This window comes from Sarcophilus harrisii, chromosome 3 (genome assembly GCF_902635505.1).
Source record: "Sarcophilus harrisii chromosome 3, mSarHar1.11, whole genome shotgun sequence".
Taxonomy (NCBI): Eukaryota; Metazoa; Chordata; class Mammalia; order Dasyuromorphia; family Dasyuridae; genus Sarcophilus; species Sarcophilus harrisii.
In genome coordinates, this window is record NC_045428.1 from 240,515,978 (window position 1) to 241,092,693 (window position 576,716).

Below are 576,716 nucleotides of genomic sequence, written 5' to 3' on the forward strand. Positions count from 1 at the left end.
ATTGCTTGATGTTCTCATCAGCTTCCATGAATTTAATTATCATCTCTATTTGACGACTTTCTAATTTACCTAACTTGTCTGAAAACCTCTGCTGACCTCCAAACTCAAATCTCCCACTAACTTTCAGACATCTCAAACTGGATATCCAACAGAAATCTTAAATTCACCATGTCCAAAATCGAATAGGAGTTCGATTTTCCTATCTTTCCCTACCTTTCCTATTTCTGTAGAGGGCGATATCAACTGCCCAGTCCCTTAGGCTTGCAACCTGGGAGTGATTTTGGATTTCTATCTTTCACCTCCCATATCCAAAGTTTTGCCAAGGCTTGTCAATGTCACAAACTTTGATTTCATCATATTACATCAAAGATCTACTGAACCTTTAACTCAATGCAATGGGTTCAACTTCAAGGACTTTGTTCTAATATTCTCAATGACTCATGCTCTCATTCTGAGAATCTATTGGTAAAAATACCAATCTCAAGGGCCCTCAGCTCCGATGTAAATTCTTAGTTAACTAAGGTACCCAACAGAAAAGAGATTTAGAACCATAAGGGGACCAACTAGATGGTAAGGTAGGCTTGAAATTTGTAAGATTCCAAAAAGACTCATTTCCTGAGTTCAAGTCTGGCTTCAGACAGTTACTAACTGGTGACTTTGGACAAATCACTTAACCCTATTTGCCTCATCATGCTGCTCTGTAAAATAAACTGAAAAAGGAAATGGCAAACCACTCCAGTATCTTTGCCAAGAAACATCACAAAATGGGGTCACTGGGAGTCAGACACAACTGAAATGACTGAACAACAATAATCATAAATCACTATATGTAACAAAAAAGTATTTTTATCTGAGTTCTTAGCAATGAAATTTGAGAAAGCTCTCCATGGTAAGTTTCATTTCCCTCTGCACAGGTCTGGCGAACAATAGTCAGAACTAGAAGCTAGGTTTTCTGTTTTCAGTCCTGTTCTCTTTTCCTTACACTACAATGATAAAAATGTGACAGTAAAAATGGGTACATGGACAGAAAGTGGTATCACAGGAGAGTAATAGGGAGCAGGAAGAGGAGAATCCCTCTAGAGCAGGAAAAGTTTGGAATACAACTTGAAGATGTATGGAATGGACTCCTTCCCAGATGAGTTTTTATTTTTAAGCCTTTTATTTTCAAAACATATGCACAGATAATTTTTCAACATTGTCCCTTCCATAGCCTTGTGTTTCAGATTTTCTCCTTCTTCTTCCTACCCCTTCCCCTAGATGGCAATCTGTTATACATGTTAAAATAGTTGTTAAATCCAATCTGTGTGAATATATTTAGACAAATTGCTTTTTCTTGCTGCACAAGAAAAATCAGATCAAAAAGGAAAGAAAATGAGTAAGAAAACAAAATGCAAGCAAATAGCAACAAAATGAGTGAGAATGTTATGTTGTGATCCATACTCAGTTCCCACAATCCTCTCTCTGATTGTAGATGGCTCTCTTCATCACAAGATCATTGGAACTGGCCTTAATCATCTCATTGTTGGAAAGAGCCAAGTCCATCAGAATTGATCATCGCATAATCTTGTATATAATCTGTACATATAAACTATGTACAATGATCTCCTGGTTCTGCTCACTTCACTCAACATCAGGAAGTTAAGTCTCTCCAGGCCTCTCTGAAATCATCCTGCTGATCATTTCTTATAGAACAATAATATTCACATACCATAATTTATTCAGCCATTCTCCAACTGATGGGCATATCCACTCAGGGGAAACTATTGAAAGTTATTAAAATATTTTAAAGACAAGTTAACAGATCCTAGTTTATAAACCCCTAGTATAGAATATGGATGAAGGGAAAGAATAATACTTTAGAAAGGGAGAATGGCATGATTAAAGACTAGTAAGATATGAGAAAAATAATAGTTACCATAAAGGCTTGCAAAACACTTTATACATTTTCTCCTCTGATCCTCACAATAACCCTTAAGTTAGATGTCTTGTATTTCAAATAGGGAACTTGAAGGTGAGAGGTTAAGTGACTTGACACCTTGATTGCAAATCTAGCACCCTACTCATTAGTTTATCTTACTGCTTGGAACTATCATGATTTATTGGAAGACAAAAGAATATGGCAAGGACAGGTTAAATTAAGATAGAATGGGAATGGGGGCAGTTAGGTGGCTCTCTAGATAGAGCATTGGTTCCTGAAATCAGGGGGATCTGGGTTCAAATCTACCCTGAGATACCCAGTTGACTCTGGCCAAGTCACTTAACCCCAATTGCCTCCTTAAAAAATGTATAAATATCATTAATAAATTTGGATTGTTAGAAGTCAGATTATATATTAAGGTAAGGCTATTTTTGTTTTAACCACTTAGGAGTCACCAGAGGTTTTTAAACCTCTAATGACACAGAGGGAGTTGGAAACATGCCATTAAAATCTTAATGCAAATTGTTTATGACTAGGTATTATAAAAGATCACCTTTAGGCTTTGGTAGAGAACAACAATTAGGATTGGGCTAATTATAATAAAAAAAACTTACATAATTTCCCAAGATTTCCAACAATAAATCTGGGTCTTAAAACCCCCCACAAATTAAGTAAAATTAAGAACTCATTCAACCTAATTTAAAAATAAGGAAACCTCTCTAATGCTTAGAAGGACTTATCTGTGCTATATGAAACTTTTTTCTTTTGCATTAATACATATTTTTTTTTCCTGTTTAGCTTAGGTTGTATGCAATATTGTACCTGAATTGTTCAGTTGTGTCAGACTCTTTGTGACCCCATTTTGGGTTTTCTTGGGAAAGATACTGTAGGGATTCGCCACTTCCTTGTCCTTGTCATTTTACAGATGAGGACACTAAGGCACAGATTTAAGTGACTTGCCCAGGATCTTATAGCTTGTAAGTGTCTTGAGGCTAGATCTGAACTCAGGAAGATGGCTCTTCCGGACTGCAGGTTCAATACTACTCACTGTATCAACTCACTGCCCACAGGAACAACTTAGCTTTATCAATGCTCTTTGACAGAATGAAAATTGTACATATACACAAGTACATTCATTTACTTAAGCAGTTTGTATGGATATCTTTCTAGTAGTTGGTTTTCTTTTTCCTCCAAGCATAGTATGCAATTTCCTTCTTGCCCAGGCTGTCTTTTAGATTCAGAATTTTGAGACTGGAAAGGACTTTCTCAATGATCTTAAGTATACATTATAGATCTGGAAAATGAAACCCAAAACTATTAAACAATTTACCCAAGATCACACAGTAATTTACTGGTAGTTTTGAAATCTAAGTTTCCAATTCCTGTGTTAAAAAAAATGAAAAAAGTTATATTAAACTTTCTGAATCTTCTGCCCAGAAATATTTGATAGGAGCACATAAAGAGCTAGTAGATTGTGATATCCTCTCTAAGCGGAAATTATGCTGGGAAATGATGCCAAGTCCAAAGTATTGCTATTAACTAAAAAGTACTAAATACTGTCTAAACCACTTGCCAATTCCCTAAAGAAACAAAACTTTACTAAAAAATCACCCCACAAATGGAATTTTTGCACATGAGATTCCTTTAAAGTGTGTTTGAGTCTCTAGAACAATAATACCCCGTTGTGTTTTATACACAATTAGATTACATAAAGAATACGGAAGAATAAGCTCCAAAAGAATTTTTTAACATTTCTATTGGTAATTGCTAAATTTCCTTTGCTATATCATATGAAAAGATGGGTTGTACAATATTATAAGAAGTACAAATATTAGTTGAGTATGGCTGAATTAGGGCAACTTTGTAAAGGCAGAAAGTTAATTACCCTATAAAAGTAGTACACAATTGAATTCAATTTAACATTTATTAAGGGCTTAGTATAATCGAGACACAAGATACAAAGCCAAAAGTGTAACAATTCTTTCCTTCAAGAAGCTTACAAGGAGAGGAACAAAGACGTTCATAAGACCATAGGTATAAAGCTGCAGGGGAACTCAATCGCCATCTAATGATTAAAAAAAAATAATTTGTAGCTAGCATTTATATAACACTTGAGACAAACTTAGGATGTAGGTGATATTATTATCCCCATTTTACAAATGATAAAACTGAGGCAAACTTACCTAGAGGCACACAAGTAAACTAAGTTAAGTGTCTGAGGCAGAATTTGAACTCTAGGCTTCTCAGAACCAGGCCTAGTGGCAAGGGTTAGCAGCCCTCAATAAAAGCCATCTTAGAAAAACTCCAATCATGTTGTAAGTGAGGAAATTAAGGCTCTAGAGAGTTGAATCATGTAATGTAAAGCATTTTGCTATAGATATAAGAGCTCACTCACTTTTCAGAGTACTAATTTTGTTGTTCTGGAAAAACATTTCATTTCACTGAAGCAAACATTTTATATCTGGAAGTTGGAGGATGCAGGCTGCAACTCAATTCTACTTGCCTTCAGGTGCCAGAGCATCAACTGTCTCCTGAGAGCATGCAAAAATATTTGTTTGCATGGTCTCTTCTTCCATTTGTGGCATATGGTCACTGCTCTAGAAACAGAGAACGGTGGCCCATTTAAACTCTAGGACCCCAAACTAGAACGTCCTAAAAGGGCCCGATGCCTTGAGTTAAATGCAATGTAACCAAGCTTCCAAGAGAGACCTTTTTGCCTAGAGCAGCAGATCCTTCCAGGGCCGAGCCTGCCCAGGCCAGAAAGACAAGCCTAGCACCCTCCCATCTCTCCTCCCTGCCCTGCCCCCCCAACCCCCAACCAAGAGAACAGGCTTTTGTGCCATGATGGAGGGGGGAGTGCCCACCTCCGCCCCCACCCCCTCCCTTCGGCTCTCCTCCTCGCCTCCCCTCCCGCCATTCCCCCTCCCGCGAGTGCAGCACACTGAGGGCTCCACCGTGCACCCCGAGGCCGGCGGGAAGCAGCAGCTATCGGCCATCACGTGCTGCTCCTGCCGCTCCCGCCGCTCCCGCCGCCGCCGCCGCCGCCGCTGCCTCCAGCCGAGCTCCGTTCTCCAGCTCGAGCGGAAGTGGGCGGGGAAAAGTATCTTGGAAGGGAACTGGGAGGGGGAGGGGAAGAGTGGCGGGAGGAGAGGTACACGCCGCCGAGAAACAGGAAGCGGCTGGGAGGTCTGAGCCATCCCAGGGTGCCCCGCGCGGCGTGGACTCGGCCGCTGCCGCCATCCCGCTGGCTAAGAGAGTGATAGAGAGCAGAGAAGGAGGAGAAGGCCCGTGCCTTAGGTGGCCTATCTGCCCGCCCGCCTGCCGACTTCCTGACCCCGAGTGTAGGTGTATGTGCGTGCGTGTGAGTGAATGAGTGAGTGATTGTATGTATGTGTGCGCGGGGGGCCGTGTCAACGAGACGCCGAGCGCAGCCGCCACCGCCGCCGCCACCAAACGGACATGTTGGAGCCCAGCGCCGCCACCGCCTCCTCCTTTTTTCCTTCCTCTGAACGGGACTGAACTGTGGACCTGGCCGTCACCGCCTCCGCCTCCTCGAGCCCCGAGTCTCCCGCCTCCTCCGCCCGGATCTTCGCGTCTTCGCTAGTCTCCTCTCTCTCCCGACCCGGCTCGACCTCTCCGCCCCGCTCCCCGCCGGCTCCCCCTGCAACGCGAGGTCTATGAAACCGGCAGGGCCCGGAGCAGCCGCCGCAGCGCGAACATGGACGCCGTCAACGCCTTCAACCAGGAGGTGAGCGGGGCCCAGGGGCCCTGGGGCCGGGGGGAGGAGGCAGCTTCGACTGCTGGGATCTTCCCCTCCGGCTTGCCCTGAAGGGGAGGGGAAGGAGGACAGGGGAGGAGGTGCCTAGCTGCCATTCAGCGCACTAAAAAGGGCCGCCCCCAGCACCTTTCCTTTCCCGCTCCTCCCGACTTAGACGCTTCGGCGCTGCTGGGGGCTCGCTTCGTACCAGTTTCGCGGAGGGAGAGTGGCGGGGTCGGCAGCCGAGCGAGGTCACTGCTCTTCTCCTTTCTTTCCCCCAGCTTAACCCCCTCGTCCCCTCCCCCACCGCGCCTCCCGGGGCGTCGACCTCTCTTCGCGGAGACTTGGCCCCTTCCCCTCCCCCCCCCCCTCTGTTCCTGTTAACTTCTCTCCCTGCTACCCAAGTGTGGCAGAGTTCTCTCTGCTCTCGCTGAGCGACCAGCTTCGCTGTGCCCCGGGCGGGGAGGGGAACGGACAAGAGGGGGCTACACACGTGTGTGTATGTGTGTGTGTGCGTGCCTGCGCGAGAGAGTGGCGGGTCGGTGGGCCTGTCTGCAGTGGGGACCCTGGCCCTAGGGAGCCGTCGAGGGCAGCTCTTCGGGGACGGCCCTTCGTCCCGGGGATTCAGACTCTTGCGCTAGGCGGAGCATAAAATAAGTGGAAAGTGTTCTTGAAGCACTGACTGCGAATCTCATCCATTTCCTCCTGGGTCTTAAGACCTGAGGTTACGATGAGAAACTGAAGAGTGACCGCGGAGGGAAGGCAGGCCGGCCGGCCGCCTTGTCCCTCTATGCTTTAGTTAGACTTCGGGTTCTTCTGACTGGGCACTTTTACTGGTGGGAAAGCCTCTTTAAAAAAAAAAAAAATCCTCCCTAGTTCACTAACTCATCACGAATTACTTTAGTTGGGAGGATAATTTAAAATTCTAGCTCTGCCAAATGCAAGTTACAATTTAAGACCTTTGTGATGGTGAAAGTTGAACTCCCTTCTTCTCCCAAACTTTCCTCAATGGGTTAATTATCTTATATAAAAAAATCATGTATTCAGCCTCCCCCTATTCGTTAAATGGACAAAATGGAAATTTTATATTCATACAAAAAATTGCACAAGCGTTGCTGTTCTGAGTTTTACTGCCTGCATGGTGTAGTCAGTTACACTTTAATAAGATTATGGGGCAGCAAATAATGTCTTAAGAGTGACTTTGGCCCAGTTAAGCAATGACTTAAGAATGACAAAGTAGGAAAAGAAACTTTTGGAAGTGTTCAGCAAAACCTCTCCGTGATTGTTTCTAGTAAGATAGGTTTCAAAGCAACAAGGCACCAAGATTGATGCTCATTATTTCTGAATTGAAGAGTGAAGTGTGTATCAAATGCTTTGCAAACTTTAAATCCCCGTATAAAAGGTCAGTTATAATTCCTTACTAGATTACATGTTATTTTTTGTTGTTGTTGTTGTTGCCAAACTTTCCCCCCATTCATAGAAGTTAAAAGGAATTAATTTTTTAATTTAACTAATTTAGACTAAGAACTGAACTCCTGATAAAGGTACTCAGTACTGTGTGAATTTCGTTTGTAACTTTCCTTTATAATAATTTTTTTTTTCATCGTGGCCTCTGGCAATCTGGTAAAAAGTTTATGGTTTTTTCAAAAGGTTTTTAAATATACCAAAGAAATACATAACGATTACAAAAGAAAGTAGTTACATTGAAATTTAGTTATCAAAATACTTAAAAAAAAAATTGGTTCATGGACTACCCTTAAGTTAAGATTTATAACTTTGATCTTCAAGCTTTTTTTTTTTTCATTCAATAATTATTTATTGTCTTCTGTGTGCAAGGCAATGTGCTGGGGGTGGGAGTATTGTATACAAAAGTAAATAAATAAATACCTCTAGTTTATAAGAAGTTTTTAATTTATGATTGTGTGGTAAATTATATAATAACTTTTATTTGGATAAATTACTTGTTATGAACTTGTCCATTTCACCACTCTTATAAATTCATCTCCATTGACAAAAAGATTACTGGTCATCAAAATGGTTAAAGATATCATTGTAGAATGTACATTTTGACTAATTTTCGCTATAAAGGTTCTTTTTTCCTAGATGTTTGTTAATAATATGTTCTGAATTTTCCCCAGGAACAGAAGTCAAAACTTATTTTTTGAAAATCGGAACATTTACCTGTCTCCAATCTTGGGCTACCACTCCTGTTTTTCAGTGTCTTTTAAGTTCTAACAGTGACTTAATATGTATCTGACTAAAGTGGAATGTAGTTCTTTTGGACCTGGTGATTTGAAACTCTTCCAGAGTAGTTTGCTGTCTACTTACTTTGGGTTTTTCCCCTAGTAACTGTTTTGTTCTGTCTTTTTCATTTCAAGGTTCATTCTCTTTTGACAGAGAAAAGAGAAACCGACTGTGAGTTGAGTAGCTTTGTCTTTCTCCATCATCCACTTTAAGCCCCAAACACAAACACTTCTACTGTGTTTTATCACTTCTTTGATCTTCTTTTCCCCAAAAGGTCTTTTTAAAAAAACATTTCCATTCAGTTCATTCTAAGTGTTAGGCCTCTAATTTTCTTATTACATTGAATTTTCCTGTATTCTTTACAAAACTATTCAAATCGCTGGCATCCTTTAAAAAAGACAAACAAACAACAACTCCATCACTTGATTTTACTATCCTTAAGCCATCCCTTTCAAGACAAACTGCCATCTATACAAATTGTCCTCATGTTCTAACTTAATTCTTCTCAACCCCTTGCAGTCTGCCTTCTAACCTCCTCATTCATTTGAACCTGTTTCTTTAAAGTTGCTAGTGATTTCTAATTGCCACATCTGATTTTTTTTCCTCTTAACTTTCCTTCTTGATCTGTCTGCAACTTTTGACACTATTAACCATTTTTCTTCCTTTTGTATTTCCTCTACTTGAGTTTTCAGGACATTTGGCTGTTCATTTCTTCTCTCTTTTCTTTGCCAAGATTATCATTCTTGTCCCAAGGTTCTGTCCTGGCTTCTTTTCTCTCTACATTTTGATCACTTGATTATCTCTCTGATTACTCCAAATATAGATACATGATAATGCCATATATGCCCCTAATGTTGTCATGTGATTAAACTCAAAGTATATAATAGTGACATGATTTGACAAATCTTGAGAAAATTTCTGTCAAATCTGGGATTTGTGTCTTAGAGAAACAGCAGGTACCTCTCCACCTGCCCCCGCGCCTCCTCCCATCCCTCCAGCCCCCCACCCCACCCCCACCCCAATACCCTTTTTTTATAAACTTCAAAGTTTGTCTGATAGCTGCCTCATTTACTACTTTTCTTATTCAAACATTAGATAATTTCTGACAGCACTTAGGGATTTACATCATGATCTCTTACTGGACAAGTAGCTGCTTCCTCAGAAAATCTACCTTTTCTCTTTTGAAGGATTTCATGTCTATAATTTAGTTCTAAGTTTCAATTTGGGATCCTTTTTCTTTCTCAAAGAATCATAGATCTAGAGTTATAAAACTAGGTCAAGAGAGATAACTAGAGCTGTCTAGAGCTAAAAGAGGCTTCAGAGGCCACCTAGCCCAATGGCCCAGGGCAGTTAAATGTCTTTCTCAAGATCACAGAGGTATTAAGAGTTAGACATAGAATTTGAGTCCAAATTCTCTTGACTCCAGAATTGTGGCTTATATACAGTCATGCTTTTAAAGGTCAGAATTCTCATTTGTCTTTTTTTTCTTTTCTTTTCTTAAATGTTTCCTGATAACCTGGAAGTGGTGAGGCATTTTTTAGAATCCCTTTAACTTTCCGAGACTAATACTGGAAAGTTAACAACTGCTTGGCTGTGGTAGAAAAACAATCACATTGATCAGGTTGGATTATATCAGTCACTGTCAGAGGACATATGTAAAAGCATATGCATGAGGTATTATAAAGGTAGAATCAATAGCATTTGGCTGTTTGGATATTGGGTATGGGAGAGTATTCGAATATGACACCTTGGCTGGTAGCTGGATGATATCGTTGGCTTTAATAAGGAAATTAGAAAGAGGGGAGAGTTTGAGAGGAGAGATGGATTCAGTTTGGGCATTTTGAGGTTTAGATGCCTATCAGACATGGAGTTTGAAATTTCCAGTAGGGAATAAGAGATTGGGAGGCAGGAGAGAAAGGGTAGGACTAAACAAATAAATTTGATAATAATCTGGATAAAGATGATAGCTGAATTCATGCAAAGTGATGTGATCATCAAATGATATAGTATAGGAGAAGAAAAGGCTAAGGACAGGATCTTGGGACTGAGTCTGACCTGTCTACTGCTGATCCACTGAATTTCTTGTTTGATTTTCCCCAGCACATTAAGTCTGGCATTCTTAGATCATTGTTGGAAATAGTAAAGGGAGCTTAAATGCTTTTTTCTGTTCTCTCACTTTAGTCTGTTATTAACTGTATATTAAAAGGAAATTCAATAGGATTTTTTTTTGTTTTTTAAATAAACAGTAGCCTTTAAAAGGGTGATAAAATTCCAAACAGTACAGATACAGAATCAATTGAGAGCCTATAAAATAAATCCCTGTGGGAAATGACCAGATTAGAATTGAATTATAAATGGGAATTTCATGTTTTACAATAAAACATGGTATTTGCATATGCATCTGTTTTGTATCTTATTTTATGATAAATTTAACTTTTGATTATGTCTTGGAGGGGTCAAGACTTTTTTAATGTGGGACTAGGTTTCCAGTTTTATGTTAGTGGGGGAAAAGAATTTTTCAAAAACCTGCTTCACCCAAAACTTTTGTTATAAACTTTATCATAAACTCAGCTTTTCTGTAAAGTGAAGCACATTGGTACAATTAAAACGATTCCAAAATCTTTCTGCGCTAGTAAAGAAGATGGAGAAGGAGGGAATAAGCATTTAAGTGCCTACCATATATTGTACTAAGTGCTTTACAAATATCTCATTTGATCTTCACATCTACTCTAGGTGGTAGGTGCTATTATTTTTCCCATTTTATAGAAAGCTGAGGCAGATAGATTAAGGGATTTAGCCAGGGTCATGTGGCCACTAAGTTTCTGAGGTAGAATTTGAACTGAGGTCTTAAAAGACTTCCATACCAGCTCTCTAAACATCATGCCATCCAGCTGACTCCAGTAAAGTACTGTTGTTTAAGCTTTGTACAAATAGTTAGTAGGGAATTGTATAATCCCAATGTCCACTAAATTTGACTTTAAAGTATATTTTCTATATACTAATTTGATTATAATTACCTTAACATGGAGAGTTAGTCCGGGCCAACTATAGTGGATAGGGTGCCGATTAGAGTCATATAAACAGTTTTCCTTTTTTAATTACTAAAAGTATACTTTCCTTCTTATCTCCTCAGTTCCCTATTAAAAAAAGGAAAAAAGAAAAACCTTTGTAATAAAAATGCTTTTTTTAACAAAAGAAATTTCTACATCAGCCATATCCAAAAAATTTTCTTAAACTGTACCCCAAGTCCATCATTCTATGTCAGGAGGTGTAGGTTATACTTCATTATGATTAGTGATTGTGTTGATTAAAGTTCTTCTGTATTTAAAGTTTTCTGTATTTACAGTGTTATCATTGTTTAAAGTGTTCTGTTTCTACTCACTTGGCTCAGTACCATTTCATAAAAGTGTATGATTGTGATATAGTGTAGGGGTTTCTCTAAACCACCCCCTTTCTCACTTCTTTATAAGCACAATAGTATTCCATCACATTCATATACTAGAACTTGTTCAGGTATTCCCCAATTGATAATCTTTTTGTTTGTGATTCTGTCACCATAAAAGATCTCTTATAAATATTTTTATATGTATTTGTCCTTTTTTTTCCCTTTGATATCTTTAGAGTATAGATATGGTTATAGTATCACTGAGTTAAAAAGATTAATAGCTTTTTGTGCATAGTTTCAGATTGCTTTATAGAATGGATGGACCAGTAGTTCACAGATCCAACAGTGCTTTAAATGTTCCCACCCCTCATCCAGAATTTGTCATTTTTCTTTCTTTGGTAAGCTGATGTTTGTGAGGTAGAACCTGAGAAAGTTAACTTGAATTTTCATTTTTCTAATTATTGGGGATTTAGAACATTTTTTCAGTGAAGTCCTTCCAACTTGATAGAACCTGTCAGATGAAGGTATTAGTTCAGTGGAAGATATCTTTACTATTTCACAATTAAAAGAAGTAGAAACAGTGAGATTCCATTGTACTTAAAAAAAAAAAAACTGATTATAAACAAAAAAAATAATCAGAACACAATCCTTCATTGCTTTAATGTCAGGGGAGTTATAGGAACAACAGCCTTTCTGAATAGCCTTTGTGAAGTCTGACTTAAGTGGTTTAGTAATTACCCTAGGTAACAAGTGCATCAATTCTTTTCACTCTGCTTATTTGATTAATCTTAAAATGTTCAGTTGTTTTCAGTCATGTCTGACACCTTGTGATCCCACTTAGGGGTTTTTTTTTTAAATAGTATTTTTCCCCAATTATATGTGAAGACAAATTTTAGCATTCATTTTAAAAATTAATTGGTTTTTTTAGATTATACATATACATTATTTTTTTATGTATTTCTGTATGAGTCATATTGGAATGGTGATCAGAATGTAAAGGAAAACCACAAGAGAGAAAAAATAGAAGGGGAGAAAAAGCTGAAAATAGTATATATGGATCCACATTCAGTCTCCTTAGTTCTTTCTCTTGATTGTTATGGCATTTTCCATCTAAAGTTTATTGGAATTGCTTTGGATCACTGAATTGTTAAGAAAAAAGCTAAGTCTATCATAGTTGTTAGATTTTTGTGGGGGTTTTTTTGCAAAGGAAATTGGGGTTAAGTGATTTGCCCAGGGTCACACAGCCAGAAGGTATTAAATGCTATGGGCAGATTTGAATTTGTGTCTTCCTGACTTTAGGGCTGGTGCTCTATCCACTGCACCACCTAGCTTCTCTGTTAGTATTCATTTTTACAAAATTTTGAATTTGAAGTTTTTCTCCCTTCTTGTATATGTGTCGCTTGTAAAACATTATTTCATATTAGTCACAGTTGTGAAAGAAGAAATTGACCAAAAGGGGAAAAAAATAGAGGGGGAAAGTGATACGTTTTGATATGCATTTGGGGTTTTCTTGACCAAGATACTGGAGTGTTTTGCCATTTCCTTCCCCAGCTCATTTTTATAGATGAGGAAATTGAGGCAAACAGAATTAAATGACTTGCCCAAGATCACACAACTATTAAGTACTTGAGGTCATATTTGAACTCGAGTCTCTCTGTCTCTAGCCTGAGCACTCCTATCTACCACACAACCTAGCTGCCCCTATTTCAAAATAGTTGTACTAAATTCTAAGTCTTGTAAAGTTTGCATTCGCTGTATTATCACATAAATTGGTTTCCTGGTTCTGCTCAATTCATTCTTCATCAGTTACAAGTCTTGAATTCTCTGAAACTGTCCCCTTTATTCCTTATAGCACAATTGTATTCTGTTATATTCATTCATTTGCCATAATTTGTTATCATTCCCCAGTTGAAGAGCACCCTACTTATGTCCAGTACTTTGCTGCTACAAGAAAAACTTATAAATATTTTTTGTAGACAAGGATTTTTTTCTTAAAAAATTTTTTTCCTACCTCAGTGCATTGATGTGCCTACTTTCCCATCTCTTTTTGTTTTCTTTTCTTCAGTCAACTTGACAATGTCATGGTTATGAGAATATTAATGAGTTGGATTTTTTTTAATGGTTTATATTTCTTTCCTTGAAAAGTCTGTTCATAAGCTTTGGCCTGATATATAGTTCTTATTCTTTTACATTTGAATTAGTTCCTTATATATCTTAGACATGAAACTACTAATTAGAGAAATTTGTTGAAAATATTTTCCCCTCAGTTATTTGTTTCCCTTCTAATTTTGTCTGTATTGATTTGGTTTGGTTTATGTAAAAACTTTATTTTTTATGTAATCAGAATTTTCTATTTTATTTAATGTCATTCTCTTGCTTGGTCATGAACTCTTAACACATCTATAGTTCTGAAAGATAATTTCTCCTTGGCCTTTGTTTAATTTACGCATCCATTTGAACTTATCTTGGTTTATATATAATGTGAGATGTTGTTCTATATCTAGTTTTTTTCAGACTGCTTTCCACTTTTCATCTTTTTCACAATTGTGAAATTGTGAGTTTTATCTGCAATCTTTGAGTTAATCAAACATGGCTACTGTGTTTGTTTGCTTCTGTTGTGTGTCTGTTTCACTGATCAAACTTCATTTCATAACAATGCCATTTTTTTCTTTTTTCTTTTTCTTTTTTTTTTTTTAGATTATATATGTACATTCATTTTTTACATATTTCCATATGAGTCATGTTGGGAGAGAATAAGAACAAAAGGGAAAAGCCATGAAAAACAAAATAGAAAGGAAAAAAAAGGTGAAATAGTATGTATACTTCAATCTGCATTCAGTCTCCATAGTTCTCTTGGTGGATGGCATTTTCTTTTTTATTATAGCTTTTTATTGACAAAACATATGCATGGGTAATTTTTCAACATTGACCCTTGGAAAAATTTCTGTTCCAGCTTTTCCCCTTTCCCTCCATTCCCTCCCCTAGATGGCAGGTAGTCCCATACATGTTAAATATGTTAAAGTATATGTTAAGTACAGTATATGTGTATATATTTATACAGTTGTCTTGCTACACAAGAAAAATAGGATTTAGAAAGAAGGTAAAAATAACTTGGGAAGAAAAACAAAAATACAAGTAAAACAATAACAAAAGAGTGTAAATGTTATATTGTGGTCCACACTCATTTCCCAGTGTTCTTTCGCTGGGTGTAGATGGTTCTGTTCATTACTGAACAATTGGCACTGATTTGGATCCTCTCATTGTTGAAGATAGCTACTTTCATCAGAATTGATCCTCATAATAGTATTGTTGTTGAAGTGTATAATGATCTCCTGGTTCTGCTCATTTCATTCAGCATCAGTTCATATAAGTCTCTCCAAGCCTCTCTGTATTCATCCGGCTGGTCATTTCTTACAGAACAATAATATTCCATAACATTCATACAACACAATTTACTCAGCCATTCTCCAACTGATGGACATCCACTCGGTTTCCAGTTTCTAGCCACTACAAAGAGGGCTGCCACAAACATTTTTGCATATACAGGCCCCTTTCTCTTCTTTATAATCTCTTTGGGATATAAGCCTAGTAGTAACACTACTGGATCAAAGGGTATGCAGTTTGACAACTTTCTGAGTATAGTTCCAACTTGGTGGATAGCATTTTCTATCCAAAATTTATTGAAATTGCCTTGGATCACTGTTGCTGAGACAAGCCAAGTCTGTCGTAGTTGATCACCTCACAATTTTGCTGTTGCTATTTTTTCCTGGTTCTGCTTCACTCGGCATCATTATGTAGAAATCTTTCCAAGCTTTTCTAAAATCACCGTGTTCATCATTTCTTATAGTAGAATAATATTCCATTACATTCATGTTAACATAACAATCCAGCCATTCCTAAAATGATGAGCATCTACTCATTTTCCAATTTTCCACCACAAAAAGAGCTATTTACAAACATTTTTGCACAGGAGCTGTTTTCCCTCTATTATTTCTTTAGGATACAGACTTAGTAATGGCATTGCTGGATCAAAGGGAGAAGTACCATTTTTTTTTTTTAATTGCTTTGTAGTGTAGTTTAAGATAAAGTACTGGAGAAAAGCCCCCTTCCCACCTTTTGTTGCTACAGGTATATTTTGTTATTTTTTTCTAGCTTTATAAATTAATCCTTTAGTAATTTGGTATGGCAGCAAATAAATTAATTTTATCAGCATTGTCATTTTTAATGTAGTGATTTGGCCTATCCAGAGAAAATTAATGTATTTTTAGTATTTAGAGCTGTTTTTTATGCTTGCAAATAATACTTTGTGGATGAATTTCATATAGTTTGTCTGTGTCTTGGCAAGTAGACTGTGGAGAATTTTGAATCTTGTCATTACTTTAAATGAAACTTTTTTGCTGTGTTTCGTTGGTAATAGAAATGCTAGTTTTTTGTGTAAGTTCATTTTTGATGAAGTTATAGTTTCAGCTAAATTTTCAGTTGGCTTTCTAGGGTTCTGTTAAGTAAAGCATGATAACATCTGTAATAAGTGATAATTTGGGGGTTTTTTTGTTCTCATTTTCACAATCTTATTTTTCAGTTTCAAAGACAGCACTACATGTCATTCCATCAGCTGTTATCCCAAGTTGATGTAGAGCCAATTTAATAATATTTAATTATAGTTCAAATAGATGTGAATCCACTTAACTTTATCATAGTTTTGCACCATCTTTCTCTCTTAACCACATAGATATTATGAGATTTGATCAACTTGATGAAGAGATTGTCAAAGCATATAATTATTCTAAATTGTTCAGTTCAAAAGCAATCTTCACCCAAACTGAAAGCAATCTTTGTAGAGTTATTTAATGAATATGGATCCATTTGTATGGACCAGATGGGGAAACTCCTTATGAAAGTTGGAATTATATCTCATACTTCTTCTCTAAGATAAAATAGAATATTTGTGTTAATATTCATTTGACTTTGGCAGGACTATAATTGTTTATTCATAGTTCATGCTTAAAGTAATATTCTTTTCTTAACTGTTTAGAGATCATTATTTCTCATATAGTAAGTAATTTTTAGGTGATCTTTTTATCCCTCTAATGTAGGGATATTCACAAAGTAGGCAATTGCAAAATTTAAAAAATAATTTCATTAATTGAAACAGCTATTAAGCATTAAATTTTACATTCTAAATTGCCTTTCTGAACTTTATTATATTCTAATTATAAGAGATTTTTAAAAATACACAAAATTAATTTTTAATAGGATTCATATATTAGACCCTTATTAAAAAAATAATTGCTGCACACTTTTCCTTGTTAATTATTAAATTTCTGGTTTTACTGACAATCTTTGTTTATGCAAAACCTTAAAATTTTTGTCATCAAAATTGTATCTTCTGTGGTCCTCTCTTATCCATTCCATGATTCTGAAAGACATAATTCTTAACTCTTCTTGTTTATTCATATTTAAATCAAGAATCTATGTACTTTTTTAATCTAAATTTTTCTTTATGAAACACTTTTTTTCCCCTTAGTAGCATTTTATTTTTTTAATTACATGTAAAGATGGCTTTCAGCATTCATTTCTGTAAGAATTTTAAGTTCTAAATTTTTTCTCCCTCTCTGGCTTACCTCCCACCTTCCCAAGACAGCAAGCAATCTATCTGTCTGTATTTTATTGTGGTATATGGGATGGGATAGTGGTTCAAACCTAATATCTGGTAAACCACTTTACAATTTTCTCAACAATTTTTATCAAATAATAATTATTCCTGTAGTTGGAGTTTTTGGATATACTAAACAATGTCTACATGCTTCTGTCTTTTGGTTTCCCAGATCTTCTTAGCACCATGTATTTCCAGTTTGAATTTATGCACCTGATTATTTTTTAAGTTTTTATTTGTAGTGTCTGTTTCTTACATCCCCATAGTTATCTCAAGTATCCTTTATCCTCCTCCCTGAGAACAACCCCTTAAAACAAATAGTAATTTTTAAAGGAAACAAAAGTTAGCACAATTGAGCAATATATTGGAACAATTCTGAAAGTCTGGAAACATGCAACATATTGTGGATTCCCATTTCCACATAGGAGAAATTGGGGGTGTCTTTTTATACTTTTTCATTTAATTTCTATTTGATCATTATGATTTTATTATATATTGTGTGTGTGTGTTTGCTTTTATTTTTAGTTTGGTGGTTTTTTTGTGGGTTGTTTTTGTGTAGTTATCTACATTGTATTTAAGATATTTTTCATTGTACTTCATTCTGCATCAGTTCATAAAGATTTTTCCATAGTTCTCTTTATTCATCACTTATTTATTTTAGCACAGGCATATATTGTTTAGCCATACCCCATTTTCCCCATTTGATGGGCATCTACTTTGTTTCTAATTTTTTAGCTATCACGAAAAGTGCTGCTATAAATATTTTGGGGTATATTGGGAAATTTTCTTCCAATTGATGGCTTCCTGGGGTTATAATCCCAGTAGCAGACGCTCATATTAAAAGGGATGTAGACATTTTAGTCATTTGATGTGCATAAGTCCAAATTGCTTTCCAAAATGGTTGTGCCATTTCACACTTCCAGCAACAAAGTATTATTAGTGTGTTTTTTCATCTGTAACCATTCCAAGATTGACTGTGGTCATTTTTGGTCATTTATACCAATGTAAGGAAAAGAAGTTAAACCTCAGGGTTGTTTTGATTTGTATTTCCTTTATTTACAATTTGGACCAGTTTTTCATTTGGTAGTGAATTGCTTTGCAATTCTTTTGAGAATTCTTTTGTTTATATTCTTTGGCCATTTATGTATTGGGAAATGAAATTCATCGCATCAGTTATTTATATATCTTGATTAGAAAATTTTGATGGCAAAGTTTTCTTTCTTTCAACTTGATCACATCTCTTATTATCCTATATGCATTAATATTTTCTCTGCAGAAACTTTTCATTTGCAGCAGTTGATTAGTTTTTAACACAAATGTAAGTCTTCACATTTACTTTGATGTTAGGAGATTCCTAATGTTATCTCTGGGTGTACTTCTAGTGGTAGAGATCACAACTCTTTTATGTTTTCCCAGTCCTTAGATTCATATCCATGTTTAAGAATGGAAAAAATATTGTTCAAGGAAGGAATAAATACTTCATAGAAGTACTAATGACATTCATTCTGTTGAGGGGTCAGATTTTAGGAGATATTTTTGTTAACATTTTGGGAGCAACATTAAATCATCCAATTTATCCACTATTATCTCACTACATTACCGACTTTTGCCTCCTTTGCCATTCATCATTTCACTGAAAAAAAATAATCTTTTAAATTTTTTATGGAGTTCTGTAGTTTATCTCACAGGCACTTATTTTGTTCTTTCTTCACTTGAGAAATTCTGGTGAGAGATGGGGAAGAAATTTGTTTTTTTGGTTTGGTGGTTTTTTTGTTTGTTTTTGCTTTGCTACTTTCCTATATGGAAAGGGCATTTATAGAGAGTAATGATCTAAACTTCTGCCAGACTTCTAGTACCAAGTGCAATGATTGAATTAAGTTATCGTTGGTAATAAGCTACAGTGTATTTGTACCCATCAGACATTTTTCTTCATTGCCCTTTCAACAATTTTGAGTCTGTTAAGTCCTGCATATTCATTTGCAGGAATTCCTATAAGATATCCCAGAAAATACTAGTGTTGAAAAGGTGGGATATTTTTGTATCTAGGAATAGTTTAGATACATTTAAAGTGCTGTACAACTTACACAAGAATTCTGCCCTATTCTTTCTTTATTTAATTTTGGACCTGGCTCATTGCCTAGGTGAAGAGGAGTGACAGACTTTTATTCTTTCTTGGAGAAAAATTTCCAAAATCATGCTGATTTCTTCAGTGTCTTATGGAAAGGAACAATACTATAAAAATAGCTAGCATTTATGTAATGCTTTGAAGTTTCCATCCCTTATCTCATTTGCTTTTTACAATAACTCTGTGAGATATGGTACTGTTATTTATACTTAAGAAATAAGGAAATCAAAGACCAGAGAAGTTGTGACTTATCCTGGGTCACATTAAGTATGAGAGGCAAAATTCCTTCCAAGTGTTGAAGAAGCAGCAAGAGCCAAGGCTTGGTAATAATATTTGTATGTCTGTCTTTCTTTTTTCCCTGTATCTCTTGAGTTCATGTCATTTGAGTCAATAATGGAAAAACAGGGAACTGTAATTTTTAGAGTTGGGAAGGGACCTTAGGATTAAATTTAGTTCAGTTCTTTTCTTTTAGATGAGAAATTGAACTTTTTAGTCATAATTTATAGAATCTTCACAACTAGGTAGGAACATTCTTTTCTTTTCTTTTTTATATGCATGGGTAATTTTACAGCATTGACAATTGCCAAACCTTTTGTTCCAATTTTTCCCCTCTTTCCCCCCACCCCCTCCCCCAGATGGCAGGTTGACCAATACATGTTAAATATGTTAAAGTATAAATTACATACAATATAAGTATACATGTCCAGTTATTTTGATGTACAAAAAGAATCAAACTTTGAAATAGTGTACAATTAGCCTGTAAAGGAAATCAAAAATTCAGGCAGACAAAAATATAGGAATTGGGAATTTTATGTAGTGGTTCATAGTCGTCTCCCAGAGTTCTTTCCCTGGGTGTAACTGGTTCAATTCATTACCACTAGGAGCATTATTTTCAGAGATAAATAATGCCAGAATGATCACTTGGCACCTTCTGAAGAAAGAAATTTTTCACAAAGAAACTCATCCTTTGAATTTTTACCAAAGGACAAGACCCCATAGTATATAGGAAAAGAGATGTGAATTTTTACTATTTAATTACTTTTCTTTATTAATTTATTTCATAAAATTTATGTTCATAAAATTCTATGACCATTTGACCTTTTTCTATTTTAGTTTAGATTCCTCAAATACTTGTTATATTTTTTATTAACCTATATTTAAACATTAGATTCATTATTGAAATTATCATCCCTTTCAGATTTTGAATAAAACATTCTTTGTTCAAGTTCTGTAATTACAATGTAAAATATTTTAAATACAATGTAGATAATAACTACACAAAAACTGTTTAAAAAAACAACCCCCCAAAAAACACCAAACTAAAAATAAAAGCAAACAAAAACAAACACACACACACACAAAATAGATGTAATAAAATCATAAAGATCAAATAGAAATTAAACGAAATGGTATAAAAAGACACCCCCAATTTCCCCTATGTGGAAATGGGAATCCACAGTATGTTGCATGTTTTCAGACTTTCAGAATTGTTCCAATATATTGCTCAATTGTGCTAACTTTTGTTTCCTTTAAAAATTACTATTTGTTTTAAGGGGTTGTTCTCAGGGAGGAGGATAAAGGATACTTGAGATAACTATGGGGATGTAAGAAATAGACACTACAAATAAAAACTTAAAAAATAATCAGGTGCATAAATTCAAACTGGAAATACATGGTGCTAAGAAGATCTGGGAAACCAAAAGACAGAAGCATGTAGACATTGTTTAGTATATCCAAAAACTCCAACTACAGGAATAATTATTATTTGATAAAAATTGTTGAGAAAATTGGAAAGTGGTTTGCCAGATATTAGGTTTGAACCACTATCCCATCCCATATACCACAATAAAATACAGACAGATAGATTGCTTGCTGTCTTGGGAAGGTGGGAGGTAAGCCAGAGAAGGAGAAAAAAAATTTTACTTTAATGGAAATTTCTTTAATTGAAACCGCTATTAAGCATTACATTTTATATTCTAAATTGCCTTTATGAACTTTATTATATTCTAATTTTAAGAGATTTTTAAAAATAGGCAAAATTTATTTTTAATAAGATTCATATATTAGACCCTTATTTAAAAAAATAATTGCTGCACACTTCTTCCTTGTTAATTATTAAATTTCTGGTTTTACTGATAATTTTTGTTTATGCAAAAACCTTAAAATTTTGTCATCAAAATTGTATCTTCTGTGGTCCTCTTATCCTTTGGATTCCATGATTCTGAAAGATATAATTCTTAACTCTTGTTTATTCATATTTCTTTAAGAAACACTTTTTCCCCCCCTTAGTAGCATTTTATTTTTTTTAATTACATGTAAAGATGGCTTTCACCATTCATTTCTGTAAGAGTTTTGAATTCTTTCTACTTTTTCTTACCTTTAAGCTCCTGACCCTCATTTTTCTTTTCTTGAAAAATATGCCCTTAGTATAAGTAAGGTGCTATTATGGACACTATGTCCAGTAAAAACTTTTTAAAGATGCTATTCAGATTAAAGCAATTACAGAAAATTATAACTGGTACTCCAGTGGTACTTCCAAGCTGAGAGAGACTATATATTTGAGAGGTTCATTAGTAGGTTGGCTGGAGTTTTTCTTGTTATTGTTGGCTTTTTGGTCGTTAACTCTTAAAGATCTTTTTACTGAATCATAGAAGAGTTGTATAATGTGTACTTGCAGAGGGAGTACTATTAAAGAGCTTTGAAATACTCAAATAGGAATGGAACCAGCTTTTGTGGGAACCTAAGAACAATTTATAACATTGTTTCCATTAAGGAAGTGCATTTGGAGTTATCAGCAAATGACTTAAAGACTTTCCAAACAGTTCACTTGAAAGTTGGAAAGACTTGTATGTAAATGTATCAAAACTATGTTATTTAGTTTTCATATTCAAGATTGGAGGTTAAAAATGTAGCATCAAATTACAAATTGAGAATACTCTCAAATAAGAAAGTAAACATTAGATTTAAATGATCTTGTGCTTTTTCACTATTTGTGATTGTCATAAGGAAAACTTTCAGTTTGACTATCACTATGCTGAAATGTGATTGCTTCTATCAGTAACCAGATTTCCTATGACATAACATTAATTTTTTAAAAGAAAATATCTTAGTTAAATTATAGCACCAATAACAATGTTAGGAATTTAAATCCTAATTAAGATCCTTAGAGGTTTTTAGTTGATATTATACATAACAAGAGATTAGCCTATATATATGTTAATGCTTGTTTAATTTATGATATTTAATAAAGAGGTAAAAATTAACTCAGTATGTTTGATCTAGCTCACTCATAAAATCTATTGATTTCTAGATCTCCCCTCCCCTTTGAGTAATAAGACAATTGATTTTCAGACACACAAATTAATGGGGTCTAAAGACTAAAAACTTAGAAAGAATTGACATATGCCCTAGAGGTTATCTAATCTATTGCAGACTAAAAGTTGGGCTTGTCATATAATCTATTCAACTCTGAGCACAGATACCTGAGGTTTTTATTCTTTTGTCTTTTTGTTGTTATATCTCCCTTTTTTAAAAAATTTATTTTATTCAGACAAGGTAGATGTTTTCACCTGCCATTACCTCACTACCACCCCAGTTGAGAATACAAGAAAAACAAAACCCAATTTAAAAAAAAATTGTCCATATCAAGGGGAAAAAAAATTGTTTCTTTCTGATTCCCACCATTTCTTTCTAGAAATTTCTCTGGGTTCCTAGTTTGTCATTATGATAAAAAGTTCAGTGTAATAGTATACCATCACTTTTATGTAATTGTTCATCTATTCTCCAATTTATGGACACTTCAGATTTCTATTCTTTTTCACTTATTTTATAAACATATAAATGCTTTTGTACATCTGTAGAGTTTGTTTTGTTTAGGATTAATCCCTTTATACTACTTAACTTCTAATTTTTTCTTTTTCCCCTTCTGTTTACCTGTTGAGCAAAATATATTTTTGTATCCAACTCTACATGTCAGTCCTCCTTCCTGCTTTTTGTATAGATATTTTTGCACTCTGAATATGAGATAATTTTCTCTAATCTTCCTTTTCCTTCAACTCTCCACCCCTGCCAACTCCAGTGTATTTCTCTTCCCCTGTCTTTGCATTCTTAAGATATCAAAAGACAACAAAAGCCTTCTTAAAAGTTGTCTAATTGGATTCCTGAGGCCCGTGATGATGGAACTCAGAGGAGATACATTTTATCATTTCTCCTTATTTTAATGTAAACAATTTGTTATTAGTATGTACCTTTTCATGTTTCTCTTAATTCCTGTGTTTGAACTTTAAAAGTTTCTCTGCAACTGTAGTCTTTTCAGGAGTAACATTTGGAAGTCTTGTCTTTCATTAAAGGTCCTTCCTCCCCTGTAGCATTATAATATTCAGTTTTGTTCTGTCAGTAATTATTCACTATGACCCTATATATATCCTTTGCCTTTTGGACTATCATATTCCAATGTCACTGTTCCTTTATATTGATAGTTATTAAATTGTGATCCTGATTGTAGCTCTTTGGTACTTGAATTCTTTCGTTCTATTGTATTTACTTGGAAGCTCCAAATTTTAGTTTTGATGTTCTGGAAAGTTTTCAATTTGAAGTTAATTTCAGGAGGTGACTGGATTTTTTTCTGTTTTCCCACATTTTCACATTGCCCTCTTCTTCTGAAAGATTTGAAGAATTTTCTTTTAAGATTTCCAGCATTCGGTCTAGGCTTTTTGGGGGGGAGGGAGGGGAGGTTATGATATTCAGATAGTGATTCTTTAATTTTTTTGTTTGATTTATTTTTTAAGTCTTTTTTTTTTTTTTTTTTGCTTTGAAATATATATATTTTTTTTGTCTTTTGTTTTTAATATTTCTTGTTGCTTCATGAAGTCTTTGATTCCTATTTGATCCATTCTAATTTTCAAGGAGTGTGTTGTTTGGAAAATGTTTTATACCTCTACTGCACAGCTGTTAATTACCTTTGCAATTATTTCTTTCCTAACTTGAACTTTTTTTTTCCTTACCCCCCTCTCAACTTTCTAATCCCATTCATAGAAACAGAAAAAACAAACCTTTATTTCATCTTTTCCAGTTATTCTCGCTAGATTTTTACCCAAGTTGTGTTTTTTCTCTGAGACATTGTTCATAGATATTTTGGACTTAACTCTTTTCTGCATTTATGTCTTGAGCAGTCCTTTTATAATAGGTTATTCTTTTGTGTGTCTGTCCTTCCAGTCTACTTCCTGACTTTAGACTTGTCAGACTAATACAGGGAAGATCTAAGCTAGTCTTGTTGCTGCTTTCTTGTATTTTGAGTGGTTTGTTATTCCATGACTGTAGGTTTTTGGTGTTCCCCAAAATCTGGGAACAAATCTGATTGCTGCTTCTTTGTTTTGAGATTTGAAAATTTGTGGATTTGAGTCTTAGCAAGAATAGACTGCTGCTCAATTCTGTCCCAGCTGGAAAACTATTTGTTCAAAGTGGGATAATTGTGGCTATTATTTGGTCTGGAATTTCTTCCCCTGTTATTCCTCAGCTAGACTAGATTTTGAAAATGAGACTTTGCTGTTTGGGGAGCTAAGATACACTACTTCTGCTGCTGGCTTCTTAACATTCTCCTTTTTTAACTTATAGCCAGAAACTTCCTACTTGGAAACACTATTCTGGAATGAAAAAGGACCTATGCACCAGAATGACCAAGCTGCTAGTTTGTACCTATCCCCATTGCAGTGATCTAGTCAAGACCATGTGAAGCCAGACTCCATTGCCAATGTTCTTGGACTTCCTTGTCTGTCTTCCTGTACTGAATGGGACTAGACAAGTAACTGAATGTGGCTTTTTTCCCTTGATTTTCTTATTAGGATTCAATCCAATGGATTTTCTAAATTTCTTTAAAGTAGTTTGAATAGGAGAGCTCATTACCCTGCTTCCCAATATTCCCTTTTCTTCCCTTGGCTTTTCTTGGGAAATCGGTTAAACTGTAGTAGATATAAAATGATTCAGAAATTAGATTATATACAAATTATATTAATGATTCATGCAGTGTAGTTGTTTCTGTAAAGTTGTATATGATTTTTATGTTTTCATTTGTGATTAAATTCATTTTACTTCTGAATCAACTAAATACTGATTAATAAATACTTAAATATTCTAGGAAAGTTCACTATTGCTTTGGTGAATCTTTTTTTTGCAAGAATTTATTAAGCATATATTATTATGCCTAGTAGTATTTTGTTTAAATGAAGGATCATCTACTTCATCTAAATTGAAAAAACTACAATCTGGTTTTGTTGGCTTTGTTGGAATATCCTTTCTATTCTTGTCTGTGGTAGAATGTTAATCTAAAATTACAGACTCATGGAATCACAGAATTTAAGAGTTTAAGAGACTTTAGTCAATATCCATTGCAATCCATACCTAAAGATGAATCTCCAGTGTAACACATCCAAAAAGTGGTCATCTAGACAAAATGAAGATGATTACCTCATGAGTTAACAATTCAGCTTTGGACACATTGTTAGGATTCTAACCTGTTCCAAAAAAAAAAAAAAAAATTGGATCCTGACTCCGTTATTTTTTGTTGTTGTTGTTATTTACTATCCCTTCCAACTTTGAGTCTTCTCCAAATTTGATGGGCATGATATCTTTGCTTTTATCTGTATGATTGATAAATATAGGTTATTGCACTAAACAAATAGGCATCATACTGATGATCTCCTGCTAAGTGGACATTGAACCATTAATTTCTACTCCATTTATCCATCTCATTTAGCACCACCCCTATTTTACAAATGAGTTGTGAGGATTCAGTATGTGACTTTTTGGGGGGGGGTATTCCTTAACAATTTTTTTTTTTAATGACGCATCTTAGAATTTTCTCAGGTACTGAAATCAAGCTCAATGGTCTGTAGTTTGAAGATTGTCTTTTCCCCCTGAGGCAGTTAGGGTTAAGTGATTTGCCCAGGGTCTTACCACCAGGAAGTGTTAAGTGTCTGAGGCCAGATTTGAATACAGGTCCTCCTGACTTTGGGGCTGATGTTCTATCTACTGCACCACTTAGTTGCCCAATTGTCCTTTTTCTTTAAAAACAAAAACAAAAAACTAGATATTCTTTAGTCAGTCATTTTCAGTTTTTCAGTTATCACTAATATTGATTTGCTGCCAATTCTTCAGTTCCTGACACTTGGCTAATTTGGGCTAGTACCTTAAATTCAACAAGGACAGCTAGATATTCTTTTACAAATTTTAAGGATACGAGTTCTCCTTTAGCCATTTTTGTTGACTATATCCAATGCAGAGATAGTTTTTCCTTAGTAGAAAAAACAGACTAAATAAGAACTAAACTTATGTTATTGTCATTGAAGTCACATTTAGAAATGATCCTTCCCCTTTTATATTAAATCAGAACCCTCCTTTTTGTTGCCCTTTTTCCTCAATAGTTCCAGCTTATCCTCAGCATTAGCACTTTTTTTTAGTACCATATCATGCTCTTTATGTAATCTTTATTGATGACTCTTTTATCTTTAGTTTTTCATTTAAGTTGAATTTGGTTGGCAAGTTCTCTATCAATCGAATATGCCGTGCTAGATTCAGGAGAAAAAAATTCCAGATGTTCAATCCTGTCTGACTCTTTGTGATCCCACATGGGGGTTTTAGGTTTTTTTATTTTGGAGTTTGGGGCTTTTTTGGTTGGGGAAGGGAGAGTACAGAGATACTTGGGTAGTTTTCCTTTTCTTTCTCCAGTTCATTTAACAGATGAAGAATTAACGTAGATAGGGATATGTGACTTGTCCAACGTCACTCAGCGTCTGAAGCTTGATTTGATTTCATCAAGGTAAATCTTCCTGATTCCAAGCCCATTGCTCCATCCATGTGACCTACAGCAGAGTACAAGTTCAAAGAATAAAACAATGCCTACTCATAAGGAACTGGAGTTTTAATGGGAAACACAACACATACATATACAGTTAACAAATACAAATATATACAAAGTTAAAGGTTAGAAAGTGCACTTATAGTTAGTGAAATTAGGAAAGGCATGATTTTCAGGCTTCCAATCTTAATAGGGGAACTCACTGAGCTAGAGGCTAAGAAGAGTGTATATTTTAGGTGTGGGGAATAGTTAGGGAAAAAAAACCAAGGAGATGAGAAATGGAATGTTATGTATAAAGAATAGAGAGGCCATTTGACTGGTTCATAGAGTTCAGGAAGTTAAGTAATATCTAATAAGGTTAGAAAGATACTTTGGGGCTAGGTTGTGTAGAGCTTCATAAGCCAAACAAGAGTTTGTTTTATTTATATTTATTATATTTATTTATTATAGGAAACCATTAGAGTTTAATGAGTAAGGCAGTGATTTGGTTACATTTTCACTTTGACAACATTTTGAAAAATGGATATAAAGTGGTGAGGCAGAGAAAAATTAGGCTTTTGCAATTGCTAAAGAAAAAAAAGCATGGTATTGAGAGGTAGAAGTAGAAAGGGCATGATTTGGCAAGTGATGGGATATGTGGAGTAGGGAGAATAAAGAATGGAAATTAAAATGTTCAAGTTTCAAATGTGGGAAGTTGGAAAAATGGTGATACCATCAATAAAAATAGTAAAGTTTGAGGATGGGCTAGTAGAGCTTTATTGGGAAAGATAATGAGTTTTGTGTGCATTTAGTTTGATGTCTCCAAAATATCTTATGTAAAACAGCCAGTAGGCACTTGGTAACATGGGACTGAAGTTTAGGGGGAAAACTGGGTTTGAGTATATGGATCTTCGGAGTCATCTTCATAGAAGTGATAATTAAGCCCATGGATACTGATGAGTTTACTGAGAGAGATTTGAAGGAGAGAAAATGAGAGCCTATGACAACTCTGAGCCTTTAGGCAACAAGAAAAAAACTGAAAAAAAAAAGTTTAAGTAGGAAGGATGATACTTGAAAAGAAATTGTCACATTTTCAGTTGTGGTGACTTTGTCTATTAGAAGCCATAGGATTGAACAAAGGGCCAAGGAGTGAGAAGAATATAAGTGAAGACAGTAAATAGACTGATTTTTAAAAGAATTTGACTGGAAAATTAGAACAACATGTAGGAAGAGAGCTTAAGGAAATAGTTAAGCATAGTGAAAGTATTTTAAGATGGGGAATCCTTAGGCATGTTTAAAGTGATTAGAAAATGAATCAGTAGATATGTAGAGGTTGAAGAGATTTGAAGTGATTGTGAATATAATTTTTTAGACATCTAGGTGGCATAGTGCATAGAGTGCCGGGCCTAGAAGACTCATCTTCCTGCATTTAAATCTGGTTGGAAACATTTACTAGCTATAATGCCCTGAGCAGGTTCTTCAACCACGTTTGCCTCAATTTCCTCATATGTAAACTGAACTAGAGGAAGAAATGGCAAACTACTGCATTATTTTTGCCAAGAGAACCCTAAATGGGATCATAAAGAGTCAGAGATGACTAACACAACTGAACAACAGGAGAAGAGAGAACTCATGCGATGAATAGTATTTATTTTCTCATTTGGAGAAAGAGACTAGGTCCTTAGCAGAAGAGAAATAGAAGATAACTGAAAAAGGAAAAAGTTTGAGAAAGCGATGGGCAGAGTTGGAATGTCACATGTGATGGGGTAGTGTTGAGATGATAGGACAGGAGATTAGGCTGAGGAGTTTTCTGCTAAGTAGCTAGTGATTAATAAGTACAGGATTGAGGGAGGACAGCAAAAGCTATGGTGAGTAAAGGCAGAGTAGTAAGTAGGTGGCAAATAGTCTCTTTCGATGACTCTTATTTCTTCCTTATTGAAGTTATTTCCTTTGTGTCTTCAGAATTTTATTCTTAGAAATGTATAGATTTATAGCCTGTGAGATATTTCTGAACTTTTAAAAATCTGCTTTCTCAAAATTTAAAGTACATGACAGATTATTCCTAGCTTTCTTCCATATTGCAGATTCTAGGATGGAATGGTATCTCCTCCCCCCACCCCCCACCCCCCACCCCCCACCCCCCTTTCCTCCATCTCCTCTCCTCACAAAGTTCATCTTTTTCATCCCAGCAGCTAGCTCTTGTTAGCAAGAAGGAGATATAGGATTGTATTTTTCTCTTGTATCTTTTTATCTTTTGAACGATGAAAATATTCTCACAGCAACTCAATCTTTAAATATCTATTAACGTACTTATTGTGTAATTGTCACTGTTAGGTGAGGATACAAAGTCAAAAATGAAATATTTCCTGCCTTCAAGGAGTTTATGTTCTTTTGGGAGAGGGGGAAGCAAATATGTCACACACATTGAACATAAATATATGAGACAATTTTTGTTAAGAACAATCTCACATAGAAGGTGATACTTAACAGAAATAAGCTGTCCTAGGAGGCAGAGGTAAAGGAGTTCTACAAGTATGGGAGATAGGTTAGACAAAAACAGAGTTGTAGTGTTTTTTTGTGAGAGAAAGAGCAATGAAAGCTAGTTTGGTTTTACCATAGAGATCCTAAGTGGGCAGAATAAGTAAGGAATATATGCCTACTAAGTGGGCATATAAAAAGGTTAAAAAGATAGGTTGGACTTGGATTGTGTATAATCTTATTAGCTCAACAGATGTTTTTATATTTGACCCTAAAGGTAATAGGGTACATTAAGTGGGGAAATGACTTCTGCTTTGGAAAAATCATTGTGGTAACTGGTTAGAGAGAAGGAGAATTAGAAAGTGAAGAGACTTGAGGTCAACCAGGAAACTATTTAAAAAATCCTGGCCAAAAGTGATCTAGAGTATGTTTGCTTTGTGAATGCTATGTATATGGATGTGAGAGATGTTTGTGGAGTTGGAAATGATCAAACTTAGCTACTAAATGAATGTTTGGGGTTAGGGAAAATGAGGAATGAATGAATAAAGAAAGCATTTGTTAAGCTCTTACTATGTACAAAGTACTTGGAATACAAATAGAAAAGTAAGACTCACTCCTTTCAAGGAGTTCACATTCTACAACAATGTGGATTGTTTCTTCTAGTCAGATGGTATAAGGAGAACTTATGGTTCTTAGGACTCAGCAGCAAAGCAAATATCAATATGTCTTTCTTAATGTCATTTTCACTCGTGAAAATTATTTCAGTTTCTGATGCTGAACTATTTGATAATGACAAGGACTTTTGTGGCAACACTTTTTTTCTCTGCATCTTTTTTTTTTTTTTTTAATTTCATAGCTTTATTCCATATTTATAACAATACAATAAACTGTTTTGGAAGGCAGAAATTTCTCCTACAATCACAAAATATTTACTTAAAAGTTCCTCTTCAGGAAAAAATGATCCTCTACCTCTATATATCATCTTTCAGCTTTATCTTGACCTTAATTTTTTTTTTTTTTAAATACCGAGAGCAATCTGTTGAATTAATCATCTGGATATCCAAGCCATGTCCCTCACCTCTTTATTAAAACACTTTTCTCTGCATCTTTGATAGCTATTGTTGCAGCACTGGCAAAGATCAGCTGCGAAGTTGCACATCCATAGAAATTTCAGGTTAAGGGCACTGGATTGGAAATATTTAGAAACATTTTGATTCCCAAGCCTCTTAATTTAAGGGTCCTAGGAAGAATTAAGTACTTGTAAATTATAAACCTGAGTGATAGTAGAAGTTCAGGGGGGAGGATGAGTTTAGGTGTGAGAGAGCAGGAAAAAATAATGAGTTCTGTCTTGGATACTGTGAGTTTGGGATGGCGTGGCTTTTACAGTGGATGATATTGATAGGAATAATAATAAGCTAGGTATATAGAGTTGAGGGTTATTTGCATAGAAATGATAATATCTCTTCTGAGTGAGAGGATTTAGAGAGAAAAAGAAGAGGGCCCCAAGCAGAGCTTTAGGTAGTAGCCAAAAGTTAAGGGGCATATGTGAATGGTTGTACAGCAAAAAGGATTGTTATTATTCATATATTCCATGTTTCTATGTCAGATTTGTACTTTGTAGTCTTTGAATAGTATTAGATATAAGTAAGCCACTGCTTTATTCCTTTTCATATAGATAACGATTCTAATCAAAAATTCTTAAGTACTTTTCAAAGAAATAGCTCGTTGACTTTCGATTTTGCATAAAATCACTTGAAACAAACTAATTTCAGAGAAGTATGCTTAATGCTTAAGTTTTAGATTTTCACAGAAATTGTTTTGAACATTTTGTTATTTTATATTTAGCTCTTTTCACTCATGGATATGAAGCCTCCCATTTCCCGGGCTAAGATGATTCTCATTACTAAAGCTGCCATTAAAGCTATTAAGGTAAGACAAAAACATTTTATATCATTAACATGATCTTAGATTTTGAAATTTATAAGTAATAGGAATGGAATTTTGCCCTTAGTTTAGGACTGTGTTTGTCTAATATTTCATACTACATATGTAGTTTACTTACTAGTGTTTATAAAGGTTATTGATGATAATTAATATGGCTACATTTAAATTTTGTTATCTAACTTACAAAAGTATAGCAATTTGTTTTAGAAAGTTATTTTCCTTTAATTTTCTTTCAGAGGTTGGTTTTGTCTCAATTTCTTGACTTGTATTTTGAGATAGTTCTAATGATTGTTAATATTATCATTATGGTTTTTAAGGTTATAATTATATTTTCTCTGTAATATTTATCTTATTTGTTTTAAAAAATAGACAATCATATTACAGTTGACCAATGACTGTTTTTTTCCTTCAGCTTTACAAGCATGTAGTCCAGATTGTAGAAAAGTTCATCAAGAAGGTAAGTAATCTTTCTTTTTGGGTTTTTAATTAGTTTTATTTTTGTTTTGTTTTACTTGTTTAAATTATTGTTTCTATAACTTTTTATTATGAAAACTTTATATACTCAGAGAATGTGAGTAATTTTGCTTTCAGAGACTTCAAGAAAAAAGTTAATGAAATCTTAATGTTTCAAAATAACTGTTAAAAGTGTTTTCTGTCTGTGATTAGTATGTTCAGTGAATTTTAACCTATGAATTAAAGGTGTTTTTAAATATCTTCAAAATAATTAATTTTATTTTATAGTCAAGTAGTCATAAAATGTGTGGTGATTATAGAAGTGACTAGAATGCTTACATTGCACATTTAGCTAATACAATTTTACCTTATTTTCAACATAAATAATCTTTTAGGGAAAGTATTTTAATCTTGTTAACATTGATCAAAAAGTGTATCAATAATCTGTTTCATATCTATTACTTTTTTCTTTGTAATAAAATAAAATGAGAAATTTTATAATGATCCCCAACTTTTTATTTCCTGTTTAAAAAGTATTTCTTTGGTTGAATTAATGAATTGTGTGACTATATTTTGTTATCATAAAGGTGCAACTTGTGTTATTTTTATTTTTTAAAAATGTTTTATGAATGATCTTTGTGGACATCATGTCACTTCCCAGTGCCCTTCCTTGCTCCACTAAAGCCCTTCCTTGTAACAATTAAGTACACATTAGCAAAATAAATATTGACCAGATATGAAAAAATATATATCTGAATCATGTAGTTTATTATATTTCAAAGTATGCTTCATTTTTAGTCCTTTGAAATCATTGTGATCAGAAGTCTAAAAACTTTGAATATTGTTTTCCTTTATGTCATTGTAGTCGCATTGTAAATTGTTCTTTGCAGTACATTTTTACCAAAAATTGTTTTTCTTTCAAGTTGTTCTTTTCAGTATTTCTGTAAGATAAAATTATAGCTAAAAGTGGTACACTTCTAGGTGATATTCTGCTTTTCCCTATCACATTTATTTCATTCTCCTCTCTATTTATCTTGTTTTCTCAATACTTTTTCTTCTCTAATTCTGCCTTCTTTCTGATTTCAAATATGAACTCTTTAGAGCAAGGATTCTTTGACTTTGGTGTCTGTATCCTATATCCCTTATTATAGTATCTGACCACAATAACAAAAATACCACAATAACAGGTCCTTAATAAATATTTGTTGGTTTAACATACCATCAGTGCCAAAGGCATTGGATGCTTCCACTTACCATGATAGAAAGGATAGGGACTGGCTCTGTGATTTCACTGGTATAAGTAACAGCTTAGTGAAGAACTTCCTAGCACCAATTAGCACAGTTTCTGTGACTTAAAATCTTTCAGCAGGGATTCTTTTTTTTTTTTTTTTTTTTAATAGCCTTTTATTTACAGGTTATATGCATGGGTAACTTTATAGCATTAACAATTGCCAAACCTCTTGTTCCAATTTTTCACCTCTTACCCCCCACCCCTCCCCCCAGATGGCAGGATGACCAGTAGATGTTAAATATATTAAAATATAAATTAGATACACAATAAGTATGCATGACCAAACCGTTATTTTGCTGTACAAAAAGAATCAGACTCTGAAATATTGTACAATTAGTTTGTGAAGGAAATCGAAAATGCAGGTAGGCATAAATATAGGGATTGGGAGTTGAATGTAATGGTTTTTAGTCACCACCCAGAGTTCTTTCTCTGGGTGTAGCTGGTTCAGTTCATTACTGCTCCATTGGAAATGATTTGGTTGATCTCTTTGCTGAGAATGGCCAGGTCCATCAGAACTGGTCATCATATAGTATTGTTGTTGAAGTATATAATGATCTCCTGGTCCTGCTCATTTCATTCAGCATCAGTTCGTGTAAGTCTCTCCAGCCTTTCTGAAATCATCCTGTTGGTCATTTCTTACAGAACAATAATATTCCATAATATTCATATACCACAATTTATTCAGCCATTCTCCAACTGATGGACATCCATTCAGTTTCCAGTTTCTAGCCACTACAAAGAGGACTGCCACAAACATTCGTGCACATACAGGTCCCTTTTCCTTCTTTATAATCTCTTTGGGATATAAGCCCAGTAGTAACACTGCTGGCTCAAAGGGTATGCACAGTTTGATAACTTTTTGAGCATAGTTCCAAACTACTCTCCAGAATGGTTAGATTCGTTCACAACTCCACCAACAATTCAGCAGGGATTCTTAACTTTTTTGTGTGCTAAGGACTCCTTTGGCAAAGCAAAACCCTACATATTCCTCAGAATAATATTAAATGCATAAAAATTTTAAAATAAGATTACAATGGAAGCTGATTATATTGAAATAGTTATAAAAATATTTAAAAAAAAATTTGTGTCAAGAACCTCTGATTTAGAAGCAGAAGAATGGAAATGAGAAATCAAAAAGCCCAACCTGTCATTTTCCAGATGAGAAAACTGAAGCTCAGAGGGAAAAGACTTGCCAGATATTATATAGGCAAAGTTAGGATTTAATCAGATTCCAAATTCATTGAGAAAATTTGTTAGTTGTTCATTGTTGAAATCTAGACCAAACACATATTATAACATGCAATATACAACAAAGAAATACTATATAGTTTTGAATAAAGTTATAACATTTCAGAAGTATGTTTTTGAAAGTTTATCCTATCAGGGTTGATTTGTGGAACTGAAAGAATAATATGATTGGTATTATACCCAGCACAGTAGTCTACAAATAATAAAAATAACCATGTAATAAATATTTGTCAAATGGGAATATTGAGAAGAGTTCAAAGTTTGGAAAGGTAGGCTTGATGCCTTGGTATTTTGTAAAATAATGTTTGCAGTTATCAAGATACTGATATACATCATTTGTGTCATTACTGCAACCTTAAAGATTAGAATTAGATAGAACATCCTAATTTTAGAGATGAACAAAGGCTCACTGTGTTTATTGCAAAGATTTTTTTCTGAGAGCCTCATATTCTAATTGAAGCTTCATCATTTTTGTTTGCAAAACCTTTCTAAATTTTATGTAATCAAAATTGTTCATTTCCTCTGGTTATTCCTAGTTAGTATTCTTTTCTTTCTACTTGTTAAGGATACCTCCTTCCTTATTCTTCTAATTTGTTAATGTTATGACCTTTTATAACTAGATCATATATCTGTTTCAAGCACAATATGTTGTGAGTTTGGGATCTAAACTTAAATTTCTTCTGGACTGCTTTCTAGTTTTCCTAACATCCAGTTTTTGGACTTCAACCACTGATTTTTTTCCCCCCTGAGGCAATTGGGGTTAAGTGACTTGTCCACGGTCACACAGCTAGAGGGGTTTTAAATACTTAACTGGTTTTGCTGATCAACTTTTTCTATTCTTTAACCAGTACCCAAATCGTTTTGTTGATTACTGCTTTGTAGTGTAATTTTATTTAGTTCATCTCCCTGTCTTCTCCCTCTTTTTTTCATTTCCATTCCTTAGAGATTCTTGCCCTCCAAATGAATTCCATTACTATTTTTTCCTAACTTTGTAATCTTTGGTATTGGATTCATCTGGTATAATTAATAATTTAGACAATATTGTCATTTTATATTAGAATGGCCCAACCATGAACAATTATCATATGTTTTTGATATAATTTAGGTCTTCATTTTTGTAAAAGGTTTTTATAGTTGTATTTATGTTTTTTTGTCTTTGTAAGTGAATTTAGGATATTTTATGCATCGTGTTTTGAAAGAAGGTTTTTCTTCCTGATGGATTTTTTGGGCAATACACAAAAAGGCCAATATTTTTTGTTGGTTTATTTTTAATCTGGTTTCTTTACTAAAGTTTGTATTTGTATTGAAAAATTAAGTGATTTGTCCAAAATCATTCACATGTACAAATTGTTTTTCTTGTAATAATTACTAATTACCTTTTTATGTTTGCAGTGTAAACCAGAATATAAGGTTCCAGGACTATATGTAATTGACTCAATTGTGCGGCAATCTCGTCATCAGTTCGGAACAGACAAGGATGTTTTTGGGCCAAGATTCTCTAAAAATATAACAGCTACATTCCAGTATTTATATCTCTGTCCATCTGAAGATAAGGTATAGTTTAAATATTAAAAATTAGAACTTGAAATCTTGTGTATTCTGAATGTTGTTGAACTAAATTTAATAATCTCAGTTGTCCATTAAAGAAACACAGTGATTTCTTTGTCCTTTAGATAATACATACTCCAGTAGTTCTTCATGAAACATGGATTTTGTTTCCAATTTTTGAGAATGTCCATCTTGTATATGATTTTGTTTTATATAAATATGATAAAAATATTAGCATAAATAACCCTTTTTCCTTTTAAACTCTACTTTTGTTGGGAAAGTCATATGAATTATATCTTAGGATACTAGAAGCAGATATAATTACTGAACCTGTCATTAATCTTTGAAAGATGGTGGAAAAAAAGAGAAGTCACAAGGTTTAGAGAAAAGCAAATGTCCCAAATTTCAAAAAAAGGGGAGGCAATGTAAACTACAAATTATAGGCCAGTGTTTCTTGGCATAAATTTTGGATACTTTAGAACTGATTAGAACAAATTAATTTGTTTGAGATCCATTGGAAATTGAACCAATGATCATCTGGTGATCATTAAAATCCATCATGGATTCATTAGAGAAAGTTTTCTTCGAGTAAATTAATTTCTGTTGCCTCTACTATGAAACATGGATGCCTGTTGGGTTTTTAACATATTCACAATTTGGTTCCAACTTTTTCAGTCTCATTATACTTTTATTACTCTTCTCACATTCTGTTGTAACAGTCAAATTGACTTTTTCCTCACAACAATTGCCCATCCTTTTATCTTCATATCCTCCTACCTCCAAATCCCATGCCTGGACAGCATGCTCTCTTTACCTCCACCTCATAGCAATATTGATTTTTTTTTTTTTTCAAGACATAATTCAGGCACCACCTTCTATAGATATGCAGCTTTTCCTGATTGTCTCAACTTATAATGTCTTCTTTCTCTTATATGTATTTTATACTTATCTGTAAAAAGCACATTTTAATTGCTTAATAAATGTTTTTGATAGGTGCTTTATTTTTTTTCTTACTATTGGTAGATCAAGTGAATGTTATGGATCATTTACTTAAATTTTAGCATATTATTTATCAGCCTTGTGCTACCCTTGTAGACAGTGTAGAGAAATGTGGGCTTAGTGATATATTAGATTCAGAAGTGGTTGAGTGGATTCATTGAGTAATAATTAATGGATTTAAATTTAAATTAATGAACTCATCATGAAAGGAAATCTCTAGTTCAATGTCTCCAGAATATGGTTTGACATTATGCTGATAAATATTTTGATCAGTGACTAGGTATATGTTTATTAAATTTCCATGCAAGACAAAGCTAGGAAGAATAATTGACAAATTGAACGACAGTTCCCAAAGATCTCTCAGAAGTTAAATGTATTAAAGTGAAATTTAGTAAGCATACAGTAGAAAAATATGCTATGAATTGGGGTTGGTTTTGATATTTTTTTCTGACTACTTCATTATTAGACTACATGTGAAAAGCTTACTTGAAAAAGACCAATTACTTGTCTGGGGTGTTGGAAAAGGAAGTCTTCTTCAAAGAGGGCTAAATGATCTGTGAGATTCTTTCAATTTAATCTTCAATTTCAAAGTTATAGTCTAGAATTTGTTGTTGTCTTTAAATCTTCTCTTTTCTCAAATGTGAACTGACAAGAAGTATGGTGATATCTTATACCACTACAGTCACTGTTCTCAAAAATGCCAATTTCTACTTGTATCAGACTTAAACATTTTTATAGCTTCTGTCCTAGGATTGAATCTAAAACATGATTTCACTCTGTCCTATTACTTTGATATCTAATTCTACTTCTCTGTTGAATTTTAAGGACTTCCTCACTTGAGGAATTTATTTTCTAGCACTATCTATTGTCCCTCGGTAGTAAAAATAATGATTGTTGATATAAACTATCAGAAAAGGTCATGAAGCATATGTATCAGAATTTTAATGCCATGTTACAAAAGAACAAGCTTAATTTTTTCAATTTAACTAATTTGTAATTTTTTTATGTCCATATTGAAAATAGTTCAACTAAAAATTTGTATTTTTATGATTTCCAAAGTAAGTCCATATACTTTAAACTTATTCTTGTTTATATTACAGTATCATGCTACCTATATTCTAATTATATAACTCATTATCATAAAACAAAAGATTTTAAAGTAAATGTTACCTTCCCTCTTTTTCCTTCTTGCCTTATTTCTCGGATTTCTTCTACTTCTGAAATTATCTGCAAAATTGATTTTATATAATTAGTATGTAAATTCTTTAAATAATTAGCTAAGTCTTTTCAGACTTATTATTTAACTTGGTAGCTTCATTGCCAAAATAGGCATAGGGTTGGATGAGGGAAAATGATTATTCAGTATGTAAGGATATTCAAAATGAAAGATTTCACATAATTCTTATACCTGTATATCACGAATATTCTCTTAAAGAAGAGAAAAGGAACTAGATATGTAAGCACCAAATGACATCTCAAAAAACTTGTCTATTAATTTTTAGTCAATTTCAAGTTGTCTTAACCATTAACTAGCAAAGAATTAAAATCAGTAAATTAGAAAAGATAAAATTGAGTAGTCCTTACAGTTACAACATTGCCAGCAATCTGTTGATGAAAAACTTGGTAATTAATCAAAGTAAAAGATTGAAATTATCACCATTAACAAAGCATAATGGATGTAAACAATCTCTGGAATTAACTAATCTGATCTCTTTGCCAAAACATAGATGTGACAGCAAAGATCAGTGAATGTTTGGGATACAAGTTCATTTTTATTTTTTAAAAAATAGCTTTTTATTTTCTAAATATATGCAAAGATAGTTTTCAACATTTCATCCTTGCAAAACCTTGTGTTCCAAATTTTTTTCCACCCTTAGGCAGCAAATAGTGCAGTATATATTAAATATGTGCAATTATTCTATACATATTTCCACATTTATCATGCTGCACAAGAAAAATCAATCAAAAGGGGAAAAAATGAGAAAGAAAACAAAAAGCAAGCAAACAACAAAAAAAGGGTGAAAATACTGTGTGGTGCTCTACATTCAATCCTCCAGAGTCCTCTTTCTGTATGCAGATAGCTCTCTCCATCCACATACATTTTTTAAAACATTAAAAGAATAAAATGTGTTCAGCTTCAGTTTCCTTTTTTGTAAAATGCAGGTGATAACACAGAGTTGATTTAAGAACAAAAGGAGACAAAATGAGAAAACATTTAAAGCTCTTTGTAAACCTTAAAGCATTATATAAATATTATTGCTAGTATGATATAAAATAACATCTCACAAAACTGAGAAGTAATGGGAGGGAGGCAAAACAGTGTTGTATAATAGCTTGTTATGAAATTTGGTAATTTCCAGTGCAGTCGTAGATAAAATTGGAAAGATTATCAGTGAAACAGATATGGTGGTGCTTCTGTTTTCATCGGTTGGTAACACTATAATTACTACATTTTAGGTAGTAAAGCTGAGAACAATGGTTAACTTTGACCAAATAAGCATAGAAAATAGAAGTAAGAAGCAATACAGTTTTGGAAGTGTTCAAGGATTGGTTATGCAAATATCAGAAAAAGGGACAGAAAATATTAAGTGGAACTAATTGATAATCCATCAAAAACGAAGAGCCCAAATTTCTACTTTTTTTTGCGCGTAAAATTTCATGATTTTATACATTTGAAAACATCATTAGTAATATAGCAATCAATGTTAGTTCTTTTAAGATTTACAAGACACTTTATTTTCTTTATTGATAAGTATTGTATCTATTATATATGATTTCAATTTATATCTTATAAAAGCTCTTTTTCCAACATTAAAACACTATCTAAATGTCATTTATTTGTAGTAACGCCACTACTTTGGAGATTGATTTACTTGAATGTTATGTAGTTTTATTTTATTCAGAAGTTGGATGTGGTACAGACAAGATAATGGGTTAGAGGCAGCAACCTAGTTGAACTTTCAACATTTCCAGTCTTAACAACATTAAAATAATTCCTCAAATCAAGTTTTGGGGTGACAACAAAAGGCCAGGAGATATTTTGTGGCCTAAAAAAGCTTAAAAGGTCAGTAGGAGAACTCTGTATGTCTGGAGTGTACACATACAGCTACAAAAGCAGCTTCCGGAATTTTGAAACCAGGGACAGTCAGACTTGGACAACTGATCAGAAAATAGATTAGGGGCTCCATTGCTGAGACGAGGTATTGATTGGCAACTTCTTGTTGTGGTCTATCAGAAGGAAAGAGGGAGCCTGGTAACAACAGTTCCAGAGCCAAAAAAACTGCTAATGCTTGTAACAGTTCCAGGGCAGAGAAGAGTGCTAGTGCTTTACAATGTAGAGGAGCTGGGGCCCTATCTGAATACAGATCAGAACTCAGAGCAGGAGAGACATGACCACATCTCTCCCTGGATCACATCTTTTTGAAAACACCAAAAATATGCAAACCACCAGCTCTAGCTCTAAAGACAGTAACATGTAAAATGTCTGATGCTTGAGACATTTCCTCCCCATCCCAAAGTAAATAGAGCCCAACATAAAGTTCAAAGTCAAGAAATGGTTTGGAAATATAAAAAAGAATATGACTATAAAATGATACTCGTGGCAGGGAAGACCAAGACAAACTGAAGAAAAAAAAACCACTAAAATAGTTATAACTAAAGCTTCAAGGAAAATTCCTAATTCAAAACAAGCCCAACAAGAATTCTTGGAAGAGTTAAAGAGATTATAAGTGATAGAGGAAAAATTGGGAAAAGGAAAGAGTAATGCAGTAAAATTAGTAAGAGAGATTTAATTTAATAATGTGGTAAAAGTGGCACAAAAAATAATTGAAGAAAATGTAAGAATGGAAGCTAATGTCTCCATGAGATATCAAAAGTGAAAGTCAAAAGAAAGGAAAAAATAGAAGAAAATGTGAAACCTCTCTGGAAAAACAACTCACTTGGAAAATGGATCCAAGATAACATAAGAATTATTGATTATCAGAAAACCATGATCAAAAAAAAAGAGCCTAGATATACTAGGTTTCAAGAAATTAAAAAAAGAAAATTGCCTTGATATCTTCAATCCAGCGGGCTAAATAGAAGTTAAAACAATCCATTGATTACCAATTGCAAAGTGAAAAACTTAGTGGAATATTATCCCCAAATTCCATAGTTACCAAGTCAAGGAAAATAATAAATAAGCAACCAGAAAGAAGCAATTCAGATCTCATGGAACCAAAATCAGGATCACAGAAAATTTATTGGTTAAATTAAAGTTGCTATAGGCTTTTGATATATGATATTCTGGAAGGTAAAGGAGCTAGGATTACAACCAAGAATAATATACCCAGCAAAATTGAGTATAATCTTTCAGAGGAAAATGGATATTTAATGGAATAAAGAAGTTTCAAGCATTCCTAATAAAAAAGAACAGAATTGATTGGAAAATAGGACATTCAAACACAGCACTTAATAGAAGCATAAAAAGGTAAACATGAATGACACTCAGGGCATGCTTATTAGTAAAATGTAATTTTGCTAATAAACAGAGTCTTCGCCTCCTCAGTTAACTAAGACCTGGAATGAGAGTTGATAATTTTTATGGGAAAAAGGGGATAAACAAGAAGGTAGCATCATAGACATGGGGAACAGTATGATTGGTTTCAAATTTGGATCCCTGCCTTCATATTGTTATTAGGAAAATTCATTGGTGGTATCCACCTACAAGACTAGTTAGTGTCACAGTGATAACAAATCAGACTTTCTTGAAGGATAGTCAGTGTTACAGAAACAGACCAGACTCTCTGTCATTCACCTGCATCTTTCAAGGATAACAGATTTCCTTGATGCAAGAAAAGAGCAATGATTAACTTCTAAAGAAAAACTTGTAAAGTTAATTTAGAGACAATTTAATTTAGAGATTTACAGGAAAGCTGAACCTCTATACTTAACTCAGAGACAAACCAAATATGACTTAGTTACACAAAATGTTGTTATTGTGGTAGATAAAAAAATAAAAAAAAGTTAAAAATCGAGTCAATTTGATTCTCAGTTTCCCGTTTTGATTAGTAGAGTCTTGTTTCCCATAGTTCTCTTATCTATATATTGGTTCTGTAAGATTTTTAAAATATGGTCATTATTAGTACCGTGCATTAACATAAGGTTGTCTGATAAAAATTTAGAACAGGTTTTAACACAGCAGTTAAAGCCAAGTCTGAAGAGATTAATAAGATCCAGGGCAGAAAAGCCTTTTTAGTAAGGGTGGCTAACTGGCTATTTCCCTGTACCCAGCTGAACTAAAAGGAGGATTTCTGTTAGGAGGCAAAGGTGATGGGTAATTGTTTCTCCTATAACTTGGTGAATTTTCTGAAGCTGGTAACAATTTTCCTTCATCAGTTAATGTAAGAACAGCAAGAATGATTAATCCTAGAACAAATCATAGTAAAATATCCAAAACTATAGGTGAACTCTTTTTTTCCCCTCTCAGTAGTATTTTTTTTTCCAAATACACGTAAAGATAGTTTTCAACATTGATTTTTGTAAAACTTTGTTCCAAATTTTTCTCCCTTCTTCCTTACCTCCTTCCAAGACAAGTAAGTCATTTGATATAGGTTAAATATGTTCAGAACTTTTAAATATATTTCCATGTTTGTCAGGTTGTGCAAGAAAAATCAGACCAAAAGGGAAAAAAACATAGGAAAGAAAAAGCAAACAGACAAAAAGGTGAAAATGCGATTCACATTTAGTCTCCATGCATCTCTCTTTGGATGCAGGTGGCATTTTCTTTCCCTAGTTTATTCAAATTCTCTTTGAGTTGCCACATTGTTAAGAATAGCCAAAATTAATTATGGCATACTTTTGCTGTTATTATATACAATGTTTTCAGCATCAGTTCACATAAGTCTTTCCTGGCTTTTCTAAAATCTGCCTACCTGTCACTTTTTATAGGACAATAATATTCCATTACATTCATATACCATAACTATTCAGCCATTCCCCAACTGATGAGCATCCACTCAGTTTCATGGATTAATTTTAGAGAAATATGTACATGTCCTCAAGAAAAAGCAAACATAGATACCATGAAACAAAAAAGCCAAAATAATACCATAGTAATTATCAATATTAACTAGCATCAAATCTCTTTTTATGCTAGTAATCTGTTCCAAGCCCATTTAACCAGCACATGTTATCTTGTATCCCAGATGATAATTTCCTGATCCCTGAAAATAACTTCTCAGACATTCTAGATTAGGTCTCAGTTTTAGGGCAGATCTGTTTCTCTGGTTCCAAGTCGTTTATAGAAAATCTGCTAGTAATTTGATTCAATACAATTTAGTTTTATTTTTGTTTACTCATGTCCAACTCTGATATCTAATTTGGGGATTTTCTTGACAAAATATTGAGTGTTTTGCTATTTTCTTTTTTCAGTTCATTTTACAGATGAGGATACTAAAGTAAACAAGATTAAGTGACTTGCCCATAGTCACAGTTATTAAGTGTCTGAGACTGGATTTGAACTTGGATATTCCTGACCTGAGGCCTGGCATACTCTATCCACCTTGCCATTTGGCCATCCCATACAATTTAGTATACTTTCCTAAATTTGCTTTTCTCATAAGTAGCTCATTGGTAAAAAAGCAATTGAAGTCTTACAGTTCTAATCCTATTAACAGAAATATAAGCATTTGAAATTATAAATCCATGATTTGCCTGAAACTTCAGAGAATTTTGAGGGGAATGGGAGGGTATGCGCATATTACTTTAACATACTATTTCCCATTACTTTCTTCACCCAGACATTATACCTTACATAGACACTGCCAACAACAGACCAAAGGGAGAATCTTTTTAAAAAATCTATGAGGGCCTGAATTGTAAAATAGGTCTTAATGTTAACACACACATGTACACATACATATATATAGATCAAAGAGTGTAAAAGATAATTTTAAATTTCTTTACAATTATCAGTGCAATTTTATGTGTAAAATATTTAATCCAATATTGAAAACTTAATACTAAAACATTTTTGTCTCAGTTTCCTCTTGAAGGATATTTTCCTAAGGACCTAATCTTATATATGAATGTATAATTATTAGCAGGTAGATATAAGCCCAAGAACTCATTCCCTTAGTTGATTAGTATATAGACGAGCACAAATTCAGATCAAAAATAGTAAACTCTTTTACATATGCATTCTATTTAGCAATGCATAAGTGCTAGAGTATTGAAACAAAAAAAAATTCATTATATTGAAAAAAGATGTTAAAAGAAGAAGCAGGGACATAGTTGTAACAGCATCAAGTGGTCTACCAGGCCTAAGCCCAAGGATACAGAATGTTTTAACAAGTACAATGGGATAAAGCATTCTTAATTATGTTCCATTTCATGCAAGAGTCACAATTAACTTTTTCGAACAGTTAGCCATTCAGCAGAGGTCCATATTATTCACAAAGTATCATAGTCAGGCTCAGCATTTATCTAGGAAGAAACAGTCTTGTCCCCCCAAAAATATAGTGAGGGCAAGTGCCACAGTAGTCTCCCCAACTTTTCCCAAATATAGGAATGTAACTATAATACTTCTAAGATAACACTCCCTTTGAACAGCTTGTGGCCTTTTTCTCAAATAGTAGCACAGAATGATTTAATGGTATGTCAGACATTTGTACCTGAATTCATCACTCAGAAGAGAATCAAATTTCAATCTGAAGAAAATATATCTCAAATAGCAAAATTTCACTAATCACAACTTAGGGTTAAGATATATATCATATTCAAGTTGTAGTAATTATAAACAATAAGCATATATTTGACTTTACTTTAAATCCATACTGGAACAGAAATGAAGAATTTAGAAATTAATCACATTCTGTACCTTCACACATATAGCAAATGTTATAGTTAATTCAAGAACCCTAAAAAGAATGCTGGCTGTCATAAGCTTCCAGATGAACAACTATTCATTTTGCTCAATTGCTTGTAAGGCAAAATATAATCTTTGAGTCTCAGAATTCATTGCTACTAAAGATATAACTCCACTACATACTGTTTATTAACATATAGAAATAATTTTCATAAGTGACAGCCAAATAATTTTAAAGGAAACTCAATTTATATTATTAAATTAGCTTTTGTAAATCCTTCTTTTTTCCCCTCTTCACAATAAGTGGAAGAGTGGCTCCTGTAATAAACTAATTCATTATTTTAGAATTTCACAAGATTTAGCAAGTTCTTTTACAGGACTGATAAAATTTTATGACTTTGCTCAAGGAGAAAATTCCAAGGATCATGGCAGATTTTCAAAGGAGATTTTACAAAGTCTTCCCTATACTTTTTTTTTCCCCTACAAAGTAGTTATTCTTCCCTTTTAAAATATATCCCATTAAGTACTTGATAGATTATAATATCATAACACTAGCTTCAAATGAATTAAAATTTCATAGTGTCCAAATTAAAATAATTAAACTTTCCAGTGATACAATTGCCTTTACTTCTCCTCTCCCCACCCCCCCAGGCAATTGGGGTTAAGTGACTTGCCTAGGGTCACACAGTTGGGAAATATTAAGTGTCTGAGACTAGATTTGAATTCGGATCATCCTGTTGCATTTACTTCTTAACAGTATTTCTTAAACAATGTTCTCTCAATATTTAGAATATAAGAAAATTTAGAAATACAAAAATATGTATCCTATCATGAAACAAAACTTGGTACCAATCAGATGATACCAATTCAGAAAAATTATATTATAGAAATTCATTCATTTTTATCCTGTTGGCATTTTATTCTACTCACATTTAAAACCCAATATAGAGTTACCTAGTATGGGGTAATTAAAGTCAACTAAATAATAATAGTAATGTTAATTAACACCTTTTTTTTTTTTTTTTACTCAAATTGCTTAAAGTTTATTTTTTCCTCTCTCTTTGGATATCTCTCCAATGGACTTTGATTTTTAAAACCCTTTAAAACATGGATTCTTCTTGTTCACTTTTCATATTGTAACTTAACTCCACTCTTTGAGATCCCAGAGTATCTATAAAACTATTCATTCCTCTAAAATTCTCCTTTGTAATTTGACACAAAACTTTTTTATAAAACCCATTTAATTGCAAAAAAAAAAAAAATGCTTAGTCTTATCCACGTCTTTTGGTGCCCTTTCTTTTTTTTTTCTGCTGAGGCAATTGGGATTAAGTGACTTTCCCAGGGTCACACATAGCTGGGAATTATTAAGTGTCTGAGACAAGATTTGAGCTCAGGCCCTCTTGAATTCAGGGCTGGTACTCTACACTGCGTCACCTAGCTGCTGCCCTTTCTTCTTAGTTTACCAAAACAATTAGTTCTATTTTTATCACTTACAGAAGAAAATAAAGTAGTGTCACCAAAACATTCTTCCAAATTAAAATTTACTTAGTCTTTAGTTGCTCCTTGATTTAAGCACACTTTTTTCTTTTTTGAGGAGTCAATAGTCACCTTTTCCCCAAAACTAAAACAATAAATTTGTCACTACCTTTGTCTAGTGATAAAGATTTAATTGTTGTTTCCATGTAATTTTCAGAGTTTTATTTGATTTTCCTTAAAACAGTTTGTACAATTACCCCAAAACTCACTTAAACATTTCAGCCTTTATAAAAACGGTCAAATAATTTAGAAATTCAGTCACAAATTTAGTCTCAAATTAAAAACACCATAAATAAGGAAACAACGACTCTCTTCTTATCTGTCTTTATCTCTTACCTGGACAATGTTTAGAAATGTAGAGAGAAAAGATTATCATTTTTTTTCCTGTTTCTATAACCTCTTTATACATACACACACACAATTTTTGCCAGATGTAAAAAATAATTTTGTTGTTTTAAATTTTGAGTTCTAAATTCTCTTTTCCCTCCTCCTTCACTGACAAGACAAATAATTTGATATAGTTTATACACATTCAGTCATATAAAAACATTTCTATATTAGTTGTTTTGTGAAAGAACACATCAAAAACCAAAACAAATAAAGTTTAAAAATGTATACTTTGATCTGTATTCAGACTCGGTGTCAATTCTTTCTTTGGAGGTGGATATAACTTTTCATTAACTCCTTTGAATTAAATCATTAATTTGTGAAGAATAGTGATGATGATTATTAAACAGTATTACTGTTATTGTGTATGAGATTTTCCTGGTTGTGTTCACTTCACTTTGCATCAGTTCATATAAATCAAAAAAAGGCAATCTTTCTGAAGACATGTAATGACTTTAAAAAGTTTATATTCTTTTTCCCAGGAAGAAAGTTTATTTTGCCCAGGTAATGTCACAAGACAGATACAAAACAAACACTTGCCATCAAAGTCTTCCTCTTTATCCTTCACTAGAGATTTATGAGGGTTAGATTCTTGCTAGGTGGGAGAGCTTTTTTTTTTTTTTTTTTTTTAAACCTTTCTTCTAGCTTTTCCACTTAAGCTCATATTTTAAAAGTTCCTAATTCATGTAATAGAAATCAGTGTGCACAATTTCAAAATTATAAGTCATTTTTCAACAGTGTACAACTCTTCATGACCCAGTTTTCTTGGCAAAAAGACTATTTCCTTCTATAGCGCATTCGCAGATGAGAAAACTGAGGCAAACAGGGTTAAGTGATTTGTCTAGTGTCACACAGCTAATAAGTTTCTGAGGCTAAATTTGAACTAAGGTAGACTCCATTTTCCTGAGTCTAGGTCCAGCACTCTGTTGTGCCATCTAATTGCTCTCATATATCTAATTTTGCTCTGGTTTTTAGTTAGCAACTTTCAACTGGGTATGTTTCTATGTTTCCAGGCTTTTCCAACTCCTTGAATGGGAAACATCCACTGGCTCGAAGTATGGGGTCCTCTTTAAAGAAAGAAAAATTCCCCAGGGGCCTTTAATGACTTCTCTGAAGGGACATGAATGGCATAAGAGCATCCTTTGAAGAAAAAAAAATTCTTCAAGGTTCTGATCTCTGAAAAAAATTTCCCAGGTTGTCACTTGCCAGTCAGTCTAAACACAAACGGTACTCCTAGGCAAACAAATTAGCAACTTCCTCAACAGTTTGGGGGCTTTGCCTTGGCTCATAAGAGTTGGGATTCAGGGGAAAGTAGGGTTTCTGCTGCAGTTTTCTGAGAAGAAATTATCTCTTCTTTACCCCTCTCCCCATGCCCTTAAAATACCATCTTAGGACTCAGATTGCTCTGAAGACCAGCCTTCCTTCCTCAATTCCTTCATATTTGTTTATTGAAATTAAGGTAAATTGAGGTAAAACCCCAAGCACAATTACAAAACCTGTCCCAAATTTTACCCTCCTTCCTCCCATCCCCTCCCCTAAATGGCAGGTAGTCTAATACATGTTAAATTATATGTTAAATCCAATATATGTATACATATTTATACAGTTATCTTGCTGGACAAGAAAAAGGGATCAAGAAGGAAAAAAAAAATAACCTGAGAAAGAAAACAAAAATGCAAGCTAACAATAACAGAGCGAAACTGCTATGTTGTGGTCCACACTCAGTTCCCATAGTCATCTCTGGGTGTAGATGGCTCTCTACATTACTAGACAATTAGAAGTGGTTTGAATCAACTCATTGTTTAAAAGAGCCACGTCCATCAGAATTGATCATTGTATAGTCTTGTTGTTGCCATGTATAATGATGATCTGGTTTTGCTTATTTCACTTAGCATCAGTTCATATAAGTCTCTCTAAGCCTCTCTGAAATCATCCTGCTGGTCGTTTCTTAGAGAGCAATAATATTCCATAACATTCATATATCATAATTTATTCAGCCATTCTGCAATTGATGGGCATCCATTCAGTTTCCAGTTTCTAGCCACTATGAAAAGGGCTGCCACAAACATGCAAAATACCTTTTGAAGAAGGAACAAGTTAAAAAAAAACAAAAAATAGAAATCAGATGGCGGATGAGTTTACTCATAAAACAAAATTTAATAAGATGTATTTAAAACCAGAATCCAAGAATATGTTTACATATTTTTTATTTACATTTTCTGTTGTTTACAGCAGAAAAACCTCAGGGTTAAAACAAAATATAATAGACTTCAACTGAATTTAAAAAAAAAGGCAAGGCTAGTAATCACAATTTTAGATAGAGGAAAAACAAAAATAGACTCCATTAAGAAACTAGATTTTGCTAAGGTAGTGAAATAATGTGAACAATTTTGCAGCAAATTTCTCTGATCAAGTTCTCATTTTTCAAATACAGAAAAGTGAATTAATGTTAAAAATAAACCATTCCCCCTGACTGATTGTCAAAGCATTTGAACAAGCAGTTTTTAGAAGTGAACATGATCTGTAGTCATGGGAAAAAATGTCTTGTCTTACAGTTAGTAGAGAAATACAAATTAAAATGACTTTGAGGTATCACTTCATACTTGTACAACCAATTAATGTGACAGAAGAAGAAAATAACACATGCTGTCAGACAATTTGGAAAAACAATACTTGTGAATTATTGGTAGAGTAGTAAACTGGTTCATCCATTCTGTAGAAGAATTTGGAACTATGTGCAAATTGACTATAAAATTGTATACTCCTTGATCCAACAATACTGCTACTACCAGATCTTTATCTAAAAGAGATTAAACATGTATAAAAATATTTTTTGTGGTGAAAAAGGATTGGAATGGTGATGCTTCTTAATTAGGAAATAGATGAACATATTGTGATATATCATTGTGTGTTAGGGAACTACTGTGCTGTAAGAAATGATGATGGGAGTAGTTTAAAGGAAACATGGCAAAACCTATATGAAGTGATGCAAAGTGAAATGAAAAGAACTAGGAGATCATTCCATACAGTAGCTGCAGTGTTGTAATGATGATCATCTATGGAAAAACTTGGCTACTCTGAATACAATACTCCAAGACAATTCCTAAGGACAAATGATGAATACATGGTATTTGCCTCCAGAGAGAAACCTGATGAACTTTGAGTGCAAATTAAAAAATAATTTTCTCATTTTCTTTCCCCCAATATAACCAATAGCAAAATATGTTTTGCATGATTTCACATAGACAAATTGAGATGATGCTTGCCTTTGCTGTAAGCTTGGGAGGGAGGGAGAGAGAGAATTTGGAACTCAATGTAAAAAGAAAATCATGCTAAAAATAAATGATAAAACTGAAGTGGGGGAAGAAAAAGAATAGATTATTCCAATCTTAATGACAGTAGCATGTCGGAGGTGGAATTGGTGGGTGGGTAAAGATTAGGTCTCTAACAAATTGGATATAACATTTTTTATTTCTATTTGAAATGTACCAACCTCATTTACTTTTTTATGGTTCCTTCTATCTTCCCATCTCTCCCATTAATCTGGTTGAGGTTGTATAACATATTTATCAAGTACATACATGTTGGAATGGAGGAGGTAAACAAAACAAAACAAAAATTGTATTAAAAAACTGAATTTTTCTATTTAGTATATTTTTTAAAAATATCAATAAGGTAGTAACTTAATTGTCCTCTTTTTTTTTGTGGGTTTTTTAAATGATTTTTTCTAACATTATCAGCAGTCTTAATTTCTTCTCTGTCCATAGACTTGATTAAGTTTAAGATGTTGTGTCATCAGGGTTTTTGAATTCATGACATGAGATTGCTGCTTTGGCAAGCATTCTGAAATTCTTCAATATTGCTTCCTCTTATGTTTTTGTAAATTATTATGTATCTTTGTTTCCCTAGTTTTGCATATTCTGAACCAATTCATATAATTTCTCCATATTTTTATTTCAAATCTATTATATTCATCATTCCTTATAGCACAATAATATTCCATCATGTTCATTTATTAGAATTTGTTCAGTCATTTCTATTTTCAGGGAAGATATTTTTTATTAGACTGAAAATGGTATAAGCTTATATGCAGAAACTTTGATTTTTTTATTTCATATCATTTGTGCTAGAACTAGCAGAGTACATAAGTGGCTAATAAATACATTTGTTGACTCATTGATTTTGGTGTTTAAAAAAATTCTTAGTTAATATAGTTGGTTTTTTATTTTAATTTTTTCCCCCTGAACTTAAAACATAAAACTAAAGATCATTTAGTCTAATCCAAAGCTAAATAAGAAAAGATTGCTCACAAAACTGAATTTCTACCTTGTACTGCTTGTTTCTTTCAGATTGTCCAGCTTGTCTGTACTTGCCTTTAAATTTTTCTCCGTGTGTATGTGGTTATTTTTTTCCCTTTAGCAGTCTTTTCTTTGCTATCACTGTTGTGCACATGTCCCTGCCAATATCCCTGTAGTTTAAAAAAGAGAGAAAAGGAGGAGGGGGAAGGACTAAATCCTTGCAACAAATATACAGCAGACAAAATGAATCCACTCAACGAGTGGATGTGAGCTTGGGAGGGAGTTTCCCAAAAGTTACATCTCTTTATTCTGCTTGAGTTAATCATCTCTCTTTTATGAGATGAGATATTAACATGCTTTCATCACTAATCCTTGGAAGACATGATTGAAGGATACACCCTCTACTCTTTAGCTTTTAGTTCTTGTTCTTTTAATGTCTCTTTCAGGATCGAGGTGTGATGTATTTTTGACTTAATTTCCTGAGTATCATCCTTCTATATGACCACCCCCATATCCCTAGTTGTTTGCCTGTTAGGTTTAATGTATTTCTAGACTAAATTGGAACTGTTTTCTCCATGGTTATTTTAACTGTCAAATCCAAAGGTGCCTTTTCTCAGCCTTCATCCTTCTTGACCTCTGTAGCTTTTGATTTATCCATCATTCTTTTTTTTCCCTGAGTACTTTTACTTCTCTATATTTTTATTATAGTGTTCTCTGCTGATTTTCTTCCTTTCTTTCTGAATCTTCCTTTATAGTTTCATTACTAGAACTTCCTCTAAGTTGCATCTACGAATTCTAGGTGATGCTTAAAGCTTATTTTTGGACCTTTTTGTCATTTTCCTGTATATTGTTTCATTTTGTGATTTCATCAGCTCCCATGGGTCCAGTTATTTCTATATAGGTAACTCTCATATCTAAATATGGCCCCAATTTCTTCTTGATATCCATTCCTGAAAACATAAGATACCTATTGAATATTTCAAAGTTAATTAACATGTACAAAATGTTTCTTGTTTCTTGAATTTCCCATTTATTATTGAGGGTACCATCAATCCTCCCAATCAGCCAGACTTCCACCCTCAGTGCTATCATTAACCCTCATGTGATTTCACCCCAAATATCCAGTGTCAAGATGTCATTTTTTTCTACCTTTACAATATCTCTCATGTATTTTCTTCTCTCTAGTTGCATAATTAACACCCTGGCACAAGTTCTCCTCATCTCACACCTTGATTATTTCAGTAGCCTTTTCATTGTCTTATTAGCTTCACCTACTACTTCTGTGCATCTTACACTTAGCTGTCAGAGGGATCTTAAATCATATATTTGGTGATGTTATCCGCCATCCTTATTGAGTAATAAATTCTAGTGTCTCCCCATCACCTCCAGAATAAAATGTATAATCTTTCATCATTTAAAGTCCTTCATAACCTGGTCTTTTCCTATCTTGCCAGTGTACTTATACTTGAGTCCTTATTCCCTGTGATCCAGTGATGTTTACCTCTTTGCTGTTTCCTGCAAATGAATACCATATCTCTTCTTGCATCTGTCTTGGCTTCCTTCAAGATTCATGTCAATTCCTACTATTTTCAAACAGTCTTTTCTATTTCCCTCATAGTATCTTTTCTTTCAAGTTTACCTCCCATTTACATTGTATATATCTTGCATGCGTAAAGGTTTTTTTTTTTTTTTTTTTTTTTTTTTTTTTTGCCTTTTATCTCTGTCATTAAAATGTAAGCTCCTTCAAGATGGAACTGTGTTTTTGCTTTTCTTTGTATCTCTAATCCTTAGCTCCGGATCTAGAATGCAAGAAATGCTTATTAATCTACTAGCTTTCCTCTCAGGTTCTAATGGATATAAGAATAAAATATAGTGACTAACCCAATCCCCCTTTTTTTAGACCATGTTTTTTCATTGAGTTCAGTGTTTCTTAAATTATCTCTCATTAAACTATTTTCCATGTCAAATTTTTTATATCAAATTTCTAACAATTCTTCCAATTTTTTGATTTTGTCCTAATATTTCTTGCTGTCTTACAAAGTCTCTTTCCTTTTTTTTTTTTTTTTTTTTTAAATGAAGTTTCTTTTTAATCTTTCTTAATTTTCAGGGATCCCATTACTTGGGTAAATTTTACCATTTTTTCTTCTATGCTGTTTTATTCTCCTTCCAGTTCCTTCCCATGTAGCTTTGATATCATATTTTATCTCTTGCTTCATTTTTTTCTATGTATTAATGTGTCCTTATGGAAAATCCATTTTTTTCCCTTGCAGTTGTTATGGAGTTATTTACTTCTAGGTTGGGTCTTTGGACATCTTTGGATCTACAAAAATTCTCTATAGAGGTCTGTGTCTTTTTGTTTACTCATCTTTCTGATTTTAGTTCCTGAATTGGGGCTTTGTGCCAGAGGTAGGCTCAGCCCTATTTCATCTTGCCAGAAGTTCCTATCCTGACCATCACCTTTTAGGTTTAGATCATATTGTCAGGCATTCAGAAACCTCTATGATATCTCTTTAATAGAGTGCTAGGGACCTTGGGATCTTGGGATCTTGGGATATTCTCATTTGAGTGTTTCCTTGGTGGCAGTGGTTGGTGCCATAGCTGTATTTCTCTAATGTTCTTGATAGTTTTGAAGGTCCCTTGTTTTCAGTTTCCCTAGACTCTGGGACTTTCTGGAAGGGCTTTTTTCTTCCTCTAGAAATAGATTAATCCTTTTCTGATTATACTAGCAGGCTTCCAACGTTTTTGCTTGTGTTGTTGTTATTGGTTTTTCTGGTGCCTCTCTTTTTCTATTATATGTTGGCTTCTGGCTGGATTTTTATGCAGTTTTGAGATAAAAATAAATCACTTTAGTTAATGAATTTCTTTTTTTGTTGTTGTTGAAGCAGTTGGGATTAAGTGACTTGCCCATGGTCACACAGCTAGGAAGTGTTAAGTAAGTGTCTGAAACCAGATTTGAACTCAGGTCTTCCTGACTTAAGGGCTGGTGCTCTATCCACTGTGCCATCTAGTTGTCCCTCTATTGAATTTCTTAATCGTTATTTGAATGTATTGCTAATTTGGGGGTGGGAGGGCTGTTAGACTAGTTGGGGAGCTGATCAGCCTGCTTTTATTTATTTAGCCATATCAGCCAGAAGTAGCGTTAATACACATTAAAATCATAAACAATACAGACTTGAACCTAAAACATAATTTAGTTGATATATTAACATAATTAATTATATGCAAGTAATGTAATTTTCTATCATTTGTTTAAAAGTCAAAGTTAGTTATTTTTAACAAAATAGCAATGAGAATTCTTTGCTCTCATTTCCCTTCTGACTTCTTTTATGTTTCTCTATGGAAGATTTTATTGCTTTTGTGTTTGTGTGTGTATTTATGAATTTGTTCTGTATAGTAATTTTTTGAGGCTTAACTTGCCTTACTTTATATAACTGTTACTGGTATTCATTTTTAGTTTCAATTTTTTTTAACTACACTACAAAGAATAAAATGTATTTTATTCATTTTCATTACATTTTATTCATTAAATGTCTAATCATTGAAAATATTCATCTTTGTATTATAAAGTAACGATGGATATTTGTATATGTACCTCTTTCCCCTGCTGAAACTTTAGGATATAGCCTTAGTATTGTGATTCTTGGGTTGCATGGTATAATCAGTTTTGTAATTCATATAGGCAGATTCCCTTCCAGAAGATTCATACCAGTTTATAGTACTTCAGATTGTGTTCTTGTATATTCTTTTTAATATTGGATCTCATTCTTTTTTCATCTGGTTGTACCGACTTAATGACAATAATAGACTATTATAAAGTCATTTTATGTTTCTTCAGATTATTAAGAAGTTACTTTTGGGGGTGTGTGTTTATTAGTAGTAAGTATTTTCCTCTATGAAAATTGTTAACAAACTTTGATCATTTCTGCTTGAAAATGTATAGTACTTTAGTAGTTTGCATATGATAGATTTTTTTTTTCTCAGATATATTTGCCATTTGGGCTTCATAGTGACCTAATTAACAAACTCGCATTGTAGGGAAAATGTTAAGTTTGATTTCATGTCTGTAACTTCATGACTCTTTGATATTGGACAACATCTCCCTTTATTTTTCTTGGATAACTAAAATTATATCCCTAGGACTTAATTTTATCTCTCTATTGACATAATTGTAGCTCCTTTTCATATTATTGCTACAAAGATTTTTCTTATAAACTTTTATTGAAAATAAAAGTGTGAGTGGTTTTATCCAAAATCCTCTTATTTTTATATAATCAGATCTATTATTCCATTTAATAATAATAATAGCTAGTTTCTTAAAGGTTTGCAAAGTACTTTATAAAAATTATCTCATTTGATACAAGCTCTCTGAAAATTAGGCACTGTTATTATTACCCCCATTTTACAAATGAAGAAACATAGGTAAACAGATTTGCCCAGGGTCACAGAACTATTAAACATTTGAGATCAGATTTGAGCTTAGTTCTTTTTGACTCCAAATGTAACACTTTATCCATGCTGTATACATTTGTTTCCTAGAAAAAGAGGCTTCTCTTTTCATGTTGACGTAAATGTTATTGCTTTTAAAAAAAAATTTAAGAATGTCTTTTGTGACACATTTATTGCATATCTTTTCCCTTCCCTTTCCCCGACACAACAGAGTAAAATAGTTCGTGTTCTGAACCTTTGGCAAAAAAATGGAGTGTTCAAAATTGAAATTATTCAGCCTCTTTTGGACATGGCAGCAGGAGCTACTAGTGCTGCCTCAGTGCCAGAAAATGTTGCTAATAATGAAGGTATGATAATCTGAAATGTTAACCTATGAATTTATTTAATGCAGTGGATTTTTGTGAAGTTTATATCTTTGGGTCATGTTCAAGAATGTGAGATTTTGGCTTTTTGGGTTTTTTTGTAATATAATTTGATAACTATAAATGATTCATATATATTTGGGAAATTCTTTCATACCTCAATTCTTAATACTTATTCAACTGAGTATGCAATAATTAATACTCTTAACAATCTTATTAGAATAAAAACTAGTTATTATTTTTATTTGTTCTTGCACAAATCTAAAATTCCATAATTATATTACATAGCTCTTTCTTTTTAGTAGAGAAAATGAAATGTTTGGGTCAGAGGGAATGCAGTTGTTGAGAACTAATACAGTTCTTAAGTAAAAGTAAAATTTTAAGTACTGTGACTTATGTTATGGTTTTCTATTTCATTACCTTGTAGGTTCACCTCCACCCCCAATAAAAGTTTCTTCTGAACCTCCACAAGTCACTACAAATTCAGTACCAACTATGCCACAGTTGCCAAGCTCTGATGCTTTTGCAGCAGTGGCCCAGTTATTTCAGACAACCCAAGGACAACAGGTAAGATCACTCACATTGAAGCACGTGAAAAAAATACATCAGTGGTAAAGGTCATTGTAATTTAACAAAAATAAACATTTAATAAATACTATGTGCAAGGCACTATGTCAAGTGAAAAATATAAAAAAGCCATCTTACATTGGTGAGGGTTGCTAGTGATGCAGTTTTGATGAGAGAGTCACATTTATAGGAGCACTAGATAATAGAATATGTATGAAAATAAATTAAGGAGTACTAATTGATTTATTACCTTTTTCCCCTTACACTTTGATTTAGGAGAGCACAAAACTTTTGCTATTTGCCTTTCTACCTTTACTGTACACTCTTTCCCCGTGCAAAACTACTATGTAAAAAACCTTATCAAGAAGAAACATAGAATCTTATTTAGTTCCCCTAGATGTATTAATTTGTCTCACTATTCATTGTATTTCTTAATAATGCTTTTTTATACTATGCACCTACCAGAATATAGCTTATTGAATTTCTCATTTGTTAAGCTTCAGCAAATTCTTCAAACTTTCCAACAACCTTCAAAACCCCAGTCTCCAGCCATTGATAATTCTGTGATGGCTCAGGTTCAAGCTATAACAGCTCAGTTGAAGACTACAACGACACAACCACCTGAACAAAAAGCTTCCTTTCCCCAACCTGAGCAAAAAACTACATTTGATAAGGTAGGCCATTTCCCTTAATTTTTCAATCAGCTCTCATTGTTTGAGCTATTGAACCCCACATCATTGCCCACAGAAATTTATTATTATTTTCATAGGCTGATTTCTTTCTACTACTAAGCAGCCTTCTGTATCATCTTCCTCTATTATTCTGTATGCACAAGGATTACAGAATAATTTTAGTAATTGTAAGATCAAAATCTGATTGGAAGGGCAAATCTGCTCCCCCAAAACATCCTATTAGTGCATTGCAAAAGTGCATATAAATAACTTTTATCGCAGATTTAGTTTGCTTGTTTTTATTGTAGCAAATTCTTAATATAGCTATTTTTAGAAATACTGAACTAACAACTTTTGTTTGGAAATATGTGCTCCCTTCTAAGTATATTTAATCTCAATTTCATTTTATTGTTTTAATTTCAGAAGAAAATATTAATTCTATTACACACATTGATATTAGAAGTTATATCACAATGGAAATATGTCTTGCATGATTTTACATATAAAATGGATATTGATTGCTTTCTCAGTGGGTAGAGGAGAGACTAGAGGAAAGGAAAGAATTCTGAACTCAAAATTTAAAAAAAAAAAAAAAAAAAAGGAATGTTAAAAATAAATTATATATTTTTTTAAAAGTTACATAATTTGTTAGCTAAGGACAAAAATTACTCCAAAAGGAAGTTGATTCAGTTAAGTATAGCTGTACATATTTTGTTGGTATTCCCATAATAGGAGTATAGTAAAAAAGATCAAGTGTATAATCTTTGTGAGGATTATCTCTTGTAGAATAGTTTATTTTAATAAATTTTCATTAATTGTATAATGATTCATTTTTAACCAGAATATGTTTGTTACATATTGCCATATTAACTTTACTGAAAGATTTTTATTTGAGAAAGAAGATGAAAGTGATTATCTGGGAAAGAACTAATTTTCAAACTATTTTTCCAGAAAATGTTGATAGTTTGATTGTGTAATGTTAATACATATATGCCATTCTCTAGTGGCCCCAAAAAAACCTCCATGTAATACTAATATCTTGGGATATAATTTTTTTTAATTTCTTGGCCCTTGTGGTGAATAGATTCTATTTTGAAAATAAGAGTTAATTAACTATGTTTTGTTCCTTAAATATTATTTTAATAACATAATATAATTTCTTTATTTAGACATGCAAAGTAAGTACATAAGCTAAATTAATCTTATTTTGTGTTTTAAAAATTCTTTTTTGAATTTCTTATTAATTTTGAAATTAGCTATTTTGTTACCAAAAGATTTGATATTGAAATGTACTTTAAAAATGCATGTGTATAGGTGATATTATATTTTATATTTCTGTGTTCCAAGGTAAGCTTTTATTTTAAAAACATGCAAAATAGTATTGTATTACTCTTAATATGAGACAAATGTTGGATCTTTTTTTTTTTAAAGGAAGCATTGAAAAATAATTATTTTTTTCCAGAAGTTATTAGATAGATTTGATTATGATGATGAGCCAGAAGCTGCCGAAGAATCAAAGAAAGAAGATTCTTCTGTTTCTCCGTCTCTTCCTCAACCTCCATTGTAAGTGATTAAGGCTAAATAAAAAATAGCAAAGTGAAGATTAGTATTATTTAGAAGTCTGAAATAAGGCTAATTTCTCCATATAAGCATATAAAGTCACTCTTTCATTATCTTTTGCTCTTAATTATTAGTTTTATCAGGTAAAATTTAGTGTAGGTTAATGTCAGCAACATATTTTAAATAGTACCTGCTATATAGATGCTGGGCAACATGAATAAATGACATTTACATAGTATGTAAGGATTACAAAGGGCCATAGATAACTATTATTAAATCCTCAACAACTCGTAAGAAGTAGATACTAGAATCAAACTCGAGATGAAGTGACTTAACTTTTGGTTACAGAGGTACTCTGTGAGGGGGAACAGGTCACTTTTAATTCTAGGTTACTCTTGAGTCTCAAGTTTCAGCACCCTTTTCATTATACCATAATGCCTTAATGCAGAAAAATTAAGAAATGTTCATATTGATTACTATTCACAGATAGACAAGATCTTAAGAAACTATTTGTCCAAACCCTACAATTTCCTTGCTATGGTTCTTGGGCTTCTCTAAACAGCTTTCTCTTTTTCTTTTTAGTGGATTTCCAGGAGATGGCATGCAACAATCAGCATATTCACAACTTCCAAATATAGATCCTTATCAGCAGAGAATGTTGGGAGTACAACAGGATCCAATACACCACCAGGTAGAGATGACCCACACATTTTAAATTTAGGTCTATTGAGACATATGGGTATGTCTTACTAACAAAGTATAAATTAGAAATACTAAAAAAAAGGATTCTTTTCTGAGGGTAAATTTTGATAAAGTGAGTGTTGAACATCATTAAGGAAAAATAGATTTAAAAAAAAAAAAGCTTTCTTCCATTAACCTTAAAATTCTTTAAAATTAGGATTCTCAACCTGGAGTCTGAACTGATTTTAAAAATGATTTTAATAAATACTTTTTTTTTTTAGTATAACTGCTTTCCTTTGCAATCTCTGTGTTTTATTTTATACAATTTAAAAACATTCTCACAAGAGGGCCATAATGCAAAAATTGCTTTTAAAAAAAAGTTTTTATGGCGAGCATTACCTCTCCCTCCCATTGAATAATTTTTTGAAAAAGAAAACTTTCATAATAAATTTATATAGTCCAGCAAAGAGATATACATACAACCAAAAAACCTATAAATCTTTAGTTTGGTTATAGTTATATATTTAAAGATCCTGAGTGTGCCTTGGTAGATAACATTCTCAAATATTTCTTTGTAACTCCCCTGGAATGTGTTTTTCTGATATTATTATTTATTCCTGTCCAACTCTTTGTGATTTGATTTGGGATTTTCTTGGCAAAATTTTGGGGTGATATGCCATTTCCTTCTGCAGCTCATTTTACAGATGAGGGAACTGAGGCAAATTAGAATTAAGTAACTTGTTCATACAGCTAGTGTCTGAGAGCAGATTTGAACTCTGCTCTTCCTGATGCCCATGCCCAGCATCCATTGTGCCACCTGGCTGCCTACTGCTGGAATTCTAATTACATCTGTATATTTAATATTCCACTACTTTGCTGAATTTGTTTCCGTTCTTTTGGTTGGCGTTTAAAGTAACTAACTCATTTAATATACAAAAATAATTTTTGTTTCTTCTTTGTCCATGTTTATTTGATTTATTTTATTCTAGCATTTTTAGAAAGTATGTTGGATAGTGGGATGGTGGTTAATAGCTATATTCTTGCTTTATCTTTGATCTAATTTAAAAGGTCTCTTAATGACAAATAGAAAAAGGTAAAAGTAACTCTTGAGAACTGTATTTCTGTTGTGGATATACATAAAAATCACATGTATAATTTGATTTTACTGATATAGCATAAAAAAGGGAAGTAGAAATGGAAAGGGGATAGTGTCAGAAAAAGGGGAAAGGGGAGATAAAAAGAGGGAAACTTCATGCGTCGATGAGGCAAAGGAAACCTATCGTATCTGAGGGAACTTAGAGAGGGGGAGGAACATTGTGCGAATCTTATTCTCATCAGAGTTGGCTCAAAGAGGAAATAATTGACACATTTGTTTTACAGAGAATCTTCTTTCACCTCATTAAAAAGTGGGAGAGCAAAAGGGAAAAGGAAAAAGAGTAAAAGGGGAAGGGTACAAGAAAGAGGAAGGGATTCAAAGGGAGGAGAGAGGGATACTAAAGAGGGAGAGCTAGGTGATGCAAGTGGGACCAATAAGTTTAATAATACTAAGGAAGTGGGGAAGGAGGGCAAGAAAAAGAAAAGCATAATCTGGGGATATTAGGATGGCAGGAAATACAGAATTAGTAATCTTAACCATAAATGTGAATGGGATGAACTCCCCCATAAAGAGGAGGCAGATAGCAGACTCGATCAAAAGTCAGAACCCTACAATATGTTGTTTACAGGAAACACATTTAAAACAGGGAGATACACACAGAGTAAAGGTAAAAGGTCTCTTTAATTTTTCTCCATTACATATAAGGTTTGCTCTTGGTTTTAGATAGTTAACTATATTCGTTATTATACTAAGGAAATATGCAGTTATATCCGTTTTTTAGATTTTAAACGGAAAGGAATTGTTTTATTTTGTCAGAATCCCTTTTAGCATTATTGTTTATAATCATGTGGTTTTTATTATTAGTAATTTTTATTGTATTTATCATTTTTATGCTAAACCAACTCAGTTTTTTTTTATCCAAATTCAATCCACAGTGTATAATATTCTTGCAACCTATTTGTAAATATTCAGTTTAAAAAGTTAAAATTTTGCATCCCTGTTCACTAAGAATGTTTGGTTCATCGTTTTCTTTCTCTTTATTTTTTTCTGGTTTAGGTATCTTGTTCAGGTATCCGTGATATAAAGAGAATAGAAGGGTGCTTTTTTTTCTGTAATTTTAAACAGTTTATATAATACTGAAAGAAATTTTTTTTTTAGCCCTTGAGCTTTTTTCTTGATAAATTGTTCCCAACTTCTACAAGAAGCCTTTTCTAGTCCCCAATCTTATCTTCTCTCTGAGAGAACCTCCTGTATATATCTTGTTTGTACATGGTTGTTTGCTGTGGTCACCTCCATTAGTCTAGTAGATACATAATAAATACTTAGTAACCTAATCCTTGTAGCATATGAAGTGACTTTTGTGATTTCATTGTTGAAAAGTAAAATAAGTTCCTTTAAAGAGACCTTTACTCTAGACTCAGGAATATTTGGTTTTAAAGGAATTGACGTGGATAGTGTATCGCTTTCGTGAATTGTTTTGTGTTTTAATATAATCATTTTGTGGAACCTTAAAAATCTTTTCCTTTATTGAAATAAAAGAAGTTCATGGCTTGAGGGGGTGGGGGCATTTTGTTCTATTGGTTTATCTATTATAAGGCTTAGAATTCTTTAGCTGAAAGCTTTTAGATTTTAATATACAATTGATTGTTAAACTTAAGAGTTGAAGCTTTCCTCTACATAATTGTATGCTAAAAATCAAAAAGTAAGACCATCTAGAAATTATTAGGAACCTGTGTATTTTATTATGCTAATCCCAGGATAAATACAAGAACCTAGTTTGAGAGAGGCTTCAAAAAGTTTATATAACTAAATACATTTTCTTGTCTAGATCATAGCTTATCCTAGTTCATCTAGAGTAGTGGTTCTTGATTTGAGGTCCAAGAACTTAATTTCTTCTTTAATATTTAATTATCATTGGTTTTCTTTGTAGTCCTATATATTTTAAGTATTTAAAAATATTGTTCTGAGGACTCCATAAGCTTCATGAGATTTCCAAAGGAGTCCATGACACCAAAACCTATAAAATGTAGGGCTGAAAATTTGAAAGGAAAATTAATTTCAGTGATTTTCATCGTGCACTAATAAATTTTTCTATTCTTTTCTAACAGTTTCCACTAATAAATATTCAGGAACAATAAAAAATAGTTTTAGGTTCAAGTGATGCTACTATATAGATTATATTAAAAGTTAATTAAAGGTCAAAAACAGATACTTATGTTTTACTTCTATTATACCTGTTTTTTTTTAATTTAATTGCAATTATGTTATTCAAAACACTGAAAGTTATCATCAGTTATTAGCTATTATTATGCACCTATTATTTCCAGGAAGTTTTATAAGCGTAGGGTAAGAATGTTATCAAGAATAAGATGTCTTTTATAAAGTATGTGAAATTCTTTCTGTAATCTAGATTTAATGCTATCTGATTATACAGAGAATAACTTTTGGTTTCTCTAAATTATTTATGGCACAAACATTAAAAAAGGAATTTGATCTCTCTCTCTCTCTTTTTAAGGTCCCACTTCCTCCTAATGGACAAATGCCAGGTTTTGGACTACTTCCTACACCTCCATTTCCTCCTATGGCTCAGCCTGTGATTCCTCCAGCACCACCAGTGCAACAACCTTACCAAACGTCATTCCAGGCACCAAATGAACCACACATGCAGAAAGTTCATCAACAGGTGAAAAATCATTCCAAATAATTAAATAATAGAATTGTAAAATTTCATGTGCAAAATTTGCTTTTTTGGAGATTCTGCCCTTTGAATATGTAACTGTATTTTTACTAATTGCCAAGCATTGTTTAGAGCCATGAATTATTCAATTCAGTTTCAAAAAGCTTTGAAATTTTAATTATTGTGAAAAACAAATTAATGCTGCTGTGAACTAACTAAAATAAGTCCTTCAACTCAGGGTAGAAATGGCTAAAATTCTACTATAAAATATCTTTGAATAGTTTCTCACGTTTGCTTAGGACTTAGATGTCATTCTTGAAATGTTTTATTTTCTAAATTCTACTCATTTACATGTGCTTTAAAAATGAATTAAAAGAATGGTTTCAATATTTTTTGATATTAACAAAATGTGTTGAAATACACTGACAACCCTCTGTTAAATTGTGACTTTAATGATGTGATAGCATACAGAAGAAGAGTTTGTTAAAAATTATTGACCTTAACTGATTCAGTCAAAGAGAAGTGTTTCCAAAAAAAAAAAAAAAAAAGATCTCTGGTCTGATACCTGATATATTGACTCCAACCTTTTACTCATACAATTTTGTTCCCCTCATTTTAAATTTGATCTTATTTATTTTAAAGGAAATGGAAGTGGAGCAGCCTTGTGTTCAAGAAACTAAGCGGCATGTTTCTGAAAACAGAAAGTCAAGATCTAGGTCAGCATCAAGGTGAGGGGAGTATAACATAATTTTCCAGGATGGAATACTTTGAAATGAGAAAATTTTCAATCTGTTGCTTACATTTAGAATCGCATTTTCCAGCACCATCCCTGAAGTCAGGAGAACCTGAGTTCAAATCTGATCTCAGACACTTAACACTTCATAGCTGTGTGATCCTGGGCAAGTCACTGAACCCCAATTGCCTCAGCAAAAAAAAAAAAAAAAAATCACATTTTCCAAACAGATTTCTTTTTCATACATTCTTGGAACCCTGAATGTAAGTTTGCAAGACCATAATTAGGAAATATCTGGGAAGAGACATATGAGTTATTATGAAGCAAGGATAGACACAGCTTTCAAGAGTTATGAGTTGGATTTAGTGCTAGATACATGTCAAAGATTTAGTATGAGGATTTTTTGATGTGTTGGATATGGTGTACCTGATAGGAAAAGTATTTCTGTCAAACACATAATGAAGGAAGTTTATTGTATTCATAAGATGTTAACAAGATGCTACCTCCAGCCTAGTCCCTGAAGGATTTAAAGCATTTGACTCATGTATTCCTGGATTTGTTGGAAGTAAGAAAAGAGGATTGTTAATAATCAAATAGGAAGTCAGGCTTTCTCTCTCACTGGCTCTTTGTTCCAGGGAAATTCCTGAAGTAAATTTCAGGCTTATGTCTTAGATGGCAAAATGTGAGTAATGTCCTTCTAGAAATGACACTTAATTTATAATATTGGTTTCAGGTATAGGATAGCCTATTTCATCTACTGGAAAAAATTCTTAAGTCACAAAAAAGTCATGGGTGCGCTTTAAATACAGGTCTCCTGAAAGATCTCAGATAGTTTCTTTTATGGATTTTAATTCTTGTGGAAGGTAAAAACAACTTTCTGGAACTATTGAACAGAAATAACACATTGACATTTATCTTTAACCTCTACTTTCCAAGAAACTCACAAGGATGTATATCTGACATGATGTAAAATGGATGTCAAGTGAATCCATTTTATGCCTGTAAGAAGTAGTTTGAAGTAGAATGGTAGAAATATGATTGGAAATTCAGATGTACTGGAAGATGACAATGTTGTCATGTGATAAACATTACCTTCAGTTTGAAGTAACCTAGGATTAAACTGCATGTCAAGGGAATAGTATAGGTTTGTAGTGTGTAATGGGAATCCAGGAAAGACTCAAATTGTATGCAGGTTTCTGTAATGGGCTGAAGCTCGAGTTGATGCACTGAGATCCCAAGCACGTAAGGCTAAATAGTAATTGGACCACACTCTATTAATATATATGCTTGGAGAAAGAATGCGCCCCCTCTTCCCTCCCCTCTCCCCTTTCTGCAAGTTCTGATGTGTTGTATAGGAAATGACGATTTTGGTGGGTAGAGGCAGAGGGGCAGGAAAAGAGGCAGGGAGAGACTGTTGGCTGGTTTCCTGTGGCAGTTGCACACATTGTGATTGTGATTCCCCCTTCACCTCCGATCCTTCTTCACCTCTACTGAGAATAAAGATTGAAGATTTTCCCTTAACCTGAATTCCTGACTCCGACTGATTTTAAAATACGCGATCATCACAGGTTTCCTTAGTTCTCTGTCCATTTTCAGTTTTTTGATTGATTTGGTCTTTCCCTGGTTCCCAAATAGCTCTCCCCGAACCCTCCTCCCAAACCCTTTTGAGTAGTGCTAATTTTGTAGGTATTCTATTTTTCCCTTTGAGTTAGTAAAAAGTGGTAACTTTTCCATTGATATATACTTTATTGGGTATATTGTGTGAGGGAGTATCAAGCTTGGAAATGGCAGTTATCACCTTTTATTTATTATTTTGAAATGTATCAGTTTATCTTCAAGAAACATGATAGGACATTGACTTGTAAAAATAGAGGTTGAATTTGAAATGCTTTTAAAAATGTCATGGAATTTTTAACTTATTAATCAAGGTAGTTTGACATGAATGATTCATGTCCCTTATAAGATACAATGTATCACACTAGAAAATCATAGCATTAACTTTTTTTTTAAAAAATTTAATAGCCTTTTATTTACAGGTTATATGCATGGGTAACTTTTACAGCGTTAACAATTGCCAAACCTCTTGTTCCAATTTTTCACCTCTTACCCCTCCCACCCCCTCCCCTAGATGGCAGGATGACCAGTAGATGTTAAATATATTAAAATATAAATTAGATACACAATAAGTATACATGACCAAACAGTTATTTTGCTGTACAAAAAGAATCAGACTCTGAAATATTGTACAATTATCTTGTGAAGGAAATCAAAAATGCAGGTGGGCATAAATATAGGGATTGGGAATTCAATGTAATGGTTTTTAGTCATCTCCCAGAGTTCTTTCTCTGGGTGTAGCTGGTTCAGTTCATTACTGCTCCATTGGAAATGATTTGGTTGATCTCATTGCTGAGGATGGCCAGGTCCATCAGAACTGGTCATCATATAGTATTAGCATTAACTTCTTAAATTATTATACTGGTCAAAAAAATTGAAAAGGAGGAAAAAAACTTTTGGAGTTAAAATAATGGAGCATATTAGTGAAAATAAATAGGTATCAAAAGTATATAGGATGCTTTATATGCTTAACAAAATTGTATTTGGTCTCTGGCTAAAAAAAAGTCAATAATGTATTCAATTTTTGATATATTTATTATATTAATAAACTTTAAAAAACTCATTGCTATCAAATTTTTATTTTTAACCATTCAGTTACATTGCTAAGCTTAAAACTCTTAAGAGAGAGAGAAAGAGAGTTTATATGTGTTTAATCTGTTCTCTAATAAATATTAGGTCACCCAAAAGAAGGAGATCACGGTCTGGTTCTAGATCTCGAAGGTCCCGTCATAGACGTTCTCGTTCACGGTCCAGAGAGAGGCGCCGGCATTCTCCTCGATCCCGTTCCCAAGAAAGAAGAGAACGAGAGAGAGAACGAGAGCGCAGGCAAAAGGGGCTTCCTCAAATTAAGCCAGAAACTGCTAGTGGTAAGTCTTTCCAAACTTTCTGAAATTATTAAACTTTTTTTCTGTAGTGTTTTTTTTTGTTGTTGTTGTTGAATTTGCAGTAAGTAGTTTGGTTTGAAAGTAGAAGCCATAAAAAGCCCAAAATTTGTACTGTGACCTTGCTTTCCATGGAATCTCCTGTATTAACTTCATGCAATACAAAACCTCATAAATCTCAGTATGTCATAATCTCTTATTTAAAGTTCTTTAAGTACTGTGAAACCATTTTTTCTTTCTCAGGAATAATTTTACTATCAGAGAGGTAGAGAGGCTAGGAATCGGGAATTGTTTCATGGAAACGGTGGCACTTTATCTTTGAAGAAACAAAACCTTATCGTGGACCCCTTTGGCAGTCTAAAACTTTTTAAAAATGCCTTTAAAATGCATAAAATAAAATGTATAAGATTGGAAGGGAAATGTGTTGAAATAACAGTTACAAAAAAACAGTGGCAGATTCCACATGAATTATATCACACATTTTTCAGTTTCCACAGTGTACAAATTAGATACTTGTTTTTATGTATTAAAATGAAAGCATGGGGACATTTGAAGAATAATAGGTTTTTACAAAAATTAGATATAGATAAGCTACTTTTTACTGTGATGTAATTCATTTGAAATTTGCCATTGTTTTATGGTTTGGAGTTAAGGCTATAAATTTTGTTAGTTACAAAAGTTGTTTAGTGGCTTCCACCTTAGTTTTTGTACTTCTGGGCTGTTGGGAAACCAGTTGGTTTTATTTTCTTCAAGTGTAGCTAACCAAATCTCAACATTAGTTCATCTTCTAGTAAATCTTGATTATCCTTTTTAAAAAATAAGTTTTCATTAAAGTTGATTATCTTACATTCATAAACTGTATGGAAGAGTGAAATAATAAGCTGCATTGAGGCAAAATGGAAGTCGTAGAGCACGGTTATTTAGACATAAATTAGCTGCTCCCTTCCGTAATTAAAAGTCTTTTTAAGTCTTGTTTTGTCTCACCTTGGATTTATACTTGTGATCTAAGTAAGTTTAATTCCCCACATCCCAAACATTCCAGTAAATTCATTACTTTTTTCTTGAGGGTCACATTAGCCTTTACCTTTTTACTAACCTTTGCCACAAATTTTTTGTAATTACTGTAATTAGTTAGGGTAGAGTCTGTGTTTCACCATTCAATGAGCTAAAAATCTGGCTTCTTACTATTCTACTTCAGTATATTGCCTATGATCAGTTGATAATATGAATAAAACATTGAGTTTTATAAGTGACAGTGATTTCCCCTCCAAAATTGTTAACATTCTAATTAAGTGCACTCTTATTCATTGTGCTCTCTCACTTCTTTTCAACATTTTATGTCCTGTTCTTCAAAGCTACTTGTTTTCGCACATTTTCTCATGCCTGTTATAAAGTTGTTGTTTCAGCTTTGTAATTCTGTAGCATGACTGTATAAATGACTTTGATAGAAATAGCTTCTACTTATTAAATGAACCATATCTTTTTTCTATCCAAAGATTTTGAAATATGCTTTGAACATAGTTGTACAATAATTTATTGGTATCATCTTTTTAAAAAAAAAATAAGAATGTCTGCAGCATTATGATATTAAATTTCTAAATAATGAAAGAATATAATCTTTGATATAAGAATAAAGTAGTATAGTTATTCTGTTAAGTAAATCTATCTTCAAAATATTTAAATATACTTTTATAAAATGAATTATTTGAAACACACAAGGGAACACTGTTACTTAGGAATCTTACTGTGACTTATGTAAGACAAATAATTACTCTCAAATTTCTTTGAGATAAATATAAATATGTATCAGGAATATTTCGAATGAGACACAGGTGTGTTCTTTGCATATGTATTTGCAATCATTTTTTCCTCCAGCTTTTAAAATTATTATTTTCTTTTAAGTTTGTAGTACTACACTGTGGGTGGGACAGCTAGACAAAAGAACTACTCAGCAGGATGTTGCCAGTCTGTTAGAAGAGTTTGGCCCGATTGAATCAATTAATGTAAGTATTTTCCCCACCACTTAATGATTGATTATTTTGACAGATAAGATAGAAGAATTTTGTGATGAACAACAAAGAGATAAAACTGAGGTCTCCTGATTAGATTTTAGCATTTTTCTTATATAGCTATGCTTCTTCTTTTTTTTCTTCTTCTTTTTTTAATAATTATAACTTTTTATTGACAGAACCCATGCCTGGGTAATTTTTTACAACATTATCCCTTGCACTCACTTCTGTTCCGATTTTTCCCCTCCTTCCCTCCACCCCCTCCCCCAGATGGCAAGCAGTCCTATACATGTTTAATATGTCACAGTATATCCTAGGTACAATATATGTGTGAAGAACCGAACAGTATAACTATGCTTCTTGAATGATATTGTATGGTTTGTTTTCATTTAAACCTGAGTTCTAAAAAGGGAACCTTAAAAATAACTGTGCTTTGTATTAGTTTAGGGGAAAAAAATTCATAACAGGGATGAATGTACAAATTTATCAAATACAATTAGAGATTATAGTATTAAAAGGGGGGAGGATTTTATTTTGTTTCATTTTTTTAGTCTAAAATGCCAAGGGAAATTAGCAGGAGTAATGCCCCCAAAGGAGAGCTATTGAAACACAGAACAAAAGGAAATATTGGCAGACATAACAGATTTGAAAAGAAAGAAAGAGTGTGTATGTATGTGTGTGTTTTATACAGCAAGTGATATGGAGTAAAGATTTATTTTCATGGAGAACTTTTTTTTTTTAATAATCTGCAGTATTTTTAGAAATGTCTTTTTAAAAAATGTTTATTAAATTTAATTGAGGGGAAAATGGTTTATAAAAACCAAATTCTTAACAGTAATCCATAGTACATAAAATGCACTACTATTAATACAGCAGTACCGTTCCTCAATACAGTAGGGTTTGCCTGAATCTAAGGCTATATGGACCTGGCATTTTCTAGTAGAAATAGAAAAAAAGCCTGCACCAAAGAGGGAAGAGAAGGGGAGGAGCATAAGAGAGGTAGGCCTAGTCTGTGATCCTCTTGAGTTTAGGGGAATAAGTTTAGAATATAACCCAAGTATCTCTTTCCTTGTGGAAGAGAAAACAGAAAGATAAAAATAGTTTTGAGAAGCTAATCCTCCTACCCTCCAACCAAAAGGGAAAAGCATGAAAACCTTTGTTTATTGACTTAACTCTAGTTAAGAGGTAAATCTCAGCAACTAAAAGATAAAAGAAAGGAAGGAAGAAGTATCAGGTTCATAGATTCATGGAGATATAAATTTGAATTCAACTCCATTTCAACCACCTCCCCCAACTTCAATGTTCCCAGATACTACAGTTCCTCAATTTCTGCAACTTCATCCACAAAAATGAGCTTAATAACACATACCTCTGAAGACTGTTGTGAGATTCAAAGGAGATAACATGAAGTGTTTCGCAAATCTTAAAACTATAAATGTTGCCTAATATAATTCTCAAATTCAGGCTTTTCCAAGGTCATGTAGTTAGCTAGTTGCCAAAAGGAAGATCAGGCATCAAATTCCAGAAGCCTTACACTTAACTAGTTCTGGTTGTGCCAGGATCACATCTTCCAGTCACATATTTTCCTGCTCTTAACACTCCAGATAGTACTCAGCTCCACCCAGAAAGGTTGAAAATTCATTGTTACTTTTGAAAATGAATTAAGAAGGCCTTTGTGCTTCTGAAGGGAGTCTAATTCTATTAGACTTATCACTCAATGTTATCCACATGATTGATTGGGGAAATAGTATTATATCTAGAAGATCCTACTCTTTTTGATCTGCAATTCTGTGTCCCATTTGAGTATCCATTTTCATATATATAGGTGATGGAGGGACAGATTATATCTATCAACTATGGAATTTTACTGAGAGTAATTAAAATGTAACATTCATTGATAAGAATGCATATAACATAAGAAATCAAATTTCAGATTACTGCACCATATTATTTAGTGTCCTGTGGATAAATTTAAGCTCATTGTTATGATACATATCTTTACTATTTGTATTTATGATTGTTTTTGTTGTATATTTTGAAACAGATGATACCTCCTAGGGGGTGTGCCTATATTGTAATGGTCCATAGACAAGATGCTTACCGTGCCCTTCAGAAACTGAGCCGTGGCAACTACAAAGTCAACCAGAAATCTATAAAGGTAAAAGTTTGGTGAAAATGTGTATTGGAGTCAGTTTTTAAGCCTTCACATTAAATTTATTCTTTCATTACTTTTTTTTCAATTGACATTTGAAATGTTTACCCAAGATGTCACAAGAGTCTTGGTCTCAATTTGCCACTTTCTGCTAAGGTGCTTAGTAGCTGTACTTTCTCTCTGGGGGCAGAGAATGTGAAAAATCCCTTGAAATGACTTTTCTACCTGAATAGAATAAAGTATGGAAAAGCATTCTCTCTAGAGAAACGGAGACTCTCTCTCTCAGTCCCTGTGCTAAGAGTAGAAAAGTGGTCTGGAAAACTAATGCTTCTCCTTAGGCTTTCTGGGAGCTGTGGTGTCCTCTTTCTGGGGCTACAGTTACAATATTTATTTATCTCTAGTGCAAATCTGCATGCTACAATTCCTCCCCTTTTCTATTCATACGTGCACATGTGCACATATTATTATTTGTTCTTTTCTAGACCATAGTCTCATCCAATTTTGATTTAAACTTATAAAAATATAGTTTTAAATCTTAACATCAGTTTTAATTTTCTCCCTACCTTTCCCTGTCTTTTTTTTTTTTTTTTTCCCTGATGAAATAGATTGCCTGGGCCTTAAATAAAGGAATAAAAGCAGATTATAAACAATATTGGGATGTGGAACTAGGTGTTACTTATATACCATGGGACAAAGTCAAACCTGAAGACCTTGAAAGTTTTTGTGAAGGTGGAATGTTGGACAATGAAACGCTTAATCCTGGTAAGGCAAAATATAATTTAACTTTGAATTACTCTTATAGGTAATTAATAGGTATGTCAATTAAAATGTACCATCCTTTTTTGTTTAAGTAGGAAATATCCTGTGAGTTATTATTCCATAAATAGAAGTGGAAATACTCACATTATTTCTAGTATCCTTCATGACCAGTAATATGTTATATGACTGGTAGAAGTTAAATAGGCCTTGGCCCCAGGCTTATTTGCATATATTTTAGCACCCTACTTCCTAAGCCTTTTCATTGACTTTGCAATTGTAGATGAGTAAATGTCTGGCAGCTTATTAATATAGAGCAGGGGTTTGCAAACTTCTGCTGTCCTGCAGCTCTCTGTTTTTGTTTGGCCCAAAAGCTAAAATTGGCTTTTACATTTCAAAGTACAACATAATTTTATTTTAAACTAGAAAAGCCATTCTTAGTTAACAGGTGGGGCAGCTAGGTAGCACAGTGGATAGAGTGCTGGGCCTGAAGGAAGGAAAACCTAAGTTCACATATAACAACTGATACTAGCTTTATGACTGGACAAGTAATTTAACTGTATTTGCCTCAATTTCCTTATCTGTAAAGTGAAGTAATGAAAGAAATGGTAAAATAGTGCAGTATCTGCCAAGAAAACCATAAATCTGTTCACAACCACTTGATTACAACTGAACAACAAAAAATAAGAGGAAGTACAAAAACCCCCCCAAAAAACAGGCTGGCCAATCAATCTCCGGCATAGAATGTAAGGGATTTCAGTTGATCACCAAATATTAATTAAGTTCCTACTACTGCCAATCACTATACTAGGTCTCCGCCTATGGGTAACAGTAAATAAACTATTTCTACTGGTAAGACTTGTGTTCAGTGTATGCCCACTGATAAGTAATTGAATTTTATCACTGAAGTCTTTTTTTAAAGGTAAAGTTATCCAACCAAAAATCATCTATACTGAAATATATTTTTCCCACAAAATGTCTACTGAGAATGATCTTGCTTATCTGTACACACTTAATAAGAAGATAGAGTAATTAATATAATTTAAATCCATTAACTATATACACAGTATAATTTTGAGTCTATTCTATTCTGTGGCTTACCCAGCGAATTAAGGTTTCTATTTCCTTGTCTGTTTATAATAATACTTCATGTGTCCTAATAGCATGACGTACTAAAGGAACTTTTTTTTTCATTCTAGCATTCTGATAATTAAAATTAGACCTATTGTATTATTTAAGGTAGCAAAGTATGCTCAAAATATTAGAATGACAATTAGAATTGATATTTTTCAGTTGACTTTGAGTAATGAGCTTTCATCCCTGAACTTCTATTAGTGGCTGTGATTAAAGTACCTAGTTTACCTTTGTCCTTGCTTTTTTTTTTTTTTTTTTTTTAAATAGCCTTTTATTTACAAATTATATGCATGGGTAACTTTACAGCATTAACAATTGCCAAACCTCTTGTTGCAATTTTTCACCTCTTACCTCTCCCCCCCCACCCCCTCCCCTAGATGGCAGGATGACCAGTAGATGTTAAATACATTAAAATATAAATTAGATACACAATAAGTATACATGACCAAAACGTTATTTTGCTGTACAAAAAGAATCAGACTTTGAAATATTGTACAATTAGCTTGTGAAGGAAAACAAAAATGCAGGTGGGCATAGATATAGGGATTGGGAATTCAATGTAACGGTTTTTAGTCATCTCCCAGAGTTCTTTCTCTGGGTGTAGCTGGTTCAGTTCATTACTGCTCCATTGGAAATGATTTGGTTGATCTCATTGCTGAGGATGGCCAGGTCCATCAGAACTGGTCATCATATAATATTGTTGTTGAAGTATATAATGATCTCCTGGTTCTGCTCATTTCATTCAGCATCAGTTCGTGTAAGTCTCTCCAGGCCTTTCTGAAATCATCCTGTTGGTCATTTCTTACAGAACAGTAATATTCCATTCATATACCACAATTTATTCAGCCATTCTCCAACTGATGGACATCCATTCAGTTTCCAGTTTCTAGCCACTACAAAAAGGGCTGCCACAAACATTCGTGCACATACAGGTCCCTTTCCCTTCTTTATAATCTCTTTGGGATATAAGCCCAATAGTAACACTGCTGGATCAAAGGGTATGCACAGTTTGATAACTTTTTGAGCATAGTTCCAAACTACTCACCAAAATGGTTGGATTCGTTCACAACTCCACCAACAATGCATCAATGTCCCAGTTTTCCCACGTCCCCTCCAACAATCATCATTATTTTTTCCTGTCATCTTAGCCAATCTGACAGGTGTGTAGTGGTATCTTAGAGTTGTTTTAATTTGCATTTCTCTGATTAATAATGACTTGGAGCATCTTTTCATATGACTAGAAATATTTTCAATTTCTTCATCTGAGAATTGTCTGTTCATATCCTTTGACCATTTTTCAATTTGTCCTTGCTTTTTAAAAATTTTGTCTATTTACTTTACTTTGAAATGACAGTGATATCAATAGTAAAAATTAATCATTCATTGTAACTTTTATTGTTTGTCATACTTTTAGTAAACATGTATGAAGTATTTGGAATGGCCCAAAGTGCTCTGTAAAGAGATTATGTGGAGGGCTACAAAGGTTAAGATAAATTCTCTGTACTCATGGAGATTAAAATGCTCAAATTAGTAGGAAAATATCACTTGAGCTGTATTAGTATTTTTGCTTATTCTAATGCTACTTTTTTCTTGGTATAATTAGTATGGTGCAAAGTACAATGTTTGTCATAGATCATGATTGGTTGAGAGTATTAAATAGAATGAAAACTAGACTATATGACAAATTAAAGAAGTAACTGTTGAAAGTATTTTCAGGAATTCAGTGTTGTTTCACAATAGACTTAAATTAGCAAAAATTAGTATATAAGGAAAGCTTTAGAATCTTTAAATAAAGCATTATATTCCTTAAGCACAATACAAATTAAATAAAAGTCAAGATCTTCAAAAATATAATAGTCATTTACTTATTCCATAAACTTATGGTTCATAAGTTTATGTTCCATAAACTAATTGCATTTATTTTATAATTTTTTAAAAATTTTATAAACTTTTACAAATGCTAGGCTAGTAAATATTAATAGTAAGCATTTTTGTCATTTGTCATTTATTGTAAGTAATTGTGTATAGTTGAGTTGAACATAGTTTGATATCTGTTTCCCCTTTTATAGATTGGAAAGGAATTCCTAAGAAATCGGACAATGAAGTTGCTCAAAATGGAGGTGCAGAAACTACACATGCTGAACCAGTATCACCAATACCCAAGGCCTTACCTGTTCCTGTTCCTCCCATTCCTGTTCCTGCGCCAATAACAGTACCACCCCCACAGGTGAGATAATTTTTTTTTTCATCATGTTAAAGCATAACTAAATATTCTGTAAGCAAATTTTCTTGGTTTCTCTTTTTTAAATTATAATTCAAAAGTTTGCCCTAGTTTATAGATTGGTGAAAAGGAGAAATATAGAAGAATGATTTTGAGAAACTGCACTGGAATTAGGAAGAAGAAAGTTCAAAATCCTGTCTCAAACTTCTACTCTACAGACACCTGGGCTAATATTTTGACCTCCTTTTGACTCAGTTTTTTCATCTATAAATGGAAATAATAGTACCTACCATTCAGGGTTTTGTGAAACCATAAAAGTCTATGTAAATATTAGTCTATTATTATTTAGTATATTTACAGAATTTTAGTATTTGAAGGAATCTTGAGTCCTTTAATTTAATACATATCTGACATCCAGTTCCTCTGACAACTTTTCCTTGAAGAACACTGGGGATGGGGAAGTCACTACATTGACAATCCATTCCACTTTTAGAAAACTTTAATTGTTAGAAAAGATTCCTTTGCATAAAGATTCAGTCTCCTTTTATGTAATTTACAATTATAGCCCCTATTTCTGTCCTCTGGGACTTCTACTTCCACATTATGGCTCTTAAATAATTAAAGAATTTTTATAATTTATATAATCTTCTCTTCTCCAGTCTAAAGATACTCATTTCCATTAGATGATTCTCATACACTCTGTTCTTCAATCCTCAACCTTTTATGTTTTCTTGAGTATTTATTGCAGTTTCAGCCCATACTTAGCTTTTTTTTGTGATCCTGGTATTAGCCATACAGAGATATGCTACTCTTTGTCTCATCAGAATTTCATTCTTGAGAAGTACCCATTCCTGTTGGGTTGACATCCTTCATAGAATATTAAATCACAACTCTTAACAGACTTAGTACTCAACTATTTTAAATTCCTGCTTCCCAAAATCTGGATTGCATGTCAAGACTCTTGTTTGAGTTTCTGATCTTTTACTATCACAAATTCTGATACAATTATGGTCTCTTGACCTTGATTTCTACTTTAGTGTAGCTAATTTTTCTTTGTTAGTCAAATTTAGGTCCAGAATAACAGTTTTCAGTTCAGTTCAGTATTGTTGTTTCCTTGACCTTTTCAAAGTAGAATTTTTAACCTTCTTTCTTTTTTTCCCCCTTTCCTTTTTTGCGGGGGGATAGGAGGAGATCTATTAGTTTTACTGCTCGCTTTAGCAGGCTGGTATTACTGGTGACCCTTCTTCTAATAATGTTTTTAAATGATTAAGAGAACAAAATTTCGAAGAAAGACAGTTGAAGTAGTTATCAAAATGTTAAAATTATTTCCCCTTCCTCCCCCAGTATGTTTTACCCCTGTTATAAATAATGAATTTGTCATTAAGTTAAGAAATTATTAGGTTGCTTTGCTTTAAGCCTCCAGAAAACCACTATGTAGATGTGGTTTGGGGGTGGTAGTGGTGGTGATATCTATTATCTATAGAACATTTTGACATTGCTTTTGTTTATTTCTCTATTGATTATTACCACATTTTTGCCCACCAAGTTCCTCATTTTCTTCATGCGTATTTTATCTGTTTGTTTTAAGTGAAATATTCCTTTTACAGTCATACTTCTGTCTTGAGTACCTCTGTGTCACAGAGAAATCTATTTGACTGAATTCTTTTCCATGTGTAAAAATCTTGTTTTCTATGTATTATTTTGGACAGTTATATATAAATATTTGAGGAAAAGTTTTTGCCTCCTTGGATATAGTCAATAAATAGTGGTTATAATTACATCAAAAGATCTGATTTTTTTTTTTTTTTTTTGTTAAAATATAAAATGTCCTGAAGGACAATGAAAGTTGAATAAAATTTTTTTTTTTTTTAATGTTTTGGTTGTATGCTCCTAGAATGTAACGAGCTTGTCTCTGGTTTTGTCAGGTTGAGAGATAAACTAAATTGGCATCTTACGTGGTTGTCAGAAGTTGGGGAGGTGATCACTAGCTACCATCGTATTTCTCTTTATTTTCTGTCCATTGCTGACTGAACTCTCAGTTGGTAGCACATTTGAGTCTCCATCCTTGTTCCTTGGTACTCAAGGAACTGCTTCTTTTCAGATATAATAACCAAGAATCTTATACTTGTTATATCGCTGCAGATATTTGAGTGATCCTTTTTTCTTTCTGTTTCTGTGTCACATTCTTCTCTCCTTCAATCTACAAAATTCCTTTTTACCTTTTCACATACTTTTTTGCATTTCCTTTTTAGAGTATTCAAAGTTTTTTAGAGAATGGTTGATTATTCCCTATTAATCTAGATGCTACAGGTACATTCTTCTAGTACTTTTCAGCTCCTTTTGGAGAAACTAGTCTTTAAGAGATGGAGTTGAACTTGATATTCTTTTTATATATATATATATATATATATATGTGGGTCCTCTTAATGCTAGAAAAAAGCAAATACTACGTTTATTCTGCAGACTTTTATGCAGTTTTTCTTGTCCTCTACAATAGTTTGATGCCAAATTATGTATCCTTTACTTTTTCTGTTGACTTTCTGCTTTGATTAACTACTTATTTGCTGCACTTTGTGTGCATAATTTTGGAGTCAGTTGTTAATGGCATTTCAATCTTTTTTCTAGTCAGAGCTTGATTTTTTCAAGTTTTCCTTTTGATAATTAATTCAGTTTGTTAAATTAATCAGTTAACACTTTGCTGCCACAACCCTAACGTGAAAATTTGGACAAAAGCAAAATAACAGTAGCCTAATTAAATTGTAGGATTTACAAGGATTGTAGAATCCTTGTCTTTCCTTGAGACATATATTTCTGTGACCCCTTGACTGTTCATATTTTGACATATTAGACTTACTAATCTATTAGATCCATTAATAGTGCAAACACTCCTTATAGAATTTAAATAAACAGTGCTCTTTTCCTGGTATTTATTTTCAACTTCAACTTTTATAGGATGTATTTATACCAGTCTCCTTTCTTAGATCTAAATGTATAATAAACTTTGTTTCATCTGGTTCTTTCTTATTTGGTCAAGGCATTTTTTACCCTGTTCTTTTCATGTGGAACAGTATCACTATTGATAACAAATTCAAGCACAAAATACTTACTAGCAGTTGGCCACGGCAAACCATGAAATGTAAAAGACTCAAGATATAGAACAAGAAATAAGTTTTTTGGATATGACCAATTTTTTTTTTTTTTACTTGACTATGCATATTTGTTATAAAGGATTATCTTCCTGTGCCTTTGATGGAAAGTTTGGGAGGAAAAGAAAAATATTTTTGCATATTTTTTTAAAGGAAGGTCTTTAGGAAATGGTTTTTCAAGACATTTTAAAAGAATAAAATGGCAACAGATCAGAAAAAAAAATCGACTAGTTGAAAGAATGTTTATCTATTAATCCATATACTTAAAAAAAAACTTTATGAAAGCAATTTAATATGAAAAAAAAAATGAGAACAGAATAGGCAGACTTTTAGAGAACCTTAGATTTTTGAACTAGAAGGAACCTTCACTGTTTTCACTATCTTAGGACAATCCCTCATTTTGCAAATGAGGTGGAAATGGAGGCCAGAAAGAAAGTGACTTCCCCAAGGTCACACAGGTTAAGGGGAAGAGTTAGGACTTGAGCAGAATCTTGCTTTTCTAACTGAATAGCATCATTCACTGACTGGTTTCCTCTAGTCAACCATGACTTTACAGTAATACAGTTGACTGAAAAATAGTTAAAATTCTAGGACTTTTATGTTTGGTTATAAAATTTTCTCATGGAATCAAATGCTAAATGTAGCTTTAAAGGCTCTTTTCATATAAAATTTGTCATGAGCACCAAGAAAAATTTTTCTGAAGAACAAGTAGAATCTAAAAATTCTTAAAACATAATTTATTGTTATCATGGAGGATGTCTTACTAAAAGTTGAAATTTTAATGAGACAATATTAATGATTACCAAGTTTCTCCACATATCATTGAAAGCTCAATAAGATTTTTCTGGTGTGTGTGATCAATTATCTAAAACCATAATCAAGAAGCAAAATTTGCCTAATGGTAAGAAAGAAGGAGATGGTCTACTTGTATATAGTAATGACCCATAAGTAAAAGAAGCCATGCAAAAATAGCATTTAGAATATGTAGGATTAGAAAAGAAGGAAGGTTGTAACAAACACCCTTCTATCATACAAATATGATGTCTCCTAAACTAGGAAGATACCAAGCATACAAAGGCAATTAAAGACCAATATTCCTCTGGAATATCAATTCAAAAATTTTGAATGAAACATTGATGAAAGGATTGACAATTAACAGGATCATATACAGACTAGATTAGCATTATGTAATACAAGTTTGTTTCATTATTAGGGAAACTAATCACAGTAGCCCATATTAATAACAACAAAAACAAATCATATGATTAGATTAATATGTAGAAAAGTTGTTGCTTTTACACAGTAACATCCATTCATTTCTGTTCAAAAGGTATTAAAAAATAATAATAATGAACCATTCTCAAGGTATATATTTAACATTAAGAGTCAACATTTTAAATAGTGGAGAACCACTCAAGGCCTTTAAAATAAAACCAAATATATCAGGAATGTCCATTGTCAACAATATTATTTGATACCATATTAGAAAAGTTTGTTATAGCAATAAGAAGAAAAGGAACTTAGAATAAATATAGATTTAAAAAAACCAAAACATCTTTTTGCAGGCATTAATAGTTTTATACATGTAGAAGTTTATAACTTTAATGAAAGATTAATTGAAGTAATAATTTAAATAAAGTAAAACTATGTAAAATGAGCGCAGACATTTATCACCTTTCTCGTATGTCATCAACAAAACTAGCAGTCATGGGATAGAAAGAGAAATTCCATTTTAAATAACTAGAAAATGTGTAAAACATTTGGTAACTTATGAAGATACCTAGAACACAACTACAAAATGCTTCTAAAGAATTAAAGACCTGGGGCAGCTAGGTGGTGCAGTGGATAGAGCACCAGCCCTGAAGTCAGGAGGATCTGAGTTCAAATCTTGTCTTAGACACTTAACAGTTACTACCTGTGTGATCTTAGGCAAGTTACTTAACTCCAATTGTCTTAGCACCAAAAAAAAAAAAAAAAAAAAAAAAAAGGAATTACAGACCTAAATAATGGGAGAAATGCTAATTACTTATGAGAAGATTGCGCTATTACAATAAAAATGGCAGTATTGCCTAATTTATTTGACTATCAAACTACCAAAAGAGTAAGTTACAAAGCCAGGGGGGAAAATTAAGTACATTTATAGGAATAAAAAGTCAAGATTTCTTAGGGAAATAATGAAAAAAAAAAGTGAAAAGAAAGGGGATCTGACACTGTATTACAAAGATCTGAAATTATTACAAAGTAGTAGTCTTTAACATCCTGAAGAGGTGGGGTAGGTATCAGTGGTACAGTCTACAGTTTATAGAAACAAATAAACATAGTAGCGTAGTATTTGTTATATTCCAGACCCCCAGTTATTGGAGTTAGGACTCCTTTGACAAGAGAAGTCACATCGCAAACAAATTAGGGGATGGAAGAACTTTCAAAACTCTGGATAGAGTAAAACTTGTGAAGAATAGAAATAATAATAGGCAATTAAATGGTCTGTTTTGATTTCATTAAGTGAAAAATCTTTTACAGACAAAATCATTACAATTTAAATAAGAGGAGAAATGGATAACAGTAGGGTCAGGGGAACAGATTTTTCTGATGAAGAACTTTATAACTCCTATTGGACTTAAGAAACAAAATCCATTCCTCAGTGAGTGAATGGTAAAAAGATAAAAACACTTTTTTTTCCCAAGGGAAGAAATGCAAGTTTTCAGTAGCATAAAAATACTCACATTAATGATTAAATTAAGTTAAAGTTAATAATAATAATAATTTTAATTTCATTACTCTGAAGTACCATCTCATACACATGAAATTGGCAAGGTTAGATAAAAAGGAAAATGACAATTTTGAGAGGAGATATATAATGATGAGTACATTGCATCACTGCTGTTGAAGTTGATAACTAGTTCAGACAATTTGGAGCTACACTCTCAAAGATATCTAATTAGTCATACCATTTTTACTCCCTAAGAGAAAAAAAGAAAGAGAATGACTATATGTATAAAAATATTTATAGCAGCACTTTTTATTCAAAAAAACAACTGAATTAAGGGGGATATGCCTATGAATTTCAAAATGATTAATCATATTAATATCTAAATGAAATAAAATGTTGCTACATTTTTACAGATTCAATGAAATCTAAAAAGCTTTCAGTTGATCACATATTGATGTGCTTCATGCCAGACACTTTGCTAATTATTATTAAAATATTATTTTTAGAGATTGAGTGAGCATTAACAATAAGAATAAGAAATGCTGCTTCTTTAGAAAATGGGTTCTTTGAGACAGGGACAAGGAACGAATACATTTCAAGCATGTATAGGAGTAACATCCCACATCCAGTAAGCTTGGAAAGATGGGATTCAGCCTGATAATGCTGTTTAAAAGCTAAATTTGTATAGATTGACGCAGAGTTAAGTAAACAGAACCAGGGATATAATTATAATATCTACAACATTGCAAAACCTAAAGACCTCTGATCAATGCAGTGACAAACCTTAATTCCAAAGGATTTATCTGGTGACTTTATAGATTTGTTTTCTGTATTCATGCTAATTTGTAGCAAGAATGTATTTTGATAGCAATGCAAAAGAAAACAGTAAAGCATTTTTTAAAAAAAATACACACACACACACAGACACACACACACACACAAGGCTTAGAAGAAAACAGGCAAGGTTTTGGGTTACATTGAATTTAGCATATACTCATTTTTTAAAAAATGTGTACATAATGAGATTTGCACTTCTTTCTGTATAGAAATGTTCTGCCAAGGTAAGAATACTAAAAACTTTTTTTTTTTTTTTTTTTTTTTAATGAAAGAAAAAGGAGGAACCAGTTATGTATCAAGAACTAAAAATAAACTTATTCAAGTGTAACACTTTTATCTATTTTAAAGGGAGCAAGAGGTATAGCAGTGAGGAAGCAAGATGACTGAGTGATAAGGGACCATTGGAATAGCTCCTTACCACAGATTGCTGTAATCAGATCTGGAAAGTGCACCAGAGAGTTGTGGGCTGAAATAAAATGACAGAGTAGAGAGAGCCCTCAGTTGAGCTCTCCCACCAGTGTCCTTCAGACAACTTTAAGATAACATATCACATCCAATTCTAGAGTGGCAAAGCCAACTGAAGTCAGATTGAGACATTGTTCCAGCCTAAGGCAACATAACAGATCAGAAAAAGAGATCTGTGACATAGAAGATACTGAACCAGAACTCACTTAAATGAAATACCTCTTACCACTGGTAACAGAAGCAGTAGCAGCTTTAAGGTGTTCTTAGCCAAATATAGTCATATCACCTTGGAAGCACCAAAAACTTCCAAATCCCCAGAATTAGCTTTAAAACTGCAGTGCGGAAAAAGCCTGACACGAGACAGTTTCCCTTTCCCCTCCCCCATCCTAGGAACAGAGCTCAACAAAAACATAAAGTCCAAATCAAGAAATTAGCAAACAAGAAAAAATAATGTAACCATTAAAAGGTGCTTTTGGTGAGAGGGAAGATCAAGACATAAATTCAGAATAAAATGAAGTCAATAAACAGCTTGATAAAAGGAGGCACAAAAAATACTGAAGAAAAGAATTCCTTAAAAACCAGAATTGGCCAAATGAAAAAGGAGGTTACAATATTACTGAAGAATACAATTCCTTAAAAATCAGAATTGGGAAAGTGGAAGCAAATGATTTCATGAGACATCAAGAAACAAAACAGATTTTTTTCCCCATTTTTTTTTTCTTTTTGATCTGATTTTTCTTGTGTAGCATGATAAATGTAGAAATATGTTTAGAAGAATTGCATGTAATTAACCCAGGCTAAAGTTGAAAATTATCTTTGCATGCATTTTGAAAATAAAAAGCTGTTATTTTTTTTTTTTTAAGTTTTAAAATAATTGTCATGAAGGGGAAAAAAAACTTAGATCTCAAAAAAAAAAAAATTGAAAGAAAAAATCCAAAGAATGAAAAAAAAAAAGAATAAAACATGAAATAACTCATTGGAAAAACACGTGACCTGGAAAATCAATGGAGAGATATTTAAAGAATTACTAAATTACCAAAAAGCCATGCTCAGAAAGAGTTTGGACACCTTAATTCAGGAAATTGTCAAGGAAAACTGCCAAGATATCCTTGAACCAGAGGATAAACTAGAAATTGAACGAATTGACTAATTATCACCTGAAAGAGATTCCAAAATGAAACTCCCAAGAATATTATAGCCAAATTCTAAAGATCAGAGATTAAAGGAAAAAATATTGCAAAACAACTTGAAAGAAAACATTCAGAAATTGTGGAGCCATAGTCATTATTACACAAGGCACAATAGCTACTATTTTAAAGGAGAAAAGAGTTTAAAATGGGATGTTCCAGAAGGTAAAAGAATTGGGCTTATTACTAAGAATAATTTTCCCAGCAAAATTTAGAATAATCCATCAGGGAGGAATAGGAGAGAGAGAGAGAGAGAGTGTATGTGTGTGTCTATGTTTGTGTACATACACTCATATGTGTACACATACACATATCATAAGGGTCTCAATAAGGTTAAGAGATTTACCTTTCTATATGGGAAGATGAGACATTTGACTTATAAGACTTATACATTAGGGCAATTAGATTCTATATAGAGGGTACAGAAGTGATTAGATAATGCTGGAATGAAAAAAACAGGTGAGAAAGAGGGCTGCCCTGGGAAAAAGGGGAAGGGAAAGGAAGAATGGGGGAAATTTTCTTACATAAAAGATGTAAGCAAGGAAGAGCTTTTACAGTGGATCAGGAAATAGTGAAGGGAAGGAGGAGCGTGGTGGCGGGGAGCGCTTGAACTTCACTTACATATAAATTGGTTCAAAAAGGAAAAACTAAGTTAAAGAAATGACTGTATAATCATTATTAAAAATGTTTTTAAAAATTTTACATGTAATTGGGAAATATTTAATAAAATAAGTAAATGTATCAAAGTGAATATTGATGGGGAAATCCAGAAATGTCACTGTGAATCTTTTGTCCAAGAATACCATGCATCACCAGGAAAAATTCATGAGCTAAAATTTCATCATATAAAACATTGATTCCACTTTGATAATCAGTACCTCCTCAGCATCTTCAGTGGCCTTTTCTCTCTGATTTCAGGGCTGGCGTAGAGTGGTAAAACCAAGTTCCCAAGGCTTCTCTTTCTAAAGAGGGACTAGATTTTTTCCAACTAACTTCACTTGTCTGATCTGCTTGTTTTAAATGACATGAATATCATTCTCTAGTACTGAGTACCTTCTAGTTGCCCTTCTCTTTTTGTGTATTGTCTTCCTCCAATTAATAGATTGTAAGTTCTTTGAAAACAAGATTGTTCTTTTTCTTTGCATCACAAGTGCTGGCACATGGCAGGCATTTAGTAAGTGTTTACTTATTCACTTTGGCTGGCCCAAATAAATATAGGTAATAGATTGGACTATCTATGGACCCTGTCAAGGAGCATGTAGCTTGTGAACCACTCCAGCACACAGTATAACAAAGCAAGAAGAGGTTCCGAACAGTCATATACCAGGAATTCTATCAGACCCTGTGGAAGGCACAGAGACATTTTGAAAATATAATTGTAAACTAGTAGCTTTTTTGCTCACTACCCAATTCCAGATTACCGCCCTGTGGTGGAATTTGCTAGGGAGTGACCCAGGTAGGGGGAGGCCCAAGGTCAGCAATAAAGAAGAATGTTCACAATCCTGCAGCTGTTTGGCTCAGAACTCAAGCTCAGAGCAGGATCTGATTTCCAGTATTTCTCAGCCTCTAAAGGAATAACCAATGCATCATTTTCCGGATCAACCAAGAGCCTCTTATTCTGCTACTTAGAACCAATAGAGAATCCTGATTAGCTGATAGCTGGAGTCCAGCAACAATCAAGTCTTGATCAGATTCATACCCAGCTTTTGGAATTGCAGAGCTTTGAGCAAGGGTACACCAGTGAGACTTTGTCCTGGATCTTTGGTCACACTGAAAGCTTGCCAAACCCTTAACCTCTGAGATCCTGGAAGAACAGAAATACAACAGAACCATCTCAGACTTAAATCTCCAGAAGTCTGGCAAATCTGAAGTCAGGTAGTAGGCTGAAGGACAGGCAAACCAAAAAGGACCTCAATCATATTATAATGACAGGATTCCTCAAGATACAAGTACAAAAGAGAATGGCTCCAAAAAAACATCTACAAGCCATACCTTATAGAAAAAGTTTGGCAATGCAACTCAGCTAAAATTCCTGGAAGCACTGAAGCTAGTTAAAAATTGGAAAGAAAGTGCTTGAGGAGAAAAAAAAATTGGAAAGGGAATTAACAGCTTGACTCAAGAGGTACAGAATTTTCCCCAAGCAAGAAACTCCACAAAACTTAGAATTTGAGTCAAACAGAAAGCCGTGATTCCATGAGATAATAAAATAAATTTAAAAAGACTGAAAAGATGTAATATATCTCATAGCTGTGGTATTCTTTTTTTTTTCCCTAAAACATGATGGTTCTCTGTGGGAGCAGGTTTCTTGGGGAGGTTTTCTGGAGGCAGCCTTAGTTTCGGTTCAAAGTAATAATCATCTCAAATGCAGCCAGGTGTTAAAAGTTCAAATCTTTTATTGTCTCCTTCAATATAGCCCGGTTAGTTTTCTTAGAGGCCTATCTCACTCCTTGGTTCCAAGAGCTCTTGCACCTTGTCTTTTAACTCTTTCAGCTTCTGCTTCTAGCTCAGCTCCGACTCGTGGATTTTCAATCTCTAACTGCTGCTCCCCTCTCACTCTCCTGACTGAGCTCAGTTGTTTTTATGCTCTTTTAGAGGTGTAAACTCAAAGGTTGACTCCTCCTCTGTGAGTGGGATTATGGGAGGTGTGAATTTGGATATCTCATATTGAACCCTGAAATTTCCCAAACTTGTGAACTAATGTGTGAATTCTCAAAGATGTTAACTTAAGCATTGTTTCTATCAGTACTAGTGACTTAATACCTTGTAAGGATTTGCTGTAATGTGTGAACCAATAAGCATTGTATCAATTCCATTGAGTTAACACTAGGATTCTAACACATAGCAAAAAATAATTGATGAAAAAACAGGTCAAGGAGAACAGATTTTAAGAATGGGTGAAATATCTTAATTCTGTGACCAAAAAGAAGAGCCTAGAAACTGTATTTCAATTAAATGTAACTTCATAGATCTCTTAGAACTATAGGGCAAAATAGAAACAGAAGCCACCAGTTATCTCCTAAAGAAATACTATAGACAGCCAAAAAGAAAGAACTGAAGTATCAAGGAGCAACAGTCAATATGCATAATGGAACAGCCACTAAAATAAAGGAGTGGAGATTTTGGAATATATTGTTCCAGAAATCAAAGGATATAGGCTTTCAGTCAAGAACAACTTCTAGAAAAACTGAATATAATACTAAAGGTGAAGAGTTAATTAATGAACATTAATGAAATAGAAGATTTTTAAGCATTCCTGATAAGATCCAAGCTCTAGCAAAACTTTGAAGTTCAACAAGAATCACAGCATGTAAAAGTAAATGAACAATGATAAAGCACTGAACAGTGTTAAGCTCCTTATATATTCAAATATGGGGAGATAATTAATAACCTTATAGTGATTAGTCCATAGAGGGTTGTTATGGATTAATGATCTTAATAAAAGAATAGAAAGGAGAGGAAGAATACATTGGAGGGAGTAGTAAAAGGAACATTTGGGGAAATTATTTCACATAATCAAAGTATACAAGTAGATAGCTATAGAAAAGAGAAAGGAATAGAGGGGTGGAGTGGGGAACCTACCAATACTTGAACCCCACTCAAATCTGAATAGGACCAATTGGCCGGTTGGTCAAGAATATATACACATACACAGATACATTTCACTCAGTACAGTAATGAGGGGAGAAGAGGAATTAGCAAGAATAAATTAAGGGAATCTTAAGTAAAAATAAACTCAGGATATATAAAAATATGTATAAATTATTTTGAGGTGGCAAAGAAAGAGAATTTGAGGGGATAGAATGGATGAACAAGTTATGGTGCCTAAATGTAATGGCATACCACTGTATTTAATTCTTGTCAGTTTAATGACCAGTCATTATTCCAAAGGACTAATGATAAAATATGCTACTATCTCTTGATAGAAGGGTAAAAAGACTCAAAATGCACAATGAGCCATTTTTTTTAAGGCAGGCCCCCAAAGTTTGACTGACCATACATGTTCATGTGTTTCATTTTTTCTGTGTTCTCAGTTGGAGAAAGATGGATTTAGGGTATAATGTTGAGAAAACATCCTTGTTTAAAACAAATGAAATAATAAATGAATAGGCTTGTTATTTCATTCTATTATGTAGTCTTCTAATGTATTTAAAATATCTTGTCATATCAAATAGGTATATAAATACTTAAAATGTTTTTTTTTTTGTTGAGATTGGAATATTCGTTTTGAAAGTCAGTTCTACCATTTTGTAGACTCAATCATTTCTAATTCCATCCAGTTCAAATTTTGGCATGGAGCTTTATCATATTTTGCTATAAATCAAGACATCATAATAGTTGCACTTTTCCATGCAAAATAGATGAAAATGAGAAGAAATGGACTTATTTTTAAATACCAGCTCTTAGCTTCTATACAAAGTAGGTTGAATCTGATGCTGTAAATTGGAAATGCCAACTCTTTTTAATAGTATGGAATTGTCTTATTTACATTACATTATTACATATTTGTACATACATTTACATGTATTGCATGTGATAGACCTGCTATATGTACAAAATTTTCCTCTTGTCTCCCTTTTAGGTCCCACCACATCAGCCAGGCCCTCCTGTAGTTGGTACACTCCAGCCACCTACTTTCACACCACCTTTAGGAATTCCTCCACCTGGTTTTGGTCATGGAGTTCCTCCCCCTCCTCCTCCACCGTTTTTACGCCCAGGATTCAACCCAATGCATTTACCACCAGGTATTGCTTACTCATTTAAAAATATATATTGTTAACTTAAAACCTAGAACTTAGTGGTACTCGGTTGGGGGTGATAGGCATATTGTTAAGGAGTCAGTAATATCATGGACAAAGCATTAGAATAGGATTCCCAGTCAGCTATATTTCTTTGTACCCCTAAAGATCAACCCAATATAATAAAGAATTACCCAATTCTGGATTATTCAGCATATTGTAGAACTTGGGAGTATCCATTTCTCTACTCTGATTCTTTCTTTTCTTTTTTTTTTTTTTTTTAAGTTATCAATTTTCCTGATATCTCTCACACTATTTCTGGTGGTTTTGGTAATATACTACAGCATAATTGGGCCAGTTGTTATTCATTTCTCCCTCATAATCTACATTACTATTTTGATACTTTTGGAATTGTATTGCATTCATAGTTGTATTGCATTTATAGTTATATTGCTTCCATGGGGTGAAGGATTTTAATTTCCAGTAACAGATTGGGATTGTTGAAATTGTTTTATGATTCCAAAATTCAATGTAGCCCATAACGTTTATTCTTCAATTCTGGGCCTAGTTCATTGTCTATCTGCCATGGCTGGCCAAAATAACTGCTAATAGGCCAACTCAAAGGGCCAGCTGTTCAATTGTGTGGTATAACAATACACCTTTTTCATTGATTTTATTTTACCTATTCAGATTGTTAGGTTAAATCTCCCTTGAATAAATATGTATTTTCCCCCCTTAAAGAGAAAGAAACTATTGCAGTCTAAGATTTTATGCAGTAAGTATAGCGTCATCTACATATAGAAACAGCTTTGATAGATCTCTTTTCTATAGGAATTTAGACTCAATGCAGGATAGTTTCTGTAATTTTACTACAAAGTACAAATTGTGATAATTGTTCTTTTTTCTAGGTTTTCTTCCTCCTGGACCCCCACCTCCCATAACACCACCAGTGTCTATTCCTCCTCCCCACACTCCACCAATAACCATCCCAAATTGTAAGCATTTTTTTCCTTTATTTTGTGTGTGAGTGAATGAGAGAGGGAGAGAGTGAAAGAGACAACAGAGGGCATATAGGAAGTCAAGGTATTTTTTCAAATAAGGAGGGGAATCAGTTATTCAGCTTTACATGTTGATATGATTATATTCCTTAGCTACTATCGCTGGTATAAATGAAGACACTACAAAAGACTTATCTATTGGAAATCCCATTCCAACAGTGGTTTCTGGGGCTAGAGGAAATGCCGAATCTGGTGACAGTGTGAAAATGTATGGGTCTGCTGTTCCACCTGCTGCACCTCCTGTTACTCAGCCTGTTTCACTTCTTGGTGAGTTAATTTTTAAAAATGTTTCTCCATTTGGATTTTTCAAAGAACCTTTATATAGCTATAATTTACTAATGGTTAATACTTCACTGAATACTTTCTCATATATTCGTAATATAGTTAACCTGCCTTAATTTAAAAGGAGAGGAAAAAAAAGTACTGACCTTTTTCAAAAGATCAAAAAAAAATTTTGTCTCAAGTAAATACTATAGATATTTCAAACTAAATCATCTTAGCTCTATTCACAGTGATTCAAATCATACCTGACTCAGTTATCTCTTCTTTCAGATCCATCGTCTGCACTATTTCCAAAGTGATATTTCTAAATGTGGTTCTCCATATACATCTCTATTTGTAATGTCATATAAAACTTTTCTGTTGGACATTTAAAATTCTTTATAATCTAGAGCCAACCTATCTTTTCACATTTGTTGTATATTATTCTACTTTACTCTCAGATCTGGCCAAATTGGCCTTCTTGCATTCCTTACATATGACATTCCATTTCCTGTTTCCATGTCCAGAATGCTCTTTATCTCATTCATCACTTCAGCTCAAATGGAACTATAAAAATTCTTTCCTGTTTCCCTCAGCCGCTTGTGTTTCTCTTCACTCTGCCACTCAAAAATACCTCTCATTTGTTTTGTACATACTTAGAAGTGTTTCTCTAAAATATAAGCCCCTTGATAGCAATTATTTTATCTATCCAATTGTATCTCCAGGGTTGAATGCAGTGCCTTGGAGATAGTACAAATCTAATAATGGTTCACTGATTTATAGTGAAAAATTAATGGTAAATGTTTTTATATTATAATAGCCTGCAAAAATTTTAAAAGAAAGCTCCTAAATTAGACAAATAACTTTTTTTAATGGCAAAGACTGTAAACAATAAAAATATGCAATTGTGTTCTATTTTTGACCCTGTGATTTAGCATCTAAATCTATTGTATGAATCTAAACAGCTTCCTGTGTGTTTTAACAATATTTTTTATTTGATATTTTTAGTTACTAATGGACTCTTGAAATCTCATTGCTTAAGGGAATATAGGTACTTAAGTGGAATACCTACTACTTACCCAAGTCTGAGCCTGATCCTGGCCAGGTAGTTCAGTGGCTCCAGGACTCCTTAAACTATTGTCCCAAATCTCTTCTCCACTTCTTGGTCAAACTCCTTGAAAAAGTTCATACATACTCTACCTGTTTCCTTTCTCTTCTTAATCCTTTGTACTTTCATTTCTGATTTTTTTGTTCAACAGAAACTTTTTTCGAAAGTTGCCATTGAAATCTGTTGCCATATCTGATAATCTTTCTCAGTCATCATCCTTCACAATCTGTATTTAACACTGTTGACAACCCTATCTTGATTTTCATGACACAACTCCCTTCTAAGGAATGTTTCTCCTTAACTAATATTTCCTTTGCAGGCTTCTTACATAAAAAACACCTCAGGTGAGGTATTCCTCAAGTTTTGTGTGGTAGGCCCTTTTTCTTTTTACTCTCTCTTGGTTACCTAATCTTTTCCTTTGGATTTCAACCATATCCAAGCATATAATTCCCAAATCTGTAATTCTAGCTTCAGTGTATTTCTCCCTACATTAGTCTCATATCATCATTTGCCCAACATGCATTTTAAAGTGAATTTTCCAGAGATGTCTTAAAAGACACTTATCATCCTTAAAGCTTCCTATACTTGTAACTTTGGCATTATATGTGACTTCTCCCATCCATTTGTATTTAACCAGTTACCAAAAGTTTTGTTAATCATTAATGTTTTAATCGTTAACCTCTTACCTCATCTCATCTAATAAGCGAATAAGCTTCTGCCAGAGAACTTTTCCTTAAATGCATATCTGACCATGTGATTTCTGTATTCAACAAGGACCTCCAGTGGCTTCCTATGGAAGAAAACTTTAAAAAAAAAAGAAAAGAAAGAAAACTTAGCTTTCTATTGAAAGCTAAAGAATAAAAGAGAAAAAGATGGCATTCAACTTTAAAATAATTCCAACCTAACCTGTTTAAGCAAGTTACTAATTTTTAAAAAGTAAGATGGTCATATGAAAGGTTATCAACTGATTAAAGTAATTTTACATAAAAATGTAGCCAACTTTCATTGATTGTTTGAAATGGGAGAACAAAAGAATTTTTAAAGCTCTTTTCTCAGAAGTCCAAATAAATGCCCCAAAACTTTATACCACCTGGCTCAACTCTTATCTGTCTCATCTCATTGGATGTTACTCCTCTTCTTGCACTTTTGTGATCCAGAGAAATTGATCTTCACATGGGACCTTTCATCTCCTATTTCTTTTGTTCTGCCTTCCATCTTACATTCATGAAATGTGCTCTCTCATTTGTGCCTCAGAATCCCTCTTTTCCTTAAAGATTCAGCTCAGATACCATCATCTTTCCAAAACCTTCCTCATCACCTCAATTGCTATTGTCCCCTCTATGTTTAGTAATAAACTTTGCATGAATATTGTATTGATTTTATATGTATTTGGCTCTCCTGCTAGAATTGTGAGGAAGAATTGTTTTGCTTTATATCATATCCCCAGTGCTTAGTATAGTATCTAATAGTATATTGTAACCACTTAATAAATACTTCTTGATTGATTGATTCTTTTCCCTTACTATTACTTATGATTTCCTCCCTTTTTTTTTTTTGGACTACTAAACTTGAATAGTAAGAGTAATAAGAATAAACCCAGCTTACTATGCTTTTTTTCTGAAATATAAATGAACCTAAACTTCAAATGTTTTTCTATCTCGACTCATTAATATCTACAGTTTGTCCAAATAGGAACTAAGAAAAAAGAAGAGATGAGGCCATATAAAGAAGAATGTATATTTCATTTGCTCTTAGAACTAAAAATTCTTAGGAAATATCAAAAGGATTGCTTCAGAGATAAATAAAAAAGAAACTTTTGCGAGACTAATTTTTACTTTATGGACCAAGGAGGAAAGAAATCATGCTCAAAAGCAGTAGGTAGTAGCATTGAAGTAGGAAACAGCCAGGACTTCTCTTCACATCAGACTGCAGACATCCTCTGGAATCAATCCTTGCCAACTATTCCTTTTCTCCTAACAAACTCATTCTCTTTGCCATCCTGGATGGAGCTTTTGTCTTATCACATGAAGTCACCACCAATGATTTGATATTAGATCAGTCTCTGTTCCTACAACCCAGTGGTGGTAAGGAGAGAAGTGTTCTTGAAATGCTGTGCTGGAACTCAATGTAATGTTTTTAAGTTTACTGCAATAATATGCACCCTGTTAAGCATTGTGACATAAGGAAATAATTTAAACTCTGTGAGCCTCACTTTCTTCAAATCATCCTTTGTATAACTTATGTGGTCTTCAAAAATTGGTATGACTAAAAAGTTCGTCATCTTATACCCAAGTCTATCTGAATTAGGTTAACGGTGCAGATGAGACAGTCCTTACCTATATCCAATTAAGTAGACCCATATATATATATATCTTGGTAATACCGTCCCAAAGCCCACTCTATCCAGACTTAACCTTTGAGAACCTATATCACATGCATGGGACTTGTGCAGATAGTGCTTTGTTTATTTGAATTATTTTTTAAAATTGTAAAAATGTTATATAAATATGAAATTGTAATAGTAATGATTTAATACTATTTTAGGATTTGCTGATAATCCACAATTCATTCCTTAATAGATAGTATTACAGGGGTTTGTAACTTTCTGTTATGACCCCTTTGATAGTCTGATGGAGCTTTATCAATTCCTCCTTAAATTAGTGGTTTTGAATACATAGTATGTGAATACCTATAGGATTATAAAGAAAATCAGTTATTGAAATACAGTGGTTGATTTTTTTTTTTTTTTAAGAGCAAGTTTACAGATTGTTAAGAATCACTGGTCTACAGGATTAAATACAAACAACTTACCTCAACATGTAAGATCCATCCATCTTTATAAGCTTCTTAGCTTTGAATTGCTCTTTGTATTCTCCTGGACCCTCCGTTTTGGGGAGAGGTCCAGAATGTTTAACCTTTCTTCCCTCCTAACTGCTTCTGACTTGATGGACTTATGCATTGATTCTGGCCTCTCTTTCCCCTAAATTCTCCCTGGTCTTTGTTTACTGTCTTATCTTTCCCCATTAGAATAATAGGTTTCTTGAGAGTAGAGACTTTCTTTTTCTTGCTTTGTATCCCTGATGTCTCGCCTAGTTACCTCTTGTAGCGTAATAAATGCTTGTTGATTGCCTGCCATTTAACTTTAAATATATGACCCAAAACTATTATCTTTCATAACCTCCATGGTCCAACAAAAATGAACTTTATATACTGTCCATTGTTATTATTATACTTTTAATTAAGTCCCATCATAAAATCAATAAGTATTTGTTTAAATTGCTACATACTGGATACTGTGAATTTTTTATGTCTCAATATATGCCGACCCTGTATTTCCCTTTTCAGATTCTGTTCTTCCTTTAAGATTAACCACATCATTCATAAAATAATAACTAATCTTCCTAGTTGAAAAGACTCTCCTTTTCTCAATTTTTCTAAGAGTTTTTTGAGTCTTTCTTTATCCCTACCACATGCTGCTTTGTATCATACTTATTTTATATATGTCTAATTCCCCTATTAGGCAACTGGAAGTCTCCTTGAAGAGAGCATTGTTTTTCATATCTGTATCCATAATGCCTGGGCAATTAAATTGAATCAGTATTAGTTACAAGGAACTACTTGTTTTCCAGAAGAGGGATTGATTTGTGCAGACAAGTTTGTTTCACTTAGCCTTGTGTTGTTGCTATGTTCTAGAGATGCTGAATTAACTACTTTATTTCATTTTTGTTTGTTCATTTATTATGAATATTTAGCTAAAGGTGGATTTTGACACTCTTTTGATACCTTCATATTTGGGCTTACAAGTTTTTCTACCCCAGCGCATCTGTGAAGTATTAAAGTATCTACAGTGTTGTTTGACTTGTTTGACAAGTATATATTAATATAATGTAATAATTATATTAATATATTAATAAATTAAATATATTTAATATATTAATAAATGGTAAATATTGAAAAAAACAAATTTTATAATTAATCCCATAACTTAATCTATTTGTATTTCCATTTGTGGCATGAAGTTACATCTAAAGTATGACATGAGTGTGTCATAAATTTTATCCATCTGTATCCATACTTTTAGAACTGGTAGGCATATTCATCTTGCTCTTTTATGTTACAGATGGACTAAATGAGGAGTAGCAAAAAGACAGGCTAGAATAACCAAAGGAAGCAGACTTTGCTGCTTCCTATGTACATAAATTTGGTTTAGTTAGTTTAATTCCCTTAAATCTTTATAGTTGCTGGAGACCTTAGAGTTAATCTAACCCAATTTTTTCATTTTAATGATGGGGAAAATTTGAGGTCCAAAGAGGTTATAAAATGACTTGTTTCATAGGGGGAAAACAAACACTTCAAAGTTGGTAGTAGAGCTGTAAAATCCAGGTCTCCAAAATTGTCGATCTGTATCAGGTTGCCTCTCTTTATATATATTATTTTGATTGCATTTAGTCTAAGTTCAGCTTGATCTGGCTCAAGTGGGTCATAATATTCAAATCAAATTTGCATTTGATTTGGAACAAGCTTTATGTATTTTTTGGAAAGGCTTTTCTTCTTATTACCTATCACAAAAGTATCCCTTTGTATGCACCCCACATTCCAGATATTGTTGGGCAAGTTTCTCATCTTCTTAACTACATTGTAGTTAGTTCTTTAGGTAGTAAAGTAGATAAGGTGCTTGACTTGCAGTCAGGAGGACCTTTTAAATTTAAATTTTGCCTTAGTAGTAGTGTGACTCACTCTGTTTGCTTATTGGTAATATGAGGAGGATAATCATGAAGATCACATGATATACACAAAATTCTTTGCAAACCCCAAAGAAAAGACTAAATAAATGTTAGTGAAATAAGCAGAACCAAGAGAACATTGTACACAGTAACAAGATTATGTGATGATCAACTGTGATGGACTTGGCTCTTCTCAACAGTGTGGTGATTGAAGGCCATTCCATTAAACTGTGATGAAAAATGCCAATTCTATCCAGAGAAAGAACTATGGAGACGGAATGTGGATTTGAAGTATAGAATTTTCACCTTTTTGTTGCCTTCTTTCTTGTGTTGTTCCCCCCCCCCCCTTTTAGTCTAATTTTTCTTGTGCAGCATGATAAATGTGGAAATATATATTTTTTCACCTATTATCCAATTTATTTTTTGACTATTATCAACCATGGGTACTATTCATTTAACATGATAGTAAAACAAAACAAAAAACAACTTGTTCTGTTTGTATCATTTTCTGTTCTCTTCTGTAAGTAAATTCCCATCTCTCTGCGATTTAATCTTTTTTCCTTCTTAGTTCATTGACCTATGTAGCCTGACCTATGTGGTCTCTATCCCTAAGTTTCTATAGCTTATTAGCTACATAGCTTGGGGTGGTCAAAGCTAACCTTATGAGGGCCACAAAACTTTTATCCATTTGAATAACAATTAAAGCAAGTAACTTGGCCTAAAGTTCTTAGCCTTTTTTTAAAGGCTGGGTATATCCATCCTTTTAAGGAGTTAACTTATTTTTCTGACTTAATAAGGTTGCGCATAAGAATTTTTCATTTTGCCTAATTTTGAACCATAGGACATAATTATGTTGGGAGTAGCCAAGAAGATCTTAGGCTAATCCATACCTTATCTTGAGACAAGTAAATGGCTGAATGCCTAAGTATCCAGGATATTCTCCCTTCCTGATTGTGTTACAGAAGGAGATAACATGACTTATTTGACCATCTGTTAAGTGTTTAAATTTTTCATGACAAAAAATCTCACTTCCAATTTAATTTGGAACAGTGGCCCGGGGGGTGGGTGGGGGTGGGGTGGGGGTGGGATTGTGTTGGTATGATTAGAACCATTAAGAAAAAAGTAATAATAGTTTGGAACAGTAGCTTTGGGGTATGATCCAGATAATTAGTAATAGAAAAGATTATTAAGTAGCAGTAAGGACCTGAGATTTGCATTATGAATTTGCAATGGAAGGAGTTTGTTCAGCTTCATGGCTTTCCAGATAACTTGATTTTTGAAGAATAGGTTCATAACCCTCAGAAAGGCATAAGAGACATTGCACATGTTGTTATACATATTGGCTAGTTTTAAGGTGATAAAGAAATAATTTACTCAGAAAAATAATTTTTTACAAACTAGAAAAAAAAAAGATCAGAAACTTTGTTTAATATTTTATAATGAACTTCTGTCATAGTGCTGCTATCTTTCTAAACTCATTTCCATCAAGACTGTACTTATTAGTAACCTTCCATTATACCTGAGCATATTTATTGTAGAAGACACCAATACCTTCTCTTTGCATTTGTCTCATCAACTTTTATATCCATCATATAGTTTTGAGTTAAGGCCTCATCTTCTACTTATTTCTTGTCCGTGAATTTGTGTGTTAATGCCATCGTCCTTAAAATTTCCCAATTTTACTCAGCTTCGGGACTTTTTTTCTTTGAAAGTTATTTACATTAGATTAAAATGATCTGTCCTTGCTCCTGAAGATATCGTTTAGAAGACTAATCACATTTTGGATGATTATTCAACTTTGACTAGAAGTCTAGTAAAAGTTTATTTTCTTAAATTATCCTCTATCTACCTTGCAAACATGGTGGATGTTAATTATGTTCAGGGTAATTGATGCTTTTAATCTAAGCTGGAAACATGACTTGAGAAAAAAAAAAATAGTAAAAGAGGGCAAGGTTCAGGTGGTAGTCTTGTTCACAAAACTTGTCCACAGGCACAATTAATGGCAGTGCAACTTTGGAAGGATATGCATGTTGGAGACGAGAAAATAAGTATTATCGAGCAAGTAAACAACAGCTTGGAAAAAAAAACCTATTCGGAGACCCATGTGAGAAACTTCATTTATCAGAGTCAGTATTGAATTGATACACAAATCTGCTGTGTTTTTATCCAAACCCAAAATACTAAAACATTTGAAGACAGCCTAGTAATAGTGGATAGAGAAGGTTGACTTTAAGTCAGACTCAAGTTCAAGTACTACTTTTGACAGGCATGACCTAGGCATATGCCACTTGACCTTACAATGAGTGTTCCCAAATGTTTTCCAAGTTTCAGAACAATTTTTGATCATTATTAGTAAAGGGGAGTTTAATTACAGGCAGTTCCCTATACCAAAAGATTCATGATTGACCACTCTTCCCAAAATTTGAAAGAACTGTTGATATTGTTTTTTTTTTTCCTTTAATGATTGATTTCATACCACATGATTACAAAGCATATAGTATAATAAGAAATTTTTGACTTGAGTAAGAATTAGAGTCTAGGCTTGAACAGTTAAAAACTAGCTGTGTGGCTATCAACAGAGCATTTCACATTTATAAGCCCGAGTTTGCTTATTTGTAAAATGTAAGAAATCACTTTGTAAAATGTACGTAATCTATTTAAAACCAGTTCTATTATCCATATACGTATTTGTCTCACTTTTTCTCTCTCTGACCATATTGGCAAACAACGATTTTGCCTTTTTTTCCCAACTTGAGTCTGAAATAGGATGATTTTTTAAAATAGCTTTTTATTTATAAGTTATATGCATGGGTAATTTTATAGCATTGACTATTGCTAAACCTTTTGTTCCACTTTTTCCCCTTCTTCCCCTCATTCCCTCCCCCAGGTGGCAGGTTGACCAATACATGTTAAATATGTTAAGGTTTTAATTAAATACAATATAAGTATACATGTCTTAACAATTATTTTGCTGTACAGAAAGAATCAGACTTTGAAATAGTGTACTATTAGCCTGTGAAGGAAATCAAAAATTCAGGTGGACAAAAATAGAGGGATTGGGATTTCTATGTAATGGTTCATGATCATATTCCAGAGTTCTTTCCCTGGATGTAGCTGGTTCAGTTCATTACTGCTCTATTGGAATTGATTTGGTTCATTTCATTGTTGAAGAGGGTCACGTCCATCAGAATTGATCATCATATAGTATTGTTGTTGAAGGTATATAATGATCTCCTTGTCCTCATTTCACTCAGCATCAGTTCATGTAAGTCTCTCCAGGCCTTTCTGAAATCATCCTGCTAGTCATTTCTTACCGAACAATAATATTCCATAATATTCATATACCACAGTTTATTCAGCCATTCTCCAACTGATGGGCATCCACTCAGTTTCCAGTTTCTGGCCACTACAAAGAGACCTGCCACAAACATTCTTGCACATACAGGTCCCTTTCCTTTCTTTAAGATTTCTTTGGGCTATAAGCCCAGTAGTAACACTGCTGGATCAAAGGGTATGCACAGTTTGATAACTTTTTGAGAATAGGACAATTTTTTAAGTGAGTAATAAAACCTTTGTTATAAAAAGGGAATGCTCATTTCTATTATATAGGAAAATGTAATTTGTTATAGTTTTAATTTAAATGACAGACATTTATACATATACTTCTCATAGTTACCTATTCAAAATCAAGATGTGTTTTTGGTATTTCATATGAATACAAATCTTTTCATTAAATACTTAAATGCCAGAGTTATTTATTGTTCTTCTATATTCCATAATGCAATCAGCACAGTGGCAAAAGCATCTGAAGGACTCCTTTTCTCTCCTCCCCATTCTCTCCCTCCCCTCCTTAAAACCTTTGCAGAACATTCATCATCATAACAAATATCTTTTTAAAAGCATCCATTTTCTCATTGAAAAGTAATCTACATCTCATTGAAAGTAATCAGAGAATTCCTGAAAAGAGATCTAGTTGAATTTTTAAGTGATTTTCTCTATATTCATATATGTATATTCACAGATAACGCCTTATTGGAGAACTTCATTTTCTTTTGAGTTTTGTTTTGTAGATTTGTGCAAATAGTTTTATAATAATTTATATTTATATATATGTATGTATAAATATATGCATATATATATATTATATCCAAGTACAACAGCATATTTTCTCTGTACCCCTCAGTTAATTATATATATGAAATCTATAGAAAATAATTGGGAAAAAAATCTGCCAGTCAGGGTACTCTTCATAAATTTAGAGATAATTCTTGCTCAGATTTTATAAAAGAAATTTGGCCTGTGGATCAAAATAGAAGTGAATAAATCATCTCTAGTTCAAACAGGCCTGCTTCTAATTCATAGGGGTCTTTATATTATATAGTCTTAATCACTAATAATTTATTATATCAAAACATTTTCAGAGTTCTGTAAAATGAAACTTCAGCTTTCTCTATTTTGTGTGTTTTTTTAGCACAATTGAAAACAAGGGTCAAAAAGTTGCTCAAAAGATCCCTGGGTGAGCTAATTAATTTTTTCGAAGCCTCCATTTCATTGTCTGCAAAGTGAAGAGAACCTCTGTCCTCTCTGTCTTCTTGGGAGTAGTGATATTGTTGAGTTGGACATATCACATAACATGAAAATAAGCACTGGTAATAGTTAAAAATACATAAAAGAAGACCTCTGGCAGCACGTGGGTAGATTCTCTTATGAGAAAATTATGAAATATTAGAGTTAGATGATGACATTTCATAATCTACACATGAGGTAATAATGCTTGTGATTAATGAGAACAATCAAGCATATATTGTTTATATGTAACACACCTTAAATATGAATACACATGCTAGCTGTATGGCTATCATCAAAGCATTTCAATTTACAAGCCTAAATTTGCTTATTTGTAAAATTTAAGAAATCACTTTGTAAAATGTATGTAATCTTTTTAAAGGGCAATTCTATCCAAGTACCTATTTGTTCCCTTTTCGATCTTTTCTGACCACATTGACAAACAAAATGCATATTGTCTTTTCTCCACCAATTTACCATGAGAATTGAGTATGTAAATTGCCTTAAACATTTTGGTTGAACTGGGTTTGAGTTTATTATTTTCCTTTCGAAATCCACTTTCCCCTCTCCCCTCCATTTTTCAAATATATACTGAATAAATAAGATTGACAGGAAGAACTGGCCTATAGTAAATTACATGTCATGATGCATTTACATTTGATGCTTACAGACTACAGAAAAATCTGTTAAGATAAGCTCTTACAATTTAATATAAAAGATTATATAGCATAAATGCAGAAACAACACTTAAGCCAGTGCCAAAAAATTTCTAATTTCAGTGTTGACAGTTTTAAGTACTTCTGCAAGTTTTAAAATGAAAAGGAAGATTATCCATTGTCTTGATTTTATAGAAAGATGAAATAAACCTCACCATTGTGTTATGAAACTTGGGCTCAAACTTTAAAACTTTTATGTTCCTTGCTAGCATAAAATTATCATAGAGGGAAGAGGAAATAATATATATATGAATTGACTTGGTTAAAATTCATTTGGTGGTGAACTAACTTTTTTTGGGTATTTCATATGAACACAAACCTTTTTATTAAATACTTAAACACCAGTTACTTGTTCTTCTATATACTATGATGCAATCAGCATTTTGGGGTGACTGATGAGCTTTCTAGTGTTGAACCTCTCCATGCTCTCCATGCTATTTGTAATCTTTTATTTTCTGTTTTGAAAGAGGACCAAGTTGAATGAACCTTGATCATTTTTTTAAGCAATTTCAAGAGTACTGTTTCACTTATGGGTCATGAGTTGGGCAATTTACATTAAGGTTACTTGTCTTGAAATGAGTTAGTCTTTGTCATTTGTTTAGTTGCTTGCTTATTAATTTGCTTTGTATTGAATTGGGATAACTGCTAACCAAACAAGAACCTCTTCTCCATAGTGGTGGTTAAGTTAAAAAGTGTTGCTTTGCCAGTTCATAACACTTTTGGAAGAACAGAAGATGAAGAACTGAAATCACTTTGGCTTAGCAACATTTATGACTTTTGACAGTGCACTTTGGGAAAAATAAATCTTAATTTTCACCCTTTTGTGTGCTTTTATTTATTTGAAATGAATGTTTCAGTGACACATGAGATAACAGCCATTAATTGGCATTTTAATTTGGGAAGGGGGGAGAGAATATAGAATTTAACCAAAAACAGTGAATTTTCCAACATCACATGTGCAACATTGAATTTTCTTGGTTTAGGATCACAATTTTCTAACCAGTCAAGCTGAATTGAAATCTATTGATGTGGCAATTGCCACAATGTTAAATTAAAATGCCTCTCAAACTGACTGGGGGAAAAAAGCCACTACCACTCAAGTTCCACCAAGACCTGCCTTATTAAGGGACACATAAGTTGCTATCTCATAAAGTTCCCTTTTTAGTTTGCTGTGTCCATCACTGTTGTATAAAATCTGCATTGTGTACTTAAGATTTTCAAACTTTGACACTTTACAGGGAGAGTGATAATAATGAAATAGTCCTTTCTTTATTATTTTGAAGTGTTTTATTTGTTAAATTGTTTTCTTGTTTCTTTTTAGGCACTCAAGGAGTTGCCCCTGGTCCTGTAATTGGGTTACAAGCGCCATCTACTGGTCTTCTGGGTGCTCGGCCTGGCTTAATACCCCTGCAACGCCCTCCTGGAATGCCTCCACCTCATTTGCAACGATTCCCTTTGATGCCACCTCGCCCTATGCCGCCTCATATGATGCACAGAGGACCACCTCCAGGCCCAGGAGGCTTTGGAATGCCACCACCTCATGGAATGAAAGGCCCCTTTCCACCCCATGGCCCTTTTGTTAGGCCTGGTGGAATGCCAGGACTTGGAGGTCCAGGCCCAGGCCCTGGTGGAGCTGAAGACCGAGATGGAAGGCAACAGCAACCACAGCAGCAACCACAACAGCAGCAACAATTTAGAAATGAAAATAGGCAGCAGTTCAATTCAGGTAGAGACCAAGAAAGATTTGGGAGGAGGTCTTTTGGAAATCGGGTAGAAAATGATCGGGAACGCTATGGTAACCGTATTGATGACAGAGATAATAGTAATCGTGAAAGGAGAGAATGGGGGAGAAGAACCCCTGAACGAGACAGGCACAGAGACTTGGAAGAAAGGAGACGATCCGGTGGACATCGAGACAGGGATTCTAGAGAGAGAGATTCTCGTAGAGATAAGGAAGAAAATCGAGGGAAGGAAAAACCTGAGGTAACAGATAGGTCAGGTGGTGATAAAACCATTGAACCTTCTAGTGGCCAAGTGGGAAATGCAGACACTATTTCAGAACTTGATAAAGGGGAGTCAACAGTTATAAATCCTACTGAAGAGTTACCATCAGAGGCTACTTCATCTGTTGATGAACCTGAAAAGGAATCTGCCTCAGGAGTAGAGGCTTCTCGCTAGAGACTGGAATTTGTCAAAATGTGACAGTGACATTTGAGCATAGAGCTTGAGGTGTACAGACAGATGCTGTATTATATTTGCTTCTGCTATATCACAACCCCTCAGTAGTTGGTGGGGAATTATAAGCAATTTGATTGCTTCCCTTCTATTTAAAATAGCCACAAAATGACAAAAATATGAATAAAATATTACCCTTTTGCTGTAACTTTTTAAAAGTTTTGACTTTAAAAAGTTTACAAATCGTAATTAGAAGTGCTTTCTATTTTTTTTTTTTAATTTAAGAAAAGGTAACAGTGAAAGCTCCTCAAACAATAGGGATGTTTTTAATAAACTCTATTTTCGTAACAAACTTTAATGTGTGCTATTCTTCCTACACTGCACTGAAGCGGAAAAGAAATGTTCAGCATCTTAAAGTTTGAGCTGTTAATGCTGTACTGAAGTCTAAATTAGACAGTTTAAATTGTTTATATTTGTTGGAAAAAATACATCTTTGTGTAGTTGAATTCACAGGAGCAGGTTTTTATTTGTAATAGTTGATTTTTAGATGCATTTTAATCTACTTGACCATATAAGGTAAAAAAAAAGTTAGTGGTTTTAAAATGTTATTTGGAGAGCTAATTGTTAGTGTTTGTGATTCAATCAAGGTTTTATTTTTCTCATTGGTTCTGTGGTATTGCCCTAATTAATTTGTAGAAAGACAAATTTCTTTACTGACACAATTGGACCCTTAGGAAAAAAACAATTTGATATATTCAAATTATTACCGGATAATATGCCCATTTGGGAAATTAGGCTGTTTTTTTCTTTTAACCCACAAATGCATTGTTTTGTTTTGTTTTTTAGGTGGTTGAGAGGGTGGGGTTTGGAAAAGAAATCAAGACTGAAAACTCCAGCCCAAAATATTTTTCTTTAATACTGAGAATTTTAAGATGCTACCTGTTCTGCATAAGTTAAGCTTTTATTTCCTCACTTATTTTGTGCACTTCCTTACTAGACAGAGGTAGTCTTGCTGCATTTCTGTAACAAATTAATGGAGTTTAAATTATCTATACAGGAGATGAAAAAATAGCCGAAGCCAAAAAGCAAATCAAGATTAGGGTACAAGAGCATTCATCCAATACCCTACAGAAAAGGTATTCCGTGTTACACAAAACCAAACACTGTGCTCATAAAAATTGTATTAATCTTGTGCTTTTAAAAAAAGAAACAACCACCTATCTTGGCTTTGATGTAATACCGTTAATTTCTCTTCTCCCCATCTTTCCCCTAAATGAAGAGGCAGCTGCTTTGTTACTTGAGTAATTTTTTTAATGCTGCTTTTTGCAGCAGGGCATTTGAAGGGGCAAGGGTGGGGGGTGGAGGGCATTTTTATGTTCCTGCATTTGCAGAATAAAGGAGAAAATCCTGTTTACATAGCTGTGAATTTAAAATTCCATGTGTTCAAAAATTTGTCTTTACTGTTATTTCATTCATGTTGGAGCCATTGAGTCACCTGAAGGATATTTGTATGAAAGACTGAAATCATAGCTTGAAAAACAGCCATTATTCCAGTTTTTATTATTCAGAATTTACTTAATTTTTTTACAAGGGAAGTTCTACCATATGACACAAAAGAGTCTCTCAAATGGTGCAATGAGTACCCTATCTAGTGTTGGGCTATTATTAGTAGAGATCAGTGAAGAGTTGCAACTTGTACTTTTCTACTCCTTTAAATTGTTAGTATTTTAAAAATAGTATCCAGACATTTTTATGAATTGTCAAGGCTAATGAATTTTTTAGGGAAAGGATCTAGAATGACATTTTACTACTATGTATCTGCTAAGGTATTCACTTTATAATTTGTCAAATCTATGTTTTTCTAAATTTTTTGGTCACCATCATTTGTATTTCATTCAAAATCTTGATTTGAATACATTTCATTTTAAAAGTTGCATAATGTAAACAGGATTAAGAGAGATAAGGGATAAGGACCACTTCTGGGGGTGGAGGGGGGGGAAGAGAAAAAAATACCTAAGCATGCATTAAAGGCTAAGAAACCCAGAAATAACACTCCACTTCAGTGTTCTGAATTTAGTTTAACTACTAACTTGCAGAGGTGGGATTCTGCAGCATTTTACCTTACGAAAAGAGCTTGGAAACAGAATGTGCCAATTTCAGTTATATATCAAATGGTACTGGGCTTACTACTAAGGCATGACTGTGGAAGAAAGGAAAAAAAAATGCTAACTTGGCAGGTAAGTTTCTTACTCTTAGCCAATATGGTTTTAAGACTTAGATTTTGGCTTAAATCAATTGTAAATAAATGGAGATTTTTACATAAAAGTAGAAATTTTGCCACCTGTTATTTAAAAGCTGTTTGTTTCATGCTAGGACACCACATTATCTTGTCTTAAGCCATGGCAGGAGGATATATACTCTATACTCTTTGTCCAAGAAAACTATCCTTTTATTGGACCTAAACATGGTCCATTATGAGCCAGCTGCTAGAAACAGGTTTCTCAGGGTTTTTTTTTTCTTAAAAAGGCAATTAGTTATAAATAATACACATATCCCTGTCTTGCCTCATTAGATTTGCCACACAAATGATACTTGATATCAGCCTTCCCAAGGCCTAAGAGAGAGCTAAATTCTACTCTGAACTGTTCCAACAAAGTTCACTTTAAAGAAACATTTGTATATCTAATGTTTGAGACCAGCCTTAAAGTTTGATAAATTCAAACAAAATTATGCCAGACAACTAAGTTTAATTCCCAGAAACAATATTCCACAGTCAGTGCTGCATTTTAATTATAGGTTGTTCGAAATTTTATACAAATCTGTATGAGACATTTGAACAAAGCAATTAAAAGTTTCACACAAGCTTTGACTTAAGATTAGTGTTTAATGGTCTTGCCAAGTACATTTATACATGTAATCATCCACATCTTTGTATTCCTAGATAAGTTATATCCTAGGAAAATGATTTACTTAGCAATCCCAATTACGCCACAAGCTAGGCGAGGTCCAGCATTTCCAGTTTTTTCACTCTCTTCATTTCCCCCTTTGCCCAAGTCATCAGGTTTCTCATGGACCTAATTTTTAAAAAAAAAATTATTTTTAAGAGGCAGTTTTACGAAAATTAAGCTATATGCTAAGTGGCTACTACACACGTTTTTTTCTCCCTAATCCCTGAGAGGTAAGACCCTCATGTACATAGATCAAGGGGCATGTCAAGTGAACCTTTAGTGATTAATGAACACTTAAATATATACAGTAACTTTTTTTTTTTTTTTTAGAAAAACAAGCCTGTAACATTTAATAGGATTTATGTTATAGGTTGTGTTGTCGTATACCTAAATAAAATTCTGTCTTACGACAGTTTGTTACTATAATAAAGGAAATTAACAAGTTAAAAAATCTAGAGCATATTGATCCTAGACTTCCATAATACCAAAGAAATTATAATGATTTTCTAATACTATTTGCACTATATATCAAATACAAATTGAGGGAACAAGTCAAATTGGGCTCAAAATCTACTGAAATGTTAAGATAGCATAGCAGAACAGAACCCAGAGATACCCCCTAAACTATCTGAAAGAATATTTTCATTGTTATTTCTGATTACTTTTTCCTTTTTACTAAAAGTAAAATGGATTAGCATCTCCCCAATATTTTGAGCAGTGTGGTAACTTTAGTAGTCAAAATACAAATTTAAAAAAAAAAAGGTAGGGGAGGGAAAGAATTGAATACTGGCAGATCAAACAGCAAAATTTGATATTTGAGTTGTTTGGACATTCAACCAACTATGGCATATTAAGATTTAACAAAATCCCAAAAATTTCAAATTAATATTTCAGTTTAGATCCAGTATAGTCAATTCTCTTTTCTACCCTTATTTTCACCCCAAATTTTAAGAATTCCCAAGTGTTTAATTTTCTAAGGCTTTAACAATTTACCTTTAACTGATACTGAATGAGGAATTAGCATTTAACCTCTATAGTACAGTGACCAAGGTCATTGTTTTTGTTCCCTTTCACTGTGAGCATTGATTTTTTTTTAGCATAATTTTAATTGCTGAAGTATGAAAACAAGTTAAAACATGAGTGCTCAGTCTCATTATTAGGAATCTTTTAAGAGATGGGGTGGCTGGACTAATGTATGAAGAAACTCCCTCTAGTAATGCAGGTCAGCATCTTCTAAGTTTAAAGAGCTGCTTAGAGCATTCAAAAGTTAAGTGACATATAATACCCAGGGCCACAAGGTCTGTATGTATTAGGACAGGTACACATGTGCACATACAAACACTTGATATTTCAACACTTACCACCATAGTACGGCCAATGATAGACATTGGTCCTGAAAGCTGAATTAAAGGATCTTTCATAGACACTGTTGCCACACCATCTTTGTCAGCCTTCACGTTGCCAAGGTCTCCAACATGCCTATGGATCACAAAAAAGGATCTTAAGGAAGTTTCCAACCAAGTGTTTCCAAGTTTAAAGTCAGACCCTATCTGCCAGGATGAAATTACCTATTATATTTGGTCAACTAAACACTGATCAAATAAGAATAGTCAGGTAACAAACAATCCAGACACAGGAATTAAAAGCTGAAAAAAGTAATAAAATCCCTCGACTAATCTAGTCAAACTTTAAAGAGACAAAGTAACATTAGGTGGAAAGTTTTTGTTTTTGGGGGGAGGGAAAGGAAGAGGGGAAAAGGGAAAGAATGATTGTAGATTCTTCCTAATAACCAAGAGAAAGGAACTATTGATCAAAGTTTAGTTTATCCTATGAATAAGAAGTAGTGAATTATTAAGATTTTCACCCTGATAGCAAATCAGTCCTTACAGGACTGAATCTTTTAAGTTTTCCTTTTAAACCATCTACTTTTTCTATTTCCAGGAAAAAGTGCAAATTGGAAATTTCATCCAATTCGAATGGTATTAAGTAGTTTCATCAATTATAGGCCTTGATGTTCACAGACTTCCTCCCTCCCCCTGCTTTAAAAATGGTGGTTGGTTTATTCTAATGTCTGACAATACTATATATTCATGTCATTTCCTCTATTTGTTTCATTTGACATTGTGTTCTGTATTAAATAAACATGATAAAAACAAAGCCCTCTTAATTTGTGCTCCCATTTGTGATCATTTTAGTCCCCACAGCACTACACTAAAAATGGGGGAGAAATGATGCATTCTTGTTGCTTTGCTAAGTGGAAAAACGGAAGAAAGAATACTTCTAAAATTCCAATTCTATAGGGTTAAAGAGAAATTCACCATCACATCAGTCCTACAGAAATGAGATTCTAGAGAGAGAGACCTGAATCCAGCTCTCATTTTACAAATTAAAAGACCTCAGTGAAGCTGACAGTTCTTATCACTTACCTTTCATCATCATCTGGTCCACCATGTTTTTTGGAATGAGGATTAAAGTGAGCACCTGCACTGGTACATCCTATTTGCAAAAAGAAAGACCAAAGACTATAAATGAAGACTTCAAAATAAATTATTCTATAAAGATATAATCACACAAAATTGTTAATAAATAAACTGAATTACAGTTATCTAAAACCTATTGTATACTAGTTACTTACCAAAACTTATGTACCAAATGTAGAATTCCTTTTAAAGTTCAATTCTAGTATTAAAGAAGAAAAATCCATATGATTTCTTTCAACTCTATTACCAAGTTCTTCTCAACTACTTTAGTTCAATATTTTGTAAGTTAAATGATCCAAAAAAGGTATATTCACCATTTTAAAGAAGCAAAATTTATTTCTAATTTTGTTATTCATTTAAATGAAAGCAGCATAGCTATAACTCATTAAAAATCATTTGAACATAATACTAATTTTAAAGAAATCATGTTATAAAGACATTCTCTCAAGATCCAACATGTTACAACTCCACTTAGTTTTAATTCTTCTATATTAAACTATACTATGGATTATATATGATTAATCCAAACTTATTATCTTTTCCCCTTAGACTAACATAACTTAAAATGACAAACCACTACAGAATCTTTGCCAGGAAAACCTCAAATGGGTTCACAAAGTTGGATACAACAACAACAACAACAAAAACAAAAACAACTATCTCAGTACATAAAGTAGGATTAAATCCTTTCACATAACTTTTGGCAAGTCCTTTTACAATACTGGGCTTTAAACTTCCTTGTGTAAAATAAGGAAGTTCTGACATAAAATCAAAGTGCTAAGAAAGCAAAAGGTCCTATACTTTAACCAAAGCATGAGCTTTTTTTGGAGGAAAGCTGGTCATCTCTCCAATAAACAGAAATTCTGATAAGCAGAAACAATTGTCTGCCACTGAGATAGGAGGAGAAATACCCTCTTTGGATTCAGAAAGAATGCATTTCCTAGCAGCTGTGATTCCCATTGCTAGACTGAAACAAGTACTCTTAACTTACCTATAACTGCTAGCATTTAAACTATACCTTTTTGATTAAGACATTTCCATAATAGACCACTAGGCAGCATTGTGTAATCAATCTCCTATTGGGAGAGCTAAAACTTCAACCAAAGTAAATGACAAAATAGAATAGGGTGGCTTAAAGAAAGGCAATTTTTCCAATAGAACAAACTAATGTTCCTTTTTTTATTCAAATTGTCAAACATTTTAAAAGTACAATCAATATGAGTTAAGTGAATAGATAAAATATCCATAGGATAATTTAACAGTGATATGTGATTATATTGAGCTAATTTTTTTTATTTTCAAAACATGCATGGATAATTTTTCAACAGTGCAAAACCTTGTTTTCCACATTTCACCCCCCCCCCCCCCCCATGGTCAAGTAATCCAATATATGTTACACATGTGCAATTTTTCTATACATATTTCTACCAATTATCATGCTGTACAAAAAAGGGAAAAAATGAAAAATCCACACTCAGTTCCCACAGTCCTCTCTCTTTGGATTGAGCTAAATTTTCTAATGGTGAAATTCCACAATGAAGTTGAAGAAGATATCTTTTCTTAAATTCACTATATAAGTTTTGCAGATTTAAGTCCCTTAATTATCCTTCACCCAATGCCAAACTAGAAGCCAACACATTCTAAAGTGATAATGGACTAAATTTGTTTTTACTAAGCCTGTTATGAATGGAATAAAAGGCACATGCAAGAAACTGAGCAAAGCAATACCAAAAATGGCTCTGATATCTCTCCCCACTTTCCTTTATTAAATGCTGCTACAAATGAATAGCCAGCCATATGTGGCCACCTAAAAGGCAATAAATGTTTTCAGACAACAGACCACCAGGGCAATTATGCTTTATAAATGTAAGGTTGGCTTTTTTGACCTTCAACTTTCATCTACCAAATAAGACTAATCTTAATATTTATTTAAATTTTACTTTATATAAGCATCCATTGTAAGGCAAAACAATGATGGCACCATTCGAATTAAGTTAACCGTTATCCGTCTACATTATTTTCCTGACAAGCTATAGTGGACCAACAAATTGCACATAAATTAAAAAACCTACCTTGAGTGTTATCACCAAATTCATGGACATGGAATCCATGATATCCTTCAGCTAATCCTTTAATGCTTCCAGACAGTTCCACAGGCTCCCCAACCTTCATTCAAAGAAAGATCTCATTAGTTTTAAATAACTAAATTAACAAGTCTTATAAGATACCTAGAGGAATTATAAGGAACCAATAAATTTAATGTCAGGTATAAAATATGTTAAGTCAATCAGACTGTGATCCCTGGGGAGCCATTTTGTTTTTGTAGAAGAGGGATGTGGATGAACTAGTTTTAGGAAGATTCACACCTCCAAGATTAGAGGAGGGGAAAAAACAAAACATTGCGCTTGATGTCAATAGACCTGAATTCACTTCAGAAGCCAGGACTCAGTTCAATTCTCAATAAAATAAAATAAAAATAAGGTGTTAAAATAAGATGATGTGAAGTTATTTCCAGTTTCACTATTCAATGACCACAGAGGACTTTGTAGAAATTAGCATTAATTTTAAACTAAAATGCTGGTTTTATAAAAAGCCAGGTTTGTTAGGGGAAAGGCACATCATTTTAGCGATCTTTGGTATCCCTTCCTCTACCGTTATTAAAGCCTTCCTAGCTATGAAAGGCCAAAAATCTTTAAATACTCTGTTCATCTTCAACCTCTCACCAAGAGTCTCTTAACTTTGAGATTCATTCGTAATGTTTCTATCTTGTGAAAATCTTTTTTGGAATTTGACTTTGTCATCTAGTGTAGTCCAATGTGGAGACACCTCAAAACACACCTTTCTTTCTGAATTATCCCCATTACTTTTGAAAACTTTATGACCCTTTTAGGGTCATGGAATCCTAGGATTCCAGATTTACAATCTCTGTGTCATCTATCTTTCCTTTACTAGACAGAATCCAGTAAATTGCCAAAACTTTTCATTTCTACCTCTACAGCATCTCAGCTTTCCCTACTTTATGCTCTCTCCTGAACTATGACAATATCTTCTTACCTTCCTATCTCCAGTCTCCACTCCATTCCAATTTATCCTCCAGAGAGTTGCCAAACTGAATTTGCTAAAAAGCACTGATTTGACTGTCAGTTCCCTAATTCGACAAACAATGATGATTGACTATTGACTATCTTCTTTTGGTATTCATACCTAGTAGTGGCATTGTTAGGTCAAATTAGATGCATGAATTTATAGCATTCTGGGTACAAATCATCTTTTGATCATTTATCAATTGGGGTATGACTTTTAAAAAGAATTTTTTTTGACTCATTTCCCTCTATGTTTGAGAAATGGGACCTTATCAGAGGAACTTGCTTCAAAAAAAATTTTTTTTACAATTAGTATTGTTAACTATCACCCCCATTTATTCTCTCCTTTAACCCTACCTGTTCTCAAAAATGTTTTGTTACTGACATTCCCTCCCCTAATATGCCCTTTCTTTTATCGCCCCTCCCAGCTTCCCTTATCTCATCCCCATCCTACTTCCCTACAAAGTAAGATAAACTTCTATACCTATATTAAGTGTGTATGTTATTTCCTCTTTGAGACAACTTTGATGACAGTAAGGTTCACTCACTCATCTTTTCATACTCCTCCTTCCCTCCACTGTAAAAGCTTTTTCTTGCCTCTTTTTATGGCAGATCATATGTACCATTCTAATTCTCCCTTTCCCTTTCTCCCAACTTATCCTCTAGCCCTTTAATTTTATTTTTTAAAGATATTATCCCTTCATATTCAACTCACCTGTGCCTTCTGTCTATATATTCTGCTTCCAATCACTGAGTTACAAGTATCATCCTCTCATGTAGGAATATAAAAAGATAAACCCTATTAAAGTCCCTTGTGATAGCACTTCCCTGATTACCTCCGTATGCTTTTCCTGAGTCCTATATTTGAAAATCAAAATTTCCATTCAGCTCTTGTCTTTTCATCACAAATGCCTATATGTTTCTTAGCATGAGACACTTCCTGTTCACTTTTCTGTAATATTTCTCTACCCTCTAAACTCTTGATATAGGTTCAAATGCTGCAGATTCCTTTTCTGTTTTCACAAGAAAAACCTTTTTTTTTGGGGGGGGGAGTTGTTTGTTTTTAAGTAAGGAAAACTTTATCCCCCTGATAACCCAGAGGAACGTTTTTCAAGCCAAACCATAGATTAATCAAGTTATAATAAGTTTTAATTCATGGATATATATATATATATATATATATATACACCATGCTGAAAAGATACTGTAGCTAATCAATTAGAACAAAGCAAAGTTTAGAAAACGATTTCTCTTTTAACTAAATACAAAACAAAGAGATCCTGCAGTGCTGGAGCTACTTGAACAGAAGATTTATATTAAAGGGGCCATCTACTTTGTCTAGACTCATCAGATGTCAATGTCCCCAGCATTGCCAATCAGTCAATCAATCAACAAGGTTATATTTAGCACTTACCACACACAATGTAAATATTGAGATACAAAGCTTATATTCTAGTAAGGGAAACAAACAAGGTACATACATTGTAAATGGGAGGTAATCTTAAAGGAAGGAAGACACTAACAGTAGTGGAAACCTGAAAAGACCTTTTTGTTTAAAAAAAAATTTTTTTTAAACATTTTAAAAGTTTTTAGTTCTAAATTCTATCCCTTCCTCCTTCCGAGATAGTAAGCAATCAGATATGTTATATATGTGCAATTATGTAAAACATTTCCATATTAGTCATTTTGTATAAGATTTAAATTTTAAAAAGTGAAAATGAAAAAAATTGAAAAATAGCATGCTTCTGTGTTTCAAACAACATTTTTTTTTTCCTTCTGGAGACCATATGTCTCACCATTAGTCCTTTGGGACTGTTTGGGATCATTGTATTGCTGAAAATAGATGTCATTCACAGTCACACAACATAAAAAAATTGCTTTTCTGTATACAGTTTTCCTGGTTGTGTTCACTTCACTTTGTATCAGTTCATATAAGTCAGTTCAGGTTTTCCTGAAATCATCCTGCTTGTCATTTCTTAAAGTACAATAATGTTCCATCCATTACAATCATATCCCACAATTTGTCTAGCCATCCCTTAATCAACAAGCATTCCTTTAATTCTAGAAAGTCCTTTTGAATTGCTGGGAAAATTGCAAACTAATATGGCAGAAACTAGGCATTGATCCACACTTAATGCCGTACACCAAGATAAGGTCAAAATGGGTTCATGACCTAGGCATAAAGAATGAAATTATTAATAAATTAGAGGAACATAGGATAGTTTACCTCCTCAGACTCTGTGGAAGGGAAGGTCTTTATGACCAAAGCAGAACTAGAGATCATTACTGATCACAAAATAGAAAATTTCGATTATACCAAACTGAAAAGTTTCTGTACAAACAAAACTAATGCAGACCAAGATTAGAAGGGAAGCAATAAACTGGGAAAATATTTTTACGGTCAAAGGTTCTGATGAAGGCCTCACTTCCAAAATATATGGAGAATTAACTCTAATTTATAAAAAATCAAGCCATTCTCCAATTGAAAAATGGTCAAAGGATATGAACAGACAATTCTCAGATGAAGAAATTGAAACTATTTCTAGTCATATGAAAAGATGCTCCAAGTCATTATTAATCAGAGAAATGCAAATTAAGACAACTCTAAGATACCACTACACACCTGTCAGATTGGCTAAGATGACTAGGAAAAATAATGATGATTGTTGGAGGGGATGTGGGAAAACTGGGACATTGATTCATTGTTGGTGGAGTTGTGGAACTAATCCAACCATTTTGGAGAGTAGTTTGAACTATGCTCAAAAAGTTATCAAACTGTGCATACCCTTTGATCCAGCAGTGTTACTACTGGGATTATATCCCAAAGAGATTATAAAGAAGGGAAAGGGACCTGTATGTGCACGAATGTTTGTGGCAGCCCTTTTGTAGTGGTTAGAAACTGAAACTGAATGGATGTCCATCAGTTGGAGAATGGCTGAATAAATTGTGGTATATGAAAATTATGGAATATTACTGTTCTGTAAGAAATGACCAACAGGATGATTTCTAGAAAGGCCTGGAGAGACTTATACCTAACTGATGCTAAGTGAAATGAGCAGGACCAGGAGATCATTATATACTTCAACAACAATACTAGATGATGACCAGTCCTGATGGATCAGGCCATCCCTCAGCAACGTAGATCAACCAAATCTATTTCTAATGGAGCAGTAATGAACTGAACTAGCTATACCCTAGAAAAAGAACTCTGGGAGATGACTAAAACCACTACATTGAATTCCCTAGTCCCTATATTTATGCAACACCTGCATCTTTGATTTCCTTCACAAGCTAATTGTACAATAATTCAGAGTCTGATTCTTTTGTACAGCAAAATAATGTTGTGGTCATGTATACTTATTGTGTATCTAAGTTATATTTTAATATATTTAACATCTACTGGTCATCCTGCCATTTAGGGAGGGTGGGGGGTGGGGTAAGAGGTGAAAAATTGAACAAGAGGTTTGGTCAATTGTTAATGCTGTAAAGTTACCCATGTATATATATCCTGTAAATTAAAGCTATTAAATAAAAAAAAAAAAAAAAAAAAAAAAAAAAAAAAGAAAAGATGCTCCAAGTCATTATTAATCAGAGAAATGCAAATTAAGACAACTCTAAGATACCACTACACACCTGTCAGATTGGCTAAGATGACAGGAAAAAATAATGATGACTGTTGGAGGGGATGCAGGAAAACTGGGACATTGATGCATTGTTGGTGGAGTTGTGAACGAAACCAACCATTCTGGAGAGTAGTAGTTTGGAACTATGCTCAAAAAGTTATCAAACTGTGCATACCCTTTGATCCAGCAGTGTTACTACTGGGATTATATCCCAAAGAGATTATAAAGAAGGGAAAGGGACCTGTATATACACGAATGTTTGTGGCAGCCCTCTTTGTAGTGGCTAGAAACTGGAAACTGAATGGATGCCCATCAGTTGGAGAATGGCTGAATAAATTGTGGTATATGAATATTATGGAATATTACTGTTCTGTAAGAAATGACCAACAGGATGATTTCAGAAAGGCCTGGAGAGACTTACATGAACTGATGCTGAGTGAAATGAGCAGGACCAGGAGATCATTATATACTTCAACAACAATACTATATGATGACCAGTTCTGATGGACCTGGCCATCCTCAGCAATGAGATCAACACCAAATCATTTCCAATGGAGCAGTAATGAACTGAACCAGCTACACCCAGACAAAGAACTCTGGGTGATGACTAAAAACCATTACATTGAATTCCCAATCACTGTATTTATGCCCACCTGCATTTTTGATTTCCTTCACAAGCTAATTGTACAATATTTCAGAGTCTGATTCTTTTTGTACAGCAAAATAACGCTTTGGTCAATGATACTTATTGTGTATCTAATTTATATTTTAATGTATTTAACATCTACTGGTCATCCTGCCATCTAGGGAGGGGTGGGGGTAAGAAGTGAAAATTGGAACAAGAGGTTTGGCAATTGTTAATGCTGTAAAGTTACCCATGCATATAACCTGTAAATAAAAGGCTATTAAATAAAAAAAAATTAAAAAAAAAAAAAAAAAAAAGAGCTGCCTGTTCCAGAACTGCCATATCCTTAGATCATTTACGAATTGGGAGATGACTTCTATTTTTGTTCATTTGAATCATTATCAAATTATATATCTTAGAAAATGAAAACTTTATTAGAGAAACTTATAATAAAGACTTTTTCCAAGTTAATTGCTTCTCTTTTAATATTAAATTTCTTGGATTTGTTTATGTAAAAACATTAAAATTTATTTATGGAAAAAAAAAAAAAAGTCCTTTTGAAGAAGGTTGGGATTTGGGACCTGCAGGTGGCAGCCCTTTCTGTAGTGGCTAGAAACTGGAACACGAATGGATGCCCATCAATTGGAGAATGGTTGGTAAATTGTAGTATATGAGTGTTATGAACATTATTGTTCTGCAAGAAATGACCAGCAGGATGAATACAGAGAGGCTTGGAAAGAACTAGGAGATCATCATACACTTCAACAACAATACTGTATGAGGATTTATTCTGATAGAAGTAAATATCTTCGACAAAGAGAAGCTCTAATTCAATTCCAATTGATCAATGATGGACAGAAGCAGCTACACCCAGAGAAGGAACGCTGGGAAAACTAAACTGCTTGCATTTTTGTTTTTCTTCTCAGGTTATTTATACCTTCTGAATCCAATTCTTCCTGTGCAACAAGAGAACTATATGGTTCTGCACACATATATTGTATCTAGGATATACTATAACATATTTAACATGTACAAGACTGCTTGTCATCTAGGGGAGGGGGTAGAGGGAGGGAAAGGAAAAATCAGAACAGAAGTGAGTACAAAGGATAATGTTGTAAAAAAAATTACCCATCATATGTACTGTCAATAAAAAGTTATAATAAAAAAAAAAGGTTGGGATTTAATGAAGTTTTGCAGGAGAGGGTAACAACAAGAGCATTCAATGAGGGAATTCAACACGAAGGGAAAGCAGTCAAAAAACATGAAGATTACATATCAGTTGTATAATCTCAAACTAAATAATCCAACATCTCAAAGTTCATGTCTACACTAGTAAGATTAGCACTTGTGTAAGCCAAGATTTAAGGAAAGATTCATAGCAAAGTCACTAAAACCAATCAACATATCCTCCCCCACACATAACACGCATGCAAACAAAACAATGTATGCAATCTTCCACATCTGTTGAACCTCACCTCTGCAAAATAGTTAAGGAAAGTGTTTTCTCATATCTCTTTATTAATTATTTATATTTTATTATTATTATTATTATATCAACTTTATTATTTCTTATAATTTCCCAACATTAAAGATATTCAACAATCAATAATTATTTTGTCATTGTTTCTTTCCATTTACAGTGCATATAATTTTAATTTATTTTTTTCAATTAAAATACTTTTCTTCCCCTGCTACTGTCTCTCTCCATGCGGAGTTATGAGGAGAGGGGAAAAAATAAGTATACAATTGAGGGAGGGGAAAAAAGAACTAAGTATATGAAATCAAGTAAAGTTTAAATTCTCTGCTGTCTGCCTCAAACAAAAAAATGCCTCAATCTGCACCCCTCATCTATCAGGAAGTGGGTTGCACATTCCATTATGTATCCTCCAGAATTGTGGTCAGTGACCAACTGACCAAAATTAAGTCTTTAAAAATTATTTGTCTTTACATCAGTACTGTATGAACTATTCTCCTGGTTCCAATATTTCACTGTGTCAAATTACATAAACCAGTTCAAATTTGTCTGAAATTAATTCCCTCATTTTTTACATCACAACTGTATTCCATTACAACAACACAACAACAATGATGACTAGCATTTACATAGTATTTTAAGTTTCGGATATATTATTATCCCTATTTTACAGATGAGGAAACTGAGGCAAAGAAAGATTAAGTGAGAATCAGAGAAGATCTGAACTTAAGGGTTGCTAAGTTCAGAGATCTTAACTACTATGCAATCTATATGCCATTCATATATCATAACATATTTTGTCATTCCCCAATTGATGGGCAGCTTCTAAGTTACTAATTCTTTGTGATAACATGTAAACCAAAAAATGGTCTAGGCTAAGTCCTTTCTAGGTCTAAGCCCATATGGGGGACTCTCTCCCTTGTAGTACTTTCCTTTTAATAGTATCTTTCTCCTTACTATAGCTAGTTCTGGTTAGTCTGCTAAACTCCTTTATATATCTAACCTGCCAGTCAATGGCATATTCCCACCTCATGGCATATTCCTTTAATAGATTCTCCCAAATTATTCCTCTCTTTATAACTTTTCTGCTCTCTATTTCATATATAGCTCCCAGTCCCTATTTTACCTTTTATTTTATCTGTAATCTCTTCTCCTAAATAAATCTATATTTTGGCAAAGAGGGGGGAAAAAAAGATGCTCAAACTATTTGTCCTTTTCTTCTTCTTTGATCTCCTAGGGAGAAAGACTTATAGGTGGAACTTCTGGCTCAAAAGGTATGCTATTTAGTAATTTCAGTGGAATAGTTCCAAACTGGTTTAATTTTTTTGGTTCTTACTTCACTTTGCATTAATTCACCAGTCTTTCCAATTGCTGTTCTGTATTAGCAAAGTCTAAAAAATCAATTTATGAAACTAGAAAAGACATTTTAGAATTTAATCCATTTGACAGTCCTGCCAATTATATCTCCAATCTCTTGTCTCAAAAATACATCCCCTTCCTTTCTGTTCATACTGATACAACTGTTAAATCAATTTTTTTTAACTCTTCCCTGAACTTTTCTTACTACCTTACTACTCTGCCCTCATCCTTTATACCAATCTAAACTACTACCAAAATAATCTGTAGCGTTCTGACATTTTCTTTTTAATCTTTTCCAACTGTTAATGGCCTTACTTCATAACAGGAATAAACACAGGAATTTAAATCTCTACAATATATTTCCAATCTATATTTCTAGCCTTATTTCACATTATTCCACTTCACTCTGGCTATGTTTTAAAATTTGTTACTATCTACTCTATGCATTCAATGCAGACTGAACACAATCTTGTTTCTGCCCTCCTCCCTCTTCCCTCAGCTCTCGGCTCTAATATAATCTCCCCTTCATGAAGATTTCTTTGATTTTCTTCTTCAGTTGAAAGGGAGTTCTTCAAAAGAGCTAATCCCAAAATAGACAGTCAAATGATATGAAAAGGCAATTTTCAAGAGTATGAATAAAACTGCTCCAAATAACTAATCATTAAAGAAATATAAATTAAGACAAGTCTGAGGTTACATCTTTTATTCAGGCAAGAAAACACCACCAAAAAAAGTAACAATTTTTGAGGGGTCTGCTGTGAATTGGTCCAGAAATAGGTCCATATCCTTAAGGAAATCAAAGAAAGGAGGAAAGGATCCACATATATAATATATATATATATATAATATAATATATATAATTAGAGCAACTCCTTATGTAATAGCAAAAACTGAAAACTAAGGAGGTGCCCATCAACTAGGGATGGCTAAACAAATTGTGGTATAGGAATATAATGTAATAGTATTGTGCCATAAGTAATGATGTAAGGGGCAGTTTTGGACAAACCTACAATCTACATGAACTGATTCAAGATGAAATGAGCAGAACTCACTTCACATCATTTATATCACAATACTTTACATCATAACAATTTAAGTTTATACAATAATATATAAAGAAAAACAACTTTTAAGGACTTGAGATCTCTGATTAATAACCATGATTCCAGATGAAACATGTTCCATAAAAACTCACTATTTAACAAAAACTGCTGAAAAACTGCAGAATAGTACTGCAGAAACGAGGCACTTAACACCATCTAACATCTTATATCAAGATAACATTGAAATGAGATCATGATTTAGACATGATACTATAAGCAAATTAAGAGAACAAGGGATCGTCTGTCAGATCTGTAGAGAAGAAATTTATGCCCCCCCCCCAAAAAAAACCCTAGAGATTATGAAATGAAAAAAAAAAAGGGATAATTTTGATTACATTAAATTGAAGTTTTTACATAAACAAAACCAATCCAAGATTAGAAGAGAAACATAAGGCTGGGAAAACTTTTACAATCTCATTTCCTATATATGGAATTAACTCAAATTCATAATACAAATCATCCTCCAATTGATAAATGATCAAAGGATATGAACAATTTTCAGATGACCATTAAATCCATTTATAGTCATATAAAAATGCTCTAAATCACTATTAGATAAATGCAAATTAAGACAACTCTGAGATACCACTTCACACCTTCTCAAATCAGCTGAGATGACAAAAAAAGATAATGATAAATGTTGGAGGGGCTGTAGAAAAACTCGCACCAATACATGGTTTGTGAAGGTATGGGGAATGACTACCATTCTGGAGAGCAATTGGCAACTATGCCCAAAGGGCTAGCAAATTGTGCATATTCTTTGAGTCAGCAGCGTCTCTACTAGGCTTATATCCCAAAGACATCTTAAAGGAGGAAATGTATGCAGAAATGTTTGTAACAGCCCTTTTTGTAGTGGCAAGAAACTGCAAACCGAGTGGATGCCTATCAGATGGAGAAAGGCTGAACAAGTTATGATATATGAATGTTACAGAATATTATTGTTCTTTAAGAAACGATCAGCAGGATGATTTCAGAAAGGCCATGAGCTGATGCTAAGTAAAGTGAGCAGAACCAAAGCAACAGCAAGATTATATCCGATGATCAATTCTGATACATGTGGCTCTTTTCAACGATGAGGTGATTCAAGCCAGTTCCAATGATCTTGACACCCAGAAAGAGGACTGTGGGAACTGAGTGTGGACTATAACATGGTATTTTCATTTTTTTTTTGTTGTTGTTGTTTGCTTACATTTTTCTCTCCCTCATTTTTTCCCCTTTTTAATCTGATTTTTCCTGTGCAGTATGATAATTGTGGAAATATGTGCAGAATTACACATGTTCAATATATATTTGATTACTTGCCATCTAACAGAGGGGAAGGGAGGGAAAAAATTTGGAATACAAGGTTTTGCAAGGGTGAATGTTGAAAATTATCTATGCATATGTTTCGAAAATAAAAAGAGCTTTAATAAAAAAAAAAAAAAGGATCAGGGGGAAAAAAGAATGTAAAGTTTAAACTCCCACAGTACTCACTGGTATGGCCCTTCACAAAACTTCTCTCTCCTTCCCAGGCTACCATACTTTCCCCTAAACCAAGCATTTTTTGTTTATTTCCCATATCCCACTGTAAACAGATCAGTGTTGTTAAGTACTGTTATCTTCATTTTGCAAACAAAGACAGTAGTAAGGTAAAATAAAATGAATTGACTTGTCTTTGCCCAGCTGGTGGAAAAGTGGCAAAGTCAAGACTGGGGGAAAAAACAAACTGGGACACTAATACATTGCTGGTGGAGGAGGGTGAATGATCCCACCATTCTAGAAAGCAATTTGGAACTATGCCCAAACAGCTATCAAATTGTGCATACCCTTTGATCCAACAGTCTTTACTGGGTCTGTATCCTAAAAAAAAAAAATCCTAACAGAGAGGAAAGGACCCACAAGTGCAAAAATGTTTGCAGCAGTTCTTTTTGTAGTAGCAAGGAACTGGAAATTAAGTGGATGCCCATGAGTTGGAGAGTGGCTGAATAAGCTATGGTATATGAATATAATGCAATTTTATTGTTTTATAAGAAATAAGCAAAATGATTACAGAAAAGCCTAGAAAAACTTACATGAACTGATACTGAATGAAGTGAGCAGAACCAAGAGAACATTGTACAGAGTAACAAGATAATGTGATGATCAACTGTGATAGAATTGGCTCTTCAACAGTGAAATGATTCAAGGCAATTCCAATGACTTGTAATGAAGTGTCATCTGCATCCAGAGAGAGAACTATGGAGACTGAATTGGATGAAAGCAAAGTATTATCATCTTGTTTTTTATTATTGTTTGCTTGGGGTTTTTTCTCAATTATTTTACCCCTTTGATTAGATTTTTCTTGTGCAGCATGACAAATATGAACATATTTTAGAAGAAATGCACATGTTTAACTCACATCAGATTTCTTGCTCACTTGGAGAGGGCGGAGGGAGGGAGAAAATTTTAGAACACAAGGTTTTGCAAAGGCAAATGTTGAAAACTTACCTTTGTATGTATTTGGAAAATTAAATAGTTTTCAACTTTCATTTTTAATAGTATCTTTACATCTTTTAGAAAAATAAAATACTATTAAAAAAAAAAAAAAGAATTGCACATGTTTAACCTATATCGGATTGCTTGCTGTCTTGGGGAGGGAAGAAGAGGGAAGGGAAAAAAATTTGGAACACAAACTTTTTATAAATTGAAATTGAAGCAAATGCTGAAAATTATCTTTGCATGTATTTGGAAAAATAAAATACTGAATTAATTTAAAAAAAACCATATATTTCACCATCTCCTAACAAAGTGGTGATGGCCTCAAGATGGAGAATGAAACATATATTTTTGGATATGTCCAGTGCAGTAATTTGTTTTGCTTGACTATGTGTATTTGTCCTAAGAGTTTTCTTTTTCTTGTGTTCATTTGGTGAGGGGATATTAGTTGAGAAGGGAAAAAAATGTTAACTGAAAAAAGTTACAATTTTTCCCCCAATAAATTATTAGATTCTTGACAGCATGGCATATATGAATCTTCACCTTTGTACTGCCAGAGACAACATGAGATATGACAAAAATTTAAGTATAAGCAAATACAAATTTTTTTTTTGGCCTTTTGCAATCCTTCAAAACTTACTGCCCCTATTTACCTTCCCAGTCTTCTTAAAACATATATAGCTTCAATACAATGAACTAGAGTTTTTTGTTCATTAGATAATTTAGGCCTTTTCAAGTCTCTATTCAACATACATTATTTTTAAAAATCCATCCATGGCTGTTTACATAATTTAATTTCAACAAGCAGAATGTAAACTTATCCTCATAATCAGAGAGGCAGCACTAATAAATCATAACTAACACTGAATTGAAGATGAGAAGCCCAAAGTTCTAGAGAAATAGTAGTTTGTTATCAAGAACATTGGATTTAGAACCTAAGAATTCTAATAGCTTCAATAGTTTTTTCTGAGCCTCATCTATTGAAATAGAAATTCCATTCCAAAAGAGGGAACCACCTACCACTTTTGGAGGAAGTGGGTTCCTTCATATGGCAATTCTTCAAGACTAAACACTTGTGGGGTGTATTATAATCAAAAATATAATAAAAAAAATAATCTCTTTGGGTATGGATTTGACTAGATGGATACTAAAGTCACCTATCTCACAGGACCATTGTGAGAATTAAATGAAATGGTGACTATTAAAATGATTTGCAAATCTTAAATACTAAATAAATGTCAGCTGCTAATTTTAAAAGACAACTTAAGAATACAGACACATTCTTCATTTCATAGCACTTCAGAAATAGATAGGATCTAGGGCTTCATTTAATGCAAACCTCTCATTTTTTTAAGAAGCCCTACAAAATTTGTGTCTTGTTCAAGTTAGTAACATCACCAAGATTAGAGGCCAATCTTACTTATTCCCAACATATTCCAATATGCCAATGTAAATATTGTATGAATATAAAATATGTATGACAAAAACTTAATTTGTTTGAAATAGTTTTAGCAATTTTAAGTCAGTATATCTATTAAAGCCTGCCTTATATCTACAATTCAAAAACAACCCCAAATTAATGACTTATACCTTATGTTATACTGCCATCGTTTAAATAAACTATTTTGCCTTAATCAAAATGAATTTTTAGTGAGCCAGTTTCCTGACTTTGTAAGTGCTTCTTAAGTGCTATCTAATCCTCATTTGCTAATGCTTTGACTTAAAAGTTTTAGAATTATCATTATAAATGAAAACATACATCCATGCAAATACCAATTTCTCATTTCCTCTGACCACCCTTTATCTGCTTTGGACATAACTATCATGCTTTTTTCTGACACCTATGCCTTTTTCTGTGATAGATAAGATAGACGTCTTATTAAGTACTTCCTATGCTATAGGCACTATGTGTTAGGAATACAAATACAGCAAGCAAGTCTCTGCTCTTAAAGAATTTACTTTTAAATGGGAGAAAGACAGCTAATATAGCAATAGAAAGATACAATCACGTTTGAGAAAAGACAGGCCCCAGGGATTGAGGTTTCCTAGAGAAAAACCAAAAAATGCGAGGAGAAAACACTGTCATCTCCAGAAAGCAAAGAGGCAGAATTATGGCAAAGTATGGCTAAAGATCCTTTGTAAAACAGCAATCCCAGGAAGCATCACCAATGAAGAAAATAGAGGCATGAACAGAGGTAAAATACTCTTTCAGTGGACCAACAAGAGTCAGAACTTTTTAATGGAGAATAATGTTTTCAGTGCTGAATTATGTATGCACCTACATAAAAGATTTAGGGTGTAGGCTAATTCTACAATATTCAAGTGTGGCTATCTTGTACTTTTTACATGTGAAATTGATTATTTGGAAAGAAAAAAAAATTTCCTCCATTATCATGACTACTTCTACCCAAGAAAATGAATTGGATTCACACAGACTAGCCACAGAACTATACCAGCAACATAGGTCATAAAAGCATAATAATTAAAACTGATTTCCTTCTCTGCAAAATGAATAGTTTGGACTAAGGCCCCTTCTAGCTCCACCATCAGTAATCCTAAGAGGGTTTTTTTTTAATTTTCATATTTGTTGTGTATTTTTAAAATTAAGTTATTCTCACTAAAATGAACACCACTTTTCTTTATTGTTTGTTCATTTTATACTATTTATTTTAGATGAACTAAAAAATTCTTTCTCTTACCAATTTTGATGTTGTATGTTTAAATAATCAAAGAAAGGAGGGGCAGCTAGATGGCTTAGTGGATAGAGCACCAGCCCTAAATTCAGGAGGACCTGAGTTCAAATCTGATCTTAGACACTTAACACTTCTTAGCTATGTGACTCTGGACAAGTGTGTGTGTATGTGTGTGTTTTTGATTGGGTAAAAGAGGCTACAGTCAATTACTGAAAGGGTGCAGAGCCTTAGTCAAACTGAGATCTGTTAAAGACCTTGGCTTAAAAAGGACAAAGTCTTCCAATACATCCAGGGCCAATTCCAGATCTACATTCTGATGTAGATCTACGTTTTGCCACCGGATTCAGGTCTGGAAGAGGAATTGAGGCTGATGACTTGGCACAATACTCTCTCACTTAAATTCAAGTCACCTTCATGCCATGGTTTTAACCACCCTACTCCTTACTGAGGGTAAAATGTGTAAATTATAAGTAAACTCTTTGTGTCTCATCTGTAAATAAATAAGTTTTCATCAATAAAATTCCCCTTTAAAACATATGAACTTTGCTGTTTACAATTATATAACTGGACAAGTCAGCTTCTACAACCTCTTAATTTTTTCTTTCATAAGAATCATGTATTTCTTTACAGTTTTCCCAAATTATTTATTACTTTTTACATTTTGAGTTCCAAATTCTCAACAGCCTTCTAATTTCCCTCCCACACATTAAAAAAGCTAGCAATATATCAACTATACATGTAAAGTCATGCAAAAATATTTCCATATTAGTCCAGCTGCAAAAAGGAGAAGAAAAGAAAGTGAAAAGAGAATCTTTAATCTGCATTTTGAGTTTATCAGTTCTCTCTCTGGAGGTGGATTTTTTTTTTTTTTTATCACAGATCCTTTGGAATTGTCTGGATTCACTGAATTGAGCAGAGCACCCAAGCCTTTTGAAGAAGATCAATGTTAAAATATTGTTATTGTGTACAATGTTCTCCTGATTCTGCTCTTTGTATTTTTGTATCAGTTCATCCAAGTCTTTCCAGGTGTTTCTGAATTCAAACTCCCTGATCATTTCTTACAGCACAAAAAAGTATTCCATCACAATCATATACCGTAACTCATCCAGCCATTTTCCAATTGATGGGAATTCCCTCCATTTCCAACTCTTTGCCCCCATAAAACAAACTTCTATAAAAATTTTAAATCCTTTTCCTTTTTTCTTTGCAATACAGACTTCGTAGTGAACAGATTTCTTGTGACGATAAACTAGGCTAGGAAATGTAGAATGACTAAGTGTATAATGACTAAAATGTACAAAAAGTCCAAGTTTAAAAAAAAATCTCCAGAAAGCTCAAACATTGTGAAGATAAAACTGGCTTCTTCATACTTCAATGAGGTTCAAGATGAAAAATGAAGAAGGGCACTGAGAGAAGTAAAATGGAAAGACAGGACAGATAAAAACCAAGGACAATTTAGTCCAACGAAACCTAGTAAGTGTTCTGAAACCTCATCCAATTTTCCCCTAAACTTTCCTATTTGGTTGACAGTACCACCCATTCTTCCAACTGCCCAGTCTTAAACTCGTCATTTTTGACTCTTCTCTTCTCAATCCCTCTAATTAACCAATCTCTGTCACGCCTGTATTCTGCAATAGGTTTTCACTTGATTTGGTGTTTTTCATTCCCATTGCTATGTTCGGGCCCTCATTTCCTATTTTCTGAGTTATTAAAATAACCTTCAGTTTGGTTTCCCTTCACATTGCCTACAAAACAACCTTCCTAGCAGCCAGGGTAACAACCTGGTATTCAAAGTCCTCTACAATCTTCTACCAATCTTTTATTATCATGCACATTCAGCCAAACCCACATTAAACACCCTAGATTTTGACTTACTCTCTCCTCAGCTCAATAATCACCCAGAAACCCTGCCACAAGACCTTTACAATCCGGACTCCACAGTCCCATCCACTTCCCTTCTCCTCTCCCCTCTCCGGACTTTCAAACCACTTCACATGACTTGATAGCTACTATTAGTCTTCTAACTGATACTCGATTTATCCAGGTACATATTTCAAACATAGGTACCATTTCACCCCACTCTAGATGGTTAAGATTAAGAGCAGCACAGTCTCTCTCACAACTGGGCCAAACTCCTCAAGTTCCCTGCCTCCTGTATCTCAGGTCTCCATACATTCTTATCTGCCCTTCTCAGCTCGGCCAGCGCGGGTGCTCTCCGAGCTCCAGCCGGTCCAGAGTCGGCATGGGAGGGGAGTTAGGAGGAGGGTGTGGATGCTCAGCCTTTCTTAATCCTCAAATTGTCTCTCACGGGGATTACGATTTAAACTCGCTTAAAGGAGGAAAAAGGTGAGAACGAGTTTTTCCTCTTCTCAGAGGCGAGACAAAACTGCCTTTTTAGTCACCTCCCCAATCTCCAGAGGCTCCCCGCCGCCTCCAGATAAAAATGCAAAAGAGCGTGATTGGCTTTTGAAGGCAGGTATAACTCGGTGCCTTCCTAAACTGTCCTACTCTTCTCCCCTGGCTTCCCCGTGGCTCCCCATCTCGTCCCCCAACGCCTGGAACTCTGTTCCTTCCTTCCTTCCTTCCAACCACGTTCCCCTTCCTTCTGGGGCCGTCCCCTCACGCTAGGCTCTCCTCAGATCACCCTACGGCTATCTTGTTTGTGCATCTGTTTGCAAGAGCCACGGAAAAGCAGCAAGTTTTATCCGGCTCTCCAAGGCATCTCGGCCCCGTGACTGGCGCGTAGTAGGCGCTTAATAAGCGTTAATTAAGCGACGGGGTGCTCCTCAATCCCCGCGCGCGAGGTCCCCAAGCCGGACTGTGGCCGCCACTTCCCTCCCCCCGGTCCCCCTCCCCCCGCCTCGCTGCCCCGCCCCCCCATGACTCAGCATTTAGACTCAGCAGCAGAAGCAACACCGATAGATAGCTCCCCGGAGGAGCAAAGTCCCCAGGCGCTTCCCGCTCGCCCCACGCCCCGCCCCTGCCCCTGCGGCGTGGGGAGCGCAAAGGAAAGGCCGGTACCCCAAGGCAGCTTAGCACACGGGGAGGGGGCGGAAAGAGCCGACATCCCACCAGGCAGGGGCAATAGGGGTGGGAAGAGGGGGAAGGGAGACGCAGGTGAGGGTAAGGAGGAAGCTCCGCAAGGACCGCAAGGACCCATCCACCCAACCCTAGCTATGCCCTTGCCTGCTTCTGCTCGAAGAAAACAGTGCCCTGCACGGGGCCATCGCCCTTCAAAACGCACACAGCCTTCAGCACCATATCTCAAGAGCAAGCGAGCGCGCGGTCCTTCCACGTCCCAGCTGGATGGCGGAAGAGAAGAAAAAGATGGTCCTGTGAAAGACGACAGACCAAAGAGCAAGGAGGGGTAAAAGAGGCTCACCCGTAAGCTACGCAGTTGCTCTCTTAAGGGCACGCACTGCCGTCACTCCGCCCCTCCCCTGATCCCGTCCGACCAACCAAAATTCTCTCTCCGTCAACACTCTTCCCGCCCTCCCCAAAGGCGGCCACCAATCAGAAAGGTAACTCATACCGCGCCCCCCCCACCCCCATCCCATCCCCGTAATGCCTGGAAATCTAAGCCCTTTGCACACCTTAGGTTGTACTTACGGTAGAAGGAGCTAGAATCCTCGATTCCTTCTCCCGAGACCTTCCTTCCACGTGAGAAGTGTGCACTTCGCTCCCGTCTCGTCTTTATCCGCGGTGGCCGCAACGAACAAAGGCCCCTACATCGCGTGTGACGGACAAAGCCTCCTTTCGCGCTGAGCCTGTATTCTGTGGGGGAGAGCCTAAAGAAATAGAAGGTTTAAGAAAAGAAAAAGAACTCACACCAAGTTTTAACGATCGTTAGGAAGGGAAGGCACTGCCAGCGGGGAGAGGAGGAGAGAAAGGAAAAAAGAAGCTGCCTGACCCCTGCCCTATAAGGAAAAAGGGATTCTGGGAGCTAGAGCTGCCACCCCACCAGGGCAAAAGCCCGCAGAGGGAAACTGGTGTATCCCGTGTGTATACACGTTTCAGCCGGAGCTCACACTGTAGGAAGGGCAGGAGTACGCAGTGAGGATGGAGAAACAGGTGAGAGCCAGGTTTTTTGGAAAGCTACGCGGTGGCGTCTGTATTTATCCTTCAGGCAATAGGAAACCGGAGCAATTGTTTGCCTTGGAGAGTCACGTGACCAGATCCGTAGCCCGAGGAAAATAACCTCGGCAGCTGCGTGTAGAATGGGGACAAAGAAAGGCCAAAAGATAGTTCCTGGTCTTAAGAGAACTAAATAGTCTAATAGAGAAAACGACACATAGACAACGATTTGCCAACAAGCCTTGTACCAGATATAGGAGAAAGAATCAACAAATTAGTAATAAAGCACAAGAATTAAAGGGGGCCAGAAAAGACCTCCTATAAAAGGTGGGATTTTAGCTGGGATTTGAAGGAAATTAGGGAAGTCAGGAGGCAGAAAGGAGGAGGAAAGAGTTCAAGAGGGATGAGGACTGAGAAAAGACCCCGAGTCGGTGATAATTATGGAAAGAGAAATTTCAATTAAGTGATGAAATCCAAAGCCAAATTACAGAGGGTGGGTAGCAAATGAGAAAAGAAGTCATGGAGTGTTGAAGTCCTGTTGAAGTGATAAAGTGTGGGAAAATCAGGGGCCAGGCAAAAGAATTCCTTATGAAATCTTCCAATTTATTGGTCAGAGAGACAAATGTATGTATGATTCCAATACCTAGTACAATCGGATATTCCTGTATCCGCCCAATCCACTGAGATGCAAATAGGCCCAGATTGTATCCGCCCAATCCACTGAGATGCAAATAGGCCCAGATTGTATCCGCCCAATCCACTGAGATGCAAATAGGCCCAGATTGTATCCGCCCAATCCACTGAGATGCAAATAGGCCCAGATTGTATCCGCCCAATCCACTGAGATGCAAATAGGCCCAGGTTGTGGCCGCTTCAACAGAATTGTAAATAGTTGGGATACACATCAGAGCAAAATTATCTTACTAATGTTGTCAAGTACTTTTCTCCCAAATGCCTTTAGTATCCATTGTGGACTGCTCTTTTTGTCCTAAATTCAAAGGTGTGTCTTTGATCTATTATATAGTTTGCATTTTGCTTCAGTTGCAAAGATCTTCATCACTGTATTAAACAGATAAGTCTCTGCTATTGTTTATTGGAAGGGGAACTGTTGAGCTAAATTATTCTAAGTTTCCAAACCTGTAATGGACTCTTACGACTCTCAGGTCTCTACAATGGAGACCTCATGCTTTAAAAAAAAAAATAAATAAATAAATAAATAAATCTGAGGAACAAAGGAGAGATGAAGGCCTGGTAAAGATAGAGGAGTCCTGACTAAGTTTGAAGGCAAAAGGGCCTTCCCTTTTGTAGATAGGGAGAAGCTGAAGATTCAAGAGAGAAGGGAAATGATGGAGGATTCAATCTGCTGAAGAATTGGGGAGAAGATGGAATAAAATATGTGTCTTAGAGGCGTTGGCTTTTCTGAGTAGAAGAGTTCCCTCTTTCTCAGAGACTGAGGAGAAAGGAGGAGAGGCTGGGAAATGATATCAAAGGATTTTGAAATTAAGAGACTAGGAGAAATGACTAATGGATCTGAACTTGAGAAAAATGAACCACAATGGACTTCTGAGTCTAACTGTTGTCCCAATCCTCCCAATGACACTACCATTTTTTAATTGTTCCTATTAAGACTCTGGTAGGTTCTATGTTAGTTTGTTCAGATAATTTTCATTTTATCTCCTGTGTTGAAACTTATTGTTTACTGTTATCTCTATATTCTTTGTTATCTAAATGAAAAGTGATGGCAGCCAGCCCATTTTGCTATGATGAAAAGTAAATTTACTTCATTTGTATTAGTCTTAGAGAAAATTAAAATTGTTATAAACTAAGTTACTCAGTCAAGGTTTGCATGAGTCAGCAGTATATGTATTTTTTTTTTATCATGGTCATTTGGAAGGGATTTATTTTTCCCATGGACTGATTAAGCAATGGAAAAAAAAAAGATTTTTTTAAAATGAAAATTTCACAGGTTTTTTAAAGGATACAGGTTTTGTCTCTACATTCCTAATTCTGTCTAGTTAATGTTTAGAGAAATAAGGAAAAAAAAATTTATTTCCTTCTCCATTTGCAGAAGTTAATGGCATTGGCAACTAAAGAAAAACTAACTTTCAGATTCAGGTATAATCTTTTAATTCAGATTCCCAAATTAAGAAGGAAAGGAGTTTTGAATGTTTTTTTTTTTTTTTTTTTTAATGCCGAAATAGGATTTGGAAGGTATATATCCTTAGGATTTTTAAAAGTAGAAAGTTTATAGATTTTCTATACAAATATATCTTTTAGAAAGACTTTGTATATATCTAATAAAGCACAAAGGATTAATATTTTTCACTTATTGTGAATCTGTTGATAATTTTAGAAACAACTGTGCCCTGCTGTTAAGTTGGATAAGATAGAAACGCTTGCAAATGTAATTTTGATTTAAATCCAGATAAAACTATTTTAAAACAATTAACTCTGTTGTCTCTCATTCAAAAGAAACTGGCTAAAAACAAAAACAAAAACAAAAAACAAAAGAAACTGGCTAGAGCTGCTAATAAGAAGTGAAGCTTTTGCATTTCCTGGTTTCACAGGTAGACATAGATTACTGAGAAGGTAATGGCAAGAGGGTCCTGATTCAATTTCCCCATTGAACAATTTTTCCTCTAAGCAAGAACGTTCTCTACTTTCTTTTTTCCCTCACTTTTAGATCATGTAAATTTTTTTTATTAAAGTTTATTTTTCAAAACATATGTATAGATAATTTTTAATATTCAACCTTGTGTTCCAAATTTTTTCCTTCCTTCCTTCCTCCCACCCCTCCCCGATGGCAAGTAATTCATTATATGTTAAACATGTGCAACTCTTTATACAAATTTCCACAATTATGCTGCACCCAAAAAAAAAAAAATCAGATCAAAAAAGAAAAAAAATGAGAAAGAAAACAAAACACGTGAACAAAAACACAAAGAGTAAGAATGTTATATTGTGGTCCACACTCAGTTCCCACAGTCCTCTCTCTAGGTACAGATGGCTCTCTTCATCACAAGGTTATTGGAACTGGCATCAGTCATCTCATTATTGAAGAGAGTCACATCTATCAGAATTGATCACATTGTATAATCTTCTTGTTGCCATGTGTAATGATCTCCTGATTCTGCTCATTTTACTTACCATCAGTTTATGTAAGTCTCTCCAGATTTCTGAAATCATCCTGCTGATCATTTCTTATAGAACAATAATATTCTATAACATTCATATACCATAACTTATTCAGCCATTCTCCAACTGATGGGGCATCCACTCAGTTTCCAGTTTCTGGCCACTACAAACAGGGCTGCCACAAACATTTTTACACATGCAGGTTCCTTTCCCTTCTTTAAGATTTCTTTGGGATATAAGCCCAATTGTGCCACTGCTGGATCAAAGGGTATGCACAATTTGATAATTCTTTGGGTATAGTTCCAAATTGCTCATTATAACGATTGAATCAGTTCACAATTCCACCAACAATATCCCAGTTTTCCCACATCTCCAACATTCATCATTATCTTTTCCTGTCATTTTAGCCAATCTGAGAGGTATGTACTGGTACCTCAGAGTTGTCTTAATTTGCATTTCTCTGATTAATAGTGATTTAGAGCACCTTTTCTTATGAATAGAATTAATTCCTCTACTTTCTATGTCATAAACTTGAATAGTGTGAAATACTGTAAGTCAACTAGTATTTATTAAAGACTTACTATGTGCTACACACTTTGCTAAAGGCATATAATTTTGTTACATCATGGGGGGGGGGGGCAGAGACATCTTTTGCTAAGGCAAGTGTTTCAAGCAATGATGAGCTAAGAGCTAGGTACAAAATCTCCCAATGCTAGAGTTCTGTAAGTTGATAATTTTGTATAGCCTGAAAATGATATTACAAATATACAATTGGCCATTGGTAGAAAAAAGATTCCTCACCCTTGTGTTACAGGAAGTGACTGGTTCAAAAATACATTTGGGATATATCTCAAATAAATAAGAGATGAGGGAATTTTGACCTGTAATTCCTAAAATAATGGTCTGATTTTGGGGGCTCAGGTATGACAATTTTGAGTAGTCCATATTTCCCTTCCTTTCATGACAAATTCTTCTGATCATGACAGGAGAACCCTAACTGTTTTATAGCAAATCTTGTTATTAACTATTATCTAAAGGAATAAAAAACCCTGCTAGTTTTTTTTTCTGTTACCAGAGAAAAGGATTCCTCATGATTTTTCTGCCCTCCCTGATACAGATTATTTCCAGACCAGAACCGTCTGAAATATCCCTTCCAAATGTGGATCTTCAGTTATTTTTTGATAAGTCTGATAGCAGATCAACAGGGTAATACTGAAAAGGTCATCAGAGCACAATTACTTTTTATACAAATAAAGTCAGATCTAAACAATTTTTAAAATATTAATTGCTCATGGATAGGCTGAACCAAGATAATAAAAATGACAATTGAACCTAAATTAATATACTTATTTAGTGCCATAGCAAACTACCAAAATATTATTTCTTAGAGCTAGAAAAAATAATAGCAAAGTTGATCTAGAAGAACAAAAGGTAAATAATATCAATGTAATTAATTAAAAAATGAGAAGAAAGATAACCTAGAAGTACCAGATTTCAAACTAAAAGCAATAATCATTAAAACAATGTAGTACTAGCTAAAAAATAGAGTGGTGAATCAGTGAAATAGATTAAGTACACAATAAACATTAGGAAATGACCATACTTATTTTGTATCTGAGAAATGCAAATATTTAAACTTTGGGGACATTATTTGACAAAAACTTCTAGGAAAAGCAGAAAGAAGTTTGGCAGAAACTAAGTATAGACCAATACCTCACTCTATATACCATGATAAGGTCAAAATGGATACATTATTTAGACAATAAAGAGTGATACCATTAGCAAATTAAGGGAGCATGGAATAGTTTACCTGTCATATCTATGGATAAAGAAAGAATTTATTACTAAAGACAGAGAGAGACAGCGAGAGAAAGAAAGAGAGAGAGAGACAGAGAGACAGAGATAGAGACAGAGAGAATAACAGGATGTAAAATGGATAATTTTGGTTAAATTAAAAAAAATTTACACAAACAAAACTAACACTAGCAAGATTAGAAGGAAAGCAGAAATTTGGAAAATAATTTTTATAGGAAATGTCTTTGATAAAAATCTAATTTCTCAAAACATAGAGAGAATTAAGTCAAATTTATAGAAATAAGAGCCATTCCTCAATTGATAAATGGACAAAGAATATAAAAAGGCAGTCTTCTTTTTTCTAAAAAAAATAATAATAGCCTTTTATTTTTCAAAATGCAAGCAAAGATTGTGTTCCAATTCACCCTTGAAAAATTGAATGATCTTGACTGTGACTACTGTGATCTTGTGTAGTGGCTGATTTATTGGAACCTGAACATATGGTTTTTCAAATTTCAAGATGAAGTCAAGCAGTTCATGGAGATGAAAGGAAAACCTGTTAGGGAATTCAATGATAGCAAGTGTCTGTGTAAACTGTTGTTCATGGTAGACATTCTCAAGTACCTCTCAGAGCTGACTGTCAAGCTGCAGGGTCCCAACCAGCTTCTCAGCATCCTGCTTTCGAATGTGAAATCATATGAAGCAAAATTAAGGCTGTGGAAAGTGCAACTTGAGAGGATAAACATGATGCATTTCCCTATTCTGGAAGGTCATAAACTTTCTATGATACTTGAATTTGCTAGTGAATGTGTAAAACTAATTGAGTTATTTAATGAAATTTAATGAAAGATTCAAGGACATGAAAAGTAAACAAATGGAACTGAACATCTCTGCTTTACCATTCAATGTGGAATCAGTTGATGTGTCTGATAACCTACAACATGAAATCATTCAGCTGCAAACTGATGAACTGAAAGCTAGGTACAATAACCTCCCACTGCTTGAGTTCTATGAACATTACATAAGCAACGATAAATTTTCTACTTTGAGGAGACATGCTTTGAAATATTTATCTGTATTGGGAACAAGTTACTGATACAAACAGTTCTTTTCAAAACTTACCACCCCAGACTGACCTATGCAAAACTGGAAAAGGAGATATGAGTAAGTAGCAACATCATCAAAACTGGCTAACATCACATGCCTCACCAAAGAGAAATAGTTCCAAGCATCATATTAAGGGTCAGTTAATTAAATGTTTGACCAAATATAGTAGGCTAATTTTTAAGTTGATGAATTTATATGGCCGGAAATGAAGTTATAAATATTCAAATGGCCCTTGGAGAAAAAAGTTCCCCACTCCTGCTCTAAAAACTATTTATAGACCAAAAATATATGGTGCGTTTCATTTACTTGGTGCTGATGGAGCCACTTTGTTTAGTGATAAGGATGAGATCCTGGAGAGATGGAATAAACACTTTCATAATATTCTCAACAAATCATTATCAACCAATGATCATATACTTCAAATTGAAGTTAATCCCTCTCTAGCTGAAATTCCAACTGAAGAAGAGATTTAGAATGCCATTAAGCTTCTCTTGTAGCAAAACATCCAGTTTTGTCAATTCTATTCCAGTTGAGATTTATAAGGCAGAGGGTCCATTGCTCATACAAAAACTGATAGACATAAAAGAGGGAAAAGAACCAACATGTGCAAAAATGTTTGTAGCAGCCATTTTGGTAGTGGCAAGGAACTGGAAACTGCATAGATGCCTATCAGTTGGGGAATGGCTGAATAAGTTATAATATAGGAAGGTAAGAGAATATTATTATTCAATAAGAAATGATGATGAGCAGGCTGATTTCAGAAAAGCCTAGAAAGGCTTACAATGAACTGATGTTGAGTGAAGCAAGCAAAACCAAAAGAGCATTGTACATAGTACAAGATTATATGATGATTAACTGTGATGGACTTGGCTCTTCTCAACAATGTAGTGATTCAAGGCGCTTCCATTAGACTTGGGATGGAAAATGCCATTTGCATCCAGAGAGAGAATTGTGGAGACTGAATATAGATCAAAGCATAGTATTTTCACTTTTATTTATTTATTTATTTATTTTAGTATTTTCACTTTTAAAGAAATTTTTTTCTTTCTTAATAGTTTTTTTTTCACTTTTTGGCCTGACCTTTCTTGCATAACAAATATGAAAATATGTTTCAAAAAATTGCATATGTTTAATCTCTATCAGATTACATGTTGTTTTGGGGAGGAGGGAGGGAGAAAAATTTGGAACACAAAGTCTTCCAAAATTGAATGTTGAAAACTATCTTTACATGTATTTGGAATAATAAAAGGGTACTGAAAAAAATTTTTTTAAATCTTAGATTTCTAAAATGCAAAAAAATAATAACCATACCAAAAAAAAGCTAATTGAAATCTACTGGATTATATGGCAAAACATGGTTATCTTCCCCTCCTCACCCCTCTAAGAGTTCAAGGATACCTCCATTATCCATCTCTATCTAACTAATGATTATCTGTGACAACCATGGGGAAGGAGAGGGATGAGAGTCTTTGTCTTAGTTCTTGCAAGATTCTTGCCAGTCTTCCTTAATAGGCTGACCTTCATTTGGAAGATGGTCATCTAACTGAGATCCAATGTGATTTAAGAAAAGGCAAAAGAATAGTTGATATAGTATTTGCTGCCTGACAACACCAAGAGAAATGCCAGTAGCAGAACTGGTTTGTACACAATGTTTGTTGATCTGAACAAGACCTTTGATACCAACAGTTGTGAAAGATTGTGGAAAATTATGGCAAAATTTGGTTGCCTGGAGAAATTCATTAAGTATCATATATCTATTTCATGATAATATGCTTACACAGATTCTGGTTAATTGTCAGTGCTCTTGTGTTTTCTCAGTCACCAATGGAATGAAGCAATGCAGTGTGCTTGCTTCCATGCTTTTTAGCATGATGTTTTTAGCAATGTCCAACCCACTTCAATGAGAATGAAAATTGCATCAAAGTCAGCAACTGCACTGAGAGTAAAATATGTAACTTTAAAAGTCCTGAAAAGTCCAGACTAAAGTGGAGGAAGAATTGGTGCATGATTTTTGTGCACAGATTATTGTGCATTCAATGCCTTTGAAGCCAAATACAACAAAATATAGACTGATTCTCTGTGGTTTATGCTAATTTTGACTTAACACCCAGAAAACACAGGTATTTTACCAGCTAGCACCACACCATCCATACATGGTCATAGCAAATGGAGAAATTTTGAATGCTGTGGATAAGTCCATTTACCTTAGCAGTATACTTTACAGAGATGAGCTCATAGATGGTGAGGTTAATGCATGGATTGCCAGAGCTAGCTTACTGTTTGAGAGATTCTAAAAGAAAGTGTAGGAGAGAAGAGGTATTGGACTCCCTACCAAACTGAAGGTCTAGAGAGCCATTGTGTTGACTGCATTGTTGTATGCCTATGAAACATGGTTAATATAATTGCACCATGCCAAGAAACTGAATCGCTTCCATTTTAATTGACTTAAGAAGATTCTGAAGAATATCTAGCAAGATAAGGTACTGTACACTGAAGTACTTTTTAAAGTAAACTGCCAAACATTCAAACTACTGCAGAGAATTCAACTCTGATGGGCTGACTACATTGTTTGAAGGCCAAATGTTTGCCTAAAAGATTATGTTATGTAATTATGGAGAACTAATACAAGGCAAGCACTTGCATGTAGGTCAGAAGAAGTGTCCTATATAAGGACACTCTTAAGATCTTTCTGAAGACCTTTGGAATCAGTTCCATGACATGGGAAATACTGCTAAAGGACCATCCAGCATGGCATGCCAAAGTCAAGCATTAGTCACATCAAAGAAGGCATTGTGTTCTATGAGTGAAGCAGAATTGTAGTAGTTCAAAAGAAATGTGAGATGTGAAAATTTAGAGATATCTCCACTCCAAAAGCTCATGTGGACTATTTGTACCTGATCTGTGGTAGAGTCTTTTGAGCTGCATTAATGTGATCAACCAAAGTTAGGCACACTTTACCTTGATTCCAACATAGTGATGTCATTTTGGTCTTCTTTGAGAATAAAGGTATGACAACAACCATATCATACTAGAACTGGAGACTCCATCCAGTTCTCCTTCCAGGACCAATGATAATAAATTCCTTCTTGGTTCATGGTTTCAGAGCAAGAGAAGCAGGTAAAGAGAGGGTATTTATAAAAATAAATTTATTGCCAGGAGGTTGTGGAGAAGATGGACAGAGAGGAGGGAGTGAAATGATGCATGACTGGACCTTTCTTGAAATAGTAGCGTTGAAGAGACAGTTCTAAGTTGTTCCATATCATGGTCTCTGATGCGATCAGAGAGTCTATTAGTGAGAAAGTGATGGATGAGATGAATAGAGAAGAGATAGAACAGAGACAGAAAACATGGGTTAGCCTAAGTAAGTTGCCTGAATTTCCTGAAAACTGAATGAGAAGTATACACTGGGAACCTCATAATCCTGCAAGATCAAACTCAAATCTTTTGCCCCTCCAATGTGGGAGAGGGGAAGGGAGAGAGGAAGCCCATGGAGGAGGTAGCACTATAAATTCCAAAAACAAATTCAAATCTGGCCTTTGATATTTGTTAGCTGTGTGTTATTGAGCAAGTCACTTAACCTTGTTTGCCTTAGTTTTCATATCTGTAAAATGAGCTGGAGAAAGAAATGGCAAATTGCTCCAGTATCTCTGCCAAGAAAACTCTAAAATATGATCATGAAGAGAAATGATTGAAACAAACAACAACTACCCCTTATCCTCTCTCATAATTCTATTTGCCTATTTGCTATGACATTTCTTTTTTGAGTCTTGTCCTTCCTTGACACCCACTTTTCTGGGTGTCAAACATCTCTAGGAGCTCTAATTCCCTTTATCTTGAGGAAGAAGTCTCTCTAAGCACCTTGAAGATTATACCTGTTCTAAGGCCCTGATCTCCAATTACAAAATATCTTTTCCAATCAAAACATTTTTCAGTAGGACCTTCATCCATTACTGAAACTATATTTACCCTTTTCTTTTCCCATTTCAATTCCTCCCTTTGACTCCTTCTTTAGGAAAGGACTACAGACTAGAGGAGTTAAGTTTCCCTTCAATTGGTAATTTTGATTTGATAAGGATATGTTAAAGACCATGCCTAAGTGAAGGGACAAGTCAATTCTCTGAGAGCCTCTACAGCTGTGAATCATAACACTTGAAGAAGTTGCAAAGCAGTCTTCATAGATGTGCACAGATACACACAGATATATGCATACATACACACAGATGGATTGAAAATGAAATAATTTGGAGGCAAAAGGGAAGAGGACAGAGGTCAGACAATGCAATTGTCTCTCAGTGGAGAGGTCGGAGAATAACAACTTCCTTTCAGTCTCCTTGTATCATCATCATCCTCTCACATGAAGAGATCCATTCAAAGGTCTGAGTTAGACTTCCAGCAGCCACTGGCAGGTGGCTCCCATATCACAAGGATATATTACATATTCCCTTTATTTTCTTTCTCTTCTCTTTCACTCATGTGCCACCCATTATGCAATACAATGGCACAAAACAAAACAAGTCATTCATAGACTAGGTGTTATCACATTTCAAATCTGGTTCTCTACTATCAATTCTTCTCGATGATTTTTTTCACCCTTGTCTCCTTATATTCTTCTTAGGAAGAAATCTCCCAATAGTTATTTTATTATTGTTATTGTTAACCCATAGGTGACTTCTCTTTGTAGTTTTTCTTTTCCTTTACTTAATATGATAATTTACTATGCTTTCCTTGTTACCATTTCTATCTTTCTTGTATTTCTGTTGTTTCACGTATTTTAAAGCAAACAAATTATTTCAGGTCTTGGTTTGCATCTTGAACCCCTTCGCCCTTCCTTCCATTCACTACAGTTTGTCTATCAATCATGGAGCTTGTGCATATTAGTATTTACACCTAAGCAAATAGTTTCTTAAACATTTGCCACTACTGAAAGTGGCAGGTAAAAATTATAACAGCTAAGTACAGCTATCTCTAACCAAGTTTGGTAAGAAGACACATCACATTTCCAGCTAAATTCTTATAGTTACTTATAGAAAGAAACTCAGGAATTTATGCAGACATACATACACACATATATACATATAAACACATACATGTATATATGAACATTGTTCTGGAGATGTTAGGTAAACATTGCTACATGTATGGCTTTATTTTCTCTGGAATGCCATGTCCTCTTTTTTAGAGAAGGGAGAGGTTACTAGCACAGTCACCCTGTCTTGCCATACATTCTTATCGGAATCAAAGTTCATTTACAGGGGCATACATGAATTCAATATTGTAGATCCTAGCTTTTAGATGCAATTTCAGAGGTTAACAGTATTCTGGTAATAAAGCATTAAGTATTTATTAAGCACTAACTATGTACTTGAAACTATGTTAAGCCCTGGGAATACAAAGAAAGGCAAAATCAGTTCTTGAGCTCAAAAAATGAAAATTTTTTTTTCAGTCTAATGGGAGAAGACAACATGCAAACACCTAAGTACAAATTATATGTAAGACAAGTTGAAGATAATATCAAAGGGAAGGCATTAGCATTACAGAAGATAAGGAAAGGGTTATTGCAAAAGGTAGGATTTTAGATGGGATTTGAAGGAAGTCTGGCATGTACCCCACCCTGTTCTGTCATCATCTGTACCTTAGAATCTATATTCTCTATTCATATCCAGCAACTTGGAAATTATTTATGTTCCTGCTCAGACAGTCCAGAATGGATGAAATCTCTCTAGCATGGCCACTGATATTTCTCAGAAGTCAATTCAAAACAAAATCTATAGAAACTCAAAGAATTATGGGTAATTTCCATCCTCAAATGGTAATGATTTGGGGGGAAGGGTGGAGGCAAGTCCAGTATTGCACTTATTCTCCATTCTTTCTGAGTATTTGCAAAAAATGGGTCATGCTAAATTTTTTGTTTGCTGCCATGCATTTTTATATTAAAGTTTCTTTAAGGCTTCATGTAACAATCATATTAGATAGGGAATGATGAGCAGGCTGGTTTCAGAAAAACCTGGAAAGACTTATATGAACTGATGCAAAGTGAAATGAGTAAAACCAGGAAAACATTGTACATGGTATTGGCAACATCGTATAATAATAAACTATGAATAACTCAGTTCTTCTCAGTAACACAATGATCCAAATAGGTACAAGGGATTCACAAAAGAAATGCTATCCACATCCAGATAAATAACTGATGGATTCTGAATGCAGATTGAAGCATATTTTTGTGTTTTTTCTTTTGTTCTGTTTCTTCTTTCATAACTGTGGCTAATGTGGAAATGTTTTAACTGATAGCACATATGGAACCTGTATCAAATTACCTACCATTTTTAGAAAAGGGGACAGGAGGGAAGGAGGAAGAATTTGGAACTCAAACTTTTTAAAAAAATGAAACCTAAAAATTGTCTTGACATGTAATTGGGAGAAAAAAATAAAATACTGTTTTTTAAAAAGAATCTTCAGAGAGCAAGAAAAAAGAAAAAAAACAGACACTTTAGAGGAGCAAAATTATCTAACTTTGAATTGCAAAGGAAATATTGGTGACCATTTCCTATCTCCTCACCACATTCAGAAGATATGTCAGTGGTTTCATTGATACTGTACATTATTTTATTATTATTGATATTTATCCAGCAGAGGGCATCATCACCTTAATATTTATTTGCTATAATTTTTCTTCCCTTATTTTGGAAAATGAATTCTATTTTTCTGTCAGATTATAAAAGATGGAAATTGACATAATTCAGACCTTTTCTTTCTCCATTCAACTTCTTCCCATTCCTTAAGGATTAACTTCTGAATTTAATTCCTAAATGCATTTCCTTAGATTTTACTTTCTGACCCATGTTTCCCTGAATCCTTTGTCCTCTGTTTAATAATGATAATAATAACAACAACAACAGTAATAATGACAACAACAAGAATACTTCACATTTGCCTCAGAGCGATTCTGTGAAGTGAAGTATAAAGATTACTGTTGTTACAATTGGGGTCATGGAGACATTTAAGTCATTTAAACTGGTACATAGAAAACACTTACTAAATTCTTGTCTGACTGAACTTCTCTAAGCCTCACATTTTTTTGTTTGTGTCACATGGGCTTGTCCCACCCACAGAGTCACTATTGTGAAGATATGGTGACCCAAGTATTTGACAGAACACCCCTGGATTTCCATTCTGGCTCATGAAAGGGTAGAATAAAATGATGGATGACCAGAACATTGGAGGTGTTTGCATCTGAAGCCAAGAACAAGCCTGGATCAAAGGGAGATAGATGAAATAAAATAGGAACTGGCAGACTGGGGCCAATGAAAAACAAGTCCCCCATTAGCAATATCTTTCTCCATCTCCCTCTCCACCCTCCATTCATCCAGGGAGTATGAACAATTTTCTTTCTCATTTGCCAGCTAATCTCCAGTTTCAGTTTTCTCCCTCTAACTGGTAAACAAAACTGTTTGAATTTAGAGGTTCATTTTCTCTCTTTACTTTATCTCTAAGCTATTTAAAGTATTACTGGAAAAACTTGATTGTGTTTATTCTTCAACTCTGTATATATGAAATGCATAGAGAAAAGAGAAGGAAGGGAAAAGAAGAAAATAATACAATTCTTTGAAGGAACAAAAGATTTTTAATGAAAGCTAGGGGGAGGGGAGGAGAGGGAAGAGAATAGAAACAAGAAAAGAGAAGAAAATCTGTTCTTTTTATAACCTTGCTGAGTATCTACATGGGACTCAGTAAAGGGAAGGAAAAAACAAAATGTTTACTTTGTATGAATGATATGGTGATTTGCTCAGAAACCACAAATCATCAACTAAAAATTTTGCTTGAATTGTTTAATAAATTCAGCACAATAGGATATAAAAGAAATATATCAATCATTGACAATTCTATGTATTACCAGTAAAACCCAGCAGGAAGAAGAAATAAAAAAAATAAATTCCATTCAAAATAGCTACCGAATATATAAAATATTTGTGAGTCTATCTACTAAGTAACATCTAGGAATTATATGAACCTAACTATAATATACTGTATACAAATGAGAATAGGCTTAAATATGTAAGAAATATTGATTATTCATGGTTAGTCTGACAGTATCACCTAAATTAACTTAGTAAGTCCAGGTACTATCCCGATCAAACTACCTAAGGATTACTTTGTAGAGTTTTAAAAAAAATTCATATGAAGAATAGGAGAATCGAAGGTCAAAGATCTCAGGAGAAATAATGAAAAAAGTAGGAAATATGGAAGCCTAGCAGAATCAGATGTTAAACTGTAAGAAAGTACTCAGCTCAAGCTGTTTTCAAATCTGTAACCATACAGACATTTTGTTCCTGATTAAAAAATAAATCGATCAGTGAAATTGATTATATATGCTACATATGATTTGAACCCAGTAAGAAAAAAAAAGGGGAAAAGTTGAGACAAACTATATCTATACTCTCTGTCTGTCTGTCTGTCTGTCTGTTTCTCTCTCTGTCTCTCTCTCTCTCTCTGTTTCTCTCTCTCTCTGTCTCTCTCTTCTTCTCTCTCTTTCTCTCTCTTTCCTTCTCTCTGTCTCTCTCTCTCTCCTTCTCTCTGTCTCTCTCTCTGTCTCTCTCTCTTTCTCTGTCTCTCTCTGTCTCTCTGTCTCTCCTTCTCTCTCTCTCTCTATGTATACACACACACACAGACACACACACACACACACACACACACACAGAGGAAAACAAGTAGAACCCTATTACGTGTGACTTTCTGAAAGAATACCCTAACCCAAGAAGTAGGAATGTTAAGGAATGTTACAATTCATGAATGTACTATTCAGAGCTGGAAGACATCAATATCTCAGACAATGAATGATTATATTTGGCTATCCTCCCTAGTGGAAGGACTCTTCTTTTCCCCTGGTGTTAGATATGTGAAAAGGAGCTTATAGGATCATATATTTAGAGCTGAAAGGGCTACTAGAGGTTGTCAAACCTGACCCTCTCATTTTACATATATGAAAGGGAATTTTCCTCCAAACCTCAATTGATATGGCCTTAGAAGACTCAGAATGTAATCATAAACTGTAAAGTAGTTGTTCAGGAATTTTCCTACAATCCCAAAACAATGTATGAATAAGTCCTTAATAGAGAGGATTATAGAATCTTGGTCATATTACAAAGGCAATTGATATACAAGAAACATCTTGTGATTATCTAAGAAAATTGGTCACTCCTCTTGGGCCTATATATAAAAAAAATAAGCCATTCATCAGAGAGGAATCTAAGGTTGGCAGTGTTTTATGGTGGAAGAATTCTTTCCTTATACAAGAAGGCAGCAAAGAAGGACTTTTCTCCTCTTTTCCAACTTCAGCCAAGTCTTCAAAACTACAAGTAGGAGACAATATATTCAGCTGGAAGCAAAAGACAATTGAGGACCGACATAAAAGAAGAGAGAGAGCCTGACTCCTTGTGGTGGAGAAGAGTATTTGCTAAGAAATGAGCTGAACTTGGGAGTCCAGCTCAGCAGGCAGTCCAACAAAGACATTGCTCTCAAAGGAATTGTATGAGAACATTACAAAGAGAGAAAGGACTTCTAAGCCTTATAATAAACAGTAGTTGTGAGTTACCCTTTGCTATTGTCAAATAGGTGAAGCCCATTCCTCAAAATTCAGAGGAATTCAACCCCAAGTGGGGTTGAAAGTGGGACAATTTTATTAGAAACTATTGGCACATTGTTAATAGGAAACCACACCAGTGTGGGCCTGTGAACTACAGTAGTAGATATAACCATTCACAAAGTTACCTCTAGAATCCAAGGTAACAGTTGTCTCGATGGGGACACAACCACTGAGCAAGTTGCATATTAGTCAACATACAGATGAGAAGACTGAGGACCAGAGAGGTGAAATGATTTGCCCACGGTGTGACTATGGGTCTCCTTAGTGTAATGTATAATCCATTTACGCTATTCTACTGTTGGTTGCCTAGTGCTGATCGTTTCCTCACCAGCCATTTTAGATGAAAAATATAATAACTATAACTTGAAAAGATTTCACCTATTTGTCAGAAATAGGACAAAATGAGAAAATTTATACTTTAAAAATGTTTCCTAATGTTTTCCCAATTTTAGAAGTATAGCTGAAGGCTGGGCGTCTAGAATCTAATTTATTACTCTTTACTCTTCAGTAGTCTGAAAAATCTTGGAAAAGGCAAGAAATCTCATTTTATCTTAGTTTTTCCTTCATTAGAAGATTATTACTGGAAAACTAGGATAGAAAAATGGGATGTATGGTAGAAAATTAGATTATATAGAAAGATACAATAAAATTAAAATCTTCTTTTCTGAATGAAAGAATAATAATATGCAATGCACACACAAAACAAATTTACTATTATTTATGCTAAATAGTACAAAGGAATCACTAATTATAGCTATACTTCTTTATGCTAGCAATCAAACTTTATTAATCAAATATAGGCAATAAGAGTTCATATACCCTATTAAGCAATACAAATATTAATCCTACTAGGAACATTAAACCTGATTTCCTAAGACTTCTCAGTGGATATATCTCATATTGGTATTAAATGGCAAGGTTTTCTCTCTGCTCAGAAGAAGACCATGTGTCTTCCTCAGAGGTGCTTGCCTAGTAAATTGGCAAATCTCACTCTATCAACCAACACTTCAAAAAAACATGGCTAATGCTTGAGTCTCTAGAACCAGGAATGCAGGAATTGCCTCAGTCACAAGCCAAGATCAAGTTGAAGGCTGGGGACTTCTGTTGAGTTATGTCCATAAAGATATGTACATAGTTTTAATTATAGGTATGGGTTGGTAACACCCAAATTCTGATTGGTGGTCAATGATTTAATTTGTTTTCCAATTTAGTTTGATTGATGCCTGAGACTATATACCAAATTTTTCTGTCTGGAAATCCCATATATTTGCTAATTGTATGTGAACATAAACATGTTCTTTTGAAAAATTTTAATAATTTTATCTTCCTTCAATTACATGTAAAAACAAATTTTACATTTGTTTAAAAATTTTTTTGTTTCAAATTATATCCCTCACCTTTTTCCCTTCATTGAGAAAACAAGCAATCAGATGTTATATATATGCAATCATATAAAATATATTTCCATATTAGTCATGTTGTGAAAGAAAACAGACAAAAAAACCAAGAAAGATAGTTTTAAGAAAGTATACTTCAATCTGCATTCATACATACTCTGTCAGTTCCTTCTCTGGAGATGGATAGCATTTTTCATCAGATTTCTTTCAGATGGATCACTGTATTGCTGAGAATAACTTTGTCATTCACAGTTGATCAAACAATATAATATGTAGAGGGTCACAGTCAATGGGGAAACTCTGAGTAAGGTATAAGACCCTTCAGCCCAGAGGGAACCTGCTGACAATGTCTGGTTGGGGCTCTGCATCTCCCCTAAGGGCTCTCGGCCTTCCTGAGAAGTCAGGGGGCAGTGACAACCTGTGTTGAGATTGAAGCAGAGTGATACCAGGTGACAAACTAGGTACAATAGCAAGTTGTTTAGGTGGTCCCACGTGAGCAGTGTTGTTTTTGTTACATTATATAAAGGGGAAAGTCCTTGAAATAAACAGACTCCATTTTTCCACCAGCCTCAGGAGTCCTGCCTTATCACTTCTCCACTAGGAAGGTATATTTTAATCACCCTAGTGTGGAGGCTCTAGAAAGCAATGGTATATTTTGTCATTCCAACTTGGAGGATCTAGAAAGCAGGATATTTTAATCACCCCAGTGTGGGGGCTCTAGAAAGCAATGATATGTTTTGTCACCCCAAGTTGGGGGCTTTAGAAAGCAGGACATGACAATAATGTTTTCCTGGTTCTCCTCATTTCACTTGCATCAATTCATGTAAGTGTTTCCAGGTTTTTCTGAGAGCATCCTGCCAGCCATTTCTTATAGCACAATAGTATTCTATTACAATCATATGCAACAACTTGTTCAACCACTCCCCAATTGATGGACATCTCCTCAATTTCCAATTCTTTCACACAACTAAAAGAGTCACTATAAATATATTTATACATATAGATCCTTTTCCTTTTTCCTCGCTCTCTTTGGGGTAGAAACGTAACAGTGTGGTTACTTAGTTAGTATGGATATAATCCCAAATTGCTTAATAGAATGGTTGTATTGATATACTTCACCAAGTGAATTAATGTCTCAATTTTCTTACCCCCCTGCCAAACATTTGTCATTTTCCTATTCTGTCATGTTAGTCAATCTAGTGGGTGTGTGTTGTAGGAAGGGGAGAGCTACTCAGAATTGTTTTAATTTACTTTTCTTTAATCAACAGCAATTTAGAGCATTTTTTTTCATATGACTATAGATAGTCTTGATTACATCATCTGAAAACTGCTTGTTCATATCCTTTGACTATTTATCAATTGAGGAATAGTTCTTATTTTTAGAAATTTGACTCAGTTCTCTATATATATTTGAGAAATAAGGTCTTTATCAGAAAAACTTGCTATAAATTTTTTTCCTTTTCTCTTTTTTTATGACTTTTATTAAAGCTTTTCATTTTCAAAACATATGCATGTGCCCTCTTTGTAGTGGCCAGAAACTGGAAACTGAGTGGATGCTCATCAATTGGAGAATGGCTGAATAAATTGTAGTATATGAATATTATGGAATATTATTGTTTGATAAGAAATGACCAACAGGATGATTTCAGAAAGGCCTGGAGAGACTTACATGAACTGATGCTGAGTGAAATGAGCAGGACCAGGAGATCATTATATACTTCAACAACAATACTATATGATGATCAATTCTGATGGACGTGGCCCTCTTCAGCAATGAGATGAACCAAATCAGTTACAATAGAGCAGTAATGAATTGAACTAACAACACCTAGCAAAAATTGGGAGATGACTATGAACCACTATATAGAATTCCCAATCCCTCTATTTTTGTCTGCCTGCATTTTTGATTTCCTTCACAGGCTAATTGTACACTATTTCAAAGTCCGATTCTTTTTGTACTGGAAAATAACTGTTTGGACATGTATACATATATTGTATTTAATTTATACTTTAACATATTTAACATGTATTGGTCAATCTGCCATCTGGGGGAGGGGGTTGGGGAAGGAGGGGAAAACTTGGAACAAAAGGTTTGGCAATTGTCAATGCTGTAAAACTACCCGTGCATATAACTTGTAAATAGAAAGCTATAATAAAAAAATGTGCATGGATTATTTTCAATATTCATATAAAATTTTTTTCCCAATTATTGTTACTATGTATTTCCCTCCATTTTATTTTCTCTGTTTATCCTATTCTCTATCTCCTTTCATCCTGTCCATGCTTAAAAACATTTTACTTCTAACATTTCCTCCCCCAAACCACCTTTCCTTCTCTCAGCTCCATTTCCCCCTACCCTCTCTTGTCCCTTTTATTTCTTACTTTCCTAGAAGGTAAGATAGATTTCTATACCTCACTATCTGTTATTCCCTTTTTGAACTAATTCCAGTGAGAGTAAAGTTCATGTACTCTCCCTATCTCCCCTATCTTTCTCTCTACTCTCTTTCAGAGAGTTTTTTTATGTCATATAATTTACCCCATTCTACCCCTCCCTTTGTCTTTCTCCCAGTGCATTCATCTTTCTCACCCCTTAATTTTCTTTATTTAGGCAATCATTCCTTCATATTCAACTCACACTCATGACCTCTTTCTAGCTGCCCTAATAATAATAATAATAATGATACTTGTGCCTCCTTAAAATTTTATTTTCCTATGTAGGAATGTAAACCTCTATTAAATCCCTTATGATTCCTCTTTCCTATTTGCCATTTTAAGCTTCTCTTGAGTCTTGTATTTAAAAATTAAATTTTCTATTCAACTCTGATCTTTTCATCAGATTTCCTGAAAGTCCTCGATTTCATTGTAAATCTATTTTTTTTCCCTGAAGGATTATACTCAGTCTTTCTGGGTAGGTGATTCTTGGTTGTCATTCTAGTTCTTTTACCCTTCAGGATATTATATTTCAACCTCTCTGATCCTTTAATGTAGAAACTGATAAATCTTGTGTTATTCTATGACTCCATGATATTTGAATTGGTTCTTTTTCACTGCTTGTAGTATTTTCTCTTTGACCTGAGAGTTCTGGAATTTGGCTACAATATTCTTGGGAGTTTTTATTTTGGGATATTTTTCAGGAGGTGACCAGGATTCTTTCAATGTCTACTTTACCTTCTGGTTCTAGAATATCAGGGCAGTTTTCCTTGATAATTTCCTGAAATATGATTTCTAAGCTCTTTTTCTGATTGTGGCTTTTAGGTAATTCAATAATTTTTTTTTTTTTTGCTAAGGCAATTGGGGTTAAGCGATTTGCCCAGGGTCACACAGTTAGGAAGTGTTCAGTGTCTGAGACCAGATTTGAACTCAAGTTCTCCTGACTTCAGGGCTGGTGCTCTATCAGTGGATATCAGCACCACCTAGCTGCCCCTTAATTCAATAATTCTTAAATTAGCTCTCCTGGATCTATTTTCCTGTCAGTTGTTTTTCTAATGAGCTATTTCACATTTTCTTTTATTTTTTCATTCTTTTAATTTTGTTTTATTTGTTTTTTGATATCTCATAAAGTAATTAGCTTCCACTTGTCCAATTCTAATTTTTAAGGAATGATTTTCTTCTGTGAGTTTTTGTACCTCCTTTTTGATTTGGCCAGTTCTACTTTTGAGGAATTCTTCTCATCATATCTTTTTCCATTTCACCAATTATGTTTTTCAAAGCATTTTTCTCTTTAATGCATTTTTATGCTTCTTTTCCTATTTGGTATATGATGTTTGAAGGTGTTATTTTCTTCAGTATTTTTGTTTCTTCTTTACCAAATTATTGACTCTTTTTTATGATTTTCTCATTTCACTCTCATTTCTATTTCCAATTTTTACCAACCTTTTTAGATCCTTTTTGAATTCTTCCATAATCTGAGACCAAGTCTTTTTTTTTTTTTTTTTTTTTTTTTGAGGCTCTGAATGTAGCAGTTTTGACTTTGTCTTCTTTTGAGTGCGTGTTTTAGTCTTCCTTGTCACTCTAGGAACTTTTTGACATTTAGGATGTTTTCCTGTTTCTAATTTATTTCTTGACTTTTAATTCTAGGTTAAACTGGGGGTCTCCTCCCAAAGTGGAGGAGACATTGTCCAAAGCTTCAGTTGGTGTGTGTGTGTGTGTGTGTGTGTGTGTGTGTGTGTGTGTGTAGCTGTTTTCAGAGATGGGGATCTACAAGTTTTTGATTCATCCAAGGTAGTATGATCTAGGAAGAGATGTGTTTACTACTCTACTGACCTGAGCTCTGATTTGTAAGCAGCCACAATCACTCTTTTACATCCTGAAACTGTGACCAAGGTCCCACTGCTGCAAACTCTGGTGTGTTAGTGTTCCTTCTATTCCTGGGAATGAGACCCAGATCCAAGTATGGGCAATGCAAGTCCTGTACCTGGTGCCAGCAAAGAGATCTCTATAATCTCTGATCAGCTCTTTGACACCCATACTATAGTATTCTGGGTTGGTTTTCTGGAGGTCTTGGAGCAGCCTTCATTTAAGTAATTACCACAAGAATAGCCAGGTGTTAAAGTCCAAATTCTTTATTGTCTTCTTGCTTGGGGCCTGATTAGCTTGCTTGAGGTCCTTCAGACAGACCTTGGTCTCAGTTGCGGGAGCAGGAGAATAGGCCAGGCACCATGAGGCTGATGAAGATGGAATGAATGTCTCTCCTTGGCTCCAAGAACTTGAGCTCCTGCCTCCAGTCCTTTTGTCTTCCCCAAGTCTGTCTCTGAGGCTCTCTTTCCCCAGGAGAGCCACTAGGACCCTGACCAAAGATGGAATGAATCTGGTCCAGTTCTTACTGACTGTTATATACTCTATTATAATTACATTATCATAGGTGTGAATCTTATGGATTATTAAGTACTAAGTACATGTACTGAACTAGAGAACTATTAAAAATCACCATGCTAAACTAGATAACAATTGTATTATCAATTCCACTTAGTACCTTGTAAGAATCTGTGTTTCAAGTACAGAGTTTCACCATACTGTGGATTTCGAGGTCTAGAAATTGTTATTGATTTAGACACTCTCAAAGCCTGCTCCTAGTTTGCTGGGGTCTGGCCTCTGTTGGCCTATGTTCCTCTCTTATCCTCTGCAACAAATCTTTCCTACCAATTTTCAAAGTTATCTTGGTCTGAAAAGCTGTTTCACTTCATCTTTTTGTGAGTTCTACCACTTTAGAACTTGTTTGGGGGCATTATCTAAAGTTGTTTGGAGTGGTTTGGGAAGTCCCTGTCTTTACTATACCATCTTGGCTCCATCCATTCAATCTTTGAAAAGCTCAGTGGTGTCCTGGTAAATTGTTAACAACCTACTCCATAAATGTGTTCTTGATCAATGTATATTATGAAAATGCTTATTTTATTATTGAAAATTGTTATTAAAAACATTGAAGCATTTCATCCCTAAATGGTATCCTAATACCAAATGGAATTAGTTATGTCAAGGCTACAAACTCATTTTCACTAGAGGAGACAAAGAAGGCTCATAATGATAATCCTCAACTAATGTACATAATCATAACCTGATTTACTGTATCAGTTCAGGTCTTTATAAGAATACAATATAAGTATTGCTACTATAATAGGCCATACTCCAATATAGCAATCCCTTTTAGAATAAAAATCTTTATAAAGCAAAAAGATTTCTAATCCACATTCCTGGCCTACTTGTTTTAATCAACAAACCATGTAACAAAACTAACATACTTAAAATTTACTCTAAATAGGATTTGACTCCTTTCATGAAAATTACCTTAAATTATAAAACTTGAAATGAATTGTGGTTCTTGTGCTGACTGAAATGGCTTCACATAATCTATTATCTATAATCTGCATGCAGCAGAAATTAGGCATAGACCAACATCTCAAACTCTATAGAAAAATAAGGAAAATAGGCAAATGTTTTAGACATAAAGAATGACAGGTGCTAATTAAGGGAGTATGGAAAATTTATCAGAAAGAGAATTTATAATCAAGAAATAGAGAGGATCATGGGGAATAAAATGGATAATTTTGATTATATTAAATCTAAACAATTTTGCACAAACAAAATCACTGGAGCCAAAATTAGAAGGAAACTGATGGAAAAAAAAATTATTTTGGGGGAAAATTTTTGCAGTACATTTCTCTGATAAAGGACAGTACAACTAATTCAGTGGGTTACCAAGCCATTCAAGAAACATCAATTTAATAGCAAAAGTATCTAATTAAAATGCAAAAGCAACATAAATAATATAAAAGGGAATCAAATAATTGAATCCTACAACTAGATTAATGGCTCCTGAAGTTTATTCTCATATGCTTTTCTTATAGGATATAGATTCATCATTAAACAGACAAAAGAGCATTTCTTAGAAGCCAAGTTCTCATAGGTTGGAACCTAGGAGGATACAAAACAAACAAATTTGCAAACAAAAAAAAAAGCAAAATATCGGGGTCTGGACTAGAAATCTAAATTTCTGGGAGAGTTGTAAATCTGTTTGTGAAGGGCACAAAAATCCAAGGAAACTGTGAGAATGATTTTTGAATGTGCTTATAAGAGAGTACTGGCCAATGACCCTGGCCTATATGAGTGTGCACTGAGTATTCTGCTGATCCCCATGTCAACTTTGGAGCATGCCCAGACATTTCTGGTTCTGTTCTGCTAGCTTCATGATGAAAATGAACTTTGTCAAATGACTATATCTAGAACTGGAACCATTGAAAAAGAACTAGTCAACTGGATTCTTTCTCTTTTCTTGGTCAGACTGTATCCCTCGTAGTAATATTCCACTGAGAAGAGAGATAATATCATAAGGGAAAAGGCCATAGATCCTTTATATCTAAGGCCTGTGATTCATGAATATGGGCCTCAGTACTTTACTTCAGCATTTATTTTCTCTAGATAAAGGAGATAACTATGACCTCATGAGCTTCTAAATGTCAAGAGAGAAGCCTTTTAATGTCTGGGAATGGATTCCATTCAGAGTCTAGCATGAAGGCCCTAAGAATTAAGAAGAAACCTTAGGATACAGCAAAGCAGTGAATGAAGTGAACTGTGAAAGCTGTCTCACAAGATGGAGAGTGTTCCAAAAATTGAGTGAAGGTTGGCTATGCCCCGGGGCCAGGTTTCTTTCTCCAGAAATCATGCAGTGAGATCATTTGTCCTGATTAATCAGGGCAAAGATCCAGCCTATAAGGAGTGTTACCCCAGGCCTCTATATAATTCTTGTCTGTTAACTGGGCCTCTCCTTGCCTAACTGCTTGTGAAGAGGAAATGAATTCTTTTCTGCTTTTACCTTGAGAAATCTCCTAATTTATTTGATTTATTTGAGGCAATGGTCTTTGTCCTACTCAGCAGTGACTGAGACTCATGCAGCAGCAATTTGGTGGGATCACTGAGTTTTATATATTTTTTGTATTTTTGTTTTTGCTATTTATCTGAAGTAAATATCCCTTTGTAAAAGCCCACTGATGTTAACTAAGTGGAATTAGAGTTCTAATGGCTCATACCTAACAGTGGGAGAATAACACTGGGGTTCACATCAATAGCATTCAAACATTTAAAGGAGTACCTCCAGAGCCCTAAGGAGGAGGTATAGCTGCCATTTCTTCTTCTTTTTTTTTTTCAGATGGCCTGAAGTTTTATTTATTTTTTAAATAACTTTTTATTGACAGAACCCATGCCAGGGTAATTTTTTACAACATTATCCCTTGCACTCACTTTTGTTCCGATTTTTCCCCTCCCTCCCTCCACCCTCTCCCCCAGATGGCAAGCAGTCCTATATATGTTAAATAGGTTACAGTAGATCTTGGATACAATATATGTGTGCAGAACCGAACAGTTTCCTTGTTGCTCAGGGAGAATTGGATTTAGAAGGTATAAATAACCTGGGAAGAAGAACAAAAATGCAAGTAGTTTACATTCATTTCCTAGTGTTCTTTCTTTGGATGTAGCTGCTTCTGTCCATCCTTGATCAATTGAAACTAAGTTAGATCTTGTCTTTGTTGAAGAAATCCACTTCCATCAGAATATACCCTCATACAGTATTGTTGTTGAGGTATATAATGACTTCCTGGTTCTGCTCATTTCGCTCACCATCAGTTCATGTAAGTCTCACCAATCCTCTCTGTATTCGTCCTGCTGGTCATTTCTTACAGAACAATAATATTCCATAACATTCATATACCACAATTTACTCAACCATTCTCCAATTGATGGGCATCCATTCATTTTCCAGCTTCTGGCCACTACAAACAGGGCTGCCACAAACATTTTGGCACATACAGGTCCCTTTCCCTTTTTTAGTATCTCTTTGGGGTATAAGCCCAGTAGAGACACTGCTGGATCAAAGGGTATGCACAGTTTGATAACATTTGGGGCATAGTTCCAAATTGCTCTCCAGAATGGCTGGATGTGTTCACAATTCCACCAACAATGTATCAGTGTCCCTGTTTTCCCACATCCCTTCCAACATTCTGCATTATCATTCCCTGTCATTCTGGCCAATCTGACAGGTGTGTAGTGGTATCTCAGAGTTGTCTTAATTTGCATTTCTCTGATCAGTAGTGATTTGGAACACTCTTTCATATGAGTAGTAATAATAGCTGCCATTTCTTTAGAAAAGTAAAGGAGAGAGAGCAATTGCAACAAGCCATTACTATTTTGACATTAGAGGCCTCTGTGCCCTATCCATCTTGTTTGTTAGGCCACTTTACATCCCCCATTCAAAATCGGTATCTCTGGAGAAAGGATACTTGTAGGACTCTGTCATTTGTTCAGTGACAATTAGGGTCAAGTAACAGGCAAATAACTGGTTATCAAAAGTGGTATATAACTTGGAACTTGGAAATGGTGAATGTGGTTGTTTGCAAACACAGAGTCTGATAATTCTCTGGGCTTTGTTTTTGGATTATTAAAAAAATCTGGAATTATGTTGTTTTTTTTTCCATCAAGTGTATTACCAAAAAAAAGCTGACTGAGTGGGCTACACCCTGGATCTTTTTTTTTCTTAATTGTAACTTTTTATTGACAGAACATATGCCGGGGTAATTTTTTTTACATTATCCTTTGCACTCACTTCTGTTCTGACTTTATCCTTCCCTTCCTCCACCCCCTCCCCTAGATGGCAAGCAGTCTTATACATGTTAAATATGTTAGAGTATATCCTAGATACAACCAAACAGTTCTCTTGTTGCACAGGAAGAATTGGATTCAGAAGGTAAAAATAACCTGGGAAGAAAAACAAAAATGCAAACAGTTTACACTCATTTCCCAGTGTTCCTTCTCTGGGTGTAGCTGCTTCTGTCCATCATTGATCAACTGGAACTGAATTAGATCTTCTCTTTGTCGAAGAAATCCTCATCCATCAGAATACATCCTCATACAGTATCGTTGTTGAAGTATATAATGATCTGGTTCCGCTCATTTCACTTAGCATCAGTTCATGTAAATCTCTCCAAGCCTCTCTGTATTCATCCTGCTGGTCATTTCTTACAGAACAATAATGTTCCATAACATTCATATACCACAATTTACCCAACCATTCTTCAATTGATGGGCATCTATTCATTTTCCAGTTTCTAGCCACTATAACAGGGCCACCACAAACATTTTGGCACATATAGGTCCCTTTCCTTCTTTAGTATTTCTTAGGGATATAAGCCCAGTAGTAGCACTGCTGGATCAAAGGGTATGCACAGTTTGATAACTTTTTGGGCATAATTCCAGATTGCTCTCCAGAATAGTTGGATTTGTTTACAACTCTACCAACAATGCATCAATGTCCCAGTTTTCCCATATCCCCTCCAGCAGTCTGCATTATCTTTCCCTATCATCCTAGCCAATCTGACAGGTGTGTAGTGGTATCTCAGAGTTGTCTTAATTTGCATTTCTCTGATCAATAGTGATTTGGAACACCCTTTCATATGAGTGAAAATAGTTTCAATTTCATCATCTGAAAATTGTTCATATCCTTTGACCATTTATCAATTGGAGAATGGCTTGATTTCTTATAAATTAGAGTCAATTCTCTATATATTTTGGAAATGAGGCCTTTATCAGAACCTTTAACTGTAAAAAATATTTTCCCAGTTTGTTGCGTCCCTTCCAATTTTGTTTGCATTAGTTTTTAAACCCTGGATCTTTTTAGGGTTAACTTCCCATTCCTTGCTCCTCATTTCAGCCACCATCCTATCTAGTTCTCTGTTACTATGGCCTCTCCCAATCCAATCAACATGTCATCGTTAAGTGATTTATATAAGTGTTCTAAAGAAGGGCACTTTTCCAAATCACCCCATACCAGAATGTGTTAATATAAAGGGGAGTTCAGGTAACTCTGGGGAAGAATAATGATACCGGACGCCTTCCTTGCCAGAGAGAGAACTCCTAACTCTCTGAGCCACAGGAACACAGAAAAAATGCTGGTGAAGTTGTTAACCCCATTCCACTCACTCTGGGTCTGGACTACCTCATACACCATATTGAACAGTGGGAGCAACAGCCTTAATGACTTTGCTAAATTCCCTGCAGTTCAATGTAAACCACCAGATGTCACCCACCTTCATGGGCCACACAATATTGTTGTTAAAATAAATTACTGTTGCAAAGGAGTCTAGCTTCCTTAATCTCTGTCATTAGAGAAGAAACATCTTTCACTCCCTTGGGATCTATAGGATATTTACTACAAGGTTTTCCATTTAATTTTACCCAGTGAAATTTGCATGGAATTTACCAGAAGATTATGCACAACTACTGACTTCCAATAACTCACAGTAACCCTTTTCCTCTATGTCCATAATCCTCCGGTGGAAACTAAAGTTGCCCCTTTAGTATAAACATAGCTTGGCTGTCACTGTACAGAAGCCCATTATAAACAAATAGAACTTGGGCAATAGGGGATGCCTAAACAGGTTGAGATTTAATTGCCCTTTATTAGAAGTATGACATAAAATGTGACAAAATGTAAGGCTAGAGATCTAAGTCCAATCTAATAAACCCATTATTTAAGGAACTTGACTCCATTCCTTGCATATTTTGATTGGGGAAAGATATAACCACAACAGAAAGGGGGAAAGGTAGACACAACTCTTTTATTGGCTACTTTAAAGAGACAAAAAGCAGTCTCCAGATGACATTTCTAATTGATTTAACTGATTCTGCAAAAATAAGTCCTTGGGAAACTTCACGTAATTGGAACTTTGTTTCTGAAAATGTCTCTGAATGAACTTAATCATGCCCTCATCAATCACTGCTCAAATGATTCATCAGATCATTACTATATTTAAATTTCTCTTGCATTCTCTTCAGTTTTTTGGTGAAAACCTGCTTACCCCTTCCTCATTCAGTGGACAAAATCAAGCTCTAGGAACCAATAATAGGGTAGGTCTATTTACTTTCTTACTTTCATTGAGAGTTCCTACATTTCATTCTCAATCTCTTATCTCAGTAGGATGTTGCAAAACCTCCAGGTCAGAAATCTTTTTTTTTTTTTTTTTTTCAGTAGGTGGCTTATCAGTTCCTGTCTTCATTCAGCATAGCCTCTTTGACTTATACTATTATCAGATCCATTAGATGTCCCAGCACCTTTCTTATACTGGTAATTCAGCTGCTTCTGGATAGTCAACAACAACTAAGGAATCCTGGACCTGGTTAGCAACCACTGAGCTAATTAATGACTGAGTATTAATGGTACCCTGACTTTTAATCTTCAGGATATTTATTTAGAATATGAAATATTTAATTAGATATTCTAGAACCTGGTGATTAGAGAGCTGATTATTATTCTTTTAAAAAGGAGTCATTTCCAACCTTATTCCATTCTTATTACAGCTAGGTCCTGAATAATGTGAATAATGAATCTCATGAAGTGGTCACACTTATTTAAATTTGTACTATATATTTCCATTGTACTGGAATTGTTGACATGTTTTATGTTATTACAACTTCAAATAGTGCAAATTAGAATGTATTATTGAATTATTAGAATACATTATTGTATTAATTGAATACATAAGGATGTAAGGAGTTTTCAATTCAGTTCTATGATCATATTTCTTCCTCTTTAAAATATGGATTTTCCCATTGCCACCTTATTTAAAAGACAAAGCTCAGTGCTGATTGACTTCCACTAATTGAGCTGCCTGCAGCATATTAGATGGCTGAAACTCTTAGGATAGACTGTGGCCAGAAGAACTACCCCCCAGTGTCATCCTATACAAGACAATACATTAAAGTAATCTCAAGCTTTTTTTTTTGGCCATTTCTTCCCTCAGCTTTAGATGGGAAGACAGGAGAGGGGACAGAGTTCTTTATCTACTCTGCAGCCCTAAATGCGCAGTTAATGCTGCCTGGGATAGAAGCAGAGGTGAGTTGCCTGTGCTTGTCCAGTTTTTTCATGAGGCTTGAACTTCTTGACTATCTTCTGTTTTGTTTCCCTTTTTATGAATGCAGTTAAGAGGTTAGCATGAACTTTCTTAGGTCAAGAGATGACAACAGTAAGTATAGTAATGGAGCATCAAGAATTACAGACAGGCACACTAATGCTTTCTTTATCAGTGAAGCTGTGAATTAATGCAATCATTCCAGAAAGCAATTTGCAATTATGCGAACAAAGTGACTAAAATGTTCATTCCCTTTGACTCAGAAATTCCTCTGTTAGGCATATGCCTTAAAGAAGTCATTCATTAAAAACAAAACTAACAAACCAAAAAAGCAAATAAATACAAATTAGTTCATAGACTTTTTTTGTGTGTTAGCAAAGAAATGGAAACAAAGTAGACAACTGACAATCAGGAAATGGCTAAATCTGTGGTGGTACACATTTAAAACACAATATTACATAAATATTACAAACAATACAAATAAATACAAAAGAAATATTACACATTTAAAATACAATAAAATAAAAATAAAATACGATATTTTTGTTTAAGCATCAACAAATAGAGAATCATGCAAATACTTACAAGAATTGATGCAAAGTGAAATAAGCAAAGCCAAGAAAACAATGCAGTTAAAAACTACCAAAATGTTTATAGAGAAAGCAACCACAATATGAATGAAGTTGAATGTTAAGGAGAAAAAAAAGGTCAGCTCCAAAAAAAAGATAATGGCAAGACATCTCCCTGTCTCTTTCCCCCCATTCCTTTGCAGAGATAGAAAATGTGTATAGTGGAAATAGCAGAAACGTGGAAGGGCATGGAACTTTGCATATGTTTTTGCAATGTTTTGCATATATTTGGAATACAGCATATTATTTTTCTCTTCATTTAAAAAAATTGTCATAGGTTGTTGCTCTGGGAGAAGGAAAAGAGAGGAGGAAATTTTGGGAGATATAATAACAAAAGATATCAATAGAACAAACTTTTAAATCAGTTCTTATAAAAGCATGCAGTTGACAAGTATGTTTTCATGTTAAATCCTAGAGAGAATTCATGAACAATGAACTCAAACTTCTATATATAGTAGAGGAAATTTGATTTGCTAGGCAATGTGAAGCCAGGATCTAGTCTTCTATTCAAGGAAGGGAGATTTCATGGCCAGTGCTATCCTTGAAGATTGCTAATAGATTACCTGAACCTGAGATTGTGGGAACAGAGTCTTCTAGAGGAGGGGTCAGGAAATTATGGCTCATGGTCCAAATCTGATGTACCAGCTATTTTGCTTTTGTTTGGGGCTCACAAGCTAAGAATGGCTTTTACACTTTTAAGTAAAATTTATTGAGTACAGCCATGCTCATTTGTTTAAGTTCTATCAATATCTATCAATATCAATAGCTGCTTTTGTACAAATGTGAAGCTGAGAAGCTGCTTCAAAGACCTTATGTGGTGCTCTTATCACTTTTTTAAGCTATTTAGCCTGCTACAAATAAGGGTGACAAAACATTAACATGACAATGTAACAAGTGAATCTTTTTGGAAGCTCCAAGAATGTATATGGCTGTAAAATCTACAGATGCTACTTCCTTATGTCTAGTTGGTTTTCAGTGCATCTCTCAGCTTTCAAATCATATTGCTGCCATCAGCCACTGATGCCCAGAGGATACTACTATCAGCTATTATAGATATTGCTAACCAGTGTCAGTGAGATCTCCAGGTTTTCTGACCTTTCTTAAGTCACAAAATCATATATCTAGAAAGGTCTTGTCTTTTCTTGGTAAAATTTTATTTTATCCTTGGTATGCCCCTCTCTACTGCCAGCTGGGTCTCTTTCTAGTCTAATCTTTCCTATAACATGGTCAGAGGGAATGAAGAAAAAGAGATGTCACTAGCTAATTTCTGTTCCAGGATTCAAAGCACTCAGCTCTCAAATATGGAGTTCTCTCCTTCTTAATTGACTGCTTTTGTACTATCTTGTTTTTATTTAGAAATACCATGAGATATATTTATGCTAATTTGCTAATCACAACATTTTTTGTGTGTGATATTATTTGCTTTTATTTAATGACTAAAGCCTTTCTGATCCTTTGAAATTGTACTAAGAATGTACCCACATGTTTATTTTTGATTAATCCAATCAATATATCTGGCCTCCTGTAATACTTGGGATGGAGTAAGCTATCATCACAATGGAAACCTAGAAATTTCCAGAATAAATTCTAACTGGCAGCATATGAACTGAAAAAGATGATGACCTTTCACCATTTACATGAAAACTATTGGATACTGGATGAGTAATACAGTTCTCTCTCTTTAATAGATGAAGTTTGTGTCATCCATGCCTTGAAAGTGTTTTTCAAACCTTTAAGCACTATACAAAAATCAGCTATTTCATAATATGTATTTCACAACTTCTCTTTAATTGCTGCTCTATATGTGAATCAAGTAGGAGCCTCTGTATTATTAACTCAAATGTACTGATCATTTAAATATTAACAATCCATTTCTACTATTAATGAATAAATTTTAAAAAACATTTATTAAGTTCCAGAGTTGAGAATGTTTCCCCCAATGCATACTCTCTTAGCTAAAGGGTTCAGTTGCAGATGGCAAAGTCTGGTGATTCAGAACTAACAGTTTTGTTTGATGTTTGTTCTGAGCTAAGCCTGATTTAGACCAGTCTTCTGGTGGCTTAGATTTGATACTGGAACAAACTAACACTTGTAGGTCATTCAACAATGAACAAATTTGCTTAGGCAGGAAAAAAAAAAAAACTATATCTTGAGTCAATTCAGGGTTAAGTTGCCTTGCCTAAGTTATTGATTATAATTTACCAGGTGAGTATCAGGGAAGTCTCAAGCTCCTAGTGACTGTTTTATTCTCAGGTGATTAAAAAGTTATTTTAACATCCTGAACTGTTAGTTTAGTTTAATGAGCCAACCAAGACTCAGTGATAGGCTAATTTTCCTTAAAAGGTTTTTAGACTAAGTTGCACATGGGAGGAAAAGTTAGGATATTGTTTCTTATTACAATGTTGGCTGCAAATTTGTTAATACTGTGCTAATTTCATAACTCTGGAGGTAGGGAGAAATCACAAAGGATGTTATGAATGGCATACCTTGTATGAAGAGAATCAAGTGCATCGTGGAGAGAGAGGATAGGAAAGAGCAAGAAGGGGATAAGCATGTATATATGACCTACTATGTGCCAGGCACTGTGCTAAGTGCTTTAAAAATAAAATGAAATGAAAATAAAAGTAAATAAATAAAAATTTTTAAAATCCCAACAACTGAAGTGGGTGCTGCTATTTCCTCTGCTGTTAATCCTTAGGAAATAGAGGCAAACAGAAGTTAAATAAATTATTCTTCATCACAGAATTAGTTAAGTATCTAAGGCTGGATATATACTTTGTTATTCCTAATTCCAGGCTTTCTATCTACTATGAGACTTAGCTGCCTACATTTTGTCCCTTACAAAGCAGACAGGAATACCCCACCCAAAAGTGCTGCAGGATCCAGAATTCAGGAACTTAAAGCTGGAGAGACTGGTATATAAAAAAATTATAAATCTCTATCTCAACTATGGAGACTCAAAGGGAAAAAAGGAATTTTCTACAAAGACTATATGAAGACCTAGAAGAAATTAATCCTGATATAAAAAAGTGAAATAAAAACTTTCAAGGGGAAAACTGGTGGAAGAATAAATAGTTTTTTAAAATGTCAAAAGGTACCTAAGAAATAGATTCTCTGAAAACTATAGCAATTTATGTCAAAACAGAAAAAAAGTATGTGATTCTGGGATTGCACTAGTTATGGTAAATCTTACATGTTTTTGCTGATAAGAAAAACTACCAGTATTTTCAAATGATTCATTCATAAATAGCCTGGCTTAATTTATTAGTACTCCAGAAGTGTCTATTTTGAAGATAAAAGTGGACAACAGGGGTAGGTCTGATATAAATAAGTCATTTGTCAATTATATGTGTTGCCAAAAGTCAGAATAATGACAGTTATTCCCTTCAGTGGGAAAATGTCAAGTGTTGGCCCAAGATAGCCACATGACCATAGGCAGGTTGTCCAGTTTCCACATATCTATTCCACCAGTACACTGAAATTCCCACTAGACTGAATAATGATCAAGAAAAAAATTGATACTACTGCAAGTAACTTCTTCCATTGAGAACTACATTTTAAAATATCAGCCAGATGCCACAGAGAAGTTTTTTCCACATAAAGTGGTTGTAAGATCAGAAATAGCCAAGGCTAATAAGTAGGGTGCAAGATATTATGTTCATAGAGAGTAAGACCCAAGGGCAATCCTGAGAAAGCAGGGTTGTCAGGGGGGCCCAGGGTAGGGACTTAGGGAAGCTGGACAGAATAGCACCATGCAATAATTATGTAGTACTCAGACCAGGACCAGAAATGTGAGCTTCCAAATACCAAATTGCTCAAAAAGGCCCCAAAAGACTGAGCACTCTGAACTCCAACAATCTAGTAGTGCTTGAGTCCCAGAAGTGGAGGTCAGCATAAGAATCCAGGGGAATGGAGAAGGAGCAAACAGATAGGAGTACCCTAGCCAAAAGTGCTACAGGGTCCAGAACTTAAAATGGAGAGATTGGTATAGAAAGGAAAATACTATCTAATATAAAAAAATCTCTGTCAATTGCAGAGACTCAAAGGAAAAAAAATTTTCTACAAAGACTAACTGAAATGAAACAAGATATAAAAGAGTGAAATAAAAGCTTCAGAGAAAAAAATTGATAGAATAAGTAATGTTTTAAAAAATGGTAATACTTACATAAGAAATAGATTCCCTGAAAACTATAGTAGGTGAAGAAATCAGTGACTCCATAAGATAGCAAGAAATACTAGAATAAAATCAAAAGTTTGAAAAACTAGCATTGTATAAATAATCCTTTACAAATATTATCTCATTTGATCTTCACAACAACCCTGGAAGACAGATGCTTTAATTATCTCCATTTTATAAGTGAAAGAGGTTAAGCAGATTGCTTAAGGTCACACAGTTCCTAAGTATCTGAAGCTGCATTTTAATTTAGGTCTTCTTGACTCCTGGTCCAGTGCTCTTTCTATTGCAATATCTGATATAAAAGATCATTAAGGAAAAAAAAAAAACTTATGAATCACTGGACTCCATTAAAACTATTAATTTTTAAAAATCTTATATAATTCAAATAATCATAAATAAAAACTACTCAAATCTATTAGAACCTGCAGCAAAGTAATAATAAAAAGAACCTACCAAACACCTCCTGAAATGCCAAAAGGAAAAGTCTCAGGAATGTCATGGCCCAAATCCAGCATTCCTACAATCAAAGAAAAAAAAATCTGTAAACATCCTGAAAGAAATGTGTTATGTACCATGAAGCTACAGTCAGATCTCACCAAGTCTGGAAGATTCTCCCATAAATGAGCCAAGATTTTGGAATATAATATTTAAAAAGGTAAAAGGTAGTTTACAACCAAAAATGGTTTATTTTGTAAAGCTGTTTTATTCTATAGTAGAAAAATGGATATTTGATGAAATATAGAACTTTCAAACATTTCTCATTAAAAAGATCAAAGATAAGCAGGAACTCAGAAATGCAAACATCTTAGTACAGAGAAACCTAGAAAGGTAAATGTGTTTGAGAATTTGAAAGAACCTATATGATGTTGTAGTTTAATAAAAGAAGTATTGTTTTAGAAATAAAAAAATACTTCCATATTCTCTAATAACTTTCTAACTGTTGGCTATTTTTTTCTTTTTCTTTTTTAATGTTTGTCCCTGATGGCTGTGGTTATAACCAGGAGAGTAGAGTCCTTGTTTGTGATTCCAGGATAGGGGAGTGAACTGAAAATTGTAGCTGTGGGAGTGACTGTAGGGAGTAAGAGAATTTATGTTAAGTGCTTCTGGGGACTCTGCTTGTGGCTTCGTGGCTAAGGAAACAAGTACTTGAGGTCAGATACCCTGAGAGAGCTCAGAAAATAATAATTTGAAAATTTTGAAGCCTGAGACATTATTGCTCACAACTCAGAATTAGAGTCTGACTCTAATATATAATTAACATCCAAGAAATAAACTGCTTTAAAAAATGAATAAGCAAAAGAACCCAATTATGGATAGCTACTATGGTGATAGAGAAGATTAGAGTTCAAAGTTATAGTGAAGTCAAAATAGCTACTTTTACTTCAAAGATAAAAATGTCAAATGGTCACAAGCCTCAAAAAGAATTCTTGGAAGAATTAAAAAAAACTTTAAAAGTAAAATAAGAAAAGTTGAGGAAAAATTAGGGGAATAAATAAAATCAAGAAAATTCTGAAAAGTGTACCAATTGGAAAAAGAGATCCAAAAACTCACGGAAGGAAATGACTCTTTAAAAATTAGAATTGGGCAAGGAGAAGCTAATAACTTAATAAGACATCAAGAAATTTTTTTTTAATCAAAAGAATGAAAAAAAAGAAGAGAATGTGAAACATTTCATTATAAAAACAACAGACATGGAGAATTGAGGAAAAGACAACATAATTGTTGGACATCTGAAAGTTATTATCAGAAAAAAAAGAATCTAGACACCATGCTTCAAAAAATTATTATGTAAAATTGTCTTTAAGTTTTAGAACTATAGAGCAAAATAAAAATTGAAAAAAATCACCACCTGAAAGAGATCCCAAGATGAAAACACACAGAAACATTAAAGCCAAGGTTCAAAGCTCCCATGTCAAGGAGAAAATAGTATAAGCAGCTAGGGGGAAAAAAAATTAAAAATTGTGAAGCTTCAGACTGAAGGACATAGAATAGGTTATTCCAAAGAATAAAGGAACTGGATTTGCAATCAGGAATAATTTATCCACAAAGCCGAGTATAATATTGCATGGGAAGGGAGAGGAAAAATGAAACAATTTCTTTATACAATATGAATTGAAGAATAGTTCCAGAGGAGGCAGGAGAAGGTAGAGAGAGGCCTGATAGTGCTAGCACCTTGTTCTCATCAGAACTCTGTTAAAAGTATACATATATATATATATATACCTAGAAGGGTATAAAAGTCTTCTTAATTTACAAAGGATAAGAGGTGGAAAAGGATAGCATATGGGAGGAACTTTTAGAAGACTTTAGACTGATCAAGAAATAGAACATTAAGGGAGATAAGGGAGAGATTCTTTGAAGGGGTACAGATTAAGGAGGAAGTTGGTTAAGAAACAAATTAGACATTTGAGGAGGAATATGAGAGGCAGAGGAGAATAAACAGTGAGGAAAAATAAGTTGGAGGGAAATGAACAGCTAGTAATTTTAACTTTGAATGTGAATGAGATGAACTCATTCATAAAACAAGAATAGATTAAAAACAAGAATCTGACAATATGTTGTTCACAAGAAGCATATTTAAAAATGAGAACTATACATAGAATAACAATAAAGGATTGTAATAGAATTTATTATGCTTGAGCTCATGCGAAAAAACAAAAACATGGGTAGCAACCATGATCTCAAAGTTAAAACTTAACTAGATTTACTAAAAAGAGAGAAACAGGACAACTACGTTATGGTAAAAGTACCCTAGATAATGAAGTAATATCAATACTGGAATCTATAAGAACCAAAATTTTAAAGGAAAAGCTAAATGAATTACAAGTGGAAATAAAGATCAAAACGATAATAGTGGGGGACTTCAACCTTTCCCTCTCAAAACTAGATAAATATAACCAAAAAATAAATAAGAATGAAGTCAAGGAGATGAATAGAATCTTAGATGAGCCAGATATCATAGATATCTGGAGAGAACTGATTGGGAATAGAAAGGAACATACCTTTTTCTTAGCAGTCCATGGTAGCTATATAACACGTGGCTGTATATTATAATATAGCATTATAAAATTATAGCACATTACAGTTAAGTACAGAAAAGCATAAGCATTAAATGCATAATTTTCAGATCATAATGCAATAAAAATTATATTTAATAAGGACTATGGAAACCCAGTTTAAAAATAATTGGACTAATAATCTAAGCCTAAAGAATGGGTAGGTTAAAGAAGTCAAAGAAACATTAAATATTTTTTTAAAAAAGAGAATGACAATGAGACCACATGCTAAAACATATGGGATACAGCAAAAGCAGTAATCATAGGAATATATTGATAAATGCTTATATCAATAGAGAAGGATCAATCTAATGAATTGGGTAATTTAAAAAAAACTAGAAAAAGAACAAATTTAAAATCTCCAATTAAACACAAAATTGGAAAACCTAAAAAATAAAAGTGAGATTAATATAATTTAATGTAAGACAACTACCGAATTAATAAATAAATATAGGAGTTGGTTTTGTGGGTGGAAAACCTATTAAAATAGATAAACTATTGATTAATATGATTTTTTAAAGAGAAGAAAATCAAAAGGGTAATATGCCACCAATAAAGAAAAAAATCGAAGCAATTATTAAGTTATTTTGCTTATTTATATGCCAATAAATTGAGCAATTTAAGTGAAATGGAAGAATACTTAACCAAAAAAATGGACTGGCTGGATTAAGAGAAGAAAAAATAGAATATTTAAACAAGCCAGTTTTAGAAAAAGAAATTGAACAGGCCATAAATAAGCTTCCTAGGAAAAAAGCATCAGGACCACATGGATTTACAAGTGAATTCTATCAAACATTTAAAGTTTAACTAATTTTAATATAAAATATATTGTTTGGAATAATAGGCAAAGGAAGAATCCTATCAAAGTCTTTTTTGTAAAACAAATATGGTGCTGACACCTAAACTAGGAAGACCAAAAACAGAGAAAATTAAAAAAAAAACAATAGCTTTTTATTTTCAAAATATATGCAAAGATAGTTTCCAACATTCACCCTTGCAAAACTTGTGTTCCAAATTTTTTCTCCCTCCCTTACCCACATCCCCTCTGCTAGATACCAAATAATCCAATATATGTTTAATGTGTGCAGTTCTTGTATATATATTTCCACAATTATCATGCTGCACACAATATATCAAATCAAAAAGGAAAAAAAATGAGAAAGAAAATAAAAAGCAAGCAAACAACAACTAAAAAAGGTGAAAATACTATATTATGATCCATATTCAGTTCCCACAGTCCTCTCTCTCTACATGCAGATGGCTCTCTCCCTTACAAGTGTATTGGAATTGGCCTGACTCACTTCATTGTTGAAAAGAGCCAAGTGTATCAGAATTGATCATCACATAATCTTGTTGTTGCTGTGTAAATGTTCTTTTGGTTCTACTTACTTCATTTAGCATCAGTTTATGCAGGTCTCTCCAGGCCTTTCTGAAATTTGTTTATTCATTTCTTATAGAACAAGAATATTCCATAACATTCATATAACATGACTTATTTAGCCATTTCCCAATGGATCAGCATCCACTAAATTTCCAGTTCCTTGCCACTACAGAAAGGGTTACTATAAACATTTTTGTACTTATGGGTCCTTTTTTTCTTTTTTATGATCTTGAGAAAGAAAATTATAGACCAATTTCATTAATAAATGTTGATTTTAAAAAATCCTAAACAAAATACTAATTAGGAGACTACAACAATATATTATACATTGTGACAAAGTGGGAAGGCAAAAATGGTTTAACATAAGGAAAACTATTAACATAATTAATAATATCAATAACAAAAATCAAATGATTGTCAATAGATGCATAAAGAGCTTTTAAAAATTATTTATTTATTTATTTTTAATAGCTTTTTATTTACAAGTTATATGCATGGGTAATTTTACAGCATTGACAATTGCCAAACCTTTTGTTCCAATTTTTCCCCTCTTTCCCCCCACCCCCTCCCCTAGATGGCAGGATGACCAGTAGATGTTAAATATATTAAAGTATAAATTAAATACACAATAAGTATACATGACCAAACTGTTATTTTGCTGTACAAAAAGAATTGGACTCTGAAATATTGTATAATTAGCCTGTGAAAGAAATCCAAAATGCAGGCAGGCAAAAATATAGGGATTGGGAATTCAATGTAATAATTCTTAGTCATCTCCTAGAGTTCTTTTGCTGAGTGTAGCTGGTTCAGTTCATTACTGCTCCATTGGAACTGATTTGGTTCACCTCATTGCTGAAGATGGCCAGGTCCATCAGAATTGGTCATCATATAGTATTGGTGTTGAAGTATATAAGGATCTCCTGGCCCTGCTCGTTTCATTCAGCATCAGTTCGTGTGAGTCTCTCCAGGTCTTTCTGAAATCATCCTGTTGGTCATTTCTTACCAAACAATAATATTCCATAATATTCATATACCACAATTTATTCAGTCATTCTCCAATTGATGGACATCTACTAAGTTTCCAGTTTCTGGCCACTACAAAGAAGGCTGCCACAAACATTCATGCACATACAGGTCCCTTTCCCTTCTTTATGATCTCTTTGGGATATAAGCCCAGTAGTAACTAACACTGCTGGATCAAAGGGTATGCACAGTTTGATGACTTTTTGAGCATAGTTCCAAATTGTTGTTCAGAATGGTTGGATGTATTCACAATTCCACCAACAATGTATTAGTGTCCCTGTTTTCCCACATCCCCTCCAACATTCTGCATTATCTTTCCCTGTCATTCTAGTCAGTCTGACAGGTGTGTAGTGGTATCTCAGAGTTGTCTTAATTTGCATTTCTCTGATTAATAATGATATGGAGCAGCTTTTCATATGGCTAGAAATAGTTTCAATTTCTTTGTCTGAGAATTGTCTGTTCATAGCCTTTGACCATTTATCAATTGGAGAATGGCTTGATTTCTTATAAATTAGAGTCAATTCTCTATATATTTTGGAAGTGAGTCCTTTATCAGAACCTTTGACTATAAAAATATGTTCCCAGTTTATTGCTTCCCTTCTAATCTTGTCTGCAGTAGTTTTGTTTATACAAAAACTTTTCAATTTGATATAATCAAAATTTTCTATTTTGTGATCAGTAATGATCTCTAGTTCTTCTTTGGTCATAAATTCCTTCCTCTTCCATAGGTCTGAGAGGTAAACTATCCTCATTTATAGCTTTTTATTTACAAGTTATATGCATGGGTAATTTTACAGCATTGACAAATGCCAAACCTTTTGTTCCAATTTTTCCCCTCCTTCCTCGCATCACCTCCCCCTGATGGCAGGTTGACCAATACATGTTAAGTATGTTAATGTATAAACTAAATACAATATAAGCATACGTGTCCTAACAGTTATTTTGCTGTATGAAAAGAATCAGAATTTGAAATAGTGTACTATTAGCCTATGAAGGAAATCAAAAATGCAGGTGGACAAAAATAGAGGAATTGCGAATTCTATGTAGTGGTTCATAGTCATCTCCCAGAGTTCTTTCGCTGGGTGTAGCTGGTTCAATTCATTACTGCTCTATTGGAGCTGATTTGGTTTATCTCATTGTTGAAGAGGGCCATGTCCATCAGAATTGATTATCATATAGTATTGTTGTTGAAGTGTATAATGATCTCCTGGTCCTGCTCATTTCACTCAGCATCAGTTCATGTAAGTCTCTCCAGGCCTTTCTGAAATCCTCCTGCTGGTCATTTCTTACTGAACAATAATATTCCATAATATTCATATACCACAATTTATTCAGCCATTCTCCAATTGATGGGCATCCACTCAGTTTCCAGTTTCTGGCTACTACAAAGAGACCTGCCCCAAACATTCGTGCATATACATACAGGTCCCTTTCCCTTCTTTAAGATCTCTTTGGGATATAAGCCCAACAGTAACACTGCTGGATCAAAGGGTATGCACAGTTTGATAACTTTTTGAGCATAGTTCCAACAATAATACTATATGATGACCAATTCTGATGGTCTTGGCCATCCTCAGCAATGAGATCAACCAAATCATTTCCAACGGAGCAATAATGAACTGAACTAGTTACGCCCAGTGAAAGAACTCTGGGAGATGACTAAAAATCATTACATTGAATTCCCAATCCTTAACCTGCATTTTGGATTTCCTTCACAGGCTAATTATACAATATTTCAGAGTCCGATTCTTTTTGTACAGCAAAATGACGGTTTGGTCATGTATACTTATTGTGTATCTAATTTATATTTTAATATATTTAACATCTATTGGTCATCCTGCCATCTGGGGAAGGGGGTGGGGGGAAAGAGGGGAAAAGTTGGAACAAGAGGTTTGGCAATTGTAAATGCTGTAAAGTTACCCATACATATAACCTGTAAATAAAAGGCTATTAAATTAAAACAAAAATTTGCATTTCTCTGATTAATAATTGTTGGAATCTTTACAAATTGTTAAGCCATTAGAGTTGATAGAGACAATAATTATCTAATTTAGCATGGTTCAATATGATTGATTTGATCTTAGAAGGAGATATTTTGGGCCAGAACTTGAAACAAGGTACTAAGTACAACTGATAGAAACGATGCTTGTGTTCACACCTTTAGAGAGCTCAATGGAGTTCACATGTTTGGGAGATTTCAGGGTTTAGAAAGAGATATCTGAATTCACACCTCCCTTAATCCCTGCTTCCAGAAGGCAGAGTCAGCCTTTTACACTCAGCATAAATACAGCTGCAGTGAGTTACTTGAGAGAGTTACTTGGGAACATTCCCAGGTATCAAAGAGGAGCACTCTGGGAGGAAGCCCACAAGTCTTCTCTTTGAGGCAAGAGAGATTCATTGAATCTTCCACCTCGGTGCTGGCTGGAGGCTGAAGAAAGTAGAGGCAGGAGCAAAGGACAAAGCTGCAAGAACCAAGCAGAGAGATAGGCCTCAACTAACCGGGCTATTTTGGAAGGAGAAAATAAATGTTTGCATTTTTACCAGCTGGCTGCGATTTTGGGTGATTATTTACTTGTAACTGAAACTAAAGCTGACTCCAGAAAACCTCCCCGAGAAACCTTCTCCCCCAGAGAGAACCTTTATTATTTTAAAGAAGAGAAAAACACCAACAAATAAAGACTGTTTTCCCACATCCCCTCCAACATTCCGCATTATCTTTCCCTGTCATTTTAGCCAATGTGACAGGTGTATAGTGGTATCTCAGAGTTGTCTTAATTTGCATTTCTCTAATTAATAATGACTTGGAGCATCTTTTCATATGGCTAGAAATACTTTCAATTTCTTCATCTAAGAATTTTCTGTTCATTTCCTTTGACCATTTTATCAATTGGAGAATGGCTTGATTTCTTATAAATTAGAGTCAATTCTCTATATATTTTGGAAATGAGGCCTTTATCAGAACCTTTGATTGTCAAAATGTTTTCCCATTTTACTTCTTCCCTTCTAGTCTTGTCTGCATTAGTTTTGTTTGTACAAAACCTTTTCAATTTGATATAATCAAAATTTTCTATTTTGTGATCAGTAATGATCTCTAGTTCTTCTTTGGTCATAAATTCCTTCCTCTTCCACAGGTCTGAGAGGTAAACTATCCTATGCTCTTCCAATTTTCTTCATTAGCTTTTTTTACTTCTTTTTGTATATGTCCAATTGAGTTTTTAAATGAGTTGTTTTGCTTTATGGAATTTTTTCCCATTTCACTATTTTTTTTAGTGAGTTATTTTCTTTTTCCAATTCACAAATCCTACTTTCTTGGGAATTCTTAACTTTTTCTAATTCATAAATTCTATTTCCCTGCACTTCTTGGGAGTTTTTTTACCTTTTCCAAGTCACACTTCAGGAAGTTGTTGCTCTCTTGCATAGCTTCTCTTTCCTTTCCCAATTTTTCTTCTAGTTCTCTTTTAAGGTTTTTAATAGTCTCTTCTAGGAGAGCCTTTTGTGTTGGGGAGAAAAAATTGTCTGGAGACTGTCTGCTATTATTCTCCTTGGGGTTGAAAAGCTGCTCTCTTTCTGTATAGAAGCTATTGATTATCCTTTTGATTTTTTTTACTCATTTTCTTAAAGCCTGTAGGGTCTGGCTTCAGGTCCAGGAGGTTACCAGCTTCTTCTGCAGAGCAGTGATAGGTGTATGGACTGGTAGCTGTCCTGTCAACTGGCTACAAAGAGCAGTGAGGTACGAGGTATGGGAGTGCTCTGGGAAAGTGTTCCCCCCGGAAGTAACTCAGGCCTGCACTGCCGAGCTGTGAAAGTGCCCTGCAAAGAATCCTGCTGTGCAGGTTAACAACTGCCCTGGGGCTAAACGCTGAGCAGTGAAAGTTTTACTACCCTAAGCCAAAGCCTGCCCTAGGGCTGTGGGTATTAGTGGTTGAGTAGTGAATAGCCCTGCAGGGACGGGAGGTATCTCTGCCCCAGGAAGCACAGTCATCCTGGGGAAGTTCTATTGCCCCAGGTTGAGCTCCACACTGTGCAGATTAGAGGTTGCCCTGGGTTATGCAGATTTGTACCTGTTCCCGCAAAAGCCCAACTGTAGAATGTGGCCACAGAGCTGTGTTACGGTCTGACTGAGTCACTTCCGGTTTTGGGTGGTTATAGCCAGATTTTGTTAGGTTCTGGCATTTTTAGAGTCATCTCTAGCCACAGAGGTCACCCCCACCCCTGGTCTGCTCCTGGAGGCTAGTCTTTCCCTGCCAGTTATGGTCTGTTCCTAGCCCCTCAGGACAAACCTTTCCTGGCGATCTTCCAGATTATCTTCAGCTGGTGAGTTGTTTGCTTCTAATCTTCATGGGTTTTTACCAGTTAAGCGCTATTTTTGAGGCTAAATTTAATGTTGGTTGTGAGGGCATGAGAGGAGCTTAGAAAGTCATGTGTGCCTTCTCCACCATCTTGGCTCCGCCCAATCCATAAAAAGCTTTTAATGAAATAAAACTCTCATTCCAATTAAGAACACTTGAAAGCATAGGTATAAATGAACTTTTTTGTTAAAATGCAAAAAGCATTTATCTAAAACAATCAGTATGTATTATTTGCTATAGGAATAAGCTGGAAGCCTTCCTAATAAAATCAGGAGTAAAACAAAGATTCCCATTAGCCCCAATATTATTCAATATTGTATTAGAAATGCTAGAGAAGAAAAAAGAAATTGAAAGAATTAGAATGGACAATGAGGTAATAAAGCTATTTCTTTTTACAGATGATATGATACTTGGAAAATCCTGGAGATTCAATTAAAAAGTTAGTAAAGGATAGGCCAAACTAACATAATAAAAAATGGCAATTCTACCTAAATCAATCTATTTATCCAGTGCCATACCAATCCAAGCCCCAAAAATTATTTTATAAAGCTAGGAAAAATAATAACAAAATTCTTCTGGAAGAACAAAAGGTCAAATATCAAGGGGATTACTTTAAAAAATGCAAAGGAAAGTGGTCTAGCTATACCAGACCTAAAACTCTATTATAATATGGTAGTCATCAAAACCATTTGGTACTGGCTAAGAAATAGAATTATGCATAAATGGAATAGATTAGGTACACAAGACACAATAGTTAATCATTATAGTAATTTATTATTTGATAAACCCAAAGACTCTAGTTTCTGGGATCAGAATTCACTGGGAAATAGATGGTGGAAAATACATCTAGACTAACATGTCAAATGGGTTCCAGATTTAAACATAAAAAGTGATACTATAGGAACTATGCCCAAAAGGTTATAAAAAAAAAAAAAAAAACTGCATACCGTTTTATCCAGCAATGCCACTACTGAGCGTGTATCTCAAAGAGTTCATAAATGAGAGAAAAGGATCCATATGTGCAAAAGTGTTTGTAGCAGTTCTATTTTTGTGGTGGCAAAGACTTGGAAAATGAGTGGATGCTGATCCATTGGGAAATGGCTGAATAAGTTATGGTATATACAAATAATGGAATATTGGTATTCTATAAGAAATGATGAATAAACAAATTTCAGAAAAGCCTAGAAAGACTTACATGAACTGATGCTAAAAGAAGAGAGCAGAACCAGGAAAATATTGTACACAGTAATAGCTAGATTATGTGATCAACTATAATAAAATTATTTCTTCCCAACACTACTGTGATCTAAGCCAATTCCAATAGACTTGGGATGGAAAATTACAAAGAACTATGGAGACTGGATGCAGATCAAAGCACAGTATTTTCATTTTTTGTTTGTTTTTTCTTTCTCATGGTTTTTCTCTTTTGTTGTGATTTTTTTCTTCCACAACATGACTAATATGGAAATAAGTTTTAAATGATATTTGTGTATAAGCTATACTAGATTGCTTGCTGTATTGAGAAGGAGGGATGTTAGGGAGTGAAGAAGAAAAAAATTTGGAACTCAAAATCTTACAAAAATAAATTGAAAACTATCTTTAATATGATTGGAAAACAAACTAATATTATGTGAAAAAATAAATACCACATTAAAAAAGTAAAAGTTGGCAGAAACAATGGTTTTAGCAAAGGAGCAAGATAGAAAATTAACCCACATAAATCATCAGTATCACTATGTATCATCACCACCCTACAAAAAGAGATAGTAAAAAAAAAAAAAATCTTCATTTAAATAATTCTTGGTAAAATAAGATAGCTGGGATAACTCCTGCCCAGACAAAGCCAGGAACTATATGAACATAATTATAAAATACTTTTTATCCAAATAAAGTCAGATTTAAATAATTAGGAAAATATTAATTGTTCATTGGTAGACCAAGTCAATATAATAAAAATGACAATTCTACCTAACCTAATCTACTTTTTCAATTAAATTATCAAAAATTATTTTATTGAACTAGAAAAAAATAACAAAATTCACTTGGAAGAACAAAAAGTCAAGAATTCTTATCAAAGGAATTAATGAAAAAAAGTATAAGAAGGAGATTTAGCAGCACCAGATTCTAAACTGTGTTAAAGGCAAATAATCATCCAAAAATATCTGATACTGGCTAAGAAGTAAAAAGATGGATCAGTGGAACACAATAAACATAAAATACATAGTACTATTATACTATAACCTTGTATTTGACAAATGTTAAGATTTAAGTTTTGATGGTAAAAATTCACTATTTGTTAAAAAATTATTGAGAAAACTGGAAAGCAGTCTGGCAGAAAACAGGTACAGACTAACATCTTAAAACATTTACCAAGATAAAATTAAAAAGGATTAATAACCTAGATATAAATGGAGATATCATAAGTTAATTAGAAGAAAATGGACCATATAACTTAACAGATCTATGGATAGGAGAAGAATTTATGAATTAAAAAGAAATAGAGAGTATTGTAAGATGTAAAATGGATAATTTTGATTACATTAAATTAAAAAGGTTTTGTACTAATAATATCAATGTCATTAAGATTAGAAGGAAAGCAGAAAATTTGGGGGGAAATTTTTAAGACAACTCATATAAAGGTCTCACATATTAAATTTACAGAGATCTTTGTAAATTTTGTAAAGATCTGAGTTGTTCTCCAATTGATAAGTGGTGAAAGGAATGTACCATTTTTGGGTGAAGAAATCAAAGGTGTATGTAGTCAAATAAAAATCCTCTAAATCACTTTTGATTGAAGAAATGCTAATTAAAACAGCTTTGAGATATCACACATAAATCAGATTAACTAAAGTGATAAAAGGGGTAAATGACAAATATTGAAGAGGATATGGAAAAATTAGAACTCTCATTTGCTCTTTATTCTCGAAGAGGATCATGATATCAGGACCATGATGCATGTGACATGCAAGTGAATTGGATTTAAATAAAGGAGAATTGTGCAAAATCACCAGCCTCATTTTCCCCTCCACAATCATCTGGATTCAGTGGCCAGATATAGATCAGGATGACTGGAGATGGCCTTGAATGTATTGGGAGTAAGTGTGAACTGATCAAAATATTTTGGAGAACAATCTGGAATTATGCCAATGGAGTTATAAAACTATATATCTTTTAACCCAGCAATAGCACTACTTGGTTTGTTTCCCAAGATGATTAAGGGAAAAGGAAAAGAACCTATATGTTCTAAAATATTTATAGTATCTCTTTTTATGGTGGCAAAGAAAAGGAAAATGAGAGGATGTCCACTGTGCTATAAGAACTAATAAGGAGGTTGGTTTTAGAAAAACATGGAAAGATTTTCATGAAATAATGAAGAGTGAACTGAGTAAAAAGCAAGACAATGTTATATAAGTAACAAAAATGTAATTCAAAGAATTACTAAGAACAACTAAATTATTTTAAAGATCAACTCACATCAACTACCTGTGAAGGATGATGCTATCTACTTCCAAAGGAAAAAACCAATCAATAGAAGTGTGTATAGCATGTTTTTACATATCTCTATATCTTTATCTGTGTTAAACAGTGGCCCTTCTTAGTATGGGGTGGAAAAGGAAGGAAGGAGCCAGTTTGGAACTTAACATGTAACCCCCCAATTAAATTTAATTAAAAAAAAACTAAAAAACAACCCCCCCCACACTCAATACAATAAACATTGAATGTTGCACAAGTACAAATCACAATTGTGATTCTAAAGAAGAGAGATGAAAAGACATCTTTCACCACCTTTTTTTTTTTTTTTTTTGCAGAGATGGAACATCCATGGGTGTGAGAATTTAATTAAAAAAACTAAACAACAACAAAAGGAAACCCCTCCATACATAAAAAAATGAAAATTGCAAAATTACTAGTAATAAATTTGACTACAAAGAAAAGATATGAAAAAATGTTTTTTACCACTTTCTTTTTGCAGAGATAGGACATTCATAGACATGAGACATTACATATATTTTCAGAAAATTTTCTATGTTAACCAGTTTTGATGATTTTTTTCTCTCCTTTGTTTGATTCATCCTCCTCCATTTTTTGTTATATGGATAGTTTTCTGGGAAGGAGGCTAGGAGGAATTTTGATGATGTAAAAACAGAAGATGCCAACAAAATTATTTTTAAAAAAAAATAGCAAGGTGACACACAGGAAAACAAAAAAAAAAGCAATAAAATCTTTTTCAACTCTCATTTCCTCTACATAAAAATGGGTACAACCTCTTATAATCTCATCCAATGTTGGAGAAAATAGCTACTTCACTGGAACTCAATCAAGCAGGAATCAGAGATTTATGAGCCAATAATATACAATCATATATTTATAATTAGATCTTAAGAGGCCATATATTAAAGTTCTTTTTACAGATGAGAAAACTGAGTTCTCCAGAATCATACATCTAATATGTGTCAGAAGTCTAATTTGTACCTTCCTGACTCCAAGTCCAGCGCTCTATCCACTCTCATGTTGCTTCAAAATCTGAACTATTAAAGTAATTATTGAAGTGTGGCATGACCATTTCCCACCATTCCTTGTGATATTTGCTTTGACTATGGCTTTCACTATCAGCTATCTTTAGCCCAAATCTCAATTCAATTTTACTCAATAACAACATATTAAGCATTTACTATTTATTACACATGTATGCTAAATATAGTCTTCAGTGTTGGAATCTCCTTCCTAGGAAACCATATGACTTTTTTGTCTTCAGCTGCCTTGTAATCTTGAAAAACTCTCTGAATGATCACATCTCATGAGATTCTGATGCCTGGGGCTTCCCTCAATGAATGCTAGTTATAATCCAGACATATTTATGTACAGTACAGGCTAGCTCCCTGGAGGGCCTCAGGGTCAACCAGAGTCAGGATAAATTAAAGTCCTTGGTCTTTAGGGGGAGAAGTGAAGGAGGCAGACAAGCAAAATCCTGGATTCTGGAATCCAGAGTCACCAGCCTCTCTCCTCCTCTTCCTGCAGCTAAGTACCTCTGGCCTCTTTCCCTCTGCCCTCTAATCCTTGCCTGTGATTAGCTTAACACCAAACAATCAGCAAACACCAACAGTGAGAAGAGCCATTTATCCAGATGTATGCTAATAGAGTCATTATCTCACATCAAATAGGTAATTAGCCATAAGTGCTCCCTTATCTTATTCAAGCATACCTTTTTGGAGTTTCAGCCCTTTATATATTTGGGCATGCCCAGATGGCCAGAAATGGAAGTGCCCTAAGGGGCATTTAGAGTATATCCAGATTGCCCAATATGGAGGACTCTGCATCTTCCAGTACATAGGTGGATGTAACCTCCTTTGATCCACTTAACTGCATCTTTAAAACTGGCAAGATTGAGCCATTCGCTTGGGTCAGGGAAGTTGTAGAGATGTTTCTTTATCAGCAGTAATTATCTTGAAGGTCCTCTTAAATTTTGAGATTCAATAATTTCTAAAAATACCACCTGACCTCTCTAGGGGGAAGAGACTCATGGGAAAAAGTTGAAAAATCTAATTGATATTCCAGAGGATGGGCTGACTTTGAAGTTACCTTGGGGTATGACTAATAATGGAGATTGGGGAAAAGAAGAGGGTAGGACAATTAAGGAATAATATTCATTAATGTAATAAATATTAATTAGGTACCATGTGCTAGATACTAGGGAAGATACAGTAATAATAATATTTAATAAACTCCTTAATAGACATGTAAGAACTCAAACAATACATACACACTATAATAAGAATTTAAGTTGGAAGGGATCTTAGCACAACTTTAATTTTATAAGAATGCTGATATAAATATACAGAAGCCTAGTGGATTAAATTCATATAGAAAATAATTGGGTAAACCAAGATTCAAAAACAAGTCTTCTAACTCAAAATCTGGGTTTTTTTTCCCAGGGCAGGACAGAAGGATAGAACATAGAATATAAGGGTACAAGAGAAGTACTTTGATTCCACATTTGCTTCAAGTCATAGCTCACAATCTGCAACAGATGTATTTACTTAGGATCTACTTAGAAGAAAATATTCTTTCACAAATCACCATTATCAGTGAGAACAATGGACACAAATAGGGATTACACACATACAAGATATGTATAGGATGCCCACGTAGAAGGATGTCTCACATCCCCACATTGTAGGATAACCCCTGTGTTTTCTGGTAACATTATCAGGCTGCCCTCATGGAATCTACTTCCTGCTGGGTGTGGTACTTCACCTAAGTGTGTTATCCTTTTGACTTTTCTGACTTGGTGATAATTATGGTATTAATCTGTTGGTCCTATGGAATCCATCTGGACCACAGCCTCTGCTGAGCATCATTCTGATGGCTGCTAGTTGTAAATTCCCTTCTTGGCAATTTCTCAACTGAAAGAAAATATATTGCAATATAACAAGGACATCAGATATGTAAATTCTTTGGTTGGGGAACTTGTTATTTTTTGAACACTTTCTTTGTTTTACAAGATTCCTGACTCAGGGTGCTCATTTTAAAACATACCTATAGAAGCACATATTGTATTACTAGGAAAAGATGGCAGTGAGACTAAGGGTTTGCTTGATTCACATATGAACCAATTAGCTCAAATTGAAGGGAAAAAAACCCCCTAATTTACAACTCCAAATTACATCCATGACTAGCAAAATTCTGATAAATGCTATTTTTAAAAAGTAGGCAAAAAAATTTAGAGGGTAATTAGACAGTATGTTCTCTCTAATCTCTAAGAGCTTTAAAGTTTTATGCTTCTATAGGTATAATTATCCAAATATAAATAATTATTTACATAACTGTCTCTAATATATATAAATTACCAGCCCAGAAAAACCAGTGATTGTGGATTTCATTTTCCTTTCTTGCTGTCACATGGAATTTTCTCTTCATCAACCAGTGGCTTATGCTCCTAATATTACCAAATCCTGTCTCTTTGGTCTCCTAAATATCCCATCCATACTTTCATTTCTTATTCCATGTATTTCTGGCCTTCATTACCTCTTCCCTGTTATTTATATTTATTTATTTATTTTTGCTGAGGCAATTAGGGTTAAGTGTCTTAAGCTCAGGGTCACACAACTAGGAAGTGTTAAGTGTCTGAGACCAGATTTGAACTCAGGTCTTCCTGACTTCAGGACTGGTGCTCTATCCACTGTGCCATCTAGCTGTCCCCCTTCCCTGTTATTTTTCAACTGTATTCTAAAAACTATATCCTTAGTCTACATACAGGTAACAGATAAATATTCTAATTAATATCTGTGAGCAGGTCACCCTCCTATTCAAAAACCTTTTAGCTATATCATGCAACTCAGTGCTGTAAGCTCTAGGCAAATATGGACCAGGTTCAGTTTTGGGAAATCAACCTTTGAACCATAACTTTATGGTTTGTTTTACCCTTGGCTATAATAATTTTTCCTACAAACTTCAAAGTATAGTTTATGGATCTCTAGTCTGTCTCCATTTAGCCCTCAGGAAAAACCAGAGGCACTGGGGCTTCGAGTATTCATTTCCTCCCTTATCTAAGGGAAGGGGGTCCCAGTAGGGTAAAATACATACACTCTCTACCTACCTGTTTAGAAGACACTTTTTTCTTCTTCCAATTCCTGTTCCATTACCTTTCCCTGAAACACATTACATGCCTTGCACTAATCTAGCCCAGAGGATTAGTCATGATCGAGGTCCAACACCATTGGACTTTGTTCCCCAAAACAACCCCATGGAGTCTGAAAATGATACAATTCATCTCCCATTTGCATTAAAGATAATGATGTAGAAGGATAAAGAAAAGCCCAACCCCAACAAACATTGAAAGAGAATAACAGAAAAAGAAGTCTAGAAATAGAAAGGAGTAGACACATTTCTCAGTTGTACAAAGAACTTTACAGAAATTGATGTGGTCCAGCTCCCAGGGAAGATGTAGCAATAACTCTAAGGCCACCTGGCCTTAGATGTATTTAGAAATGATATAATTTTTCCCTTAGGTTATTCTATCTCAGTTTACTCTATATGATCTGGATGTTATGGCTATAAATATTGCTGGCTGTCAGGTAACAGTCTGTTGGTCAGTGATAACAGAGTTTTTGAGACTAATGAGCAACAATAATGAAGTGCTTAAAGTTAATACAGGTATAGAAGAAAATTATATGTCCACCACTTGACCAAGTGACATTTCAGGCCTAAAAACATACCTAAAAATATTCCATTTCTAAGTAATAAAATTAGCATATTAGTGACATGAAGTATCTGGTTTCTCTAAATTTATCTTATGAATTTATCTTCTGGCGCCTGGTTCTTTGCTAACTTCTTTTGGAACTTAACTCACTTTAATTGGCATTGTAATTACAATAAAATTTGCCCCTTGACTTGGAGATGGGTCCAAGCCTGCAAATTCTTTTGAGACACCTTAACTACCCAGTCTGGAATCCCAACATTTTTGGGGTCCCCCTCAAGCCCCAACACTTGACCATAAAACCTAATAAACAAATGTATAAAAGAAGAAATATTAAGCATATTATTAATTGGCAACAATGCAAAAATATATATACTCAATAAAGAGCCTTTGAAGAAAGGATTAAAACTTAATGAAACACTGGGTTGTTGTCAGGATTGAATATTTATTGACAGGTGAAATGCCAATACAGTTCATGGGAGAAATTACATTTCACCAGGCAATTTCAGCAATAAAAAAAGAGGGAGGGAAATCAATGAATCAGGCATTTAACAAAAAAATTAATAAATTTAAAAAATCCAACACAAAAATAGAAATTCTAAAAATTAGCGAAGGTATAAAATTGAAAACTTGATAAATAGGACCAGGAACTTAAAACAAAATTTAATAAAATGGATATGCCTTTGGATAATCTAATAGAGAGAAAAACAAAATAGTAAATATGACAAGTGAAAAAAAGAGAATACATAAAAATGAAGAGCAAATAGGGGAAATTATTAGTAATTATTTTGTTTATTTACATATTAACTGAACTGATAAGAAGAAATGCATAAGCATATTTTTAAAAAAATTCCCAAAACAAGAAAATTTAAATTACTCATTTCAGAAAAAGAAATTGAATGAAAGGACTCCCAAAAGGGCATTTACAACAAAGGAAGGAAAAGGAATTTACTTATTTCTCTGCAATATATGCATAGTATCTTTACAAAAATCAATGATAGCAAAACATAACAAAACGTATGTAATATATTTAAGAGAAAAATTATATCTCTGCATGGTGTAATCAATAAAAGATAGAATATACAAATCATTGAATTGGGCTTAGAATGAAAAATCGTAAATCAAGAGCAAATAAAGCCCTTCTCCCATGAAAAGCAAAGTGGAAATTCTGGGAAAATTTTTTTAAATTGAATTGATAAATATAAGCTGATTTAAAAAAATGAACAAAATAGGTAACCTGATTTTTTTTAAAAGAAAGGAAAAACAAGTTAATTATATTAAAATTTAAAAAAGAATTCACAATTGAAGAAGAAATTTAAGAAATATCAGAAATATTTTGACTAATTACATGTTAATAAAATGATTATGCAAAAGAAATGGATGAGTATATACAAAACATATACAGATTAAGAAAAGAGGAAAAAAATCACTTAAATAGCCCAATATTAGAAAAAGTCATCAATGAACTACCAAAGTAACTCAAGGATCAGATCAATTTACAAATGAATTCAAATGACATACTAAACAGAAATTAATTCCAAAAGTGTCTTTTATCCCTAAACCAAGAGGATACAAAACAGAGAAAGAATAATATAGACTATCATCCCTAATAAACATTGATGCAAAAAATTTAGATAACAAGTTAGCAAGTAAACTTCAATAAAATATTTTTAAAATTATACATTATGACTAGGTTGTATTTATCCCAGGAATGTTGTATTGACTCAGTATGAAGAAAACAATAAGTATAATAAACCAACAATAAAAGAAATAATAGAAACTACATGATAATATTGATAGGGGTTAAAAAAAGTTTTTTTCACAAAAATCAATGCTTATGTGTGTTTGAAAAAAATGCATACAACAGAAAACATAGGAATAAATGACCGTTTCCTCAGTATATTAAAGAACATCTATCTAAAACCAAGGGCAAACATTACCTCCCAAAGTTGTGAGTATTCAATGAGATGATAATTATAAAATACTTATCACAGTGCCTAATACTTGCAAATGTTATAAAATATTATTATTATTCAGTGTAAAGTTAGAAACCATGCCAATACAATCAGGAGAAAAAAATGCCAATTACCATCATAGCTACTACTTAAAGTTGCTAAAGCCATAAGAAAAGAATGAAAAATCAAGTGACTAAAAATAAGCAAAGAGGTAAAAAAAAAAACAAAAAAAGATAATTTTTTGCAGATGATACAACAATCTACTGGGAAATTTTGAGACAACAAACAATTAGCTGAAATAATAAATTTTTATACATATAGGATATAAAATAAATCCACATAAATTATCAAAAATCTTGTATATTTTAATAAATGTTACTTTCAAAATCATTACAAAAATATATAAAATATATATAAATAAAAATATATGTAAATATATAAAAAAGTTAAGATTGTCTACCAAGACAAAAACTATATTAATCTAAATTACAAAGTATTTAAATACTTTGTTTATAGTATATACATATATACTACATGTGTATATAGTATATGCATACTATATACACATGTAGTATATATGTATATATATAAGTGTATAAATAAATGAAGCATAAGAATACAAAGTATTCTTTATAGAAATAAAGACAGTCCTAAACAGAGAAATATTGTTCATGGGGAGATTGAACTAATACAATAAAAGTGACAACAATGCCTTAATTTATTTTATTTTATTATTTATTTATTTGGGTATGTACCAAATTACCAAAAGAGGTAAAAAAATTAATAAGAAAAATTATATGGAAGAAGAAAGGATTAAAAATATTAAGGTAAATACTGAAAAAAAAGAAGGGATGATGGCAAATTATATTACAAGAAAAGTAATCATCAAAATTATTTTGTATTGGTTAAAAAGTATAGAGGTCAATCAGTAGATCAGATTAGGTATATAATATGCTGAAGCAAACAAACACAGAAACATAACGTTCAAAAATCACTAGGACCCCCAATTACTGAGGTAAAATATTCACTACTTGGCAAAAACTGTTAAAACAAAAACGAAAACTTTGTTAAGTGCAGAGTAACATTTCACATTGCATACCAAGATAAATGCTAAATAAACATGTGATTTAGCTATAAAATATGAAATAATAAAGAAATTAAGAAAACAAGGATGAGATTATCTTTCTTCTCTATGGATAGTATAAAACTTCATGGTCAAAAAAAGGATCACAGAAGATAAAACTGATAATTTCAATCATATAAAATTTAAAAGGTTTTTGCATAAGCAAAACCAAAAGAAGAATGTGTGGCCAAAAAAAAAAAAATCTTTACAAGTTCCTGTGATAAAGATTCCTTATTGAAAATATGTAATGAATTGATTGGAATTCATAAGACTAAGAGCCATTCTGTAATTGAATAAATGGTCGAAGGCTATAAAGTCAATTTTAAAAGGAAGGCATCCAAGTTATTCATAGCCATATTAAAGAAAATGACCTAAACCACTTTTAATCAGTGAAATGGATATTAAAGCAATCCTGAGGTTCTGCTTAATACCTAACAGATTGGCAAAGATGATAAAAGTGGGAAATGACAAATGTTGGATGGGCTGTAGAAAAACCGGAACTCTAATGCACCATTGGTAGAGTTATGAATTGTTCTAGCTATTTTGAAAAGTAATTTGGAGATATGTCCAAAATGTAACTAGAATGTACATAAATATCCTTTAACTCAGCAATATAACTACTATTGGTTTTATATATTAAAAAGGAAAAGAAAGAGAAAAAGGGCCAATATTTACAGTAGTTCTATAATAATAAAACAAATAGTAATTTTTAAGTTTTATAGTAATAAAACAAAACAAAACAAAAAAGTGGAAACCTATAGGGTAACCATCTATTAGCAAATGGCTGAACAGATAGTAGAATTTAATGGAATATTACTGTGCCACAAGAAATGAAAAAAAAAAGAATAATTTTAGAGGAAATTGGGAAGACTTCTATAAAGTGACATAGAGTGAAGTGAGGAGAACAATTTGTGCAAACACAACTTTATTAAAAACCCTCAACAACTTTGATAGTCCTTTTGAAAGCAGAAACAGGACTTACTCACAGAATCAAATTTTTTGTGGAAAGGCTGTAAAAAGGCATGATTTCAAAGTATAGCTATTCCATATGGCCCCAGGAATCTGGTACCTAGTCGATGCACAACTACTTGTGATATTTTGCAGCAAGACATTATCCTCTATCATGCAGCTTGTGGAGAAATATACCCACTCTAGGAACCACTCCCAAGGGGTAACCATTAGGATTTAAAAGGGGGAGTGAAAGAAATAAATTCATTTTGAACCCTTACTGTATTCCAATCAGTATTAATCAAATTGTTACAATCATATCAAAGTTCTGTATATAATCTATAGAGTTGTGAACTGCAGATTCTAAGTTCACTTGCCTAACTATGGGAAATTAGCAAAAGTCTTGTTTTGCCTTATCATTGTGATCAAGACTAGTGGCTGAGATTACAACTACATGGAAAGTCTCCCCAAATTTTTTTTGTAATTCTGGACCAATCATTTGTCCAATATGAGCACATGACCACCTTACAACCACTTAGATCACTTACTGTGACAGCTTGTACCATTTCTTCCTGCCCAAATTAAGTAGCCTGTCCATTTTATATGAAGATATCTCTTGCTTCACTTAACTTGTAACACTGCTGACATATTGCTTATTTCAGCTTATGGATCACCTGTCAATCAGTGGAATAATTCTGTATTTGGTATAGTGGTTCCAGAATGACTGCATATCTAGCTGTATAAAAATAGGTCTGGGGAAGGAGGAGGCATTTCAGATCATGAGGAAAATCTAAAGTCCACTTTATTAGAGGGAATCATGAACCCTTTAATAAAGTACCATTAGCTCAGACCTCTGATTCAGTCTCTCTTCTTCTAAGTGGCATAATTTTAATCCCCACAGGATCAGTACTTATTGATGTTTTATTTATGAAAAAAAATCTCATTTATGCATTCTAGGAGTTGTACTGTTGGTAGAAATATTAATTGGTCTGGAAAACTTTTTGGAAATTTTTTTAGCACATACACTTTAACCCACATATACTAGGCATATTCTCCCCAAGGAGATAAAGACAGAGAGAAAGTTCCTACACATAGCCATTAATGTATATATTCACATATATATTTATTTCTCAATAGTATCTTGTTTTTCCAAATACTTGTAAAAATAGTTTTCAAGATTCATTTTTCTAAGACTTTGTTTCCAAATTTTCTCCCTCCTTCCCCCAAGACAGTAAGCAATCTGATATAGATTAAATCATGTATGTATATATAATAATACTTTTTGCAATATCAGATAATTGGAGAAGTAACTGCTAATCAAATGGGGCTTAGGTGAAAAACCTTTGGTATATGAGTGTCATAGTCTTGCACCATAACAAGTCATGAATATGAAACAGAAAAACTTGGGAAGAACCTTAAGAACTTATATAGAGCAAAGTAAAGCAGAAAAAACAATTGAATACAGTAATACAAAGAAAAACAATACTAAAAGACTTTATTGTATCAATTAATGCACCACTCTGACTAATCATGGACTTGATGGTGAAACATGTTTCTTATCTATTGGTGGATAGTAGGCATTATATGAAAAATAGGTTTTCAGGCATGACCAGAAGTGTGATATTCTTTGCTTGACTACTTCTGGCAAAGAAAATGTTCTTTTGGGATTGTGGGAGGGAAGATCATTGAAAAATGACAGTAACTAAAAAAAAGAGAGAGGGGAAAAAAATCAACAAAATATTTGTAAACAAGTAAATTTATGCCAATAATATATAGAGAAATAACTATGCATACTGAGTATGGATTGAAGAATAGCATTTTCACCTTTTGATTTGTTTTCTTTTTTCTCTTTCATGGTCCCCACCTTTTTTTCCTTGTTTTTTTTTTCCCTCCTGTTTTTTTTTTCCTTTTGGTCTAATTTTTCTTGCACAACATGGACAAATATGGAAATATGTTTAAAAGGATTGCACATATTTAACTATATAAGATTGCTTGTTCTCTCGGGGAAGAGGGAGGGAAGGAAGAGGAAAAAAAATTAGGACACCAAGTTTTACAAAAATGTATGTTGAAGACTATCTTTATATATATTTGGAAAAATAAAATACTATTAAAAAAATAAATAAATTTTAAAATGCCAGCCTTGGATTCAATAAGGCATGCATTCAAATCTTAGTTCTGAATACTTACTAGATATGTAATTTGGCCAAGTTATTTCACACCTCTGGACCTCAGTTTTCTCCTCTATAAAACATGATTTATGTTTGTATTACCTACTTCAATAATCTTAAAGCCCTCTTCCATAAACGCAAAGGTTATGTGTTGTCTTGTGTATCCCTAACACCTTGAATAACATATTGTTAGGCACTTAAATATCTGTTGAATTGAATTATCAGGATCTTCGGAAGTCAGTTACAGCTGGGCAGAAAATGCATAGAATGGCAAAGGTTTGTCAGGAATCAGAGACTGCTGGATAGAGCTGAGGGGTCCTTTTAGATCATTCAGGATAATTACCTTATAATTTTTATGAGTGAGGACACTGAGATTCAGAGAGGGGAAGTGATTTTTCTACAGTCAAACAGCTAATAAGTGGCAGAGCTGGAACTCAAAATCTAGTCTTTTGCCCCTAAATGCAGTGCTCTATTTACCATGATACTGAAGAAACAAATAGCTGAGCAAACAATAGTACACAGCGACTTGAACATAAGTAGGTATGTAACTGTGGAAATGATTAAACACAAGAGCGAGCTAGAGGAGGATATTCTAATTCAAGTACCTAAAAGAAGGTACATTAGGTAATCCGATGGAATGCTTCAAAGACCTCCTGAGGCTCCCCTAGAAATAAAGGTAATTGCCTGAAAAGAGGCCAGCAATTGCAGGTGATTGGAAAACTTGTGAGGTATAGTCGGTACATTTTGAGAAAATTTGCTGATGTTAGAAGATTGACAACTCATACCTTCTGGCACAGTGAATATTGAGAAACATGAAGGTATGTAGTAAAAATCTAAACCTACACTCATAAGCACCATTGGAAAAAAAAAAAAAAACCTTCTATTGTCTCTAATGGACTTCCATATAGTAAAACATTTTTTTTTAAATTCAAAAACTTAAATCCTTTGCCAAAGATTCTGAGTACTGCATATATAAGTTGTAGTTCAGAAAAATGAAAAAAAGAAAGCATTTTATAGTTATTTGCCCTAAGAATTACTAGTTTAGAAATTGGGAGTTGAGATGGAGATTCTAATTCTGCCTCAGACATTTGTTTAGCTAGAGCTTAGAGCTCTGTTTCCTTATCTGTAAAATGGAGTCATTTATACATGTCCTTTTTATTCTCACATTATTTATCTATGTAAAGTGCTTCCTTAACCTTTTTAAAGGGCTATGTAAATGTGTTATTATGATTTTATCTTTTTTTTGTCTAGACCTGAGTTTATTAGTATAAGAACTCCCAGTGTATGAAGTCCTAGTTTATAAACTCTCTCTACAAATGTTCATCAGCAATTGTTTGTAATTTATAGTCACTGAGAGTTATTTAGGATGCTGATATGTTAAATGACTTTCCTGTGATCAAAAGGAAGTATGTGGCAAAGGTAGAACTTGAATCTTGGTCTTCCTGACTCCAAGGTAGATTCTTTATTAGGTTATCCTTCCTCTCACTATTATTATAACCATTTATTTATAGGTGTAGAAAACTTACAAGATGAGACCTAGTATATTATTCCTCATTTTTATGAGGATAGGCAATGAGATTGTCTAAGTCTCTAGTCAGTGACAGTTTGCACCAAGAAATATGCTAGGAGGGGCTAATATTGTACAATCTTCTATAAAGAGGTTTACATCAATTTCAGTCGGTTAAATATAATTAATTGGACCTTGGTCATATCTAGGTCATAATTGGAAGTATCTTAAGTTGGTCTTTGTATTTCCCATTTCCTGGAAACTTATGTTACTTTCATTCCCTCTTTGTATTTTGTATCCTCTTCTATTAAGGCCTGTTTCTCAGATTTGCTGGTAACAGCTCTAAGCATCACTTGCCTTAGAGGCTTTTTGAAGAAGAAAACGTCTCTTATTATCTCTTCAGAATGGATGTTCTCACCACCGTAGCAGATCTCACCACATACCACGCTTAATCAAGCCATATAATTTTGTCCACGTTTTCCCTTTTCTATAAAGTAATGATTTCCAAAATGTGTATATTTATCTACCTATAAATACATACAACATATATCATATAAAACACACACATATGAATATATGATATTATCCATAGAGGTAGGAAAATATTTCTATTGATTTTTAAAACATATATATATATAAATATAAATGAAACTTTACTAATAGTTAATAATGTAGTTCGACAGTAGAACTCTCATTGGCTCTGGTACGTCATGCAGCGACCACATGACACGAAGCTGCGAAAATTGGTAGAAGTGAAGTTTAATATTGCAATTTCTCAACAGGACTGAGCACGTTCAGAAGCAGGGGCAAGTTTGGGCTATAAGCAGGGAAGCCTTCTGTACAACGTTGATGCCTTATGCAGTTACAACCTCTCATTCTTCTCTACTTTACCCCAGGCCCTCCTCCTAGACAAAGAGAGCCTTTCTTTCTCTACATACCCTTGATTCCATACCATTCCCCTCCTCCCATTTTCTCCTGCACAGTTATACCGAGTACAACGCTGTAAGTTTTCTCACTGCTTTCCCCACCCCTTTTCCAGGCTCTTAACCCATCGGCCCCAGGTGGGAGAAAAGGAAGTGGAATACTTTCGGGGTGGGGGGTGGGAATGGAGGCGTGGCGGCAGAGTAGTGTTCGGTGAGCTTGGAGCTAAGATCTCCGTTCAAATTCTGCTTCATACACTTACAGCAGCCAATCCGACTTTTCACGAGCCCCGCCCGCGCCAACTAGAGGTTTTTTGCTAAAATCCATTGGCTCCCTCTACCTAGGCACCTAAACAAGCAGTCTGGTCGACCTATGGCACGGGCTGGGTGTTGCTTTTGTTCCCTCGGCCCTTCTCCCGACTGCCTTCTCTTTCCTCTACTCCTAAAGTCCCGCTCAGGTAGTTCGGAGGGAGAAACGAGGAGCAGGCGGTTTTTTTCAAGCAGCCCCTGGGTCCCTGCAACTTAAGCCCAGGCCTAGAATAAAAGCCTCGTTACCAACGTGCGCGGGGTAGTCGTACAATATCCCAACTCTGAACGCCCCGCTACTCCATCTGCTAAACCGGATTGGCCGGACTGAGGCAGAGCGATCGCCCATTTCTCCAACCGTAGGGCGATTTTGCGCGGCGTCCTCCATCCCCGCCCCTTGGGCCGCCTGCGGTAACTACACAGCCCCTCGGATTGGGCGAACCTGAGCTGGGGTCCGCAGCCCCTACGTGTAGCGTGTAGCGCCGCAGCTGTTCTACTTCTAGCTTGGCTACGTAGGTAACAGCCATCGTGCGGTGGCTCTAGCCTGGCTCCTTGGCGTGCCCAGCGTGCGGGTCCTCCTTATTGTCTCTAGCTCCCTTTGCAAAGATACATACAGGCCAGGAGAATTGCAGGTGAGTGCTGGCGGGCGATGTGGAGCACGCGACTCTGGAAAGGCAAAGAAGAAAAATAGAAGGAATGCTGTGATTGTTCGTATGATCTCATTTTCAGCATCCAACGAGGTTTTTTCCTTTTCAGATCTCAGCTCTCGGTCGTTTAGATTTTACTCGGTTTTGTTTTCTTATTTCTACTAGAGGAGTGTGTGTGTGTGTGTGTGTGTGTGTAAGTAAGTGTGAGGCGGGGAGAAAAAGAGATGAAATCAGAGTTAATATGAATGGCTTTGCAAACTGCGAGAAGGAGAAAAAAAGAAGAGTGGAGATTCTGCAAAAGCAGAGGCGAATGAGAGTCTTGGTGTTGGGACAAGACATTGATGCAGCCGCTTGGCAGAGAGGGCTACATTGTCAGTCAGTGCTCATCCGTCATTGTAATCTGACTTTGAGAGGACGGGTATCTGTGTGTGCAGAGTGGAAATCTCTGGCCGACTTAAGGACCCCAGGCCGTGCGTTTTAGAAGAGGCAGTCTTCCCCGGCCCCTTATCTCCATTTCCCTGCGGTGCACAGGCATGATGCCCCTTCCTTGCGTCTTGCTAATAAATAATTTTCACAATGGGTTTTAGCTGGTAAGTTTGGCCGCCGAGGGAAGGAAGAGTGAAATCCTATCCGTCTGGTGATGGGTTAGTTAGAGAAAGGAGCTCGTGAATGAGGATTTACAGTGCTTCTATCTCGCCTGATCTCCTGGGCTCTTCTGAACTGAAGCCCGAGACAATGAGTTGTCATCAGGGGCTCTGGCTTCCAAGGCGCTGGACACTTAAAGAGTGCAGTGCGCTGGGCGCCCTCTGTGTTGTGTAGCAGGATGTTTGCAATTACGGTTTTTACAATTCTGGCTTTTCTTCCCTGCCAAACTCCCCCCATATTGTCCCTTTATTCCCTGTATGCCACTTTTCATCTGAGCTGGGCCTGCTTTTGTTTACAGACTTCATCATTGGGTGAGAGCTTGCTACTCCTGGAATCTGCTTGACTCTTTCCTTTTGAGTGGTTGGTAAATGGGTGGGCGATGCCTTATAGACTGTCAGGTGACTTTCCTCGGGCTCTTTTTCAGAGATGATGATGCAGTGCAATGTATTCCTTAATGCCCTTTCCCCTTACATACTGGCTTGTGTTTGTGGTTTGATGAGCAGTGCTTCTAATAAGCTGTGATGTCTGTGCATCTTCTTCACTGGAGTACAGGGGACACTGATTGACTAGAACTATGGGATTCAGCAGTGCAGATTTCAACAACAGAGGGCCCACCATGCTGAAAAGCTTGGGGGAGGAGAGAGGCAGGCATCAAAGCTGAGATTTTGATGTAATCTATCAGCGCTGACTTTACCATGTCCTTTCCTTCTCCCTTCTCCCCCCCCCCCCCCATACCTTGAGTGTTAAGGGATTGTTTCTAAACCATCCCCCCCTTTAAATGGCTCTGTGGTATTTTTTGCCTTTAACATCTCATGTTCTGTTTGGGCTTATGCTTAGGTGTTTAATATTACATGCATGCCCACAAATGTAGTATTTCTTTTTCTGGTTTGTATTTCAGTTAGCCTTAGCCTTTAGTTTGCTGTGCTGTACTTGATATCAGAGAAAGTTGTTTGGCATATTGAAGATGTAGACCCTTCCAACTACTTCATCCTGTGTAGTTGCTGTGTGGGCAAGATGACAAATGCTAACATATATATATATATATACACACACACACACACACACATACATATATGTATACACAAACCATAAACATGATATGAAGGATAAACAGCTATAGGGTTATGCAGTTATCTTTGAGAAGAGAAACAGTTTACCAAAAGATGCTAAATAAATGAGAGCCACTTAGTGAATAAGTTAGAAAGAGATGAATGGAAAAAAATAAAGCTTGAGTTGGACTGCTCTTTAAGCTTAAACTGATATAACACTCCACCTCCATCAAAAATCAACCAACAATTCTCTACCACAAGTACAGGTCGTTCGGATAGTTTGAATGATTGCCTCTTCTATATTATAGGATCCTTTATTTAGAACTGGAAGAACATCAGAGGCCACGTAGTTCAATCCAAGATTTAATGTTTTTATTGATATCTTCTGTTTTTTTTACATTATCATAGTTATCCTCAAAATCCCTCTTTCCCAGAGAGACATATAACAAACAGTATTTTTTAAAGAAAAAGAAAATCAGCACAACTGATTGTTGAAAAAGTCTGAAAACATGTGCAGTATAATACCTGTGAATCTCTCACCTCCACAAAAGGGTGGGTTAGAGGTCTTCTCTCTTATTCCAATTCTTCTTGATTTTAATAATTATTTCTATTGTCTCTGATTATTTTTGCTCATTCCCTAGGATTTTTCAAGTATAGTCATTGCTTTTTCAACATTTCTTTGCTTTGTGGAAGCATAATAATAACTGTGATACATGAAATTTCCTTTTAAACTAACCTTTATGACCTTTTCCAGTGAAAAAAATCTCTCTAGCCTGGTTGTTCTTCTTTAAGAAAGTATCCTCAAAATACTCATTAATATCATTTTGTCTTAGCATCTTAGAGTAGACTGATTATTTCTGTCTTTGACTTGTTGTGCTACCTGTGACTGTAAAGCTAATAATTATTATTTTTAAAATTTTAGTGCTAATGATGGTGAAGTCAATCACTTTTAGCACCCAGAAACAATTCTGAGACTTTTCAGACCATACTTGGGAAATTCTCTGCTATGTATAGTTATTGAGTGCCAGTTTTTATTTGGGGATGAAGTTTGAGAGCAAGATTTAAAGGGAAGTATATGATTAGGAGATGTTGTTAGTTCACATTTAATTGCACTTTAATGTTCATCTAAAGGGAATGTGGAGAGACTTTTTATTTTTTCAGGATTACCCCATTTCCCCATTCCTTTTGAAATAAGAATGTTAAAACTGCTTTGATCTTTCTCCTTTCCTATCTCAAATAACATGATCACAGTATGATCAGAAAATCCTGAAACATGATAGTAGATTTAGAGCTGAGAGGGATGGTAGAGGTTATTGAATCTAACACATTTATTTTACAGATAAGGAAACTGAGGCATAAAAAGATTGTGACTTGGCTAAAGTAACACAGCCACAAGGTGTCAGAGGTGGGATTTGGGCTCATATTCCTGAGTCCAAGTCTTATTCCCTGTCTATTACATTTTACTCCTGACTCATTTTTCCTACTGCTTTTTTTCATTCTAGATACAGATTTCTAAGTGGGATGGAATAGGCTAAGCAAAATTCAGTACAGTACTCTTAGCACGATAACCTATTCTTAAGTACCTGTCAATTTTTTGTTTAAAGTAAATTTATAAATTGTTAGAGTGGGAAAGTAACTTTCCATCTTTTTCATTTTTATGGAGAGGAACTGTGATCAGGATAGATCAAGTCATTTATCCACATTTCTATTTAGTAATAGAACTAAGGCTGGAATTTAGGTGTTGGGATTCCTAGATGAGTGAGCTTCCAACTACATGGGGTTAGTCCTGGAGTAGTATATGAGTGGTTAAGGAATGGTACTGTTAAGAACAGACTACATCTAAAACCCATATTGCTGTTTTGTCAATAATGATACTAGATCAGTGGGATTGTGACAAAGTAGGAGAAGAGCTACTGGGAAAGGAAAAAAAGTAATTTTAGTTTTAGAGTTTTAATAATGCCTCCATTAAAGATCTCTAATTTAGGGGCATGGATAACTGAGTTTGCTAGTCAAGTTATAGAACAGCTCTGTTAGAAACTATCAAATCTGAAAGGCTTTAAGTATATTGTTTTTCTGCTAAGAAAAAGTCTATGTGGGTTTGAAAAGGTTGGCTAGAGGGCAATGAATTTTTTAAGCCATTACAATTCCTGAACACTATATATTAAATTACAGAGGGGTTCTGATGCTTGTTTGTCAAAGGACAAAATTTCACATCCTTGGAGTAATAATAATAATTGTGTAGTATAAGACTTGAAAAAGTGTGGAATGTAGGCCTTTGAAAGGGGGTTAATCCTAGCTCTACTTTGTGTAGTTATTTAGCCTCTTGCAACTGAAATGTTATTTCATTTTAAAGATTTAAACTATATAATCTAAGATTTTTATATTGGTATAATTGTCCCTATACAAACCCCCAAACTTATGTAGGAGCAGAATATTAGATTTGAAATATCTTAGTGTGATAGAGTCTTCATTGTCTTTTTTTTTTTTTTATTTCAAATTTCAGGGTCTCATTTCTTCTTTCATTGTTATGATAGTATAGATTGACATTATGATCTTTGGGAGTAAGGAGTCTTTAAAAAATGGGTGTTTTTAAAAATTTAATTAATAAGTTGCACAGCCAGACAAATGGATAACAAGGAACAGAATGTCTTTTGAATAAAATGGAGTTTCAGTGTAAAAGGATATGTAGTTGAGGATTTTTTTCCCTCTCCATTCCTACATTCTCTCTGTTATTGCTTTCCTCTAAGGTTGGTGTAAAATTCTTGTCTAGAGGATTTCCTTAAAACATTTATAAGATCTAGAACAGGAATTCGTATTATGTGTGATAGATTTTTTCATATCTCTTTTTTCAAGGTGTGTGCATTCTTTATAATTTCACAACATTCACTTTTGTTTTTTTGGTAGGGTGGTGGTGCTGGTTCTGTTTACATTGCACTTTATTGTTTTCTTGGTTCTGCTTACTTTGATCTTCATCAATTCATGTTGATCTTTTGTTTCTTCTTAGTAGTCATCATGTTTGTTATTTCATATAGTTAAAAATATCCTATTACATTCATGTAACACAGTTTATTAGCTATTATTGAATCTGTAGTCATCTATGTTGTTTCAGTTCTTTGCTGTTACAAAAATTGCTGCTATAAATGTTTTTGTATTCATGGCAACTTTGTTCTTATATTAGTGATTTTTTTGAGGAGTGAGTAGAAGACTAGAAATGGGATCTCTGATTTGAAAGGTATGAATAGTTTAGTCATCTTTCTTCTCCCCTCCCTGTTTCCAAATTGCTTTCCTAAATGGTTATACTGATTCCCATTTCTACCAAAAGAGTACTGGTAAGTCAGTCTTTCCACAATCCCTTCAAGTTTGATTATTCTTATCTTTTATCAACTTTGCCAATCTGCTAAGTGTGAGATGAAACCTCAAGGTTGTTTTGATTTGCATTACACTGATTCTTACTGAGTTGGAGCATTCTTTTGTGTAGTTGTTAGTAGTCTGCAGTTCTTTTGAGAACAGTTGATATTGGGAATCACTTTTGGTCATAATAATAGTTGGCATTTATATAGCACCTCTTATATACTTGGCACTTTACACATATTATCTCATTTATTCTTCACAACTCTGGGAAGTAGGTGCTATTATTTTCTCCATTTTTACAGTTGGAAAAAATGAGGCAAACAGAGGTAAAAAGACCTCTGTTTTAGGGTGACATAGCTAAAGAAGTGACAGAGGCTAAATTTGAACTCCATTCTTACTGTCTCTATACCTAGCACTCTATTCACTGTATCATCTAGATGCAATATGCACACATATACATAATCCACATAAATATGCACACTTGTGTATATTTGCTTCATGAATTTATATACTTACATATATGTAAATACATAATACATCTCTTAATTATTTATGTAGCTTAAATAGCAAACTATTTTCAAAGAAATTTGATAAAAAGATTTCCCTCCTTTCCCCATTCCACTGTTTCCTTTTTTAACCTGGCTCCATTAATTTTGTTTATCCAGAAGCTTTTCAATTTAATATAATAAAAGTTGTCTATTTTATCTTCTGTAATTACCTCTCTCTCTTGTTTGGTTAAGAAAATAAGGAAATTACTACTCTCCATAACTGAAAAAAAGAATATAATGTTTCTTTTCTAGTTTTTTATGTTATGATTCTGAATATATACATCATGTATCCATTCTGAATGTATTGTGGAATGCATTGTAAGATATTGGGCCAAAACTAATACTTTAGACTTCTTTCTAATTTTTCCTGTAGTTTTTATCTACTTTCACAAATTTATATTTTCTGGTTCATCAAACATTGAGTTTCATATTGATATTAGTTTGTTGTGTATGTAGAACAACGTAGTTACCTTGTTTATCCTGTTTTTATGTTATGAATGTGTGTTTTTGTTTTATCTAGTATCATGATTTTAATTCCTGCTTTTTTGAAGTGACCAGATGTATAGCAATTTTTTTTTCTTTTGCTCTATATGTTTTTAGTTTTGAGTTGTGTATATCTCCTAAGTAACAGTTCATGGAGTTTTGTTTTCTTACCCAATATTTTTTATTCTTTTGGATTGTTTAAATCATTCACATTTAAAGCATTCACTTTTAAAATTATGAGCGTTAAGTTAATATTTTCCTCTATTTGTCTCTACTTTTTTTATACTGAATTAGCATTTTTTCTTCTTCCTCTGTAAACACCATGTCTTCAATTATTTTAATCTAGTTTAAGTTGCTATTCCAACCAATTTTCTTTTCCTCACCTTGAAGGCACCTCCCCCCGCCGCCCTTAATTTGCTACTTCTTTCCTTAGTTTTAGAGTTTTGTTCTTTACTAGTTTTGCTCATTACTTCCTTCTTCTTCCATTTATTCCATTCCATTCTACACTTTAAGAAAAGAGGTTTTCAAGTGAAATAATCTTTCTTTTCCCCTTCAATTCATTTTCATGGTATTTAAATTAAAATTTCATTTTCTTTTCCTTTTTCTAAAAAAAAGATTTTTTTAACCTCATCAATCTCATTTTCATTGGTTGTCTTCACTTTCTGTCTTTTCTACATTTTTATTCTTTGATTTATGGCCTTGATGCTTATTTAGTCTTTTAGTTTCTTAATTCCTCATATTATTAAAGCTTCTGAGGTATGTATTTTGTGTTCCTTTTAAACAGTTGGTGTATTGTTATTGCCCTGTAGGTCTTGTTTCCAGCTGCTTTTTTCTGTTGTGCCTTACTCTTAGAAATACCAATTCCTGCAGGTGATAGATGGAATGTTGCCCCAAAGTTGGAATTTTCCTTTATTCCCTGATTATGCAATTCATTATTAGCCTTCACTTGCCCTCTGGTCATTCCCCTCCATTTGTTATGAAATCTTTTTCCTTCATTCTCTACCTTTCCACTCTCCTGGATGCTATTTGCCTTAGTTGCTGTGATTCCCCTCACATGAGGCAGGATGAGTAATCTAAAGACAAATCCTTGCCGATTATACTCATCATATAGTCCCCATTTCCCTTATCTCGTGGAAGCATTCATCAGAAATACCCCTTGCTACCACTAAAATATGATTTCCCTTTCTTTTGTTATTTCAGTCCCATAGGCTCTCTTCTTAATGGAAGACTTTAGCAGTTATTTCCCCTTCATTGTTAACCTTTGACTTTGTCTTGAATCATTTCATTGTTGAAAAGAGCCAAGTCCATCACAGATGATCATCACATAATCATGTTAGTGCTTTGTATGATGTTCTCTTGTTTCTGCTCACTTCACTTTGCATCAATTTATGTAAGTCTTTCCAGCTTTTATGAAACCAACCTGCTTATCATTAATTATAGAACAATAATGTTCCATTACATTCATATATCATAATTTATTCTGCCATTCCCCAGCTAATGGGCATTCACTTAATTTTCAATTCTTTGCCCCACTACAAAAGTGGTTGCTACAAAAACTTTTGCACATGTAGGGCCTTTTCTCTTTTTTATGATCTTTTTGAGATACGGACCCAATAGAGATATTGCTGGATCAAAGGGTTTGCATGGTTTTATACTCCTTTGGGTATATTTCCAAATTATTGAGCTCCTTTTCTATTTAGAAAACTTTATTGGGAGGGAGGAGAATAAACATTTATATAGGGTCTACTATATGACAGGCATTGTACTAGCTGATTTTTTCAATTATCTTGTTCCTTACTATAACCTTGTGAAGTAGGGGGTTAATGATCTTCATTTAACAATTAAGAAAACTGAAGCAAAGAAATTAAGTAAATGACTTGCACAGGGTCAGTGTCTGAGTCTAAAACTGAACTTGATTCTTCCTGACTTTTGGAGTGATCTGATGCATAACATAATTTTTTTCTAATTCTTCAGTTTTGTTCTATGTATTTTTAGTTTTGAGGTATATGTCTCCTAAGCAACAGTTCATGGGGTTTTGTTTTCTTACTCAAATTTTTTTGTTCTCTTGGATTGTTTAAATCATTCACATTTAGAGCATTTACTTTTCTGTTGGACCATTATTTGGACCACATTATTCTAGTCCTGGTTTCTGATGGGTGTAGTACAGTCTTGTGTTATTTAAATTTCCTTTCCTTTTATTTGAAGAATTTAATTTTATTTCTCCTTGATGATTTTTTTTTTTTACATTGAACAAACTATTTAATTTAACTTTTACAGGATTGAAATTTGCCAGTATACAGCTTTTTTTTTTTTTTTTTTTCCTTCTGGAGGAGATCTTTGGATTCTTTCAACTGACACCTTGTTTTCTGTTTTCAGAAGTGCTGGGTAGTTTTCTTTTATTATTTCTTGCATTATGGGGTTCAGATTTTTAAAAATTTGTTATGTTCTTCTGAGTGATGAATAACTCTTAAATTAAATATACATTTTGTCTTCAAGATCAATTTTGCTTTTGTAGAAATCTTGTTTTCTTTTATTGTTAATGCTTTTTGCTTCTCTTCTTCCAGATTATCCTTCTGTGTACTTGCATTTCCAGTCTAGTATTCTTTCATTTGTTTCTTTGATGCTTATCATAGGGGATTCAGATTTTTCTATTTTGCCAATTATTTCTGCTTTGCAAGTCATAAATTTGCCTTTCACAATTCTTATTTCTTTTTTTTTAAGCACTCAGGAACATTCTGATGCAGTTCTATGCTTTCTTGAGAACCTCTGCTTCATTTGGTGTTGGTTCATATATATATATAATGTATGTATGTATATATATATATGCATGTGCATGCACAAACACACACATACACACACTTTTTTTTTTTTTTTTTTTTTTTGCTCTATGTGTAGGACAATAGCAACCACAAAAACAATCAGAGACTTTCAAGGTAAGAAAAAGAAAAAAGGCATTTATTACAATCTTGTGAGAAAGGGCAACTCCTAGCAGACAAGGTGTCAGTAGAGGAGTGAGTGCAAAGTACAAACTACAAAACACAAGATTAAATAGACCAGAAGCCCTTCACCCACCCCCTTTTCTCCCATTGCCTGGGAGAGCCCAGGCTTACTCTCTAAACTTGGAAGTCTATCCCAGAAACCAAAGAATATTACTAAATAACAAACTCTTAATTTAAATTTCCTTAGAGAATTGCTATACAAGCAGATATTCTTGGATGAGAGTATTATGTTACCTGAATTCCCAAAGCCATCTTCTCCTTTAAAAGAAGTACTTAAATGTTAATTAAGAAGTGGTAGTGGTGGGGAGGAACTGGAGAGGCAATGTTCATCTAAGACAGTTTTCTAGGTATAGTTCAACTTATTTTTGCAAAGTCCTCAGGCCCTATTCCCATGAGAGGTCTTCACTCAGTTTATCCCATATACCTTATTTATTCATATCTGTCTGAATTCTTTTAGCAGGTCTCTCTATTCCTTTTTTTTTTGTTTTGTTTTTTCACTGAATTTTCTTCCTCCTGAAATCTTTTCAGGTTTTTATTTTCTTATACTCTGTTGTTCACTTTCTAATTCCTTTCCTTTTGATGGTAGTTTCCCCGGAAGTTGAATCTAAGTCATTTTTAGCTTCCTTCTAAGTTGCAGAGTGACTTCTTGGGAGTTGAGATGGACAGGACTGGCCCCAATTGGATGCTGGTCTGTTCCTCTCGGGCTTAGTGAAGTGCAACACATCTACATACACTTGCCCTGCCCAATTCCCTCTTTTTCAGTTCTCTGGCAAAGCTTGGTCAAAACATAGAGTATTACTGAACTCATATGCCAGCCAGACCAAATATCTGCCTTTTGGTTTTCTATGGCATTGGAAGGAGAGGGTACCAGAATTGAATCCTGTTGCAAGCCCATGCCTCAGCTTGTATAGTGCTGATGAGTGGTGGGGAAAGGGTGCTGAGTGAGTGCATTCAGGATTATCATTCTCTGCTGTTAGTTATCAGATTGTCATTAGAGTTCTTGGTTTCATAGATCATGAAGAGAGTTGAAATCACTTTTCTCTTGTATATAATTCTTGTTTTGGAGAGATTTGATAGGTGATGAGGATTGGGAAAATGCATCTCAGTCTTGTTGGTCGTGTGACTCTGAGAACCTTTGTTCTAGGAATTCATTAGTTTGCTGTTTAAACTTTTTCTGCTATTCCCTAATTTTCTTGGTGTTCCTTTCAGGCTCCAAGGGAGGTTATTTCTTAGGGAGTTTTATGTCAGCATAAGATGGAAACTTTTTTCCCATTTGTGCTCATTCCTAAACCCTATCTTCACTTTTGTTTCTGATTTTTCTTTACAGTCCCAATCTTAACAGGGTTCAATATGTTATCCTTTGAAGCTTCTGGATGAGATATCAGACTTCCCATTTATCAGTCCTTCTACCCTTTGGCATTGCCATATATATATCTTTATTAGTACTAGCTCCAAAAGTTGCTTTTTTGCCTTCAAGCATCCTTAAAAATTGTGTGTGTGGTATTCACCTCTCACATGAGTTAGTCAATATACGAGCATGATTTATCTTTGTTTTCCTTATGTTAAGTGAGTGAGCTTTTCAGTGGTATTTAATGTTGCTGTTTTATTAAAAAGCAAAACAAAATATTTCTTTGACAAACTCCATAGAGAATAAAATGGGAGATTCCTCTTTACCTTGGACAGCATCATGGGCACAGAATACCAGGATCCTGTATCTGGCCATCCAATCACTTGAGGCTCCCTTTCTTTCACATCACTCTTATCCTACATTAACAATGAATTTAACCTCAAAGTTACTAAAGACAACTTCTGCTGATGAACACCAATAGAATTAGGATGAGTCTAGTTTAGCTAGTTGAGTGATTCAAGTTTGGGATTAGAATGCAATGAAACTCTGGAGGATCATAAAATGCAATAAAAACAACTTGACTATTGTTGAATTGAAAAAGGATACAATTCATAATTAAATTCAAACAAAACACTACTTTCCTTTGCTTCTACATTTCCCATAGCCACACAGGCTAAATTGATCAGCAAAGCAACCCCAAGTGGCAGTAGTTCTCCTAAAATGCCTGGAGCAACAGTTCCACAAAGATTGGGCATTTTATGCCCCAGGGAACCAGTGTGAAGCTTTTTACTTACTTGATCCCTTGGTTCCATCTTCCATGTTTCTGCCAGGACAGCCAAAAAAGTGACTTCACTTTTTTCTAATTTTCAGCTTCTTGTGTACTGGTTTCCCTTTTACCCATAAATATGTTCATATTTCCCCTCCCTTTTAAAATAACCATCATTTGGACCTACTACTCTCTCAAGAAAGACTTTTTCTTAGCCATATTCTAAGAGGGGAGGGGAGAAGGAATAAGTTGTCTATACTAATTTCTTTTTTTTCATGACTTGCTACTCTATATCTTGAAACTGGATTCTCTCTCTTTCAATTTCAAGATCACCAGTAATTCTTCTCTTTTGTAAATCCAAATGAGTTTTTTTCAATCCTTGTAGCATTTGATATTTTAATTTTTTCCCCCAGATACTCCCTTTTCCCTATTTCTGACAGGCTCTTCCATTCTTCTAGTTTCCTGGGTTTATAACTTGGGCATTATGTTGGACTCTTTAATCATTGTGATGCAAGCCTGGAGCCAGCTGTTCTTAGTTCAGAAGAGTCAGTTGTTGAATTTTCAGTGTGATGATTTATATTTTGAAAATCAGGAAATGGTAAACATCAGGATTTGATTTATTGTTTTGTTTATTGGCTGGACTTTAAAAAGTGATGGAGAAAATGTTAATACAAATTAAACTTAAAAACAAGTTGTATGCACATTTTATTTTGGAGAGTCAGTTAAAAAAGTAATTATTTTAAAAATCCTTTCCTTTTTAAATTTTGAGTTCCATATTCTCTCCCTTACCCACTGAGAAGACAGTCAATATGATATCAATTATACATGTAAAATCATGCAAAACACACACACACACACATATATAAGCAATATTAAAAAGGTAAAAAAAAATACTCTGTTTTTATTTACATTCAGTCTTCATAGTTCTCTCTCTGGATGCAAATGGTACTTTCCAGGTGATAAAATTCATAGGAGTTATATGTATCAGCTTTCCATATAAGAATGTAAACAGGTTAAGTTTATTGAGTCTTTTATGATTATTTTTTCATGTTTTCTTTTTTATGCTTCTTTTGAATCTTGTCTTTGAATATCAGATTTTTCTATTCAGCTCTGGTCTTTTTATTAGGAATTCTTAAAATTCTTTTATTTCATTAAATATCCATTTTCCATTGAAATGTTACACTCAGTTTTTCTGAGTAAATTATTCTTAGTTGTTCTTGGTTGTAATCCTAATTCTTTTGCCTTCTGGAAGAAAATATTCCAAACCCTCCATTCTTTTAATATGAAAGCCACTAAGTCTTGTATAATACTGACATGATATTTGAGTTATTTTCTTTCTAGTTGCTTGCAATATTTTCTTCTTGACCTAAAAGCTCTAGAATCTAGTTATAATACTTCTAGGAGTTATCTTTTTCAGGAGGCGGTTGATGGATTCTCTAAGTTTTCATTTTACTCTGGATTTAGAATATCAGGAAAGTTTTTCTTGATAGTTTCTTGGAATATCATGTCTGGGCTCTTTCTTTGGTCATGATTGTCAGGTGATTCAGTAATTCTTACATTATCCCTCCTGGATCTATTATCTAGGTCAGTTATTTTTTTGGTAAGATAATTTGCATTTTCTTCTATTAAAAAAAAATTTTTTTTAAACTTTGTTTTGCTTTGTTTCTCGATGTATTGGAGTATTAATTTCGATTTGTCCAATAGTAATTTTTAAGGAATTAATTTCTAAAGTGACATTTTGTACTTCTTTTTGTATTTGTTCAATTCTGCTTTTTTGAGGAATTCTTTTCTTTAGTTTATTTTTGTGCCTCCTTTTACTGTTTGGCCAATTTTGTTTTTTAATGTGTTATTGTTTTCATTTTTTATGTGTGTTTCTTTTACCAAGTTATTGAGTCTCTTTTCATAATTTTCTTTCATTGCTCTCATTTCTTTCCCCAATTTTTCTTCTATCACTCATATCTTTCTTTAACTCTTCCAGAAGTTCTTGTTGGACTTGGGTCCAATTCACATTTTTCTTTGAGGTTTTTTTTTTTTTTTTTTAAATAAAGAGCTGTTTTTACATAATTGTTTTCTTGTGAGTTTGTTTTTGTCTTCCCTGACACCATAGTAACTTTTTGTGGCCAAATAACTAACTTTTTTGGTTTATTTTTTCAACCTATTTCTGGATTTTGAATTTTATCTTAAAGTTAGGCTCTGCTCACCTGGGGTTGGGTCTGGAGTCAGAAGACTTATCTTTCAAGTTCAAATCTGGCCTTAGATACTTACTTGGGCAGGTCACTTGACCCTGTTGATCCTACTTTCCTCATATGTAAAATGATTTGGAAAAGATATGTCAAATGACTCCACCAGTATCTCTGCCAAGAAAACCCTAAGTTGGGTCATGAAGGGTTGGACATGATAGGGTAAGTGGTGCAGCTCAGAACCCCCAATTATATTAGGGTTCCAGGACTCTCCCTGCATGGCCATCAGATGTTGGGGAATGAGGGTTGAACCCCTAAAATATATTGGAGTTGGTATTGTGAGGTATTTCAAAAGAATTTGTAGGCTTAGGCCATCTCCAAATCAAGAGGCAAAGATTTTATTACACTTTTGGCATTGGGCTAAGTTGCAAAAAGCAGTTTAGTGGTTAGCAAAGAGAAAAATGCTGGTTAAGTTCTCTAGTGGAACTTGCAATGAACCAAGTGAAAGATGCGATAATGAGGAAGACCCATCAGGTAGGCCAAGTTCCTAGAGAACTTGCTACTATAAGGGGGGGCAGTTACTAATGAACCTGCTATCACAAGGAGAAAGATGGGAGTAATGACTTGACATCATAAAATGGGCTAAATTCCCCAAAAGTTCCTAATGAGCTAGCCATTGTGATGTTTAATAAGTGGGCTGAGTTAGTCATTGTTACACTCAGTAAGCAGACTAACTTCCTAAAAAGGAGGTAGTAAAGAAGTGAGATGCCAAGAGGTTCTTTTATAGTTGAAAAATAATCTTGGGAGTTAAACCTCTCCTAACTTGGCCTTCTGATTGGATGCAATAACTGTTGGAGTTATGATATTTTTGTCTGTGCAGTTAATTGACTATTACTACAAAGGCCCACTTAGAACAATAAAGGGGACCACTTAAGGAAAGATAATCCTGTTAAAGCTCCTCCCTGCTTGCCTTTGGAAATAGTTGCAAGAATTGAACTAGGACCACTGCAATAAAGGTTCACTTAGCTCCATCTTCTGACTGTGCCTTTCTCTATTGGACAACCAAGCTATCTTTTCTTGTGGTTTATTCACCTCATCAGTGATTAAGACTAGGTGGGGTGAATAAGACTCCAGCAAAAGATCATTTGGTAAGTCATAGGCAGGGTGTACCCTCAGTCAAACAGAGAGTTGAAGATCTTAGCTTAAAAAGGCTAAGGTCTCTCAGTGAATCCAGGGCTATCTCCAGTTGTTCTGATCTAAATCTGACCAATGAACCCAGACGGCTCTGGAAGGGAAAGTGAAGCGGGTGATCTTGCCCAGCCTTTCCCCACTTAAATCCAGTTCACTTGCATGTCATGGTATCACTTCCCTGATGTAATGGTCTTCTTCGAGGACAAACATTACCAGCCATTCACCCCATAAGAAAGATTGAAAAAAAAAAAAAAAACCAATATCCAATATATATTTGAAGAAAGGAGATGTTGAAAGTCCTATTTAATTCCTTCTGTCATTTCTGAAAGAAGGCCATATTTCCAGAGTAACGAAAAAGAATATAAATTATCTTTAAGGATTCAGCAATTAGGAAGAAACAAATGACTTTTTAATTTTAAATAAATACTTGATATAAGAAAACCACTTAATAGATTTATTGATGACTCAGGTGAAGAGGTCTCCTAATGAAGCTGAGGCCAGATATATTCATGGAAGAAAGTGTGTGGGCTTTTAACATCAAAGATCTTAGACACTTTACCGAGAAATTTAAACAAATCAATAAATTTTAGAACAATGACAAGTGGGGATGGTTAGAGTATTTGCCAATTGCATAATACGTAGACTAGGACAAATGATTTGCTTTTGTAAAATCAGCTGAATGAATTGGAGGCTTAAGAATGGGAACATTCTTTATCTCTGTTAGATAAAGCAGAGAATTCTTCACACTTGAATTAAGATAAATTCCTGTTTAGCTAGTCCCCTATAGAGGACAGCAAGGCAAAGGGAAATTTTTTTTTTTTTTTTTTTAAAGAGATGGTTTTGGCAAACTTATTTCCCTTGCTCTCCTCATTCCCCACTTTGTTTCAAGTACAGGTAGATCATAGCTTTTGGGTAGAGTGGTCTTTGAATAGTTTCACATCTTTAGCTTTACTGTCAGACCACCACACAAGATTGAACTATTGGAAGTTTAAGTCAGAAATTACAGTAGGCCTAACAATAGTCTGAAGGCATGTTCAAATAAAGAGGTCTTTTGGCATCCTATAGAAATGATCTCTTCCGTTCACTTTCCAACATGTTAGGTGAGCAAAAAGTGATGTTCTCTCTAATTGTTTTGGTTTTGGCTTTTAAAACAAAAAGTGATTACAAATTAATAAAGATGAAAAAAGTAGGAAGTGATTAGGATTGCAGGGGTTGTCAGTAGACACACCTATCCATTGTTGGTGGAGCTTTGAATCAATACAACTGTTTAGGAAAGCAATTTGGAATTTTGGAAACAAAGTGATTAAAATGTTTATATCCTATCACCCAGAGATTCTTTTACAAGGCTAATAACCTAAAAAGGCTATCCTTAAAAAGAACATTCCCAGAGACACCAAATATTTATAGCAACACTTTTTTGAGATGGCAGAGAATTAAAAGTAGATACCCATCATTTGAGGACCAGGTAAACAAATTGTGGCATATAATTTCGATAGAATATTATTGTGGTATAAGAAATGATGAATATATTGAAGCTTGGAAAGATCTAAATGAATTGATGCAAAACAGTTAATAAAAAGGGTTAATTAATGTTGATACCAAAGTCAAAAATACACTTGTCAAAGTCCCTTGTTTGGTCAAAGATCACCTATGTACTTCTCCAGTCACTTCCTTTTACATGTTGTCATTTCTTCTTGGGATATCTTTTATAAATTTTCTGATAAGAATTTCCATAAGCAAATACAAAATCTAGTCACATTAGTTTTTCAGTAAATAGTTCTTATTATTAAAATTTTATAGAATTAAGCTTATAAACTTCAGAATTATAACAAAATAAAATTATACTTTCAAGCAAATTTGGAGAATTTCAGTCTTCACCTTGCATTTTTTCTTTCCAAAATTTTTTCCCTCCCTTCCTTATATCCTCCCTCCCCAGGATAGGAAGCAATCTGATATAGGTGAAATATGTGCTATTTTTTTAAAACATATTTCCATATTTGTCATATTGTGCAAGAAAATCACACCAAAAGAAAAAAAATTATGAGAAAGAAAAAAAACAAACAAAATGATGAAAATATTATGTTTTGATCCACATTCAATGCTTTCTCTCTGGATAACATTATTTGCCATCCCAAGTCTATTGGAATTGCCTTGAATTGGTGCATTGTTGAGAAGAGCCAAGTCCATTACAGTTGATCATCACATAATCTTGTTATTATTTGCTCCATTTTGACCTTATCTTGGTATAGGATGCTAGATGTCGGTCAATGCCAGGTTCTCCCATATTATTTTTCAATTTCCCCAACAATTTTTGTCAAATAATAAGTTCTTATCCCAGAAGCTGGAGTCTTTGGCTTTATCAAATACTAGATTACTATAATCATTGACTATTGTGTCTTATGTAGCTAACCTATTCCTTTGATCCACTACTCTTATTTCTTAGCCAGCATCAAATGGTTTTGATAACTGTTACTTTATAATATAGTTTTAGGTCTGGTATGGCTAGGCCACAGAAGTCGTCTTTAAAAGGATTCTTGAGAACCTGATTTAAAAAAAAAAACATCCTTTTGTTATTTTCCCAGAGAGACAGAAATTTCAAATAAAAATAATAGGAACAAAAACTATTTAAAAAGAGATTCCCCAAATAAGGTGCAGTTTTGAAAAATGTTCTGAAGCTTTGATAAACATTTAGTTTTAATTTTAAGATCCATTTTTGTTATTTTTAATCTTCAGTAATGTTCCAATTTGAAAACTGGCTTTTTAGATCACCCTACAGAAAACCCCCTGCCCTGTTACATTCATTTAACCATTTTACACATTTTGAAATGCTTTGGACAAGAAGTGCATTTATTGTATGAGTCTCAGCATATTGAGAAAAACTATTTTTTAAAGCTAAGTGCTTAGGATTGTGTAAATATAAAGACCTATTATTTTTAATGAGCATATATTCAACTATTTTCTCTATAAAATGTAGCCCCTTATACTGAGGGAATAAGGGAAAGTGATCTTTAGCCATTTGCTTAAGGCAAGCAGCAATTTTTATGGAGTGAGAAAAAAGAATACCGAATACTGCAATTACTGCCTATGTGTCTTTTTGGACAAGTAGTTTATTAGATTTTTACTTTTTTATTTATGAAACTATTATAATATATTGCTTATAGAGAATGAAGTATTTCACGTAACCATCCTTATTCAATCCAGTGTCAAGATAATGCTTTAAAAAAAATCTCATGGAATCTTTTTTGTCCTGTTTTGTCGTTTGACAAGGGGCTATATTTCTGGTCATTTGGGAGACCACAGACATTTTCCCTTCTCTTAGTGTGTGTTGTATATATATAATGTATAAGTTTCCAGGTAGTAGTAATAGTAGTAATAACTAATACTTATAGAGCTCTTCTTATGGGCTAGATACTGTGCTAAATACTTTGAGAATTCTTATATAATTTGTTCCTTAAAACAATCCTGGAAGTTAGGTGCTAATGTCATCTCCATTTCACAGATGAGGAAACAGTTAAATATCTATTACACGTATGAAGTTTTACAAGATAAATTTATCCATTAGTCATATTCTGAAAAAAAAAAAGCAAGAAAAAGAGGAAAAAACTACTTCAATATACACTCTCAGTTCATCAGTTTTCTTTCTGGTAATTGATAGCATTTTTCATCATGAATTCTTAGGAATATAGTAGATCATTTTACTGATCAGAGTTACTAAAGCTTTTGCAGTTGATGATTATTATTGCTGTTACTGTTTACATTGTTCTTTTTGTTTCAGTTCATAAAAATCTCAGGTTTTTCTGGAACTATCTTCTTTATAATTTCTTATAGCTCAGTAGTATTACATCACATTCATATATCATAACATGTTCAGCCATTGCTCGAAATTCATTTCTTTGTCATCACAAAAGACTTGCTGTAAATATTTTTATACACATGTTCTTTTCTTTCTTCTTTGATCTCTTTGGTGTATGGAGCTAGTAGTGATATTTCCTGGTCAAAAGGTATGCACAGTTTTATATCCTTTAGACATTCCAAATTGTTTTCCAATTGGATTCATTGATGACTCCATAAACAATGTCTCCCCCTTCAGCATTTGTCATTTTCTTTTTCTGCTATTTTGGCCAATCTGATGGGTGTGAAGAAGTACCTTAGAGTTGTTTTAATTTTCATTTCTCTAATTATTAATGATTTGGAGCATTTTTTTTCACATGGCTGTTTCTTCCTTTATTACCTATGCATTTACTTTGACCACTTATCAACTGGGAATGATTCTTATTTTTATGAATCTAAATTCATAAATTCAGTTATATGTTTGAAAAATGAGACCTTTATTAGAGAAGCTTGTTGTAATTCTACCTCCCCCACACAGTTTTCTGCTTTTCTTCTAATTTTGACTGCATTGGTTTTATTTGTGCAAAAATTTTAATTTTATGCAATCAAAATTATCCATTTTATGTTCCAGAACCTATCTCTTGTTTGGTCATGGACTGTCTTCCCTTATCAATAGATTTGCCAGTTAAATTTTTCCATGCTCCTCTAATTTTTTTAAATATCACCCTTTATATCTAAATCATGTGCAGTTTTGAGCATATTTTGATATATAGTGTGAGATTTTGGTCTGTCTTTTTTTTTCTTTCCAGGCTACTTTCCAGTTTCTTGTCACTTTTTGTCAAATAGTGAGTGCTTTCCCCAGTAGCTGGGATTTTTGAGGTTATCAAATACTAGATTACTGTTTGATTAGCTCTTATATTTCTTATCCTATACTAAACTGTTTTAATGATTACTTCTTTGTAGTGTAGTTTGAGATCTACTGTTTAAATCCTCTTGCTTTCCTTATTTTTCATGATTTTCTTGATATTCTTTGGCCTTTTTTTTCCCCTCAATGAATTTTCTTATTTTTTTCCCCCTTAACTCTATAAAGCAATTCTTTTGTAGTTTGCTATGTATGGCATTGAATAAGTAAATCAGTATAATTGATTCTTCTGAATTTGGTTGATAATATACAGACATGCTAATGATATATGTATTTTATATTAATTTATATTCTATAACTTGTTTTAATTAATTTTTATTCATCTTTCTAATAAACCACATTACCACAGAAAAGCAGTGATTTTGTTTCTTTTCTTGTGCTTATTATCTCAATTTTTTTTCTTTTTTCTTTTTTTGTTTATTAGTATGGCTTTAAAGCAGTGAGGTGGCTCAGTGGATAGAGTTCTGGACTTCATGTCAGAAGATCTAAGTTTGAACCCTGCCTCTGGCATTTAACAGCTATGTGATCCTAGGTAAGTTACATTTGTGGCAAGTAAAATGCAACAAAAACAAATTGATGTATGTTTTCTCTGAGCAGGATAACAGTTTGTTTTCAGTGATACTGTAGCTGTTAATAAAATGGGTCATACTGTCCCCTTAAGTCAGCAACCACTACAGATGGTTAAAACAAACAAACAAATAAAAACACAGGAAAGGAGAAGTTTTTGGTGTTGGGAAATGTTATAATTGGCTAAAAGCTGGGAAGAGTGGGTTGGTCTTGAAGTGTGGATGATCACGCCCTTCTGATAATTAAAGATGGTAATTGCTTTATGGGCTTCATTTGCCTCTACTAATCTTGGCTGGGACATCAGCACTACCCCATTAGGACCACGTGGTTAGTCTCCCTTGTAGGCGATCAAACCACTCCTAATTTTGCAAAGAGAGATGGAGCAGAAGAGCTGTCCCTTGTGGAGGGGCTCAGCCTAAAGCGATTCCTGTTCACAGGAAACAAAACAGATGTCTCAGAGGTCAGCCGAAAGGGAATGATAATATTTAATCACACCTTTTATTTGGACTGGGAGAGGCCATATTTTTGCTATTAACTCCTTCCCTCCTTCCATCCCCCTATTGAGAAGGAAAACAATTTGACATAGATTATACATGTGCAGTCATGCAAACATATTTCCACTTTTGTCATATTGTAAAAGAAAACAGGGAAAAAAATCTCCCAAGAAAAATAAAGAAAAACTTTGCTTTGATATGCATCCAGCCTCTAGTTCTTTCTCTGCAGATGGATTGTGTTTTCATCATGAGTCTTTCAGAACTGCTTTGGACCATTGTATTATTAAGAATAGCCAAGTCATTCACCCTTGATCATCACACAATATGGCTCTAACTATATGCAATATTCTCTTGGTTCTGTTTATATTACTTTGCATCAGTTTATTTAAATTTTTCCAGGTTTTTCTAAGAATGTCTTGCTCATTATTTCTTATTGTACAATAGTATTCCATCACAGCCATAAACTTGTTTCGCCAGTCCTCAATTGATAGACATCCCCTCATGTGTCACCATTAAAAGCTGTTATAAATATTTTTGTACATATAGGCTCTTTTCCTTTTTTTTCTTAAATCTCTTTGGGTTATACATCTAGGTGTGGTATTGCTTAGTCTGTGTGGTTTTATAGCCCTTTAGGCATTGTTCCAAATTGCTCTTCATAATGCTTGCATCAGTGTGAATGTCTCAATTTTCCCACATCCCAACATTTGTCATTTTTTTGTTTTTATTATACTAGGCAATCTGATAGATGTGGGGTGGTAGCTCAGAGTTGTTTTATTTTGCATTTCTTTAATTAGTAGTGAATTAGAGCATTTTAAAAAATATGACTATAGATAGCTTTGATTACTTACTCTGAAAATTGCCTGTTCATATCCTTTGACCATTTATCAATTGAGGAGTAACTATTATTTTTTAGAAATTTGACTCAGTTCTCTATGTATTTGAGAAGAGAGGTCTTTATCAGAGAAACTTACAGTAAAATTCCTTTCACAGTTATGATTACTATGTATTTTTCCATCCTATTTACCCCATTTATTTTAGGCTGTGTCTCCTTTTATCTTGTCCATTATCAAAAGTGTTTTGCTTCTGATTTTTACTACCCCCAATCTTCCCTCCCTTCTAGCAGCCCCCTTCCCCTTCTCTTATGGCCTTTTTCTACTTTCCATTGATAGGGTAAGATTGATTTCAGTGCTCAAGTAACAATGTTATTTCCTATTTGAGCCAATTTCAGTGAAAGGAAGATTCAGGTGCTCCCTGTCATTGCTTTCATCTTCCCTTCCACCGGAAATGCCCTTTCAAATCTTTTTTTATGTGAACTAATTTACCCCTCCCTTATACTTTGTACATTCATCTTTCTCACACTTTAATTTAATTTTTTAAGATAGTCATCTCATCATATTCAAGTCAAATCCTCTATGTATACTCCTTTTAATAAGCAATACTCCTGCCCTAGTAATGAGAAAGTTTTTAGGAATTATAAGTATCATTTTCCCAAATAGAAATGTAAAACATTTAAACTTAGCGAATCGCTTATGATTTCTCTTTTCTATTTACCTTTTTATATTTCTCTTTAGTTTGGTATTTGAATGGACATCCATGTGTACATACCTATGTATATCCATATATATATATTTGTGTGTATATCTATCTCTGTGTGTGTGTGTGTGTGTGTGTGTGTATGCTGATGATTAGTCATTTTCCTTTTCTGCCATATAAGTAAATCTGGCAAGTGTAGGGTGATATTTTTAAACTTTTGTTCCTTTAGATAATTATTTCTTAAGTTTATTACTTTGGCTGGTATTAAGCTGTAAACTTATTTAGGTAGTATTGTTATTTTGTTATAGTGGCATGAAACCAATCATTAGCAATTAATATCTTTCTAATCATTTAGATTATTTTTCATGGAGAATGTTTTGAAGTAGTATTCATTTAATTCTTCAGTGTTTTTTGGTACCTGGAATAAAAGAGTAAATGACAAAGCATTAAGTATTTGTTCTATGTTGGGAATACAATAGAGATAACAGTCTCTGCTCTAAGAAATAGCAAATATACTCTAGTATCTTTGCCAAAAAAAAATCCAAATGGGGTCATGAAGAATTGGATGTGACTGAAACAACTGAACAACAGCAACTGTGATAAAATGTCCTCTTTTTTTGAAGATAGTTTGCCTCTTTGAGTCTTATAATTAAATCCATCTTTGCTATTGCTTTATCTGAAATAATATTTCTTACCCCTGACTTATTTGTGTTCATCTGAGGGTTTGCTCCAACTCCATATTTTAACTCTGTGAATCCTTGTGTTTCTTATAAATACCATATTGATGGATTTTTTGTTTTCCAAAATGAATTCATTTTGCTCTTCTCTTCCTACTTATCTATAAGTTCACCCCATTTATGATAATCATTTATTTCTCTTTATTCTATGCTTTTATAGTTTCTTTGCCTATATTCCTACTCCCTATTTATTATGGTTTCTTAACATTTCTTCCTTTTTAATTTTTCTCTTTGATGCTTCCTCTCTAAATTTATGACTTATTTTGCTAATGATTTGTTAATGATCCTTCTATGAATTTATTCTCTTTCTTATACTTTCCCTTTTCCTATTTCTCTGTTGAATTGAATGCATTCTATACTGAACTCTGTTTTTTGTGTTCTGCCCTTTGTTGACCAGTTTAGATGAAAGTGGAATTCACAGTGCCCACTTCCCTCATACCTATATTTGTCTGTATTGTTTCTTGTGTACCCTGATTATATAGACTGGAAAGTTCCCCCATCTTTTTCCCATTTTCTCCTAGTGTATCCTTTATTTCCCTCTCCCTTTTATTTATTCTTACATCATCAAAAGAAATTTATAGAACCTTTCCTTAAAATTGTATATGTATTCATACATACATTTACACATACACATATATGTATATGTATCTAGTTAACCAAAAGCTAATGTTATATATATATATATGGCATATATAAAGGGGATAGCCTAGAATTCTCTTCATAAAAATCAGAGGTGAAACCAATGGTGCTCATTGTTAACACTTCTATTTGACATAATATATGTTAGCTGTAGGAATAAGATAATTTTTTAAAAAGTTGAGGAAACAAACATAGGTCAAGAAAAAACAAATATGCAGAAAGTGATAATTTCAGCAAAATTTCAAGGTGTAAAAGAAATCCATATAAAACATCATTGTGTGTGTGTGTGTGTATGCACATACATACGTATGTGTGTGTCCAATAAAATCCAGCAGGAGGAGATAGAAAAGTTCCATTTAAATAACTATAGAATGCATAAAATAATTCAAAATATGCCTACTGTGATATACACAAGAACTAGATAACTACTATCACAGACCACTGTTTGCTGAAATAAAGACAAATCTCAATATTGGAAAAATATAATTGCTCATTGGTAGAATGAGTCAAATCAAAATAACAGTACTAACTTAATTTATTTGCTCAATTCTATACCAATCAATGATGAAATTCCTATGTAGATATAAAAGGGAAAAAGATAGATCAAGGGAAAGAATTAAAAAAAAAATGTGGAGCAAAAAAGACCTAGAAGCCTCAGATTTTAAATTGGACTACAAATCAGAAATTCTCCAATAGTTTGGTAGTTTAAAAAAATGGATAGAACGATAGAATGGATAAGAAAAACTGTATGCAGAAGTAAATGAATCTAGTCACTAACATTCAGTAAATGCAAAGACCTTGCTATTAGAATAAAGGCTTGCTATTTGATAGAAACTGCTGGGAAAATTGGACAACAGTATGGAAGAGATTAGATTTAGACCAATACCTCACACCGTCTGCCAAGATAAATTTCACATGGATATATGACCTATTTATAAATAAGTCACATCATAAATGAGAGAAACAATGAAAAAATTACCCATTAGATTTATGGATAGAAGAAAACTTCATTACCAAAAAAGAGGATCACATAATAAAACATTTAATTTTGATTACATGAAATTTAAATGTCTATGGACAAGTTTAATAAACCCACAATTAAAAGGGAAACAAGTAGGAAAAATTTTTTTTGCAACAAATATCTCTGACAAAGGTCTCATTTTTAATATGTATGGAAGTGATTTAAGTTTAAAAGAGTAAATTGACAAGTGGACTGAACATAGAACCAGCAGTTCTCAAGGGAAGAAACCTAGGCTATATATAACCATATTAAAAAATGCTTCATATCACAACTAATTAAATACAAATTAAAGTAATTCTATGTTTCTATGACACATGCATCAAATTGACATAGGTAACAAAAAAGGAAATTGTCATGTGTAAGAAAAGACACATAGATGTGCTGTTGATGGTCCAGAACCTGCACTGTTGTACCTGTATTCCTACAACTTCTTGAATGTTTGTCATTTTCTTTTTTTGGTTATCTTTACCAGATGTGAGGTATAACTTAAGAATTACTATAATTATTGGTGCTTTAGAGCCTTTTAAAAACTGTTGACACATTAAATTTTTTTTTCCAAAAAATGTATGTCAACATTTTTTGATCATTTTTGTATTATGGGTTGACTCTAACATTAGTTTAATGCATTTTCACATTGTGTGTGTGTGTATGTTTGTGAGTGTGTGTGTGCGTGCGCATGCACGCGTGTGTGTGCTTATGTATGAACAACATACAACAGATTTCTCTGATAAAGGTAAGAGTAAAACTTATGGCATACCCGATCTCTTCAGCTCTTTCTGATTGAAGTATATTTGACACACCCAATTCTATCCACTTTTTTAACCTCTTTCTTCTTTATTTTATAGTTAGATTTACTTAGTTTTGAGTGAGAGAGATTCAGGTCTCTCAGTAATACAGTTTTGTTGTCTATTTCTTCCTATAACTCACTTAACTTCTCCCCTAAGAATTTGGAGGCTACTTGTTGCCTGTGTGTTCGGTATTGATTTTACTTCATTGTCTGTGGTACCTTTTATCAAGATTTATTTTCCTTCCTTATTTATTTTAATTAGATCCGTTTTTGCCTTTGCTTTGTTTGATATCAGAATTGCTACTCCTGTTTTTGTTTTGTTTTGTTCAGCTGAAGCATAATAGATTCTGCTCCAGTCCTTTACCTTTATTTTATGTGCATTTCTCTGCTTCAAATATGTTTTTTATAAACAACATATTGTAGGATTCTGGTTTTTAATCTACTCTGCTGTCTACTTCATCCCATTCACATTCACAGTTATGATTATTCCCTCCATCCTGTTTTACCCTGTGTTTTTATTTCTCTTTCTAATTTCACTCTGTTCCTCCTTACCAGTGTTTTGCTTTTGATCACCACCTTCCTCAGACTCCCCTCCCTTCTATAAACCCCACTCCCTTTTCTTTCCCCCTTTCCCTCTTACTTCTGCCCTCCCTTGTGACAGCTGCTCTCCCTTTCATTTCCCCTTTTCCCTCTCCATTCCTTTTTTCCTATAGAGGTAAGATTAATTTCTAGATTTTACTATGTGTGTATTTTTCCTCTTTGAGCCAGTTCAATAAGAGTAGTTTAAATAGTGCTCAATCCCTCCCTTCCCCTCTGTCCAATCCTTTTTTTCTTTCCCCTTAATTTTTATTAAATCATTGCATCAAAGTCAACCCTTATCTATACCTTCTACCTATGTATACTCCTTCTAACTCCCCTAATAGAGGTAGAATTCTCAATAGTTACAAACATCATCTGCACTGTACTTCCCTTTTATCTAACCAAAGACTGACATATATTTCCTGACGTACTTCTAAGTTATTGTAAGCTTGAAAATTGTTTCACTATGACTTTTTTGGGTTCTGTCACTCCATAATCTGTTTAGAGGCTTAATTTTTTAACTGTCTCTTGATTAGGGAATAAAATGAGAAAAGGAAGGGAGGTGCAAAAATACACATATAGAATCAATGTTCATTCTGTCTTTTTTTGATGTCCTGTTGGAGTCCCAACTTTGGAATTTTTTCTATCTGACAAAGTCTCATTAAGCTTTCTCTATCTATCATCATTCAAGAGACCCATCTGTTGAAGTAGTTCCATCAGTTCCTCCTCCACTGCTTTCAAAATAAATACCCACACTGAGACAGGAAGCAAAAATAACCAACTTCTTATGTTCACAGGAGACATACTCCCTCCCAATTTGTGCCAGCTGTAATTAAGCAGAAAAAAAATAGCACATTTGACTATACCTTCTAACAATGAAAGGATAAGTAGTATGTTTATTACTGAGATGGAAAAGGAGAGAATATAGAGGAAAGGGGGAGAAAGAAAAGCTTTAGTGAAACCCTGGCCAGAAGGAAATCTTGCCCTTAATACTCTCTTTGAAAAGGATCATTATAATTTCATTGCCACTTGGAAAAAATCTTATAGAATGCTCCTGGTCTTCCCAGTCCTCCTTGTTCTTAATGTAATATCTACAAATTAAAATTAAGCAAATTAAGATGAGGAAAATAATTTGAGGACCTCTCACATACAGTGAACAATTCTAATAAATAAAATCTCTGAAAATAATGCTACTTTAATGAAACATATACTATTAACATGGAAATGTTAGATCCAAATTCTAGTACATCCTCAGGAAATAGAAGAGAGCTTTCTATCTATTGAAAATTGAGTTCTCTAATTCTGTACCAATGATTTCACTTAAGGTGGAAGGAGATAAAGATCCAAAAATAAAATACAATTATAAATGCTTGCTAGTAGGTCTTTTTAGAAAAGACTCAATACAACACAGAAAGAATTCAGAAAATAGCTTGGAAATAATAGAAACATATCACAAGGCATAGGTTTTTCACTTTGATAATATAAGGATGGGAAGCCATAACATTTAGTGGGGAGAGAATTTGAATTAGGAGATCTAAGTTCCAATCCTCATTCTGCAAATGACTAAATAAATGATTTCCTTTAGGACTTGCTTTTTTCTAGGCTTTAGTTTTCTCATTTGTAAAATGAGAACCCTAGACTAGATGATTTCTATTTGGCTAGGATTAGAATACCTGCAAGAAAGCAAGAAAGTTCTTGAAAGGTCCTTTAAGAGTCAACTCTTCAATTTGAAAATGTTGCTAAAGAGGAAATAGCTTTGTACTTAAATGTAGTATTCTAGGTTGCATATTATGCTATTAAGCAATCATTATTAAAAAGAAAAACCAAACTATTTGCCACTAATTAAAAAAAATAGAAAGGTTGATGAGTAGAGAGGATTAGGTAAAGAAGAATAGGAAATAGCTAAACTCAAAAACCTTCAAGAACATAAAATTATGTGAAGAAGAGTTGATGGAAAACCTAGATGACTTTTTTTTTGCATAATTATGAGTTTAAATAAACCACTTATACCATATATGACCATAAAAGTTCAAGGCAAACCAGTGACCTGAAAATTAAAGACATATAAAAATTTAAGAGAGAAACAAATTAGGTACCGTTTACATCTAAAGCTAGGGAGAGAAATCCTAACCAAATGAAAAATAAAGAAACAAAGATGAAATAGAAAATTCGGGTTATGTGAAATTAAAAAAAAAATTTTGTATGAATAAAATTAACACAATGATAAAGGGAAGTGGTTGGGGGGGGGGGAAATCTTTCCATCAGATATCTCTGATAAGAGTTTGATAAATTAGATATATAGAAACCAAACTGAAATAAAAAAGACCAGTAGCCATTTCTCAATTGTTATAAGCATATGAACAAATACTTATCAAATAAAAATTTCAGATAGCAAGTATATAAAAGATTGCTTCAAATAACTAATAAAAGGAAAAATGGAAACCAAAGCAACTCTGAGGTTTCATTTCATATCCAGTAAATTAGTAAAGATGACACAAGATTGGAATAGTGTTTCCCCTGACCTCCTCCATTCCACCTTAATTGCACACAGAGATGAATATACTTTGATCTTGTCACCATCCATTCAGAAGTGTTCCACTTTCATGTTCATTAATTCTGAAATTTGTTTATCTGATCACAATCTCTTGCTTTCTGTTTTTCATAACTGTCTTGTAACTCCAAATCCTGTTCTTTATCCTTAGCAAGACCTCCTATCCTTCTCCCCTTCACTTATTTCCTAGGCAGTTAACTCCTATTTTGGCTACATCCTCCTTCATTTCCCATCTTGACTTTTTAATAAACCTGTTGAACGCTATACTTTGTTTTTCTCTTCAATCCTTTGGCACCTTATCAAAGATCTTGTTTTGCCAAGCCTTAGCCTTGGATTATTCACAATATCTACTTACTGCCTTTGTTATGACTACATATGTACTGCTGAACAAATCTGGGGGAAAAAACAAACAAAAAAAACTCCACAGCACCTTGCTGAATGGCTCCATTACATATATTACAAAATCTTGATTGGGACCTCACTGAGGCAGGGCATTCCTTTTATACTTTTCTAATTGATTCAGTATCCCCCCTGACATTGTGTTTTGGGATTATTATTATTTTTTTTTGCACATGAAACTACAGATCTATTATGTATAACTTTTAAATATATAATAATGTTATCATGTAAATTTATTTCTTTTTTTTTTTATTCCCTTCTTTCTCTGCTTTAGAGATGGCTACCATTAGTTACAAATGTGAGTGTGTGTAAAATCATTCTCCAGTGTTTATTAGATGTATTGATTAATTTTGTTGAAATTATTTTTTTCCTTTTTTCTTTATTTTAAGTAAGCAGGTCTTGGAATGGAAGAGACATATATTAAGAAATGTAAGAAATATAAAAAAACAAGATGTTTCAGTAACATTTTGGAAAAGGAAATAGTCCTTTGGAAAAATAATTTTCAGCAAGATGGTCACATGTGAAATTGTGTTTAACTCAGCTTCCTCTCATCACTACAAAATAGAAATATAGAAAATATATTTTAATATTATGGTATAAAAGCAACAATAAGAAAAAGGAAAAAAAAAGGAAACAATTCTCTAAATGATAATTCCTACAAGATGGGAAAAAAACAACTCTGGGACACATTACTGGCTTACTCCTTCTGGCTATGCCCAGTATTCTCTGTTTACTACCTATGTATTGTATGAAGTATTGCAACATATGGCATTGCCTGTCACATAAATGATTTAGCTGGGCTAGGAGGAGGTTGATAATTTTACTTAGTCTCATTGGTTTGGACAGGAGATGTTGGCAGCCAAAGATAAGGTAGTTCTGGGTCTGGTCCAAAGCTATCTGGAACAAAAGGGAAGGAATTTTTGGCAAAAAGCGCAAGTGAAAGGTTAGTAATATTCCATCTCTCACTCTCATCCAGCACCTCAAAATAGCTAAGAATGCATCAAATTGAAAAATGGAGAACTCACAGCAAGATGAACAGGAATTCATGTCTAAGCAATGCTCCCCTCTGTCATCTTAGAGTAGGACAAATGTGCCAAAAAGAAAAAGGCATAAAAACAGCAAAGATGTGATAGGAAAGAACTCATCACAGGAAAAGCATTACAGAAAAGCTAGTGCGATTGATGAAAGTATTTTCCTTTGTTTGTTAACCAAACAACCAAATGGATCCAAATACAGCAAATAAATTTTCTTTAAAAAAAAAAAGATTGATTTACAGATTTCTACTTCTTTTAGTTATTGTGAAAATCATAGGCTCCTCTTTTCCAAGGAAAGGGAGAAAATCACCGAAGTCTTGCATTCAACAATCTTGCTAAATTGAATTTGTTAAATAGTTATTTAGAATACACAAATGTTTGAACTGTTATATACAGAACCTGTGAAAAACATACTGTATGTTCCTTTGCTCCAGAAATTTTCTTTCTAAGTAGGGGTAAAGAATAGGAAGATAAGGCTTTCTTTAAGAGGACAGTAGTTACTAGAATTGACATCATTATGTGCCTAATTAGCAACTTAAATCTTCATTTCATTGAACACATGTTTATCAGGACTTATGGGGAACATGATAAGCATAAACAGATAATCTTGAAGTTGATGATAGTATAAAGGCCATGATTTGTTGAGAGTGCTGAAATAGAAAAATTCTATGAAAAAGATTTTCAACCATTTTAGTATTATGTATACATATGTATGTATGCACATATGTTTATATGAACATAAAAGTACATATGTTTCAGAATGTGTTGAATTTGATATTTGATGCATGAGGAGAAAAAAAAAATGCTTCAGCACTTGATGCTTGCTCAGCACTCTTAGTACTTGATTGTTTCTTGGTTGAACAGTAGAGATGTGAGGTTAGCCAGGTATAGTGCTCAGCCCCTGCTGCCCCCCTGGGATATGGACAGCTTCTTCCCCATTCTAAGCTTCCTTATTTTTGTTAAGGCATCAGCATCCTTCCAGTCACCAGGTTTATGATCCTAGATGTCATCCTTGACTCCTTATTGTTGAACACCTCAAAAACCAAATCTTTTGCCAAGACCGGTAGAGTTCATTTATGGAACATCTCTCAAATATGCCCCTTTCTTTCTTCTGATATTATTATCATCCTTGGTAGTGCCTTCATTATCTCACATCTGTACTTTTGCAGTAACTTGCTTGTTGCTCTCCCTCTCCCAAGTCTCTTGTCATATCCATTATTATAGGGTCAAAGTGATTTTCCTAAAGCATGGATCTGACAGTCCTTCCCATGCTCAGTAAATTCTGATGTTTGCTTATCACATCCAGGATCAAATCTAAAATATTGTTTGGTATTCAAAACTCTTTTCTTCCTGTCCCCCATTCCAGTCTTCTTATACCTCACACAACTTCTCCCCATCCTCCAACTCCAGTAATGTGGATGGTCTTGCTGTTCTCTATAAGAGTCGCTCTATCTCTTCACTTCAGATATCTTCTCTGACTGACCTGTAATGCTCTCACTCTTTACCTTTTTCCTGACTTTCCTGGCTTTCTTCAAGTCTTAGTTAACATCTTACCTTCTACATGAAGCCTTTCCCAATCCCCTCTTAATTCTTGTTCTTTTACTTGATTAGTTATTTTCTATTTTCCTTGAATATAGCCTGTTTCTACATAGTTTTTTTTGTTTGTTGTCTCTCTCATTATAGTGGGAACTACTTGAGGATTTGGACTGTATTTTTCTTTATATTCCTAACTCTTAGCACAGTACCTAACGCAGAGTAGGCACTTTATAAGTGTATATTGGATAAGTGACTGAAATGGAACAGATATTGCTGTCTCTATGGACACATAAGAGTATATAAAAAAGCTGAAATGATATGAAGATGAAATCTAAGTGGGCAACTGGAAAAGGCCACATTCATATCTAGATAATCTGTCCTGGAGGTGACATAAGCCTGAGAAATTAGTTTATAAGATATTTTAGAGAGAAAAATCAGAAAAATGGAAAAATTATAAATATTAATATCTAAAAGTTATTAATTACTGACTTAGATGCCTGCTTTCTCTTTATAGCATCTTACAGCATGATGGGAAAATTTTTCAAACGTAGTCAGATGTAAAATAATATGTTCAAAGATCTTTGCCCTTTTTTCCCTCAAGGATAATGTGTGTGTGTGTGTGTATAAGTAAATACACACATATTTACACATGTAGATATTAGAAAACATTACTTATGTCAATCTTCATAATATTTAGCATTCTTGCTTTATAACATCTTTAATGGGATATGTATTTATATTTTTGTATATGTGTGTGTACATGCATAATATATTCAAACATGAGAGTATCTTTGAGGAAAATAAGGGAAAAACTTTTGCACATAATGTTCTATAGCAAACTATGTTTTTACAGTCTCTCAGATGACTGAAAGGTGCAAAGAATACAAAATCCAACTGTTTATCTAGTTCAAAAAAAGCATTTGGCTTCATAGGACAGAATGTAGCCTTATAAGGTCTTCTTTGGCAAGGATTTTCCTCTTGCATATGTTAATACCTTATGAGGATTCTTGATAAAGTAACAGCAAAGATAATTCTAAATCTTTATTGTCAAGTATAAGCATTAAATAGATGTATACTGGCTCAAAGTTGTTTGAATTGTCTTGGAGCACATCTTATGTACAGTATATATGGAAGAGGGACTTTGATATATTTAAGATTCTCTCTAAATATCTGTGTACACCGTTTACATCATATTTGGGCATCTCACAGGGCCTACTTCTTAAGATCTATAATTATTTTAAATGAGATTAATGTAACAATCTATGTAGAAAAACAATTAAATAGATGAAATATGTCTACTGAACAAGCTAGGACACCCAATTGTGTTGGTTACATATTTGTTGTAGATTGGATTGCATTTGGGAAAGTATACAATAATTTTAATCAGAAATTTTTAATTTAATTTAATCAAAAATTTTTAATCAGGTCCCTGGTATAAAAAAAGCATCTTTAAAAAGAGAAAAGAAAAGAAGCAGATCTTTCCTAATGATTTTTATATACTATATGAATTTTAAAGTATCACATTCTCCAAAGAATCAAAGTTGCACATGATGTGGAGCAATGGAGAGATGTATCTTGGAATCCAAGTAGATACAATATACTCAAGAATTGCTTGAGCATTTCACTAGTACCCATGAAATCTTCTGTGAAGCCTTTACGGAATAACGTTAACAAACATGACAAAGAATGAAGGGGTATGAAAGAATTAGGTACCAACGTGGGGAATGCTAATATTGCTCTATTGGGTTTGGAATCAGAGTGACTTGTAAAAATCATAGCACTATTACTTATTAACAATGCCATTTTTGGAAAGTCACTCAGCCTTCTCTGAATATCAGTTTTCTGATCTATAAAATTTTTTGGGGGAGGATGTTCTACAATTATTCTGGAATGCAGTTTAGACCTATGCAAATAAAGTGGATAAAATGTTTGTACTCTTTGACACAGATTCCACTGCTAGTAGGTATATATCTCAAAGGAGTCATTGATAGTTTATAGACATCAAAATATTTAAAGTAACATCTTTTGTGGTAGCAAAACACTGGAAAAAGATGAGTAGAGAAATGGCTAAACAGATTGCTGTAAAAGATATTTCTATGTTATAATAACCAGTGAATATGATAAATATAGGTATATGGAAAGAAATAGAATGATACAAAGTGAAGTTAATGGATCCAAGAAAACATGCACAATGACTACAAAAATGTAAAAGAAAAAGAAAAACCACTAACCACAAAACAATTTAAAATGAATGTTGCAAAATTACAAACAGGATTGGTTCCAAAGAAGAAATATGAGAAGAGCTCCCCCTCCAAAATTTCTTGCAGAAATGTGTTCCACAGGTGTAAATCATTACATACATTGTCAGATTTTCCTCCCCCCTTTTTTTTATTTAAAAAAACACTTAAAAATTGCAAGGGATGAAACTCTTTGAGACATTATTTATTATTTAGACTTATTTATATTATATATAATATATATTATATATTTTAATATTGAGTTTATTCCCCAAACCTAGCCTTGATCTCTTCTTTTTTTTCCTCTCCATATTCTCTCTCTTGATGATCTTATCAACTCATACGGGGTCAAATCTGTGCTGATGATTACTGGATCAACACATTGAGCCTTAATCCTCAGCTTCATTCCCACTTCACCAATTCTCTACAGTTCCGTAGGCATCTTAAATGCAGCATATTCAAAACAGAACTTTTCTGATATTCCTCCCCTTCACCAACTCTGCCTTCTAGCTAGACTGTCATTATTTTATTTCCTAATACCTATATTCTTCCTCTTCATCTCTGCATTTTAGGTTCCATAATTTCCTTCAAAATTCATCTCAAGTAGCATTTCCTGTTCCCAACTCTTAAGTAATGGTGCTCTCCCTAATAAAATTTATATTTACTTTGCAAAAATTTTGGATATATAGATGTATGTGCTATTTATTGCAATAGAAATTAAGCTTCTACAGGGCAAGACATGCCTTGTTTTTGCTTTTCTATCCTCAGTCATCTAGCACATTACCTGGTTCATAGAGGGGGTCACAAGTCATTTAGCCTTTCTGGGCTTCAATTTCATCATTTATAGAGTTGGACAAGATAGTCTCTGAGGTTCTTTCCATCTCTAGATCTTTGAACCCATTATCTTTGACATGCTTGTGAGTTGGTACTCACAACAACAGAATATAGATATACTGTTATTTCCATTTATTAGAAGAGTAATCTTTATCTCAGGAGAAATTGGGTGACAATTCACAGTTACACTGCCAGAAGACAGAGCTTTGAGTTCAACTCATTTCATACTTCAAGTTTAGCAATCTTTCCACTATACTATGCTACTGCTTCTCACTTTTGATTTTCCTTTTCCCCTTTATCTTTTTGGTTCTCTTCTTCTTTTTAATTTTAACTCTATTATTTTAGATTACCATAGAATATTAGCTGAACAGAATGTTAGAAAAGTCTTATCCAAGTAGTCTGCATTATAAATGAAAAAACTAAGATTCTGAGAGACTCTTATAATATGTGTGACCAGGAGTATACTAGCAAATAAAAAGTCTCCAGGAAAAAAAATACTTTGATCATACTTTAAAGTGTAATCATTATGTTATTTTCTAAAGTCAAGACAATCTACAAAACAATGTCAAGATTTGATTCATGTTTGCTTATTTCTGAGTTATAAATGAAAATTTAATTGAAAATTTAACAATTGTTTTTCAAGAAACTATATAAGCAAGTTTCATCTACCCTCGTTATATTAAGATGTCTTCCTTCTGTTAGGGAGGGCTTAGGCACTCTTTAGACATTTAACTTATGGGACTTGTTCTTTTCACTTAGGTGAACCCTTTGAACATCTGATTCTTACATCTTCCAGAGATTGCCATAATTAACTCTTCTTAGGTTCACAAACCTTTAAAACGTTAGTCATATTTGCACAGTGAGGACATAGAAGTGCCTCATGTAGAGCCCATAAATAAGATGCCCTATTTCCTTGGGAAAAGCTAGGATTCCTCCATTTCTGTGTCACATTGCTTTTTCTCCAGCAGTTTTTCCCTTGAGTGTTCATATGGGCCTATCCTACCTTGCTGTTGCCATGGTCTGTGAAGACTGAGTTAGCACCCTGGATACTTTAGAATCAGCACCCTGGATACTTTAAAATCAGCCGGAGTCAGGATAAGCAAAAGCCCTTGGTCTTTATTCTTTGTTGAAGCGAGAGGAATGGACACAGGAATCTCCACACCTCTCTTCTTCCTCTCCAGCTCAGAAGTAACTCTGGCTTGTCTTAATCCACCCTCTAATCCCTCCTAAAATTCTCTGTATGCACCAACAGATCAAGCCAGCACAGCATAGTGGGGCAGGCCATTTTACAAGCATATGCTAATAGAGTATTGTCCACTAAGTAATTAGCCTTAAGTGCTCAGCTGTCCAAGTGCATCTGCTCAGTTTCAGCCCATTACAATGGTCTGCTTTTATCTTTGAGGCAACAGGAAGCCATTGAAAATTTTTGAATAGAAAGATAACATGGTCAAACCTTGTTCCTAGAAAATTACTTCAATCCTGTTAACAAGATAGCTTGAAGAAAGAAGAAATTAGAAATGATAAGACCAGTTAGGACACTATTACAATGTTAGTAGCTAAGATTTGTAGTTTAATAAGGTACAAAGAATATTACCTATATTACCTAGGAAATGGACATTAAGAAAAGTGAATTGATTTGTTCAGGATTACATAATTTGTAAGCATATGAGGAAGGATTCAAACTACGGCCTTCCTGATTCCAATTCCAATAATTAAAGGGACAGACTGCAACAAGAGTAACTTAAATTTTCTCCCTCCCCTCCCAACATTCTGACTTTGCTTTAATATTATATATATTATCTCATGAAGTAATTAGCTTCTGTTTGGTATATTTCAATTTTCAGGGAGTTTATTGCTGGGGCAAAGTCTCATATCCTTTATGCGAAGCTATTGATTTCCTTTTCAATTTCTATAATTCTCACTTCTTTTCTAGTTTTTCTTATAGTATTCTCATTTCATGTATAAAAACATTTTAATTTTAAAAAATATATCAAACAAACTCTTGTCTTTATCATTTTTATGAAATGAAATTGAAATTGTGTTCAAGCTATATTTTTTTTGATGTTTTGCCTTAAAAATACTTTGGAATCATTCTCTTCTATCTTTCTATCTTGAGCTCTCTTGTCATTTTAATAGTTCTTTGGTATGGGATTCTTTTTCTCCCCCCCCCCTTTTTTTTTTGGGGAGGTGCTTATTTTGTAGCCTGCTTTCTAACTTTAGATGATATTGGGTCTGGGTTCTGCACACTTCTGGAGAAAGGGTCTGGTCCTATTGCTATTATCTTAAGATATTGACTATTGTTTTCTTCCATGGTTTGATCCAGAGCAAAGTTGGATTGCTTTCCTCTTAGTCTGAGCTGACCTTAGTTGCTAGCCTAGATTTAGGCCTGAGTAATGTAACTGTGAGCCTGTCCTTCCTTAGTTGGAATTCATATAAATTGCTATTGGATTCAGCCACTGTTAGTTAGTTAGAAAGCTCTGAAATTTCAAAGTAATAGAACTGGTGGCTCCCCTTTGGTCTGGGATTTCTGTTTATTCAGCTGTAGGCTTCAGATTACGTTGGAATTGAGAACAAATTCATCTTCTGGATTTAGAACCACATGGCTACTGCTTCTTAACTTACGCTTTGCTTAGTATGCAAGGTAGTGCAAGCTTTCAATGCTTCCTGAAGAATTCTGACCTAGAACAAAGGTGAAACTGTATTTTTATCCCTAGATATATTACCTTAGTGTGCCCTGGATTTGTGACTTTAGAGTGGGGAATGAAGAATTAAGCTGCCTGTAGCATATGCTAATGTATCTTTTCAAAATCTGTTCCTCTGTGGACCTGGGACTTCTTTTCTTAGAACATAGCTTCAATTCTCCTTCAATCCCTGTACTCCTGGCAAAACCATTATCTGCAGACCTCACCTATTTGGCTCATTGTGCTGATCAGGGATGGAAAAATGAGCTAGAATCACTTTTTTTTTCCCCCTTGGATTTCTTAATCAGTCTCAGAGGAGGACTTGCTCTAGAGCATTTTCTAGTCTTTATGGGGGAAGTTTGGAGGAGAGAATTCAATTGTACTCCTCCTAGCTCTTTTACTATCTGCATCTGAAAATTCTCCACCTTTTCAACAATTATTTGGGGAAGGACAGAGATAACATTGTTATTGAATTTGCTGGTGAACCAGAGATGGGAGTTCTATCTACTACAATGTATGACTGAGTCAAGGACAAAAACAAATATTGGCAGAGTGAGAATTTGGGCTCAATCTAATAAAATAAAATTTAATGCTGATTAAGAAATTGACTTCAAAAGAAGAAGGCGAGGCAGGCAAGGTTTGTTTGAACGAAAAGATCTGGGAGTTTTAATGGACTGGGAGATTAATACTTTAGTAATATGATGGGGTAGTCAAAAAAGCTACAAGGCATTTATGCTGCATGAAGAGTCGGAAGTAGTTCAGCTTTATTCTACCTAGCTCAATTTGTGTTCAGTTCTAGGTACTACATTTTAAGATGGATATTAAAAAGCTGGAATGCATGTAGAAGATGGCCTTAAGTCACTGCCATGTAGACATTGGTTGTGAAGGAATTAGATGTTTAGTGAGGAGAACAGAAATCTTAGGGGAGGTGTGAAAGCTGTTTAAATACTTGAAAAGATGTCATATGGAAGAGGTATTAGATTTTTCCTCTTTGACCCCAGAGGGCAAAACCTAAGAACCATGGACAGTCATGGAAAGAGGTAAATTTAGGCTTAAAGTAAGGAAAAACTTCTTTATAAATTAGGATTACTCGGTGGAATAGGCTATCTTGAGAGATTGTGTTTTCCTCTTACTGGAGGCTCCTTAAACAAAGGTTGAATGACCGCTTGGGTTTGCTATAAAGAAGAATTCTTTTTTGGGGGAGTGTGAGTTATGTTAGATTTGGTACTGAAGTTGCAATTGTGAAATTCTGTGACAGTGTTTATGAATGACTTTAGAGCTACCCTGTTGATTGAATTGACTAGTCAGTTAATTTACTTTTTTCTTCTCTTGATTTACTCACTAATGAACCAGACAGATTTTTAGGTCCAGGACTATTAATCAGGAGGTTTTCAATTTACTACTTAGCTTAGTGATAGGAAAAAAACTTCTATACTCTGCATTTACCTAAAATCTGTCAGACGCACTATTTATTCATGTACAAGTACTCTGCACAGACATTTTTGATGGACAGTTTCTTCCTGCTAATCTCCAAATCTTATGACTCAGGCAATTTCCATTTCAGATTTTATTATAGTTGTGAAACAAAAGATGAAATTCTTTCAGTAAAGTAAAATATACAAAGTTTAGATAGGGGTTTTGATTTACCAAGTAGAAAATAGTAATGTTAATGAGAATACATGCTTGAAGGGAATATTAATCTTCTAGAAAAATTATAACATCTTTTTTTTTTTGATTTGGTTGATAGTAAATAAGTCATTTTATCTTTTATCCTTAATTTTTTTTATTTGAACTAAATACCCACCAACATGCATAAACATGTAAGAATATAAATGTATTTGTTTTCATATGATTATCCCAGTTTCCCCTCACATTAATAAGTTGAATCCCCCAAATGTGGTTCCTACGTCTCTTTAACATTGCTAATAGGCTCTCCCTATTTTGCTTTCTACAGTGATTATCAGTTGATATCAGTTAGCCAGCCAGAATTAATTAACTTCCAGAAAGAATATCTACCATGCTATTGATAGTTAGTGCAACACACATTCTTGGCCCCCCCAATCTGTGATAGTTTTTCTGATCAGTATATAAGAGTCCAGGGAAAATTGGACTTAAATTTATAGTCCATATGTGGCAAATAGCTCACAATTCCTGGAAATCCTTTTGCTGGAATCCTCAAAATGTTCCCCTTAGAACTAGTAAATGTTTTTGGAGAGAGTATAGGTTTTTTAGGGGTAAAAAAGGAATAGACTGTAGAGCCTTTAATTTCTGTCTAATTTGTCTTAGGCTCCTAATGCAGTCACCACTATGACACTGATGAGATGATGGGAAGTAAAAAATCCTTCAGAACTTATGAAGTTCATAAAGGCCTTTGGCTAAGGTAGGGTAGAAGAGGTAGAAGCCAAAGAGGTTCCTCTGCTCCCAAGCAATTATTCTCAGGGGAGTTGACTTGAATTCTGTCTCCTGATTCATGGTTTCCTTGAATTTCTATGCAGTGACATAACAGCTAATTGAGGATGTTTTTGTATTAAAGTCTTTGATATAATTATGTTCTCACTCGGATAAGGAACAAGGCATAATATCACTTACTTTAAGTGGGTTAGAGTAATTAATTGTTGAGGTTGACTTCCACCATTAGAGAAAAAGTAAAAAACAGGATTTTTTTTTGAGAGATATAGTTGCTTATTTTATAAATCTATGAAGCAATGAGAAGGGAAGAGCACACGTAGAGGAGGTATCATCCTTTTCAGACTCAGTTTCCTGACAAGCAGGTATTAGAGGCTAGAGAATGAATATGTAACATGGTTTGGGATGTGTGGAGGGGGAGCTTTGCTTGTTCTGAAGCGGTAGATAATGTCCTGGATAGCTTCTGAGGTGATGTCCTGGCCCCTGATGTTTGGGTGTGCATCTTTTTATTGTTTATCAATATCAAGACAGCATTATGAATCAAACTGGCATATGAATAGAGGGCTTCAGATGGCCTGGCAGCATTTCCCAGTTGCATGCCATTTGAGGATTAGTCAAAAGAACAAGGAACTTAGAACACAGAAAACTTAGAAGGTTATAATATGTTTATTTATATATTTGAAGAGCTGTTAAATTGGGAGATGCTAGAAACTATAGTTGCTTATACACTTGTATAGAGGTAGATTTAGGCTTCATATAAAGAAAGACTTCCTAACAGCTGTTCATAAATGGGTTGTGCTGTCTTGGAAATTGATAAGAACCTCATTAAAGCTCTTCAAGCAAAGGCTGAATGTTGGGAATATTACAAGGAAATTAATATTCAGATGGAGGTTGGTTTATCTTCTGTGGGATCCTTTCTCTTGAGAGTCAGTGATCTCTAACAGAATATTTTCTTGTTTTTATGATTTTCAAAAATTTCAATTCTAATTTTATGAATCATTTTATGAATCCATCTTCTTAATCGATTTGAAAGTTCTTTTGCTCATTTTTTATTGATTATTATTTTTATTTCATTAAGCTCAGACATACTTAAGATTTCACATTGTGCTTTAATTTTTAAAATGTCTTACAAAATAAGTTGTTCTTAATTGCAAAAATTCCCTACATTTTTGAAAAATTAATTAATATTCATTTAATTTCAGGTTGCTCAATGTCTTTTTCAAATTTAATTTTTTCAATATCTGCTTGAATCTTTTAATTCTTTATTTGTTTTTGTATGTATTTTTATCTGCTTTTCATTTAAGGGCATTATACTGTGAACTCCAAACTGACTTCTGCTAATATATGAAATAGAATGGAAGAAAAATAGTTGGTACTTAGTAAGAAAATGTTGAATATGTTAAAAATTCAGTAAAGCTCTGTGGAGGTTTTCTGGAGGAAGCCTTAGTCTCAGTTAAAATAAATAATTACTCCAAAATCGCAGCCAGCTGGTAAAAATGCAAACGTTTATTTCTCCTTCCAAAATAGCCTGGTTAATTGAGGCCTCACTCTCTGCTTGAACTCTTGCAGCTTTGTCCTTGGCTTCTGTCTCTGCTTTCTTCAGCCTCCAGCCAGCACCAAGGTAGAAGATACGATGAATCTCTCTTGCCTGGAAGATAGGGCTTGTAGGCTTTCTTCCAGAGTGTCCTGTCTCCGACCCCTGTCGATGTTCCGGAGAAATTCCCTCTAGCTCTAAGAGCTTCCTCCATATATATCATCTCCCAAAGGTTAACTCCTCCTTCTCGAGGCAGGGATTATGGGTTATCTCCCAGAGTGCTCTCTGGTCCTAAGAACTTCAAGGGAGGTGTGAATTCAGACTAAGCCAGCCCTGAATTCTCCCAAACGTGTGAACTCCATTGCGTACTTAGATACTTATGAGCTCTCTAAAGGTATGAACACAAGCATTGTTTCCATCAGTTATACTTAGTACTTTGTTTCAAGTTCTGGCGCAAAATATCTCTTTCTAAGATCAAATCAACTCCAATGGCTTAACAGTTTATAAAGATTCCAACAAAGCTCTGAATTCAAATGAGAAACACATAGGAGGAAATTTGGGGACATTGTTGAGCTCTTCAGTTAAATTTTCCAAATAAATTTATAAAACCTCCACAAAAAAATTCCCCACCTAGTATATTTGGTAAACTCACTATATGATAGGGGTTGTATTTTATTGTTACCATTTATGTTTTATAAAATCTTTGGAGATGGCTCTAAATTATGTCTCATTATCTTGTGCATATTTTGCAGAGTTGTAATTCCTCCTGATGACAAAAATCAGTTGAGGAATCAAAAAGATTTATGAGAAACACTGCTATTCTTTGTAACCCTTTTCTTTTCCCCTTCCCTTTTGTTATTGTTATTAATTTTTTTTTTTTTTTTAGCATTTATGCTATGAAATGAAAGATGAAAATCCAGCTTTCCTACTTCCCAGTCAGGTATGATCTTTTATCTTTGTTATTTCAAGTTAGCTGAAAATTGCTCTTAAATCCTTGAGCTTATCAAATGGATAGGTAACACACTAAATATTTCTTCATGTATATGTAAAAACCCTTCATGGGAATGAAAAAAATGCAAAACCATTTAAATACTCTGTATGTGTAATGTATATATTTATGTATGTGTGTGTATGCAGGTATTCCTGAGTCTTACGGCAGTTTTAAGCTTTTTGTAATTAGAGATCTCTGGAAACTTAAGTAGAGTAACTGTTCAGAAGAATCGGTCATTTGCGGAGTCAAATTCAACATGTTAAACCTAGGATTATTTTTTTTTTTTTACCACTGAGACTTACTTAAACCTTTTTGCCCTGAATCAGTGATCTACGACCAAATCAGTCTTAACTACATCTTATATAAGAGACCAAAGGCATTGGAATTATTAGTCAATAAACTTTTATTTTGCTCTTACTATTTGCTTAGCCAAAGCAAAAGACAGTCACTGTCCTTGAGTAAGCTCTGAATTTAAAGGGAGAGGCAATATGCAAATAAATATGAGCCAACAAGGTACATGCGGGATAAATAGGAAATATTCAACAGAGAAAATCACTAAAATTAAGAGGAATTGGGAAAGATTTTTTGTAGAAAGTGGGATTTTTGTTGGGATTAAAAGGAAGCCAGAGACTCCAGGAAGCAGAGATGAGGAGGGAAAGAATTCCAAGCAAGGGGGAAAGAAAGCCAGTGAAAATTCCTGGAGTTAGCCTATAGAATGTCTTATTCTAGAATGAGCAAGGAGGCCAGTGATGAAGGATCAAAGAATACACTGGGGGTAAGGTATAAGATGGATGAAGTCTAGAAAGATGTATATTTAGAGCTGAGTTATGAAGAAATTCGAACAGTAAATAAAAATTTATATTTGACCCTGGAGGCAATAAGGAGCTACTGGAGTTTATTGAGTAGGAGTAATGTGTATAGGCTTATACTTTATGAAAATCACTTTGGTGGCTGAGTGAGGGAGCAATAGGAATGGCAGAGATTTGTGGCAGGCAGATCAATCAGCAGGATATTGCAGTTCAGGTATGAAAAAGTGAGTAGGAAATGTCCCAGGATAGTGTCAGAATCAGAGGAGAGAAGTTGGTGTATTTGGAAGCTATTACAAAGGTGAAATCAACAGGCCTTGGCAATAAATTGGATATGAGGGATAAGGGAGTAAGAATTTGAGGATGCTATCTAAGTTCTGGATCTGGAAAAGGGTATCACTGGTACCCTTGACTGTAATTAGGGAAGATTAGGAAGGGGGAGAGTATGGGGCAAAGATAATTTAGTTGAATTTAAGATGTTTACAGAATATCCAGGTTGAGATTTCTAATTGGCTGCAAAAGATATGAGATTGGATATCATCAGAAAAGGTAAATGAGCTGATGATATTACCAAGTGAAAGAGTATAGAGGGAGAAGAGCTAAATTGAGGCTTGAACTGGATGAAGATCTAGCAAAGGAGCCTGACAAGAAGCAGCCAGATAGGTAGGGGGAGAACTAGGAGAGAGAAGTGTTATGAAAAACTGATTAAGGAAACATCAGGGAGAAAAGGGTGATTGACAGTGTCAAAGACTGCAAAGAGATCAAAGAGGATGAGGGAATGAGAAAGGCCTTTGGATTTAGCAGTATTGGTTAAATAATGAAGTTTGGAAACCACATTGTAGAGAGTTGAGAGGAGAGGAAGTAGAGGCACCTATTTTAGAAAGTCTTCTTAAGTTTAGCCACACAATGGAAGAGAGATGTGGGATGATAGTTATTGGAATGGATAAATCAAGTGAGTTTTTTTTTGGGGGGGGAGTGGGAAATGAGGGAGACATGCACATGTTTATATTTGTGGGGAACCAGCAAGTAGCAGGGAGAGATTGAAGACAAGTGAGAGTGATGATGAAAGTGCAGGGTTCTTAAGAAGGGATGGAATGAATACTTGAGCCTGAAAGGACTTGATTTTTATGAGAAGAAAGCCACCTCATCATATAAGTAAAAAAGGGGACATGGCAGAAAGTAATAAGATAATATGAAATAAGGAGGAGGGTTAGAAAAGGGAACTCTTGGCAGATGGCCTCATTTTATTTATTCTTTTGAAAAATATGAGGCAAGGTTCCTAGTTGAGAGGGTGAATCTATGAATAGTGATGAGGTTACCATAGTAACCTCAGCAGTATAAAGGGGGAAGATAGGTATAAAGCAAGATAGTATAAAAGGAGAAGAAAATAAGAGTCTCTACAAAACTTTGGGGCATACTCATGGTTAGTTGGCATGACTTGGAAGAAGGTTCAGTAAAATAGACTGAGAAAGAGTAGTCAGATAAGAAGAGAGCCAGAAAAGATCAGTAGCATTAAAACCTAGAAGAAAATCAACAGTGTAATAAGTTAGAGAAATATCAGGAAGGATAAGGATTGTGATTTGGCAGTTCATTGGTCATTAGTAGTTTTGGAGAGAACAGTTTCAGTTGAATGATGAGATCAGAAGCCAGGTTACTGAGGGTTTAGGAAGGAGTGAGATGAGAGAAAGAGGAGCTAGGGAATATAGATCCCTACTCTTTAAACTCCATATAGGGTCTCATAACTGAATGTGGGGGTTTTGAAATTATAATAAAGCAAATATTTGACATGTATACCTATTTTATATACTTATATATAATTTCTTGGATGAAAAGTGGTCACAAGTGGAAAAAGTTATCTAAGAGTTTAGGTAAAAAGGCATGGAGAGAGGTATAGGATAATATCTAAAAGACTTGACTGGGTCATTAGTTTTTTTTAGTTTAGTTTTGTTTTTTAAGGAAATTGTGTTTCTTCTTCAACCAGTTAAAATGTAAGCTCCAGCTATAATTTCTCTGAATGTAGGACCTGTACCTACCCTTGTAGCTTCAGTGACTTTCACAAAGATATTTAATTAATATTTATTGTTTTGAATTGAACATGATGTTAGCATAGTAATTCAGTCCTCAAAGCTTATACTGGTAAGGAAGGTAGTTGTCTACCAGAATTCCAACCAAAAGCAAGTTTATAGTGGTATTACGTAGACCCAAACCGGTGTTGGTAGTCAGCAAAACTCATACCAATTGGATGTTAATCAAAACATGCTTTAGAATAGGTCATTTGAGAAATGCTTAAAGTGTTCTTTCCCTTGTCTGGTCCACCACTGAGATCCTTGAAGAAAGCAGCACATAGTATATAGAGAAGGCACTGTCAGGCCCCCAGACGATTTATATCAGGATCTGATCAGACAAGGCCACAACATTCCATCCAGAAGTACAGAAGTATACAGAGCTTGGCATCAACAGAGTCCCCATTTAAAAAGTAAGTTTGGAAAAAAAGAGTAAATAAAAAAAAAAACCCTAAGAAGTTATCATTGAGCCAGAGATGTGAAAGACAAAGACTCAGAAGAAGATAAATAACTCTATTAACATCCACAAGCAATAGCTTAAATAAAAACACTTTGGTAACAAAACAAAAAAATTTATAGGAGAAATGAAACAGAAACTTGAAAATTGTATCATAAAGAAATGTGATAGAAGAAACATTTCAAAAGCAAATAGGAGCCCTAGAGAAAGAACTAGGAAGAAGAATTATTACCTTAGTAAAAGAGATGCAAAAACAAATATCATATTCCCTGAAAACTAATGTGGATAGAACAAAGAAATTAATGACTCTATGAAACAATAATAAATATGAAAAAAATTGAAAAGTCTTAAGATATAGAGAAAAAATTGTAAGATGTCTACTGTCAAAAAAATGATGTATAAAACATGTCAAAGAGGAAAAAAATAATTGGACTGGAAGTTATAACCAAAAAAAAAAAAATGAACCTTGATATTTCAAGAAATTGTTAATTAAATTGCTCATATATATTAGAAGCAGATGGTAAAGTAACAATAGTAATTTTGAGAAAGCAACCCCAAAATGAGAACTCTCAGGAATTTCAGAGTCAAAATCCAGAGCTTTTGGATAAAATAAAAAACACTTCAATGAACCCATTACTCCACATTAAAAAAAAAGTTCATATACTGAGAAACTTCAATTAGTATCATACAAGACTTTGAAGATATTTTATAGGAGAGAAGAGCTTGGAATTCAATATTACAAAAGATATAGGTTCACAACTGATAGGTTATGGTATTATCTTAGAGGGTAAAAAGAGAACCTGTAATTAAATTAAGAACATTCCTGATGAAACAACTAGAGTTGAATAGAAATCTTGAACTTCAAACACAAGAGGCAAGAGAAATTTAAAAAGATAAATATGTTGGATCAGTTAGAATGGATTGTACAGAGATGAAGAGTTTACATTCTAATAGGAAGAGAAGAATAAAGTATCCCCTCAGAAGCTTAAATTCCTCAGGGCTTAAAAAGAGAGTTAAATAAGACAGATCCTGGGAATGGTTTTGTTATATATTTTCATTATCTTAAAGATGAAAGGAAAGGGAGGGAAATAAAAATATTCTAAGGAATAAATGGTTAATTTATTATCTTATTTAATCAGGATGGAAACACATAGACTTTGGTTTAGATATACATAAAAATTATCAATAAAGAAAAAAGAGGAATGTGGGAGAGGAGATGGTGAATGAGAGAGAGAGTAGATTGAGGAAGAGAATAGTCATAAGCAAAACAAGCTCCAACTTTATAATTGGATTCTGAAGTAGAGTTTTTAAAAGGAAAGAAATAAAAGGTAAGAATCTTTGAGGTTTGAATGAAGGGAATAAAAGGATAGGTGAGAAGAAGCAGATCTATTATATAGATCACTTGTTTTGAGCATATTCCTCTGTCACTCCCTCTTCTTTATAAAGGGCAAGATAGAATTAGACAAAAATGGGGAAAGTTTTGGAGAATAGGATGGAGGGAAATATATAGCTTATGATCAGAACTATAATTATAAATGATATGAACTCACTCATAAACAGAAAAATACATCAGAATAGATTAAAAAGTGTAATCCAGGGGCAGTGTCAAGATGATGAAGCATGTATTGATCAAGACTGAACAGATTTTGGAGTTACAGAATTCACAAACATCCAGAATGTAATAATTTTCTAACTTAGGATATCTTGGAAGGGCTCCAAGAAACATTTCTCAATTAGGCAGGGCAGAACATGGGTCAGGTGAGGCCCAGAGTGAGGAATTTAACAGGAGGCTCTTAGCCAAAATAAAGCAGCATTGGCTACTCTGTCCTGATTCGGAAGATGAATAGATCAGCAGACCAGTGTGAGACCTCTAATAATATTGTAGAAGGCAAATTGTTGAGCCCCTGAACCCCAAGATAATAGTTGGAACTTGGACAGGCCCTTCAGCAAGCAAAACCTGCAGCACCTGCCCAAGTGTAGTCAGTGAGAAGCCCCTGAGGTCCTGCAAAGGAAGCTCAGGACAATCTCCCCTGTGCCCTTAAAAACAGACCTCCATCTTTAAAAGTGAGCAAAAAAGCAAAAAGAACTCTCACCATAAAGAGCTTCTATAGAGACAGAGAAGACCAGAACATAAACCCAGAAGAGCACAGCAAAATGTCTTCAGGTGAAGCCTCAAAGAGAGATATGAGCTAGTCTCCACTTCAAAATGCTCTCTTGGAAATGTTGAAAAAGGATTTTAAAAAAGAGATAGAAGAAAAATGGGGAAAAAATGAGAGTGTTGTAGGATAGGTTTGAAAGTTTTTTGGGGAAATCCAACACCTGGGAAAAGAAAGCATAGAAATTGACTGAAGAAAACAACTTAAAAAAATAAATTTAATGAAATGGGGGAAAAAATAGACTGAAGAAAACAATTCCTTGAAAAGTACAATTAATTGGCCAAATGCAAAAAGAGGTAAAAAAGCTACCTGAAGAAAATAGTTCACTAAAATTTAGAATTGGACAAATGGAAGTGAACTACTCAATGAGAAATCAAAAATCAGTCAAACAAAATAAAAATGAAATAATAGAAGAAAATGTAAAATGTTGGAAAAACAGCTGACCTGGAAAATAGATCCAGGGGACAGAATCTAAGAATTATTGAACTGTCTGAACATCATGATGAAAAAAAGAGTCTAGACAACATCTTTCAAGAAATCAAGGAAAATTGCCCTGATATCACCAGATAGTGAAATAGTCATTGAAAGAATCCACTAATTACTTCCTGAATGAGACCCCAAAATGAAAATTCCAGGGAATATTTAGCTAAATTAGTTATCAGATCAAGGAGAAAATAGTACAAGAAGCCAGAAAGAAACAATTCAAATATCAAGGGACTGAAGTCAGAATTATCCAAGATCCAGCAGTTTCCACAATAAAGAACTGGATGGCTTGGAATATAATATTCTGGAATTCAGAGGAGTTTGGATTACAACCAAGAATCAACTACCCAGCAAAATGAAGCATTATCTCTCAGGAGAAAGATGAATATTTAATGAACTAGGGGATTTTCAATCAATTTTGATTAAAAAACTAGAACTGAACAGAAAATTTGATCTCTAAGTACAAAACTCAAGAGAAGCATAAAAAGGGACAGAAGGAAAAAATGTTTTTTTAAAGTTAAAATGTTTACATCCTTATATGGGAAGAAGATATTTGTAACTCTTAAGAACTGTATCTTTGTCAGGGTAATTAGAAGGGGTTTATTTAGAGAATGTAGTTATAAGTTGGCTTTAAGGTGATGATTTAAAAAAGAAATTAGAGTGGAAAAGATATTGTACTGGAAGAAGAGGAAAGGAGAGGTAAAATGGGGTAAATTATGCCATATAAAGAGGCACAAATGGCCTATTATAATTGAGGGAAAGAAGGGAAAAGGATGAACATTGTTTGTACCTTGATCCTATCAGATTTGGCCCCATATGCAAATAACACATACTCAGTTTGGTAAAGAAATTTTTCTTACTCTATAGGAAGGTAGAAGGTGAAAGAAGAAAGAAAAGGGGGAGGCTAATAGGAGGCAGGGCAGAAGTAAAAAGGGAAAAGGATAAGAAGGGGGGACTGAAAAAAAAGGGAGGGCAGATTAAAGAAGATGGTGGCCAGAAGTAAAACACTGGTGAGGAGGGAAAGAGTGAAAGGAGAGAGAAATATAACCTGGGAAAAATAGGACGATGGGAAATACAGAGTTAGTAATCTTAACTGTGAATGTGAATGGGAGAGGATGAACTCTCCCATAAATTGGCATTGGATAGCAGACTGGATTAAAAGTCAGAACAATATGTTGTTTATAAGAAACACATCTGAAGCAGAGAAATACACACAAAGTAAAAGGTAAGGACTGGAACAGAATCTATTATGGTTCAGCTGAAGTAAACAAAACAAAACAAAAACAAGGGTAGCAATGCTAAACTCAGATGAAGCAAAAACAAAAATAGACCTAATTAAAAGAGAAAAGGAAGAAAATTACATCTTGCTAAAGAGTACCATAGATAATGAAGAAATATCAATACTAAACATATAAACACCAAGTAGTATAACATCCATATTATTAAAGGAGAAGTTAAGTGAGTTGCAAGAAGAAATAGACAGGAAAATTCTATTAGTGGGGGATCTCAACCTCCCTCTTTCAGAACTTGATAAATCGAACTACAAAATAAACAAGAAAGTAATGAGGTGAATAGAAAAGTTAGGTATGATAAATCTTTGGAGAAAATTGAATGGGGATAGAAAGGAATATACCTTTTTCTCAGTGATACATAGTGCCTACACAAAAATTGACCATGTATTAGGGAAGAAAAATCTCACAATCAGATGCATAAAGGCAAAAATAGTAAATGCATTTTTTTCAGATCATGATGCAATGAAAATTATGTTTGATAAAAATCAGGAGAAAACAGACCAAAAATTAATTGGAAGCTAAATAATATAATCCTTTTTTTTTTTATTGTTAATTGATAAAATATCAATTTTATTGATTCATGAGATATGTATCGCAACTGAATTTATTACAAGAGACATGAAAGTGTATGTGGGATTCCAGGTACAAGCAAGGAATAATTATAGTAAAGAAGGGACGAGAGAAAGCAATCCCCTTCTTCTTTTTTTTTTTTTTTTTTTTTTAATTATTTAATATATCTTTTTTTTTTTTTTTTTAATTTAATAGCCTTTTATTTACAGGATATATACATGGGTAACTTTACAGCATTAACAATTGCCAAACCTCTTGTTCCAATTTTTCACCTCTTACCCCCCCCTCCCCTAGATGGCAGGATGACCAGTAGATGTTAAATATATTAAAATATAAATTAGATACACAATAAGTATACCTGACCAAAATGTTATTTTGCTGTACAAAAAGAATCAGACTCTGAAATATTGTACAATTAGCTTGTGAAGGAAATCAAAAATGCAGGTGGGCATAAATATAGGGATTGGGAATTCAATGTAATGGTTTTTAGTCATCTCCCAGAGTTCTTTTTTTGGGCATAGCTAGTTCAGTTCATTACTGCTCCATTAGAAATGATTTGGTTGATCTCGTTGCTGAGGATGGCCTGGTCCATCAGAACTGGTCATCATATAGTATTGTTGTTGAAGTATATAATGATTAAATAATCTAATCCTAAAGAAAAAATGGGTCAAACAACAAATCATAGAAATAATCAATAATTTCATCCAAGAGAATGACAATAATGAGACAATATACCAAAACTTATGGGATGCAGCCAAAACAATTCTTAGAGTAAATTTTATTTTGCTAGATGCTCATATTAATAAACTAGAGAAAGAGAAGATTAATGAACATGTCATTAAAAAAAACCTAGAAAAAGAACAGATTAAAAACTCCAATTAAATACCAAATTAGAAATTCTAAAACCATAGAAAAGATTAATAAAATTGAAAGTAAGAAAACTATTGAACTAATAAACAAAATAAAGAGTTGGTTTTATCAAAGAAAATCCAACAAAATAGATAAACCTTGGGTTAATTTGATTAGAAAAAAGAAAGATGAAAATGAAATTACTAGTACCAAAAATGAAAAGGTTGAACTCACCACCAGTGAAAAAGAAATTAAATCAATAATTAGGAGCTATTTTCCTCAATTGTGTGCCACTAAATCTGATAATATAAGTGAAATGGATTAAATTGGATTAAAAAACAAAAATATAGAGTGCCCAGATTAACAAATGAGGAAATATACTACTTTAATAGTCCCATTCTAGAAAAGAAGATTGAATAAGCCATAATGACCTTCTTAAGAAAAAAATCTCCAGGGCTAGATGGATTTATAAGTGAATTATATAAAATATTTATGAACAATTAATTCCTATACTATATAAGTTATTCTGAAAAATAGGGGGAAAGAGTCTTACCAAATTCCTTTTATGATACAGATATGGTGCTGATACCTAAATCAGAAAGCACCAAAACAAAGAAAATTTTAGGCCAATTTTCCTAATGAATATTGATGCAAAAATCTTATATAAAATATTAACAAAGATAATATAGCAAGTTATCACCAGAATAATATACCCTGACCAAGTAGGATTCATACCAGGAATGTAGGGCTGGTTCAATGTTAGGAAAACTATTAGCATAATTGACTATATCAATAACTAAACTAACAGAAATCATATGATTATCTCAATAGATGCAAAGAAGTATTTAACAAAATCCAACACTCATGGCTATTAAAAAAAACTGTAGACTATAGGAATAAATAGAATTTTTCTTAAAATGATCAGTAACATCTGTCTAAAACCATCATCAATCATATGTAATGGGGATAAACTGGAAGCATTCCCTATAAGATCAGGGTGAAACAGATTGTGCCCTATCACCATTACTATTCAATATTGTATTAGAAAATTGGAAAATAGTATGGCAGAAATTAGGCACTGACATTATATCAAGATAAGATTGAAATGTGTTCAAAAATGTCTAAATCTAGACATAAAGAGTGATACTATAAGCAAATTAAAGGAACAAAGGATAGTAGACTTCTCACATCTATGGAGAAGGAAGGGATTTATGGCCAAAGAAATAGTAGAGTAAAATATGAAATACAAAATGAATAAATTTGATTATATTAAATCAAATTTTTTTATACAGACAAAACCAATGCAGACAAGATTAGAAAGGAAGCGGAAAACAGGGAAAATCTTTATTCCTAAGAGTCCTGATAAAAGCCTCATTTCTAAAATATATAGAGAATTGACTCAAATTTATAAGAATTCAAGCCATTCTCCAATTGATAAATGATCAAAGGATATTAATAGACAATTTTCAAATGAAATTAAAACCATTTCTAGTCATATGAAAAAATGCTCTAAATCACTATTCATCAGAGAAATGTAAATTAAGACAATTCTGAGGTACTACTACACAACTCTCAAATTGTCTAAGATGATGGGAAAAGATGATGATAAATATTGGAGGGGATATGGGAAAACTGGGACAATAATACATTGTTGGTGAAGTTGTGAACTGATCCAACCATTGTGAAGAACAATTTGTAACTCTGCTCAAAGGGCTATCAAAATGTGCGTATCCTTTGATCCAACAGTGTTTCTACTGGTCTTATATTCCAAAGAGATCTTAAAGGGGGGAAAGGGACCCACATGTGCAAAAATGTTTATGGCAACCCTTTTTATAGGGGAAAGAACTGGAAACTGAGGAGATGCCCATCATCTGGAGAATAGCTGAATAAGTTATGGTAATGAATGTTATGAGATATTACTGTTCTAGAAAAAACAAATAGGAGGCTAATATCAGAAAGACCTGGAGAGTCTTTATGAATTGATGTTAAGTGAAGTGAGTAAAACCAAGAGAATATTATACACAGCAACAACATTATGTGATGATCAGTTCTGATGGATGTGGCTCTCTTCAGTAATGAGATGATTCAGACCAGTGCCAAAGATCTTGTGATAAAGAGAGCCATCTACACTCAGAGAGAGGACTTTGGGGACCGAGTGAACATGGATCACAACATAATTTTTTCACCTTTTTTGTTGTTGTTTGCTTGCTTTTTGTTTTCTTTCTCATTTTTTTCCTTTTTGATCTGATTTTTCTTGTGCAGCATGATAAATGTGGAAATATGTATAGAAGAATTATACATGTTTAACATATATTGGATTGCTTGGTGTCTAGGGAAGGAGTTGGGGAAAGGAGGGAGAAAATTTGGAATACAAGGTTTTGCAAGGGTGAATGTTGAAAACACTTTGCATGTATTTGAAAATAACAAGCTATTATTTTTTTTTAAAAAGAAAGAAAAATTTTTTAAATAAAACATTAGCAAAGAGATGACAATAACTTATCTCTAGCATAATGCGCTATGGCAAAGTTAGATTTGTGTTAGGAATGTAGGCCTGGTTCAATATCAGGAAAACTATCAGCATAATTGACTATATCAATAACCAAACTAACAAAAATCATATAATTATCTCAATTGTTGCAGAAAAAGCATTTGACAGAGTACAATATCCATTCCTATTGAAGCAGTATAGAGAATTGGAATAAATGGAGTTTTCTTTCAAATGATAATTAACATCTTTCTAAATCTATCAGTATGCATTATATATAACAGGAATAAACTACAAGCATTCCCAATAAGATCAGGGTGAAACAAGGTTGCTCATTATCGCCACTACTATGTGAGATTGTACTAGAAATGTTAGCTTTAGCAATAGAGAAAAAGTTTAATCTAACAATGGTGTTTTCAAGAAATTCATTAGAAATGTTAATTTTAGCAATAAGAGAAAAAATGTAATCCAGAAATGTTATTTTCTTTTTTTTAATTAAAAAAATAACTTTTTTTTATTAAAGCTTTATCCTCCCTTCTTCCTTCCTTCCTTCCCTCCCTCTCTTCCTCCCTTCCCTTCCTTCCCTTCTTTCCTTCACTCACTTCCCTTAGCATCAGTTCATGTAAGTCTCTCCAAGCCTCTCTGAAATCATCCTGCTGATTGTTTCTTACAGAAAAATAATATTTCATAACATTCATATACCGTAATTTACAAAACCATTCTCCGATTGATGGGTATCCATTCAGTTTTCAGTTTCTGGCTACTACAAAAAGTGGTGCCACAAACATTTTTGCACATGTGGGTCCCTTTCCCTCTTTTAAGATCTTTTTGGGATACAAGCCCAATAGAAACACTGCTGGATCAAAGGGTATGCATAGTCCAATAATATTATTTTCAAGAAACTTATTAGAAGTACAAATGTTCACAAAGGATTAAAATTCGTAGTTGTAATAAACTTTATTAGGCTTTGGCTGAATTAAAAAAAAAGTAGAATAGCAATCATAATAGAACTGTGACTTTTTTTTTCTTAAAGTGTCTTTTTTGGAAAGGTATACAAAAAATTAGTAAAACTATTGAATAGGTCAAATTGAAGCAGAGGAGGAAAGTCTTACCAACTGATAGGAAAAAAAGAGATGAATGCTATAAGTAGATAAAAGCAGGAGAGAAAAAAAAGGAACTAATTAGCAAAATCTCAAAGAAAAAGGGGTAACAAATGAAAGGAGGGAATAAGGAGAGGAGAACCAATGGGAATAAAGTCACCTTAAAAATAAAGTAACTGAAGGAATGTAGCACTGGATTTACAGGAGAATGGGGTGTGGAAGGGGAAGCATGACTTGAAAAAAATCTAATATTAAGAGACAAATAGAAGAAAATATAAATCTAATTCTTATATTTTAAATGTGAGTGGATTAAGCAATCCAGTAAGATGGAAAAATGATAATTGGATAATAAAAACAAAACCTTGGAATATGTTGCTTACAAGAAATATATTTCAAAAATAAAAACATTACATAAAATAAAACTGAGCTGATAAACTGAGAAACTATGTATCTTTGTATCAAGTGAATCTAAAATGCAGGAGTTGCCATCATACTATTTAACAAAGCAAGAATAAACATTGAAAAAGAGGAATAAATAAGAAAACTTTTGCTGAAGGAATCATAGACAGAAAACTAATGTCAATAATAAGTTTATATGCTTCAAAAGATATCAAGAAAAACTTATTTTGTAAAAAAAAAGATGAAAACCAGATTGTATCAAAGGTGAAAATGAATTCACAAAAGTTGATAGTGTAAAGCAAAATATCAGAAACTATTTCCCCCAAGGCTAACAGAATATATGCTAACAGAATTTATAGCTTAGATGAAATTGATTAACATTTATAAAAACTCATGATGCCTACACTAATAGAAAAAGAAATGGATTTTTTAACCTTATGTCAGAAATTTTAAAAAAATCTATAAGTTGTAGGGCCAGATGGTTTTACAAACTTTCAAAAAAAAATTGATTCCAATATTATGTAAACTGTTTGCAAAATAGGAAAAGATAAGCTTCTGTCAAACTTCTGTGATACCAGTATTATCTTGATATCTAAACAGGGAGAGATGAAATAAAGGGGGAAAAAAAAGATTATAAACCAATATCTATATAGCATGATATGTAAGTATTAAAAAATTTTTTATAGTATGACCAAGTTGGATTTATGGAAGGAATATAGGAGATTATATTAACAATAGAGGCAATATAAGCCACAAGATCATGAGAATAGATGCTAGAAAACATTTTGATAAAATCTAACTTTTTTTGTTTGTTTAAAGAATAAAGAGATTGAAATTGATTGCAAATCTTGCTTCCATTCCTTTCAGTTTTACATTCATTGGTCTAGTATCATGGAACAAATGTATATAGTCAATCCTCAGCTTTTTCAGGGGCGCCATTTCTAGGGAACTATGTAAAAGTAAACATGTGAATGTTAATACAGTGAACTTACAGAAAATATAGGGTTAGGTTCTTGTGATCACCCAAAATTTCAATCTTATGTAAGGGATTGCTAAAAATATACTTTTCTTTATATAATCCTTTATAAGAAAACATTAATTATAATTATCTGCACTTTTTCTAATATGGTAACCATTAAGTAACATACAAAATGCAGGGAAGAGGATAAACAATATCAAATAGGATAAGGAAGAACAGGGACTTCAATGACATAAGAGTCCCAAGGTAAAAATTGGAAAGGAGCAGCCTGCCATCTCTATTCTCTTTTTCAATTTTGAGAAAGTACACACAATACTTTGTGTTTACTTTGAATAAATCCCTGGCTAGGTCAGGGGCTCTTTGTCAGACCTGGAGTGGTGACTCCCTCAAGGGCCAGGATACTTGGGAGCCGGTAGCATGGGCAGGAGGGGGAGTTTGTGAGAGTTGGGGGTGATTACCATCTAAAATCAGCTGCTTTTCCTTTTTTTCCTCTACCCTCCAGTTCCCTCATGATGTACTTTTGAGGTTACTTTAGCACTTTTTGAAACTGATTTACAAACACTTTTCCAAGTATTTTCTTCCTTTGTGTAGATATAATGAAAGTTGATTTGTTAACATTAAACTTATGGCAGACATTTGTTGGCAGCAGACATTCCAGCATGAAGTTCATCTAATACCTTTATTTTATCACCAAGCCACATCCCTAACTTTCCATGTTTTGGCTAGAGCCCAAAGGAGTTGCACTGTGCTTTAGAGGCATAATTGTAACACAAACTTTGCATTTTAAAGGCAGACAATAAAAATATGCAATGAATATTTGGGGAGTTCTTTATAATAGTGGGGTGAACAAGATTAGTAAAATGCCTAATAGGATACCAGTTTCTTAAACTTGAGAACATTACAGCTCTATTTTTTTTTTTTTTTTACTGTGCATAAGTGAGAATGTGTATGATTGCTAATAGAAAAGTGAAAATGAGGTTAATAATCAAATCAGATGAATGGCTGAAATTGTGAAAATCAAACGCTAATATTGAGGATTGAGTCTGTGTATATTTTTAAATGCTATATTTGAATTTAATAATTAGGAGAGATGGAAAATCATATAGATTCAAAATGAAGGGCCTGGAAAAAATCTTTTATGTGTTAATTGAATCTCAAAAAGGAGTTGTCATCATGATTTTAGATATGACAACAGGAAACATCAATTAAAAGAGAAAAATAGGGTGAGTATATTTTGATTAAAAATAGAATAGCAAAAAAATTAGTTTTAATAATAAATGTACATCTTCTGAAGGAAATGTCAAACAAATTCTTGAAGGAAAAACCTAAAAATTACAGACTTAAAAAAAAAAAGTCAGAAAAACTAGATTTTATTGATCTATGGAGATTTCTGAATACTCATATAAGAAAATATGGATACTTCTCATGTTTCCAGGAGAGTTATTTAGAAATTGGTCTTGCTGTAAGATATAAAGAACTCATAAATGATGAATGAATAAACCAGTACTTATTAAGCACTTTCTACATATAAAGCACTGTGATAAACAGGACACAAAGAAGAGTGAGCATTAAGGTTAGGATTAGAGGTAGGGTTACATACATAGATAACAGGATTTAGTTATGGGGTGAATTAATTGATTGTTTTTCTTTATTCTTAAAGAGGACCAAAATGGCATCACTATGTCAAGATCAAGGTGCATTGTATCTGACTGACTGATCAGAGCAGTATGAGCTCAGAAGGCTCTTTCACAGGTCAGGGGCAAATAGTTTATATGAACATTTGAAGTGAAAATGTTTCCAAATTTATGTATCTTATGTTTCTTATGAGTTTGAGTTATTATTTGCTCATAAAACACAACAGTTTTTTTGATATATGCATGCTGTGCTTGGTGGTCCTGTGCCAGCATCGCTTATATCTCCCACTTGATTCCAAGGTTTTTCAGAGAGACCTTGAGAGTGTGCTTGTATTTCTCCTTTTTATCTCCATTGTGAGCACGTGCCTTATGTGAGTTTTCTATAAAATAGACTTTTAGGCAAAGGTATGTTTGGCATTCTAACAACACAATCAGCCTATCATAGTTGTGTTCTTTGCAGTAGAGTTGGAATGCTTGGAAGTTTAGTTTGAGAAAGGACTTCAGGGTCTGTTATCTTATCTTATCAGGTGATCTTCAGAATCTTCCTAAGACAGTTCAAATAGATGCAATTCGTTTTTCTGGCATAATTCTGGTATACTGTCCAGATTTCAGACATATAATAAAGAGGTCAGCACAACACCTCTGTAGACCTTTGGTATGGTAGTGTCTAATACTTTGCTTCCACACTTAACTTTGGAGCCTCCATTAGCTCTGGCAATATGTACCTTAACCTCATCATCAATGTAAACATCCTTGGAAAATATACTGCCAAGGTGAACTTATCCACAGCTTCATTTGCTATAACTAGTAGTTCCATGGATGGATGGTTTAGTGCTGGCTTGTGGAGAACCTGTGTTTTCTTTGTGTTAATTGGTAGAACAAAATTAGCAGCAGAGAATAAATCCCATAATTTTGTTTCATCTCTGCTTCAGAGATATTGAGTGCAAAATCATCTGTAAACAAAAATTTACACATGAACTTTCTCCACTTTAGTCTTGACTTTTGTAGTCTTTTCAGATTAAATAATTTACCATCAGAGCAGTAGCTGACTTTGAAACTATTTTCATTCTCATTAAAGGTGTCTGACAATATTGTTAAAAACATTTTGCTAAAAAGCATAGGAGCAAGCCCACAGCCATCATGAAACTGGCATACAATACTGATGAACTTCAGGCAACCAAATTTTCCCATAATTTTTTATAAGCTCTCATGTCTGGCATTATCAAAGGCCTTCATTTATTCTATGAACATTATATGCAGACCTTATTTCTGCTCCTGGCATTTTTTCTAGACTTGTCCAGTAGCAAACACTCTATTAACTACTTCTTTGCTCTTTATGAAGCCATGCTGTCTCTCACATAAAAGATCAGACTATTAATGAAGGCTCTAGCAAGAATCTTGCCAGCAATGATTAAGAGAGGGACTCCCTTCTCCCCTGTGGATTGTCATCTCCATGTCCAAGAGCCATGTCCATCAGAATTGATCATGGTATAATCTTGTTATTTCCATGTACAATGATCTCCTGGTTTTGCTCACTTCACTCAGAATCAGTTCTTGTAAGTCTCTCAAGGCCTCTCTGAAATCATCCTGTGTAGCCCCTTTCTCACACCAGAAGGTGAACAGTGTGATCTTTAAAAAAATCCAAGAGGCTGCCAAATTCCACTGCTGCTTTAGGCTAGGGAGAAGATGACCCTATGGTCTGTGATCAGGGATGTAACTGCAGGTCTCAACTGCTGCTTTGTCACTTGCCTGTTACCACAGGACTTTGAGGTAGATAAAAAATGGTAAAGTTGTATGGTTGATGGTTGTATGGTTGATGTCTATTGACTCATGCATAAATTGGATTTAAGTAAAGCAGAGTTGCAAGAACTCATTTCCTCACTTTTTTCCAGTCATCAAAGTCCAATGGCACTCAAGACAACTGGCAATGGCTCAAGATGCAGTGTATGACCTTGGTGTCTTTGATGTTTAACCAAGCTCTAAGCATTACACAGCCTCTGCTTTAGCTGCCTTCATGGCCATTGAAACAATTTGTTTTCATTCACTCATTCTACCAGGCAAGTCTTTATATGCTTGGTGTAGATATCTTGTCTAACTCACCGAAAAGTTAGAGAATTTTTGGTTACCTTAAACTTTAATTAATTTTCTGGGGTGTGGTTGCTGCATATGTTAAAATTTCTTGAAGCCATTTGGAACTATGCTCAAAAAGTTATCAAACTGTGTATACCCTTTGATCCAGCAGTGTTTCTACTGGGCTTATACCCCAAAGAGATCATAAAGAAGGGAAAGGGACCTGTATGTGCCAAAATGTTTGTGGCAGCCCTGTTTGTAGTGGCTAGAAACTGGAAACTGAGTGGATGCCCATCAATTGGAGAATGGCTGAATAAATTGTGGTATATGAATATTATGGAATATTATTGTTCAGTAAGAAATGACCAACAGGATGATTTCAGAAAGGCCTGGAGAGACTTATACAAACTGATGCTGAGTGAAACGAGCAGGACCAGGAGATCATTATATACTTAAACACAATACTACATGATGATCAATTCTGATGCACATGGCCATCTTCAACAATGAGATGAACCAAATCAGTTCCAGTAGAGCAGTAATGAACTGAACCAGCTACACCCAGCAAAAGAACTCTGGGAGATGACTATGATCCACTGTATAGAGTTCCCAATGCCTCTATTTTTGTCCGCCTGCATTTTTGATTTCCTTCACAGGCTAATTGTACATTATTTCAAAGTCCGACTCTTTTTGTACAGCAAAATAACTGTTAGGACATGTATTGGTCAACCTGCCATCTGGGGGAGGGAATGGGGGGAAGGAGGGGAAAAATTGGAACAAAAGGTTTGGCAATTGTCAATGCTGTAAAATTACCCATGCATATAACTTGTAAATAAAAAGCTATGAAAATAATTTTTTAAAAATTAAAAAAAAATTTCTTGAAGCCATAGGCAAGAGTTGGGTGATTTAGGTGTTCACTAAAAGTGAAAAGCAGCTTTAAAAAAGATGTGGCAGTTCTCACACTAGTCTTCTAAATACCCTCTGGTTCTTAGGATAATTAGCAATGGTAGATGGTTATTTATTTTGCTGTAGGGTAAAATGTGAGGCTGATATACACATACATCTCCTTTAGTGACTTTTTGAATGATAAAATCTTATCCATTCCTTTTTTTTTAATTAAATTTTATTTTTTTCAATGAACAAAAATTCACCTTGTCTTTTATTTTTCCCCTCCTCCAATTAAAAAAGAACAAAATCCTTATAACAAATATATAAAATTAAGCAAAACAAATTATCACATTGGCTATGTTGAAAAAATATATTTAAGTTTCTACCCTAAGGCTGTTACCTTTCTATCAGGTGGTGGGGTAGCTCACGAGTCCTCTGTAATCATGTTCAATCATTGCATTGATCACAGTTCTTAGTCTTTCAGAGTTATCTTTACAGTATTGTATATATTATTCTCTTGGTTTGCTTCATTCTGCAAGAATTTATAAGACTCTCCTAGTTGTTTTTGAAACTGTCCCCTTCTTCATTTCTACTATCTCATTGCATTCTTATACCATGATTTGTAATCCATTCTCTAATTAGTGGACACTGTCTGAATTTCTAGTTCCTTGCCACCACAAAAAAGTTGATAGATTATTATATTATTGGGTTCTTTAATTCTTTCTGTGATCTTTTTGGGGTCTAGTTGTGGTATCATTAGATCAAAGGATATATTTCTAGAATTGCTGGACAAATTATATTGAACTAGAATTGTTTTTAGTTCTAGAAAATTACTGACTAATCAATAAGCATTTATGTCTATTATGTAGTATATATTGTTTTAACTGGGATTTTTTAAAAAATGAGGTATTCTCTCAAGAAGCTGACAGTCTATTGGAGCAGGCATGTACATATACCAATATATAAAATGATTCTAAGGTAAAATTTTAGGAGGAGTACACTAGCAACTGGGAAGATTCAAGAAGCTTTATGTGGAAGGGGGCCTTGAACTTATTCTCAAAGGTATTTTCATACCAAAAAAATATGGTTTTTAAATGATAGAAATGAGAAGGGAATATATTCTAGAAATAGAAAACAGGATTGAATATGAGGATCATCAAGAAGCCCAGCCATAGGAAAGGGAACAATGTATAAGGCTGAAAAGGTAAGTTAGGGCTATTTATGAAGAGCTTTAAATATAAAGTATAATTTTGTGCTTAATCCTAAAGGCAGCCCTTATAGTTTAACTTGGACACATGACGTATATTTATTTGATCCTCAAGGAGCCCTTGTAGTTTAACTTGGATATGTTACTTAGTTCACTAGAGATCAACTTGCTGTCACTATGCTTCATTCCACTTCTATTTTACATTCTCTCACTTTGTAATTTCATTAGCTCCCATGGGTTTAATTATTATCTCTGTGCAGCTAACTTTCAGAATGATATAGGCAGCTCCAACTTTCTCCTGAGGTCCAGAGTCCCGTCTATAACCATCTATTGCACTTTTCAAATTGAATATTCCATAGACATCTCAAATTCAACATGTTTAAAACACAAGTCATTTTCTTTCCCTCTTCCCCAAACTTAGCCCTCTTCTGAGCTTTATTTCCTTTAAAGGAATGCTAAATATCTTAGATATGCCTTGACATTATCCTCTAATTTTTATTTTCCTTTACTTCATATATCTCATTAATTGAAAAACTTTGAGAGGCAACGTGATGTACTGGAAAGGACCCTGAGCCAATGTTCGCATCCTAACTCCAATGCCTATTTTCTGTATAATCCTGGGCAAAAAAACTTTAATTTTGGTTTCCCCATCTGTAAAATGAGGAGGCTTTGGATTAGACGACCTTTGAGATCCTTCCAGCTCTACAGCTGTAATTTTTGTATTCAGAGCCATCTCTAGCCATCCTGAACTGGACTCACATAGCTCTGGAAGGGAAAGTAAGACAGTTATCCCTCACTTAAATCCAATTCACCTGAATGTCATGACATCACTTCCCCAATGTCATAGTCTTCTTCAAGAATGATAACAATTCATCTTCCACAGTATCTATTCTCCCTTCCTTCTCCCTGCTTATTTGACTACTACTTCAGTCCAGGCCTTTATCATATCTCACCTTCACTATTGCAATGCCCTCCTAATTATTCTTCCTACGTCAGGTCTCTCCTCACTCTAATATATCCTCTCCATAGCTGACAAAGTGATTTTTCTTAAGCACACATCTGATTCAGTCTCTTTTCTATTCAATGAACTCCACTAGCTTCATATTATTTTGGACTTCTCTGTTTCCTTTGTGATCTAGTTCTAACCTACCTTTCCAGCCACTGTGTATATTATTTCTCTTCCTGCAATATATTATTTCATCAAATTGACCTTCTCGTTCTTCCTAATATGGAATACTCTTTCAACTCCATGTCTTTTTATTGTTCCCTATGCCTAGGATGAATTCTCCCTGCCACCCCTGCTTTGTAAAATTCCCAATTACTCCAAGACTCAGCTCAAGCACCATTTTCTATATGACTCTTTTCCTTTTTCCCTATTATTATTACCTTCTCTCTAAATAACCATTTTCTTACTTTCTATTTATTCTGTATATACTTACATATGTAGTAGGTGGTTAGGTAATTAGACAAATTAAATTGCCAGTGATCTGGGGAAGAAGAAAACTACTTCAACCCTGTAGAGGTGACTTTCTTTCAGCTCTCATTTCCCTGGGGAAGGGCAAAGAAAAACTTTCCATTCAAACTCTGACCACCAAGAATGACAGCTGTCAATTTGAAAATGAAAGTAAATTAATTCATGCATCACTCCCTCACAACCTGCCACTTTCAGCAGCTTAAAACTGAAATTTAGAAATATTTGAATCCTGAATTAATGTACCAGATTTCTAGGATATATTAACATCCTCCCCCTCTGTTTTTATAACTCTAAACCCACAAATGAGCTTTCTTGGTTCAAATCTTTTATCTTTTGAGAGTTAAAAAATGTTTTCTCCTTTCCTTTTTTAAAAGCTATAAATAACATATAGGTACAGTTCTTCTGGACAACAGACTTTTAAAGTAGGCAAATAAATCTACATTGAAAGCAATTGATAAGAATTAAAAGCTAACGTTACTCACCAAGTGGAAGAGCCCCTCATTTCACAAATGGCTATGCTAGGAAACAGAAGACCTCTGATCTCCCACTGCATCCCACTCATCCTTGAGTCTATTTCCTGTGAACTTGTTTCACTGTCTTAGTATAATATAGATTCTTGATGCTATCACTCTGAATCTCATTGTAATACCATAGAGTCAATCTAGATTTTCTTAATTATTTCCTTATTTTTAAAGAAGAGTTTCAAAAATTTTATTGATGTGTTTTATTTTTCACATTATACACATTTCACAGTTCTTATAACTTTCTAAGTAATTTGTTTTTACAGTTTTGCCATTGCATAAATTGTCTTGATTTTTTCTCATTTTTTATCAGTTTATAAAATTCTTCAAAATTATTCATTTTTATAATATGTAGTATTTATTATTTGAGTTGTATTTATTTCACTTTGTATCTACCAATTAATATATCTCTTAAAGCATCTATTTCCTTTATTCTTAGTTTGATTCTTATCCATTATATTCATATACCACAATTTATTCAGTCATTTCTCAACTGATATACACCCCATTCTTTGCCAACCAAAAAGAGCTGCTATTTGTACATAAAGAAACTTTTCCTCTTTCTTTGATTCTCTTGGTATAATGCTAGCAGTGGTATTGAGCGGTCAAAGGACATGGCTGTACCCATTCACAGGTCCACCTATTTTGCATCAATAAAAAAACCTCCAAATGGGTCACATCACAAACAAACTAGAGATAGATATGTGTAAAAAAGTATCTATCAGATCTATAGATAGGATAAAATGACCAAATAAGGAATAAAGAGGATTATTGTAGATAAATTTTGGTTATATAAAATTTGAAAGTTTTTGCACAAATTTAATAAAGCTAAGACTAAAAAGGAAACAACTAGGGAAAATATTTATAGCAAATTTTTCTGATAAGGATCTCATTTCCAAGATGTATAGGGAACAGATTCAGATTTATAGGAAAGAGAGTCATCTCCCAATTGATATATGGTCTAAGAACCAAGAGTTCTCAGGAAATAAACCCAGTGACATGAAATATCAATTCAATAATGACATGAAAAAATGCTCCAAGTGCATTAGAAGAATTAAACAACTGCAAATTAAAGAATCACCTCACGCTCATGGATTGGCAAAGATGAGCAAAAAAAAATTATTGATAAGTATTATTGGAGAAAAGCCTAGATTTCTATTATGTTGTAGCTTGCTTCTCATCATACCACTTCCTCTTGTGTCAGCTATCAAGTCTCTTCTGACTTGACTCTTGAGTCTTCTTGATTGGGAAATAAAAATTATCCTTCCTCCTAATTTTCTCCTGCCCCAAAAAGGGTTCTTTCAATTTAGGTACATATCAGCTGTTTCCCATAATAGGATATAAGCTACTTGAATATAGCTTATATTTTTTATTTTGTATTTTCACTGCTTACTATAATCTCTTATGTGCAATGTTTTGTTTAATTTTGTGTTTTTCAATTCCTGTTGATTGAATTCCTTTAATCTTTTTTCTTTCAAAATCCTGGTGGGAATCCACTATTGGTCAAACCCAAACCCAGATAAGGAACTTGCAGATCCCAGACCAACAGGGTTTGGGAGCACTGAGAATTTGCAGGTCCTTGGACCTTCTGGACTAATGACTCCCCAAAGAAATCAGAACCAGGATCTGCCAAGTCTTTTCAGCCAGAAGAGTGCAGAGCCCAGTCCTAACAACAAATCTGATGTTAGGAAGTAGATACTAGAAGAATGAGCAAACAAACAAAACAAGAATCCCATCAAAAAAAGCCATTATGGTGACAACGATGCTCTAGAGCAGGGGTCCTCAAGCTAAGGCCCGTGGGTCAGATGCAGCAGCTGAGGACATTTATCCCCCTTACTCAGGGCTATGAAGTTTCTTTATTTAAAGACCCACAAACAAAGTTTTTCTTTTTACTATAGTCTGGCCCTCCAGCAGTCTGAGGGACAGTGAACTGGCCCCCTATTTAAAAAGTTTGAGGACCTCTAATCTAGAGACAAATTTTTCTTTTTTTCTCTTTAGATCAGTGTTTTAGAATGAGTTCAAAACATTGATCTAAAGAGAAAAGCCTAAAAGAAAAACACGGCATGATTACAAATTCAACAAGAATTTTTGGAAGAGAGAGAGTAAGAATTTAAAAAAAAATTTAAGTACTAGGGGGAAAATTTTGGGAAAAAAATGAGAGAAAGAATTAGAAAGGAAATTAGTAGCTGGGCATGAAGGTCACATAAAAGACTTTGCCCAAGCAACAAACAAGCTGAAAATTAGAATGAACCAAATAAAAGCCTATGAGACACCAAGAAATATTAAAATTAAAATTAAAGACTGGAAAAAATAGAAGAAAATAGAAGGTATCACATATCAAAAACAACTAATAGAAAAGATATTGAAGAGAAAAAATTTAAGAATCATTTAACTATTTCAATGCCATGACAAAAAGAAGAGCCTGAACCTCATATTATAAAATAACTTAGAACTTTCTAGGTCTTTAGAATCAGAAAACAAAGTGGAAAGTGATTCCAATTACCATCTCCTCAGCTTTCAGGAACATTATATTCAAAATCTAGAGTTTTCAGATCAAAGGAAAAAATTAACGGCAAAGAGCCACAGAGAAAGAATTCAAGTACAGAGGAGCCACAGTCAATCTATTAATGTAGAGAGTTTGAGATATAGTACTCCAGATGGCAAAGGATATATAGACTTATAGCTAAGAATAATTTACTCACCAAAACTGAATACAATCTTTCAGGGGGGAAAATTAATTTTGACTTTCAAGTATTTTTGATGAAAAGAATAGAGCTGTGTAGAAAATTTGAAAATCAAACACAAGATTTAAAAGAAAATAAAAAAAGTAATGACATTAACAATCATAAGAGACTAAACAGATAGACTGCTTACATTAAAATATGAGAGGATACAGACATCTCTTTTTATAATTCTATTATCAGGGAGTTTTAGAGGTAATTTAATTAGATGAAGCCTAGAAATGGTTCTCTTATATCTTGATGTCCTTAAGAGAATAATAGAAAGAGAAGGAAAGAAGACTACATTGGGAGTGTGGGGAGAGGGAAAGGAAAGTTATCTTATATAACCAGAGTGTACAAATAGAAATCTATACAAACAAGAAAGAGAGGATGAAGGAGAGTGGTTGATGCTGAAATTCAATTCTATTCTCATCTGAACTTGTTAAAGAAGAGATCTCTCTCTCTCTCTCTCTCTCCCCACACACACACACACACACACACATACAGAATTATATATAAAAATACATTTCACTTAGTGGGGAAATAGAAGGGAAATGGGAGAAAGAAATTAGGGATAAGAGTGAAAGTATATTAAAAGAGCGATTAGTCCAAGACAAATTCTAAATGAAGATGTTCAAAAAATTATAGTTTTATGAAGTGTCAAGGAATAGGAATCTGAAGAGGTACCCATCAGTTGGGGAATAGCTAAACAAGCTGTGGCATGTAAATGTGAAAGAGTACTCTTGTGTTGTAAGAAATGAAGAAGAAGGTTTTGAAATATCTGGAAAGACTTATATGAACTGATCAATAGTGAAGAAAGTAGAAATAGAACCAGGACAATTTATACAATGACAACAATATGATAAAGACAACCTTGAAAAATTAGAAATCTGATCAACTAATGACCAATTATAATTTTAGAGATCTAATGATGAAATATACTATCCACCTCCTGATTTATAAACTAGGTATAAAATGAGACACATATGTATTTTGGATGTAACCAGTGTGAAAAATTAGTTTTGCTTGACTATACATGTTTGCAACAAGGGAAAAAAAATCTCTTGAGGGGTGTGTGTGGGAGGAAGAGGAGAGCCTTTGACCATGAAATGGCTAAATATCCTGTTCAGAGCTACCCACAGTGATTGTAGAGTTTACATTAGGTACAGGATTAACATCAAAAATAAGACTGACATACATTAATCTGGATAATTTAACATAAGAAGGACAGATAGAAGATTTTGATAAAAAATATAGACATACCATTTTGGATGATGATCAATTAGTTGATGAGTTGGGAAATTGATTGAAAAAAGATGACATTATTGTTGATAATCATGACTACCTTGAATGATGGTTTCATACAGTTTTTGTGCTCCAAACAGATAATTCCTTATTATATAAATAAGACTTGAAAGAATGGGATTCAATGTAAAGACTCTAAAGGACAACATTTAATGTGAAAAATTTCCAAATTCTTTATAAAGAAGTGATGGCATTTTAAGGGATTGAAATGGTACACCAATTCCCTGCTAATGTTTTAGAAGAATTAGAGAGTAATTTAGATCAGATAATGAAATGGATCCTAGAGTAGATCAAAGATAATAATTGAACCTCGAGGGAAAAGCACTTACTTTCAAGGTTTTTCATATAATAGCTTGCAGATTGTCTTGATCTTTCCCTTCCTGTGCAATAAAAATTAAATCCACATACATCAAATTTTACTATTAGAATTTCTATTGTAGAAGGAGAAGGTAGAAGATATATAAGATTAAGTTATGGCTTAGTTTCCACCACCCACATCTCTATCAGAACACTGAAAAGTACCAAATAAAATGCATATACTTTTGAAAACAAAGTTTAATAAATAATCAGCATTCTTATTTGCTTTGGTTGATTGGAAAAGGATAGGTAAATTTGAAAAAATGAGGGAGGGGGAAATCACAGTGGAGTTTATTCACTATCTGTATGTTATTGAGAGGCATCAGTGAGATAGGACGCGAATAATTAAATACAAGAAAATCTAAAAGTTTTTTTATATTATTGACTGTTACATCTCTTTCCCACTCCCAATCACAACACCACTAGCAGATTCATCTTCCATTTATGGTTTTCTTAGACTAATATTTGAGATAGTTTGCTTTTTCAAAACTTACCCTGGCTGTAAGTGGTAAGAAATTGACAACTATGGAATATCAGACCAGTATTGTAGATTTAAAATATACTATAGTTATAGAATAGATATTTAGGAACAGGGAATGAACTTTTTGCTTTTGATAATTGAAAAATGGAAGGGAAAATAAAATCCAAGAGAATTTTAAATGTCACCTTATATATTTACCTGGCTTGGAGTATATACATAAAACCCATGGTGGAATCTTTTTAAAAAAGTAAACAAAAACTACTTTATTTTATTATTGTGTATGAAAGAATCCAACTGTTAATTACTTTTACTTTTTGTTGGTTATTATTCTCCAGTTTTGATTTGCTTTTATAAGTTATCTTCTTAAAACAACATCAACCTTTGACTTTTAATATCAAGGAAGTGGAGAAAAAAGGAAGAACATATGCTTATCAACTGGAATTTATCAGCTTTTTGTTCAGAAATTATTTTTATAGGTTTTTAAAAATAACTTTTAGATAGTAGACACTGGTGGAAGTTTATCTTGGAGTCAAATATACACGTGAGTAGAAAATAGTGAAGTGGGAAAGGGAAATTGCATTTCATATATATATACTAATGTTCTGTTTAGAAATTGCTTCTTACTTTGAGCCCAGTTAATTCATACTTCATTTCTGTTAGACTGGTGTTTAGATACCTTGAATCCTCCCTAAAAGAATTCTTAATAGTCAAAACAATAGTGATTGTATAAATAGGTCTTGTATTTTATGTAAATTATAGAATTGATGTAAAAAGATTTGAATATGAAGATAATAAAATGACCAGTTGGTTTTCTTATCAGCTACAAATTATATAAATATTTTATTGATTAAAACTGCTACTCCATTTTCTTCTTTATTACTGCAGGCATGAGATTGTTAAAATGAGGCTTTTGGTTTTTGTTTTTCTTTATCCACTTCATAGTTGATATTTTAGTAATAAAACAATCCTGTTTTGCTCATGGGTGTTTTTTAGAACGCATTTTTAACAAAATGTAAACACAGAGTGGCTGGAAATGAGGGATTTTTGAGAACATCAAATTATTTCCTCTCATGAGACCAGGTAAAGTCAAATCATAGTTAAGATTTATTTAAGAAGCTATACATTATTCTTTAATGAAGTAAAGAAAAAAATATTATCTCCTTTTATCCTCAGAACAACTTTCCTAAATTGTAGGTCTGACCTTAATCCTCTGAAGTAAATAATATCAATAATAAACTAGTGTCTCCAGGATCATATATGAAGCTTTTCATAACCTGATCCTTACTACCTTTCAGTTTTTTTTTTTTTTGTTTGTTTCTTATCATAGTCTCTGCAGTTTATTTTTCATGGCATAGTAGTATTCCATTACATTTGTATACCATAATTTGTTCAGCGATTTTGTAATTGATGGGCACCCTTTTATTTCTAGTATCAATGCCAATTTCTGAAAACTACCCCTCTCCAGAGCCATGCTTTCTTGTCCCCTACCAGCATAACCCTTTCTTGCAAACCAATAGTCAAGTAAAATAAAATACATTAATAACCCCTGAAAATGCATATATTATTCCATAATTATTACATGGAATTATATAATTTTTCAAATGTAATTTCCTTTCTCTCCTCACTTATTTGACAGTACAATTCTGGGCACAAATTACACAGATGATAAATTACAAATTACACAGTTACACAGATGATAAATGTTTATGTGGACTTTGAATCCTGTGTCAGTCCATTGGCAAAAATACTGGGTTAGTTTGCAATTTTCTTCTCCCATTCATTTGACAGTTGTGAAAACTTGGGAAAATAGGGTCAAGTGACTTGACCAGGGTCACACAGCTAGTAAGTAATCTCTGAGGCTAGATTTGAATATTGGTCTTTTTGACTCTAGGTCTAGCACTCTATTCACAGTGCTACCTAGTTCCTATTATTTAGATTTTTGTTTACTTAAAGAATACTTTATAGTTAGTGTTATAGTTTATGTGTATCGGTAGACTCCAAAATATTTCCTTCATTTTGTGGTAATTTTGAATAGAATTTCCTTTTCTAGCTCTTCTTGCTTGGTTTTGTAATTGACATGCAGAAATTCTAATGATTTATTTTATATTTTATTTATTTATATTTTATATCTTGCCAACAAATCTTGCTATTTTAATTTCTTTTTACTTAATTCTTAGATTCTTTGGCTTCCTTCAAGTCTCAGTTAAAGTTCTACCTTCTGCAAGAAGCATTTCTCAGTCCTCCTGAATCTAAGTGCCTTTTCTTAGAGATAATCTGTCTTGTTCATTTCTCCTTTGTTCATGGCTGTCTTCATATTGTCTCCTACATTAGATATGATGTGTGGAAGCGTGAAGTGCATAATAAATGTTTAATAACTTGATTTGAATTAAGATTTCTAGGTAGAAAATCATATAATGTGCAAAGACTAACAGTTTTGTTTTCTCTTTGCCTATGCTTATTCCTAATTTTGTTTTCTCATCTTATGACTATACTTTGCATTTGTAACACTATTATTTAATGGAGGTAATAATAGATATTCTTGTTTTATCCTTGATCTTACTGGGAATAATTCTAGCCTTTCTCCATTACATATAATGTTGGCTCTTGGATGCAGAGATACAACTTACTTTGTTAAGGAAAAGTCCATTTGGTCTTATACATTTCAATATTTATTTATTTTAAAAGAAAACCAGTATTAGATTTTGGCCAAAAAAAAGTTTATCATCTGTTTTTATATTGATATGATCCTGAGGTGTTTTTTTTATTATTATTTTTGTTACTAATATGGTCTATTATGTTTATAGTTTTCCTAACATTGAGCCAACAGTGCATAAAGTCAATTCAGTTTTTTAAAACAAATCTGTTCTTATATCTTTTTTGGTAAAATTTTATTTAATATTTCTGTGCTGTCCATTCATTAGTTACAGTGCTCTGTAGGTTTTTAAATTATTATTATAGCTTTTTATTTACAAAACATATGCATGGGTAATTTTTCAACATTGACTCTTCCAAAACCTTCTGTTCCAGCTTTTCCCTTCCTTCCCCCCATTCCCTCCCCTCCCCAGTACATGTTAAATATGTTAAAGTATATGTTAAATACAATATATGTATACATATTTATACAGTTATCTTGCTGCACAAGAAAAATCGGATTTAGAAAGAAGATAAAAATATCCTCAGAAGGAAAACAAAAATGCAAGCAGACAAGAACAGAAAGAGTGGAAATGTTATGTTGTGGTCCACACTCATTTCCCATAGTTCTTTTGCTGGGTGTAGCTGGTTTTCTTCATTACTGCTCCATTGGAACTGATTTGGTTCATCTCATTGCTGAAGATGGCCAAGTCCATCAGAATTGGTCATCATATAGTATTGTTGTTGAAGTATATAATGATCTCCTGGCCCTGCTCGTTTCATTCAGCATCAGTTCGTGTAAGTCTCTCCAGGCCTTTCTGAAATCATCCTGTTGGTCATTTCTTACCAAACAATAATATTCCATAATATTCATATACCACAGTTTATTCAGCCATTCTCCAATTGATGGGCATCCACTCAATTTCCAGTTTCTAGCCACTACAAAAAGGGCTCCCACAAACATTTTGGCACATACAGATCCCTTTCCCTTCTTTAAGATCTCTTTGGGATATAAACCCAGTAGTAATACTGTTGGATCAAAGGGTATAGTGCTCTGTAGTTTTGATTTTCTGCTTTCTCTTTCCTTGATTTAGTATATGCTTCCACACATTGTGATAAGCATTGAGGACATAAAGGCAAAAAAACAGCTCCTGCTCTCAAGAAGTTCACAATTTAATGAAGGAGACAACATGCAGATAGCCATGGACAAAGGAGAGATCAGGCCCATGTTTCTACTATTAAAAGTGGGGAAAATACCTTCTATTTAGGTATTTCTGTAAATATCCATCCATTTCTTCAATTTATCAGTTGTTTTAGCATTATCAACCAGTTATAATTCTAAAAGACTTGAGTAGTTACTTATTGCAAGTGAAAGCAGAGTTATGCTTTCTGGGTTCCCTCTTGTACAGAGTACAAAGAAGATCAATAAGTCAGGCAAAACCTTGGATATTTGAAGGTTATGGCAGAAATCGGGGAGGTCTCAGAGGAGGGTGAGAAAGGCAATCTCCTTCTAAATGGTAGTGGCATAGAAGGGGAGAAGGAAAGGTAGGAAAGGGGGAGTGAGAGATAGTAAGAGGGCTTGGGAACTGTCAGACCAAGGGGGAGGATGTTCTGTTTATTTGAAAATGGTTCCACTGCACAAACAGTTTATCAGTCTGGATTAGATTAGTTGGGACAAGGTTTGTGGCTGACTTGGCTTCAAGGGCACACTAAGAGTTTAATAGAATCACCATAATGTTAGTTTGGGGGAGCCTCATCTCTGGAAAATAAGGTCATTACAAAAGCAGTTTTGGGGGTCCTAAATAGCATATATTAGAGCAGAATAATTTCTGATATTTTCCTTTAGCTTCATTTTCTTGAATTATCTGTTCATTTTTGAGTTTAAAAAAATCCTATTTGGTTTTCTTCCTTTTTAAAAAAAAGTCAGCCTTACTGTTGTGCAATTTTATTAACTTTTTTAAAACAAAGCTCTTAGTTTTATTTAGAAATTAGAAATTTAAATAATTTAGAAATTTATTTTAAATTTTGGTTTGAATTATTTCTTCTTTGATCTTTAGAATCTTAGAATTTATCTAGTTTCTTTCTATCCCACCTTCAAATTGCATATTCTCTTCATTGCTCTCTACTTTCTTTTGTTGATAAAAATACTTAGATATATAAAATATTCCCCTAAGGATTATTTTGACTGTCTTTAGAAAATTTTCGTATTTTCTTATTGTTGTTATTTCCTTGATGAAAATTTCTTTTTTTTTTTTTTTAAAGAAACTTTTAATTCTTTTTATGATTTTTAAAAATCCATCATTGCTTTGGGATGAAATAATTTAATCTCCACTTAATTTTCATTCTTTCTTCTTTTATTGAATATAATTTTATACATTATAATTACTAAATTATATTTTACTATTTGTTTTAGGTATTTTTATGTGATGTTTTCATATTATAAAAGTTTTTGTTAAGTTGCCATTTCTAAGAAACATATGTAATTATTGTTTTTATTCCCATTCAGTAACCACCAAAACTCTAACTTTAAAAAAAGTTTAATCACATCCTTAACATCTCTCTTATGTTTATTCTTTTGTTAGACTTGTCTAGGTCTGAAAGGAATATATTAAGATCCTTAAATAGTATAGCTTGTCTGTTTCTCTCAATTTGATGAACTGTTCCTTTAAATATTTAGATTCTATGGAATTTGTTATACATGTATTAAGTATTTATATTGCTTCATTATTTGTAGTACCAGTCAGCTTAATGTAATTACTTGCTTTTCTCTTTATAATCTACATTTGAAATCATGATTGCTACCCTTATTTTTTTGAGTTCAATTGAGGCAAAGTAATTTTTTCTCTATCCTTTTATTTTAACTCTTTGTGAATTTTTAAATTTCACAGTTTTGTGTGTGTGCATGTGCGTGCAATTTATTCTTGAATTTTTAAAAATATCTTCTAAAAGTCCATTCTATTTTATGGGTGAGTTCTCATTCCATTCTCATTCTTGGTAATATTGTTAATAGCCTATTTGCTTTCTTCCAGTCTTCTTACATTTTTTTCCTCCCTGCCCTATTCTTTTTTTTTTTTAAGTTTTTTATTTTCAAAACATATGCATGAATAATTTTCCAACATTAACCCTTGCAAAACCTTGTGTTCCAATTCCCTCTCTTCCTCCATCCCCTCCCCCAGATGAATCCAATGTTATACATGGTAAAAAAATATATGTATGTTAAATCCAATATATGCTTTCATATTTATACAATTATCTTGCTGCACAAGAAAAATCACATCAAAAAGGAAAAAAAAATTAGAATATAAAATGCAAGCAAACAACAACAAAAAGAGTGAAAATGCTATGTTGTGATCCACATTCAGTTCCCACAGTCCTCTCTCTGAGTGTAGATGGCTGTCTTCATCACAAGAACATTGGAACTGGCCTTAACCTTCAACCTTGTTAAAGAGAACCACATCCATCAGAAATGATCATTGTATAATCTTGTTGTTGCTGTGTACAATGATCTCCTGGTTCTTCTCATTTCACTTAGCATCAGTGAAGTCTCTCCAGGCCTCCTGATCATTTCATATTGAAGAATAATATTCCATAACATTCATATACCATAATTTATTCAGCCATTCCCGAACTGATGAGCATCCATTCAGTTTCCATTTTCTAGCCATTACAAAAAAGGGCTGCCACAAACATTTTTGTACATGTGGATCCCTTTCCCTTCTTTAAGATCTCTTTGAGAGATACAAAGAGAAATTCCATTCAAAATAACTGTCGACAGAATAAAATATTTGGGAATCCATCTACCAAAGGAAAGTCAGGAATTATATGAGCAAAATTACAAAAAACTTTCCACACAAATAAAGTCAGACTTAAATAATTGGAAAAATATTAAGTGCTCTTGGATAGGCCGAACGAATATAATATAAGATGACAATACTCCCTAAACTAATCTATTTATTTAGTGCTATACCAATCAGACTTCCAAGAAAATATTTTAATGATCTAGAAAAAATAACAACAAAATTCATATGGAATAATAAAAGGTCGAGAATCTCAAGGGAATTAATGAAAAAAAAAAATCAAATGAAGGTGGGCTAGCTGTACCTGATCTAAAACTATATTATAAAGCAGCAGTCACTAAAATCATTTGGTATTGGCTAAGAAATAGATTAATTGATCAGTGGAATCGGTTAGGTTCACAAGACAGAATAGTCAACTATAACAATCTAATGTTTGACAAACCCAAAGATCCTAACTTTTGGGATAAGAATTCATTATTTGACAAAAACTGCTGGGATAACTGGAAATTAGTATGGCAGAAATTAGGCATGGACCCACACTTAACACTGTATACCAAGATAAGATCAAAATGGGTTCATGATTTAGGCATAAAGAATGAGATTATAAATAAATTAGAGGAACATAGGATAGTTTATCTCTCAGAACTGTGGAGGAGGAAGAAATTTGTGACCAAAGATGAAGTAGAGACCATTATTGAGCACAAAATAGAAAATTTTGATTACATCAAATTAAAAAGCTTTTGTACAAATAAAACTAATGCAAATAAGATTAGAAGGGAAGCAACAAACTGGGAAAACATCTTCACAGTTAAAGGTTCTGATAAAGGCCTCATTTCCAAAATATATAGAGAACTGACTCTAATTTATAAGAAACCAAGCCATTCTCCAATTGATAAATGGTCAAAGGATATGAATAGACAATTTTCAGATGATGAAATTGAAACTATTACCACTCATATGAAAGAGTGTTCCAAATTACTATTAATCAGAGAAATGCAAATTAAGACAATTCTGAGATATCACTACACACCTGTCAGATTGGCTAAGATGACAGGAAAAAATAACTACGAATGTTGGAGGGGATGTGGGAAAACTGGGACACTGATGCATTGTTAGTGGAGTTGTGAAGGAATCCAACCATTCTGGAGAGCAATCTGGAATTATGCCCCAAAATTTATCAAACTGTGCATACCCTTTGATCCAGCAGTGCTACTACTGGGCTTAAATCCCAAAGAGATACTAAAGAAGGGAAAGGGACCTGTATATGCCAAAAATGTTTGTGGCAGCCAAAATGTTTGTAGTGGCTAGAAACTGGAAAATGAATGGATGCCCATCAATTGGAGAATGGTTGGGTAAATTGTGGTATATGAATGTTATGGAATATTATTGTTCTGTAAGAAATGACCAGCAGGATGAATACAGAGAGGCTTGGAGAGACTTACATGAACTGATGCTAAGTGAAATGAGCAGAACCAGGAGATCATTATATACTTCAACAACGATACTGTATGAGAATGTATTCTTGTGAAAATGGATTTCTTTGACAAAGAGACTTAACTCTTTTTCAATTGATCAATGATGGACAGAAGCAGCTACACCCAAAGAAAGAACACTGGGAAATGAATGTAAACTGTTTGCATTTTTGTTTTTCTTCCCGGGTTATTTTTACCTTCTGAATCCAGTTCTTCCTGTGCAACAAGAGAACTGTTTGGTTCTGCACACATATATTGTATCCAGGATATACTGCAACATATTTAGCATATATAGGACTGCTTGCCATCTAGGGGAGGGGGTGGAGGGAGAGAGGGGAAAAATCAGAACAGAAGTGAGTGCAAGGGATAATGTTGTAAAAAAATTACCCTGGCATGGGTTCTGTCAATAAAAAGTTATTATAATTAAAACAAAACAAAATAAATAAATAATTTTTTTTAAAAAAAGATCTCTTTGATCCAGCAGTGATTCTTCTAGGCTTATATCTCAAAGGGCATCAACAGTTTAATAATCCTTTGCCTGCCCTACTCTTTTTAAAGAAGGTGGTGTTTTGAATTTAAAGGAATTTGTTTAGTACTAGATATTTATGACTTAAGGGATCTATTTCTATTTTATTCACTCTTTTTTCTTACACATTTTTAATAGTTTTTTTTCTCTCTCCCTGAGTTTGGTTTCACCTGGATGAGAGGTGTCTGGTGGTCATCTGATCTTATCTCATGCTCTGGATTGGTGTAACTTGTATGCTTCAATTTCTTTTGACTTCCTGCTGTTTTTGCATAGACTGACAGTCTTTTGTGCTGTTTTGTATGGAATGGAAGAACTTGTAGTAACATTATCATTGTTTCTTCTGACACATTTTTTGAATTTTTTTTTTTTTGGTGATTCTAGATTCTAATAACATGCTACCATATTTTTGTAGATTCCAATGCAATAAGATATTATTGTGCTGAAAGAAAGATAAAAAGAAACAAATCCACAGAAACCTGAGAAGACATGTATGAGTTGATGTAGTAGGAAGTAAATGAAGACAGAAGAATCAGCTTCTAGTTTGGGAGACTATATCATTTGGAGGTGCTGTAACCCTCAAAATCAACAGAGAATTTAAGGAGAAAGGAGAGCTTTTTCTAGGGAAAGATAAAGAATCCATTTTGGAGATGTTGAATTTTAGATTTCTATGTGATACCTAATTTGAGATATCCAATAGGCAGAGATGTAAAAATTATAATCTTTATGCAGATGATTCTCAGATCTATTTGTCTAGTCCTGTTTTATGCAGATGATTCTCAGATCTATTTGTCTAGTCCTGACCAATTCGAAAGATCGAACAGGACTAGACAAATAGATCTGAGAATCATCTGCATAAAGATTATAATTGAATTCATGGGAGTCGTTGAGATGACTAAGTGAAACAATTTAGGGAGAGAAGAGAAGAGGGTCCAAAATGGAACTATGTAGGACACCTATTGTTAGTAGGTGAGATTTGGATGAAGATCTTAGATAGGAGACTGAGAAAGAGTGGCTAGATAGGTGGGAGAAGAACCAGAAAAAAGCAGTGCTATGAAAAGTGCTAAAGAGAAGAGTGTATCAAAGTGTATCAAAAAATTTTGAGGTTGATGACAGGGAAAATAAACTCTTCAACAAAATGCCTTTTGTTATCCCCATCAGAGACAAAACACAAAACTTGCTAGATCATGAATTTGACCTATGGATTGCAAAGTTTGGGTTTTTTTTAAAAAATTAATACCATTTTCTTTTTAAAAACAAACAGCCTGGTTAGAGAGAGGAGCATGTTCCTTGGAGAAATAAAAAGAATAAACAACATAGTTCCTAAGCAGCAAGAAGGTACAGTGGATAAAATATTGGACTTAGAATCGAGAGACCCAAGTTTAAATGCTGCCTGAACTGCCTATTTATTTATAATCTTTGTCTTATTACTTGACCTCTCTCTGTTTCATCATCCATAAAATGTGAATAATAATCACTCCTACTTGACACTGAGGATTAAATTAAAGCACTTTGCACTTCACACCATGCAAATTTAGAAAAATCATAAAAGATGAGAATAGTTAGTAGAGAGAATGTACAAAGAAAGGCATACTGATATATCTTGTCGACAACTTTAGCGGCCTCCTCAATGCAGAGAACTGAAGGATTCTGATATTTCTAGATTTCAGTTTAGAATTATGCAAGAAAATTCACTAATACATCTTAACCTTTTGATCCAGCAATCTTACTACCAGAATTATGCCTCAAGGAAGTAAAAAACAGATAGAGTCAGTAATATACTGAACTATGCATAGCAGCATTCTTTGTGGTTCAAGCAACCAGAAAGAGAATGTCAAAACTTTTAAGGCACAGTTAAAATAGTTCTTAGTAGGAAATTTATCTCAGAGAACTTATATAAACAAAATAAAAATGAGATCATCAAATTGAACATGCTATTAAAAAATTTAAAAATAGATAAATCCTAAAAGAAATTTAGAAGAAATCTTGTTTATTACTAGAGAAATATGGAACCTCAAAAATAAAAAAAAGGCAATGGAAACAAAGGTAAACTGCATGTCAAAATATCCATAGCCATAGTTTTTGTGGAAATAAAGAATGGGAAACAAGTGAGTGGTCTCAAGTGGGGAATAGAAGGAAAAAACCCAACACCCTAAAGTATAGGAATGGAATAGAGTATTATGTTCCTTCTCAGTCTTCTTTACCTGGAGAAGAAACCACTTTTCCCCCGTAAGTGGCTCATAAGCTAGGTATTATGCTTGAATTACTTTTTCTTACCCCAAGTCATTAGGTCTGTTTATTTCACCTTTGAAATATCTTTCAAATACACTGCCTCTTTTCTCCTCTGCTGACTGCTATTAGCCTTTACAGGCCCTCATTTCTCATGCTTTGATTTTACTGAAATAGGTTACTTATTAGTTTTCCTTCCGTAAATCTCATCCCACTCCAGGCTCTCTTCCATGCAGTTGCCAAAAATGATTTTCCAAAAGCAAAGTTCTGACCATGTTATCCCCTTGTCCAATAAACTCCAAGGACTCTATATAATCTCTAGGATTAAATAGAAAATCCTATTTGATGTTCCAAGAGTTTAAGAATTTGGCCTTCCCACACCATCTTTCATGCCTTCTTATATCCTACACTGCTTCCCTCCCCTCTCTTTTTGATCCAATAACACTGACCTTGCTGTTTCTTGAACAAGATATTACCTTTCAGTTCCTGGCATTTTTATTGGATATCTGGAATATGCTCTTTCCTCATTGCCACTTTCTGGCTTCCATGTCTTTTTTCCAATCCTAGATAAGATCCTGATTTCTACAGGAAGCCTTTTCCAGTCCATTTGAATTCCAATGTCTTCACTCTGTTAATTAATCCCTATTTACCCTGTGTATAGCTTGTTTGTATGTATTTGTTTCTGTGTTGTCTTCCATATTAGATTGTGAATTCCTTGAAGACAGGGACTGTCTTTTGCCTTCCTTTGTATACCAGGCACTTTGCACACTGCCTGGCATATAATAGGTGCTTAATTAATGCTTATTGATTGTCAAAGAGATAATGTGTATGAGAAATTAAAAGATATGGAAGATTTATCAGGGCTGCCTGCAAAGTGAATTAAAAGGGACTGAAAGAATAATATTTGAGTACAGCAGTGAAAATAAAAGAGATCACTAAAAGGATTTTGAACTTGAATAATTGAAAATCAAGAATAACTCACTGCAGAGAAGTGGGAATTGCTAAAAACAGAATATTGTATGCATTGTCAGATACAGTTAATTGTATCTGACTCTAGATTTAGATTTAAGGCTAGAAAGGAACTCAAAAGTCATTGAGTCCAATCCTGTCATTTTACAGGGTGAGGAAAGTGAAGCTCAGGGAAATCAAGTGATTTGCCCTAAGTCACTTGTACACTAAGGTACAATAAGTAGTAGATACATTATCAGTGGAGTAACATGTATCCTCCCTTTACACATCTTGGAATGCAGCCTGGTGACTTGGCCTGGTTGAGATTAGCATGAGGTGATCTTTTTAAAAATCTTACTTATCTGGATTTCAACACACTATTATCTTGCTTTTATTCTTTCTCTTCCAGCCCAAAGGTTTTTTTTTTTTTTTTTCTTTCCTTTAATTGTTTTTCTTTGTTGTAAAGAATGATTCAGTCTGGATTGTATATTTGTGTGTGGGGAAGGGAGGTGGATCTATGACTAATGTAAAGACAAAAAGTACCTTTTAAAAATTATAATAGCAAAAGAGGATGTGAGCAGCTGAGTTTGAGAACTGGTTCTAGCTCTTTTGGAAACTTGACGTTAGGTAAAAAGATTTAAAAAAAAGAATCCTTACTTTTTACTTTTTCCATCACCCCACCAAGTTTGTGTTTAGAAGGAAGTCACAATGAATTTCCTTCCCTTTTTGTAGTTTATCTAGTAGTTCCTTATTTGGTTTACCATATATTTATTATGTGTTAGTGCCTCATCTCTGCTTTTTTTAAAAGGCTAAGCCATTTTCTAGGACAAAGGCAAAACTTTCTAGATATAAATGTTTTGTGTGTGTGTTGCCTATCTGGTAATAGGTATCCACAGGAATTTGTCTAGATGTTACTTTATGGGGAGGTGTGACTAGATGTCTTTAGTCTTCATCTACCATTCTACAAGGGAAATTTTGATAACTGCCTGTCAGAGAGCAGAAGATTAGAGCCATGAAACTCACTGTTCTTTTCTCAGAGAGGGAATAAAAAGCTATATTATATCTGTCTTCCCTTTATATATTGTTAATCTAGAGGAAATAATTCTTAGATTTAAACTGTGTTCCTGATTATTATCCCTTTAAAAGTAGAGTGCTCTAAGCAAAAATGTGACTCTTCATTTCAAAGATCATTACATAGTGAAGAGCAGGAAAGTATCTTTAGTTAAGCTAATAGCAAATAGAAATCAGAGAAGATTTACAGGTTAAAATAAATCAGATCACTCTAAGGGAAATATCTTAGTTCAATTAAGGGATGAGTCCCCAGTTTCGAGGAAATTTGCTAAAGTCTCTAGCTGGGAAAAGGGGCTCAAGACACCAGTTTATTTCCCCAAATCTTTCTCTCCCTCCAGCAACCTGTTCCAGAAGAGAACATATTCTCTCTTAAAACTCAAATCCTAAAGATTTCTCCTTCCTCAAACTCTTATCAACTTTACCCTTTATTTGGGTACCAAATAATCATTCTTCTTCATTAAATAGAGACTTAAACAAATGCTCTTAATTCCTGCAATTCATAAATGATATATACTGCTGCATTTTTATATAATAAAAATATAGCAGTACAACTGAGCTTGGGCTTCTGGACATTTGGCTGTACATCAATGCTCATTGCAATTTAGGAAATCTCAAAGAAACCTACTAATGGATGACTTCTGTATTTGTTTTTATTATCCTTAATTCTGAGTTTTTCTCTTACTCAGGTAAGTTTTCTTATTGTTGTTATTTTCAGTCATGTCTGACTCTGTGACTTCTTTTGGGGTTCTCTTAGCAAAGATCCTTCAGTGGTTTGTCATTTCCTTCTCCAGCTCATTTTACAGATAGAGGAATAAAGGCAAATAGGGTTAAGTGGCTTGTTCCAGGGTCACATAGCTAGTAAGTATCTGAGACTAGCTTTGAACTCAGGGCTTCCTGACTCTGTCTTGATACTCTATCCTCTATGCCACCTACCTACCCCTATTAAAGACCTATTAAAAACCTAATTTAGGTTATTGATTTTCAACTCTATTCATTTGGCTCAAGTAATTTTTGCCAATGGTAATCCAAGTGAGAGGGAAATATGATATGGTGAATAGAGAGATTGTTTTGGGGTCAAGAGTCCTCGAGTTCAGGGCTTGACTCTCATACCTAGTAGCTGTGTTATTATAGGACTTATTGCATGTTTTAATCACTTGATTTTCCAGCATCTCAAGCAATTCTGTGAGACCCAAAATTATAGATGAGTTGGTGATAGTACAATGATGGTGTTTCCATATCAATAATTCTTGCTTTCAAATTATAGATCCATATCATCCCTAATCCACTGCCTCACTTCCAGTCATATATGACATTCATTTATAGGATTTTAATAAATTGATTTCATCTATAGTTAGAAAAAGCATCATCTACAAAAATTAGAACTATGAATCATAGATCATTTAGACAATTGTATTGGAGCCTAAAAAAAAAGAAAAAAATCATTTTTGTCAAAACTAGTCTAATCAATGTATACCAGCTTAACTGTTTAACAGTATTATGATCCCTGATTGGGAAATTCCTCTTCCTAGAAATCAGACAGATGTAAGCTGATGGACTACAGTTTTGCCTTGTCTACTAAATCAATGGGTGTGTCACTTTTTGGCTTTTTTTCAGATTGTTGAAACTTTTGGCTTCTGTTCAAAATGCTATGTGAGTAACATTTTGCCCATACAAATCATTAGCCGTTGTAAACCCATGGCAGTTGGAAACTTTGTACACATTCAATAGAGAAAATGGAAAGAGGAGGTTAGGGAAAATGGTGAAAATTTTGATAATTTTATCTTCTTTGATCATAAACCAAAATTACATATGATACAACTGCTGGTTCTGATGAGAATCCATAGTAGGTTGTTTTCAAAAAGATCTAATTGGTTCTCTTTAAAAATAGTTTTTCATAGTTCCTATAAAAATAGCGTTTGCCAAGCTTCATCAGCCCAATGTTATTCTGTTATTTTAGTTTCCTTCTTCAGCTGATGGGCTGCTGACAGAATAACTATAGTATTTTAGGGGTCTGCCAATAAACTTTTGAATACAATGTTTGCTTACTCAACTGTGTAGAAATTTCTCTTATTTGTGATACTTTACCTTCATAGGATCTAGGAAATATAATTATAACAACAACAATGAGCATTTAAGTAGTATTTTAGAGTTTGCAAAATACTATATATATGTAAACTGGTAGTTGCTCTTATTATATTTTACTGATGAGGATATTGTGGCATAAAGAGAGAGATTAAGTGACTTGTCCAGAGTCATCCAGGTAGGGAGTAGCTAAAGTGGGATTTAGCTGTCTTTGGCTGTCATGAGACATAATTAATTAACTGTATTCCAAATGCCTCCACTTATTAATTTCATGTCTCACTGTGATTGTTTTATCTGTGATTGTTTTATCAAAGTCTATCTGTAGATTATGAATTCTGGTAGGTCTTGCCCAGCAGGAATGGTTTCAGCTATGGGCCTTGTAATCATCAGTTTGACTTTTTTCCTCAAGGACCACTATAGCCAAGTTCTGAAAGATTCTTCACAAAGTGAAATTTTTTTTTGGAGGGGAAGGACATAGGAACTCTCAAAGACTTTCTACTAATGCATAGGAACATTAGCTACACTGATGAAATTATAGATTTCCAAAGTCTTTGAAATAAATTGGATTTCATTTTCTCACTTCTTTCTAAGAATTAGGTTCCGAATTAGCAATGAAGATTACTTATATTTTCTTTAAGTGTCCCTGGTGGAATATGGTATTGGTTGAATCACTGGATCCATAAACATATATCACATGTAAATTGTGGTACTGCTGTCATATTGAGGAAATATTTAAAGAAAAACTATGGCTGATTTTGCATCATATATTATTAGTAAAAAATATTTGGATAAATTATAGGATGTGATCCTGGAAATATAATAGGTAGAATAAGTGCATTTTAATGTTTAAACTTTTAAACTTTTTAAAACTTATTTTTAAAAAAAATTTTTTAAAAATATAATAAGAAGAAAAATCTGTCAACAAACATTTATTTCTTTCCTGCTTTCTATGGTACCGTGAATTATATAAAATGTTGGAAATAGAGACAAAAATGAAATAGTCCATTTTTTCAAGGGATTTGCAGTTTTTTGGTGAGAACAAAGAAAGAAAAAAAATTAAGAAGAGCATAACTGAATATACAAATTTAGATTAGGAAGTGTTTAAGCATCAGTAGGGAAATGACTTTTTATCCTTTATAAACTTGTCACTGGCATAGATTCTTAGTTAGGAAGTCAGTGCCCTAGTGAAACTCTTATTGTTTGAGAACATGTCTGTAACTGTCTTCTCTGGGCTTTTTCCCCTCAGTCTTGTCAAACTTCTTATTAGAATTTGTTTAGGAGAATATAGTTGCTGTGACTCACCATTTGTATTACCAGAAGGAGCAGTGATTCAGAATGCTTTGCAGTTAGTCTGATTTGACTATTCATCCCCTTCTTTCCCCATCATATAATTCTCTTTCAAATTTTATTTCTTATTGTGAATGATAAATATGATCATTTCAATATGCAAAGAACACAAAAAAGAGTACTATGTATAAAATTGTGGGTCTAAATGACTTTTTTAAAGATTATTAAATTTAACTTAGCAGTATTAAAAAAAAACCAAACTAACCCAAAACTGTTCTGCTATTCCTCTCTCCCTTTCTGCTCTCTTTGATGTTGCTTTTACTTCTTTGGCTCTCCCCACTCCAATTAGGATGTAAATACTTGATTAGCATTTATATCCTTTAAATTGCTTGAATTTTTTTTTTTTTTTAATTTCTCCAGGTTTCTCTTGTAACCTGTTTCTGTTTGAGACATTTAATCTACTTCTGACCTTTTCATCAGGAATGCTTGAAAGTCCTCCATTCTATTAAAGTGCCATTTCTTCCTGGTAAGTACTTAGGTTTTTTTGTTTTTTTTTAAATTTTTTTATTGATATCTTGTTTTCTTATATCATCATGATTTCCCTACTATTTTTCCTTGTCCCAGAGAGCCCTGCTATATAAATAAATAGTATTTTTTTTTTTTCAAAAAGATTGAGGGGAAAAATAAATATAATTGAAAAAGTTAGAAAATATAAGTAATGTACAATACTTGTGGATCTTGCATCTCTTCAAAGGAGTAGTGTAGAAATTTTTTCACATATCTGTTTTTTTTAATCCATGATTGTTCTTTATGATTTTTTAACATTCATTTTTGATTTTTTATGTGCATATATTTGTGATTGTTCTTTCAATTTACATTTTAGTCATTAGATTATGTTCAGTTTTGTAAGATGAATTATTCTTGGTTGATTTAGAGTCCTTTTGTCATAATTATAACATAGTTACATGAAGTTAGTGTGATGCAAAAGTTATCACTTTTTAACTTTTACTTGAAAGCATTTTATTCCCAATCTTCAATATCCAGGCTTTGCTTATGACTTTCCTAAATGTTTTCTGTTTGGGGTTTCTTTTAGGTTTCTATTTTCACATTGCCATCTTGAAATCCAGCATCTGGGATTTTTGTCTGGTCATAGGAAGGATGATGATTCTTAGAAATTAGATCTAGACCTCGTAAATCATGGCTGTAATGTCTGTTGTTGGGGGATGCTGAGGTTGGTGGATTGCTTTACCTTAAAAGTTCTGAACTGCACTAGGCCTAAAGCCTATCTGGTGTCTGCATTAAGTCTAGATCCAATATGACAAAACCCTTGGAGATTAGGCATTTCAAGCTACCTAAAGATAGACAAACTTATCTGAACCAGAAAAATTGGAAAAGGTTAAAGTTTTCATGGTGTTTTGTGTTGGGATTAGGACCATGAATGGATAAGATAGGAAAACCCAGTCCCTTTCCTTCCTCCCATCAAAAAACAAAAGTCTTTTATCAGATAATCTTGCAAAGATGTCTTCCCCTCAGTTAACTATTTCCCTTCTAATTTTAATTGCAGTGGTATTGTTTGTGCAAATTTTTTAAATTTAAGAATCAAATTTTATCTTTTATCTTTAGTAATTCTTTCTTTGTTGAGTTAAGAACTCTTCCTCTATCCATAGACATGAAAGGGAATTTCTTTCTTGCTCCTCTAATTGGTTTATGATATTACTCTCTGTGAATGAATATATTTGGAGTTATTCTATACCTAGTTTCTATCAGACAGCTTTCCAGTATTCCCAGTAGCTATTTTATTTTATTTTTTTGCTAAGGCAATTGGGATTAAGTGACTTGCCCAAGGTCACACAGCTAGGAAGTGTTAAGTGTCTGAGTCTAGATTTGAATTCAGGTCCTCCTGACTTCAGGGCTGGTGTTCTATTCACTGTGCCACCTGGCTGCCCTCCAGTAGCTTTTGTTCAATAATGAATTCTTACCACAATTATCTTTGAATTAATCAAATTGTAGGCCATTATGTTTGTTTCTTTATATTCCTATTTCTTTTTAAAATTCAATTTTATTCTTTCCAGTCAGGAATCAACAACCTTCCATCATTTTCCTTTATGCTTGTCTTTTCTAATCTGATAGGTATGGAGTGGAACTTGAGCTTATTTACTTTGTATTTTTGTAGTCATTAGTGATTTAGAGCAATTTTTTTCATAAAATTATTGTTTAAATACTGCTCATTTATTTTATCTTTTGGGGGATGATTCTTTATATTTTAAATTTGAGCTAATTTGTTTTAAATGAGATTTATATCAGAGAAATGGTGCAAAGATTTTTTCCTGTGTTCTCACAAACACCTGTTTGCCTTTAAATTTTTACTACATTAGATTTGTTTGTGCAAAATCCTTTAAAATTATTTCTTGTTTCATCATGAATTCTTTCCCCAACCAAATGTCAAAAAGGTAATTTCTTCCTTGTTCCTCCAATTTGTTTATAATGTGACTTTATTTATACTTAGGTCATATATTCTTTTGCAGGTTATCTTGATGTATCGTGTGAACTGCTGGTCTAAATTTCCTTACCTTCACAGAGAAGTAACTCTTCTCCTTGTTAAAGTGATCATCTGCATGGCCTTTGAACCCAGCTTTTCCCGTCTTTTATACCACATTACATCCTTATCCATCCAACCTCTTTCAAATCTTCAAATTTTATCAACTAATTCCTTCTGTACTGTCTTCAAATATGCCCAAATGCTATCCCATTTTTAAAAAATCTTCACTAGAACCTAACATTCCTTCAATGTTTCTAGTCAAACTTCTTGAAACTTCTTTGTACATTTACTGCTCATGCTTCCTTTCTTTTTTTTCTCTTCTCATTTCACTCCTCAATACTTTGCAATGTGGCTGCCAATTAATTACTCAAGTAAAACTTCTCTGTTCTGAATTGCTGTTTATCTTTTAATAAACAAATCACATGGTCTTTTTTTCAGTCTGCATCTTTTCCAACTTATCAGCTGCACTTGAAACTATTGACCATCTAATTTCCTATATATTCTCTTGACTTAGTTTTTAATGACACTGTTTTGTCATGGTTTACTTCATACTTGTCTGTTTACCTTCTCAATCTTCTGACATACCTTTTACTGGATATTCTCCTAGGTTTGTTCTCCTTTTCCTTCTATATTCTTTTGGTATCCTCATAAATTCCCATAAGTTTAAATATAATTTCTGTGCAAATGACTCCCCAGATTGCTCTAGATATTCCTAGTCTCACTTTTGAGACTTCATTCTTTATCACCTATTGTGCATTTCAATCTATATGTTCTGGAGATATTTAAACTCAAAACATACGAAACTGAACAAAATATCTCTCTTCCTACCCACTTACTCCTCTTCCAAATTTCTCCATATCTGTCATAACTATAACTTACCTTCCCAGATTCCCAGATTCATAACCTTGGCATTATCCTTGACTTCTCACCCCACATATAACTGTTGCCAAATCTTTTCATTTCTCCACAATATCTCTTACCCCATCCCTTCTCTCTATTCATGCAGGTACTACCTTAGTTCACATTGTCATCACTTCTTGCCTGGGTTATTGAACCAGCCTCCTAATTTATCTCCTTACCTCAAGAATGAGGGCCTTTAGGCCTGCATTTGTAGAGTCATGAGTTACTTTGTCTCACATTGGTTTCTCACACTATATAGTTCACAGTCTGTCCACTGGTATACTTCCCATTAATGTCTAAAACTGCTTCCTCCCTAGCATGACTGCCTTTCTCTTTCTGTGACTATTTGGAAAGCAGATCACTACTACTGTAATTTAAGTTTGTGCCTACTTTTCCCATAGATGCTGTGTGTATTTGTGACAGAGTATACCCAGATTCTGGAGAAAGGAGGTGTGTTGGTGTTTTATAGATTTTTTTTTTTTTTACTATTCCATTTTAGCAAATGCCTTTACTAAGAGCTAGTTGAATCTACTAGTTAAATGTTACTAAATTATAAAGTGATGACATGCCCATTTCTATGCCTTGAGAGTGATCATTACCTTCAGTATACCCAAATTAAAAATCTAAGATCAAGGTTAGGGGATTAGCCCAAAGTGGGTGCCAAGCAAAGTATTTTACAATACTTTTTATTTTTTCATTTATTTATTTTTTTATCTGCACAACCAACTAAAGTATTCATGATAGGAATGATTGCCTCTATTTTACAAAGGAGGAAACTGAGAAAGGTGACTTTATCAAAATAATAAGTACTAGTGAGCTGAAGGCAGACTTGAACTGAGGTTTTTTTTTTACCTCTAAGAACCACTTTCTCTTTTCATTGCACCATGCTGGCCCTTATATAATAACTTATACCTATTATAATAATTATATTAGCCACTATAAATTGAACTAGTTTTTTTAGGACTTTTATAATGGACAAAGTGTATTGTAGTGGAAAAAGCTTTGGACTGGGATTCAGGAGACCTGAATTTTATTTCTGGCTAGGCAATAACTGTCTCTGTGATGTTTCTAGAAAACAATGATTCTTCTTTCTACCTTGTGGCAAAGAGGTGATGGACTAGAGCAGAGGCTGATAAATTGTAAGTTAAATAGTTGTGCTGGTGAATCCTTTTTAAATATATTTAGAACAGAGCAGAAGGAAGTCCCCAAGAGAATACTAAAGAATTAAATACAAACTCTTCTAGGGCAGTGTGGGAACTAACCTGTATATCTATCTATCTATCTATATATATCTTTTGTACAGGAAAATGTCAATGTTGTTGATGTTTGTCAAGTTGATAATAAAGAAAATTTTTAAAAATCTTTTGAGAGTTTGGGCAAATCACTGTGAAGTCTTCTGTATCCTCATTTCCAAAATGAAGAGGCAATCATTAACTAGTTAAATCTAACATTTTCTCAATTCCCTCTCATCCTTTTCTATTTCCTTCTTCTTCAACACCAGATGATATTAATACTTTCAAATTCAAATAAATTAGTTTTTTTTTCCCCTCTGGAAAGTAATTGCATATACTGACACATTGTACTTCTTTCCTACTGGGAAAATAGTACCTAATAGGATGTCATGTTCCTAGAGGCAGTACGGTCTGTTAGATTCTTGGATGGAGAGCAAAACAAATGGGCTCTATTCTCACTTCTGCAGTTTTGTACCTTCTCTGTTATTCACTCAATTATTAAATACCACTAGTGTGCAAAGGCTCATGTTTAGGTATTGTAAATAAGACTTTGTCCATTTTTTCCCCTTGGGAATTGTTGCAATTAAAAAAAAATTGGACAATGATTTTTTTAATAAGTAAAAATTAGGAATAGAAAATTACTTCCAACATCTTATACTTTTAATGCTTTGAAGATCAGTAAATTTAGTTGTTGTGGGTACTCCTTCCACTGACTCTACTCTTAATTTAAAAGCATATGAAAATTTCTATAAAAAAATTCATAATTCTTTTGACAAACTGCAAACTTAATTGGTTCTATAGTTTGACTTGTATAAAGCTTCTCTAGATTGGGTGGGTCCTGCTACTGCTTTTCTTCTACTGAAACAGTTTTTGAAAATCAGAGGTCACTTATGTACAGAAATACCACAGCAACATTGTTTCTGATAATACAAAGCTAGATTTGAAATCCTGTCCAAAGATTAAGATAGGACTTGACTGAACAAGTTATGGAATGTCACAGAATGCTAGGGTTAGAAAGGGACTCAAAACCCAAATAATTAAATCTGTATCTGAATAAGAAAAATCCTCTAAAATATCGACCTTACAAGTGCTCAATCCAGCCTTTGTGTGAAGAACCTTCAGTGAAGAGAAACCCATTTCCTCCTTGGGTTCCTCATTTTTGGAAGTTTCTTAAATATCTAATTTTGGAAAGTTCTCACTATCATGAAGTTTTTCTTTCTTCAGGACAGCTAGATGACACAAAACATAGGATACTTTTGGAATAAATTTGTGATTCTTCATCATATTAGTTGTCCTTCTTGAAATAATATCCAGTTTATCAGTGTTCTACCTAAAATGTAGAACCCAGAACTAAAAACTAGAGGAAAGCATAGTGAAAAATACTGGGTAAAGATTACTGGAATGGAAATAAATATTGTCATCAGAGTATATCCAGCTTTTTAGAAGAAAGAAAATAATTGAGTTTGGGAAAACTAAAACACCTAGCTGGAAAAGTGGAGTCAGGAAGAATTGATTTTTAATCTGGCCTCAAATTCTTGCTAGTTTTGAAACCCTGGGGAAGCCATTTATCTGCCTCACTTATCTGTAAAATGGGATAATAATAACACCTGTCACCTGGGTTGTCATGAGGATAAAATGAGGTGAATTGATGTTTAGGTTGAATATCTATTCAACCTACTACTGTTTGCCCTTCAACCTACTACTGAGTTGTAGCCCAAACAGATTTTCTGCTGTAAATCCTCCTTTTCTACTCTGGGAAGTAATGTCAAAGGATTTGTAATTCTCCTTATCTTTTTGTGATCTCTGAGCCCTAAATTAGAGCCTGCACCTCTGGCAAAACAGCTCAGTCTGAGATCTCTCTCTCTTTTCTGAGGATTTTTCCTCTTCTATGGCTTCCTCCCAATCATACTCCCAATATAATTAATTAAAGTATGGTTCAGTGATGCAGCTTCTTTCCACATATACCTTAGGCCTCGTTGGCCCAAACAGCCTTGTTCTTATCCTCCTACTCCCTCTTTTTATAGTTCCTCTGACTCTGCTTCTATCAGAGAGCCCTTTGGTTTCTTTCAGCTTTCATGCCCTAGCTCCTTGTGCCTTTTCATCCCGTCAGGTGTTGGATGCCCTTTTTGAATCTCCTTGCAGGACTCAGGGAACTGGTTTTTAAAGGTCACTTTGGAAATTTATCCCTCTCTTTATATTGCTTCCTTTTAAATTTACTCAGGGGACTGATTCACACATCATAAAGGGATTCCCTATTGCGATTACATTAAAAAAAATCTGTTAGTTTAACACTTCATTTGATTTTTGTTCTGGGTTTTCAGGGACTCTACTAACAAGAGGACCTCATTTATCTAGCCATCTCCAACTTGGATGAAGAAAGAATGATCAAATAGGCAGGAGGAAAATTAGATGAAACCAATGTCACTAAAACCTAGAGATGAGAGTGTCTAGGAGAAGAGATTGATCAATAATGTCAAATGCTTCTGAGAGGTCAAGAAAGTTGAAAACCAAGAAAAGCCTCTTAGATTGGACATTTAAGAAATTATTGGCAACTTTGCATTTTCCAAGGTTGACAGGTTGTAAACTGGATTATAGAGAATTATAGAGATGACAAGGTTGTAAGCTGGATTATAGAGAATTTAGAATTAAAAAGGGGAAAACTGGAGACATCTGGTATAGATAGTTTTCTCAGGGAATTTAGCTAATCGGAGGATGAAAGATATAGGATGGTAACTATCAGAGATGGTCAGATCTAGTCAAAGTTTTTAAAGATAGCAGGGAGACCTATGTTTAGAGAAGTAGAGCAAGAATCAGGAGATAGATTGAAAATTAGAGGAAAGGAAGATATGAGATCAAAAATACATGTTTAAGGTGTTTGTCCTAGAATGTTAAGGACCATCCCTAAATGCGAAGGGGCTGGTCAGTTCTTCCACTCATAAGACACTTGAAGGAATTGCAATACAGTCTTTACTGACACAGATGTTGCTTGTGAATTGGGAATGAAATAAATTAGAGTGAAGAAGAGAGAGGTCAGAGAATGAAATTACCTCTTAGTCTCCTTGTGTTTTGTTGCTATCATCCTCTCACATGAAGGGATCTATTCTGATGGTCAGAGGAAAGGACAGGATCTCTTGGTGAATGCTTCAGTTTTTTTTTCCAGTCAAATATAAGAACAAGTCCACAGCTTAGAGGGGTGGGCAAAAGGTACTATGGGAGGCTTGAGGACAGATGAGAAAATTTAGAACAGCTGTTGTAGTGCTGCTTCCAGTAAGAAGATAAGAGTATTGATTAGAGATGTGAAAAAGGATTGCCTTCTTGTCATTAGGATCCATTGAGATTATGTAACATTAGCATAGTTTTATGACATGTGAATAGGAATGAAGGCAGCATAAGATGAGAGTGAGCAAAGGGTGGGATTTGGCAATTATGTTAAATAAATGGTACAAGAGGTCAAGGAATTCTAGTGTAAGAATAGTGTAGAATTCAACTAATTCATCACTGGGTTGAAATAAGGAAAGAATGAAATGAAATAAGGAATATGAAGAATGAGGTTAAGAATTTTAAGAAATAGGGAAAGATGAAATGATAAAAGAATATGATCAGGTAAAAGAAGTTCAGATTTTATGGACATATAAGTAAAATATGGGTGATCAAGATCAAGGGTTTGAGAATCTTTGTAGCCAAGTTAAGAGTAAAGTAGGTTGTGAGAATTAAGTAGATTGAGTAATTTGGAAGGTTAGGGTGATACATCAGTCTGTATATTGACGTCCACTAGGCTCTGAACACACTGAAGAATGAAGGAAAATATCTTGGGATTTGACAAATAACTCTCATCAGGATCTCGCTTGGGTATTAAGTTTGACTACGATAGGCCTCCAGGAAAGAGAGGTTTCAAGTAATGATGTTACATGAAGAAAGGTTTGAAAATTACAGTAAGAGACAGGGATGTTTCATCGTCCCCAGTGCAGGCGAGTTAATAAAGGTAGGAGTGGAAGTGCAGCCAACAATGGAACAGATAGCCAGGAGTGCTGTGTAATTAGGAAGGCTCCAGGTCTCCTTGAATGGCAGAAAATAGGACTAAGACAGGCATTCCAGAGAGCATAGTGCAAAGAGACAGGTAGATCTTATAGAGGGATATTGTGGGCTTGTTGTTGGGAATAAATGAATAGGCAATTTGGGATGGGGTTCAGAATCATCACTGGGATAAAGAGAGCATAAAAGTATTAAAATATATTAGCTGTTGATCAACCAGGCATAATTATTTGTATTCATTCTTCAGTTTCAGAGACCCCATGACATCATGTGGCAATGTCTTGACTTGCTTGTGAATTGGATTTAAGTGAGACAGATTTGTATGAAGTCATTCATTTCACTCTTCCAGAGTCATTGGAGTCAAAGAGCAAGATCTCACATTACAGTAAGAGCAGATGAAGATAAAAGCTTTGAGAAGTTTATTGAAGAGTTAGAAGATAGCAATAGGAAGTAGTATTGGTTCAGAAATGACCCTGGGTTGAAGACTTGATCTCCTATATGAGCTCTCTGGGAATGTCAGGGCTTGTTGCAAAGGTAAGGGAAGATATACAGGGAAGGTAGATGGCAAAATTCTGCAATGACACAGTACTTTCAGGACTCCCTGAAGAGGGCCCTGAGAAAAGATAGAGCAAAGTGGTCCTAGCATAGCTATGAAGCAGATGAGTTGAGCTAGTATTTAAACCCTTCTCTCATGATTCCAAAGTTGATGCTTTTGATATTACACCAGGGTTATTTGTCAAGCACTTGACACTTTACAAAGTACTCTGGTATTCAGGCAGACCTATAACTAGTTTGCTAAGTTAGTGCCAAGATTAGTGGGTACTGGAAGCCTATTTGCTTCTTCAACAGTGTACAAGTTAACTGAGCTTAGCAGTTGTTAGTAGTAATTATGGCTTATAATTCTTCCACCCAGCTGTTAGACCCTAGTTAACCTCTTTCCACCCAATCTCTCAGTGTTGAGGAAAGTGGCCTTGCTATATATTTGCACACACAGTGTGCCTCTGATTTGAGCCTCTGATTTTCTGTTCTCCTTGTTTCTTCAATAATTTGTCTTTAAAAGATAATCTGAGGGCTTGTTTTTTGAAGTTTTTTCTAAGGAATGAAAAAATTTGAATTATGACTGTGTATCCAGGATCTTCACTGTGATTAAATTGTTTACTGCTTTTCCCACTATTGCTACTTGTCTTCTACTAAAACCTTACTTGAGGTGCACGTTGTGTAAGTAAAACCTTTAGTTCTTAAAAATTATGCTACTGAAGCATAAACTCAGCTAGGTTCTGTAAGAATTTGAGGTACCAGACCTATGAAGTATTTGTCCAAGGACCAACTTACCCCAAGTCTGTGTAGGTTCACACTCTGCTATACTGTTACTTGATTTTTTTTTTTTTTTTTTTTTGGCCTCTATAACTTTAAAAGGCCACTACTAACTTATAGAGAGGGGAGACTAGAAGTTTTAAAGCTTATTAAAGGTTAAAGGGTTGTGATTCATGCCAAAGAGATCCCGGATTTTTGGAATATTGTGATGTTATTTAAGATCATTACCAGACTGTCCAGGAAATTTAATTGTACAAGTTTGGTCTACTGTGTGTATGATTTCACATCATATCCTTTTTAGTTTATGTATTAAACATAGACTTCTTTTTATGGGCTTCAGATCTTCCTTTCTTTCCTTTTAATATGTGTTTTCAGAAAAATTATAGAATTTCAAAACAATAGATCAGAAAGTCTATTGGAAATTTCAATTAATTTCCTTTTTATTATGTTATCTGCTGTAGCTTTGTAGGGTGAGGGGGGAACAGGGCAGGATGGAAGAAGACATGGGAGGTAGAGTCTATAGATGTGTTTTACCCAGGAAATAACTATTTAGTAAATGGAGAAAGTTTGTCTATTTTCTTTGACTTGTTAATGAATGACTTGGCATGAAAGTCAAAACACATTGTGTACATGTCAAGTATGCATATAGAGAAAGTGCAAATGTGTGATTGAAATTTGATATTTTGTTTTACCTCAGACTTCTTTGTTAATAATCTGTGCTATCCAGAATTCAGAATTCTTCTGAAACTCTGGCGGAACCTAATGAAAATAGCAGTTTTAAAATTTTTAATCATAATGTATTCATGCACTGTTTCAGATTCTTGAATGCTCACTTAAGAGTCTCCAAATTCAGTATACCTTTCAGTGGCAATGCTAGGAATTTTATACCACAGTTGGGTAATATCATCTGTGGTGATGGTATAAATAAAAATCAGTTATATTACCCTTCATTGCTTTAAATTTGACTAACAAACTTATTAGTCTCCTTGGAATTAAATTGGGATTCTCATTATATTATTGTTATGAATTTGAGTTGGCACAGTGGATAGAGTACTGGGTCTGAAATCAAGAAGACTCATCTTCCTTTGTTCAAATCTGTCCTTAGATTCTTATTAGCAGTGTGACTCTGGGCAAGTCACTTAGTTCTATTTGCCTCTGTGTCCTCAACTGTAAGATGAACTGGAGATAGAAATGGCAAATCACCACAGTATCTTTGCCAAGAAAATTCTAAGAGGGATTGTAAAGAGTTGAACATAATTAAAAAATTACTAGATGACAACAAAAAATTATTGTTTGTTATTTTATGTTGTGCTTTGTAAAATGCTTTTTTCACAATCAATTATAAGAACTTCCTTTCACATTTTAAGAAAATAAGACTGTGTGAGTGTTAAAGTTCCAGGAGGACTCATATTCAGCCTAAGTCATAAAATCATGGAATTTTAGTATTAAAAAAATACAATTCATGTAAGTCTGGTTCCCTGATTTTAAAGATGAAGAATCCAAGGCTCAGTGAGTTTAAGTGACTTGCTCAATTCACACAGGTAGGAAATATCAGATGTTTTCAGATTCTAAATTAATATGCCAGACTGTCTATGCAAATAGTAATTTAATGCTTTCTAACTTAAATGTTTTTTTTAATGTTAACAAAATTTGATATGGAAGAAAATTTTGGAAGAGTCATAATTTTGCTTTTGTTACTGATGGCCCTAGTGGCCCCTAACTCACAAAAGATCCCTGGGTCTGCTTTCCCAAAGGTTCAGCCTTGGGAAAGTTCTACCTATAAAAGAGGGCATTCAAATTTCCTTTGTTGTCTCTGACTACTTATTCCATGCTGCCTCTATCTCAAGGAAAACCAAAATAAAGTTTAGACATGACATTTTTAGGGTCTCCCCAAAAAGATCAACAGGGTCCCTCTAGAAGTACTAATTCCTCCCAGATCAAATAATATTCAATAAATATAAAGAAAATCATCAGTAATTACCTTTATCCAGTATAGAACAAGCCAAAAGCCAGAAAGAGTTCCTCTGGAAAAACCAACATGAGAGCAAGCTAACAAGACAAAAACTTGCCAGTGGTGATCAGGCACATTTTAGTGACAACTAAAGCCTCCATTACTGTGCCTGGGAATTGAAGGAGTGGAAAGCTCAGATGATGTTGCACTCCAAAAACACTGTTCACAGAATACGTGGGGAAAAAAATGAAACAAGATGCAAAATGTAATTATAAATTAAATGAGGGGTAATGGAAGATATTTATTATTGTAGGGCAAAAAATGATAAATGAATCTTAAAGTAAGATATATCTGAAAATTAAAACGGAGCAAACAGAAATAAGGGATTTCGTAGGAAAAAAATCAAATCAAAAATGGGAAAGAAAATAGATTTCTCCTATCAGGAGCAACTAACTTGGAAAACAGATCAAAGACAGCTAATCTATGAATCTGCATGAGCCAGTTAGGTGAAGTGGTTGGAGTGCAGGGTTGAACCTGAATTCAAATCTGCCTTTGACAGTTCTCTTATGTCATCCTAGGCAAGTCACTTAACTTCCATATATGCCTCAGTTTGCTTAATTGTGGAAGAAAAAAAAGTGAGCATAATAATAGTGTCTGTTTCCAAGGGTTATAAAATCAGTTGAGATATATATATATATATAATATATATTTAATAATTATAACTTTTTATTGACAGAACCCATGCCAGGGTAATTTTTTACAACATTATTCCTTGCACTCACTTCTGTTCCGATTTTTCCCTTCCCTCCCTGCACCCCCTCCCCCAGATGGCAAGCAGTCCTATACATGTTAAATAGGTTACAGTACATCCTAGATACAGCATATGTGTGCATAACTGAACAGTTCTCTTGTTGCATGGGAAGAATTGGATTCAGAAGGTAGAGATATTTGTTTTTTTTAAAAAGTGCTTATCTTAATGTCTGATACATAGATGCTTAATCTAATGTTTATTTCCACCTTTCCTTTCCCCTGAAAAACATGGCCAAAAAAGTCTGAATACAATGTTTCAATAAATAATAAATAAAACTGCTGTTCTATTAGAACTAGAAGGCAAAGTAAAAATAGAAAGAACTCACTAATCATTTCCTATAAGAAACTCCAAAAAGAAAACTCTGAGAAATTTTATAGCCCAATACAGAGTTTCTAGGTCAGAGTAAAAATACTTCAAGTAACCCCAAAAGAAAGTCTTCAATTACGAAGGAGTGACAGACGGGAAGGATCACACAAGACTTGACAGCTACCAATATAAAAGAGAGAAGTTTCATTCTTCAATGTTCAGAATATTTGTCTTGCACCCTTGCCCCATTCTCCATCCCAGTGATTCCTTAACCCCTTGCTACTAATGTACAGACTCCAGTTCCCATCTCTACTTGTGTACCCCTTCACATCAGTCTCTCTCAACAATATTGTATCCCTTTACAGATCTACCCTTCTTTTCCACTGTGCTTTCTGAAATACCTGCCCATAATTAACAATTCTTTTCTCATTTTGAATCTTTTTCTTTCTCAATTCTTCATTTCTTCCATTTCTGTTACTCCTGGCCCCCTTTCAATTTTGATTGTGATTTCACTTCTCACCAACTTACCTACTCATTGATCATGGATCTTTGCTTCCCATTGCCACATTCTTCAGTGTTGCCAATACTTTCTTTTCATACTCTTGCTTTTCAGTCCTTCTGCAACATTTGATAATTAGCTACTCTCCTTTTTTTTCTACTCTCTCCTTCTGTATGTTCTCTCTCCTTGGATGTTTGTGACACTTCTATCTCTTAATTCTTTTACTTGTCTTCTCTCTCTTCCTCTCCCTCTCCCTCTCCCTCTTCTTCTCCCTCTCCCTCTCCCTCCCTTCCTCCCTCCTTCTGTCTCTCTTTCTTCCTCTCTTCCTCCCCCCCTCTCACATTTTTTGCTGAAGCAATTGGGGTTAAGTGACTTGCCCAGGGTCACATAGTTAGGAAGTGTTAAGTGTCCAAGTTCAGATTTGAACTCAGGTTCTCCTGACTTCAGAGCTGGTGCTGTATTCACTGCACCACCCAGCTGCCCTCATCTCAATCTCTTTTGTTTGATTTTCATCCTTGTCATACCTACTGTAAGACACTGTCTTGGACTTTTCCTTCTTTTTTCCCTTTTTTCTCCATTGACAATTTCATCAGTTCCCTTGGATTCAGTTATCATCTGTATGCAGATGAATCCTGGTTTTAAATATCATTTCTTAATCTCTCATCTCATATTACATATACATTATATTACATACATAATTTTAAATTGGGTGTCCTATAGGCATTCAAACTCAAGATATCTGAAACAGAACTCATCTTTCCTTCCAAACCCCTTCTTCCTATCATTTTTATTTCTGTTGAAGACAATTCTATCTCTTTGTTCTCACTTATTCCACATATTCAATCGTTTGTCAGATTTGGTGATTTCTATCTTCAGAACATTTGTTATCTGTTCTTATCGGTCTACTCACACATCCTAATTCATACCTCTTGCCTTGAATATTAAATAGCCTCATGATTGTTCTCTCTGTCTTAAGTTTTTCCTTACTCCATTCTATTCTCCATTCAGGTGCCAAAGTGATTTTGCGGGGGCAAATTTGATCCTATGGACCCCATATTTCCACTCAATAAACTCCAGTGACTATTCCTTGCAGGATAAAATTTTAAGTTCTCTGCTTTCTGTTTAAATCTCTTTACAACTTGGCAACATCCTATCTTACTAGTTTTCTTATCACCTCCTTCTCCTGCTACTTCTTTGATACTATGTGCTCCAGTTCCACTAGCATTTTTGCTATTCCTCACACATTGGTGCTCCTTTTACAGCCTTTTCATTTACTAATTACCATGTCTGAAACATTCTCCATCCTCATTGAGGTCAACTGGCTTCCTTGAATTCCTTCAAAAGTGCTCAAATCCTACCTTTTGTAGATGGTCCTGTCCTGTTCTCTTAACCCTCTTCTCACTTGAGACCACTATCTTTTCTCTGAGAGTTTTTTTCATTTGTATATTTTTTATAAGGCTATCATTATTTGCATCTTGTCTCATCTATTAGAATGTGATTTCCTAGATGAAAGAGATTGTGATTTTATTTTTCATTGAATCACTGTCTGTCAACACAGTACCTGGCACATAGCAAACAATAAATGCTTGTTGACTGACCTCAATATTGAAATCTGGTATTCTATTCTATTCTAAAAGGCAAAAGATAAAAACTTACTTTGCAAAAATTGGTATAAATATAAATCCTGCGAAGGAAAAAAACATCTTTCATGGAATAAAGGAGTTTCAAGCATTCCTGATTAAAATATTAGTTAAGTAGTAGCTTTGTAATATAATCACAGGAGTCAAGATAAACTTACTCAAAAATGACCAACCTTTCAAACTTAAATGGTCATTGTTAGAACTGAAAACTTTGTTCAGTTAGAACTCTTGTTCAGTAACCTGTGCTCAGAGAAAGAAACCTAAAGCACAAGAGGCATTTCCAAACTTCTGATCAACCAGGCAGACACACTAAATTGCCTCCATGCACATGTAGCTTCCATAGCTCTTACTGACTTTATTTTGGAAAATCTAAGAGAAAATTGGTATTATTTGTGTGCTAGCAAAGAGGATGCTTTTAAAAAGGCTAGAAGCTGTTTCTCCTCACTCCTTGGCTCACAGAGTGGGCAGCTCAGGCAACAATCCTCTTTGGTATGGCTCCTTCTCTCTCTAGTCTAGAACAACATGTTTCTCCCCATGTAGCCAAAGCATGCATGCCCAGCTCTGTGGGAAGCTCTCCAATCCAACCCCCTGCTACATTCTGACAACTTAATTTAACTCAATAATTATTTATTAAATGCCTGCTTTGTACCAACAACAGTGTGAGGCACTGGGTATACCATATGTAAAATAAAAAAAATAGTCCATACACTTTAGGAATTCATGTATTCCTGAAGGAATACTCCAGATAAATAGATACAAAATAACTCCAATATCTATAAAGTAATTTTAGGGGATGGGAGAGGCAAGACTTAACAGCTGAAGAAAGGGGTATGAAAAGGCCTCATGGCATGTGAGCTAAGCTCTAAAATCAGTGAGAACTTCTAAGAGAAGAAGAACATTGTGGGCATGTAGAAATGTTCTCTCTTTGTACAGTACTCATATAGCTCTTTTTGGGTATAGTGTCTACTTAGCCGAGTTCCCAGGATCTGTTTCTCTCCATAGTGCAACTCTCTGCTGCCAGGGAACACATGGGTTGCTGCTGCTTCCTTCCTTGGGTTTTTGTCTCTTGGTATTTTCATCTGTCTGGTGTGTTTGCCATTGTTTCCCACTGAATACAGTGTCACTTACTGGTCTAGTATCTTCTCTTCAAAGCTACATAAAAGATGTAGGGGGAAATGGGCTGGAGGTCCTAGAAGGGCTATAAGTTGTCTAAATCTTATTTAAACTACTTAGAATGGTTAATTCACTTGCCCAGTCAGTTTTATTGTTCTCTTCTTGACTAAGAGAATTATTTGCCTTTCATAAAAACATCAATATATAGATGCATCTTTATAAGTTCAGCATTTCTTTACCATCCTATGATCCTATTTTGGGTCTTCTGTGACTGCATTACCTGAATTGGGGGCCTGGACCTTGTTCAATAAAGAATCATACCAGCCTCATGAACAGGGAAGTGATATATTTAATCCTGCATTTTAGGAATATCAAGGTGACAGCTGTTGTGAAAATGGAATTCAGAGGAAAAAGACTAAAAGCAGCGAGGACAATTAAGAGGCTATAGCTTTAGTCTAGGCAGAAGATGATGAGCACTCGAGGTAGAGAAGCAGTGAAGAAAAAGGTTTGGTTTCAAGATATGGCAATTAATTGGTAGGAGGCACGAGTGAGAAGGAGAAGTCAACTTAATAAAGGAATAACTTTATATTTGACAGGAAAAGGTATTTAAGTTGATGGTGTATTTCCTTGTGTCAAGCATGTCTATTAGGCTCTAGAGATTCAAGAAGTGGAGTAGTAGTGAGGGAGGAGAGTGTTTGGTCAAAGATGGTAAGTGGAATCATAGGGTAATTGGTTGATACATTTTTCAAGTAGTAATAATGTTGATTTGATAAATAGAGCTTGAGATGGAAATTGAGGGAGATGGAGAGGAGTTGGGGGAGCATAAAAATGGCCAGAGAGATGCTCAGTAAGTCTAAGTTGGACTAATATGGTGAACGCTTCCCAATCAGGAGCCCAGCGTCTTCCAGATGATAGTTGAAGTGTCAGATCCAGAGATGGAAATTGTCCTCAGGAAGTTAGCATGTGTTAGTAATTTTAGAAAATTTTTAGTAACTTATATTAATATAACATTGTTTAGTTGGCATATCTAAATCTCTATCACTCCATTTGTAGGTTTTTTGGTTTTTTTTTTTGTTTTGTTTTTTTTTTGGCAAAGATATTAAAGTAGTTTACCATTCTCTTTTCCAGCTTATTTTACAGATGAATACACTGAGTCAAAAAAGATTAAGTCACTTATTAGGTAACTAAGTGTCTGAAACTGGATTTTCACTCAGGTTATCCCAACTCCAGGTTCTTGGGCATTTTATCTGCTGAGCCACCTAAGGTGCCCATCATATAACATTAGCTTATCTTTTTTTGGTGGCTCTTTGAGGAAAGTATTTTCAAAAGAAAGTATACAGTAGTATATACTAGTTTTGTGACTTGTTTTACATAACTGTTGACTTGCCAGCTGAGATAATTTAATGCTTCAAAGATCCCTGGTTTTTGTTGTGGTAAGCTCCTGAGATACAGATAATGTCTTTTTAACTTAATAGAAAGTGTATGATTTGTTGAGGCCAAAAAATTAATCATTCCCTCCTTCATCTGTTAATGAATCTTTCCTAATTGAGCTGTGCTCCCTCTGTTGTTAAGCTCCTTCTCCCCCTTCCTGTTTAGTAGGATTTGCTAGAACTTATATTTTCTTGCTATAGTCTTTGAAAACTCAGGGTCATCTCCACAATGAGGCATCAGAGGAGCTCGTTAGAGGAGGTATTAGGTGTTAATAGAAGATTAATCTTTCAGATTCATCTGTAAAGGATGTGATTGTGTCTGATGTCACACTTTATTATTATTATTATTATTTTTTACTTAGGTATAAGTTCTGATGCAGTTGATGGTCTTTAAATCAAATTCACCTCACATAAGACATTGAGAAATGAATTAGTCATTTTGAGGTTTCTATCCAATATCCATGCATGTATAATCAGGACAATTGGATATAAAGATAGCTGAGTGACTTGGTAGATAAAAATGCTGGGCTATGAAAGTAGGAACAATGGAGTTCAAATATGACCTTAGATATTTAGAAGCTATATGATTCTAGGTAAGTGACTTAATCTCTTTGTCTCAATTTCCTCATCTCTAAAATGGGGATGATAATAGCACCTTTTTCACAGGATTATTGGTGAGAATCAACTGCAATAATATTTGTAATGTAAAATGCTTAGCACAGAGCCTGGCATATAGTAGACATTTAATAAATGCACTTAATAAAATACTTTTGTGAGACCTTTTAACTCCTTACTCAGTAAATCTAGTTTAGTTTCTTTCTATTAATTCCATATGTATTATAATAGAATGATTCAAATAAATATTTGATCTTTATTTCTAATTACCTCATTTTAATAATTTTAATAATAGCTTTTTATTTTTCAAAATACATTCAAAGATAGTTTTCAACATTCACCCTTGTAAAACCTTGCGTTCCAAATTTTTCTCCCTTCTTCCCCATTTTCCTCCTTCCTTAAATAGCAAGTAATACAATGAGTTAAATATGTGCGGTTCTTCTAAACATATTTCCACATTTATCATGCTGAACAAGAAAAATCAGATCAATAGGAGAAAAAAAATGAGAGAAAAAAAGAAGCAAGCAAACAACAACAATTACAAAAAAAGGTAAAAATACTATTTTGTGATTCACATTCATGGATGCAAATCTCTATCATAAGTCTATTGGAATTGGCCTGAATCACTTTATTGTTGAAAAGAGCCAAGTCCATTCCAGTAATCACCTCATTTTTAAGTTTTAATATCAGCAGCATGTTATATAGATTGACTAAATTATCTTTCTTCTCCAGAGGAATTTAGTACTTTTAATTCTCTAAAACCTTATTATAGCTTCCTTGGTTTTGGTTTTCTCAAAATTTGGCTTATTCCTGTGCTTATGACAGTAACTGTCACACTATATAGAAAAGTATGGTTCATCTAAAATGTATAAGTAGATACATCTTGGATAAAAGGAGGGAGGGGGGGGGGAGGTTAAGACTGAATGACATGAAGCCTGAGCTCTCCTAGGTAAGAATGCCTAAGGGGAAAAACTGCTGGAGGTGGGAAGGAGGGAGGTGGGAGGTGGTAGTGGGTGGAGAAGAGAAACAGTTTTTCTAACACACCCAAATGACCAGATTCATCATTGCATGAAACTTAATGAGTTACACCCACTCCCTCTGCCAGAAGCTAAGTGAAAGGCTTGAGCTTCCTCATTTGTGTTACTGAATGTAACTGAATGTAAGAGAGCATATGAAATGAGGGAATTGGGAAAATGTACTTCTTGCTGATCTGTGGTAAGCTTCTTTTATTCTTTCTGTGGAATGATTTCTAATCCAGTGCTTTCGGCTTTTGGTTACAAGGGATAGCAACAGGGTACTGTGGGAATTTAGATAAAAGTGCACTTGCTTAGAGAGAAGAGTGAAGTCTGTGAATGCAAACATGCAGTAATCATCATCAGCTTAACTCTTAAAAGAATTTTATTTGTTCTGAATGTCATTTATTTATGGATTTATAAGGTATATAGTAGGATTTGGATTTTAAAGTCTTTTCATCTCTCTTTTGTTCTGCCCTTAACGAGGTATAGTTTTGAATTCAACCTCCATAATACTGAATACATTTTCCTTCATAGAGAGAATCTATATAAGTTCATATTACATCTTAAATATTTTTCCTTTACCTAGCCATCTCACTTCATTTCAGCAATTACAAGTTATTGTTGTTGAAAGTGAACCTTGTGAACAGCTTCAACTCACACTGTGCTATGTTACATGCTTAGGGAAAAAAATGCAAAGAAAAATTAGAAAGACCTTGTTTTAGAGACATCATGATTAGAGTTTTAATTTAGAGTTCGTTTGAAGTGCTCAGATTGCTTGAAAAAAATTTTTTTTAAATCATGGAAGGTTGCCTATTGAGGTTTTATTTTCTATAGCTATTAACCAAGCTCCTTGTTTAAAAAAAAATTCAGTTGTGTGGGTGGCAGTTTTTCTTAGGCTTTGATTGCTTAATTCTACTTTTGAGAAAATGGAAGTTTGCATGCCTGGCATTGGAAATGTTTGCAGAGGAAAGTCAGTCTATATATTTGGAGAATAAATTTGACTCAAGGCAAAGAGAGCACCCAGCACACATCTTTTTGTATTTGGTTTGAGCTTTTAGATGTGGCATATTTTATTGACTTTTTATGTTTTTATTATATGGTACAGGCATCAGGTGGTCAGAAAGAGTCACTTGGTTTTCTTTTCTTTTTTTAAAATTTTATTTCACAGTTGATATTTTAGAAATAAAATAGTCCCTCCTGAATGTTTTTAAAGCTCATTTTTAGCTAAACTTTAAACTCACAGTTACAAGAAATGTAAGATATTTATAAGGACATCAAGTTTTATCTTTTCCTGAGACCTGTTGGATCAGTAGGATGTTATGATATATGTACATGTCTAGACCTCATCTCTATCCATTACCTATATAAAAGCCCCAAAATAAAGGTATCTTTACAATTTGCTTAACATTAAAACATTATTAAATTTGATCTTATGATAGTTTTGTAAAATGAGTAGACTTGCTTACTTAGAAGAATAATCTTTAAATAATGAAGAATAAAAATTATTTAGAGTTTAGACCTTCTTGATTGTTAATGGAGATGAGAATTAAGTGAACTAAAAATATGATTAATTCTTTGATACAATAGAGTTATGAAAAGTTACTGTACAATGATTTACATCATAATTGGACTCTTAAGAATTTGTCTATTCCCCATCAATCCTAATTTCACTTTTCTAGTAAACAGCTGAGTTTTAGCTAGCCTCTTTTGTCTTGATTGTGTCAGATCATCTCAATTGGCTTTCTTTATTTTATTATGCGTCTTTATTTTCTTTTTAAAATTATAAATATTTAAAAATAAAGAACCGACTCCCCTTACTTCAAGGAAGAAGTTATTTTTCTTTTCTTTTGCTGAGGCAATAGGGGTTAAGTGACTTGTCCAGGATCACACAGCTAGGAAGTATTAAGTTTCTGAGGTCAAATTTGAATTCAGGTCCTCCTGACTTCAGGGCTGGTGCTCTCTTCACTGTGCCACCTAGCTGCCCCATATATTCATTTTCTATATTTATTTCTGTCATAGAAAATTTTTTTAGTTTTCTAACATTCTTTATTCACATTATTAGTATCATTATGTTATGTCACACCTATTGTCATAGTTTTTAGAAAATTCTAAGATTTAGATAAGATTTTTTGGTGATTATATTTGAATTATAGGCATTTTTAGCTTATTTCATTTTACAAATTTACTTTGCATGATGGCAAAGCAAATTTTGTTCAATGACAGAAAGTTTTAAAAAAATATGTAATGTGTAAGACTTGATTTAAAAAACAACTTTTAACAGTGATACAGAAAAGCTTCCTTTCCACTTTTTTTTTTTTTTTTTTTAATGTATATTGCTCTAAGAATATCCTGCTGTCCTTAGAGGTTGGTGAATGGTTAACTTTCACTTTTCTCAGTATCCTAACTCTCCCCAGCCCCTTCCTAATCATCTCGAATTCACACTGATTTGGAGTAGGTTGTCTTCTTGAAGGAGAAATAGGGGCAGGGTGGCAGGATTAGCAGAGATCTCTGAACAAAATATTTGCAATGCTTTTGCATATAATAATCCCAATGTATATAGTATACAAAATGTATAGTGTAACCTCAAATCCCTGAGTAGTTTGGAAAGAACCACAAGACAATGATCTAGGGCATAGCTTTGCCCTTGAGAGAGGTCTCAGGATTTTAGCCCTATCCATCAAGGGCATGTAAGGAGTAGGACCTTTGAAGGTTGAATGAAAGATACTTAGGCACTTTCCCTGTAGCTAAATTGTCAATCAGGCTGGCGTCCCCATGTTTCCAGAATAATTCTGTACTGCAAGGATGCTCTGAGTTTTGAGGATTATTTCACTAATGGTGCACCTGGCTTTAAAAATAGCCATTTTATGACAATCTGGATTTACTTAACCAATAAATTAGGTAGAGAAACAAATAAAATTATTTATATTGAAGGCTTTATCCTTGATAGTATTTTTTTAAAAAAACAGAAAACTTGAGTGGTATAGTGTTTGCCAAAATAAATATCCTTTTTCTTTTCCACTAATTTCTTCTGTCCTTAAATGTGAAATCACTACCTTCATTTTCAGAATTCTGTGTTCCTTATCTAACAGGATACTGTGGTCAGTGTAACTCTTTCAGCTGTCCACTTTTCTCTTTCTCTTGAGCCCTGATTTTATATCATCTATTTTTGTGATTCCTTTATTCAATATTCAATACTTCCCTTCCCCTTCTCACTTCATTTGTATTTTTCTATCCTGCTTATTGAAAGAAGATAGGCACAAGAGAGAACTCTGTGTGTGTGTGTGCACACTCATACATTTGTATATAGTAGATGATTCTGTTAAGGGCTATGAAATTTTGAATTGATAGAACAAATTCTGAAAAACTTTTCTCATAAATATTATCTTTTATGTGTCCTTGGGAGGTAGGTTATTAGGATGTGAATGAGTTATGAAAAACTTCAGTTTTCCAACATCTTTTCAATTGTCTGCCAGTGATTTTTCCAGTGTTCATTTTTCACCTGCTTTTTGTTTAATAACCCATTTGTGAAGGTCATAGAAAAAAAGTGCAAATTTTGTTCTTGTCTCTTATCTATATTCTTTTTATCACTTTCTACTCTTATACATTACATTCATTTTCAAATGTGAGCAGTTCTTTGTAACAAAGATTTAAGAAAGAAAAAAATAGTTCAGCAAAATTAGCCAACACATTGACTATGTCTGACAATGATTGCTTTTTGTTTGTTTAGGTTTTTGGACTATATCTATGATTTCATTAGTATAGGGAATTCTTGAAGAAGAAACTCCTTGCACCAAAGCAGTTTGGCACTTATTTTGCAATTTATAGCCACAGAGATGTTAAATGATTTCCCCAGAGTCACAAAGGCAGTATATTTCAGAGGCAGAACTTCATTGCTGGTCTTCTTGACTGTGAACCTGGCTCTTTTTTTCTGGGAAAAAAAAAGGATATAGAATTGGAATGAATTATAAGGAGGATGAATGGATATTTGAGTTGCTTCATAAGATTATATTATCAAAATTGCTCTTTTGATGAATAGTGTATGTGTTGTCTTCTTGAATTGCATTTTGTATGCTGTGCCTTTCTTAGGTATGATGTGACCTTGTGCAGGTTAGATTTATAAGGCAGCATTGGTCTAATCATCTTGAGATGCTATATCAAATAGTAAAGCAGTGGTGCTAGACAATGGCAGTCTTTTTTTTTTTTTTTTTTTTTTTTTTTTTAGCGAGAACAACTAGGGGAAAATATTTTTGATTAGAAGTTTGTGATATGATTCTTATTTCCGTTAAAAAAAATCATGATAAAACAGTGTTCACTGATCTTCTGAATTTGTCAGGAAAAAACAAGCATGTTGTATGGGTGTTATAACAGATTCATGGGAGGATGTGGGTAAAAATCTTATAAGATGAGCTGGCATGGAATATTTGGTTGTTATACATATTGAAGTACTAGTGACAAATAATTTTTTAATGCCATGAAAATTTATTTGTATCAACATTAATTGATGAGAATGAAATGGCAGAGAAATTTGACAGAAAACTCAATAAGACCTTCCAAATTAAATTATCACACATTCTTATACTTGGTGACTTCAATGTAAAGATGGAAAAAAAAATGGAGAGAAATCTATGGGAAAGCCTACTTATATAAGAAAGAGAGACATAGATGCCAAAGGCATGAGATTAGAATGTAAATTCATTTGTAAAATAAAATTTTGAAGAGAATGATGTATAAGAAAGAGTTATGGAAGTAAGAGTGGCCAAAAATTTGTGTTATTACATAGGAGCCGCATGTCTTTATTATATCATGGTCTCTGTCTTTGAGAAAAGAATTGGTAAGCACTAAACATACTGACACCATAAAGAACGAAATAGATTATATTATCTACAATATCAGAGAATTAGCTGTCTTTGTATAATGAGATTATTAATTCATAAAAGCTAAGAATCAGTAAAAGAAATGAGAAATAATGAGAACAAGGTATGGTGTTCAGTTTAAATAACTTAATCCTAAACTAAACAATTGTCAATCAAAAATGGATAATAGAAAAGTAATTTTACTTAGAAGGTTAACCAATAATGTACATTTTTAGTTAATTTTATTATTAGTTATTCTTATTGTAAATTGTCATTTTACAATCATGTAAACTGCTATAGCAAGGAAAGACTAAAAGAGCTCAGAAAGCTCTTAGCAAACCTCTTACTTATTTGCCAGAAAGAGAAAAACATGGATGCCAAAGACATGAGGTTAGAATGTAAATTCATTTATGAAATCTTATGAAGAGGAACAATGTATAAATTATGAGCAGTATCATCTTATTAAATAGAAAAAAGCAGCAGCGGGGAATCAGTGGCAAGATAATGAATGAACTAAGGAAATTAATTTGAAGGGCATGTAAAGATGGAAGTGGACAGAGGACAACAAACAAAAAAATGGAAAAGATTTTTAAAAGTCATTATTCTTACCTGTTTCTTCCAATAGAGACAGTGGAACCATCACATCTGGACATTGGTGCCATTTCTACCATGCCTTTAAGCAATGAATATAAAAATGGTAAAAACAGCTGAATTGGCCCAAATGTATATAGAGATCCATAGTGAAGGTGGGATAGTGTTCAGAATTCAATAGTCTTTTGAGGGGGGAAAAAATCTCAGATCTTAATAATATTTCCCCAAATCACTGAGAGTATCAGTAATGAGCAACACATAAAATCTTTCTTAGAGTCATCTTTATATAAATCAAGAATATCTTGAATGAGGGCATTAGTCAGGAATAAGTGACTCTGCAAATTATGTTCTACAATGAATCTTATCTTTATTATTTCACAATTAGTTGAACATTATAGAGAACATGAGAACTGTCTGTTCTTATTACTTGTTGATTATGAAAATTATTTGTTGGTAGAACAAAATGCTACCTTACAGATTCTTTGCTTTTGTGGGTGTATTGTTCAGTTCAAATTACTTATTTTTTAATTTTGAATTATAATGAACACTAAAAAAAGTAGAACAGAAAAAGGATTTTACACGAAACAATTAATCTCTATTACATGCAGCTTGTTTAAAATGTATGTGTGTCTGTATATACATACACACACACACACACATACACATATATTTGCTTCTCTTTCAATGTGTATAAATATATCATCTATATCTCTGTCTATCCATCCATCCATCCATCCACACATCAGTTCTATGTGTTCTTTTCAATACTACCTTTTCCTTCCAAATTTTATTCTGTTCTTTGTTATGCATTTAAAAAAATGATTCAATGGCCCTCTTTTTCACCTTGTTTTGGGCAATTCTGTTGCTGGCTTCTCTCTTCCCTCTGTGGAAATTCTTTCCTTTCTACCTCCCACCCACTCTTACCAGAAACAAAATTTATTTGTTGTGGTTCCAGACCTGGAGTTTGGTTTACCATATTTTATCCTTCAGAATTGTGAATTTCCAAATAGCTGTGTATCTTAATATACAATGATACTTCCTTAGCCCTTCTAATCTGTTTCTTAAAGACAAAGTTTGTGTTTCTATTCCTGATTCCTTTCATGAATCCCACTTCATTAATAGCAAGAAAAACCAAAATTACATAATCATATCAATAGATCCAGAAAAGAATTTGAGAAATGCAAAGCTCATTTCTGTTTTTTTTAATGAGAAAAACAAACGAATAAATGGGCATTTCCTTAATGTGATAAGTAGTAATCTTTATAAAACTAAGCCAATATAATATATGATGGGGATAAAATACTGGCCTTTTCAATTAGATCTAGAGCAAAGCAAATGAGTATCACTACAGTCAACACTTCTATTTGATGTAGTACTAGAAATATTGGCTCTAGCAAGAAGATAAAAAAGAAATTGAAGGAATAACTATAGCCAAAAAGATACAACATTATTGATTTTTGTGGATGATAATGGAATGGAGTTTACTTTGAGAACTTTCCCTTTCTTTTGTTAATTATTTCCTATATATAGTTTGCTTTGTATATATTTATTTGCATAATATTCCATATTAGAATGTAAACTGCTTGAAGGCAGGATTATCTTTTACCAGGTTTTGTATCCCTAGTGTTTAGCACAGTGCCTGGCACATAGTAGGTACTTAATAAATATTTATTGAATTGGAAATCTTTGATAAGAAATAATTGTCTACTGGGATTTGTTGAAATGTAGTTTAGCCAAAAGACAGGGAGAACTTTTTGACCTAGAAGACCTTTCATATCCCAGATCTTCTTATAAATTATATGTTTATAGCTAGAAGAAATCTCAGGGGTCATTTGATCCAACTACTTCATTCTATACATGAGGAAACTGAAATCCAAAAGAGGTAGACCATATCGTATATAGCAGAATCAGAACTTGAAGTCATCTTACTTCTATTCCTTTATCATTTCATTATTTAATTATAACCTAAAATAAGGGCAGTTTGTTGGAAACTGAAATATGTGATCATAGCACTTAGCCTTAGAGTTGCTGTGATGGTCAGATGAGATATTTGTAAAGTGCCTAGTAGGTGCCATGTAAATTCTAACTATCATTCTTAATTGTTATTCTTTTGGGAGAAGATAAATGATTCAGTCTTTTATCAGTGGAATGTTCCCAGGAAGGGAGGGTGGTGTTAAATACCTTCCAGATATTTTTGAGTTTTATGTTGCAGCCTGCTCTTATCTCTCATTTTTTCCATTGCCTTTAGTGTGATAATTCATTTTTAATTCCTCAGAAAATGTTACATTCAGAATTCTGCTGTCATGTACCAACTCTGATCGAAAGCTGTGATAAACTCATGGACCTTGCTTTTCTGACACTTTTCTGTTTCCCAAAGATAAATCAGATTACTCATTCTTTTGTTTAAATCTCTATACAATCTGTTGTCCTTCTTCCATATACACACACACACACACATTTACTTACACATGTGCATACATATCTGCCATGTCCAAAAAAGTCTTTGGGCAGTTTTAAGCTTTAATCCTTTAAAATTGCGGAAAGACTTTGGGACTATATATGTATGTATGTATATGTATGAAAATTCATGAATTATTCATCCAAATGCATGCTTCATTCTAGGCAGTAAACATTCTTCATCCACTTGATCTTTCTGGTATTGATAAGCAAACCAGATTCTTTTGAATAATTGTAGTTTCCTTCTAGAAGGCTTTCTAGGGTTTGGGGGGCTTCATGTAATCAGCATAGTGTCCTTTGTAAATGACAGTATTTCTAGAGTGCTTCATCATCCACAGGAAATTCCTTTTCAGTTTGGACACTGAGATCAATGTGTTCCATGATAGTGGCTAACAACTTTGGTGAGCATGTATCTCCCTGTTTTTAGCCTTTCCTGAAGTTTATGATAAAAGTTTTGAACAGAATTTTTTGTTTTTTATCTTTCAGGGAATCTTGAATAACCTTAATTTATGAATGAGAAACATCTTTTTTTTTTTTTTTTAATAGCTGTAAGATGATGTTTTTTTCCTCAACTGAATTAAATGTCTTTTCTTTGTTAATCAAACTGGCGCAGTGGAATCTTATATTATTAGTATCTTTTAGTCAGTTTTAAAATGATAATTATGTAGTTCATTATAGAATATCTCTTTTTGAAAGCTTATTTTTTTCTTCACCTTCAGTGAAGATGCTTTGAGCATGGATGATTCTCAAATGATTTTGTTTATATAGAGAGTAGATATATACCTTGCTTATTATTGGTGTTTTCATAGTCCTTTTTATGGCATTAATACATTTTAAGGTCTTTTTTTTAATGCCTTCGGTATCTTTATTCGTCCCCTCAGATATTTTACATATTGATTCCTCAATATTTCAATAGCTGTTTCACCTCCATCATAGACTTCTTTTATATATACACTTGGTCCAGTTCAGCTGCTTTTCCCATCTTTTTTCCTTTCAGAGCCATTTTCACTCCTTTTGAGCACATTTGGATCTGTGATGTTATGGTCCAAATGTGATTTGATGGAGAAAACTTTACAATAATGATAAATTTTTACATATTACATAATTCTTATAAATTTTTTCCCATTTCCTTTGTTGTACACTTTACTCTTTTTTTTTTTTTTATCTTTAAATGCCCTTCATATTATTTTGCTTATTTGAATGTCTTGCCAAGTTTTTCTTTAAAGAGATTTTACCTTCATATTTTTCTTTGCTTTATCAGATAGATGCATCCTTCTTTGTGAGGTTTTACAAACAGTTTTACAGTCTAATCTGGTCTTGGCTTTGTCAAGTAGAGCATATTTGCTTTCTGGCTCTTAAATCTAGGCTCTTTTGGTCTTTGTTGTTGCAGTTGGTTTAAAAAAATTGTAAATGTTTGTTAACTAGGAGAAAAATAAAATTTAATAATTAGGGTTTATGACAGTCTAAACACTGTGCAGTACTCTCTCCCATTGATGCTACTCACAGCCAAATGGAAGGATTGAGGAGTTCCATATTGCCAGAAGTCATGCCCAGCTGTTATAATCTTTGAGAACTTTTGGTCTCCTCCACCTAGTGATGACACATTAGATTGACATAAATAAACAAACAAATAAATAAATGTAAATATATTCTGTACACCTGCTTAAAAGTTTTTTACTCATAATGATAAGAGATAAAAAAAAAAGTATGGAGACTGCTAGTCCAAATAGAGTGTATAACCTTTCATTTGTAACTAGGCTAACTAATAAAACTATAATGCATTGGCTAAATCATTGATCTCTTAGAATCTCAGTTTCTCCATTGTAACCTGAGTAATGATACTTTCCCAAAATCATTTAACCAGGTTGTTAGACTAAAATGAAAACATTTTGAAATGTATTTTGAAATAAATGGTGATTTGTAAAATATAAGAAATCATTATTCATCTTAAGTGTACCTACAGTTCCTACTTTGAACTCTCCCATCCAGCTTTATTAGGCAGATGAGAATGTTGCTTTGTTTTCTTTCTTAATTTAAAAAAATGCATCAGGTATCAGTTATGTTCATAGACTCTATAGTTGGAAGATATTATTGGAGACCTTTGTCCAGTCTTCTCATCACAAGTGGATAAACTGAAGTACAAGGAGGTTGTGACTTGTTCAAATTCACAAAGAGAATAAATATCAAAGTTGGGATTTGAACCCAAGTCCTCTGACATTCCAGACCTTTTTATACTATGCTGTCTCATGTGTGCTAGTTATTGTAGAATTTGAATTGTAGAGTGACGACTGATATTTGTCCTTTGTTCTCAAAGAGAACCATGACATCAGGGAGATATTGCCATGACATGCAAATGAATTAGATTTAAGTGAGGGAGGGAGGCAAGGTCAGCTGCCTCACTTTCCCCTTCAGAACCATCTGAGTCCAGTGGCCAGATATAGATCAGGATGACTAGATGGTCTTGTGAAGCCCTAGTGAGTGACCTTGGCCTTTTTTAAGTTAAGGTTTTAGAGTTGTATAAAAGTAGATAGCCCCAATTTGTAGATTTTTAAGCAGATATAGTGATGGATTCATAGGTAGTATGAAATTAGTTAGATACCCTTTGTGGATTCTGTATTGGTCATGCACTTTTTCTGGGAGTCATGATTAAAAGTTAAATGGCTCTCATCTTTATGATAAAGACTAAAAGTGCCCTGACTGGTATTCAATATCTTTTGTAGTTTGGTTAGAATCTGGCCTGCCACAGTATGTATGCCAAGCAAATGAGATAAGACATAGAAAGTTATTTGTAACCTCAATGTACAGTTGTAATATGAAGACTTATAATTATTAGCTTCATTCTGCTCTAGTTACTGTCCCTGAACAAATCATATTCTAACCTTTTTTGCTCATGCTGCAATGTCTATATTATTTCTCCTTACTTCTGCGTGTTTGAATTATTTCCATTGTTCAAGGTCCAAACTTTTTCTGATTTCTTAGGTAATTTCAAAGCATAATTTATTCCTATATTAAGCTTTTCCTGATCTTTCCAACTCCCCAATTATTCACTTTCCTTTTGGAAATCACTTTGTATATGTGTGGCTTATATTTAGACAGTTAGGTGGGATATGTAGAGCTTTTCTGGGCCTGGAGTCAGAAAGTCCTGAGTTCCAATTTGGCCTTATATGCTTTCTACCTGTGTGACCTTGGACAAGCCACTTAAACTGCTTGTCTCACTTTCCTCATTTTTAAATGGAGAAAATAATAGTAATTGCCTCACAGTATTGTTGTAAGGATAAAATGAGTTAGTATTTGTAAAGTGTAAAGCATTCGTCTGGCTTCCCCTCTCCCTCCCTCTCTCCCTCCTTCCCTGCCGCCTTCTCTCTCTCCTTCCTTCCCTCCTTCCCTCCCTTCCTCCCTCCCTCCCTTCCCTCTTTCCTTCCCTCCTTCCTTCCCTCCCTCCTTCCCTCCTTCCTTCCCTCCTTCCATCCATCTCTGTAGTGCTATATAAATGTTGTTTATTATTATTTATTTGTGTATATATTTGCACAGAAAACAAAATACAAATCAAAAGATTTTTGATTTTCTCCGAAATAAAACCCTAAACTTGAATTTGCGGGATACATAGTTGGTAAATTTATTAGTTCTAATGACCAAAAACAAATTAGGCATATTAGCTCTGATGCATAGAACCTTCTTTTTGAAGCCTTTCCTTTGCTAAGGTCTTCTTTTCTTTTTCTACCCTATACATGTAAATTACCCTGTATATGTTTTGTACATACTTATACATGTGCATATCTTCTCAGATTAAATTAAATCCTTAAGAATAAAGATTACATTATTTTTATCTTTGTATCCCTAGCTTCTAGAATATTATCTAGAACATAATAGGTGTTGAGTTTTTTTTTTTTTTAAATAAATGCTCACTTACTTATTGATTGAAAAAAAGTCAAACAAAAAGTCCACTATAACTCCAAGGAAAAATCAAAGCATTTTCTTGAATTTTGGTATCAAACATTATACATTGCTTCAAATATCTAAATTTGGGGGGAAATGTAGAAATTTTATGTTGGAGATTTATTCTGTATTTCTTTATGCCCCACTTAAGAGAACATTAGACCTTTGTTGAATGTGTGTGTGTGTGTGTGTGTGTGTGTGTATGTGTGTGTAAATGAATAAAAAAAAACACCATTCTGAGTTTCACCTAAAATGATATTATTTGTCTCAGTTGTAATAAGGTGTTTTTTTTTAACCCATAAGAAGATAATTATAGAAAATCTTCATTTGGTTTATAGACTATTAAGAACATACCAGGAAGCTGGGGGACCCTAAAAAGAATTTTTGTAGGCTTGGCTTTGATTTCTTGAGTCTGTAATTGTAATAACTTTAAAGTATTTTGACTGACTAGAGAAAGTTTTTTAGCAAGCATAACATTAAGAATCATTTTTATGTGGGAAAAGCCTGCTTTAAAAAATGGGACAAAGATGATATTGCATGTAACTTTTTTTGTTAAAGTGTTTAACACGCACTGAAATGTTACTTCATTGGAATTTGAAAATAGGTTTTTTTCTTCTTTCTCTGGTCTATTCTTCTCATGCCTAAATGGGAAAAAAAAAACAGAAAAACAAAACAACCAAACAACAGTTTGGTAGGAACAGATGGCAGCTCTGGGCATTTATTCTGCAATAATTTTGGATTACCAAGTGGGGGATGATTGCACTCATTCTTCTAATATGGTAAAGGCTAATGGGGAGGAGAGAGGTTCCAATTTGACATCAGGTAAACATAAAAATCCTAAATTTAGGCCTCCTAGATCTATTATGCAAGATCGATTTTCATAGGGATATTTAATTTGGAAACATGCTCAATTGTTCAAAAAGTTGGGATTTCTACATTTTTAATTAATACCTGATATACTTAGATTCTGTGATGAAGAATTAAATTGATATTGGTGGAAAACATGTTTTTCCTATAAAACAATGGATACATTCTTTTTTTTTTTTTTTTAATAAGCAAAGAACTCCAAATTTCTGAAGATTAAATTACAGAGAAGTGATTACTCTAGAAATTGGATCATTTCATTTTCAGGAGATAAGGGTAGCAGGATAAATTTTTGAATAAGGAAAGAAACCATCTATCTAGATAGATTTTAAAGATGAGGAAACCTAGACAAATTGAGTGATACCCAAAGTCATTTGGAAGATGAGATGGTGTTCATCCCTAGGCCCTTTGACCCAAGGTCCAGCGCTATTTCTGTTGTACTACACTCTCACTTTGAAGGAAAATTAAGAGTTGGAAATATTTGGAAATAAAAAGCAAATGATTTATAATGTCAAAATCTGAAAATAGGCATGAATATAATGGAAAATGGCAAAATCTTCAAAGTTTATCAAAATAGAAAAAAACCCATAGGGGACTTAAGTCTTATGCTGTTTGAAGGGCAAGCATGTAGTTCTAGGTTGATGATTGCAAAATTATCCTGTCCTACTAAATTTTTCACCCAAAATTCCATAACATGGATAACTTTGTTGATAACTATAATTACAAAAAATATATCATTTGCAGTAGAAAAGGCTTATGATATTTCTGTTTTAAAAAAAAAACCCACTAGAAAACAGGAATAAATGGACCTTTCTTTAAAACTGATTTAGGAGGATTTATCTAAAATCAAGAGGTAGCATTTGTATGTAGCAGTGAAAAACTAAAATCCTTTCCATTAAAATTTGACATAATACTAGAATTACTAGAAATAGAAATTGGAGGAATAAGCATAAAGAAACAAAATTCTTTATTTTTGCAGATGATATGATAGTTTATTTAAAGAACTTTATCAAATTACCATAAAATTAATTTAAATAATAACAAAATTGCAGAACAAAAAATAAATCTACATAAACCATCAACAATTCTATATAGTACCAACATAACTTAACAGAAAGAGGTAGAAAGAAAAATTCCATTTAAAATGATTATAGATTGTATAACGTACCTGGGAGTCTATCTTCTAAGGTAAATAAGAATTACATAAATACAACTGCAAAAATGGACAAACAAGTAATTGGAAAAATGTTAATTGCTTAGGAGTAGTATGAGACAATGCTAAAAATATCAGACTACCTAAATTTCTTAGTCAATGCTATATCAAACTACTAAAAGGCTTACTTTACAGAATTAGAAAAAATAGTAAAATTCAAACAGAGGCAAAAAAGATCAAGAATTTCAGAGCAAGTTGGGGTAGCTAAGTGGTGCAGTGTATAGAGCACTGGCCCTAGTCAGGAAGACCTGAGTTCAAATGTTTTAAATACTTAACACTTAACCAGCTGTGTGACCCTAGGCAAGTCAATTAACCCCAGTTGCTTCTCCTCTTCCCTCTACCCCTCCAAAAAAAAAGATTCTTGCGGGAAACAGTGAAAAGAGGGAGGAGTTTACGAGGACACAGAAGTGCCAGAAACTCAAACTGTATTACAAAAAAGGATTCTAGTTAGTATATGTATAAAAATCAATGGAATAGATCAGGTACCCAAGCATATAGAAATAAACAAATCTAATGTTAGTTCAGTATTCAGTAAACAGAAAGATCCTTATTACTAGAATTCATTATTGGGTTTTTTGAACATGGCCAATGAGGGAATTTATTTTGCTTGACTATGTATCTTTACTACAAGGAGTTTGTTTTTCCTTTTTTTCCAATAGTCTTGGAGGAGGGAAGGATGTTAAAAATGACACTTTAATTAAAAAAAAAAAAAGGTACAAAGACAAAAACAAAATAATAGTGTTTGAAAAGTGGGCATGTAGCCTGCATTGTAATTTTTTAAATGTACCTATAATTTTATTTCTTTTGATGATTCTATGCCTATAATTAAGTTATATGTTTAAATGAATGTATACAATCTAGTTAAAATACTACTGTCTGGGACTCAGAATTTAGGACTTGGTTAATGGCCACTAAATTCTGCTGACTAATGCTTTTTTCATTGATAATGGTATCAAAATTTTTTTCTTTTTAAATACATGACCTTAGTCACATTTTATGGATAAGGTTCAGGTTAGATGATTAGTTCCTAAATTAGTGACTCTAGACTTTCACTGTTTGCATATAAAACAATACATGTTATGGGCTGAGGCTTGAGTTGATGCACTGAGGTCCCAAGTACGTGAGGCTAAATAGTAATTGGACTACACTCTATTAATATACATGCTTGGATAAAGAATGGCCTCCACCCACTCTCTGTGCAAGTCCTGATGTGTTGTATAGGAAATGACGATTTTGGTGGGTGGAGGCAGAGAAAGAGACAGGAAGAGAAGCTGGGAGAGATTGAGTCTGGGTTACATACTCCCAGCTGCTGGTCGTGTGTCTTCTGGGCTAGCTAGCTTCTTGACTCAGCTACACACATTGCTATCGCCGATTCTCTTCCACCTCCGATCTTTCTTGACTGAGAATAAAGACTGAAGATTTTCCCCTAACCTGAATTCCTGACTCCAGCTGATTTTAAAATACCCAGTCTTCACAAATACACAGTCTTCACAAATACACACTTTTTAGGTTTCAATTTCAGTGTACCATTTTTTCAGCTATTATTTTCATTTCTGTATGGCAAACATTCTCCAATACATTCATAATTATAATTAAAAGCATGATCACTCTTCAATGCTTTTAGTCAAAGTGAAAAAATTCCTTAAACTTTCTATTTTAATTGAGAATTTTAAATGTCCTTCAGAGTATCACATTAGAATAAAAATTTATAGTTACCTTGCCTTTACCCCACGCTATAATCTCCCAAACCTTCACAGATACTTTTTTTTTTAATTGATGAGTTTTGTTTTTAAAACACTCCGTATATCCATGTTCCCTTCCTCACCTAACAAGAAATGCCTTTTGACAAAGAATAAAGAAGAAAAAAAATCACATAAATTAAACCAACCAACATGCCATATCTAATAGTTTATGCAGCATTTCATACCCATAAGAACTCCATCCCTTCACTCTATAAAAAAAAGGAAGGAAAATGTATTTTAAAACTCTTCTGCATCTAAGTTTATTCCTTAAAGAGCATTCAGTTTCATTTTTAGGGTTGTTTGGATATTGCTGGCATCATGGATATTATTTCCTGCTTCTCTCTCTTTCATTCTACATTAGTTCTGTTTTTGTTCTGCTCGTGCTTCAATGAATTCTTGACAGTCATCATTGTATATAGCATCATAATATTCTACAATTCAATATAATAAAATTGTTTGTCTTTATACCAGTTAATGGGCATTCTCTTTGTGTCCACTTCTTTGCTACCACAAAAAATGCTGTTAGGAATATTTTGATGTATATGGGATCTCTCTTTTTCTCTCTGGAATATGTTCTGTTCCATGTTTGTCTTGGCCATAATTGTGAAAGATAATTAACAAGCTACAATTAAAATGCCCAGTAAACATAATTCTAATCCTCTACCAAAATAATGTTATAAACCCTGTGGATGACAAACTCTATACTGTGTTCTTTAGCCAAAAAATGTAAGAGAATTTTGTAACTAGCAATAAGATTTTATTAAGTGTTTATTATATGTCAGGAAACTGTGCTGATAATTCAGAGAAATGCAAACCCAACCCTTGCTTTCAAGGAGTTCACAGTCACTATGTACAAATAAGATAAATATAAGATAAACTGGAAATAATCAAAAGAAAGAGTACACTAGAATTAAAGAAGATCAGGAAAAGCTTCTTGCAGAGATTTGAATTTTAACTGGAATTTGAAAGGTGTCAAGAGATAGAGATGAGAAGGGACAAAGTTCTTCTAGTCATTGAAAATGCCCAGAGTTGGAAGACAGGAAATATCTTGTGGGAAGAACAGCAAAGGAAACCAGTATCAGTGGATCTCAGAGTATATTGTCTGAAGACTAAAAAGAATCCTATAAGGGCCCAGGGTTAAAAATCAAGAAGGTCTTGAAAAAGATAAATAGAAGATATTATAATTGATCATGGAGGGTAATGGAAACCACTGGAGTTCTTTGACCTGTATTGTGGAATTAGTTTGACAGCTGAGTGGAGAATGAACTGGAATGAAGAGAGATTTAAGGCAGGTAGATATGTAAAACAACAGAAATAGCTGTTGATGAAATGGTAAAGAATTGAGGATGAAAACCTTAGTTTTTCTTTTTTTTCTTTTTTTTATATTTACAGGTTATATGCATGGGTAACTTTACAGCATTAACAATTGCCAAACCTCTTGTTCCAATTTTTCACCTCTTACTCCCCCACCCCCTCCCCTAGATGGCAGGATGACTAGTAGATGTTAAATACATTAAAATATAAATTAGATACACAATAAGTATACATGACCAAAACGTTATTTTGCTGTACAAAAAGAATCAGACTTTGAAATATTGTACAATTAGCTTGTGAAGGAAATCAAAAATGTAGGTGGGCATAAATATAGGGATTGGGGATTCAATGTAATGGTTTTTAGTCATCTCCCAGAGTTCTTTCTCTGGGCATAGGTGGTTCAGTTCATTACTGCTCCATTGGAAATGATTTGAAAACCTTAGTTTTTCAAGCTTGAATGAGAGGATGGTGGTACGCTCAATGAGAAAGTCGGGAAGAGGGGAGTGTTTAGGAGGGGAAATAATGAGTTCAGTTTTGGACATGTTAGGTTTAAATGTCCAATAGGCATATGGAATGGGAGGCTGGAGGTCAGCACAAAAATAGATTTGAGAATCATTAGCATAGAGATGATAATTGAATCCATGGAAGCTGATGAATTTATTGAGTGAAATAGTATAAAGGGAGAAGGGAATCCAAGACAGAGCACTGGGGATGCTCAGGTTAGACGATCTGATTTTAATAAATGTTCAGCAAAGAACACTGAGGAGGAACAGTCAGAAAGGTAGGAGAACCAGGAAATAATATGAGAACCTAGAGAGAAGAGACTGTTAAGAAGATGGTGATCAGCAATGTCAAAGGCTGCAGAGAGGTTAAGAAGAATAAGTAAAGACTTCTAGATTTAGCAATTAAGAAATCATTAGTAACTTTGGGGAAGGCAGTTTCAGTTATGATATGAAGAAAGTGAGAGGAAAGGAAGTAGAAGAACCTTTTGCAGTTGACTATAAGGAATTATACAAGCAAGGAGGAAAAATATGGGATGATAGTCAAGACAGATGAATCAAACAAGGGTTTTGTTTGTTTGTTTGTTAGTTTTTGAGGATTAGACAGGGTAATAATCTGGGAAAGAACTGAGGAGTGGAAGGATTTGAGGTCATGGTGAGGAGGAAGAACAGGGTTTGGGGATGTAAGGCAGAGGAAGAAGTAGCAATGACAATAGATTGTGTTTGGATAAAAAATTTCAAGAGTTTATGAGCATGAAAGTGGTATTTTTGTGGATGATGGTAAGATCAGGTATATCAGCATCTTTATTGATAAGATGGGATGAAGGAGCAGATCATGTAAAATAAGTATGTTGTGGATCTATGAGATTTGTGTGTTTCAGGGAACATCTGTATATACAGAAGTCCTCTTGTTTGAGGGCAGGATTTGAGAAGAAAAATACTGTGAATCAGGCATTGAATTCACTGAGGAAGAAAGGAGAATTTCCTGGAGGAAAATAGACAACAGTGACCAAATTTGCTTAAAAAAAAATGGTGTTGCATTGAGTCTTACTCTGGTCAGCTCTTTAGTTGTTTGCTGTTGGTAGGAAACAAGATTTTAAATCATTCAATAATTAAGAAAAGGAGACTTACTTAGAGGAAACATGCAGAGCAAGGATATTCAGAGGGGACACCCTGTTTGCTTTTTTGCATAGTTTTTTGGAATTGGTAATACTACTGATTTAAGCTTCTTCTGCAAGAAGCAAGAGTTTTGGGGACCAGTTCATTAGCCACATTAACTAATTGAGCCAGTTAATCGACCAAGAATCAAGGAGGAGCTTGATTTCTCTTAAAAGATAGAACTGGTCTTCCCTGTGGGATAGTACCTTAGGAAGATCTGTTCCAGGTAGGGCCCTAAGAAATATGTTCCTCCATGCACAAAAGGCTATAAAACTATGCATACCCATTGATCTGGCAGTATCACTACTAGATTTGTACCCCAAAGAGATCATAAAAGACAGGAAAAGACCCACGTGTGCAAAAATGTTTGTGGCATTTTGTGGTGACAAAAAATTGGAAATTGAATGGATGCCCATTGACTGGGAAATGGCTGAATAAATTATGCTATGAATGTAATGGAAAATTATTGTTCTATAAGAAATGATGAGGCTGATTTCAGAAAAGCCTGGAAAGACTTACATGAACTGAAGCTGAGTGAAGTGAACAGAACCAGGAGAATGTTGTACACAATAACAAGATCATGTGATGATCAACTATGATGAACTTAATTTTTTCAATAATATAGTTATTTAAGGCAATTCCAATAGACTTGGGATGAAAGTACTTCTGTATCCAGAGAGAGAACTATGGAGACTGAATGCAGATTGAAACATATTATTTTCACCTTTTTTTGTCTGTTTGTTTGCTTTTCCTTGTAATTTTTCTCTTTTCTGATTTTTCTTTCACAACATGACCACTATGGAAATATGTTTAAAATGATTGTACATATATAACATATCAGATTGCCTGCTATCTTGGGGGAGGAAGGGAGGTTAGAGGGAGGGAGAAAAAAAATTGGAACTCAAAATCTTATAAAAATGAATGTTGAAAACTATTTTTACATGTAACTGGAAAATTAAAATACTATTGAATAAAAAAATATTGTTCCTATTACAAATGATAATATTAACTCTGGTTCACTGTCTTGTTATGGTAGAGGGGCTTGTGCAATTCAGTGAAAAACGAATTATGCCATGCAGGGTTCAAAATGGACAGATCATAGTGGAGAGTTCTAACTTCCACCAAGGACATAGCAAACTATTCCAGTATCTTTGCCAAGAAAACCACATGAATAGTATTAAAATGATAAAAGTTGTGATGACTGCCTTAGCACCCTGGATACCTTAGAATCAGCTGGAGTTAAGATAAGCAAAAGCCCTTGGTCTTTATTCTTGGTCTTTAAAAGTAGGATTGAATTGGATGGACACAGAATCTCCACGACCTCCTTCTTCCTCGTCTATCGCCAAAGTGACTCTGGCTAGTCTTTCTCCATCCCCTAGGCCCTCCTACAATTCTCGGTATACACCACTTATTGAGCCAACACAGGAGAGTGGGAGGGGCCATTTTCCAAGCATATGCTTATAGAGTATTGTCCAATTGGTAGTTAGCCTTAAGTGCTCGGTTGTTAGACCTCAGTGCATGAACTCAAGAGTTTAAGCCCTTTACAAGAAGTGACATTGGAAGATGATCATAGGAGACTAAAATGCTAAAGTAGAAAACTAAAGGTAGTTGGAACATAAGGCAACTTTGGCCATAGAGTACAAAATGAAGCAAGGCAGAAACTAATAGAATTTTGTCAATATGGTCATAACAAACACTCTTCTAAAGCAACCCAAAAAACAGTTTTACATGTGGATCTCATCAGATGGTCAATATAGAAATTAGAGTGATTATATACTTTGCAGCCCAAAGTGAAGAAGCTCTATACAGTCAGTTAAAACAAAATCTGGAGTTGACTGTTACTTAGATTATGAGCTTCCTATTGCAAAATTTAGACTTAAATTAAAGAAAGTAGGGAAAACCATCTGACCATATAGGTATGATCTAAATAACATCCTTATGAATATGAAATGGAAGTGATGAATATAGGTTTATCTATTAGACAAAATGTCTGAAGAATTATGGACAGAAGTTTGCAAAATTGTAAGAGAAGGCATTAATATTCCAAAGAAAAATAAAGCAAACCAAGAAAGCAAAATGACTGTTTGATGAGGCTTTACAAAAAGCTGAGAAGAAAGGAAAGCAAAAGGGAAAGGAGAAAGGGAAAAATATGCCCAACTAAATGCAGAATTCCAGAGAATTGCAAGAAGAGATAAGAAAGTTTTCTTAAATGAACAATTCAAAGAAATCGAAGAAAGTAGGATTGGAAAGTCAAGAGATCTCATCAAGAAACTTAGACATATCATAGGAAAGTTTCATGCAAAAATGGGCATGATTAAAGACCACAAAATAAAAGATGAAGAGATTTAATAGAAGCAGAAAAGATTAAAAAGTATCAATAAGACACAAAAGAACTATACAAGAAATATCTTTTTTTTAAATTTCATACTATTTTTTATTTATTTATTTATTTATTTATTTTTATTTAATAGCCTTTTATTTACAGGTTATATGTATGGGTAACTTTACAGCATTAACAATTGCCAAACCTCTATACAAGAAATATCTTAATGTTAGCTGTAAAAATCATGATCTGGCTACTGCTGTAAAGCTAGATGTCATGAAGAATGAAGTCAAGTGGACCTTAGGAAACATTGCTAGCAATAAGGTGAGTGGAGATGTTGGAATTCCAGTTGAACACTTTAAAATTCTAAAAGATGATGCTGTTAAAGAGCTGAACTCAATATGCCAGCAAATTTGGAAAACACAATAGTGACCATATATCAGTTAATGTTCCAATTCTAAAGAAGAGAAATATCAAGAAATGTTCAAATTACTAAACAATTGCATTCACTTCAAACACCAGCAAGGTTATGCTTAAGATTCTGCAAGTTAGTCTTCAGCAATATGTGAACTGAGAATTAACTAAAGAGCAAATTGTGAGTAATTGCTGGATTATGGGAGAAAAACAAACAAACAAGGGAGTTCCAGGAAAACATCTACTTCTGCTTCATTGACTATACTAAAAGTCTTTGATTATGTGGATCACAACAAAACACTTGTGCAGCAAGTGTTTCAAGAGATGGGAGTACCAAATCATCTTTTGAAAAATTTACATTGGGGCCAAAAAGCTATAGTTAGAACCAAACATGGAACAACTGAATGGTTTAAGATTGGAAAAAGTACTAGGATAGGGCTGCATATTGCCATCTTATTTAACTTATATGCAGAGTACATCATATGAAGTGTCAGATTGGATGAAAGAAGAGCTAGAATTAAGGTTGCCAGGAGATACATCAACAATCTCAGATATGCAGATAATATCACTCTGATGGCAGAAAGTGAAGAAGAATTAAGAAGCTTCTTAATTAGCTTCATTTCTAAAATATAGAGAGAATTGACACAAATTTTTTTTTTTTTAATTTAATAGCCTTTTATTTACAGGATATATACATGGGTAACTTTACAGCATTAACAATTGCCAAACCTCTTGTTCCAATTTTTCACCTCTTACCCCCCCCACCCCCTCCCCTAAATGGCAGGATGACCAGTAGATGTTAAATATATTAAAATATAACTTAGATACACAATAAGTATACATGACCAAAACATTATTTTGCTGTACAAAAAGAATCAGACTCTGAATTATTGTACAATTAGCTTGTGAAGGAAATCAAAGATGCAGGTGTGCATAAATATAGGGATTGGGAATTCAATGTAATGGTTTTTAGTCATCTCCCAGAGTTCTTTTTCTGGGTATAGCTAGTTCAGTTCATTACTGCTCCATTAGAAATGATTTGGTTGATCTCGTTGCTGAGGATGGCCTGATCCATCAGAACTGGTCATCATCTAGTATTGTTGTTGAAGTATATAATGATCTCCTGGTCCTGCTCATTTCACTTAGCATCAGTTCGTGTAAGTCTCTCCAGGCCTTTCTGAAATCATCCTGTTGGTCATTTCTTACAGAACAGTAATATTCCATAATTTTCATATACCACAATTTATTCAGCCATTCTCCAACTGATGGACATCCATTCAGTTTCCAGTTTCTAGCCACTCACAAATTTTTAAGAATACAAGTTATCCTCCAATTGATAAATGGTCAAAGGATATGAACAGACAATTTTCAGATGAAATTAAAACCATTTCTAGTCGTATGAAAAAATGTTCTAAATAACTATTGATCAGAAATGCAATTTAAGACAATTCTGAGGTACCACTATAGATCTCTCACATTGGCTAAGATGACAAGAAAATGTGATGATAAAAATTGGAGAGAATGTAGGAAAATGGGAACACTAATACATTGTTGGTGGAGTGTAAACTGACCCAACCATTCTGGAGGGCAATTTGGAACTATGCCCAAAGGCAATCTGTGCCTGCCCTTTGATCCAGCAGTGTCTCTACTGGATCTGTCATCCAAAGAGATCATAAAAGAGGGAAAGGAACCCACATGTGCAAAAATGTTTGTAGCATCCCTTTTTTGTAGTGGCAAGGAACTGGAAACTTAGTGAATGCCCATCATTTGGATAATGGCTAATTAAATTATGATTATATAAATAATATGGAATATTATTGTTCTAAAAGAAATGATCAGCAGGGTGATTTCAGAAAGGCCTAGAGAGACTTACATGAATTGATTATAAGTGAAGTGAGCAGAACCAGGAGATTATTGCATATGACAACAGCAAGAATATATGATGATCAATTCTGATGCATGTGGCTTTTTTCAGATGATTCAGGACAGTTCCAATGGTCTTGTGATGAAGAGAGCCATCTGTATCCAGAAGAGTACTGTGGGGATTGAGGGTGGATCACAACATAGTATTTTTACCTTTTTATTATTGTTTGCTTACATTTTGTTTTCTTTCTCATTTTGTTTTCCTTTTTGACCTGATTTTTCTTGTGCAGCAAGATAGTTGTGGAAATATGCACAGTAGAATTGTACATGTTTAACATTGGATTACTTGCCATCTGGAGGGAAGGAGTGGGGGAAAGAGAAGGAACAAAATTTGGAACAAAAGGTTTTGCAAAGGTGAATGTTGGAAATCATCTATGCATAGATTTTGAAAATAAAAAGCTTTAATCTAGAAAAACAGAACAAAAAAGAACCATTTATGTATCAAGCAGTCCACTACATGTGACTCTAGGGAAAGTACAAAGGTGATTATGACATTGTTTCTATCTTCATAAAGCTTCCAGTATTTCATTTTATAGTAACATCTTGGAATGTTTATAATTTTCAGAAAATAGAGTAAGGTATAATACAGGGATGGATCATTTGTATCCATTAAAACTATATTTTATCTAGAAATGAAAACTAAAACCATTACTTAATTAAAAAAATAAGAAACGATCAACAGGATGATCTCAGAAAGGCCTGGGGAGACTTTCATAAACTGATTCTAAGCGAAGTAAATAGAATCAATAGAACATTGTACACAGCAATAACAAGATTATGTGATGATCAGTTGTGATGGACATGGCTCTTTTCAGCAATGAGATGATTCAGGTCAGTTCCATAAACTTGTCATGGAGAGAGCCATCTGAATCCCGAAAGAGGACTGTGAGGACTGAATGTGATCCCTTTTGGATCTGATTTTTCTTGTACAGCATGATAATTGTTGGAATATATATATATATATATATATATATATATATATATATATATATATATATATATATATATATATATATATATATATATATATGAATTGCACATGTTTAACACATATTAGGTTACTTGCTCTCTAGGGGATGGGATGAGGAAAGGGAGGAAGAAAAAACTTGGAACACAAGTTTTTCCTACAGCGAATGTTGAAAACTGTCTGCATATGTTTTGAAAATAAAAAGCTATTTTTTCAAAAGAACATTCTTTATTATGGTAATAGAGAAGATGTGTCAGGTTTTATATTGTTGGGCTCTGAGATCATTGTAGATGGTGATGGCAGCCATGAAATTAAAAGATGCTTGTTCCTTGGAAGGAAAGCCATGGCAAATTTGGACAGAATACTAAAAATCAGAGACATCACACTGCCAACAACAGTTTATATAGTCAAAGCTATGGTTTTTCCAATAACGATATATAGCTGTGAGAATTGGACTTCAGGGAAAGCTGAGTTCTGCAGAATCAATGCTTTTGAATCGTTCTAGAGAAGACTTTTGGAAATCCCTTTGACAGCAAAGAAGTCAAATCAATCAGTACTTAAAGAAATTAATTCAGGTTATTAATTGGAAGATCATACTGAAGCTGAAACTTAAAATACTTCAACCACATAATTAGAAGATGGAACTTTTAAAGAAAAGAATCCGATCTTGGGAAAAGTTGAAGGCAAAAAGAAAGGGAGGCAACAGAGGATGAGATAGATAGATCATATAGAGTATCATGGGAACTTGGACAGATTTTGAGAGATAATGGAGGATAGAAGGGTTTGACTATAGGGTCATAAAGAGTCAGACACTTAATGACTAAACAACACCAATAGCAATAATATTAGAATATTTTTGGAGAAATGTCTTCTGAAAATCTCCTTGTTTACTCTCTTTAAGGAATATGGAATAACACTGTTAAAATGTTATTTATTAATATTTTATAGTATAAATGAAGTCTTAGTGCTATTTTATTCAAACTTTTTTTCAGTCATGTCTGACTCTTCCTGGACCCATTTGACATTTTCCCGACAAATAGAGGCTGTTTGCCATTTCCTTCTCTAATTCATTTTTACATATAAGGAACTGAGGCAAACAGGGTAAATCAACTTGCCCAGGATAACAACTACTAAGTATTTGAGGCTGATTTGAATTTGGGAAGATCTGTCTCCCTAGCTCTAAGGTGTACCTAGCTGTCCTTTAGTGCAATATGTTTCGACAACTGTATTTGTAGTTAGCCTAGTTAGGAAAAAAGACAGGCCTTAGTTAAGGAAAGATAGTCTTTTCTATGATAATTTCAAGAGTGTTTGAGTAAAGCTCAAAGATAGTGTGATATTCTTAATGATCTATTGTTTCTTATACCTTAGAAGTAGAAATAGTATATCAGCATTTTATTCATGTCAGATAAATTACTTTGTCTATATATTTGACATTTACCACATGTCTTCCTGGTTTAGCAAGTCAACTTGCATTTTTTTTTCAGGAATGGAGAAAAATCACATTGGATAAAGCCCATAATAAAGTGTCCAAAAAATCTTCTACCCATAATTTAATTTACAGCATCTTTTAAACAAAATAATAACAACTTTCACATGATTCATCTTTTCATCTAAGAGACTTAAAACTTAAAGTATACAAGATTCAATTAAACCTAATAGCATCTCTGCAAAGTAGTAAGATATATAATGAAATCATTTTAATTACCATTAAAATGATATAAGGGACACATAACACAGCAGCAATGACTTTACATTTGGGTTGTGCTTTTCTTCTGAGGACTTAAATGCTTTTGAAATATTAGATGGTAACATGTGCTATTCTTTTTTTGATGGGGGAGGGGTTGGAAAGAGTGAGGAATGGAGGGGGAAATTGTACTTAGAAAATCTTGGATCAGACAACAGCAGCAGTACAATCTAGTTGCATAACCAAAATGTGTGACTTCACGAAAGATCAGATAACAGAGTTTGAGGCATTCCAGATGTTTGACTGAATAGGAGATGGAAAGATCTTATACAGCCAGCCTGGGGATGTGATGTAAACCCTGGGCCAAAATCCTACCAATGGTAAAGTGCTCAAAGTCTTTGGGGATCCCAAGAGTGATGAGATGAGTGTGAAGGTGCTAGACTTTGAATCCTTTCTGCAATGCTGCAGACTGTAGCAAAAAATAAGGCCTAGAACCTCTATAAAGACTTTGTAGAAGGGCTCTGGGTGTTTGATAGATAAGGGAATGGTACTGTCAACAGAAATGAAATACATTATATCCTCATCATCCTAGGTGAAAAGATGACAGAGGAAGAAATGGAAGTGTTGATGGGAGGGCATGATAACAGCAGTGGTTATGTCATTTATGAAGACCTAGTCTAAATGGTGCTTAATAACTGAGAACAACTATTCTTTCTACAAAGAAGCTCCTGACTTCTTGTCTGCCTTGAATTAACCTTGTGCTTTTAACTCCTAAGAATGTAGAAAGACAATGGTCAATTCCATTGCAGACTAAATCAATCCCTTGAATTAGCTCTAAGAAAAGACAAAATTTTGCTAATTAGCCACAAGTACACAAATTATTAGTAAAAGGGATAAAGGTTGGATAATTGTGTTATTCTTCCAGGTGGTACTGATGGGGTAGGGAGGCTATAATTTTATTCTCTACAGAGAGGAAACGCTGATTTTTAGATAGGATTGATGACATTGAATATGACACCGGAGTATGAGACTTTACAATATGTCTATGATCTGAGCATTAGCTTAGGTAAATTCATGGGAGATTTATCCTTAAATTAGGTGTAGAGTGGTGAGTTTTGCAGTTGTAATGGTTTCTAGGGGTGGCTAGGTATCACAATAGAGAGAGAACTGAGCTTAGAATTGGGAAGTCTCATGTCCATGAGTTCAAACTTCACCTTCAACATGTATTATTAGCTCTATGACCCTGGACAAGTCACTTAACTCTCCTTCAGTTTCCTCAATCTGTAAAATGAATTGAGGAAGGAAATGGCAAACCACTTTGTATCTTTATCAAGAAAATCCCAAATGGGGTCATGAAAAATTGGATATGACTGAAATAACAAGTACAATGAGAGATAATTGTGAACTATCTCTTAAGCATCATCTACTCAGTCAGAGAAGCCTTGTGATTTGTCTAGGTGGTAGAGAGTACTGATTTTGGTAAAGTAAACTGAAATGCTCATCAGATTTGCAAATGGCACAATGAACAACAATTAGCATCTAGAAGAATTCTCCTAGGCAAAAGGACTGGGTTGAATCCAAGGAAATAAAATTCAGTAGGGATAAAACGTAAAAAATAAATATGTAATATTTATGTATGTGATAAAAAAATTTTAAGTTATAGTTATTAAAATTATCTTCACAAGTATGAGATGAGTGTGTATGTAAGTTGATGTTTTAAAAATATATATATTTTAAGGGTTGTGGTTTAGAAAATTTTTAACCTTCTGGCCTCCTTTTTGTAATCATATATTGTTTTAAAAACAATTTTTCTGAACAGTGCACTTAGACTAACCCTTCACCTCCACCAAGCTTGTGGACTTGCCAGATATAAGTTGTTTTTGGAAGGGATTCTTTTCTTCCTATTACTTTGCCAATAAGTACCAGTGTTTGTACATAGGATCCCTTCATGCTCTGGTTAATTATTCATTTCTGTCAGTGTTTGGTCTTTTCTTACAGGCCCAATAAAGTGATAGTATCATCGTAAAACGGTGAATTCTGGTTTATTGAAAATATGCATAAATTTCCTTGTTTGCAATTTTTGGAAGGAGTGTATAGGCCATTCACCTTTCTGTTCTCTTTACAATTAGTACAGAGGCCTATAGTTGCACCACTTTACAGCAGACCTGGGTAGTAAAGGTAAAACTGATCAAAATAACAGGGCATTCCTTGCTTGTACAGAGTAGGTGTTCACTCAGTGATTGAATTGAATTGAAGTGAAAGAAGAAATTCTCACCTGGAATGTTACTTGAAAGAGCTCCAGAATCCAAATTCAGTTCTTCATCTTGCTTGTCACATAATTCTGTGAGAAAGACCTATATGTTTACTGATTCCCAGATCAGTTTTTATGCTATAGTTTGCGTGTTTTAACTTGTAATAGTTCAAGAGTCCTGAAACCTGTCTGCCTAGAATGTTTATGTCAGCAAACCCACAAATTGTGGGTGGTTGTTGGTTGGTTTGTTTTTTAATTTTTTGGTTTGTTTTGGCAGAGGTAGGCTTTTCACACGCCTGTTTCTATTTTGATCATTATATTTGCTTTGTACCCAAAGTAGCTAATTCAGGCAATTTTGGCACCATCACCTCCAGGTGAATCTCCCTGTGAGATTTTAGAGTGTTTTCCTTCTGTCATCAAAGTTCCAGACGGTCTTATCCCTTCTTAGTAATAGGCATGCTTGTCATACAGGCTACCACATGTTTGTGGCCTCTCCCCAAAATGGTACAGTCACCTGATTAATCAGATGGCCATCCCACTCTCTGTAAGTATTGTGCTAGGAAAATGTGACTTGTTGAGGTAGGAAGTGAAGCTGCCAGCACAATGAGGAAATAAGCTGGGTGCTCCAGGAGATCTCTCTTGAGATTCCTTCTTGCTTCATGTCTCTTCCTTAATGGATTAATGAAGACCATTGTAACTCAACTTGCTTTTTTTTGGTCTGGAAAAACTCCATAGGATGGCTGCATTTGCTACTGGGCATGACAGAGAGGTAAGTTAGCTAAGTCTCTAAAACTGGAGGGGCCACAATCTGTTATAGGTATTAGGGACAAGGATAATGGGATTGGACCTGAGATTTCATTGATATAGAGAACATCCATTTCTATTCAACTTTTAGGGAGTTTCCTAGATTTCTGAGAACTTAAGTAATTTAGCCCAAATCACATACCCATTATATGTGAGAAATTATGAATTTAGGTCTTCTGGATCCCAGACTACTCCCTATTCAGAGGTGTTCCTCATTACAAGTTGTAAATCACACCAAAACTGAATGCTTAGGCCATTTGTTGATTGGGTTTAATAGGAGGGTCATAGACAAATCTCTTCTCAATGATAATGACCTATGCATAGAAATCCTTTTTTGGAGGATGGGGTGCTTGAAGTATCAGATTTCCCTTTTGGGCAGAAAAGAACAAAAGGTTCCTACCTTTTACTTGTAGCTAAGACAGTATAATTTGGGACTTTCACTTGAAAATATAACAAGTTTCTTCTTTGGAACTTTTTAATCTTTTTATAGAAGTTTCTGTCATATTTGGAATGTAAATCTAACTTAAAATTATGAATGAAAAGTTTCCAAATTAGTTTAAGTTAGCTTTACCTTTTTAAGCTATTATGTTTTTTCTATGAGATTTATGTTTGTGAAAGCAAAATGATTATAATTTTCAGGTTATAAAATTATTCTTAAAATGTCTTATAGAATTTTAAAGCCAGATTTGGCTTAAAAAAAAAAAAAGCATCTGAAAAGCAGAATAGAACCAGAAAAGAGTAGAAAAATTAAGTGCTCATGATGGAATCAAGTGTGATAGTGGCAGTATACATAGGTGATAGAAAGTTAGTATCCCAGTAAGGAGAATCCTGCAACTTTTCTTTACATTCTTGCTACTTGACTACATTTCCTTACTGGAAGATTTTAATTGAATTTAATTAGAAAATGTAATTGAGAAAATAGTTTGTATGGTCTGTTAATTTTGTATCTAATGGCCAGGTGTTAAAATTTCTGGTCAATAATGGTAAACATAAATTAAGTAGTGATGTATGCTAAACTCTGAGGATACAAATGTGAAAGAAAAAAAATTCCCTGTTTTCAAGAAATTTATAATGTAACTGAGGAAGGTCTGGTAATTTTATATCTAGTGATCCAGGTGCTAAACTGGGGGGTCAATAATGGTAAACATAATTTAAGTACTGCTGTATGCTAAACTTTCAGGATACAAATGTGAAAGGAAAAAAAAAAGTCCCTGCTTTCAAGAAATTTACAATGTAACTGGGAAAGGCAGTATAAAAAAGGGAGCTAAAAAGAGGGGGAGGGTGGATATATTATAGGAGTCATGCTAGAGAAGTCAGTCAGATTTGTCCCAGATTAATGCAGCCAGATAATAATTGAGATGTCTAAGCTAAACTCTCTCCTTAAATGGAGGTTTGGAATTCAGGGCTCCACCCTCCAAACAGAGAGGTGGAAGGAGGTTGAGTACCCAGGTTAAGGCTGAAGAGATCTTACTGGAATCTAAGGTTAACCCAATAATGAGCTTCCAGGCCATACTGAAAAAAGTCAGAGAAGTCTCAGAAGAGTACAGCCAGGTGAGAAATATGGGGAATTGATTATGTTGCTATGAGTAAAATATTTTATTGTCCCCGAGTAGGTATAATATGTGGTGGATATTATCATTTTTGCTTTATGATTTTCCTTACTTGAAGAATTATTTAAATCGATAAGCAATTCTTAAATAGTTGACATGCAAGGGTACTTAACCCCAGGGGATTAAAAAAGAAAAGTCCCTACCTCAAGGGGTTGCTTATTTTTTAATGAGGAAGACAATATGGATATGAAAAGTCATCACAGAAGATAAGGCATGCAGAAGTGAGTCTTGAAGAAGCCAAGAATTCTAAGAGGCACTTGCCTTTTAAAGAGGGAGAACATTCCAGGTATTGGGAATGTTTAAAACCCATGGAATAGCACAGACATAGGAAAGAAACTCATGTGTGGAACAGCAAATAGAGCAGTGTGAATGGAATGCATTGGATGGGAGTTTTATGGAAGAAAGCTGGACACATAGTCAAATCATCAACAAACATTTATCATTTTTTCTATCTATTTAAAAATCTCTATCTTGCCTGCTATGTGTAAGTATTTTGCTAAGAGCTAGGATACAAAGAAAAGCAAAAAAAAAAAAAAAAAAAAAAAATCCTGGGGCCAGGTTTTGATAAACTTCAAATGCCAGATGAGTTAGTATTTGATCCGAGAGATAGGTGGAAGAGTGGGTTAAGCACCAGGCTTGGAGTCAGGAAGACCCAAGTTCAAATGTTGCCTCAGAAACATACTAGTTGTGTGTCCCTGGGCAAGTCATTTAATTCTACCCCCATTTCCTCATCTGTAAAACAAGATGGCCAAGAAAATGGCAAACCACTCCAGTAACTTTGCCAAGAAAATCTCATATGTGAATGCAGAGAGTTGGGTACAACTCAGACAACTGAATAACAATGATAAATAATTGGGGCCATTGACATTTAGGATGGGTGTTGAAATAGGTAAAATGGTCAGACCTGTATTTTGGAATCTTTGGTATAAATTCAGCTTAATTGTAATGATTAATTTCCTGTATAAATTGTTGTAGTCTGTTTGAAAGACTATATTCTTCCCTGTTTTAAATAGTAGGACCATATTTGCTTCATAAAAAGAATTTGGTTGAGTGATTATTAAGTTTTTGAGAATAATTTGTGTATTAATGGAACTAATTATACTAATAAGAAATTAATTGCTTGTATTAATATTAATTACCCTGAAGCAATTGGAGTGACTTGCCCAGAATCACAAAACAAGTAAGTGTTAAGTGCCTGAAGTTGGATTTGAATTCAGGTCCCTTGGGTCCAGGACTGGTGATTTGTCCACTGCATCACCTAGCTATGCCCCTTAATTGTGCTTTTAACCATTTGAAAGAATTTTCATGTAAATCCCAGAGGACCTAAGAGTAGTTTCCTTTGGATGTTTCTTTATAATTAATTTTATTTCTTTTTCTGAGATTAGATTATATGATATCTCTATTTGTTGTTATATTCTTTAGGTATTTTATGCTCTCAGTTTTGTTAGTACAAAACTTTATATTAAGTTGTGATGCTTCTATTTATTTTGGTTTTGTGATTTCACCTTGTTTATTTGCTATTTTGTTGATTCAGTTTTGCTTCCACTTTTTGATTTAAGTTCATTAGCGTATTGGTTCAGTTTACTATCTTGCAGTATTTATTTAGAGATATTTGTAGTCTTTTAGTTGACTTATAATTCATCTTACCTTATGATTTTAATAACTTCCTTGTTGATTTAGCTTCTAGTGATTTAGATTTTTAACTGAATTTTTTTCTTTTGATATCCTCAGTAGTTCTAATCTTTTTTTTTCTCCCTATATTCCCCTGTCCCTCATTTCCTGTCTCCTCATTCAGTAGTGAGCCTAGACCTCAAAATTCTTAGCCTCCTCTCATTTGACCGTTTTACATTTTACTACTCTTGGTCCCAGTCCTACTTAACTTTGGGGAAAAATCCTGGCTACAGCTAAATACCAGTCTCCTTTCTTTCAGGCATGATATAGCTTCACATGCTAGCCCACTGCATTAGTTTTTAAGATTTCTGGGAGGGTAGAGTGGGTATTTGGGGAAGAAACAAGTTTTTCTGCCACCATGTGATTTCCTAATCCAAACATGTTCCCTTCCTCATGAATTTCTCCTCATGTGTCTGGGCAAAGTTGATGAGAGGGTCAGCCTTTGATAACATAGTCCAGGAGTCCTCAAACTTTTTAAATAGGGGGCCAGTTCACTATCCCTCAGACTGTTTGGAGGGCCGGACTACAGTTAAAACAAAAACTTTGTCTTGTGGGCCTTTAAATAAAGAAACTTCATAGCCTTGGATGAGGGGGATAAATGTCCTCAGCTGCTGCATCTGGCCCGCGGGCTGTAGTTTGAGGACCCCTGAATTGACTGTAGCGGCAAGAAAATGCCTGAGTGGGTTTCAAAGCACAGGTTTTATACTCTTTCAGAGCCTGGAAAATAGGTAGGTAGGGGTGCTTAGTGAGGGTCTTAAGGATTGGTATTTTCTACTAGTAATTTATGATAGTTACTTTGTTGGTATTCTTGGATTTTTTTTTTTTTTTGTCCTGTTGAAATAGCTGCAGTTGTTCTCTCTGTCACATAATCTCCTTTTTTGCAAGTTGATGGAGACTAGAGAAAATGTTTTATTCTCCATCTTGTTGGTCATAGGTCCTAGAAGTCCTAAAGTTTTATTTTTTTACTTTTATTGTAATAGATAATTATTTATTGAATTAAAAATAACCATAAACCTTAGATAGATTAGATACACATGATAGGATATGTAATATTTAAACATACTTTTGAAATTCAAATTAATAGTATGCTCATGGTTACTAATTTCTTTAATGAAGATATTTTATTTTAACTAATGATTAGCATTTACAATAGAACTATAAAAAGACTATACCATTAATTAATTTGGTATTTAACTGGCTTATATTAAAAGTAATTCATCAGATTATCAGAAAATTAAAATTAATACACTTAGTTAAGGCTTATATTAAAAGTAATTCATCAGATTATCAGAAAATTAAAATTAATACACTTAGTTAAAACACATAGAAGAAAATGATGCCAGACTTGAAATGACAGAAATGGAAAAGCTACATAAGAAGTTTTAAAAAATTAAACAAAAAAAGAAAGAAAACTATACTGCCAAAGCAAGGAGAAAAAACATAAGTTGCTTCTAAAGATTAAGTAATTAGAGGCAGAAGTAAATGAGCTTTTAATTTTAGAAATGTGCACTGAAATCACAGTACTGTCTAATGGATTTGTTAATTACTCAGATTTCCCATCATGTTACTCAACTCTCTCCCTGGATGCTTTTAAGCTTAGTAGTTTTTTTTTTTTTTTAAAAGAAAAATTTTAAACTACCTTTATTTTTTAGTATATCCTTCTCTCCTTTCTATCTACTGAAACATTCCTTTTAAAAAAAATGAAAAAAAGAAACAAAAAAGTATAAGGTTACTTATCATATTCTAACTAAATTTGAATTTGACTTTAATTTCATGTATACTAACTTGTTGACTTTATTTGCAGTCTTGCTAGAGTGTATGTGAATGGAGCTAAGTTTCTTTCTACTTGTAAAAAATACATGTATGATTTCTGACTTTGACTTGTCCCTATGACTAAAGGTGAATCAAATGGAGACTGAAAAACTTAGTTCAAGTAATCAGTTATTCACTTATAGACAGCTGACAGACTGGTGCTTCCTTTCTGTATGATTCAGTTTTTCATTGTGATTCAATTTGTCCCCTATCACAGAAATCTCTTTATGGTAAGAAAAAATTTGAAGGTCTTTTCTAGCATACTTTATGGTTTGCAGATAAATGTTGAGTAATGTGAATTCAGATAATGTATGACAGTCTTAGAAATTCCATGACAAATTAAAATTTTAAGGCAGTAATGAGATAAACAATATTTTATATATAACAGAGGCATAGTGAAAGATGCTCTAAAGCATCATGATTTGTTAGTGTGTATATACACATATGAATATATGTGGTTCTCCTAACATATTATGGGTAAGTTAGAATATCTAGTATTTAAATAAAAATTTCTACTGGTTTGATAAGAATAAAAGAATGACAAATAGAGAATTGGAATTATTACTTTTCTAACCTGATCTTGTAATGTTCCATTAAGTTTTTTCTTCATGTTTTCCCCATCTCCCCTAACCCCCAACCCTCACACATCCCAATTTTTCTTTCTTGCTGCTTAGAGGAGAGGGAATTTTTAGGGAAAATGTGTGTGTGTGTGTGTGTAGGCACCTATACACACATGCATACATTTATAGATACATGTATCTATATATGTTTACATATGTACACATATATGTAATTTCGATGAGAAAAAGTCAAGTAAAGAGATACTTGTGTCTGCAGGCCAATTTATAAAAATTGCCTTAGTTGCCAACACAGAAAGCCCATTTCAACCAAACAGGATTTACTGTATTTTTGATCATTCTGACATGGGCTTCTTTGTTTTTGACAGCTGCTGAACAATGCATGAGCTAATAGAAATTTTTCTAAGGTCAGTTTAAGAAGTTAAATAGGATTATAGAGATGAGAGGAGAGGAATGGGTAATATAGGGAAAAGAGCAAAGAATTGGAAATACAAAAGAATACCATAGAAAAATTGCTCATTTCCTTTCAGGCCTTCTATTTCCTGTAATCATGAATCGCAATAACTTGACTAGGTTTTGAATGATGAAAAAAGAATATGAATTTAATTTGTGACTTCATTAATTTTTTAAAAATATTTTCTTCCTGGTAGCAAGTGAACTTTTAATAACATTCATTTTTCTTAGTGTTGCTGCTAAAATAATTTGTTTACTTAGTCCTGGGAGTGAAGTGATAAAGTAGATAGAGTAGTAGGCCTAGAGATCTGAGTTCAAATTCAACCTCAAACATTGGGGGAATCATTTAACTTCTGTTTTCCCTCAATTTTTTTATCTATAAAATGGGGGCAATAATACCCTTTACTTTTCAGAGTTGTTGGGAGGACAAAATAAGGTAATAATTGTAAAGCTTTTAGCATAGTACCTGACATAGTGAGTGCTATATAATTATTATTTAGTATAATAATTATTATTTTAACTTTTTAACTTTGGATAGTTTTGGAGAGCAATTAAAGTGAGTGACATGCTGAAAGAAGTTTGTAGTTAACATTTTTATCTTAATTTGACATTAGCTCCTCTAAGGTTGCTCTTTAAAGTCCCTTCAAATTCTAGAATTCAGAGTTTCTTAAAGTCCTAAAAAGATTAATGGGTTGAAAGTCAGAAAAAAACTGGCTTCTTGTCCCTGTTCTGCTGTTGGCTGTTTTTGTGGGTCTAGAGAAGTTGAGGCTTCAGAATTAGGCATGTGCTACATGGGTCAAGCAATGTGGCAAAATTCCCTTTTAATCAACTTTCTAATTCATTAAGAAGGAAAGACTATTCTCTCCTCCCCAGTTGATGTAATCATAAGATTTAGTCATAGATTATGAAATTTTCATATGATGACAAGGTATTAAACTAGTTATAAAATACAGCCTAGTCTTATGCAGTACAAAGAGGTTCCTTGAGAAAGAGAATCAGAAGGGAAATAATTGTTGTATAAAAAGCACATTTACCATACTCCTGAGGGTTTTAAATGATCAAGTCCTTGGGGAGTTCAAAGTAATGAAAGCTACTACAAAATAGAAAAAGATTCCATGCTGGGAGAAAGGAAAAGATTTCTTCCCTTCTCACCACCATCAAACTTGGTATTTAGCAACTGAGTGCTAGACACTTTTTTAGCATATTGAGTCTTAATTGATTTGAGAGAACTCCTTCAAGACAAAGTTGAAGGAGCAGAGAGACAAACATCCTGGACTGATGGAGTTATACAGAGACTGTCAAGTAATTTGTATATGTTTGCATGTTAAAGTCCTCTTTAGCACTCTCATGTGGGATCCTTGAGGACAGTTTGTCTTTTGCCTTTTACCTGAAAATCTAGCTAAGCAACATATTTAGTAGTGAGACTGCACCCAAGGAGACCTGGATGAGGACTCTGTGAAAAAAGAAAGGACTTCTAAGATCTGTATTACCTAGAGGTCGAGATAGAAAAAAATACCATATAGTCACATATATATTCTGGTTGTTGAAAAGTCCAAACTGATTCTTCCCATGGGGACTGTGGTATTTGTGGGATGGTGTGCCTTAGGCTTATGAGGGAAATGTTTTTTAACTTCTGGTCTTGATATATTATCATTGGGACCTTCTGAGTAATTGTGTTGGAAGTACAGAACCAGGGATAATAAAGATTATCTCTAGAATTGGGCAGCAATGAACTGGAAATAAAGTTGATGCCTGCTGATTAGAAAATGACTGAAAAAAGCTATGACATATGAATGTGATGGAACATTACTATGTTAGTAAGAAATTAATATGTGAAATTAAGAGAAACTTGAGGAGATTTTTTGAAGTGATGCAAAGTATAATGAGCAGGACCAGGAGAAGAAAATGTATAATAATTATAACAACATAAATGGGGGGGGGGTGTCATTGAATAGAAGTTGAAGTTTGAATAATAGAAAAAAATGCAGTTTTTGAAGAAAAGATCATGAAACATAATTCTCTCATGAAAAAAAGGGGGTGAAACTACTGGGATGGAATATTGTATTTGCACACTATGTAGTGTGTGTGTGTGTGTGTGTGTGTGTATGTGTATGTGTGTGTGTGTTTGTAAGAAATGTAAATGATCTTACATGGCAGATACTGGCACAGGACCACCCACCATGGTATGTCCTCATTCTATGAACAAATTAGCTCAGAAGAAACGTGAGTGCACAGAGTTAGAGTCCACCCCAAATATTCATGAGGACTATTTATATTCAACCTGTGGCAGAACATTCTGAGGTCATATTGATCTGTCAGCCAGTCAGATACACTGTAACTTGATTCTAACACAATAATATCATTTTGGTCCTTTTCAAGAATGAAGAACAACAACCAACCAGCCAATTGATCTTTTTGGCAAACCTTCCCAAGGAAAAAGGCTAAAAGGTGATCATAAAGTCTTTGAGATTTTTAATTTCATAATCCCTTAAGGAACTATAAACAAATACTTTGAGTAAATTAAAGAAAACAACTTTATGCCAAATAATTGGGAATCTAGGGGATGTCCATTAAAGGAAGAATGAATGAACAAGTTATAGCATATGATTGTGATGGAATACTATTATTTCATAAGAAATGATAAGGGTCGGGTTTTCAGAAAAACCCAGGAAGTCTCACATGAACTGATACAAAGTGAAGTGAACAGAACTAGAACACATTGTACACAATAAAAACAATGCTGTAATGATGATCAACTGTGAAAGACTTAACTACTGTGACCAATGTAATGATTCCAGATAATTTTTGGTGATGAGAAATAGTATCCATCTCCAAAGAGAGAGCTGTTGAACTCTTGAATACAATTGAAGAATTTTTCCACTTTGTTTTTCTTTTTCTTTTTTGTAATATGAGCAATATGGAATGTTTTACTCGATTTCACATTTATATTTGATATCATATCCCTTGCCTTCTCAGTAGATGAGGAAGAACCTGGAGGGAGGGAAAGAATTTAGAATAAAAATTTGTATTTTTAGTGAATGTCAAAGAATTTTTTAAAAAAAGAAAGCCAACCACCATCAATACTTTACGATGATCAATTCTGATGAACCAGACTCTTTCCAACAATTAGATGATTGATGCCAGTTCCAATGATCTTGTGATGAAGAGAGCTATCTATACCCACAGAGGGGACTGTGGGAAATGAATGTGGATCACAAAATAACATTCTCACTCTTTTTCTTGTTGTTTGCTTGTATTTTTTTTCTTACTCATTTACTTTCTTTTTTTTTTAATCTGATTTTTCTTGTGCAGCAAGAGAATTGTATAAATGTTTATATATATATATATATATATATATATATATAGGATTTAATATATATTTTAACATGTTTAATTGGATTGTTTGCCATCCAATAGGCAAAGGGTTGGGAGGAAAGAGGAGAAAATCTGAAACATAAGACTATGCAAGGGTCAATGTTGTCAAATAATTCATGCATATGTTTTGAAAATAAAAAGCTTTAAAAATTAAAAAAAAAAAAAGAAAGCCAACCTTATTGACTAAGCAAATAAATTATAAGTAGCTAAATTCTGGGCAATGTATGGGTGGGGAGTGTTAATTCAGGAGCATTTTGTAGAGGATACCCTTGCAGCAGGGGTTTGGCACAAGTGATTTGTCTGTGTTCTGTTGGCCATAGCATCAAACTGAAAAGTGTGAGACAACCCATGCAGCAATTTCAAATTTCATTATTTCAAGAGAGAATTCAAAGGATAGTTCATGTAATAGACATACATTCCAGATAGGCATGTATACTGAAAAAAAAAAGCCCCTCGAAGAAAGAAGCAACTTCAAGGAATATGATACCTGACAGCAGCAAATAAGTGAACTGTCTTTCTATTCAGGAGAGTTAACCCTGGCTATTGAGAGCCATGGAGAGAAGCAGACCCTAAGAATCCAGCTGAGCACTCCAGTCTAATTCACGGACTCTTGTGGAAGCTATGCAAGCCCTTGAGAAAAGGCTTCCCCGACTTTGTATTGCCAGGGGTTGTAATTTCTCTTACACATGTCAGCTCAACAAATCATTAAATGCCTACTTTGTACAAGCCCTAAGTGCTGGAGATCTAAAACATCTCCTGCTCTCAAGAAGTGGTTGTAGGCTAATGTGAGAGACAAAATATAACATGCAAAATACTATATATGATATATATAATGTGTGCTTGTGAGAAATAATCAAAGAGGAAGGCATTGGAATTAAGGAGGATTGCAAAGGCTGCATTCAGAAGAGGGTATCTAAACTAAGACTTGAAGGAAGCTAGGTAAGCCAGGAAGGGAGTGAAAATGAGCCAGAGGAAATTTACTGACATGAGGGAGTTGGAAGATGGAGAGTCTTGTGGAGGAACAGCAAGGAAGTCAATTTCTCTGGATGCAAGAGTATGTATGTGGAAGGGAAGGGATGAATTGGGGATGATTTGGAATGGAGAAACTTGATACAGTAAAAACTACCAGAAGGCTGTTGCAGTACAATCAGATGAGGTGAGGAAGGCCTGCACTGGAGTGATGGCACTGTCAGAGAAAAAAAGGGTGAATTATGTTCTTGCAATGGTAATTTTGACAGACTTCTGTAATATCCTAGCCCTGAAAGGGGGTGGTAGAGTGGGTGGTGAGAAATAATGAGCAGTTGAGGAAGACAGTTAGTTTGCAAGCCTGAGGATGGTGTTGCCCTCAACAATAGTAAAGAAGATAGGAAGTGGGAATGGTTTAGGGAATGGGTAATGAATTCTATTTTGGATATATTGAGTTAAAGATGTCTACTGGACATTTAGTTTAAGATGTGTAGAAATTAATTGGAGATCAGCAGGGAGGTTAGAGCATAATACGTAGCTCTGAGAAGTAAATTAAATCCATTGTAGCTGATGGGGAGGGAAGCATCAGACAGAGAGAGAGTAAAAATAAGTGAAATTGGGGGTGATTGAGGAGGTCATCCACTAAAAAATGTGGGATGATGCAGCCCAGAGGGAATTTATATACGTTGTCATATAAAATTTGTGTCTGTGTTTTTGGTTAGTTACATTTCTGTCACAAGGGAGAGGGTTCAAGGTAGAAGGAAGTAGGAAATTACTGTGATATAAAAACAAAAGGCATCAATTAAATATATTTGAGGGGAAAATACAATGTAAGCAGTTAAGAGATTAAGACATAAGTTTTTGAAGAAAAATGAAAATAAAGGAAGTAATTAAAGCAAACTCAGTAGAGTGGAAGGGAGATTTGATTATTATAGTGGCTTAGGAGTAAAAGTTCAGAATTAGAAGGGAGCTTTGGAAAATCAACGTGTCTGAGCTACCTCTTGTGTCCCCTTATTTTTCTTTTTCACAACAGAGTTATTAGCAAGGTACCTCCCACATAGCACCCAGCAAGAATATAACAGGAGTATAATTGCCTTGGCTGGAGGAATATGACTTTTTTTTTTTTTAATTGTGAGGGCTAGAGAAAAATTGATCTGCCTAAAAATGAAGGAGAAAAGGAGAATTTCTGTGAAGGAACTAAGGTTTTGATGGTTTGGGGGTTTCTGTACCTTCCTACAGAAGAAGGAAATCCTTGTATATTCCTCTTCACAAGCTCAGAACTTGACCCTCCCTATCAAAGTATCTGAATACATATTAAATCTTCATACTTTTTGATTTCAGATTTAAAGGACTCAATGTAAAAAGCCTTAGAATGTATTTAGTAGTACTCTATAGATATTTTGTCCTATCTCATCCTTGTATATGGAGTAGCCACATTAAAAAATATATTTTAAATAATTTTAAGCATTTGAATAATATCTCTCATTGTATAAATGTAGTGGGTAGACTCTTAGACTTACTATCAGAAAAACCTGTAAATTAATGTAATGATATAAATGATTAATTTTTCTTTGTTTTTATTTTTGTGTATGCTAAGAGTGAGAGTATGTGGTAAGAAAATGTTTTGGGTCCTTTTAACATTTTTTTTCACCTAAACCTTTGTATCTCTTTTTTTCTCCTTCCAGGATTTTGGGATATACTCATAGATTCTGATGAAACCTTAATGGAATACCAAGTGGCTATCGCCAAAAGACTCTCAAGTTCTAGTTGCTGTTCATTTTGATAACATTTGCAGTTTTATACATCTAAATGCCAGAGTTCTCTTGGGGAGAATTGTGCTGGACACCATTATTGCCTTTTGAGAAGGTAAATTATATTTTTATGAATATCCTTCATGTGTGTAACTAGTAATAAATTTTGTTATTAAAGTAAAATGTCAGGTTCTCAGAATTTGGAGAAGTGACAAATCAGTTATTGACTTTTTAACAATTCCAAAGTGGTAATTTTCTAATGGACAATTACTGATGAACCCTTTCTCTTCTTCTTTGGCTATATTGTTTGCATAATTATTTAGAGATAGAGTCTTTTTTTATCATATTTATATTAGATTATATTAAAATGTAGCTTTAAGCACCTTTCTAAAATAAATTACTTTGTTTTAATAAGTCTTGGAAGGTTAAAAAAAAAAAAAAAAAGCAAAACTCCGTCAAAGTATAATCCTTATAAATTCAAATTTCTAAAGTGGTTGTTTCCAAACCCTCTTTTCTCAAGACTCAGTCCATCTCTTTTACTTTCCTTCTCAACAAAGGAACTCCATTCTTTGATGAGAAAATATTTGCTGTAAGGTCCCTTTTTCCTGTATTTTATATCTTAAAACTCTTCTACATCTTCTTCCTTCATTCTTTTCTCCTTTACTCTATCAGTATTCATTAGGGATATTGCTTTGCAATTTTCTTTCTTTGTATTCAGACAATATTAGTTCTTTCTCTGAAGGAAGACAGCATTTTTCATCATAAGTCCTTTGGAATAGTTTTAGATCAGTTTATGACTGAAAACAACTAAGGCATTCGGTGTAAGAGACTGGCTACCATGTTCTCTTGGTTCTGCTCACTTCACTTTCTGTCAGTTCACTTAACTCTTTCCCAGTTTTTCTGAAATCTTCCTGCCTATATGTATATATGTAGCAATAATACATTCCATAATAATCTTAGACCACAACTTGTTCAGCTATTCCTTAATTTCCAATTCTTAGCCACCACAAAAGAGCTGCTATAAATAGTTTTGTACAAATTGATTCTTTTCCATTAAAAAAAAAAATCTCTTTAGAGTCCAGTGAATCAAAGAGTATGCAGTTTCTTAGCCCTTTTGGACATAGTTCCAAAGTGCTCTCCAGACTGGTTAGAACAGTTCACAACTCTCCCAACAGTGTATTAGCACCCCAGTTTGAATCTTTATTTTTCAAATTTATTTCTTACAAATTTCTTTTTTTTTTGAATTCTACATTTTCAGTGAATTTTTTCCAAAGTTAAGATCATTTCTTCCCATGGTATTTTTTTATGCTTTTTATTCTCCTTGACCTCTCTCCTGTCTTTATAAAGATTAAGACACTAATGAAAGAGGAGTGTCGTGAGTATTACAATTTTGAGTTTGAGATAGTCTGCCTTTGTTCCTGTGTCCTAGTTTTTTTCCCCTTCTTCCATATCTAAATCACACATTCTTGTCCTTTGTTTCTTTCCTTTTAAACCTTTATTCATTATATGCCCTCCTTAGATAAAGTCTGTTTTGCTTAGAATCAATTCCTCTTAATTTCTCCTTCCTCTCAAACTCATCTTTCTCTTCTCTCTTTTCTTTATTGTTTTCTTGAGTGAAATACATTTCTCTATTCAGTTATATTATGTATTCTTCCCTTTGACTAGTTCAAATAAAAGTGAGGTTCAAGTGTTAATAGTTCCATCTAACTTTTCATTTTTGTTTCTAGAGACTTTTAATTGCACATCATTATTATGTGAGATTTTTTTCACCTCTCCTTTCTTTCACTTTCCCCTCAATTTCTAATATTTTCCTTTTTACCTTCTTTTTTTTTAAATTATCAAAACATAAAATTATTCCCAGGGGCTCTGTTTATTAGCTTCCTTCTAATAACTACTGAGAATGATAAGGTACACATGTACACTAGTCATCCAAGTGTTATCTCAGCTCTTCATTCCTTTTTACACCCCATGTCCCTTCATCTGCCAGGTCCTCTCATTTCTACCTTATGTCTCTCATCCATCCCCCCTTCCTTTCATACTACCAATGCCCTAGGGCAAGTCCCTGTCTTATTACAGCTTGCAATAGAGTGTTATGGTCTTCTTGCCTCTCTCCCCATGCTAGTCCATCCTATACTCAACTGTCAGTAGAGGTCTGACCACATAAGACCCCTATTTAGTTAACTCCAGTGACTCCTCCAAGATCTAGTATAAATTGTCTTCTGGCATTTGAAGCTCTTCATAACCTGGCCCCTTCTTCTTTTCTAATCTTATACCTTTTTTCCTTCCACGTACTCTGTGATCCAGTAACATTGACCGCCTTTATGTTCCTCTCACCAAACATTACATCTCCCATTGCTGAAACTTTTAATTTGCTGTTTCCCATGCTTGGAACCTTCCTCTTCCTTATCTGATTTCCTTTAAGTGTCAGCTAAATCCTACCTTTTTCATGAAGCCTTTCCCAGTTCTCCTTAATTGTATTGCTTTCCCTATGTGATTATCTCCAATTTATCGTGTGTGTGTGTGTGTGTAATATTGTTTATACATAGTTGGTTATATTGTGTTTTCTCATTAGACTATGGGCTCCTTGAGGGAAAGTACTTATTTTTGGCTTTTTTTGTGTGTCCTTAGTGCCCAGCATGGTGCCTGCTATAGTAGTAGCCACTTAATAACTGATTGTGATTTTGACTCTCCCTAGAGGTAGCTATGTGGGTTAGTGGATAGAGCACTGGATCTGAAGTGCAGAAGATCAGATGTTATGTTCCACTTACTAGTTATTTGACTTTGGGCAAATCCTTTTATATATTTATCTCAGTTTCCTTGATAATAAAAAGGGATGGGGGCAGCTGGTTGGTGCAATGGATAGATAGAGCAGCAGCCCTGAAGTCAGGAGGACTTGAGTTCAAATGTAGCCTCAGGCACTTAACACTTCCTGGCTGTGTGACCCTGAGCAAGTCACTTAACCCCAATTTCCTCAGCAAAAAAAGAAAAAAAAGTAAAAAGGAATAATAATAGCATCTTAACCGACAGAGTAGTGATATTCATCAAAGGAGATAATATTTGTAAAACACTTAAAATGCCTGGCACATGCTAGATGCTTAAGAAATGCTTGTTCCTTCTTCCTACTTTCTTCCCTCTTTTCCTCCCTCCTTTTTCCTTCTTTCATTTATTTTTTGTAGATGTTTTTGAATTGTTTTATTTCTGGTTTTCTTTCCCTGTTACCATAATAAGCCTTTTATAGTGAGTTTCCTTTTTTTGTTTGTTCATTCTTTTCATTTAATTACTTACTATGGACTTTATATTTGGGCCCAGCTTTTCACAATTCTGATGCAAATGACTGGACTATACTTGTATCCTCTTGAGAAGTATAGCTGCTTTCTTGGGCTATTGTATATTGTGTTATTGAAGATCTCAGGGACAACTCTAGCTGGGGATTAGCAAATTTAACTGTGGTAAATATGCTGTGTTTGTTATCTGCCTTGGTATGAGCTCTGCAAGTTCCTGACATGGGTTTGGTTCTAAACGCCTTTTGACTTTCTCCTGGTTGGATTTCCAGTAGACTGTTCCTAGATTTAACATTATTAGCCAACTGGAAAACTCTACAGTTTCAAAGTGATAGAATTGCAGCAATTCCTTCTGTGGTTATTGAACTGTAGATTTCAGACTATGTTGGAGGTCAGAACTGAGACCCTAGGGTATCTCCTGGTGTCAGGTACACACTACTACTATTTTCTTTCTCCTCACTCAGTATACAACATAGGTTGACCAATTCTCCTTTCCCAGTACCCCTGCTCTCTTCCCCTGAAGTACAAGTAATCTCTTACTCGTTCTAGGTCTGTGATCCAGAACTAGGTAGTCAGTGACACTGTTCTCTGTACAAGATCCGACTATTTAGTATCAGTTTGAGACCTTTTATTGTTCTGGTGTATGCTAAAATCCCTCATACTGGATGGTTCTTTTGGGTACCTTCCTACTTAGATTGGGTCCCCAGTGTTAAAGATCTTTCATGATTTTTGTGAACTAATTGGGAGGGAGAGCTCAACTTTACTTTTTCCTCCTACTCTGCTCTCTTGTCTGATCTCTGTAGTTCTACCTTTGATTTCTAGTACTTTTGTTTCCTCTGACAGATAGCCTTTTCAGTAACCATCTTACTAATCTTCAATTTCTTCCTCTTTTCTGACTCCTTTTTTGCTTTTTAGAAACATTATTAGATCTCTATTAGCCTTTAAAAATATCTATGCTTAACCCTATCTTTCCTTCAATCCGTTATCCTTTTCCAGTCAATTTCCTAGAAAAACTGTCTTGTTGCTTCTACTTCCTCTCCCCCCATCCATTTCTCAACTCTTTGCAACTTGGCTTCCAAACTTATCATTTGGGTGAAACAGCTCTTTCCAAAATTAGTAACAACTTCTTAATTGTCATGTCCAGTAGCTTTTTCTGAATCCTCATTTTTCTTGGCTTTTCTGTAGTATTTGGCACTCTTAATCATCCTCATCTCTTGGAAGAAGTCTCTCTCTTATTGTAGTTTCTCCTTGTGTTTCAATATTTGGCTGGATGGGAGTTTCAGGGTTTTGCTAGAATAATTGTGGTCCCTATTGCTTGCCTTGTTCAAGCAGACATCTTGCCTGGAAGACCTCTTTCATTTATTTTTGAATTATTCTATTTTATTTCTTATGTGGTTTTGTTTGGGGCATTTTGAATCTGACTTATTAAAACTGTTCATCAGTTTGTAAAAATTTAGCAATCACTTCCAGAACTTGGTCTCCATTTAATCTTAGCTCCCCCCTTTTTTTGGCTGTCTCTAAGCTCAGCCTCCTGTGGGGAAAGAACAGGTTTGTAACCAAGGCCTCCCACCAGAATCTAATTTTAAATTCGCAATCTGTCTTGTGATTTTCCCTTCAAATTTAACTTGGAAGTAAATACATTCCATTCGTTTTTCTGTGTTCTAAAAGATAATTTCAAGCTATAAAAGAGTAATCATTTTGTTTATTTTTATGCATTCTGTAATACTTTATTGACTTAAAGATAATTGCATTATAATTTTTCCTTTTATGAATATCTTATCTCTGTCAATTATTAGACAATCCCTGTAAAATATATAAAATAATCTTATTCTAACACTATTAGCTATTGAGTTGAATTCCATATGAGGTATATCCATTTTAGATTCTATTTAAAGATTTTTTAGGCAATCTTTATTGTGAAGCATTCCTACATTATGTATTTAAAGATAGCAATAGAGAAATCTCAGTAAATTTTAGTAGTGAATAACAGTTTTGCCTTCTTTTTATGGATAAGAAAATTTTAACAAAGAACATGAAATCTCATTGGTATAAAATAGTGAGAAAACAAAGTATAAGGTTCATTTTTTTTTTCAGAATGTAATCTTCTTAATGTTTTTATTTAGTCTCTGATAAGATAATATAATTGTTTTAACCACATTCCGATTCACCTGATTTTTAAAAAGTCCATTTTAGAAAAAAGGATACAATCCTGTCTCCAAATTTGATTTTTACTTCATTCTAAAGGAAAACCCATTAAGTCCACCTTAATTTTAATATATAAGACAGCAAATTTTTTTTTGATGTTTTAGCAGGTTTTTAAAAAAAATTATTATAGCTTTTTATTTACAAGATATATGCATGGGTCATTTTTCAGCATTGGCAATTGCAAAACCTTTTGTTCCAACTTTTCCCCTCCTTCCTCCCACCCCTTCCCCCAGATGGCAGGTTGACCAATACATGTTAAATATGTTGAAGTATAAACTAAATACAATATATGTATACATGTCCAAACAGTTAGTTTGCTGTACAAATAGAATTGGACTTTGAAATAGTGTACAATTAGCCTGTGAAGGAAATCATTTTAGCAGGTTTTTTGTTTTTATCCTAGATAAACTGTTAAAGTTATCAATTTTGTGCTGTCATTCTTTTGTACCTATCATCATTGCACTGTCTAAATTACCACTTAAAAAACCCAACAACAATAAACTCATGCCTCTAAAACTTTAATGAAAGACAAAATTAATGTCCCCCCAAAGCAAAGATTTGTGCAATGAAGTTAAAATTTAAACCTTTAGGTTCTTAAAATGAGAGTTTTCAGCTCAAAAGCACATAATTTAGAATTAGATCTTGATTTTCTTGTTCTAGTTCAAGAGGGAGCATCAGGAGAGAGATATAGATGTAGATGTAGAAATCTTAGATAGTTAGAACACTATGTTTTTATTGCTTTTTATATAACTTTCCCTCAAATGCTGCAAAAACTTTAAGACCACTCATGAAGCTCATAGTTAACTGTTTTCCCCCTCTTTGTCCTTTTAATTTTGTAGAAATTAGGAAATGATAATATATCAAGTTGTTAGATATTCAAATAAATGACTTTAATGATGAGTCATCAAATCAGTGAAAATTCAACTGAGTGTCCCATACCTGAATTGTTTACTCATTTTAGCCATGTCTGACTCTTCATGACCTCATTTGGAGTTTTCTTGGCAAAGATCCTGGAGTGGTTTGCTATTTTCTTCTTGAATTCATTTTACAGATGAGAAAACTGAGGCAAAAAGCATTGGGTGACTTGTCCAAAGTCACACAGCTAGTAAGTGCCTGAAATTGGATTTGAACTGAGATTTTCCCAGTTCTAGACCCAGTATTCTATCTACTACATCATTTAGATGCCCTGTATACCTACTGAACAATGATAATATTAAGATTGAGACATATTTACATTTTGGACTTTTCCTCCCTCCCTCCTTTCTTCCCTTCTTCCCGTCCCTTCCTTCCTTCCCTTCCTTCCTTCCTTCTTCCTTTCCCCCCTTCCTTCCTTTCCTTTCCTTTCCTCCTTTTCTTCCCTCTGTCTCTCAAGTTCATCTATCCACATGATTCACTGTACTGACATAGGCATTTTCAGTTTTTTCACTAAAGTCTGTTTACTAGCTTCTTACTCCTACCATCTCATTTCCCGCATAAATTACTTTACTTATGCTATATTCTCTGCCTGGGATCCCCACCCACCCTCTCCACTTGTTCAAATCAGGCCCGTTTTTACCAGACCCAGCTCAGGTCCCACTGACTTTCCTCCCTACTGCTACATTATGATTTATCCCATAAATAAGGAGTAACTAGATTTAGCCATATACAATTGTATATTTCATCATATAGTGTCATTTACTATTCCTATGTGTAATTGTAAAAGAAATAGGGCAGGCATTGGATTAAAGACCAGTGTTCAAGCCTTGATTTAGACACATGTTGGCTCTGTTACTCTGGACAAGTAATTTGACCTAGGTACCCCAGGCAAATTAAATTGTGAAGAAAATGCTAATCTGCATTGGTAAGAAGTTTTCTAATCCTGGAATACCCTGAATTACTAAATTCTCTTCGTCTAGTTCCTGTTCCTATTCTCACAGGGATTTCTCTGGTTTGTTTCTTTAGTTAGATTAAGGGAGATTGGGAAAGACTTTCTATAGAAGATTTAATGAAGCCAGGGAAGCCTGGAGGGACAGATGTGGAAGGAGAGGCTTCCAGAGATGGAGGACAGCCAAAGAAAGTGGCCAGAGCTGAGAGGAGTGTTTTGTTTGAGAAACAGCAAGAAAGTCAGTGTCACTGGATCAAAGGAATAATCTAAGTAAAATCTGTGTGGTTAATTTAAGAAAACCTGTATATACATGCTGCCATAGTTCCATCAGATAACCATAATCCTTTTAGAGTTAATGTGAGAGAAGTAAAAGAGAGATCACAGAAATTGTCTTGAAATAGTATTAACTTTGGGCAGTTGAATTGGATGGGGAAAGGGAAGGGTTGGTCTGTTTCAATTCAGTTCATTTATTTAGTGCCTCCTGTGCGTCTCCACCATGCTTTCTTGATACAAATAAAAACAAAGCCACTGTCCTCCAGGAACTTACAGTATAATGGGGAAAATGTCACACAAAAAGAGGCCAGAAAGACATGAATGATTGATTGGGAAGACCCCAGGCAATGGAGCATCTTATTCTGTGGATTAGTTTCCTGGCAATTCTGAACAATCAGTAGTAGGCTTCAATCAGTCAATCAACAAATCTTTATTAAGCTCTTCTTATGTGTTGGAAACTGTAGTAGACTGTGATGATCAAATGATAAGTTCTGGTCTTTGAGGAAATTATCTTTTACTGAGAATGGGATACACATGCGTTTAAAATTTGAGCTTGTTGAGTTTGACAGAACTGTTGGACTGTCAAGTAGGATTCCCCACCAGTTGATGCATGACTGAAGTTGAGGAGATGGATTAGGCCTGGATATCTACATTTGAGAATTCTCTGGGCATTTTGATTCATGGAATCTGAAAATCTGTCCAAGATATAGAAGAGAAGATGGACCACCAGGACAAGATTCTGGGTAACATTTGTGATAAAGTGACATGATTTTGGGTGGTTATACAGCAGAGAATGCTGTTGAAGTTGTAAGTGAATCCATTTGGCATCATGGAGTGACTTCCTTCAGAGTTCAGCAAGATAGTAGCTCAAAGAAAATAAAAGTTGATTGGCTAGGTTTCCATGACAGTACAAGGGGGTCAAAGGATTCACAGGTGGAAGATAATATACAGTTGACCTAGTCAGAGTATTAAGATTCTGAAGAAAGGAATTTCCACAACTGAATCATATCATTAAGTCTCAATGAGTATTTAATTATATTCTATTTTCAGGGCTTTATATTTAAACTTGTATTTTTTTCTGTTTGATTCTTCTCAGGAGTTTTTCAGACTTTCTCCTCTCTACCTTAAAACCTTAATATCTTCTCTTTCATTAGATGATGCATTTTCCATTTTAGTAAGAAAATAGAGGCCATTCATTGTAAGATCCATTTTCTCTCCATATCTCAGAATTCCCCTGTATCAGTAATTTTTAAGCAGGGAATTTGTGAATTTAAAAGTATTCTGATAACTATATTCAATATAATTTGTCTCCTTTGTAACTATGTAATTTATTTCATGCATTTAAAAATATTATTCCTCTGAAAAGGAATCCTTAATCTCCCTTTACCAGACTGTTGGAGGAAATCCATGACACACACACAAAAAGTCTAAAATCCCAAATCTACATAATTTTTTCTCTCTTTTTACCCATCCTTTTCCATCTCTGAGCACTAATTTTTTTATCCTATCATTCATTCTCTCTCTTACCTTCCTCTTTTTCATCCTCAGTTTTACTGACACACACACACACACACACACACACACACACACACACTCGTCTCAGTAACTAAATTAGCTCAGGTTGGAAAAATGCTTTACATAAATTATCTCATTTTTTGGTTCCACTATGATCCCAGTTACTTTTGCTATTATTATCTCCATTTAAATAGGTGAAAAATTATGGCTCAGAATGGGAGATGCTGGCCTCAGGGAAAACTGGGAGGGATCAAGGAGGAGTAGGGATTGTGGTGAAGACAAAGAATAGACAAGAGAAATGAATTGAGGGAAATATGAAAAGATAGAGTACAAAAAGAGAAAGGGAGTTTGAGAGTTCAGTCATCATGGTGATGGTACAGTTATGAGTCATGCTGAGATCCCTGTGGGTGGCTATGAGTGGAGTGAAACTGTAGGTCATGAGAGTTGAGAAGGAGAATGAACTGGAAGACCGAGGTATTTGTTGTTATTGTTAAGTCATTTTTCAATCATATTCAATATTTCATGACCTCATTTGGGTTTTTTCTTGGCAAAGATACAGGAGTAGTTTACCATTTCCATCTCCAGCTCATTTTACAGACAAGAAACTGAGGAAGATAGGGTTAAGGGACCTGTCCAGGGTCACACCAGTGTCTGAAGCCAGATTTTAATTCAGTAAGATGAGTCTTCCTGACTCCAAGGCTGGCAAACTATCCACTATATCACCTAGGGCATTTGAGAGAATAAAAGTGTCTCTTGAGTTTTCCAAGTATGAGGCTTAGAAGTAGAACCTGTGACTGACATACTAAATCCTGGGAAAAGGGCAAAAATGACTGGAAAGCTGGTAGTTTAAAACAAGGAATATCTTGCCTGGATGATAATGTAGTCAGCAAACATGTATTAAATACTTCTCTTTTAAGCATTGTGCTGAGTAGGGGAGACTAGTTGGCAATGTTGATAGAATGCCTCCTTGGAGGTAGGAGGACCTTAGTTGTAATTCAGCCTCAAACACTATATGGACTGTGTGACCTTGGACAAGTCACTTAACCCTGTTTGCCTCAAATGAGTTGGAGAAAGAAATGGCAAACCACTCCAGTATCTTTGCTAAGAAGACTCCACATGGGATCATAGAGAGTCACACAGGACTGAAAATGATTCAGCAACACATGTTCAACCTATATTGGATTACTTGCTATCTAGAAGGGGAGGAGGGAGGGAGAGAGAGAGAGAGAAGAGAAAAGAAAAGAGAAGAGAAGAGAGAGAAAGAAAGAAAGAAATTTGGAAATGTGAAAATTATCTTTGCAGGTATTTTGAGAATCATTCAAGAAGAGTAGCAACAAAAACATTGTGCTATGTGGTGGGAATATAAGGAATAACCAAAAAACCAGTCCCTGTTTGTCAAGGAGCTCACAGTCCAAAAAGGGAGACAAAATACAAACAGCTGTGTACAAACAAGATAAAGATACTGGATAAATTCTAGGTACTCAGTGAGAAAGGCACCAGCATTTAAGAAAATTGGGAAACACTTCTTGCAGAAGGTGAGATTTTAGTTGAGACTTGAAGTAAGCTATTCTCTGAAAGAAGTTGTTGAAGATTATGCCTGAAAGAGGGTTTTGAAATGGAGCTAGTCAATTTCTAGCCCTGTGTATAGGACCAAATGGAGATGGGAAGAGCAATCAACACTAGAAAAATATTTGTAAAACCTTTAGCAAGTGCCTGACACATAGTAGGGGCTTAATAAATGCTTGGGGGGGAGGGGGAAATGAAGTCAGTCATGATTGATCAATTAAATTGTTTATCAATTGTTGATCAGTCAACAAGGTTACAATGAGTAAAGGCTACAAAGATGAACTTGGGATAATTCCCATCCTCAGGGAGTTTATAACATTCTTCTAGGGAGACAACATGTACATATATCAGAATAGGGATAGAAATAGGGAGTGGACCTGCGCTTTCATTGGAAGAGAGAACTCCCTTTACCAATTTACCTTCTCAAAAGTGCAAGTTGGCAAGTTCTCTGGCAGCTCAACAGTTGTGGAAAATAGCTTAGAGCATTAAGGTTGAACGACTTATTCAGGGTCATACAATGTCAGCATCAGGGACTTCACCTCAGGTCTTCTGTTTTGCCACATTTTTAACAGATCTGTACACTTGTATCCAGAATAAGTATATGTTTGGTGTTGTTTGGGATAGTATATACTTGACCTGAGTGCAGAACTTCCTTCTTGCTAAATTCCCACTCCCATTTTCTTGCCTAATTGGGATCTAGCTCCTCCTTTTGCTTGACTTTATCTTTAGCAACACCTTTGGCTTCACCCCTTTGGGAACCACTTTCATCCTAAGCCTACTAAAAGAAGAACAATAGGTATTGGAGGTTTCTAAGGCTACTGTCTCTGAAAAGCAAACTGCACCTTACTTTCAAACCTCTCCCCACCTTGTTTAATGACTCACTCATTTGTGTTTAGTTGTGGATCTGGATTAATTTGTTCTACTTTGCAGTTGGGAAACCATGAAAAATCAATAAAATCTCTTTTGTACTTCTCAAGCCCCCATTGGGAAGGTCCCAGAAATTAGAGAATCAATTTCTCTTTCTGGTAAATATAAAACCTATATATATTAATACTGATGGCCTCACTTTTGGTTGCTTAGTATTTGGTTGACAGTCTGCTCCTGTAACTACAAATCTAAATTATGCATAGGACACATTACACACATATTTCATTACATAGTCAATCTAAATGCCTACTATGTGTTAGATGTTGTGCTAAGTATTGGGGTTACAAATAAAAACAAGGACAGTCCCTATTCTCAAGGAGCTCACAATCTTTTGGGGGGAAGACAACATAAAAGGAAGCTGAAAGGAAGGGGGAAATGGGAAGAGAGAGAAGATAAGGAGGGAAAGACATCTAGCATGGGCCATGATGGAGAAGTCCAAAAGCAGTATAGCTAGTGGTAAATGAAGAGAAGACTGTGTTTAGCCTCCTCTTTAATTAGAAGCTCTGGAGCCTAAAGTACTGCCTTCCAACCAGAAGGTCAGAGAGACTGGACAAAATGTAAGTATAAGGCAGATTTAGTCTTGTAGGATAAGATTTCCCAACTCTCACTACCATTTACAACCACCTGCATCTCTTTGGACTTCTTTGGATCTTTTCATTATGCTTTCCATCTCCCCGGCTAAGACGAACACAAGAAATAAGGATGATATGTGATAGAAAGGAAAAAAATAGCATTTATAGGCCTACAGATTATCAAAAGAATATGTAAATAGTATATTCACCAATAAACTACATAGCTAACAAATATATCTACAACTTCTAAATTCGTTTTTAATTTCTAATATGATAAATATTTTTAAATATAACCCATATAAACAAAAAGTTCTTTGGGTAGATCCTCAATAATATTTAATAGTATAAAGATATTAAAGGCAAAAGTTTGAAAACTGCTGTTTTATATCTACATCATGTTCCCCTTTGGTAGTCCTAGTCTTTTTCTCAGAAATGCTTGAATTATTCATTCCATCTTCTCTTACCTTCCTTATCATGATACTCAGCTTTGCTGAGTTATTTATTCTTGATTATACTCAATTATTTTTAGTTCTAGGTCTATATCTCTTACCTTTTTGAATATTGTTGTTGTCCTCTCATTTATTATAAAAACTTTCTAGGTCTTGTGTAATTCCAGTTGAGAAACTTAGGTACTTAAACTGCTTTTTGGATGTTTTGCAGAAATTATTTGTTCTGGGAACTTTGAATTGTACTACTGCTGGGACTTTTCTTTTTTAGAGGGCTTTAGGTGTCTTTACTTTGTCCCCTTGTTCCAATAGAGTTGGACACTTTTCATTTATGATTTCTTGATATATAATATTCACATATATGGAGGATATTGAGGGATTTTCTTTTTCGTGGATTTCAAGAAGTTCCTCAAATGTTAAATTCTCTGTCATTGATCTCTTTTCTAAATTAGTTGTTTTTGATAGAAGATACCTTATATTTTCTTATTTCTTTTCAATCTTTTGATTTTCTTCCAATAGTTTTTATTTTCTTGTGGAGTCATTGGTTTCTGTTTAATCCATCCTATTTTAGGGGAAATTCAATACTTGGATAATGTTTATGACTTTCTCTGATTCCTCCTGATTCTTTCAAGTACTTTTATTTATTTATTTTTTTAAATCATGCTTCGTGTTTTTTTAGGTATTCTTTGTGGAAAACTTTACAATTTTATAGAGTTAGATGATAAAACTGGTTGGTGCTTTCTTTGATTTATTCATCTCTCCAGCTTTAATTCCTGAACTGGGGCTTTAGGTGAGGACCATACTCTGCCTTCTGTTGTTCTTTTGGGTGGGATCTTGTGGATTCTTGCACCAACCTGATGTTTTTGCCCTGCAAGATCCAAAGAATTGGATCTTCAGGATCTCTTGGGCATTGCTGTACAAAGGATTAGGAATCTCAAAGCCCCTAAGCTTAGACTTTTTCAGTCTGAATACTGAGACACAGTGCTGATTAGCAGTGTTCCTCTGGGTTTCCAAAGTGCACATTATGGGAATTTTTCAAGGGAGATTTTGGTTCCTGCCACATCTGGATATAAAGCCTAGAAGGTTACCCTTTTCTGTTTTCTGGTTATGCTGACATTTGTTTTGCTTGAAAGATTCCCATTTCTATTACTATTGTGCTTTTTTAACTGAGCTTTTGTGGAGCTGTAAGGCTGAAGAAGTCACAATAATTTTTCATTGGATTTCTTGATCATACTTGGTTCAGGTGTGTTTTGGGGGAAAAGTGGCTAAATTTGGGAGCTAGGAAACCATCTTGGTGGAAAACTTAGTTCTGTCTTCTTGTTAAGTTTTTTGTCTCAACCAATGTTTGATTCTTAACAGTAGTGAAGAATCTCCAAATTCAGATTTCTCATGATCCAATTTTGACTTTTAAAAACTAGTGTTCTTGGAATGCTTACTGTTGTAACTTCCTTCTGTTTTCCTATAAAAACCTGTATATATTATATGGAAAGCCAAGATTTGCAGATTCTGAGTGTTGTTTGCAGGATCTCAGTAGTAGTGCTGATGTTTTACTGAAAGATGATAGAGCTGGATGTATTTGAGCCATTTTATACAACTTCCTTGGAAATTTTCAAGCTTGCTTTGGTGCATCTCAGTTATGGTTAATTACTTCAAAAACCACAAGAACTAATTTTTTTTTCTCAATTTTCTAGTCTTAGGAGTGTAAAGATTGAGAAGGGTGTGATTATGAAGAAACCACAGCATTTGGCAATTGACTGGAACACTCAAAGGATATTATTCTTGACAGCAGTAGAGAAATTTGGAAAAGGAATGGGATTTGGGGTACAGATAATGAGTTCTGTTTTGGTCATGTTGAGTTAGATATGCCTGGGGGACATCCTGGGGTGAACAATGTCAGATGTCACAGCATTGTTTAAAAAAAAAATGATGAGAATAGAGAAAAAAAGGCTGTCATCAGATTTGCAATGTAGAGAATTGGTAACTTTAGAAAAAACATTTTCTGTTGAGTGGTGTGGTAGGAAGCCACATTGCAAAAGGTAGAGAAGGTAGTAAGATAAGAAGAAATGGGCAACAAGTTTAAACAGCTTTTTTGAGGGGTAAAAATTTGGATTATTAATGAAGAAATATAAGATGATTTGAGGGAATGAAAGATCTTATGAAACTTTTTAAAGAATAGATCAAATTTGGACATGTTTATAGGTAGCAGAGAAAGAACTAGTAGATGGAGACAGATTGGAGATTAGAGAGATTGGAATAGAAGAAGAGATGATGATAGATAATAATCTCCTAGAGAAAAATGGAAGGGGAATGGAACCAAGGACACATATAGAGGGGTTAACTTCAGCAAAGAGAAGGACAACTTTATTATCAGAGATTAGAATAAAGGAGTAGAGAGTAAGGCATGATGTCAAGAATTTGAGGGATGGAGAGAAAGAAAGAACAGGGAGTTTATGAATGATGGGCCCTTTTTATTGGTAAAGTATGAGGCAAAGTTCTCAGTCGGGAGCTTTGCCTCTATATGGAATGAGTCAGAAAAACAGAATTTATTAACTGTGGTGAAGGCCCTGATGAAATTAGATAACCTATATTTATAATGGACTTAATCAGCTTGGTTCTGTTTCTTCAGGTTTTTTTGTTTTGTTTTGTTTTGTTTTTGTAGTGTGAACACAGAAGCAAAGGAAACATGGTAGAACTGATTCAGAATTGGTGTTTTCACAGCCATGATTAGAGATTGACCAAGGAGCCAAGAATTTAGGAACTGAAGACCATGTGGAATTGAACTAGTTAATTATAGGGTCAAGACTGGGAAAGAAAGAAAGTGAAATTAGAGCAGCTCTAATGACCTGAGAAAATAGTGAGGAGTGTGAGGAATTTGGTAATGAGTGCAAAGAATAACCTTAGAGGGTAAGCCATAGGGAGAGATGAAGTAGTAGGTTATGCTCAAATAAAGGAATGCAATACTTTTTTTGATCTTATAACTGGAACACTTGTGGGTAATGGCAAGATCTGACATGTAGTATTGATGGATATAGCTGAGGTGGAAATATGGAGTAGGTCTTGGAATTTGAAGAAAAGGGAACTGAGAGGTTAAGATCTTTGAAGGAATATCTAATGTGTTTTGAAGATCTCTAATTTAAGAGCAGAAATTAGAGGAGAAAGTTGTGAGTGAAAAAAGGAATACTCCATGAAGGCAATCAGAGGGAGCCTAACATTGGAGAGAATTTGAAAAAATGAAGGCTAAAGGGAAGTTTATTGATGATCAAGCAGAGGTTCTATAGGATACAATGGAAAGGGAAGGGTATGGGAGAAAAAAGGACTGAAAAGAAATAAGAATATGAAGGAGGTAGGTTGGGAAGGGGTCTTTTGCTCTAGGAAACAGTGTCATTGATTTAGGAAAAACAAATTTGTTAGCTTTGGGTGCCGGTTGACTGGTGATATCTTGTGATAGAGGACAATATTAGTGAGACATTTCCTCTCTAAATACTGTGGAACTGAGTGCGTTGGTGGCCTAGGGTTCAGGTTTGAGGGCTCTAGGAATCAACTGAATTCATATGTAGTATCAGCATGGTGATTAGGTACCAAAATAACAGATGCAGAAAATTTTTGTCTGCAAATGGAGGTCTATGTCGTGATTGTTATTTTGGTATTCAATTTAGTAAATTAAAGTTCTTTTTTTTTGTTGTTTCAATCTTGTCTGATTCTTGGTGACCCCATTTGGGATTTTCCAGGTAAAGATATTAAACTGATGGGCCATGTCTTTCAGTTTATTTTACAGACAAGCAACTGAGAGAAGGAAGATTAACTGATATAATTAAAGTGATTAAACTACATAATATCATATTTGAATTCAGGAAGATGAGTCTTACTAATTTCTAATCCAGAACTGTCCACTACACCACCTAGTTGCCTAAACTAAATTTTAATGAACTGAATTGAGACCTGGTCAAGGTAGTAGTGGATCTTTATCCAAGGTCAAAATCTTTCCAGTTTGTGGCACAGTGTTTGAAGCTTACCCATAGGATAGCACCATAGAATCTTAGTGTTGGAATGTATTTCAATGATGATATGGGCCAATGAGTATTTGAAGCACAAATCCCTAATAGCTGTCTTGCCTTTGCTTGAACAGGTCCAAAGACAGGGAGCTTACTCTTCATTGAGGCAATTCATTCATCTTTGGGAAAACATTTCAACTTCTATATAGTCTGAAGAGACACTTGGTCCAGTTAAAGCATTGTATAATTTGGTGCCAAATCTTTTGGAGGGATAATAACTCATTATAGTGGTCATAGCATGAAGAGATTGCTTTTTTAGACTTTAGACTTTTTTTTAGATTTTATTTTGCCTCTTTGTTTCTTAAGATATTTTTCTTTTTAATATTTTAATTTAAAACTTATGAATGATTCTCTAAATAGAACTGTTAATGGTACTGTTTGAGACTTGGTTAGAAATTGTCATTATTTATTGATTGCCAATGAGTTGATTATATAGAAAAAAAGCCTCTTCTATCAGCAGTGTATGGAAGTGAATAGAAGACTTAGGAAGTCCTTTTTTACATGTAATCCTAGGCAAATCACCCCTCAGTTTTCCAAGGATCTCTCTAAGATGGAAAGTTGCAGCTTCTCTAATACTGAAAGATTGGGTTTCCTTAATGGGAGTTCACTATTCAAATGAAATTCCTACTCTGGTCCTATCTCTAACTAGCTTCTGTGTGACAATAAAAAAATTATAGCATGGATGTGTGTTCAGTATTCTTTCCCTCTTACAAAATGTCCTCTTTAGAGTTGGAATGGGGTAGTCTCCCTGGTGCCTTTGTTTTTAAATGCCATGCTAAGTTTTTGGCTGCTACTTAAAGGCAGTGAGTTTTTTGCTTTGGAATATTTAATTCCTTTCAATGAGAAAAGTAGTTCCTAAAAGCTGAGTCACATTTAGTGGTTTCATAATGTATCTTTCTGTTTGCAATGGTGTACCAGATTAATGTTCTTTGGTTAGATTTGTTCCCAGAAATAAACTCATTAGCATGTTGCTAAACAGAGAACTAGCTTTCCTTCCTACCCCTACCCCCCTTAACTCACAATCCTATTACTTAAAAGCTGACTTTTAAGAAAAAAAAAAAACCTGTTGAATTACAGGTGAAAGTCTACTTTCCTTATAGCTTAGACTCATTAGGTAGAGTTGATATGATTTACACAAAGGATTTCCATTTTTTAAAATTGATTACATTATATATATTAAACTTGATTATGTTACATGGAGTGAAGGGAATACATTTTCTATAATAAAGTTATCTAATGAATGCTTATGCTGAAATTGACAATAATTGCTAATAATAATTGATAATCATACCTACAGCTTCCCCACTCTATTCCCTCTGCACTCAGAAAAAATGATGATTAAAAGATTGTCCTGTGTTGTCTAAAGAGCTAACCAAGGAAGTCAATCAAATTCAATTAAACATATCTTCCCCTTTTATACACTAACAGAAGGAACCAACAATCTGGACAATTAATATTTTAGGAGATAGAGGATAGAATTTTATTAGCTCAATTTTAAAATTCAGTTTGTATTTTTTAATTAAGAAAGGTAAAAAAAGATTTGTAAGCTTTTCGTTCTCATGGTATTTACTAGGGACATATTACTAGCATTTATTAAGTGCCTACATATTATAGGAATTGGGCTAAGTGCTATAACATCTAGGCTAAGATATATTTGTAATCCTCTTTTCCAAACTCCCATCCCTTAGTGTCAGTTCTTGCAGATGTCAGGAGTTTTCGTTTTTCAGAATACCAGATGGAATGCATCTATTGGATGCTATTAGAACAGCTATGATTACCTTCATAATTCCTGTGAGATAAGAGGTTTTGTCTTCCTTCTCCGTTTCTATTTGTTTTTTGAAATGCCTCTACTTATTAATGATTCAATTAATCAATTTTCTTCTACCCCACACCTCTTTGTCTTACAGACCATAAAACCATGGGAAATACAGAAAGCCAAAATGTAGAGCACAGGTTTTATGGTGAGAAGCAGGGGAACCTGTCAAGGAAGCATACATCCCATTCTCTTCGCCTGTCCAACAAGACCCGACGGATGAGGCACGCTTCCTCTGCGAGGGTGATCCACAGGAACTCTGAAGTGAGCACTCGATCTAGCAGCACTCCCAGCATCCCACAATCTCTGGCAGAAAATGGCATGGAGCCCTTCTCCCAAGAAGGCAAGCTAGAAGACTTTGGGAGCCCGATTTGGGTAGGCAGGGTTGGAATGGGCTTGAGACCCGTCTCCTGTCACACCGATTCTTCCATCACTCCTAGTATAGACAGCAGCACAATCCTGACAGCAGCCTCTGCACAAAGCATGCCAGACTCTGAGGAGAACAGGCTTTATGGGAATGACTCTACGTATCTGCCTGAGGGAGGCAGAAGACAGCGTCCCTACACAACCAATGGGACCACATTCATGGAAACTTCAAGCTTTAAAAAGAAACGCTCAAAATCTGCAGATATCTGGCGGGAGGACAGCTTGGAATTTTCACTCTCTGATCTGAGCCAAGAACATTTAACAAGCAACGAAGAGATCTTGGGTTCAGTGGAAGAGAGAGACCGTGGGGAGGATCGAGGGATGGAAGCCAGGGATGCTTCACAGCAGCTGAGTACCTGCCACCGTGCCAATTCCCTGGGTGTCTTGTACATACCCCAGAATAACGGCGTAAAAGCAAATCATGGACCAAGGAGCAAATTTGTGGGATATTGTGGGAATTTAATGTCTGATGTTCCAGATCTTGCAAACCGTAAGATGCCATCAGCTGTTGCCGAGGATACTCCTCCGTACAGTAATTATAATACACTTCCCTGTAGGAAATCTCACTGTCTTTCTGAAGGTGCCACCAACTCACAAATTAGCCATAGCAACAGCATGCAAGGCAGAAGAGCAAAAACAACTCAGGTAAAGTGATTTATTCTACTTAAGCATTTTAGAAAATAGCTTTAAAAGTACACAGCTTTGCTGTTAGAATCTTCCATTCATTTATTCAGCTTTTAACCTTTCTGACCAATGTTTTAAAAACACTGGGTGATATGCTGGTGACCCTGTTGCTACTTTTCTCACAAGAATCTTTTCTCAATCCCTTACCTTGTAGTTTCTTGGATAAGGGGTAGGGCTTAAGAGAAGGAAGAGAAACAGGATATGGGAGTAACTTGTCAGTGCAAACTTGACTGGAATCAGAGTTCACTTCTTCCAAACATTCTTCCTATCTTAGAAACATTGTCACCATGGACAAAATACACTGTGGTTGCAGAAAACTTGACGGCTCAGGTCCTTTTAGCCTCTACATCTAATTTGATGGTCCTTTAAATAGGAGGATTAGTGGGGAACTAGTCTTAGTTGGAGTTCTTACTTCAGAAACACTCTGGATGATAGTAATGATTTCAATTTCCCTCTCCCTCTTGGGTCAGAGAGTTAGATGACTCCATTTCTATTCTTTGCCTCACACCCAGTTAATTCCTTGAGTTTGATCAGGTTCATTAAATCCCTGTTGATCCCAGCTCTGTAAAATGTGAATTCTAAAGGGAAGCATTGGAATTAAAATAAGCTTCCCCTACCCATCTTCTATTGTGGTTGCAAAGATTAAGCTAGTAATTTATGTGAAATTGCTTTAAAAAGTTAAAATTTCTTTGTAGATATAAGTTCATAGTAATTATCATTGTTATTACTGTTAATAATAATAATAATGCTAATGGAATCTTTCCCTGACACTCATTATGTTCTTGTCCCTAAGTTTCTTGTAGAGGAAGTTTTTGGTTTTTGTTGGAGGGGCAATTTCCACTTAAGTTACTTTATATCAAAAATTACAATAGAAGCAGGACCACAAGACAAACTTCAGATCATTCTGCTTAAACTAGATTGGAGGTAAGAAGTAGGTAGGTAAACAATCAATCCTGACCAGAAATGGCATGTCTATTTGGCATATTGGTCTGCTCTCAGAATAATATTAATTCACATTCTCAAAACACACAAAGGGTCATTTTTTTACATAATGACTATTGTCAGTGAAATGAAGGGACTTGAAACTATAGAAAGATTCAGAGACTGGTTTAAAAGATTAAAAATTGCAATCATTTTTAATGACTCAGTCGCTATTCTTATGGATACTATTATTGGTTCTGGAGTATAATGATGTTTGCATGCTATCTTGTGACCTACAGGAAACAGATTCCTAGTTTGGGAAGGTGAAAATCAAGTTTGCATCTGATACTTAAACTGAGTTTTTATCAGTAATTCTCAAGTACTTATAGTCTCAGCCATAGTACACTAGATTTTGAGTGTTTTTTCTTTCAGTTAATATGTCTCAGGGGGGTCAATGAGGAGGATAAGTGAGAGATACCTAGGGAGTGAATAAATATAAGCTTTTATAGAATTCACAGAAGTGATTACCATGCTGAAGTTTTAGAGGGAAAAAATGCTTCTTATAATTAATCTCAAACTTGAATTTGAGAGACTATGCATGAAGACACAATTTCCAAATTTTAGTTTTGTGCTTAGCTCCCTTTTGGTTAGCTGGTTCCATGTTTTAAAAACTGAAGAAAACTAGGTAGAGGTGTTTTTTTTTTTTAATTGTATATACGAGTGGAGATGTAAAGCCATTGGGCACTGTGCTTATTATAATGTTCTTTGTACATTAGAGGTGCTTAATAAATATTTATTGACTGAGTTGGATAGTTATAACCAAAGATTATCAAAAGATCCTATCTTTATGTTAAAAGGTGGCTCCCTAAGAGCTTAAATGTAAAAACTATTATGTGATTCTAAGCTGCCATCAAGCCTGATCCATTAACTTATTTACAGATGAGAAAACTGAGTTCCATAAATGGTAAATGTCTTTTTCAAGGTCAGAGGAATAAGGAAAAGACCTATGATTTCTCAATGAAGATCACAAATTTCTATGATTTATTAGAGAATACATCTGAAGCTTTAGTTTACATCAGATATTAATATCCACAGTGACTCTAGCTTCTGTATGTATACATTCAATATTTTGTACTGCTTCAGTGTATTTGAGAGAACCTGAATTAGAGATTGGTTCTATCCATCTATATAGACACATTGCCTCCAGAGTTTAATTAGAATTTAGTTTTACTTTTGAAAGAGATTTAGAATTTCACTTTCCAGTGTGCTTTTGTAGTTATAAAATTTTCATTCTCACATAATAATCTTTTTTGTACTTCTCGTGGGGACTTTTGAAGAACTAGAGAAATTTATTAATGGCATTTAAGAGGAAAAGTCATATTCCATTTTAAAGGGTAAAAATTATATTGCAGTCATTTGAATATAACTTTCACTGAACAGTTGTTTTTAAAGTGAATTTTAAAGAAAATCATTACTGATTGTGTATGATGCAGGTCTGTTATTGAGGCAATAAAACTGAGGCAGTGATTTGATATTCCTGCCAATTTCTGTTTGGCAGAAAGTGGGGAATTCTTTTTATCATCTCTTAGCATGTGAACATATTACAGGCTGTCGCCTAGGTATGGTAGATATTTTCCAACCAGGTTGTCACTCACAGAATCATAGAACTTAGAGCTAGCAATGATCTCTAGTTCAACCTTATTTCACAAAGAAACTAAGTCCTAGATTGAATAACTTACCAAAGTTTCTACAGGTACTAAATGACAAAAATCATTTGAATCCTGGTTCCTTGACTCCAAAGCCAGTATTCTTTCTCTTCCTTTGATCATATTACCTCTTGTTGCTGTGTTTCTAATGCATGATTCCTTTAAAGATGCTTTAAGTCCTCCTCTCCTTAGTTCCTTAAAGTACAACTCTTTACAGCTGTACATTGCTATTGGAAAAAACATAGCTTTGACTACATGGACCTTTGCTGGAAAAATGATGTCTGCTTTTTAATATGTTGTCCCGATTTGCTATAGCTTTCCTTCTAAGGAGCAAGCATCTTTTAATTTCATGGCTGCAGTTGCCATCTGTACTGATCTTGGAGCCCAGGCATATAAAATCTGGCATTGCTTCCATTTCTTTTCCCTCTTTTTGTCAGGAAGTGATGGGATCATTTGCTAAGATCTTAATTTTTTTTTGATGTTATGCTTCAAGCCAGTTTTTATACTCTCTTCTTTTAACCCACATCAAGAGGCTTTCTTAATTTCTCTTTACTTTCTGCCAGAGTGATATCATTTGCATATCTGAGATTGTTTATTTCCCCCAGTAACCTTAATTCTGACTTCTGAATCATCCAGCCTGGCATTTTATAGGATGTACTCTGCTTATAAGTTAAATAAGCAGCCTTATTATAGTCTTTTTCCAATCTTAAACCAACCAGTTATGCCACATTCAGTTATAATGTTCAGTTATTGCTTTTTGGTGTGCATACAGGTTCCTCAGGAGGCAAATAAAATGATCTGGTAGTTACATTTTTCTGAAGATTTGCCACATTTTGTTATAAATCCATGTAGTCAAAAGTTTTAGTGTGGCCATGCAGCAAAAGTAGAAGTAGATGAACTGCGCTGCTTTCTCCACAATCTAGCAAATGTTGGTACTTTGGTCTCTCGTTCTGGTAATTCTCAATTCATACTATACCTGATCTATGATGGAACCTTCAGAACTCATATTGGTCTGATCAGCCACAGTTGAACACATTGCATCTTGCTCAAACACAATGATGGTATTTTGGTCCTCTTTAGGACAAAGGACAACAACCATCACTGAAGCTTAATTTCCGGTCTTAAACATAACCTTGCTGGCATGTGAAATGAGTAGAATTTTTTTGTAATTTGAACATTCCTTGTGTTCTAAGGGAACATTTCCTTAGAATTGGGACATAAAATGATCTTTTCCAATCCGCTTCTGTGTTTTCCAAATTTGCTGGCATATTGAGTACAGGACTTAAACAGGATCATCTTTTAGGGTTTTAAATAGCTCAGCTGGAATTCCATCGCCTTCACTCACCTTGTTAGCAGTGTTTCCTAAGGCCCACTTGACTTCATTTTTCATTGTGTCTGATCTCATCTCATTTACAGGTGAGGTTAAGATCTTGTTTTAATTCTTTTGTGTTTTCTTACTTCTTAATATTTTCTGCTTCCTTACCACTTTTAGTCTTTTACCCATTTTTTTGCATGAAACTTTTCACCTTGATATCTGATTTTCTTGTAGCTATCTCTTATCTTTCCTCTTCTATTGTTTTCTTCAATTTCTTTGCACTGCTCTTTTAAGAAAACTTTCTTATCTCTCCTTGATAATCTCTGGAATTCTACATTTTTTTAATTAGGTATGCCTTTCTCTTTCTCCTTTCCCTTTACTTTTTTCCTCAGCTATTTGTAAAGCCTTATACTGCCATTTTGCTTTCTTATTCTTTTTCTTTGGAATGTTTTTTGTTGTTGCCTCCTTTACAATTTTGTAAACCTGTGTCTATAGTTCTTCTTGTTCTTAGATCTATCAGATCTAATCCCTTAAATCTATTTGTCACCTCCATTTCATATTTATGAGGGATGTAAATAACATATAAATTACATCTATATGGTTCCGTGGTTTTTTCCTACTTTAACTTCAGTCTGAATTTTGCAATGAGAAGCTCATGTCCTGAGCCCCAGTGAGCTGCCACTACTCAATAGAATAGCTTCCTGTTAGCTCTAGAATCAAATATACAGACCTCTTTTGGGAATTTATAAAGTTTTTTATAAGCTAGTCCATTTATCTTCCAGTCTTTTTACTTTATTCTCCTTCATATATTTTATCTTCTAGCTGGCCTGATTACTGACTTCCCACAGGATCTGCCTCCTCCTATCTTTGGGCCTCTACCCTGTCTCATTCAGTTGTTTCTCTGCTGTGTCTGATTTTTTTGTGACCTCATTTGAGATATTCCTGGCAAAGATACTGGAGTGGTTTACTTTTTCCTTTTCCAGTTCATTTTACTGATGAAGAAACCAAGCCAAATAGGGTTAAGTCACTTGCCCAGGGTCACATAGGTAGTAAATGTCTCAGATTTGAACTGGAAAATGAGTCTTCCTGACTTCAAGGCTGGGGCTCTTACTACCACATCACATAGCTGCCTTTAGTTTCTATGGCTTCCTTCATTTTTCAACTCAAATTATACATTCTGTGGGAAGACTTAGTTGACTGCTTGCTATTCCTTTTTTTCCTCCCTCATATTACTTTCCACTTACTCTTATATGTCTTATAATACATATTGTTTCATCCATTGAATGCACTGAATGTGAGTGCCTCAAGGGCAGGGACTGTTTCTTGTGATTTTGCATTTTGGCTGATTGATATAAGGAAAAACTTCCTAAAAATTAGCATGGCAGAAATGGAACAGACTTTTTGAAGGAAATAATTTCCTTTCTCTCTTGAGAGCTTCTTAGGAATATAGCAATATGGTAATCATTAAAGCACTGGAATGGCTGCAGTACATTCTTAACTCAACCTTTGTAGACCAAAACTCCCTCATCCCAAGATTAATATTCTATGGCCTGAGATCCTCACAGCCCCAGAGTTGTGTTAAGACAAAACTAGATATAAACAATTTAACTTTTATTTCTTATTGTAACCAACTTGTATCTACTCCTAAGTCCTGACTACTGATCCACAAGCATCATGCTCTTTTATGTAGTTCTTTTTAAAATAGTAGACTCATAAAGCCTTAGGGGATCTCAAAGGTAATCTATTCCTAAAAAGTTACTCTTCTCTGTAATATGGTATCAGAGATTTAGAATTGAAAGACTTTTTTTTTGGGGGGGGAGCAAAAATCTATCTTTTTTCCCTCCTAGATTTTCCTCTCACAACTGAAAAAGAAAAACATTTATCTGTAGAGTCAAAACAAATCCCCACATTGTCTGTAGGCAAAATGTTGCAATCTGCAATCCGAGTCTATTACTTCTGTCAGCAGGGGTAGAATGTTTTATCATGAGGTCTCTAGAATAGTGCTTTGTCATTGAATGGTCAGATTCTTTTAGTCCTGTTTGTATTTGTAGTGTTGTTATTTTACAAATTGTTTTCCTTGTTCTGGTCACTTCTTTCCATATCCATTCATATAAGAAAATGGATTTCTCTGAAAAGATCTGTATCAGTAGTTCTTAATAGCACAATTTCCATCACATTCATACATCATAACTTGTTCAGTCATTCCTTAGATTCTAATGCTTTGTCTCCACAAAAAGAACTATAAATATTTTTGTGCACACAAGTCCTTTTTCTCTTCCTTTGACCTCTTTGGGATGTAGATGGTATAGTTGGGTCAAATAGTGTGAACATTTTAATGAATTTTGGGACATAGTTCCAAATTGCTTTCCAGAATGGCTGGATATACAATTGATTTTTAAAAACAGATATAGGATTTTATATTTATCCCTATTCAAATTCATCTTATTAGGATGAGACTCATTATTCTATTCTAGCCTCTTTGAAGTATTTTTTAAAAATCTTTCCTTGATCAGTCATGTATTCAAATAAGTTCAGGAATAGTTATATGAAAATCAAATGAGCATGCCATTTATGTTTTCAGACAAATTACTAATAAAAATATTAAATGGAATTGACCTTTGGGCAAAGGCCCAAAGACATGTCCAAGTTGATATGGATCATCAGTCTTTGAATCAGCAATTTCCAAGATATTTCCCTGGGTACTGCTGTTATTTGCTGTGAATTACTATTATTATTATTTTTTGATGGAATGGGATGCCCTCATATATTTAATTTCCCTCTTTACAATTTTTGTGATTTTGATACCTTCTATTTATAACATCACATTCATTTCTCATTATATCTTTCCCTCTCTTCCACTGAGTTAGCCTTTCTTTGTAACAAAGATTTAAAAAGTTCTCTGCTAATTATTCTTAAACATTTGAACCGATACCTTTACTACTTTATCATTAAGACACAGCTTATTCACAACTTCAGTTGTAATCCACTATAAAAATAGAATAAACTATACCATAGCATGACATGAGTCAGTTGTCTTTGTAAAGACCACAGTGTCATTTATCCATCCTTAAACTTCATGGCACTGTTATCAAGGAGCAGGTGAGAATATACCTTGAATATACTCTTCATCCCTGGAGGATGTTACGGATTCTTTCTTCAGTTTATGACTCCACTAAAAATGGTTCAGATAAATTTCATACCCACTATTGATTAAAAATAATGGTTACTTATAGTTCCAAAATGAACAATTAGATATTTGACCATGCAGTAGAAACTGTAGTGTAAGTTTGAGGTATAATTGCAATGGAATATTTTTCCTATGGAATTATTATTTTTGTGCTTTTCAGGCTATTTTGAGGTATCTTCTAACCTGATGATGGGCCAGTTTTAACAGTTCTCTGCCTGCCCACAGATCATCATCCTTTAGATCATCTCCTAAGTTATTTTCAAGTAACATTTTTGGCAGTTTATTTCTTCCTCTAACTCCTAAAATTAACTAATTCAGAAAAGATCAGTCACCATAATATAAATTGAGATTAAGAACTTTCACATAATCTTAGTACAATCCTTCTCATTTTGTAAATTTGGAAACTAGTTCAGAGTGAACTTTGTATTTTCTACATAGACTGCTGAAAAAATCATTTTTCCAACCTTTCTACTTTGTAAGTATTTGTTTCCTGAACTAGAAGATAGTTGATGTATGGAATACAGTATTAGAAATAGATAAGGTAAAAGTATTAATGTGAGGAAACTTGTATTAAAATAACACAAATTAATATGATATTGGAATATTTTATGGAATTTAGTATCATAAGACTTAGAATTTGAGAGAGACAAGAGATAATCTAACCTCACCTCACTTTTCTACTTGGAGCCTAAAATAATTAACATTAAGTGTTAATGAATCTCTCAGGTTCCTGAATTTCTGGATGTTTGGCATGCCTCAGGTGATAAGACGGGGGTTAGAAGTTGTCAGTTAATTGTTATTTCTCCATGGATTAGATTAAAAATTTATATAATTTGATGTGTAATATTGGGCATATGTTTCCACTTAGAGAAGCAATAAAAATTCTCTGCTTGAATCACAGATTCAGCTGTTACTTTAAGCTGTGAGCAATAAAGGTAGATAAAATTCACCCTGTGCTATAAAACAATTCATATAAAAACGACTCTTCATTTCTTTACTTTATTTAGGAGGATGAGTAACTCAAAGCATTTCCTAGATTAAGTTGTGCTAGAAATCAACCAGTCAATCAGAAGGCATTTATTAAGCACCTATATGTCTCAAGCACTGAATCAAATACAAAGGGGGAAAAAACTTTCTTAATAAAGAGCTAATATTTTAGTGGAAAAGAAAACAACCCAAAAATATATATTGCATAAATCTGAAATAAATAAACATAATACAAAGTAATTAAATATGATATTGTTTGGGAGCAAGGGCACTAGTAATGGAGGGGATCTGAAAAGGCTTTATGTAGAAGATATTGTTTGAGTTGCATCTTATAGAAAAAGATTCTGTACAACAGAGAATGCATTCTAGGCATTTGGAACTGCCACTTAAAGACTTGGAAATGATAGATGGTCACATCCTATGCCAAAATAAGTATATGATTTAGGCATAAAGGGTGTTAAGCAAATTAGGAGAGCAAAGGATAGTTTGCCTATTAGATCTTTGAAAAAGGGAGAAATTTATGATCAAAGAACTAGAGAACAATTTTGATTACATTATATTAAAAAGTTTTTGCACAAATAAAATCAATGTGGCCAAGATTAAAAGGGAAGCAGAAAGCTGGGAAATAATTTTTTCAGCCCATATTTCTAATAAAAGCCTCATTTCTAAAATATATAGAGAAACTGAGTCAAGTTTATAAGAATAAAAGTCATTCCTCAATTGATGAATGGTGAAAGGGGATGAGAGATGGAATATTTTATATGAGTATAGTTTGTATCATAGACTCTGGGAAGGGGAATTATGTCCGAAAAGGGTCAAAATAAATATAGGGTGAGGCCAGGTTTTGAAAGGCTTTAATCCAAACGGATTTTATATTTGATCCTGGAGGTGATAAGGAGCTATTGTTGCTGATTGAATAGAGAAGTTACAGAGTCAGATATACAATTAGTTTTTATACTTTGGCAGGAGTATCAGTAGCCAGTATGAATTAGAGGGACGAAAAACTTTAGTCAGAGGAGACAATTTAAGAAATTGTTGTCAAATCTAGGTAACAGGTGATGAAAGCCTGAACCAAGATGGTCACTCTGTGAGTAGAAAAAAGTGGAATGCAAGGGTGGAAAAGATTTTAACCAAAGCTATTAGGAGTCTCCAAAATAAAAGTGTTTGTGAACCACTCCAAAAAAATGAGCAAAACTATGTTTTAATATAGTGGGAAAATGTAGTTAAAAATCCAAAGGGAAAATAAAAGTCCAGAAGAAACTATACTAGAAGATCATTAATATTACCAGCAGCAACAAAACTAGTACATTATTAAGATGCAAACATTGAAAGAATGAAAAGAAGAAATAAATTAGCAAAAATATTGCAAAGTAAAATGAAAATGCTTATTCCAAGGAAGGACCTTTAGAATGAGATGTTGATAAACTTGGCACCTCAAAATTATCTCTGAAGAATTTGAATACAACAGTGATTTAGAGAAAACAGAATTATTTCCCCACAAAATACAATGTTTAAGACAACAGGGAAAACTGTAAGGAAAAAAAAAACACAACTCAGTACCCAGGAAGTTACTCAATAAGAAACAGATTTGGATTTTGCATCTAAGAGATTGGTTGTGAGGTGTACTTTCTTCCTCTCAGAGGATAGATGATAGAATGTATAGTAGTTTATGTGTAGAATGTGTAGTAGTTTAGAATGAAGCATGTTTTCAGAAATAGTGTTTCAGTTTGTTTTGATTTAATGTCTTTCTTTGGGAGGACAAGAAACAGCGGCAGTTTTAAAAATCATCAATAAAATATTTAAGAAAAAGGAAGCTATGTTAAAAAAAAAAAGTTCTAGAGATGAAGGATAAAAAAAAAGGGAGAAAATTTAAGAATGAGCTTTCTGAGAACTGTAAAGAAAATAATTTGATAATGAGATTTAAGATCATTCCATAAAAAGTTTATTCAAAAAACTGAAAAAGAAGGGAAAGATTAAAAATTAGCAGAATTCATAGGATACCAATAGAGTTAATTCCAATTTTTTTTTTTTTTTTTTTTTTTTTTTTTTTGTCACGCATGTATTCTTGTTTAAGGTCAAGATTTACAGTGACAAAGAATTGATTTTCCAAGTAGTTGAAAAACACTATATTTCAAAAAATTTTAAGCAGAATAGTTGTCCAGTAATAATAGTAGCAGTTAGAATAGGACATGGTGAAAAATTAAGAATTTGAGCTTTTGAAAATTAACTTTTTGGCACTATAAAATATTATTTTAGAAGACAAAAGTTAGTTTTTTAAAATCCTTCCTGAATTTGAGACATTTTTGGAGAGAAAAGCCTACTTTTAAAATAGCGTTTGATATTCAGAAAACATAGAGTTAAAAGTTGAGTTATTAAGCCAAATAATTTATGGATCAATGAAATCACCTTTAGAGAATTAAAGACAAAAGCAATGGTGTTTTCCTTGACTCATGCAAGGGGGATGAAGTGAAGAAAGAAATCAATATTATTACTGGATTATTAGTGACTGTGTAAAAGTATGAAATAAAATGCCAATAGAATAAAAACTATATCCAAAAGATTATCCATTTTGGTCAAAATAAGTTTATGCCAGGAATAGTTTAATATTAGGAAAACAATATTGTAAATCATAAAAAAACAAGAATACTTTAACCCCATCCAGTCAGTAGATGCAGAAAAATTCTTTGTTAAAATACAATATTCATTTAAAAAAAAAAAAAAAAGAACACTGAAATACATAGAAGATTTTTTTTCCTATAACATAACACAAAATATTTAATACTTGAATAAAAATAATAGAAGCTTTGCCACTACTCTCAATAGAGTGGTATGTTCTAATGGTTATTTTGTGATTTCACTTTTAGAAGTGAAAATATAGCAATAATGTTAAAAACTGAAATTAAAAGAGAAAAGGTACAGAAAAGTTTAAAATCTTCATTTGAAGATAATATACTGACTCATTTAGAAAACTGAAAAAAATTGATAAGATATTTGGGATATGATATATACACAAAGTCATTAGCATTTCCTATTTTTTAAAAAATAATAAATTAAGAGAAAATGTTTATGACTGTGACAAAATGTGTAAACTTGTGTATTAATATCTCAAGACAAACACAAGAGTGATATAAAACAATTTGAAGAAAAATAAAGGAAGAATTAAATAACTGGATATTTAAAAAAAGGAGAAAAGCAATTCTATGGGTATGGTATGCCTTATAGATTTAATCAAAATGCAAATATGCTAGTTAATAAAATTAGGTAAAATAATAATAGGATATTTGTATTGCTATATATTAATATAAAGCAGTAATTATCAAAATTATTTCATACTTGGTAGAAATCTAGATTCAGATTAGGTAGTACAACACTATGACTAGAAACACACATAGTAATGTTTGATAAATTTCAAATTATATAAACATTGGGGAAGGAATTATTTAATAAAAACTGGGGAAGTTAAACAACAGTATGGTATGAAGTAGGTACATTTATATTACATATCATGCACAATAAATTTTAAATGTATAGGATGTGTATGTATACACACACAGGCATGCATGTGTGTATATGTGTATATATGTATGTATAAGGAAAGGAGAGAGAGAGAAAGGGAGAAAGAGGGGGAGAGGGAGAGAAAAAGAGAGAGTGAGTCATCATCATGGAAAGGAAAACTTCTATCTATTGAACAAATACAAAAACCTCAGGCAAAATAGATGCCTTTGATCACTGATCATATTAAAATAAAGACTTTTTGTTCAAGGAATTGTAATGCTTTTGTAATCAGCAGATTAAAGCAAAAACCTTTGCTTGATACACTAAATCTATGAGATATTGACATAAAGGAATAATTTTTCCTGAAAGATTAGTCATCAAAGAATGTGAATTAGGGAATTCTTAAAAAAGAAGTGCATGACAAGTAACCACCTGAAGTGATTAAAATTAAACTATCATATTTAGAGAAATGCAAGTTCTAACAACTCAGGAATATTTAAACCAATTAAATTGGCAAGATAATTTAAAATCTTAAAATCCAATGCCCTTAAGGCTCTGGAAAAATAAGCATACTCTTTACTATTAGTAAGGCTGTTAATTGGTAAATTCTTTTCAGACAGCTATATAACCACATAGTAATTGCTAATAAAATTATTCATATCCTTTGACCTACTATTCCCACTAGTTGGACTATATCTCAAAAATGGTACTGACATCAAAATAAGACTTACCTATACAAAAATAATCGTAGCAGAATTATTCTTTCTAGCAGTAAAAAAAAAGAAAAACAAAAATATATATTTATTCAATAGTTATGACATTTCTCAACAAATCAGGACATATTAATATATTTGAATATTTTTGTATCATAAATAATATCTAATGAAGAATATAAAAAAATATAGGAAGACCTATATGAAGTGATTTATAATGCAAAGAATTTAAAACACATTAAAGGTCTTTTTATTGTTTTAATATATTTTTATTTATTTTGTTATATATTTTCCAATTACATTTTTAAAAATTTTAATCTTCAAGTTTTAAAATTTTGTCACTAAAAGTCTTTATGGAAATAATATTTTAAATGGCAAAGTATATAAATCTATAGAAAAAAAGTTTTTAGAAGGGGATATGGGAAATAATATAGAATGTTTTAATTTCCATCTTGTTCTTATAAAAATACAGTTATTTTCAAGCAACAATTAACTTTAACATAAGATTTAGCAAAGCCAGCTAGTCTTACTAAGTTTAACACCAGCACTCTATTTAGATTTGATGTTCAAAAGAAATATAACACTCAAGTTATAGCATAGTTATCAAAGGAAGGTTTGCTTTACTCCAATATTGAAAGAATATGCAAGAAAGATATGATAGTATTTATCTTCTGTAGAGAAAACTTCACTAGTTTCCTTATGAAAATGTGTGGTTATCAAGTTAAGATATGATGAAGGGCATGGTGATTTGAGTGGTCTTTAAATATACCAACTCAGATGGACCTAACACTCAGATGGACAAAAAACAAGTCAATCAGGTTTTAAACCCCTTTGTCTCATTTTGGGTAAAACTAATCCCTGGCAAAGAAGGGAACAAGAAGAGATGGATCTAACTCATGTTACAAAGAAACACTGGTAGGTATTTCTAATAGCTATGTGATTCTGTGGAAAAATAACTTAACCACTCTCAACCTCAGATTCCCTATCTGTAAAATGGGAATAATAGTAGTATTTACTTCCCAGGGTTGCATCTGAGGATTAAAAGGATATTTGTAAAATGTTTGTAACCTTGCTAGCTAATTAAAAAGTCTTATTTCTTGACAGTAAAACTGCTTAGTTGTGACATCCAATATTACTATTGTTATTATTCTATAATTAATTATTCATAGTATGACACCTGTTTCCAAGAGCTTCACCTAAGATCTTTGGGAAAGCAGACATACTAATGAACTGTTAAGTTTAGTTGTGAATTGGTCCAATCATTGTGGAAAGTAATATGGAACTAGGTCCAAAGAATTACTAACCCAAGAGGCATACTTTGTGACCCACTACTAAATCTGTACTCCGAAGTGATCAAAGAAAGACAAAAAAGGATGTATACATACAGCAGCTTTTTTGGGTCATATCAACGTACTAGAAACTAAGGGGATGCCTACCAATTGGGAATTGGCTGAAGAATTCATGGCATATGACTGAAATGAAATATCCTAACATAAGAAATGATAAAAGGAGTGGTTTCAGAGAAATCTAGGAGGATCAGTACACATTGATTTAAGATAGTGTCCAGAAGTGAAATCATATGCAATTTACAATGATAGTTTGAAATGACACATTTTCATAGCTAAAATATTGTTAGTACTTAATTTTTACATCTGTTATCATTTATGTCATTGCTAACAAGTTCTATGTTCCATAATTTTAGTATTCATTTAATTTTAATTAGAGGATTGATTAGGAAGGGATGTAATATACAGAAAGGCATGAGTAGTAGATTGGGAAAGGAAGTTTTTCCAGCTTGGAGAATATTTGATGAATTAGGGTGTGGATTCGGCATACTTGATTAATTGAGCAATATGTCAAATTTAATTAGCTAATGAGGAATTATGCAGATGTACCTTGAATTACTCTAGTGCTTAGAATGATAATATAAAATATGGGAATGACTCAAAAAGTATGCTGAGGGATGATATATAAGTGATTGTGGTAGACTCTAATAACCTCCAATAGGATTTAATTATTTTTAGGGGAGTACATGAACCATTTTAGAGCAATTAAAACTCTAATGTAAGGGTGGTTCTCTCTTCTGCATAGCAAGCAGAGAACTGCAGTTTTTTTTTTTCTTTTAAGTTTGTGGAACTGGGAATTGATGCTTCTTTTACCTTTTGACTTTAAGCTATCATCTAGCTAGAGGCAGTAAAGTGCTTGTTTCTAAGCATCTCTAGTTTAAAAAGTGAAATCAATCTCAGAATGCTGAATAGAGCAATGGGCCCTGCAGAATTATTTGGCACAATACAGAATAAGACACTTTTCCCAAGCAACTAAGAATTGAAGAAGCTCCCAGACCTGATTAGAAGAGAACACTCTCTCCTTGTGGGATGAGTGGGTGGGGTGGTGCAATATTATCCTGTTAGTCATCACATTAAATAATGGACTCCCAAGCAGGCTTTTTATAGGCAGCAGTTCTACAGAATTAGTTATGTTGTTATATATTCTTACATTTGGAGCAACTAATCAGCCTATAGAACTTTCTCAGGGATTTCAAAGCACTCTTATAAAGCTAAGTAAGGGCAGGTGAGTGTTGCAATTCTCAGCAGGTAGCAGAATCACTGTAGTTGATTTACCAATTAGGTAATTACCAAGACAGAGAAATGATGACTTATATGAAGTATTTTTCTCTTTTTCCAATTCAGTGAAGATGAATTGGACCCTACTTTGTGCAAGGCACAGGAACTATTCAAATACCTAAATAAAATTTTGCCTTCAAGAAGCTTCCTTCATGGGGGAAGGTAGTTAAAATGTAGACATAGGTAAATAAGTACAAGATAGCTAGAAAAAGAAAAGTACACTGACTCTTCTTCTCTCCCACCCATCTAAATTATTATCACTCATGCTGAGACAATTTAACAGTTCCTGGATAGCAGAATATCTCTTTCGCCCAGGGAATTTCATATTTTTATAATTTAAAACAGTGATGGCAAAGCAACAATGTGTCACAATGATTACAGTGCCAGGCCTGGAGTCAGGCAGGTCTGAATTTAAATCTGGCTTCATATACTTATTAGCTGTGTGACCTTGAGCAGGTCACTGAATTCTTTCTTCATCCATTAGATGGGGGCAATAATAATACCTATCTCCCTGAGTTGTTGTGAGAATCAAATGAAATAATAATTGTAAAGCTCACTTAGCACAGTGACACAAAGTAAGCACTATATAAATGAATAGGTATCATTAGCTTTTATTATTATTTGGTCAATAGAAGATGACAGAGGAGAGATCTGTCAGTTTTGGGGTTTGATCATCATCTGAAGTGACAGAAGCACACTGGTTGTCTTAGCATCAAAGAATTATAGACTATTTGAGCTGGAAGGGATAGATAATAATACAGCCCTGTCATTTTTCACAAAAGAAAATGATCAGCAGAGGGATTAAGCAGTTTGCTCAAGGTTACATAGCTAGTTAGCCCGATTCTCAGCTCAGTTCTCATTTTGCTCTTACCTTTGGGCCTCCTTTAGTACATTGAATCCCCTAAAATAACATGGCTTCTTTTTTTCTCTTGTTTTTTTCTCCTTTCAAGGATGTGAACATAGGTGAAGGGAGTGAGTTTGCAGATAGTGGGATTGAAGGAGCCACCATTGACACAGACCTCCTCTCCAGGCGCTCCAATGCTACCAATTCCAGCTATTCCCCAACTACTAGCCGAGCATTTTTGGGCAGTGATAGTGGCAGCAGTTCTACTGGAGATGCTGCCCGACAGGGGGTATATGAGAATTTCCGTCGGGAACTGGAAATGAGCACCAATAACAGTGAGAGCCTTGAGGAAGCTGGCTCTGCCCACAGTGATGAACAGAGTAGTGGTACTTTGAGCTCTCTTGGACAGTCAGATATTCTCCTCTCTGCTGCCCAAGGAACAGTAAGAAAGGCTGGAGCCCTAGCAGTGAAGAACTTCCTTGTCCACAAAAAGAACAAGAAGGTGGAGTCAGCAACCCGGAGGAAATGGAAGCACTATTGGGTATCTTTGAAAGGTAAGGATAGAAGATATAGTGTTACTCTATTAATTCTTTTTTTAAAAAAAATTTATCAAAGCTTTTTATTTACAAAACATATGAATGGGTAATTTTTCAACACTGACCCTTGCAAAACCTTCTTTTCCAAATTTTCCTCTCCTTCCCCCCATGCCATCCGATGGCAGGTAGTCCAGTACATGTTAAAATATATATGTTAAATCTAATATATGTATACATAGTTATACAGTTATCTTGCTGCAGAAGAAAAATCAGATCAAGATCAAGGAAAAAAAAACTGAGAAAGAAAACAAAATGCAAGCAGACAACAACAGAAAAAGTGAAAAAGTTGTGGTCCACACTCAGTTCCCACAGTCCTGTCTCTGGGTGTGGATGGCTGTCTTCATCACTGAACAATTGGAACTGGTTTGAATGATCTCATTCTTTAATCTATTAATTCTTAATCCATAATTCTTTTTTACACATGTTTAAATCTTTTTAAATATAAACATTTTTAGTTTATAATTTTAATTAAATTTAATTCATTAAACATTTTAAGTACCTAAAATGACCAGTTTCCTTGGTAGGTGATTATAATAATACAAAGATCAAGAAGGGATATACATATTATTATATGTAGCAATCTTTTACACGTATAAAATGTATACAGTAATAGTAACTGCTTTATACATCCCTTTAACTAATGGCAATTCTCCAGTACATATTTTGGACTCTCCCCAAAATTAAAAATACACATTTTTACCTTACAAATGTATGTATCTTTGTTCTGAAAGTGGAAGGTAGAGGGAAGGATGGATACACAATTAAATGAATACAAAGTAACTTCATTTTTGTTTTTACTTTTCTTAACAATCAAGAGACAATATATATAGGATAATGAGAGAGTGCGAGAGCAAGCACAAGCAAGGTATAAGTGCTAGGAAGATCAGGAAAAGCATAATGTAGGAGGTGCCACCTGAAGTGTACTTACAAAGGAGGAGGAAGAAAGGCTAATAGATGATTCTGTCAAAACATAGCTTTCAAATGGCTCTGAAGGTAGTATAAAAAGAGGAATTCCTAAAATGATTTAAGTGGAGGCAGTATCATTGAAAAAAAAAATGCTACCCTCCTACAATGTTCACTTTGCTTCAGACATTGCTAATTTGGATATATAGCTCTTGAACATTTAAGTTCTTGTATGTGTATTTTAAAAATAAATAATGTTTATTTTATGTTCATACCTTATAAATCTAGTCTTGTATTTTATAGTATAGAACAGACTTAGATTAAAGTATATATAGATCATTTCAATTCCATGCATTTGACTAAAGGGAGGGAAAACATGTATATTATTATAGAGGATCATATAAACAATATTATTGGTTATCATCAGAAAGTAGGTCTGTTATATTCTACAATTCCAAACCCACTGTAGCCTAACTTTGAGATGTACAAATTTGTCACTTACAAAGTTGCAGCCCCAGGGCTGATGTTGTCTTAGGCCATTATTAACACCTGGACAGTAATAGTACCTAGTAAATTCACAACTGGACAGTAATAGCACCTAGTAAATTCACAGATAAATCCTATTTGATGAACTCTCTTTTAGGAATATTGAAATCTTGAAGCAAAGTTCAGGTACTGCTTAAGTGGTCCCAATCAAGTTATTTTGTCTTTTCACACTTTCTTTTGCACCTTCCCTATATTTATACTTTTGTGTGTGTGTGTGTGGTATGTGTGTATACATATCTATATTCTTTTATGTCTACATCCAGATACACACACATTTATATCTTCATCTTGAAAGTTCATAAGTTTATAGAGTTTCAGGATTTAGATATTGAAATATACTAATCCAAGGTATCCTGATTCTGTCTTTGCAAGATCTTAGGGGAGCATCTAAATGATCTATCATTTTAAATACTAAGCCCAAATTAAGCCCAGAATATAAAGTGACTAAGATCATTTAGCTAACATGAATCAGGTGGTTAATATGAATAGAATTTACACCCACACTTCTCACTCCTAATCCATTGATCTCTCATGTTTTCTCTTTTAATTGCATAATTATATATTCTTACACATTATACATATATATACACATATTTTATGAATATGAGACTAGTCCATAAATGAGATCGTATATAATTTTTTGTTTAAAAATTCTTTCAAAAAGTGGGGCTAAGGAGCAGCTAGGTGGTGTAGTGGTTAGAGCACCAGCTCTGAAGTCAGGAGGACCTAAGTCAAATCTGGCCTTAGATACTTAACACATTCTTCGCTGGGTGACCCTGGGTAAGTCACTTAACCCCAATTGCCTCAGAAGAAAATGGGGCTAAAATTTAATATTTTTGTTGTCAAATTAATTAAAAACAAGGTAGTAAGAGGGAGTAAGAGATAACATGTAAGTTGAAATGAAGTGAACAGGAGGAGGCAGACAGCTATTATATAAAATGAACCATTTGTCAGTAGATTTTATGGATATTTCTGTATGAGAACCACCCAATCCTCAAACCATAAATCTGTCTCATTTGGATCATAGAATAGTCTTTGACAAATTACTTGATATGGGATATAAAATACCTGGATAGGCAAGGATCAATCTGAATCTTTGGAAGACCTTATAATTAGTATTTTGAACTAAGTTCTTCATTTCTTCTCTTAATTATACATTTTGGGTAGCCCCATTGAATAGAAGTTAGTGTTGCTAGACCACAGAGTTGTGGAGGGAGTCATGTATAAAAAGGTTGATAAGATAGATTGGGGCTAGAATATGAATGTTTAAAAGCTGAAGGTTTTATTTGATCCACAATTCAGTAAAGTGCATTGAACAAGTAAAGAGGTAACAGGGTCAGGCCTTAACTTTGGAAAGTCAGTTTGGCAGCTTTGTTCAGGGTGGATTGGGGCAGGAAGAGGTGACAAAGACCTGACCACACTCTGATTAAAGACTATTGGGCAGGGAATTTACAGAGATAGAAATGATAAGATGGGCAGTTGATAGGATATGTGGTTGAATGTGAAGGAGGTGCTAAGGAAAACACTGAGATTTTGAACCTAGTTGACTATAGGAATGGTAGTTCCCTTTTTTGAAATAAGTTGGAACAGAAATGGGGTTGGAGGAAGAGAAAATTAATTCTGTTTGGGATATTATTATCTCAGGTGCTCATGGGATGTCCAGTGGGAAAGATCCAAAAGACAGTTGGTGGATATAAACCTGTAACTTAGGAGACAGACAAGAGTTGCTTTGTGGATTTGAGAGTCATATTCATTGGGATGAAAATTGTAATCATTGAAATCTGATGAGATCACCAAGATAGAGAATGTAGAGAAAAAAGAGAAGACCACCTATATACATTTAGTAAGCATGATATTATGATGATCTAAGTTAAACTGAGAAAGAATTATTAGGCCAGTAGAAGGAAAACAAAGAGTAATGTAAATAAAACAAAAAACATATCTTAGAAGAGAGATTATCCAGGAGGAGAAGATAGTCAACATTAGTAAGTGATTTAGAGTAGTTCAGGATTAGGATTTAAAAAAGATTTGGCAATTAAGAAATCATTAGTTGAAAAATCTTTTACCACATTCAAAGAAAAAACTATGGAGTCTGAATGCAGATCAAAGCATACTATTTTCACTTTTTTTTTGTTTCTTTTTCCTTTCTTGTGGTATTTCTCTTTTGTTCTGAGTCTTCTTTCACAACATGACTAATGTGGAAAAATGTTTAACATGATTATACATGTATAATCTATATCACTTTGCTGCATTGGTGAGGGAAGGAAATGAAAAAATTGGTACTCAAAATGTTACAAAGATGAATGTTGAAAACTCTTTACATATAAATGGAAAAAAATACTTTTAGGTTAAAAAAAGAAAACATTAGTGACAGTTGAGTTGATAAAGTTGGAAGCTAGATTGCAAAGGATTGCAAAATGATTTTAAAAAGATGAACTGGAAGCAACAAGTATTGTAAATATTGTAATAGAACCAAGAGAAATCTGCAAAGATGGTAAAGTATGTTTCCAATATGTTAAGCCCATAGGCAAGTGATGTGGAAAAGAACTATGCAAACAGGGATGGGCAGACAACTCTGACTCTGACCTTAAAGTAGGTTATTGCTCTTTGTTTTTTTACTTCCATACATGTGTTGCTGTAAAGACCCAGAGAAAGTGATATAAGCATGCTATCTGGGTACCTTTCAAATTCATTTTAACTAACTTCAAATTATTCCTCCTACAACAAGATAGTCCTTATATTCCTCTCTAATTGCTTCTCTTTCTCACTCACCATAGAAACTATACCAAACTTTCCTTAGTACTCCCCTAACTCCTCTCTTTAATTGAAGACCCAACCTCTTACTTGATTGAGAAAGTCGAGACCATTTATTGTCAGCTTTTTTTTTTTCCTTCATCTCAAATCCCCTTTGCATTATTCCCCACTCTTCCTTTACCCAAATCTCTTATAATGAGATTGGCCCTTTTCCTTTTGAAAACCAATTCCATAAGTGTGCTTTTGATCCCTTCTCTTCCTGTCTTCTCTAGCAGATTGCATCCACCCCCACATCCCATTATCACTTTCTTATCTTTAATCCTCAACCTCTCTTTTTCTATTGGTTCTTTCTCTACTGCCTTCAAACATGCCAAAATATCATCCATATCTAAAAATCTTCCAACCCTAGCATTCTCTCAAGTTATGCTATACCTTGCCTCCCTTTCTCAAAATCCTAGGAAAAATCTCTCTACAATCATTGTCTTCCTTTCTTGTCCTATCCCTCACACCACAAAATTTGGTAATCCAGCTTCCAACCTCATCACTTTCCTAAAACTCCTCTCTCTGAACTTGGAGATCATCTCTTAATTGCCAAATCTGATATTTGTTTTCCCTTCACTCTTTACCTTTCTTGACTCATCTACTATATTTGACTCCATCAATCACTGTCTCCTGTATCCATTCTTCTTCTCAGCTTTCATGATACGATTTCCTCCTGGTTCTCCTGCCTGTCTGATTTTTCTTTTTCCATTTCCTTTGATAAATCATCAATGCATGACCATGTCCTAGTCATATGTCCTAGACTACTCTCTTCTCACTCTCATGGGTTTATTCTCATGACATGGGTCATACTCTCATAGATTTAATTATCATCCCTGTGCAGATCAGATCATCTCTGTGTAGATAACTCCCAGATCTATACATCTACTCCCAATCTCTTATTTTGGTTTCAGTTCCACCAAATTCCTATTTGATATTTTAATTGTGTCATCTCAAATTAGCATGGCCAAAGCAAAGCTCATCTTTCCACCCAAAACAGATCCTTTCCCCAAACTTCCCTGTTTCTATTGATGATATCATTATTCTACCAATCTTTAAAGTTTCTAATATTGATGCTATCCTTATTCTTCACTCTCCTGAATATTCCTTGTGGTTGTTTGACTCACAGTTTAGAGTCATAAATATAATTGGTAAGCCAGCAAAAAAAAAAAAAAAAAAAAAAAAAAAGAAGACTGAAAAGGAACAACTAGACAGGTAGGAGGAGGCCTAGGAGGTTAGTGTCATAAAAATATATCTAAAAGGAGAAAAGTTGTCAAGTATCAAATACAGCAGATAGGTAGAAAAGAATGAAGAAATTTGGCAATCAAGAGATTGTTGTTAAATTTGGAGAGAGCATTTTTAGCAGAGTGATAAGTTCAAAATACAAATTGCAAAAGATTAGAGTAAGAGATAAGGAAGCAGAAACATCAGGTATACATATTTTGTTAGAAGATAGGCTAAGAAAAGAAAAAAGCAGTCTTTCAGATCAGCAGCATGAAATAGAAAAAAATCTCATTTGGAAGTAATGAGAGGGACTGATTGGGGAGGAAAGGACAGTGAGGGAAAAGATGAATATAAAGGATAAATAAAGGAGAAAATAAAGAAAATTTATTATATAGAATTGTGAGTTTTAAAATCCAAAAGGGAACTTTAGAGATCATCTGTTATTAATCATAGGAGACACTTTAGGTGGCTTGGTGAATAGAGTGTTGAGCTTAGTCAGGAACATTCATTTTTGTGAGTTCAAATCTGTCCTCAGACACTTAGTAGCAGTGTGGCCCTGGATGACTCACTTAACCCCCTTTGCCTCAGTTACTCCCCTGTAAAAAATGATCTGGAGAAGGAAATAGCAACCCCCTCTATTATTTCTGCCAATAAAAAAAAAAACAAAAAACAAACCCAAATAAGTCATACAGTCGGGCATGACTGAAAAACAACTGGACACAATTGTAATCATTTCAATCTTCAAATTAGAAAATTGAGGTCAACTGAGTAAAATGATTTATCAGTTAGCAAGCTTTTATTAAGCACCAACTATGTGCTTATGTTCAAGGTTCTGAGTCCAAGGTCATACTATTTATTAGTTTCAACTACTAGATTAAAACTCTTTACAGCATACCAAACCACCTTTCTATTCGATACCATTCCTCTTTGGATTTTCTGTTTGCTTTTAATCCAAAGAAATGGGAATCATTCACAAAGTAGGATTTTAAAGATTTTGCTTACTTCCTGTTGGTTGGATTCAGGTGGTGCTTTTCATATTGCATTGGCTTGCTATTACACAAATCATTTCTTTTCAATCTTTTCAAATCATTCTTTTCAATATATTGAATGCCTCTCATCTTTTTTCTTAGGATGCACATTATTCTTCTATGAGAGTGATGGGAGGTCTGGAATAGATCACAACAGCATCCCCAAGCATGCAGTCTGGGTGGAGAACAGCATCGTGCAAGCAGTGCCTGAGCATCCAAAGAAGGATTTTGTTTTCTGCCTCAGTAACTCTCTTGGTGATGCGTTCCTTTTTCAGGTTTGTCTGCTCCTTTAATTTGAGGAAATTTCATATCTCTGTAAAAAATGGTTCCCCTACATGCTATTCCCTTCTTTTACTAAATCCTTCCCTCTTATAGAGCAGCCCTCTTTTTCCCCTTTATTGATTTTTTTTAACACTCTTTACAAAGAAAAGAGTTGAAAGAAAAAGGTAACAACAAAAGGTTAAACTCATTATCAGGAATTAGCATATTCTCCAAGAGGGGTCTGATAAATCCAAGATGTTGAGAAAACTGCTTTATTTGAGAGGAGATATGAATGAGGTATATAATCCAAGGGTCCCTTTGAGCCTTTAAATACTAATCACAGTGTGAGAAAAATCCAGGCTATACATAAAAAATTTCTGATTATTGTGTTTCATTTCACATTTTAAAGGGGTATGAAGTTTTTAGGTATCAGATGTACAAGAGTTGAAAATGCTAATTTATTGTAACTTTCTACTTGAGACTTGAAAGACTTTCACTAACATTGTACACAAGATTTAAGAAGTGCTTCCTTTTTAATAAGAAATATTATATTTCTCATATAATGAGAAATTTTCTTTTTTTCATTGATGAATTCTTTTTTCTTTTAGTGAATTCTCTTCCCCAATATTTCCTATTCTTTATTCTAACTGCAGCTTTATTTTTTAATTACTGTCTTAACATGAGAGATAATATCTAACTATTCATATTTAATAGCTATCCAAAATTATCCCTTGCTTTAGAAAGAATGTTGGGGTAGCTCATAATATCTTCACTAAAGTCACAAACCTATTTTCAACCTTAAAAACATGATGCTCAGTTAATATATATTTTGTTTTTTAAATGTATATTTTAAGTGAGAGTCCCTTGAGATCTTATTTTTCTGTTTCCTGCTCTAGTAATTGATATTTAGACCATTCTGAAGCACCACAAAAAAAGACAGGGGCTATTTTATTAGACTTTTGCATTTCTTTTTAGGTTTTATGTATTCTATATTCTGTTTTATATTCTATTTCTTTTAGAAAAATATAATTTGCTCTGTCATTTTCCGTCAAATGTGAATGTCAGTAAGATCACGAGTGATGCACATATGCACATGCACACACACACACACACACACACACATACACTTTAATTATAACATAAGACCTTATTCATTAAAATTTGTGGCATCTTGTTATGGCAAAATTTACCATCATTCTCATAATTCATCCAGAATCATGGTTGATCATTGCAGTAATCACAGTTTTCAAATTTTAATTACTTGTCTTTGTCAGGTTATGTTATTATAAAAAGTATTCTTCAAGTTTTATATAAATTTTCATCAATTCATTCAAATCTTTTCAGATTTGTCTTTTCTTATTGCATGGTAGTATTCCATTATACTAATTTACCATAATTGTTAAGGTATTCCCTTTTTGATCCAGCATCTGATTGAATTTGATACTCATTCTCTCATTCCTCCCTCTCCCCTCTCTCATTTTCTTTCTACTTCTCTTTCTAGTTTAATATATTTCTACCCCAAACCCTTTGTTCATGTTGTATTCTATACTCATTTGCCCAGTTTAGAAGAAAATAACTTTGGAGTGATGATTACTGGCTCTACTCTTTCTTCCTGGTTTTGTAGTTTTCTACTTGAGTAGCCCAATTATATAAAATAATATGTTCCCCTACTTTTCCTCCTATGAATGATTTTCCTTCCTTTTCCTTTCTTCTATTAACACCACTGTGACCCCTAATGATATTAAGGTCTTCAGGGAACAATTTTTATCAGACTCTTTATTAGAATGTAAACACTTCATCCTTGTATAGTCCCTTCTGATTGCTTATTTAAAATTTTTTTTTTAATGAAAAAAGTACTACTTTGCCTTAGCTGACTCCCATCCATCCATCCCCCCAGTAGTATGTTCCATTGCTGAGTTCTTCTCAGAACTTCCATCTTGAGGAATGGTCTAGCCCAACCTTGAACCTTTCTTTTTACCTCCACTCTTACCACTTCTATTTTATACGTCATTCCACAGTAGAATTTAAGTCCTTGAGAGCAGAAATTCTCTTTCTTTTTACTTGTTTTATTTGTCTCCAGTACTTAGTATAGGTGCCTGGCATATAGGAAGCCCTTAATTATTGCTTTTTAACCTTGATTTATCTTCATGTAACATATTTCTTTTGACTTCTGTTCTTGTATTTCAGTTTCTACTCAGTTCTGCTCTTTTCATTGGGAATGCTTAAAAGCTATCCATTTCATTTTAGATCTGTCTTTTTCTTATAAGATTTTACTCAATTTTATTAGGTAAGTTATTTTTGGTTGTAAACTTACATCTTTTGTCTTTTGGAATATTGTGTTCCAGATATTCTCTCCTTTCTAATGATAGCTGCTATTATTTTTTTGTCATGTTGACTTTGTTTCTTTGATATTTATACTTGTTATTTCTGAGTCTGCATGCAGTATTTTTTCTTTAATTTATAAGCCCAGGGGTTTTGCTTACAAAATTTTAGAAGTTTTCATTTGGGGATTAACTTTTAGGATATTATTAAGGAATCTTTTCTATTTTTACTCTATCCTCTGGTTTTAATAGATATGCATACTCTCATGAATTCCTGAAATGATCCAAGCGCTTTTTCTACTTCTAACTTTCAGATAATCCAATTATTCTCATTTATTCATGAAATTTTTTAAGGCTGGGCTTCACCATCTCATCCAGTTTGGAAATACAGGGACTACTTACAAACCTGATCCCACTTCTGATTGGCAGCTAAGCATATTTTGCCTTAACTAGTTTCCTCCTCCTTATGCAACCTGGTTCTCCCCTGTCACCCTTCCTGGTGACTCACCACATTGGTGATGAATCTAGTACAGATACCTAACGAGGTGAACTCAATTCAGCTCAGAGCCCTTGCATTCAAGATAATTCCTTAGCAGTTTATTGGGATTACAGGTGTGTGCTATCACACGTTTAGTCTTAATTATTCTCATGCTCCTTGATCTATTTTTCAGGTTAATTATACTTGTTAGGAGATACCTTAGATTTATTCTTTTTGTTTTTTTCAGATTTTTGACTTTGAACATTTCTCATTGTTGTTTGGTCATTCTAATTTTCAAGGATTTCTTTACTTAAGAAACTTTACTTAAGTTTTTTCACATTTTATGTGAAGCTACTAATTCTTCTTTCAAATCTTGCCTCCAACATTCTCATTTTCCCCTTGTATTTTCTTTAAGATTCTCATTTCATTTATATTATAATTTTAAAACTTTTAAAAACTCACACTTCATTTCTTTTAGGAATTCTGGCAGTGTCCAAGCAGTATTTTCCTTTGAATTTTATCTTGTAGTTGTTTTGGAGTTATTTTCTCCTTTGGGATTTATGTTTTAGGCATCACTGGCACAATAATAGCTATTCTTATTTAATCCTTAGATACTACATGCCTCCTACATTATACAGTATACTTCTAGTTCCTGTCATGCCTACATAATTTTATTACTTTCAGATGTCATATGTTTTACCAGAAAGCTCATTGCATCTTGTTCTTTCCACATCTTATTAATGCCTATATTTATTTTTTGTTTGCGTGTTAGCTAGGCACAGTGAGTTCACTTGGTAGAAAAAAGTTAATTCTCTAATGGTTTTTAAGTGTTAACAAATTCTTTAAGGGGTTGTTGTGTTCCGTGCTATGAAAAGCATAAGATGTGTCTGTGAGCTGACAGATCCTTTAAAAGAAAAAAAGTTTAGTTTTACCTTGCAAGTAAAGATTAGATTATGGAGCCTTACTTACTAACTACGTGCTTACTTGTTCAAAGTCACGGGATTCTGATTTATAATAAATATGGAGTTCTGCCTTGGAGTTTCTCTTGTTCTCAAGCATAATATATTTGAGAGAAATTTGCTAAACAAAAATGACGTTATTTGACTTGAAGAAGAAGAGATGTAGGGGAAAATAATGGGGATAGAGAGAGAAGCTAAAACAGGAAGCAATTTTTAAGTTAATAGCTTTGAGAGCTAGAAAGAACCTCAGAGTTCAGATAATCCAAATTCTTTAATTTTACAGATGAGAAATCTATGACCTAAGGAATTTGTGAAGCAGTCACATATTTGACAAGAGCTGTAATTCAGACCAAAGCATTCTGATTCCATATCTAGCAGCCTTTCCACTAAAATTTGCTTTTAAGATCTAATCTCGATTATCACACATTTTTGTAATTTCAGTGAGCTAGTTACACATCTTCTACTTTAATTCTATAAGCAATAATTGGTATTGTTTTCAGAATTGAATATTTCTAAGCTGCCTGTTTCAGTTCTCCCTTTGCTGTCAAATATTCGCTAAATAAGTAATTTTGTAATTTTTTGATCAGTCAGCAAGCATTTATTAGGCCCTTACTATATGCCTGGCATTGTGTTAAATCTAAATCTATGCTAGGAAAGGAAAGGAGAGAACCCATACATTAAATTGAAATATTCAAATGAGATTTTTTTTAAAGAATATTTTTATAGCCATTTATTGCCTCAGAAAGGGAAGAGGTGACAGGCACTTTAAGTCTTTTAGGAAATTGTGGAGAAGAAGAGGATTAGAGTAAAATCAGAAATGGGTTTCTAGTTTTCTTTTTAATCTACTATTACCTATTGGTATTACCTGTCTCTGACATATTTTGGGCGCAGTTCCTTTGACTTCCCCAGGATTCTAGGTCAGTGATTGATAAGGAAACAAGTAATTGTATTTGTTAGCTCCTGATCAGTCCTTTGGGATCTTTGAGCCTTGAAACTGGTGAAATTGGATAAAGCACATAGGATTATAATGTTCTCTTCCCCTACCTTTGAAAAGATGTTCCAAAAGTCTATTATCTGTGATACTAAGCACTCTGGAGTTATTTGATTCCAAGTTGATACTTACCTATAAATATGTAATTTTTGAAGTGAAGAAGTCCTTTGAAGGACATTTAAAACAGTAAACCTATGCAAAGGAAACAATTAAGGCTACATAGATTCAAGATACAGAATAATGAAAAAATTTTATGGGCATAGGTATCTCATGGGAGTTGTCATTTTCTTGAAATCCAATGAGTGAATTATGATAATGAAAAGTCATTTCTATTCAGATCACTTCCAATAATTTTTGTGATGAAGATATGAAGCATTCTAGACATAGGGAACAGCCAGAGAAAATGCCAAGAGATAGAGTATCTTGTTTATTGAATAGTTAGGAAATCAAAGTCACATATTGAAGAATAAGGTGTAAGAAGACCAGAGAGGTAAAAGGGAACTAGATTATGAAAGGCTATGAATGTCAAACAGAGCATTTTGCATTTGATCCTGGAGGCAATAAGGAGCCACTAAAGTTTACTGAGTAGGAAGGATGACATGGTCAAACCTGAGCTTTTGGAAAACCATTTTGAAGGACCCACTTGTGGGTTATTTCCACAGTCCAGGTGTGATAGGATGACAGTGTCAGAGGGGAGAAGGAAATGTTTTGGAAAAGTGAAATTGACAGGCCTTGGCAAGAGATTACCTGGGATAAGGGAGGGATGGGGGAGTGGATGTGGGAGGGGAGAGGGATGGGAGTGAGTGAGAAGGTGAGAGATATCTCCTAACCTCTGAGACTAAGGGTTGGATTGTTTTGCCCTCTGTACTGATAGGGAAGGTAAGAGAAGTGCCTTTAGGAGAAAGGATAACGAGTTTTGTCTTGGACATGCTGAGTCTATGGGAGATACAATTTAAGATGTCTCAAAGGGAGGTGGTGATATAAGACTGGAGGTCAGCAGAGAGGCAGGAGCAAAATAGATTGATTTGAGAATGATCAGCATAGAGAAGGTATTGACTTATTTTCCCCCTCTAATCCTATGATTGCTTTATATGTTACCTTTTAGCTTTATCAGTTTTTCATCATTTCCTCATTTGATAATGTTTCTATATGTCATTGTACAAATCATTGGTAAGAATATTGAGTAGGGACTGAGGATAGAGTCCATTTTAATGACTTTGAAAGTTATTTGTCTTTAGACAATATCAAAATCCAGTTGGCTACTTTGCTAATTTATGTGGTTATAGTGATAAGGAATACACATGGAACAAATTGCCTTTTTATGTTTTATTAGTAGCATTTTTTTTGTTTCTGTGAAAACATTTTGTTATAATTACAAACTATATAAATACTACAACCCTGCAGCACATGCAATTTTAGGTTGTTTGTGTATTATTCAGATAATCCTTAAATGTCCAAGTTTGTTTTCTAAAATATAGAATAACTATTAAAATCTGTTTAATTAGCAAAACTCAAAAGATTAGAAATGTAAAAAATAATACAATTCAGAGGAAATAAAACAAATTAGACTTAATAAAAGAAATGAAACTGATTAAAAAATTTCACAAATAATCTATCCTTCAAGCAGTACCTTCCTTAGGAGGTATTTTTTTTAAAAAGTAGTATCTCTTGATTTTTCTTGCATTATTAATAAATAGCACTTTAAACTTCAAAAAATGCTTTCCTTATTACAATGCTTCCAGATAGCTTTATTTTACAGATTAAAAAAAAGAATAGATGGTCAGTGGGCTTAAAGGTGGTTGATGACATGGCCAGTGTGGTTACAAGAGCCAGAGCTTTAACCCTGTTACTCAGATCCCAAATTCAATGTTTTTTTTCCCCCACAACATCATGCTATTTTTAGAAAAGGGTTTAATTAGCATTTTATGATTCTGTTGCTATCATATGTCTTCTAGAATGTTTTTAGCATGAAATAAATTTCTTAGTCCTTGCTTAGTCCCACATCATTGAATATGTGAAATCAATCTAGATAAATCAAGACTATTTACTTCAAAGGTCTATGATTTCTTCAATGTGGTTTTTCCTTTCACTGACAAAGAAAATGAAATTAAGGAGATGGGTTATGTTCCAGAGTTCCTATAACCAAAACGTTCTTTATCCAGTAGCACAGCCTTATATTTCCTGAACTTAGCACTAGTTTGTCTTTAGAGAATATACTCAAAGATTTTCCAGATTTGTAGAAACTTGCAGAGCCTTTAATCTATTGCCTTAGCTTTTAAGAATATTGGGTATACTTCTCCATAATGCAGCTTTATAGTGGAGAGAAATGGGAAATTGAATTTAAATAATTAAACTGTCAGTTTCATCTTAACCCTCAAATGTCAAAAATGTTTAAAATTGTACAAATGCATTTTTTGTAATCATGCTCAGGCTCTGTCAGTAGTTTTATTTTTTATTCTTCACATAGTATTTACGCTTTTACTAGAAGGTCAAGAAAATTATAAATTTTCTAATTTCTGCCTCTCTCTTATATCCTCACTGAAAAGTAATGGGTGATACAGAAGTTCAGAGAATACAACTGAGAAATATTTGCTTCTTCATGCCCCACTGCGAGGGATGAGAATTTATTTTGATGAGACTCACTTTAACATCCTTAAAGATCCTAATTAAATTTACCCTAAAGAAGATATTGTAAGATTACTAATTTACTGAAATAGATTTCAGGATGTTGGTATTTATGGATTGGAAGAAGTGTAAAGCATTTTTAGCAAATGAGAAATTCTTCTATGACACTTGGTGATTTGTTAACCCTGAAACTTTTAAATAAAATATTCCAGAAAACTGTTAATTGCTCAGCTAGCTACAGGAGGCAGCTTGCATTCATGTCAGCATAGCTTATTTCTCTGAATAAGGACCAATTTTGTTGGAAAGATATTTTAATGGATTGTGTATCTCTGGAAATTGATTTAGCCTAAAAATAGAGATTGGCACTGACTGCTGCTTTATTTAGACAGACCAGCAGGAACAAAAATTCTTTCTAATGTAACTGCCTTTGATGACAACCATAAGACAAAGTAATATTTAACTACATTTTAAATAGGTATAGAGTGCTGGGGTAATCCTAGGTGTACAAGCTAAAATTTAAAGAACCTAGAATGTTAAGCTGTATGGCTTGAACATATTTCCATTAACTTTTTTTTTTTTTTTGCAGGGGAGGGGGGGAGTTATGTTCTTCTTTCGCTATAATATGATGGTTCTCTCTGGGAGTAGGTTTCTTGGGGAGGTTTTCTGGAGGCAGCCTTAGTTTTGGTTCAGAGTAATAATCACTCCAGATGCAGCCAGGTGCTAAAGTAGTTCTTTATTGTTTCTTCCAAAACAGCCCCGTTAGCTTTCTTTGGTTCTAAGAGCTCTTGTTGCTAGCTTCAGCCTCTCTCTGAATCTTGGTTCTGCCCAACTGCAGATTAGTTTCTCAGTCTCCCGAACTGAACTCTCACTCTGTCAATCTTCCGAAGTGACTTCTGGCTCTAGCTCAACTCCTACTAGTGGCTTCTTCTGAACTGACTCTCCTCCACTCTGAATCTTTTCAACTGAACTCTGCTGACTGAGCTCAGCTGTTTTTATGCTCTCTCAAAGGTTGACTCCTCCTCTGAGAGTGGGATTATGGGAGGTGTGAATTCACAAAGTTACAAAGTTAACTTTGTGAATCTCCCATACTTGTGAACTCCAATGTGTGAGCTCTAATGTGTAAACTCTTAAAGGTGCAAACCCAAGCACACAAGCATTGCTTCCATCAATTCCACTTAGTACCTTGTTTCAAATTCTGGCCCATAACATCTCCTCATAGGATCAGATCAATCATACTGAACCATGCTAAATTAGATAATTATTGTCTCTATCAATTCTAATGACTTAACACTTTGTAGTTGGAATCCTTTGTAAGGATTCCAACGGGGGGGAGATGAAGAACTCTTAAAAATAATCAAATTTGACTTTTATAAAGATGGTGGAATAATATATAACTCTGCTAAGGATCTATGAGCACTATTAGAAATTTTAATGACAGAGGGGGAAAAAGGAGAGTAGGACTGAAAGAGATATTGCTTTCCGTATCAGAAAAGCCCAATAAACACTGATGTACATGATGTTCATATACTTCCAGTCTCTTTTACTTGGATTCTCTGTTTCTGTATTTTTCTCTGTAGCCCCTTAGCGATAAAAGCTATTTTATCTTCCATGGAATTGATCTGACTTAGCGTTTAGGTCCTCCCATTTCTTCATGTGATGCTACCACAGTTCTTAACAAAAATGTCCAGAGGCTGATAGGGAAGGCCTACTTCTTCATCCATGGCAACGACCTGACCTGAAAGTGATGGGAAGGACCTGTATGCTCACTTCACTCCTTCTGAAGTACTATAATTCACATTCAAGAAGTAGGGCTCCATCCTTCAACCCTTACCTCTTCCTTCTCCACTTTAAGGAAAATGACTTCTTTATTTCCAGTCTTTCATCTCTAACTGCCTGTTGGTCATCTCAAACTGGTTATCCAATGAACATCCTAAACTCAGCATGTCCAAAACTGAGCCCATTATTTTTCCCCTCAAACATTCCCTTCTTCCTAATTTTCTTGTCACAATTAAGGATGCTACCATCTTTCCAGTCATCCAGGCTCACACCCATTCTCTTTCACTCCCTCATATCCAGTCTGTTAATTTTATCTTCAAAATATGACTTGTTGATTGTATTTTCATAATATCTATGAAATTCCCTTATCTCTTCTGTTACTATCACCCTGATATAGGCTCTTATCACCTTATATCTAGACTATTGTAATATTCTGTTATCTCTCTACCACAAGTTTCTTATCATTCCAATTTATCTTTCATTCATCTTTCAAAATGATCTTCCTCAAACACAGGTCTGATTATATAATTACCACTTCACCCTTGTCCAAATTTAGTAAACTCCAGTGACTCCCTATCATCTCCAGGATCAAATATAAAGTCTGTTGTTTGAAATTTAAAATTCTTCATAACCTGGTCCCCTTTCCATTCTTCTTACACCTTGCACCCCATCACATTCTCTTCAATTCAGTGATACTGACACTGTGGCTCTTTGCTGAACAAGTTGCTCTATCTCCTCTTTCAATCCATCCCCTCCTATTCATGTAATGCTCTTCCATCTTATCTTTGCTTTCTGGCTTTTCTGGTGTATTTCACACACCAATTAAAATCTCAACTTCTACTTTTTCCCCATTAGACTTGGAGCTCTTTGAGAGCTGTTCCTTTTCATTCCTCTCCCCCCACCTTTTTTTTTTTTTTTTTTTTTTTTTTTTTTTTTTGGCATTCCTAACTCTTAGCAAAGTCCCTGACATGTAACATTAGGTGCTTAATAAATGTTTATTGACTGATTACACACAGATTCTTACATGATTCCCAATCAGTAGTTTTATATCTGTTATGATGTATTTTATTCCATGTTTGTGGTTATTCAATGCTTTACATTTATACTCTTCTGTTTCACTTAAAGAATAAATTCATCACTTAAAGGCATGAAGTTGCTGAGTAGTCTACAAATAAACCTTGAATTTCTTAAGTCTCAACCCTGTCTGCATCATCCTCCTCATGTCTTCTTTTGCATTGAAGTTACTAAATATCAAAGAATATATTCACTTGGTTTGAAGGACCTTGTCAAATTATTATTCTACTTATTAATCTTCTGTAGCAGATACTGAATCATAAGCTACAATTATCTTCATGGCAGGCTTTTTGCTAAGGCTCATCGTGAGAACTGCAAGATGGAATGACTGAATTTTCCATAAAATGTTTCTTATTACCTTTGAAAACACAAAAATAAACCAACTGTGAATTCTCTTGTTTGCCTCTCCAAAAAGAAAAAAAAAAACTTGTCCTTTTCTTATGCTGTAACTTCTTTATGATCCTAATTTCATCTACTGAGAAAATGTCAATTTTGTTATGGTTCTATTTTTTCCAGTTAAACATCAACTCGTATTCCATTGAGTAACAGTTTCATATTTTGAACACCGGCAATTAAGTTAGTATTTAGCTTTTTCATCACTCTCTTCATAGAAGCAGAAGGCTTAGGACCATTTCAAATTTTTCTTTATTTCATGGATTGCCATAACCAAGAATTCTTTACTGAATTCATCCAATCTACTAATAACCCAGTTAGTCACTTGGTTCACATTAAAGCCATTTCTACTTGGTAGGACCTATCTACTACTTTTTAATTTACCATAGTCTTCAGAGACCCTTCCAAGCTACATTGAGTCATCAAAGCTTATTTGCACCCTATACTTATTATTCTGGGCAGCTTCATGATACAGGATCTTTATTTACTAAACTCCAAAGCCTGAGTTCTGGTTATTGAACCAGCTCCAAGATTTAACTACTTCCTTTAGTGATTCCATACAGAAGGTCATTCTAACTTGTCTTTTTCACTGTAATGTCTAAAGACATGAGCATGAGAATCAAGAGAATGACTTCTCCTGATAAGTCCAGGTTTGTATCTGACAGCTACATAAAATATGGCTTTCTTTGCCTCCTCTCTATTCTATACAGACCATCAGCCAAACTGAATTAGAAAACTGGATTACTGCAATTCATTCTGCTTGTGCAACTGCTGTAGCAAGACATCACCACAAAGAGGACACTCTTCGACTCCTGAAATCAGAGATCAAAAAACTAGAACAAAAGATTGATATGGACGAGAAGATGAAGAAAATGGGTGATATGCAGCTATCTTCAGTAACTGATTCCAAGAAGAAGAAAACCATACTTGATCAGGTAACCATTACTTTTTTTTTAGTTGAAATCTCTAGGTTTTTGAAAGTGTTTGCTGCTTTTGAAATTATGTAGTGTCAACCTTTTATATTGTATATTATATCAACCTTTTTTGTGTATAGACATATATATACGAAATAATTTTTTTTGTGTGTATGTATATATATATATATACATACACACACAAAAAATTATTTCATATATATTTATACGTATACATATATACGTATATATATATACATACACACACAAAAAAATTGTATATACAATTTGTATATTGTATCAACCTTTAATCTAGATGATAAATTCATAATTTTAACTGCCTGTTTTCCTCAGCCTTTGATCAGAGTTATTTATTCATGAGTTAAATGGGAATGATGTTGGCCATCTCAAACTGGTTATCCAATGAACATCTTAAATTCAGCATGTCCAAAACTGAGCTCACTATCTTTCCCCTCAAACATTCCCTTCTTCCTAACTTGCTTGTCATGGTTGAGGATACTACTATCTTTCCAGTCATCCAGGCATCATGCTTAACGCATTCTCCCTCATATATCCCATCTGGCAAAGCTGGCAATAAGGCAAAATCCAATAGAAGTCTTCCCTCTCTCCCAAGTGATGTACCATTTGAGGAAAACAGACCTGCTTCATTTAAAGGTTGAAATTTTATCCCCTTTATTGGTTTTTGGCTCAGAAGCTGTCATAAAATTTTGGACTTGTAATAAATTTAAGAGTAAATAATTCTATTGAATCAAAAGTAGAAGGCATTTTAAATAATAAATGTGTCCAAATATATAATGTAATTAGGTGCCTCTCCATGCTATCAAAGGATTTTGCTACTCCCTAGATTTATGTTTGGGAAGTATCATGATGCGGAGTATATATTTACTATACTCTAAAATCTGAATTCATAGGTTGTTGAATTAGCTCTTAAGAACTGCTTCCTTTAGTGACTCCTTACAGAAGGTCAAAATAACTTGTCTTTTTCATTGTAACTTAACAACATTGAAACATGCATAATTGTTTTTAAAAAAAAAGACAAAATTGAAATGAAAACAGAATCTAAATATTTTCCATTTACAAAAAAAAGTCTACATGGCTAATTTTTTTCTTCAATAATGTGCTGAAACTTCAATGCTCTGATGGACCCGTATGTTAGCTTCTGTTTGTAATCCTAATTTCCCTTTGTTATATTTTAGTACATTTCAAGATGCGGCATCAAAATAGGTATTATGGTTTTTTAGACAGTGGTTTATTAAGAATGCCAAGGAATACTTATTTAGTTTGGTTTACTGTTCATTTATTGCCCTTCTTTGGGCCTTTCTTCCCTCTCTCTGAATTTTATTTCTTTCTATGTATACTTACCTATTTAACCCTTTTTCTTTAATTTTCTTTCTGTCCTTCACAAATATATTGTGTTGCACTCTATTTTTGGTCCCAAATATGTCTCCTCACCAAAAAAAAAAAAAAAAAAAAGTTACATAATTTATCTGATATAAAAAAGGTACAAGTTCATACTGAGCAAAATTAGTCTTTTTTGAGCTTTTTTCTTTTTATACCTCTAGTTTATGGGCTAGAGATTAATCAATAGGAAGTATATAATGGAGAATGGAAGGAAAGGTAAGTAATATGTTGAAGTTTCTGCACATATCATTATTACTAAATCAAATCTTTTCAGGAAAAAAAATCATCCCTAGGTATAAGAATACCTGATTTCTTTACATTTGGAAATTTGGGGTCCTTTCCTCCTAGGTTTACAACAAATTTTGAAAAGTAGATAAGTTACTGATATTCTTATGAATAGAACATATTAACTTGTGTATTTATTTTCTCGTCTTCATTTCTCTCTGTTGTAGATATTTGTTTGGGAGCAAAATCTTGAACAATTCCAAATGGATCTATTTCGATACCGTTGTTATTTAGCTAGCCTACAAGGAGGGGAGCTGCCAAATCCTAAAAGGCTACTTGCTTTTGCCAGTCGACCAACCAAAGTAGCCATGGGCCGCCTTGGAATTTTTTCTGTATCCTCCTTTCATGCCCTGGTGAGTTTGATTTGATGGTCAGTGGTTGTTGTTTAAAATGTTCAGTTTAATCATTAATTCCCAGAAGGACTTGACAGCAGTCTCCCAGCATTCATATGTCCCTATTACATAGAAATTTGTGGTTCTTTTCATACTTTGTACTGAATGCAAATCTTTACTCAGTCACATTCTGGGGTTTATTATATAAGCCTGTCTTGATGAGATTTATTACTTTTCCAAGCTAATATGAAATTGTAAAGGCTAAATAGATACTTGCACACCCTTTTCCTATGAAATTGCATCCCAATGTAGAATCACCATGGATACCATTCCCACACTTGGATGTTGAACCATAGAGCTTTTTGGACTAAATTAGTCTGTTGCTTTTTCTAGTCTATTATCTTACTTGGGTAGAAACTGTGGAAGCAGCTGTACCCGCCAATTGAATACAGAACTGTAATTCAGTCAGAGGTGTTTTTAGACTCTCTGTAGATTAGCATCATTATTCAAATAATATGGACAAATTACAATTGAAAAGATGTTACAGAATTTGAGAGGTAGATGATCCCTCTTTAGCCATTTGGTCCAGCCCATACCAAAATGGATCTTTACTTTAACATACCTGACAAGTGTTCATTCAGTTTCTACTCAAAAACCTCCTAGAGGGAGGACTTAGCATCTCTGTAGGCAGCCTAATCTATTCTTAGACATTCTAATTGTTAGCAAGTTTTTCCAGGCATCAAGTATAAATTTACTTCTATAAAACTTTATTCCCATTTTTCCTATTTTTATCCTTTCAACCAATAAAGAACAAATTTTATCCCTCTTCTTCATGGCAAACTTTCAGATATTTAAAAACAGTTATCTCCAATTCTTCTCTTATTTTGGTTACAGAAACTATGACCAGTTTCTCTCAGCTAGCCCCCATAGGACATTCATTCAGGGGCCTTCATGATTCTAGCTGCCTTCCCCTTAACACTCTCCAATTAATTAATGATCTTCTTCAACCCTATCACTTTTAATAATAGAGAAGGTTTGTATGGAATAGATTCATTAGTGGATTTTCTATTTCCAGTTGTACTTTAGTTTTTCCTAGGTAATTACAAAATAAATAGGAACAAGAATGTCCTTTAAAGTTGTGAGTTCCAAGTTCTATCTCTCCCCCCTCCCTGAGATAGTAAGCACTGAGATATAGGTTATACATGTGCAATTATCTAAAACATTCCCATGACTTGTATGTGTATATAAAATTTTATATTAATATTATACCAGTCAAAAAATATGGCAGATGGAGAGACTTACATGAACTGATGCTGAGTGCAGGACCAGGAGATTATTATATACTTCAACAATAATACTATATGATGATCAATTCTGATGGACCTGGCCATCTTCAGCAATGAGATGAACCAAATCAGTTCCAGTAGAGCAGTAATGAACTGAACCAGCTACACCCAGCAAAAGAACTCTAGGAGATGACTAAGAACATTACATAGAATTCCCAAAACCTATATTTTTGTCTGCCTGTATTTTTGATTTCCTTCACAGGCTAATTGTATACTATGTCAGAGTCCAATTCTTTTTATACAGCAAAATAACTGTTTGGACATGTATACTTATTTTATATTTAATTTATACTTTTAACATATTTAACATGTATTGGTCAACCTGCCATCTGGGGGAGAGGGTGGAGGGAAGGAGGGGAAAAATTGGAACAAAAGGTTTGGCAATTGTCAATGCTGTAAAATTACCCATGCATATAACTTATAAATAAAAAGCTATATAAAAAATATGGTAGATACATTCCCTGTACCAGGAGAAGTTCATAGATGCCAAGTACTTTCTGTCTTTCTACCCCCCATAATTAGCAACTTTCTTTATACAGAGGTATCACTGCCCAATTCTTCTCATTTAAGCATTTTGTGTGATAGATGGGCTATTGCTTGGATCTGGGAGAAAGACAATTCTATAATTGTTTCCATGAATGGTTTAAAAAATTTGAAGGCTCCCTTTGTGCTCATCTTTCAAATCAGTTCATTGATTGATTTACTGGAACAAACATCAAATGAATACTCTGTTCAAAGCATTGTACTAGGTACTCAAAACCTCTTGGTTTTTTTCTTTTGGGGCTGTGCAATACTGATACAAATATGGCTATTTGCACCATGAACTTATCTTTTTTTGTTTTTGAACTTTAATACAAAAAGTGTGTGTGGCGAGGAGAGAACATTTCCATGTACATAGCACAACAAAAAGAGAAGATTCAATGTAAAACCTTACATTTCTATTTCAAACTATTTACTTAGAAAAACAAACAACTATGTAACAAATACTAGGCATTGTTTTTAAAACTACCCTGCTTCTCTATGCTTTCAAGTTTTCTTTTGTTCTCTCCTTTGCATTTTTAATTTTTTTCTCCCTCATTCCTTTCTCTACTCTAGAGAAAGCTATATACACATACATACATACATACATACATGTACACAACACCTATCCACTTAAACACACATATGTTAAAACATACTATACCTACTTCTCTTTATTAGTTCTTTTTCTGGAGTTGGGTCCTTTGTACTTAGTTTAAGTATTTATGATGCTCAAGATGAATTAATCATTGAAAGTTGTTCTGAGGACAAAATTTCTGTTACTATATACGATATTCCCTAGGCATTGCTCATTTCACTTTTCATTATTTCATGCGAGTCTTTTCAAGATTTTTTAAAAAGATCAACTTGCTCATCATTTTTTATAGCAACAGTAATATTCATCAAATCACAATAGCACAATGTATATAGCCATTCCCCAATTAAAGAGTCTATCATTTTAGCCAGTCTTGTAAGTGTAAGGTGATAATTCAAAGTTGTTTTAATTTTCACTTCTTGAGTGGATGCCCATCAATTGGAGAATGGCTGAATAAGTTATTGTATAATGTTCTGTAAGAAATGATGAACAGGATGATTTCAGAAAAGCCTGAAAAGGCTTACATGAACCAATGTCAAGTGAAGAACCAGGAAAGCATTGTACATAGAAACAGCAAGATTGGGTGATGATCAACTATGATAAACTAGTTCTTTTTTGCAATTCACTGATCCAAGGCAATTCCAATAAACTTTGCATGAAAAATGCCATCCACATCCAGAGAGAGAACTATGGAAACTGAATGTGGTTTGAAGCATACTGTTTTTGCCGTTTTTTCCCTTTTTTAATTTTTTTTTTCTTTTTTTGTGTTCTGATTTTTCTTTTCCAACATAATTCACATGGAAATATGTTAAAAATGAATGTACACTTATAATCTATGTCAGATTTCTTGTTAGTGTGGGGAGAAGGAAAGGAGAAGAAAAATTTTTTGGAACTCAAACTCTTACAAAAACGAATATTTAAAAGCATCTTTACATGTAAGTAGAAAAAGAACATATTATTACAATAAAATTTCAAAAAAGAAAAAAATTCATTTCTCTAATTGATAATTATTTGGAGCATTTTTAATACAATAGTTTTTTTTATTTCTTTGCCAAAAAACTGCCTTTTCATATCCTTTGACCCTTAATCAATTATAAAATGATTTGCATTCTTATAAATTTGATATAGTTCTTAATATATTTGAGAAATGAGATTTTTAAGAAATCGTCTATAAAATTTCCATCCCTAATTTTCTACTTTCTTTGTATTCCTGACTATATTAGTTTTATTTGTACAAAACCTTTTTAATTAAATGTAATGGAAATTATCCTTTTTTTCATGTCATCATGTATTTTATCTTTTATTTATTCATAAATTGTTCTCCTACCCATAAGTCTGATCATTTCTTCTATCTTTAAATTTTCTTATGTCTTCTTTATATCCAGGTCATGTATCTATATTGACCATATCTTGGGAAATTGATTAAGATGTTGGTTTATGCCCAACTGCTTTCCATCTTCCCCAATAATTTTTTTAAACTAAATAGTGAATTCTTATCCCCAAAACTTAATTACATTTGTTACACAGAAGGGTACTATTTCCCTCCATCCTGTTTTTCTCATTATTTATATTTCTCACCCTATTTACCATTCCTTCCTTTACCATTTAACATTAATTTACCATACCCCCCCCCCCTTAAGTTTTTGGATCCCTTTTTCCAATTAGTTGACTTTCTTTTCATAATCTTCTTGTACATCTCTAATTTTTTCCCCTAATTTCTCCCCAGTCTTTTTTATTTGATTTTTAAGTCATTTTAAAGTTCTTCCAAGAATTATTTTAGGTCTTATATCTATTTGATGTTCATCTTTGAAGTAAGAGTGGCCTTTTTAACTTCACCATCTTCCTCTGAATTATCTTTTCTATCCCCATAGTAGCTAGCCATGTCAGGTTTTTTCTCCATTGCTTTCTTATTTTTATTTTTATTTTTTTAGCAGTTTTATTGTAAGCAGGTTCTAGTTCTGAGGTGTAGGGAATGCTAGAAGCCTCAGGTCCTTCTTATTTTCTGAGTTCTGTCCTGGGTCCAACCTTGGACATTTCCTCTGCACCCCCATTTAGCTGTTCCCCAAATACTTTGCTTCTTGCAGTCCCTCTAGAGGCAGCAAACTTTATCCCTTTTCCCCTTTTCTGATGTATCGACCAGGGACTCTGCTCTGTTAGAGGTGCCCACAGCCAGCATAGACCCACCTTTCTACCATGCACTTGTGAGATTTGTATTTGCTCCTTTTTATCCTCACCCAAAGCTACAGCTTGGGACCACATCTGGTCAGGACAAAGGATCTTTCAGTCTCCCCTGCTCAAGTTCTGACCCCTCACAGTCTAAGGTAAAAGTTCCTATGGCTCAGTTTGCTGCCATTATCCAGCTACCCCTGCTACCCTGCAGTAAGACATATAAATCAAAAGCCCACAAATTTGTGGGCTTTTGATTTAGCTTAGTCTTATTTCGGGTATTTGTGCTTCAGTTGGGCCAAACCTCTGCCCACAGAGGTCCGTTCTTTCCTAAGATTCTCTTTAGTTGTGTCAGGAGGAACGCTGCTTCAATCCAACTTTTATTTCTGAGGCTCACTTTGAGGAGATGCTCTGTATTGATTGTGGAGGAAATTTGGATTTCTGATCTACTCCTTCTTCCCAGAATCCTCTTATCTTTTTAATGCAGCTTATCTTTTTAATACCGAATTTAGTTTTTACTGGAATAAGTCGGTAGCTAATAAGCTGATTTGTTGTATAAAAGAATCTTCCCTAAAAAAACTCATTCATTTATTTTTATGACCATTTTTGTCTCTCACTGCCCCTTCCCATTTGAACTATAAAAATAAAAGCAGATTCTCACCCTGATTATGCATAATTCAGCAAAACAAATTCCCATATTTAGTCATGTCCAAAAATATATATCTCATTATTCATTTTAAGTCCTCACTTGCTGACAGGAGATAGCTAGAGAGTATATTTCAGCTTGAGAACCCTAGACTCATAGTTTATTATCTGTTAAGATGACTTAATGGGCATTAAGAAAAATATTTGCAATCTTTGTTACATGTTTAAATGTATTCCTATTACAACTCTTATGTTTAATACCAACAACTTTCTAAATCTAACATGAGAGATGTTTTAGGAAAAAGGAACAATTAATATGATAAGGCCTACAGTGCTGTAAATATTTACTCTTCAGCAACTATAATGTGATATAAGCTATTTTTGATCTTTCCACTTCATTCCCCTTCCATCGTCTCCTTTTGGAGGGCTCATTTGTTATATGACCTCTTCAGTAGTTTCAGACTGACTCTGTGTTGATGTGGCTAATAATATTCATTGTGCTTTGTCAAGTCCTACACAATTCGACCCATTGAACTTTTGTATGAAAAGAGCTAAAGCAGATTTTTTAGGCTATCTAGAGATTGGCATATTTCTTCAAATAATATAGACAAATGATAGTTGAGAAGATGTTACAGAGTTGTATAAGTAGATGAGCCATTGGTAGCCAGTTGGTCTAACCTTTTTTGATTCTTAATTAAGTCTTTATTTAACAGCAAGAGGTATGAATTAAATTCATACCCTTTGCTTCAACACAGGTTCATAAAACAGTAGTTAATTATCACTGCAGTATATGGGTTGCTGCAGAAGTGTAGGCAACCACATTTTTGATATGCATTGAGTTGGGCCTTCCTGTAAGTGCTAACCTTTCCCCCTAACTCCCTCAAAATGACTGTTTTTCAGACAGCACAAGCTTTGTTTGCTGCTTTGTCCCCCTGTGGGACATAGAATCTCCCAATTGCCTTAATGCAAATAAAAGCCTTGCAACATCAACTCTCTTTTTCCTTCCTGGTCTTTTCATTATGTTTATGTTACAACTCTGAAAGTAAAGTGTAGCTTCTCACCAAAATGTAGATTAGTCATATAGGCTTCCCTCTGTTACCCATCAATATATTATCCATGAACTCTATAGCAATTATGTTTGGGGAGTTCCCTGCATGAACAACTATTTAAAAGTAGACTCTAGGATATTCACTCTGGTCTTTTATTTCAAGTCAAACTTGTTCCTCTTGCTGCTCCCTTTTTCACAAAAGAAAGCCAGTGGGTGAGTCAATTTGGATTTCTCATACTTCACCTGAAACCTTGGGACTTGATTACAACATTTAGGATAAAGTGCAAGTCTGAACTATTGGTCTGATGAGCTCTTTCTCAGCTCTCCCTGAGAAAAAAAACAACTTTATTTACACGTTTTTAATATTTATTCAAAACCTTAATGTCCCACAGGGTATTTGTTTTATTTATTTACATATCTATACCATATACATTTTATATATATTTATGCATATATAACATATACATTATATACATATAACATTATGCATAAATCAATTACTTTTTTCAGCTCACTTTTTGAGGAAGCATTGATTCTTCTGAAACAAGGAAGCAGTTGTTTTAGTTCTTTATTTTGCATCCTTATAGTTATACACTGAATCACAGATCCCTTCACCTAGCCTTTATTCATTGTTCTTAATACATTGGATTCCTCAGAGAGGCATGTTGTTAGTGAGGGCAGTGGCTTATAGAGTCAGACCCGGAGTTTGAATTCAAGTCAGACACTTTTTAGCTATATTCTTTCACCTCTGTTTACTCATCTGTAAAAAGGAAATAATAATAGCACTTACTTCTCAGGATTATTGTGAGGATCAAATGAAATAATAATTGTAAAGTGCTTAGGACAGGGCTTAACATATAATAAACACAATATACATTTTAGTAATCATCATTGTTATTATAAATAAGGTGGTAGTAGCTAGGGCACTGTATCTTCCTGATCTTTGATTCAGGAACTCTTTTGCTGTTATCAGGTGGCAGCGCGCACAGGTGAGACTGGGGTAAGACGAAGAACTCAGGCCATGTCCAGAAGTGCAAGCAAAAGAAGAAGCAGATTTTCTTCTCTTTGGGGTCTGGACACTACCTCAAAGAAGAAACAGGGAAGGCCGAGCATCAATCAGGTAAGGGTCCACAGTGCTATTAATCAAATGAGTAGATTCACATTAAGAGGAGATAACCAGAGCAAAGTTAAGTGGTAGCTCTCCTGTACTTACTATGTTCTGTTCTGAGAGCCTCATGTGGGGCATTAACAAATTGGATCATATCCAGAGGATGTTGGGCAGTAGTGGGTGAAGAATCTGAGGACGTTTAGTCTGGAAAAATTAAAATTTATCAGGAACGAGATAGCTATCTTAAAATATTTATGTAGTATATTGGATTGCTTGCCATCTGGGAGAGGGAGTGGGGGGAAGGGGAGGAAATTGGAACACAAGGTTTTGCAAGGGTCAGTGGTGAAAAATTATCCTTGCATATGTTTTGAAAATAAAAGGCTTCAATAAAAATCTTTTAAAAAAGAGAATTCTTTTAAAAAATATGTGGGAGAAGACTGTGTTTGTTCTTCTGCCTACAACAGGAAGAAAAGTATAAATAGAATTTATAATTATAATACCTAGTAAATAGCAAATGTATAAGTAAATTGAATTTGTAAAGAGGTAGATGCTAAAAATCACAACTGCCTCAAAACTGAATTCCCTAATACTATATTGTCTGGCAGGAACTGGCAAATTCAGCTTTCAGCCTGGCTTGGATATTAAAGATGTTTAATGAGTTTTTATGATGTTCTCCAATTTCTTATAGTAGTTTTCCTTTTTATCCTTCCTTTTCACTCCCCAAAAGAGTTATCCCATATAACATATATTTGGATTTTTTTTTTAGATAGGAAAAAAGTAAGCACAACTGATCAGTATATACAGAATAAATAAATACAAGGTAGATTTTTTTTTTGAAGGAGGCACTAGAAGATAGGAAGATGAGAAAAGACCTCAAGTAGTAGGAGGTAGCAGTTGAGTTTATTCTTGAAGGAAGCCAGGGATTTTGAGAGCAGAGGACATGGAGAGTCAGTTCCTTAGATGAATATGGAGGTGCAATTTGACTAAACTGTAGAATATATGAAGAAGAATGGTTTGCAAAAAAGTGTGAAAACTAGTTTGGAACTAAATTAGAAAAGACTTCAAATATTAGAAAAGAAATTATTTAATCCTAAAGGCAATAGGGATCCATTAGAAGGTATTTGGTAAGAGAATGGCATGATCACCTGTGTGTTTTAGGGTTATGACTTTGATAGCTATATGGAAGATGAATTGGAAAGGGGACAGCTGAAGCAGTAATACTAAGGAAGCTTTTGCAGTAATCCTGGTGAAAGTTGATGAGGGCCTGGACTAGAAGGGCATGAATGGTAAAAGAAGTGGTGGATGTAGAATTAACTCTCCTCAGTTGATTGGCTATGTGGAATAAGGCAAAATGAGGAACTGAGAATTAGTTTTGAATATGTGGTAACATGGTGATGCCCTTGACAGAAATATTCATGAAAAAAGAAGACTAGCCGAAAAGAGAATCATAATAGTAATTAATAAAAATGAATTTGATTAATAATGGAATCTTCAGTGTTATTTAAGAAGAATTAGAAAGTAGTTTTTGTTTCTGAACATAAACTTCTTTAGATGATGGTTGGTACTTCTGACAAATAGATAAAAAATAGCATCACTATTTTTAAAATTTGCAATTAAATAGATGATATTGATGAACAGCTTTTTTTCCCCCTTTTGAGAACATGGTTATGTTTGGTATAGTTAGTCTATTTTGTATATATTACACTGAACAACAAAGTAGTATTATAAGTATTAATTTTATTTAATTAATTTATTTTCAGTAGTTCCTGCTGAACTCTAATCTGATAAATTATGTAGGGTCATTCAATAATTATTTTACTATTATGAAATATCTGTCTTCTTTTCAATGGAGAAAAATTATTCTTCATTTACTAATTATATGCATTTTTCTGGGCAAAGTACATATTTCTTTAGTGCCAGTGCACATGGTTTCAACATGTTCATAAACATTTGCTTTTGAATATGGCTTTTATAGTAGTATCTCTCCCCATGTGCAGTGATTATCAGGTAAGTCTTTAGTATATAATTCATGAGAATTCAAGAGAAAATAATAGTCACCAATTTTAAAACCAAAATAAGAAGTCATGGTTGTAAACAATTATGTATAAACAATTTATGCCTTTTGAAGTATTTAGACACATTTGAACTAAGCATAATAATTATTCCAAATTGGCTGAGTAGTAGCTGAAGCAAAAATTCTCCATTCTAAGAAGTTAAAAAATTCATTGCTTTTGCCCATTTCTTTTTTTTTTTGGGGGGGGGGAGGGGGCAGTGCCAGTGGATTATTTCTTTTTCTACTAGCAGTTTCATAATTTAATGGAAAATATAAGAAGGGACTTTCTGATCAAAATTTAACTGGGAAAATTTGCATATATCTATTTTTATGTATGTGTACATGTTTATATAATATATATGTGTATATAAACATATACATGTAAATCAACAACAACATATAAGTGCTAGGATCACAAATAAAAGGATAATAGTTCCTGCTCTTAAGGAGCTTATATTCAACTGGTGGAATTAAAGCATGGTCACAAATAATTGAATAAAAGATATAGACTAAATAATTAGCAATTTGGAGAGGAGGCAGATAAGATACTAACAACTACAACAAGAATGTTTGCTTGAAGAATTTGGCACTTGAATTAAAATTAGGAGAGAATCAAGAAATTCTCAAAAGGCAAGGGTTACTGATATAGGCTTAGCAGCCTATATAGAAGCACAGTTGGAACTAGAATTTTTTTTAGGGGGGTTATTTTTGTTTTTTAGCAGAAACAGATTGGACACTTCAACTGGATTGTAATTAGTTTGGGGGAGGGGACAATTGAGAGTAATATCTAATCTGCCTAAAAAAAGAGACTTTAGCCAGGTGTTTTGTTTAAATTAAATGTTGTAATGATTATGAGCTTCCTAAATATTGGGGTATTCCCTAATTATTTAATCGGCTATATCTCTATATCTGTTGCACAAAATCTTAATAAGGTAAAATGGAAAACGGAAGCAAAAAAAAATAAGACACTTCTGCTCTTGAGGAGCTCAACCTGTAATGAGGGGAGATAACACAGAATGGAAGTTTTTGGCTATAGGAAATATGTAAAGCTCTGGTGACAATATCCTTTGATCAGAAGGGTGGGCTAGATTGTAAGGCAATAGTAGTTCTTCATCTTACCAGAAAAATTTTAATTGGCACTTTGCTCATCATCCACTTGGTATAGATTGGCATTTCTGGGTGGGACATCATAGTCTAGGAACATTGGAAAGAGAGGAATGGGCTCAAGGGTCAGATTGGAACAGATGCTCTGGGTTTCCTTGTGGTGATGGAGAGAGGTGTGGGGGGAGGGGACAAGTCAGCATTTAGCTGGGAGGGGAAAAGGAGAGGGGGGCCATTGGCAGGGGGTTGATCAGGGAGGATGGGTTCTACTATCAAAATGATATTCCATCTGGAAATATTTTAGTTAACGTCCCCAAGATGGCAAAATATCGAGATTTTGGCTGAAGCACCATTTCAGTGTTAGCTTTTTTTCCTCCCACATACTTTCAAGTAAAATGTAGGAAGCAGCATGGCTGTAAAACATGTCCTTGTAAATTTAAAAAAAATTTAAGACATCTACTACCATTATGAGAATGTATCAGTATATAGCTGAGGAAAACACAAAGAAAATCCCAGAAGGTTAAAGCACAAATAAAAAATAATTTACTCATTCTAAATGACCCCATAGCTTAAGAATGCAAAGGATTTTCCATTAAAATGAAATCAATTATATATGTATACATATATTGAATTTAACATATATTTTAACATATTTAACATGTATTGGACTACCTGCCATTTAGGGGAAGGAGATGGGGGCAGGAGGGGATAATTTGGAACAGAAGGTTTTGCAGGGATCAATATTGAAAAATTACCCATGCATATGTTTTGTAAATAAAAAGCTTTATTTTAAAAATCAATTATAAACTATAGCACATTTACACACACAGATGTACAGACAGATGTTTACTATTTTTAAGATTCCAGGAATGGCAGATTACAAAAACAAATTCATAAAATGGAAAAAAAGAAAAAACAATTCAAACTGAAAGAAATCAATTATAAGGATATAGAAGAAAATTCAGGAAACTGAGCTACCAAAATGATTTATTCTTTTGTAAGACAAGTATTTGTTTATAGTCCAAATATATAAAAATGCTTCACTTGAATGTGGAATGGATGGATCTTCACTCTTTTGTCTCCAAGACACACAATGATAATTCTAGTGTGCATTTATATAGTGCCTAGTGTAGACCAGGCACTGTGCCTAAGCACTCAATTATTATTTCCTTTTATTCTCATAATAACCATTTGGGGTAGGTGCTATTTTTATTCTCATTTTTTCAGATGAAAAAAATGAAGAAAATAAAGGTTAAGTTCCCACAGTTATACAGCTGGAAAGTCTTTGAGGCCAGATTCAAATTCAAATTTCTATAAGTCTAGGAATATAATACTTTGACAGGCACAGGATAAATATTAATTTTTTTGATCATTCTTAAGGGGAGTGTAATAGCTTTATAGATTCACTCCCTCCCACTAAATTGTTTACCCAAAAGACCATTTTGAATCACAGGGAACAAATCTAATTATCCAAGTAAACTAGTAAATGGAAGTCAGGAAAGTTTGTAGATTGAAATATATGATGGTAAATAAATTCTAGAGTGGAAGTCAAATAAAAAACCTCAGCTTAACCAATGAAAGAAGAATTTGATCTCACCAAGGGGACTATGCTCTCAAAAGTTATAAACATTGAAATTCAAGGGATCTGATGAAGAATGAACTTCCTCCATATTTCTGTAACTCCAGGAGTCCTGGTCACCATTTAGAAGTTTATACTTACCTTTCATGATGACATTTTTTCAAGTCTTTCCTCTCTGATATATCCTTACAATCTATCTTATGGAGATAAACAGCATTATTTGTATTCATTGTTCTCTCAACAAATAAAAAGTACTGTTTTTTCCTTGCATTTACAGTACATAGCACAGGACAAATCTCTCTGGAAAAACTGCCTACCTTCATTGAGTGGGATTGGACATTCATTCCTCCAGTAGTAAAATGTTTCTTGATCTTGTTCTAGAAAATAATTTTCCCATTTTAAGGAATGGCAAATGTAAGGAAGTTATGTGTTTGTTTTTTTTGCATGTGAGAGTATATCATAATCTTATATAATGTGCTCTATTACACTTGACCATTTTCCCAAAACTGTTTATGCTGTAATTTCAGATTTTTTAAATAGTGGTTTTATATATGCAGGTGTTTGGAGAAGGAGATGACACCATAAAGAAATCTTTAGAAGGAATATATGATGACACTGTTCCAGATGGCAAGGTAAAAATAAACATGTTTTGTTTTTGTAAAAGGAGCACCATAAGTACACCAACCTACACAAAGTGAACTGTTTTTTTGTGACACTAATAAACTCGTGTGGATGTTGGGAAACCAAAAACTGATTGTTCACATTAGTGATGTTATTTTATTTAGTAGAAGAAAAATTCTAATTCTTAGTCTGATACATCTTTTTTTAACAAATATTGATGGAGCACAGGTAGAGACCCTCTGAAAACAATTAATATGTAGAAGTGACTTTGGGGAGCTAGACAAAGCCATATATTTTAATCAGAAGCTTTAAGTTAAAAAACAATCACTCATAGAAGCCAAGTGGGGGGAGGTAAAGTAGTTTCTAATGTGAATCTAGGAGCTCTTCTGAATTGGCATTGTCTTTAGAAATAATGGTAGCTAAAATATTATTTAGAGCCTTTTTTCTTAGCATTTTAGTTAAGTTTAATTGCCATACTTGTGTTGTATAGTGACTTTGATGTAGTAAAGTTGTATTGAAATGGGAAAAAAATCAGACTTAAGGCATGAGCCTTGTGTTCCATGGGATGATCCCTTATAACTCTACTTTCTCTGTTACTGTCATTTTGTACCTAATTTTTCTCTGCCTTTGAAGAAGGAAAGTCATACAGCTATTTTCCTGTTCATAAGGTCCTGTTCATATTAGGACCTTAAGTTGAAAATGAATTTGTTTAATTAAAAAAAAGAAAATAAATTTGTTGCACAAAGGCAAAGTAATATGATGGTAAATAAATTCTGTGGAGTAAAATAAATAATAAATTAAAATAAACCAATGACAGGGGGATTGATTTCACTAAAAGGAGCATAATACCTGCATGGTATCAAGAAACTATAAGTGATCCTATATTGCTAGTCTGATAATATTATTTCTCTTTATTCAGAGGGAAAAAGAAGTGGTGTTATCTAGCGTGCACCAGCACAATCCTGACTGTGATATTTGGGTCCATGAGTATTTCACACCCTCTTGGTTCTGCCTGCCAAATAATCAACCTGCCTTGATAGTTGTCCATCCAGGGGATACAGCCAGAGACATATTGGAGTTAATCTGCAAGGTATGAAATGGTAATATAGTTATTTTCCTGAATAGGGTAGAATAAGATAAAGATATTTTCTGTAGAAGGCATATTAGAACATGGGACCACAGATTTCTTTTGGACTTTTCAGAGGATTAATTGTACTTAGTCTCTTGTTTTGAAATGGAATTTAATTCTTTTCATCATGCCCTCTGGAGAATCTCTTCAGTGTAAAAGTACATGAATTAGTTTATTAGAAAATATGGTTTTTTTCCCAACAGATGTGGAGGAATTTAAATGGTAACATTTTCCCGTAATGTGGTAGATAATTCTTAAGCCCTGCTGTAGTCCTGTGAAAATCAGAAGCATACAATCTTAATTGTTAACCAGAAAAAACTTAATTTAGTTTTGGGTCAGATTATCTATAATGGTGTCTTTCTACTCTGAGCTTTTGGGTTTTCACAAAATAAGTGATTACTCTCAGGGTCCAGATTCCTTAATATAATCTTTGTGCTGTTTGGAACCAAGGAGAACTTTTTGTCTATGAAAAGAACACAAGACTATTTTTTTCTAGAGAATCTTAAAATAAAAATAGCCATTCTTTTGGAATAGTTTCAGTGTTTTGCTTTCCAGAGACAATGGCTAGCAGAATGGCATTTTAAGTCTATATCTCGCTGTCATGTTATGAATATCAAAGTATATTTTTTTTCACTTTTTAGCATGTTTCCACTTTCTGTAACTACATAGTCAAGAATTTCTGATATATTTTTAAACTACATTTTGCTCTTGCAGGTATTTACAAGGGCTGATCTTGAAATAAAAGTCTGAGAGTTATTTAAAGGAGTAGAGCAGGGAATTAGGGAAAACACAGCTAAATTATTCAAATAATCAATAACAAGAGAATATTCAAGAACTAACGAAGAAATTCTTACGCCTTCCTATCCCCATAAAATGCTAACTTTGTCATTGCTTTCTAATAAAGCTCATGTCCTTCACTTTTATGAGTTCTGTTTTAAAAAAACCAAAACAAAACAACATTTCTTTTCATATTTGTTCATTTAATTATTTAACCAGAACAAGTCTGTCAAGGATTTCCATATTCCTTTATAGATCAGAATGACTTTTTTAAAATTAATTTTTCAATGAGCATACAATTTTTTCTCTCCTTCTTGCCCCCATCCCCCATTTTAAATAATAAACAAGAAAAAAGAAAATGAAAACTCTTGTAACAGAAATGCATAATTAAGCAAAACAAATATCCACATTGTCCATGTCCAAAACTATGTACATATCACTTCTCTGGAGAGAATTAGGAGGCAGAGATCATTGTCAGTCCTCTGGAACCATGAGTATTCATTGCATTGATTAGAACCTTTATAATGTTATGATTATTGTATAAATTGATCTTCTGTTTCTGCTCATTTCACTCTGTATCAGTTCATACAAGTCTTCTCAGGTTTCCTCAAAGTTGTTCTTTTTTAGGGCACAATAATATTCCTTTCATCTTCCATAATTTTTCAACCATTCTCCAATTGTTAGTTTCTATTAGTTTCCAGTTTTCTGCTACTACAAAAAGCTGCTATAATTTTTTTTTTAATATGAATCTTTTCCTTTGGTCTCTTTTAGCTCTAAGACTATTAGAGGTATCACTAAGCCAAAGATTATGCACAGTATATAACTTTTGAGATACAGTTCAAAATTTCTTTCTAGAAAGAAATGTACCAATTCTTTTTGTGATACAACTAGAACTTGTTACTTAAACTATTGTGAATCAAAATAAAGGGGGAAAATAACTATAAAGCCAAGTCAAAGCCTACATAGAAATTTTAAATGAAATCATGTACAGGATGTATAGTATCATATCAAAAAGTAAATTATATACTGTGAATAGATTGGATTTTATTCTTCATTTCAGAAGGACCAAGAAACAAAATGACAGATTTTTTTGCAGATAATAGGATAGTTTATGTTGAGAACCTTAGAGTCAACAAAAATTAGTTGAAACAGTAATTACAGAAAAAATTGCAGGATGTAAAATAAATCCATATAAATTATGAGCATGGAAATAAAGGCAGCTTTAAATAATTGAAGGATATTAATTTACTAGGGATTGGCCAAGCTGAATTAAAAAAAAAAAAGATAATGCTCCTAAATTAATTTGCTTATTCAGTGTTATAACAAGCAACTAATTAAAGAATTACTTTATCGAATTAGAAACCAATGAGGTACAAAAGGTCAAGAATCTCATTGGAAATCATGGAGGAAAAAAAAATATTAAAACGGACTAGGCAATAATAAATTTTTAAAAAAAATTTTCTCCCCCTCCCTGCCCAAGATTATTTATTTAATTATTTTCCCCCAGTTATGTTCAAAACTTTTTTTTACATTTGTTTTTAAAAGTTTTGAGTTCTAGGTTCTCTCCCTTATCCATACCCACAGTTACCACATGTGAAGTTATGTAAAACATTTCCATAAGAGTCAAGTTGTGAAAAAAAAAAAATCTCCCACCCTAATGAAAATAAAAACCCTCAAGAAAAATTAAGTTTGAAAAAAAGAAAGAGAGAGCTAGAGAAAGAGAATGCTTTTATCTGTATTCAGACACAATTAGTTCCTTCTCTGGGTATGGATAGGAGTTTTCATCATTTAGTCCTTCAAAGTAGTCTTAGATGATTGTATTTACCAAGAATAGCAGTCATTTACAGCTGGTCATCCCAAAACATTAACAATAACAAATCTTAAACTATACTGCAAAGCAGAAATCAAAGAACAATAAAAGAATATAAAGAAAAAAGGGCTAAAATTACCAAAGGTTAAAAAGATAAAGCAGTCAATCAGTGGAACAAATTAAATATATAGCATATGAAGTAAATAAACATAGTAACAAGGGTTTCAAGAACTCAGACCCCAGCTATTACACTATTCTACACACAATTCTAGGAAAACTAGAACACATTTTTCAGATATTAGTTAGATCAACATCTTAGACCACATACCAATATTAACTCCAAAGGAATACATATGACTTAGCAATAAAAAGTCACAAGTCATGAACAAATCAGAAGAGTAAGGAAGATATAACCTTTTGAATCTTTGGATAGGGGAAGAGTTTGTGACCAAATAAGGGATAGAGATTGGAATAGAAGAAAATCAATCATTTTGATTACATAACATTGAAAAGATTTTGTACAAATAAATCCAATGTAGCTAAAATTAAAAGAGAAAACAGCTCAGTTGACTGTGAAAAAAAAAAACAAACTTTACAACAAGTTTCTCTGACAAATGTTTTGAATATATTCCTATCTCTCTCTCTCTCTCTCTCACTCGCTCTCTCTCTCTCTCTCATACACACACAGTTTGTAACAAGAAAAGCTATTCCCCAAATGATTGCACAGTTAGAAAATATGAACAGGAAGTTCTCAAAGGGGGAAATCCAAGAATTTAACAACCAAAGAAAAAATTGCCCAAATTACAAATAGTTAGAAACATGTAAATTAAAATAATTCTCAGTTTTTATCTTACACTTATCAGGTTGGTAAACAAGTATGACAAATATTAGAGACGCCATAAGATATACATATTAACATTGTGAGGTATTTTACCCACCCATGAAAAATTGCTTTCTCACCTGTATTTGCAAGTATATGCAACATGCACCTCCTACCTTACCTGGCCATCATTACTACAGATCTTATCTGTCAGGAATTATGTATTATGTTTCAATAGTTAGGCTAAAATTTCTACAGATAAAGATGAATCTTGGAGTGTTAACAGTGCTTATTGTAATCTTTGGCCAAGATTTTCCAGTAGTTATTGATTATTGAATAAAAGTGTTTCAAAAAGTTTTTTAGGGTAAAGTATGAGAGTTTATTTCCAAGGCAAAGTAATAATGGCAAATCATGAAATGTATTTGTAATTAATGATTTATTATAAAATTAGTACATCTAATGTAGTTTTTCCTTTTGGAAGGGAAAATTTTAATAAAAATGTTTTTTTTCTTTTATTATGATTCTCATTTCACATTTTGAATGGATTTATTTTCTGTGAATTTAATAATTGGTTTCTTCTGTGTCTTAGGCATTTTTTCCCCTTCTGACACATATAATTTTATATTCACTTGCCATGGGAAAAAAGACTAGTATAGAAAATGTTTCAAGATCTTCATCTCATGTACAGTTTGTTATTAGAATGATTCATGTAGCCAGGACATGCCCTGTGAACCACTCATGTGGGAAATATCCCATTTGGCTAATGATATGCACAAGTACCCTGTTTCTTTCTTTTAAGGTTCACTCATTTACCTTAATTTGCTTTCACACCATAAGTTTCTATGAGGCTTTCCCCAAGTAGGGAGATTGGCTATACCCATGGCCTCAGGTAATGATTCAAAGTCTATCTGAGGTATAGGGATAACAATGATTTGGAAGAATCAGGTATATATACTTCTTATCAGCATTAGTTGTTAAACATAAATCACTTAACTTCATAATAAAGCAAAGAAAAAAATAAAAGTAAGAAAGGAAGTGCTTATCAAAATACAATAATGCACCCATAATGTCACATTCTTCCAGCAGTGTGGGACGTACACAGCAGTCCAGCAGAGAGACATATGAGGAAGCAAGCCAATGATCCTGAAGCAACTTATGACTTTACTTAAGTTTTGAAAATTAGAGCTTTTCTCATGCTCTTTCATAGAAATAATTATTTTTCCCTCCAAATATCATCATTTTCTTATTCCTCATTATTGTGATAATCTATTAGTTCATTCTCATTCACTTCTAAAGGATTTTTTTTTCCCACTTTGTTTTAGGTACATCAGCTAGGTCATGCAATCCATTACCTTCGTCTAAAGTTCCTAATAGACAACAAGATGCAGTATTATGTTCCAAAGCCAGAAGAGGACATATATGAACTGGTAATTTTAGGAGGAATTCTCAAATTCTGTGATTTGGGAGTGATGTGGTTTAAAAAAAAAGTTCTTTCATCAGGACCCTGATGTTGCTGTTACTGTCAGATTAATTCTTTGTTGAAATGCCAGCTTTCGGTTCTGCAAAGGGGAAATGTAAAGAAAATGAACAATAAATGAATGTAAAGAAAACAGGCTAAAATTACCAAAGATCTTAGGAGGAAGTAAAATCAGTTAAAAACTTTAAATAAAAGCAGATAAATCAGCAGGATAGATATTAATAGAAGAAAGGAAGATAGCTGGATAAATGTTGCAAGATAAAGGAAAATGAAGTAACGCCTTGATGTGGCAGAGGACTTCCTTGAATTCCCAACGGGGCATTGGATCACAGCAGGATGTTTTCAGGTGGTTCAAAAGAGAAATAAGAATTATAAAAGCTGAATTTATGGCTTGCACAACAGAAGTCATTGTCAGAAAAGAAAAACTTGAATCCACAATAGTGCATTCCCAGATTAGCCTCATACTTCAGAAAAAGGGGAACTGGATTTTTTGGGGACATTTGATATCCAGAAGAGTGGGAGAATCCACAATATTTCTTCCAAGAAACAAGAGAACAACAAATTGGGAATACAAATTGGAGAACCATCAAGAAAAAGAGAAGCTTTAACATTAAAAGAAAGTGATCTCCATATAAGCAAAACATATTGGTCTTGAAGACATGTAACAACTGAAGGATCATAGTTCTTCTAGAAGAGTATGATAGGCCGAAAAATATGAACATCTTAATACAAAAATAATACCAGAAAACTTCTCAGAACTTTTTAACATAGAAAACAAAGAGCCAGTTTAAAGAATCCATAAATTCTCCTAAAAACCTATGCTGCAAAATCCAAAACAACCAATGAAATTTAATAATTACAATGATGATCAAATTTTGCAAGTGATTAGAATAAAGACTTTCAAATATAAAGGAAAGGAAATTAAAAAAAAGAAATTATAATTATGCACTTACCAGTAACTGCAGAAGGGAGTGGAGTAATGCATTTTGAAGAAGGTTAAATACAAACTAAAGTGAAATACACTACAAATTTAAAAGGGTAATATTCTGTAAAAGAGAGGTATTTGAAGCATTCAAATCCTATCAAATAAAAAGTCAACAAATTATTTGCAATAACTTTAACACAAGAAACACAAGAAAGGTAAATAATGTGTTTTGATCCATATTCAGTCCCAACAGCCCTCTTTTTGAGTGTAGATGGCTTGAGAGATTTTCTAATAAGAGATGAGGAAGTGTTTGTAAACTGCCAGGATTTGGTACTTCCAGATTCAGGAGGGAAAAAAAAAATTTTTTTATTGCATTCCCAGATTAGCCTCACACTTCAGAAAAAGGGGAACTGGATTTTTTGGGGACATTTGATATCCAGAAGAGTGGGAGAGCATGGACCCTAAGAGGAGATTTCATGGTGAATGGGGGAAAATGATCATGAAGAAGACAAGGAGTAGTCAAGTATATTTTCAGTTATACAGGAATATTTCTACCATGAAGAAGTAATCCTGTCTTCTCTGTCTCCCACAAGAGTTGATACTTATAAAAATGAGTTACAACAGGAAAAGAAGAGGTATAAGATTTTTAACTGCCAATAACAGAAACCTTAGAGGAAAACATTCAAAATAGATATCTTAAAATTTATCTTGAGGAACACAAATAATAAGGAATAAATTAAATAAGCATAAGGATTATATTGCTATCTATCATACTATTCTGTAATGACAAATTGTTTTATATAGAAAATCCTCATGAATCAGCAAAATTGTGACATGCAAACTAAACCACAAAAATCAATAAGATTTCTAAGATAATAATAATAAAATCCAGAAGGCAATAACAAAAATGGGAATATCATTGAAATATCTACAAAACACCTAAAATACTGGAGTGATCAAAATACAAAAGTACACCAGATGCTTATATATAATTCAGTTAGGGATATTAAAAAAAAGTTAAATTGCCTAATTGCTTATTATTGAACTGTACCACTAAAACAAAAATGTCAGTATTATCAATCATGCTATCATATTGGTACTTTGCAAAATTTAACAAAGTATTAACACAATTCTTTGAAGAAATACACAGGTTCAATTATCAAATAAAATAATTTAAAAGGTAGGAATGAAGGGGGGGACATTTCTTCAGATCTCAAACTGTGTTATAGACCATAATTCATCAAAAGACATTTTGTTCTGGCTAAGAAATAAAGACAAAAAGACCAATAGAACATATTAAACAGAGGAACTTGATAACCCAAGTGGTTCCATAAATTGGAAAATAATTTAACAGTGAATTTCATCATACCTACGTGGTAAACTGCTAAGAAAACTGGGAAATAGACTCTGGCAGAAATTAGACTTAGGCCAATAGTTTACTTCAAGTTCCACAATAAATTCAAATTGATATGTGACCTTAATATTAAAGATCATACCATGAAAAAAATTAGAAAAGAAATAGAACATATATCTTTCACAGCTACAGATAGGAGATATATTCTTAACCACTGAAGTTTCAGAAATAAATTAAAAAGCTCTAAAACAGAATTAATAACTAATATGTATGTATGTGTCTAAGTACGTACCTTATGTTTTTAGGAGAGGTACAAATAATGCCTGTGTTAGACAAAAATATGATTATAGAATCTGGAATTTAAGTCAAGGGCCTTTGAAAAAATTTTTAAAGAATTCTATCTTCTCTCTTTCTTACCACCCCACTCCTTTAGGAAAAAAGAATAAGAAATAAATTATTTTTTAAAACAAATATACCTAATCCCCTAAAACAAATTGCTTCATTGGCCATGTTTGAAGCTCTGTGCCTCATTTTGTACTCTGAATTTATTACTTTTCTATTAGGAAGTAGATAAGGGTCATTATTCTTATATAGTCATCCTACTAGATCTTTTAATTTTGTTTTTCATCAGTTTATAAAACTTCAAAACTTTTTATTTTCATATTATTTAATTTATAGTATAAATTGTTCTAATTTTGGTCGCTTCTGATTAGTGCATACAAGTCTTGCCATATCTCTTTGAAATAAGTATTTCTCCATTTCTTATATAAAATAGTATTATACCACATTCAAAAAAACATATTTTGTTCCATTTGATGGACATCCCCATTTTTTGCCTCCATAAAAAAAATACTATAAATATTTTCATACATATAGGTCTTTTTCTTTTATTATAGATCTGACAATGGTATAGCTGGGTCAAAGGGCATGCATTGTCAATTAACTTTTTAATTTATAATTTCAAATCTCTTTCTGCAATGGTTGTTCCCATTCACAGATCCACCAACAATACACCATTATGCCAGTTTTCCAACAATCCCTTCAATATTTGTCATTTTCTTTTTTTTTTTAATCATCTTTGCCAATTTGATGGAATTGAGGACCAAATCTCTGCCTGTGAATGGAAATAACAGGAAGATCCACTGTGAATTTATGAATCAACATAATAGCTAGTCTATTAGCTACTATATATATGACTCTGAAAACTTATTTTAATGTTCATTGTTTACCTAATTTTCTTGTTTCATTTGTTATTTTATTTATATGCTCAGAATTCTGCCTTAACTGTTGATGTACAATCTCAACATTGTTATTCCTTTTGACATAATCCCCAATAGCCAAGGCAATACACCTTACAAAAATATGTTCTTTTTTTTATACTTAAGATTACAACCACTGCCTTTTTTTTCCCTGTTAGATCAAAGAGATGATGAAAGATGACTGTGTTCCTCACCATCACACTTCCAAAAATTAAATATTAATAACTTTTTCCTACTATTTGAATTTTTTTGACTGATGAAAGTTTCTGTATGTTGCAAATTTTATACAATTAAGTAAGTTGAGATAGGGGGCAAGTGATATAAGGTGATTATATTAGTAACTTCTTATAATCAACATAAAAAAGTTTAATGTTAGTTAAATTTACTGAACCACAGTGTAAATCCTTGTGACACTGAAAAGATGAGTATTCAAATACAAAATATTACTTTAATGACCAGTCCTATTATACTAATAATAATTGTCTTCATTTGAATCCTACTTGTGCTTTTCAGCTATACCAAGAAATTGAAATATGCCCAAAAATCACACGGAATATCCAGATTGAGAAGTCTGATGCATCCAATGATAATTACGGTAAGCTAATTACTTTTGAATTTTTTTTTCTCCTTATGTTTCAAAGCCAAAGCAAATCTTCCACAAACAGGCACATTTATAATATAAAGACTTATTTCAAACCAATTGAAAATCTGACTTGTAAATAATTCAGAGGAGTAAAAACCAAGAGGGGCAACTGGAAATGACAGCAAATTTTCTCACTTAAATACAAGAATTCATGGGTTTCTTATTCCAAAAAAGAAATACCTATATGTTGAATATGTGATCACCTATGGCGTAGTTATATACCTGAGCTATTAAGATATCATTACCTCTCTTCCCATTCCATCCTTTTTTCCTCAATTCATTGTCTTTTTAGATTGAAATATGTCATAGTTAAATACATAATTGTAGTGTCACCAGTATTCCCTCTCCGTAATCAATGTCTGGAGATCTCACGTGGTCTCTTCAGTTAGAAGTTTGTCTTCTATTTTCACCCCTTAACTAGCATTAGTTTCTCCATTTTTATCATGGAGGTCTGGAGGATAGGCAGATACCATCAGCTTTCTCAGGGGATAAATCTTTCATATGGAGGACTTTTTGCAGGTAGCTTATTGGAGAATGTATTGATGTAAGAGAAATACCTTGGAGAGGCAACTCCTGCAATCTTAATGTAACTCCAGTCTGGTCATTTTGTATAATCTCTTTAATGCATTATTGTAGCTTTTTGCTAATATTTTATTGAACATTTTTGCCTTGATAATTTTTTTAAATTAAAGCTTTTTATTTTTCAAAACATATGCATGGACAATTCTTCAACATTAGCACTTATAAAACATTGTGTTCCAATTTTCCCCTACTTCCTCCATGCCCTCTCCTAGATGTTTGCCTTGATAATTAATAGGTCTAAGCCATACTATATATGTGTTTACAGGTTTTTCAATATCTTCAGTGGAAGAAGAAGGTGTTCAAAGGTTGTATGTGAATAATGTGAAAGAGACAGGCCTGGCATCAAAGAAAGGTAAGTGCAAAAGTCAGTCTTTCAAACTACTCATTTTTTATTTTATATGATAAAAGATAACATAAGAATAAGATATACCTAGAGGTTCTGTGTTAAAGTAACATTTATTCATTTATTGTGATTGAGAATAATTTAATGGGTTGAATGCTAGAATTCAGGCAACACTACTGTATTTTGTGTATTCTTGTGATTCCTTTACCTTCCTGGGACTTATATTCTTTAATATTCTTTAATTGAGAAATAAAAATGTTGAACTTGGTGACACTTAAATTTCCTTCCAGTTCTAAATCTATGATCCCATGGTCATCAGAAACTCTGCTTCCTTCCTCTCATGATCCTCCTAATTCCCTCTCAGTTTAAACTTTTCTAATTCTCTAGACATGTTTAGACAATACATACTTCCAACAGCTAAGTATTAAATGACTTATCTAGGACCATTCAAATTGACCAAGACAAACAGATTGTCATGTTGTCAAGGTTTGGAGCTAAAGCTGCATGTTATTACTTCTGCTGCTTTAGTCAGGTTTGTAAATTTAAACCATTTATATCTCTGTTATATAAAAGATTCCTGAGAAGAGTAATTCTGGGAGCTCTGAATAGTAATTTCCTTGGTGATTCCTTTATGTGCCCAAAGGGGACTTTTCTCCCAGAGATTAATTTCTGGTTTGTCTGTTCAGATATGGTGTGCATAAGGTCCTGCCTTTTACATCTTCCTGTTCAAATTAAAAAACTGATTAGGGAAGTAGATCTCGAAATTTACTCCCTCCTATAGCCTTCTTACTGCGGGTATCGTATAGTTTCATCCCAAGGTGATGTTTTATGAACCCAGCTCTCTGAACATTTGGATCAGTTGTGCATAATAAAACCTAGTCCATGATGGATGAATTATTTAGCTCTTCAGCTCTTGACCATCTACACAGCATAGCGAAAAGAGCGTTGGACTTGGAGACAGAAACTATGCTCCTGTTTGTGTTCTGCTACTTAGTACCCAGATGATCTTGGGTAAATTACCTCACATTTTTGGGCTGCAATTTTCCTCATCTTACACAATGAGGAGTTAGACCAGGAGACCTCTAAGATCTCCAATTGTCAGCCTGTGATTCTTGGCCCCTATGCTCTGTTGATTTGGAAAGCTTTGTAATAAATATAGATGAAAAAAAAAATACTCCCACCATGAGAAAAACAGATCCTTTCAGAGCTGAAGTCTGATCACAGAATATTTCTGTTGGCAGCTTTGTGGAATGGTGAGGCATTTAATTTTTTAATTTGGCATCCTCTTGTCCCATCTGTGTGGGACCCCATGGCTTCACACGGGCTCAGGACTTTATCACCTCTCCTTGGACTTTAGAAATTGTATCTTCATCAATCTCCTTTCTAGTCTCTCCTGTTTCCAATTTATGCTCCCCATAGTTGCCAAAATAATCTTAAAGCGTGTCTGACCATGTACTATCCTGTTCAGGAAATGTTGGGTGGTTCCCTCTTACCTGGAAGATGAAATATTGACTTCTCAACTTGGCATTTAAAGCCTGTTAACCCAGTTTTCTCCTCCTTTTCCAGGCTTACCTCAGCTACCACCTCCTATAGTCAAGAAATGAAAAGATACTAATAAATATTAGTCAACTGCTATGTTCCCAGGCAGTCTGTTAAGCATTGGGCATACAAAGAAATTTAAAAACACCCCCTAACCCCAAGGGACTTACATCTAATAGGGGAAACAGCTTATAAATATCTAGGTACATAGATACAAAAATACAGAATGGATAGAAGGTTGTTGATGTTTGTCCTTTGTTCTTGAAGGGGACCATGACATCAGGGAGCTGATGGTATGACATGGAATTGAGGGAGGGTTGGGCAGAGTGCAAAGCACCTGCCTCACTCTCTCTGGGACGACTGGAGATGGACCTGGATTCGTTAGGAAAACTTGATCTTTTTAAGCAAAGGTTTTTAACAGGTTTCAATTTGACTGAGGCTGCACCCATTCAATGATTAAGGATAGGTACGAAATGAGACAGAGAATGGCCTCTTTTATCTGATTAAAAAAAAAAAAAATCAATCCAGGAGAAGATTCTTGGGGTTTCTGGCCAAAAAAGGAGAATTGCTATTTACATTCACTCTGAGGCTGTCAGGGCCCAGTTGAGGCTTTGTCTAGGGACCTATTGTTGGTCATTCAAAAAGAGCCAGAGTGATTTGGGTTTAAAGCATGTTCCTAGATTATAAACCCCAAGTTATTTTGAGAGGTTTCAGCAATCATCCTTTATATTCCAGGGGGAGCTAGATGGCCCAGTGGATAGAATGCCAGTGCTGAAACCAGGAGAACTTGAGTTCAAATCTGCCCTCAGATACATAGTTACTTGTTGGGTGACCCTTTATCAATCCCAATTGCCTCACCAAAAAAAAAAAAAAATTTTTTAATGATCCTTTGAACTGAGCCACCTGCTGGTAATCTTGAAAGAAAAACACTTAAAGCTGGGGAGACAGGAAAGATCTATAGAGAGAGTGGCATTTGTGCTAAGTCTTAAAGAAAACCAGGGAAAACAACCTGGGCAAAGGCATTAAGATGAGAGATATGGAGTATTGTTGTGGAGGAATAGCAAATAGACCAGTATAACCAGAAGGCACAGAGGAGAATAAAATGTAAAAAGTGGAAAAGGTAAGAAGTGTTCAGGTTGTAAAGATTTCAAACTACCAAACACAGGATTTAATATTTGATTCTAGGTGCTCCTGGAGTTCATTGATTAAAAGTTGGAGGATAGGGAATGACCTAAACAGCCCTGTGCTTGGTAAATCACTTAATCTGAGTGAGAATATACTGGTGGGAAGAAATTTGAGGCAGCAGTGGGCCTAGAGTTGGAAAGAATCAAATTCAGATTTGGCTTCAAACACTTAATAGCTGTCTGACTCTGAAACAACTGTGTGACTCTATCTCAGTTTTCTCAATTGTAAGATGGAGATAATACTAGCACCTTCCTCACAGGGTCATTGTGAGGATCAAATGAAATAATATTTTTAAGCACCTAGCATAGTGCCTGGCATTTAATAGCTCATATATAAATACTCATTACCTTCCTTTCCCTATTGAGGTGGTGTGCCCAATGTAATCTAGGTGAGAGGTGATGAGCACCTGAATGAGGGTGGTGGGTAGGAAAGAAGAGATGTTATAAAAGTAGAAATGACAAGATTTTTAAATAGATGGGATGTGTGAAGGAACTGAGGATGACACACAGATGGAGAGACTGCCATAAACTTGTTGGTTCTTTGTGTACTTAACCTCCTCACACTGTATCTGTGTAAAGGTCATATCCTTCCTTCCTTTACTCCTCCCCACAAAAGAAGGTAAATTCAAATTCTTTGTATTTTTACCCTCAGTACCCAGCATTGGACTTTACATACCATAGATTAAATTAAATTTATTTCAAGTTAGAAATGTCAAAGATCACTTACTATTGGTCAGTGGAGTGTAAAATACTTCAGTAGTTCAGCAGATTTATATGATCTAATCAGTAAAGGTGTTTCCTCCATTGGTGTAGATGACCTTGTGTCTGTGCTTTCTTGTTCTGTGCAGTGTTGATCCATATAGTCTTATATATTCCATACATGGTATCTACCCAACATCATGATCAGATGATAGATGGGATCCCATGGAGGGATTTCAAAAGTTCTTAGTCTAGCCTTCTCATTTCATGTATGAGGAACCTGAAGCTCTGAGAGTGTTACTTATTTTCCCAAAGCTACCTAGTAGGTATGTGTTAATTGAGAATTAAGAGCCCTCAGAATTAAAGAGCCAATGTTCTTTTTATTGCATATCGCCTCTAACTTTTTCATCCTGGATATTCATATTTTACTAACTCAAACACAAAACTTTTTTTTTGCTAAAATCACTATGAGCCACTGGATTGTATAAAAATCCTGATTGTATAGTCAGCCCCTCTTTCATCTCTTCTTGAGTCTTGTTGGAAGGGTGCTCAGTTTTAGATAGGAAGAAAAGGGAAGAAAGGGAAAAAAGAAAGAAATAAGAAGGAGAAAATGAAGGAAGGAAGGAGCTTTTATGATGCATGTACTGCTAAGGCATTTTAATTTTCTTTTTTTCTTTTTCTAATTTCTTTTTTTTTAATTCATTTGATTTTCATAGCAATTCTGTGAAGTAATGCTATTATCTCCATTTTATAACTGATGGTATTGAGGCAAACAAAAATTAAAGTGATTTGCCTAAGATTCTATAGTCAATGTCTGAAGCTGGATTTGAACTCAGGTCTTTCTAATACAGTTCAGCATTCTGTTCTTTGTACCACTTAGCAGCCAATAGATAGATCATTTATTAAGTGAGTCCTATGCTAAGCATTGAGTACCAAAAAAAAATTTTCCCTCATCTCTTTAAAGAATAATTACAAGGTAAAACTCAAGTTATTATAAGTTTTATTCTCCTCTAATTTGAAAGACAGGTAAATCAGAGGTGGCAGAGACATAAATATTTTTATCGATGTTCCTGAATGTAGAAGCCTTCAGAATAATAACTAGCACCTTGAACTCAATTTGCTTTTATTGCTTTTGGCAGCAATAATGAGTTTTAAGAAAAAGTTTGACTTGATAATTTTTTAAGATAAATAGGAGAAACTTTTTCCTTTTCAGTCTTTTCCTCTAAAACCTGCAATAGAGCTCTGTTTTAAGTTTTAGTATACTTTCTTTTTTTTAATATTTTAATTGCATTTGCCATGATTTCCAAGATCTATCACATCTTTGGGTCTTGCCTATTGTTGCCTCAGGATAAATTTCCCCTGAGGAGCATGGAAAAAAGCATTTAATTGATTTTTCTGAAATAACTAGCATTTCCTCCCAACATATTACATAGTAGCCTACATTTTATCTTCAGAAACAAGATAATGAAGTATTAGAAAGGAAAGAAACTTGTCTAGGTTGATTGGACCATAACTCTTGCAGAAAATCACATTTTTTCTTAAGTGGTTCTATGATTTCCATTGGGTGTTTAGAAATAGGAAACTCAAGGTTCCTTCCTTTACCAATGCAGATTGATACTTACTTGATTAGTTTATATAATATCAGATATGAAACTTGAATTTAGGACTTCAAAGCTTTTGATTCTACTTTCTTCATTCTATTATTACTTCATACAGAGGGCCATCTCTAGTCATTCTGATTTCTCTCTGGCCACTGAACCCAGATGGTTGTGGAGGGGAAAGTGAAGCAGGTAATCTTGGGTAGCCCTCTTTCACTCAGCTCCAATTCACTTGCATGTTGTAGTGTCATCTCCTAGGTATCATGGTCGTCTTTGAGATTGAAGGACAAACAACAACTGCTTTATACAAGTTTTATATTTCTATAAATTCTTCATATTCATAAGGAACAGTAACATTTCATTATGTTCATGTACTACTATCATTGGACAGGCATTTTCTTTCCATGTTTTTATTATTACAAATAATGCTGTTCTCTATGTGTGTGTATGTGTACATATATATGGGTCTTTTCTTGCTGACAGTATCTTTCTTGATCTCACTGGTAAAAACTCTGGGTCACAAGGTGACAATTTAGTAATTCTTACTCAATATTTCAACTAGCAAAGTGACTGAGTTCCTGCAAGTGCTTCTGAGTCACTAAATCCAAGGAGTATAAATTTCTTGTAATATTGCATTGAAGTTAGCATCCCTGAATAGTTGAATAGGGGGTGGGGTTGGATTTATCATCATAGTACCCATTTTGCAATCCATTTTTCCCTTGATTCTTTCTTAATAGATTCCTCCCCCACCTCCCCAATGTTATCACTTAAAAATACAGCATCAAATTTTTCATTTCCCATTTCCTTGCTTCTTTCCAATTGAATATACATTTTTCTGCTTTTGTTATCTATCCATTTTTCTTCATTTCTCACCTTCTTCTGCTCTTCTGTACCATATTCTCTTTTCCAAAAATCATGTTGCATGTATTGTACAAGACTTAATTATTTCCATAAGACAATGAATCATATCATACTTTTCTGGCTAGGAAAATGAGCGGTACTGTAGAAGCTTCTCCTAGAAACCAAGATCTTGTGACTACATGCTTTGGGAATTTTTTCAACCTGCTTCTGAAAGTAACCCAACCTTTGCTGAGCTATAAAAATGTATTCAATACAAGATCTGATTATGAACAATCTAGGACATTGGTACAAAACTATTTGTCATTTCTTTCTGTGTTAAAGTGGCACAAAAGGAATTTCTCCAGGAAATTTTGAGTGCTTCAGTCTTTGTTCAAAAGCGATACTTTACTGATTTCAGTAATTGTGATACAATTAATTGTCCCATATCCCAGGATTTCTAAACCTTTTTCCACTTATGTCCCTTTTTAGCCCAAGAAATTTTTACATAACCCCAGATATATAGGTACATAAAATAAGTATACAAATCAAACATTTACTGATAATAAATTATAATTTTGCAGCTCCTTACATTCAGTTACAATATCCCATAAGGCCCCAAACCATAGTTTAAGAAGCTGGGCTATATGCTATAAAGATAACTGTAGCAAATCAGCCTGCTGAATAATCTCTGATAGAATATAATCTTTTTGCAAATAGTTTTTATCTTCTTGTCCCTGGTATCTAACAGAGTACAGAGTATCTACTTTATATAAGCTTCTTGATTTCTCGGTACACCCCATAATCACATTTTCTTTGCAATCTTTTCCCAAGGAAATTATAAAAATTGCAATGAATCCAGTGTTTTTTAAAAAATAATAAGTTACATAAAATCTATTTTAAGATTAGTAAATGATGGTTCATCAGTATTTTAATCGTATCACAGAACATGGTAAAGTTTGTCTTAATGGACTGTTCACAAGAAAATAGTTATTTATCAATATATATTCTAGATTGGAGTGCCATTGACTTTGTTCCCATCTACCTGTGTTTCAGTCATTTCCTGATGCACCTTGGCATGAAAGCCAGAGTTCTTGGATGATGTGCTCTAACTGCATGTTTTTCCTAAAGCTGAAAATTTCCATTTTGCATTGGCAGGCTTGAAAACTGGAGATGAGATTCTTGAAATCAATAATATAGCTGCAGACACCCTCAACTCATCCATGCTTAAAGATGTCCTTACTCAGCTGTCACTATGCCTTATAGTACAGACCTATCCTGAACTAGTTGGAGGCCAGAAGCTGCTTGAGAGCCCCCCTCATCGTGTGGACAGCCTTTCAGATTTCAGTGAAAACCCATTTGCCTTTCTCACCAAAAATCCAGGTATGTTTGAGCAAGCTTCTTAAAGATTATGGGATCTCAGAAGAATTTCCTTTAAAACCATGATGGGTCTTTAGGGATTCTCCAGGTGATCTAAAATCAAACAAAAAGATGTGCTGGCTAAGCTGCCTGCCTGAGATTCAATTCAATTAAAAAAATATTGATCAATCACCTACGATGTACTTGACCTGTTTGAAGAAAGAGAGCATTAACAAGAATGGAAAAGGTGATGGGAACTGAGCTGAGCCAGAGATTTTAAGGTGAGAAGAAAATGCATTCTAAGCATGGGAGGTAAGGCTATATTCTGTACAAAGGCAAGAAATGGAAGATGAAATGTTAAGTTTAGAAAATAATGGTTCTATTTGATTAGAACTTAGAGTATATGACCCTGAAATTAGTCTGGAAAGGGTCTTAAGAATCAAATTAAGGAGGGGCTGCGGAACTTGCGTTTTATCCCAGAGTTACAGGAAGACAAGACATCTTGATTGCTGAATTCAGTTTGCTACTGGATTGTATCTCACAGGTTGAATATCTAGAATAGTTCATTTTGATGACCAAGAATTGGAAACTGAGGAAATATCCACCACTTGAATGGCTAAACAAGTTATGATAAATGAATGTGATGTTCTTTAAGAAATTATTAAGGAGCAATTTCAGAAAAGCTTTGGGAAGAATTGTATAAATTGATGCAGAGTAAATAGTTGTAGGAGAACAATTTATATATTTTTTTAAAATGTAAAGATAAACAACATGTAAAGATTTAAGAACTCTATTAGTCATGATTCCAGAGGCTTTTTCTGTGGTATAAAATGCAACCCAACCGCTGACATAAAGGTTATATATAGATTCAGGGTAGATTTATGTTAAAGTGATGTCAAGAAGTTTTGAGATGAAGATAAAGGGAGAAAATAATATAGCAAATATTTTCATTTTTCTTTGTTAAGAGGAAAGATTGTCAACTAAGTGTGAAGGGAGAGAGCTATAGGAAACTTAAGGAATGAAGAAAATGTTTGAAACAGCTTTTCACTTATAGAGCAGTAACTACACTTACTACTTATTATTACTGTAAAGTACACAAGTTCTTAGAGAGTATTTTATTTCACTTACAGAGAAATAGACTGGTAGCATTGCTGCAGTGAGGACAAAGTTAAGATTACCTAACATAATTTGGTAGTGTACCTTGTCGGAATATTAGGAGATTCCCGTTTTCCCAAGCTAAGATCCAGCAAGCTAGCTGGACATAACAACAATCCTTTGCACTCACCCTCTGGATGATCTCAGTCTCTGGCAAAATCACATAATTGTTGTATTGCTTTGACCAGCACCAGGTATGCTCTGAGCTCAGACAAGCTCAGACAAATTCTGGTGGTGAAATCCTGCTCTGAATCAGACTTGTCACATTCTTACTGTTGCCCCTCAATTTCAGTCTGTACAGTTCATTGCATAGCCATTGGCTTAAGTATCAAGATTTAGTCTCTCTAAAATGGTCCAGGTACTTGGGACAGGCCCCAGCACATGTGTATAATCTGTCTCCTTGTTTACAGGTCATTTCCCTCTCTTTGAAATTAAACTTTTGTTTGATTTCTGACTCTCCTATCTTTAGCCTCCTCTTTTCAATTCTCAGAGATTTACTAATTTTGTGACCTTGGGCAAGTCACTTAACCCCAGTTGCCTCACAAAAAAAGAAAAAGGAAAATAATTTAAAATTAGAATTTTTCAAGGGCTTCTGAGTAATATAATAATGCATCAGGGTAATGAAAAATAAAGTTTGTGCACATTTGAACTTCCAGCTTAGTGATGAGATTAGGAAGAAAGTGAAATCAAAACAGAAATAGTGGTCTGTGAAAATAAGGAGACTTAAAGGGATTAGAAGTCTGGATGAAAGTGAAAAATGTTTAGGGAGGGGCAAGGCACACAGAGTGAGGAAATGATAGGAAATTATGATCTAATAAAGCAAGGATTTTTGACTTTTGTATGTGTTGTTCACCTTTGGTAGTCTGGTAAAAACCCTTCTCATAATAACATTTTAAAATAAACAAAATAAAACAAAACATTCAATTATAAAGGAAAGTAATTATATTGAAAAATAACAATCAAAAAAAAATTTCAAGGCAGTCAAGGTTAAGTGACTTGTCCAGAATTACACAACTAGTAAATCTCTGAGGCTGTATTTGAAATGAGGTCTTTCTGACTTCAGGGCCAGTGTTCCGTCAACTGCACCACCTTGCTGCCCCTATTAAAAAATCTCTTCCACTTCAGAGTTGGTGTTTTATCCACTACACCAACTAGCTGCCTATAAATATGTTTTTAAAGCAAGTTCTTATACCTCAGGCTCAGAATCCTTATATCAAAGAAATGTCAAAAGTTAGGACTGTTTGTTTTTTTAATTCTTTTTAAAAATTAATTTATTTATGTTAATACATACTGCTTTATGAATCGTATTGGGAGAGAAAATCAGAACAAAAGGGAAAAACCATGGGAGAGAAAAAAGAAGCAAACATAACATATGTTGATTTATATTTAATCTCCATAGGGTTTTTTTTTTTTCTGGATGCAGATGGCATTTTCTGTCCAAAGTCTATTGGGATTGCTTTGGATATTATTATTTTTAATAATGAAAGTGGGTAATTCAGAGTGGATAAATCATCCCTATGTGGCTGAAATAGTAGAGGGGTAGGTCACAGCACTTGAAGAAATTCAGAATTTGGAAGATTAGAGTTTTTGAGAGAACATTAGCATGGATGTTGAAGTCTTAGTGTAACAGGAGCAGTTGTGGAGGATACAAAAACAGGCAACCAGGTATTAAGCTTCTTTACAAAGGAGGGGAGTATAACTTGGTAGATGATACAAAGAATGATCATAATAAGGGTTGGATAGAGATGATCCAACTTAAAAAAGAATACAAGTTGCTGAATGATGGTAGCAAAGGCAGGGTCTGGATATGGCAGTGAGGAGCAAAAAAAGTTCCAATTCTTCCTTCTTGTGATATGAGGGTGTGAAAAGAGATTCAGCCAGTACTGGGGAAGATAGCAAGGGATGCCGTGTCATATGTGGAAGCTGGTACTCTGTGAGAGCAAATAAAAGTGTGAGAGGAAATGGTAAGGGGAAATTTGTTAGTTATTGAACAAGAATTCTAGAGGTCACATTAGAATAAATGAACAGAGTGAAAGTGGGACACAGGAGGATGGGGTTGAGGTGGATGGAAGCATTAAGAGAATGGGGACAATATATTCCTAGACAGCCAGCAATTCAGTTACACAGAAATAGGCAGAGTAACAAAAGATGGTGGAATTTTAATAATCATGGAGTAAGTGACAGATGAATTAACATACTCACAGGATACATTAACAGTAGGAAAGAATGCAATTTGGAAGTCCAATTAGGATGCTGTCCAGGTGATCCATGGAGAAGTCCTGAAATAGAATAGTGAAGAAAAGAGAATGTGTATAAGAAATGTTATGGAAGTAAAATTGACAAAACTTGGCAACTAACTGAACACAGACTTAAGGAGGTAGGTAGAGCTAAAGATGATTTGAATGACTGGAAGAAAATAGAAGAATTTGGAAGAATAATGGATTTAGGAAAGAAGAAAGTAAATTCTGTTTGAGACATATTGAGTTTGAGGTGCCAGTAGTAAGTACCTCTAGAAGTAGATGTCTGGGAGTTAATTGGTGAAGGAGATCGTAAAGAGAAGAGCACCCAGGACAGAACCTTGGAGAAAACTCAGGCTTAGCAGGTGGAATAAGTAAGAGAACTGAAAGAATATAAGATCATAAATCAAGAACTGGAAGTGAGGAGACTGAGTTCTGGAGAGCCTAAATGACTTCTCTAAAAGTCACCAAGGTATGGACAAGGGTGAGGGATTTGAACTAAGGGCCTATAATATCAGCTTCTTTCTATTGTATTATTCTATGGATTGTCTTAAAAGCCAAGGGAACAAGGAATATCTTGAAGAATGACATAGTTATTAATGTCAAAAAAACTGTAGAGAAGTCAAGACAATGAATATTGTGTGCCAGGAACTATAGTAAAGCACCAGGATTACTAATATAGGCAAAAATTTTGATCCATGTCTGTAAAGGACTGAAACTCTTGAGTTCATGCACTGAGGTTGGACAACCGAGCACTTAAGGCTAATTACCAATTGGACAATACTCTATAAGCATATGCTTGGAAAATGGCCCTTCTCACTATCCTGTGCTGGCTCGATAATTGGTGTATATAGAGAATTGTACGAGGGACTAGGGGGTGGAGTAAAAGTAGTCAGGGTCACTTTGGCGGTAGATGAGGAAGATGAAGGTTTCAGAGATCCTGCATCCATCCAATTCACTTCTACCTCTAAAGACAAAGAATAAAGACCAAGGACTTTTGCTTATCCTGATTTCGGCTGATTCTAAGGTATCCAGGGTTCTAACATGGTCATCACACATGTCTTGAAGGAGGAGTAAAGGCACCAATTGTAAATGACTTTCTCAAAGAATTTAGCCATAAAAGGAAGGAAAGATGGTCAGTTCAGTAAGAGATTTCTTTTTAAGGTTGAGGGAGACACGGACATGTTGTAGAAAAAAAGGAAACAACCAGTAGAAAAGGAGATTAAAGATTATCAAGAGTGGGGATGATAGAGGGGGCAATTTTCTGTGGATGATGGATTAGAATGGGGATCAGTATTGCATATGGAACATTTTATACTTTTGTACAAGTCTGGAATGTGCTCCCTAATTTTTGCATCTTTTTAAAAATTTTATTTTATTTTTAATTTATGGAATAAAACAAATATTTTTATAACAGTATAATTTTTAAAAGACGACTGCACATGAAACTGCAAATCTGTTGTGTACAATTTGCTATTATATATATATATGTATATATATATATATACAAATATATATAAATATAAAATTATCATGTCAGTTTTCCTTTGTTTTCCCTCCACTTATTGCTCTAGATGGCTATCAGTATAGGGGTGTGTGTGTGTGAGAGAGAGAGAGAGAGAGAAATCATTTTATACATAACTCTATTTATCAATTCTTTCTCTGGTTGCAGATAATTTTTTGCATAACTACTTTTGTAGTTAATTTGGGAATTTATAATAGTCATTTTGACTCATATGACTTATTCACTCAAAATTATTCTTAAAACAGTATTGTTACTATATATAACATTCCCTTGGTTCTGCTCATTTCTTCATCTTAACATCTCTGACTACCTTCAAGCTTAACTTAGATTCTAACTCCTATAGGAGGTCTTTACTAGTCTTTACTTCTAGTTCTTTAGCGCTCTGTGCCTTCTGAAATAATTTTGTATATACCTATACTCCCCAGATTAGAATGTAAACTTTTGGAAGTCAGGGATTGATCTGATTTTGTACCTAATTCATTGCCAAAAATTTACTAAATGTTATTAAGTTGAATTATTTTGGAAAGCACACTTGAAATTTTAGCCTGCTCAGCAGAAAAAGTTGTTAAGCAGAAAGTTGTTAAGCAGTCATTCCCATCCTCTTTTTTCTTTTTTAAAAATTGTATTGTTTGCATGACCACACATGTATAATTTATATTAAATTTCTTGCTTTCTCCATGAGGAAATATGGAGGAACGAAGAGAGAGAACTTCAAACTCAAAGTTTTAAAAAACTTTAAAAACTTTTTAAAAATTAAAGTTAAAAATTGTTTTTACATATAACTGGGGGAAAATAAAATACCAAACAATAAAATTACATTGAGAACAGGCTTCTTGAGAAAAATGGCCCAAATTTATTAAAACAAAACAAAACTTTTCTTTTATTTGGCCACGAGGTGGCACCTTTGTGCCAGTGAAACCCAGTTTTCAATTATAGTAGGTTTTGTTAATACAACTTTTAATTAGAAAATTGAATCAACATTGTTTAAATTTTTTTTCAGAATTTGTCACACATCATACATATGTTGTTCAGAAAAAATGGTGCCCCATCCTACACTTTTTGTTGCCCAAATGTGCAGTGCAGCCTTTATATAAAATTGTGGATTGATGAGGCTTACTTATATTTCAATTAGTTTTGTAATGTACTAGATGGAATATACATCTAAATGGGTGCTGTTCTTATATAACTGTATGTTCCCTAATGATACTGATGTTACTCAAAATAATTTTGGAGCTCCTCTTTTTAAATTACCTTTGGAATCCATAGTGCATTCTTTGGAATATCCTTCATGCAAATACATTGTTCTTTCTTTTTAGGATAAAATTAAAATAATAGTATTTCATTACATTCAAATACCACAACTTATTCAGTCGTCCTCAAGTTGATGGGCATTCCCTCAATTTCCAATTCCTTTCTACCACAAAAAAAGCTGCTACAAACATTTTTGCATATGTCGGTTCTTTCCCCTCATTTGTGATCTCTTTGGAATACTAGCTTGTGTTTTTTTAGTGTATTGGAAGCTCAATTTCAATGAGTATTGTGATGCAGATCTAAAGTTAGGTGATAATAGCAGCAGACAAAACCCCAAACTTGAGAGTCTAGAGGACCTAAGCTAGAAGCTTGTCTCAGATCCTAATTATGAGATCTTTACCAAGTCATTTAGCATCACCACCCCAAGTCTCTGTTTAAAATGAAAATGTTACCCCCTTCCTAACAGAATTTTTGTGAGGATCAAATGAAATAATATGTGAAAATGCTCTGCAAACCTTGAAGGTATTATATAAATGATCACTAATAATTAGGGCAGGTATAGCTTGTAGAAATAAAAAAGTATTAGTCCTTTTGTACTATATTGTGACCAGATTACATCTGGAGTGTTATTTGGGGCTATTGATAAATTGGAGACAGACCAGAGGAAGAACATCCAGAATAGTTAAGGTTCTTGAATCCATGCCAGTGAAGAAAGGAAAAAGGAATAGAGATACCGAATCTGCAGAAAACTCCAGGGAACACAGGTTTATCTTGGATGTATTTGTAAAATTGTTATATGGAAGAAAACTAGACTTGTTTTGTTTGGCTCCAGAGGGCAGAAACAGATTGTCACAAAGTGGAATGGGCTGTGGCTGGATGGTCACTTGTTGGTATATTCATAGAAAGCATTCCTCTTTCACATGGGCTGGACTAGAGAATTGCTAAGGTCCCTTTTGTCTCTCAAAATATATGGGTTTTTTTTTTTTTTTTTTTTTTTGTTTTGTTTTGTTTTGCTTACACTTTCAACAGGGAATAGCCTTTGCTCTGAGCAAGTCAGAAGTGCTGAAATGACTCCTGAAGAGACAGATGTACGTGACTTGGAGTCCTCTGATGAGAGTGACAAAACAAACAAGGTGAGAAATTTTTATTTTTAAATATCTGCTTTGTGCCAAGCACTGTGCTAAGATGCAAATAGACAGTACTTGTCCTCAAGTAACTTAAAAATCTAATGGATAAATCTCTTGTGATTCCACTTTAACTGACATAATTTTTTGGAATCTGTAAATGATTAGAGGTGTTTTTTCTTAGGAATAACCAGATTCTTAAGGTGTTTCTAAAAGTTCTAATGCATTGTGTAAATTATAATTGTGATCTTATACACAGTTTGAAAAGTTCTGTATTATTAGCACATCTTCATTTTTTTCCTGTACATATTCTTTATGCATATTCCAAAAAATAATGAAATTTTCTAATCTGTCTTCCTCTATTTGTTTATATGTCTATATAGCTCTCTTTACATTTTAGCCCTTTATGCATATTTTGTTTTCCTTCTATCTATTATTTATTAGCATCCTTCTTAATAGATAAGCAGGTAGTACAGTTCCTAGAATGTGGTAGGTACTTAATAAATGTTTATTGATTGACTGAGCATGATAAAGAATTCAGAAAAGTTATATACATATGTAGGTTTACTCTTGGTATTTGTTTTATTTTTCTACATTTTGTTTCCTGTTCTTAATTTAAAAGAAAGATGAGTAGAAAACTTCAATAAAATTCTCTTTATTGTGAGGCCATCATGACTTTTATGTGTTAGTGGTTTGGGGGAGAAAAAAGATTATCCATTTCTGTTGTAAAACCTCTAGCAGAATAGCCAGCCACACGTGGACACCATCCTCTACAAAAACCATAAATGTTCTTCTATAGAGGAGAAATTATACTTTTCTTATTAAAAACTACATTATTTGACAGATTGATGTGACTCAATTATTTCCAAAAATTGTGAAGATTTTGAATCTAAATTTCATTTTGACTTCCATTGATAAATACAGATATTCAAATATATATACAAGAACATGATGAAATAAAAATGAGTTTGCAAGCTAAAACAAAAAAGTATGATTTTGTAAATGATAGTACATATGTTCATAAATTTTATTTGTAGGTTGTCACCAAACCATATAGTTCTAATAACTTTATCTTAGTGAGTCTATCAAGGAAACAATATCAATACTTATAATTTTTAATTTGATATTAATCTATCACCATGTCATTTTTGGTTTGCAGAGATATCCAAAATGATGAAGTCTCCCATTCACTTTCACATGACTGTCTGCCTCAAGACAATTTTAAATAGCATACATAGAAATCCTGAAAAAAGTCACATTACAGTTCTGGGTTAACATCCCAGAAAACTAGCAACAAAATCTGTGTCTCTTTCCTGCTTGACTATTCCCCAGAAGAATCATTAAGATTTCTTCTAGACATCTATATTATATCTAAACCAAATGGGAAGTAGAAAATAAGTTCTCATTCATTGGGAGAAAAAAAAATAATCACTTTCCTTGAATAGATTTTAATCCGTCAGTTTAAATCAATCAGTCTACCTCCAGGGATCAGGAAAGATAAAACTCCAATTTGGTTGTCATCTTTAACTATTTCCCTAAGAAAAATCTTTTTGGCTTTTCTGAGGGTTTTTCCCAAGAATTCTGAAAAGGGCTCTAGAGAAAAAAATTTACTTCTTAATATTTTGATAATTTAATATGAATATAATATTTAACAGTTCTAATTAATAATCATTAACAAACTTACTAAATGCATACTTTGTGTCAAGTACTGGAAATAGAAGAAGAAGCAAAAGACAGTCCCTTCCCATTACAGTTCAATGAGGTAGATAACATACAAAAAAAAAAAATTTACAAAACAAGCCAGATCAAAGGTAGTAGAAGTAAAAAGGGTAGAATTTTAGTTGGGACTTAAAGCAAACCAGGAAAGTCAGTAGCCAGAGCTGAAGAGAAAGAGACTTCTCAACATGAAGGACAGTCAGAGAAAAAATCAATAGCCAAGAGATGGAGTATTTGCTCATGGAATGGCCAGAAGGCCAGTGTCATTAAATTGAAGAGAATGTGGTGGGGAGTAAGTAGCAAAGTAGAAAGAGACTATGTTATATAGAGCTTTGAATACCAAATAAAGTTTTGATCTTGAAGGCAATCACTGGAATTTATTGAATGGGTGAAGTGGTCAGACTATTTAGGAAAATCAGGACATATTGGAGTGGGGAGAGACTTGAGGCAGGCTGACCCACCAGCACAGACTATTAAAGTTCTCCAGATATGAGTGGTATCAGTGTCAGAAAAGAGAAGTGAGCATACTCAAAATATGTCAGAAAAGTGAAATAAACAGGTCTTGGCAACAATTGCATTTCAGAGTTTGGAACAAGTTAACAAATTGGAGAATTATTAGCATAGAGATAGCAATTAAAATCCATGGGAACTAATGGGACCACCAGTTGAAAAACAGAGGGAGAAGAGGAGCCAAAAAAACAAAAAACAAAACAAAACCCTGAAAGACATTTAGGGTTAGAGGGTCAGATCTAGGAAAAGAGACATAGAAGTAGCAGTCAGATATCAGGAGAACCAAGAGAGAAAGGAATTCTAAGAACCTAGAGAGGAGAGAATATCAGTGAGAGGATGATCAACAGTGTCAGAGGCTCAATGAGAATGAAAATTGAGAAAAGACTATTAGTAACTTTGGAGAGAATAAGTTTGGTGGAAGAAGGTGAGAAGACAGATTATAAAAGGTTAAGAAGAGAGTGAGAGAAAGTGGAGACATCTATTGTCCTTTCTATGTATGCATCCATATTTCTAACATGGATTTATTATTATGCAATTAGGTTAAGATTAATGTAAGTTTGAATAATGCAAAATTCAATTTGGTGTGAGTTATAAAACGGTATCAAGTCAAATTATAAAGTGGTATCAGATCATATTTCACAGAAGCTAAAATTCAATTAATGTGACACATGCATGCTAATCAAAAGTTTTAAATTACAACACTGTCCATCAGCCTACATATGCTTATTGTATGTACATGGGATATACTGTTAATTTTTTTTAAAAGATCCTCTAACAAAATGGACAAAAAGAAGAATAATTCAAATGGAAACACTGCTAGTATAAAAAGAAAAGGCTTTATCAGAAGGTTGGATTTCCAATACTCATCTTAAGTTCAACATGTCCAAAACTAAACTCACTACAACACAGTTCTGCAATTGCATATTTTTGTAGGTCTTGTAAGCTAAGAATGTCTTTACATTTTAAAATCAAGTTTTGTTGTATTTTAAAATCTAAAAACATTTTTAGCTTGCAGACCTCATAAAAATAAGCTGTATAGATTTGACTTGCTTTAGAACAAAAGCTTGATGTAATGGAACAACACAACTGAAATAGGATTACATATCAGAATGCCTGAATCTATGGTATGGAATATTATAAAACATTTAGACAAAATCAAAGAAAAAGGTAAAGCTGTATCGAATTTTGTGCCTTGCAAACAACAAGAAATAGAAGTGTTTTAGAAATGAAACATCTTTTGGCAATATGTGTTGAAGAAAGCGATAAAAAAAAAAAAAACTGCATTCATGTTAGCACAGCTGTTCAGACAAAAACGTCAAGATTATTTAGGGCAGTGAAAGAAAATGTAAATGAAGTGGATAATGAAACTTTTTCTGCAAGGATTGGTTGGTTTGATGTTTATAAAATCTATTTTAATTGCAAAATGTTAAAATTACCAAAGAGGCAGCTAGTAAAGCTGAGGATACTGCAACTAAAGATTCTGATGTTTGGGGAAAAAAATCATCAAAGTAAGTTGTAACACTAGTCAACAAATTTTTAATGTGGATGAAATTGGTTTCCTGGGGAAAGATGCCTTCCAAAATTCATGTTTCTAAGAAAGAAAAAATCCAATTTGGATTTAAATTCCCCAACACTTTTATTGGGAGGTAATACAGAAGGGGATTTTAAATTAAAGTCAGTCCTTATTATGATTGTTCCATACTCCAAAAAGCTACAACCATTGATGGTTTCCAGTTCTTCGGTCATCAAAAGCATAGGTGATTAAAGCTGTTTTTGAAGATGGGTTTTCAAATTATATTAGCTTAGCTGTTGAATAATATCACAAAGACCACATCACACTTAAATTAATACTGATCTTAGGTAATGCCCTAGTTCTTTCAAATATATGTGGTTCAATTGTGACAATGTAAAAGTCATTTTTTCTGCTTCCCAAGACAACTTCTTTATGGCAATCATGAACCAAGGAACTGTTGCAACATTGAAGGCCTAATTCCTTAAGAAAAACATTTAAATAGACACTTGCTAGAACTTTAGGTACCTTGCAGTTTTTTGAACTAACTTTTGGAAATATTCTAACATCAAATATGCAATCAAAAATGATTCATCATGGATGGCAACAAGTAATTGCAAATAACATGCATTCATTATGGAAGCTCATTTTGTCACATTATACAAATGTATCTCTTAAAAGATGAAACTGAAAGAGGAAAAAGTACTCTCTCCCTCATGGCCCCCATGTTTGGAATGTGGATAATACTGATGAGATTCATTCGTATCTTGTATTTTATACCCTTCCACACACACAGATGCTCATTTTGTGAGGAACTGAGTGAGTTGCATAGAATATGCTCTCTCCATTCCAGATGTAATGTTATATTTACTCAAAATCTTTATTTTTTTATGAATTTTTAAATATTTTTATAAAGGACAACCACCATCCTTCCAGGTTTGCCACCTTAATGTTATCTTTGGCTCTTTACTTCTACTTACTCACATATCCAAGTAGTTGCTAATTCATATTATTTCTAGTTCCATACTATTTAGAACTATCTCCATCCACTCACACAGCTGCTACCCTGGTTAATGTCCTTACTAGTGTTCCTTTACTAGTGCAGTAGATTCCTCTTTGATTTTATCGCCTCATATCTTTCCCCATTACAGTCTGTACTCCACAGACTTTTCAACATGACTTCTCAATAGCACAGATCTGACTATGTTATTTACCCTTGACACCATTTCCTTCCCTTGATCAAATATACATTCTGACATTTAAAACCTTTTATAACCTAAACTCAATTACCTTTCCTTACTATTCATCATACTTATACAGAAACACAATTAAAATACCTAAGCAAAAATAGGAAATTAAGGTAAAGAAAAAAGAATAGATTTATAATTAAAACCTTTTGTAGATATCAGACACAATTCATTTTTTCATTATGTAAATAAATATTATGTTCAGTGACTTATAACCTATTGTGATACTGTTATAGCCCTTTCAATCAAAAAGTAAAAATAAAGGAATTTTTTTAAAGGTTACCTAACTGATTAAATTATCCTGACAGTTAATAACTAACAATTACTAATTCTGAGACTGCTCTCTCTCCTAGCATATTTGTGGAGATTTTTTCAAAAGTAATGAAGCATATTCAATTGCTTTTCTCTCAAGCAGAAAAAAAAAATACTTTGTTCTATTAATAAATAAAATACTGTTTATTTCATCTTTATCTCTACCCTCTAAAATTTCTACTTTTGTATATGTTTATGTTATATTTGTATGCTAGTACAGGTATATAATTTACATAAAAATATTCTCATATTGGGAAAGTGAAATAAAAAAATTTGAATACCATTGATGTTAGTGAAAAGACAGAAATACCCAACCCTTATTTTTTTCTATTTTATCTACAAAAGAAAATTATCTCTATGTGGGAAAGAAGAGAAAAAAATAGCTACTTTGATATCTTCAGGTCATCAGACCTTAATGGACTATATACCAGGATATTGAAAGAATCGGCAAATGTGATTGTTGAACTGTTATCAGTAATCTTTGAAAGTTTATAGAAATTAGGGAAAATGAAGAGCCAAAGAAAGGTAACTGTTCCAATTTTCCCCAAAAAGTAGAGTGGGTAAATTGCACTAAGATTTCCAAGTCACCCTACGTAGTTGCATTTTCCAATAACAACAGTGCTTCTTTAAAATTGCTTGTATGTGTATCTATATAATGTATCTTTGTAATCAACATATTCACTTAAAAGAAGCAAGATAGAGAGCAGGAGATATATATATGTGCCACCTTTCAGTTTTAGTTGAAAGTGCACCAATTTAGGGATCAGGAATCCTTGGTTTGGATTTTATAACCAATCCTTTGACAATGGAAAAGTAATTTTCATTTTGTAACTATTTCTTCATATGTAACATGGGAATAATTATAAACTGTACATTCGACAAAGAGTTATTTTGAAGATGAAATGAAAAAGTGGAAACATTTTGTAAAATATAAAGCATCATTTTTGTTTTCCTTCTCAGGTTTTTTTTACTTTCTTTCTAGATCCAATCTTTCTTGAGCAGCAAGATAATTGTATAAATATGTATACACATATGTATTTAAGATATACTTTAACATATTTAACATGTATTAGACTACCTGCCATCTGGAGGAGGGGGTGGAGGAAAGGAGGGGAAAAGTTAGAACAGAAGGTTTTGCAATAGTGAATGTTGAAAAACTACCCATTAATATGTTTTGTAAATAAAAAGCTATAATAAAAATATATATAAAGGATCATATAAATATGAGATATGAATAAATTTACAACTTTGAGATATTTATTGTCAAGGAATAAAAGGTTGATTGAGACAGAGACAATATGAACTGAAACAAAGCTGGCCTTAGAGCAGGCTGATTTCAAGAAAGGGGGAAAAAAAGAGTAACAGCATACTATACTGTAATCAGTTGTCAGTGACAGCTATTCACAGCAATACAATAATCTAAAACAGTCCCTAAAGACTCATGATAAAAAATGCTATCCTCTTCCAGATAAAAAATTGATGGCGTCTGAATGCAGATTAAAGTATCCTGTTTGGAACTCAAAACTAGAAAGAAAGAAAGAAAGAAAGAAAGAAAGAAAGAAAGAAAATTGTCTTTACATGGAATGGGGGAAATATTATTTAAAAATAAAAATGTAGCAAGAAAGGGAGCATGCAAACTGCCTTAAAGCCCCCAAAATCAGGGACTCCAGGCAATTCTTAAAGATTGTGGTTGCATGATAGCCCATCAAAAACATCTATTTGGTGCTTACCATTTGCCAGGCAGTGCTGATCACTGAATTTACAAAAATGTGAAAATGTTAGGTAAGATTTGAAGGAAGCCAGGAGGCAGAAATTAGGTGGGACAGAGTCCCAGAGCTGCAGGAGAGAGAACATAATGCCCAAACAACAGCAAGAAGAATACACTAGGGAATATAAAGGTGTCAGAGACTAGGCAGGAAAAGGCTAGATTATAAAAGGACTTTTAAAAATCAGTCTGCATTGGTAGAGTAATTTGCTCTCCAGGGAGCTTTGGTTCAGGCCAAAATAAAAGTGACTAAAGGGGTCTGTACTAAGTCTTTTTAAACACTTTTAAAGTACAGAGCAGGATCCCACATTTTGACTGAGATGAACCTTTCTGACCTAAGCTTGCTTCCTCAGGAATGTACAGGACCCCAGCTGGTGACCATGAGACAACTAACAGATGCAGATAAACTACGCAAAGTTATTTGTGAACTCCTTGAAACTGAACGAACCTATGTGAAAGTAAGAGTTTATCTTCATTTTTCTTCTCCACTTCCATTCCTACTCTGGGCCTATTTGTGCCCATTCCTTGGTCTCTACTCCCCAGCTTGTACATAACTTTAAGTTGTATAAAGGCAAGAACTCTCTTTCCTGTGTCTGTAGCCTTTTATCTGGAATAGAATTATCCTTAAAAAATACTTATTGATTGATTTTAAACTCATGATTAAACTTGTGTTTCAAAGGAACAATCAGAAAACATATAAAATTTAATATAGTGACTAGAGAAGAAACAATTTTACATTTATATCTTTAAAAGATTTAAATCTTCTTACCTTCTGAATATTTAAAGTTGTGATAAATTCCAGATTACCCCAAAGTACAAATTATTAATTACGATTTTTCTCTGTCATGACTTTTTGCTGTGAACAGCTTTGTAATTATATTTTCTGTTCTGCAAATAGGATTTTATTTCTTAAAGGATAAAGAAATAAAATTTAAGATATTTTATGTATTTGTTCTTTTTATGCTTTTATAGGCTTTTGCCTTTATTAAAAAGTACATATTTAAACCCTTAGGATTTAAACTGTCTCATGGAGAGCTACCTGAAACCTCTTCAAAAAGAAACTTTCCTTACCCAAGATGAGGTATGGTGCTAATTGTATTAATTTTAGATGTATATGGTTGAATTTATAGTTATTTTGGCTTTTGAAATGGACAACAGGGGTGATTGAAAGAATGTTTTAATGCATTTTGAGTAGGTAAAATACTGCCTTTTATTTTTTTCCTTGTGCAGATATGAACTTTAACTTGACTACAGGATCATTATTTAAACTTGGGAAAGTTAAAAATAATCCAGAACCTTTTTTTTTTTTTCTTTGAAAACTCTCTTTGAAAGGATAAGAATGAAAATTTAAAATGCTTGTGAGAACTTTGGTAGATTAAGGTCTTTCTTTTTTATTAGCTTGATGTTCTCTTTGGGAATTTAATGGAAATGGTGGCATTTCAAGTAGAATTTCTCAAAACTTTGGAAGATGGAGTGAGATTGGTGCCTGATCTTGATAAACTTGAGAGAGTTGACCAGTTTAAGGTAAGTAGCATTACTAAATAGTATGAAATTCCATTAAAAAGTACTTCATAGGGGCAGCTAGGTAACATATTGAATTGAGCACCAGTCCTGGAGTCAGAAGGATCTGAGGTCAAATCAGGCCTCAGATACTGGACATTAGCTATGTGACCTTAGGCAAGTCACTTACCCCCAAATACTTTTCATTTAAAAAAAAAAAGAAAGAAAGAAAGAAAGAAATACTGCTTCATGTACTTAATCCAGGATGACTGCCCTTCCCATCACTTTCTTTATACCCATTTTTACTTCTTATGTAGCATATCTAGGAGTCCATAACTACTCTCTCTTGCAAAGTTAGAGTCTAAATTTAGTGGCTCCATAGTCATTAATGGAGAAAAGTGTTTGTAATATGGGAATCTTTTCAAGTCTTTTGGCTTTTGTTTGTTTGTTATTCCCCTTCTTCTAGTCTGATTCTTTAATGTCCTCTGAATAATTGAATTAGTTCAGACCCTTGCCATGTTTTCAGTAAACATTGTTTTTTTCTATTTCCTATTTTTCACTGTCCTTTTAATTCTTCCTCTTCTGTAGGCTTGCAAACAAGTGTACTATGCTTAAATAAATTTTCATTGGCTTTCATGTTACTCCTTTTGGAAAAGAGATCAAGGATTTGATGATTTCTAAGTTTTTTTTGGCCTCTTTCTTATGGCAATTGTTTTTTATGTTGCTTAAACATCTGGGCATCATTGACAAAAAATTTATAGTATTCTGAGCAATATTCAGTATAGCAGAATTGTTCATAATATTGTCAATTTTTTTTTGGCCTTTTTTATTGTTTAAACTTTTGCCACCTTCCTGCTCCCAGATATTTCTTTATCAGTTTCAAGACTTTCAGTATTCTTCCACAACTCTCCTCCCTCAAATTACATAATTACATGTGCACCAGTTACAGGCTAACTTTGACCTCTTAAAGGACAGAAGAGAAAAGAGAGGATGATTAAAGAGCTCTTCTCTGAGGTTGTGGAAAATCTTTTATTGAGTAATATTATTTTGTTTTATTGCCTAATTACTGATGTGATAAGGAAAAAAATACATTTCACATTTCTTAATTCTCTCTGAGCAGTTCCTGATCTCATATAGCTACTAATTTTCTCTCCATTGATTTTCCCTACTTGTATCTCATATTAGCAATTTCTAGCATTAAAGAATTCCTTATCATTTGATAAAATTCCCCATCACCATCTCATTTGGATTGGTCCATGAAAAGGCTAAGTATAATGAAAAAAATGATTATAACAACTGATACTTAGAGCAAACAATGGAATTTTTACAATTGAATTTTTACCATATAAATTCATATTTGGCATTCTTTACTCATCAATTCAAGGCAAATCATTGAATAAAACATAACAACTAAGATCAGAAATTATGATTTACCTGTGACAATTATCCAGAGATAAGTGGGCAAAATTAACTCTTTTTTTCCTCTCCAATCTAGAAAGTGCTCTTCTCTCTGGGAGGATCCTTTCTGTATTATGCTGACCGTTTTAAGCTATACAGTGCCTTCTGTGCCAGCCACACAAAAGTTCCTAAAGTTTTGGTAAAAGGTAAGATCTGCAGGGATTTCAATAATATTTCATTTTGCTACATAGTAATAATAACTTATACTAAGAAGACATAGTTTATTGTAGTTGGTGAACTGTTGATAGTGGTGATAGGAAATCCTACTGGTTGTTACAGTAAAGAGTAAAGCCTTCAATATCTATAATCCTGCTTAATGAGGAACAAAATAGTTGAATATCTTGACATACTCATTAATATTGGATTGCTTATGATCTTCTTTGGAGTATTGAAATGCTTTTGTGTTTGGATTGATAGGTGAAGGATTCAGAAGCTTTGTTCTTATTTCTCTTACTGATTTGCTGTATGATTTTCATCAAGTTCATAATCACTCTGAGAATCAGATATGTCTTCGGTATTGTTTTTATCAATGTATTTGCTGCCACTACTAGTCCTACAAAATTTATTACAATTATTTATGTGAATTTCTTGAATTATATCTATATGCTGTTCAGAACAAAAGTGGTAGTTATGTATTTGCATCTCATCTATCTTGAAGAATCCTAAGAATCTGAAGAATTTTAATACATACAGAAATAAATTTCAGTATATAAATTATAACATCAATATGATTATTTTTGCTACTTGAATAAGAATTAGAGGAAAATTTCCTAGATAAGCAATACACTTCTAGGAATCTTTGGGAAAAGACCAAATTACTAAATTGTATTTTCTTTTTTCTTAACTGATTGAATAAAGAAATGCTAAACAAATCCTTGTGTAGACAAATAGGTGATTGCTAGTGTTTGGTAATGTTTAAGCTTCTGCTAATGGTTTACTTATAAAAAGCAATATCTGAAAATTTTAACATTCTACTGAAGTAGAATTTGGACAGAATTTCGACATTTTCTTTACTTTTTTTGGTAATAAGATTTGACTTATGGCCAGAATGTTCTTCTGTTATATTATTTATGTTATATTGTATTATGTTATATGTGTTATACTCTTTATATGTTTCTATCTTTATTATTTATTAAATACTCATTGTTCCTCCCTAGGTTGATTCATAGAAACTCTCCAAATCTTCCACTAAGTTGTTAACAGGCTCTAAGTTTTATCAATACAAAGAGTACCTCCACCAATGAAATTACACATCCTTTAAAGGGTCAAGAGATGTTAAAGCAGCCTTTTAGCTTCTCTATCCACAGTAGTTCTAGACCTTTGAAACCTATGATGGTATTTTTAAAGACAATTATATTATTTCTGTTTTAATAGTTTAAAATTTCAATATTTTTATTTTAATGATAATAGTATTTATGAGTTGCTTACTATGTGTCAGGCATAGTGCTAAGTCCTCAACAATTTCCTCTTTCATTTCATTTCACAATGACACTGGTAGTTAGATGCTATTATCCCTATTTTATGAAAGGTAAATTGAGGTAAAGTGAGGCTAAATGATTTGTCCAGAATTGCATAGCTAGTAACTCTCCAAGATCAGGAAAACCTGAGTTCAAATCTGATTTCATGCTTGGCTTTCTGTTCACTGTAGCACCTGTCCCTTGCTAGGTACTATTAATAATAGCTAATACTTGGCATTATGAGTATTGGAAATGGAGTTACTTCAGCTTTTCCTTAGGAGCTAGTCCCATGAAAGATCATCTTTTATTTATAGATAAAAGATTAAAAGATATACAAACATATTTGGAGATGTTTTTATATTAATAAAAGCCCATATTTGAGATGAAGACAGTGAAGCACATGGCTCTGATGGAGCACCCTCAGGAGATGCTTTAAATGGCATGTCATTTTTTGTGATCCTATAAATAATGATTGATTTGACACCCATGACCCCATGGATACAGATGTCAGGAACATTCTAGGAGCTTTCTGGAGACATTTACCAGAAGAGCAAATCTATACTTTTCACAAAGCTCTCTCATAGTCTGGTTTAAGTTGTTTATTCTGGAGTTGCATTCCAAGACAGTCTTTTCTATCCCATTATCAAAGACTAATCTTTTTGGACCATGGTTTTTGTAATCCTAAATTACTTAATTGTAAAGTACTAAAGCTATTCTAAAGTTATTCCATCTCACTCTATTTGAGGCATGCTACTAGAACACTGACCCCCCCCCCCAAAATAAGAGCTAAAGCTTAATCCCCAAGGGGTGTGTGTGTGTATGTAATCAGTCACTAAGAGGTTGCATCCTTTCCTCCTCATAATAATCAGGTATGGAGCTTGTCTTAAACATAACCATGCTTACATTGATCCTCTAAAAATCCTTCTTACTCAGTATGATAAATTCTACCACCTCTCTCTTTCTACACTAAGCTTTATTTAGCCCTTTGGGACGATTATAACCTGAGCATTACCCAGGTACCCACAGCCAATAGTTGCATAGGGACCACTGGGAAAACTCTCACATCTCCAATATACATACATTTCTCAAGAGGAGGTTCTGTGCTTCAGCGCAGTGACCAGTGAAGTGAATAGGTCATTAGTGATACTTATCTCATTTGATTGTCACAATAGTCTAGTTAAGATATATTAAATAATGTCATCTTTATATCATTGAAAAGGAAGCTGAGGCTCCATGAAGATGCTCAAAGTTACCTGCCAGGTAGCACGGGATTCAACTATAAATCCAATATTATTTCTGTTGTAACATATTGCTTCTTTGGTGAAAATACTTTACCAGTCACATTAGATAAGATTTAGGTTCTGTGAAAGATTTCCTTCTTCCCTAAATATTTTATTATCAATTGCAACTTTTTATGATATGAGTCAAGAGGACAATAGGAAACAAAGGCAATGATGTTTATAGATAACATACAAGCTCTAAGTTTCACCTTGTCATGAACAGCTAAGAAACAGAAAAAGATGGATTTGTAAGTTTTTTTCTCTTCATCTTTCAGTGGAGGGTGCTGCTAAACAAGAAAGGGGAAAGAAGAAAAACCATCAGTCCCTCAGTAACTAATGCTTTTATCTGGTTACTTATATGCAACTAGTCAAACATAAAATATTTGTTTGATCCATAGGGAAATCTATTTTAGAGATTTTTTTTCTCCTCCAGCTAGTTGAACATAAAACATTTATTTGATCCATAGAAAAATCTGTTTGGGAGATTTTTTTCTATATATATACATTCTGTTCCTTTAATTCTTAAAAAAGAAATCTTGGGCTAAATGAGTACAATTGTGAAAAAAGAATAATTTGAGCTTTTTGCTGATGTTTTATATTTAAATTTTTCTAGCCAGGACAGACACAGCTTTCAAAGCATTTTTAGATGCCCAGAATCCTGAGCAGCAACATTCATCTACTCTGGAGTCTTACCTCATCAAGCCTATCCAAAGGATCCTCAAGTACCCTCTTCTCTTGAAGGAGCTCTTTGCCCTTACAGATGAAGCAAGTGAGGAGCACTCCTACCTGGATGGTGAGCCAGTTCTTGCCACAACTTCCCCACTTTCCTTATTGTTTCTTCACAAAGTCTCATATTCTATATGTAAAAAATTCTTTTTACAAATAGAAAATTTCCCTCCTCCTTTTATCCATTCTATAATTCTTTCCCCCCTCAGTGGCCATCAAAACAATGAATAAGGTTGCAAGCCATATAAATGAAATGCAGAAAATCCATGAGGAGTTTGGTGCTGTGTTTGACCAGCTAATTGCAGAACAGATGGGAGAGAAAAAAGAGGTAAGAATGTCATGTCTGTGTGTCTGTGTGGGGAGGGTGTTGGACTTTTGTAATAGACAAAATTCAACATTTCCAATATCTTGCCTTTTTATATTTTATCCTTCAGGATACAAGATTTTAAATCTTTTTGATTTTACTCTGTTACTGCTTCTAATGTAAATAAGCATGAGTATGATTTCTCTTTCAACCTCTGGTTCAATTAGCCAGTCAACAAGTATTTATTAAGGACCCATTGTGTGCTAAACACTTGTGGAACATTCTGGTGATACAAATAGAATTAATGAAACAATTTTTACTCAAAAGTAGTTTACATTCTCAGGAGAGGAAAATAAATAGAAATATCAAGTAGCTAAATACAAGGTAGTTTGAAAGGTAGAGTACTAGTTATTGAGATGTTTTTATATATTATTAATTTTATATATAGTTTTATATTATTAGTAGTTGAGAGTATTCAATTACTAGAGAGCAATTGAGATCAATAAGGTTTCGTGCAGAAGGTAGTGTTTGAGTTGTGATTTGAAGGAAGAGGAGGATTTTGAGGCAGATTTGAAGAGGGAGTGCATTCTAGGTCTGGGTTGCTATCAGTGAAAAAGCTAGAATATGGAAGTGTCCTCTGAGAAACAAAGAAAGTTAACTGTGAATTCAGAGAAGTCAAGAAATAAGTTGGAAAATAACAACAAAATTCCATACAACAGGATTTGGTAACTAAGGTGGGGTAAGAGAAAATGAAGAGGTATGGTTATGCACATGGGATCCTGGAAGATCTTCTCATGAATGCCATGGTTATAAATATGAGATTCTGGAAAAATAGTGATACTTTCGGCAGAAATAGGAATGTTTGGAAGAAGTTTTTTTTGGGTGGAATGGAGGGGGGAGGAAGGCAGAAAGATACTGAGTTCTGTTTTGGACATGTTGGATTTGAGGTTTTTCCTGGACATCCAGTTTAAAATGTACAATAGACAATTGATGATGTGGAATTAAGGTTTAGAGAGAGATTGGGGCTAAACCTGTAGATATTGAAGTAGTCAACATAGAAATGATAATTATAAACATGAGAGCTGATGTGTTCATTTAAAAAAAAGCATAGGTAGAGAAAAATAGAGGGCCTGAGACAGAACTTTGGGCAACAATCGTAGGGACTGTGATATGTTTGATGAGCTAACAAAAGAAACTGAGGAGCATTTAAATCAGTAGAAAAACCAGAACAGAACAATGTAAGAAACAGAAGATCAGTTTTGAAGGAAAAATATTTTTTTAAAAGTTTTTTTAAGACTATCAGATTTGTCAGGAACTTTGAAGGAAACAATTTTATTTTAGGAGTTTGGGTCCTGATTGACTTAGAATGAATGCAAATAGCAGTCATTTCTATTTTGGCCTGAAACTCTGTGAGTCTTCCTCTCCCGGATTTACTTATTTAGATTTTTCAAAAATTAAGTAAAAGAGGACATTCTTTGTCTCAGCTGCTATCTAGACTTAATCACTGTGTGGATGTGGCCTCAGTTCAAACTAAGACCTGATGAAGACCTTAGCTTAAAAAGGCCTTTCATCCAGGGCTATCTTCAGTCATGTTGATCTATATCTTCCCATTGGACCCGGGTAGTTCTGGAAGGGAAAGTGGGGCAGGTGACCTTGCCCAGCCTCCCTCATTTAAATGTTTCACTTGCATGTCATGTCATCCCCTCTCTGAGGTCTTGATCTTCTTCAAGAATGAGGAATAATCAATAATAACAACGAAATTTGGCTGATATAGGGAGATATTTGGAGGATAATTTGAGAACTTGGTAGGATTTATTGATTATTCTTTTAAAGATGGAGGAGAATTAAGTAAGTTGAAAGCCCCAGGTTTGGGTTTTTTTATTCTGTTGAAATCAAATACAATTCAACATAAATTTATTCAGCACCTAAAGAATACAGGTCCTCATAATATTAAGATGCCTAAAATAGATCCTGTCCTTAAAGTGCTTATAATTCTGGGTATTTTCAGCAGTATTAGGGGAAGGAGAAAAGGAAAAGGATCAAATAAGATTTGATTTGGGGATAAAATTAAGGAAAGGAGATTCACTTAGCTCTAACATAATAAGGAAATACAAGAAGAATATAATGACTTTTATCTCAATACGAAAAAGAACAAGTTCAGCAGTGGAGGGTATGGTCATCAGATATCCAATTTGGAGTACTTTTTATGCCCTTAAGTGACCAAGGAGATTGGAAAGTAGGGGTAAGTCACATCCTAGGATAATTTATTATCTTTTAGGGAAAACTAATCTCCTTGAAGGGAAAAGGGAAAAGAAAACTGATGCTAGCACAAACATAGGGTAAAGCATCATTCCAAGTATTACTGTGTGCTAACTCCATATGAAGTTTTTGGTGAGACGACAAGGTTTCTATCCTTATCTAAATGTCCTTGTCCATATCTAAAATATTCAAGCTGTTGTTCTTGGAGGATGATATGATGTGGTTCTAGACTTTGAAATTCTTGACAAAGCCAACTTCTTCTAAAGAAGTTTACTTTGAAAGTCTGTTTCTACTTTGGTCAAAGTGAATTCTGGCTAGGAAGCCATATATAGGGAAGTATTTTTCTCATAACACATGAGCAACTAGAATAGCTTTCTGTGGATATCAAGCAAAATGATCATTCAACATTGGGATTTGTCATATTTTTACTGCTTCATTCTAGGGATAATATTGGCTTTAAAGTATCAATGGGACAGGGAAGAAAATTGATTCCCACCCTTTCCAAAGATGCTGGTTCATATATGAACAGAAATATTTGCCAATGACATAGGAATAGATTCATTGTGATATATTGTAAGTGCTTGCCTGTACTGAGGAAATAAATAAGTACTCCAATGGACTAGTACTCTTTGCATGTGTGTGTGTGTGTGTGTGTGTGTGTGTGTGTGTGTAGAATCCAGAATCACACCCTTTGGAGTTTTCAGTTTTTACCTTTTATAGAAGAGAAAAAAGTCAAGATGGTACATTCTTATAAAGTAAAACCCAGAATTGCTCCCTAAATTTCAAAATTCAATATTACAAAGATGATTAATTAAAGCCATTCATGTAAAATTGGATCTTCAGGTTGCTGATCTGTCCATGGGAGATTTACTCTTGCATACTACGGTAATCTGGTTGAACCCTCCAGCCTCACTTGGAAAGTGGAAAAAAGAGCCAGAATTGGCAGCATTTGGTAAGTAAATAAATAGCAATATTGATATAAGAGAAACATCCACACATTTTTCTTGACAAGAAAACTTGATTCGTAAGTTAATATTTATTATAACAAAATTAATTATCTGAGTTAGTCTTTCTACTATTTCAATGAAACGCTCCTAAATATCAAATTAAATTTCCCAGTTAATTATATAGCAAGGTCAACTAGTTAAAAATGTATTTTACTTAGACCTGGAAATGTCTTAGAATTTTCTCCTGTGGGGCTTAGTGGCCTGGACTGCTTGGGATAATTAATGAGTCCCTTTTACTGAAACAGAATGTACTCAAAATCAAGTTGGATAAGAAGGCAGTCACAATGTGTCAAGACGTGTTCCCTGCCCTTGAGATTTTATAATCTGCCTTTTAAAAAGTTATATTTTGGGGGCAGCTAGGTGGTGCAGTGGAGCTCTGAAGTCAGGAGGATCAAATCTGGCCTCAGACACTTAACTCTTCCTAGCTGTGTGACCCTGGGCAAAGTCACTTAACTCCCAAGTGCCTCAGCCAAAAAAAAAAAAAAAAAAAAAGATATATTTTTATGAATTTAAAAAGTCTTTTTTTTTATAAGGGCTGTCTTAGATATGTGGGGAGGGGGAGTGAGGGTGGAATATTTTGGAAAATGAAGGTCATATAAAAATTGTTTAAGATTAAATTTTATTTTAAAAAATAGAAATTGATATTTAAATTTCATTGAATGAACCAATGACCTACCTATATGCCATTTATTTACTTACTGTGGAGTAAGTTGAAAAACAACAAGAACTACATGATTCATTAGCACTGGACTTAGTATTAAGACATCTGGTTTCATATCTTGTTTCATTCCATTTCTTTTGACTTTAGGCAAGTTATTTCACCATTCTTTTGGGCTTCTGTTTCCTTATCTCTAAAAATGAGAAGGATGAACATAAATAAAGCAGATCCAAAAGAAGTATAAACACAGAAATTATCATTCTATTAGTAGGTAACTTTAAGTAGGTAACTTTATGTATGTGTCATGAAAACTTTGATCAAAACCACTCATTCTAAGCATCTTTACTGGATAGATTAAATATTGAAGAATTTAATTTTTAACTTTAAAAAGTGTGTTAAAAGGCAATTTACCAGTTTGAAAAATGTTTTTAAATAAAGTTGAGAAGGTTGTGCTTACTGGTTTCTAGTCAAACTCTAATATTCAGTTATTCTAGGTACACCTGCTTCATTCATACTTCTTAAATTATATATGTGACGATTGAAGTTGTAAACATGAACTGAGAGTGAAGGGAAGGAGAGAATTTGGAACTCAAATTTTTTAAAAGTGACACAATTTAGATATATATTTCTAGAGAAAGTTGTTTTCCACCTAAGTCAACCATGGCTTTCTATACTTAAATTGATCCTGGAAACGTTTTATCTCAGAAAGATGCTTTTTCTTGGACATACTAGATGAATAGAAGGTTAAAAGGAAAAGATGCTAAAAAACAAAAACAAAAACCTGACTTTTTTTTTTTTTTTTTAGTGTTCAAAATGGCCGTGGTCCTTGTATATAAAGATGGTTCCAAACAAAAGAAGAAACTTGTAAGATTTGTTTTTGTGATTTCTTTCTACATGTTCTATAGGCATGCTTGTTTTAGAGTTTTATGATTTTCTTTCAGAGAATAGATCCCAGGTATTTGTGGGCATTGGCTTTTTTTTTTTGAGGTTTATTATTTTAAAATAGACTTCCACTTAAGATATAATAAATAGTTACTGTGAGCCAACAACCTGAAAGCAATTAATAGTATCTCTTTAACTCCTTTTCTCTTTTCCCCCTACCTCCTATTTTTCTCTTCCTTTAAAAAACTATTTATCATTTCCTCTGTTTTCCTGTTAGCAGCATTTTTTGCATATTCCATATTGCTCATCAACCAGCTCCTGCTTCCATATCTAGGATATTATTCTTAGTTCTCATTGTCACATTTTAGGAAGGAGGGAACACTGATCAACAGAAGAGGGTTATCAAGATGGTTAGAGAAATAGAGTTATTTTGTCAAGAAAGAATTAGGAAGTAACACTAGCAGAATGCAAGTATTTCAAATGCATTTACAGGAGAGAAATTAGGTGTTTTGTTTGATCATAAAAGGCAAAGCTTAAACTTTCAAAGAAGCAAATTTAAGCTTGATTTTAAAAAAACTTGCTAATGAGCAGAGTTGTTTAAAGAAAGAGTGGATTGCTTGGCTTTCCCTTCACTAGAGTTCTTCAAGAAAAGGTTGAGTGTTAAGTATTAAGTTAAGGTTTTAAGTAAAATAGAGAAGGCTCTTATTTCCTAATGACCTTCCTGTGACATTCTGTCACTCTCTGTGAAACCCTGCATATACTACTTTTTTTCCCCATTAATATTAGGTTTGAGGTTTTATAATGTGGAGTACGGAGTCATATGAAGTTAAAAGTAACATTCCTTTGTCTTGCAGCTCCATCTCTTACTAGTTTACTAGATGAAAGTCAGCTTCTCTAAGATTCAGTTACCTCAGGGGTAAACTAGGGTTTTTGTCTTAGAGCTTGTTGTGGCAAAAGTGCTTTGTAAACTTTAATGCACCATAGCTTTGTTAATTTTTATAATAATTGGTCTATTAGTAATAATTTTAGCTCCTATTTGTATAAAACTTTTAAGATTTACAAAGCACTTTGCTCATATTATCTCATTTGATACTCATATATACTACAAAATACAATACTCACTTACCATGTAGAATATGTTATTCTTGACTAAAGTATTTTCCATTATTCATACAGGTAGGATCTCACAGGCTTTCAATTTATGAGGAATGGGACCCATTCCGGTTTCGTCACATGATTCCTACTGAAGCTCTTCAGATTCGAGCTTTGACAAGTGCAGGTAAAGTCATTATATTATATTATGTACATTTAGTACTCTTGGTGGGCAGCTAGGTGGTACAGTGGATAAAGTTGGGTCTGAAGTCAGGAAAATCAGTCTTTCTGAGTTCAAATCAAGCCTTCAGAGATAAGAGCTATTCACCATGGAGGAGTTAATAATTAGTAATTATAATTAATAAGTAATATTGATAAATCAGTTTGAGGCAGCCTAGTATATGGCATAGTCATATAGTGTAGAGTCCAGAGACACATGAAATTTCATATATATATAACAATTAATAATAAAAAAATAAAAATAATAAGAGAGTAAAAATTTATCTGAATTAATTAATCCCACTGATCAGAAACCATACTTCACACCCCATCTAACCACTCACCAGAAAACCAGGGCCTACTTGAGCATCTTGTAATTTTTCCTCTTCGTACCTACCTCACCCATGTTTCTGTACATCTACCCCTTCATACAGATCTTTTTTTATCTCTGATTCTTGCTTTGAAAATAATAACCAAATCAGTTTTACCATTACTACTGGAAAGAACATAAAAGTACCTACTGTAGTGCTCTATTCCCAAAACTTCATTCTTTGGCCACCAAATCCCTAATGTGCCGCAATCCACATTAAGATCTAAATTCCTGGGGCACTTAGATGGTTCAGTAGATAAAGCACCAGTCCTGGAGTCAAGAAGATCTGAATTCAAATTCAGCCTCAGACATTTAACACTTCCTAGCTATGTGACTCTGGGTAAGTCACTTAACCCCATTTGCCTTGCCAAAAAAAAAAAAAAATTAAAAAAAAAAAGAATGAATAGGATAACTGAATCATTAAATAAATAAAATAGATTACATTAAAAAAAAAAAAAAAGATGACAAGATCCCAGCTTTGCATACTTTTTAAAACTTTATCATTTGGGGGGTGGGGGGTTGGTTTGTTTTCTTTTGTAACGTGGCTATTGTGGAAATGTTTTGCATGACTGTAATATATAAGCTTTATTGAATTGCATCTGTAGGAGGGAAGGAAAGAATTTGGAACTCAAATTAAAAAAAAAAAGTTAAAAAGTTTTGTTTACTTGTAACTAAGGGGGAAAATATTGTATAAGATTCTATAACAAAACCAGAAAAGAACAGCCACAACTGAGAGAAAAACCAAAAAAGCATATGAGATTCTAAAACAAAACAAAAAAGAACAACAAAGAAAAAAAAGAAAAATAGTATATATGAGATTCTTCATCCAAAATGAAGAAGAAATATCAGCTCACTGCTTGCTCTTCACTACTAGATCATCTAATGGCCTGCCTGGCTTCCAGGGGACAATGATAACCCTCAGTAATGTCCAGTATGTCCAGCTCAGCTTAACTTCCCCATTCTAAAGATTCTGCACTCCCCTCCCCACCTACTGCCTACACCCTTATTACCATTCTCTCATCCTGACAATTCCCCTTAATAGTTCATTCAAGATTTAACCTTCCACTCTGGTCTCTGGCATGTCTGCTTTATATGTGATAAACATGCTTTCATCTTAAACATTTTCCTTTCTCACCATTTCTTTCTTCTTTCATTCATTGAGATCTGGCTTCCTCCTCATGAACACAGCTTCCTTGGCTACCCTTTTTTGCATTTTTTACTTATACACCCAACTCACTGGTCATGATGGAAGAGTTGGAATACTCCTTGCACTCCATTACCACTTCCATGCTTTTCTTCTATTACTCCTTTGGGGTTCATTCGATCCATAATTATCACCCAATTAATTTAGACACCCTTTGTGTCCAGACTTTTGGAAAAGGCCACCCCTAATGGGTGCTTCCATTTTCTTTCCTTTCACTCTTTCTTAATTCTTTATTGTCTGGTTTCTGACATTACAATTCCACTGAAACTGCTCTCTTCAAAATTAACAAGTTGATCTCTTAATTCCCAGATCTAGATATTTTGTCCAGTGATCTCATGAATCCCAGGATTCAATTATCTCTATGCTGATTATTCTTAAATATATTTTATCAGGCTCTAATCTTTTTCCATTGGGATCACAAAGAATCAGACATGACCAAAAGAATTAAATCTTTCTTCTAGCTTACAGTCTGACATCTCCAACTGCCTGTTAGACATCTTGAATGGGATATTTCATAAAGATCTTAAATTCAAGGTGTCCAAAACTAAACTCATTTTTTCTTCTAAACCTTCTTCCTAATTTTTCTTTTTACTGTACCACCATCCTCCCAGTCACCCAGGCTCAATATTTAGTTTATATTCTCAACTCATAACAGTTTGTCATCCCCCACATCCAAACTTTTCCCGAGGCCATTGATTCTATTTTTGCAACATCTCTCATATCTCCTTCTCTCTTTTGACATTGCTAGTACCTTAGTTCAGGCTCTCATCATCTCCCACCTAAACTTTTGCAATAACCTAATGATTGATCTACAAAGTCTCTCTTCCTCTTCCTCTCTCCAACAGCTTTTTACAAGCTTCCAAGAAGAAACATTTGTCTCTCAGGATTGGGGGATTCAATTGAATTTAAGGAGTTTTACATACTAAAGTATAAAAAACATTTTTGTAAAAAAAAAAAATCAATGTTTTTCCATTAGTTTTGAAATGTTTGTGTCTAATGATAAACCAACTAGGAGGGAGGGGGAGAAAAAATAAATTCATATGATAATTTTATTATGTATTTAAAAGGAATAGCAAAAAATAAAAGAAATGTAAATTAACTCATTCTTGCTCTGTATTGTTCCCAATTTACCTAGATGCAGAAGCTAATTCAGTTTGTGAGATTGTCCATGTTAAATCAGAATCTGAAGGGAGACCAGAGAGGTCATTCCACCTCTGTTGCAGGTAAATGTTCATACATGAACTGTATATACAGAAGGAAGAGCTCCTATATGGCTTGCTCCTATAAAGGAGTTTTTGGGTCATTGATGCCCCTTATGTATTCATTAATAAAAGCTATTACTTATGGGACAGTTAGATGGCACATTGGATAGAGCACCAGCTCTGAAGTCAGGAGCACCTGAATTCAAATCTGGCCTCTGACACTTAACACTTCCTGGCTGTGAGCTTGGGCAAGTCACTTAACCCCAATTGCCTCAGCAAAACAAACAAACAAACAAAAAACTATTTCTTATATCTACAAAATGTACAATTTAAACTCCTGCAGTGTTTAGATTAGATTTTTAAAAAATCAACACAGCAGATGTGATTAATATTCAACAGACTCTCACTATAAAAATGGTTACTGCTTTAGCTTTCAATGTAAATTTTTATGTATATGTAATATTCAATATAAAAACTGTTACTTTATTTATATCTATAATGTGTCATAATATTATGGCAATAAGAAATCCTGTACTTCTCTTGTTAGAAAAATCAGTTTATTCATATTTGTCATTTATAGCATCCTTGAGAGTTGGAGAGTTGGAACAAGGGGGAGAAAGGGAACAAAGGAGAGTGTTGAATATAGATAACAGTGATCCAAGGTGACATTATGAATCTGTGCTGAAGTCATAGTCTGGACTTGTGAATCACCCGTGTGTCCCAAATTTGACTATACCCATTCTGTGTGTACTAAGAAAGAATTTAAATTATTCAATAAATATAATGTCCATTTAAAGGGTCAGGGGCTTTAATGTTAAATAAAAACTTGCAAATTAAGTCATTTTTAGAATAGAAAAAAAATTGCAAGTTGCAAAGAACAATTCATGTGTTAGCTTTTAATGTGAAACATTTTATTTAAATTTAAAAAAAAAGGTTTATTGTGAAGCTGGTCAAGGATCTCCATTGGGAAAAATTCATTTGTCAAAAACGAATTTTGGAGTTGTTCTTCAGACCTGCTAAGATGATATAGTTTAAATTTGAGAAAGGGTTTGAAGATGATGAATTCTAAAGAATTTATAATGAGCAGAGGTTGATTATTTTTTGCTGTACAAAATCAATCTGCTTTTAAGCCACTAGGCATGAATTAATATGCCCTGGAAGTCAAAATAGATGGATTTCAAGTAGTGTGGGAAAAGGGATATATATTTACAAATGTGTTAGTGCAGCATAAAAATTGTAGTTTTTAGGAGCAACTAGGAGGTACAGTGGTTAGAGCACTAGCCCTAAAGTCAGGAGGACCTGAGTTCAAATCAAAGTACACTTAATACTTCCTGGGCAAGTCACGATTTAAAAACTATAGTTTTTTTTTTGGGGGGGGGAGGGCTGAGGCGATTAAAGTGACTTGCCCAGGGTCACACAGCTAGGAAGTGTTAAGTGTCTGAGGCCAGATTTGAATTTGGGTCCACCTGACTTCAGGGCTGGTGCTCTATCCTGCTGCCCCTGGATACATTTTAAGTAGCTCTGCCTTTTATCTTATTTGAATCTTCTTTTTTTTCTTTTGTTTTCTTTTTTTTTTTTTTTTTTTTTTTTTTTAGCTCCCCAGAAAGTGGAAAAGATTTTCTGAAGGCTGTGCAATCAATCTTACGTGATAAACACAGACGACAACTCCTCAAAACAGAAAGTCTGCCCTCATCCCAGCAATATGTCCCTTTTGGAGGAAAAAGACTATACACCCTTAAAGGTGCAAGGCCAGCTATGAGCAGGGCAGGTACTGTAGGGATACAGATTTTAAAGATTCCTGTCATCCCAAATCTGTTGTAGGACCCAGCTTGCTGAGCAAGATGGAGGTGTTGCCTTGTATGGGGCGAAGGCTGGCGCTTTGACTTTCCTTGGCGGCGATTTCCCCTCTGTCTCTTTCATTTCTACTGTCATCAATTTGTTCCTTTTTTCTTCTGCTTCTTTTGCTGCTCTCCTCCTTTTGACTTGAGAGCTCTCTCATGTCCCTCCTGAGCTGATGACAATCACATCCTCTCAGCGGAATAGGCTTAATCACTCCATCCGAATGAAGGTGGCTGCTTTGCATGCTGGTTGGCATTGGTTATAGAGCATAACGGCTGTGCTTTTCTCTGGACACGTGGTAGTTCAGTGACTTAACAATTCACTTATTCATGTTATCATTTCTGATCTTGTGGCCAGTTAAAATATCAGGAGAGTTTGCTTCCTTCTTTTCTCATCCTTCTGCCTGAGATGACTTCTTTCTATTCAATGCTTTGATGGAGGTGGGATCTCACTGCAGTGGAGGCTCCTTTTGGTGTGAAAAATTATCAACTTTTCCAAAATGGTCATTCTTGTGCACATCCTCATGGATGTCCTACCTGGAAAGTCCTATCAGTGCTTGGGATCTTTCTTGGCAGCTCCTGAGATTATGGAGAACACAGACCCTCCTTCAGGCATCCCTGGATCCAGCTCCATGCTTGGCTCATCTCCATATGGAATCCCCTGTCCCTTTGAGAACGTCCTTTACACTAGCTTCTCCTCGGCCATTTTCCATTGCTAGTATATTGTAGCTTTGCACACCATTGCCTCTACATTTATGTTGTTGTTCGTGACTCAAAGCCATAGAGCATCTTGAGAGATTTTTATTTATTTTTTTGCTCCTGGGCTGTATGGGGGAATCCCTATTTGGAAATTTTCTCTACTGATGCAGATTGACAACTCTTTTCTAAGTTATAGTCTCCTAGAATTGCTTAGACACTGAGAAATTAAGTGACTTCCAAATGGTCACACAGTGTATGTTAAAGGTAGGACTCAAATACAGTTCTTCCTGATTTCTCAGCCTTTCACTATATTTTGCTGCCTCTCTGGAAGAATATTGCTGTTAAAAAAAAATGAACCTGAAGGATTAATTTCAGGAAGTGGCTTGGAGTCATTAAAAGCACTGCACAGTTTCTATACTTTTCCTATTAAATTGTTAAAGCAGATTCCCTGGGCAGCTCAATATATCGTAGATGAGCTCCAGCCCTGGAGTCAAGAGGACTTGACTTAAAATCCGGCCTCAGACACTTAATATATCCTAGCTATGTGACCCTGTGCAAGTCACTTAACTCCAATTGCCTCAGCAAAAAGAAAAATAAATAAATAAATAAATGAGAAAGATTCCCTTTCTTTCTCCAGAGGCAGCAAGGTGGTACAGTGGATGGAGTGCTAGACCTGGAGTCAGGAAGAGCCAAGTTCAAATTGGTTTCAGATACTTACTAGCTGTGAGACTCTGGATAAGTCACTTTATCCGTTTTGCCTCAATTTCTTCATCTGTAAAATGAGTTGGAGAAGGAAATGGCAAATCACTCCAGTATCTTTACCAAAAAACAAACCCTAAATGTGGGGTCAGGAAGAGTCAGACAAAACTGGACAATGACAACAACTACAAACCATTATTTATTTTCAGTATGTGTCCAAGATATCTGTACAGATAGATTTGGTTTTGGGGCTCTCTGATATAATCTGGACAACAGGTATTCTTTTTCCCCTTGATTTTTCCCATTCAATGGTTAGACCAAACTGTTTTTGTCATTATGGTAGTTAGACCAAATTGTTTTTGGATCCTTAAGGATTTTGCTCAGGAGGCTCTGTAATATTCCAAGACTTGATATAATCAAAGCGATTTTGCAAACAGGAGCGTCTGGGGATCTCTCTTTAAAAAAAACCCTCTTCTATTTGATCTATTCTGTGCTGACCACCACCATCTCCATTGCAGTAGCAAACGCAAATTTACCTCTCCCTTAAGCTTCATTTGATTTTTACTAATCAGAGGGTCATTGAAGAAGTCATCTCTGTTCTGTCTTTCGGTGAATCTTGTATTATTTTAATATTTCCATGGGAGAGACTTTCTGGAGGAGAGTCTTTTAATTTGAGAAAGATTTGTCCTGATATAGAAAAGGGGAAAAGTGGATTTGTTCCCATGGTATAAACTTAATATTCATTCACCAAGAGTTTGAGAAAGTAGTAGTACTAAAGCAGTTACTCCTTTTTGGGAGCACTGCTGTGATATATTTCCAGAAAAGGCAGAATTTTTCATTAAACATATCCAGATAGTTTCATTTCCTCCTCCTTTGGAGGCAATCTGAGATTGTCTTACACTATGTGACCTTTCCTCCATCATCTTCCTCCTTTCCTTCAGCTATGTCTAAGAGGCACAGTGTCCTGTGACTGGGTGAAGACCCTGAAAGAGAAAGCTTAGGTAATGCTTAGAAATAATTCTCTGTTTTTTAAGTTATAAAAATAATTTTTCCATTAGATAGATTTCAGTGAATGAATAAGTATTTATAAAATGCCTACTTCTGTATATGCCCTGCTATGATGTCTATAAGGAATCTTGTGAGTCCTAATATACTGTCCATTATGTTGTTGTTCCCTGGGGCCCTTATGTTAGCAGGGTTCACTTCTTCTTTTCTTTGTCTTCTTGTAACAAGATAGTAACTTGAAAATTTCCCAGCTGTACCTTCTCTGTTCAGGAATATTTGATAAATATGAATTCAGCCATTTATATTCATTTGTATTCAGCCCTTTTTTGTATTTTACATATTTGTATTTCATTGAACTCAAGCTCATTGAAAGTAAGCATTTTTGGTCTTTAGGGAACTCATTAGGGGGTTCCTTGTAAGATTTCTTCAGCCAGTTTTAAAGAACTCAAATTTTGTATCATTGTGAACATCCAGAGGATTCTCACCTTCTGTTGGATTAGGGCAAATACATAATTCACTGACTCATTGTTAAAAGCATATTTATCTTTCTCCTTTTGGGAACATTTATCTGTAATCAGACATATGCTATTTAGCTAAGTCAGTACAATATTAAACATTCTTTCCTAATATTAGAAAAAGAGAATTTTAAATCAAAAAATATTTTTCTGAAAAAGTGGGAGACACTCACCCAAAATGGCTTTAAGTTCTTCAATGGAATTATTAGCAGGTAAAAGTTCATGCTTCAATTTGTGCTGTCATTAAATGAAAGTAATTTCTCTCTTTGATTCTACTTTGTCTAAAGATGAAAACAAAATACTTTGACTCATCATCAAGAAAGTCTAATAATAATCTACTTTATTTAATTGACTTCAGTCAGAATAATAACTAAGATAAGGCAGCTAGAGTATTGTTCCAGAGTGCTGAAATATCTAAGGTCATTAGCAGCATTTTCAATCCTTCAAGAACATGGTAACAGACTGAGTTTAGTACCTTGTTTGGAAGAGTAAAGTAGGAGCCGACTTCCTCTCTACCCTCACTTCCCCCCAAGGTGTCTACCCTTAATGAGTGAGCTTCTTTGTACCTCACCCCGTCCTTTTTATACCCCTCTCCTACCAGACCTTCCTTAGCACTGTACTGACACAGCAGGTACAGAAATTCCTAATTACAGCTCTGTCTACAGGATGATCCATTATTGAGTTAAAACTGACTCAGAACCTGCTTCAACTATGGTACTTTATGTGTCAGTCAAGGAAGTTCCCTGTATTAGAACTATTAGATTCTATTAGAACTCCTGTATCGTAACATTTCATTGTCTTGTCTTTAATGTGGCAATTTTATTACTAGAGGAAAAGGAAAAACAATAATATTGCTGTGTGAATAGCACTTTGTATGTTTGTAAGTCAGTAATTCCTAGAATTTCCCTTTTTCTTATTTAGTACTTTGTTTACAAAAGTGCTTTGCAATAATTTATGATTTATTTCTTACAATGACTCAGTCTTTGTTAACTTGTCCACATTATAGAAGAAAGTAAAAAGGTGCAAGGCCAGATATGATACCTGTAAGAGCTGTTTTATGTTGTAGTCAGTGTTCAGGTTTCCTGAGCTCCAAAGCTAAGTTTAATCCAATTCTTTCAAAAAGAAGATATTGTGGTGATTGGGAAGATTAATTTCTTTGATCAGTCTTAGTTTTGTTTCTCCTTCCCCCCCAAAAAATATAAAAATTAAAAACAATTCTTTAATGAACTTCAAAAGACATTTTAGGCAAGGTATAAAGACCGTGCCTATGATCCCTGTTGCCAGGGAAGTTGAAGTTGTCCTTGAATTTAAAATTCAGAGTTAAAGGAAATTAAGCCATTTGGGTATCAGCACCAAATCTGGTACCAATATGACTCCCCTCTAGGAGCAGGAGGCTACCTGGCTGCCTAAGGAGGGGTGAACTAGGCCAGGTTGAAAACAGCAGACTGGAGTTCCTGCACTGATCAGTAGTAGGATCAGGCCCATGAGAAGCCTTTGTATTGGGCAGATTGGAAAAACCGGTCTGGATGGATGAATTGATGGATAGAGAAATTTTTTTTAAAAATTCTGAATTCTTGGCTCAGGATTTCTGAGAATCTTAAAGAGGTAAATTGATGCTTTTGTCTATTTGGTACAGAAAATTTTCTAGGTCCCTTTAAAGAGTTTCTGCAACTCATGGCCACTGTCTTAAGGTCTTGATTCATGAAGAAAATATTAAGATTTTACCTATTTTGGGCAGCTGGGTGGCAAAGTGGATAGAGCACCAGCCCTGAAGTCAAGAGGACCTGAGTTCAAATGTGATCTCAGGCATTTAATTCTTCCTAGCTGTGTGACCCTGAGCAAGTCACTTAACCCCAATTGCCTCAGGGGGAAAAAAAAAAACTATTTTACTGTTAATGGGGGGATAGAGGAGCGAGAGGGAGGCTCCGACTTTCTACTTAGGCATAAGGGCATGATCAATCAGAAGCATACTCAGCCTAAGAGAAATGGCAGCAAGCATCACTTGCTTACAACTCACATTTAAGTGGACAGATACAAGTAAAAGAAAATTCTCTTTAAGGGAATTTAAGTCTCTTTCTCCTCACCCTTCTACCCATTGCCATTATCTCCCCTTAAACATTTTAAATACTCCCTTTAAACGCTTTAAATTCTCCTCCTGAGACCAAGATAAATGTGAATTCACTGCACATAATGATTAAGTTGTTAGGGGAATGTCGTCTGTATGGACATATTTTCTGGAATTTCATTTCATGTAAAACATATGGGAGTTTTATTTTTATATCTGTTTTGTGTGTGTACAGTGTCAGCCCCAAGTAAATCTCTTGGGAGAAGGAGGAGGCGTCTGGCCCGAAACAGGTTTACCATTGATTCCGATGCCGTCTCCACAAGCAGCCCTAAGGCAGAGTCCCAGCACCCGTCCAGCGGCAGGGACACTGACCGCTGGGTAGAGGAACAGTTTGATCTTGCTCAGTATGAGGAGCAAGATGACATCAAGGAGACGGACATCCTTAGTGATGATGATGAATACTGCAAATCCATGAAGGGGTCCCCAGTGGAGAGAGACCTTCAGGAGCAGCTCCAGGCTGCCTCTCTCAGCCAGCAGGGAAGAAGCCCACAAGCCATGGATAGTCACGCCTCCAGGATGACCCAGCTCAAGAAGCAAGCGGCTTTGTCTGGCATCAATGGCGGTCTGGAGAACGCCGGTGAGGAAGTCATCTGGGTTAGGCGGGAAGACTTCGTCCCCACCAGGAAACTGAACACGGAAATCTAAATGTCATTCCCCCTTTAGATAGTATTCATAAGTTTCTCTCCCCCTTCTCCCCCACCTTCCTACTTATTGAGAAGACTTATCCTTTAGATTGCGCACTTGCACACAGGGTTTTGGGGGGCTGACTTGTTCCAAAACCATGTAGCCACATCACTTCGTAAGTTTTAACAGAAACAGAATAGTTTAGAATTTGAAAAAAAAAAAAAAAAAGAATAAGCTGGAGTCTTGTATTGTGTACATTACCAAGGGCTTTTATTTATTCTCAAATAATCAGGGGCTGAGAAATGAAAATATATATATGTATATATTTTTTAAAAGCGCATTATATAGCACTGGAAAATGGGTTACTGAAGGCATTTAAGTATGTGCAGCAGATGAGCTTCAGTGGTAGCAGAGAGAGCAAAGGATTTCAGTTTGGTTTTGTTTTTTGGTTTTGTTTTTTTAATCTGTGAGATTCATCTCCTTGATAGGAAACTTGCCTTGAAAAATATCTCTGTACAATTTGCAGTGTTCTTACTTCTTTCTTTCTTAGATGTCAGAGAATATTTGTATTTTAGAAATGTGTGAGGAAGGCTTGAGAATCTATGTTTTGATAAGCCTTTGTTCTCCTTCCCCCCTCCCCTTTTTTTGTTTTTGTTTTTGTTTTTAGTCTGTAGCTGGTCTTTTTTAATGTCAGTGCTGGAAGCTCTAGTTTTGCATAGAATCATAAAGATGCCAAACTCTTTAAAAAAGAGATCCAAATTTATCACTTGAAAACAAAACACTATTTTTTTTAAAATGTTACCTGATGTGCAAGGCACAAATAGTTGAGATTTTTACAGTGTTAATGTAACTCCAGGTCTATTAAATGAAGAGTTAGGCATAGTGACTTTATATTTATACATGAAAGATCAACTGGAACTCTTTCTTGGAAATAATTGTTTTTCCAAGAAGCAGATTTTATGTTTGAATATATATATATATATTTGAGATGGAAATTTATTTGAATTAGTAATTAGCAATGAGTCTAAACGTGTCTGGTGAGTATAGCCAAGATGGGGGTGGGGTGGAGAACTTGACCAATAAATCGATCATTTCCATAAAAAGTCTATATGGCTTACATTGATTTCCCCATTACTTTATCCATAGATGTTCTCTTTCATGATAGACTATAAATAAACCTCTAGAAACCAAAAACCTCTTCACAAGTCTCTAGTGTTTAACAATTTCTTCATGCCAACAAAGCAGGGTAGCTATATCAAAATCTAATGTTTTAAGTAGATCCAAATAAGAAGAAGCTATGGCACTTTTCATTCAAAAGAAAGCAAAAAAAAAAAAAAAAAAAAAAAAAAATAGAGGATTTATAGCTCCTCCACCCCATACCATCCCATTTCACAAATGTTCACTTCCAAAGAAGGGCTCAAATATGAAAACTTTCTTTTGGGGATAAATATCTATTTGGTGTTTGACACATCAGTAGGTACTTAAGAACCTGAATTTTATAGTAGCTTTAGGGATTATATTTTATACAAAATCATTTATAACTTTATATTTTAAGACATAATAGAAAATGTTCCAAAACAGTAAAGCTTCTATGTCCCTTCTAGTCTTACCTGATTTCCTATCCTATATCCTCCCCACCTCCACTCTCACTCCCCCTTTCCCTTTTGGGTTTTCAGGGGCTTGAGCTTAATATTTTGAAAGTCATATTCTATTAAACTTTTGCTATACTCTCTGGTTTTCTTAAAAGATTTAGAATGGTTTCTATACCCTTTGTATCACTTCATTGTTCCATATTATCTCTGGTTCAGTTGTTAAAATTAATTAGAGAGGTAGAGATTTATTAATAGCCCTTATATACTGTACCCAGTGAAACATGGCCTGTTTTAAAATACTGCAAAATCTGGTGCTTGGAGAGGGTTTCATTGTCTCTGTACATATTGTCATGACGTGTCTATGTCAAAAGTTCTTATATATTTCTTTTATAAGCTGAAAGAAGGTCTATTTTTATGTTTTTAGGTCTATGAATGGAATGTTGTAAATGCCTGTCAAAAATAAAATATTGAAAAATATGTGGACAAGTTGTATTTTTGCTTGATGGGAAAGTTAGTTGAGGGAAGAACACATAAATCATCATGTCTTAGTATTAGAAGGGAATTAAAAAAAAAAAAAAAAAAAAAAAAAGACCTGCCTGAGACATTTACTAATATAATGTGAACCTGGGCAATGTTTCCTCTCCTCTCTCAGTCTCAGTTTTCTCATCTGTCAAACAAATAAGAGGCAAGGAGAATAGAAGAAGCCTTAATTAAGTACCTGACACGTGCCTGGTGTATATGCCATAATATGTGGCTATGTTCTGCATATGGTGTTACATGGCACTGTGCAAAGAGCTTTACAAATAATTATCTCATCCTGAGAATGATAATAGCTTCTGCCTCACGGCATTGTGAAGATGGAAGGAGATAATATATGTAAAGTGTTTTGCTTAAGTAATATCTAAATATTAACTAATAGTACTACAGGCTATTCTAGCCCCTACCCAAATCCCTCAGTAGCACTGCAGAATTATTCTGCAATATGTTTTAAGATATGTAAAACAACAAGAAATATTAAAACAAGGTCAAAGGATTGCCAAAATAGAATTAAATGCAAGATTATCTCTTAACAAAAATAACTGACCTGGGAAAGTGATAAAGGAGAAATAATTTTAAGAATCATCTAAAATCCATGACAGAGGTTATAGATAATATTTTTCAAAAAAAATCATAAAGCTGCTCAGATCGGTTAGAATCAGAGAGCAAAATGAAAATAGAATAAACCAGTCATCTTTTTAAGGAAAGAAACAAACAAAACTCCTGAGTACATTTCTAAAATCCAGAGCTTCTAGGTGGCAGAAAAAAATGCTGTAATGTAAAAATATATTTAGTTACCAAAGGAGCCATAATCAGAATCACTCAAGATATAGCAGTCTTTAAAAAAAAAAAAAGAAAAAAACAGAAATTAGAAAAATTGGAATATAATATTCCAAGAGCTACAGACTCACAATAAATAATAACTTAAGCAGCAAAACTGAATATAATTATTTATTGGGGGAATGGGGGAAGAGAACAGACCTCAAATGGATGAGAACTTTTTATTATTTCTGATGAAAAGACCAAAATAGAATAGAAAATTTGAAATTTGTTTTTAAAAATTAAATGTAATTGGATAAATAATAAAAATTCTAAAAAGGTAAGATATAAGTGAAACAAAAAGTAAACATGAGCAAGCAATCATAAGTAAAGAAAAACTTCATATTCTAATAGATTATACTTGTGTCCCTTCATAATTCTATATCACTAGAGATCATAGTAGAAATCTAAGACTGAAAAGGGAATGGAAGAAGAATACATTTGGGGGGATGGATAGAAGAGAAAAGAAGATGGGAAAAACTCATAATTAAGGTGTACAAATAGAAGATTATATAAATAAAGAGAAAGGGAGGGTGAATGGGTGACATTTGAATTGGTCAAAGAAGAGAAGACTACATACAACTGGAAACAGAAATAGTTTGTTCAATATGGAAACAAGAAAAATAGAGGAAGAGGCAGATAAGGGAGGGCAGGTTAAGGGAGGAACCTTACTATATTTAACCAATTTGACCAATTCAAAGAAGAGAAGACTATCCACACACAACTGGATACAGAAATAGTTTGCTCAATATGGAAACGAAAGAAAAATAGAGGAAGGGGCAGATAAGAGAGGGCAGGTTAAGGGAGGAACCTTACTATATTTAAAACTAAGAAGAATTGATCATGAAATGGGAATAAAAGAAAGGCAAGATAAGATGGTAATTTGGCTCTCAGTAAGAGAAAGAGAAGAGGGGCTAGGGAGTAAAAGGAGATTGCGATAAACCCAGAACAGTGATACTGAGCGCCCTCTTCTTCCATTTAATTAAAAGGAGGCAAGAAACGAAGAGAAAGAAAAGTCTAAGGGAATAAGATGGAGGGAAATACCTGATTAACAAACATAACTGCATAAACAAAATTAATATAGCTAAAGTTAGAAGAGAAGCAAGTTAAAGGAGGAAAAAATATTTGCAAATTTCTGATAAAGGTCTCATTTTGAAGCTGTATCAATTGACTCAGTTTTATTAGAATAATAGCCATTTCCCAATTGATTTAGTTGAAGATGGAGGAAAAGACCTAAAGTTATGAGTAGCCACATAAAATTACTCTAACTTGCTAATAGAGAAATCCAGTTTTGAACAGTTCTAAAGTTCTATCTATACCCATCAGATTGTCAAAGTTGGAAAAAAAGAAAAATAACAATTGCTAGAAGGGCTTTTGGTAGAACTGGAAACTAATTTGAAACTCTGTTCCAAGTATTATTATGCTATGCATACTCTTTGATCAGGCAGGAGTGAAACACTGAAAACTTTTAACTGGTGGGGGTGGGAGAGGTGAAGTGATGTTGGGTAGCAATGATTCCAAAAAAAGAAGGGCATGGTAACATTTTGGAGAACATAAGGAAGCATCCAAAAAAGTTCTAGTTCTTCCTTGGATTTCTTGTTCATTACTTCAACTGGTTTTATTTTTTTCATTTTTGGAAAAAAAAAAGTTGAGAGAAAGCTATTTCATCATCTACAACACTGATTCTGTAGGAAGAATCTCAAAAACCTTTTTGGGAAAAAAATCCACAATATAAACTTTAATAGCCTTGATTTGTAACTAAATGAAGTATATTCCTTGAATACAATAGGATGGGCTAGGAAGGGTCTGAGCCTAAATTTGAACCCAGGTTTTCATGACTACAGCCCTGGAACTCTATCCACTGTGCCATCTAGCTACCCTAGGAACGTGGACAAATAATTAAAAATCTGAACCATTCCTGGGGTGAGTGAAAGAGACTGGAGCCAAGGATGTGCTGGAAATAATTTGTATTAGATTGAGAGAACGAACTATTAAATTTAATGTGAAGATTTGTACCTCAGAAATACAACTCCAAAAGTCAGGGCTTGATTTATTGTTTTATCAACCACCTAAATTTAAGAAAGTGGTTAACTGTTAATGTTTTCAAGAGATATTGCAAAGGTGAAATCACCAAGTTTTGGCAACAGATTGGTTTTGGGAAAAAAAGGGGGAAAGTGGTGAGGAGGGAGGTGAAATAGTGAGAAGCTGAGCATGACACTGAGCTTGTGAGCCTGAGAGTTTGGGAAGATGGTGGTTCCTCAATAGTAATAGGGAACTTTGTAGGAAGAGAAGATTTGGGGGACAGATAATGAGTTCAAATTTTGGACATTGCTGAATTTAAATCTACTGGACATCCAGATGTCTAGATGTGTTTTAAAAAAAAAAAGGGGGGGGGGGCAGTTGGCCCATTTTTTCCAGACCAATACTTTTGATCTAATTGATTATCATAATTTTCAGTTGACAGTTTCAATTTAAGCAATCAAATATTGAAACCAAGATCTAAGATGAATTCCATAGCCAAAGGAGAGTTCCAGATTACATTAGATTGCTGCTTGTAGGAAAATCCTGAAAAATGTTTAAGAAAAATATAATTTAACCTTTAGGAATTTAAATAACTAAAAGCCTGATATATTCCTGAAAATAATATAACTTGTATAATAAACAGTAACTTGTTTAACCACATTTGAATATTTTTGCTCTCCAATTATAGATCTATTTCTAAGATAATGAAATCTTTCAACTAGGAAGCAAAATATTTATATCCAATATACACCAACTAGCTAACTAAACTAACAAACTCCTATTTGTTTTGTATATATCTCATTTAACTAGTTAGCTCTGTTTCATCTTAAGGCAATGAAATCATTCAACTAAGGAGAGTGGTAGTGATATTTAATATAGGAGTATGAGAACACTGTAAAGTTTCAGTTCATGTTACATAGCTACCAAGAGAATGAAGCTAGAAAATGCAATCTTCAGCAACTTGCAAATGTAACTAAAAAACATGTATATTCCTTTGATACAATACATGGCCTTTAAAATAGTTCTTATGTTAAACCAAGACAATGAAATATTCTAACTATGAAGTAAGATACTTTTATCCAATTCCATTGCTCTAGGAAATCAATCCAAAAGCCAATTATGAGATCCAGTTTCAGTTCAGATTGATGTCTAGGAAGACTCCTTCAAGACACTCTGGAAAACATAATATAATCTTAGAAACCATTAAAAATAACTAGCAATCTCATTTCTTGAGTGCAATACATTATCCATATATTAAATCTCTTGAGAAAATTTTAGTCTAAAGCAATAAAATCATAATCTAGGAAGCACGATGTAAGTCCAAGACAGTTCTAGGATATTGATTATAGCTAGTTAAGAGCTGAAATCATTTCATACTGTTGCATATGAGAAGACTGAAATAAATTTCCTTCTTTTCCCTTTCCCCGCCCCTTCCCTGCCCTTTCTTTTTTCTCTTATTCTATCCTGTCCTTTCATGCCCTTCTCTTCCCTTTTTCTTGCCTTTCTTCATTTTCCTTTCTAGCAGGAATTGTTCAGTTGTTTTGGTTATGTCCAACTCCTGTACCACCTAGCTGCCTAGAATGTATAAAATGGGACCTTCCTTGGGTTGCTGGGGGCCAACCAAATATAAAATACTTAGAGATAGTCTCGAGTATATTGGGTAGCTTCTACATGGAAAATTTATGGGAAAACATAGATAAAAATCATAAAGAATGGGAAAGCACAGTTGCGTAGTGGGCTGTATTGTTAGAAATATCTGAGTGGCACAATAGAAAGGCTTTGGAGTCAGAGGAATTGGGTTTAAAATCTTGCTTTTGATGTTTACTACCTGTGAGATCCCTTTGGTTCAGGTATCTTATTAAAATGAAAGCATTTGGACTAGATGGAGCCCAAGGTTCTTTCCACTTACAGATTTATGAAAATTATAGAACCCGTGAAGTATTCAAATATGACTGAAAGTACCATTTTTCAAGGAATCCTATTGTGCAAGTGCTGGAATGGTGGGGTGGGTGGAGAGTCGAGGTTGATCAGAATGACCAATTTGGTTTGCAATCTCCACAACTCAGTTAATACATTAGAGAGACAGTTTATAAATATTTTGAACGAATTACAGCAGACATATTGACACCCTTTTTGCCTCTTAAATGTGAAGAGGTTCCAAGTCCTGATGGATTTTGACCGATAGAAATCCAGGTGCAAAATCGGCCATGATTTTGGCAGCCTATAGAAATCAAGCTTGCCAGCTTTGTAAAAACTGAGGCAGAAGTAGATTCAGAGAAGCTATGAAAGGAACAGCCAAAATAACTTTGTCAACGGGGCCTTTCTGGACCCAAGTTTTCTAACACAGCTGCCTTTCCTGCTCTCCCCTCTCCACAAACCTTTTAGATAACATGGAGTAGACCCAGCTTCCCTGTTGCAGCTTAATCTCTAGGGAGCATAAAAAAATTCTTCGGACAATCTCTCAACCTTGATGGGTATCTTAAGTTCATCTGTATCTCATACCTTATCTGAACATTTTTTTTTTTTTTGCTTTTTTTTTTTAAATTAAAGCTTATTTTCAAAACATATGCATGGATAATTTTTCAACATTTACCCTTACAAAACTTTGTATTCTGAATTTCCCCCCTTCCCTCTCCCCTAGATAGCAAGTAATTCAACATGTTAACTGTTAAAATTATAGAACACATGCATTTTCAAATGGAGGGCTATGTTCCAAAAAGTGTCATTGTTTTGCATTCTTGCTGGGTTGGAGCAAAATAAGCTTCCACTGTTTAAATGAGCAAGTGCCTCCTTCTGTCCCAACTTCAAACCTCAACTAAGAGCACTTTAGTGACAAAGCAGCACCTCCAACAGAGGGTGGGACCCGGAGGTTTGGAGGGGAGCCACTCATATAGGAAGATCCCAGCTCTTGGAAAAAGGATCATTCAAGGCAATAGTTGTTAATCTCAAAATAACAACTTGTGAGATGAACCCTTAAGCAAAAAACCAAGACTTATACCCCATACAAAATCAGAGAAAGAAGATCTCCTATAAAACAAAACAAACAAAAAACAATCCTACTGAAATTATTCTAGTCAATCATTTGATAAACATTTATCAGGGTTGGGTGAGTCAAATCAAAAGGTCCCAGAAAACAAGTGGAAAAATCAGTGAATCACAGAATAGTAGCTTGGAATGGGTTAGGTGGACTCCTGGTACTGCTGAATCCAGCTCCCGCTTCTTGCCAGCTCCTTGAGCCCCTTCATTTTTTCAATTAGCATTTTATTTTTCCACATACATGTAAAGATAGTTTTCAACATTCATTTTTGCAAAACTGTGTTCCAAATTTTTTCTCCTCCCTTATCTGCCCCCTCCCCAAGAGAACAAGCAATGTGATGTAGATTAAATATGTGTGAATTCTTTTAAACATATTTCCATATCTGTCATGTTGTACAAGAAATGTCAGAGCAAAAGGAAAAAAAAATCAAGGAAAGAACAACAAAAAGGCGAAAAGAATATGCTTTAATCCATATTTAGTCTCCTATAGTTCTCTCTTTTCTACTGAGAGGGGACATTCTTAACAGACTCCTCCCATTCTTTGGTAGTCCCAGGCAATTATGGAGGAGCCTGTAATTTCAACTCATGGTAAGTCCTAGCCTTCAGTGAACATTTCCTAGAGCTTCGTTGATCAATTGGTCTTTCTCACACTGAATGAGGTTCAAAGTGGTGGTAACAGAACTGCAAAATATTAATGAGCTACTTTATGGGAGGACAAGTTGAGGCAATAATAATTATCCTGAGTGGCTCCACTAACTACTGAACTGGATTTAAGTCACCTATTTAGGACCAGTGGGAAGGCCCAGAGAAGCAGCTTTGTGAAGGTAATATAAAACACCAAGCCCAATATTTCATTACCTGTGTCCTGTTTCAATGTAAAAATAATTGTTTATCCCAAAATATCAACCTGTGATGGGTAAAAGACCGCCACACAAAATCACAAAGGCCTCCAAAATAAACAAAAACCAATCTCATTGAAATTATCGTGTAATTATTTTCTTTCTCATTGAGAGCACAAGCTAAAATGCCTTAATTAACAGCAAAACAAACAAACAAACAAACAAAAAAACCTCCATAACATATGTGACTAAAGGCATAATCTTGGTTTGGCAACCTTGGTATAAAACTCTTTCTGGGAATAAACATTAAAAAAAGATTAAAAGATAACTGATCCAAAAAAGCCCTGTAGAGTCAGATAATTTTACACTTCCCAATTACATCTTAGCCTTTAAATGGCTACTAACTTAATCCTGTATTGGATTATGTGATTCACAAAGAATCCTGTTTAGGTTGAGAATTGTTAAGAGTCTGAGGAATTTAAATGACACACAAGATCACATAATAAGTAGCAGACCTAAAGTTCAAATCCATATTCTGATTATAAAGCCTTTATTCTTTCCACTGCTCTAATTGAGCTTGATTTTTGCTATAATTTCTCCCAAAATAGAACATATATATAATTCCAAATACAAAATTCTGTATACTTATTAAACACAAGTATACAGAATTAAATATACATTTGTTAAACACAAAACTTTTTTTTAAAGGAATATGTTTGAGTAACCTGCCAAAGTTAATAACAGTCAAAAGATCCTAAAATTAACAAAATATCTTGGAAATTTATAACAGAAACCTTATATTCCTATAGAAGGAAGCTTTGCAAAAGAGGTAGCTTGCAATATTGAGAAAGGTATTTTACTAGGTCATCCTGACAGCCTATAATAAATGGTCTAGTAAATATCCCAAAGCACAAGTGTCTCTCTTGAACCCTGTCTTATTCACCTGTTATACCAGAACTTCCCCAGCATTAAGAAACCTTCATGTATTATTTATTTCTGTGATGATGCAGAAGATGTATGTAAAACTTAGTTATGGATGACTAAAATTGATTCAGAGTACTTAATGATTTATTGGGAGTTTTTTGAAAACTTTTTATTCCATTTAGATGATCTGAATTTTGCCTTTTTTAAAAATATATTACAAACATTTAGTTATTATAAATCTGTTAGACTTATGTGAGAAGTAGGCAACTCAAAGAGAATATCTTATAGGAATTAGCTGTGATAACACAGCTACAAAATACTTTTATTTTTATTTCTTTCTAAATGTATTTTTAAATCAAACTCTAGATGTATAACATTCAAGTATTACTAAAATGGATTCACAAATTAAAATTACCATTTTTCAACCTTTTTCTCCATTACAAATTGGCCATGAGGTTCTGTAACATTTGGGGGTAACAGAGCTAAATAAACTGGGGTTTCAGCTCCTTCTTCTGGACTTTTGGTAGCCTTGGGCCCTGCCATGTCGGTTCTCACCCATCCTGGACAGCAGGCATTTAGAAGAATATTATCCCCCTTTCTCTGCTCATTCAGTTGCCTGGCATGGATTCTAGACAAGACAGTGACTCCAATCTTGGACACTCCATAAGCAGAGTTAGGCCATCCTTCCTTCTCATGCACTCCCTTCTTTGTATCTTCTACAAACTTGTTCATGAGCCCCACCAGCTCGTCCTCTGTGATCGTGCTGCTCCGAAACTTCTGCTGCAGTTCTGGGCTGCAGTTTTTAAGAGAACGTAAGCTCACCATGCTGGAGACATTAACCACTCTACCTGCAATAAGACATACGAAGATATCCTTTGTTATGTTGTTTTCACAAAGCATTCTCTTAAAGAATGTAATTTATAGTTATTTCTTCATTAATTTTTGAGATATTGAGATGCATGTACATTTTTAATAGTTGAGGATGCAACTTTTTATTTTGGTAGGACAGGAAGCTATGTTTGTTCACACTTCTAAAAATTATTTTCCAAAGGAATAATAAATGAATAGATGGGAAAAAAATAATGCACTATCTGCAGTACTTAATTGTATATATGAACAGAGATGGCAATGTTGTATGAAGAATTGAACTTATCAATATTTAATTAAAACTCTTCTCAAACAGTGAGAAAAAAGGAAAGAATTTCCTTTCAAACTGGTTATAAAATCATGAAATTAACCCAAAGAGAGTATAGACCTTAGCCCTACGCAGATATCTTTGCATGTACCTTTCAAATGACAAGAAGTAAAAATGGTCCTGTTGATTTAAATGTATTTTCTTGCATGGGTGGTATAATAAAAATTTTATTGTCAGATAAAGGTGAAGCTAGTGTGGTCCTGTGAAAATCTGTATGGAGCTAGGGCCATATCTACAGCCTGGCAAAGAATCACAGAGGGACACTGTGGAAAATGAATGAATGCTATATTCAAAATACACATTTTTCATTGTGAACCTATGGTCATTAATTATTATCATTTCCATACAAACGGCATCTACAACCACAATTCTATTACATACAACTTGTTTTTTTTGTCTGAAGTTTCTTCTGCTTGCTTTTTTTTTTTTAAAGTTAATTTTTCTCCATTTTGGAGGGCTTTCTTTTTTTGCATCACTTTTTGCTGTATCTCCACAATAATCCCCCCTTCTAAAAGCATTCTCTTAAAAAAAAAAGTCAAGCAAAACGAACTGATGTATTGGGTTGTGTCTGGGACAAATATCTCCTTCTGTATCCATAGTTCATGCCCAAGAGGTGAGATATGTAACTCACTAGTCTTCTTGGGAGCCGTGATTAGTTGTTCCACTGATCACAATACTGTTTCATCTTTTTTTACTTATGATTATTAAGAGTTAGTTTTCCTCTGCTGATGTAAAAAATTATTTTAAAGTTATTTAGATATTCAGTAAGCTGTTACTAGGAAGCTTATTGAGTGTTTAACAAAAATGCACAGGTTTTATATACATATACACACATACATATATAAATACACACTCATATAATGCATATATATACACACATACAGATATATACATATATGCACAGACATGCATACACATATACTTATACACACATCTATGTATATACATACTATGAGAAAGGTATTTTATATAGATATATATATATATCTCAATCATGCAAATACTTATTTCAAACACTTGGGGAGAATCCCAGAGTGTAATAATTTATATGCAAGATAGTAAGAACCAATGTGAAATTTTTATGGGACTTTTAATGTAGATAAGGAAATGGAGGCTGGGAGTCAGATTATAAATGTGTGTTGATCTCAATGGATTTTCCACTAAGCAAATGAGTGACCTTGGTCAGAGTGCTGGAATTCTAAGGAATATTTTTTATTCTAAAGGAATATTCTAGGCAATAAAGGTAACTTATTTGAAAAGTAAAATAAGATGGCATGATCATTTCTGAAGTTCCTTTTGGTTACAATATTCTGTAATCCCTATGATCTTTCTAAACAGAAATTTTCCAAAATGCCTCATTATCACGATTTTACATGTAGCATCCCCTCTGGAAACCTCCTCAACTTACCCCTCACTTGGCTTGGACCCCTAGGAGCACTCTTCTCCACAGCTCAGCTCCTTACTGCCAGGGCTAATGATGGCTCACTACCCAGTGCTCCCTTTTCTGCTGCCATGGATCACACTAATGGATTAACTCTTACTGGTTCACTCTACTTCCTCTAGGCCACTTGTAATTTATACCAAAGCTTCTTAAACTATGAGTTGCAAAATTACTATTTATTGTCAATAAATGTTTGACTTGTATACCTATTTTATATGCCTACATATCCAAGGTCATGTAAAAATTTCTCTGAAGAAAAGGGGTTGCAGGTAGAAAAAATTTAGGAGATGCTACTTTACATCACTGCGGCACCAGCTGGCAATCTTCAACTGAGGGACTCTTAGAAGGATGGAGGGTCCCTGTCCTGGGGCTGGCAGAAGCCTCTTTAGGCATTTCATCCCTTCATGTCAAGGTCCTTGGACTTAGCCTTTCCCAGGACAGGCCTGGGTTCTGTCGGAGACCTCACCTAAAGTCAGGACAACCATCTAATACATTTCCCAAGCTTAGTCACAACTAGGCAATGGTGATTTGCCTATTACTGAACAGTTTGGGGTTTCAAAGTTTTCCCAGTTCTTTAAAATCAGAAAGATCACCATCTTGTGTGGTCTTTGTACCTCCTTTCAGTAAAGCTTCCTCTCCCTCTGCCTCCCCACTCTCACTACAAAAAAAATAAATTCTAGAGTACCTCATTCATAGGCACATTAAGAAATAAAAATAAGAGTAATTTTTCAAAAAGAAAAATTTATTGAGCACATAACATTTTTACAATCATGTTGTTAAATGTTTACCAGAGCACAGCTAAATAAACTATTTCTTGTCAACCAACAGTTTTTTTTTTCCTCATTAGTTTTTAAGAGAGATATTCATATTATTAATAATGCAACTTTTTGCTTTGGATATGATTGAGATCTAAGAAGGCTGATTCTCAGAGAAAAATGGAATTAAGGTCTTGTAGGCATGTTTAATAAGAATAAAAATCGCCTTTTTCTTTCCTGTCTTTTTCTGTGCTCTCTATTCCATCTATGTTTTTTCCCCCTCATCTCCGGTTATCCAAGTCCAATCTATCCTCTAGGGCAGGGCTTCTTAAACTTTTTCCAATCATGACCCTTTTCACTCAAGAAATTTTTACATGACCCCAGATATACAGGTATACAAATCAAACATTTATGCATAATAAATCATAATTTAACAATCCCCAATTCACTTATGAGATCCCATATAAGATTGTGAACCACAGTGTAAGAAGGGGGGTTCTGGAGGCCAAGCTCAAATAAATCTTTCTTCACACATCTGACTATGGCAGATGATAATTTCTACTAAGCCCGTTTCCCAAGGAAAAAAGGAACCTCCATGTTCTAAAATATTCTTAGCAGCTCTTTTCGTGGTGGCACAGAATTACAGGGAAGTCTTGACTGGGAAATGGCTGAACAAGTTGTGGTGCATGACTTTGATAGAATACTACTGTGACATAAGAAATAATTAGCTCAGTGATCTTTGAAAAACAGAGACTTGCATAAAAAACAGTGAAATGAGCAGAACCAAGAGAATGTACGGCGTAACAATATTGTTTTAGAAACAATTCTGAAAGAATATTTTACTTTATTATAAACAGCCAAATTAACTGCAAAAGACATGAAGATTCTATCTGTACCCAGAGAAAGAACTGATAAATAAGACGTATGTATAGAATGGTTTCACATATATTTTAACACACATATACACACATCTCTAGGGAAGAGATGAAGTAGGGAGAAGGAAAAAGGAAAGAAAAGTTAATAACTTTATTGTGTATTTAAAAGAAATAGTAAAATTATACACAATAGATTTGCAGTTTCATGTAAAATCATTTTTTCTATTCTGTTATGAAAAAAAAAATTATAGTATTCATATTATTTTGTATCGTTACATTTTATGTATTTTTGGTACCCTTCTCATTGTACCTAACATAGGTGTTAAAAGAAAAAAAAATCTGTTGAATGAATAACACTGGCCCATGGTGGGTTAGTGGATCAGTCTATAGTGTTACATAAAAAAAAAGAAAAGCAAATCAGAAATTTTCTTTTTGCTATAATTATCCTTTGAATAACCATACTCTGGGATAGACTAAAACAAACATAAGTATACAAAGGAATTTTTGTCAAAATCACAAACTACTAAGGTTTTTAATAGCTTTTTAAAAGATAATCTAGTTTGACTTAGCTTTTAGGAAAACATATTTCAAAGAGTTCAGAGAAAAAAAATGTAAGATTCCATGGACCAAAGTATTTTAAGAAAAGTCAGCCTAGGAGACATACAAATGATTGAGAATGAAATTATGAAGATGCAATAGCACCACAATTCTTATGAGTAAGAAGAAAATGGGATCTGTCTTAAAAGACCAAACTGGATGTATAGGGAACTCACTAATCAAATCAAGATTTTGAATAAAAATATACAGATGATTGCTAGAGTGCAGCACAGTCCTATAAAAATAGTGTTAGCAGGATGATTTCAGAAAGGCTTGGAGAGACTTACACGAACTGATGCTGAGTGAAACGAGCAGGGCCAGGAGATCCTTATATACTTCAACAACAATACTATATGATGACCAATTCTGATGGACCTGGCCATCCTCAGCAATGAGATGAACTAAATCAGTTCCAATGGAGCTGTAATGAACTGAACCAGCTATACCCAGCGAAAGAACTCTGGGAGATGACTAAAAACCATTACATTGAATTCCCAATCCCTACATTTTTGCCCACCTGCATTTTTTATTTCCTTCACAGGCTAATTGTACAATATTTCAGAGTCCGATTCTTTTTGTACAGCAAAATAACGGTTTGGTTATGTATATTTATTTTGTATTTAATTTATATTTTAATATATTTAACATCTACTGGATATCCTGCCATCTGGGGGAGGGGGTGGGGAGAAGGAGGGGAAAAATTGGAATAAGAGGTTTGGCAATTGTCAATGTTGTAAAGTTACCCATACATATAACCTGTAAATAAAAGGCTATTTAAAAAAAAAATAGTGTTAGCAATGTTCCAAGTTCAGAATGACCTAGAACTGGGTGAGGGAAGATAGGAAAGTTTGTTTTTTTGGTCCATTTCAACAGAGGAGGATCAAAGAATAAGACCTTTGCTCAGAATGATTAGTTTCTGTCGATGGTAGATAGGTGAATGCCGCCCCCCCTTTTAAATAGCTTTTTATTTACAAATTATTTGCATGAGTAATTTTACAGCTTTGACAATTGCCAAATCTTTTGTTCCAATTTTTCCCCTCCTTTCCCCCACCCCCTCCCCTAGATGGCAGGTTAACCAATATATGTTAAATATATTAAAGTATAAATTAAATACAAAATAAGTACACGTGAATGCCTTTTTACATAGGAAATGACAGGGGAAAAAAAGGGGGAGGGGGAGAGGGAAACAGCTGATAACCAAGAAAAGGACCCTGGCAAGCTAGAATCCTGGCTGAATCTAATAAGATGAAATTCATGATTGGGGAGGCATTTTTATAAAAGTTCTGAAAAATTCAGGGGTTTTAACGGATTACAAAGTTAACTAAGTGAATTAGCAGTGTGATATAGCAACTAAAAAATCATCTAGGAATAGGGAAGGGATCAGTTCAATGCTGTTACTGGAGATGGGAGCAGTGTGTAGTGTTCGAGATATACACAGGACACAGGATATCTACATTATTAACATTTTTCTATTATCTTTTTAAGTCTAGAAAATCCACAATAAATCAAGCTGTGATTTCTAACATCTGCTGATTTCCAAAGTGTAAATGTTTATGAAAACTGAGCAATCAGCTTGGGTTCAAATTGGCTCCAACACAACCCTATCCACCTGGTAACCTGTGTAGTTTGCTCTATATTTTTTGGCCTATTGCTATTCTGAGTATTCAACTCTCTGGAGATTTAGAAAATGAAACCATCTGATTATTTAAAATATCACTGGTCTCTAGGAAGAAATCATCTGTACAATGTTCTCTCATCCAGGTCCTCAGGATGTTAAAGCACTTCTTACTCCAAAGACTGCCTTAACTCATCTGAATGGAGACCAGCTACCTTACACGGTTGTCTTATTCTAATGATCAGTATTTTTTTTAAACAAACTTTTTAAAAAATTGCTGCTAAACTGTATACTTTCTTTAGCTAAATATATAAAAAGGGAATTGCTTTTCTGATGAGAAATATGACTTTAATGACCTTAGGCCTGTTTCATTTACCAAAAACCATCTGACTTAGAAACAGGAACTCCAAGTCTCCCTCCTGAAAGCTATTGTGAGACTGTCACATGAGCAGGAGTTATATCAAATCTGTAAATGCTTTTTATGATTTTGTACTGGTTAATTTTAAAATAACGTTAAATTGGTATGTGTGTTAAAATTAGAAACTTAATTGATTGTGATATAGATTGGTTCAGTTCTACCTGAACTGATAAGCCAGTGGGTTCTTTCTGAGACTGTAGAAGCCAAATTTGGCTTATCTCGTACCCTAAATCAAAAAACTAACAGGAGGTGGAAAAAGTGTTAAAGAATCTGTTATTATCAGTTTTACTAATTCATTAAATGTAATTTAGGAAATTGGGTATTTCTACCTACTTGTGAATTAAAGAGGAAATTACAGCTGATCATTTGGCTGTTACTTATGAAAATTCTAAGACTGTTCATTATGTTAAAATCTACAGTTGGTAATTACTGTAGGTGTAGAACAAAAGCAAAAATGAGATTAATAGTTACTGGAGTGGAGAGATCCTCGATCTGTAAATTAGTCAGGAGAAGTCACTCCTATATATGGATAGATGTAAATACCAGAGGTGGGAATAACTTGTCAAATAGAGACTGAATTATACAACTGGTTTCAGAATTAAAATGTACCCTCTTTTGGTAGAATATGAATGGCAGAGAGAAGGAAGGTTTAAAAAATCCCCACTTTAAATCAATTTGAGAAATCCAGAGGATGTGGTATGTGTGTGTTAAATAATACACTATATCACTGGAGGGAAAAGTAAGATTGCAATCAGTAATAACCCACCCCTCAGCCCCCACCCAAGCAGTTGGGGTTAAGTGACTTGCCCAGGGTCACACAGATAGGAACTGTTAAGTATCTGAGGGCAGATTTGAACTCAGGTCCTCCCGACTTCAGGGCTGGTGCTCTATCCACTACACCACCTAGCTGCCCCAAAGAATAAGATTTTAAGAATTATATACTGGAAGTTCCTTATCCTTTTCAGCCCTTGGGAAATAACTGGCCCAGACAACACCTATGGAGTTTCTAATTCCAGGAGACTGGGTGCCTTTTAAATTGTGGAAGGCTCGGAGTGAGAAGGACCTTATCAGATGTTACTGATGACCATGGTCCAGAGGCTGAGAAGAGAGAAGACTCTTCACCAAGGTTGGAGGACTTGGGGAGAAATCTCAAGAATGGACTGACTGCCGAGGATAATTTGTAACCTACAAAAATGGACTTTGTGCCAGGGCAATTAATGTTTTGGTGGGGTAGGGAGATATATCAAAGAAAAATCCTAAGGATAGTTGGAGTGAACAGGTAGGAACATCAAGCTCAGCCCCTCCTCTGGGACCCTTGATCCCCCTATTTAATAAATTAAATACTATGCTTCTTGAAACCATCTTGTCAGCTCTGGGAAAGGAGTTTGTTTAGATTTTAGTCTCCAAACAAGGAATAGGTTTATTAATAATATAGCAGTTTGTTACATATAAAAGAGATTTATGTTTCTTTATGTCAGAATGAGTTTTTGCTACAAAGGGTCAAAATATGTTAAATAAAATCTCTTATGTATATGTAAAGTTTAGTAAACTGTTTTAATTGGTTGTATTGTCATCTTAAAGCTGTACCCATTATTTAAAGGAATTCTGAGAATAGCAGTTTATGCCCTTGTCTCTTTGAATATGTTTCTACTATATAAACATATATACTAAATATACAATTTAGAATTTTTCTATTTATTGAACATTTTAAAAGCAAAACGATTTCTCCAATGTTGGACTTAAAACCATGTACTTAGATATGAAAGATAAGCTGTGAACTTCCTCAAATGAATTTCTTACTATTATCAATATAAGATCATAGTCAATACTTATTTAGGATATGTGATCCTTGAGAGATAATTCATCTGAAGCTTTGATTAATGAGATTTGCTATATGAGATAAAATCTCCTGGGATTTTAGCTGATATTATTTGAGTTAAATTCAAGTGTGATTATTTGATGGATCAACTCAGTAATTCATCTGAAAGGAATATGCCACAAGCTACTTAGAAGCGTATGATCCTCAATTGTTACAGGTGGAAATAAGTATTTGGGCAAGAGCCGTGAGGACAATCTTGCCCCCTCCCCTTAAGATGGGTTCCTTCTTGACTTGATTACCCAGTGGTGTTCTTTTGAATAAGAACCCACCTGATTATTCCTGAGTGTGGCTAGAAAGTGGAATTGTTGCTACATGATTAAATGAAAACTGCCTTTCTCTGCCTGACTGCTTGTTGGGAGGGAAACACCTTTTCTTGCAAGATCATAATAAAATTTCTTTCTGCTTCTACCTTGAGAAATCTTGATTTATTTGAGTCAGTGGTCTTTGTCCCACACAAGACTGGTGGTAGGGTGGGGGGGCTACAGTTACCAATGAGGAGATCTTATTCAGAGGAAAAAACTTCCTCTAAAGGTGTGGGGGTGTCCCAAGCAGCATTTTCCAAATCATTTAAATTAAATATATCTCCTTTGGGGATAAATTATTTTTTAGATCTTCATGGGGGGAAAAAAACCCTGAATTCCTAAATTCTTTATCTTTTGTAGGGAGAGAAATCTTGATGCAGAGATCTGCATTTTTTTTTTTTTTTTTTTTTGGCTAAGTCATACTTCAAATAATTTAGCCAAACATTTCCCAATCTCCCTGAATTAAAAGGGAGGAACCATGTAACCTAGACACAGAGGTGGGAGTGGCATTAGAGATTATCAAATCTCATTTCTACTTTACAACTGTTAGAATGAAGGCCCAGACCTTTGGAATAATCAGCAAAGACAACATTTTTAGAATTGGAGCCAGAACTTCTGTTTTGTTTACTATATGTTTGCTAGTTCTAGATCTTTCCTTTTTGTACATACAAGGGTAGTGTTTTGAACTTCAAATATTTACCTTGGGGTTTTATCAGAGGCAGTAATTCTGCAGATACAGCTCGGGTACCAAAAAAGTTGGTTTTCATGGTCACCTCAGCTTGAACAGGAAAAGGTGTGGTATCAGCAACTAAGAAAAAAAAGGTGGAAGAGGCAAAAAAAAAAAATCAGAATAATTGAAACAGTAATCAAATTGAGCATTTCTATTTGTAAAGCAAAGAAATCACACAGGTAGTTAATATCTAATATCTAAATATTCAAAGTTACAGTTGAACTCTAGACTTTGTGCTCAATCTAAGAGCACACTTAAGAGTTGCAGGAAAAATGAAAACTCCACCAAAATATCCAGGCTAGTCAGTGCATTATGACCTCAGCACAGTTAGAGGCTAAAACTTCGGAGAGAGCATACATATAAATGGAATCTGTGATTACATAAAATGTATTTGGAGATATACAATAACATTCCCAATCACCTCCCGGAATTTGACACCTTGGGAAATACAGAAACCGGAGAGTTTCGTCAATATCTTTGTAAAGTACAAATATTTAGCAATTTCACAAGGACTTAGGGAAGAAACTATGTGCAAACAAAAACACCACTGGGGATATAACACAAAGTATCCTGTTTGCGCTCTGCTAGAAGGCTACATCTACATCAATAAGTCAAAAGGAGATACAAACAAAATGATAGAAATTTCCTGAGTTGGAGCGCTGGATAATATTTGAGCTCAAATTAGGTCCCAGATACTTACTAGCTGTGTCACTTAACCCTTTTGCCACCGATTCTCCAGAAAACCCGCAAACCACTCCAGTATTTCTGCCAAGAAACCCTGGGCAGTAAGATCCATGCGGTCACCAAGAGGAGAATGCATTAGCAATCTATGACTATTACAAACCTTGAATTCTAAGGTCACTTGCCCCAAAGACTTTTTTTTTTTTTTCTTGGAGGAAGTTTTACTGTCAGTATGCTCAATTTTAGTGACTTTCATTCACAAACCGTCTCACCCCCTTTCCATACCTTTGAAGGCCATTCCAGCATTGTTAACAAGCAAATCCACACCCCCGTAACGCTCCTTAAGAAATTTGCCCAGGGTCTGGATGCTCTGCAGGTCATCGATGTCCAACTGGTGGAAAAGAGGGTTCAGCCCCTCCTCCTTCAGCTTCTTCACAGCCTCCTGGCCCCGGGTCACATCCCTGGAGGTGAGAATCACGTCCCCGGAGAATTTCTTGCACAGATCCCGCACGATGGCGAAGCCGATCCCCTTGTTACTCCCGGTCACCACGGCCACTTTGTTGGAAGACATGACTGGGCTGCGGTGCAGGGCAGGAAATCCAAAACAGGGACCGGGGGAACTAGTGCTCTGGGACACGCAAACCGGGAGGGAAAGCGAGCGTTAATGCCCGAGCGGCAAGGGGGAACAGGCACAGGTTCTAAAGCCCACACACGCAGGCGCAGCTCCTCCCGCCTAGGGCTACTGGCTGAGCCTGAGTGCGTAACTTCCCAAGGTCTCTTCTCCGCCTCTACACTCGTCTGTTTTTCTCCTCTAAAGTTCCAGGTGAAGGGGGGGGGGAAGCAAAAAACAAACCCCCCCCCAAACCTTTAAAAAAGTTGATACATTTTCTTTTATCTCCCTCGGTTGCTCTCTTGGGATAATTATTTAGCTCCTAAATGCTTGTTTTTGGTAGTCTTACTGTTATAAACTAGACCCTTCTCCACTCATTTACTTATTGATCTCAGCTTCAGCTATAAATATTTTAACTTAATTGAATTTCATACTAGTTACTATAGACTTGGTTTCTATTTTCATTCTTATTAGTGAGGTGATATTTTTCAAAATCCATCAAAACATTTTATAACTTGGCAAGTAATTCCTTTGCTATTTTTTAATTTGTAGAAAAGTCTGATTGTTAGTGAGTTCCATAATAATTGATATGTAAATACGTGGAGTGACTTAATTACCAAAAGCAAATAAAAGAATTTCATATGGTATATTAAAAATATCTATAATTTCTCCCTTGATGATTTCATCTTATTTGTAAGCTTTTTTTTTTTTTTTTGTGAATGGTGATGTTTATGAGTGAATCGTTTTTATGAGTGAAGTATGTTTTTGTCACATACACATTAATGAGCATTGTCAGAGAATTCTGTGTATGACAATGCTCATTAATGTATATGTGACAAAAACAGCTGCTGATTTGGGAATGCCCTGAGCAAATCCCTAGATGTTGGGTGCTGTTGACTCATTTAATGAGAGAAGACAGTTGTGAAATAACTTTACACTAATTTGATTTTTTTCCTGTTAAAGAAAGAGCTGGAAATTGACGATTTACAGGGAAGTTATTGGATTGTAAATAAAAGAATCATCAAAAATTAAAAAAAAAAAACAACCTTGTTTTCCCCTTAATTTATTTCTCCCACCCCCACTTCTCTCCTAATTTCCCTCTAATTTAGCCTCTGGAAGTTTTAGTTCAATGCACCCAGGTGTGGTGGCAGAACAGTGAGTTGCATATCTGGAAAACTGCCAGGATACACAAAGAATTAGTGGGAAATATCTTGGAAAATTTGTCTCTATGATAGATTAACAGTTTACCCCATGTGAGATAAAGCATTAGCAAGCATTTATGGAGTGCCTACTATGTGGCATTAAAGGGGATACAGGAAATGATTCTTGCATGGGGTGGGATTTGTGCTGACACTTTACAAAAGTTGGAACTTCTTAGGCAGAAGACAAGGAGTTAGAAAGTTCTGAGTCTGGGGGACCCGGAGTGCTCAAGTAGGGAGACTGGAGATGGCTGGAGTATGAAAACATAAGAAAGCCAGTGTACCAGGAAAGGACCAAAGTGTTAAAAGAAAAAAAAAAAAGATTGCACAAGAAGGGTAAGGCCTGGCTCTGAAGGGTTTTAAATATTATATAAAGGAGTTTATGTTTGATCTTGGAAATAATAGTGTAATTGACTTCACATCTATTATCAATATATTGCTTGTCTTCTCAATGAGGAGCAGGAGGGAGAAAAATTTCAAAAAAGAATGCCAATTTTTAAAAATATATAACCAGGAAATATTTAATGAAATAATGTACATCTTAAAAAGAAAAGGAAAAAAAAAAAAAGTATAGTGCAATCTTTTGAGAAGCAAAAAAACATCACCTGCTCTTTAGGAAGATCAGAGTGAAAGATTAGATTGAAGAGACTCCAGGAGGAAGACCTCAATTAGGCGGCCAATAGTTCAGACGAGAGGCAATGGTCTGAATGACGATGGTAATTATGGGATTGGAGAGAAAGGGACATAGAGATTTGGTGAAGGAAAAAATAACAGAATTTGGCAACAGATTGAATATGTGGAGTTTCACAGTGAGAAGTCATTCTGTTGTTTGTCCTTCCTTCTTGAAGAGATCCATGGGATCAGGAAGTTGATGTAAAGACATGAAAATGAATTGGATTTAAGTGAGGGAGGGTTGTGCAAGGTCACCTGCCTCCCTTTCTCCTCCAGAGTCATGTGGGTCCAGTGGCCAGATATTGATCAGGAACACTGGAGATGACCTTGGGTGAAATTGATGCTGGAAAGATTCCAATCTTTGATTCCCAACCCCCCCCTCCCCCAGTTAATGTAAATTACCCTCTGACTCACAAATCCTGGTCACTTTGAATTCCAATAGAAGATCCAGACCTGTCCCAGCCCTACCCGGATCTGAGCCAACTTTGGGGCTACACCCCAAAGCCCCTCGAGCTAAGTCTCTGACTTAAAAGGGCCACGCTGGGAACTCCTCTTTACAGAGATTCCAAACATGGTCGCCATGTGAGGACCCTCTGTCCACTGGACCCTCTGTCCGGTGCCCTCCTTATCTCTACCTTCACCTATCTCTACTTCTAAACTTAATAATAAACCTCTTTTGTCAATCTAGCTCTCCGGGCCAATAAATGCTTTTATTGGGAATTAGCGCCGCTACTAGACCTCATATACCGCCGTATCCTTGCGCCGAATCTAAGGGGGTTGCAGGGGAACTAAGACTCCCTGTACCCCAAATCTGCCACTAGACCTAACTAAACCCTAATTTCATTTAGGTACCCCAAATCTAGACCTCAACATTTGATCTACACCTCAACAAAATGGGAGATGAAGGCCTTTTTTAAACCAAGTTCTTTAACAGGTTTCAGTTTGAATGATATCATACCTATTCAGTGATTAAGGGTAAAGCAGCTGAGGTAAGGAATGGCCTCTTTCACTTAGTCAAGAAAAAAAATAATCTAAATAAACAGATAAATAAATCTATTAGAGGAAGACCTATTGAAGTTGCAAAATTTGGTTGACACCAGTAGTCTGCAATACACCAAGCTCTTTTGCACTTACAGTAATGCCAAAAGAAACTGAGCAAGACAAAGATTAGAGACCAATTCAATAGTTTATTAAATGGAGAGAAATACTGGGACCAATGGATCCCAGGGCTAGACAAGACTATCATCTCAGAGTCTAGCCCAAAGTATCGGGATAGCAAGCCTTTTATGGAATAACAAGAACAATGACAGAAGGGAGGGACCTAGGTGGGGATAGCCTGATAGAGAGAGGTTACTGATATTCTAATGACATTAAGGAATGTCTGTAATACCTTTATCTCAACCATTAAGAGGGGAAGGTCATAACCTTAAGGCAGAATTATGAAATAGGACAAATGGAGGAACTGGTCACCCCATTAAAAGTGAACTTTGGCATTACATTACAACATATAGTTATCAAAGAAAATTAAAATTGTCAAAAAGTAATTACTTTTTGACAAACACTTGTGAAAGTGTACCTGTTCACTATTAGCCTCTTTATTGATAAAGCCCTTGATTTGTTATATCTTAAAGGTTTTTAATAGATAAGATAATAGACATATAGATCAGTAGTTATCATTATTTCCTTAGTTTACCTTCTCTCATATTACTAAGGTCTGAAATTTCTTTCCTCATAACTTTGACCTCTTCCATCTCCTTTCAGCACAGACCTCTTCTATAGTTCAAATTGATGTTTTTCCTGTTTTTATTTCTTTTTCTCCATTTAGAAATATCTCTGAAATGTTGGGAATATAAGATTCTATTATATTTCTTTATTATTTTCAAAAAGCATTAGAATCGATAGAACAAAATCCTGCATAAAGGCTTATTATTTTTTTTTTTTTTTTAGCAAGCCACAGTTTCTTCAATTCTTATTTCAAGATCATTCAGAATTGCTTCTAAGATATTACAATCAAAAAACCCCTTCCAACCTTGTTCAAGGGTGCTCATGTGATAAACATCAAGTGACATGCAAAATAGGATTATGTATGTACATCAAAAGTATTCAGTCCTATGATGGGAGGAGAGGGTTCCCCAGTGGAAAGGGAGTTCCTCCAATTACTTCTGTTTGCAAAAGTCATTGTACTGACTAACTTTTAGCTTAAGAAGTTGTAGATCCTTTTGGAATAACTCTTTAAACATTCAAAAGCGTCTGGCCTGTTCATCCACACAGGAAAAAACAAATGATTGAAAACTTTTGCCTGAATTTCAGCATGCATTTCTTTAGATACTGTAAGTTTGTTGTTTGTTTTGGAAGAAGACCAAAGACATCACTGGGAGTTCCTGGATGCAAATTGTATTTAAATGAGACAGAGTTGCATAAAGTCATCAATCACACTCTCTTCCAGAATCATTAAAGTCAAGGGGTAAAACAAAAGTCAGGGCTATTGGAGATGGCCAGGAATGCAGTAGATGACCTTGGGATCTTAGATATTTGACCGTTCTAAGTGCTCCATAGCACCTGCTTTAGCTGCCTTCATGACTGTTAGAATAAATTGTTATCTCCCATTTTGCTAGAGCAAGTCTTCACATGTTTGGGGTAGGTACCTCTCTAATATTCTATGCACCCCAGATATGCTATAGAGTTTATCCAATGGTAATTATATCTGGTTAAGCCAGTACAGATGGACTGGAAGCTGAAAAGAAAGAGGCGTCTGGGCAAGATCCTTTTGAGAAATTACAAATCTCTTAGCTATCTCCCCTAAATTGAAACCCCCCTCCCCTTTTTTTTTTTTTTGCAAGGCATTTGGAGTTAAATGACTTGCACAAGTCACACATCTAGGAAATGTTAAGTGTGAGAACAGATTTGAACTCAGGTCCTCCTGAATCCAGGCCAGATGCTCTATCTAAAAGGGCACCATTTAGCTGCCCTTAAACATTTTCTTTTGATGTAGAAAAAATAAATAGCACATAGTGAGTATAAAGAGTCTGCAGCACATTAAGAAAATAGTCCTGCCATTTAATCTCCAGAAAGCAAAGGTACACCAAGGAATTGTATCTATTGAAGAGGAAAATCGTTGAGGTGTAGATTGAATGTTGAGGTCTAGATTTGGGGTACCTAAATGAAATCAATGTTTAATTAGGTCTAGTGGCAGGTTTGGGGTATAGGGAGTCAAACAGAGATCCCCTGCAACCCCCTTGGATTCGGCACAAGGATACTGCGGTAAATGAGGTCTAGTAGCAGCTCGAGTTCCCAATAAAAACATTTATTGGCCCGGAGAGCTAGATTGATAAAAGAGGTTTATTACTGAGTTTAGAAGTAGGAGATAGATGAAGGTAGAGATAAGGAGGGCACTGGACAGAGGGTCCAGTGGACAGAGGGTCCTCACATGGCTAGCATGTTTGTAATCTTTGCAAAGAGGACTTCCCAGGGTGGCCCTTTTAAAGTTGTAGACTTAGCTCGAGGGGCTTTTGGGTGTAGCCCCAAAGTTGGCTCAGATCCGGGTGGGGCTGGGACAGGTCTGGATCTTCTATTGGAATACAAAGGGATCAGGATTTGTGAGTCAAAGGATAATTTACATTAACTAGGGGGGGTTGGGAATCAAAGATTGGAATCTTTCCCGCATCAGAGGGAGGTTCTTCAATTGTCATTGTAGGGATTACATATAGCCCAGGGAAATTACAGATCCTTCTGGGAGAGCCCCGTAATCACTCAAGAATTTTTGGCCTATTCTCCCATAGAGGAAAGAACAAATATTTTAAAACTATTGCCAACAGAGTCATCTACATTTTGTCTTAGAACAAAATATACAACGTAAAGGAATTCTTTAGATAATTTATATAATAGATGTTCTGCATGAGGAGGACGGAAGGGGAAGGAATAAAACATTTACATGGTATTTGCTGTGTACCAGGCTAAGCACTTGAAAAAAAAAATGTCATTTGCTCTTTAAAACAATTTTGCGAGCTTTACTGTTACAGTCCCCATTTATTAGTGGGGGAAACTGAACTCCAGCGGAAGTAGTCCGGAATTTACTGAGCATCGACCACGCCCATCTCTCACGCGGAACCTGCGCTCTGGGAGGAGGTGGGTTGGCCACTCTCGGAGGCTGGGGCGGTGTGGTTGGGGAGGGAGGGAGAACGCATTCTTACTGTAGAAATGAGAAATCCCGGGATCCCGAGGGGAATCCAGTGACCTATTGCTCCAGAGAGTTTAGGCCCTCCACCAGCTTCCCGGATTTCATTTTGCAGCCCGGAGGCCCTGGAAGAATCCCAAGACCGCCGGGCTAGATTTTTTAGTTTGCAGAGCCCGGAGGGGCTGGGCTTGTTGACTCTCCACTTTGTTTTTCTCCTTCCTCCTCCTCCTCCTCCTCCTCCTCTCCACTGCTTGCTGGCGGGCCTTCCCCTTGCAGCAGCTTCCTTTGTCCTTTCCCCTCATTTTCCTCTCCGTACTTACTGCTTCCCCCACTCCTCCTCCGCCTCACTCCCTCTCCTCCCATATCGCCCTTCCTGCTTCCCCCTCCGCATATATGGGATGGGGGAGGCCCGGGAAGAGGGACCACGTGTTTTCTGGTGCTGCTGTGGGAGACGACTCGAATGTTTCTGCAACCGGGGGGAAAAAGAGGAGGATTCTGGAATTTAAGGATTAGGCTTCACCACGTTTGGGAGAGATAAAAAGTGGCATCTTTTGGCCCCGGGTTACCTAAACTACCGACCCTTGTAGTATTTTTTTTTTTTAAACGGCTATCATTTAGTTTGGGAACCATTTGCAGTGAATGTTGAAAGTTTCACGTGTTTGCAATGTTTTGGTAAGTACTTGTCCAAGAGCTCCCCTGGATTTTAAGTTAAAGCCATCTGTGCAAAGTTTTTAGCAGATATTTCACTTAAAATATTTATTAGTGCTCTAGAAATTTCACCAAGTAGCGTTTCTGGTTGGGTGTTTCAAGCTTGTATAAAAGAAATTTAACAAAAATGTTTGGCGTTACTGTTTTTTAGTGTTTCCAGTCCAACTCCAGTAATGTCCCCATTTGTGGTTTTCTCGGCAAAGACTAGGCTGGTTTGCCCTTTTCTAAAGTTCATTTTACAGATGGAGTACAGTCCTGAAGTCAGGAGGACCTGAGTTCAGTGACTTCAGATATTTAACACTGCTAGCTGTGTTACCCTGGGCAAGTCATTTAACCCAGTTGCTTAAGCAAAAAAAAAAAAAAATATATATATATATATAAAAAAAAATATATATATATATATATATATAACTGCCCTGCTTCCCTTTAAAAAGGGCTTCCAACATAGACAATTATAACAACTGAAAAATAATTTTCTCTTTAAAGAATTTTTTCCCTCTGATAGAATGTTTAATTTTTACTAAAGATGAAATATAAGGTGGCCAAACAAGTTCAAAAAGACATTGTAGCATTTCTTGTCTGAATTTAGTAAAACCTCACTCACAATTCTTTTTAAATTTTTAAAGGTATATGTAGTTTTTAAAAAATTTAATTTTATTTTTAGTTCTGAATTCTTTTCCTCCGTCCACTGGCTTCCCTATTTAGAAGACAAGAAAAACTAACCCTTATAAATAAATAGAGTTAAGCAAAACAAATTCTTGCAGTAACCGTGTCCAAAGAAGTAAAATGCTTAAATCTGTCTTCTGAGACTCCTCGCTGTGTAACTGGAAGTGGATATATTGCATGTTTTGTCATGAGTCCTTTGGGATTGTGATTAGTTAGGGTGTTGCTCAGATTTCCTAAGTCTTTCAAAGTTGTTTATTTTACAGCATTATTATTGTATGAATCATTCTCCTGATTCTCATTTCACTCTTCACCAGTTCATACAAAACTTCCCAGGTTCTCATGAAATCATCCCCTTCATCATTTCTTACAGCAAAGTAGCATTTCCTGTCATACATATACCATAACTTATTTAAGCATTCCCCAATCTTCCTCAGTTTCCAAAAGAACTGCTATAAATATTTTTGCATGGATTCCTTTTTCTTTTGATCTCTTTGGGATTACAGATCTACTAGAATGTTATAGTTATATGGAGAGCTTTATATATTTATAAATATAGTTTTATGATAAAATCATGTAAAACCTCTACAGAGCAAACATCATTTGGACAACTAGGTGGTGCAGTGTATAGTATTGGACCTTACTTGATGAGTCTTTTTCAGATTTGCTCATCTAGGCACTCAACTCTCATTGATGATATGCTATAGCATTCATTGCATCCACCCCCCAGTAAACAGTCTTGGCAGGTGGGTAACTAGACATATTTGTAAGGGTTTGTTTTTCTTGTCTTCTAAATAGGGAACAACTTCCTGTAGTTAGGAAAACCTGAATTCAAATTTGGCCTCAATTACTCACTAGCTATGTGAACCTATTCAATTTGCTTCTTTGTAAAATTAGAATTAATAACACTTACCTCCCAGGGTGATTGTGAAGATTAAATAAAAGATGGCAAATAATCTAATATATGTTAAACATGGCAAAATATATTAAATCCAATATATACATACATATTTATGCAATTATCTTGCACAATCAAACATAATCAAATCAAACAGGTAAAAAATTGCGAAAGAAAACAAAATGCAACCAAATAACAAAAAGTGAAAATGCTGTGTTGTGAACCACCTTCAGTCTCCTCTCTGGTTGCAGATGGCTCATTTCATCACAAGATCATTGGAATTGGCCTGAATCATCTCATTGTTGAAAAGAGGCACATCCATCAGAATTGATTAACATTTAATCAGGTTGTCAAGTACAATGAATGATCTTATGGAAAGGATATTAACAAAGATGCCGCATTGAATTAATAGTCAACAAAAGATGCAGCATTGATTTAATTAGGTGCAACTTAAAAATTTTGTTTTGTTTTGTTTTTTAATTTCATCATTATTGGTGGTGCATTCATCATTTTCATTTTTGCTACTGCTAATTTAGGGGTTTTTAAAGGAAAAGTAATTTATAATAAAATTTTTATTTCTTCCTCATTGGTTTTGAATAAGCCTTTTCCTAAAATTTTTGATACTCGAGATTTGGTTTTCCTCCTTTTTCTTTTTAAAAAAAGTTTTTTAAAAAAATTTTTTCAAAATACATGCAAAAATAGTTTTGAACATTCATCCTTGCAAATATTTTGTTCCAGATTTTAGAAGTTTTATTGTATATCTTTAAGTATACAAAGGTGTTTTATTCCATATGATGGGAAAACAAACACTTCTTTTCCTAGATGAGGCAGCTATATGGAAATGATATGCACAACATGAAGAAAAAAGGAAGAGGAAGAACAAGCAGACAGAGAAGAAGAAAATTTAGAACTTCAGAGTCAAGTAAAGGTACAATTTTTATTCTCAGTGATATATTCGAATTGTTTGACTAATGTCTATTATAAAACAGACTGAACATAAAAGCTACTTACTGAAAATGTTTGCATGCAGCTTGAAAGAATACTTTTTTGGGGAGTAGTTTTATGTTCTTTAAAAGACTGGGAATACTCCTGAATCACATACTATTGAGGCATACATTTACACAGACAAGAAAATAAAGTAATTTAGTTTGGGAATAGCGGGGAAAGGTTAATGTAGAAAGGGGTACCTCTTCTGAGCTTTGAAAGAAGCTTGGAATTCTAAGAGGTAGAGTTAAGGAAGGAGAAAGTATCAAGCATGGAGGAAGGCCTGTGCAAAGGTCTGCAGGTCTGAGAGAATGCCATTTCTGGGGAGAGCAAGCAGGGCTGTTTGATTAGAATGTAGAGTATATGACAGGGAGTAATGTGATAGGTCTGGAGCAAAGGACTTTAAATGCTAAATAAGGACAATAGAGAGCCCCAAGTGCTGTGTAGAAGGTGGAGAGGACAGCTTCAGTTGTAGGGTTTGAGATAATGAGTTTTATCTTGGACACATTGGTTGTGAGATGTTTGTCTGGGGTAAGCCTAATTTAGGCTTGTTTGATTATTTAGGGTTGGTATTGCAATTAGATGAGGGAGTTGACAAAAGGTTTATTTGACAGTAGCATAGGGAGGATAATAGCAAGAATGCTGTATTAATATAATTAATAAAAATAATAATTAATAATATAATTAATAGATGCAGCTTCCTTGCCTATCTACAAAGCTGTAGTGGTGACCAGTTCAGAAATATTCATCAATCCTGAAAAGCCTCCCAGCAAAATTTTTGTTTTTTAGGTACAAGGAAAATCTATACCAATAGTTCCTTTGAGCAATTAAGCTTTGATGATAGTTTCATTCATTACTTTTTAATTATTATTATTTTTGCCGAGGCAATTATAGTTAAGTGACTTGTCCAGGGTCACACAGCTAGGAAGCATTAAGTGTCTTAGGCCAGATTTGAACTGGGGTCCTCCTGACTTCAGGACTGGTGCTCTATCCACTTAGTTGCCCCTCCTCTCTTTAATTCTTTGTATCCCAACCTAATGATGTCATTTTGGTCTTCTATGAGAAGAAAGGACAATAACCCAACTAAACTTAGTCTTTAAGGGATAGAATTTATTCCAGCAGCATCTTATCTCTTAGTGTCCATGTCTTTGGTCATGGTAACACTTAGTTGATCAAGAAAACCCTAAATGGAATCATGGAAAATAAGTTTGAGAGACATAATTTCTGAGTTTTATTAATAAAAGAGTCACTGAAATTCTTCATGAAAGACCCTTCGTGGAAACCACTCAATGGTTATATGCCCTTGAATGGTAAGTGTTTCTGAGGATGGCAGTCAATTTAATTGGTTAATAATTAACAAGAAAATGAATATATACATATGTGTATATATACACGGGTGCAATATACATATGCATATACATGTGTATACATACATGTATGAATGAGACCAGGTGAAGTTTTCTCAAGTCTATGAGGTGGAGTGGATCAGACCTTAGGCCTAAGTCATGTGATCCCTAGGTCTAGAGTTCTCTAGGGCAAGAAAGGTTAGAACCTAAGTCTAAGCTTCAGGAAGTGACATGACCCACAAGAAGCATAAAACATTGGAGACCATTGGCCAGTGATGGTTACTTCCTTTCAGTCTATCCAGTGAAAAGGCTTGGGTTTTTTGCTATTTAACCAGCTTTACTGTTTCTGGCTTGTCAGGTCTGGCACATGTTGGGAGCTGAGATGCTTCCCAGGTGTACTGGTCCTCTCCCTGTAGGGACTAAATAAATGCTTTCTCTTTGTACCTGAAGATGTCTCTGATTAGTTATTTTGAGAGTGTGAGGGGATCTAGCACCCATCCATGCGTATACATATATCTGCATATATAATTATATCTATCTTATATCTATGAAATGAGCTGCGAACTCATTCTAATGATGGTCTTAGGGGTACACATCTTGGATCACCCAAGTTTTGGTTAAAGAGATTTATCAATATACATATCAAAGAGAGAATCCACTTCTACTCCAGATCCACTCTACTCTGTCCAAGCACAATAAATAGGAATTCACCAATTCTCTTAATCTGGTTGGATTAAGTTTTATCAAAGATTTCCTATGACTTTTGATTTTTGAATAAGGGAGTAGAAAACCCCTTAAATCCTAATTCAGTAATTATTCAATAATACAAGAAAGAAATAATTTCTTTCACAAAATAATTTCCAACATGCCTGAACAACAGCAATAATAAATTATATGATATACCCAATATAGTATAGCAGGCTTGTGGAAGATCATAGTGTAATGCCGAAGAAACTGAGTAAGACAGAGATTAGAGACCAATTCAATGATTTATTAAATGGAGAGAAATACTGGGACCAATGCATCCATGTTGATCCCAGGCATAGATGACACTATCATCTCAAAGAGTCTAGCCCTGAGTATGGGGCAGCAAGTCTTTTATGGAATAACAAGAACAATGACATAATAGAGGGACCTAGGAGGGGATAACCTCATAGAGGGAGGTTACTGATATTCTAATGACATTAAGGAATATCTATAAAACCTTTATCTCAACCATTAAGAGGGGATGGTTATAACCTAAGGCAGAATTACAAAATAGGACTATTGGAGGAACTGGTCACCCCATTGAAAGGGAACTTTGGCATAACAATAGGGCAACTCAGAGTAGTTATCATTTTGAAATCTATGTTCTATACCCCAGTCAGTCAAGAATAAAAATCCCTTAATGAGATTGCCTCATTTGATTAAATTGAATATTTAAATGTAAGAAGCATAGCAAGAACAAAAAGTTTGATCCAGGCTTTTTTTGCAAACTTATTTTTATATGTCTTCATACTATTTCTCCCTTTTTCGTCCCCTCTCACTGTTAACCCATTGCTCCTCAATATACAAACTCAGCCCTAGTCAAGAGGCTGTAGTTTTTAAATTATCTGAATGTGTTGTGTTAGAATGTTTTCCCCTTTTCCCCATTATCATAAAAATATTTATCCTTCAAAGCTAAGCTGAATTTTTTTTTGGTTTGGATTTTTGAACTTATTTATATAGAGAATTTCTAGTTGAGAATCTCCTTCTATCAATACAGGTAGAAGTATAGTCTTAGAGAATTTCTTGACTAGTTTAAGTAACTTACCCAGGATCACATAGCCATTTTATATCAGAAGGGAAAATTGAGCACTTGACTGTCTGGCAGGGGTTTCAGTGCTGCAGCAATCGTGAAACTATACATTTTAGTTCTCTTCATAGCTTGAACATATGGGATTTATTTGAACAAAAAAATGCAGATGTACAAAAGTATCTCTTCTCTGAGTTCTTAGAATTTTTATTACATATCACAGTTTAGCTCTTAACTGTTCTGTGATTATTTTATGAATTATTCTTATTTTCATCTAGACTGTGAATTTGTTGAGAATGAGAATATCATTCCTGGACATCACTTCAGGCCACTTGTAAAAAAACTATCATTTGACTACATAATAATTTTTGTTTCTTTTCTCTTCTCTTTTTTAGTGAGTGAGAGCCACAAATTAGAATTTATAGAGCTTAGAAAGTGGCTAAAAGAAAGGAAATTCGAAGATCACAATCTAAGACCAACAAGATTTTCAGGTAAGGTTTTGTAGTAAATTTAGAATTTCCTTTCTTGTTAGGTGAGAGGTACTGAGATGAGCTATGGAAGCTAATAATTATTTGTCAAACTGAGTGGTCAAATCACCAAGCATTTATTAATGCTCACCATGTGCCTAGACATTGTGTTAAATCCTTAAGAAACTTACATTGTAATGAGGGAAGACAACATGTAAAATGGAGCTGAAATGTGGGAGAGGTGATGATGAGGGCTATGATAAAGTCCTTTGAAAATATGTTAGCAGTGCAGTCTGGGGAGAACAAGGGCTTCCTCTTCTAGGAGGAACCAACCAACTTGAGGAAGGGATGGGAAGTACTTCCAATATGAACTGTCCAGAAGTAGAGTAAACTGCCATGGTAAAAAGGTTTCTATATCATTGAAGAGAAGTTGGGTGGAGATGAACTGAAATCCTGACATTTCTATCAGTCAGCAATTTATATGGTGTTATTATGTATCTGCTGGGTGTCACGGATTGGGGGTTTGAAAGTAAAAGTGAGATAGTACTTTCCTTCAAAGAATTTATAATTATAAAGTATACAATCTATTCATAGAAAGTAGGTATAGTTTATATATAAAATAAATATGTAGTAATTTGAGGGAAAGAAGGCATTTAAAAACTATAGGAACTAGAAAAGGCTTTTTAAAAAATATTTATTTTATTTTGAACTTAAGAAATAAAATAAGCATTTCCAAGGCAGTAGAATAGGTCAGTAAGCCTTGGGGTTCTAAGAAATGAGGTGAGGAGGAAGAACATTTTAGGCTGGAGGAACAACCTCTGCAAAGATTTGTATCTGGTTGATAGAATATCATGAGCAGGGAATAGCAGGGAAATCAGTTTGGTTGGAACCTTAAAATACAGGAGGGAAAATTGTGTCATTAGCCTAGGAAGACAGGTTGACAATAAATCTGAAGGACTTTAAATGCCAAACAGAAGTGTTTATATTTTATCCTAAAGTTACTGGATCTACTTGAGAAGAAAAGTTTCAGGGTTAGAAACATTATTTTGACAGCTTTGTGGATGGTGGTTTAGAAAGAGAAAAAGGTGGAAGCAATGAGGAGGCTATTGAAATTGTCCAGGTGGATAAAGACGACTTGAATCAAGGTGGTTGGTTGGTTGATCTGTGGATGGGGATACAGGTTGCTAATGAGAGATATAGAGGAAGTAAAAGAGACAAGATTTAACAACTGACCATAGAGCAAGGTGAGAAAGAATAATAATAGCTAATATTTATGTGGTATCTGCTATGTTCCAGATATTGTATTAAGTACTTTTACAAATAGAATTTTATTTCTCCTTACAATATCACTAGGAAGTAAGTGCTGTCTTCTCCATTTTATAGTGAGAAAACTGAAGCAGAAGTTAAATGACAATCAAAATCACACAGCTAAATATTTGAGCTATATTTGAACTCATATCTGCCTGAGTCCAAGCTCAGCATTTTTTCTGTTGTACCACCTAGCCAATTAGAAAGAAGAATCAAGAATGACTTCTAGGTTGAGAACCTGGGTGACTGAAAAAATTATGGAACTTTTAATAGAAAGAGGGACATTGGATTTAGGGGAAAAGATAACGAATTACCTTTTGAACATTTTGAGCTCGAAATGCCCCTGGAAGATCTATGTGGTGATGAAGATGCAGGAAAGAAGCTTAGAAAAGAGATGAGGGCAAAAAGTATGATAATTAGATCCATAGAAGTTGATTCTAAGAGGTGGAGAAACAGATGAGAAAGTCCATTGGCATAGGTTGTGCCCTTGCTTAAGATGTTTGGGGGCCCCTCCTTGGGGAATTGATTTGAAGGTCACTGTAGTAGACTAGATGGCAAGACAGACCAAGGAAGAAGTCAGGAAGTGGAAGTGATAAAATGAGAATATTCTGTTTCTCTGTTTTGATTCTCGGTCATTTCACTTAGTTTTCTTGGGACTGGAGCCAATGTTCATCACTTCCTATTTCATGAATCTATAAATTGAGGGTTGTGGTGGCTCTCTATCCCCTCTCTAAGTCTTCCTCTTTTTCCCCTCACTCTAGGCAATGCAAATTAGACTAGTTTTTCCTTAAAAGGTGTTGAAATTGTATCCTTCAGTTCTGATTGTTTGAGAAGACTTAGACTGAGGCTATTGAAGTAGCTTCTTGGGCATTTGGGTACAAAGTGGTCATAGAGGGGATGGAGCCTTAAAACCTTAGACCAAAAAAGTTCTAATAGACTTGTGATGGAGAGAGCCATCTGCATCCAGAGAAAGGACAATGGGGATTGAATGTGGACCACAAGATAGTAATTTTGTAATGCCAAAAGAAACTGAGCAAGACAGAGATTAGAGACCAATTCAATAATTTATTAAATGGAGAGAAATACTGGGACCAATGGATCCCAGGGCTAGACGAGACTATCATCTCAAAGAGTCTAGCCCCAAGTATGGGGCAGCGAGCCTTTTATGGAATAACAAGAACAATGACATAATGCAGAGACCTAGGTGGGGATAGCCTCATAGATGGAGGGTACTGATATTCTAATGACATTAAGGAATGTCTATAACACCTTTATCTCAACCATTAAGAGGGGACGGTCATGACCCTAAGGCAGAATTATGAAATAGGACAAATGGAGGAACTGGTCCAGTGACCAGTGAAAGTGAACGTTGGCATTACAATTTCACCTAATTTGTTGTTGTTTGCTTGCTTGGTTTTTTTTTGTTTTGTTTTGTTTTTTTGGTTTTTTTTCCTTTTTGATCTGATTTTTTTTCTTGTGCATTATGATAAATGTGGAAATATGTTCAGAAGAATTACACATGTTTAACCTATATTGGATTACTTGCTGTGGAGAAGGGAGGGAAAAAAATATTAAACACAAGGTTTTGCAAGGGTGAATGTTGAAAACTATCTTTGCATATATTTTGAAAAATAAAAAAAAGCTATTGTTATAGACCATAAACATTACAATCCTAGGAGGCTGCTTAGCTGGATCAGTCCTGGAAGATTACTTCTCAGCTCTGAATGTCCTTGTTGTCCTATGGCTGTTGTTAGCTCTTTTGTTGTTAGCTGTTGATTGGATTACGTATGCATTTCATTGTCTTTTCAGACTCACACTATCCAGGGACCAGCCTTAGTGAGACCTAATTAATTATGCCCATCAGTTTAAAATGCACAAAGGCTAGGGATTCTCTGAATTTATTCAGATGTTAATAACTCTTCAAATTTTGTCTGCTCCAGCAAATAATGTGAATTCAGAGAAACTGGTTTTATACCTTATATTTTTTCTTCCCCCTTTGCATGATGCTTGAGAAATGAATCTATTGATTTAAGGGAAAGCATATAACAAAGTCAGATATGGGCAAAATGACAACTTTGTGGGCTGGATAATAATTCACTTAGGTATAATTACATCTGTTTGAGTATCTGGGCAGATAATGAGAAATTGAGAAAGCTGAATAGTCATTTGCCTTGTATCTTTGTACTTATCCCTGTTTAGCCAGTATTTTTTATCAGGGACTTAACTGACATAAATCATGATACCAGAAACTCCAAGAGACATTTTTCTAAAGTCTAGAGTTTAGAGCTGAAATGATGGTATAAAAGATGTTATGGAGAAATGCATGTGCAGAAAAAACAGTGATGATATACATAGAGCAAGGCAGAAATAAACCCAGAATAGTCTGTAATGCTCTAGAGAATAAGAGAAAGTTGCCTTGTATTGTTGGAGACTTGTTTCTCTGAATTTATTCACTGTAGGCTTGGATTGGTAGTGATCCACTTTATTGGGTAAGAGATCTATATCAAGGAAATTGTAGAACCATTAACATATAGGAGTGCAATAGAGAATGTTGGTTGGCGTTTTTCCATTCTGAAACATTACATTTAAATAATATAAATGAAAGAATTTAGAAATTCATTCATTCATGGATATTCCAGCATGAGAAAAGGAAAATGTTACAGAAACTAATTCCTGAGGGCCATATTTACTTAGAAAATTACAGATTTATCTATGTTGTATTGTGTTTTTATTTATTTTGTTAAACATTTCTTAATTACATTTTAATATAATTTATATCCACTTGGGGCTGGCCCTAAGTTTAACACCAAGGATTTTGAATTCTGTTTCAGTCATCTTTATAAGATACCCTTTGTCTCATTCCTTTAAATAATTGTATTTTTCAAGCTCTATTATAATCCAGTGTTTTAATTGAATATTTTTTTCATGAATTAATAAAATTAAGCAAATGTTATTGATTTAATGAATTAGAGAAACTCTTTCCAATAATAATTACATCTTTCTATTATAAATCCTTTAATCTCCTAGATTAAATAATACAAGTTAAATAATAAATTTATTATTTAGTGATTTAATAATAATGAAAGCAATAATCAATAAAACTTTAATAATCTAAGGTCAAATAATAAATTACATACACAATTTCAATAATAATTCAATAATCAAATCAGATAATTATTTACAATAATTCAATAATGATCTCAAACCACAGTCAATAGCAGTTTAACTTCATTTTTGAGGACGCTGTTCCATTCCATTTATTTCATTTGGTTTGACAAATTACTATCTATAACAACACTGTTCATTTTCTTTACAAGATAAAGGTTAAAGAAGTTTTATCAGTAATGAAGCTCTCTCAATCCTCTTCTGTCTTCTCTATTTTCTCTCTAGCCACATTAGGAAAACAATTTCTCTCTGTTTTTTCTCAATCAGTCACTCTTAACAGTCTCACTCCAGACTTATTCCAATTTTTTTAATAATGTTTCTTCATCAAACAACAATTGACAGGTCACCAGGAAAAAAAATTTCTTATCATTCTTTCTGTCTTCTTCATAGTTTATCTCATAGATTTACTATAAAAACACGTTCTCTATTTGACTCCATCTGTATGGACCATCTCAGAGTGACAATTGCCACTCAACTGTAACTTAACAGTTTTTATATCTGCTGTAAGAGAGCCTTTTGCAGCAAGTATTACACATAGAAATGTTGATTTTGGAGCAGTAATGAACTGAACCAGCTATACCCAGAAAAAGAACTCTGGGAGATGACTAAAAACCATTACATTGAATTCCCAATCCCTATATTTATGCACACCTGCATTTTTGATTTCCTTCACAAGCTAATTGTACAATAATTCAGAGTCTGATTCTTTTTGTACAGCAAAATAATGTTTTGGTCATGTATACTTATTATGTATCTAAGTTATATTTTAATATATTTAACATCTACTGGTCATCCTGCCATTTAGGGGAGGGGGTGGGGGGGTAAGAGGTGAAAAATTGGAACAAGAGGTTTGGCAATTGTTAATGCTGTAAAGTTACCCATATCCTGTAAATAAAAGGCTATTAAATTAAAAAAAAAAAAAAAAAAGAAAAAGAAAAAAAGAAATGTTGATTTTGAAATTAGAGGTATCAGATTACAAACCTGTTCTCTGATATACTGAAAACATGAACAAGTTACTTAATTTCTCATACTCCTGACAACTATGGAACTGATTTATAAATAATATTCACAGCTCTTCCTCTTCCCCCCAACCATTTTTTTAATTCTTCTCCCCACCCTCAACCCCCACCCCTTCCCTGTCTTATGCATTTGATGATCTAAAGACACTGGCCTCTTTCTTGTTCCTCCCCTAGGACACCACATCACCTTTCTCCAAATATTTCACTCTCCATTTCCTCATCCCCATCTCCTAGCTTCTTTGACCTCTTTCAGGATTCCCCTTAAGTCTTCTTTTTGTTAAAAAAAAGTCTTTTATTCCTTAATCTTAGTGACTTTGAGACCCTTGGAGGCTGTCTTTAATTTGTCATATGTGTGTGTATGTGTATGTGTACATGTATATATATATATATATGGATATCTATATGTGTCTCTGATCTTGTTTCTACATAATTGTTTGCATGTTGTTTTCTTCACTAGATTGTGAGCTACTTAAGAGCAGAGTTTTTTGCCCTTTGTATCTTTCCCGTTTAGCACTATTTCTGACACAGTAGACTCTTCATTGTTAATTGAGTGACGCAAAGGAATTGACTTTCTGGTCATCTGTTCCTTTTCAAGAGAAGCTATTATTTTACTTCTTTCTTTGTCCCTTCTCCATGACCATTGTCTCTGTCATACCTCTATTTCCTGAAAGTTCCAGCCATGCTTAACTTTGCTTTCTACTCTCCCTGGTTCTCTTCCTACTTGTCCGGTTACTCCTTTTCTGTCTCCTTTGCTTGACAAAAATGAGGATAAAGCAGAGGAGTCAGAAGGAGTAGTTAGATTAGAGGAGATCTAAGAAAGAGCAGTGTCACAAGCTGAGGAGAAGTGTTTCAAGATCTTAGTGCTGAGACCTGTCCCTGCCTTTAATGAACATTAAATAATATTATACACTTGTGGGAAAGAATTGTATGCATTACTTCAGAGATTTCTTTTTTAGCTTTTAGAAGGGTAATACTGTACCTTGAGGCAATAAAATAATCTAATGTAACGTTTTTCTTTTTTTTTTTAATAATATCCTTCTTGTTTTAGGTACAGGAAGAGGTTTGATGGCTGTGAAATCCTTGCAGGTTAGTACTCACTTTTCTACCCTTCAATTCTTAGGGGAAAAAAATTCAACTAATTATAGTTATATTTACTTTTTTTTGTAGTTTAAATCAAATTATTCCCCCATATTTTTGTTATTTCTTTACAGTTATGCTTAATATTTATGTTTTGAAGAAAAAAAATCAGTAGGAATCATAGGCAAGGGGAACAGATTTGAAAATGACATATTGAATTTGCTTGAAAAACTGTGTAATACAGATTTTCAGTTTTTTATATAATTCTCTTTTTCTGTTCTATTTTATATATGGACAGACATCTTAGTTGATGCTTAAATTTAGAATTTAAAGAAACTAAATTCTAGTTTTTGGTAATTGGTATTTAAATTTAAAATAATAAAAAAAAGAAAAGTTATGAAAGAGAAGTGTAATTTTATTATTTCTTCTATTTTTATTTATATTATTTGTGATTTTGCTGTAAGGAACATTAATGATGATGTTAGAAAAGCATGAAAAGACATAATTGAACTGATACAAACTACAGTAATTATATGACGTAAGTATCAATGAAAAACAACAACAAAATAATTGAAACAATGCTGTGAAGTTATAAGGACCAGAAGTGGTTACAGGAAAGAAATATGAGAGGTCTCAGTACCTTTTTTTGCTGATACGGGGACCTGTGGTTTGGAATATTACATTTAATTAGTCAAGACTTTTTTTGATGTGTTGATTGGTTTTGCTGTACTATTTTTGTTCTTTTAAAAATTATTTATTGAAGGGATGGCTCTGAGGGGGGACATAGTATGAAAATAGAAATTGTAAAAATAAAGTGTATCAGTAATTTTTAAAAATGTCTGTTTTAGTACTAGTATGTAGTTTTATTTCTTCTCAGAAAGACATATTTAACTTCATTCTACGATGAAATAAATACATCTAATTCTTTGTAGCTTGGGGAGAAAGCAGATTGTTTAGGGTAGAAATTGATCTAAAATATGACAAAGAATATAACTGAAAACATCTTTTTATGTGTTCATGCACAAGTATAGGTGCATGTAAGTGTGTAAGTGTAAGTAAGTGTGATTTTGTGTTTTAGTTAGAGATTTTATAATAAATATGTTGTTTTATGTGTATAGGAGACAGATTGAAGAGACTCAATTGTTAACTTCTCATACTGCTATTTTGACACTTTTTAGTTCCAAAGTCAATAGTCTTAATTTATTTTTCATATTTATATTTGTGAAAAACTGAAAACAGCGCTTAAATTTGGGGGCCTTCCAACTACCATAGTAGCTGTCAGTTGGTTTTTCTGCTTAGCCCAATTCATTAGTTGGATTGTTGATAATTTAACTTCTAGTCCCTGCAATAATTCACTGTCTTTTGGACACCTGAGTAACATTAGACAATAGAGCTCCAGTCTGGTAAAGTGAAATGAGCATTAAATTAGTTTCTGCCACCAGCATTTTGTAAGACCTTGAACAAAAAATTCGACTTCTCTACATATCTAATTTCCTTGTGTGTTCAATGAAGGAGCTGATTTTTTTTTTCAGAGAGAGGAATGATGTATTTTATTGATCTCTAAGAACACCCTGAGTACATTTACTCTGAGGGGCTCACTGGAACTTGTGCCTTCCTAGGTTAGTTCTGTTTCCTACCTAATTTTGCTTGCCATATTCAGAATAAGCAATAGTCTTCTCTTTGTGTTTACTTGATGGTGGGCTGCTGTCATAAGATTTGAAAAGCCCTGTCTGTGTCATCCATCTTCATCTCATGATAGAATATGGCATCAGCTTCCTGCTATAGTGCATTGGCGTATCGGGTCCAAAATGGGGCTCTGCCTGCAAAAGGCATAGTAGAAATTTAGAGAGGGTTCTATTATTCCCTTTGAAGAGGCAGGAAGTTATCCTTGGAGGTGAGATGAGGGTGAGTGGATAGAGGGGACTCTGTCCCTGTTACTGTTTATTGATTGGTGTCCTGAAGTCTACAGGCCATATATTACCATCCTGAGCCTAACTATTGTTATCAGCCAATGTCCCCAGGCTGAGGATTGGGGAGAGAGTGTGGAGAGAAGGTGAGAAATGAACAGATGTTCTGTCACTTGCTGATTGGAAGAGACAGGTATAACTAACCTCTGTCTTCTGAGAGAGGACTATGGGAACCAAGTGTGTAATATATGTTAAACTTGTACAGTTCTTCTATACATATTTCCACAATTATTCAGCTGCACAAGAAAAATCAGATCAAAAGAGGAAAAATGAGAAAGAAAACACAATGCAAGCAAACAATAACAAAAAGAGTGAAAGTGCTGTGTTGTGAACCACAGTCGGTTCCCACAGTCCTCTCTCAGAGTATAGACAAGATCATTGGAACTGGCCTGAAACATCTCATTGTTGGAAAGAGCCATGTCCATCAGAACTAATCATCATATAATCTTCTTGTTGTTAGGGAAAAAAATTCAACTAATTATAGTTATATTTACTTTTTTTGTAGTTTAAATCAAACTACAGGCCTCTCTAAAATCATCCTACTGATCATTTCTTACAGAATAACAATATTCCATAGCATTCATATAATTTATTATTATTCAGCCATTGTCCAGCTGATGGGCATTCATTCAGTTTCCAGTTTTTTGCCACCACAAAGAGGGCTGCCACAAAGATTTTTGCACATGTGGGTCCCTTTCATTCCTTTATGATCTCTTTAGCATACAAATGCAGTAGAAACCATTTTTCAAAAGGTATGCATTTTATAGCCCCTTGGGCATAGTTCCAAATTGCTTTCCAGAATGGCTGGATCCATTCACAGTTCTACCAACAATGTATCAGTGTCCCAGTTTCCCACATCCCCACCAACATTTGTCATTATCTTTTCCTGTCATCTTAGCCAATCTGAAAAATGTGTAGTGTACCTCAGAGTTGTCTTAATTTGCATTTCTCTGATCAATGGTGATTTAGAACACCTTTTCATATGACTAGAAATGGTTTCAATTTCTTCATATAAAAATTGTTCACATCCTTTGATCATTTATTAATTGGAGAATGGCTTGAATTCTTATAAATCTGAATCAGTTCTCTATATGTTTTAGAAATGAGGGCCTTTATCAGAACTCTTGAATGTAAACTTTTTTTTCCCCCCAGTTTATTGTTTCAGTCATTTCAGTTTCTTGGTGTCAAGGGGAAGTGAGCAACAATCCAGGCCTTTGCCATTTTGAAGCTAAAATCATAGGGACATTGATGGAGATCTCACTATCTAGCTGGGCAGCAGCCAGTTATCCCTTATGGGCATGTACCAAAGCCAGGAATTCTGAGCTTCTAGTTGAAAAGGTAACTGGCCTATGGTTCAAGGGTTATGGCTTTCTTTACTGGCCTGTCTCTTGCCTAAGACAGGACTTTTCCATAAATGATACATTCCAGGTTGGCACCTGCTGCCTGGACTTTCATGTCCATTTCCTTCTAGAGGACTGATAAGTGCATGATAGCTCAGGAGCCCAGGATCTTGCAGCCTACCATCCTGCCTATGGGATTACAGACCTATGAATGGAAGTTGAATTAAATGGCCTCTAAAGTCCCTTTTTTGACAATTCCAATAGACAAGATGGAAAATGCCATCCACATTCAAAGAACTATGGAGAGTGAAAGTGGATTTTAATTAGTATTCTCACCTTTTTTGTTTCTTTGTTTGCTTTTTCTTTCTCATGGTTTTTCCCCCTTTTGGTCTGATTTTTCTTGCACAGTATGATGAATATGAAAATATGTTTAAAAGGATTGTACATATTTAACCTATATCAGGTTGCTTGCTGTCTTGGTGGAGAAGGGAGGTAAAGGAGGAAGGTAGAAAAATTTGGAAAACAAAATCTTACAAAAATGAATGTTGAAAACTATCTTTACAGGTATTTGGAAAAATAAAATACTATTGAGAGAAAAAGAAATTTTTAAAAGTCGCTTCTCTCTGGGCTTATAAACATCAAAAATAAAATTGTATTTTTTAAATTAATTTAGGCCTCTACTATCATAATTGTTCCTTTAATAATTTGTATACTTTCCATGTGTCTCCCCTAAGTAATCTATTAGCTCTCTGAGGGTAGACATGATTTCTTAATTATCTTAATTAATGGTCTTTATATCCGTATAAGATTTAATAGTCTATCTTGGCACATGTTTGTAGAATTGCATTCTCCCTGCAAGAGTTACTAATGTATTTCATGCAAGGAGCCTCATATGTGCCAGATTCTGTACTTCTGGAAAGAAAGCCTGGCAGTGGGAGTTGGTTACTTAGCCTGTAAAATCAGGGTGAGGAAAAAGAATTTGATATCTCATAAAGTCATAGATGGGCTTTTTGAGACTAGGCTTCTAACCCAGTGGTGTTGATTCTGTAATGTTTCCTAAATAATAGGCTTGTGCATTTGAACAACTTTTATAGGTAGATTTTTCTTGAAAGAGAGATTTTAAAATTTGTTTTTTTCTTTTTATTTTGCAAGCCAGGAGAGCTGATTATTTCATTGCCTGAGAAATGCTTACTCACTACAGACACTGTAATTAAAAGCTACTTGGGAGATTATATTACTAAGTAAGTAATAATACGTATATTCCCTTAGTGGAAATTTTGTTTTTTAATAGTACTTAATAGCTGGTATATTTTTCAGGTTAGAAAATTTGACCAATTGGACAGCTTTTTTTTTTTTTTTTTTTTGTGCTGAGGGGTTAAGTGACTTGCCCAGAGTCACACAGCTAGGCAGTGCTAAGTTTCTGAGGCCAGATTTGAACTCGGGTCCAAATGACTTCAGGGCTGGTTCTCTATCCACTGTGCTACCTAGCTGCCCCCAGTTGGACAGCTTTTGGACCTTAAATTATGATTATAAAAAACTATTGTTTCCTGGCAATTTGTTTTAAGGATCCCAGATTTAGAGATCAAAGGGTATATAGATTCCCATCTATTCCATTTTACAGCTGAAGAACTGAGGTACATGGAGTGACTCTGTTGTTGTTCAGTTGCTTCTAACTCTCCCTGACCCCAATCCAAGATGCTTGTTTGGGAGAAAGATACTTGTCATTTGCTTGTCATTTTACAGATGAGGAAACTGAGGCAAAAAGTGACTTGCACAGGGTCATACAGCTAGTAAGTGTCTGAGGCCAGATTTGAACTTGGGAAGACTCTTGGTGACTATAGGCCCAGAACTCTATTCACTTTTCCACTTAGCAGTATGTACTGATTGAAAATTAGTCAAGAGGTGTGTGATAAGGGCCACTGCCTCCTCATCTCGCCCTTCAATTAATCAGAGACTTGTCTTAGGAGAGGCAAAAAGGAATTTATTGCTTTCTCATGAGAAGAGACGTATATTCTCCACCAAAATTGTCAGCAAGAGAGTGTAAGCGTGAGCAGTTCTCAGCAAGTCTATATAGACCCTAAAGCAGAGTCCTCACCCATCCTCTGGCTCTTCCTCACATTGGCTGGATTTCAGAGTTTACTTTCCCCAGCAACAAAAGAGAGGAAACAAAGGGATTTGCTCACCACCAGAAAGGGGAAGGGGGTTGGGAGAAGGAGCTAGGTTTAGTCTAAAGGATCTTGTGGAGTAGGAGTGAGGTCTAGTCTAACAGGATCTTGTGATGCCTCACCCTCCTCACAAATATTTAAATTAAGGTCATTGAGACATAATAACATTTGAATTTAAAGAACCCCAAAATACCTTTGTGGCTGCAAAGGGATGTCGGACCCACTAACTGGGCTGAGAGGTCTGGAAATCACCACTGCTGCCACTGTTTCCATAGTCCCCAAGGCCTACTGCTGGTTTGCTGGGGCACAGCTGTAATGCCAAAAGAAACTGAGCAAGACAGAGATTAGAGACCAATCAATAGTTTATTAAATGGAGAGAAATACTGGGACCAATGGATCCCAGGGCTAGACAAAAGTATCATCTCAAAGAGTCTGTCCCCTAGTATCGGGACAGCAAGCCTTTTATGGTATAACAAGAACAATGACATAATGCAGAGATGTAGGTGGGGATAGCCTCATAGATGGAGGTTACTGATATTCTAATGACATTAAGGAATGTCTATAACATTTATCTCAACCATTAAGAGGGGATGGTCATGGAGGGCAAGAGGTGAAAATTGGAACAAGAGGTTTGGCAATTGTTAACGCTGTAAAGTTACCCATGCATATAACCTGTAAATAAAAGGCTATTAAATTAAAAAAAAAAAAAAAAAAAAAAAAAAGAGGGGACGGTCATAACCTTAAGGCAGAATACGAAATAGGACAAATGGAGGAACTGGTCACTCCATTAAAAGTGACCTTTGGCATTACATTCCCTCCATTTTCTCTTGGAACTATTCAAATCTTTGAATTACCTTCCTCTAGAAGGCCTTAGCACTATAATTTGAACAACCCTATGTGAAGTGAATCAAAATAAAGCTAGACCAATGCAAGGGCAAGTCTCTCCCTGATAACCCCAGAATTAATCAGCAATACACAAAGTTCCTCATTTCAATTATTTCTGACAATCAATTGTCAGATCCTCTGCAGTTGGGGAGCATATGGACAGCTGTGGTCATTTGTGCATGACTGGCCTCTGCTTACAGAGAGCAGCAGGCTCAAAGCAGTTGTGTTGCCCATTCAGAGGGGCAGCCGGCTCCAGGAGAGAAGGGTGAAGCTTGGAGTAGCCCCACCTGTCCCGCCCAGAGGAACAAATTGGGCTGCTACTAGAATACAGATTTCTGAGCAGATTATGCAGTTAGACCAAGGCAGGCAACCCCAAACTTTTTAGAGGCCTCAAATATCAACAAGGTCCTTTTAAGTACGCTGAAATACTAATTAAGGACCTGGGGTAACAGGAGTGGAGAAACAGATGAGAGAGATTGCCAGTTCCAAGACAGGTATCCAATTTCTGGTTGTTTCTAAAAAATAATCCCCCAAAACTGAGTCTGCCAGGGCAATTCCAACAGAATAAGGGATTTCCAAGTTAAAGCACAACCAGCAAATCGTAGTCTAGTAAATTTAAGCAAGGAGTAAAGGACTTCCAATTAAATCTAAACTAACAAGATACCAGTTTTCCCAACTTCCAATTAAATCTGAATTAGCAAGGTACCAGTTTTCCCAACTTCCAATTAAATCTGAACTAGCAAGATACCAGTTTTCCCAATTTCCTATTTCTTCTCCTTCCCCCCCCCCCTTTTTTTTTGGAAAGGAATTATCAAATGACCATCTCACATACAAATCATACACATATGCACATACATAACAGACTAAAAGTCCCTCAAACATAATAGCAATAGTTACACAAGTTTAACAATTTACATTCCAAGTCTTAAACACACAGTTAATACAGTGAAAATTCTAACAAGTCGACCACTTTCCCACTCCCCCCATCAGTCCAAATTACATCAGGAAAAGTGGGCGCAGGCAGTGGCTGTCATTTGCTTCTTCAAGCTGGACAGGGACGATGCTAGGGATGGTGCTCAGTCCGCGAGGGGGATGGGTCTGTAGTATGGCGAGCTGACAAACAAAGGTTTGATCTAAGTCACAGAAGCAAGTCAATATATCTGCAATTTGACCAAATCTAGAAATAAGAACAAATCTAACAAAGAAAAGTTAGAACAGTCTGAGATTGAAAGACCGGTCCACAAGGACTGGTACAAGATGTGGCTTCTTAAAAAAAACTTGAATATCTAGACACAATATCTAGTAATCAATAGATGAGCAGACTAAATACTTATTTGCTCAAGTATTTAGAATATAGTGATTACACATAACCAGACTGGAAACAGCAAAGTATGACATAATTGAATTAACAATTTCTTATTGACCATTATAGAAATCAGTTACAGGAGGGAAAAAATGCAGTGCATATTAACTACAAAACTAAGATATTTTACCTCTAGTAACAAATCCTAAGCAGATATTTACCATAACCTTATCAGTTTGCTGCTTTTAAAATGTCTGGAACAGTTTAGAGGGGGGAGAATAGAATTCCACGTGACTACCCTTTCCCCAACTCCACAAGGGTGGGGAGTGAAATCACTCCAGGCTAACTAAATGACTCCTATAGCTGAAGTAGCAGCAGTGGGGAGGGAGGCGAGTTTAAATCTTTACAAAAGATCCCTACCCCACCCAACATTTAAAATAGCAGAAATCAGTGGGTGGATGGGGGAATCCCATAAAACCTACATGTCCAGCAGAGTTGGATTTAAAGCATATAATCCATTTCTATCTCATTTCAAATAATAAAACAACATAGTTTCTTTCTCTCCTTCTGGCCCCATGTGGCCATTATTCCCAATGGACTTCTCCTAAGGTCCAACTTGGCCATAATTGAAGCTTTCAGAAAAGTCCTTGTTACATACTTTAGGTAAAATTAGAGGCACATGACCTCTTTGAGGCAAGTTAACAGAACTTCTTTAACAAGTTATTGTTCCTTTAAGATCTTATATTTAAGGAAAACCAATTCATTTCCCAAATTTAGAATCATCTTTAAATTCCTAATCAAATGTTTTCACCAGCTGGAGTTCAGTATTGAAATAACCAGTTCCCACATTTGATCATTGTTCTTAAATTTAACAGAGCTCTTAAGTTACCGAGACAGACAAACAAATTACAAACAATTTCACAAAAATCACATAGAACACAGAGCACAACTAGACTGTCCAATAACATACAAGACATACAGAACACTGATCACACTTAGACTGCACAATTACAACATTCAGTAGGACACTAACATTAAAGCCAAACCAAATGGCATTTTTAAAACCCCCAGTCTTTGTAGATAGCCCCCTGAGCATGCAAAAGCTGGAGGGGCCGGCATTACTCTAACTAACACAGGATGACCCAAACAGGGAAACTGAGTCCCATTTTCCAATGTATATACTTCCCACTTGATGGAAGAAGTGGGAGGACCTCTCTTAGAAATGCAAAGGACAGGCCTTTGTCTCTGGAAAAGAGTTGGACAGAAAGAGTTTCCTCAAGCAAAGCATCTGCTCCAGGAAAAGAGTTTTGAGGTGGCGGAGTGTCTAGATTGCAGACAAGTAAAAACTTAGTTTTCCTAACCTTTGCAGCCTTTTTTTAGAGATAGAGCCGCAGCAGTTCCTAAAGAATTGTGCCAGAGCTCCTAAGAGCTCCAAACAACAACTGCAGTCTTGATGACTGCAGTGTCCACCACAAGATAAGGAAAGAAAAAGTCTTTTACCTTGTCCAAAATTCCATCACACTCCAGTAGCGACCCCCTGTGTCCAGTAGGCCATTCATCAACCAAGCAAATGGCACCCCCAAAAAGGGCACCCCAAGTGACCCCGCATCCAGTTATTCACTAATCAACCTGACAACCGTGCAACCGTGCAACCCGGTAAATCCGGTTATTCATCAACCAAACCAAACAAACAAAACCACATGGTACCCCAAAAGGTACCCAGACAAACTTACTCTCCTGTGGCCGAAATGGGGTTGTCTACCATCAGGCTATTGTGTCTGGGAAACTGCTCTCTTTCCCGGAAGTTCTGAAAAGAAATCCAGGAGGGCCCAACCTTTCCAGGACAAGAGTTCAGATTTGCAGTCACCCCGGCCCAAGGCAGAGACCCAAAAGTCTCGTCTCTCATCCTGCTCATTTTCTAATTATCTTGCTGGGGCCTCCAAATGTAATGCCAAAAGAAACTGAGCAAGACAGAGATTAGAGACCAATCAATAGTTTATTAAATGGAGAGAAATACTGGGACCAATGGATCCCAGGGCTAGACAAGACTATCATCTCAAAGAGTCTAGCCCAGAGTATCAGGACAGCGAGCCTTTTATGGTATAACAAGAACAATGACATAATGCAGAGACCTAGGTGGGGATAGCCTCATAGATGGAGGTTACTGATATTCTAATGACATTAAGGAATGTCTATAACACCTTTATCTCAACCATTAAGAGGGGACGGTCATAATCTTAACACAGAATATGAAATAGGACAAATGGAGGAACTGGTCACCCCATTAAAAGTGACCTTTGGTATTACACAGCCTGTACTAGATTGTGCTCCGTTCCCACCCAGGTGCTACGTACCTTTCTGACATGAGATTTAATACATTTGAAAAAGAGGGAGATTCTATTAATACAGTGACAAGTCTCATTAAATATTTATTGGTCTTTTAGAGTAGTAATAATTCTCTTCATCACATGGTTAAATAAGTGATTTTTTGACTCTTACACATTAAGTATATTGAAATATACTTAAATTCTCAACAAAGGGTTTACCTACACCTTTTAGGCTTTGTCATATTCAGATATTGTAATGCCAAAGAAACTGAGCAAGACAGAGATTAGAGACCAATTCAATAGTTTATTAAAGGAGAGAAATACTGGGACCAATACATCCATGTTGATCCCAGGGCTAGAGGAGACTATCATCTCAAAGAGTCTAGCCCCGAATCGCAGGACAGCAAGCTTTTTATAGAATAACAAGAACAATGACATAATGGACGGACCTAGATGGGGATAACCTAGTGGAGGGAGGTTACTGATATTCTAATGACATCTAAAATGGATAAACCTTTATCTTGTTAAACATTAAGAAGGAATGTCTATAAAACCTTTATCTCAAACATTAAGAAGGAAAGGTTATAACCTAAGGCAGAATAACTAAATAGGACAATTGGAGGAACTGGGTGACCACATTAAAAGGGAATTTTGGCATAACAATATAATTCATTTCCAATCCTTAAGTACAGAGTTGTGTTTACCTGAAGGATTTGATTTCAGATTTCCTATTCAAGAAAAGCAAAGAAAAATGTATTTGATAATGGGAAAGAAGAAATTATCTTTATTTGACCCTATCCCCAACCCTTAACTCTAAACTGAGAATATGTTGCCTGAAGCCTTGAGAAGGGAGTGTAAGTATGTGTTTTAAGGATGCACTGTTAAAAATTAGGTTATATTAGATTCCAATGTCACTTAACTGGTGTACTTGATGAATGTTACATAATCACGACTTTGATGTAATAAGTACTCTGTGTTCCCCTGATCTTTGTGGGGAGTGGGTCTGAGTTAGAAAACTCTGAATCTTCTACCAACCTCTCCCCACACCCTTTCCACCTGGCCTCAGGGAAACTCCTAAAATAATCTCCACCTTCAGTTCATCTGAAGATCACTCCCTAGCTTCAGGCCATAGAAAACTAAATAAAATTGAAGTCTGTATCCCAAATCTTGGTTATCTTCCTAATCAGAATCCTAGCCTACTGAGAAAGAGCTGCTCAGTGAAAATAAACCCATTTTTGCCAAAACCTCACTTGGAGATTAGGGCTGCAAATTCATTCATAAAACCTGAAACACTGGCCTGGGGACCCCATCCCTGTTAGATTATCTCTCACCCTTCAACCTCACACACTACTAACCATGAAATTAGTACTATGGAGGCTTGCCCTTTGCATTTGGGGATGACATTTTAGATATCTATCAATATCTGCTTATGTCAGTTATCAAGTACTTAATAAGTGTCTACTACTGTGCCAAGAAATGGGCTAAGGGTATAAATACAAGCCGAAAGGAAGCCTGCCTTCAAGGAACTTATATTCTAATATAGAAGACAGTATGTAAAAGTGATGGGGTTCTAGTGGCAGTCAGAGAGTTGTGGGAATCCCCTTTTGGTCAGTGCAGGTCCTTTGTGAAAGAATTCATGAACCCGAAGAGTTTTAGGTGGCAAAAATGGAAATTTATTGTTGGATGAGAAGTCAGCTTTGCTAGAAGATTGACTTCTGAGTGGCAAAGTCCTATTAGGGAAATGGTGGCTGGCACTGAGAGGAGAATGTTTTTGCAGCAGCCAGGGTCCTGGCAGCTATGCCAGAGAGGAAAAGCATGCTACATTGGACATTCTGCAAAGAAGTGAGTTTAAAATTGCCTTTTAATAGTGTTATGCCAAAGTTCCCTTTTAATATTGTGACCCAGTTTTTAATTGTCCTATTTAGTTATTCTGCCTTAGGTTATAACCTTTCCCTTTTTAATGTTTAAGATAAAGGTTTTATAGACATTCCTTAATGTTTGACAAGATAAAGGTTTATCCATTTTATATGTCATTAGAATATCAGTAATCTCCCTCCATTAGGTTATCCCCACCTAGGTCCCTCCACTTTGTCATTGTTCTTGTTATTCTATAAAAAGCTTGCTGTCCCCATACTCGGGACTAGACTCTTTGAGATGACAGTCTCGCCTAGCCCTGGGATCAACATGGATCCATTGGTCCCAGTATTTCTCTCCATTTAATAAATTATTGAATTGGTCTCTAATCTATTGTCTTGCTCAGTTTCCTCTGCATTACAAATAGGGAATCTTGATGCTCAGGTTTCAGGTTGAAAAGAAAGCCAAAGTTCCCAGGCCTAGATCTCTGTTTGAATGGAAATCACTTTGAATTTGGAATTTCCTGAAAAAGAATCTGCATCCCCAAAAGAGCAATGGGATGATTTGCCTTAGAAAAGCCCAGCCAGGAGGTTATGTTCTCTCTCATAGACTCTCTGGAGTCAGGGAGACCCCAATCTCTCTTCTTTTGCAGATCAAAAGGGGACACAATTTCAGAGTGATTAATTTTACTGATTAAAGGGAACACAGTTTCACATCCCTATCAAAAGGAAACATGAAAATGGGTGGGGAAAGTCTGGAAAATAAGGAATGACTAATTTGATCCTTTCCCTAAAATGAAGGTTCCAGGAACAATTTACCAATGGAAGAAGAGGCCCACGGGGGTGGGGAAGGAGATAGCTGAGTTATGGTGGTAAAATCTGGACAATGAGGGCTGGCTGGAAAGACACAGTACAAGTAAATATGACTTTTACTTGAGGTTGTTGCTGCTGTTTGTCAGTCCCCTCTCCCCCCGCCTCTATTACATTTGGTTCTGCTAAAGCTGCGGAGGAATCAGGTGCACATATAAATTATCTATCCTTTTCTGGGCAAATAGGTGGTTTAGTAAATGGGGGCCTGACCTGGAGTCAGGAAGGCCTGAATTTAAATTCATTCTCAGATGGTGACTGTGTGATCCTTGGTTTCCTCATTTGTAAAATGATTGGAGAAGGAGATGGGAAACCACTCCATTGTCTTTGATAAGAAAACCCCAAATGGGGTCATGAAGAATTGGACATAACAGAAATGACTGAACAACAAGAAATCCAGTTCTGAAAAGAGGGTCCTATAAAATGAACCAAACCCTGATGTATGTCTTCATGAACCTTGACTAATGCCATAGTATTGAATATGTACTACCATTGGTGGCCCACTTCAAGTGAAGCAAAATAATTTCTAGGACGGAGCAGATTCTGTTAAGTGAAAGAACATATTAAAATCAGAGAATTAGCCTATTTCATAATTTATACAAAACATTAATTGATTTTTCAAAATCTTTACTTTTAAATAGGTGGACTCCTCCTATATCTCCCTTGCTGGCGCTGTGTACTTTTTTAATTTCAGAAAATAATGCAGGAAATAAGTCTCCCTGGAAGCCATACCTGGACATTTTACCAAAAGACTATACTTGTCTTGTTTGTTTGGAACCTCAAGTGGTGAGACTTCTACCTAAACCTTTAAAAATAAAAGCCCAAGAGCAGAAGACACAAGTTCAGGAATTGTTTGTTTCTTCAAGAGGATTCTTTTCTTCTCTACAATCTTTATTTACTGAGGATGTGAAACACATTTTTCACTATCATGCATTTCTTTGGGCTTGGTGTACCATTAACACCAGAACAGTGTACATGAAACATGCACAGAAGAAATGTCTTTCAGCAGAGCCAGATGTGTATGCTTTAGCTCCATATTTAGATCTATTGAATCACAGCCCAGGAGTTCAGGTAAGAAATGTAGTTTGCTTTTTATGATGAGGAAGACCACCATGCACGTAGAATTTGACTTTGTGTATTAGGTGGAATAAAAAAAAAATCAACACAAATTTATTAAGTACTTTTATGTGCCAGGCTTGGTGCTATGCATTAGGAATACAAAGAATGAAACAGTCCCTGCTTACAGTGAACTTAGGTTCAAATAAAGGAGACATCAAATGCATTTAAAATATAAGTATAATTATAGATATCTATAGATATGTATGTATATCCACATATTAATTACATGTGCTTGTTCTCTCCATATGTATATTTTTACATAGTATAAATATAAATAAATACAAATATATTCAAAATAGTTAACTACAAGGTGGTTTGGGAGAGGGGACGTTTAACCTAGTTGGGACTTTCGAAGAAAAGGCTTCTTTCAGAAGAAAATGCTTAATCTGTGTTTTGAAGAAAGAAAGGGTCTCTTGAGGGGCAAAAATAAAGATGAAAATTTATTTCAGACATGTAGGATAGTGTGAGGGACAGCCTGGTTTGTAGAGTATGAGACAGAGAATAATGTAATGAGACTGAAAAGATAAGGTGTGCTAAGATTGTATAGGGCTTTACAAGCTAAACAGAAGTGTTTATTATTTTTTCTAGAGACAACCAGAGGTCACTAGAAGTAATTGAGTAGGGGAGAAATGTCAGACCTACTTCTAAGGAGAATTAATTACTTTGGCAGCGGTTTCTAGGATGCATTCGGAGACTGGAGAAGGACTTGTGGCAGGGAGACCAATTTGGAAATTGTTGTTAATAGTCAAGATAATAATTGATGAGCTTGGAACTAGAATGATAGGTGGAGAGAAAGGGGCAGAGGCAAGAGATATTGTAGAGATAGGGACTGCAGGATTTGCCACCTGCTTGTGTATGTGGGATGAGGGAGAACGAAGTGTCCTGAATGATGCCAAGAATTGTGTATCTAAAAGCCTGCTGTTTTCTCTTTTTCTAAAAAGCTCTTTTTCTTCCCCATGACTCTCTCTTTGTTTTCCAAAAGCCACATGCTGCTCAGAGCTCCCACTTGAAGTAATCTAGTGTTGCTCAGCAGTATTCCATGTTCCAAAATAATTCTTTCCCTTTCCCTGGATTCCTCTATTGAAATTCTGGTTCCTTATGTATGCTGCCTTATTATAGCAACTCTTTAGGAGGAAAGAAATTTCATTATACCAGTGACCACTTAGGTATAAATAACTAGTTTGTAGTTTGATATGTGGACATAGTTGGTAGGGTCGGGTTACCTGTAGTCAGGATAAGGAGTGAACAGACCTGATTGTGCTGAACAGAGCTGCTTTATGATATTATTAAGATCTTTAATATAACTACAGAGTGCTTTGTGATTTGTAAAGTATTTTCTTTATAGTCTTTTGAGGTTGGTACTTATAGATCAGATTCTTTGATCTTTTAAATAAAGTGATCAATAAAGTACCAGTATTAAGATGGAGAGTGGGTCCAAAAGAGAATGACTTGTATAATTGTACTGACTTGTATAATTTCTTCAGTGTGATATTCCGGGAAAAACACTGGTTTCAGAGTCAGAAGACTTGGATTTAAATACAGACACTTTGCACATCTGTAAATGGGGGTAAATTATACTTGCATTATCACTCTCACAGGGTTTTTGCAAGGAGAGGGTTTTGTAAACTTTAAAGTGTTATATAAATGTATTATTTCATCCCTTGATTATTTCACTCCCAGGGTAGCAGGATTAGGGTAGGTATTATGAGTATCTGGGTCCTTGCCAGTCCTCAGCTTTCATGAATCTTTGAGATTTTCTCTTTATTTATTTCTCCTAGCTAGCTAGCATTTAATAGTACTTTAAAATTTGCAAAATGCTTTACAAATATTGTGAATATTATATCATCTGATCTTACAACAGCATTGGGGAGGTATACCTTTCCTATTATTTATCTCCATTTTACAGCTGAGGAAATTGTGGCACACAAGTGACTTGCAAAGGGTCATGTAGCTAGTAAGTATCTGAGATCAGATAGAACATCAGGTCTTCCTGACTCCTGATTCCTGAGCTCTATCCTAACTCCTTCTGTTCTGAACAGCATCCACAGTTTGGTGATAATCAAGTATCTTAAAATCATCTTAGAGTAAAAATATTTTAAAGAAGACATTTTGTTATTATGGGAAACATTCATGGATGATAATCTCATCTCTTGCATTTCGTAGCTCACCTGCATGTAGCTGATGAGGATGCTTCTTTATACATACTCTTATAACTTTGCATATTTTTTCTTACACATGATCTCTTTGTAGCTAACAATGAGGTAGGTAGAACATTTTCATTCTCAATGGGCATAGCATTTAATCACACTTGTCTTTTCCACCTCAACTACTGTTTTCGTCCTTGTTAACTTAAGTATTCACATTGATGCTCCTTCATACATTCCTATTTCCCAGTTCATCATTTTCTTTTCCACTTTTCTTTTTCTGCACTACTCCTACCATTACTGTTATTGCTACTGCTGCTATTATTACTTCTATTAGTACTACTACTGATAATCATATCTTTAACCTCACCATCACTCTGCATGATATAGAACTTTCAAATTCCTGTCTTTGCATGTTCGCTGTCAATATTAGTCTTCTATCTGAATTCTTTGATCTATCACATATAGTCTAGCCTTTATTTCCTTCACAGGACCTTTTTGTCAACCAATTTAACAAGGCATTGGCCCCTTTGAATTCCTTACCTCCCTCCTCTTCTGCTGTCCATGCCCTTCTCTATGGATCATAGCCACTCATCCTTCCTCCCATTGTCTTCTGCTTCTCTGCTTAGTCTGCTGCACAATGCTAGAGGAAATCAGTCAACTGGGACTTCTATGACATACTGCTGCCATCTTTTTTATTCATCTGATATCACTAGATATTCAAGAGCTTTTCTTTTCCTCATTCTTCTAATGCTATGCCATTTTCCTTTCTCTTAGCAGACAACTTTGCCTCTTACCTCTCTGAGAAAATCAAGGATGTCATTTGGATGATTCCTTTCTTTTTTAGCTTTTTATTTTCAAAATATAGGCATAGTTTTCAACATTCACTTTTGCAAAACCTTGTGTTCCAATTTTTTCTCCCTTTCTTCCCCTCATCCTCTCCCCTAGACAGTAAGTAATTCAATATATGTTAAATATGTGTTATTTTTCCATAAATATTTCCACTGGATGATTCCTTTAATCCTTTCTTCCGTAAATCAAAATCTTTTCCCACATCTTCATTTCTTATTCTCTTTCACAAGATACACTTCATTCTACAACCTTCTGTCTCCTTTGGGGGCTTGCTTCATTGACATTCCTTTTTTCATCTTTAATTTCTTCCCATCTTAATTCTTTGATGTCTACAGACATGCTCATTTTCACCACTTAGTTCAAATGAGTTAATATTTGTAAAGTGCTTCGGCATAGTAGATGCTATATTGATTTTAGTTATTTAGTATTATTAGATTTATCAATATATACTGACAATGTGTCAGTATGTACCAACTATGTTCATGCATTGTACCCAGCATAAGGGGATACAGTGGCAGAAGGGAAACTTTTCCTGCCCTCAATAAAATTATATTTTACTGCATCATATATCTGGTACACAAAGAAGGAAATACAAAGTCATTTGAGAAGAGAAGATCACTAATAATATTAAAAAAGAAAACCCAGAGAGGAAAATTGTTCATACATCATAATTTTTTCAGCCATTCTTCAGTTGTTGAGGACTTATTTATTTCTAGTTCTAGGAATTCTGTGGTAAAATTTGGGTATAAATTAGGCCCTAATTTCTATCTTTTGACTTCTTTGAAGTATGACCAGTAATGGTCATATGAGCAGGTTAGCTCCTTTTTTTTTTTTTTTTAATAGCCTTTTATTTACAGGATATATACATGGGTAACTTTACAGCATTAACAATTGCCAAACCTCTTGTTCCAATTTTTCACCTCTTACCCCCCCCACCCCCTCCCCTAGATGGTAGGATGACTAGTAGATGTTAAATATATTAAAATATAAATTAGATACACAATAAGTATACCTGACCAAAACGTTATTTTGCTGTAGAAAAAGAATCAGACTCTGAAATATTGTACAATTAGCTTGTGAAGGAAATCAAAAATGCAGGTGTGCATAAATATAGGGATTGGGAATTCAATGTAATGGTTTTTAGTCATCTCCCAGAGTTCTTTTTCTGGGCATAGCTGGTTCAGTTCATTACTGCTCCATTAGAAATGATTTGGTTGATCTCGTTGCTGAGGATGGCCTGATCCATCAGAACTGGTCATCATATAGTATTGTTGTTGAAGTATATAATGATCTCCTGGTCCTGCTCATTTCACTCAGCATCAGTTCGTGTAAGTCTCTCCAGGCCTTTCTGAAATCATCCTGTTGGTCATTTCTTACAGAACAGTAATATTCCATAATTTTCATATACCACAATTTATTCAGCCATTCTCCAACTGATGGACATCCATTCAGTTTCCAGTTTCTAGCCACTACAAAAAGGGCTGCCACAAACATTCGTGCACATACAGGTCCCTTTCCCTTCTTTATAATCTCTTTGGGATATAATCCCAGTGGTTAGCTCCTTTTCTTGCATTATTCCACATGATATACAGAATGTTGGGGCTATTTCATAGTTCTGCCAACAGTATGTGTATAGTTCCAGTCTTTTCATATCCTTATCAATATTGACTATTTCTCTTTCTTTTATCTTTACCAATCTGGATGAGAAATTGGTTTGTGATGAATCTGTGATTTTATGGGGATATTTATAGTTTGTAATTTAAACTGTTCATATCTGAGTTATTCAGATTTTATGGATTTCATAATACTGCTTTCTCTTGGTTCTTTTGCCATCTATTTGATCGCTTTTCAACTGCCTTTGTTCAATTATGCACACGCACACACTCCCTCTTTCCCTTTGTTTTTTTCCTCCTGATTTCACATGAGTTAAAATATTTCTAATTTTTACTTTTAAATCTATGTACTTATCCGACCACTTTGCCTTTGTTGAATCATTAGTATATATATATTCTTCTCCCCCCCTTCCCTCTCTCTCTTCCTCTCCTGCCTTCCTCTCTCCCTGTATCTTTGTCTGTGTCTGTGTCTCTCTCTTTCACTCTGTCTCTGTCTGTCTCCATGTCTCTGTCTCTATCTCCCTTTGTCTCTGTCTCTGTCTCTCTCTCTGTCTCTCTTGCTGTCTCTGTCTGTCTCTCTCCCCTTCCCTTCCCCTCTCTGTCTTTCTCTCTGTCTCTCCTCTTTCTCTTTCTCTCTGTCCCTTTGTCTCTCTCTCTCTCTCTCTCCCTCTGTCTCTCTCTTTCTCTTCTTTCTTCCCTCTGTCTCTGTCTCCCTCTCCTTTTCCCTCTCCCTTTCCCTTCCCCTCCCCATCCTTGACATGGTTTAGTAATCTCTGTGATTACTCTCAAATCTATGTATCTAGCCCTACTTTCTTTTTCTCACCTCCAGTCCTACATTGCAAACTGTCTATTAGACATTTTAACTTGGATGTTCCCAGGTCTTCCAGACTCTGAACTTAGCTCTTACTACATGGCACTACCACCACATTCACTAGATTATTAGCTCCTCAGAGGCAGGGGACTTTTGTCTTTTTACTTTTGTCTTATCCTTAGTGCTTAGCTCATAGTAAGTACTTAATAAATGTGTGTCATTTGACATAACTGAACCACTTAACGACCTCAGAATTTAATCATGTCTCTTAAGTGTGATTTTAATCTGTTTTCCCTTGTAGGTAAATGCAGCCTTTAATGAGAAAACCCGTTGTTATGAAATTAGGACTACTTCAAGTTGCAAAAAATATGAAGAACTATTCATCTGCTATGGCCCTCATGATAATCACCGACTGCTTTTAGAATATGGATTTGTTGCCATAAATAATCCACATAGTGCTGTTTATGTATCAATAGGTCAGGTCAAGTTTTTTCCTGTGCAAATGATGCAAGTGAATTCTTAAAGGCATTTTAATATAATATTCAATAAGGAGAACATGTTCATGATCTGTTTTCTTTTCTGTAGTCTTATTTAGTGAGTTCTTTGACTTGAGTTTGCAGCTTAAATTTTTAGTGAAAGAAAACTGGGATTCTGTGGGGAAGCTGATGAGTGCAAGATTGCTATTGACAGAAAGAAACATAGCAAACTGAAAAAAGATGAAAATAATATTAACAATATTTTTTCTACCATTTGTATACTTTCACACTGCTATATTTATATAGGTACATATTTATTTCTTGGTATTAGATTGTAAGTTTCTTGAGGGCAAGGATCATGCCTTATTCATTTTTGTTTCTTTCTTAGTGTCTACCGCTGTTTGTTTGTAATAGATATTCAGGAAATGTATACTGAATTGAAAAGAGAGGAAAATAGGGAAATTAATGTATCAAATCATGCTTGACTGAACACAATTAGATAGGGATTTATTGTGATAAGTATTTATTGACTGTCTGCTTTGTATAATACAGTGAATTGATTACTATGGAAATTACCAAAAAAGTAACAGTTTACAATCTAGAGAGAGAAAATATATATTTTTTCATTATGTTCTCCTAACTTGCTATTTTCATCAGTTTGTTATATTTTATTTAACTGGAGATCTATTCAGATATTAACTGTTACAGATTGAATGAACTTTCAAAAGGTTTTCTTTCATACCATAACAAAAGATTGATGTTCCTAGCCTGAAGCCAGAGAAGCTACTTAATATTTGGTCAATATTAGGATTATTCCTTTTCTGTGACTTCAGGTCATGGTGGGTAATGACTTGAGATTTAGAACACAAATAATAGATAAAACAGATTTGTTGATTCAGAAATTTATGGATTTTAAAGGAGATTTTAGAAATCCTTAAATAATAAAGATGATGCTTTAGTTCTTAAGCAGAATTTTATCTACTCATTCAAATAAAAATGACTGACATAATGATTTTTCAGTCTTATAACAAGCTACCTTTGAGACCAGTTTATATGTTTCATGTTTATGACATAATAATATTAAAAAATTTTAAGAGTTTTTAATTATTCTGACTCCTTTATTTTCCTTTTCAGGAAACTGAGTCACATAGAAATAGTTCCCAAAGGCACCTAAAGATTTAAAGATAGCGTTAGGACTAAAATTCAGGTCTCTGTACTCTATTACTCTATGTGGTTGATAAGAGTTATTGGATAAATAGGAAGAAGTACAAAACATTTTAAGGCTTAAACTATTGTTTAAAGTCATTTTAATTTGAATTGCTTTTATAGTTTTATCATTTATAATTCATATGGTAGCTATGGTGAAACAAACAAAAAACTCTTATTACCTAATTCTTCAGGTTGATTTGCATATTGGAATCAAGAATTAAAGTTAGAGATAATAAACCACAAGGCAGGGAGTAAATTGGAAGGGACATCAGACTGACTTGGAGTTAGGACACTAGGGGTCAAACCTTGTTTCTAAAATTTTATTAGTTCTAAGTCCCTTAACCTGCTTGAGTGTCTCTTTCCTTATCGTACAGATGACGATTTTTTTTTTTTTTTACAGAAAGGGATAATCAAATGTGAAATATGTAATATTGATAATTATATAAAGTATTCTATAAAACTTAAAAGAATTTATAAATGTCATCTATTATTAGTGTCATTATTAATATTTCTTATAATTTCACTTACATTAATATTATTACTAATATCACTACCATTACTGTGGTCTGGTGACATGAAATTATAATGATTTTGTGGATGGTGAATAATCCTCCCGAATTGGGCAAGAGTAATGAATTCTGTTTCTACATCTAAAGCTCTTAGCTTCAATCATCTATCTTCATTGTTATATAAAGCAAATTATAATACTCTAATTAATTAGCCCTGTTGTCTGAATTATGCCTTAAATATGTGAATCTTATTTTTTTTTTAAAAATGAATTTTATCTTTAAAAATACAGATAGCCTTGTGGATCACCTTCCTTCAGTGGACACACAAATGAATAAGAAGCTTTCCCTTTTAAAGGAGCATGGCTTTTCAGAGTAAGTATCCCTCTAATGAAATTTTCGTTTCAGAAAGCTTTCATAGCAACTTGAGAGAAAACAGAGTTTTCTTCAAGGTTGATTTGATTAACCCAAAAATATTTTATTGAACATGAAACAGGGTACAATGCTAGGAACTTCTAGGGAGAGAGACATAAAGCACTATCCCTGGTGTCTAGGAATGTAAGATTTACTTGCAGAGATCAGATATATATGCATACGTAATGAATTAAATGACCACATAAAGAGGTAGATGCCGAGTGGTATAGATGATATTTCTTTGATGTAGTATAAGTGTCTTTATGAAAATATGGTAGCACTGAAGTCCCCTGGGACACTATAAAATCAGCAAAAGCTGTTTTGGCAGTTGATTTGAGTTTCTTTAAGATGTACTATAATCTCATCAGACCATATATAAGAACTCATGTTTGAAGTCTATTATTTTTGTGCATATGGAAAAGGAACTGAGGTTATACTCTGAAGTTAGTTGAATGATGTGGTTTTAAAAAAAGGAATATTGAAATCCAGTGTAGATTAATTTTGCTTCATGGTTTATCTATGGTCAGTTACCTATTCTGAGTAGATTTATTTCCATTCCTCCCTACCTTACTTACTTTTAAGCTTCTACCTCTTTAGCATGAAGTTGATTTGAAAATTAATGAAAGTAAAATATAAAAACATAATTAGGGACATAACTATATGCGATTTCTTGAAAGTTAAAAATTATATAAGATTCCTTGAAGGAGGAAATATAGCTAAGCTTGGTCATTGATGCTTGGCTCATTAATATCTATCAAGGCATAAAGCAGGGAGATGTAGGAACAGGAGAGAATTTGCCACTGTCATAAAGGAGAATCTTATCGTAAGGTCCAAGTTGAAGGTTTTCTGTAGGTGATAATGTTCCTCAGATGCTCCTGTTTGTGAATGACATTGCCCTGATTCCAGCAAGCCCCAGCGATCTTAAGAGTCTCCTGAATGAGATTTGTAATCACTCTAAGAAGTTTTCTTAATTTTCCAAATGGGAAAAAAATCAAGTGGATGAAGAATGAATAATATATTGTCCAAATTGTGACATTCAGTTGGACAACCTGTAAAACTAGTTACTAAAACCAATATACTGCAAATGGACTAGGATTTGGTCCCAGAATTGGAAGAGTAGACTTCATTACCTTTGGAAAATTGCAAAGTTATTTTAATAACCCCAACGTTTTCTTTGAAGGGCTTTGTTAGTACCAATTGTAGTCACCAATTTGATGGCTGTTAAGACATGAATTGTAAAGACACTGAAGAATTTCAAGACATTAAATTGGCAATGGGATAGTGCATGATGGGCTTGACATTAAGAAGGAAGAATGATATAAAATATATCATCAAAGAACTATATAGTTTTTTATAAGAAAGTTCTATATAAGAAAGATGGTTATTATACCCTTTGACCCAGCAGTGCTACTACTGGGCTTATATCCCAAAGAGATACTAAAGAAGGGAAAGGGACCTGTATGTGCCAAAATGTTTGTGGCAGCCCTGTTTGTAGTGGCTAGAAACTGGAAAATGAATGGATGCCCAACAATTGGAGAATGGTTGGGTAAATTGTGGTATATGAATGTTATGGAATATTATTGTTCTGTAAGAAATGACCAGCAGGATGAATACAGAGAGGCTTGGAGAGACTTACATGAACTGATGCTAAATGAAATGAGCAGAACCAAGAGATCATTATATACCTCAACAACGATACTGTATGAGGATGTATTCTGATGGAAGTGGATTTCTTTGACAAAGAGACCTAACTCAGTTTCTATTGATCAATACTGGACAGAAGCAGCTACACTACACCCAAAGAAAAAACACTGGGAAATGAATGTAAACTGTTTGCATTTTTGTTTTTCTTCCCGGGTTATTTTTACCTTCCAAATCCAATTCTCCCTGTGCAATAAGAAAAATGTTTGGTTCTGCACACATATATTGTATCTAGGATATACTATGACATATTCAACATATATAGGCCTGCTTGCCTTCTACTGGAGGGGGTGGAGAGAGGGAGTGGAAAAATCAGAACAGAAGTGAGTGCAAGGGATAATGTTGTAAAAAATTAAAATAAATAAATTAATTAAAAAACTAAAAAAGAAAAAAAGAAAGATGGTTACTGGTGTTGGGAACCAGAGTTCATAGGAAGATACTTTAGAGGTCATCAGATCCAATCATCTCATTTTCCAGATGCAGAAATTGAGACTCAGAGAAATGAAGAGACTTGTTGAAACCATGCAGCTAGTAATTAATTGATAGGGCTACAATATAAACCCAAGTTTTTTTTTTTTTTTTAACATTGTCAGCACGCTCTGTACCACATGCCACAGTGTACTATCTATAGGATTCTTTTGATATGATTGATGCCAAATTAAATTGAGGATGAAGGTTCCTACCACTGTGGCGGGGGGAGGGGGGTCTGTTCTGGAGAACTTGTGGAAAAACATGAACAGATGTCATATGTGGGCAGGCATAATTCATAAGGAATGCCCTCGTGGATAAAGTCACAGATCCATTTGAATACTTGAGTAAATCTGTCATTCCAAATCAAAGATTAAATGCTTTTGGATTTCTCATGTCATTTGTTCTCCACTTCCCTAGGTTCATCCCCTCAATAGAATTAATTGGAAAGAGACTAATTCCTTTCCCCGACCCCATCATTCTGAAATGAATTCTTAACCTCTAATTCCTGCAGTCTCTTCTGGTTGGTGAGTTCTTCTGGACTTCCATTTGAAGAAGTAATCACACAAGTCATGCTCACCTCAAACCCAGTTCAGTTCCTGACTTTCTTTCTCCATGTAGGAGCATTCCATTCCCTTACTCTCCAGTTCCTTTTTATGTGTTGTTTTCCCTTATCAAGGTGTAAGATCCTACAGAGCAGAACCTATCTTTCTTTTTTGCTCCTATTTGTATTCTCAGTGGCTGGCATAGATTAAATGCTTAAAGAATCCTGTATTCTGATTTTCTCTATCATTTTGCTTTTACACATTTAAATTTTTTTTTTCCTTTTGGCTCTGGCTCACAGACTATATAGTAAAAAAAAAAAAAAAAAATACCACAATAGGGTATCATATATTCTGCAGTGAAGAACTTAATAAATTCTGCCACTGAAAGTATTTTTTTTTTTCTTTAGGAATTTAACTTTTGGATGGGATGGTCCATCTTGGAGATTGCTTACAGCCCTTAAATTATTATGTCTTGGAGCGGATGAATTGTAAGTTTTCTAGTTGTGTTCTTCAGTGTGTGATTGAATATATTGTTCATTCCAAAAAACAAGGTTTCTTTTGTCTTTGTAGTTTTTATCAATTTGGAGGGCAAGGAATGTTGATCAGTTAACAAACTGTGCCTCCTGTGGGCCAGGCCCTATGTTAAAGCATTGGGGATACAAATTCAAAGGATGCATGCACAATCCCTGGTTGCAAAGAAGACAAACATTTACAGATCAGGAGATCTTTATCTCCTGATCAGGAGATAAACATTTAAAGAAGTTAAAAGTGTATGCAACATAAATATAAAGTGTATAAATACAGATATGTACAATATATTTAGAAGAAAAAAAGAAAGATTTTGTGGGTTTGTTTTGAGGCACAATTTTTATACATCTCTTCTTGTAAGTGCTGCTGATGTTACCATATTAATTTTTTTGATTCTAGTACATGCTGGAAGAAAGTGCTTCTTGGTGAAGTGATTTCAGACACAAATGAATGGAAAAGTTTGGTCTTGTCCAGAAAAATATGCTCTTCTTTTATAGAAGAGACCAAAACTGCACTTCAGAAGGTATATTTTTAAAACATTACGTTCTTTTCTTAAAAGACTGTAGTTTAACCCAACATTCTTTTTTTTTTCCTCCTGAGGCAATTGGGGTTAAGTGACTTGCATAGGGTCACACAGCTAGGCAGTAAGGCCAAATTTGAACTGACTAAAGGGCTGGTGCTCTATTCAACCTTCTTTTTTATTTGCACATGAACTATGTGAACATGAAATATGAATAGTATACTTTGAAGTGATAATCAATTTATTGTTTTAGTAAAACAAGGTTGTAGAAATAAAGATGCAAATTTTAATAAGCTTATATGTTGCATATCTCATTAGAGCATTGTAACACAAACATTTTGTGTTTAAGAATTGCTTTGGTTTTCCATTAATAACAGTGATTCTCACACTTTTCCTTAAGCCTTCATTTTAAATAAAGCTTTGGCAGAACCCTTGTAATAAAATATTTTAAAATTAGTGTTTTTGATTCTTATTAACAGACAGCATAAGGTTCACTTAAAAATAAGAAACTTGAGTTGTTTCAGGGTATTTTGGTAGCATGAATTGAGAAGCACCAAATTAAACTTTTTATCTAATGTTCCTGAGTCAACTCGGTCTTTGGAAAATTCTTCTGGAATTATTACTAATACTGATACTTACATTGTTTCTAGATTTCCCATATGAAGGATGAAGAAACAGCCTTGAAAGACCAGTTAACTTTGGTAGAAAATTTGTGGTTAGAAGAACTAAAGCTTCTTCAAGTGTCTGCAGATATTCTAAAGAATGTGCACCAAGAAACCACCTGACCTACTCAGAGTTATTTACCTTTGTGGTGTGTGATTTTTTTTTTTTTTTGATGCAAATAATTATTTGTTTATGAATTTTTTCATTTTTGTTTTTCTTTTTGCAAATAATATCACCTCATTTAAGAAAGGTTTATTAATTACTTGCTGCTCCAGGCTTTATATTCAGTACTGAACACACAAATATAAAAATGATAATTTCTGCCCCCAGAGAGAGCATATTGGAGAATGTTCACAGATAAGTAAATATTAGATCTATATAAAATAAATAGATATATATTTGCGGAGCAGCAGGAAAGGACACTAGCAATTGGATGAATCAAGAAAAGCCTTTTGAAAGAGGGGGCACTTGTGCAGAACCTTAACAGGGTTTAAGGATTACAAAAGTACAAGGAAGGAAGAAGACCATTCTTAGCATGGGATGCTATCTAATGAGAAGACAGGGAATCAGGAGATTGAATGTCACATTCAGCAAGATGTCACATCCATGCAATATCATAAACAACCAGGAAGAGGGTTGGTTTGGCCATTGGGTGGTGGAATTAGCCTGGAAAAGTAGAGCCAGCGTATAAGAATTTAAAAAAATCTTCAGTTCTTTACTACTACTTAAAAACACCAAGATCTATACAATATACATATATAATTTACATAATAAATATTTTAGTATGTTAATGTTAATATGTTTGTTAGTATGATGTTTTGTATGTTAAGGATGGTTTCATTGTCTTAAACATCAATATAAAATATATTGAATATATTTTAAGAGATAATAAAGAACTGAAACAATTATATATATATATGTATATCTACACACATATATATTATATACAGACAGAGAAAATCGGTTTTTGTGACTTTAGAATAAGACTTGTATAGGCTGTGACTACAAGAATATAAGCAAAAACAAGATTTGAAGATCACACACATTCTAATTATAATGACCAATCTTCTTGGTAGAGGGGTAGGAAACTGAACGTAGATAGGGACATGCTGTTGGATGCCTCTGGTTTGTTACAAAGGATGACCTGGTAAGGCATTTTGTTGGGAGATGATTATTTTAATGTTAAAAGGTTTATGTTGCATACACACACATATACACACAGAGAAATAAATATGTGTATTTGTATAGAGAGGCAGTGTAGCATAGTGGATAGAGAGCTGTCCTTGGAACCAGGAATATCTGAGTTAAAGCTTTGCCCCTAACATGTATGGACTGTAATCCTGGGTAAATCATTTAAGGCGCTTTTTTAAGACTAAATTGCATAGGAGCTGATATTCTTTGGTAGAAGAAATTCCTCATTGGGAGCTTAATAGGATTTAACATGAGTTAAAGCATAAGACAAATCTCTATCACTGTCTAGGTGTGTGAATATGCATATCCACATGTGTACAAGTGCTCAGAGAAATATATGCATTCAGAAATATAGGGATGTGTGTAAAAATGATTGTGTAGCCAGCTATGTGGACAGAAAGAGCTAATACTTCAAGGAAAAGTATAAAGACGAAGAACATGAGGAAATATGTCATGTATCTTTCACACTTTTGCCAGAGCTATTTTACTGAAGCTCTGATGTGATACTTATCTATTCAAAAACACTTCAGGGCTGCCTAATGCACAATAAGTAAAGTATAAATATGGAGTCCCTCTGCAAGCTGACTTTAATCTGATTTCCAATTCTTATCGCACGCTGTTCCCTTTTTCTACTCTGTATTCTAGCCAAATTCTTCCTTTTGTCCTCTCCTCTCTTTATATCTTTGCTCATACCTATCAATAGAGTATATTTATTTCAACCCAGTAGTGAGTAATGAGGGTGATGGTGTGGGAGGATATATATGTATGTTTGCGTTGTGGAACGGGGTCAGTAGTATTCTGTATGTGTATACATACATACACCTTGGAATGATGATAGCTTCTAGGATCTGTTAAGTATCACCTCCTATAAGGAGATTTTCCTCATCCCCGCAAGTTCAGGGATAAGAGAGAGGTTCTCTCTCAGTTAGTTTAATAATAATAATAATAAATAATATAAAGAAGTTAGTTTAACTAATAAACTAATAAAGTTTAGAACTAATAAAGAAGTTAGTTTAACAATCAATTGAATGTACATGTTGAAAATGATAGCACATTTGAATGCATTCATAGTGCAGATCCTGAGAGTCAAGATTGAAGCTAACTCAAAGCAAATTTCATTCTCATCTGGATTTTAGTTAAGTGATAGAATTTTTTTTTTTTTTTTTTTACTCTTAAACAATGAAAAGAATAGACTTTTGGAATAGATTTCAATGAGATGGAAATTGCTAAACAAATTCTGCTTTTTGAATGCCCTTAAATAAGTGCTCTTTTTATATTACATATATTATTGTCTATAAGTTACAACTTGTATAAAATTCAAATGTCAGAGACATAACTAACTTAGTATATGTTCCCTATGTACTTTGATGCATGAAAATTATAAGGTATCACTTTCTCCATTAGCCTGATTATCTTTTGAAAATGTCAAGAAAGTCCCACTGTCTCCTTTTAAAGAGACATAAAAATGAGTTTTAACTCCCTTTCTTTTTACTGTCAAGGAAAATTCATCTTAGTGCTCAAGATTACAGATTTTTTTTCTCTGGCAGAAAGTACAGACTTTAAGCCTTGTAAATATGTAAGTTCTTAGCAGACAAGTTTTTTTTACCTTTACTGTTTTATTTCTTAGTATCACTCATTACCAAATGGTATTTATTTGGAGTGATTAGCAAATACTGAAGGTGGTATTTAACATTGTTTGAATGGAAAATTTCAATGTGATTGTCTGTGTTGAAAGAAAATATTATATTTGATCTTTTTTATTATTTTTGCAGACATCATGCATGTCTGCTGTCATCAACCACAAAAACCCTTTTATATGCTTAAAAAAGAAAAATTCCACTAGGAATTAACTCTACAGTATACTTGAGAGGTATCTATACTATACAGGAACGTTTTTGTCTTCTATTTTTAAACACAAAAGAATCATTTTTATTAGCCATTTAAAATTGTGGTTTTACTAGTTTAGTTGACATGTTATACAATACATTATTACTGTTTTACATTTCATCTATATTTGTCCTAAGATGTATCCTCTTCTAATTGAATAAATACTTAGTGATGATAAACTAAAATATATAAATAAAAACATGTAAATATTTTTCCTTCTCTTTTACTGCCATCTGTGAGATGTATATTTTTCTGACTCTATCTGTAATCCATTTTCTTTCTTGATGTTTATGTGTGTGTAATTTGACTAAAACTTTAATTATATTGGTACATGAAACTCCCAATAAGGAAACTCCTTTATTGTTTTCTCTGTAAATTATTTTATAGAGCTGTCTGGGGCACAGAAGTTATGATTTGCTGGTTTCACACAACTGCTATGTGTCAGAGGCAAGCCTGGAAATTGGGACTTCCTCATATTGAGACCACCTCTTTATCCCCTCCCAAATCTAGAAGGATTACTTTGCAATGCAAAATTATTGATATAGGAAGTAATATATGTGAAATACCCCTTTTGTGAAGTGAAAGAACACTTTCCCTCCCTACTTGTTACATTTCTGCCTGTTGTGAAACAAAGATGAGAGGTTTGGAGGTGAGGTCGGAAAGTGCAATGAATTTAACATCAGGAGACTTGCTGTGGAGATCAGTGGGACTTTGCAAAAGAATTAGAAGATCCACATTATATCATGGCAATAGCAAGATTATATGAAGATCAATTCTGATCGACACGACTCTTCAATAATGAAATGATTTGGGCCAGTTCCAATGGTCTTGTGATGGAAAGAGCCTTCTGCACCCAGAGAGAGAACTGAGAAGTGAATGTGGATCACAACATAGAATTTCACTTTTTTGTTGTTGTTTGCTTGCATTTTTTTTCTTTCTAATTTTTTGCTTTTTGATTTGATTTTTCTTGTGCAACATATTTGTGGAAATATATACAGAAGAATTTCACATGTTTAAAATATATTGGATAATTTGCCCATTTAGGGGAGGGAGTGGGGGGGGGAACGGAGAGAAAAATTTAGAACACAAGGCTTTCTAAGAAAGAATGTTGAAAATTATTCATATATATATTTTGAAAATAAAAAATTTTAATTTAAAAAAAGTTCAGTGACACCTAGGAAATCAGCATATCCTATAAATCAAAGATTGATTTATTTGTTTTGTGGATTATCCCTATATTTCAGGAAATAATGCAGATTAAAAACAAAAAAGAATTAGAAGATCTAGTCATTGCAGTGAATCCTTTTATTGGATTCATTTAAGGAAAAAGCAAATAATCTTACAGGAATGATACAAGGAAGAAAATGGAGATAACAGTGGAAAAAGTACTAAGAAGGACTTCTCATACAGTATGACATATAGGAAGCTTTCAGTGGGGCTTCGGGGTCCATCTTTACTCTTTGGAGTAGAGCTTAGTTATTTTCTAGGGGAGTTGGAGTTCTACTCAGATTTTGATTGGTTTCCTGTTTTTGAACATAAAATTAGTCAGATGTCAATCAGGTAGGAAACTAGAGTTTCAAATATGTAAAGCTTCAGGCATTAAAGATTCCAAAGTGGGGGAGGGTGGGAGAAGAGAGAAGGAGGGAAGGAGAGGAGGAAGAAGAGAGGGAGAGAGAAAAAGGGAGAGGGAGGGAAGGAAGAAAGGGAGGGAAAAGGGAAGAGAGGGGGAAGAAGGAGAGAGACAAAGGGGGAGGGAGGGAGAGGAAAAAAGGGAGAAACAGGAAAGGAAGGAGAGAGAGGGAAGGGAGACAGGAGGGGAGAGAGGAAAGAGGGAGAGATGAAGGGAGGAAGAGGGAAAAACCTGCTAGGAAAATGAGGCATGGGCTGAGATTCATGGACTGATAACCCTTGTGTGGGCCGACAAGGTAAGGATATTAGGAAGAGTCATGGTGACATGTTGAGGTGGAAGACACCCCAACAGTGCTAGGATCCCCAGATCTGTATGGCAGGTATGGTGAAAGAATGTGCAAACTCAGTTTTTCTCCAAGTTAAGGGGCAAAGATTTATTATGTCACTAACAGTGGGCTAAGTTCCAAAAGGATTTAGCAAAGAATCAGAAGTAAGATGATAAAATTTATAGAAAAAAGAGAGACCAAGTGCTTTATGATAAGCTAATTTATGACTTATAAGTGGCTTTGAGGATGGTCTGGTATACTTTATCACTGACCAAGAGATTGTCATCTGACAGCCAGCGATGTTTGTGGAACCACAGCCCTCCCAAGGCCTCAGAGCTATCACTAAAATTTCTCTAAAAGCGAGGGGAGGAAATGCATAACTATATTACTCTTAAGGCCAGATGAATTTGGGGTTATTGCTGCATTTCCCCTAGAACCTGCATTCCTTCCTCAAGCAGTTAAGACCCAAGTTCATTTGGGACAAGGGACGAAGGTCTCATCTTCTGGAGCTGCTTCAGGCTGATAAGGGACTTAGAGCCGGTCCTGCCCAGTGGGGTCCAGACTGAGGGGAGACAAGTGTCTTGAAGATGGTGGCAGCAGCATAGAGGGATTGCTGAGTCCCAGAATCAGGTAGCTGGTGGTATTCAGGTTGAACAAGTGGCTTGGAGTCTGAAAAAAACAAGGTTCCCAGGTAAATGTGGGAGAGATGAGGTTATCTTGAATCTCTCGCATCCAGCCAGCTTTTTCTAGGATCCTCTCAGTATGAAGCTAAACGTTCCCTGAATTGCTGATGTACATATGCAAGAGGTGTTGGCAAGGGCACAGACACCACCACTAGAGGCAAGAAGATAGTTCAAGGCCAATTAGTTATTTAAAACCATGTTAGCAAGAGAGTCCAGTGATTCCTGAATCTCTAGGAAAGAATGTGCAGTTTCACTGGCCAGTTGGTTGATTGTGACAGTCAGGTTTGGGAGAATATCCTCAAGTTCTAAATATTCAAACTAGGGAACTAGCATTGCTGTGCCTTTCCTTAAATAACAAAGAACAAGAATAAAAAAATTACCAAAGAACGCTTCCCCCAAATCCCCACATTTGTCTTCTCAAAGAGGTAGGGGCAGTGGGTGGATCAGTGGTGGAGTGCTCAGGTGGCCTAAGTGCAAGCACCATAATATTTAAAAAGCATTAAATATTGGATAGAGAAGATAATAGGTTGAGGGGGTTCCAGCCAGAGGCATTTCTCCTAAAAGACTCCCCAGAAACATCAAAGTGGAAATGAAAACTCATTTTACAAAGAAAAGCAGTTGCTTTCTGATTAGTTGTCCCCAAGGGTGATTATAATTACATGACATATAGGTACTGAAATATGTGGGTAAGAGATCTTTTCTGGCAAGAAAACAAGGTGTAGTCAGGTTGAAGTTATTCCCAGGGGAATGAGTACAAATGGTGTGCCATCCAGAGTGGAAATGGTGACATTTAGAATGGGACTTTTGCAAATTATGTATCAGGTTGCAGATGTGGGCTGCCGTGAGGATGCTGAGGGTACACCCAACAGTCCTGGATGCTTCCCCTGCCCACAGTTTCCTAGTCTGACTAAGGAGTTAGCTACCCTGAGTTGTTAAAGATGCACAGAATATGGTTCAAGTAGTGTGGGAAAAAACAATTAACCTGGAGAAAGTGGAAGATAACAACAACAAAAAAAAACTAGGGTGAGGAAAAGAAGGACACAGACAAGTTCACCCTTTTCCGTCCAGTACATTTCCTGTGTTTCCAGGCGTACTGTGAATAGTAGTTCCAGGTTCCTTATGGGTTCACAGTGTGAGATACAAACAAGGGTTAAGTTTCCACAGAACAGTTAAAATTCAATTCTTCAGAAACCATAAGCAGACAGTGAGAAATACTGAAAAGTTAAGTTTCCACCAGAATGTTATAGCCTTAAGGCAATGTAAGATAATAGTATCTCTGACTAATGAGCTTTCAGGAGAAGAGACTCACTTGACTTCAAACTTTTGATAAAGATAAAGATGCCTAGGCTAGAAAGTGGTTTAAATTGACCATGTTCAAGGTTAGGAAAAAGGTTTTTTTCTTTATTAAGCTTGGCTTGCTCATGCCTATAAGCCGACACTCACTTGGCTTCAGACTTGTGATAAAGATGTTTAGGCTAGAAACTGATTTAAACTGATCATGTTCAAGGTCCAGGAAAAGGGGAAAGAACTGCAATGAACTAACATCATAAAGCTTGTCTGCTTCTGTACCTAGTGCTCCCTCTTCCTATCAGAGGTGAAGCACACTTCTAATCAGAAACATCCAATTCCTCTGGACTTTCTCAATAAAATTCTTTGTTACCTGACTTTTGGAGTCTGGTTCTAAAAACAAGAATATCTAGGAATATCTGAGGAAGAAGAGGTAACAATAGTAGGACTTTTAATTCTAGTATATTGAGTTTTGCTGGGAAGGCCTTCGAGTTTAACTGAAGGTGGAGTAGTCAGAATGACCCTATATAGTTCTTTCCATTTAATACCCACGGAGTCAGTACCTTGGGCCTTCCAAGATTTCAAGTACATCCTGTCCCCTGGATTTACTGGGCCAACTGTCTGGGCTGAATATCTGTGGGTTTAGGGAGATGTTTATTTGCACATTCAGAAAGAGCCTGGGGGACAGTACCAAGCTGTGTGGCAAACTGAGTGCCCTGATGCTGTTCTGATTCTACAAAAATGTCAGAGGTTAAGAAGGGCCTCCATATGGAAGTTCAAAGGGGCTAAATTTAATGTTCTCCTGAGACACGATGCAGACTCTAAGTAGTCCTAATGGGAGAATCTTCACTCAGTCCTCAGGAGTCCCTAGAAAGGACTCCATCTTTGCAGAAGACAAGCTGCCAAGGTGGAGCGGAGATGATAAGTAATCTTAAATGCCTCGGCCACACTTGGATTATTTGAGAAGTGAAGGCTGGGCCATTGTCACTGTAAAGAGTTGGACAAGCCAACCTGAGGTATGACCTCCTTTACCAGCACTTTGATACCCCCTGGGTTTTATTCAGTTCTACAAGTGAAGGCTTTTACCCAGTTAGTACAGGTGTCAACAAAAATCAAAAGTAGTTTTATATGTGTAAAATCTATCCTCCAGCCCTCCCCTGGGGGTGTACCCTTCTTCTGGGCAGGCTTCAGAGAGAAAGGGGGTTTAACATCCCCTTCAGGATTTACTTGGGCACAAACTGTCTATTTCTCCCAGTTTGGGACCAATGACAATAGATTTTACAAGGAACTGAAGGGCATTCTTTCCCAAGTGAGTAGCTTGGCTTAGTCCAAAAAGAAGTTTCCATTGGCTGGCCTTTGGGATTAAAAGCTGGCCTGAGGGTGTTTGAAACCACCCAGAAAGGGAAAGTGCCCCTTTTCTTTAACAGGGGTTTGTTCCTGGGAGCTGGGGAATTAAAGGTGCCATGGTCAGCGGCCAACAGGAGCAACATGGGCAGTTGAATCTTCAAGCCTGTTTCCCTTGACTTGAAGTGAAAGCTCCTTCTGGTGTCCTTTACAAAATTTAACAGAGACTTCTTTAGGTCCATGGACAGTTTTCATTAATTGTAGAATTTCCCCTGCATAATTAATGAGGGAGTGTTTAGTGTCAAAAATCCCCTTTCTTTCTATATAATCCCTGAGAATACAAAACATGAAAGGTATATTTGGAGTCACTGTAGATGTTCACTCTCATTCCTTTCCTCAGTTCCAAAGCTCTGGTGAGGGCAATGAGTTCGGCCCCCTGAGCAGAGGTCCCAGGGGGTGGCTTAGCGTCCAAGGTGCTATGGAGGCTCACCACAGAGTAACTTGCCTTCCTTTCCCTCTTTTCAAGAAAACCGGACCCATCAGTAAAACATTCACCATCTGGATTGTTGAGAGGAATGTCACTCAAGTCAGGGATATTGGAGTGGACAAAATCTAAAGCTTCTCCATAATTGTGAATAATGTCACCAGATAGTGTTGTCAGGGAGCAGGCTGGCAGGGTTGAGAGTATGGCACATCAGGAGAATCAAGTTGGGGTATCTAACCTGATACCCGGTAAGCCTCCCACTAGCAAGCCACTGATGACCTTTGGCTTCCAAAATGTTCTGAACCTGGTGGGAAGTTAGAACCTCCATTGGTTGGTCTAGGGTGAGCTTGGAGGCTTCCTCAATTAGAAGGACTGTGGCAGCCACTGCTCTAAGACAGGAGGGCCATCCCAAGGACACTGATCAAGTTGCTTTGGAAGTAAGCAATGGGCCTGGATTGGGTCCATGACTGAACCAAGTTTCTTTGAGAAGCAATGAGCCTGGGATCAGGTCCAAGGGACTGAGTCAAGACCCTTAAGGCCTAGCCTCCTTTCATCAAAATATAGAGTAAAAGGCTTTTCTAAATTAGGCAGGGCTAATGCTGCACTGTGGCAGAGGTCATTTTAGCTTTCAGGTTTTAAAAGCCTTGCCTGGATCAGGGCTCCAAAGGAGGGGGAGTGTGTCAGGGCCTTGAATAGAATCACAGAGGAGCTTGGCAATAATCCCAAAGTTAGATATCCAGATTCTACAAAATCCAGCCATGCCCATTAAAATATGCAGTTATTTATATGAGGCAGGCTCAGGGAGTGACAAGATTTCCTGCTTCCTCTCTTCTGTGAATGAACAGGAGGTGGGAGTTAATTCATGGCCTGAATACTTAACAGACTGACAGGCAATGTGGGCCTTGGACAAAAATACTTTATAACCCGGAAGCCCAGAAAGTTAAAGTTTTTGTTTTTTGCTTTTTTGGCAGCAGCCAGAGAATCTTCTTGGGTTGGGCTATCATCAGGATGTCATCAACATACTGAATGAGGATGCTATTAAGCACTTCCAAGTCTTTTAAAATTCTTAGTCAGTGCTTGTCCAAATATGTGGGGGCTGTCTCAGAAGCCCTGAGGTAGAGGTATCCATGTTAATTGGTGGGGGTTATGTTCCCCTAGATTTATCCATTCAAAGGCAAAAAGAAATTGTGAGTCTTTATGCAGTAGTATGTGAAAGAAAACATCTTTAAGATTTAAAGTAGGAAACCATTGTGTCCCCTGAAATATGAGTTAGGATGGCATAGAAATTAGGGACAAAGGAGTGAATAGGAATAATTGCCTTATTAACAGTTGTGCGATCCTGTACCATAGGTACTTTCCACTTGGTTTCCTAAGGGGGAGGCTAGAAGTATTACAGGGAGACTGGCAAGGAACCAAAAGCTTGTGCTTAAGAAATTTTTCAATCAGGGGTTGCATTCCCTCTCTGGCTTCTGGTTTCATTGGGTACTGGCACCTATGAGGGAGATCCTGGAGATGCACTAAAGAAGCATGAGTAACCTGCTCAGAGATTCTTTGGTCCCAGACAGAGGAATTTACTTCCTCTCAGATTTCAGAGGGAATATGGAGGGCTTTGAGAGAAGCACAAAAAGCACACCTGGAGGTCTGAGAAGGAGAAATTGGATCCCCAGTTTCATCATTAAATCACACCCCGACAAGGGGGCAGGACACAAGATGATATGAAAAGAACATTACAACAACATTGAAAACTCCAAAGGCTGTTTCCAACAGCTGTGTCTGGGGAATTTGAGGACTTCTGCAGCTTCCTCAGAATGTCTGGAGCAGCCTGACCAGTAAAATGCATGTTGAGGACATGGGGTCCAGATTAGTGTATATTTCCATAGAGCTTCTACAAGGTGCCTCTGAAAAAGAGGGAAGGATTTTCCTCAGCTCTGTGGGTAATTTTCTTAAGTTTTTCATAATTAACCCACTTCTTATTCTCTTTTTCATGTTTTCAGTGAGGCAGATTAGAAAATGATCCTTTCTCTCTCTATTTCTGTTTCCCTCTGATAATCCCACCTGGGGTCTGTCACTGGGACAGCTATTGCCCCTGGGCAGTATCTAACAGAGGAAGGGAAGAGGATTTAGCCATATCATCCCTAAATTTCTGGACTAGATACAGATTCTCTTTTTCTCCTCTTTGGTACAACAAAAGTAGATAATGATATTAAAATCTTCCCAAGTAAAATCAAATTGAAAGGAAAAGCCCTCAATATATTTAGTGGGATCCTCAGAGTAACAGTCAAATTTTTCCTTAATCTGGGAAAAGTCTGACATTGAAAAAGGCACATATACCCTAACTCAGGGATCCTCAGCAGCTGAGGACCTTTATTCCCCTCACCCAGGGCTATGAAGTTTCTTTATTTAAAGGCCCACAAAGCAAAGTTTTTGTTTTTACTATAGTCCGGCCCTACAACAGTCTGAGGGACAGTGAACTGGCCCCTTATTTAAAAAGTTTGAGGACCCCTGCCTAACTCTTCCACCCCAAGACTTTGCTACTTCTCTCAATGGGCAGAATTTAGAAGGAGTGGCTGAATCAGGATTCTGAGGGAAAGAAAAAGGGGTCCTGCTCCTTGTATGGGAGGGACTGAGAACTATGGAGGTTTCAGAATCTGGCTCGAGGTAATCCAGGCTCCCCACACGAATCATCAAATGTTGAGGTGGAAGATACCCCATAGAGTTAGGGTCCCCAGGTCAGTGTCATAGGTATGGCAAAAGAATTCACAGACTCAGTTTGTCTCCAAGTTAAGGAACAAAGATTTATTATGCTGCTAATAGAAGACTAAATTCTAAAAGAATTTAGCAAAGAACCAGGAGCAAAAAGATAAATGTATAGGAAAAAGGTAGAGAGGTGTGTTTTATATCACTGATAGGCTAATTTTATGGTTTATACATAGATTTGAGGAGTGGTCTGGTATAGATCTCATTATTGTTTCAGAAACTTTGTCATCACTTACCAGATTATCTGACAATCAGCAATGTTTGTGGAATTACAAACAGCCCAGGTGGCTTTAGGTACATCTCCCCTAGAAGCTGCATCCCATCAATGAGATAGTAAAGTTTAGGAGAGGAAATGGAACATGTATTGACATTTCACACATACTTCCTGTCTTCAGTTCATTAGAAGAGGCCTTTTCAATTGACTGAAATTATGGAATTGGATCTGAGGTTCAACAGAAAAGGCCTTCAAAACGGTCATAGGCTCTCTTCTCTCTATTTTTCTTTAATATTTTTATTTTCCCCAGTTACATGTAAAACAATTTTTTGCATTGTTTTTAAAACTTTGAGTTCCAGATTCTCTCCATTCCTCCCCAGCCTCCCCCAATTGAGAAGACTGCGCAAAACATTTCTGTAAAAATCATGTTATGAAAGAAAATATAGATCCTACCCTCAAAAAAAACCTTCCAGAAAAATAAAATTTAAAAAAGCATATTTCAGTCTGTATTCAGATACAATCAGCTCTCTCTCTGGGCACAGACAGCATTTTTTATCATAAGTCCTTCAGAATGAGCCTTTTGGGATCATTGTGTTGCTGAGAATAGCAAAGTCATTTATAGTTGATCATCCCACAACATTGCTGTTATTACTCTGTACACAATGCATTTCACTTTGCTCCAGTTTATGGAGGATTTCCCAGTTTTTTTGAGCATATCCTGCTCATCGTTTCCCATAGAACAATAATATTATATCATATCATATACAATTCCCTCTTCCCCATTCCAGAATTGACAGACATCACCTCAAATTCCAATTCTTTGCCGTGAGAAAAGAGCTGCTGTTAATGGGCTTTTAAGCCATTTTCTCTTTGGGTATTCTCCCAATGACTCCTTCACTGAAGGTGTTCAAAGAGATAAAATACTGTAAAATGCTTTGGGCCTTTTCACCTTTGAGGGTGACATGGGGACCTATTAAAACAGATTTCTAAAATCATTTGCTGCACTGTTTAGATAAGGAAGATTGCTCTTGAGTTTTTGACTTTATGAGAATTTTAAAAATCAAGAGAGTGAGCCTCGTATACAGATGTGGCCAGGGAGTGTTTGTTAGTCTGGAAAGTGACAGGAATAGTGAATAGGGACATGTGAATAGATTGGTAGAGCACAATGGGGAACAATCAGTCAGTAGCAAGCATTTATTAAATGCTTACTATGTGCCAAACACGGTACTAAGTTCAGGGGTTATGAAGAAAAGCAAAAAAAAAAAAAAAAAGAAAAAGCCTTTGTCCTCAAGGAACAATTTCCTAACAATAGTGGGATTGACTTGAGGGTTTTAAGCAAAGCCTTTGAGTTTTTGGTCAAGTATATTATAAATTGTATTCTTTTTTCAGTTACATGTTGTATTATAGTGGCTTTAGGTATTTTCCTATGCTTAAATTCTGTTATTTTGTAATTTGGCTCTGCCATCTTGGGTTGTTACTTTATCCCTGTGGGACTATTTTTCATCTGAAAATAATTTATTTTTTTTAACAGCACAATTATTTTAAAATTCTCTTTCTATTGAATGCTCCTTGTGACAAGGAAAAACAAATTAAAACATCATGTATTGGTGACTACTGCAAAATACACAATATTCTTTGCTAGTGGTTCTCTGCTTCTCTTCATTTCATTTCATTGCCTGTTCTCCAGAATCTTCATTAATTTTACAGTTATTCAAGGTCTGTTTATATTTCTTTTTAGGGATATTTTCACTTATATTTGTACTGTGATTGTCATTATGTAAAATTGTTTTCTTAGTTCTTTTCTCTCCCTTAATTCCTAGGTTTCTCTGAATTGCTCACATTTGTCATATCATACTATGCAATGATATTTCATATACCATAATTTTCAGCTATTTCCTATGAAAATTTTGTTTCTGCTTTTGATTCTCATGAAAGTATTTTCTGTATCAAAGGGTATTAAGAATTTAGTGATTTTTCATAATTTCAAATTGATTTTTAGTTATCCGTTTTTTGCAATTATTACCAATTGAAAATGAAGTCAACCTCAAAGGATGTTTTGATATGCTTTTTTTTTTTTTTTTTTTACTATTAGTGATTTGAAACAATGTTTCTATATAATTATCAACAGTTTTCATTTCCTTTGAAGATAATTTGTTCATGTTCTTTGACCAAGTACCTATCTATAGGGAAATAGCTTTTGATGTTTTACATTTGGGTCAGTTTCATATATATTTTGAATGACAAACTTTTATCAGTGATAGGGATAGAAACAGAATCTGTGATATTAATTTATGGAATTTGCCAACACAGAAATTGTCTGTATCAATGCCAATCAGAAAAAGAAATTTATATGATAACTTTGTTGTATATTTGGAGGGAAATAGCGAGTTGTACATGGTAGCTTTTCAGTTTCATATGCAATCATCTTTATTATGTTATGGAAATGCTTGTTTTGTTCCATGAACTGAAAATAAATTTGTAATGCAAAAAAAAGTCAGAGGTAACGCTTGAACATAGACTTTCCTAGCTCTAAGGCCAGCTCTTTATCTATGATTTCAAATTGATTTATCTTTATCAGTGATATTTGATGCAAATATTTTCCATATCCAAATGCTTCTCTTGTAATTCTTTTTCTTTTTAATGCAAAAACATTTCAGTTTTATGTATTCAAAATTGTTTATTTTAATTTTTATAATCTTCTTCATTAAGAATTGTCTCCATAGGCTTAGTTTTGAAAGGTATTTGATCTTGTCTAATTTTTTCCTGTAACTAATTTTTTATTAAAAAAATTCAGATCTAATATTTTCCAGCAACTTGTGAGTAGAGCTCCTTCTTGGGGATGCATGATGGAGAGGTCCTTTCTATTGTCTATGAAGATTTGAATGATAATTGAACTGAAATTTTGGGGATATGGACAATCTCTACTACCCTTTATGCCTCTTCTTTTTTCTGACCATGTGATATAAAATGCTTTTATCCTACCAACTGGTCTTGGAGCACAGTACCTCCTGGGTAAGTCTTCATCATGGAACATTTGTCTAAAAAGGTGCTAATTATACTTATGAAAAATCAGGAACAGAGAACAGGATGGGGCCAATTGATGAGTTGAAATTTCAGATCTTATTCTAACAGTTCAGTTGCAGAAGGATTCTAAGTCTCTTCTTTATCTTAACACCCTTCCTCCTCCCTCCCCCCCCAAATTTTGTTTTTATTTTGTAAAGATTGCATGTAATCTATATGTAATTAATTCCTTTTTTTGAACATGTTGAAGAAAATCCAGAATCTGTGGGAATGAGGGACAGAGCTAGTTGATAAATTATGAATTATTGTTGTGAAGCAACCATACTTTTAGAATAATTAAATCCCTGGGGAAGACACTCTGAAGGAAGGTTTAAAATAGGTATGTAACTCAAGGCTTGGAGCTCCATCTGGAGGTTTATTCTGATAAAGCAATGGGTCTTGATATATAAGCCAAACAGTAGCTGAGGCTTGGAACATCATCTGGTGACTTGGGCAAATAATTGCATCCCATCACTACTCAGAAGCATTCTCTCAATTCCCTTGTCAATAACAATCCTTTCTCATATATTACTTTGTTTTTTTAACCTTTTTAATGCATTTTTTATATATATTATGTATTACAGTTTTTCCTCTGTGGTTGGTTCGCCTCCTTTTCAGAATGTGGCTGCCATGAGAAGGAGTATGATACAGTGGAAATAACACTGGGCTTGTAGTCATGAGAGACATGGATTTGAATTCTGCCTCTGACATTTACTATTTTTGTGAATATGGATAAGTCACAACCTTACTAAGTCTCAGTTTACTCATTAGTAAAATAAGGACAATAATTTGTAGTATCCCTCTTTCAGAGTTATTGGGAAAATCAAATAAGATACTTTAGTTAAAATATTGTGCAAACCTTACAGCTGATAAAATTGTTAGATCTTTTTATGAAGACAAAAAGTATGTTCTATCTTTAAAATGAGGGGATTGATCTAGATGATATAGACCTTAAAAACCCTTTTGATTCTAAAATTTATAATCTAAATTTTTAATAAAAAATTAGTTACAGGAAAAAATAGACAAGATCAAGTACCTTTCACAACTAAGCCTATGAAGAGAATTCTTAATGAAGAAGATTATAAGAATTATAATAAATAATTTTGAATACATAAAACTGAAATGTTTTTGCATTAAAAAGAAAAAGAATTACAAGAGAATTATATTTCCCTTTACCTAGCTTGGTGCTCTGGACAAGAAAGTGCTTAAATATTTGATAGAATTAAATAAAACTACCTGCATAATAGAAAATATTGAATTACAACACAAATATAGATTTTTGTGTAAATAAAACAGGGAGATTAAATAAGGAATAGAATGTTAATAGTGATTAAATATTAATATTTTGGGCTACAATTTTTTCCCTTTCAGATCCCGGGTAAGATTAACTTTTTGGTTCCTTATATGAAAATATAGCAAATTTAACCCCCACTGTGAGACTATTTCTCTTGTGGGCAACCAGTTCTTTTGGCCCTTGCAATGTTAACTATACTTTGTTCTATTTTTTAGGCATGTTGTAGAATCAGAGGCAAGCTTAATAACATGCTTTCTTTTCTTTGCAAACTACATGCTTGCAAAACTAGAAATTATGGGAACTTTCAATTCATCCAGTCTGTCAAGAGACAATGTTTCCATTTGGTTGTTGGTTGATTGATTGGTGGTTGTCCTTTGTGCTCAAAGAGGGCTAAAATGACATCACTATGTTGGGGTTGAGATATAGTGTGTCTGACTGTGGCTGATTAGACCAAAACGAGCTCAGAAGGCTCTACCACACAATCAAGCACAAATAAACCTTATGAATATTTGGAGTGGAAATGTCTCTAAATTTGTTAATCATATTTTTTTTGAGCTACTGCAATTCTGCTTTGCTCATGGAACACATTGACTACTTTGATGCTGGGCAGTTCTGTGTTAGTATCTCCCACATATCACAAATCTAAATTTCTTCAGAAAGATGAGAATGTCTGTGTATTGCATCTTCTAAGCTTTCTTCTGACTATGAGTTCTCTGTAAAAATAGTCAAATGTACATTTGCATTTGAAAACTTTGGCCAGCCTATTAGAGTTGAGCTCTCTCTAGTACAAAGGAAGTTTAACTCAAGAAAGAAGCTCAGAGTCTGGTTCAGAATCTTCCTAAAACAATTAAAATGGAAGCGATTCAATTTCCTGGCTTGACCCTGGTAGGTTGTCCAGATTTCACAAGCATACAACAAAGAATTCAGCACAGGGAAAGATGGCAAAATAGGTCAGTAAATTTCAAGCTCTCCAGATTTTCCCCACAAATAGAACAAATTTTTGCTTTAGGACAATCACAAACTGGTGAAAAATTGAGAAGACTTGGGCAGAACAGGGGTCCTGTCCTTAAAACAAGAGAAGATCCCAGGCAGGGGATTAATCAGTGTGAAATGCAAATAACTTGAAGCTAGCTCCGCAGGGCACTCCTGGGGCTGGTTGGGCTGAGCTGGAGTCTCCATAGGAACTAGAGACACTTTCACAGAGGCATGTGGAGTCTGGGGTCTGAGTTCAAGAACCTGGGCTGATCAGGCCCAGCAGGCCCAGCTGTGCTGTAGAACAGCAGTCCTGGGTGAGAAGGAACCAGCACACCTGGTGAGTGAAGAAGCAGTAGGGCAAGGTCTGTGGGTGGAGCTTTGGGTTTAGGATTCCGGGTTAGATGGTAGAACTGAAGTGAAGATAGAGGCACCATCCTCCTACTCCATAGTTAGGTGCTTACAAAATAATGAAAAACAAAGAAAAAAGTGCCCAATCATAGAAATTTACTGTGGGAATAGGGAAGATGGGGGTTCATCTTCACAGGAGGACACTGAAGTAAAAAAAAGCTTCTTCTGCCACAAAAAGTAATGTTAAGTGATTCTCTGCCCAGAGAATTTATAGAGGAACTCAAAAAAGAATAAAAAAAAATCAAATGAGACATTGAGGAAAAATTAAAAAATAAAAATGAAAACCATACAAGAAAAACAAAAGATCATGAAAAAAGTTAACTAACTAGAAAAAGAAATACAGAGTCATAAAGATGAAAATAACTCTTTGAAAATTAGAATTGGGCAAGGGGAAACCAGTGAAACTATAAGATACCAAAAATAATGAAACAATATTAAGAATGAAAAAAATAGAACAGAATGTGAAATGTCTTGTAAGAAAAATAACAGATCAAGAAGAGAAAGTCTAAGAATAATTGGATTACCTGAAAGCTATGACCTAAAAAAAAAAACAACAAAAAACCTTGACACAATAATACAAGAAATAATCCAAAAAAATTATCCTGGAGTTATAGAACATGAGTAGAAAGTAGAAATAGAAAAAAATCCACTGATCACCACCTCAAAGAGATCTTTTGTGAAAAACATGTAGGAATATTATTGCCAAATTTCTAAACCTCCCAGATCAAAGAGAAAAAGCTTACAAGTCTTGGAATCACATATACTGGCAATCAAAACAACTAGGCCCAGAGCCAAAAATATCATATCTAGCAAAATTATCCATAATATTGAATTTTTAAAAAATGGACATTCAACAAACTTGCAGATTTTCAGGACTTTCTTTCAAGCAAACCTGAAGTCAATTTAACATATAAGAGCCAATATGCCAATATTAAAGATCAATTTCAAGAACTTAACATTTTAGGACAAATTTTTTATGTTTTTTACATGGAATGTATACCATATTATGTATAAGATTGACATCAGTGATTGAGTAGCTCAAAAAAAAAAAAAGATTGGGGCAGAGTTGAGTATGATCTGACTTTAGGAAAAGGTAAAAATAGTAATTTTGTTATTTAAATGAGGTGCAGAGGAAAAACAGACACAGAAGCATTAGAGGAGGGAAGAGGGCTGATAATTTTGAAAATGGGTTAAATAGGCAACACTACATATATATCATGAAGGGTATAGCACCCTCCAAAATCTATAAAGTAATAAGGGGAGAATGATTGATGAAAGGGGAAGCAAAGGGTAAGAGTACAAGACAAAAGAGGAATCCATTGGGGAGGAAGGTCAAATAATAGCAAGGATATTTAAGGAGAAGAATTAAAGTAGAAGAATTAGCAGAGATAGGAAAGAAGAAATATACATAAATACTACAACAAGGACCAGAAGTAATATTTTATTTTATTTTATTTTGTTTATTTATTTTATTATTTTTTTTATTATAACTTTTTATTGACAGAGTCCATGCCTGGGTAATTTTTTTTTTACATTATCCCTTGTACTCACTTCTGTTCCGACTTTTCCCTTCCCTCCCTTCACCCCCTCCCCCAGATGGCAAGCAGTCCTATACGTGTTATATATGTCACAGTATAAGAAGTAATATTTTATTAGGAAAAAAGTATGGCTAGAATTCATTGATCTTAGATAAAGTTAAACTTAAAGATTCAATTAAGAGAGAAATCTACATTATATGCCAGCCATATTAATATTGTTTTAGATGCATGTTTACATATGGATAAATGTATGTGTGTATTTATATGTATGTGAATATATGTAGATATATATGCATGTTGCTGTATGAATGTGTGCATATAGATATATGTATATGTGTGTGGATCTGTGGGTGGGTATCAATTTTTATGTATATATATATGTATATATATATGTGTGTGTATGTATGTGTGCATGTGGGTATATATATCTATATAAATATATTGGTACTTACCTATTGTCTACTTGGGACAGATGGGAAGGAGATGAAAGGGGAAAAAAAGAATAAAGAAAAAAGAAGTGCACAGCAGAGAACAAAAGAACAATCTACAAGGAAACAAGACAAAACAAAACAAAAGATGAACACTCATGAGTATAATTTCTTCTATGATTATATATCCTTTCTTGAACTGGGAATTTATTGTTATAATTTTTGAATTCTCTCTGAAGTTCTGCTAGGCACATGGCAATGTTTTGTTTTCCTTTTCAGTTTTTCTTTTTCTTTTTTAATTCTTTTTTTTAATGAATAAATAAAAAAAGAAATCAGCATAGCTCTGCAGACTTTTAGCTTGCTAGGCAGCCTAATACCGCTTCTCTCCCATACTTTTCTTCAGAGCCTCACAAAAACTGAGTTACTCTGGAAATGTGTGCATCAATCTCATCATCTATGTGTACATCCCTGGAAAATATACTGCCAAAGTGAATATACTCATAGCATCCTAAAATTTTCCATTTGTGAATATAACCACAGATTCCAGATATGGATGGTGAAATGTTATCTGGGGAAGAACCTCTGCTTTCTTGGTATTAATTCTCAGGTCAAAATTAGCACAAGAGAGAATCAAGCCATATTCTATTTTATCTCAGCCAGGAAGAACTTTAGCAGTGAGGAGTAATTCACTTAGACCTTAGTTTTTAAATGTCTTAACAAAGCATTTAGCCAATAGAAAACATCATGGCTTTAGGGCAAAGTGCTAAAATTTGAACCTCACAAATGGTGAAAGTTTGTGGAGGACAGCAAAGGGGAAGAAGCTAGAAAAGCTAGGAACAAGCCAGGTAATGAGCTTTAAATTACATACAAAGGAATTGACTCTTGATTCTTGAGTTAAGGGATTTTATTGAGAAGTTAAGGATGATATGGTGAAAGCTATGTTTTTTAAAAATCACTTTAGCAACTGAAAAAGGCGTAGAGCTTTAGCAAGGAAGAAATATAAGGCATTTAGAATTATTGCTATAATCCTGGGGAGAAATGATGAGGACATAAACTTGAGTGATTGGCTGTGTGAGTTACCAAAATATTAAAAAAACAAACCAAACCAAAACAAGACAAGGTACCTAGACTGCGATTAAAAAACTTCTTAACTACTCCACGTTGCCTCTCTTCCCTGTAAATTAAAAAAAAAATTAAATATCATATGGTGTCTACAAATCTCTTTCTCTGCCTTCTTATGTTGACCTGGGCTAGAAAAATTACTATGATTTTTTTCTTAGATTTCTTAATCAGTATTCTCATTTTATTTTTGTCGTTTGTATTTTCTAGATCTTTGTAGAAGTGGAGAGCTGAACTGAACTTAATATTATTTCACCATCTTGACTAATTTATCCTCCTATTTTGTAATATCCTTGTGTCCAGTGACCACTGGACTTTTAGAACATGAAAAAAATAATGATGATGTTAATTAATGGATAAATAAATGAGATTCAAAGAAAAGAAAAAAGGAGCTGTCATTAATTTTAGAGTAGTATTTTTAAAGAGCAAGAAAGCAAAGTAGAATGATTTCCTGATGACTTTGCATTTTAAATTGAAGTTTGATTAAATTAGTGACCTTCTGAACTACAGTAAAGAATAATAATAGATAATTTTCACTAAGTATGCTAGCTGGAATTAATGACTTAGTTTTTTCAAAATTTTAAAGTGAATTCAGTAGAGATTTGCATGCATTATGCTATGATGATTAACATTTGAAATTTGACCTTGAAACAATCTTTACATTGTAAATTCTTAATGATCAAAACAATGTTCTGTGATTAAAACACATTAGTAATTAATTATTAAAGTAGAATAATTGCAAATATGTACTCCTACCTCTAGGCTTTAAAACCATGTTTATGAATCATTGACTTTTTAAAAAAAATTTTAGCCTTTGCCTTAAATTATCCAATTCTTTATTTTGCTTTCAGTTCAAAAGACATTTCCCCAGTACTTACAATTTTATATTCTTCCTTTAACCATTTCACTCAAGCTAAAAATGTAGATAATTGCCATAAATTCCATGAAATCCAAAGAAATAAATATGTGAAGGATACATCACACAAAATATTACATACCAATAATTTTCAAATAAGATCAATCTAAGGTAAAAGTCTGGATTTTAATAAAAATAAATATATTTTTCAAATAAAAGCAGCAACACAGGAATATGATAGACAAGCTCTTATTACTATGGTAATCAAAAGCCATAGAAACCTTGACTGATTTTTCAGTCAGGAAATAATAAAAAGTCAAATATGAGGTCCTGTAAAACAAAAGTTAGGGAAAAAAATGTAAAAATTCTGAGTGTGGATCACAATATAGAATTTTCACTTCTTTTGTTGTTGTTGGCTTGAATTTTATTTTCTTTCTAATTTTTTTTCCTTTTTGATCAAATTTTTCTTGTGCAGCAAGATAATTGTATAGATATGTATGCCATATTCAATTTATATATATTTTTACCATATTTAACATATATTGGATTCCTTGCCATCTAGAGAAGAGGGTGGGGAAGAGGGGAAAAATTGGAACACAAGGTTTTTCAAGGGTTAATGTTGAAAAATTATCCTTGTCTATGTTTTGAAAATAAAAAGCTTCAATAAAAAAAGAAAAAAAGAAAAATATAAAAAAATTGTTATCTCCTTTTACAGAAATATGTGCTTAATTGCAGCAAGTAAAGACAAAAATCCATTAATAATATTTCTCCACTATCATTGCTGTATGTGTAAGTGTGAACACCAGTTTTTAAAATTAAGCAAAATATAATTTCATAACCTAGAGCTAGTATTTGAGAAATTATTAGCAACATTTATTTATATTTTAGTACAAAATATTTTTCAGTCATGAATAAGTGGTTAAATTTAGACAGAAAAAGTAAAAATACTGATGACAATGTAACAGTCTTCACTACTAGGTTTCAAAACATCTAAAGTATCAAGAAAAAGAAAAGATGTTGAATCATTTTTGCAATGTGGATTTACTTCTAATGATAATGACAATGTGGAAAAAATCTCTGATTAATTTGTAATGAAGTTTTGATTATGGAGAGCATGAAACCAGTCAAACTAAAATGACATCTTAATACCAAGCATGCAGCATACTGCAATAAACCAAAGGAATATTTTGAATGACATTTGAAATCTTCAAATTAAAAAAAATAGGGTTTTGAGAAATTTGTTACTGTTGGAAATACACTCTTGACACTGAAAATCAGACACGGAGGAAAATTTATTAAAGAAGAATTTTAAGGAATCGTCTTAATGTTTCTGGCTAGAAACTGGTCCACTATGGGAGCCCAGAGCACAAAAGCAGGAGAAGCTTTATACTTGTTAGTTTGGAACAATCCCTCTCTTCAGAGGCTGAATTGGTCCATTCTCTTCTGGGTTACAATCTTTCTGATATGCCCACTACATGTTTCCTACTAAATATGTATAAACATGTTCCCCTTCCCTCATCAAAATTCCATGTTCAAAAATGGCAGAAAACTCCTACAAGGCCTGTTGTTTAATATTCAATTAGCTTATCAAGCAGGCACAATAGTGATTTGGTCAAGTCAAGTCATTGACCCCAAGCTATGATCTTAAATTTGTGATTTTCTCAAAACCACAACACTCTATCTGATTGGCTGAAACCACCTGTGCCTTCCTAGCTCTCGAGTTTCTTGTTTTTCTCAAGGTTTCTACTGATCATTTAATTATTCTCTGGAATCTTAACCTTCCTTAACTTCTCACATTCTGAAAACCTCTTGGTCAGTGGTACTCACTATCCCACACTACTTTGTAGTTTGCAACACTGTGGAAATCCAACATTTCAGCATCTCTCACATTACTGTCAATGAAAAATATTTAATTTTTTCTTACAAAACTTATTTAATGATGAAAACTTTTAAAAAGCACTACACGATAGGAGAAGATCTTGTGTTAACTACTGCAATTAAAATGTCAGAAATAGTTTGTGGAGAAAAGTATGGTAAATGAAACATAAAATTCCTTTATCAAATGATACTCTTTCCCAAAGAATTTTTGAAATTTGTAATGATCAATTATAGCAGTTTATTAACAGGCTTAAGGGCAGCCCAAAATTTGCAATTCAGTTAGATGAAACAATTGATATTTCCAATGTGGCACAGTTATTACTTCGTGTATACTATGTTTATGAAGGAAGCATATATAAGAAGTTATTGTTTTGTTGCCTTTTGGAAGGGCACATAAGAGAGAAAGATATATATCTTAAAGTCTGATTTTTTCATAAATGAAGGTTTATAGTGGAAAAATTTCATTTGAGTCTGTACAGTTAAAGTTAAAGGTGGTAGCAATAAATATATCATTTTACCCACTGCATTATCCATCAGGAGGCCCTCCTAGCCAGAAAAAAATCACCAGAGTTAGATGTGCTTTGTGATAATTTCAAAATCATTTACTTCATTAAAAGCCATACTTCTGGCAGTTATTTGTTTTCAAAGGTTTTCAAAGACATGACCTCTGATTACAAAAGCTTATTACTACATGCAGAGGCAAGGTGACTCTCAGGAGGACGAAGTTTAAAGAGATTATTGAAGTTGAAAATTGAAGTTTTTAACAGAGCAGAAATCTGATTTTGTTCATTCTTTTCATACTGACTTATGGCTTTCAAAATTATTTGTTGGATACTTTTGAAAAACTCAATGACTTAAACATGTCATTTTGAGAAAAAATGAACAATTATGTTAAAAGATAAAGTTGAAAATTTCTAAATTTGTCAGTTAATAGATATATTCATATTAGTTGCTTAAGAAAGCTTCAATTTTTTTCTCCTCATTGTAAACATGTATGTTTGTGTCTTTAAAATTTTAACCTCAAAAGATTCCATCCTTTTTGAGGTGATTTTCCACATAGAATCATAGGCTCTTACCTAGTCTTTCTCTGAAATCTTTGAAATTCTTTCTGCCATGCTGCCATGTGTGTGTGTGTGTGTGTGTGAAGAAACTTCTTTGGTATATGTGGGAGAGTTTGGTTCCTCTAAAACCTTCTAAGTCTTAATGAGGAGTAAGTTAATCGCCTTTTTATGTTTGTTTTTTGATGTTCTAAAAGCATAGAAATTCCAAACCAGAAGAGAACATGTTTAGGTAACAAGAATATTAATAAACTTTGGTTACCACTTAGAAAGCAATATGCAAACACCATAAGGTTTTTATTAGCTATGTATAGAGGCACTATTTGGCTAGGACTTCCAGGCTTATTCGTAGGGGAATCTGACTTCTAATTCAAGGAGCGAATCTCCCTGTTCTTGTATTCTTTGGCTTCTAGGAGACAATTCTTCTAATATTAATATGGAGTTTTCCCATAAAACAATGTGAATAGCAGGAATATATGAATTAGAAGACAAGTTGCTTATTCTCACACAAAAAATAATGTTGTACCTGGAAGAATCACAACATGAATTAACAGAACGACTTAAGTATGATTCAGTAGTTTAAAACTACAGTTACAATCTGCTGGAAGGCTGGTATTTAAGCTTTATGAAAACATAGAACAGCTTGAAAAGCTCCTAATTAGCCATTTTACATTTCACTTTGTTTGGCATTATCTGATTGACTCTTGGCACCAGTCTGCCTATGAAATGGCCAAGCTGGATAATTTTCTTTCTTGTGGCTTCTCTTCCTTTGATGTTCACTCTTCCCTTGCTACTGCTGTTCCAAGTGGATCCTTCTAACAAATGCTGCCACTAGTGCAAGTATTTTGAAACTCATAGTGTTTTCTATGAACAAAAATAAAATCTAAGGTAAGGCAGAATGTCTCTGTAGAAGTCTTACCATTTAAGCCCACACTCCACATGGGGAATTGAAATGGAGTTGCCATTATATCGAGATACAGAACAACTATCCTCTGTCTTTCATTGGAATCACATCTTTTTTTACCTGTAATGCTTGTCTCAAGATAGAGACATATCTCTTCTTTTAATGGACTCACTGAGTCAATCAGTCCTTCTGGGTTAACCCCCAGAAACATTATCATCAACATGAGTCATCCGTGGCTGAAAGCAGTACCCCTTCCCCTCCTAACTTCTCTATAATTACCAGAATTAGTAAGTTAAAAATGCTTTAATGGGGAAAGTGTAGAGGAACCAATCTCCACCTCTGATGACAATGATTTTATACTAAATGTCAACAATAAAAGGTGAATATTGGGAACTACTATTTCAGTGACATTTGGATAAAAGTATAGGGAAAAGGGATGATAAAGCATTAATCAGATGGGGAGAGAGAAGAGTGTGTCTTATTGATTATGAAGCCCCGTGTTTCAAGGAAAAAATTGGAATTCAAGCTATGGTAGCCATAGGGAGATTTGTGGACTGAAAGAAGTATGTAGTAAAATGAGGCTTCTCTGACATAGATTATAGATTTATAGAGAAAATTTCATAGATTTTAGAGTAGGTAGGATTTTATTTCTTGAAATTTTAAACCAATCCAAGATGGGATCTTTTCAAGATGACATTCTAAAGGCATTGACCATCTAGGTAGCATGGTGAATTGAGCACTGGCTGTGGAATCAGCAGGACCTGATTTTAAATCTGGTCTCAGACACTTAACTATGTGTGTGTGTATACGACTCTGGGCAAACCATTTAATCCTGATTGCCTCCAAAAAACATTCTAAAGGCACAAGCACAAATGTTTACAGTGAGGAAGAAAATTTTGATCTTTTTCACTAAACTAATATGAACACATCCATTAATTCATTGATCAATTTGTATCATAAACTCATAAATAGAAGATGAAAGCAAGGACAGATTACTGCAGATGAATATAAAAGAATGACATAATCTTTTGTAAAGAATGTAAGTTCTATGTAAGGAAAATACATCTTAAAGCTCAGAACAATCTGAAGCCAATGATGAATGCTAAGAATGATAGAAAAAGGCTCTTTTAACTTTTTTATGGGCAAGCAAAGGATCAAAGAAGGGATTATGTTGTTTAGGTTGGGTAGGAGGAAAACATATGACCAAAGGAAGAAGTAAATTAAATTATTTAACTCCTCTTTTTCTCCATCAGAGATTATCTTCAGTCTTGGAAGGATGGAATGCAAAAAGGTTAAAAGATTAAAAATTGAAACTTAAGATAAGTAAAACCATAATGTTAACAGAACACCAGAAGACTGAATTATCAGGCTTATTTGAACTATATATGTAGAGTACTGAAGGAATAGGAGAGGTGGGAGAGAAGATGGGAAAATACCTTTCTTTTTTTCAAAAAAGATATAGAATGGACTCTATTAACTTAACTTTAGTTCCTAATAAAATTCTATAATATATTTGTAACCCATCTGTCAGAGGTATAAAGAGCTCATAAATACTTTGGAGATTTTTTTACTTTCTTGGATTGTGGGCCCTAAAGTCCTTCAGGTACATTTGTATGGTGCCTCTGAAGTATACATAAATTTACTTTTCACTTGAAAGAATGATGCTATTTTGTGGAAGGTTCATGACATCACTGTAGCAAATTTTATTTGGAAATCTTTAATCTCCCAAGTATCAGATATCTGCTAGAACTTTTCTCTTGATCAACTGCTCTGTGACACTCAAATCAGGAGAGGATGAGTGTGGGTGACATTCCTTTCTCTTTCTCCTCTTCTTCCTGCCTTCTGTTTTGATTTCCTATGAGAGCCATTAAATCTCTAGTTTCTTTGTCTAGCTAAGGTAAATGTTTACAGAATTCTCCAATATTTTGGGGCTATTTTCTGGGTGGAAGATAAGGCAAAATATGTTTGCTAAATTTCTCTCTTCACTTCTTGCAGTTACCATTCTTTGTGCATATGTCCCTTTCCTATCTACCTTATCAACCCTAGTTCTCCAAGTTATCATCCTTACTATATCACTATTCATATTCCCTAGGATGGAAATAGTTAACTTCTTATAGTTGGCCAAATGGAAGAAAAAGAGGTAAAAAGAAGAATTATCCCATAACTGGCTATATATTTAAAAGGATATGGTTAATAAGCATTCAAAAAAGAAAAGAGATTACTAAAAGCTACCATAGTTTCAGCAAAGCAAAGCAGTGACAGATTAACAGTGTTAGCAGATCAAGTGACTGCCTTAGAGATAGTATACTTGGATTTAAGTTATACATTTGTATATCATGCTACCCTTATAGATAGGATGAAGAGATATTGAGTGGATAATAGTAAAATTAGGTTCTTTTAGAACTCATTGGATATGTAGTTCAAGAGCTGTCATTGATGGGTCAATTCAAACATGTCTATCTCTGGGATCTGTCCTTGGTCCTGTTCTTTTCAACACTAAACAATGACAACTAAGAACAATTGCTGCTTAGCCCAGGAGGTGGAGCTCTAAGCTTCCTCCCTCTTAAGAATTCCTTTCAATCCTTAACTCACATACGGCATCAGACTTCAGAATCATTTTCTTACACATTTTGGCTCATTGTATTCCCCACTTCAGCACTTGATGGAAGCTTTGCTTAAAACCAGGTTTTTGGCTCTTATCTGGGGTTTCCCCAAAGTATGTATGGGAAGAGAAAGATATTCAATATGCATTGGGATGGGAATAGATACTTACATCCTAAATCCAGAAGCTTCTCATCAGTTTACATTTATTCAACAACTTATAAATTATGTAATACTCAGTCATTGATAGAAACTTAAGTTGTATTACTAACAGCTGTTATACTGTATTGTGAGGTTGAGACTTTAACATGTAACATGAAATAGTATGTGGGACTGCTAAATAGGTTTTATAACATTTCACTTTAGCATTACACTGTCTCTTTTAAAGTTCATGCCTTCTTACCATGCAGTCCAGGGATTGGATTCCTTCCATGATAGCTGTATCCTCTCTAAAACAGCAAATCCTATTGTCAATCACCTCCAAACAGGGAACTTCCATACCTGTTGAATTCGCAGGATTGCTTTCAAGTCTAGATATGTCCATTTTGAAATCTATGTTTGGAAAGAGCATATAACAAAATAGGCAGCTAGGGCTTTGAGATCTAATCTCAGCCTTATAGTAGCACTGTGTGTGTGTGTGTGTGTGTGTGTGTGTGTGTGTGTGTGTATTTATGCAGAGAGCTAGGGTGAGGAAAAAGAAAGTTGCTCTTCTGCCATCCCTGACTGGAAGAGACTTGAAGGCTGTTGTTATGCTCTCTGCCTGTGGGAAAAGAAGAGATAAGTGAGCAAGGGTTACATCTTTTTAAATTCTTCTGAATCATCGGCTCTTCCTCCTAACTGGCCAATTAGGGTACTGTTTTATCTCTTCCAAAACAATCTTTAACATTGGATTTCACATGGCCAGCCAGAAGAGTCCAGGGACTTCATAATTTAAGAGTACTTAAGTGCTGAGCTAGCATGTATGGTCAGCCAGAATCAGTCAAGAAAGCTGTTCAAATGCTCTTTGGTGTTCCTAATTACACTTAGGTAAAGTATAGATCAGAAGATCCTAGATTTAGGTCATCTATTCTGAACTCTATAGATAAGGAAACAGGATCCCAAAAAACTTAAATGACTTGTCTCAGGTCACATGATAAGTGTAAGAATTAGGATTTAATTTTAAGTCAGTAAAGTCAATAGGTATTAAGTACCTATTATGTTCTACCAACTGCGCTAAAAACAAAAGGAAGTTGAAAAGATGAAGAAGAGTAGGGAGGAAGAGAAAGTAGAAGGGTCCCTAAGTGAAAGCATGATGATGTTCAAGTTAAAGGAATTTAGGTTGATAAGAAATTAAGAAGTGGTGGCTTGGCAACCTTTAAATGGAGGCTTTGGGATAATACTTAACACTTAGGCAGAGGTTGGACTCTCTGCCTAACCTTATATTTATAATTCTTTCTTGTTAATGTCTGGATTTTTGTAGTTGAAGCAAATTTTAGTTTATAGAAACATTTTGGTGATGAAAGAGAAGGTTATGTCATGGTGTAGGTAGTAACTAGGCTTTTGGAGGTGAGTTTGGGAAAGAATTAATCTTTTCTTAGAATTTCCCTCAACCTTGATCTTATGCTCCAAAACACCTGTAGATATAATGAGTCTCTTTGTTGTCTCCTCTGCCATAGTTCAGCCTTCCCTTTGCCTCTTAAAGGAGCACTGGAAATGCTATGTTTGCTCCAACCTTTTGAATTCAGATACTCAGTCATCTTTACATCTGAGTCTGAGACAGATTTTTTTCTTTAATACAAATTATTTAGTGATTAGCCTATGATTCAAGGATGTATTCTGGCCCTACTCAAATTAAATTCTGAATGATTCAATTAAGCAATATATTTTTTATTTAGTTAAGATATTAATGTAAAGTGGGAATAGTTAGGATTCTGTTATTACATTAAGGAAAAAAAATTTAGAAGACAATTTTAGCAATTGAAAGTAAGACTGGACTGTCTTAGAAAGAAGTATGTTCAATAAATGCAGACAATATAAAATATTGGGGAGTTTACCTGCTTAGACAAACCCAGGAACAATATGTACACAATTACAAAACACCTTTCATAATGAGCAGAACCATCAGATCATTATACACTTCAACAACAATATTGTGAGGATATATTCTGATGGAAGTGGATTTCTTCGACAAAGAGATCTAACTCAAGTTTCAATTGATCAATGATGGACAGAAGCAGCTACACCCAAAGAAAGAACACTGGGAAATGAAGTAAACTGTTTGCATTTTTGTTTTTTCTTCCCGGGTTATTTTTACCTTCTGAATCCAATTCTTCCTGTGCAACAAGAGAACTGTTCGGTTCTGCACACATATATTGTATCTAGGATATACTGTGACATATTTAACATGTATAAGACTGCTTGCCATCTAAGGGAGGGAGTGGAGGGAGGGAGGGGAAAAGTCGGAACAGAAGTGAGTGCAAGGGATAATGTTGTAAAAAATTACCCAGGCATGGGTTCTGTTACACAAATAAAGTCAGATCTAAATAATTGGAAAAATATCAATTGCTCATGAGTAGGCTGAGCTAATACAATAAAATGACAATTCTATCTAAATTAATTTATTCAGTGCTATATCAATAAAAATGAGAAAAATATTTTATGGAGGTAGGAAAAATAATAACAAAATTCATCTGAAAGAGCAAAAGGTCAAGACTATCAAGGGAAGTAACGAAAAATAAATGTAAGGAAGAGGAGCAATATTAGCCCTACCAGATCTAAAACTATATTATAAAGTGGCAATAATCAAAAATAGTTGGTATTGTTTAAGAAATGGAGTGGTTGGTCATCCTGCCATCTGGGGGAGGGGGTGGGGGGTAAAAGATGAAAAATTGGAACAAGAGGTTTGGCAATTGTTAATGCTGTAAAGTTACCCATACATACAACCTGTAAATAAAAGGCTATTAAATAAAAAAATGGAAAAAAAAAAGAAATGGAGTGGTGTATTAAGAGTCAATGACTATAATAATCTACCACTTGATAAATCCAAAGATTCCAGCTTTTGGGCCAAAAATGCAATATTTGACAAAAACTACTGGAAAAACTGGAAAATAGTATCTCATACTATATACCAAGAAAAGATTAAAATGGTTGAATGATTTAGATAGAAAGGGTGATACTAAAAGCAAATTAAGAGAGCAAAGACTAATTTCCCTGCCAGATCTATAGAGAAGGGAAGAATTTATGACCAAATTGGAGATAGAGGACCTTATGAAATGTAAAATAGGTAATTTTTGATTGCACTAAATTAAAAATTTTACATGAAGCCAATGAAAGATAGATGGGAAGCAATTTTTGTAACCAGTATTTTTGATAAAGCCCTCATTTCTGAAATATACAGAGAACAGAGTCAAATTTATAAGAATATTATTCATCCTCCAATTGATATATGGTCAAAGCATATGAGCATATGAGCAGAAGTTTTTGATAAGGATATAAAAAAACCATATATAATCATATGAAAAACTGCTTAAATAACTATTAGTTGCAAATTAAAACAATTCTGAGGTACTACTTCATACCTCTCTGTGTGGCTAATATGACAGAAAAGGAAAACGCTAAATATTGGAGAGGATGTAGGAAAATTGGGGCTGTAAAACTGTGCCTACCCTTTGATTCAGCAATGCCATTGTAATTTATGTTTGTATCTTAAAGAGATAAAAAATGAAAAAGGATCCACTGCACCAAATTGTTTATAGCAGCTTTCTTTGTGGTAGCAAAGGACTGGAAATTGAGAGGATGTCTATCATTTGAGGAATGACTGAACAAAATTGTGGTATATGAATGTAATGGAATACTATTGTTCTGTAAGAAATGATGAGCAGGTAAATTTCAGGAAAACCTGGAAAGACTTATATGAACTAATTCTGAATGAAGTGAGGAGAATCAGGAGAACACTGTACACAGTAACAGCGACATTGAGCTATGATCAACTTTGATAGGTTTAGCTCATCTCAGCAATGCAAGGGTCTTGGACAATTTCAAAAGACTCATTATGGAAAATGCTATCCACATTCAGAGAAAAATCTATGGAGTCTGAAGTAAGTACTTTTCTGAACTTTTGTTTCTGTCTCTCATTCTCTTTCTTTTTCAGTCCTACTATTGTCATCTGTATGGAGCTAGGTCTCTAGTCTTTCTCCTCTTCATTCCACAACTATAACATCTACTGAATATTTGAAATAGTACACATTATCTGTGGCTATGTGCATATATGGTTCCATTACCAAAATAATGTCACTTGCCATATAAGAACAGACCTGAATTCTTAGTTATTCTTATTACTTGCCATTTGAAGGAGCTTTCCTTTTCCTAAATCTCCTTGGGCTATAAATTAACATTAGTCAAAACATGCTTTTAAGAGTAGTAGATTCAAAGAAGGACAACTTCTTGTTCTTTTTGAAATTGCATATAATTTAACATGGTATAACCTTTGAAAGAGAAATGTGACCTGCTTAATGTATCACAATGGTATTTAAGGACACTGTATATCTGAAAGCTCCATCTCAAAGAAAGCAGGTATTTGGTTTCAAATGATCAAAATGGCATGTACTCTTCCTGGAGCTATTTTGACATCCAAATAATAGTCCTGACATTTCTTTTAGAGTGTAAGTCAATAACATTGACTTAGTGCATTCCTTTCTCTTTTCTTTCCTTACTCTTTTATAACCTCAGATCAAGTAGTAATAATTATTTTCAGCTTAAGCTTAGGTTTGGTATTTTGCCACTAACCAATAGATGAGCCCTGATATCAAACATTTCCCCATTAGCTTGAGAGCTATTATTCAAGAATATTCTCTATTCATGGTATAAATATTGTTGTCTTTATCATGCAACTTAGAATATCTTGTGGTTGTCTTTTTAATATGCTGGTGTCTTTTATTTTTAATGGGATTTAAACCTCTTTATTTAGCAGGATTCAGCCCAACAAAAGTCTTATTGTCCATTTAAAAAAAAAAAAAACAGAACAAGACAAAAAGATTTTCCCTAAATGGAAAAAATGCTTGCCTTAGATGAATTTGGTATTTGTTCAGTCATTTTGGTCATATCCAATTTTTTGTGAGTTTTGGGATTTTCTTTGCAAAGTTACTTTGCAAAGTAGTTTGCCATTTTTTTCTCCAGCTTATTTTAAAGAAGAGGAACTGAGACACATTTGAACTCAGGAAGATGAGTCTTCCTTATTTCAGGTTAGGCACTTTATCCACTGCATCACCTAGCTGCTCAGAAATTTTGTATGCTTAGTAACAATCTCAATTAATTCTTTCTATTGACATAATTGCTACCCTAATTCAAGTCTTTAAAATCTCTTACTTGGACAATTGTAATAATAATAGCTCATTTATAAATTGAGATATGACAATATACTTTCCTCACAACCATCTAAATTATATTGCCTCACCCCTATTTTATAATCCTGAGATTCAGAGAAGTTAAATGAGTTGCCCAGACTTACACAATAAGTGTCAGAACTAGAATTGGAACTTCAATCTTTTCTGACTTCACATATAGTGTCCTTTTTATAGTGTCTTCAATAGCCTCCAATTTTTCCTGTTTGTTTCCATCTCCGATTAATCATGCTAAAATATTTTTCAATCTGAAAGGGACATTGAAGATCATTTGTTTCAAGCCTGTCATTTTGCAGATTGAGAATCTGATACTCGGGCAAGTGATTTCCTCAGATCAGATACAAAGCAAAGCACAAGGATAAGGTTTGAACTCAAAACCCTTGCTTAAAAAGCCAGTGGTTCTATGCTACATCTTTGCCTTCCTCTCTCTGTATATGACCATGTTACTTCTCTGCTCAAAAGCCGTCATTAGCTCCCTATTATATAAAAGGTAAAATATAACCTTTATAGCCAAATAAATACAGCATTCCACTGTTCCCTCATGAAAAATTAGACAGTTCTGCTCTAAGCACCCTCCCTATTATATTTCTTAAAGCTGCTTTCTGGCTGTCAAGTTCTATGATTTTAAGTTACATAAGGAAAAATGCAGACAAAATGGAGCAGTGGCATGTTATAGCAAAGCAGGAAAAGCACTGAGACCTGGAATTATGTTAGATAAGTCATTCCCCTTTTAAAGTTTCAATTTCTTCATCTATAAAATTGAGTTGATAAAACTTTCACTAAATGCCTCCCAAGATTATGGTTAGAAAAGAGTTCAGAAAACCTTAAAATTATGAGGTATTATTATTACTAACCTAAATCTGCATGTCTGTTTTTTATATTTATAAATAGTTTGATAATTTTGTGGCTAGGAAAAGGCTTGAAAAGCATTAAAATAACATAATAAAATACTGTGAATTATTATGGTTATTATTACTAACTTAAATCTGTATTTCCAGTTAATCTTAGATTTCTATACAATTTCATAGTTTTAACAGCATTTTCACCAGGGTCTGTAGAAAATGGCCTCTGAGGTTCTGGCTAGCTCTGGTTCTATGATCCTATGACCTGCATTATCTCATTGCTCATTGTAATTGTGATTGTCAGTAGAATGCTGTCTGTACTATATAGATTAGGAAATATGAGAATCCAGGTCACTTGGCCACTTGTCTAAGATTCTTTCCTTTTTTAAATTTTTTTTTCCCTCAATAGTATTTTATTTTATATGTAAAGATAGTTTTCAACATTCATTCCTGTAAGATTTGGCATTCAAAATTTTCTTCCTCCCTCTTTTATCTCTTATTTCCCCAAAACAGCAAGCAAACTGATATAGATTAAGCATGTGCAATCTTTTAAACTGAGTCAAATATGAAGACATATTTGTCATGTTGTGCAAGAAAAATCAGACCAAAAGAGAAAAAAAACACAAGAAAGAAAAAGCAAACAAATAAACAAAAGAGGTGAAAATATTACTCTTTGATCCACATTCAGTCTCCAGATTCTCTCTCTGGATGCTGATGGCATTTTCCATCTCAAATCTATTGGAATTGTCTTGACCTTCACCACACAAGGTGTCCATCATAATTGATTTTTATTATATTTTATTTTATTTTATTTATTTATTTTATTTATTGTATTTTATTTTCAGCCTATTTATCATTCTTTATAGAAAAATAATCTTCTATTACATTCATATATCATAACTTATTCAGCCATTCTCCCAATGACAGGCATCCACTTAATTTCTAGTTCCTTGCTATTACAAAAAGAGCTGCTACAAACATTTTTGTACATGAGTCCTTTCCCCTCTTTTATGATCTCTTTGAGATAGAAACCCACAGTGTTCTTTTCTTAACCAATGTTGTAGGAGAAGGAACAAGAAAAGAGAGGACTTGAGTCTAACAATAATAAGAATGGAATCATGGAGATGACTTATAAGAGTTTAAACTAGTGAAATAAGTTAGATGTTAAATTTTAGGAGGTAATTTTCAAAATTTGGAAGAAATTGAAGAAACTTTGAAGAAAAACACCCATGTCTAGATACTAGTACAAATTTTTTTTCTAGATTATAAAAGAAGAAATATCAAATATAATAAGGAAGATATAAATAAATGAATACAGAAGAGTGGAGTTTGAAAAGGTAGACTCTCGACAGGTAAGGCAAAGGTGATTGACCAAGTATGGAAAGAAAAGAAAAGGTACATGGTACAAATATTTTTCAGCTGCTTTCAGTTATGTCTGTCTCTTTGTGATCCCACCTAGGATTTTCTTGGCAAAGATATTGGAGTGGTTTGCCATTTCCTTCTATAGCACATTGTACAGATGAGGAAATTGAGAAAAACAATGTTAAGAAACTTTCTTCAGCTTGTAAGTATCTGAGGCCAGATAAACTCAAGAAGATGAGTCTTTCCGATTCCAGATTTAGTTCTCTATTGTGCCTAGTAATAGAGTAGGTAAATTGATTAAATGGATCTAAAATCTTATAACTTTTAAAAATTAATAAATGGATATAAAACTTTTTAACCAGGTGCTTGGGTATAAAATAGTTTTAAGAAATAAGGGGGAAAAATCTCATGATTTATATAGCAAGGAACTTGTTCAGTGAGTATATGTATATATGTTCGTCAAACATACACTATTTGTATCTATGCTCAGTCAAGTGAATAGTGTTTCTGCCTGAAGTATGTTAGTCTTTTCCTGGAGAAGTAGGTGAAGAGAATTGACTAATATCTTTTTCATATTTCTAATTGTTAGGTAAGATGAAGGATTCTTAAAGGAAAGAGAAGGAACAAAAGAGTATTTGAGGTAAGAAAGGGAGACTTGCTTGACTTATGACTGTGTGATAAAGAAGAGTATTATGGGAGAAAGAGAAGAAAAAGGGCACCTCCACAACTAATCAGTCAATATTTATTAAGTGCCTACTATGTGCCAGGTATTGTGTTAGGCTCTAGAGAAACAAAAACTGGCAAAAGATGGCCCCCATCTTCAAAGAGTTAATAATCTAATGGAATCAACATGCAAACAGATATATACAAAAAAAATTATATATAGGATAAATGGGAGATAATTAACAAAAGGAAGGCACTGGAATTAAGACAGACTGGGAAAGACATCCGTTAAAAGATGGAATTTTAATGGGGACTTAAGAAATCCAGAGGATAAGTAGTCAGAGCTGAGGAGACTCATTCCAGAAATGGGGCAAAGCCAAAGTAAATATTTGAGAGTTGAGAGATGGAGTATTTTTTTTTCAGGGAACAGCAAGGAATCCAGGGTAACTGGATCAAATTAGAGTTTAAAAGCAAATCTGAGGTTCTTTCTAAAGAAGAGAGACCTACAAGTTTTGAGAAGGAAGTTGTTTGTCCTCCCAAGAATTATATAGCATAACCACTGAAATTGTCAGATGAGAGATGATCCACCAAAGGGCAGAGAAAAAAGAATAGCAAAAGCTTGTGGTTCCCTGCCCAGGGTTACTTGAAGCATTTATTAACTTCTTTTTACGTACCTGGGACTGTGCTACATTCTGGGAATATAAATGAAAGCAAGAAGATAAAATTTTCCTTTTAAGGAAAGTCTTTATTTTTCTCCAGATTCTAGTCTTGCCTCTCCATACATTCTTCACCATGCTCATATCTTTTTCTTTCCCATAATTCAGTTTTCTTTTATGTCTTATTTCTCCTCATAAAAAGTCAAGTGTATTGAGTAGAGGATTGTGTTTCTTTTGCTTGCATATGTATATCCAGAACTTAACACAGTAAACTCTTAATACATGTTGGGTTGACCAGTGTGATTTTCTTTTTAGATAGGATATTGATTTTGGGAGAATGTTATGGACATAGTTTATCTTGATTTTAGCCAAGTTTTTGAGACAATCTCTCTTATTATTCATAGGAAGATGGAGATATATTGAATAGATGATAATAGATGCATTCAGATGACTTTAGAATGGCTTGGATGGCTGAACTCACTGTGGTAGGAGTGCATCAATCCTTGGGCTTGTGTGGCTCAACATTTTTATCAGTGGCATATGATTAGGCACATTCATCATATTTACAGATGACATAAAGCTGGTATGAACACCTAACACATTGGATGACAGGATCCAAATGGATCTGAACAGATATTGGACTAAATTATATATTATGAAATGAAATGTGAAGTCCTACATGTAGACAAAAAAGAATCAACATCTCCAAGTACCAGATTTGGGGGAGGGCACAGATAAACAATACTTGTTCTGGAAAAAAATGGGGTTTTGGTGAATTGCAATTTCAATATGAGGCAGCAGCATAATGTGGCAGCTGATGGAATCTTGCGCTGCATTAAGAGTGACATAGCTTTCGAGAACAAGGAGGGAATAAGTCCCACATAATAATAATAAGTCCCATATAATAAGTTATATATATATATATATATAAAAGTATACTTTGTCCTCAGATCTTATCTGGATTACATCAACAGAATTGGTATATTTCTCAGTATATGATGAAAAGTATACTTTGATTTGATAGTATTGTATTTTATACAAAATCACAAAATAATCTTAAGTTCTTAAGTGAACATTATATTTCTTTCTCTTTTTTTAGCCTATGCTTTTCCTCTCAGTTTGTTTTTCTTGTCTTATCACTATAGCAGCTACTATTTCTAGAATTATATCAATTAGCAATAATGATAATGGACAAACTTGCTTTATTCCTTTTTAAAATTTATTTAATAGCCTTTTATTTACAGGTTATATGCATGGGTAACTTTACAGCATTAACAATTGCCAAACCTCTTGTTCCAATTTTTCACCTCTTACCCCCCACCCCCTCCCCCAGATGGCAGGATGACCAGTAGATGTTAAATATATTAAAATATAAATTAGATACACAATAAGTATACATGACCAAACCGTTATTTTGCTGTACAGAAAGAATCAGACTCTGAAATATTGTACAATTAGCTTGTGAAGGAAATAAAAAATGCAGGTGGGCATAAATATAGGGATTGGGAATTCAATGTAATGGTTTTTAGTCATCACCCAGAGTTCTTTCTCTGGGCGTAAACTTGCTTTATTCCTGCTCTTATTGGGAAGGCTTTTAGTTTATACCCATTACATATAATTCTTGATCCTTGTTTTATAAATACAATGCACATCATATTTAGGAAACATCCATTTATCCTTATGCTTTTCAAATTTTTAAAATAGTAATGGATATTATATTTTTTTAAAAAAAGGTTTTCTCCTTCAATTGATATAGTAATGTAGCTATTATTATTCTTTTTATTAATATTGTCAATTATCTGATAATTTTCCTAATGTTGAACCACCCCTGCATGGTATAAATCCTGGTATAAATCCGACCTGGTTATGCTACATAATTTTCATTATATGTTGCTATAGTTCCCCTGTTACTATTTTATTTAAAATTTTTTTCATTGCTATTCTTTAAGGACATAGTATATACTTTTCTTTCTCTATTTTATGTATGAATACCATATCTGTGTCATAGGAGGAATTTGGTAAAATCCCCTTTTCAGATTTTTTTCCAAATAGCTTTTGTAGTATAGGAATTAATTGTTTTTTAAATATTTGATAAAAATTTACTTATAAATCTCTTTGGTCCTATATTTTTGTTTTTGGCAGGGTGGGGAACTTATAGTTTATTATATTTCTTTTTCTGAGATTGAATTATTTATTTTCTCTATTTTCTAATCTAGATTTTAAAAAATATTCATTATTTTAATTTAGATTTAGTTTCATGGGCAAATGATTCAATGAAATAATTTCTAATAAATTTCTTTTATTTCTTTTTCATTGGTTATGAATTTATCTTTTTGATAATGGTTTGATATTGGCAATTTTTTTCCTTTTAAAATATCAAATTAGCTAATGGTATGTCTAGTTTATTTTTAAATTGATCAATTCACTGGTTGTTTTTGCTTTTCTTTTTTTGTTAATTTCCTCTTTCATTTTTAAGATTTCTATTTTGGTGTCTACTTGGAAGTTTCAAATTTGCTGTTTTCTATTTTTTAAAGTTTCATATGTAGTTCCTTAATTTGCTCTTTCATTGATTAAATTGTTTAGAGATATCTGTTTTCTCTTTGGGACAATATTTTGGCTGTATTCTTTTTTATTATAGCTTTTTATTTACAAAACATATGCATGGTAATTTTTCGTCACTGACCCTTGAGAAATCTTCTGTTCCAACTTTTCCTCTCCTTCCCCCATCCCTTCCCCTAGATGGCAGGCAGTCCAATACATGTTAAATATGTTAAAGTATATGTTAAATACAATATATGTATACATATTTATACAGTTATCTTGCTGCACAAGAAAAATCAAATTTAGAAATAACCTGAGAAGGAAAATAAAAATACAAGCAAACAGTAATAGATAGAGTGGAAACACTATGTTGTGGTCCACACTCATTTCCCATAGTTCTTTTGCTGGTTTGTAACTGTTTCTCTTCATTACTTAACAATTTAAACTGATTTGGATCAGCTCATTGTTGAAGTGAGCCACTTTAATCAGATTTGATCATCACATAGTATTGTTGTTGAAGTGTATAAAGATCTCCTGGTTCTGCTCATTTCACTTAGCTTCATTTCATGTAAGTCTCTCCAGACTTCTCTAAAATCATCCTGCTGATCATTTCTTACCGAACAACAATATTCCATAACAGTCATATACCACAACTTATTCAGTCATTCTCCAATTGATGGACATCCACTCAATTTCCCGTTTCTAGCCACTATGAAAAGGGTTGCCACAAACATTTTTGCACATGAGGGTCCCTTTCCCTTTTCAAAGATCTCTTTGGGGTATAAGCCCAGGAATAACACTGCTGGATCAAAGGATATTTGGCTGTATTCTTAAAACTTACACAAAAATATTGTTTCATTTGTATCATTATCTTTAATGAAATCATTGAATGTTTTTGTGGTTTATTTTTTGACCCACCCATTTCTGGTAATTTGCTTCTGCTCCCCTATGACTCTACTTACCCACAGCCCAAACACAGGTTTTTGTCTTATCTTAAGAAAAAACAAACCCCAAAACTTTTCCCCATGATTCTTCCACCTTAGTTAGAATTTGTTTTATTTAATACCAATTTTTCCTTTACTCTACTTTCCATCTTATTTCCTTTCTTCTCCTTTTCCCCTTTCATTCTATTTTTCAGGAAATGAAATTCTGTGCTCAACTTTGTGTGTGTGTGTATGTGTGTGTGTGTGTGTGTGTGTGTGTGTAGTGTGTAGTGTGTATATATGTATTATTCTCTTCTGATCAGTTTAGATGAGAATGAGATGTCTTCTAGTCCTCTTACCCTCCTTCCTTATTTATAAAATTTGTATATTCTAATTATGTGAGAATTTCTTCCATGATTCCTCTCACTTTTCTCTGTGATGTAGTAGGGTAGTCCTTTTATCCTCCTTTCCTTTATTGTTATGGTCATGCCTTATTAGATTTACTCTAAGACCTTTGAAGATGATAAAATTGTGAGGGTGCATATGTAGTTATCCTTTTCAGTTCCTTATGCTTGCTCATATTTGTTCTTTTACCTTTCTCCTATTCCCTGTGTTTCTATAATATTCTTGAGACTTTTCATTTTGGGATTTCTTTCAGGAGCTAACTGGAAGATTCTTTCTATTTTTATTTTTCTGTCTATTTCTAAGAAACCTAGGTAGTTTTGTGATTTCTTAAAAAATGACATATAGACTCTGTTTTTTTGGTCATGATTTTCATTGAGTACAATGATTTTTAAATGATCTCTTCTTGATTTATTTGATTTTGCTAGGAAATACCTTATATGTTTTTCTATTTTCCCAAGTATTTTGAATTTGTTTTAATATTTATGTTTCATGGCATTATAAACTTCTGTTTAGATATATTATCAAATAGCATCACCTCAATAACCTTGGGAAATTATTGTTATTATTATTTCCATTTATAGATGAAGAAAATGAAGCAAACAGGTTAAATGATTTGTCCAGAGTTTCCTAGATAAGTGTCTGGGCCACATTTGAATTTGTATCTTTTGAAATCCAGGTTTAGTGCTCTATTCTTTGTGCCACCTAGCTGCTTTTGAAGTAATGCAGCATATGATTATTTAGAATCATAGGATTTATATGAATTATCATCTAAATGATTTAGAATTATTATTTCAGAGATTTTCTAGTACAATCCTTCCATTTTACAGATAAGGAAGTTGGAGTTCAAAGACAGGAAATGAATTGTACAATGTTGTACAGCTAGAAAACTGTAGAGTTGGGAATCAGATCCAGTTGCTTTGATCAGAGCCAGGGAATCTTTTCATTTAACTACACTGCTTCTTTTCTGGTTTGTTTTTCTAGTCATTTTTACCAACTGTTCTCACCTGTCCCAAAATTCTATCTCCTTTAATAAAATCTTTCACGATTAAGAGGGGTGAATAGATGTTTTGGGAATTTTATTTCAACAAATATTTATTCTTTTTTTCTAAGAGAGTCAAGGTGAATAAGACACATTTTCTGCCATTTTTTGTTATTTTAACATTTCAAATTTTATTTTAGTTTAAAATTTATTTTATTAGATATTGGGAATTTAAAATCTAATAAAATACGTAATTAACAACTATTCTTGATATAGGAGCCTAATTTTCTAATTCTTCCATTATTTAGATGCCCTTGTGACTGACTCATGGCTCAGATTTGACATTTGACTTAATTTATATGGGGATAATATGGAGAGTAATATAATATATGCCTATGATTGTGAATTGAAGTAATTGTATCTTACACTTATATAGTGCTTTAATATCTACAGAATACTTTACATGTATTTATTTCATTTGATCCTCACAGTAACCCCCTGAGATTAGTGGTGTAAGTATTCTCTCAAACTTTTAAGCTGGGTAAATTGAGACTCAGAGGGGTTAAATTACTTGTCCAAGGTCTTTTTTTTTTTTTTTTTTTTTTTTTTTTTCCTAGTTCCCTCCGGGGGATTTAGGTATCTTTAAATGGCATCTTTACTTAATGACCACCAGATGGCAATGTCACCCCATGAAATCCTGACTTTTCCCACCGTGAATGTCACCTTGCTTTCCAGAGAAAGCAGTTATGATTCCCTTCTATTGAAAATGAGAAGAGAGGATTTCTAGAATGTCTGTGTTTAGGTAGAAATTAAAACACTATGACAAATTTTGATAGCTTGCCCTTTAAAAAGAAAAATAAAATGTGCTTTCTCCTCCCTAGTTTTAAACCTCTTAAAGAACAGTTTTAGTGGAGGGAAAGCTGCTTGTCAGTGTTTTGATGTGTTAATGTTCCCCTTATGTTCCCTTCACTCTCTTGCTTCTGTCTCTTCTCTCTTCCATTCTCCTTTTCCCTTTTTTCTTTTATTCTCTTTTCTCACTCCCCTCTCTTTCCTCTCTTGCCTTTTGTCCACTTTAACTGGCGATGATATTAGAATTGGCACATACATTTGTAATTTATTATATTTATTGAATAATTCGATGTACTCTGACCTCAGTAATGAAAGCTCACGTGTATGGAAGCATAAAAGTTCAAATCCTGGTTCTTTTAATTTACTTGATATATAATGATCAAAGTTACTTAATCTCCCTGTGCCTCAGTGGACTCATTCATAAAGTGGGGGCAATAATGTTTGCTCTTCTTTATTTCATAAAGCTATTATGTAAATTAAATGAGGTAGTACATTCAAAAGCCTTTGCAATTTTATAAAAATAGTAACTGCACAATAAATTACACAATAATAAGAAGAAATATTTGCACTTTGTTTTGTTAAAGTGCAATGAGAACAAATCCCTGAAGGATGCAATTCAGTAAATATATATTGAGTACATATTATGTATAAATATTTATATAATTATTTTATAGATAATGAAACTGAGTAACAGAGAAATTAAGTGATTTCTCCAAGGCCACAAGCTAAAAAGTAATATATTGGGGACTTGATTCCAAATTTATCTTACTTATAATTTCAGGGTGCTTTTGCCTATTACAGATGATCTTTCTGAAGAATTTAAAACATGAATAATTGACACAATTTCCAATTCATTCTCCAAAAGTCCTCCATGAAAAATAAAACTCATATTAAGTTATTTTGTAGATATGTGATTATTATTATTAATTTTAGTATTATTATTATTGTAATGGTGGTGGTGGTTTGTGAGTGACTTGCTCCTCACAGAACAAAATTTCTCCTAGGATGGGATGACTAAGGTTAGTGTGCCAATAACATTTTTAGGACATTTTTCTTCTCTTACTCCCTGACCCCCAGCAAACTATAGTCCCTTTTTATATTTTTTTCTCAATACAGTAGTCCTTCAGAAATCTTTTGCTGTCTTAGGATGTAATTTTGTCCCTTGGAAGTTACATACTAGGTGACTTCTCTACTTCTAATCCCTAGGTGCTTCCATCTCTAGTCGTCCTGATCTATATCTTATCAGTAAACCCTGATGGCTCTGGAGGAGAAAGTAAGTGTTCCAGTGGGAACCCAATTGGAACTGCCTAGCTAGACCACACTGTTCCTTCTTTCCTTCCCTTCCCTCTCCACCCCTCCCTTCTTCTCATTTCCCCTCCCCTAGATGCTGAAATTCCTAGTTATGGCTCTGGTTTTTCTATTCTTGAAGTACTTTTTCATATGCTTAAAAAGTGACTTTGGTGATAGAGACTTTATTTAAATTTACTTTATTTAAATCATTACTCAAATGAATTTATGATCTCATCATTGTGATTATTCTCTCTAACATCACAACTCATCCATTCTTGGGTATGCCCTTCTATAACAGGGGGCCTGCCCAACTTGCTGGGGGAAGAGGGATCAGGCCTTGAGATCTCCTGACATTGAGAAGATTCCAATTCTCTTACTTTTGTCATGTGACTAGCTCCTCCTCCCAACATTAATGTTACTTTTAATTTGTAATATGGTATACCTTACTCAAACCCACTATCTACGTTTTCATTACTCTCTGGGGGATACTTAGTTTTAAATCATTGGAGATGTTAATGTTTAATGTTTTAAAATCATACAGCAATGGAGGAAGAATATTGGTATTTAAAAGATGAGTCTTTATTTTAGGGAAATGCTTAGGATTATTAAAAGAAATCTGAAATTTTCCAAATGCAATACAGCCTGTTTTGCTTTCAAGTTTTGAGTTCAATCGTAACTGTTTAGATTAGTTTTAAAAATAAGGTATATGTGATAAATATGCATGTTTTCAGACTGCTACAGGTACAGTCCTGCCTAGAGCCAGGGAGATAAGAGTGGCTGACCTCATAAGGTATCTTGAACAGCCATTAAAGAGGAAGATGATGTTATGTCTGTTTTGTGTACTGAATATAGAAGAGTTAGGGAAGTAGTTTTAACTCTAACATTACCTAGTCTCTGAAAAGTTGAAATGTAGAATTAAGAGCCATGCTCTTGAAGATCCTGAGTTCAGATTCCAGCTCTATTACTTTCTTGGCCTGTTATCAAATCTTAACTTTGAAGAAATAGGAAACATTATTAACTGTATAGTTTATGAGATTTTTTAAAAAGGGCATTGATAGTCATTAAAAGCCATTATAGCTTCATCAAGAAGGAGCTGTAACAGACTAATATAATTTCCTTTTTGCACAACATTGTTATACCAGCAGATTAAGGAAATCGCCATAGATGAATAATACTTAAATCTCAGCAAACTATTTGACAAAACCTTCCTTGTTAACTTTGTCAAAAAAATAGAATTATGTACTCAAGGTTTGCAAATATGGTGGATTAGCATCTGATAGAATGAATGGATTCAATTAGAATAGTTATATTCCTTATCAGTTTTCATGGAAGCCTCCAATTAAATGACCATTATTAACAAATGGGAATTACTCCAAGAAATGTGCCAAATTATAAGTCTTAGAGAACACACTTGTGCAGTGACTGTTGGTGTGAGATAGTCAAGCATTTTGTGGATTATTCAAATACCAAGAAACTGCATAAATCACATCAAAGACATTGATGGAAAATTCAGTTGAAAAAGAAAAACAACTTTCAGAACTGACAAACTATTGCTGTGAAACAGTATAATTCATTACCTAAAACCATCAAAGAATTTTAGAGGCACTTGGAAGCTGGAGAGTCTGATTAGGGATTCCTCTACTATGCAGCAAAAATTTTTGAAATGTGAACAACAAATCCAATTTTTTTTTAAGTTCATCATTATGAGAATGAAAAAAAGTCTCGTCATTGGCAAGACAATACCAAGACTATAGTACTGAAGACTAGAAAAAGCAATTTTTGCTGCCTTTCTTTTCCTTTTCCATTCAAGGATATACCAAAACTTTCAGAAGAAATCTAGGATGAACCTATCAGTTTTGGACATCTTCATTAGACCGTAAAACATTTACATCAGAAAAATTTTGTAGATTTTTGACTTCTAGTGAGCATAGAAGTCTTATTTCTATTGAAGAAATGATAAAGTCTGATAAATGTATTGGCATACTAAGAATGAATTTTTCCTCTAGAGCTATAGGTATTCTTGAATAGAAATGGAAGACTGCAACATAATTTTGATGGAACCAGGCCACAGATAATGAAAGGTCTTCAAGAGATGAAGATATTCATGCTTCAATAGATTAGAAACTTACATGATTTAAATTCTGCTGAAAAATTTAGTATACAATCAAGGCTAGACTTGGAAAAATAGACTATTGAAGATATGCTTAATATATAACATGTTAAAATTATGATTTTGTGATAAAGAATTCACTAATATGTGTCAAAATTTTATGTACCTAAATCCAAATCATACAAAACTACCAATTGCATCACAAGTCCTCTTTTGATATTTCAGATTAAAAGATAGTTAAAATTATAGAAAATATAAGATTTATTATATAAGCCAACAAATTTAATGATTTTGTTTTGTTCTACTTTATTTGTACACCAATATAAGTTTGGGGAAGAGAAGAAAAGAGAGGGTGTTTTTGAGTATTTAAGAGAAGCCACATAAAAGGAGAAATAAACTTGGATTACTTGACTCTAAAAGACAAAACCAGGAGCAGCATAATAAAATGGTTTTAGAATAAGAAGACCTAGGTATGATTTCCAGCTCGATTACTTACTACTTCTGAGACAGTGAGCAAGTCACTTAATCTCTTTGGAAGGTCTTCATTTATAAAAAAAATAAAGGGGGAAGAAGGGGAAGGAAAATGAATTAGATCTGGCCTCTAAAGCTCCAGTTGCCGAGACAGATTTCTGGTCTAAAAAATTTCCTAAAATTTAAGAGTTGGGTAAATTTTGTATGGTTTTTAGGTTTCCCCTTTGGGCAGTTTCCTTCCAGGATAAAACCTAGAAGTAAGCTTACCAGCCCATGATTGGGAAAAATCTAATTATCTAGTCACTTTTTTCATTCCTATATTGGTTTATATTGTGTAGAGACTGAAAATCCTATCACAAAGCAATATTTCTCTGCACAGACTACTTTCCTATGCAGCACAAAGTGTTCCACATCAATCTTGATGGTACTGAGGGCCCTCGAAATCTTTGGAATCACTTCCTCTCATTTCTGCTTTAGGCCTTCTGCCTCCAGGCTTAGCTAAAATGGCTTTCCTTTCCAAATGTTCCATTAAAATTCAAGCTCCATTCTCAACTGTTCTTAGGTAGAAAGTACACCTAAAACACTCATACATACCATAGTCTCTTCCAAATGATAGTACTCTCAGCCTTAGAGCTGTTTGCAGAGAAATAGTAGGAGATAGAAAAAAGAACTTCTCACAAAAGAGGTAAACCTTGAATCTATTTTCCTTTCTTAAAGGCACATTATTCTAAGTTCTTCTCAATGAACTGCTTTTGGGTGATAACCTGATTTCCATTCCTGAAAGTCTTCATATAGGGGTTACATGTTCACTAGAGGCTGTTAAGGATATCTAAGTGATATGTGCAAAGAAATGAGTTGGCCCAGTTGATAGGTGAAGTTTCTTCACTGAATTTCTTTCATTTTTTTTTTGAAACTAGTCAAGAGAATGGGTGGAGGAAGCTATTATTAGTTACAATAAATTTACATGGTCAACTTTGTGCTATTTGGCTCTCAGGTGGAGTGGTCCCCATTTCCCACCCAATTTTGTACTTGCTACATAAAAGGAAAGAAATATTAAGGTTATCAGAAGATCTATATTGGCTCACATGAAAATATTTGATTCACTCAACATTGTTGAGTACTGGCAACTACAAAGCAAGTCTGGCTACCCTTGAAAAACCCATTTGGGTTAAGGCCACTGCAGAATACTATGACCATTGCTATTAGAGCTTATGGTATCTTCTGACCAATTCAATTCAAATTCATGTCAATTTATCAGTCACATACCATGTACAAGAAACTATTCTAAATCCTAGGAATGCAGAGACAAAAAACTTTCAAAGAATTTACATTCTACATTTTCTACAGGAGGACATAAAACATATGTAAGTAAATATAATTTGAAATTTGAGTAAGGAGATGACATTCACAATTGGGGAAGTCAAGAAATGAGTCATGCTCGAGATGGTCTGTGAACTAAGTGAGACTTAAAGAAAATTAAAGATTCTATTACTGTTCTGTAAGAAATGACCAACAGGATGATTTCAGAAAGGCCTGGAGAGACTTACACGAACTGATGCTGAGTGAAATGAGCAGGACCAGGAGATCATTATATACTTCAACAACCAATACTATATGATGACCAGTTCTGATGGATCTGGCCATCCTCAGCAACAAGATCAACCAAATCATTTCTAATGGAGCAGTAATGAACTGAACCAGCTATACCCAGAAAAAGAACTCTGGGGGATGACTAAAAACCATTACATTGAATTCCCAATCCCTATATTTATGCACACCTGCATTTTTGATTTCCTTCACAAGCTAATTGTACAATAATTCAGAGTCTGATTCTTTTTGTACAGCAAAATAATGTTTTGGTCATGTATACTTATTATGTATCTAAGTTATATTTTAATATATTTAACATCTACTGGTCATCCTGCCATTTAGGGGAGGGGGTGGGGGGGTAAGAGGTGAAAAATTGGAACAAGAGGTTTGGCAATTGTTAATGCTGTAAAGTTACCCATGTATATATCCTGTAAATAAAAGGCTATTAAATTAAAAAAAAAAAAAAAAAATTAAAGATTCTGAGAAGTAGATTTAAGGAGGAATGCTTTTTTAGGCAAATATTCAGGTGTGTTATATAACACTATGTTTAAGCAACCATTAGCAGTTCAATTGTAATGGAATGATATATAACTTGAAATGTAGTTTGTAGTCAGAATGTATGGAAGTCATTTAATGACAGGTAAAAAATTTATATGTTCTCCTACTTGCAAAAGATATCTACTGAAGGAATTTGAGCAGGATATTTACCTGGTCAGATCTATATCTTAGGGAAATTATTTTGGCAGCTATTTGGAGAATGGATTGAAAAGGAGAAAACCTAGAAGCTAGAAGATTAACAAGAAGGATATTACAAAATCTAGGTAAGTGGTGGTAAAAGCCTGAACCAGAGCAATGATTCTGTGAGTATAAACGAAGATGTGACTTCCAGGTTGAAATATTTAGCAGGCAGCAGGCATTGCAAGACTGAAGATGGAGAGAGAGAGATTACAGTCATGCAAGTTGATTAGGGAGTCACCTAAATAAATTTTTTGCTGAAAATCAAATAAGCACTCAGCACTTATGTGCCTAGCACATAAGAGGTGTTTAATAAATAAATGCTCATTTTCTGCTTTCCTTCCTGATCTGGAGGCCAGATATCTGTATACAATGCCTTGGTGCCACTTGTGATTCTGGGAACTCTTTAATTATCTCAATTTAAGTGATATTAAGAGCACCCCAGATTCATTATTAAAGCCTGCAATTATTTATTATCATAATAATAACTAACATTTATGCAAAAAGAAATTCTCTACCTTCACCCTCTCAGAAAGGTAGTCCTTAGTTCTCAAAGGATAGTATCTCAAAGAACAATCCAAAAGCCTTATTAAGGTAGATGGAGGTCAGTCACAAGGATCTATGGACAAAGTAAGGCAGAAGTAAACGAAATGATATTTGAGCCAGAGATTTCAGCATATAATATACTCTTAGAGAACTGAGGTATCATTTTTCAGTTTTCTATTTGCCCTCAGAGTGAAAATGTGGCCTAAGAGAACCAGTGCTGGTCTTAGACTAAGAAGACTTGGGTTTAAGGCCCAGCCCTGAAACTTTTATATATATATAGAGGAGCAGACCAGTGAGAGCCCAGCCTTTATGAGCATGCTGAACATGCTTGACTTGATGTAACACCTTAAATAGATTCTGAAGTATATATAGGAATTCTATGGCTTTTTCTGAAACTCTCTCTCTCTCTCTCTCTTTCTCTCTCTCTCTCTCTCTCTCTCTTTCTCTCTGTCTGTCTGTCTGTCTTTCTGTCTCTGCCTTTCTCTGTCTTTGTCTCTCTCTCTCTCCCATCTCTCCCTTTCTCTCTCTCTGTCTCTGTCTCTGTCTCTGTCTTTCTCTCTCTCCCCCTCCCCTTCTCTGCCTTTCTCTCCCTCTCTTTCCATCTCCTTTTCCCTTCTGTCTCTCCTGTTCTTTATTTCTCTCTCTCTATCTTTGT

At 34.2% G+C, this 576,716-nt stretch overlaps 5 protein-coding genes and 1 pseudogene across 18 annotated transcripts; 4 read left to right on the top strand and 2 right to left on the bottom strand.

The window, feature by feature from the left end:
* The first annotated feature begins 5,142 nt into the window (after positions 1–5,142).
* On the top strand, positions 5,143–104,215 carry SCAF4 (SR-related CTD associated factor 4). Of its 6 annotated transcripts, none has more exons than XM_031959294.1 (20): positions 5,143–5,666; positions 31,237–31,320; positions 31,748–31,792; positions 35,720–35,881; positions 55,599–55,734; positions 56,177–56,316; positions 56,814–56,990; positions 58,450–58,550; positions 59,130–59,238; positions 62,840–63,007; positions 63,644–63,717; positions 66,525–66,715; positions 68,633–68,733; positions 70,784–70,897; positions 71,497–71,653; positions 74,851–75,008; positions 87,927–88,089; positions 88,992–89,078; positions 89,301–89,408; positions 101,838–104,215. In XM_031959294.1, exons 1-20 carry the CDS (start codon positions 5,637–5,639, stop codon positions 102,692–102,694), a joined length of 3,162 nt encoding a protein of 1,053 aa, XP_031815154.1. In that variant the 5' UTR covers positions 5,143–5,636; the 3' UTR covers positions 102,695–104,215. The 6 variants fall into 6 exon arrangements, with proteins under 6 accessions (XP_031815154.1, XP_031815153.1, XP_031815152.1 ...); XM_031959293.1 differs by having other exon boundaries at positions 5,144–5,666; positions 63,644–63,729; XM_031959292.1 differs by having other exon boundaries at positions 5,144–5,666; positions 89,235–89,408.
* A 1,003-nt stretch (positions 104,216–105,218) lies between these two features.
* On the bottom strand, positions 105,219–127,967 carry SOD1 (superoxide dismutase 1). Its single transcript, XM_023498887.2, has 5 exons — positions 127,720–127,967; positions 110,192–110,285; positions 108,066–108,135; positions 107,001–107,118; positions 105,219–105,765 (listed from the first exon to the last, which is right to left on the bottom strand). The coding sequence occupies exons 1-5, from the start codon at positions 127,792–127,794 to the stop codon at positions 105,658–105,660; spliced, it is 465 nt and encodes a 154-aa protein (XP_023354655.1). The 5' UTR covers positions 127,795–127,967; the 3' UTR covers positions 105,219–105,657.
* A 62,198-nt stretch (positions 127,968–190,165) lies between these two features.
* TIAM1 (TIAM Rac1 associated GEF 1) lies at positions 190,166–461,553 on the top strand. 7 transcript variants are annotated; one of them, XM_031959303.1, is made up of 31 exons: positions 190,168–190,443; positions 210,196–210,303; positions 232,227–232,280; positions 275,088–275,193; positions 335,210–335,390; positions 353,884–354,860; positions 370,798–371,245; positions 377,884–378,056; positions 389,370–389,594; positions 391,448–391,633; positions 398,905–399,051; positions 404,330–404,404; positions 405,313–405,483; positions 410,252–410,356; positions 414,458–414,539; positions 415,435–415,521; positions 422,528–422,752; positions 429,926–430,029; positions 437,434–437,538; positions 438,093–438,161; positions 438,479–438,604; positions 440,076–440,184; positions 443,389–443,568; positions 443,711–443,829; positions 446,908–447,016; positions 448,535–448,593; positions 449,788–449,890; positions 452,632–452,719; positions 454,294–454,466; positions 456,876–456,935; positions 459,755–459,842. In XM_031959303.1, exons 6-30 carry the CDS (start codon positions 353,895–353,897, stop codon positions 456,902–456,904), a joined length of 4,263 nt encoding a protein of 1,420 aa, XP_031815163.1. In that variant the 5' UTR covers positions 190,168–190,443; positions 210,196–210,303; positions 232,227–232,280; positions 275,088–275,193; positions 335,210–335,390; positions 353,884–353,894; the 3' UTR covers positions 456,905–456,935; positions 459,755–459,842. The 7 variants fall into 7 exon arrangements, with proteins under 7 accessions (XP_031815162.1, XP_031815156.1, XP_031815159.1 ...); XM_031959302.1 differs by lacking the exon at positions 456,876–456,935 and having other exon boundaries at positions 190,166–190,443; positions 454,294–454,439; positions 459,755–461,553; XM_031959296.1 differs by lacking the exon at positions 456,876–456,935 and having other exon boundaries at positions 190,167–190,443; positions 459,755–461,553.
* Positions 319,442–321,245, top strand: LOC116422339 (annotated as a pseudogene).
* Positions 461,554–469,178: 7,625 nt separating the features above from the next.
* Positions 469,179–481,194, bottom strand: LOC100920969 (carbonyl reductase [NADPH] 1). Its single transcript, XM_003763411.4, has 3 exons — positions 480,746–481,194; positions 479,750–479,857; positions 469,179–470,820 (listed from the first exon to the last, which is right to left on the bottom strand). Exons 1-3 carry the CDS (start codon positions 481,029–481,031, stop codon positions 470,384–470,386), a joined length of 831 nt encoding a protein of 276 aa, XP_003763459.1. The 5' UTR covers positions 481,032–481,194; the 3' UTR covers positions 469,179–470,383.
* A 5,903-nt stretch (positions 481,195–487,097) lies between these two features.
* Positions 487,098–530,690, top strand: SETD4 (SET domain containing 4). Of its 3 annotated transcripts, XM_003763416.4 has the most exons (12): positions 487,104–487,787; positions 490,207–490,312; positions 493,884–493,979; positions 500,496–500,533; positions 504,984–505,072; positions 513,873–514,302; positions 520,072–520,246; positions 522,255–522,336; positions 525,497–525,577; positions 526,017–526,140; positions 526,788–526,948; positions 530,266–530,690. In XM_003763416.4, the coding sequence occupies exons 1-11, from the start codon at positions 487,755–487,757 to the stop codon at positions 526,920–526,922; spliced, it is 1,389 nt and encodes a 462-aa protein (XP_003763464.2). In that variant the 5' UTR covers positions 487,104–487,754; the 3' UTR covers positions 526,923–526,948; positions 530,266–530,690. The 3 variants fall into 3 exon arrangements, with proteins under 3 accessions (XP_031815165.1, XP_003763464.2, XP_031815164.1); XM_031959304.1 differs by having other exon boundaries at positions 526,788–530,690; XM_031959305.1 differs by lacking the exons at positions 526,017–526,140; positions 526,788–526,948; positions 530,266–530,690 and adding an exon at positions 524,965–525,071 and having other exon boundaries at positions 487,098–487,787.
* Positions 530,691–576,716: the final 46,026 nt, after the last annotated feature.

Bases quoted from the DNA above. Each gene is read 5' to 3' on its own strand.
- LOC100920969 (XM_003763411.4), bottom strand. From the start codon at position 481,031: ATGTCTTCCAACAAAGTGGCCGTGGTGACCGGGAGTAACAAGGGGATC. The intron at 479,858-480,745 runs GTATGGAAAGGG...TTTTTTTCTTAG, and splicing joins TGCTGGAATGGCCTTCAAAG to TTGCTGATACCACACCTTTT. The intron at 470,821-479,749 runs GTAAATATTTGA...GTCTTATTGCAG, and splicing joins GCCTCTGATAAAACCCCAAG to GTAGAGTGGTTAATGTCTCC.
- SETD4 (XM_031959304.1), top strand. From the start codon at position 487,755: ATGTTGAAAGTTTCACGTGTTTGCAATGTTTTG. The intron at 487,788-490,206 runs GTAAGTACTTGT...TTCTTTTCCTAG, and splicing joins CACGTGTTTGCAATGTTTTG to ATGAGGCAGCTATATGGAAA. The intron at 526,141-526,787 runs GTATATTTTTAA...CATTGTTTCTAG, and splicing joins CCAAAACTGCACTTCAGAAG to ATTTCCCATATGAAGGATGA.
- TIAM1 (XM_031959296.1), top strand. From the start codon at position 353,895: ATGGGAAATACAGAAAGCCAAAATGTAGAGCACAGGTTTTATGGTGAG. The intron at 415,522-422,527 runs GTAAGTGCAAAA...TTGCATTGGCAG, and splicing joins AGGCCTGGCATCAAAGAAAG to GCTTGAAAACTGGAGATGAG. The intron at 422,753-429,925 runs GTATGTTTGAGC...CACTTTCAACAG, and splicing joins CTTTCTCACCAAAAATCCAG to GGAATAGCCTTTGCTCTGAG.
- SOD1 (XM_023498887.2), bottom strand. From the start codon at position 127,794: ATGGTGCTGAAGGCTGTGTGCGTTTTGAAGGGCGATGGCCCCGTGCAG. The intron at 110,286-127,719 runs GCAAGGGCATAG...CTTTGAATGAAG, and splicing joins TTTTCTTCGAGCAGAAGCAG to GTTGGGGAGCCTGTGGAACT. The intron at 105,766-107,000 runs GTAAGTGTTGAA...TTTAAAAATTAG, and splicing joins TCATTGGCCGTACTATGGTG to GTCCATGAGAAACCTGATGA.
- SCAF4 (XM_031959290.1), top strand. From the start codon at position 5,637: ATGGACGCCGTCAACGCCTTCAACCAGGAG. The intron at 56,991-58,449 runs GTAGGCCATTTC...ATTTTTTTCCAG, and splicing joins AAAAAACTACATTTGATAAG to AAGTTATTAGATAGATTTGA. The intron at 68,734-70,783 runs GTAAGTATTTTC...ATTTTGAAACAG, and splicing joins GCCCGATTGAATCAATTAAT to ATGATACCTCCTAGGGGGTG.